General features: G+C 50.2%; 5 protein-coding genes and 1 long non-coding RNA gene across 41 annotated transcripts; 3 read left to right on the top strand and 3 right to left on the bottom strand.

The window, feature by feature from the left end:
* Positions 1-106607: 106607 nt before the first annotated feature.
* SIM2 (SIM bHLH transcription factor 2) lies at positions 106608-149014 on the top strand. The gene is made up of 11 exons (XM_051833637.2): positions 106608-107438; positions 114684-114766; positions 117559-117648; positions 124267-124375; positions 127850-127935; positions 130444-130643; positions 136215-136321; positions 143438-143585; positions 144725-144893; positions 145546-145954; positions 147626-149014. Exons 1-11 carry the CDS (start codon positions 107264-107266, stop codon positions 148084-148086), a joined length of 2037 nt encoding a protein of 678 aa, XP_051689597.2. The 5' UTR covers positions 106608-107263; the 3' UTR covers positions 148087-149014.
* Positions 149015-150234: 1220 nt separating this feature from the next.
* HLCS (holocarboxylase synthetase) lies at positions 150235-372664 on the bottom strand. 3 transcript variants are annotated; one of them, XM_051833635.2, is made up of 11 exons: positions 372424-372664; positions 351467-351604; positions 336488-336650; positions 333467-334419; positions 328623-328805; positions 292735-293006; positions 165886-165953; positions 164136-164296; positions 159052-159166; positions 155078-155291; positions 150235-153548 (listed from the first exon to the last, which is right to left on the bottom strand). In XM_051833635.2, the coding sequence occupies exons 3-11, from the start codon at positions 336537-336539 to the stop codon at positions 153377-153379; spliced, it is 2190 nt and encodes a 729-aa protein (XP_051689595.2). In that variant the 5' UTR covers positions 336540-336650; positions 351467-351604; positions 372424-372664; the 3' UTR covers positions 150235-153376. The 3 variants fall into 3 exon arrangements, with proteins under 3 accessions (XP_051689595.2, XP_051689594.2, XP_051689596.2); XM_051833634.2 differs by lacking the exon at positions 372424-372664 and adding an exon at positions 356592-356840; XM_051833636.2 differs by lacking the exon at positions 372424-372664 and adding an exon at positions 356018-356311.
* Positions 372665-378432: 5768 nt separating this feature from the next.
* LOC127487597 (uncharacterized) lies at positions 378433-391436 on the bottom strand. Of its 2 annotated transcripts, XR_011387686.1 has the most exons (6): positions 391131-391436; positions 386367-387010; positions 384026-384144; positions 383745-383820; positions 381090-381173; positions 378433-378625 (listed from the first exon to the last, which is right to left on the bottom strand). It is a non-coding gene; the product is annotated as an uncharacterized lncRNA (long non-coding RNA). The 2 variants fall into 2 exon arrangements; XR_011387685.1 differs by lacking the exon at positions 391131-391436 and having other exon boundaries at positions 386367-389363.
* Positions 389975-415522, top strand: RIPPLY3 (ripply transcriptional repressor 3). 10 transcript variants are annotated; one of them, XM_070071840.1, is made up of 10 exons: positions 390283-390521; positions 391203-391275; positions 395638-395705; positions 395833-395899; positions 398477-398640; positions 401811-401966; positions 407175-407332; positions 407813-407896; positions 408101-409140; positions 414615-415522. In XM_070071840.1, exons 1-5 carry the CDS (start codon positions 390418-390420, stop codon positions 398597-398599), a joined length of 435 nt encoding a protein of 144 aa, XP_069927941.1. In that variant the 5' UTR covers positions 390283-390417; the 3' UTR covers positions 398600-398640; positions 401811-401966; positions 407175-407332; positions 407813-407896; positions 408101-409140; positions 414615-415522. The 10 variants fall into 10 exon arrangements, with proteins under 10 accessions (XP_069927943.1, XP_069927942.1, XP_051689598.2 ...); XM_070071837.1 differs by having other exon boundaries at positions 395818-395899; XM_070071842.1 differs by lacking the exon at positions 395833-395899 and having other exon boundaries at positions 389975-390521; positions 398473-398640; positions 414615-415520.
* Positions 415523-432047: 16525 nt separating this feature from the next.
* On the bottom strand, positions 432048-441887 carry PIGP (phosphatidylinositol glycan anchor biosynthesis class P). 4 transcript variants are annotated; one of them, XM_008274869.4, is made up of 5 exons: positions 441691-441887; positions 441288-441391; positions 439096-439168; positions 433997-434115; positions 432048-432315 (listed from the first exon to the last, which is right to left on the bottom strand). In XM_008274869.4, exons 2-5 carry the CDS (start codon positions 441367-441369, stop codon positions 432185-432187), a joined length of 405 nt encoding a protein of 134 aa, XP_008273091.1. In that variant the 5' UTR covers positions 441370-441391; positions 441691-441887; the 3' UTR covers positions 432048-432184. The 4 variants fall into 4 exon arrangements, with proteins under 4 accessions (XP_008273091.1, XP_008273090.1, XP_008273089.1 ...); XM_008274868.4 differs by having other exon boundaries at positions 441721-441883; XM_008274867.4 differs by having other exon boundaries at positions 441709-441881.
* Positions 441888-441895: 8 nt separating this feature from the next.
* TTC3 (tetratricopeptide repeat domain 3) lies at positions 441896-569855 on the top strand. Of its 21 annotated transcripts, none has more exons than XM_008274871.4 (46): positions 441896-442029; positions 452651-452796; positions 453859-453901; positions 454216-454366; positions 455476-455563; positions 457990-458043; positions 460240-460360; positions 463418-463503; positions 464826-464920; positions 465573-465635; positions 476198-476252; positions 483910-484072; positions 485042-485087; positions 485899-486022; positions 487731-487794; positions 492139-492199; positions 492390-492474; positions 495209-495343; positions 497781-497861; positions 500266-500378; positions 503290-503410; positions 504819-504941; positions 505675-505776; positions 508331-508423; positions 509353-509417; positions 510404-510540; positions 512597-512923; positions 516066-516317; positions 519019-519065; positions 520052-520108; positions 523067-523140; positions 527456-527620; positions 534159-535221; positions 536068-536133; positions 540011-540160; positions 543870-544009; positions 547108-547176; positions 549396-549492; positions 550749-550849; positions 553970-554060; positions 554474-554575; positions 559804-560159; positions 562895-563021; positions 563193-563339; positions 567219-567311; positions 568277-569855. In XM_008274871.4, the coding sequence occupies exons 2-46, from the start codon at positions 452662-452664 to the stop codon at positions 568358-568360; spliced, it is 6012 nt and encodes a 2003-aa protein (XP_008273093.3). In that variant the 5' UTR covers positions 441896-442029; positions 452651-452661; the 3' UTR covers positions 568361-569855. The 21 variants fall into 21 exon arrangements, with proteins under 21 accessions (XP_008273093.3, XP_051689579.2, XP_008273094.3 ...); XM_008274872.4 differs by having other exon boundaries at positions 441918-442125; positions 563193-563330; XM_008274870.4 differs by having other exon boundaries at positions 441919-442125.
* Positions 569856-571250: the final 1395 nt, after the last annotated feature.

Raw genomic sequence — 571250 nt, 5'->3', positions numbered from 1 at the left:
TTTTTTCAGAATGTCTGTTGGCCATTTGGATTTCCTCTTTTGAAAAATGTCTATTGAGGTCCTTGGGTCATCTCTTAAGTGGGTTGTTTGTTTCGTTGTTGTGGAGTTTCTTGATTTCTTTGCAGATTCTGGTTATTAAATCTTTATCGGTTGCATAATTTGCAATTTTTTTTCCCATTCTATCGGTTGCTTCTTCACTTTCCTGTTTCTTTTGCAGTACAGAAACTCCTCAATTTGATGTAATCCCATTTGTTGATTTTGGCTTTGACTGCCTGTGCCTCTGGGGTCTTTTCCAAGAAGTCTTTGCCGGTATCTATATCTTGCAGGGTTTCTCTGGTGTTCTCTAATAATTTGATGGTGTCGGGTCATAGATTTAGATCTTTAATCCACGTTGAGTGGATTTTTGTGTAAGGTGTAAGGTAGGGGTCTTGCTTCATGTTTCTGCATGTGGAAATCCAGTTTTCCCAGCACCATTTGTTGAATAGACTGTCCTTGCTCCAGGAGTTGGTTTTAGATCCTTGATCAAATATAAGTTGGCTGTAGATATTTGGATGGATTTCTGGTGTTTCTATTCTGTTCCATTGGTCTATCCGTTTCTGTAGCAGTACCATGCTGTTTTGATTGCAACTGCCCTGTAGTATGTCCTGAAATCTGGTATTGTGATGCCTCCGGCTTTGTTTTTGTTGTACAAGATTGCTTTAGCTATTCGAAGTCTCCTGTGTCTCCATATGAATTTCAGCATCATTTTTTTCCAGATCTGAGAAGAAGGTCTTTGGTATTTGATTGGTATCACATTGAATCTATAAATTGCTTTTGGGAGAATGGACATTTTGATGATATTGATTCTTCCAATCCATGATCATGGAGGATTTTTCCATTTTTTGGTATCCCCTTCTACTTCTTTCTTTAAGGTTTTGTACTTCTCATCATAGAGGTCTTTAATGTCCCTGGTTAAGATGATTCCAAGGTATTGATTGTTTTTGTAGCTATTGTGAAGATTACGTTTTCATTGATTGTGGGTTATATATAGCTCTTGCCTATTTTCCTGCTCGCCCACAGTCTTTTGACTTTATTTGCTGAACCCTTTATTTAATAGCGCCATCAAGCCCTTGACTATAATGTAAATTAAAAACACATTATCTCAAAAATAAATAAATAAAAATCTTTAAAAAGAATAAGCAAGGAAAACCGCAGAGCAGACAGCTGAGGGGAAGCGGAGACCCAGGTCCCGCAGAGGCAGGGCGGGGGTTGTCCCCAAACTGCCCCCAGGTCTCAGCACCCCAGGGCCACCTCCCTCGGTCCAGACTCTCAAAACGAGCACCCTGTCCCCGACACGGTGTTTGTGCTTTGCAGGAACAGCACAGGAGAGGACATCCGGGCGCCCACACGCCTGCTCCTCGTGCGGATGCGCCTCCCTGCCTGCACCCAGGGGCCTGCTGTGCCGAACTGGGGCCGTGGCACCACCGTAGAGTTCCTGCCCCAGCTCCACAAGGCCAAAACTCCCGCCCCAGAGAAATAACAGTCACAGCGCCCACTGGTGTCAGGGTCAGAGGAGGAGGACACCTCCCCTCTCCCGGCGCCCGTTTCATACGCTAATAAGTGGCAGCCACTCGTAGGGTCCATTTTAGGGTGGGCACTGCAGCAGAAGGGGCTGAAAGAGCCCCCAAAGAAATAAGCGCCAAAGAGTAGAGATTCTAGAAGAATCCGAGGCAGAGATGGGGGGCGGGGGAAGCCTGCCACAGGAAGCAGGGTGGCCGTGGCGTGCCCTGGGTGGCCGCGCTCTGCAGGCTGGACGCGGATCTGGGCGGTGCCTAAGTTGACCTTAGCCTCCGCAGTGCATCTCCTACTGCCAGGCGGCCCGAGGCCTCAGCCAAAACTGGCCATGGCGTGGGGAGTTCGGGCCGAGTGAGGAACTGAGGAGAATGGAGGTGAGAAGACCACAAAATGCCCAGGAATGGTAATCATACTGAAAGGGACAGCCAGCCGTGGAGGCAAAGACGCAGCATTGTCATCCTGTGAAACCTGCCTTTGCCCCTCCTCGTGGTCGGCTCTGAGCTGCTCGCTCGCTCGCTCGCTCGCTCAGCCGGGATGTTACATAAAATGGAATTAAAACGTAAGCTTATTTGCGTGCAAACAAGTTGAAATCCACACGTGTAAGAGGTGTTGAAAGCAGCCATGGAAAATGAGTATTAAGAACATTGTTTGCAGCCTCAATTGTGTGTTCCGTTCTCTGTGCACTTTCGAGAGCCTTGGTCCTCCCAGGGGGTGCTGCTGCAAAACCCTCGTCTTTGATGGGGGGCACAGCACCTTCCCAACCCCCTGCACCAGGTCGGGGAGCCCCTCCCACTAGTCTCCCCTGTGAGTTTTCCTCGCGCCAGTCCACTTTCTGCTGCTAACACTGCACGTCACAGAGGGGGTCACGTAAAAAGACAAGAGCTTGATTTTGGTTAAGTGAGAGGTCCAAGGTCAAGGGGCCGCTGCTGGGGTGTGCAGGGCATCTCACGGCGAGAGGGGCACACGCCAGAGACAGACAGAGACCAGCTGGAGACCCACACGCCAGATGCCCCGTTAACCTCGTAAATGGGTTAATCCATCGCCGAGGGCAGAGTCTGCACAAGCTAATCAGCTCTTGCAGCTCCCACCTGGTCCCACCTCTTAATGGTGATTACATTTTGACGTCCGTTCTCGTGGGGTCATTCGAACCCCAGGAATCGTGTGGCTGACTCAGCGCTGCCAGGCCAAGTTCAGCTGCTCCAGTCAGGTTGTCTGTTATGTCAGTGCAAAATACGCAGCAAGGAGTGAGGAGAGCTATGAGGGGTCCCCTGACACCATCAGGAGCGAAGGTCCCAAGGCACAGTGGAAGGACCAGAGCCATGCACTCGGGGCTGTGCTGTGTTCACACACCTGCTTCCCTCTTGCACCTGCGTCTTCCCCCCGATGGAGTGGCGAGTGGGCTCAGTTTAGCTAACGATCGAACAAGAAGATGCAGAGGTGGATGGCGCCTGCTGCCTACACACCCTCGCTCTACGGAGGAGGCGCAGGAGCGAGTTCACCGGGCCGATGACGGTGGCTCCCCGGTTGACCTGCTGCCGTCTTGGGGAGAGCACAGTGGGGCCAGAGGGGGTGGCTGGGTTGAGACCTCACCAACGTTGAGTTTCTGGTCAACACTGACAGCCTCATGAACAGTGGGTTCCTCCAGTTTATCTGCTTTCACTTGGAACTTCTGTTCCGTCTGACTCCGTTCAACAGGCAAACCCTCTGCTTAATGTACCTGTGGCTCAGAAGTCTCACAACTAATTGCTTCTAGATGGGGCCTCCTCTACCTTTCCCACTCATTTCTCCTATTTTCTCCGTGAGAATCAGCCACTCTCAAGCAGAGGAGCAGGTGCAGTGTTGGCGCTTCAGTGGGATTTGCGGGTTCAGTGCTGATTGCTGCCATTTACAAGCCAAACTCTGCACAGATCCTTGTGGTTTTGTGTGTGTTGTTCCCTGTGAGTACCCTTGAGTAGACCCAGGAAAGGAAAGTGAGTTTTATCTCAGGAAGCCTGGACTCTTGGCAGAAGCTGTGAGACAGGACAGCAGCAGCAAGCGGAGTGAAGACACTTTAGAAAGCGACACGTTCTGATCAGAGAAATGGAATGCAGTGGCAGAGAGGGGGAGGGAGGCATAGCACACGTGGGCACCCCCGGCCCTGCCCATCACCCCACCCCCACCAGGATCCTCCCGGCTGGCAGAATGGGTGCTGGGGAAAGTGCCAGGCCTGCCATGAGTGTACAGAGAGGGTCTGGCCCATATGTGAGTTACCAGTCTCAGACAGGACAAATAAAGATTGAGAGATGGGAAGGCTGGGAGTGAGACCATTCTCCCGCGGGAGTGGGTAGAAAATGCACCCTTCTCTGTTTAACTGTAAGAGGCGAGAGTTCGCAGAGGAAACCCAGGGTGCTTGGGATTGGCCGTGGGAAGTTTTCAGCAACAGAATCAGACATGTTGGGGGCAACTCCACTAAATGGGCTGATCTCAGGGGACAGGAAACAGGGTGGGGAGAGGGAGAGCAGGCCAGGATGAGACAGGGAGTTCCAGTGCCCAGGGTCAGACCCAGCCCCTGGTTTCCACCCGCCCTCCATGAGGACTGTGCTGCAGCAGGTGCACCCAGGCTCCCAGCAGGTGCAGTTAAATCTCCACCCAGTGTTGGCCCAGCACGCACCCTGTGCCTCAGACACCGGTTACCAGGATAGGACCCGCTTCTCTTGACAGCTGTCTGAGTCCATTTCCTGCCAAAAACCCCCTCACTCAGCTCACGGCTCTGGAGGTCGAGGTCACGGTGCCAGCACTGGCTCAGCTGTGGTGAGGACCCCCTGGAGGGCGGCAGGGCAGGGGCAGCGGAGATCATGGAGCGGTCAGGAAGCAGAGAAGAGCCGCGAGGAGCCAGCTCGCAGTCTTGGAACAACCTCGTCACGAGAACTAGCCAGGGTCTCCCAAGAGCCACATCGGTTCCTTCCGGTAGTCGTAGTCTCCAGTGCTCTGCCGGCTTTCCACCAGACCCCACCTCCTGAGGGTCCCACCCCTCCCCACACCACTGCACCACTGAACACTTGGGGGCTACGCTCAGACTGCGTCCAAGCGACAGCCGCAGCGCACGCCACTGCCTTGGAGCTGCAGCTCAGGTCTCCTATCCCATAAATGGGATTAACCCCATCCATGGAGGAGGAGGAGGAGGAGGAGGAGAAGGGGTAAGAGGAGGAGGAGGAGAAAGAAGAGGAGGAGGAGGAAGAGGAGGAGAGGAGGAAGAGGAGGAGGAGGGGGAAGAGGAGGAGGAGGAGGACGAAGGAGGAAGAGGAGGAGTAGGAGGAAGAGAAGGAGGAGGAGGAGGAAGGGGAGGAGGAGGAAGAGGAGGAGGAGGAGGAAGAGGAGGAGGAGGGGGAGGAGGAGGAAGGGGAGGAGGAGGGGGAGGAGGAAGGGGAGGAGGAGGAGGAAGGGGAGGAGGGGGAGGAAGAGGAGGAAGGGGGAGGGAGGAGGAGGAGGAGGGAGGAAGGGGAGGAGGAGGAGGAGGAAGAGGAGGAAGGGGAGGAGGAGGAGGAAGGGGGGGAGGAGGAGGGGGAGGAAGAGGAGGAGGGGGAGGAGGAGGAGGAAGGGGAGGAAGAGGAGGAAGGGGAGGAGGAGGAGGAGGAAGAGGAGGAAGGGGAGGAGGAGGAGGAAGGGGGGGAGGAGGAGGGGGAGGAAGAGGAGGAGGGGGAGGAGGAGGAGGGGGGGGAGGAAGAGGAGGGGGAGGAGGAGGAGGAGGAAGAGGAGGAAGGGGAGGAGGAGGAAGGGGAGGAGGAGGGGGAGGAAGGGGAGGAGGAGGAGGAGGAAGAGGAGGAAGGGGAGGAAGAGGAGGAAGGGGAGGAGGAGGAGGAGGAAGAGGAGGAAGGGGAGGAGGAGGGGGAGGAAGGGGAGGAGGAGGGGGAGGAAGGGGAGGAGGAGGAGGAGGAAGAGGAGGAAGGGGAGGAAGAGGAGGAAGGGGAGGAGGAGGAGGAAGAGGAGGAAGGGGAGGAGGAGGGGGAGGAGGGGGAGGAAGAGGAGGAGGGGGAGAGGAGGAGGAAGGGGAGGAGGAGGAGGAAGAGGAGGAGGAGGGAGAGGAGGAGGAAGGGGAGGAGGAGGGGGGGAGGAAGAGGAGGAGGGGGTGAGGAAGAGGAGGAAGGGGAGGAAGGGGGAGGAGGAAGGAAGGGGAGGAGGAGGAGGAGGAAGAGGAGGAGGAGGAGGAGGGGGAGGGGGAGGAGAGAGGAGGGGGAGGAGGGAGGGAGGAGGAGGAGGGGGAGGAGGAGGAGGAGGAGGAAGAGGAGGAGGAGGAGGGGGAGGAGGAAGAGGAGGAGGGGGAGGAGGAAGAGGAGGAGGGGAGGAGGAGGAGGAAGAGGAGGAGGAGGGAGGGGGAGGAGGAAGAGGAGGAGGGGGAGGAGGAGGAAGAGGAGGAGGAGGAGAGGAGGAGGAGGAGGAGGAGGAGGAGGAGGAGGAGGGGGGGAGGAAGAGGGAGGGGAGGAGGAAGAGGGGGAGGAGGGGAGGAGGGAGGAGGAGGAGGAGGAAGAGGAGGAGGAGGAGGAGGGGGAGGAGGAAGAGGAGGAGGGGGAGGAGGAAGAGGAGGAGGGGGAGGAGGAAGAGGAGGAGGAGGAAGAGGGGGAGGAGGAGGAAGAGGAGGAGGGGGAAGAGGAGGAGGGGGAGGAGGAGGAAGAGGAGGAGGGAGGGAGGAGGAAGAGGAAGAAGGGAAGGAGGAAGAGGAGGAGGAGGAGGAAGAGGAGGAGGAGGAGCAGAGCCCTGAGGGTGCTCCAGCTCTGCAGCCGCAGCCAGAGAGCCCAGGAGCTCCCTATGGTAACTCCGCACTGCGTCCCCCACAGCCCCTTCCCGCTCTCCTGCAGTCTCGGACAGGTTTTCCTTCCTTGAGTCTTGGAAAAGAGTGGGGGATGCTGGGCTGCAAAGATGGCTGCAGAGAGATTGGCCAAAGGGACCTGGGCAGGCTTTGGGGGTCCTGGCGACCACACAGTGGCCCAGGCAGGGGCTGGGACCCTGCGCAGACACATCGCTCTCTTCAGCGACGTGGCAGAGGGGCTGGGGAGGGCTGCTGGCGTGCACGAGGTGCGGGTCCCTGTGGAGGTTAAGCCAGGGAAAGCCCACCCTCCACCGCGCTGCACACACCCAGCAGCTGCTCCACCACAGGGACCCTGCCCCCTGCTGTTTCTAGGGGCCCCTTCTGCAGACTCCTGGGAAGAACCTTCCGTGCGGTCGGCGTGACTGGCCACCTTGGTGCTCCTTGGCTCACGGCAGCCTGTGCCGTCCCGTGGCCGTTCCCCGTGTCCGTGTCCTCTTCCTGCAAGGACAGCAGTCATTTCAGACCAGGACCCCCCCCCCCAAGCCATCTGACCCTTATCTTATCCTGATTCCATCCAGGAGGACCCTAATTTGGGGGAGCACCAAGTCCAGGACTGTCGCTCCCCGTCTTCATGGAGGAGCGACACTGAACCCTGCGCTGTTCTTTTGTCTGTTCGGCCCTTCCCGGGTTTGCTGCTGGTTCTTCCCGGGTTGGCTACCGTCCCTCCCACCTCCGTGGAAGGGCGGTTCCCCTGCCACTTTCCCCACTTCCCCGGGGGAGCGGCACACCGCCGGCCGGCTCTCTCGGGGGCTGCACAGGTGTTCCCTCAGATGTTCCCCTTAGATGTTCCTGGTACATGCCGTCTCTCTCCTCCTTTATAGTCCTCCTCCGCCAATCCTAACTCGGCTGCCCACACGCCGAGTACGCTGCTCTCCTCCAATCAGGAGCAGGATCAGCTCCTGGAGGTCATCACTCAAGTTGGCAAGAGGCAGCTGCGTAGAAGTTGTTTTCTTCTCTCCCAGCACCATATTGTGGGAGAGCAGATGCATAGAATAAGTCTTAATTCCAGTAACTCAGTCCAGTCTGGGTTGCTCCCCACAGATCCCCCTTTCTTTTTATTTTTGGCGATGATACGCGCCTGTCTTTGGTGCCCCGTGGCACACACTCTGCTCTGCGCACACACTCTGCTCTGCTTGCTAGAGTTGCCCACAGGTGCTTACAAGTCCTATCAATCAGGCAAACTGAATCCGGGTCCTCTCTTCGCCATGTTGTGAGGAGGTTTTTAGGCGCTGATGTGTGCCTGTGTTCGGTGCCCTGCAGCGCATGCTCTGCTCTGCTAGAACTGCCTGCAGGTGCTTACAAGCCAATCAGGCAAACCGAATCCAAGCCTTCTCATTGCCGTATTGTGGGGAGACTTATTGGTGTTGATAACGTGCCTGTCTTCGGTGACCTGCAACGCGTAAGCTGCTAGCCGCCCGCAGGTGCTTATCGTCCTAATCAGGCAGACCAAATCCAAGCTCTCTCATTGCTGTGTTGTGGGGAGGCCCTTCTCTATTTCTCTATCTCCGGGCATTCCTATTTCTCCTATTTTACTTCTATCTACCAGCATTCCTATTTCTCTCATTTTACTTCTAAACTTCTGTTTCTCTTATCCCTGTGGCTTCCCAGCGCCCGCCCCGAGGCTGCTTCTTGGCGGCTTCCCGGCTCTGCGCGCGCACTCCGCGGTCTCCGCGCCCCTTCGTGTCCGCACCACGGCCTCACGCCAGCCCCGCGTTCCCTATCTATTCACGCCCCGTGCTCTCTCTGCACATGGCGGCTTCCGCGAGTCACACAGCCCCAGCTCACGTTTCCACCACTAGTATTCAATCTAAGTTCCCCGGGCTAACCTGGCGAATTCAACCTAGCTCACGCGTCTGCGCCTTTCGGTCTGGCTTCCCGTCCTTTGCTCCCCGGGCTAATCTGACGGATTCCAACCTGGCGGCCCACATCTCTGCCTCTGGTTCCAGATTTTCGCCTTTTGCCCCCTGGGCTGACTTAAAGAATTCCAAACTGGCTTACGTCTCCGCCTCGGCCTGCCCCCCACGGCTTCAATTTCCCTAACATTTTTCTCTACCCGGTATATTTCCCTAAGTTTTCTTCCAACAATATTCCTCCCTCATTTCTCCTGGCTTCTCCCCACAGCCTGCATCCGAGTCTGTTTGTTCTAGCTTTCACTTTCGCTTTCGACCTTAGAGATTTCTCCCAGCTTCCCCCCGTAGTCCGTATCTGAGTCTATGCCTAGGCTTTCAATAGCTTCTTCCGGCACCTTTTTCGTCCGGCTTTTCCCTAGGCTGTTTGCTAGTCTCTCCGGTATTTTCCCACTTCTTCCCTCCTAGGTTTCCTATCCGAGTCACGGCACCATTATGTCGCTCCCCGTCTTCATGGAGGAGCGACACAGGACCTTAAGGGTAAAGAATGCCGGGACTATGGCTTTGCAGGGATACCCGACTTTAATCACCAAATCCTGTTTTCTTCCCAGAGGATCTGAGATGACCACAGGTCTCCCTTTGCATCCTGTAAACCTGGTCTCCTACGGGCAGAGCTTGGAGTCCAGGTGAGGACACCAGAGTCCACAGCATCGGGAGGGCCAGCTTGAGGGGGGCTGTGGGGGGAGAGGACGCCCCTAGGGACTCCTTCCAGGGCAGGGAGCTCCTAGCACAACTCCTGGCTCTGCCCGCTGCTCACCGCTCTGCCCCGGTGGGCGAGCATGGAAGGAGCACCGAGTCTCGGGCAGTGAGAGGCGCCCGCACCTCCGTGCACCCTTGGTGGGGAGCGGCACCTGTAGGCCTGGCTCCTCCTGTGGGGTGGGGTCCACTACCCCTGCTGCAATGTGGGCGTCAGTGTTGGGGAGCTTACTTGCATGGAGCTAGAAGCCATGACCTGCAACCCAGACTCCATCAGTTGTAAAGGGGGTCCCCGGGACTCCACCTGCCTGCTTCCTTTATTCTATTTCCCACTTGGACAGGGAAGGACATGCCGGTGGCCACCCCAAGGCCTCATGCAGAGCTCACTTTCAACGCCACTGGCCTCTGAGCACTCCGTGAGTGGTCCGTTAATGGGGGCCTCCTTCCTTTCTTGTGCCCAAGAACTCACCCAAGCCCAAGGCAAGCCTGCTCTTTCCATGAACCGCCCAGGAGGGGACAGACCGCCCCCCCAACCCCCGCCGATGCCCCCAGGACCGCTGCCCCACGTCGGCCAGAATGCTTTCCAAACAAGACCACAAAGGAGCAAGGCCAGGCGGTGGAAAGGGGCTTAAGTGGAAATCTTCTACACGCCAGAATCTCAAAGGAGAGGAAGTAGCGGGCCACCCCCGCAGTTACGGTCCATCGTCACGGAGCCTGTTTTTGTACAATGGGCTCCGGCGATTATCTATTTGCAGAAATGTACAAACACAACCAGCCCGCCGTGTGCCGGTGGAAAGACCTGGATCAATACGAGAAACAGAAGAATGACGAAGGGAGAAAAGAAAAGATTTTATCAAGCCTGTGTACTTTAAGGGTACCTTAAAGACCTGTACAAACACACCTGCTTCTTCAGTGCCAGGCAAGCGCAGAGCAAACACGTCTGTCCTTTCAAAGCGGAGAAAGAGACAATTGTAGCCACAGGGCCAGTCACCCCCGGAGGCGCTAGCATCCAGGAACACAAGTGCCAGTGTAGAAGCCTGGCCCGTGATCACTGTTCTGAAAGGGACGGGAGTGGGCTGGGGGTCCGGCCACGCCTGAGCCAGCAGCGGAACAACAAGCCAAGCCTGACTCCACCATCTGCCCATTGCTGGGTGTAAATGCTCCAGCAGCAGGTGATTTCAACCTGCCAGCGTGCTGCTGAGTGCAGGGGCCGGGTAGATAGGTGGAGTACCACACCCTCACACCAGGGGGCGTCGCAAAGCCCGCGGGAAACGGAATTAGAAGACTATTTTGGGCTGGCGCCCGGCTCACTAGGCTAATCCTCCGCCTTGCGGCGCCGGCACACCGGGTTCTAGTCCCGGTTGGGGCGCCGGATTCTGTCCCGGTTGCCCCTCTTCCAGGCCAGCTCTCTGCTGTGGCCAGGGAGTGCAGTAGAGGATGGCCCAAGTCCTTGGGCCCTGCACCCCATGGGAGACCAGGAAAAGCACCTGGCTCCTGCCATCGGACCAGCGCGGTGCGCCGGACGCAGCACACTGGCCGCGGCGGCCATTGGAGGGTGAACCAAAGGCAAGAGAAGACCTTTCTCTCTGTCTCTCTCTCTCTGTCCACTCTGCCTGTCAAAAAAAAAAAAAAAGACTATTTTGATGCAAAAAGAGATTGAAATCCATGAATAAGTGGCCCTCAAAAAGTTCATGGATGAGTGGGCGTTGGGGTGCATCAGGTTAAGGGTCTTGGGGTGGGGCCACCAGGGCTCCAGCCGTTGCTGTTCGCAGGGAGGAGAGCCACAGCAGAGCTTCTTGCTGGCACAGCCTGGGGAGACTCTGGCCCCAGCACCAGGAGGGAGAACAGGTGTGGGAAGGAAAGGCCGACAGGCACAGCCCAGAGACCCTGGAACCTCAAGGCCAAGGTCTCACGGCCCTGCTGACCTGATGGGGTCCCCAGGCCAGCGCTCAGCCCAGGCCCTGCAGAGGGCGGTGAGAAACGCAGCGGCCACCTGCTGCTCTCACGCCGAGGCTGTCCCGGGGCCGGGGTCCACGGAGCGCCCACAGCCGGTTCCCCCAGACTTTGCTGATCCCCCTGATTCCTGCAATGCTGGGGACGTCTCTTAGGGGCCTCCCAGCGAGACGGAGAAGCAGAGGGGTCAGGGAACAATCGCACACACACAGGTCCTCCCGGCTTCACACAGAGCTGTAGACCCCAGGCGACAGGTCAGGCGTCTGGAAGGAGCAGGTGCCAACATCTCGGCCCTCAGCTGGCCACAGAGAAGCCAGGACGGCCACAGTCTGCAATCCGTGTGGTGAACTTGTTCTAGGTAATAAAAGACCGATTACAGAGGAAAGAAAAAATAACCCATGCCAGAGTGTGTGCTTCGACTCCAGACCCTCCATTTCTGGTCCAGCTTCCTGCCAATGCAGCCTGGGAGAGAGCAGACAGTGGCCCAAGTGCTTGGGTTCCCGCTGCCACGGGCTAGACCTGGATTCAGTTCCCAGCTCCTTGATTTGTTCTGTCTCCATTTGGAGAGTGAAGCAGCGGGTGGAAGACCTCTCCATCTCGCTCTGCCATTCTGCCTTTCAAATAAATAGACCCTTTCAAATATGCTCCTGGCACAAGTGTGTTAGGAGAGGAAGCCATTTGGGGGTGACATTTCCACCCTACAGATGCAATCAATCGCCCACTGCCCAAGCGCTGAGGCCCCTGGGCCGACTCCCCAGAGAGACACGTGTTTGTATTTGTTTATTATTTAACTTTTTAAAAAGATTTATTCATTTATTTGAAAGTCAGAGTTACACACAGAGAGAAGGAGAGGCAGGGGCGGGGGGTCTTCCATTCGCTGGTTCACTCCCCAAATGACTGCAATGGCCAGAGCTGGGCCTATCCAAAGCCAGGAGCCAGGAGCTTCCTCTGGGTCTCCCACGTGGGTGTAGGGGCCCAAGGACTTGGGCCATCTTCTACTGTTTTCCCAGGCCACAGCAGAGAGCTGGATCGGAAGTGGAGCAGCTGGGACTTGATCCGGCGCCCATATGGGATGCTGGCCCTGCAGGTGGCAACTTTACCCCCTATGCCACAGCGCCAGCCCCACATGTGTGTATCTCAACAAGCTTACCAGGGAGAGTCCAGCGGACACCCTGGGACACCTCGGAACAGGAGCTTGGGGTGCGATGTGCAAACGTCCCGTTGGTTCACACATGCCGGAGCTGGGGAAGACTAGTGCTTTCTTCCCCTCCCCCAGCCCTTCCCAGCCCAATCACAGGCGCCTTCCAATCCGCTGTTGAAATGCTGAGCTTTGTGCTGGGACCCGTGCAGCGAGATCAAAGCTCGCCTTTTCGTCACCCATTTTCAAAGTGGGCTTGTCAAGGACACTCGTAGGTAAGCAAGACCTTAAAGCACACAGAAAGACAGGCAGACAGACAGACAGCTCCCAACTGCTGGTTCCCTCCCCAAAGCCTGCCGTAGCCAGGGCCAGGCCACAGCTGGGAGCAGGCATCTGGGAACTCCATCTGGACCCCAACACGTGAGCTATGCGTTACCTCCCCAGGGGGTGCGTCAGCAGGAAGCTGGAGCCTGGAGCAGAGCAGGGACCTGAACCCAGGTGCTCAGAGAGGGGCCGGAGTCCCCAGGCCAAACCCTTGCTCCTCAAGAAGCTTCGAAGACCAGCTTGTATCTGACTTTATTTCCACAGTTTGCATAATAACACGGGTCTTATACATCAACTAAGAGAGGGCTGAACTGGCACCCTTGTAACTCACTCATGTAACTTAAAAGTCAAGTGACTTGGCCAGCAAGATTATGGGTGATTTGAATGTTCTTTGATTTCCTCTCCTATATTGTTTCTAAATTCACTTCATCTAGCACAGTTCTATGATGCTCTCTTATATTCTTGAAAACGCTAATATAATCAGGAAAAAATATGGCATGATAGAAACAGGAACAAAACCTAAATCATTTGCATTCTTTTTCTGCACCCAGACTTCTCAGAAACCCAGTTTGCTGTCTCTCCGAAACACACTGGTGTTAAATCTTCAGGGCTTAAGTTCCAAGCCCCCCAGTGGATGCCTGGAGCCATATGGGTGTGCACGGGTTTAAAAAATGCTTCCACTTAAATGCACTCATCTTTTAATACTATTATCCATGCAGGTTTTTTTTTTTTTTTTTTTTTTTTTTTTTTTTTTTTTTTTTTTTGGATAGGCAGAGTGGAGAGAGAGAGACAGAAAGAAAGGTCTTCCTTCCGTTGGTTCACCCTCCAATGGCTGTTGCGGCCGGCGCACCGCGCTGATCTGAAGCCAGGAACCAGGTGCTTTTCCTGGTCTCCCATGAGGGTGCAGGGCCCAAGGACTTGGGCCATCCTCCACTGCATTCCTGGGCCACAGCAGAGAGCTGGCCTGGAAGAGGGGCAACCGGGACAGAATCCGTTGCCCCAACGGGGACTAGAACCCGGTATGCTGGCGCCGCAAGGCAGAGGATTAGCCTAGTGAGCCGCGGCGCCAACCTCCATGCAGTTTTAAAGCTACCTTTGCAAACTCCTTTTTCCTATATACACATACCTACAGTGCCGTCTGTTATAAATTCACTTCTGTAAGGGATTCACAATGACCGGTAATGAAAGAGAGCAATTATAACAAGATGCCGTGAGAGAAGTGATGCGGCCGTCGTCTCTCTCCAAACACCTTACTGAGATGATGTGAGGCAGGGCGACGTCCGTGTTAGGACATGAAGAGCGAGGGGAATTCAGCCAGTGAACTTAGCCTGGGACTCTGCCACCTGCTGACCCCGACGGTGGCCACTCAGTGGCTCCCAGCAGGCAGCGTAAGCAGCCCTGTGGCGCGTGACCTCTCAGCACGCTGCTGAAATCAACATGACATCCACAGCTCAGGGCACCGGCCCTTTGTCCCTTTCTCAAGTTCTCTGCCCCGGTGGGCTGCAGGTCACTGACCCCGTGGAAAGCAAGAGTGCCCAGTGGGGAGAGCAGAGAGCGGCCGTGCGGCCACACTTTCCCTGCGGGACTTTCCACCCACGCGTCCCAGAGGCTTGGGGATGCCCTCCCTGGGCGGTGTCGTCCCCACTGCATGGCACGAGCTCCCCTCAGCCCCCTACCCACACTGCCCTCGGTGGGGGCACTCAGCTTGCAGCTCCAGCAGGCGTGGAAAGCAGTGCCAGGTGGCAGCCAGGCCAGCATCCCTCCCACTGTCACTTGTGAGAATGTCCTATGACCAACGGTGGCCTCATGCCCCCGAGGTACTAAAAGTGAGCTTTGGCTGAGCCCTGTACAAAAAAAGCACACGCCGAGGCTGAGAAGGAGGACCGTGGATTCTAGAACCTTCTCTGCTCGCACTCCCAGGGTCTTGGTGTTCACAGGGCCTTCTCCTCCCTGCCCGGGGAGGGGGGCATGCACCCTCACTCATGCTTCTGCCAGTCCTCACCGCAGGAGGTCAAAGCCCTGGAGGAAGCAGCCTCCTCTCCCGGCCACGGCTTCTCAATGGTCCTCAGGGCCGGAATCCCGCTGCAGAATCCCAGGCCAGCTCATTGCCTGGCCCCCGCCCCTCGGGTGGTGACAGAGCTGGGAAGCCGAGGGGCGGGGGCTGGGGGCTGCCGCCCAGGGGAGGGAGCTTGCACGCTCTTTCTTGCTGGCACAGGGCAGTCTCTCATCCTTTTCTCTCCCGGGCTCCCAGACACAAGGCACCGTCAAAGCATCCACCTGTAGTCCACGCCCTCTGGCCTCGGTCCTCCTGGAAGAAGGCCACGTGCCCAGGCAGCTCGAGGCTCCGAGCCCGCCCCGCCCCCAGCCCACCCTGGGGTCTGGGGGCTCAAGTGCACAGTCACGGCCAGAGCCATATCAGGGTCCCCCTCCTGCCCCCAGCAACTGTGCTGTGGGAGTCACGTGACTTGGCTAGAGGTGGGTAATGACGTCACCTCAGAGAGAGTAGCCCGGGCACCCAGGAGCCACTGCGCAAGTAAAACTCTGCACCCAGTGCCAGCACCAGGGTCCGAGTTCCCTTCCGCTAAGACCCCTCCTCTGGGACCCCTTGGCCCCCGTACCGGCTCCCTCTGTGGGGACCCCGAGATCTTTGTAAAGTTCTCCAGTGACACCCAAGTCACTCAGTTGCATTTGAATTCACATCAATGCCAAATGCTGTTGAGTTCAAGTGCGTCCCAAGCAGTATTTTGATTTGCTAAATCCAGAAAACCAAATTTAAGGGGCAGGCATGGTTTGTGGGGTCAGACACCCGAGTGTGAGTCCTTCATACTCCTCCCCATCCAGCGGCCTGGGCCGGTGCCTGGCCCTAAGGGCAAGTGTCCAGGTGGTCAGTGGCTGTCAACAGGGGCTGTACTGCCCCCTAGGGGCTGTTTCTGAAAGTGGAGGAGGCGGCTTTGATGGGCAAGACTGCTGCGGGGACTTCGTGGCATTTCATGAATGGGAACAGGAAGGGGACAGTAGCTCTGGGCAGAGACTCGGCCGCTGTCCCACGCGCCATTCATGGAGGCGACAACCCTGCTTCTGACTGCCGTAGCCTGGACGCCGGTTCCCCGTGAGCACCACGCGAGCTGTGTGTGGCCTTCCGGGAACACCAGCACCGTGTGAAGCGAGGGAGGAAGACACTGTTTTGACACATCCGTGGTTTGACAGCTCAGCACAACACACCTGGCTCCGCCCTATTTGCACCTGCATCTCTGCCCCGATGGCCTTTGTCTCCTTTGTCTGCAAGCGTGGCCTCCACAGCCCAGGACACAGCAAGTGGACCACATTACCAAAACCTTCCCTTTCCCCCTCAGCCCACTTACCACACACCACACACTCAACAGACATGTCGTATTCTGGACTCCGTGCTGTGACACGTGTGTGCGGGATGAAGCGGCAACAGAGCTCCCCACACACCTGTTCTGTGTCCTCTTGGCACGGGGGGTGTGGCGTGGATCTGGCTGTCCACACACACACACACACACACACACACGGGACAGGCGGGTGTCAGGTTTCTGGTTCTGCTCCAGTACCAGAGTTAGCTGTAGAGGACGCAATCATCTGGGAAACTCAGGGTAAGATGCATGGGGCCCTCTGATGATCTTTTCCATTTCTGGAGCATTGATAAATATTTCAAAATTCAAAAAAAAATTAATTAAAGAAGGGGCGTCCTCAAGTGTGGCTTGGAGGGGAGGGGAACAGGGCTGGTGGCTCCTCCACCTGGAGCCGGGCTCGGTCTCTGTCCCGGATGTGGGATGTGCAGTCAGCTTCGCTCACCCAAGGGCAGGTGCAGCTCCAGGGGCTTCTCCCCTCTCCCCCTCCCTCCTACCCCGCAGCCTGGCTTTTGTCCCACTAATCTGCAAGATACAAGTTCAAAGGCCTGGGGGTCATGTGACAGGAGGCTTGGCCCCAGAACCTCTCAGTTAAGGGACAGGCCAGTTACAGCGTCCCTAAGCCAGAGTGGCTTCCCTGGGGCTCGTCCAGTCCCCTTCACCCCCTCCCCAGTCCCAGCTGCAGACCCCCCAGAGAAACTCGAGCCCCCTGGGGACGCGCTGGAAGCGAAGCCAGCAGCTCTCAGGACCCAGCAGAGCCAGGGCTATGCCGGGCAGCCCCTGGCTCTCAGCGGCCCGGCTCGGCTGCGTCCATGCCTCTGGGCTGACTCCAGCCCAAGCCTGCCTGGGGGGAGCAGGGGAGGGGGGGCAGTGGAGCGAAGGGGAGTCGGTGCCAGGGCGGCTACCGTCACCCGTCTCCCTGGCTGGGCTGTAGCTGGGAGGGGTCTTTAGGTGAGATTCACCAAAGACCCAGGACGCTGAGATGCAGGCGGCTCTCGTCCAATTAGGTGCAGGTCTTTCTGGAACAATCTTTAATCTAGATAACAGATTATAAATAATTGATAGGTTATAGGTGGGAGGTAGGCGACAGATGATAGACAAATAGATAGTAGATGGACAGATGGATGGAGAAGGGAGAGAGACGTCAGGACCAGTGGGATGGGGCTAGCACGACTGGTCCTTCTGGGCCATTTCTCAGGGGCCAAGGGCCTCTCCTGGCATAGGGGGTCCTTTACAGAAAGGCGGGGGGAGGCAGAGGAAAGACAAGGAGAAGGCAAGACAGAGGCAGGCGGACAGACAGACAGACCTTGTGGGCCCACCGCAGGCTGAGCAGCCCCTCGGCCCCATGGAGCCCGAGACCACGCCCAGCGCCCACAGGCCGTGGCCCTTCCCCTCACTTAGATGCTGCTTCGGTTTTGCCGTGTGAATGGGTGGCATTGAGCTGCCTGCGCATCGGAGCCGAGTGGCCAGAACGGACTAGAACGCCATGTCCATTCCAGTGGCCAGACGGAAGAGGAAGGCTTCGCAGATCCTAAAGACGGTGAGGAGCCCGGCCCCGCCCCAAGCCCCCCACTAAAGCCCTGTCACCTGGGGTTTTTGTTCCCAGCAACCAGAGCCTGCCAAGGACACCTGCCTGAGGGTGAAGACTCTGGCTAGGATTCCGTGTCCCACATCGGAGGACCAGGCTGCAGCCGGCTCTGCTCCCGGCTTCGGCTTCCTGCGAAGCAGCCATGATGGAGCAAGTAACCCGGTTCTCGCCACGCTGGACCCCTGGCTCCGCTCTCTCCCCAGGCCACGGCAGACGTTCGGGGCGAGCGCCAGCAGCCGGGAGCTCCCTCAGCCCCTGTGTCTCTGCTCTCACTCAGATTAATTAATTAAGTTTGGGGAGACTGGAATTCAAGGATAAAGGTCCTTTTCCACGAATCTCTTGAAATACCCTTTAAATTGCATTAGGTATATGCCTGGTTTTGTTGTAGGTTTCACTCACTTTCAGGAAGTATTTGGTCCTACCTGAGCGTTAGTGGTGCCTTCAAAGGAAACAAATGCAGATGATATGACTGGTTTTCAGTGAGTTCATTCAACCCAGACCGGAAAAGCTGACCTGGCGGAGCGCCTACTCCCTTCCAGTCCACATCTCCTTGCCTTCCCAGCTAACACAACTGGATTTTGGATAGCACAGCAATGTGTTAAAGTGAAAAAAGAAATCATTCCCCTCCATGTTTGTCAGATTAAGGAGACCAACCACATCTAGGTAGAACCCTTCAAGTGAGAGACGAATACCCCTTTTTGTCATTTTCTATTTCCCAGCTCCCTATCTGGGTGGGGCTGTGATAGCTGGAGCTGCAGTAGCCACTTTGGGACAATGAGCTTATCTTGAGAATGGAAGCTTGCAGATGACCACATGGGAAAACTGAGAAGATCTGAATCCCAGGTGGGACTCAGACACTAGCCCTTCACCGGCTACTTCAAACTCTTTTGCATAACCAAACAAGCATCCAACTACTCCAGGCTTCTAGTCACAGCCAGTGTGCAGCCAGCTCCTTAGCTGGCTCAGGCTGGAAGACCCAGTTTCTGAAATGTAACTTGCAAGTGACAAAAGTCACAACAGAGAGGCAAATCCACGTTTTGTAACCTGATCCTGCACTTCATTTCCTACTCCCAAAGCTCCCAGGACCAACCTCAGCAGTCCAGAGCTGTGGGTGGGGAACGTCAGCTTCCTCCAGGGTCTGGGGGTCTGTGTCCCTCCCCTCCACTCCCAGGCAGAGCCATCCTCAGGGAGTCTTGCTGGACCCCCACCCCATGAAGTGCTCCTCACCGCGCACCACCCTCCCCACGACAGCCCCGCCAAGCTGGCCCGTCGATGAACCAACCACCCCACGACAGCCCCGCCAAGCTGGCCCGTCCACGCACCACCCTCCCCACCACAGCCCCGCCAAGCTGGCCTGTCTCGGGTGTGGCAGGGGACACGAGCCCACTGGGGCAAGATTATCTCCAGGGAGAGGGATCAGCAGATCCTTGAGCATTGGTGACTTTTATTCTTGTGTCTTCCTCAGAGGCACGCATTGTAGGGGCCGAGAGCTGGGGTCTGGGGTCTGTTGGCCCTGAGTACTGCCCCCTCCCCGACTCGCTGGCTCACGTGGCTGTGCCTCAGCGGCTCTAAGAGGGAGGGCGAGTTCCACATTTCACGGGGGGTGTGAGGAGACCACAGGTGGAACTGGTCTTCATGAATGTGCCTGTGGATGACGGCGTTCGGAGACATTCTTCCTGTTGATTTATTTTCCGGGGTGGGGGGTGGGGGAGAGGACAGAGAGGGAGAGAGAGAAGACAGAGAGAGAGAGAAAAGAGAGAGCGAGGACACTACCCCCTCCTCTGGCTCTCTCCCCAGGTGCCTGCCAGAGCAACCAGGGTGAAGTGAGCCACGGCCTCGTAGCAGCAGGACGTCCACCCCGAGCGGCCACGTGGCAGCAGAGACCCAACAGCCTGAACCCGCCCCTGCCGCCTCCCAGGGTGCACAGGGAGCTGGTGCCAGGCGCCGAGCTGGGGCGCAAGTCCAGACGCTCCCTGTGGGCTGCAGCTGTCCTACCTGCAGCGCCCACCCGGGACTTCCTCAGGGTACGAAGGCCCCACCCACGCCTCCTCCTTTGTCTCAATGCAGCCGGTTCATCCTGCGCCCCACTCTCCCCGGGCAGGGAAAGCGAGACCAAGAGGGGAATCGCTTCGTGGTTGGCGGCTGCGAGGACTCCACACGCTACCCATGTCGCCGTGCCACAGTGCCTGGCACGAGCCACCTGGGAAGCAAGGGGGGCTGGTTAGCCCCTGAGGCTCATGGTCCAATCTCGGGCAGCCCCGTGCAGTTGGCTCTGTGGATGGCGCTCCCCCTGGCCAGGTCCTGAGATTGGGCAGGGCACCACGTGGCAAGAGGGAGCAGGTGGCCACATCTCTCCGTGCATGGCCACTGTAGTTCACTCTTGGGGGCCCCAGCCCAACCCCCGGTCCCAGTCCAACCACTGCCCAGGGCCCCACTTCTAGGCACAGTCTAAGCCCTCAGCACTCAGGATCATTCACGTACACTCAGGGGACCAGGCCGTACCCCAGGGGCCTTCGGGGGACGCTCAAACTGAAACCCACCTCGCGGAGATGGTGGAAACAGCCATCCTCCAACCCCGAGGCCCCGCGCAGGTCAGGCAGCTGACCCCGCACCTCTGCTGGCCCTGATGCCAGGCTGCTGGGCTACATGGCCTTGAAGTCTCTCCTCCCAGCTCTAGACTTCTGGGATTTTCCAGTGTTTTCTCAACAGGCTCCATCTGACTCACACCCCGGGCCGCGTTTTGCACCGGCATTCGTGTCTCCCACGCACCTGCTGTAAGAGCTGTGGCTTTCCACTCTCGAGTGCTTCACTGCATTGATTTTTTTTTTTTTTTTTTTTTTTTTTGCCACATCAGGGACCACTGGGCATCTGGCCACATGGACCGGGACCGAGCACCTGAGTTTCTGCCCTGGGGGGGGGTCGGCGGGTGTCCTGCCAGTGTGACCGTGTTTGATTTCATCTTTGTGGGCAGAGGCTGGTGGCTGACACGCCCACGTGTCAATAATTTCAGTGCCATCCTTGAACCAATCAGCCCTGAACAGCAAAGCCCTCTCCTATAGATGGTTGGGAATTGAAAATCAGAACTGGAAGGAAGAGGAGGGGGTGGGGTGGGGGAGGAGAGGAAAGAGGGAGGGAAGGAGGTGAAGAAGGGGAGGCTGGGGGAGGGGAGAGGAAGCGGAGAGGAGGAGGAAGAGGAAGGAGAGCCTTCTCCAGGAGAACTGAATGCTGCCGTGCGAAGCCCGCAGGCTGTGCCTGCCCAGAGAAGCCCACTGATGAGTGCCGGTGACAGTTCTGCGTGGAAAGCCCAGGTCCCTGGCCATCCACCCGGAGAGAAGCTGGCCAGCACCACGCCCCTGTGGGGTCCCGTCTGCCTCCCAGCGGTGGGGAGGGGAAGAGGCAGAAGATGAGTTTGGGTGTGCGTCTACAGCTCCGCCATCTGGGTCCCAGGAGCACCCCCTCAGCTCTCATTCTTAGCCACCATGGGACGACGGCACAGACTGTAGGGAGCCAGAAGGGACGCCGGCAGCTGCAGCCCTGACCCAGGAAGCCCTGGGGAGGGAGCAGCAGTGCGGGCTGACAAGGGTGCTGCCCAGAGACAAGGGGCCGCCGCGAGGAACTGCGGTCCCCCAAATACCGAAAAGCCAAGGCCAAGGAATCTCCCAAGGGGGGAGTGGGGCAAAAGAGCAGAGATTTTCAGTGTGTGAGAAAATACGAGGGAGAGAGACGACGAAGCCAGCAGGTGCAAGGGCGGGTTAACAGGAGTCCTACAGCAGGAAACCGAGGGCGAGAGGGACGCTCTCCCAGCAATCACAGGGACCAAGCTCCCGGCTGCGTGGAAAGGGCTCTGGTGCCAAAGGGGACGAAATCCACCCCCAGCAAACCCCGGAGCTCCAGCCACCAGGAATGAATAGAAGACCCTTAAAATGTCCAGGGAGGGAGGAGTGGGAGGAAGGGGGAGAGGGGAGGAAGAGAGGAGGAGGAGAAGGAGGGAGGGGGAGAGGGGGAGGAAGAGAGGAGGAGGAGAAGGAGGGAGGGGGAGAAGAGGAAGGGGAGGGGGAGGAGGAGGGGAGGAAGAGAGCGAGGAGTAGGAGGAGGGAGATAGAAGGAGGATGGGGGAGGAGGAAGGGGAGGGGAGAGGAGGAAGGGGAGGAGGGGGAGGAGAAGGAGGGGGAAAAGGAGAAGGGGGAGAAGGAAGGCAATGGGGGGCAAGGAAGAGAGGGAGGGGGAAAGGAAGAGAGGGAGGAGGAGAGGGGAGGAGGAAGGGAGGAGGGGGGAGGAGGAGAAGAAGGAGGGAGGGAAAGGAGGGGGGAGGGGAGGAGGGGGAAGGGAAGATGAGGGGGAGGAGGAATGAGGAGGAGGGGGAGGAGGGGGGAGGAGGAGGGGGAGAGCAGGAGGGGGGGAGGAGGGGGGGAGGAGGGGGAGAGCAGGAGGGGGAGGAGAAAGGGGGAGGAAGAGGGGGAAGCAGGAGAAGGAGGGGAGGAAAAGGAGGAGAGGGAGGGGAAGAAGGAGAGGGAAGAGTAGGAGGAGGAGGAGGAAGAGGAGTAGGAGGAGAAGGAGTAGGAGAAGGAGGAAGGAGAAGAGGGAGGGAGGGGGGAGGAGGGGGAGAGGAAGGAGGAGGAGGGGGAGGAGGAAGGCAATGGGGGGCAAGGAAGAGAGGGAGGGGAAAGGAAGAGAGGGAGGAGGAGAGGGAGGAGGAAGGGGAGGAGGGGGGAGGAGGAGAAGAAGGAGGGAGGGAAATGAGGGGGAGGGGAGGAGGGGGAAGGGAAGATGAGGGGGGAGGAGGAATGAGGAGGAGGGGGAGGAGGAAGGAGAAAGAGGAGGGGAGGAGGAGGGGGAGAAGGAGGGGAAGATGAGGAGGAGGAGGAATGAGGAGGAGGGGGAGGAGGAGGGGGAGAAGAGGAGGGGAAGAGCAGGAGAGGGAGGAGGAATGGGGAGGAGGAAGGAGGAGGGGAGAGGAGGAAGGGGGAGGAGGAAGGAGGAGGGGGAGAGCAGGAGGGGGAGGAGGAGGGAGGAGAAGAGGGAGGGAGAGGGGGAGGAGGGGGAGAGGAAGGAGGAGGAGGAGGGGGAGGAGGCCCGTGTGTGCGATGGTTCACGGCTGACCTTGCCTGAGACATTGGCACCCCAGAGCTGCGGCTTCTGAGGACCCGAGACTGGGCTGCAGGCCAAGCAGGATGGGCTCCTCCCGGATTCGCAGCAGTTTGAGCTCTGTAGTGCAGCCCTGGTGCCCTGCTCCCCACCATGCCCGGCTCGATCCGTGCAGGTCCAGGCTAAGTCCCCGGGCTCGGAGCTCCAGCCGCTTGGCAGTGAGACTGGGGAGTCTGTTCTCTGCTGCTCGGCTCCACCCCTGCAGGAAATGACTTCTCCACCTTTCTGTCCCTTGCCCCTCAGGTAACCTCACAGCCCAGGAGAACGCCTCAGGTCCTTCCTTCCTTCTCAGGCGACGCCCCCTACAGGGTGGGCAAACTTTGCATGCAAAGGAGCAGACGGTAAATATTGTCCAACTGGCAAGCCCTATGGTGCCTATAGCCATTGCTCAACCTGCCCTCCTAGTGCAAGAGGAGCCACAGACAATACATAAACAAACAGGTGTAGCTGTGTTCCAATAAAACTTTATTTCTAGGAACAAGGGGCGGGCCACATTTTGCCTGCCGACCCCCAGCCTGTGAAGCTGAGGAAGCTAAAACACAGAAGCTCTATTGTCGAGGCCCTGAAAAGCAGCGGGAGCTCCCTTTCCGTTCTCCTGGTCGGATCTCCTGGGTGTTTCCCGGCTTCTGCGCCCCAAGGGAGGTGGCTGGCGCTCGCACTGCTCTGCTGGTGAACGCGGCCTCCACCAAGCCATGGATGCTGGCGAGACTGGCCGTGTTCCATCCGGCCCAGCTCCGCAGAGCACGCTTGCTAACAAGCCCAGAATGGCCCAGGGGGCGCGTGCTCCTGTTGCGTGCGGTGTTCCGACAGCTCCCAGCCACGGCCCAGCTCCTGAGAGTTTTATGGCTGCCCTCTGCTAAGCCACTGCGAAGCCCGAGGAAGAGGAGGAAGGGAGAGGAGATGCCGCTCATTTTCCTTTAAAGGAAAAACAAAACTGCTTCTCGCCTGATTCCTGCACCCGCTTCCACCCGGGTGCGTTCTTCAGTGGCCCCACTAGGAGCACCAGCGAGGGCGAGCGCCTCCACCAAGGGACCCCTGGCTGCCCGTCCAGTGGGAAGGAAGTGGGGCACCGGGATCTGGCTAGGACGGAGCAGTGCCGGGCAGGACGGCCCTCGGGCTTTGTTCACGTGACCTGGGGCTGTTGGACCCAACAGCACTGTTTCCAAGCCGAAGAAACCTGGCTCTCCTCCTACGTGACCGATGGTGGCAAGAATGGGGCTCAGAGCAGGGCGCTTGGCCCAGCGATTACAGCACCCAAGATGCCCATGTCCACATCACAGTGCCTGGGTTTGCGGCCCGGTTACTGACTCCAGTTTCCTGCTGTCGCAGGCCCTGGGGAGCAGCGATGATGGCTCATGTCAGGGGGTTCCTGCCGCCCATGTGGGAGACCTGGGCTGAGTTCCCGGCTCTAGGCTGTGGCCTGGCTGAGTTCCAATCATTGTGGGCATTTGGGGAGTGAACCAGCAGCCTCTCTCTCTCTCTCTCTCTCTCTCTGCCTTTCAAATAAACAATGAGAGTTTAATTTCCACTTGGATTTCTCCAACAACAGTATGAAGAGAAAGGTTTTTCACAACAAGATTATAAAGTCCTTTCCAGGGTGTGGAAAGATTTTTGGGGGCCTGCGCTGTGGCGTAGCGGGTAAAGCCACCGCCTGCAGTGCTGGCATCGCATGTGGGTGCCGGTTCAAGTCCCGCTTCTTCTCTTCCGATCCAGCTCTCTGCTATGGCCTGGGAAAGCAGTAGAAGATGGCCCAAGTCCTTGGGCCCCTGCACCCACATGGGAGACCTGGGAGAAGCTCCTGGCTCCTTGCTTTGGATCAACGCAACTCTGCCCATTGCAGCCAATTGGAGAGTGAACCAGCAGGTGGAAGACCCCTCTATCTCTCTCTGTCTGTCCTTCTCTCTCTGTGTAACTTTTTTTTTTTTTTGACAGGCAGAGTGGACAGTGAGAGAGAGAGACAGAGAGAAAGGTCTTCCTTTGCTGTTGGTTCACCCTCCAATGGCCGCCGCGGCTGGCGCGCTGCTGCCGGCGCACCGTGCTGATCCGAAGGCAGGAGCCAGGTGCTTCTCCTGGTCTCCCATGGGGTGCAGGGCCCAAGCACCTGGGCCATCCTCCACTGCACTCCCTGGCCACAGCAGAGAGCTGGCCTGGAAGAGGAGCAACCAGGACAGAATCCAGCGCCCCGACCGGGACTAGAACCCGGTGTGCTGACGCCGCAAGGCGGAGGATTAGCCTAGTGAGCCGCGGCGCCGGCCATAATTCTTTCAAATAAATAATTAATTTAAAAAGGGGAGACTTTTCTCAGGATGGAGAGCAGATTTGACATTTCCTGAGGAGGCCGGGGTTCCCAAGCGGGTGGACTGCGGCTCGAAGGCCGAGTCAGAAGGTCTGCAGCTGCCGCTTTCCATGGGACAGCAGCAGGGGTACAGGGGACAGGAGGGAGGGCGGGGCGGGGGTGGCAGGAGGAGGGGGCTGCGCAGGGGCGGAGTCTTCCCCTCCCACTTCGTTGCATTCTTCGGGCTTTTGAATCATGGGAAAGTGGTACCTGGGTGTGAAGCTACAGTAAGAACGATGCTCCATGCTCGCCGCGGCTGGGATGCTTCGTCCTGTTGGAAGCTGCAGCCCCAGGCCCGCCTGTGACTGGCACATGGAGGTGGGCCTTTGGGAGGTCGTTAGGGTCAGACGGGAGCCTGCAGGTGAGGCCCAGGGAGGCATCCCGAGCCAGCGCACCTGCTCTGCTGCGGTGAGAAGCCCTCGACCTCCGTACCACGCAGCCAGAAGCCCCGCCCCGCCCCGCCCCAAACTGGGAAGATGTGAGTGCCGCGCTCGCGGGATTCCCAGCCTTCAGAGCCGCGAGCGAAATCAGCCCCTCTTCTTTGTAAATTCCAGAGTCAGGGGCAGTGTGATACAGCAGGCTAGGACCCCGCTGTTCGTTGCGTCTCCTAGAACTTGGCCAAGCCTCCAGCCCCGGGGCTTCCTCCTCTGCCTCCTGCAGCCCTGGAGATCCAGGGTGGTGATTCCCAAGCCTGCTGGGCCTGGTCGGGGAGGGCGGAGGCCCCAGCAGGTGAGCTGGTCCCAGCTCCGGCTCTGAGACACTGCCTGGCACCCGCCTTGAGGGGTCTCACAAAGCATTCACAAACACTTGTGCTTTACTGATTTATTTTTTAGTAGCCTAAATAGCACACTTAGAGGCTGGGAGAGTGTAGGAGCAGCCAGAAGCATCAGCAGTGACGTGGCAGCAGCAAGCGGATCTCAAAGCCTGGCCATGAGGACTTGGTCAAGGAACTCGGTGTCCCCAGGCCTCAGTGTGCTTGTCTGTATAATGGGGACAGAGCAGCCTCCTCCCGGATTCGTGGCTGTTCCTGGGCTCATGACCTGCTCAGTAAGGGGACTTACTAGGTGACAAAGACGGGGACCATGACCACAGCTGCAGCATGAGCCACCTTGGGAGGGGCTCCCCAGATGGAAGAGGCAGCCGTCACACGCTTCCATCATCTCTGCCCCTCTCTTCCCTGCTGGCTCTCCTGTTGGTGTGGCCAGCGAGGGGCTGCTCACGTGTCGCCGCCCTCACTCTCCAAGCCATCCCAGGGTGGGGGACAAAAATCACTTTCCCCGATGGTGCCCCACCCTCCTGCTTCCCCCCATACACACACACATAGCCTTGTCTGCCAATCCAAGTGCCCTCCCCGGGCCACCAGCTGGGCCAGGGCGGACAGAAGCTGGTCCATCAGTCTCTCGCCTGGAAAGCTGAGTTTTGCGTCATGGGATTAGTCCTTACCCGTCCCTTTCTCATCCATGTGCAAACCTGGCCCCTTCCCTGAGGCCGCCCCCATCCTGGGTGCAGAAGGCCTCACCCCTCCGCCTCCTGCAGCCCTCGGGTGCCTCCCTGGGGTACCAGCCACTCTCCCCGCTCCGCCCAGTGAGGGTGGGCCCCCTCACCGGCCTGACTGCATCTTCTCCATCCATCTGTCTGTCTCCTGCTTCTCTCCACCTCTGGGAGGACCAGGGCTGGGCCCCCGTTGTCCACATACCCCAGTCTCTGGGGCGTCGGCTGGTATGAAGGCAGAGAATGTAAGGAGGGGTCACTGGCCGGCAGGATGGGGTTACAGCATGAACACGCCCAAGATCCCACAGCTGCAGCCACACCGGTGGGGGTCCTGCATCCCAGGCTGGAAATCTGCCCTGCAGGCAGCGGAGGACCCAGCCACCCCCCACCCAGGGGACAGAGACCCAACCGGGAGAGGTTGGCGGCTCCACGGGGAGCCCAGGCTGCTCTAGCTGGGCTAGGAGTGGGTGCAGGTGAGTGTGAGGGGCCCGGTGTGCCCCAGGAGAGAGGCAGCTCATGGTGAGGGTAGGTACCCCAGGCTCCTGGCCTGATGCCCAGTGCTGGGTGTCAGGGGAAGAGGATCCCTGGGGGCTCCAGAGGGCCTCCCTCCACCCATTCTTCATGCTGAACCGCTCGCTGGACAACCTGTACAAGCATAGGCGAGAGGCCCATGCCAGAGTCAACTACCCTGAGCCTGGTGTAACACCACCGGTCAGCCAAGGGACCAGCCTGGCATGTGAGTGTGTCAGCGGAAGACGGGACACCTGCAGTATGTCCCCACGACACCACCTGGAGAGGAGGTCCTCCTTAGAAGCTGCGGCGCACCCCCCCAACAAAGCCACCCACCTGCCCGCCCCCACGCCCAAGCCAACGGCCTGCTGAGTCCAGATGATTCCGGCAGAAACTCAGCCACACCAATGGGTTCCCGAAGAAACAGAAGGGCTTTTGACCTAATTGTTCCCGATTGGTTGTCTGTCCATCACGTCCTCTTGGTAATTACGCACCCCTGCTTCTGGGCCGGTGGGCAGCTCCCCCGGGGCCGCCACTCAGGTGGGATGAATGGGGTGTGACATGGAGAGACGTGTGGGCCCTAGCTTGCACACACTGCTGCCTTTGTGGCCTAGTGTTTTGTTTATTGCCATTAAAAAACCCAGGGAACACAAGCAGGGGGTCTGTGGGGCCCGAGGCAGGGGCCGGGTGATGTAAGCTGAGCTGGGAACTGACCCTCGCTGGGTCTCGCAGGCGTCTGGGCCTAGTCACCCTCACTCAGTCCCTGGTATCTGCAAACCCCCGATCCTGTGCAGAAACCTGCCCCCCCCCCCCCCCCCCCGCCATGCCCTCCTTTGCCGCAGCATGGGACCTGGCCTCCCCGGCCTGACTGTCAAGACTCCTCGTGGTGTCCACGTCACGTTGCACCTGCCACTCACCCCAAACTGAGGCCCTACCCTGCTCAGTGACCGTGCCGTCCCTGGAAATGGCCCAGGAATCCCAGGACAGCCCTTCGCCTGCCCTGTGCCTCTGCTGGGGTCTCTCGCTCATCCCCAGCCTTCCCCTCCTCCTGCTGCACCCCGGCTCCCCAGCCAGCCTGCGGGGGAGCTCCGGGGGGAAGGGCCTTCTTGTCTGGGGCCAGGTCCCTGCATCTGAAGTCATCCTGGGCTCTTCCAGCGCCCGGCTGCCTCTGTGGCCTGAGAGACAACTAGACGGCAGACGCTTCCGCGCGGCACCGACCCCGCGGGAACACGTCCCCTTCCTAGGCCAGCCAGGACACCCACATTCTTTTTCCCAGCCCGTGTGCGGCTGCCACAGCCCCAGCCAGAGCCTCCGTCCTGCTGGTGGCATCTGAATCCTCTGTCCCCAGTAGAGTACCAACAGTCGGCTCAGCAGATGTTGTGAGATTCAAGCGTGAACGCAACATCTGGGGTTCGTGGGGACATTTTCATCAAATGCTTCAGATTCTATCTCTCCACACTCACCAAGATTGGAACGGGTTGGACACCTCGGGTGTCTCTCTCGCTATAATGCTGCCTCCTCCTAAAGGGGCGGCTCCACCCCAGGACTGCAGCCGGCGAGCTTCCATCAGCCTCTGCCTATGTCCCCTAAGTCTGCGGTCTCAGCCTGGGGTGATGCCCACCGGGGGACATGAGCAATGTCCGGCACCATCTTTAATTACACAACGGGAGTGGAGAGAGGTCTGGCATTCAGGCAGAAGCCTTGAGTGCACAGGACAGCCCCGACCCCAACTCCAACCCCCACCCCCAAAATGATCAAGCCCAGGACGTCAAGAACCCTGCCCTAAGTACTAGATGAGGGTACATGGAAGGGGCCAGCGCTGTGCCATAGTGGATGCCTGCAGTGCCGGCATCCCGCGTGGATGCCAGTATGAGTCCTGACTGCTCCTCTTATGATCTGGCTTCCTGTTAATGGTCTGGGAAAGCAGTGGAAGATGGCCCCAGTGCTTGGGCACCTGCACCCACATGGGAGACCCAGAAGAAGCTCCTGGCTCCTGATCGGTCCAGCTCTGGCTATTGTGGCCATTTGAGGAGAGAACCAGCAGATGGAAGACCTCTCTCTCTCTGTCTCTCCCTCTCTCTCTTTGTAACTCTGCCTTTCAGGTAGTTAAATAAATCTTGAAGAAGAAAAAAAAAGTTCATGGAAAAATGCATAGTGTGAAGAAACTGCCCAGATTTCAAAATATTTTGCCCCAAAATAAACTCACCTTCGAAATCCACTTTCCATGAACTTTTTGAACTTCCCGCGTGTTGCAAAGTGCACCTTACTACAGAGGTGAGAAATGTCCAGCCCTCAACATCATTTGGTCCGACCCTGCCAGGCTGGGACTTGGAATTCCCTGACTCTGCAGCAGGCTAACTTTTAAACTGATCTTTGGCATGGCCCGTGGATGACGTTATAAATCTCCAAAAGGCCTTTGGTGGAAGCGTTTCCCCGCCCCCATGAGATCAGACTATTTGATCAGGACTGTGGAGTGACATCTTCCAGAGGTCTTCCTCGCTGGGGAGCCGCTGACAGCACCTGGGGGGATTACGAGCTGGAGGGGACGTCTGAGCTGGAGAGGAGCCAAGAGGCCCGTGGGTGACACTGTCCACGGAAGCCGGAGGTCCCGTGCGCTTTTGGAGGTGAGTGCTGCATGGTTTCCCCTCTGAAATTCCCAGCACTCCGCGCACAGGAAGGCTCCGGATGAAAAGCCGATGAGAGACGGGCAAAGAGAGCATTCTCGTTTCTAAGCCCGCAGAGCAGGGTGGAGAAGTTTTTAATGGAGCCAAACCACACACACCTCTACTGGGGCATGAAAAATGTGCACATCAACAAGACAAAATAGGGCACGTGACTCGGCTTCTCACGCGGGCTGCACACAGGTCTCTCTGAGCGACAGGGGACGGCTTGTTTGCTTAGTGCAAATTCTCAAATAATGGTTCTTGCCTGTTGCAGCAGGTCAAAGCTGCAGTTCAATTGTGCTAGATTTTTTTCAACACAGGATTTCTCCGTTTGACAATATTTGAACAGATGGTGTATGGGGCAGACTTGGGACAGCAGGATGCTGGAGTGGTTTGCAGTTTGAGACCCGGATCCAGCGTCTCTCACTGTTGGCCAACACGTAGAACTTGGAGGGCTCAGAGATGTTGCTTTCTGCACTGGGCTGGTACCATCATTCCCCACGGAGTTTCCTGCAGTGAAATCATTGCACCCAGTTAGGCCTGTTTCCAGCAGCAAGCAATGGCAGATCCAACTAAGAGCAGCTTAAGTGATGAAGACCAGCGATTCCTTATGTCACAGCCCAGGAAGCCGGAAGTGGAAAATGCCAGGGCTGTTGTCACGTGGTTCAGTGACATCACTGAGGGCTCTTTTCCAGCTTTTCTCAGGAAGTTAGAGTTCCATCTTTAACCTCGTGGTCGGAAGATGCTTCTAACACAACAATGGAACCAGGAAGGAAGGGTGGGCAGCACACCCCGGTGTCCCCAACTAAGAGGGGCTCCTGAAGACCCCAGACCAACTGGGCCAGGTTGGGCACCCTGTGGCCAACTTCCAGTGGGGAAGGGCAGCTTCCCCTCACCCCGACACCCCAGCACCTCCCCTGATGCTTTTTGGGCCAGAACTAGGTCGCACCCTCACCACCCGCAGTTCCCTGCTGTGAGTCCTTCCTGGGGGAGGAGCCTTCCCCAGGTTTGCCCAGCCCAGGAGTGGAACCCCGCCCTGCTGCTCAGGAAGAAAACGAGGAACCAAACACGCATTCAAGGGCCCATGAAGCAAGTCAATGCCTCGGTGAGCCCAATCTCGCCAACGGAGCCAAGTCCCCCAGATTACGCTTGGAGACAGACCCATCCATTTACTGCTCCAGGGAGCAAGCTCGTGGAAAATGGGATTAAAAGATGACTTTGTTTTGGTGTAAAAAGTTTTGAAATCCACCCATAGGGTTGTTTTTTTTTTTTTTTCACAAGATAAATTGTTCATAAACTTTTTCCAAAGTTTTCATATGATCTTTTCAAAGCTTCCAACCAGGCCACACTGGACAAGTCAAAAGTGTGTTCTTGGTTGGTCTTCTGCCTGCGACGCCGGCATCCCATATGGGCACCGATTCTAGTCCCGGCTGCCCCTCTTCCTGTCCAGCTCTCTTCTGTGGCCCAGGAAGGCAGTGGAAGATGACCCAAGTGCTTGGGCCCTGCACCCGCATGGGAGACCAGGAGGAAGCACCTGGCTCCTGGCTTCGGATCGGCACAGTGCTGGCTGTAGTGGCCATTTGGGGAGTGAACCAACGGAAGGAAGACATTTCTCTCCATCTCTCTCACTGTCTATAACTCTACCTGTCCAAAAAAAAAAGTGTGCCAAGCAGCACTAAGAAGTGCAAGTTCTAGGGCCCATATATGCGACACGGGAGTCCCCTAGGTGCTCCTGGAGGACGTGGCCATCAGACAGGTCTCAGGAGTGGGCAGCAGTAGCAGGAGGTGGGGGAAGGGAAAGAAGTAGAGGGAAAGTCGGGGTGCCCCAAGGGAAGGCCCCTCTCCCACACTGTAAGGAAGAGGTTCAGTGGGCAGGTGTTTGCTTCGTGTGCCTGGGGGGCAGCCTTGCTCAGTTTCCTTAAAACGGTGGGGAGACCCTTGCAAAGGATGTTGGGTTTTGTCACTGAGGCTTTGGGAAACTGTTGAGGGGAGAGAAGGAACCAGACAGGTACTTTGGTACTTTTCAAGTCATTCTGGCCCAGCGGGAAGACAACAGTGCAAGATTTCATTCTTTTCTTTCTTTCTTTTTTATGATTTATTTATTTTGTAAGGGTCAGAATTACAGAGAGGAAGAGACAGAGGCAGATAAAGAGAGAGGTCTTCCAGCCACTGGTCCACTCCCCAAAATGAACACAATGGCCAATGCCAGGAGCCAGGAGCTTCATCCAGGACTCCCATGCGAGTGCAGGGGCCTAAGGACTTGGGCCATCTTCCGCTGCTTTCTCAGGCCACAGCAGAGAGCTGGATGGGAAGTGGAGCAGCCAGGACTCCAACTGGCACCCGTATGGGATGCTGGCACCGCAGTTGGCGGCTTAACCCGCCACACCACAACACCAGCCCCCTGGATTAATTTCAGTGATAATCATGTAATGAAATCAGTGTTAATAATGGGCAAAAATGTACCACTTCCTGCTTTTTATAAAGCCAGCTTAAATCCTATTCAGAACAAGAAGGCTAAATAACCGCATCCTTATAGATAAGCGTTTGGCCTAGTGGTAAACCGCTGGCCAAGATGCCTGCCTTGCGTAGCAGAGGACCCGGCTTCAGTGCCTGGCTGTGGCTCCTGATTCCAGCCCTTAGCCAGTGCTGGCCCTGGGAGGCAGCCGTGATGGCTCAAGTAACAGTTCCTGCCACCGACGTGGGAGACCTGGATTGAGTTCTTGGCTCCCAGTGTTTGTCCTGACCCAGTCAAGGCCATTGTGGGCATTTAGGGAGCAAACCAGCTAATGAGAACTCTCTTCTTTTTTCTCAATTTAAAAAAAATTAAAGGGCTTTCACACATTTTATTGGAACTTCAAAGCAATTTTATAAAGGCTCAAATCTCTGCTTACTTTTTGTGTGACTTTGGCAAATTAATCAATTTCTTTGTTCCTCAGTCTTTTTGTCAATATAATGGGTATAGTTATACCTGTTTCACGGTGTTGGTGTAAGACTTAAGTCACTCAGCACAAACAAAGTTCACAGAGATTGCCTGGCACATAGGAAGTACCCAGTAACCATCAGCTGTTACTACCTGCAGTAGTTTCTAAACAGGGTGGAAAAATTTCTTCACTCCTCCCTTCATGGGCTAGAAGTCTGAGTGATCTCTCCTTATGGAGCTTCAAGAACAACTGTTTGCAAGGAAGAGGGGCCAGGGCCTCTGTGACCCAGCCTCAGAAGTCACATCTTCCTGTGGCCTAGTGGCCAAGACAGAGACAGCACCCAGACTCAACTGCTGGCGGCTGGGACATAGGAGTGGGGCGGGGGGCCTTCAGAGGCTGGGCCCTGTTCCTGGGAACACTCGGCCTGGGAGGTCCACAGGAAGAGACCCCTGGGGTCACCATGCTGGACAGCCCACGTGGCACACTGTGGCCCACACTCCCAGCTGAGCCCAACCCTCCAGCTGTCCCCACCAAGGTGTCAGATAATATAGTCCCTGCAAACCAGCCCATCTGCCCCCCGAGCACCACCAAGTACCCCACCACCAATCCCAGGGGCAGCAGCAGATTTGCCCAGCCCAGTCGACACCTTTTTAATTATGTATTTATTTATTTAAAAGGCAGAGTGACAGACAGAAGAGGAGAGACAAAGAGAGTTCTTCCCTGCGCTGGTTCTCTCCTCATATGCCTACAACAACTGGGGCTGGGCCAGGCCAAAGCAAGGAGCCTGGAACTCATCCAGGTCTCCCGCACAGGTGGCTGGGACCCGATGACTTGGCCCACCTTCTGCTACTTTCCCAGGTGCATTAGCAGGGAGCAGAATTGGAAGCGGAGCAGCCGGGACTCAAGGTGGTACTCCAGTGTGGCTTCACCTGCTGTCTACAGAGCTGGTCCCATCAGCTGATGGGATTTGAGCACGTGTGTAGCTGAAGGGTTCATGTGCTGGGTGGCAGTGTTCAGTGGTGGCGGGGCCTTAATGAGTTGAGGAGTGGTTAGGGAGGCACTACCGTTGGAAGGACTTAGGGTAGTTCTCATGGGATGCTTCTCTGGCTTCCTACTTGCCAGACCTCTCCTCCTGCCTGCCTCCTCTCCCCGCCCCCCCCCCCCCCCGTTGGATGTGCTGTGACCGTGAAGCCATCCACTGTGAAGCGATGCAACCACACTCACCCTCACCGGATGCCAAACCGATGGGACAGCTACTTGTGGACTGTCAGCTTCTGAAACAGGAGCTCAGTGGACATCTGTGCTTTGTGAGCTCCGTAGCCTCGGGTATTTGGTTCCAGCAACGGCCAGCTGATTCCCAGGCCTTGCCCAAACTCAGAACTCAAAAAATCGGGTGTTATAATAAAATATAAATTAACTGATGGCTGTTTCAAGCCACGAAGTATTGGGTAGCTTGTCATAAGCAAAGATAACTCGAATGCTGCTGCCACAGCTACCTGTCAATGCCATTTGTATTATTCTTGCCCATTGAAAAAGACCTTTCTGGGGTTAAAAGTCTTGCATTAGGGGGCCGGCATGTGGTGTAGCGGGCCCCTGCACCCATATGGGAGACCAGGAGGAAGCACCTGGCTCCTGGCTTTGGATCAGTGCAGAGTGCCAGCCGTAGCGGCCATTTGGGGGGGTGAACCAACGGAGGGAAGTCCTCTCTGTCTGTCTCTCTCTCTCACTGTCTATAACTCTCTCTATGTCTCTCTTTTTCACTGTCTAACTCTATTTGGCAAAAAAAAAAAAAAAAAAAAAAAAGAATTACTCAGGTGATTGGGCCCCAAAGAACATAGTCAACTCGACACAGTAAATACCACCCAGCCAAGACTCAACTTTAAAACCCTGCAAGGGGCCGGCCTTGTGGCGTAGCAGGGAAAGCCACTGCCTGTGATGCAGACATCCCATTTAGGTGTCAGTTTGAGTTCCCTCGGCTCCTCTTCCCATCCAGCTCTCTGCTATGGCCTGGGAAAGCAATAGAAGATGGTCCAAGTCCTTGGGCCCCTGCACCCACGTGGGAGACCCAGAAGAAGCTCCTGGCTCCTGGCTTTGGATCAGCCCAGCTTCTGTAACTGTGACCATTTGGGGAGTGAATCAGCAAGATTCAGCAAGAATTAGGAAGATTCTCTCTCTCTCTCTCTCCCACTCTCTTTCTCTCTCTTTCTGTCTCTCCCTATCTATAATTCTGCCTTTGAATAAAAGAAATAAATCTTCAAAAAAAAAAATAATAAGGACAACAAAAGTGCTGCAAAAATCCAAGGGCATTTCCTGGTTTCCCTGAATATAGCAAAGGTGCCTCGGAGAACCCGATGGTGGGCACGTCCCAGCCAACAGGGAAAGATGCCCCCAGCTCTGTTCTGTCCACCTGTCAGAGTGAAGGAAGACAACACATTGCTCTTTATTCATTTATTTATTTATATTTTTTTTTACAGGCAGACTGGACAGTGAGAGAGAGAGACAGAGAGAAAGGTCTTCATTTTGCCGTTGGTTCACCCTCCAATGGCCGCTGCGGCCGGCGCACCGCCCTTATCCGATGGCAGGAGCCAGGTACTTTTCCTGGTCTCCCATGGGGTGCAGGGACCAAGCACTTGGGCCATCCTCCACTGCACTCCCTGGATACAGCAGAGAGCTGGCCTGGAAGAGGGGCAACCGGGACAGAATCCGGCGCCCCGACCGGGACTAGAACCCAGTGTGCCGGCGCCACAAGGTGGAGGATTAGCCTAGTGAGCCGCGGCGCCGGCTGACACATTGCTCTTAATCAACATTTACATGATGGGGGCCAGCATTGTGGTGCAGCGGGTTAAGCCACTGCCCGCAATGCTGCTAGTCCATATGAGCACCGGTTCAAATCCCAGCTTCCGATCCACCTCTCTGCTAATGCGCCTAGGAAAGCAGTAGGCGACGGCCCAAACACTTGGGCCCCTGCACCCACGTGGGAGACTCAGAAGATGGAGTTCCTGGCTCCTGACCCAGCCCAGGCTGTTGCAGCCGCTTGGGGAGTAGGCCATCAGATGGGAGATTTCTCTCTCTCTCTCTCTCTCTCTTTCTGTCACTCTGCCTTTCAAATAAATAAAAATAAATCTTTTTTAAAAACCACTTATGTGATGACGTAAGTTGAACTCTCCTCCCTTTAAACATCTTGTAGCTGTTACTCAGACGGGAAGCTGTTCATTCAGAATCACTGCATCCGTCACCCGGGCATTCCCGACCGCCTGTACCGAGCCCTTACCGCATTCCCCTTCTCAGTCACGTGCCTTCTCGCTGCACCTCCCCGTAGATTCTGCTGATTTCTGGCGGCTCCCTGGGGTTCCCCGACAGAGGGACCTCTGGGACTGGAGTCACAGCTTCATATACTCAGGGCGCCATCCTTTTGTTTATTAGGGTTTTCAACTCAGCAAAGGGCGACAGAATAACTCCAAATGCAGCCAGGTTTTTATGAATGGTTCCACAGACACAGCGCCTTTTGCGAATCTTCATGTACCAACTTCCTTGCCTCCTCCGTTGGTTTGAGAGGTTACCAGTGTGTACTTAGCATGTTTTTTGTTGTGTGGACCCAGGTTATAACTCTGGCAAGAAAGCATGGATTAAGTACGAAAATTCCTGAGATTCTTTCTGTGCAAATCTCCATGCACTCGCTTCCATTGTTCCCTTCCTATAAATGTCACAAGCTGATCAGGACAAAGGTGTCTCCTTCCCACCACCGATCTTTGCTCGTCCATTCCTTATCAATGGATGGCTGACAAACACGCAGTGTGTTGCATTCTGTATTCCGCCTTGTGACTCTCCCGGTCCCCTCGGCACTCCCACCTGCTGTGGGCGCTCCTCCCTGCAATGCTTCTTGATGCCATCATTCAAGTCATGGCTACTTTGCAGTGGGGTTTCACCCATAAGGCAACGGTGAAGACTTATTCACCTGGGGGGCCCCTGCAGAGGGCCCAGGTGGGGCTCTGGGGGAGCGTGGTCCAGGACAGCAGAGGGGGCTGCATTTTCGACAGAATGGATTGGGCCAGTTTGGGCCTGGGGCTCTCCTTGGCTGCACCCTGAGACGTTCTCATGGACAGACTGGTTGTGGAATGTTCCAGAACTGCTGATCTGAGCAGAAACCAGAGACAGGAACTGACAGCAAATGGTGGATGGGGTGTGTTTGTTTAAACTCTGCAATTTCTCCTTTAAAAAAGTTCCCAGCCACTGTGCGTGCCACACAGACACAGCCACAGCTACCAGTCACCGTGTGAGTGTCACAGACACAACCACCAGCCAGTGTGTGACACAGACACAGCCACCAGCCTCTGTGTGTGCCACAGACACAGCCACCAGTCATTGTGTATGCCACAGAGACAACCACCAGCCACTCTATGTGCCACACAAACACAGCCACAAGCCTCTATGTCTGCCAGAGATACAGCCACCAGTCACTGTGTGTGCCACAGACACAACCACCAGCCACTCTATGTGCCACACAGCCACAGCCACCAGCCACTGTGTGTGTGACACAGACATAGCCACCAGCCTCTATGTCTGCCAGAGACATAGCCACCAGCCACTGTGTGTGCCACAGACACAACCACCAGCCACTGTGTGTGTGCCACAGACACAGCCACCAGTCACTGTGTGTGTGCCACAGACACAGCCACCAGTCACTGTGTGTGACACAGACACAACCACCAGTCACTGTGTGTGTGCCACAGACACAGCCACCAGTCACTGTGTGTGACACAGACACAACCACCAGTCACTGTGTGTGCGACACAGACACAGCTACCAGCCACTGTGTGTGTGACACAGACACAGACACAGCCACCAGCCTCTATATCTGCCAGAGACACAGCCACCAGCCACTGTGTGTACCACAGACACAACCATTCCAGGTTCCTTATGATCACCTCTAGTGACGTAGCAGGCTTATGGTGATATTTTCCAGATTTCACTTGAAAGTCTACATTATTTATGATACCCTACCTTGTTCCAGGAGAGGTTGAAGGCAGCTAACTTAAACATACAATCTTGCAAAACTGATTCAACTTCCTAGTTGGTTAAAGACAGTCTGCTGTAACTGGAAAAGTTTGAAATTCTCTTTTTCCATTAGACAGTGACTTGTGCCAGGTGACTACGTGATTCTACAACAGACATTTCTAATCATCGAATACAGCGCAATATCTGCCCAGAATGTTCCTTTTGATCTAGAAATCGCAGCTGATACACAGTGTTTTCATTTCTGCCTGCACACAAGGGGTCTGACGTCATGGAGCCAATCGGCGGCAGCTGCATCCTGCACTGGCAAAGCTGAGCTCTCCCAGCAAGCTGCACCAGCTGTGCGCTGGGGTCCTCCCAAGCCCCCACACTGATTTATTTTGTATTGTACCTTATTTATTCTGACACAGAGGCACAGCACTCTCTAATCTTTTCCTTTTGAGGGACAACTAGGAGTCCCACGAGTCCACAAGTTATAAAACGTTCAGATGTCATTCATTTATTTCTATCTCCTTATTTTTAAAGGCTTATTATTTATTTGAAAGTCAGAACTAGAGAGAGAGAGAGAGAGAGAGAGAGAGAGAGAGAGATCCTCCATCCGCTGGTTCATTTCCCAGATGGACAGGAGCCAGGAGTTTTATCTGGGTCTCCCATGTGGGTGGCAGGGACCCAAACACTTGCACCAACTTCTGCTGCTTTCCCCAGGCCGTCAGCAGGGAGCTGCATCCAAAGTAGAGCAGCCGGGACATGCACCAGTGACGACATGGGAGGCCAGCGTCGCGGGCGGCAGCTTTATCTGCAATGCCACACGCCAGCCCCCTAGTTCTACTTTCTAGAAAAACTTTCCCTGTATCTGTGGATCAACGCTGAACTTACCAGTCTCTGGCCAGGTCACGCGTTGTGGGGACTTAATGGCAGTTTGTGGTCACAAGGCCAATGCCTCTGGCCAGGTCATCACTCCACTTCCTGGTGTGGCTGCCAGGCTCTTCCCAGACAACCTCCGTGGAGTGACACCCTGGGAGAGAAGAGCAGGCTGTGCGGACACTGCCTGGCCCTTGCCCCGCCCCCGCCTTCTTACTTTGGTCCAGGAGCAGGGGACGCGTGCTGCCCCCTCATCTTACTCTGGTCCCGGGGAAGGGGACGTGTGCTGCCCCCCCATCTTACCCTGGTCCAGGGCAGGGGACGCGTGCTGCCCCCCATCTTACCCTGGTCCAGGGCAGGGGACGCGTGCTGCCCCCCCATCTTACCCTGGTCCAGGGCAGGGGACGCGTGCTGCCCCCCATCTTACCCTGGTCCAGGGCAGGGGACGCGTGCTGCCCCCCATCTTACCCTGCTCCCGGGGCAGGGGACGCGTGCTGCCCCCCCCATCTTACTCTGGTCCAGGGCAGGGGACGCGTGCTGCCCCCCCATCTTACCCTGGTCCAGGGCAGGGGACGCGTGCTGCCCCCCATCTTACCCTGCTCCCGGGGCAGGGGACGCGTGCTGCCCCCCCCATCTTACCCTGCTCCGGGGCAGGGGACGCGTGCTGCCCCCCCCATCTTACCCTGCTCCCGGGGCAGGGGACGCGTGCTGCCCCCCCCATCTTACCCTGCTCCGGGGCAGGGGACGCGTGCTGCCCCCCCCATCTTACCCTGGTCCAGGGCAGGGGACGCGTGCTGCCCCCCCATCTTACCCTGGTCCAGGGCAGGGGACGTGTGCTGCCCCCCCATCTTACCCTGGTCCCGGGCAGGGGACGCGTGCTGCCCCCGCCAGCCTGCCCAGTCCTTCGCACTGAGCCTCAGTGTGCAGCTGCAGCAGCCCCGCCCCTTCCAGGCGTTTCCACTCTGGGCGTTTCTCAGACCTCGGCTTCTCCTGAGACAGGTGAGCAGCGCTGTCCAGAGCCTGGAGGAACCCAGAACGCTGAGGTGCCGGCACCTGCCCTGGGTCCCCCTCCCACAAGCATGGTGTCCGTAAGGCTGGAGGGACAAACCGTGCGGGCCGAGAGGCGCGTCTGGATGCGTGCCTGCTCTCGCTGCCACACTTCTGGTGGGACACCCTGCACGCCCACCCTCCTGTTGACCCAGCTCCTGCACCGCCAAGGGCTAAGAGTGTGACCCTGTCCCTGGCGGGCTGGACTCGTTGGTGCTGGGAGCCGATAGAGGCTTGGGAACTGGTTGACTCCTTGAGGGGGTAGTGAGGCAGTGACTGGAGGTGCGGCTGGGGCTGGGCCCACATCCGCCCTACGGGACCCCAGAGCCTGCTTCCACAGGCCCTCTTCCTCCCCAGGGGGTGGGCTTCTACTTTTTGATGCTGTTTAGATTTATTTATTTGAAATGCAGAGAGAGAGAGAGAGAGAGAGAGAGAGAGAGAGAGGTCTTCCATCTGCTGATTCACTCCCCAAATAGCTGTACTGGCCAGGGCTAGCCCAGGCCAAAGCCAGGAGCCTGGAGTTCCATCTGGGTCTCCCACGGGGGCAGTGCTTGGGCCATTGTCTGCTGCCTTCCCAGGTGCCCCAGGGGCTCAGATGATTCCTGTGGTTGCCCGTGTGGTGTCGCAGGCAGCAGCTTAATCTGCTGAGCTACAGCGCTGGCCCCTGTTTTTGTTTTGTTCACAAAAGTAAAATGCAGTTGAGAAACGGACATCCTGAAGCATCTTGGAAGGCGAGCATGAGGTCACAGGGATCGCCTGCTGTCTGAACACGTCTCCCCCGTCCTGAGCTCGGGGGGGCAGGCCCTAGCTGAGCAACTTCATCAGCTGAGCTCTGCCTGGGAGGTGTCGCCGTCTGTGTCTGCCTCTCTCATAAAATGCCCTGGACCGGATCACTTACAAACAGCACAGGAGCGGTGCTTGCAGTTCTGTAGCCTGGGAAGTCCAAGCTCAACGTCCAGCAGATCTGGCATCTGGTGGGGCTTGCTCGTCCCAGAGGGCACTCTCCGTGTGTCCCAACAGGGAGGAAGGGGTGAACAAGCTGCCTCGGGCACCCTTCACAGGGGCACTGAGCCCACTGACGGAGGGGCCACCCACCCAAAGACCCTACTCCGAGTACTGGGGCATTGGGGGTTGGGGGTCACAGACATCCATAGAGCAGCCTCTGCCCTTGGTCCCCCAGGATTCACGTCCTTCTTATGCAAAATGTGCAAAGTCCAGAGTCTTGTCTAAATGTCGCCTAATCACGTGCGGGAGAGGCTCAAAGACGAATCCATCCTGAGGCGTGGACACACCTGCTCTCCAGCAGTGAACCTGTGAAATCGAAGATGTCACCTGTTTCCAAACTGCAGCACGGGACAGGCCCAGGATGGACGTTTTGCTTCCAGAGGGCAGGATCAGGGAGACAGAAAGGGGTACCAGGGCCTGAGTCAGCCCAAACCGAGGCAAACAACACTGAGTCTTAAGGTCTGAGAATCATGGTCACTGACTCACGCCCAGCCTTCTGGACACCCGGGAGTGGGGTTGAGCCCCCACGGCTTCAGGCAGCCTTGCCCCTGTGCCTCTGCTGGGTGCAGCCCACGCTGTGGTGCCCAGGGGCTGGAGTCTCCTGCCTGTGGCTCTCCCAGACTGGAGCCACACAGGCTGGGGGCTGGACCCCCATAGGCTCCCACAGTTCCGCTGGGCACTGCCCTTGTGCGCACTCTCTGGGGTGGCCTCACCGTCCACGGGGCCCTCTGCCTGGGCTTTGTGCGGGAGACTCCAGGGGGTTCCATCCTTTGCAGTCTAAGTGGAGGCATCACACCCTCACAGCGCATGCACCCTGTGGGCTGGTGGCTCATCAAGGTTTTGGCCTGTGCCCTCCAGGGGCGATCATTGCAACCACACTGCACCTGGCAGTTGTACTGGACAACACAGGTAGATGGAAATGCCAGGCCATCTGTTCTCTCTGCTTCTACCAGAAAGGACAGATAAGAATTCCCATCTACCTGCCTATAAAGAACTTAGGGATAAAGACTGAGCCTGTGATGAGCGTTAGAACAAAAGAACAACAGGTTTGTTTTTTTAAAAAAAAAAAGATTATTTATTTATTTATTCAAAAGACAGAGTTACAGGGGGTGGGGGCAAAGACAGAGAAAGAGAGACAGGTATCTTCCATCTACTTGTTCACTCCCTGGATGACCACCATGGCTGGGGCTGCGCCAGGCCAAAGCCTGCAGCTGGATGCTTCATCCAAGTCTCCCATGTGGATGCAGGGACCCAACTACTTGAACCATCTTCAGCTGCTTTTCCAGATGCATTAGCAGAGAGCTGGATTGGAAGTGGAGCAGCCAGGACTTGAACCAGCTCTCATATGGGCTGCCGGTGCTGCAGGCAGTGGCTTAACCTGCTCCACCACAGCGCTGGTCACCAGAACAAACTATCAACCAGGATTTCTGTGCCACACACGCACCTCTTGTTGGCTGCCGCCCGCACCGTAGCAAGGCCCCAAGCCAGGGGCAAGGATGGATCCTCTTTTAACAGAGAAGGGAGAGTGAGCAATGTGATTATTAGACCTAACAACCACGGATGGCACCTCCCCAAGTCTGTGATACCCCTGGAGAAACTGAGGCACACAGTGAGGGGCAGGGTGGGGGTGACTTGCCTGCAGGCCACAAACCAGCTGGTAGCAGAACCAGCAATAGCTCCAGATTACCTGTCAATCAACACACCATTCTTAATCCTACCGTGAATCTCCAAAAATGCCCCCCGCCCCGCCCCCCGCCCCGATATTGGCAGGAAGCGGTCGGGACCCCTGTGGCCCACATCTTGTGCCTGGGCTCCTCCCCCAATCCCAGCTTTCCGCTAGTGCGCCCCCTAGGAGGCAGCAGTGACTGCTCAAGGAGTTGGGTCCCTGCCACCCACAGGAGAAACTTGAACTGGGTTCTTGTTTCCCAGCGTTGGACCAGCCCAGCCCAGTTGCTTTGGGCATCTGGGGAGTGAACTAGCGGGTAGAGCTCTGTCTCTCTGTCTTTCTATCTTTCAAATTAAAAAAATAAATTAAGAAATATTAACAGAGGGAGACTCAGGGGTATCTCGCACCTTTATTATCAATGAGATTTATGAATCCCCAAGTCAGAGAGGTGGGCCTGAGATTTTGTTCTTGTTTTAACCACAAAACCCACAGAACCCACTGAGGTACAGCTCGTGGGGCTGGTGCCACAGGGACACACTTGGGGAACCCCAGGACCACCAGGCCCTCTAATCCAACAACTCCGACTCCCCCCAGGAAAGCGAGGGGTATGTTTTACATTGTTGTAAAGAATGGTTTAAAATGCCATAACCAGAATATCAATTCTTTTTTTAAGAATTATTGTATTTATTTGAAAGAGTTACAGAAAGAGGTAGAGCCAGAAAGAAAAAGGGTCTTCCATTCTACTGGTTCACTCCCCAAATGACTGCAATGGTCAGAGCTGAGCCGATCTGAAGCCAGGAGCCAGGAGCTTCCTCTGGGTCTCCCACGTGGGTGCAGGGGCCCAAGCACTTGAGCCATCCTCCACTGTTTTCCCAGGCCAAAGCAGAGAGCTGGATCAGAAGAGGAGCAGCCAGGACTCAAACCAGTGCCCATCTGGGATGCTGGCGCTGCAGGCTGGGGCTTTAACCCGCTGTGCCACAGCGCCGGCCCCCGGAATATCAATTCTTCTCAGCTCAGCAACAGACACAGCCTTCATCTGTGCGGCGCTCATGCCTCTTGGCAGGGCCATTACATTAATTTTGATTACTTTGTCCACTTTCTCTGCAGTTGCAGCCGAAAATGTAATAAATGTCACAAAACAGATATTCGTGAAGCTGCTGGCGGATGAATCACGGGTATCTGGAGAGTGTTTTTTGCCTCTTTAATATAAGTCTTCTTTTTCCTTAATAAAAACAAATATCACAGACCATCCCTCAACAGTAACAAGGCTTTCCCAAGACACAAACCCGTGACCCGCCGAACCACCCTCAGCGACCTTGAAGAGTCGTGAGCGGTCACGGTCGGGGCCAAGGAACGTTCTGGAAGAGCCTGCGAGTGTTACATCATCCTTTCCCCGATGGTTCCTTTCATCTGTAATGTGTGTGAAATCTGAATACACGTTACATGGCTTGAGATTTCCCAAAACCTTTCAAAAAATAAAATGCTGTGACTCAATGGTGACCCAGAGCCCAGTCACCCTGTGACAGGATTTTCTGACATACTGGGATAAGTATCAAGCCCAGGGCCCTCCCCTAGACCCCCGGACAGGCAGCTCCAGGGACCACTACCTCCTGGTGGAGATAAGCCTAAAGGCCGCCCATCACTCATAGGGGTCCCTGATCCTCTCCCCCCCGTGTCCCTCCAGGTGACCATGCTGGCCCTGGGGACAGAGAACTTCCTGGAGACAGAGCAGGTGGCACCACACTGTTCTCTCCATGCATCCCAGACCCCCCTGCAATTCCTAGGTCTTGAGGAAGGGACAGACCGTCCCTCTGTCCCGTGTCGGCCCTTCAAGCATCCCAAGGCTTCCTCGTCCCCCGAGGCTTCTCCTCTGCAGGTCAAGCACTTGTGGCTCCTGGGAGGCCCGCGGGCAGCTGCAGGTGCTGGCCCACTGGGGTCCCAGGTCCATGATGCCCACACACCAGCCTGAGGTGCCCAACAGCTGCTCCCAACCCAGGAAGCGGGAACAAGTGCACAACAGCTGACGCCAGAGCCACGTGGGGCTGGGGGCCTCTTCTCCTTCTTGGTCACAACTGTGTCCATGGATACAGAACCACACAGCAGTCTGGCCTCCGTGTGGCCTCTGTGTGGCCTCTTGACCCAGACCAGAACAGCTGATGTGTTTAAATACGGGGGTGATGAGCGTTTGGATGCGGCCTGAGTTATAGGCAGGACCTTGTAACACGACATGCAGGATGCATGTGTCATCACCACAGGGAATTGGCACACCAGCTAAGAACCCTCCTAAAATATAGACAAGTCCAGGGCCCCTCACCCGAAATGCTTGGGAGCAGAGGCGCTTCAGAGTTCGACTTTTTTTCAGATTTTGACTACTTGCATATATATAGCAAGATGTCTTGAGGTGGGACCCATGTCTAAATAAAAGATAGTTTTATAAGGTATTTATTATGCCTATCTTCACTGTGACCTTCCTGCTTTTTGGGTAAAGCTGCCGCCCGCAGCACCGACAGCCCATATGGGCACCAGTCCCAGCTCCTCCACATCTGATCCACCGCCCTGCTAAGGCACCTGGGAAAGCAGTGGAAAACAGCCCAATACCTTGGGTCCCTGCACCCAAATGTGAGAAGCTCCTGGCTCCTGGCTTCGGGCTTTGGTTGGCCCAGGCCTAGCCATTTTGGGAATGAATCAGCAGATGGAAGATTCTCTATCTATTTATCTATCTATCTACTTTCAAATAAATCTTTAAAAAAAAAGAATTCCCCACTTATGGTGCCATGGTCAGTGTTCAAATGTTGGATTTTTTAATGTAATGTTTATTTATTTGTTTGAAAGGCAGAGTTATAGAGGTAGGGAGAGAGAGAGAGAGAGAGAGAGATCTTCCATCTGCTGGTTCACTCCCCAGATGACTGTGGCAGCAAGGGCAGATCCAGGCCAAAGTCAGGAGCCTGGAACTCCGCCTGTCTCTCCCACGTGGGTGTCAGCGAGCCACGCCCTTGGGCCTTCTTCCACTGCTTCCTACATGCATTAGCAGGGAGTTAGAGTGGAAGTGGAACAGCCGGGACCGGAATCAGCACTCCAGGGTGGGCCGCTGGTGTTGCCGATAGAAGCTTAGCCCACTGCACCACAATTGCCCCCCAAAATGTTTTGGATCTGGAGAGTTTCAGATTTTGAATGTTCCAATTAGGGAATGAGCAACCTGTGGTCTTTTATTTATTTATTTAAGGTTTGCTTATTTATTTGAAAGACAGAGTTGAGAGAGAGAGAGATTCCATCTGCTGGTTCACTCCCCAGATGGCCACAACAGCCAGGGCTGGACCCGATAGAAGCCAGGAGCCAAGAGCTTCATCCAGGTCTCCCATGTGGGTGCAAGGGTCCAGCCCTTGGGCCATCTTCTGCTGCTTTCCCAGATGCATTGGCAAGGAGCTGATTGGAAGTGGAGCAGACAGGACTCGAACAGGTGCCCATATGGGAATGCCAGCACTGCAGGTAGCAGCTTTACCTATTACGCCACAGCGCCGGCCCCAATCTGTATTAGCCTTTAATTCCATTTTTCCACAAACATTTTGAAGCCACTTTGTACATGCATGTGCACTTGGGTGTAGCTACATATATCTGTATCTATATTTGTATCCGTATCTACATCTATATCTATCTATATGTGAGTACTTCAAATATCTGTGGGAAGTTAAATGAAAAGCTAAGTTTATTTTGGTGCAAAAATTTTTTTGAAATCCACCCCATGAGGGAGTCTTCAAAAAGTTAATGGAAAATGCATATCATGGAAAAACTGCATTAGTTCCAAAATTTTTTTGCACCAAAATAAAGTTACCTTTTTTTTAAGGATTTATTTATTTTATTTGGAAGGCAGAGTTACAGAGATAGAGAGATCTACCATCTGCTGGGTCAATCCCCAAATGGCCGCAACAGCAAGAACTGAGCCAATCTGAAGCCAGGAACCAGGAGGTTTTTCCAGGTATCCTATGTGGGTGCAGGGGCCCAAGCAGCTGGCCATCCTCCACTGCTGTCCCAGACCATAGCAGAGAACTGGATCAGAAGTGGAGCACCCAGGACTCGAACCAGTGCCCATAAGGGATGCCTGCATCATAGGCAGCAGCTTTACCTGCTACACTAGGTGTCGGCCCCATAAACTTGACCTTTGAAATTCATTTTTTCATGAAGTTTTTGGAGTGCCATCCCATAGTATTGTGTAGACTCACACACACACACACACACCCCGCCCCATTCAGATCACACCCATGGGTGTACACACGCTTCCTACCATTTTCCCAGATGCAGTGGTTGGCCATTTTTATTAGTAGTCTACACAGATTCCAAGATTTCTGCTTGTTTTCCAGGTAAGATTGAAAATACATTTAGGGGCTGGTGTTGTAGTATAGTGGGTAAGGCCTCCATCTGCAAGTTGGCATCCTGTATGGGTGCCAGTTCGAGTCCCAGCTGCTCTGGGAAAGCAGTGGAAGATTCGGCCTGGCTGTTGTGGCCATTTGGGGAGTAAATCAGCAGATGGAAGATCTCTCTCTCTCTCTCTTACTATGCCTTTCAAATAAACAAAATAAATCTTTTTTTAAAAAATACATTTAAAATGTCATATAAACCTTTTAGGCTTATTGAAAGAGGAATCTGGCCCAACCCCTGCATTATTGGATCACAAAGGACTTCAGAGAGCACAGGTGCCTTCCTCCCCCGCCTGGTCCCAGGCTGGGGGGTTTGCGGGGCACAGGGGAACAGGAACAGGCGAGGTTCAGCCACGCCTTCCCCGTCTCCCTCTGGGGCCTGCCCGGGGCCCTGGCAGGTTTCCCCTGTTCTGAGAGCCCCCAGGCCTGGCACTCCCACGCTCCACACCTGAGCGAACTCCCTCTTCCTCTTGGCTAATTACCGGGTCCTTGGGCCGGGTGGCCTCATTGGCGAACAGTGAGCCATTGTTTAGAGGAGGAGAAAATCACCTTGTGCTGAGTGCGCACCCGGCCCCGGCTTCCTCGGCACCACGCCCTGCCGGCCCCTGTGTTTGGGGTTTCGTCCCAGAGGACAAACACCAGGGCACCCCGCCAGCTGTGCCAGGCGGCCCTTTACAGCCACAGCCTCCCTCTGCCGTCCCCAGCCCGGCAGCTCGATCTTCAATCGGGACACCCCCAGGTCTTCAGGAGCATAGCCATGGGGGGGGAGGGGGCACGGCAGGGGGCGATAGCCACTGAACTGATTTGGTGGCTGTCCCAACGTAGGAACTGTGCTATGGGACACAGAGGGACTTCAGGAAGCTCAGGGAGGGGCGGCGTTTAGCCTCGTGGTTGACACCGGGGCTAGGACACCCACATCCCGTGCCAGAGAGCCGGACTCTGCTCCCAACACCCTGGGAGGCAGCAGGTGACGGCTCAGGCCCTTGGGTCCCTGGGTCCCCTGCAGCGCAGCCTGGCTCTCTCACACGCGCTCCCCAGGCATCTGCAGGAGGCCCAGCCCGGCAGGAGCAGCAGCCTGCACGCCTCACAGCGGGCAGGCGGCAAAGATCCATCCTGAGCGCCTCAGAACAGGTGCGCCGTGAATGCGCCCCGAAGAGCCAGGACACCCCGCGGGCAGCATCTTGGGCTAGCAGTGACACAGGCTCTGAGAGCACCGTGCGTGCGGGGTGTGCGTGTGTGCGCGTGTGTGTGGTCTGTGTGTATATGTGGGGTGTGTGTGTGTGTGGTGTGTGTGTATGTGTGATGTGTGCTATGTGTGTGGTGTGTGTGGTTTGTGTGTATGTGTGTTCTGTGTATATGTGTGGTGTGCATGTGTGTGCGTGTGTGTGGTGTGTGTGTATGTGTGATGTGTGCTGTGTGTGTTCTGTGGTGTGTGGTCTGTGTGTATGTGTGGGGTGTGTGTGTGGTCTGTGTGTATGTGTGTTCTGTGGTGTGTGGTCTGTATGTATGTTCTGTGGTGTGTGGTGTGTGTGTATGTGTGGTGTGTATGTATGTGTGTTCTGTGGTGTGTGGTCTGTGTGTATGTGTGGTGTGTATGTATGTGTGTTCTGTGGTGTGTGGTCTGTGTGTATGTGTGGGGTGTACGTATGTATGCTGTGTGTGGTATGGAGTGTGTTACGTCTGGTGTGTGTGTATGTGTGTTCTGTGGTATGTGTGTGTGTCTGTGTGGTGTGCAATGTGTGGTCTGTGTGTATGTGTGGGGTGTGTGTGTGCTGTGTGTGGTATGAGTGTGTTACGTGTGATGTGTGTGTATATGTGTTCTGTGGTGTGTGGTCTGTGTGTATGTGTGCTGTGTGTGTGCTGTGTATGTGTGTGCTGTGTGTGGTCTGTGTGTATGTGTGCTGTGTGTGTGGTGTGTGATGTGTGTATGTGTGATGTGTGTATGTGTGTGTGTTCTGTGGTGTGTAGTCTGTGTGTATGTGTGTGTATGTGTGGTGTGTGTATGTGTGGTGTGTGTGTATGTGTGGTCTGTGTGTATGTGTGGTGTGTGTGTGTGCTGTGTGTGGTCTGTGTGTATGTGTGCTGTGTGTGTGGTGTGTGATGTGTGTATGTGTGATGTGTGTATGTGTGTGTGTTCTGTGGTGTGTAGTCTGTGTGTATGTGTGTGTATGTGTGGTGTGTATGTGTGTGCTGTGTGTGGTATGGAGTGTGTTACGTGTGATGTGTGTGTATATGTGTTCTGTGGTGTGTGGTCTGTGTGTATGTGTGCTGTGTGTGTGGTGTGTATGTGTGTGCTGTGTGTGGTATGGAGTGTGTTACGTGTGATGTGTGTGTATATGTGTTCTGTGGTGTGTGGTCTGTGTGTATGTGTGTGTATGTGTGGTGTGTATGTGTGTGCTGTGTGTGGTATGGAGTGTGTTACGTGTGATGTGTGTGTATATGTGTTCTGTGGTGTGTGGTCTGTGTGTATGTGTGCTGTGTGTGTGCTGTGTATGTGTGTGCTGTGTGTGGTATGGAGTGTGTGTATGTGTAGTCTATGTGTATGTGTACTATGTGTGTGTGCTGTGTGTGGTCTGTATGTGTGCTGTGTGTGTGGTGTGTGATGTGTGTGTATGTATGTGTGTTCTGTGGTGTGTAGTCTGTGTGTATGTGTGTGTATGTGGTGTGTGCGTGTGTGTGCAGGCTCCAGGCTGTGTTCTGACTGTGTGCAGCTCAGTGCCCCGTCACTAACCATGTCCAGCCACTTGTCCATCCCTGGAAGCCTCAGGTACCCTCCCTCTGGGTGTGCCCCCAGAAAAGTGCCTCAGCACCTTCACGTGTGTGCGTGTGCCCTTGGACTTGACTGAGGTCGTTACAAGAAGCTGCCAGATTAGTAAGATTGCTTCTGGGTTGGGAGCTGAGATTGTAGCCAAGGACAGGGCTGGCTTGGCACCCGTGGATTCCTCTAGAAAGTCCAAGGAAAATTTGTTTTGTTTTGTTAGACTGTAAAACCCGGGGGGGGGGGGTGGAAATCCCTGTTAAAAATTGCCGGGTGGGGCCGCTGCTGTGGCTCAGTAAGCTGAGCCTCCACCTTCGGGCCAGCAGTTCATTTCCCGGCTGCTCCTCTTCCAATAAGCTCTCTGCTGTGGCCTGGGAAAGCAGTGGAGGGTGGCCCAAGTCCTTGGGCCCCTGCACCAGTGTGGGAGACCCGGAAGAGGCTCCTGGCTCCTGGCTTCAGATGGCTTAGCTCCAGCCATTGGCAGCCATCTGCGGAGTGAACAGTGGATGGAAGACCTTTCTATCTCTCCCTCTCTCTCTCTGTCTCTCCTTTTCACTCTATAACTTTGCTTCTCAAATAAATAAATAAATAACATTTTTTTAAAATTGCTAGGTAGAGCTGGCCTTTGGCATGGTGGCTAAGGTGCTGTTTGGGACACCGACATCCCCTATCAGAGTGCCTGGTGCGGGTTCTGGCTTCTCTGCTTCCAACTCCAGCTTCCTGCTAACAAGCACCCTGAGAGGCAGCAAGTGATGGCTCAAGTCCTTGGGTCCCTGCCACCCAGGGGGAGACCTGGCTGGCGCTCCTGGCTCCTGGCTTCGGTCTGGCCCAACCCTTCTTGTTGCAAGCATTTGGGGAGCGACTCAGTGAATGGGAGATCTCTCTCTCTCTCTCTCTCTGTCTCTCCTATGTGTGTGCTTTTCAAATACAGTGGAAATAAAGAAAATGTTTAAAAATAAATAATTGCTGGACTTTCTGATAGTGGATATTATGCAACCGAGCGTGGCTGGAGTTCAGAGCAAGCCTCAGAGACGAGTCTCAGTACCGACACTGGGGTCTTCCTCCGGCGTCTGTCACCTCCTCTTCTGCTCCCTGCGGCCGAGCTGCAGCTGTCGCGGGAGTGGTGTCATCCACGCCTGGTTTGTGTTGGGAGCAGCCAGGCCTTTGTGGAAGGAGACAAACATGTTAGGCGACACAGAGCGAGCTCCCGTAGGTCCATTTCGCTCTGCACACCTGCGTGGATCACCCGTGATTCCGGGGCGGAGCCATCCGCAGGCACCAGGTGGTCCCCACCAATGACAAAGCCCCTGCGGCGCCCTAAACCCTGACAGTCTGGGAAGGGGGAGTCCCAGTCCGCGGCCGGTGGGGGCCTGCCTGCTTCTGTGACTGCGTGCAAGCACCTACAAGTCTCTGGAGAGGACCCGCCCCACCCCTGCTGAACACCCGCGTTTGCAAAATTCCGAAAGCTCGCGTCAGAGAGAAGAGCCCTTTCTAGAAGGTAAATAGTTCACCAAAGCAGGAGTCCTTCAAAAGGAAATGAATGTCACAGTTTCGGATCTGTGCCACCACACGCGGAAGCTGAAGAGCTAAAACCCATCCTGCTCTGTTTAAGCCTTGGAAGGCAGAAGGAAGGCACTGAGCTCCTCGTGTGTAAGCCGCGCTCTGCCCCCGGAGGGCCGCGGCACCCCCACCTACCCTCCTGGCTGCCGCTGCCCTGTCTTTGAACAGGCTCCTCCTGGATGCTCTGAAAGTCTTGTTTCTCAGGAAGCCAACCCCGGGTCGCCTGCACCCGCCTTTCCTAAGCGGAGTATTCCAAAGCACCCACCAGGGGGCGTAAGGTTCACTTCAAGCAGTGACCAGGGGTCAGGGCGCCAGGCACAGGTGAGGAGCCCCCAGTCTCCCCAGCCGGCTCCGGAAGGGGTCCAGATGTCCCGGGACGTGGGGTCTTCCTGGGGGTCAGGCTGGGCTTGCACCGTCTCCTCTGCTAACCTATTTTGCAGTTCCCCCGTATCTCTGAGCAGCTGGCCCAAGCAAGCCTTACTTCTGCAATGTCTGGCATTTGGTAGTTTGGGGCCAGCTGCCTGTCTGGGGAACCTCTTTTCTGTAGGTCTACTTGTGATTCCTATTGAAGGCAAGAGTCTGGGGCGGGGAGTGGGGACGGGGTGAGTCTCTGCTTCTTGCCCTTGATCCCTGGCCACAGAGGACTGTGAGTGTGGCCGTCGAGGTCCTTGTCTGACCCCTCTGCCAGGGGTCCCTGTTTGGGGTATGGGAGGGGGAGGGGGGCGGTTCCGTGCCCCCAGGAGTGTGTGCTGCTTTCAGTGGAGAGGTAGCGGCCAGGCATAGCACGAGCTGTTTCGGCCACTGCCATTTGCTGTCAGCATCCTTGACCCTGACCGAGGACCACACTCACAGAGGCCAGGGGAGCCGTGGGATTCTTTGAGGTGCTGTGTCTGGGACTTTGGAGAAAATCCCCCAGCCCTGTTGTAAGTTGTGTGTCTTTCTGTGCACCTGATCCTGTTGGCAGTGGGGCCACTGTGGAGGTCACCCTGAAAGGGGGGGTCCCCAATCCGCTGTGACTGACGGGTATCCTCGTACGAAGAGGAGGGGACAGAGCCACAGATGCGCGGAGGAAGCCACGTGACCACGAGACAGCCATGGGAGAGACGTAGCCACGGAATGGGCCACGGAACGCCGTGGACGGTCAGCACCAGAAGCTGAGACAGGCGAGGCAGGGCCTGCCCTGGTGGACTCAGGAGCCAACACCTGGAATCGGGACTTCTGGCTCCAGCACTGGGCAACCATAAATGTTGGTTGTTTTAAGGCACTCGTTTATGGTTCATTCTCTCTCTCTCTCTCTCTCTTTCTCTCTTCCTCTTTCCTTCCTTTCTTTTTTCCTTCCTTTCTTCCTTCCTTAGATTATTTATTTGAGAGGTAAAGTTACAGAGAGAAGGAGAGACCAAGAGAAAGTTCTCCCATCTGCTGGTTCACTCCCCATATGGCTGCAATGAATGGCCAGAGCTAGGCAGATCCAAAGCCAGGAGCCAGGAGCTTTTTCTGGGTCTCCCACGCAGGTGCAGGGGCCCAAGCACCTGAGCCATCTTCCACTGCTTTCCCAGGCCACAGCAGAGAGCTGAATCTGAAGAGGAACAGCCAGGACTTGAACTGGCGCCCATATGGGATGCCGGCACTGCAGGCAGATGCTTAGCCTACTGTGTCACAGCAGCCTCCCCACTCTTTTTTTTTTTTTTTTTGGTAAGATTTATCGTTGATTTCCTATCTAAGCCCCTTGTGACTCTGCAGAAGAAGAGTTTGTGTGCAGTGCAGCGTGATGGGATTGTCTGACATAGTTTGAAAAAAGAAAAAGCAAAATGCGTGTTTTCCTTTCTCCAACAGTTGACTTCGCCCTTGCAAAAACTGGACGTGGTGCAGCCTCGGAAGCCGTCGGCAGAGGCCTCCATTCCCAGGCCGGCCCCTCCACATCGTGCATCACTGCCTGCCTCTGTTACTGCTCTCGGGACCGATACTTCTCTCTCCTCTGTCACTCTGTCACTCTCGCAAACACCAGTCCATGGTCATGCAGGTGAACAGTGACGCCCCCAAAGACAGGCCCACCTGAGGCTTCAGAGTGTGACTTTGTTGGCATAGGGCCTTTGCAGATGGGATTAAGACCAGGATCTCAGGGTGCACAAACCCAGTGACGGACCAGTGTCCTTACAAGGGTCAGAAAGGGAAAACATGCAGGAAAGGAGCCACACGGAGCTCCAGGCAGAGGTCGGATGCGGCAGCCACAAGCCAAGGAGCACCAGCAGCCAGCAAACGTGGGAAGAAGCAAGGAGGGCCCCTCCCCAAGAGACGCCGGAGACGCCGCCACCCTGCCGGCACCCTGATTGCTTCCTCTGGCCTCCCCCGCTGCAAGAGAATTCATATCTGCTCTGCAAGCTTCCCGGTGGGTGGACATCTGTTAGCAGCACCAGGTCACGAATGCAGGCTGAGTATTCCTGATCCAGAAAGCCAAAGTCTGAAATCCGAAACAGTCCAACGTCCAAAAGTGTTTGAGCACGGACGTGGCAGAAGTGGAAAATTACACGGCACAAGGCCTTGTTTCAGATGCAGAACCACTAAGGATACTGGGTGAAGTTCCCTCGGTCTATGTACAAGGCATATGGGAAACAGAGGAGAGGCTGGCGCTGTGGTGCAGTGGGCTAAGGCTCCACCTCCAGCACCAGCATCCCATATGGGCACCAGTTCGAGTCCCGGCTGCTCCTCTTCCAATCCAGCTCTCTGCTATGGCCTGGAAGATGGCCCAAGTCCTGGGCCCCTGCACCCACGTGGGAGACCAGGAAGAAGCTCCTGGCTCCAGGCTTCAGGTCGGCTCAGCTCTGGGCATTGCAGCCATTTGGGGAGTGAATCAATGGATGGAAGACCTCTCTCTCTGTCTCTCCCTCTCTCTGTAACTCTACCTCTCAAGTAAGTCAAATCTTAAAAAAAAAAAAAAAAAAAAAAAAAAGAAGGAAGAAAAAGAAAAAAGAAACATACTTGAATTCCATCTTTAGACTTGGGTTCCACCCCTAGGATATTTCATTATGCATATGCAAATCTCCCCAAATCCCCAAATTCCAAAACCCAAAACACCGCTGGCCCCATACCTTTCTGATGAGGCCACTGCACCTGTGCCACGGTCTGCACCTGCGATTCCACGGTTGGTCCCTGCCCCTTCTTGAGAGAATCTTCAGGCATGGCTGCTGAGGCCCTGTCCCTGTTGTCCCTTCCTTTGGGAAACAAACAGCCACTGCGCACCTACTATGTGCCAGGAGCACTTTGGGCCCAGGGCTGCGGGTTCAGCGACAGAGATGTCCCCGCCCCAGAGAGTGGCCACCTTGTCTCCCCTCTTTCCTTGCCATCCCAGCCACTAAACACGGGGTTTCCCAGATTCTGTCACTGCCCCTCTACCCAGTGAAGTTCTATCACAAGGACAACCCCCAAGCACTTTTTTAAAGATGTATTTATTTTTATCTATTTGAAAGGCAGAGTGACAGAGAGAGTTCCAACCGAGTCTCCCACGTGGGTGGCAGAAACACAAAGCACTGGGACCATGGCAGGACACCCAGCACTAGGACCACGGCAGGACACCAAGCGCTAGGACCACGGCAGGACACCCAGCAGTGGGACCACGGCAGGACACCAAGCACTGGGACCACGGCAGGACACCCAGCACTAGGACCACGGCAGGACACCAAGCACTGGGACCACGGCAGGACACCCAGCACTAGGACCACAGCAGGACACCAAGCACTGGGACCACGGCAGGACACCCAGCAGTGGGACCACGGCAGGACACCAAGCACTGGGACCACGGCAGGACACCCAGCACTAGGACCACAGCAGGACACCAAGCACTGGGACCACGGCAGACAACCAAGCACTGGGACCACGGCAGGACACCCAGCACTAGGACCACAGCAGGACACCAAGCACTGGGACCACAGCAGGACACCAAGCACTGGGACCACGGCAGGACACCCAGCACTAGGACCACAGCAGGACACCAAGCACTGGGACCACGGCAGGACACCCAGCACTAGGACCACAGCAGGACACCAAGCACTGGGACCACGGCAGACAACCAAGCACTGGGACCACGGCAGGACACCAAGCACTAGGACCACAGCAGGACACCAAGCACTGGGACCACGGCAGGACACCCAGCACTGGGACCACAGCAGGACACCCAGCACTGGGACCACGGCAGGACACCAAGCACTGGGACCACGGCAGGACACCCAGCACTGGGACCACGGCAGGACACCCAGCACTAGGACATCATCTGCTACCTCTCACCCCAGTATCACAACGTGGGATCAGAAGCACCCCCACACAGGATGCAGGCGCCCCAAGCTGCGGCTTAACCCACAGCTCCGCACCCAAGCCTCGAGCCTTCCCTGTGCCCGTGTCTCCTCACCTCCAGCTGCTGCTTCCACGGCTCCTCCTGCACATCGAACGCCTCTGCCCCTCCCTCCAAGCTTTCCCGTCCCATCAGCACCCCTGCCTGCCCCTGGGCTGTCGCTGGTGTCTGACACTAGCTGTGCATGCTCTGACGACGCATGTCATTGTTGAACACACCAGGCGCATGCACACACACACAACACCCCCCGGGGAGCAGAGCCGAGGACATGGTCATCCCAGGCTGATGTCTTAACTGGTGAGCCAGCAGCTTGCCCCAGGCTCGCATCTCAGGGTACTAACGGGGGTCTCACTGGAAGAATCCCTGCCAACACCCCAGTGACCTCCCACAAGGCCCCACCACCTCCCGACATCATCACCCTGCAGACCAAGCCCCCAGCAGGTGAGCCATGGGGGCCAAACCATGGGCCCGCAGCACCACCTCTCAGAGCTGGACACATAGCCTGGGGCCAAGACCCCGGGCTGGGAGACCAGCTCTGCAGTGACCTCGTATCCCCTGGAGGGGAAGGCGGCCAAGACCGGGAAATCGTCCTCTGTCTTGGGAGGGACGGAGGGAGCAGGCGGTTGAGTAGCTGCCATTCAAAACCGGCCTGCGGTGTTTGAGTTTCGAACGCCCAGGCCGGTGTTCAGCTTCCTGCGCCCTCCATAAGGACAGGCGGCCCAGGGGAGCCGCACCTTGTACCATTCCCTGGCCTGGAATTAAAAACTGACTCCTTGTCTACCTTAGAGACAGATGGACCAGACACACGTCTGTCGTGTGGTACCATTAGGTACCCCTGGGGAACCGCTGTGGCACTGTGAGTCGACAGCTAAGGGGTCACCCTCAGTCACCAACACAGATCTTGTGGCCCACAACTTAGGGCACTGGTGTGGGATGTAACAACACTCCATCGTGCTAGGTCAGGCCCGAGGCAGAAATGCCATCTTCATGTTGTCTGACTGCCGTGTGTACAGGGGTCCCGAGGGCTAGAGGTGGACAGAATGACCCCAGGACCGGAGAGCTCTCCTGGCAGCCACCACATCCCGTACGTACACTTCCCACCCCTCGAGGGTCACAATGGGGATGGAGCGTGTCTGTCCACCACAGCTAACAGCGCCTTTAGAACAGTGTCAAGGGACAAGAATGACGAACAGCAAGAGAAGGACGCTACCCCAGAGGACTCTCCCAGTGAGAGAGGAAGCAGTCCCTCGTGCTTTATACAGTGCAAAGCTACGCATGTGCTGAGCCTGGGGCAACCCAGGAATTCATATGTGTTCGCCGCCCTGGTGGGTTGACCAGTTCTCCGGCTAAGCTCAAGTGGCTGAGAGCTGGGTCTGTGGCTTACTTGTTCCTCTTCCCGCTGGACATATAGACGCCCGTGTTCTCCCAGCCCCGTTACTGCCGAATTCACGGGAGCCACGTCTCTGTGGTTGGTAAGTTTTCCCTTTTTGTGAAAATAAGGTTCTGCTGTGGTTATTCAGGGTTGCAGAAGTCCGGCTCTCGGTCTCTCCCAGCGAGCAGCCTTGGAAAAGCCCTTTCGTCGCTCTCGTGTGCAGCTGTAATGGTTGCCCACAGGTGCCACCTGAAATGAGAGAGGCCAGAGGGCATGCGCAGGGGATGGGCCTTCTTGAGGCCTTGGGAGAAGAACGTGCCGCATTGCGAGGGACCGCTGGCAGCTCTTGGGGTGCCCGGCTGGGACTCCCTAGATGCAGTCTCCCGCCCAGATGCCAGGGGGTCGTCGGTGCCCTCCCCTGGGGCTCTGCTCTGCAGGCACATCTCTCCTGTTCTCTCGTGACTCACCTCTGTTTTAAAAAATATTGTATTTATTTGAAAGGCAGAGTTAGAGAGAGAGAGAGAGAGAGAGAGAGAGAGAGAGAAGTCTTCCATCAACGGGTTCACTCCCCAAATGGCTGCAACAGCCAGGGTTGGGCCAGACCAAAGCCAGAAGCCAGGAGCCAGGAATCAAGAGCTTCCTCCAGGTCTCCCATGTGGGTGCAAGGGCCCAAGCACTTGGGCCACCTTCCACTGCTTTCCCAGGCCGTTAGCAGGGACCTGGGTGGGAAGTGGAGCAGCCGGGACTAGAACCGGCACCCATAAGGGATGCTGGCGCCACAGGTGGTGGCTTTACCCATTAAACCACAGCGCCGCCCATGACTCACATCTAAATCACATCTGCGAAGGTCCTATTCCCAAACAAGGCCACTTGCACACGTACCAGGGGTTAGGACGTAATCGTGTCTTCCAGGGAGACATAATTCAACCTGCCACTGCCTGTAAAAACAAAACAAGCAAGCAAACAAACAAACAAAAATCTACCGAAATTGAATCATGAAGAAATAGGAAAATCTGAGTGGACTTGTAACCAGGAAGGAAATTGACTCCGTGATTGAAAAGTCCCCCATCAAAGGAAAGCCCAAGATCTGATGGCTTCCTGACTACATTTTACCATACTTAAAATAATTTTTTCTTATTTATTTATTCTATAGGCAGGATTGTTTTGAGGGAGGGGCAGGGAATAGGCGATCCCATCTCCTTGTTCACTCCCCAAATGCCCACAAACTGGGAGTTGAAAACTCAGTCCAGGTCTCCTGTGTGCAGTGGAAGGGACACAATTAAGTGAACCTGCTGCCTCCCTGGGTCTGCATTAGTAGGAAGCTGGAATCAGGAGTGAGAATCAGAATTCGAAACCAGGGGCTCTAACACAGGACACAAGCATCCTAATCGATATCTTAACTGCTAGGACAAAGGCCTGCTCCCTACAGAACTTTTTTTTAAGACTTATTTATTTATTTGAAAATCAGAGTTACACAAAGAGGAGAGACAGAGAGAGAGAGGTCATCCATCTGCTGGTTCACTCCCCAGTTGGCCACAATGGCCAGAGCTGCGCTAATCCAAAGGCAGGAGCCAGGAGCTTCCTCGGGGTCTCCCACATGGGTTCAGGGGCCCAAGGACTTAGACCATCTTCTACCGCTGTTCCGGGCCACAGCAGAGAGCAGGATTGGAAGTGGAGCAGCTGGGACTCGAACCAGTGCCCATATGGGGTGCCAGTACTGCAGGCGACAGTCTTAGCTGCTATGCTGCAGCACTGGCCCAGACCCCGACCTGAGCTTTCTTCTTTCGCACTCCTGGATGGACAGTTCAGCCAGGAGAGTGAGGCTGGGACAGTAAACGGAAGAATTCCCGCCTCCCTCCGCCAGGAATGGCCACACTCTGATGCCTGGAGCTCATGGACAGAACTTGTTTGGAAAAACGACACTAGTTGTGGGATTCTAGGTAATAAATAGACCTTTCTCTGTACTCTGTCACTGCTGAAATAGATGTCTTGCCTGCTCCCATGAAAGACTAGTGTGAGTGTGCTCTGAACTGATCGTGGAAGGGGTGGGTGTTGTGGTGCAGCCGGTTAAGTCACTGCTTTGGACGCCCGCGTTCCACACCAGAGTGCGTGCTTCGACTCCAGACCCTCCGTTTCTTTCTTTCTTTCTTTCTTTCTTTCTTTCTTTCTTTCTTTCTTAAGATTTATTTATTTATTTGAAAGTTAGAGTTACACAGAGAGAGGAGAGGCAGTGGGGGGGGGGGGTCTTCCATCCACTGCTTCACTCCCCAGTTGGCCGCAATGGCTGGAGCTGGGCTGATCCGAAGCCAGGAGCCAGGAGCTTCTTCCAGGTCTCCCACTTGGGTGCAGGGGCCCAAGGACTTGGGCCATGTTCTACTGCTTTCCCAGGCCATAGCAGAGAGCTGGATCAGAAGTGGAGCAGCCAGGACTTGAACTGGCACCCATATGGATGCTGGCACTTCAGGCCAGGGTGTTAACCTGCTGCACCACAGCGCTGGACCCCTACAAAACTTTTATCATAGAATTTTCTTTCTTTTTTAAAAAAAGATTTATTTTATTTATATGAAAGTCAGAGTTATAGATGGAGATGGAGATGGAGAGAGAGAGAGAGAGAGAGAGAGAGAGAGATCTTCTATCTGCTGGTTTATTCCTTAAATGGCAGCAACAGCCAGGGATGGACAGGCCAAAGCCAAGAAACAGACGGATCTGGGACTCCTACATGGGTGACAGGAACCCAAGCACTTGGGCCATTTTCTGCTGCTTTGCTAGGCGCATTAGCAGGGAGTTCGACTGGAAGTGGAGCAGCCGGGATTCAAACAGGTGCTCACGTGGAAAGCTGTCGTCACAGGCATCAGCTTAACCCACTGCACCACAGTGCCATCCCCAAAACCAGTTCTCCTCCAACTCTTCCAAAAAAAACAGAAGAGGAGAGAATACTTCCAAACTCATCTTAAGAGGCCAGTGTTATCCAAATGCCAAAGCCAGAAAAAGATGCTTTGGAAAGAAAATTACAGAGCACAATTCTTGAGGAACATAGGTGTAAAACTTAACAAACCCCTGTGAACCAAATTCAGCGACACGTGAATGAATCCCACACCACCAGCAAGGGGGATCCAGCCCTAGGGTCTGGGGATGGCTTGACATGGCAGATCCATAAGTAAATGTGATTCTCCACATTGACAGCATGCAATATAGAAATCCCACAATCATCTCAACAGATGCAGAAAAAGCAATTGACAAAACTCAACATCACTTTATGATTAAAAAAACTCTCAGTAAACGAGGTACAGAAGGAATATGCCAGAACATGAGAAAGGCCACTTTGACAACCCACAACCAATGGCAGCAAAACCTGCTTCCTCGTGCTGCAAACACTGGTCTGGTTCTGCACGGCAAGTGGAGATGCAGGGCTGTTGAAAAAACTCTTAGCTCCCAATCCCAAGTCCATGCCCATGCCACGCCCATGGCTGCACATCTACCAAAGACCCCGAGGGTTTGGGGTGCTGGCTGCAAGGAACCCCGCCACAGGAAGCTGCTAGGCTGAGACCCAGCCAGAACCAGGCATCCTGGTTCCCAGTCCCGGCTCCATGAAATGGGCCCTCTCTCCACCAGCCTGAGTGCCTCCAGGCCACGGAGCCAGCACGTGCAGCTCTCTGCTGCCAGCTGCCGTGCCCTCCATGTCACAGGGCACCGCCCCGAGCCCCTGGTCAAGGGCCCTCCGTGGCAGTCTGAACTGATCGAGGGAAAATGTGCATCTACCAAAAGGCGAGCTGAACTGGGGGTCTCCAGATGCTGAGTCACAGCACCCAGAGGACCTAGCGGCCAGGGTCACAGGTCGTGGGTTTCACAGGACTCGTCCGAATAAAGCTCCCACTGCAGACGATGCAGGAAAAGCAGCCTGGGGACTGGTTTGTAGGGAAGCATAGAAATGAGTGAAGGCGCAAAAAGCAACCCCAGGGGAGAGGCAAGAGGGAGGGGTTAATGTACAAGTGCACCCCCTAAGTCCCCCAGATCTGCAGGGATTTGTAACTCAGGAAAACCCTGAAGTGAAACACAAATCACAAAGTGACCAGGAGTCGTAATCCGCATTCCTAAAGAACTTCTCCTTTCCGGTAATGAAAACGGAATCAGACTGTAAATACATAATATCGCTTTCCTTCGGTGCCGCTTCTTTCATTGCTTTCTTAAAATATTACAAAGCAAACAAATCCTGCATTCTAATCCATTATCAACCAGTTCCATATCTAATCAACTTGAAGCCAAAGCCATATGGACAGTGCAAACATAAAAAAAAAAAAGTCGTTCTAAGATAAGCAAAACAGGAAACTGCAGGCTGCTGATGATGAAACTGATATCCCGGTGGTAATCTGAGCAGTAAAGTCACTAAACCCTTCCTACACCATAAACAGAGCTGCTTGGGGACGGGTCTCGGTTTCCCTCCCTGGTGGCTTGGCGGTCGGCTGCAGCAGCCAGCACACATCAGCGTCTTCCTCTCTCTTGCCCCCATATCGCCGGCACCGGCACGCTGCACCCGGACTGCAGGATCGCCAGGCGCCAGGCGCTCCCATCTGCTCACTGAATGCTGTGTGGTCCAGCCTGCAGCTCAGGCTGCCGAGGGAGGGGCAGATGGATGCACTTGCTTTCCCAGTGTGGCGGGGGAAGCAGGTGTGCCTGTGCAGAGCAGGCTCCCAGCCACACTTTGCTGCCGCGCCGGCCTGTGTGTCACAGGATGCCCAGCCACACCCTCCACTGCTACCTACTGGAGCCCAGAGCACACCTCCCAGCTGCAACCACAAAAAAAAATGCCTCTGGGTATCAGCAAATGACCCCGCGAGGGAGAGGCAAACACCCCCAGTGAAAAGCCCTGAGTTGGAAGGAATCTGCTGAGAGAGCCCAGATCACGCATCTCAGGTAATGCTACCGCTTAGGCTTCATCGAAGGCATTCGTTGTGACCCTGGGTACTTGAGCGCCACCCTGTCCTTCCTCCAGGCTTGCACCAGCAGCCTGTTCCACCCACCTGCTGTTCCCATGACTTGTTTTCATGTGAACTTTGTAACAATCCTTCTCCCCTGAAGGAAAACCAGAGTAAGTAGTTCCAGGCACATAAAGGATATTCTAAAGACACTTGTTGATACACGGATACAATGAAGAAATGCGCTGCTCCTGTGGCCAGCAGGGAGAAGCCTCCAGGGCTGGCTGCCTTGCCATTGCCACAGCAGCAGGCTCAGGGTCGCCCACCTGCTCTGCTTCTCACCCAGATGCATCGGTGCCCCGTGGGAGAGGGGGTGTGGTCTCCCGACCATCTCCTTGCAAAGACAAAGGAGGGTTTCCCATGACCCCTCTTCCCAGTGTCTGCCGGGTCACCGGTGAGTCCTGTTTGTGTGGGAAATCAGCTGAAGATTGGATACTTTCCCCCAAAGAGCGCAGAAGTGAAACAAAGCACAGATCTGCTAGCCGGAGGAAGAAGGGGGTGGGGGGTAGCCACAACAAGGGCCCTGCTGCCCTGAGTTCCAGAGCACAGCCAGGCAAACACAGTCCTGCCCGCCTCCAGGAACGAGGGATCCATGGCTTGCACAGGTCCCACAGCCCAGAGTCTTGTCCTGAGCCCCTACACCGCTCTTTCTGTGTCCTGCCCCACGCGACTGCCCGTTTGTCTCAGGTGCCCGTGCTGGGTCCTCTTCCACGGGGCCAGGCTGCCAGCCGTCACCACTCCTGGCCCTCCAGCAGCAGTGGTGCGTGGTGCTACCTTTCCCTGGGGACATTAGGACTTTCCTCGGGGTCTCAATGGCCAAACGTTGAGTTAGCGCACTTGCTAAGAATGGACGAAAGATTTCTCCCAGTGTTCCTCAAAGCACCACTCCTCCTCCACTACTCATGACATCAACCCAAAACCCCATTCTCTGTGGCCACGTCCTCTGACAGCCCCTCTGGACCCAAGCAGTGCCCATCCCCACGAAGTTCCCCACATCAGATGCCCAGGAATGTTCTGGAGTCCCCTCAGTGCAAGGTATTCATTTTTCTACTGTTACCAGGGTGTGTGGGTTTTTGCAAGAGCCCTCTTCCCTGTGGCAGGGAGGAGACAGGACCCGAAGCCCCGGCACAGTCCAGTTCTGCTGCCAAGGCTCTTTCTGCCCAGGGCTGGCAGCTGTGCTCACGAGGGGGCTGGCATCTCAGGTCCTGGGGCTACTTGATCCCATCCCCCAGGCACCATAAACTTCGTGGAGATGGTTCTGCTCCATGGACAGGGACAGCCCTGCCGAGAACTAGTGAGAACCCCGCCAACCCAGATCAGACACGTCTGCTGTATCCCCAGAAAAGCCTTGCGTTGTCCAGTGTGTGCTGGGCCATGTGATGTGGGGGAAAGAGCTTCCTGACTGGGCACAAGCCCACAGTTACAGCTGCCTTGCCTGCTGGGTGGCCTTGGGCAAATGAGCCTCAACAAACCTCAGTTTACTCATCTATAAAGTGGGGATAATGACAGCACTTCACGGAGCTGTTGGGAATGAAATGTGACCATAGGCACACGGTGCCCAGCATGTGACAGGCAGGCAGACATGAGATCTGTCCTGCGTGTGTGTGCGTCCGTGGACCCACATGTGACACCTCTGTCCCAGGGTGTGTCTTTGCTCGTAGTCGTGGTAATGCTAAGCTCTTGTGGTTTTCAGCACAGAACTCTGTTTCTCTCTTACAAAGCATCGCGTAGATCAGGCTGCTCGGCTCCACGCAGTCACTCAGAAACCCAGGCCCCCGCGCTCTGTTGCTCCCCGTCCCCTGTGCCCTTCTCATCATCTGCAAAATCGTTTGAAATCCATGCACTGTTCTTTCATTTCCCATGCATAAGATTTATTGTGCACTGAAAAAATGTTAATTTCATCTTCCACAGACTTTTGAGACATCCTCATATAAATTAATTTACGGAGGCCCTAATATAAGATTACCAGCAGAGAACAGGCAGTGCTGGAAATCTCACTGGGCACCGCTGCGTTGATCGGCTCTAGACGGCGAGGATAAAAGATGTGGAAGAAACAGGGGCAGAGACCAGAGCAGTAGGAGTCTTAGCTGCAAAAAGTGCCAAAAAGGAGTTTGAAACACAACATGGAATGTGGTGAAAATATATTGCCATCAGTTGGCGCTGCAGCTCACTAGGCTAATCCTCCACCTGCGGCGCTGGCACCCCGGGTTCTAGTCCCGGTCGGGGCGCCGGATTCTGTCCCGGTTGCTCCTCTTCCAGGCCAGCTCTCTGCTGTGGCCCGGGAGGGCAGTGGAGGATGGCCCAAGTCCTTGGGCCCCTGCACCCACATGGGAGCCCAGGAGGAAGCACCTGGCTCCTCGCAGTGCGCCGACCGCGGCAGCCACTTGGGGGATGAACCAACGGAAAAAGGAAGACCTCTCTCTCTCTCTCGCTCACTCTCTCTCTCTCTCTCTCACTGTCTAACTCTGCCTGTCCAAAAAAAAAAAAAAATATATATATATATACTGCCATTATAATCTCACACCTAGCAGTGTGGCTCATCCTATCATCCTTGAAATTGAACTGTAATCAGGCCAGTGCAGCGGCTCACTAGGCTAATCCTCCGCCTGTGGCGCCGGCACACGGGGTTCTAGTCCCGGTCGTCCCCCTTCCACCCAGCTCTCTGCTGTGGCCAGGGAGTGCAGTGGAGGATGGCCCAGGTGCTTGGGCCCTGCACCCCATGGGAGACCAGGAGAAGCACCTGGCTCCTGGCTTCAGAGCAGTGCGGTGCACCAGCCACGGTGGCCATTGGAGGGTGAACCAACGGCAAAGGAAGACCTTTCTCTCTGTCTCTCTCTCTCTCTCACTGTCCACTCTGTCAAAAAAAAAAAAAAAAAAAAAAAAAAGAAAGAAAGAAAGAAAGAAAGAAAGAAATTGAACTGTAATCAAATATCACAAAGGCAGCTCATATCAGCTGGTGACCTAGGTATATCTAGAAAAATTATACATTGACAGGCTTTCTAACAACATTTAAAATCCTTTTTGTAACATCATTCCCACTGACATTAAAAGCTAGATCTATGTGTGATTAAATATTTCCACGTGTCGTCATTATGTCTGTCTCCTGGCTCAATGCAAGAATCTCTCACATTGGGCAAATTCTAGCATTCTTCAAGGCAGTAATAAATGCAATATTTGTAAAGCAGATTGTATAATAAATGACATACCTCCTTTAATAACACGTTGTTAAATAAACGCTCCTTTGTGAAGTGAATAACCAGCCTCTGCTTTATGTGTGTTTAGATTTCTCTGCTTGCACATTGCATTTTCTGAGCTCTGTATAATAAACCTAAATTTCTGCTGAGAGGAAAACACTTCCCCTTGCCTCTATGTCTTGGATACTCTCAGTTTATTATGCACACGTGTTCCTATTGAAGCGCTATGCTGTCCCCAGAGTGCCCTTCTTCCCTGGAGAAAACCTGACTGTTATCTAGATTGACTCTAGATGGTGTGTGACTGTGCATGTGTGCATGTGTGTGTGTTCATGCATGTGTGTGTGAGTTCATGCATGTGTGCACATGTGCAGATACGGAACGCTTACAGAGAAACCCCGGGCCTGGCCGGACCAGGAGAACATGCATGAGGCATTTCCGAGGTCCCTAAGTGCCAGCACCTGTGCCAGGTGCCAAGCAAACCGCGCAGGGCCCCACCTCCTGCAGGAATGAGACATTCATTTTGGGTTTTCCAGTAGTCTCAGAGTCCTGGTCACAGAGCAGAGATTCCTGAAAGGTTTCAAGTCGTGTGGAAGAGAACCGGAAAAGGGAAACTGCATGAGAGAAGCAGCCAGCCCCCAACACACCATGGGGGGGGGGGCGGTGGGAAACGCTAGAAACCAAACCCCCAGCGAGAATGTCTCCAGCAAGTGCCTCAGACACGTCACTATGGAGCAAAAACAGCCGCTTTCCCCTTGAGAGCCGCTCAGCACTGTTTCTCAGTGTTTCAAACCCATAAACGATGCCCTCATGCATAAAAAACCTCATTTCACTCAGGGATCGGTCACCTTCGTCGCTCATGCACATTTATGCTTCTTGGTCAGAAAAAAAACAAAGCAATGAACAGCCCTGGGAGACCGTTTCCTTAAACCCGAGAGGGCCAGAGGCTCGGCTTGCAGACTCGATCAGCTTATCTGATGGCATTTACAATCGGGTGGCAGTCACGGTGCTCAACACACGCCTCCCACCAGCCTGGCTGCCGGGGACCCGGGACCAGGGACCACAGGACCGAAGGTGGGGGCGGGTACCGAAGGCAGCGATGAGCTGGACTTTGAAACCCTGAGTAAATCCCTTCCTTGCCACAGTGGGCTCCAGACCGTAGCAGCCCTGGAAGCTGTCCACCACGAGGGCGAGGCGTCTCCTCCCTGTGCCAGCCAGGGTCCCGTCCGCCCTGGGTTGCAGGAGCACACCCCAGCAGCAATCACCAAACTACCTTTCCCTACCCTGCCAGAACCCTGGCCCCCATTTTGTTTCTCCCATTTACAATTTGCTCAACCCCATGGGGTCAAAGTTCCACTCACAGCACGGATGGCCCCCAAGCTCAAAACGCCTCCTCCATCTGCCTCAAGAGCAGGGAGCAGGGCCAGCACTGTGGCATAGTGGGTAAAGCAGCTGCCCGCAGTGCCAGCATCCCATATGGACGCCGGTTCAAGTCCTGGCTCCTCCACTTCCAATCCAGTTTCTGCTGTGGCCTGGGAAAGCAGTAGAAGATGGCCCAAGTCATTGAGCCACTGCACCCATGTGGGAGACCTGGAGGAAGCTCCTGGCTCCTGGCTTCGGATCAGCTCATCTCTGGCTTTCCAGTCATTTGGAGAGTGAACCAGGGGATGGAAAACTTCTCTCTCTCTCTCTCTCTCTCTGGCTCTCCTTGTCTCTGTGTGTAACTCTGACTTTCAAATAAATAAATAAATCTTCAAGAAAGAAAGAAAGAAAGAAAGAAAGAAAGAAAGAAAGAAAGAAAGAAAGAAAGAAAGAAAGAAAAAGAGCTGGGAGCTTGACCCAAGCTCCTAACGGGCCCCCGGCACTCCACGGCAGGAGTTTCGTGGTCGCCTTGCTCTGCCCAGCGGCAGGCCCAGGGTGCAGATGGCAGGCAGTGGGCTGTGCTGCTGAGTTGTGCCCCCACCAGGAAGCCCTCCTTTGCTGTGTTTATCAAACAGGTGTAAAATCAGCAGGACTTCCTGGTCAGTGAGGATCAAGAGAGCCATGGCGAGTTCTTTTGTTTTTTTGTTTTTTTGTAAAGATTTATATTTATTTTATTTTATTCAAAAGGCAGGGTTAAAGACAGAGAGGGAGAGACAGAGACTGAGAGATTTTCCACCCACTGGTTCACTCCCCAAATGGCTGTAACAGCCAGAGCTGAGCCAATCCGAAGCTTCCTCTGGGTCTCCCATATGGGTGCAGGAGCCCAAGGACTTGGGCCATCTTCTACTGCTTTCCCAGGCCACAGCAGAGAGCTGGATTGGAAGTGGAGCATCCAGGAGTCAAACTGGTGCCCATATGGGATGCAGGCACCATAGGCGGAGGCTTAACCTATTATGCCACAGCACTGGCCCCAAGGCGAGTTCTTCGGGAGCCCCTGTAGGCCTACTTCCTCTAGGACTACCCTTCGGCCGGCAGAAGGCAGAGCGCTCCGGTACAGGCTATGTGCAAGAATCTGGGCATGAACGACCATGATGCATGTATGAAGTGCCCAGAGCAGGTGAGTCCACAGGGGCAGAACGCAGCCCAGTGGGGCCCCAGGCTCTCCTCTGGGGAGGGGAGATACAAGTTTCCTTTTGGCAAATAGGGTTTGGAGCTAGACAGAGTGGCTGTTGGCACAGCATTTTGAAATGTCCTGTGTCACTGATCTGGTTATTTTAAAATGGTGTTGTGTTATCCAAATTTCATTTAAATGTGGGTGTGCATGCACACATACACACACACACACACACACTCGTTACTCACAACCTGAAAAGACGTGATGTTCACCCTCTCATTTCACCTGGACACCTCCTGCAAGTTTTAAAAAAATAAAACTCCTTCCCGATATCATTTCTGGATTTCGAGGATCTTTCTTTAAAGGGAGTGCAATGGTTTGGATACGGGTTGAGGCTCCCCAAAGGCTTCACGTGCTGAGGTTGAATCCCTGGTGAGAGCCGTGAGGAGGTGGAAACGCGGTCGCCCTGCGGTGCCCAGCAGTGCGCCCTCTCGGCTCTTTTCCTGCTGAGTCTCACGGAGGTGCCTCCAAGAAGGGGCTTGTCCCATGATCCACCACCCCAGCAAGGAGGGCTTTGCCGCTGGCTGTGTCCTGGACGTCACCGCTGCTTTAGACCCTTCACCCACCATGGCCCAGCACGTGGGATTCGTGAGGCTGCACACACGCCAAGTGCATCTCCGTGCTCCTGCGTCCACCTGGGCTGAGCCCGTGTACGTCGGGTTAGTGGAGACCTTTTGGGCTAACATCAAATCCACCTAATTAAGGTTGATGGCGCCCAGAAACTCAGGGAATGGGAGGAGAGGCCTGTGTAAAACTGACTGAGAGAGGAAAACCTCCCGTAGCGGGTGACGGCAGCTGTGTGGTGGACTGGCCACTTGTTGCAGAGGGTTAAGCTGCCATCTGCTATGCCAGCATCCCATATGGGCGCCGGTTCGAGTCCCAGCTGCACCACTGATGTGCAAATTTGCAGAAATAGGCTATTGGCTGAGCTTGACGTCCATAAGTCAGCTGTTTGTGCCTGCTCTTTCCGGGGTGAGTTTTAGTGGCACCAGGCTGTCCTCAGAGGCAGGCGCTTCTCCCAGCTGGGCTTGAAGGCATTTGGTGAAAGAACTAAATCTCAGTGCTGGCCGGGGACCCGCCTTGTCTCCCTGCTGCCCCCCAGGCCAGGCCTCAGTGCGGAGGAAGGGCCACAAGGACCGCCTCCCCTGGCTTATTCCCATTTGGGCTGAACCCCATCCAGCTATTCCCTTGTGGCTTGGGAACACCTGGGCCACAGGGTGCAGCTAAGTCACAGGAAAGGAGAAAACCAAGAGAATCCTATTGTGCCACCCTCGCCCCACAAGATCAGGAGAAAATTCGGAGTAGGGGGAGGGGAAGCTACAAAATGTGCAAAGCTCAGTGCACAATGAAAATGCCAGGACCCTTATTCAAGAATTATTTGAGGCCAGCGTTGTGTCATACCTGGAAAAGCCACTCCCTGTGGCACCTGCATCCCTTATGGGCACTGAGATATTTCCCAGCTGTTCTGCTTCTGATCCAGCTCCCTGCTAATGGCCTGGAAAAGCAGCGGAAGACGATCCAAGTCCTTGGGCTTCTGAACCACATGGAGACCAGGATGAAGCTCCTGGCTCCTGGCTTCAGCCTGGCCCAGCCCCTGCCATTGCAGCCTCTGGGGAGTGAACCATAGGATGGAAGAAATCTCTGTCTCTCTCTCTCTGTAACTCTGATTTTCAAATAAGTAAATAAATCAATCTTTTAAAAATTGCTAAGACCTTTCAGATGGCCATAAAAGAGCTTTAAACCCAGAATGGGGCAGTTCCACCAAGCTGGCCAGAGTGGGGGTTGGCAAGAAACTGTTATTCGAGCACCATTGTGAGTGAATGGGTCCCGAATTCCAGGAAGAGAACTTAAATTGGGTAAATTTGATCTATCTGCATTTTTTTAAGATTTTATTTATTTATTTGAGGGCAGAGTTAGAGAGAGAGAGGGAGAGACAGAGAGAGGGGTCTTCCATCCACTGGTTCACTCCCCAGATGGCCGGGCCGATCCAAACCCAGAGCCAGGAGCTTCTTCTGGGTCTCCTGTGTCTTTGCGGGGAGCGGGGGGTGGCAGCAGTGTCACAAACTGTTTCATAAACACTGAGCCCGTGTAACCCAGCAGTGAGCACCTTGACCCTGGCTCCCTGATGTAAACAGCTGTGTTGGACTCAACTCAGATCATTCAGATGTCAAGATTTCCAGCAAAGAAAAAGGAAAGCAAGGTGACAATGTGGATGGAAAACACTGACTTGCATGGCCTTGACCTTCACAGAATCCCTTTTATGAGGACTCAGCATCCAGTCCGTTTGCTTCCGTCCTAGCCCATCCCTCTTCCATCTCCTGGCACAGAAAGGACCACATTAACATTTTTAGATGTTTTCCTCGGCTCACTCCCAGCCCACCTCTACCTCTCTATGCACCAACCTCTTTTCCCTGCCCTAGATAGAAAGTGCTGATGCCCACAGCTCAGGATCACATGGTCTGGTCATCATTCACAGGGTAATGCCTCCCTCGGGGCTCCCAGCCCTTCTCCCTCAGAGCAAACCGTGAGACCCGGGTCTACACCAGAAGGGGCACTGGGTCTTGTGGATACGTTCACTCCGAGTTCATGCACCAATGAGTCTCTCTCTTCCAGGTTCGCCTCCTGGAGATCACAGCCCAGGGATAGCCTGATGTCAGAATCAGATTCCATGACCCTCTTTCCGGGGGAGGGGGTGGGCTTTGGACTCTGCCAGTCTAGCGACCAACTAGATCAAGGCAGATCTCCCCCAGAGTGCTGTAGGAAGTTGGGCAAAGGAGGGGAGACAGGGCCCCAAACAGGGGTGGAAATGATTGACGGGTCTTGGTGGACTTGACTGGAACCACGCGGGTGCACACTTGGGGACACCTGCCTTCTGCTGGGCTTTGTCTTCCAGTCCTCTCGTCTCAGGGCTCCCCGTCTGCTCCTTTCCAATAAACGTCCCATTCCTGGCTTCATCTGCCCTCTAAAGCTTCCCCTCTCTCCCACAGATGACCGTGATCTGAATCTATGCATAAGACACATGGACATTTCTTCAGCTCACGCACGGAACCGTCTCTCCACCCACGCACCTGCCAACTGACAGAGGCCGATGTCTTTGTCATCTAGCGGAGACCAATGCCCTTTTAAAAGGTTATTTCTCCTACAGTAACCTGGACAGCCAGGGACAGTCGCCCTGTGAGCTTCCTTATTCATGAACCCTCACCCTCCTCCCCAGCGTCGATGGGTGACAGCTCCTCGGCCGGGACTTCCCTGGATCTATTTACAGTTGTCTGCCAAGTACGTCCCTGAATCCGAGGGGCCATGACTCGCTGACACGTCTCTGGAATACCACTGATGACTCATTAACATGGTAACAGCTTCTGTCGGGATGTATTGATCTGGATGTCAACTCTTACTGGAATAAGAAAGTTGAGTTTTAAAAATTTATCTTTCCGCTATGCTGAGTGATAAGTGAGCCGGGGAGTGTCTGGTTGGGGGAGGATACATCACTGGGGGACCCCAGCTAAAGTAGGAGTCAGAGGAAGTGCCCATCAGCGCCCTGATGAAAAGTGGACAGAACTGAGCCCAAACCCGGGGCAGCATGCAAGGAGACGCCAATCCATGGGGCACGGGTTTCTCAGTCACTTGTAAGGATATCCCGGCTTCCCCAGTAGCAGGTGGGAATGAGTCCAGACTGCGAGGAACCAGCTCCGGGGGAGCCACTCTGGATTTCCTGAGGCTGAAGCCCAGGGAGAAGCCCCCCGGCTTCTGATGGCTTCCCGCTTGCTGGCTGGCTTCCAGCCCGCTCACATTGCAACCTCTCTGATCCTTGAACCTGCCGGGGCCTTGCTTCCCGCTGTCTGGGAAAGCTGCTCTGCTTTCTGCTCTCAACCCGCCTGCCCTCCTGGAGCCCCCTCCCCAATGCCCCATCCTGAAACAGACCCCAACGGGCCCCAACCAAGCCCTCCCCAGTGTGGACCCGAATTGCTCCAACCAACATCCCTGCCTGATGCCCTCCACACTCCTGTTGACCTGTACCTGCAGTTCTCCTCTACTAAGCAGGCAAGTGGAGACGGTGTGTCCATCTCCTTCCATCTGGTCCACACGTCAGCCATTCCTCACTGCAGCCCTAGCGCTGACACTCAGCAAACATTGGCTGAACAAATGAGTGAAAAGTCCCTCCAGAACAAGGAAGGGACCCTGGGATACCCCGGAAGGAATTAAGCTGAACGTAGCTTCACCCCCACTCCTAAAAAAAAAAAAAAAAAAAAAAAAAAAAAAAAAAAAAACACAGGGAGGGGGCTGGGAAGAAAAAGCCGCCAAGAGATGTCTCCCACTCAGAGGAGGGGGAGGAGGAAGCCAGCTTCTGGGAAGCTTGTCCAGAGCTCCAGTCCTGCCTGGAGTTGCACTCCACAGGGCCAGTTCCTGATGCTGATGCTGATCTGTGACTCGGGCCCGAGTGCCACGGCCTGAGTGTGCGCTCAAGCCCTAAGCTGCCGCTTCCAGAGCAAACAGCCACAACCCAAAGTGGCCAGGGCGCTGACACCCCACAACTCTGTCAGGGCGGGGCCGCGTCTGCTTGGGGGCAGCATCGTTCCGTCTGCCCGCTGGGCCCTGGCGCTCTGATAGCCCGTCAATGGGCCCATTCACCCAGAGCCCCGTTTTGCATATTATTCTTAATAAACATTCACCGTCCAAGCCATAATGGCCCTTTCAAGGCTCCTGCTTTGAGTGTGCTGACAAGAGTGCCTTGTGCGCTTACCTGTGAAAACACACTGGCCCCCTGTCGACACGCAGCGTATATATTTATAAATATTTATCACCCAGTCGCGGCTGACATTTTTCAAAATGCTGCATTACGACTGGACCTCGTCTTTGCTCTGTCTCCCAAGCAGAGAGGCCAGACGGGGTTAATTAATCCAATTTTGTCTCATAATGTGCAGCGTAATGATCTCCATGCCCCGGTTTATTTGTCAAGGGGATCGGGTGGGGGTGGGGGCTCCGAGTGAAAGCCGCAGAGACTCCGAGAGGAGGGGCTTCCCGACTCCAGGCTTGATCCTGAGCCAGCCGGAGGAAACCACGCCCACAGCCCGCCCCCCCCCCCCGGGAGGCCCAGGCTGTGGGCCTGGGTTGTTCCCCGCGGAAGGGGGCCGAGTAGTAGAAGGAGTTCCCACCTGAGTCCATCCCTCTCCCTGCCCAAGCCCCCCACCCGGGTGGGGGGGGGTCACCCTGTAAGAAGCGGCCTTTCTAATGTGCCTCGGTGAACCGGACTGAAACCTTTGCTCTTCGTACTCTGTGGTACCGGAAGACTTGCACCAGGATCTGGGTCTGATCCGAATCGGCCAGTGGCAATGCCCTGTCTGACAAAGAGCTGGAGCAAGGATGCCCACAGGAGGACCTGTGCAAGGACGCCACTGTAGGATCTGTGCAGCAGCCTGGGTTCACAGCCACGGTGCTCTGAAGATGCCTGCGATACCCTGATCTGCGTGCAGATGAGTCTCTTTGGGGCTCATATTCTAATCCTTTTTTTAAAAAGATATATTTATTTATTTGAAAGTCAAAGTTACACACAGAGAAAAGGAGATGCAGAGAGAGAGGTCTTCCATCTGCTGGTTCACTCCCCAATTGGCTGCAATGGCCAGAGCTGTGCCGATCTGAAGCCAGGAGCCAGGAGCTTCTTCCAGGTCTCCCATATGGGTACAGGGGCCCAAGGACTTGGGCCATCTTCTACTGCTTTCCCAGGCTACAGCAGAGAGCTGGGTCAGAAGTGGAGGGGCTGGGACTTGAACCTGCACCCATATGGGATGCCAGCACTGCAGGTGGCAGCTTTACCCACTACGCCACAGCGCCGGCCCCCATCTTCTAACCCTTGAAGGCATACGGCTTCCACTCCAAGACAGCAGTGTGAGAGGGGAGGTTTTCAAGCCACATCTGAATTCACTGAACTCTAACCCCACCTCCCCTGCTCAACTCTACCCAGATCCAGACTGGGGCTCCTTATGCCTCCAAATGAGGCATGTCTCCACCTCCCCTGCCATGGCTCTCGCTGTCTTGAGAATCTTATTTGCCGCCCCAGGTGCCCTTACAGGTGACTCTCAAAGTTCAGCCTGCCCCATCACTCCTAGGCTTGTCGCTATCTGTCTCTGTAGAGATTTGCTCTCCTAACTCACCTTCACCTTCTTGTCCCCTCCCGTATTATATCCTAGAGGCAGCCTGCCTTTATAAAGGAAAGAGGCTTCTCTGGGCTCACGGTTCAGGAGGTTCACAGTCCAAGATCAGGTGGGCCCCACTGGTTGTATCTCTGATGAAGGTGTTCTTGCTGGCAGAGTCGCAGTGTGGCAGGAGACGGGGACACGTGCTCTGTCTGCTTGTCATTTCTCTGTCTCTCCTTATGAAGCCATCAAGATTCCATGATGAAGAACTCAATCTAACAACCTAACCCCATTTAACCATGTCCCAAAGCCTCCATCTCTGAATTCCTTAGCTGGACCAAATTTCCGCCTCTTAGTACTATTAACATAGGATTTTTGAAACCAAACTCTTGAGTTAGGGGAGGAGAGTAGGGATGTGTATTCAAACCATGGCACCTCAATAACCACACCTGGACTTCCAAATCCCAGTGGGCCAAGTCCCATTCAACACTCATCAAGCAAAACCTAAGGGGCAAAGAGAAGCTACTTTAAAAAGTCAGGTGTAGGCCAAAGTTTAGATTTTAAAAATTGCATTTTCTTTGGATCACCCGTGTGCCACAGAAGCTTGTCAACACCCAGCGCTTACCACTAATGGTGTCTGAGTCATAATCATTGCCTTACTCAAAACACCCGGCTCAATGGATCAGTGCCCACGTGGACATCCACCATACCCCACGCCCACCCCTCAGACTGTGTGGCCAGAAATCGGAGCAGCCTGACCTTGGGCAGCTTACCGAGCGGCTAAACTACCACTTCTTCACTGTGAAATAGGTGTGATAAACTCACTCCACAGGGTGGAAGTGAGTACCACATAAGACCATTTCAGGGGGCCAGCGCTGTGGCATGGAAGGCTAAGCCTCTGCCTGCAGCGCCGGCATCCCATACAGGTGCTGGTTCAAGTTCCGGCTGCTCCTCTTCCGATCCAGCTCCCTGCTAATGTGTCTGGGAAAGCAGTGGAAGATGGCCCAAGCACTTGGATCTCTGCATCCATGTAGGAGACCTGGAAGAAGCTCCTGGCTCCTGGCTTCGGTCTGGCTCAGCTCCGGCTACTGCAGCCATTTGGGGGGATGAACCAGTGGATGGAAGATCTCTCCCTCTGTGCCTCTGTGTAATTCTGCTTTTCAAATAAATAAATAAATCTTCAAAAAGGAAAAAGGATCATCTCAGAAGGTACCTAGCCGGGGGCCAGGTCACAGTAAATTCTCAACAAAACTCTGTCGAATCAGTGAATGACAAGGTAAAATCTAGAAATGCGTGTGTCTCTGTTATTTACAGTGGGGATCAACAACATATCTAGATAGTTCCAGAAGCTCACAGAGCTAACAAGCACGTGTGAACACGTGGCGATCTACACACACAACCCTGTTGGAGCCAAGACTCCCTCTTACCTGAACATCGTTACTTATAATCTCAAGCGTCGATCTCATCTGGGGTCTGTCCAACCAGGCTGGAGTCCCCCCAGTTACAGGTGCGATTAATTCTCCACCTGTCATTTGCTCTCAGAAGCACTGCGCCACGGAGGTGACCACTGAGAATTTATTAACTGACATTTGTGTGGGCTTGTGCATTGGACACGTCAGAGGTACCCCTCAGATTCCCTCAGCCTCCGTTCCTGTCCGGCTCGCAGGTACTGGCTCTGCCTCGATGACAGAGCAGCTTTCTCAAGCTCGTGTGATTCTCCTGCCTGAGGCCAGCCAGCTCCAGGCCCAGAGTCCCTGGCCCCTGCCAACCCTTGTGGGCACAGAGGAAATCCACAGCTTGGATTCTGGCTTCTACCAGGCTAGGGAAGGAGCTGCATTGTGGAGTTGATAGCGCAATGGAGTCTCCTCCCGTTCTCCTTGCACTCCCCCGCATGGTTACTGCACGCTGTGCCAGCTGCCAGCCCATCACGAAGCACCTCCCTCTGTCTAGCCACTTGCCACGTTGCTTTCTCCTTCGCTCACCCCCACTGCCCTGAGATGGCACCTCCCAAATAAAGCACTTACACCTAATCCTTGCCTTGGGCTCTGTTCTCTGTCCTTTGAAAGATGCACAAACTGAGGGAAAGGCTGTCTGAAGGAAGACCATGCAAGAAAAAAGGGCCGGGGTCACCCAGCCCACCGGGTGCATCCCATGAAACTCCCTGAGTGGCCGCTCAGGCCAGCCGTCCTCCTGGACTGGGTCATCAGAGAATCAGGGGTGCCAGGCACAGCCCCAAGTACCAGTGACACCACTGAGCTCTGGTTGAGCCCATGTGCAGCCCAGCAGGTCCGTGCTCCGGCCCCTTCATTTCTTCTTTAGCTGAGATCCAGCTCCAGCCTGGAAGTCCAAGCCAGGCAAGGTGTCAGGGCAGTTTCTGTTCTTGGCCTTGTGTTGGATTTCAGTAAGGAACACAGATGCGGCCACGTGGAAAAGAGTTTGCTCCTGTGTAGCCATGAGAGCAGAGGCAGCCTCAATGCAGGTGAGCGACTTGCCCAGGCAGGAAGCCCCACCCTCAGGCTCACCTGCCCCTCCCCTCACCCCCAATTCCTAGCAGGAGTTCCAGAGGCCACAGGCACAGCCATGCTCTTGCTGGTCATTGGCCTGGCACATTCTGCAGAAAGAGAGGAGAGTGTGGCTCCTTTGGAAGACTCCCGAGGGAGGGTTCTCCGAAGCCCCAGGGCCAATTAAATCCCCCCCCACCACGCCCCAAACCCGGAAGCAGGAGCACACACCTCAGATTTGCATCACGTTAGGCTGTTTTCAAAACCCCTTTTCCAGAATTGTGACATTTGATTACAACTGTACAAGCCCTAAAACACTAGTGCAGCTTTAAGTGAAGCCATATAAAATCGCCAAATCTGCTAAGTCAGAAGACTGGGATCAGCAGCTTCCTACGGTTCAACGCACTGCACGGCAGATGTCCCGATTCCGGAGGAAGCAGAGGTCCAGGCTGGCAGCAGAGAAGCAGAGCGCGGGGGCAAGAGCAAGAGCTGGGCGGGCGGATGAGCTGTGCCCACCAGGGCCACTTTTCCTGGCCGTGAGAGTTTGGTGGGGTGTTGGAAGGTTTAGGTTGGAAGGTTGCTCTGGGCTCTTTCCGCAGACGAATCTTATCCTTCCATTCAGCACGTTTGGAAGCGGGTTTTGAACACGTAGGCGCCGACTGAAGAATGAACAGAGGTCAGTCAGAGGCTACAGCGCCCCAGGAGCAGACAGCAGAGGGCAAAGATGCGGTCGGTTTGTCTAAGCACCAGCAGAGCTTACGCCACGGCGATTTCCAATACGGACAAATTTGTCAGGTGACCTTGAGCGAGGTCTTGTTGCTAGGAAGCAGGGGATAATATTTATTCCATACAGGGTAGTGTTAGAGGAGGGCAAATGTGATTGATGGCTACGGCTTTTGAGGAAGGAAGACGGTGTAATAAATACTAATTATAACAACCGTTCCTGGCTTCTAAGAAAAATGCCTTTAAAAAAAAGGAAGGAAGGAAAGAAAAACTCCTCCAAAGAGGGTCTCCCGGGACAGCCTCGTGTGTCGTGGACTTGATGCTGGTCCGACGAATTCAGTGGAAAGCTTGTGTAGACTCATGTCCTACTCCGACCGTCAAGCGATCACAATTCTTTGTGAGTAGACACGGTGCCAAAGCTCGCAGGCAGTTATCCACTTCTCCACCTTATTTACATAAGTGCTAGATCGAAGTTTTAAAAAGATTTTAATAGCAATATTTAAAATATTCAAAAAGTCCTTGGCGGGCCGGTGTTGTTGGTACAGTGGTTAAGCTAACGCCTGCGACGTTGGCGTCCTTTGTCAGAGCTGGTTCCGGTTCCAGTGGCTCCGCTTCTGCTCCCTGCTGATGCACCTGGGAAAGCAGCAGAAGATGGCCCAAGTGCTTGGGCTCCTGCCACCCATGTGGGAGACCTGGATGGAGTCCCTGGCTTTTGGCTTCAGGCTGACCCAGCCCTGGTCATTGTGGTTATTTGGGGAGTGAATGAGCTGATGGAAAATCTCTCTTTCTCTGTGTAACGCTGCCTTTCAAATAAATGAAATAAATCTATTTTCAAAAAAAAAAAAAAAAAAAGGTCTGGGGCCTTTGCTGTGGCGCCGTAGGTTAATCCTCTGCCTGCGGTGCTGGCATCCCATACAGGCGCCGGTTCTAGTTCCGGCTACTCCTCTTCTGATCCGGCTCTCTGCTATGGCCTGGAAAAGCAGTGGAAGATGGCCCAAGAACTTGGGCCTCTGTGCCGGCGTGGGAGATCTGGAAGAAGCTCCTGGCTCCTAGTTTCCGATGGGCCCAGCTCCAGTTGTTGCGGCCATTTGAGGAGTGAACCAGGGGACGGAAGACCTTTCTCTCTGCAACTTTCCTCTCAAATAAATAAATAAAGTATTTTTTGACAGGCAGAGTGGACATTGAGAGAGAGAGACAGAGAGAAAGGTCTTCCTTTTCCATTGGTTCACCCCTCAATGGCCGCTGCAGCCGGCGTGCTGCGGCCGGTGCACCGTGCTGATCCGAAGGCAGGAGCCAGGTGCTTCTCCTGGTCTCCCATGCAGGCTCAGGGCCCAAGGACTTGGGCCATCTTCCACTGCACTCCCGGGCCACAGCTTATTTATTTGAAAGACAGAGTTACAGAGAGAGGTAGAGACAGAGAAAGAGGTCTTCCATCCAATGGAAGCTGCGCTGATTCAAAGCCAGGAGCCAGGAGCTTCTTCTGGGTCTCCCACGTGGGTGCAGGAGCCCAAGGACTTGGGCCATCCTTTACTGCTATCCCAGGCCACAGTAGAGAGCTGGATAGGAACAGGAGCAGCCGGGACTAGAACCGGTGCCCGTATGGGATGCTGGCACTTCAGTATAATGGCATTAACCCATTATACTTCAGCACCGGCCCCTAAAATATTTTTTTAAAATGTGCATAGGAAATGCATACAATGAAAAAGCTGTGTGTGGATTTCAAACTTTTTTCTGAGTTTGTTGAGGCCCCTGGCAGGGTGGCAGGGTGTTCTCGCAGCCCCTGGCAGTCTCTCAGCCCCCAGCAGATCGTCCACTTGCCCAAGTTACTGCACAGCCGCAGGGTCCTGACCTGGGCCTAGGACCCTCCTGAGCATCACCTGGAAATGACCCGGAACCCCCGACAGGAATTTTCTAGATGGATTTGCCAAGGGTCTGACCCCTCCCCTCTCTGTTGTATCTCCTTGCTGCATCTCCTGGACACGCCCACAGTCAGTGTGGCCCCCGGTGTTTGCAGCCTGGAAGGAGCTGAGGGTCTGGTTCTGGGCCAGCCCCCGCCCCCTGGGCTGTTAATGGACTGTGGGGCAGATGGCACGCTGCATTCCTTCGTGTGACAGCAGTAATGGAATACACGTGAACCCCTGCGAGGCGACCCTGGAGTGTGCCACACACCTGGAAGCAGTGAGGTTCAATTAAGGTGTCACCGCCAGTAATGGCAGCTACCGGTGAGACCCGCCAGTCGGCTGCTGGGAACAAAGCAGAGGTCAGTGCGGAGCCAGCCCAGGGGGCCCCGGGAGCCCTGGGCCAGCGCTCACAGCCTGGCGCCTTCCCAGCAATGCACCTGCTCTTAATTAAACTCTTGAGTTTTACCTGTGGCTTCCTCATCTCTCACCCAAGGAGTTGGTTTTGTGCTACAACGCCAAAACAGTCCATTGAGAGGAGATGGCAAAGACCCAGTGCAATTCTGTGATGCTACTTTTAATATAAAAACAGAGGAGACCTTGATGGGATCTAAGGGAGGGACAGTGCAGGATAAGGGGTCGAGGTGCACCTGCTCAACCTCCTGCTCCTTTCCTGAGAGCTCTGCTGTGCTCACGATGACCAGGACGCTGTGCGAGGAGTGGCCACCTGGCCACTGATGTCCCAGAGTTCCAGACTGTGTGGGACAGGCCCCATGGCACAGGGAGCCCGGGGCAGCCATGGCAAGGCCTCTCTGCCTTCTGCAGTTAGGGGAGGCTGCTGGAGAAAGCAGCCCCTCAACTGCAGGAGGAGCAGGGGTAGCCAAGGATGGGGAAGGGAGAGGGCGGGGAGGAAGGCCAGGAGGCTGGGAGGCCAGCGAGGGGCAAAGCTGTGGGTGGGGACTGGACCGGGAGTGGCAGCTTGAAAGCCAGGGTCGGGAGTTTGGCCTTTTTATCTTTTTATAGAGTTGTTTATTTATTTGAAAGGCAGAGGAATGAGAGAGAGGGGGAGAGGGAGGGATCGCCCATCCACTGGTTCACTCCCCAAATGCACGAAACAGCCAGGACCAGGTCAGGCTGAAGTCAGAATCCAGGAACCCCATCCAGGTCCCCCACATGGGTGACAGGAACCCAGGCACCCGGGCCATCTCCTACTTTCCCAGGCACATGAGCAGGGAGCTGGATTGGAAGCATGGAGTAGCTGGCACTCCATGGGGTGTGGACGTCCCAAGCGGCAGCTTGACCCGCTTCCACAACACCACTGGGCTCTGGTCTTGGAGATGTGCTTGCACTTTCTCCAGCATCAACAGCCTTTGTCTCCCTTAAACACACAGACCCCCCAGAATATCAGAATTCAAAAGGAGCGGCTATGGTTGCCACATATTCCTGAAGGAAAGAAAAGAAGATGGATATCATGTTTTATATTTGATAAATTCCCTTTAGTTCATTAGCAAACCCTCCCAGCACTCTCTGAGTTTGTGGAAATACCCCAGAGCTCAAGGGCGACACAGTCCCACACCGTGCGGCAGCCTGTTCTGCCTGACCACTCCCATGGCCGTGTCCCCCAGACCTCGTCCACGTGCCGCTGGCTGGTTATCTGCCCCCCGCCCCCGTAAAATAAGAGGCTGTGGCTTGGGTGCACACCTGCTTTAGCACTTTACTTGGCCTCCAGAGGGGGCAGGAACTCTCCGGACCACCCCAGTCCCCTCCTGACCCACTCCTTGCCTCTGGTCCACGCCCTCTCTGGCCTCGTCTGTCAGGCACGCTGCATTCCTTCGTGTGACAGCAGTAATGGAATACACGTGAACCAGTCTGGACTCCCCCAGACATCTCAGTGTCGTAGGGCCCTTCTGGCTGTGTCTCGGCTGGAGCGGGCGCATGTTTATCTCTACATTGTCTTCCAAGCCCACTCAGATGCGAGTCACGGCTGCAAAGCCAAGGACTACCCCACCACCCTCAAGGACAAAGCGGCCAGGAGAAGCAATAGATTAGAACAACCTGTACTCTTCGGAAAGGAGACGAGCGGACGGTGTCCCACTCTTCAGCGGAAACCGGAAATTACCTGCTGGGCTGAAGTGGAGGGGAGGCCATAAGAAGCAAAATTATTCCTGCTGCAGAACCCCGGAAAAGCTCGGCAGCTAGGGGACACCAGGTGACTCTGAAGGCGCGGGGGGACTGGCATGGTGGAAATAGGAAACGCTCTGAGTGACTCTATAGGGATCGTGGACTTGGGTCCCTTTGGGGGTACACAGCTGTGTTCTGCCTCCCAAAGGACAGGCCACTCACCTGCTCTCTCCACATCTGCTCCTTGCCCAGTGCTGCCGGATTCTAGAAGCCTCCTCTTGGATCAGTGAAACCACTCAGACTCAGAGCCCTGGACCCAGCTGAGAGCTGGAACCTGAAAGCCAGCCCACCTAATGGCACTGCACATTATGGTGTAGCCTGGGAAAGAGGGGACATGGCCGTGTTCACAAATGTCACCTGTACCCAAGCTGGGATTTGGCCCCCTGCAAAATGCATAAGCTGGCTGCTGTTCTCACATCTGTCCCCATCTGTGACATGTTGGGCGCCTTTCCTACCTCTGCAGGAGATATGCAGGACCCAATAGAGAGCGGCCTTCTCCCAGTCTTCCTGCTGGTTCGAGTCCCGGCGGGGAGGTGTGTTGAGACTCTGAGCAGGGGCAGTACATGCATGTTGCATGTTCAGTCCAAGCATTTGCTGCCTCTCCCCGAGGGAAGCTAACGCTCCTCACTCCATTGGCAACAGAATCGGCCACGTTACTTACTCGGCCAATGCAACATGAGGGGAGGTGACATGCGCCGCTTCTGAGCTGAAGCTTCGAGAACCTTTGCTTGGCTCCCTCCCTGTCGCGAAGGCAGCTGCCCTGGGTGGACACTGGGTCCTGGAGCTTCATCTGTGTCCCAGGATGAGGGCCACATGCGCAGAGCAGGCACAGTGTGCCAAGAGCTAGACTTCTGTGTGTGCATCGACAAGTTCAGGGGCCATTTGCACACCAGCAGTGAACTGAGTGATGTGGCCCCCGAGGCACGGCAGCCAGGCTGGACAGGAAAGGTGGCGCCGTCTCCTGCCGGAAGAGCATCCTTTAGGGGTCCCCAAAGGCAGCTCTCTGGGCGCTCCTGCAGATGGCACAGCCGCTTCCCGGAGGGCACCAGCAGTGGTGATGGGAGCAAGTGCCTCCCTCCAGTGGGTTGGGGGCTACCGATGTGCACAAGGAGGCCAGAGTGGGAAGACTCCTTGGGGAATCACAGCCTTGGAGGGGGGAGCCGTGAATGTCACTAATGGGGACAATTATTAAGTTCTTCTCCCTCAACTCTAAGCCTGCCTTGATGTGCAGTTCTTGAAGCTGTGCCAAGGCCCTGTGGGTTATAATTCTTCATTACGTGTGGCTCTGTCAGGCTCTGCCAGTGGACTGGGGACGCCGCCTTCCTGTCTGCTGTTCTCGTGGGCGCGGCATCAGCTGCTGCCCCAACCCCAGCGTGTTCCACGCTCCCAGGACCAGTGTCATGGCGTCCACTCAGAGGAGGGTGTCTGAGTCCCTCTCCCACAGTCCCCCACGGCAAGCTTCTGCTCTGATGATCTCTCCTTGTCCTGTCTTCCCGACTGGAGCCTGCCTGCTACAGTAACACCGATCCCACCTGCACTCACAGTGGGGGACACCTGTGGCATGTGGACAACCACCCAGAATGGGAGGCTTCCGTCCTGTGCCCTACAAGCCAGAAGTCTGGTCCAACAGGTACTTGTTGAGCACCTATCACGTGCTCCAAATTGTGCCGAGTGCTCTGGAAGACACGGGATGGTTAAAGTATTGTTCTACCCTCCCGAGTTGGAACAAGGACTCTGGTTGGCAATGCGCAGGTCCAGAGAAGGAGCAGGCTAGGAGACCAGGAGACCAGGAGAGTCAGAAAGACCGCCGGGGCTTCTTCCCTGCAGCCCACCCTCGCTCATACCAGCAACTCCAGGCACCGTGGGGTAGACGGGGGCGTCTCTCCACTTTCTCCTTTCTCCAAAGTCCCAGAGAAGATTAAAGATGGCCAGGGACACTGGTGTATTTCCAGGAACGGGTGATTTCGGTTTTCAACAGGAGCAACCAGAATGGCCAAAATGTGTAGGACGGACAGTATCAAGTGTTGTCAAAGATTAGAGCAACCGGAACTCTCACATTGCTCGGAGGCGATCTAAATCAGAACCACTGTGGAGGTATCTGCTGAAGCTAAACCTACGCGCAGTCCGTGACCACCAGTTTCTCTCCTGGTCGTGTGCCTAGGGGATGTGACTGTGTGAGTGCACAAAGATACACACGTAAAAAGGTTTGCAGCAACTTCATTCACAACAGCCTGGAATGAGATATAGCCTGTCTAGCCACAGGGGAAAGAATTTTTTACATTGTCTTACCTCTGGGCTGGGCGTTGTTGGGCACCAGGTTAAGCCACCACCCGGCATGTCCGCACCCCATACCAAAGCACCTGATCTGAGTCCCAGCTGCTGCGCTTCCGATCCAGCTCCCTGTTAATGAACCTCGGACGCAGCAGAAGGCAGCCCAAGTGCTTGGGTTCCTGGCTCATGACTTCAGCCTAGCCCAGCTCCACTGTTGCAGGCATTGGGGAGTGAGCCAGAGAATGGAAGATCTCTATCTCTCTATCTCTCTCTATATCTATCTATCTATCTATCTATCTTTCAAATAAATAAATAAATTTTTAAAGGAGAGGGAAGAAAAGAAATAGTGCAGACACCCCCATCCTAGTCTGGGTGCTTCCACAGACTCTGAGACCAGGATTAGAGGCCCAGGGTTAATTATTTTGGAGATATTAGCAGCACTAGAGAGGGGCAAGGGTGAGCTAAGGAGAAGATAAAAGATGCACTGTTGAACCAGCTCCTGTGGTTGGCAACTGGGCTTCACCCCTACACAGCAACAGAGGCACACGAGTGTGGGCACTGGGGCCCTGGCAGGGTGCGTGTGCTTGGGACAAAGGAAGTTCCGGGCATCTTTGTCTCTGAGAAGCCACCCAGCAGAAGGAAGTTGACCTGGCCCCTAGCCCAGAGCCTCAGGGGCACTTGGTCCTGATGACCGGCTCTGGGTTGCTTGACTCTGCCTCCTGGCCCCAGCCACTCGCCTGCTCTCCCCTGAGTGGCCCAGGGAGGGCTCCGCCACTCCATGGTCACAAAGCCCCATCTCAGCCTCCCCCAAGGGTCCCCTGAAGGCGAGCCCTGCAGCAGCTCTGGCGCCCCAAGCTGGCCTGACCCAGCCCAGGAAGGTTCTAGCAGCTAGGAACTCCAGTCTATAAGAACAGGGCTGACTGGGCCCAGGAGAGAGGGGAAGGAGCCAGCAGACGAACTGCTTGTCTTTGCTCCCCCAAGACCCTGCTCCAAAAGGCCGCATTCAGAGCAGCTTCCCCAAGAAGTCTCCAACCACACACCCATGGCCACACCATGGCCACCGGAGTGATGGCCCGCCCTGAGTTCACGTCCCTCCTTCCGGCCTCACCTGGCCCTCACCCTCGCTCTGGCTTCCCCGGGATGCGTCCCTGTATCCCTGGATCGACACACAGCCTAGCTGCAGGCTCTTTCTGGGGTGCAGGATTGGCCTTGTCCCTGGTGGAAGGCACTGCTTCCCAGCTGTGAGCCCGCTGGCGCCCTGGGGGCATCAGTGGCTGTGTTAGTTCCCACAGCATTGTCCCAAACTACCGAAGACCCGTGTCTTCAAACAACAGGGTCTACTCGGTGGGACGCAGGCACCAGCAGGCAGCATGCCTCGCAAGGCTGGGGGGAGAGGCCAGCGCTGCCTCTTGCAGCTCCTAGGAGCTACTGGCAACCCTAGGCGTCTCCTTGGCACTTCTTGGTTTGTCTCTGCCTCATTCCAGTCTCACCTCCGTCTTCACATCACCTCCTCTGTGTGTCTGCCCAACACCCATGCTGCCCCCATCTGGACAAGGACACAGGGATGGCATTTAGAGCCCTCCCAGGTAATCCTGGGTGACTGCCCCCACTCCAGATCCTTAACAGAATCCCACGACTAATGTCGTTTTTCCAAACAAGTTCGGTCCACCAGTTCTGGAGATCAGAGTGTGGCCATGCCTGGAGGAGGGAGGCAGGCATTCTTCGATCTACTGTCCAGCCAGGAGCGAGAAAGATCGGCAGCCTAGGGAGAGAGCAGCACGAGCAGGATAAAGGGCTGACATTTCCACTTCCGGTGGCTTCAGAGGCCAGGAGGGATCCCACCTTCCGTCTTCACGTCAACATGAGTTATTCCTTCCTTGAGGAAAGCAAAGGGGAGTGACCCAGCCTTCCACAAGCTCGCTGTCTGTGTGCCCGGCCCTCAGCCCCTGGCCTCCTCCCTGCCGCCCCCAGCTCAGCTCAGCTCCTGTGGACCCCAGGCCCCCGACCCAGGCACAGCTGGAGTGGAGCTGTCAGTGCCCCCACTTAAAACCCTCCTGCGGGAGGCTCATGGGTCACGTCTTTAGAGAGCTCACGAACCACCGAACGGGGCAGAGACAAACCCTGTTAGGAAGTTGAATCCACGTGAACATGTAGCAGGTGGGTGTGGTTTGCAGGGGTGTGAGGAGAGGGTTTTTGATAATTTTTTTCCAACTGTTTATGTTAACAAATCCAGGAAAAATTACAGGCGTTCCCTCGAATGCACACATCTCTGTTGTCAGACTGCAAGCAGCAGCCACTGAACTCTTTTTTTTTTTTAAGATGTATTTATTTATTTATTTGAGAGGCAGAGTTAGAGAGAGAGAGAGTAGAGAGAGAGAGAGGTCTCCCATCTGCTGGTTCACTCCCCCAAATGGCCACAATGGCCAGAGCTGGACCAATCCAAAGCCAGGAGCCAGGAGCCTTTTCCGGGTCTCCCATGCAGGTGTGGTGGCCCAAGCATTTGGGTCATCTTCCACTGTTTTCCCAAGGCATTGGCAGGGAGCTAGATCAGAAGTGGAGCAGCTGGGACTCCAACCTACACCCACATAGGATGCCGGTGCCATAGGCAGAGGTTTAACCTACTAAGCCATAGCGCTGACCCTGACACTAGGCAGGTGATTCAGGGGACCCAGATGGCTCATTATCCCCCATCTCCCTCTCCCTGCCGACTCCACAAAGCCACTCGACTAAAATCCCAAATTCTACAATCAGAGCTCCCTTCCTTCGCATTTGCCCTTGGACCCAGCACTAATATTTCTGGGAAGAGTCACACACTGGGGTGAGATTTTATTTATGCGCTGACCTTAGCATTGTCTTCGGAATGATTTGATTTATTTATGTGAAAGGCAGAGTGCCAGAGACAGGGAGAGACAGAAAGAAAGAGAAGAGATCTTCCAACCGCTGGTTCACTCCCCAAATGGCTGCAACGGCCAAGGCTGGGCCAGGCTGAAGCCAGGAGCCAGGAACTCCATCCAGGTCTCCCATATAGGTGGCAGGGATCCAAGCGCTTGGGCCATCTTCCACTGCTTTCCCAGGTACATAGCAGGGAGCTGGATCAGAAGTGGAGCAGCCGGGACTTGAACCAGCGCCCATATGGGATGCCAGCATCACAAATGTAGGCTTAGCACCCTGCATCACAACGGCAGCCCCAACCCTAGCATTTTCCAAGAATGAGATGACAATGGTGCAAGATGAGCCAGCAGACGGGAGAAGGAGCCCTTACTGGGGGAGCCAGGACTGAGTCCCAGGCTGCGCCCAGAAAGGCTCTGTGTGGTTCTAATGTTGGAGGAAACCACAGTGCGTCCAGCACTAGGTCAACTCCCAGGTCATCTCCTCCACCTACTTACCCACAAGGACGATGCCCAAGCTCCTCCACGCAGGAGCAGGGCGGGGCGGGGGGGGGGCTCTAAAAGGCGGTGCCTGTGCCGATCTGTTCCAGACCGTGACACCAGACCAGCTGAGTGAATACTGTGCGTATCCACCCCGAGTCTCACCAAAGAGCCATGGGTGACGGCTTTTGTTTCCAGAGCAGGAGACGCAAGGAGCTTGAGGGACCTGCATGCACCACACAGGGTCTCAGCGAGGACCTGTTCCTGGAGGTGGCGTGGTCCCCGGGGGCCCTGACACACAGCTCTGGCTTGGACATGGTGTGAGCGTGTCCCCCAGAGGTCCACGTGCGGGACGCTGGGTCTCCAGCGTGGTGGTGTTGGTGGGGGCAGCCTGGTGGGAGCAGGTCCTCGGGTCACTGGGACGTCACTCTGCGTGAGGCGAGACGAGACGGGACTCCTGGAGTGAGTTCCCTGAGAGTGACCGCTGGGTCTCTCAGGCTTCCAGTTTGGCCACGTGATCTCTTCCTCAGGCGCACACGTCCACACTGATGCCATGGTCGTTATGTGGCACAGCCGAGGGGACCCTCACCAGAGCTGGGCTTAGGCAGGCACAGCACACTCAGACCTCCTGAACCATGAGCTAAATGAACTCTTCTCTTTATAAATAACCTGCCCATGTGTTTCATTACAGCAGCACTAAATGGACTAACGCTAGTGATGTAGGGAAGGAAAGGAAATAGACTGGAGTGCCCAGGCTCCCAGAACTGGAAGCTAAGCTGGCCTTACCACCTGCTACGGTTTGTCCCTCTAGAGTCCGCGTGCTGGAAACTTTGTCCCTAATGTAAGGGTGCTGAGAGGTGGTGGCCCTTTAAGAGGTGGGGCCTGGCTTACAGGGGCTGGGTCATGAGAGCTCCACCCTCAGCGGCTACTATAAAAGGAGGCTGAAGAGGGCGGGAATGTGGATGAGCTGCCTGACAGGCATGGGGCGGGGCTGGAGTCCCTGACTGAGCCCAGGGAGCCGGCCTGCACCTGTGGCCACGGGGAGAGGGCAGGTGGTCCTGGGGCACGGACCCTTAGGAGGACCTGCCTCTGAGACCCTTCCTCCGAGACTCTGAGACAGCCTTGTGTGGAGCAGCAAAAGCAGGGGCAGCTCCTCTCTGGAGGAAAGTGCCAGGTTTGCAGGAAAACCACAAGTTAAAAAGAAGCGCGACCTCCCAACAAAAACCAACAGGCAATTGGGAAGGCGAGCCACCAGGGCTGAGAGCGAACGGAAGTGAGAAGCGGTAGCGATGCAGCCCCAGAGGCTGTGGAGGGCGCTGCTGTACCAAAGGCGTGCAGGGGACTCGGTATAAAATGCCTAAGGAAGAAAGCGCATAGTTAGAAAGACGAACAAGCAACAGGAAGCACCAGACGTGAACTGGCAGAGACAGGGGAAGCACAAATGGAATGTCTAAGAAATATTAATATAACTATTGAATGAAAAACTCAGTGGGTGGGCCGGCACCGTGGTGTGGTGGGTAAAGCTGCAGCCTGCGAAGCCAGCATGCCATGTGGGCGCTGGTTGGAGAACAGGCTGCTCCATTTCTCGTCCAGATTCCTGCTAATGCGCCTGGGAAAGCAGCGGAGGATGGCCCAAGTCCTTGTGCCCCTGTACTCATGTGGGAGACCCGGAAGAAGCTCCTGGATTTGTGGCCAATGGGGAGTGGACCAGCAGATGGAAGATCAGTTTCTTTCTCTCTCTTTCTCTCTAACTCTACCTTTCAAGCAAATAAATACATCTTTAAAAAAAAGAAAAAGAAAAAGAAAGACTCAGTGGAGCAAGTGTGAAGATGCCCGTGTGCCACATCAGAATGCCCGGTTTCAATTCCCAGCTCTGGCTCCTGACTCCAGCTCCCTGCCAGTGCAAACCGCAGGGGACGGCAGTGATGGCTCAAATAATTGGGTCCCTGCCACCCACGTGGGAGACCTGGGCTGAGTTACAGGATCCTGGGTTTGGCCCTAGCCCAGTCCTAGCCATTGCAGGTATTTGGGAAGTGAACCAGTAAATTGGGTGGATCTCTCTCTCTCTCTCTCTCTCTCTCTCTCTGTCACTCTGCTTCTTAAATAAACAAATAAAGCTCAATACTCACGTTAAACATTGGTTACATTGTTAAGGAGAGATTAAATGAACTAGAACAGAAATCTGAGGGTCTGATCCAGAACACAGCAGAGACAAAGAGATGAAAAATGAAAAAGAATAGCAGATGTAAAGGCCAGAATGAGAAGGCTACCACAGAGAATGGTGAACTATGCGCACCAAAGCCGCTGGCCGCCTGTTTCCGGTTTTTGTGTTTGTTTTTTTTTTTTTTTTAAAGATTTATTTACTTCTTTGAAGGACAGAGTTACAGAGAGGCAGAGGCAGAGATAGAGAGAGGTCTTCCATCTGCTGGTTCACGCCCCAGATAGCCGCAATGGCCAGAGCTGAGCCCACCTGAAGCCAGGAGCTAGGGCTTCTTCCGGGTCTCCCATGCAGACGCAGGGGCCCAAGCACTTGGGCCATCTTCTACTGCTTTCCCAGGCCACAGCAGAGAGCTGGGTCGGACGTGGAGCAGCCAGGACTCTAATTGGCGCCCATATGGAATGCCAGTACTGCAGGTGGAGGCTTTACCCACTAGGCCACAGCGCCAGCCCCTGGCCACCTATTTTTATGAGTCAAGTTTTGTCAGAACACGACCATCCTCACTGGTCCACATACAGCCTACGGCTTCCTTCACACAACAACTAAACAAAGCCGAGTAGTAGAGACTGCATGGCCGACAAAGCCTAACATGTTTCTCTCTGATCTTTAACAGAAAAAGTGTGCCCTGCTCTAGTATATATGAAGGATTTTAAAACATTCATGGGGTGGGGCCGGCGCTGTGGCGTAGCTGCCACCTGAGGTTCAAGTCCCGGCTGCTCCACTTCCCATCCAGCTCTCTGCTGTGGCCTGGGAAAACAGTAGAAGATGGCCCAAGTCCTTGGGCCCCGGTACCCATGTGGGAGACCCAGAAGAAACTTCTGGCTCCTGGCTTTGGATCGGCACAGCTCCGGCCATTGTGGCCAATTGGGGAGTGAACCAGTGGATGGAAGACCCCTCTCTCTGTCTCTGCCTCTCCTTCTTTTTGTAACTCTTTCAAATAAATAAATTTTTAAAAATTCAAGGGAAAATGAGATTAAAAGATAAGTTTATTTTGGTGCAAAAACAATGAAATCCATGATTTTTTTATATTCTGCATTTTCATTAATGTTTTGAAGACATGGATCTCAAATTTTTTTGCAACAAAATAAACTTATCTTTTAATTCTATTTTCTGTGAAAGTTTTGAGGTAACCCTAAATCTGGGAACTCAGAAATAAAAGATGAAGAGAAATATTTTTAAAGTTAATGAGTAAATCTCCCAGAACTAACTCGAAACATGACGCCACACAGCTAGAGAGCACGACATGCTCCAAGCAGGATCAATACAAGGCAGTCCTCCCGCTCCAGCAGGGTGAATTGGGTCCTACCCCCAGTCCCTGTGATCATGGCCTCATTTGGAAACAGGGTCTTTGCAGATGTAGTCTAGAGGGGGTCTCGAGCTGAGCCCTTAATGCAGACTGTTGCCTCCATTAAAGAAGGGGGGGGCAGGGAGGCGCTCAGCAGCACAGAGACCCAGGACCAAGGTCACGTGGAGGCAGATGCCACCCAAGTCAGGAGCTCCTGGCGCCATGAGGGGCTGCGAGAGACAAGCAAGGGTCCTCCCCAAGAACATCTGGAATGAGCACAGCCCTGTCCCTGCTGCCAACTTGACTTTGAACTTCTGGCTTCCAGAACTGTGAGAGAATACATTCCTGTTGTTTGAAACCACTGAGTTGTGGTCATTTGTTATGGCAGCCCAAGGGAACAAACATAGACTTTGGTACTTGGTGTGGTAGAATAAAAATTATTCTCAGATCGTTGTCGCTAAGCGATATTACTCACCTCCCTCCTCGTGCATCTGGGCGGGGCCTTTGCCTGTGTTCACCAATAGAGTCTGCCAGAAGCGATGCCACACCAGTTCCAGGCTGAGCCTCTGGAAGCCTGGCACTTTCTGCTTTTACACTTCTGCAAGCTAAAGAGACCACAGGGAGAGCCACAGGCACACAGAGGGAGAAGCCACGGATTCCATGGGAAAGAGACAAGGCCCCGACATCCAGCATCTTAACTGGGTCCAGCCTCCCAGGTGTCCCCGCCACCAGTGCTTTGATGCTGGCTTCCAGCTTTGCCTCACTCTTGCCTCATTCCAGGACCTGTTCCTGGGGCTAGAACTCCTAGTGCCTTCTGGAGGCCAGCGCACTTCCCAGAGGTGCTGGCCTCCATCCATCCCACCCAGGGGCTCCTGTCACATGCACACGAGCCATCTTGGCTGTCCCAGCCCAGCTGAGACCCGAGATGGCTGCAGCTCCAAGCGGCAGCATCTGCAGAAGAACCGCCCGGCTGATCTCAGCCAACCTGCAGACTCAGGAGGCACTGGCAAACCTGAGAGAGAAGAAACCTTTAGCTACAGGTCACATGGCCCAAAACAGATAGAGATGAATGGAGGAGGGGTTGGTTTCTGCTCTCAGGAGAACTGAGTAGGAATTAACATAGCATCCAGACAGAAGTTCACTCTTGGTCCTATTCATGTGACTCTAATTTTGTTAACCAGAAGTTCTTTATTGTTATTACTAATTAACACCTCTTTTATGGGTTTGTAAGTAAATAAAACTGATCAGATAGAACAAAACATCAAACTGATAAATATCAAATCAAAGAATTATAAAAATGAGCTTGTGGTGAAATGCATGCCCTCGGGCCAGAAACTTGAACACTAGGTGATCACTCACACGTGGGTGGCCTTGCACACCTAACCCACAGTCAAACAAAACAGGGTCACCACAGGGCCCATGCTGTGGTACAGCAGGTTAAGCTGCCACCTGAGATGCCAGCATCCCATATGAGTGCCAGTTCAAATCCTGGCTACTCCGCTTCCCATCCAGCCCCCTGCTAATGAACCTGGAAAGGCAATAGGAGATGGCCCAAGTGTTTGGGCCCCTACTATCCATGTGGGAGACCCGATGGAGTCCCTGGCTTCTGGCTTTGAGCCGGCCCAGACCTGACTGTTGCAGGAATTTGCAGAGTAAATGATGAAAGATCTCTCTTTCTCTGTGTCTGTCTATCCTCTATGTCTCTCAGTCGCTCTACCTTTCAATAAATCTTCAAAAAAATAGTGAGGGATTGGAGCCAGGATTGTGGTGTGGTGGATAAGGCCCCCGATGGTTTGAGTTCCTGCTGCTCCACTTCCGATACAGCTCCACTTCCGATGCAGCTCCCTGCTGGTGCGCCTGGGAAAGCAGCGGAGGATGGCCCAAGTGCTTGGGTCCCTGCACCCACATGGGAGACCTGGAGGGGGCTCCTGGCTCCTGGCTTCAGACTGGCTCAATTCCAGCTGTTATGGCCATTTCGGGGGGTGGGTGAACCAACAGAGGATCTCTCTCTCTCTCTCTCTCTCTCTCTCTCTCTTTCTCTCTTTCTCTCTCTTTCTCTCTCTTTCTCTCTCCCTCTCTCTCTGTAACTCTGCCTTTCAAATATGTAAATAAAGCTCTAAGAAAAAAAAAAGTGAGGGCAGAATGAAGACATCGCTGTACAAGATATTAAACTTGTTCTCCCATACGGCTTTTGTCAGGAAGCGCAGTGAAGCTGTGTTTCCCAAAGGAGAAATAAATCATTTACGTTTAGAGAAGTGGGGAAGAGGGGAGAGAGGGAGAGAGAGGGACAGCGCCAGTGCTGTGGCATAGCAGGTAAAGTCGCCGCCTGCAGTGCCGGCATCCCATATGGGCACTGATTTGAGTCCAGGCTGCTCCACTTCTGATCCAGCTCTCTGCTGTGGCCTGGGAAAGCAGTGGAAGATGGTCCAAGTGCTTGGGCCCCTGCACCCATGTGGGAGACCCAGAGGAAGCTCCTGGCTCTTGGCTTCAGATAGGCGCAGCTCCAGCCATTTTCGCCATCTGGGGAGTGAACCAGTGGATGGAACGCCCCCCCCCCCCTTTGCCTCTGCCTCTCTTTGACTCTGCCTCTCAAGTAAATACATAAATGTTAGAGAGAGATGAGGAATGTCTGTGTGTGGTCTCAAGGTCTCCCACAAAACATGTATTAATGCAAATGAAACTGGAGTGAATTTACAGGGAGGGAGGAAGGCTGGCAGATACGCCCTCATTCAAATGATGCAATTTAACAGTACTCATAGGGTGAATGGAAATCCTGAGTGCTTTTTTTTTCTTAAGGAAGAAATTTTTTTAACAAAAAGATTTATTTTATTTACTTGAAAGGCAAAGTAACAGACAGAGATCTTCCATCTGCTGGTTCACTCCCCAAATGGTCGAAACACCCAGGGTGGTGGAAACCATGAGCTTCATCCGGGTCTCCCACGTGGGTGCAGGGGCCCAAGCACTTGGGCCATCCTCTGCTGCTTCCCCAGTGCACTCGCAGGGAGCTGGATCAAAGTGGAGGAGGGCCTGCGCTGTAGCTCAGTGGGGAAAGCCCCCACCTGCAGTGCTGGCATCCCATATGGAAGACGCTCCTGGCTCCTGACTTCAGATCGGCGCAACTCTGGCCATTGCCACCATCTGGGGGTGAACCAGCAGATGGAAAACCTCATTCTCTCTCTCTCTCTCTCTCTCTCTCTCTCTCTCTCTCTGCCTCTGCCTTTCAAATAAATACATAAATCTTTAAAAAAAAAGAAGTGGAGGAGCAGGGTCTCGAAATGGCACCCCATGGGATGCTGGGGTCACAAGCAGCAGCTTAACCCTCCACACCACAAACCCAGCCCCACAAACCCAGCACGATTCCTCATTTAATAACTACACTGAGGCCATGGGAGAGAGGACTCTTGTCTCAGGAAACACACAGGAAAGTCCCAAGGGTAGAAGGACACGGTGTCTCCAGCTTATTTTCAAATGAATCAGAGAGAAAATGAGTAACCAAGTGGGCAGCAGTGCGAACAGCTGGTTCCTCTGGAGGGTACGTGGGAGTTCTTGTCCTGTCCTCACGACACTTGTCTACAGTGGGAAAAGCTACAGAAGGGCTCCTTCTTCCAGGAAGAATTCTCCTCCCTAACAGCGTGCCTGTTCCTGTTAAAACTGTGGTTTACTAAAGGCGTAAGTGAACTCAAGGCAATATAGCACAGAAGCTAAGAGCACCTCCCCAGAGGCCAACTGTAGGTTAATTAACTTTCCTGGGCCTTGACCTCCTCATCTGTAAAATGGGCTGACAACAGTACCTTCAACTCAGGATTGGGTCAGGTGAAAACATCGCATCCACTCCACCTTTTAAAAAAGCCCACCTTGGTGCCGGCGCCATGGCTCACTTGGCTAATCTTCCGCCTGTGGTGCCGGCACCCTGGGTTCTAGTCCCAGTTGCTCCTCTTCCAGTCCAGCTCTCTGCTGTGGCCCGGGAGTGCAGTGGAGGATGGCCCAGGTCCTTGGGCCCTGCACCAGCATGGGAGACCAGGAGGAAACACCTGGCTCCTGGCTTCAGATCAGTGCAGTGTCAGCCGTAGCGGCCATTTGGGGGTGAACCAATGGAAGGAAGACCTTTCTCTCTGTCTCTCTCCCACTGTCTAACTGCTTGTCAAATTAAAAAAAATTTTTTTTAAATAAAGTTCACCTCGAGAATCCTCTCCACCATGTGGTTCGTCCTGCAGCTTGCCTGTATAGCCTGATACTCAGATGCTGTGTTGCAGCCCTGATGTGTCCCACCGTTTTCCAAGCTGGATTTCCCCGTTCCTTTCTCTACATCTCACCAGCATCTCCGCTCCGGGTAGCCACTGACGTGGAGAGCAGAGGCTGGAGTACAGGCAGAGGCGTCACTCTGGATGCAGGGGAAGCAGGAGGGGAAACTCCACGGCACCGCTCTCCATCCGGGGCCTCCCGCACCTGACACAGGCACCTGCAGGCTGGAGACGCGAGCCCAGACTAAACAAAGAATGCTGTGGTTTTATTTCTACTTAAGAAGAAGGGTCAGAGCAAATGTTTTCTTTTATTAAAATTGTGATTGTGCTATTTGTGGGGTATAGTGAGATAATATGATACTTATAATATGAGCCCAGGTCCTCTAATATGTGATATGGGAGTCTCAAGTGGTGGCTTAACCTGATGCACTACAACGCCTGCCCCCATAACTGAGAAAGAGAGAGAGAGAGAGGGAGAGAGAGAGAGATGGCCACAACAGTGAGCGCTGGGCCATGCAGAAGCCAGGAGCCAGGAACTCCATCCTGATCTCTCACACATGGGTGGCAGGGGCCCAAGTACTTGGACCATTTTCTGCTGACTTCCTAGGTGCGTGAGCAGGGAGCTGGATTGGAAGCGGAGCAGCCAAGGCTAGAACCAGCGCTCAGATACGGGATATCAGCGTCACAAGCAGCGGCTGCTTAACCTTGCCATCCCCTCCACCCTTTGTAAAATATCGATCAGAATACAAGTGAGACACTTTCCTCTGCTAACTATGGGTCTATCCTTGGGTGCAATTCTCATGTTGCATTCCAGCATTTCATTCGTGCTCTTCTCCCATCATAACGGATTCCACATCAGGCAGTCCCGCTGAGACCTGGAGTGTCCGGCTGGGTCTAAATGACGCACTTTCACAGCATCCAACAATTCCCCTTGGGCATCACTGATGCACCTTCACAAAAGCCGTGGTTTCCTTTCTCTGTTTCCCACCAACTTTTCTGAATTAACTAGTGAAGAATGTGCTAAAACATTCAAAGACTCTGCAAACCCCATAACAAGCAGAGCCAGCCACCTGCTGAAGGCGTCCTGGGGCCAGCAGGCCCACCAGGAAGCAGTTCTGACTGGCCCTTCGTCAGTGGATGCACCTGGGACCAGGTGTGCCCGTGATGTGCAGTGCAGGAGCGGCACTGTACCAGTCCAAATGCGCGAGAGACGGGCGCTCCTGGTCGGGGGGAGGCACGTGCGGAGCAAAGCTTCACCCATCTCGGGAAGGTGCAGCGCCTTCTTAGGCATCCTGAGTCTGTGCCGAGGGCCGCCTGGGCAGCTGCAAACTCCAGCCCAGGTACAGCCCTCCGTGCTCAGCACAGAACCCATTCCCTCCCGGGATCCTGGCAGGAGAGCTGGGCAGCAGCGTGGAAATCCCTGTGGATGTCCACTTCCTTAATTCAAATATTCGATGGTCAACCTATGTCTCTTTCAATTCAGGATACACAGGGCCATGCCAGTACTTTTTTTTTTTAACACCTGATCTTGGGGGAAGACGTTGTGGGGAAGGCAGATGGCGAATATTTTTGAGGAGCGGCTCACGATGCCGTGAAAGTGGTAGGAGTTCCCTCCGAGGAAGCGTGTCAACAGCACGTCTTCACGAACTCTGGAGGAGAGAAGTCTCTCTGAGCGCAGTTTTGGCTCCGGCTCCTGCCCCACCTGACCCAGTAAACTATACAAGGGCAGCGGCCATTGAAGGCTAAAATTAGCCCTTTCCGGGGCTTGCCAAGGAGCTCGGATACTTCCAGTGGTTACTCTGCAGGCTCGGGTGACAGAGCAGTATGTCCTGGTGTTGCCACAGAGGGGAAGAAAGAATTTCCTGCCTTACTTTTCCCAGCAGTTTGGCCACAAGCAACAGTCGATTTGGCCTTTGGTGAGAGTCCCGCTTGGATCACAATTGATCTCAATCTCAATCAATATTGAGAAATAGTGATTGGTCATTCATGATGCGCCTGACCTAAGGCTGGGTGCTGTGTACAGAGACACACAAGACGGGCCAGAGCGTGCGCCCAGAGCCGGGACGGCAGCCCCCCCCCAACCAGCCCCGGCACTCATGGCCACACGGTGCACAGCCGAGTCCTGATGATCGTGGAGACCCAGGAGCCAGGAAGCATCCCGAGGGAAGGCGGCACTTCACCCCGGTCAGCCAGAGCCGGGTTACAGTTCCTCTCTTCCTCACCTGCTGTGTGGCTGAGCCTGTGGCCATTTGGAAATGGTCAGAAAGGAAGAGACGTGGCTGGGATGGAGAGGGAGAGGAGGACCGGAGTGGAAACCAGATAGCCAACGTCTTCTTTGCTTGAGACAGGGCGTGACTTTCCTGCGGTGAAACCCAGCAATGCGGATGAGCCGTAAGTGGACAGCTGGGTGAATCTGTCACACCAGTTCCCGCAACCACAGCCCAGGACAAATACATAAAGGCAAAAATCACAGGACTTGTGTGAGGTTGCTGGGACCAGTCCCGCCCGGCTACTGCACTGCTTGCCAAGCGGTGGCTGGGGCTGCTCTCTCTTGCTCTGCCGTCCTGGGGGTCAGGAGCACCGCTCACAGATGAGGGCAGAGTGAGCTTGCATTTCTTTCTTTTTTCTCTCAAAGTTTTTTTTTATTATTATGTATTTAGAAGAGTTAGAGAGAGGTAGAGACAGGGAGGGGGAGTCTCCCATCTGCTGGTTCACTCCCCAAATGGCCACAATGACTGGAGCTGAGCTGATCCGAAGCCAGGAGCCAGAAGCTTCTTCTGTGTCTCCCATGTGGGTGCAGAGGCCCAAGCACTGTAGCCATCCCTGCTACTTTCCCAAGCGTTTTAGCAGGGAGCTGGATCAGAAGTGGAGCAGCCGGGACTCGATCTGGCTCCAATATGGGATGCTGGCACTGCAGGCTGGGGCTTTAACCTGCTGCACCACAGCACTGGCCCCAAGCTTGCATATCTGTCTGTCTGTCTGTCTCTCTCTCTCTTTCTTTCTTTCTAGATTTATTGATTTATTTGAAAGGTAGATTTTCAGAGAGGCAGAAGCAGAGAGAGGGAGAGAGAGGTCTTCCACCATGGTTCACTCCCCAAATGGCCACAACAGCCAGAGCTGCACTGATCCAAAGCCAGGAACCAGAAGCCTCTTCGGAGTCTCCCACGTGGGTGCAGGGCCCAAGCACTTGGGCCATCTTCTACTGCTTTCCCAGGCCACAGCAGAGAGCTGGATGGGAAGTGGAGCAGCTGGGTCTCAAACAGGCGCCCATATGGGATGCCGGCACTGCAGGCGGCAGCTTAATTCGCTACACCACAGTACTGGCCCTGTCCATCAGTTTTGAGTTAAAATGCACCACTTCCTTAAGAGATAGCTGCCATCCCCATTGCTCAGATAACCAGACGGAGGGTGAAAGAGAAGTCCAACCTCGATTTGACAGCCTAGCTCGTGTCCTTAACCGTTATGCAGTCCTGGTGCAGAAAGGCTTTCGGAGCCTGGCTCATTGGCCTGTAGGACACATAAGCAGATGAAAAAGAATCAAAAGCTACAAATGCTTCCAAGGCCCTGGACGCCCACCAGCAGGCCACATTCTCAAAGTCGCCACAGTCTCAATGGCAGAAGCTGGCTTCCAGTTCGAGAGCCTGGCCCGGCGCCCGGCACGCTGTGGCCGCTCCGTGAATGGTTCCTGCATGAGTCACGGCGCGTGCGGAGGAGGCGTGCGTGAGGACTCTGCATTCCTTCGGCAGCAGACAGAAGAAGCCGCTTCGAAGCTCCTCCAGCCCTGCACTGCACGTGGGACCCGCACCCCTCCATCTGCTGTAGCCGCCTTCACACCATGAGTCAGCACCAGCCCACAGCCAGGTGGAACAGGGCTAAAGAGACCGTGCGGGGGTGGAGGCTGCATGTAGGGTTTTAGGCAGGTAAATGGGAGTGCATTCTTAGCAATGGCTTCAATTTGGATTATTTAATAACCGCTCTATTAAATGCTGGTTTTCTACATTGAATAGCTACTAATATATATCTCTCTGTGTGTATGTGAGCGTGTGTGTTTGTGCTTATATATGTAGATATATATATGTATATATATATATATATATATATATATATATATATAGGGGGTCCTCGCCAAGTTCGCTGGAAGTGCACAGTACAGAGCCAGAGTTTGGCACAGCAGTTAAGAAACACTTGGGGGCCCGGCACTGTGGCATAACGGGTGGGGCCACCACCTACAGTGCCAGCATCCCACATAGGCACCGGTTTGAGTCCTGGCTGCTACACTTCCAATCCAGCTCTCTGCTGTGGCCTGGGAAGGCAGTAGAGGACAGCCCAAGTCCTGACGCTCCTGCACCTGCGTGGGAAACCCAGAGGAAGCTTCTGGCTTCTGGCTTCAGATCGGCCCAGCTCTGGCCATTGCGGCCATTTGGGGAGCGAACCAGCGATGGAAGACCCCTCTCTCTCTCTGCCTCTCCTTCTCTCTGTGTAACTTGACTTTCAAATAAATAAATAAATCTTAAAAAAAGAACCACTTGGGATGCCTGGATGCCACATCAGAGTGCTTGGGTTCAAGTCTTGGCTTTGCTTCCTCTTCCAGCTTCCTGCCAGTGTGCACCCGAGGAGACAGCAGGTGTTGGCTCACAGCTGAGTCTCTACCGCTCACTCGGAAGAGACCCAGGTGGAGGTCCAGGCTCCTGGCTTCAGCCTGGCCCAGCCCTGGCTGCTGCAAGCATCTGGGACATGAACCAGAAGACGAAGACCCCTCCCTCTCTGTCAAATGAAAACTTAAAAGTTGGCCAAGAAAATGCGTATTATGAAAAAAAAAACCATGGATTTCAAAATATTTTGCACTAAAATTAATTAATTAATTTTAATTCTAGTGCCACTTTTCCACAAACTTTCTGAAATCCCCTTGTAGTGTCGCCATCACCAATGCCTAAGGTGGGGTGGGTCAGACTGTAACCCCCACACCACTAGAAGCTGCATTAACTGGCACTGGTCACTAAATAGCCTTTATACGCCTTGCGCTGCTTCACCAGGAAGGGCTCCCACTCACAGAGCCACCGGCAGAGGGGCTTGTATGCTAATCCCCCGGGACCATCATCATGTGTGGCACATCCCTGCAAAGTTCAAGAGCAGGAAGACCGGTCTCGGAAGTTTCACCACTGAGGTGGCAAAAACTCTGTTGCCGACCAGCTGGCCTGTTCGGGGGTGAGCCTGCGTGCCAGTGGGTCCATTCTTTCAGTCTTCTTCCATATTTCCCCTTAAAAAAACATAAGGTTACTCAAGGTTCTCTCTTGGTGCTTACTCACCCCTTAGGCTATACTACAGAAGGGTCTCTTTAAAAACGGAATTGTAACTTGCCTTTTCAGTATAGAAACTACCTGGCAGCAATGCAGGCTTTTTTTTTTCTTGGTTCATATCACACAGGCTATTTTTAAATCTCTGAAGTGATACCAGGTCCTCCTGGCACCGCCAGAGGAAGGCTGGGAGGCGGTACTACCCAATCCGACCATACTGATTTTATTTATTCCACATGGCCTAAAAACATGTTTGAACATAATGTGCCATAATTTTTCTGGTGATTTCTATGAATCACTTTTTAATTATGAATAATGTGTTCAGGAGACACTCCTGAGAAATTTTACCCAAGGTTGCCTTGACAACCATCACATAAAATATCCAAAGTAAAGCAGCTTCCATGACCGGCACAAAAAAATCAACTTGAAAGCTTGGATTCCTAAAAGACCATCAGTCAGCTTCCCCCACGATCCACACACGCAAAGCATCGCTGAGAAATCCAGATCCACAGACAAAAGGAAAAGATATTTACTGTCAAATCATTGTTCAAAGGGGTTTTGTACAAATATAAATTTTCCAGCTCCCCATGGAGCCCGTGCCCTGTCCTTGGAGCTAGGACATTCTCGGTGATTGCCTCTCTAACCCTCAGCGGAAGATTTGCAACTTTTAAGCGATCCGCTGCGGGTTCAACCGGAAGCAAGCCTTCTTCTTCCATGGCCCATTTCAGGCTGCTCCGAAATTTACATGTTTGTGCAAGGTGATGAGTGTGGACTTCCGTTTCAGGGATTAGCTTTCAGAAAAACTTGCCTGCTGCATCTCAGGCCATGAGGTCCGGTCCACCTCGCGCTCTCCGCAGGAACCGGTGAGCGGGGTTAGCTGTGGGATTCCCCCAGGGTTGGGGCGTCTCTCTTCTCATCTTTACCTACTTGGAGCTGTCAGCTTTTCCCAAACTGATGGCATAGGCATGAGGCTAAATGGAAACCTCGCGCGTGAGTTTGGCAGAACTCACAACTTTGCTTAATTGTTTAACAGGTATTGGAGCCTTTGCTTTCGGTCCCGCGTGGAGGGCGCCGAAGCAAGTGTAAAAACGGTGCCGGGTGCGCCAGGAGGAGCCAGGTCCACCTGTCCACTGTGCGAGTACCCGCTCAAAAGTTAGATTTCTCTATAAACTCTCCCAGCTGTGACCCACCTTCCCCCCCTGTTCCTTGGCGCCCATCCCAGCTCAGGGCCTGGCAAATGGGAGGAACTCGCCAAAATTAAACGCAAGGTTGACACCAGGTCTCCGGCATCATACTACAGCGGTTTCACTAGTCTGGGTCCTGTGGCAGCGGAGCCGCGCTCACGGGAGTTTCCGATCGCCTCTCCCACGAGGAGGAAGGCGGCGGGAAGGGTCTGCGCGCCCGACCCAGCAAGGCGCCCGAGGGCTCGCTGCACCCCAGGGCAAAAGCGGCCGCGAGAGGAGCTCAGAGAGGAATCCGGGGAAGTTAATAAACCTGTGCACACCCGCAGGCTGGCGGGAGCGTGCGTGCAATGCCCAAGCTTATTTTGTTTCCGCCCCCTAAAAAGCGGAGAGGGTGGTGGAGTTGGGGCCATTTTCGTAAAACGCACAGTGGAAATTTGAAGTCATTCAGCTATCCGATGCCCTTCGTGGGGGAAACGCTCCTGAATTGAGGAAAAGAAAAAAAAAAAAAAGTCCGTGGTTTTGCACGAAAACGCGCTCGTCTGTACCGGCACTCAGAAGGGTCTAGGGGCCACCGAGGGGGCGTGAGACCTTCCTCTTCCTCCTCCTCTTCTCCATCTCGCACGCGCCCGTCTCCCCCACGAAGGCTGCGCCTCCCGGAGCCGCGCTCCGTCCGGGACAGCTCGGGAAGCGCGACTTCTGCTTCCCACCCCACCAGACACCCCGACCCACCCGCACCGGTGCCCGGCGCCTCTCGTCCGTGCCACACGGGTCCCAGCTCCGTCCAGTCCCCACTCCCCGCGAGGAAAGAATCTGAGAGGCAGGAGCCGAGCGAGGGCAGAGCGACCCGAGCAGAAGGGCGAGTGGGAGACGCGCAGGGGCCGCGCGCATCGGGGCTCAGGTCCACGCACCAGAGCGTCACGGCCGCGGGCGCCCACCACCCCATGTGACCGCGGCCCTGCGCGCGAAGGCCCCTGTGCCTCCTGCGCGCCCTGAACGACCTCTGGCCACCACCACGCGCCCCCAACTACGGGCAGCGTGCGCATTGCGCCCCCTTCCGCCCACGTTCCCGGGCAGCGTTTCTAACCACGCGGGAGGCTGGAGGAGCGAGCGAGCGCCAAAAGCCGCGCCGCGACGCCATCTCCTAAATAATTTCCTTCAGTGCCAGGGGGACGTGCCGAGACCCCTCTCTAAGTCCAGGAGACCTCTGGCGTCTGGGGAGCCTGACTCTCCATCCACTCCAGCCGCGCGGCTCTCGTGCCCACGTGTGGCCCGCAACCCCCGAAGTCCGAGTGCGTCCACGGCGCGGAGGGCTGCGAGGGGGCCTCGCCGCAGCGTGGAACAGGAGCAGGTGCAGTCCCCGCCGCGGCTCAGACGCGAAGTCCGGTTTGCGCGCGGCCCGCAGGGCGAAACCTGGGACGGAGGAGCGCCGGGCTGTGTGGGCCTCGCCTCTTGCTCCTCTGGGAGTAAGTGTGTTCCCATACACACACCTCTCACGCCGGTCTCTGAAATAAAATCACAAAAATAAACACCCGCTGGAAGCGGGAAGGTGCGCGCGCCCAGCCAGGCCCGCCCGCCGGCCTTTCCGTAACTTTGTGCGCGCGTTTTCCCCCAGACCCGGAGGTCCCCACTGCTGTGGGCGCCCGGCAAGAGGACCCTGCGCCAAATGAACCCTCCGTTTTGGCCAGCCCTATATTAAGGATTGGCTATTGCTGTTATTAAAAGCTAGGGAAAAAAAATGAAGCCCATCACGCTGGGACTTTCTTTGATGTGCAGAAATATTTATCGCGGCGGGTAGGTGTTGTTTTTGTTTCTTAAAGGCGATTTTGGGGTTGAGTTTGCGAAGGGCCGTTTCCGCGGCGACACGGGTGAACGAATCGGTTTTCAGATTTCTAGGCGCTCACTGATGTAACTACCGAGAAAGTTCGGGGCTCACGGAGCTTTCCCAAGTGATCACAGCCTCCCAGGACGCTGTGGGACAAGCAGGGTGGAGGAAGGTGGGCGCCTCGGGGCTTCTGCTCTCCTTTGGCTGGGAAGCCCCGTCTGGCCGCAAGCATGGCTCCTGGACGCTGGGCGCCGCTTTCGCTCGGCAGAGACCCCGGACTGCCAACCTCCGAAGGTCACTGGGTGTCTGTGTGCGTCCATGAACCTTGTCGGAGCCCGCCCCGGGGGAAGGCAGGGCTGGGCCCGGGAGACAGACGCGAAACGCAGAGGGAGGTGTCGCCTCTGCTCCTCCCCGGGTAGAATGAACTCTGACACGTGTCCGTTTATCCCCACAAGCCCAGTGGGCCTGCTCCTGGGGCGGCCCCTCTCAAGGACCTGGCTGCTACCTGTAAGGACCGGAGACTGCTTGTGTCCCACTAAATGCCCTGCGTTGAGACAGGGGAGGCACTGTCCCAGAAGACACCCTGGTGCCCCCAGTCTCCAAACCCCGAGTCCTCCTGGACAGAGATTGGGGGAACGTGGTCACCACCCATTCCTGGATCCCAGAAAGAAGCGTGGGCTTCAAGCCCCCAGCCCCACGGAGACCTGCAGCCCGGCACGCGGGAGGCTCAGGAGAGAGACCTGGTCCCTGAACCCAGTCCAGGGGCCTATGGGCCCAGCGCAGGAAGCCGGACCTGCCCGGGTTCCTGTCATCTCAACCAGACCAGCCTTAAAGCCCACACTTTCCCAAAGGAGGGGCTTCTAGTTAAAAGAACACTTAAAAAAAAAAAAAAAAGGAGAAATACTCCCCCCCCACCCCCCACTACTTGGGATGGAGCAGGCAGAGCGAGTTTGTCTAGGGCTCTCAGGGATACACTATTAGGAAGTCGCTCTGGATACCTGCAATTATTTTTAAACACTGTGGGGTAAACGTGGTGCTCCCTGCTTTCTGGGAGCAGCCAGGACCCTGGGGATTGTTGTTGAGGTCTCTACGAGGTTTACGCGGGAAAGGAGGGCCGCTCTTTAGGACAAGAACGTCTCCCAGGCTGGAACTAGCCACATGTGGCACCGGACACGCGCAGTGTTTCGCGGCGTGAGCACCGCCAGTGGCAGACCCCGGCTTTTTGGGGTCTGACCCTCCGCAGGGTTGCCTGTCGCCTCGGCTTGGGGGTTGGGAGTGGGCGGCCAGGGCGGGGGAGCTCTGCCTGTCCCCCAACCCCTTAGTGACAAGGTTTGTGATCCGCCACGTCAGGGGCCCGTCCCGGGGGCCGGTCCCTGGTGGACCCTCTGCGCTTGTCTGCGTTGACCTCCCCTGAAAGTCCGCCCCAGGTAGGCGCGCGGGGCGCGGCAGCTGAAACGGAAACTCGGGCAGATGCGGGACGATCAGGGCCCGCCCCCCTTTCCTCCCAGGGCCTGAATTCCTTCCAGATTAGTTGTGTAATGGAAAATTTCCAAGACGTAGGGGTACGCGGGGCAGACCGCTGGGGCGGCGCGGGGCTAGCAGGCCGCGCGCCCACGCTCCTGAACTCGAGCGGCCGGGCCCCCTCGCCCGCTCGCCCTCCTGTCGGACTCTGTGGGCTCCTTCCGGGCCAGCGTGTGAACCGCCCTTGCGGGGTGATGTCTTGGGACCCGGGGTGGGCTGCTGCAGCCCTACGAGCTGGCCGTGCCCCGAGCGAGAGACACGTAGCCGGTGTCCCAGTCCGCAGTCGCCGCCAAAGTTCTGAGCACTCAGTCGGGGCTTTTTGGTTTGTAAGATCTTCGGACTTGGCTCTGACTGTCCCTCATAGGGCCCGTGGGTGACCTGCGCCGAGGCCGAAGATCTCCCTCCCTTAGGCACAGCCCTGGGACAGGGGTAGCTTCTGCCTTCGCTGTCGCGCGCTAACGCCACATTCTTTGCCACCTGGGAAAACGCGGAATCCGCGCCCAGGGCTTTGAGTACTTTCGGGAATGCCTTCGGAGACCCGGGTCCCGCAGCCGGGTGTGCAGACAGAGGAGGAATGTTTGGGGGCAGGGGCTTCTGCTCGGGCAGGCTTGGGGCCTGGACGCGGCCCACGCCACTCACCTTCGAATTTTTAAATTCTGTTTTCCGACCTCCCAGAGCACGCGGTTCGAACTTGCCTCGCAGCTGCGCGGGCCGCGGCTGCGCCTGGGAAAACCGGGCCGCCAGAGCTCCCGTGCGTTTTCCCGTTAAATCCGGGGAATTTGGTTTTGGGAGAAAGTTTCCGTGCTTGTTACTTGTGGGGTCTCTCCCAGTGCCACTTAGCCATGCTTCTGCGATCTGCGTAATCCCTTTTCAAGCTCGGGAGGCTTGATTGAGGGTCGGAAATCGTGGGGGGGGGGGGGGTGGAGAGAAGCGTTGAATCCTCCCGAAGCCAGGAAGATGGCAGTGCGTGCAGAGTTGGGGTGGGGGTGGGGGAGCTGCGAAAGCCGCAGCGGGGCCTGGGCCGCAGCCCGGTGCCCTCTCTGCGTCAAAGCCAGATCCGGCAGCACGGGCGCTGCCCAGCGCAAGATTCATGGGTTTGGGCACCGCGTACCCGCGCGGCTCGCACCAGTAACAGGAGAGCGCACCATGCTCCCAGTCCTCCACCTCCACCACCACCACCCCCGCGAAAAATGCGGGTTCCTCTTGCTCCCTGCTCCAGCGGCTCTGCGGTGGGTTTGCCAGGGTGAGAGGGGCCGGCGGGGGTGAGCCCGGGTTTGCTCACGTTGCCAACCACCTGGATGGGGCGTCTACGCCGCCTCTAATGCCTTCAAAGTCCTGGCCTTAATGGGGTCCCTACGGGAAGTGAGGAGCGCCTGCTGCAGGCACGGTGGTCGGGACCGGGTCTTCCTGGTGCCTGCCCCTGAGAGCGCCGAGCAGCCGGCTCCTCCTGGGCAGAGGAAGAACGCAGTGCGCCCGGAGCGAAAATCCCCCCGGCCAGCTCTTCTGATCGGGCGACCTCCATCCGCGTGGCTACCTCTAGCGTAGGCGCTCCAAGGCCCCAGATCCCAACAGTGCGCGGCACACCGCCGGGAGACCACCCAGGACCCCGAAGTCCCAGAGTGACTGTGGCCTCTGCGCCTGTCCATAACCCGGGGCGCCTAGGGAGCTGGTGTCCACACTGCGTCGGGGCTTTCAGGCTCCTGGAAAGGATAGGGTTGTTGCCCATCGCCGTAGGTGGCGTGGGCGGAGGACCCCGTGCCCAAACCTATCCCGGGGTGCAGACGCTTAAGGTTGGGACAAGGCGGGACAGCAAGACTCCTCAAGTCTCGGGTGTCCCAGAGAGAGCGCGGCGGGATGCCGGGTGGCCTCGCCTCCAAAGGCGCCTCCCAGCTCCCCTGTCTTCTGTCTTGTCGCTTGGGCCCCACCGACGCCTGCCAGGTGAGCCCACCTCTGCAACCCTCGCCCCCAAGTGACCGCCCCACTGCGATCCCCCGAAATCCCCGCTGCAACGGATCGTGCGGCTGCGCCACTCTCGGGCAGCTCCGGCCGGCGCCCAGGGAGAGGCCTCGCCGCCAGGCTCGGCTCCCCGAACCCCTCCCTCCTTCCGCCCGGCCCGGGCGTCCTGGCGGCCTCCTGCGAGGGCGCCGATCTCTTTTTGCTCTGTTTGCAGGAGACAAGGGGCAGAAGGGTCACTTCGGAGCCTCCCGCGATTTCCTTTTGTGTATGTGTATGGGGCGGGGGCCCTTCCCTCTGGCCGCACCGCTTTGGCTCTCGGACCTGCGACTTGGGGAGGGCGAGAGCACAGGAGCCGCTCGCGCTCCGAGGACTCGGCGCTCCCCGGCAGGGCACTTGGCCGGCGGGTCTCGCCGCCTCCTCCCGGCTGCGCCCGCCGGCGACCTGCCCGAGAGCCACAGAGGAGGCCTGGACACCCCTCCCTCCTCCCTACTTCGCTCCTCCCCGCGCCCAGCCGAGCGCCCAGGTCCCGCGACCCGCTCTCGGAGGTCGGGTCCCCACGGGGCGCCGGGTGCACTCACCGCGACTTGCCCGAGCCCGGGAGCGCGCGGGTCTCCACCAGGAGAGTCCCTGGGGGCAGCGGCGCGGAGGCGCGCCAGTGGCTCCAGGGCCGCGGCAGGGTCGGAGGCGAGATTCACCGCCCCCGCCCCCGCCACGGCCCCTCCCCCTGCCGGTCCCCCTCCCCCCCTGGGCCGGGGCGGCCCCGCGCTCCGCCCGAAGGCGGGTCCGCCATAAACAAACGCAGTTCGGTCGCACGTGGACGGCGGAGCGGCTGCGCCTCGCCACCTTCGCGGGCTCCAGGCACCGCGTCTCCAGGCACCGAGAGCGGCCAGGGAGGGCAGGAGAGCGCGCCGGGGCCGGGCCCCAGCCGCCTGCGCCCCACTCCCCTCCGCTCGCCTCCCGCTCCATGGCTCCGCGGCCGCCGCCGCCCCTGCGGCCCTCCGCGGCGGAGGGGCCTCGCGGCCGCGGGTGCACACCCTCGGCTAAGGACTAAAGGGCGCCGCCGCCTTCTCGCCGGCCCCCTCGCCCTCGGGAAAGCCGAGACACGGGCCACAGGCGGAGGGAGGAAGAGAGAGCAGAAGCGAGCGGGAAGCGGTGCTCCGGTCGCCGCGGGACAGCCCAGCCCCGAGGAGGCTGCGCCCCGGGCCGCGGCGGGCGGAGCGCGGGGCGGCGCCGCGGGTTTGCGCCGAACCCAGGGCTGGCGGCTGCGGCGAGGCGCCTCGGTGCCCCGGGGCGGTCCCGCGCACCTGCCCGCGGCCGGCGCTCCGGACCCACCTGGCTCCGGAACCCCTTTGCCGGTCCCCGCCGGGGCAGCCCGAGCGGGGCTCCGCGGGCCTGCAGCGCCGCCGGGTCTAATATGCCCAGAGCCGAGGCGCGATGAAGGAGAAGTCCAAGAATGCGGCCAAGACCAGGAGGGAGAAGGAAAATGGCGAGTTCTACGAGCTGGCCAAGCTGCTCCCGCTGCCGTCGGCCATCACCTCGCAGCTGGACAAAGCGTCCATCATCCGACTCACCACGAGCTATCTGAAGATGCGCGCCGTCTTCCCCGAAGGTGAGGCCGCAGGTGGGCCGCCGGGGACGCTGGGGAGCTGGCGGCCTCGGCGCAGGCGGGGAGCAGCAGCCAGCTGCCTGGGGAGGCCCCGGCGGGGGCTTCAGCTCCAACCCTGACTCAAGGAGAGGGGCAAGGCTGGGACGGCCCAGGCCACCAAACCATCTTTTGTCCCAGGGTCGCGCATTAGCGAACCAAGAGTTGTCCCAGGAACAGAAGGTCCCCAGGCCTGCACCGGCTCCACCATTACAGTCAGTCTTCTTTCTTTTTATTTTTCTCTCTTTCTCTCTCTCTTTCTTTTTTCTCTTTCTTTTCTCTCTCTCCATTCTTTCCTTTTTGCTTTCTTTTTTTTGTTTCTCTCCCTTCTTTCTTTTCTCTTCCAGTTCACCCTTGCTTTCCTTTCTTTTCTCTTTCTCCCTCGCCTCCCCTTCCCTACTCTTTTTAAAATGTCCCCTTTTAATCTACTCTCCTCATTTCTCCTCTTTGCCTGGAGGGGTGCAGGGCTCTTGCGTTCCATGCGCCGGCTCCCGGGCAGGCCGCGCTGAGCACTTGTAGGGGCTCCTTTTCCTGTCCACTTCCCTTGGATCCAGGACGTGGGAGATCAGGATAGGAGAGTGGGCGGGCTGGCAAGCGCAGACCCAGCCTGAAAGAACCGGAGACGCCCCCAGAAAGACGCGATGCGATCGGCTGGAAACTCTTAGGACCGAAGGAAAGGAGGAGGTGGGTGGGCTTCGCCGCCGCACACGCCAGCCTGGCACCGCCAAGCAGCAGGCCCCCGGGGTCGCTGCGGCCAGCCTGAGGGATTCCGATGCTGCAGGCTGGCGCACTCCTCCGGGGCCTGGCGGGCGCTCCGGGACGTCCTGGCCTAGCGGCCGAGAGCTGCGCCGCGGCTGGGAGAGCTTCAGCTCGGTGGTCGTGGCTACCTCGGCGACAGGTGTCCATGGGCCACAGGGCTCCTCCGTGGACGCTGGTCTGTGCCAGGCGCTCGACCTGAACTCCATAAGCCCCGCTGTTTGCAATCGCCACCACGAAACCTGTTATTTGTAGCCGGCCCTGGCTGGGAGCTGCGCTTCTCGCCGCGCTGGAGCACCGAGGGCCAGGGAGCCGAGAGCCGAGAGCCGTGGCGTCTCTCCGAGGCGGTGCGTCCTTTTCCTCGCTTGCCGGAGCCGGAGTAGTTCTCCACTTTGCTACTTGGGTTGGCAGAGACGGCTCGGGCTGCAATCCCTTCTGCTGCTTGAGAAGTAACAACGATTCTCAGGCTAAAGTTTCCATGGAAATTCACAGAGAATTCGGTTGTACCAGAACCAGGGAGCAATGGTGTTAACTAGTTTGCTCACCGCCTGGCACGAAGCAGCTGTGGAATTAGGACAGGGTTTTGAGCCCCTGGCCTCCACCCGGTTCCGAAGTCAAAAGGGAGGAAGAAATGATCAGAAGATTTAGTGATCCTTTGCCGATGAATTAAAAAAATAATAAAACGCAAGTTAGTTGAAAGGGGAGGCCTGGGCAAAGACGGCAAATTGTGAGCCATTCGTTGTTTGGGGGTTTCCGGGAGAGTCCACTATGCGATGTACTAACGTTTATCCCAGACCCGTACCTCTTAGTTCTGGTTGTTGGGGCAGCACGGCTGTGCTGTGGGCCCACTGCAGGCATGGCGGTGCCGGTCCAGACCTGGATCCCTGTGTTCCAGAGCCGGCCAATTGCGGAACCATCTGTGTCGCGCAGTGACCTGGAGGGGTCTGGAAGGAGTTGTTTGGGGAATGGCCGTGAACCTGTGGGTTCTCCCGAGTGGACGGGAAGAAGGGAGCAGCCCCCGACCTGTAGCTCCAGGCTGCAGCCCTAGTCCCCTCCCTTCAGTTTGGGGCCGAGGAGCTGTGCAGCTGGGAGCTTGGGACGTAGAGAAGGACCACTGCACGAGGAACCTGGCGGGTGGAAACGGTGCTTTCATGGTTCTCGGGAATCCTGTACGGGAGGATGTGGCTGGGGGCTCCGGATGGGACCTGGCTGGGGCTAGGGTTGGGGAGGCAGGTTTGAGGGCCACGGTGGTCCTGCTCTTTGGTGGCAGCCCCCAGATGGTCCCCAGATAGCAGCAAAGGGATAGGAGCTGAACAGAACTGATCCGCCAAATGCCATCTTTAAGAAGAATCTGAAAACCAATTTGGGACTTTGGGAGCCAGAAAATGACCAGCACGGTCCTGAGGAACAACAAAAATCAGCAGACTAATTCTTTTGCCCAGGAAATTGAGGACAGACTGGGCACAGCCCCTTCCCAAGGTCCCCCAGCGAGGGCAAAGGCAAGCCAGTCCTACCTGGGAGGAGAGACAGAGAGACTGCACCAGGGCAGAGGGAGGCCCCAGAGCCGCGGTGGGCACCGGGCACGCAGGCCAGTCCTCTGCCTGCCGGGTGTTTTCAAATACTGCAACCCGTCAAAGCTTCTACCATCACTCTGCTCGGTGGGCCTCAGTCTCCTAGTTTGTGAAATGGGTCCGTTAGCAGCTCTGGGGCCTGCGCGGGGTCGCTGTGATCAAGCAGCAGGATGCAGAGAACCCGCAGTGCAGGTGCGAGTCTTCGGTCACTCCTTGCCCAGCGTCTCCGGGAGAAGCTCACAAGGCAGGGCTGGACTGGGCGTAAGGGCCACTGCTTTCTGGGACGCCGCCCTTGCTCCCCTTCTGCAGAGAACTAAGAAGTGGGAAGTGGACGGGCTGAGAGAGAGGGAGGACGAGACCCCTTTGAAATGCGGACCCGAAATTTAAAACTTGGTCTCTTAGCAGGAGCAGGGAGAGAGGCTAGTTAACAGGGCTGGGCTGTAGCCGTAGGGCTCTCCCTGGTGGGGGGGGGGGGCTGCGGAAGCCCCTGAGTGGGCAAACGGGGCAGGACCAAGGCCAAACAAGGCACCGACTTCAGGGTGCCAGGGTTTGGCGCAGAGTGTGGACACACAGGGTGTGTGGTGTCTCCTCCTAGACTCTGTTCACGGCAGGCTGGTTGAGGCATGGCTGCCGGAGGCCCCAGCTGAGTCTCACTGCCTCTCGCTTTCCTAGACCAGAAAGGCCCAGGATGGGTGTGGGTGGAAGAGGGGAAGTTACAGCTACAAAATGCTGCATGCACACCCAGAGTGGTGGGATTCGAGGCCCTGACTCCTGTGGGTTTACATTGAATGACAGGCAGGCACCCCCACCCGTGCACACACCTGGGCCTTGCCCGGCCAAGCCGGACTGACTTAGAAATAGAATCAAAGCAATTTGATCTGGAGGGTTTGGGAAGGAAAAAACTAGCCCTGTACCGAAATGCTGATTTTTTTTAAACAAAAAAACCTCAATGTATAGAATAACGCGAACACGTCCAGCCTGCTCCCCACCTCTACTTTGAAGCCTGTGGGTCTGGGGCCCGGATCCAGAAAGCAAAACCTGACTGTCGCGGGACGGGACGCTCCTGCTGTGGCCTTGAAGGCGAGGAGCTGGAGCGCACGGGCTGCGATTCAGCTCCGCGCCACCGGAGTCCAGGCCCCAGAACTCCGCGGGCCCAGAGAGGTAGCTGTGACCCGGCGGCGCCGGGCAGCTGCAAGTGCTTTGCGCCTAGTGCCCGCTGCTGCGGGGCTGCTGCGCCTGGCGCTCCCGAGGGCTGGCGATCGCGGAGATCCCATCGGTTGTCCAAGAGCGGGCAGTCAGGGCTGAAGCCTCTTGTTCCCAGCCGATTTGGGGCGTCGCCCCTCTCCCCGGTTCTCCCGTTCTCCCGCGGCGCTCAGAGGAGAACAGGGTTCTGAGGCTGGAAAGTGCACGAAGTGTGCCGCAGGAACCCCTATATAACGACTGTGTCCCGGATCCCACGGCCAGAGAGGGTCCTTATGGGAGCGCGAGCCACAGGCGCTTCTTGCTCCCCCGAACACAGCCCCCAGGGCCCCCAGCCCCGCAGGTGGTCGCGCTCTGGATTGAGTGTGAGCGCCATCCGGGTGATGGGCGCGGGCGTTCCCAAGCGACCTTGGGGACTGTGCGCCTTCCTCGTCTGACTTGGGAGTGATTCACACGCTGAGGTAGCCGAGGACCCCAAAAACATGCCCTCCGCTCCCCGACGCGCGGTTAGAGGGAGGAAGAGGGTCTGGGATAATGGGGCCAGGGAAGGCTGGAGGGAGGGGGCGGTGGGAGAGCGGAGGAAGTCCCCAAACGCCTGCCTTCTAGACGCTGGAAAGGTTAGCGTCAGGGCCCGGCTGGAGCTCAGACCGGCCCACTGGCAGGATGGGCACCTCAAGCCAGGGAGGTGAGACCCCTGCAGACCCCGCCGGCTCCCTGCCAGGGCTACTGGGTGTTCCCTCTCCCAGAGCCCTGTCTTCCATGTTCACAGGTGCCTGTGGAGGTTCTTGGTCACCGTTTTTAGATACCAGAGGTTGCCCCAGGAAATGAGAGACCGGCCAGTAACCTGGTATTCTTCCAAAATCCAGGCCGGGACTCCTGGCTGCACCCAGGGTCACAGCGGCCGCTTGGCTGGAAGAGGGGAGGCTGGCTCCTTCCAGTGTGCCCCTTGGTCCCAGAGGGTCCCAGCCGGCCCCCCAGCGAGGAGTGGTTTTCTTTCCCAGATGGCTCATTTGTGTGGCCTCGGGCTGTTTTTAATCTGTGACCTGTGTCTGGAGGCACCCCCTGGCCTGGCTGGGACCCCTATACAACACTTGTTCAGGAGCAGTTTGTTAACTGACTAACCAAGTGCGCACAGAGGAGGGACCCTATTTAGGCAGTGGTCCCTTGGGGTTCGGAAGGACACCGAGCAGAGTGCTTGCACCCACAAACTCCGGGAGGTCGAGAGGGAAAGGGGGCGCCTCCACTGCCGAGGGGGGGACGGGCACTGTAGGCTGACTGAGCCTCCGCTCATGCCCCCTAACTTCAGGGTCCCCCAGAAACTTGCCGTGTGTGTGTGTGTGTGTGTGTGTGTGTGTGTGTGGTGGGGAAGTCCAGACCCACAGTCCAGACCCACTGGCTGCCAGGGGCTCCCAGGATCTCCTGGCCCCAGACCACCAACACTGCTAAACTCAGACTTTTTCTGTACCCTCCCCATTTTTTTTTCAAATAAATAAAGTCCTTTGTTAGGTGCAGATAAAGGCCACGTGCTCAGCGGCTGGCTCCTCTGCTAGGTATCTCGCTTTACAGTATCAAAACGATTTTCCCCCTTGCAAACCTTACCTTATTTAGTCTCTCTGCATTCAGCCCAAAGTAGATTTTTATGGGCTTAGTAAAAGGACCTCGCCCACAGCGGTTTCTAATGGAAGAGCTGGCAGCGCCACCGGGCCTGGGTGAGGTGTGTGTGTTGGGGGGGGGGGGAGTGCTCGGGAAACAGTCCTGTCCCGGTCGGAAAGGGGCGAGCACGCCAGAGCTCCGCCGGCACAGCGGGGGCATCGGGAAGCTGCAAGGAAAAAGTTAAAATGATGGATGTGAACAGGCTTTCTTGAAGCATGGGGGTATTTGAACGACAGGGAAAATTGTCCCGTGAGCTCAAAGCACTTTTGTCGGTAGAGCCGGGTTCTTCGGCAAGGCTTTTGGGAGCGCTGGGCACGGCAGCGGGGTCTGGGGATTATTCCCAAAGGTCCAGGGGCCCCCCAAATCCTTCCACCACCGGGGGGAGGACAGGTTCGCTGGGAAGGGACCAGAGGCAGGGCAGCGAAGGGTGCACGTGTCCACTTCCAGAAATCAGTTCCTGAATCCTTATTAAATTGTTTCCTCACTCAAACCCCAGGACTTCTGACTTTCGGTATTTTCTGTTGCTGGTTAAATGGAGTAAACGCCTCCGCCACCAGGCTGCCCGCCCGGGTGTAGCGGAGGAAGGACCTGTGCGGTGTGGTCACGGGTAACCTGTTCAGGGGGTGTGAAGACCCCTCCTCCCGTGGTGGAGCCACCAGCTGCGTGGGGACCCGGGAAACCAGGACGCGCGGAAATTGGCCAATTCCCCATGGGGAGACCCGGACAAGCCTCTGATTCCCAGCGCCCAGGAAACTGAAGAACACGCGCCTGCAGCGGCGGGGCTCAGCCGCGCACCGCGGGGTGCGCGTTTCACCTCTGATGGAGCTTTGCAGAAGCCGCGGTGCTCCGGGCGCCCGCGGGGGCAATGGGAGACCCAGCGTGCCGGAGCGGAGACTCCCAGAGACCCCCTCATGGCTGTCCGCTTGCAGGGCGCTGCGCCTCTGCGCTCTGCGCTCCTTCCCCGCATTCACCAGCTAGACCGCGGCTGGCCACGTTCTGCTCCCTGCCGGTGCCAGCCGCTCAGTGGCTCCCGACCCGTGGCCCTGCGCTGGCGGGTGGTCCAGAGGAACCCGCTGGCGGGCCCACAGCCCACCCCGAAACCGGCGATGCGCGCTCCGTGGGCGGCTGGGGACCTGCGGACATGCTCTCTGCGGGCGAGGGTGGGACTTAGCGGCGGTCAGCGGCCTATGCTGCCTAGTGTCGGGGCCTGGGCGCTAACGGCAGGAGCTGCGAATCGGGTGCTCAGTGGAGCGACCGGGCACGGCTCCCAGCCCGCACTGAGCGCCTGTCCCGCAGGGCCCGAGCTTCCTCCAGGTCACAGGAGCTGGGCCCAGGGCGCAGGCAGAAGGGGACCCCAGGAGCGCTTTTGTAGGCACTGGTGCCCTTGGGGAGGGGTTGGGGGGTCCAGTCAGGGAGTGAGGGCCTGGGGGACCCCCATTATGTGACAGCAGACACCCCCAGTTCCCGTGGAGCGTGCACGTGGCTCTCTGGCGGCTGGCAGATTGGGGGTTTGCCGCCGGGAAGCCCCCCAGGGTGGGTGCGGGGAGAGGCCCAGGGAGAATGCACGAGGACAGGTGGTCGAAGCAGCAGGCGGAGTGGGGACCCAGGACGCCAAGTTGCCCCGGGCGCTGGGGAAGGGTGGGGAGGCGGGAGGGGTGGGATCCTTGGGGAAATATTTACGGGTCTAATCGATATCCCCGTTTGGCTCCGAGGATGGCCGATTTCAAAGCAGATTAGATTACTTTGTGGCATTTCAAATAAAATGGCAATTTCAGAGCCGTGAACACGTGGGCGACCCGTGGGAGCTGGGGGCCAGGCGGGCTCCCTGTGCTCAGGGGGCCTGGGCTGGAGGCGTCGGCGGGCTTTGCTCCTCCGGCTTTTTTGCTCCTAACTGAGGGCTTTGGGCGAGGCGAGCGCATAGGCGGTGGCTCGGGGCGGAGGCGCGGGGTGCGGGGGTTCCCCGCGCTCCACCCGGCGCCCTGGCCTCGGGCTGGACGCTGCGGTTCACTGGTTTGTTTTATTCCTCGTGCAGGTCTAGGTGACGCCTGGGGACAGCCCAGCCGCGCCGGACCCCTGGACAGCGTCGCCAAGGAGCTGGGATCGCACTTGCTGCAGGTAGTGCCCCGAGTCGGGGAAGAAGCGTGGAGGGCGGGGGGAGGGGCTTCCTTCCAGCGCTGCCACCCGGCCTCGAGGTGTCTCCTCCCCGAGCGGCGCCAGGCAGACTGATAGGCCAGAGCCCAGGCTGCAGAGGTCGCCGGAGGTCGAGGACGGCGCCCCGGGAGGGATCATGGGGTGTAGCCAGGGTCCAGTCCTGGGGACTTAACCCAGCGGAGACACAGGCCGAACGGCTCCCCTGGGCGTGGCGAAGTCCTTTCCAACCTCACTTCCAGGGCAGCGTGGGCCGTGCGCTTGCCCTGCGCCAGGCTCTGGTGCAGGCAAGGAGAGATCCGGCCGCGCTGAGCCCGGTGCATCCGCTGTAAACTCGGGCTGCAGCGGCCCAAAGGCGGCGGCAGTACCAAGATGTTGAAACAGTTGGCCCCACGAGCCAGATTCCCTTCAAAGCCCCACTGTGTCATCTCCCTTCACCATTCACCTAGGGTGGGTTCCAGGTGGGGTTTTAACTCCATTTTTCGCCCCCAGGGAGGGAAGTTGAGGCTCAACGAGGTTAGGGGACGGGTCTCGGGTAACACAGCAAGAGGCGGAGACCAGCTGACCCAAACAGTACAGCCCAAGAGCCCATGTGGAGTGGCCTTTGGGCTCACCTGGCTCGGCTTGGGGTCAGGAACGCAGCACCCCCGTCCAGGGCCCGCAGCCGAGGGGCGCGCGGCGCCGGGGCGAGCGCTTGGGGCTGGGTTCCCCCACCCGCACGCGCCCCGCCACTTCCAGGTTGGCGACTGGCGTGGGCAGGGGCACTGCGGACGCCTGCTCCAGAGGCTCCTCAAGGACTCTATTCATCCCCCCCTCCCCCGCTCCTCCCGTCGTTTGTCTCTGCCATCGAAAAATGCCTACCGAAAACTGTTTTGCATTTCCTGTCTCCAATTTGTGTTTTCTTTAACGGGGTGGGGGGTGGATGGGGAGTTGGCTGCGGGATGCGGTGACTTGGGTCAGCCAGAAGCTGCGCTTGCAGGAAAAGCAGATCTTTGCAAACCTCTTTCGCCCCCGGATGCCCAGGTCGGGGTTTGCTCTTGAACACGCCTGCACTGGGGAGGAGATGACACTGGGGAGTATTTTGGCACGCGGCGTTTTCGCCATCTAGGGCGCGCGGGGCTGCGGCCCGGCGGGGAAGGGCGCGCGGGAGCCGGGCTCGCGCCCTCGCGTGGGCCCTAACTCCGCGCCAGCTCAGCCGCAGCCTTCTGCCTGCCTCCTGCCCTTGCCTGTTCCAAGTGACACTAAACATCAGGGACATCTAAGTGGCGGGCAGAGGCTACAGCCCCCGACTTGGCCGCTGCGCGCTCTTTCTCTGATCCCGGGGCGGCGTGTGCGGGGGTTCCTTGCACTGCGTACCCGCGGCAGCCCGGGAGGTGACCGGAAGCTAGCAAGGCGCGCTCAGCATTCCCCAACGAGAGTCTTAACATTTTGGCTACTGCTGGCAACTTTTAAAATTTAATTATGATCGTCCTCCCCCCCCCCCCACTCCTTTGTCCTGGATACTGGGAGACATGCATTCCATTAAATATATTTCTCTTAAACGATTTTGGAGAAGAAGAAGTAAGCAAAATGGCCCAAAACATTCCTGCCTTGAGAGTTTATGTTTCTGAAAGGGTTAGTTGGGGAATGATTCTCGTGAGCTCGGTGGGAACCCTGGAGAGTAAGGCTTCTTGGGACATCCTGATTCCAGTCCGAACCTAAGGAAAGGCACTGACGGTTCGTTGGCCAAGAATTTTTGCAGTAAACTGTTGGCAACTGGAGAAAGCAAGGCATCTTTCAAGTTTCACTTCTGCTACCTTTGCTAGCCCCGCACCTCGGGAGGGGTGCGTTAGAAAAACCAAAGGTGATCTGGTTTCAATTATATGCTGTAAAAATAGAAATTGTGGCCAGAAATTAATTTGGAATATTTTTATGGGGGTAGCATTGTGGGTTGTACTGGTCTGTCACCAACTTTACTGCTTCTCTTTGGTTCTTGATCTAAAACCTGAATGGGTAAATAAAAGAGTTTCCTTTCTCAAGAATAATTTAGTCTTTTTTTTATCCTTGACATACATAATCATTACCTTTTTATTTGTCCTAATTACCTCTTATAATTTCACTCTGTGTTTTTGAGGGCTAGCCAAAGTAGGCAAAATTAGAATTTCATTTGGATAGCTTTCATTTTTCAGAAGTGGATACTCATTCCCCTTGAATTTTGCTAAGGTTATTTGATCTCTTATAAGTTCTAAATAAATAATTCTGTAGACACAGTCCAGTAAAATAGCCGAGTATTTTGTTTTATTTCCTGGGGAGTGGTAGTGTTCGGAATTTATTATGAAAGTGGTACTTAGGGGTAACTAGAAAATTGTGGCAAATAAACCCTGTGTCCTAGTGGTATAAGCGATTGCCAATTATGACATAAAATGGTCTGTGGAGTGGCAGATTTCCCCCCAAGTACTATAGAACTCCGGATTTGTGCTAAGTGCTGAAATAACTCCAAACAATAAAGCTACTACATTTAAACCGGGCATGATAGGAATTCTCAACTGTTTTGCATGATTTTGTGATGTGGCTGTAAGATTCTTTCTAAGTGCTTTAAAAGCCTTGGAGAGCCTGGCCTGGGAATTAAACCTTGAGTGTCTTTCTTATGGCGCTTCTGCATTGCACCAGAGCGTGCGTTCTTAATCACACGGATGCTTTTCCTCCCAGCGGAACACCCCTGCCAGCCGCACTCTAACACACAACTCTCCTCTCTTACCCCGACGCCTTCTCTTTTGCAGACTCTCGATGGATTTGTTTTTGTGGTAGCATCTGATGGCAAAATCATGTACATATCCGAGACGGCTTCTGTGCACCTGGGCTTGTCTCAGGTAGGTACTGCCTCCTTTACCCATAACCAAAACAGCAAACCAAGTGTCTGCACGACTCCACAGCCCTCCCACCTCTGTTTGAACATCTGCTTTTGTGTGTGAACGGAATCCCAATCCCGCTTTGCCAAATCATCCTCTTAGGGTCGATCTCCCCAATGCTACATTTTGCTCTTTGGCTTCCTTTTTGCCCTGGGAGTGGATCCCTGTATCTTTGATCCGTCTTCTGAGGTTGTGTCTAATCCCCTGGACTATCTGGCGCGGAGAAGAGCCCCACTGAGGGAGACTTCGCCGTGCACAGGAGCTGCTGGGTGCATGCGTTGTGCACTGCTGTGCAGAGAGCGGGGTGCTGACGGAGACACGGGTTTTCTGCAGAGTGTGCTTTGGGGAGACTGAAAGGGGAGTGGGAGATTTATGAGTGTTCACATGGAGCTCAGGGTCGTTTCTCCTGAGTTTTTCCAGTTCAGTGGGCGTTTCAGTAAAGCATTTTATATGCCTGTGATAGAAACTCGTAAAATCCGGTTTACTACTGTTTTGCACAGCGAGGTTCGGGTTCCTTTAGTATATCTGAAGATCTAAAGATTACCAGTTTTTAGGGAAAAGGGCAACCATCTTTTAAAAGGGAGTTGGCCATCCCTTGGGGAAAGTGAACCTAATTTATCCACATCAAACCAAGGCTTTGGGACAGGAGTCAGCTGCTGCCTGGGCCCAGGGCACGGCCCCGGGGGAGCCTGGCCCACAGGTCCCATTTGCAAATGTGGGCGGAACTTCTGAAAGTCTCAAGAGTTCCTTCACGTTGTGGGAGTTTTCATCACAACTGGACACAGCGGAGTTGGTGACGGACACAGACCATGGGCCCCAGAGAGCCCCCCAGTCTGTAGTACACCAGCCTTCCAGTGTGCTGAAGTCCAGAGAGAGCTTGCTAGTTGGTGGGGCTCAGAGATCCTCCTCGAAAAACCGAATTATCAGATTTGGAAGCCTACATTTGACATGTTCCTTGCCTTCTTCTGAAAATACAGTTATTTTTTTAACTTGTTAACATTTGTTTACAATGTTCCCTTCCAACACTAGGTGCCTCTTTATGCCTGTCCTGGTGGGTCTGTGTGCCAGGGCGTTTCTTATGCAAACCCCTGTACAGCAAATCCCAGGTTCGAGCTATTTGGAGACTTCTCTTCCTTTTCCTCCTGTTGTGAACTGGACCGCACAGACACGGCCCACTGGGCTTTGGGTTTTACACCTCCCTGTCTCATGGTCATGTGGCGTGCCAATGCTGTTGAGAATATGAAATTTACTATTTCCACATTTTTCCATGATTTTTTTTTTAATTTCCATCTTGTCCTATTAAAAATGATTCAGGCTTCCTTTAGTTCCACCCAGGCTGGCTTTTATTCTTGAGCTGCTCCATGAAATGATCTTGATTACATTACTGCCTTTTCTAGTTATGATTAATAAACACTTGGATAGGTTTAGTAATGTCAGAAACACAACAAAACATTTCACGCATGTTTACAATGACAGGTCAAAACTGTCACAAAAAGTCACTGACGTCAAATATTTAACTTAGGTCTGAGCTCCCTAGCAGACAAAACAAAAAAGGGAAATGCACTCAGCTGTGAGGTTTTCATGGTCTGATAGGGTAGATACTGACCCTCCGTGAACCACCACTTAAATTATAAAATAACGGGTGTTGGAGCCCTCTTTGAGGATCATGGTGAGAAACTCATCCAAGTACCCGTTTCATGTGGTTTACAAACTACACACGATTCAGGCACCCACACCACTTGACAGCACACAGTTGCTGCTTTGTCCTTGGAGTGGCCTGGCCCATGCTTGAGGGCCGTGCACATCCCAAGGTAACCTCGTTTGTTCGGTCAGACTGCTCGGTCTAGCATCCTATTCCTCTGTCTTTCTGTCTGTTTCTACTGGGGAAATAGGATGGATTGATTATGGCCACAATAATTAAGAATAACCAAAATATTGGAGAGATGACAACTATGCCTGCTGATCGCAACTCCACCGAAGAGAGTCCAAGCACCCTCCCAGGTCAGAGTATTGGATTCTGTGCTGATGGTCAGGCAGCAAGGAACCCTCGTGTCGTGGGTCCCACCGTTCCCAAGGAAGTGTAGCCGAACTCTTGTCTCGGCCTTCCCAGCAGAAATGAAAAACTGAGAACAGAGAAGTCGCGCTGATTTCCTGCGGCCACGTTTGTTCCCTGCGGGGCTGTGCGGGCATCCGTGCCAACATGCGGTGCCAGCGGGGCCCATGGAAGTGTGTGGGAGTGTTCATGGTGTGCTGTTGCAGTAAGAGACAACAAATTCCCCCTCAGCTCTACCTCCTGCTCCTGATTAAATGCCCAGAAGGAAGTCGAGGCAGAATCACAGAGAGAGAGAGAGAGAGTGTGTGTGTGTGTGTGTGTGTGTCTTCTTAAATGGTAACAGAAATACTGGGTAGGATGCTCCAGTCGCTGCTGTTTGATGTTGTTTGCACTTTTAGATGATTGTCGTTATTCACACAAAGTTGAGCTAATACAGAGAACATGCAAGTGTTATTAAAGATTGATTTAGGAAGCAAAGTGTTAGGGAAGAAGTCGGAGTCCTCTTTGGGATGGGTTTTCCAAGGACAGTGGTGGTCACCCCGGCTTGTATTTGCAAGGTGCTCTTCTGTATTCTGAGAACTTCCAATCACCCTCCATGACATGACCTCGCTAAGGGCCAGTCTTTCACGCTAAGTCAGGGTGAAACTCCTTGTGGGATACTCACGGGGAACAGACACCCCCAGGGCTGCCAGCAGTGTGTGAAAATGCAACAGAGTGGCAGTTTGTCTCTCATTTCGGTTTTGGCCTGAACTGTCTGAACTCTGTCTCTGAAGTGTCCATGTGTAGGTGCAAAAATGGTTCTTTATGGTTATAAGCCCATCCATAATAAAGCACGCCTTTTATTAACCTTATTAACCCCCTTTTTTTTTTAAAAAAAAAAAAAAGATTTATTTATTTGAAAGGCAGAGAGGGAGAGAAGAGTTTTCCATCCACTGGTTCACTCCCCAAATGGCCAGAGTGGCCAAGGCTGGCCAGGCTTGAAGCCAGGAGCCAGGCGCTTCATCTCCCACATGGGTGCAGGGGACCAAGCACTTGGGCCATCCTCTGCTGCTTTCCCAGGTGCCTTGGCAGGAGGCTGGATCAGAAGTAGAGCAGCCAGGACTTGAACTTGTGCCCTTATGGAATGCTGGCATCACAGATAGCAGCCTTATTTACCTGCTATGCGATAACGCTGGCCCCTAACTTTTTTTTTTAAGTGTTGGAATAAGACACCTACTTCTTTTGACTTTGTTATGTTTATGTGTGCTTTTAAACTAGTAAACAAGTGATCATTGCTGTCCAACTTTTGTACTTCAAAATGAAAGCGACAACCACAAAATTCAAATTGACTCCTTAGTCCAGGGTCCAAGTATTAGGAAATAGAGGTTTCTGATCCCTACGCTCCGCTTGGTGTAGGCACACACACATGTGCACACGCACATGGGCCCACACGTGTCATACCTACAGAACAGCTCAGGCTATTTGGCAAGGGAAGAGCTATAACCATGCCTGTTTAGTACATGATTTAGCTCCGTGTTTTTTGGTCAACACAATTATTTTGCTTATAGTTGAGGCAGGGAGGGAGAAAGCCCGGGATGGCTGCTCTATGAGGGGGCTTCGAAAGGTTAGGGAGAAATGAATTAAAACACAAGTTTATTTTGGTGCAAGAGATTCTGAAAATCTGTGCATATTTCTCATGATCTGCATTTTCCATGAACATTTTGAAAATTCCTCGCATGTACAGATTGCAAATTTTGCTGCACCGCAACAAAAGTGTCTTTTAATTCTATTGTCCCATACACCTTTATAAAGTACCCTCATGTACATTTTTACATATCCCTGTGGTTCAAATTTCCTTAGGAAATTTGCCTGCATGATGTAGTGTTTAGGTAGCCAATATACATTTTTTAAAATAAATATAGATGTGTATGCAATAGCTGTTTATGAGCTGCATAAGGAAAAATTTAATATTTTTGTTGAGATTGCTGAAAAACACAACCATAAAAATGGCGACAGAGCTCTTTGGAGCCATAAGAACTAATCCTTTTCACTTTTGAAACACAGAGAAAGGACAGCGTTTTATGTTTGTTGACATAACTTGAACCCTGAAACCCAAACCACCTTATTTTAAAATGCTTAATTTGCCATACTCAGCAAAACACCCCAAGCAGAGTAATGTGCGTTTTCCGAGTGCCCAGTGGCTCTGTCCTGCACAGAATCCATCCATTTAGTGCTGTATTTATCATATGGAATTTTCTTGGCAGGAAAGAAAGCCATTCAGCAAAACATAAAAAAGCTCTTAGTAGGAAGACCATTCATTTTGTAGTTAGCAGGGTTCTACAAATACTAAAGTATCACATCGAAGGTCTGTTTCAATAAGGCTGATATATGAGACCTGGCGAGTTTTATAGCGACAAGCACAATTTCTCTAAAAAAAGGTTTGTGGTGAGGCAGCTCAGCCGCACGGGCAGGTACCTTGTACAGGAAGCGCCCCGTCAACCCTAATTTCCAGTGAAGGTCAGGGCTGTTTTATCATTCCAAGATTCTCGCTTTAAAACCGTTTCCGCTCTGCTTTCTAGAGAGCCTTGGAGGTTTCCGTGCTCTGATAAACTCCTGTAGTGCCCTGGTCGCCTACCGCGGGACGGCCACTCGAAACACTCCCAGCTCCCGTGAGACCTAACTGCAGGTTCATGCCCACCAAGCACGCAGGCCAGTTTTCCAGAGCGTACCGTACGTGGGGCACGCCCCGAAGTTCGGGGGAAAAAAATGGAATTAAAACACACGTTTATTATCATGCGAAAGACTTGAAGTCCATGCCTAGCTTTTTCATAATACACATTTTCTACAAACTCTTCAAAGACCCCCCATAGACAAGAATTTACATTTTTTGTGCCACAATAAATTTATCTTTTTTTTAATTTGCCTTTTCATTCCATCTTCCATGCACTTTTTGACATGCCCTCATGGGAAGAGCTCTCTTAAAGGTACATCATGCATGTGCTTTTTTCCAAAACACAGTTTCAAGCAGACCAGAATCATCATTACGCTGTGAACATGTGGAGATGGGAGAAATGATTGGATACTGCAAACACTTTCTATTTGGGGATTTTTTTTTTTTTTCGGTTTTTGGGAGGTGACAGAGGATTCTGGAATAAGGGTCTGTGGCTGTGTTTGCGTAATCTTGGAAAGACATTCCATGAATAATGCAGAGAATGGAACTGTGTAGGGGCCAGATTTCTTAGCGGGGGCCAGAAGTGTGATTTGCTCTGAAAGAGAAGGCCACGCGCACAGTGTTTACGGGTTGGAAGGAGCGGGGAGACGCCCCCTCACGTCGGCAGGGCTCCTGGTCTCAGGCAGAGAGCTGAGGGCCAGGAGCTGCGTTGGGACGGTGGCTCCCAGGAGACCCGTGTCACTAAGCTTGTGCTGCCGTGCGAGGTGGCACTGTCAGGGCTGCCCCCGCCCTGGACGACCTTGTCTCTCCCCTGCCTGAGCCCACAGCTCGCCAGTGAAATCCACAGTGCCACACACCTAAAAGGACTGACAGTGGCCAGGGGTGGGACACACCACAGCCTCTCATGCTGTCATGGGTCACCCTCCCCCCTTGGAGTCTTCAGTCCTCCAACCCCCCAGCCCATCAACTGTCTTTTGTCATCCAGGGAGACTTGTTCGTGTGATTGGAGTTTCTGCCCACACTGGGCTTGGGGAGAGATAACATCACTGCCCCCAGGGTCCCCCTGGACAATACTGGGGCCCACAGACTCACAGTCCTTGCCGGCCACCCTCCACTGTTGATTGTAGCTCGAAAGACAGGGCCCACCCACTGCAGCTCGGGAGGCTGCTTTGGTGGTGAAGACTTCTAGAACATTCTTTCTCATTACCTGTTTCATGCTGGCCAAGAGGGCCCAGGGCTTGAGACCTGCGGGTTCCTGATGAGACTGGGACCTCTGTGCAGACTGCTAACTGTGGCATCTTCCTGCCACTTGCCACCTGGTCCTGCCCAGCAGCGCCCTGCCCAGAGTGGACCCGTGTGCTGTGCGGGCTGTGTCTGGAAGGAGGTTGTGTGTGAGCGTGCAGGAAACTGTCACGGTGTCACGCGGACACCGGCTGCTCCCGTGGCGGGAGCCGCGGCGTGAAGTGAGGATCCTCTTGGACTAGGAAGGCTGGGGACACGTCTCTGGCCCTGGGAGAGGCCTGACAGCGCCGGAGGAGCTTGGCTCGAGCTGAGGGGGACAGGCCCTTGTCGGCTGGCCCGGGGCCCTGCGTGGCCAGTCCCGCAGGCAGCACGAGCGGGAGGCTGAGGGGCAGTGGCTGTGGCTTCAGCCTCCTTCCGGGGGCCCCTCATAGGCCTGTGCTGCTCATCACCCACCCTGCAGTACTTCCTGCTGAGGCCTCTCTGGCCGGAGCCTGGGGGTACAGCTGACACGCCTGTGGGGTGTAAGCAGAGATCAAAGTCGTGTCGGGGTGTGGAGCCGGGACACGCCCGCCCCCTGCCCGGAGCCACTCCTCAAGCAGCTGGTGACATCTCTGCCTTTCCCTCCCCACGGCAGGTGGAACTCACGGGCAACAGCATCTACGAGTACATCCACCCCTCCGACCACGACGAGATGACGGCTGTGCTCACGGCCCACCAGCCTCTCCACCACCACCTGCTCCAAGGTACTTCTGCCCGGCCCAGAGAGACCAGAAGGCAAACAAGACCTTGTTCTTGAACATGACCTGAGGGCTTCCCACGCCTGCCAAGGGGCTGTGGGCTGAGGAGGACTGCCCAGCCCAGGTCTCCCGCAAACCCTCAGCCCTCACCAAGTGGGGCTTTGCTCTCATGCCTCTGTCTTTTAAGCCAACGTTATCGAGCCCCCGTTATGTGCTAGGTAGGAGACAAAAGTGACCCAAGGCTGCTCCCCTAATGTGCTCTTGGGTTAAAATTTCCGGGGAGCAGCCTCTGAGGACAGAATCCAGTGGGGAGGGGTGTGCGGCGTGAAACTGCACAGGTAAAATTCCATCTGTACTTCCCAAGCGAAAATTCGGCATTCCCCCTGCTTATGGCTGTAGACCATAAACCACCCTGGATGACTGGCACCTGTGGCTCTGCTGGCCACAGACATCCCAGGCATTTTCCTTTCACTCTGAGGCTGTTATGGAAATTTCAACCTATCGTGTATGCTTGTGGCTACCTCGGAATTTTAGGAGATATGAGACCTGCTACTGAATCTTGGTTTTTATTTTTTTTTAAATATTTATTTATTTGAAAGGCAGAATTACAGAGAGGCAGAGAGAGAGAGAGAGAGAGATCTTTCCATCCACTGGTTTACTCCCCAAATGGCTGCAACAGCGAGAGCCAAATCAATCCGAAGCCTGGAGCCAGGAGCCATAGCGCCGGCCTCTGATTCTTGTTATTTAAAGTATTAATGAAAGACCAACTTCATATCCATGTCATTACATGTTTAAGTATTTTGATAACTATTTTCCAGTATCATCAGTTTTGTTGTGATTGTATTTTTAAGATGTATTTTTTTATTTGAAAGGCAGAGTGACAGAGAGAGAGGTAGGGAGGGGGAGAGAGAGAGAAAGAGAGATCATCCATCTGTTGGATCACTCCCCAAATGTCTACGATGTCTGGGATTTGCCCTGAGCTCCTTCGGGGTCTCCCATGTGCGTGCAGGGGCCCCAGTACTCAGGCATCCTCTGCTGCTTTCCCAGGCGCATTAGCAGGGGGCTGGATAGGAAGTAAAACAGCTGGGTCTTGAACTGGTGCCTGACTGTATGTATTTTACTTGTACATTTAAGAAATGTAGGCTCGGATCAGTTAGGAAGCCTTGGTTATTACACAAATGGCCCCTTAAATTACAGTTGCCTGGAGAGCTGGGGAGACCCAGGACTTCCTCAAGAGGTCCTGGCCTTTCAACTGTCTCCAGCCATCTGCTGAGGCCAACAGACATGTGACTAATGGGCCTCACACTGGACTACGGTATGCAGCTTGGCCAAAACACCCCAATGGAGGGGTCGGCCTGTGTCGTAGTGGGGGAAGCTGCCACACCTGGCATGCTATATATGCTCCACTTCTGATCCAGCTCCCTGCTAACGCACCCGGGAAAGCAGCAGAAAATGATCCAAGTGCTTGGGCCCCTGCACCCATGTGTGAGCCTTGGAGGAAGAAGCTTCTGGCTTTGGCCTGGCCCAGCCCTGGCCACTGCAGCCATTTGGGGAGTGAACCAGTGGATGGAAGACCTCTCTGTCTCTCCTTCTCTCTCTGTAACTCTTTCAAATAAAATAAATCTTAAAAAAAAAATTAGCCGGCGCCTTGGCTCACGAGGCTAATCCTCCGCCTTGCGGCGCCGGCACACCGGGTTCTAGTCCCGGTCGGGGCGCCGGATTCTGTCCCGGTTGCCCCTCTTCCAGGCCAGCTCTCTGCTGTGGCCAGGGAGTGCAGTGGAGGATGGCCCAGGTCCTTGGGCCCTGCACCCCATGGGAGACCAGGATAAGTACCTGGCTCCTGCCATCGGATCAGCGTGGTGCACCGGCCGCAGTGTGCTGGCCGCAGCGGCCATTGGAGGGTGAACCAACGTCAAAGGAAGATCTTTCTCTCTGTCTCTCTCTCACTGTCCACTCTGCCTGTCAAAAATAATAATAATAATAAATTAAAAAAAAGAAAAGTGGAGCACAATGCAAAGAAGATACTTCAAGAGTGATGACTCTAGGGCGTCTGGGGCGCCCTCCTGGGAGGGGCCTTCTGAGGCCAGGAGGAGAGGCGACGGTTGTCACCCCTGTTGCAGGTGCAGCTCTATGCCTCCAGTTCCAACCCCGGGAATGGTTCTTAAGTCTGATGCTTTCTTACCAGGGCGAGGCTGGGGCGCTGGTTCGTGAGATGAGACACGGGCTTCACGGTAGCCATGGCCCACGGTTCTTCTGTCCCTGGGTAGGCCCGGCCTCGCGGAAGCCACGGGGAGTAAGGGCTCTGCAGAAGCCACTGCTCACGCCCCGAGGCTCCGGCTGGACCGGGACGGAGTCTGGAACCCGCTCAGAGCCCACCGCAGCCCCACTCTGCTCTTCCACCGTCAGACAGTCGCCCAGGGCGCGAGCTCCTCCCACGGGCCCTGGGTGTAGTTTTCCCTCCCCAAGTCCCAGCCTCAGCAAGAGCGCTTCTGAAACGGAGAGCCAGGGAATCGGGGCGCAGCCGAGGGGGCGGGGCCGGCTGGGAGTGTTGGGGTCGCTGCTGAGCTGCCCTCCCTGTTTCATGGCAAACAGGTGAGAAATGGGCTGCCCCCTCACCCTGGCAGGCAGCGACCACGTGACGTTTCTTAGGCGCACTCGTCCTCACCTCGGAGCTTACCCGGAAGTGTTTCTGGCAGGTGGCCGCCTGAGGCATTGTGGGTAAAACATGGCGGCCCCCGAGCCTGGGAAGGCAGGGTGCGCTGAGGCGATTCTCTGCCCTCGGGGAAGGTGGGAAACCGGGCTTCCATTCCTGGTGCACTGCTTCTTTAAAGATTAATTTATTAACCTCCACCGAGTGGCTGTTTATTTGTCGAAGAGCGACTCTGCGGTCACCCCCAAGGTGTGGGCGCCGCTCTGTTTGCGCCCGGAGTGTCCCTCCCTGCAGCACAGCCGGTGTATCAGGGGACTCATTTGCATCTGCAACACTCAGATCTTGCTGGCTCAGCCAGGGAAATACAGCGAGCTGGGTGCTGCCCGGGAGACAGAGACAAGGGGCTGGCCCTTCCCGGGCCGGAGGGGAGGGCGAGGGCCTTGGCCCAGCTGCAGGTTCCTGGGCCTCCTGGAAGTCCACAGTGCAGCCGCTGGAGCTGCCCGGCCAGGGAACGGGCTGTGCTTGCCGCTGCCACCCTGAGACAAGTCCGTGCTCCTGGGCTTCCTGGGGCTCAGGCACCGGCCTCAGGGCTGGCGACAGGTGCGTCTCAGCCCGGCCTGCTCGTGATGCCAGGTTCTTGCAGTGGCTGCGTTTGGAGCCGGTGGGGCCCAGTCTCTTCCCACTCCCTTCCCAGCGCTCAGCCCCCAGCAGATGCTTTACTGGGTCAGGGTCCGGGCTGTAGATGCGGCCGTGGGAATTCCTGGACGTTGCAAGGAGGAAGACGGGGAGCGGTGGGACGGTTGCCGGTCTAACCTCACTCCTGCTTTCAGAGTACGAGCTAGAGAGGTCGTTCTTCCTCCGAATGAAGTGTGTCTTGGCGAAAAGAAACGCGGGCCTGACGTGCAGCGGATACAAGGTAGGTGGCGCAGGCCGGCGGGGTGGGAGGGACCGGGGCAGGGGTCTTGCTGTGTCTTCCGTTCTGTTTCACACAGGGGCCCAGCAGGTCCTGCGCACCAGGTAGAAATGGAGTCACAGGGCTCCTGGCTGCTTTTGGGCTGTTCCAGACAGACTGGCTGGCCAGCCGCACCACGGTTTATTGAGAATCCCTGTCTAGGGCCAAACCCTGGGCCTAGCGGTAGTATTTGGAGCCCGGAGACGCTGCTCTGACCTCGGCCTGTTCCACAAATCTCCGCCCCTGGTGGGGATGGGCTTTGCAGTGACAGCAGAGCTGTCCCAGGTGCTAAGTGGGGCTTTATCTCACTGCGGTATCTCACTGGTCCCCAGGGAGCCACAGCCCTTCCAAGGGAGGGTTATTGCCCATTTCTTATTGCTAAAAACATTTTATTTATTTGAAAAGGTGGGGGGAGGGATTGAGACCGAGATCTCCCATCTACTGGATTATTCCCTCGGTGCTTGCACAGCCAGGGCTGGGTCAGGCCAAAGCCAGGAGCCAGAAACCCAAACACCTGGGCCCTCACCTGCTGCCCCCCAGCGTGTGCATTAGGAGGAAACTAGAATTGGGTGCAGAGCCAGGACCCGAATCAAGGCTCACAGGGGACGCAGGGGCGCCAAGTGACGTCTCCACTGCTGCACCAGTGCCCCACTCTATAATCTAGGACTTGAGCCGATGGCAGGGGAGGGGCGGCAGGTGGCCAGGCCTCTGAGGCCCGCATGCGTGTCTTCCAGGCTGCGTTTCTCTGCCAGCCATTGTGCTTGCCCTGGTCACTTCCAGAATCCAGGCGCAGGCTCGCCTGTAACAGCCTGGTGGAGGGCTCTGCCTGGACGTTCCTCAGCCCCTCCCACAGCAGGGGGCAGGGAGCTCACACTGCAGCCTCTTCAACCCCTTCTCCTCTCAGGAGCTCCTCTCCCTCCTCTGGGAGACTTCCCTGCTGTCCTCTGTGGTCCCAGACCTGGAGGCTGCTGGGAGACTTTCAGGAGTGCTTGCCCTGAGAAGGGGCGGGGGTGAAGTGAAGAGGAGGCCACTTTGCTACCTCTGCTCCTTTGTCCTCTGTTCCTGTTGTCCCCAGCCACCCCCATCCCAGGGCCTCCTCCACCCCAGGCCTGTCTCCCCTTGGCCCATCCTTTGAGCCCCACTCTGAGCCCTTCCCTTTGACCTTGGCCTTGCTCCTCTTTCTCCCCCAGCGTGGTGGATGCACTTGATGCTGGCCGTCCCAGGGTGGGGACCCCCAGCATGGCCTTGCACCTGACAGACCCTCCAGGGCCCTGGAGCCCGACTTGTTTCTGTCGCTAGTAACTCTCCCGTTGTCTAACCTGAGGCTAAGCACAGCACCTCGTCCCCAGCTTCTTTATCCACACCAGGGCACAGTGTGCCGGAAAGGTTTCAGGACTTCCTCCGGCTCTAGACGTTGTGACTGCATGCGGGAATCCTGGAGGCAGAGTACTTGAAAAGAGAGTTTAAGGCTAAGATTCCAGCTTCCTTGGCACTGCCTTGTGATGGTGATGCTAACCCAAGTAAACGCTTCCAGTCGTGAGGCTTAAGGCTGTGCAGGTGTTTCTGGGTGACGTGGGAATGTGTGGCTTCCTTCCTGTGTGGCTTTGGCTAAAACAAGTGGAAGTGCTTCTGTACCACCATCCTGGCGTATGGTTGGTTATCAGTGGGTAAAATCTTGAAGTATTAGGTAAATATATAAACATTTGAAAAGTGAAGACATTTTAAAACCAAATTCTGTATCTACTGGAGTGGTGGAACATGTCAAGTGACACAGAGGTCAAGTTCAATCCCAGGCTGGTGTTCTGGTACAGTGGATTAAGCCACCACTTGCCAGGATGGCATCCCATATCAGAATGCTGGTTCAAGTCCCAGGTGCTCCACTTCAACCCAGCTCCCTGCTGATGCATCCAGGCAAGGCAGTGGGTGATGGTCCAAGTACCTGGGCCCCTGCAACCCGTGTGGGAGACCAGGATGGAGCTCCAGGCTCCTGGCTTCAGCCTGACCCAGCCCCAGCAGCTGCTGTGGCCGTTTGGGGACTGAACCAGCAGATGGAAGATGCCTCTCTCTGTCATTCCGCTTTTCAAATAAAGAAGTAAAAATAATCTTTTTAAAAATTCAACCCCCCTGGAAGTTCGGAAGCATTGCAGTCACTGACACAAGCAATGTGGAACAGGTGAAACTCCTCTGAATGCCTTCGTTGGGTTTCTGATCATTGCATGGCAGTGAGTCAGTTATATATAAACCCATCATGTATCAGAGAGCCCTGATTTGTAGAGTTACTTGCACATGGCCAACCGGGTAAGACAACCCTTAGATTTTCGTTTCTTCTGATTAATGAGTGGGGTATGTATCAGCTCAGCAGAAGCTGGGCTGGAGAATATTCTAGCGCCTTTGAGAAAACGAGCCAGGAGGAGTGGGTGCCCATCTCTGACCCAGGCTGCTGGTGGTTGACCCTGCCCTCTGCTTTCCCAGGTCATCCACTGCAGCGGCTACTTGAAGATCAGACAGTACATGCTGGACATGACCCTGTATGACTCCTGCTACCAGATCGTGGGGCTGGTGGCCGTGGGCCAGTCGCTCCCACCCAGTGCCATCACGGAGATCAAGCTGCACACTAACATGTTCATGTTCAGGGCCAGCCTCGACTTGAAGCTGATTTTCCTGGATTCCAGGTAAGCCTGGCCATGGTCATGTCCAGGGGACACTGTACCCTGCGAGCTGTGCTAGGAAGGCAAAGCATAGCGAGGCATAAATCACACAAGGATGTCATCGGAAAGGGAGTAGTGAGCTAAGCTGCCGCTTGCAGGGCCAGCGTCCCATCGAGGAGAGATGATTCCGGCTGCTCCCCTTGTGATCAGCTCCCTGCTAATGTGTCCGGGAAAGCAGCAGAGAGTGGCCCAAGTGCTGGGGTCCCTGCCACCCACGTGGGTGGCCCAGATGGGGTTCCTGGCTCCTGGCTTCAGCCTGGCCTAGCCCCAGCTGTTGTGTCCATGTGGGGAGTGAACCAGTCGATGTAGGATTCCTCTCTCTCTCTCTCTCTCTCTTTCTCTCTCTGACTCTCCCTTCCAGGTAAATATTTTTTTAAGGGATTTCGTGAAACAAGCCATGAATGAGGAGGGTTAGTGTCAGCCTGAGGGCTCTGGGACTCAGTGTATTTGTATTTTAATCATCTCGCTGGCGTTGGAAGTGGAAATAGGTGTCGTGGGTACAAGTTAGCCCCTTTGGAAGGCCTACGATATTAGAATGTTTTTGGTTCTTAGTTTTAAAAATGTATTCCAAAGGCACACACTCAGCTCCCTTGTGTTGGTTCCCTCCCCAGGGGCTGGGGTTGGGCAGTGCTGAAGCTGGGAGCCAGGAACTCCATCCAGGTGGCATCCATGTGGGTGGCAGGGACCTATGCACTTGAGCTGCCACTGCTGCCTCCAAGGCGCACGTTAGCAGGAAGCCGGACTCAGAAGCAGAGCTGGGACTAGAACCCAGGTCCTCTGATACGGACGTAGGCGTCTTTGACCACCAGCCCAGGTGCCCACCCTGTGATGTCAGAATTCTGTCTCCTGTTTCTACCGAGTTGGTAGCACATTAAAACAAAACGACAGAAGGTTTTCGTGCTGGGCAATGTGTGAGTGGAGGGGGCCGTGCAGCTCGGGGCTTAGCCGTGCGGGGCTGAGACTGGACTGTGTCCATAGCTGGGCTCCGGGAAGGGGATTGGATGAGGCAGCAGCCCTGGTTCTTGTTGCCTGGCCTGGGAGAGGGCCTGCTGAGGGGCCTGCACTGGAATGGCAGGGGCGCCCTTAGGGCAGGCTGTGGGCCTCATACATGGTTTATTATTTGACAAATAGTAGCCACGTATATGATGAGGTTCTCTGTGATGCTGTGGCCCCGTGTGCATGGGTTCTGCCTCCTCAGATCCTGCCAACCTTGTATTAAAAATAAATGAACTAAATATCTGGACTGGATTGAACAGATCTTTTCTTGCCTAAATTACAGAATTTAACAGTTATTTACAGAGCACTTACGTTGTATTATAAGCAATCTAGAGATGATTGAAAGTATATTGGAGGATGTATATAGGCTCTTTTAAAAAATTGTGTCTATTAATTTATTTGAAAGGCAGAGAGAGATTTCCGCTAGTTAGTTCATTCCCCAAATATCCACAACATCCGAGGCTGGGCCAGGCTGCAGCCAGGAGCCGGGACCTCCATCGAGGTCTCCTGTGTGGGTGGCAGGGCCTCACCTGCTCAGCCCTCACTGCTGCCTTCCAGGTTGGGTTCGCAGGGAGTGGAGTGGGGAGAGGAGCTGGGTCTTGGACTCAGGCCCCCCAGCGTGGGATGCTTGTGTCCCAGGAGGCGGATTAACCCGCTATGCCGCAACGCCCGCCCTCTTCACTGATTCTTTGCGGAGAAAAACAAATCTACCTGTTGTGGGGGAGGGGGGAGAAGATGGAGGCACAAATTAATTGAGGTCATGGTTACTGTACCTCAGAGTGGCCATTGTCCTCCCAGAAACTCCAGGCCAAGAGCAAGTCCAAGTGCAGCCATCTGTGGGGGAGCTGCCCACAGGGACTTGCAGGGAGGGGGCAGGGCTACCTGCCTCAGAGCCCAGCATGCGAGGTCACAGGGGCCCTTTGCTGACACAGGAGCCACATCTGAAAGTCACCCAAAGGAAATGAGCCATGTGTGGTCATTACTGAAGAAACCAGGGAGGAGCCAGCTGGACTCCCACCTTGTGTCATGCCCTGGTAGGAAACCCCTTTGGGGACCTAAAAGTCGGAGTCTCCCCAGAGGAGAGTTGGGGGTCTGTTCAAATTGTCCAGTCCGCACTGCTTTGAAGTGAGGAGGGTCTTCCCAGCCGAGAGATGAGGTCGCCTCAGCACCAGGCCACTGCCCAGAGGGACCCCCAGACATGGCTTTCTTGAGTGCCAGTGGGGGCTCCCGAACCTCGGTGCGAGTGCTGCACCCCACAAGTGGGTAGGAGGGGGAGGCTTCTGTCCCTACCCGCTCCGTGTCAGGAAGCTTCTGGTCGTCACATGGCCTTTACTGAACTCCAGTCACGTGGCAGGGGTGCGAAGGGGTCAGAGGGTGCTGTGCATTGTCCACAGTCCCTGAGGTCTTCAGTGTGCTCTAGCTGGGACGCCTTTAAAGGCCACTGCATCAAGGGGACAGGGGCCTGGGCTGGTCCAGTGCTAAGAGGTAGTGGTGGTCAAGTGCACAGGGAGATGTTGGCTTCATCACCCAGATCCTAGGAGCCACGATGAGGGGTTGGCCAGAGACCCGGCAGCCCCAGGTCACAGGGACAAGGGTGGTGACACCTCACCCATCTCAACCCCAGATGCATCAGGACTCGGCATAACCTGAAATGTGGTTCCTAAGGGTTTTGCAGTATTTCGCTTTGAAAGTAGAGCTGGCGCTTTTGCTAAGGCTAGGTTTACCTGGTCGTGTTTGGGGTTTGGCAGATTGCATGATAGGTCTTCAAACACTAGAAGTTTGGGGGAAAAGGAGGGCCTCCTGCCAAACCCTTCACTCTCCCTTTAATTTTTAAAACCAGTGTGTACCTTGATGGAGGACGTAATCCGTGTGTCCTGACGCATTCACACATTCAGGGCGGCTGTTCTATTGCTTGACGTGCAGAGGGCCTGGGAAGCCCTTTCATCCCCACGAGGCGGAGACACCTCCTCTCTTTTTGGAGACACAGTGTCCCCGCCCCACAGAACCAGACTCAGAGGGGCCTGGAAGGTCCAGGTGGCCCCAGGCCGCTCCCGAGCGCTTCCCCTTCCTCGGGCCCTTCTGTCCCCCAACTGGGAGCCATTCCAGGGAAGCCTGAAGATTTACGATGCAAAATCCGAGCAGAATGCAGCAGAAAGGGAAGCGGGTTTAAAGAACCAAAGCGAGGTCAAGTTTCCTGGTTTAATTTACAGCCAAGGTTTCCTATCGCTGCCAGCAGGGCCCCCAGCCCCCGCCTGCTTTGGTGCCCCCGCCAGCCCCACTGTCCCCAGGACTGACTTCTCAGCAGACTTTTACCCCCCTGCAGTCCTGTCCCTGCCTTTCATCTGCTCCTGAGTGTCTGTCACCAGCGTGGCCAGGGCCGCCTCCTCCCGGGCACGGTTCCCAGCTCCCTGCACACGGAGCGGTCCTAAGACTGCTGGTGGCGTGGTCTGGGAAGCCAAGGGCCACTCTTCTTCGGAGAGCGGAGATGCGAAATTCATGTGCCTGGGCCTTGATGAGAACGAAGACGGGCCGTGTCATTTAAACACTGGGAAAATGTTCCCATGTCAGGGGAGAGCTTAGGTTACCTTAAGTCGCAGTATTTGGGAGTTAAAATTGGGGGTCTGAAGCATGTCTCCACTGATCCCAGGCTTAAAGCTCCCCGGCCATCCCTGACTCCCCTCAGTGGGAATCACTCAGCTGCAGTGTCCAGAGAGCAACTTGCTAATTAACAGTGTCGGGGGTGGAAGGGATTTGAATGCCCTCACGTACGATAGCCAAGGTGTGGAAGCATGCCAAGAGTCCATCAGCACGGGGATTGAAAAGCCAAGTCCAGAATGCGATGTAAGCCAATCACGGGAGAGAGGCTAGACCCAAAGGGCCACGGATTGTATCGGTCCACTTCCGAGGTAGCCAGAAGAGACGAAAGTCTAGAAAGAGAAAGTGGAATCCCAGTTTCCAGGGGCTAGGGAAGTTAGTGTCTAATGGATGTGGAGCTGCTGCTGCCGCCTTTTTTTTTTTTTTTTTTTTTTTAAGAGTTGTTTATTTGAAGGCTGGCGCTGCGGCTCAATAGGCTAATCCTCCACCTAGCAGCGCCGGCACACCGGGTTCTAGTCCCGGTCAGGGGCACTGGATTCTGTCCCGGTTGCCCCTCTTCCAGGCCAGCTCTCTGCTGTGGCCAGGGAGTGCAGTGGAGGATGGCCCAAGTGCTTGGGCCCTGCACCCCATGGGAGACCAGGATAAGCACCTGACTCCTGCCTTCAGATCAGCGCGGTGTGCCGGCCGCAGTGCACCAGCCGCGGCGGCCATTGGAGGGTGAACCAACGTCAAAGGACCTTTCTCTCTGTCTCTCTCTCTCTCCCTGTCCACTCTGCCTGTTAAAAAAAAAAAAAAAAAAAAAAAAAAAAAAAAAAGATTTGTTTATTTGAAAGGCAGAGTTACAGAGAGAGGGAAAGACAGAGAGGAGAGGGAGAGAGATAGAGACAGAAACAGAGAGACAGATCTTCCGTCCATCGTCTGCTGCCTCCCCAGGTGCATTAGCAGGGAGCTGGGCTGGAAGTGGAGCAGCCAGGACTCAGACTGGCGCTCATATGGAATGCTCTTGTTGCAGATGGCAGCTTGCCTGTGCACACTACGTGGCCGGTCCCTGGGTATGGGGTTTCTGTGTAGTATCAGGAAAAAATGGTGGAAAGGGATGGTGGCGATGGTTGCCCAACTATGTGAGAGGAGTTAATGCCGCTGAATTGTACACACATGATGGCTAACATGGTGCATTTTATATTATGTAAATTTTATCAGAATAATTTTTTAAAATATTTATTTTATTTATTTGAAAGACAGAGTTACAGAGAAAGGTAGAGACAGAGAGAGGTCTTCCATCCACTGGTTCACTCCCCACATGGCCGCAACAGCCAGAGCTGGGCCAATCCAAAGCCAGGAGCCAGGAGCTTCTTCCGGGTCTCCCATGCAGGTGCAGGGGCCCGAGCACTTGGGCCATCTTCTACTGCTATCCCAGGCCATAGCAGAGAGCTGGATCAGCAGAGGAGCAGCCAGGACTAGAACCAGCACCCATATGGGAGGACAGCGCTTCAGGCCAGGGCTTTAGCCCGCGGCACCACGCGCCGGCTCCCAGAATAATTTTTAAAAAGGGGCTCACCCAGGACTGTGCTCCCGGGCCCCCACAGATGAGTATTTTCTCCCTGTGGGAGCTTTCTCCCAGTGTCGGTATCAAAGTTCACCATTCGGCGTCCTCAGCTAAGCTTGACCTTGAACAAGGCTGCAGTCTGAAGCCATCCCAAACATGCTCCTAGCCAGCGGTTTCAGAAGAACATTCCTGCTCACAAATAGCACTACATCCTGCCCTGGGCTAGAGTTCAAAGACTTTCTTCTTGTAAAAAAGATCATTCTCGGCTTCCAAAACCAACACACACCCCCCACCCCCTGAGCCTTTTAGCACTTGATTAGTTGGCAAAACCAATATTAGTTTAAATGAAAAGTAATCTGCAGAGCCGTGTGACTCATGGAGCCGCTGTCCTCCCCTAGGGTGACCGAGCTGACGGGCTACGAGCCACAGGATCTGATCGAGAAGACGCTGTACCACCACGTGCACAGCTGCGACGCCTTCCACCTGCGCTACGCGCACCACCTCCGTGAGTAGCGCCCCCTGCCGGCCGGGGAGGAGGCGCTGGGGGCAGAGAGCGCAGGCCTCCCTGTTTGGTGCAAGGATCGCCCCCGAATCTTCAGTCTCAGGGCAGCTCCCTGGCCATTCTCAGTGAGACCGAGAGGTGTGGGGTAGTGGGGAAGTGGCCTGGAGTCTAGACAGTGGATCTGAGACTTCAACCCCTCGAGGCCGCGGGTCCTGGCCAGGGGATGTCAGCCTGGACGGAGTGTTTGGTTTGCCAGTGGAGCAACCTGTAGTCGCTGAGCGTGTAAAGGAGTGGCACTTCCTTCCTGAATCCAAATGCAGGCGGAGACCAGTTTGGATGGCGTGAAACACCTTGCTCCCCTGCTGTCCAGGGGTGCCGTTTCCTGGTGCAGGTGGGGAGAGGAACTTGACCTTCTGCAGTGTGGCCAGTGCCATGTCCCCTATTCTTGTTTTGCCTTGTGGTAGCTAAGAGACCTCAGAGGGCAGGTTGCTGGGCCACATTGGAGGTGGACAGCAGGTCCGTGAGTGGCTCCGTCTGCAGCCACATTGTCAGTCTGGCCACTGGGCATGGACTGGGGACCCAGTGAACATGATGGACACTTGGGTGTCACCATAGTTTGGCTCTCCCCAGGTCACCACAGGCAGAGGTCACGGCTTCATCCTTGCTGTGCGTGCAGAGACTGGGAGCCGAGCACAACTCTTAATTCCTGCCTCTTTAATGACCACATCATGGTCCCCTGTCAACGTCCCTGTCACTCTCGGGCTTGGCAGGGAAGCAGCTGTGTGGTGTTCGGAAGGAAGGTCAGTGTCGCTGGTGCAGGAGCTGGAAGACATTCTGCGCGAACAGGGTAGAGAGTGGCACTCACAGAGTGGGCGTCTCGCGGATCCGATGGACAGAGTGAGGGGGCAGCGTAGGGGAGGGTACTCCAAAGAAGTCAGAGCAGTCGGCAGGTGGACAAGGCGCTGCTTGGAGAGGGCGTGGCGCCCTGGCAGGCACCCCAGGTCCATCTGGAAGGGAGGACAGTGGCACTCGGAACACAGAGGCCAGCACCTGCACTTGCCCATGTGACCCGCGCGTGGAGGCAGGTGTGTGCTGGGGAGCTTCTGGGACGAGTGGGGGCGTCTGAGCAGAGCCCTGAAGAGCCGGAGGGCGGGAAGCGAGGCCTCTAAGCCCAGAGGAAGGCGAGGGCGGCCTTCAAATCTTCCTTCAGGTCCTGCCTGCCTCCAGGCCGGGGGAGGGGAGCGAGACTGTCCCCAGGGGAAAGGAACCGCATTCCTGTTCCGGAAGGCTAGCGAAGGCCACGGTGATGCCAGGCGGTGGCTCCCGTGCCCCTGTCTTGGTCAGATGTTTTTCACGCAGTGATGCTGTCCCCTCGGTGTGGTGGTGGGAGGAGCCAGGCTGCCATGTGTCCATCTCCCAGGTGAGCAAGCTGAGACTCAGGGACCCAGCGGCCCGCAGCGGGGCAGCAGCTGTGTTGGGCCAGGACCGTAGGCCAGTCCCTGTGGTTTCCATGAACCTCAGGGACATAGCCTGGCCTCCATCCCATAGGAGCCCCGGCCATCTGGAAGGTGTTTGGCTTAACATACTCACACGGGGATTTAACCTGAGAAGGTTCCTATGTGTCACAGAGCCGTTCAGTGATCCCTGGGGAGGCTGGAAGGGCAGGCAGGGCCAGGCTCCCATGGGACACACAGCAAAGGCAGCAGTGTTTCGATCCTGGACCGAGCACAGCTTTCTCTTCCGAATGGGCTGGAATTAGCAAAGCACGGGACCCAGAAGACAGCGATCCTGACAGTGGTCACTGCCGTCCTGTGACTCCAGGCTCGGCTGGAAGGACACGAGGACGAGAGGGACGCAGGGCGCCCAACCCGGAGAGTCTGGTGTGGCTTTGAGACCCACCGCGGGCCCCAGATCCGCCCGGTCTCCCCTGCACTGGGTTTGCTGGATACTGACGAGGCTACGGCAGCAGGCACGGTCTCAGACAGCGGGGAGTGTGTCAGTCGGCATTTCGGGACTGCAATGGAATACCCGAGGCAGGTTGACTTTGTAAAGGAAGGGACTCTCTACCTTTGGGGGAGTCACAGTCCAAGACAGGAACAGGCCCCATTGGTTTGTCCTCTGGAGACAGCCTTCTTGCTGGCAGAATCCCGAGATGACAGAGCGAGGTGTGGCGAAGGACACGTCTGTGCATGTCTCCTTCCAGAGCCAGCCGCGTCCACCATGGGGCTGCGCCCTAAGGGTCCCACACAGTCTGGTCCCGCCTCCGGTCTCACCTCCGGAGGAAGTTTCCACCCTCTTAATGCCATTAGCTTAAGACGTTGGGGACCCAAACCCAAGCCCTGGACCAGAGTTCTTAGCCTTGGCTCTTACACACAGCAGGAGAGCCACGCCACCGCCCAGAGCAGCCCCGACACTGCCGGGGGCTCATCCGCCCGGCCCGAGTGGCACCCTCAGGCGAAAGGAAGGCAGCTGCAAGGGTGGGGCCCCTGGGACGAGGCACGTTGGCCAGTCAGCACCCTCTCCAGCGTGGGGCTCTGAGGCCAGGGGGCCCCCTCAAGCCTCCTGCTCCCCACTCTGTCCCCAGGGCTGCCTGGCATCGGTTTTGCTTCCTTAAACTCCAGAAGGCAGCGAGAGCCTGGAAGTGACTGAAACATGGATGTGGACTGAGAGGGAGCCAGGAGAGCCAGGGGGCCGTCAGCGAGGCATGGCCTGCCGGCTGTTGCCCTGAGCCAGCTGGAGCGCTGTCCCCAGGGAGACAGTCCTCAGCCAAGGACTGCTCTAGGAGGGCTAACTCCCTGGCTTAGCTCACAACTGGCCCTAGTGGACCCTACCAGTGCCAGGCCCCAGAGGGAGAGCAGGTGCAGGCAGGTGGAGGTTGGTGGTCAGAGCAAGGGTCAAGCTCCTCACAGCCGGCCTCAGCCTGCTCGCCGCCTCCTCTGTGAAGACCGCCTGGGATCCAGCCCTCAATGCGTTCCTCCTCACTTCCCGGCTCTGTGTGTCGCTTGTTCCTTGCACAGAGCCACACCCATGCTGGGGGCCGTCACCCTCCCTGCCCAGAGCTCGTTGCCAACAGGAGCATCCTCGTGGCCGAGCTCCTCTCTGTGGGGGCTGAGGGCAGGTGAGCCCCCGACTCTCCCATTCTGTGTGCACTCCCAGCTGGGTGCCCACGGTCACAGCCTCTCCTGCCGGGACGGGTGTCCAGCTGCTCCTGAGCCGCTAGGCCTGGCCCGGGGGCCCACACTCTTGTTGCTGAGCGCCGCTTTGGTCTCTGGCTGCATCACTGGATCAGAGCAAGCGCCGTGGCTCGGGCTTCAGCCACGCGCCTGGTCGTCTCACGATTCCGGAGGCCTGAGCTCTGCACCAGGCAGGGGCAGGGCTGCCTCTCCGAGGCCTCTCTCCTGGGTTTGTAGACGGCAATGGCGTCTGCGCCCTGTGCCCATGGGCATCCCTTTGGAGGTCAGTCACATGCATTAGGGCCCACCCCAAGGACCCTATTTTATTTTTTAAAAAGTTTTATTTTTAAATTGAAAGGCAGAGATAAATAGAGAATTTTTTTAAAGATTTATTTGAAAGAGTTAGAAGACGAGAAAGAGATCTTCCTTCTGCTGGTTTACTCCCAAAACAACCACAATGGCCCAGCTGGGCTGTGCCAAAGCCAGGAGCCAGGAGCTTCTTCCGGGTCTCCCATATGTGTGCAGGGGCCCAGGGACTTGCGCCATCCTCTGCTGCTTTTCCAGGCACATTAGCAGGGAGCTGGATCAGAAGTGGAGCAGCCAGGACTTGAACCAGCGTCCATATGGGATGCCGGCACTACAGGCCATGGCTTTAACCCACTGCACCACAGTACTGGCCCCAGGGGCTTGAATTTTAAGAATGGGTCACCTTGAATCCAGGGTTGTCCCCGACTGTGATACGAAGGTGTGACTGTATGGAGGTGCATGATGGGCAGGGCCCCTGCCCTAAGGACTTAGGGCTTTGGGGACACCTTCCTGCCCACTACCAGAAGGACGTGAGTTCGTAGCTCTCCAGCCTGGACTTACGTCAGGCAGCTGGTTAAGAAAGGCAGGCTAGATGCAGAACTGGAGCAAACCAAGAATGTTGTGAGTCAGTGTCTGGGGTTTCAACTTGGATTGATACGGAGACTCTCGCCATGGGTCATAGAGAAGGAAAAATTAAAAGTCTGTGTATATGTTTGTTTGTCCTCTGTATCTAAGTGTCATCACAGCGGAGTTTGAGAAAGTCTCGCTGCAATTTTTTCAATTTATTCTTATTATAAAACATTTGGGATACACTGGCTTCATTTTCTCCAGCTTAAGACGGTTACAGAGAGGTGGCAGGAATGCTGCAAGAAGTAAGAGGACGTGTAAAGTCCGTAGGAAAAGGCAAAGTGTACGATCGTCCTCCTAGGCTTGGCAAACCCTGCTGGGCACTGATTTCCAAGCTGGACAGCTCAACAGGTTTTCTGCTGAAGACAGCATGCCTCTTGGGAGACCCAGGTGGGCCTGGTCAGTTTGATCATGCCCCATCTTTGGTCATTTTGGAGCCATAAACAAGTGGGCTGGATCCCCCTCAACAGGCTCTCTCCACCTACAGAGAACTTTCTAGAAGCTGCTGCTCTTCCTCCCACAGTCGCCACTCTGCCAACACCTGGGCTGGGGTCCCTGGAGTCCTCAAGGTCTGTTGGCCGTGGTTTCCTGGTGATGTCATCTCCCAGGGTGGTGGTGGTGAAGCGAGGCCAAGTCTGTGAATGGGTCAGGTTTTCATTACCGTAACGACATAGCTGACACAGGCCGCGTGTGCAGCAAAGAGGCGCTTACTTTGCTCACAGTTTTGGGGGCTCAAGTCCGAGATGGGCAGCTCCATCAGTTTGACGTCTGGGAGGGCAGCAGAAGGCAGTGGCAGGGTGCATGCGTGGTGGTCGCTCAGGCAGGGAAGCGGTGGGGAGGGGAGGTGGCCCTGACTCAGGCTGTTAGGACAGCCCTCCCCCGAGCGCCCCAGGGGTCTCACGGGAACAGCCTTCCCAGACCCCACCTCCTGTAGGTTCCTCCCTCTCCCGATAGGGCCACCTTGGGGACCAAGCTTTAAACGCTGGGCCTCTGGGGAGGGGGGCGTCCAGCCTCCAAACCACTGCAGTGTGCGAAAACAAGGGGGCTTTTTGGTCAAAAACGCAAACCTCAAAAGGAGAAGCTTCTTACGGCTTCTCTCTTGCCTGCAGCCTTTGTTGACCTCTTTCGCTGAATCCTGTTCGTGCCCAGTGACTCAGATGCAGATGTCAACGTGGGCCAGAAAACAGGGGGTCTCTGCACTGTCCGGAGAGAGCGGCTCTGCAGCGGCAGGGGCTGGGGGACAGCCCTGGGCCCCGCCGGCTACACCCCTAAGGGCTGTGTGGCCTGACGTAGGCTGTGTGCTTCCCATCCCCCGCCCACACCAAGAGCTTTCCCTTGTGAAAATGAGTTGATGCTAAATCCTGGTTGTGGAACTTGGACCTCAGCCTTGGTGGAAGTTTAGAGTGAAGAAAAGCTGCAAAGGAGAGCCCGAGCCGGTCTGTGGTCTCCTCCACCACGCAGTGGACGAGCGGTGCTCGGGGGGAGCCCTCGGCCGGGCCAGCTGCCGCCCCGGGTCTGCGCGCGGCTTCTCTCAGCCTCACAGCAGCCAGGCGAGCAGGCACCTGGGCCTCCCCTCTGTACACCTGATGTAGCTGAGGCTCAGGCGAGTCGCTGGTCCAGGGCCACGCGGGTAGCTGGGGTGCGTGTGGGTTTGTGTGGCCCCACAGGTGCCCACTTCTGCACAGACAGGTCATTCCCCGGGCATCCCCTCCCTTCTGCACTGTGTCATGCCTCGTGCCCACAGGGCGCCTATGCCACGCTCTGACTGAACTGCCATCTTCATGGCTGCATGGCACGCGTCGTCCCCCTCTCTCGACAGTGAACCCCGCTGTGCCCGAGCCTGGTTGGCACTGCTGGTAATTCCCAAGGGACTGACTCCTGGCCGTGAAGTGTGTGTCATCGATGAAGGACCATGCCAATCCCCTCTGCCTCTGCTCAGGATTAGCCAGCGTCACCTGTCACCCTCTGCCTCCTTTGCCCATATTACCATCAGGGGCTTCCCCATGCATCTGGATGGATTCTGTGTTAAGGCTGATGACCCCGTGACTGTCAGTCTGCACTGTTGCTTTCTTCTGTGCCAGAACACTTTGTTGGGTGGTGTGGTGAATGGTGAGGAGCCGTCTGCAAAGGAGAAGAAGCCAGGGGGCCGGGAGGGCATGGGTGGGGACCCGGGGTTCTGTGTGTGTGCCGGCTCCGAGCCTCGCGGGACTGCAGCCTGGAAGGTCACGGGCTCAGCCCCTCGGGCCATCTCCCCAGCGCTCTGTTCAGGCAGCTGCTCGTCGGGGGCCTGGGGCCGGCACTGCCTTAACAAGCAGCAATGTTCTGGCTGGGGTCCGTGCAGCCCAGGGCGCCCTCGGTCGGGGCTGCCCCCCCCTCCTGGAAGGCTGGGTGGGGCTGGGGAATGGTGCTTCATGGACGCATCGCGCATAGAGGACGGGCCTGTGGAACAGTTTCCAGCATGTGTGTCGCCGAGCTGAGCTGATTCCTGCCTAATCCACAGAGGAACTGCACGGGCCGGAGAAGCCCCGGCACCTGGGCAGAAGTATTGATGGCTGCGGAGTCTCAGACCCTCTCACTGCACACGGCTCCCGGGGAATGGCCAGCGTCAGCACCAATCCATGCCCCGTGGCCTGTACCTACCTTGCTCCTTTCTTTAAATAACAACATCACCCACCCCCTCGCTCACTGAGAATTTGGGGGATGAAAGTATTACAGTGGCGTTTGGGAAACTAAGGAGCAAACCCCGCTCTGCCAGGAACCCGTGTGGCCTGGGGAGTTGTGGTTCCCCCCAAGGAACCAGGGAGAGGGGGGCTGCTCTGCAGACCCCGTGCAGCAGTGGGCAGAGCTGGTGTGCGATGAGAGAGTGTTTGTGTGTGTGTGTGTGTGTGTGGGCGGGTGTGTGTCCGCCCTCAGCACAGGCCCGCCCCTCTGTCAGGCTCTCAGAGGTGACGGTGGCCATGGAGAGGCTGCGAAGCGGGGATGGAGGTGTCATCGTGTCCCCTTGTGCTTGCAGTGCTGGTGAAAGGCCAGGTCACCACCAAGTACTACCGGCTGCTGTCCAAGCTGGGCGGCTGGGTGTGGGTGCAGAGCTACGCCACGGTCGTGCACAACAGCCGCTCGTCCCGGCCCCACTGCATCGTGAGTGTCAATTATGTCCTCACGTAAGTCAGCCGCATTTGTTTCTCTCCTGGTCTCTCCTGCTCCCCAGCCCTCATTGCACCATCGCGCTCTCGCTCGCTCGCTCCCTCCCTCTCTCCCTCTCTCTCTCCAAAACTGTTCATTTGTCTCCTGTGTTGTTTCTAGTTGAACAATCCGGCCCAATGAGAGGTCCGAACTTTCTCTGTGCTTGGCAGTGAGGGCCAAGTGCTGGTCCGTGACGGGAACGTGAGGAGGGAGGGCCCCGGGTGGGCGGGGCCAGGTGCAGGAGGCCCCCATCCGGAACAGGTGCACGTCAGGCACACCCGCTGTACTGTTCCTGTCCCTGAGGACCGTCCTGGGGGCTCCTGCCGTTCATGTCCCTGCCTCCCTGGCTTCCTGTGTAGCCCGCTGCAAACGACGACGACTGCTTGGTCCCTTAAAACGCTGGAGGCCAGTGCAGCGTTCAGGTGCTGTTCAGGCCGTGGAAGCAACGGCTCCTCTCTCCATCTGGGAGCACCTCGGAGAAGCCTCCCAGAAGTTCACAGAACATGCGGACTATGAAGAAGCTACCCGTGGTTTTCAATGTTTCTTTTTGGCACCAAAACGAACTTAACCTTTTAATTACGTTTTCCCGAGAACTTTTTGGAGAGCACTCATACGTTACTGCCCCCCTCCCCGGAGGTGGTTGTGTATTAGATGGCCTTGCCCCAGCCCCACCCTGCAGCGGGCCCTCCTTTGCGTCCGAAGTGCACTGAGGGCTCAGCCGCCAGGTTCTTGTGCTGACGATCGCCAGGTCCCTATGTGATTTGAAGTAGATTTGGTAAAAAGTGTAAGGACAAACAAAACGTTGGAGCCCCTCATTAGTCTTCCTGGGCGCCCAGGGCTGGCTGGGGCCTCACGGACTGGAGAGAGCTCCACCGGCCCCTCTCCGTCCCGCCAAGCAGCACTAACCCCGCTCAGCAGTTTCTGGGGTCACCATGCTTGCGGCTGCAGGAAGCTCTCGTAACCATGGTGAGCCGGCCTTTCCTTAAACAGCCCCCACCTCCTGTCCCAGCCAAGCGCACACTGGGACGTTGACAGTGAACTTGTGCAGGGGATGGTGCGAGGGAGGCCGCTCCTCCTCGGCCACCTGCTAGGCTTGACCCCCCCTCTCGCCTTCCAGGGATATCGAATACAAGGAACTGCAGCTGTCCCTGGACCAGGTGTCCACGTCCAAGTCCCAGGACTGCTGGAGGGCCGCCTTGTCTACCTCACAGGAAACTAGGAAATTAGCTAAGCCCAAAAGCACCAAGATGAAGACGAAGCTGAGAACAAACCCTTACCCACCCCAGGTAACACGCTCTGCAGCTGACGGCTCTGCGGGGGCTCGGACGCCTGGGCTGGCCCTGTGGGGTGAGGCGAGGTCCCCTGGGGGTGTGTCGCCTGCACAGTAGCGGCAGAGCCTGGGGAAGGGGATGTCCAGGCAGAGTGCTCCAGAACAGGAGACTGAGTGGGAGGGCAGGCCAGCCGCTGGACGCTGCGTCCTGTATACTTTAAAAATGATTGCAGAGACAGACGGACACGGAGACCTCCCATCCACTGGTTCACTCTTCAGCTGCCCACAGTGGCCCCGGGTTGGGTCAGGCTGAAGCCAGGAGCCGGGAACTCCAGCTGGGTCTCCCACGTGGGTGGCGGGGACCCAAGGACTTGGTCCATCACCAGGCTCTTGGATATGGGGTGTGGGCATCTTAACCACCAGGCCCGATGCCTACCCCCAGCAGTATTTCTGAAATGAAATCCTTCCCTCTTTTTTTTTTTTTTTTTAAGTAGTTTGGGAGCTCTTGGCAAGGACAGTGCCCACGTGTCTGCGGTATCGCCAGCGTGAGGTGGGGGCGTCTCTTTCTAGCCGGGGGTTCTGCCGTGCACCTGTCCCCGGGGAGCCCCGCAGGCCAGGGTCAGACGGGCCCCCCTGCCGGCCCACCATCCGTGCTTTTTGCCTCGCAGCAATACAGCGCATTCCAAATGGACAAACTGGAGTGCGGCCAGCTCGGAACCTGGAGAGCCAGCCCCCCAGCCGGCGGCCCGGCCCCCCCAGAGCAGCAGCTGCATTCGGAGAGCAGCGACCTTCTGTACGCGCCCTCCTGCGGCCTGCCCTTCTCCTACCACTACGGACACTTCCCCCTGGACTCGCACGTCTTCACCAGCAAAAAGCCCATGCTGCCGGCCAAGTTCGGGCAGCCCCCGGGCTCCCCGTGCGAGGTGGCACGCTTCTTCCTGAGCGCGCTGCCAGCCAGCGGCGAGTGCCAGTGGCATTACGCCAGCCCCCTGGTGCCCGGCAGTGCTTCTCCAGCTAAGAGCCTTTCAGAGCCCCCCCTGGCCGCTGCTCGGCACAGCCTCGTGCCAAACTACGAAGGTGGGTCGGGTTTGCTCGTGGCGGGGGGAGGCCCGGGAGTGGCCAGGGCCCCGCAGCAGTGGGAGCGGCGTGGCGGTGGGTGGCAGGAGGACAAAGAACCCCCGCGCTTCCGCAGGCGTCTCTCTTCTCTGCTTCTGAGTAGGGCTTGCTACGCTCTCCCGCTCCCCACGCACGCACTCACGAGAGCCGGAAAGCACTGGGGGACTGTGCTGGAGCCTCGTGGGCCCTCGTGACTGCGTAAGGGGCGACAGGAAGCCGAATGTGCAGCTTCCGGGCCCCCTGTTCCCCCACAGGGAGACGGGGGATGTGCAGAGCCAGCTCCCGGAAGGCTCCAGCACACGCATTTCACAAGAGTCCTGTCCAGTCCACCCCACGGTGAACCGAGACACACAGGGTTTCTCCCAGGTGTGGAGGCTAACAGGGAGAATGTGGGCTCAGGGACAGAGGTGCTGCTCACCGGCCCAGGGAGAGACGTGACCTCGGGTCTGTGTTAGCATCTGTAAAATGGGATCATAAGCTACGCGCCTACCCCAGGACCTGGCACACCGCAGGTGCCTTCTCCCTGCGTGCTGGGTCAATGACAGGCAGGCCCCCCGGGGGCAGGCAAGTGGCCGTCCTCCATGGAGGGGGCACCAGCTGCGCAGGACACAGACTCCTGCTTCCTGATTGGACCAACCCAGGCAGCAGGGTGGCAGAGGGTGAGGACTGACGGGCAGATGCAGGCCACACGACCCTCTTCCACCCAGACTCGCGTCTCCTGAGTGCAGGCGTCCGCGGGCACCACACAGAGCAGGCAGGTGTTCAGGGAAGACTCCCGCGAGCCCCACCCCCCGCCGGAGGAGGAGTCGAAGAGGAGCGCTCCCTGGACAGCCCCCACCCCTTGCTTTCCGTGCAGATCCGCGAATCTGTTGCTCTCCTGCTCTGAGAGGAGGGGTCCCACCGTGGGAGAAACCCAACCTCCATCACTAGAGCAGGTTTCCCAAAGTCGGCCACCTCCGGGAACCCACACGGCCGCCAGGGCCTCGTCCGCAGCCCCGTCCTCAGATTTGCATCCCTGTCCCCCCGGTGCACCTGTGGACAGAAGGGGCATGCAACGCAAGCACAGGGATTGGCCAACGGCTGACCGCGTGTGTGACATAGACTGGAATCAGTTTTCTTTGCATCTGGGCATGGGCTAAGGACATGACACACAATTTGATTTTTGTGGCTATGTCATGTTTTGTTTTTTAAGACGTGCTCGTTTGAGGCCATTTGTGATCGATTTCCTAGTCTTGTTGGTATTAAAGGCAGGCAGAGGTTGTGCGGCGAAGCGGACAGGGAGCGGACTGGTTTTCAGCGGGTAGTGGGGTGCAGGCTGTAACCGCTTTAACCCCGAGGCTGTGGGGCCGCCTCCCGCCAGGGCACCCCTGGGCGCCGGCCTGGCAGTGCGGCAGGGGAGCCTGGGTCTCCCGGACAGCGCGCACAAGGCAAAGATCGGACGTCGGTAACTTCGGCTTCTCTCTGCTTGGCGTGGCTCCCACCAGTTTTCAGACCGGGGCCGCCCGATTGCCCCGCGCGGGGGGAAGGGGCGGGGGCGACCCGCGGGTCCAGCGTCGGGGGGTGGGGGGCGCTGCTCTGGGCGCGCCCCTTCCTCCCCGGTGCCAGCGTCTAACGTGTCGCCTGTCCCCGCAGCGCCCCCCGCCGCCGCCGTCGCCGCCTCGCGCAGGTTCGGCGAGGACAACGCGCCCCCGCCGCCGCCCCCGCCGCCGCCGAGCTTCCCGAGCTGCGGCCACTACCGCGAGGAGTCTGCGCTGGGCCCGGCCAAGGCCGCCCGGGACGCGGCGCGCCTGGCGCTGGCCCGCGCGGCGCCCGAGTGCTGCGCGCCGCCGGCCCCGGAGCCCCCAGGCGCGCCGGCGCAGCTGCCCTTCGTGCTGCTCAACTACCACCGCGTGCTGGCCCGGCGCGGGCCGCTGGGGGGCGCCGCCGCCGCCGCCGCGCCCGGCCTGGGCTGTGGCCCCGGCGGCCCCGACGCGGCCGGCGCGCTGCGGTCCCGGCTCCCGAGCCCCGCGGCCGCCGCCGCCGCCGCCCCGCCACCCGGCGCGCCGCGGCCGCACTACCTGGGCGCCTCGGTGATCATCACCAACGGCAGGTGACCCCTGCCCGCAGGGGGAAGCCACGGGCCGGGCCTGCCGAGGTTCGCGTGCCACGAAGCAGAGGGGCGAGCCGAATATGCACGATATAAATTAATTTATACAGAGACGACTATTTTAATAGAAGCCCGCAGCCGACTTTAGATTTTTACCGTAGACGCCACGAAGGCGGGCGCCGAGGCTGGGACGAAGGGACCCCCGGCCTTGCTCGCCCCGCGGAGACGTGGGGCGGGGGGCGGGTCGGTTTCCCTCATCTGGAAGTCGGGCTCCCGCACCTGGCCTGCTCCCGGGGCTGGGGGAGGGGCAGGAGACACCAACGCTGTCTTTAAAAAGTCACTCACGGATCTCGCGTTAACTTTTTTTTATTTTTTAATACAAAACTGGAGCCAAGACAGGGGAGGGGGCGCGCGTGCAGCCCCACTGTGTGTGCGTGAACTTGGGTGTGCACCCCAAGTCCGTTATCAGCTCCTACTTCTCCCTAACCCCTGTGAACTCTCCATCACCCCAAGAGTGGCACCTTCAGCATATACTGAATAGGCATCAAATGCAAAAAAAGAGAAAAAAAATTAAAACCCCGATTCCCTGGCCAGACCTTGACGAGAACGACCCCGCCAAGCCGGATTCCACGCGAACCGCCCACCCCCCAGCCCGCGCGCGTCCGCAATTCGCTAGGCGGGGTTTGCTACACGTAGTGCTAAGGAAGTTGGTGACGCTGCATGTGCAATAAGGAAAACTGCCTACGGCCTGCACCTTGTGGGAGAAAACGTGCTTCCGGGAAGTAAGGAGACGATGTACACATTTGAAGCATTTTCTGTTATTTTATACACAGCAAGAGGACTGCACATGGACCTGTCATGTGTGTAACCGGTTCACAGAAATCCTTTTCCAAAGCACCAGCCGTGTTTGAAAAATAAACTTCCGTTCGTTTTTATGTTTTTTTTTTTCCTTTGCTTGTCATGGTGCGGGTCCCTGGAACCCGGGCTGTCAGACTGCTCCAGCTCCTCGCGCGGCCTTTCTCAACACCGCCCCGCCCCAGCCGCTGTCGACACGGGAACGGGCCCGGGGCTGACCCTGTGTGGACAGCGAGGACCTGACCCGCGCAGCCCCTGTGGGTGCCGGGCGGCAGGACCGGGCGCCTCCACAGCCGTCGGCGCGCTGGCTCCCTCTGCCCGCGTCGTGCGAGGAAACCGTGATTGCAGGAGGGTGTGGGTTTGGTGGTCAGCGGACACCACGGACATTCTATCAAACGCCGCACAATGCGGCTGTGTCCGTGTGGGGCTGGGTTTAGCACACACTCGCGAGGGCGTTGGGGGCACTTCGAGAACAAGGATCTCACTGCCGAGATTATACACCACAACAAACCAAAAAGCCCATTCTAGATTTACAAACGATGCGGTCCACGGGCTCCACCGAGAGCACGCGTGTACCCCGCGGGCCCCGCAGCCTAGAACCCGAGCAGCCTGCGTCAGAGCGGCTTCCCGCCGGCCGGGGCCTCCCGCGAGCGCGCGTGCGCGGAGCCGTCGCCACGGCAACCCGGCCCGGGCGCGTCCGCCTCGGAGCGCGCGCACGCCGCGGCCGGCGTATTGTTCCCGGGCTTGGGCGAGGGGCGCGGGCAGGGGAAGAGGAAGCATTTTAATACCTAGGCCTCTCTCTCTCACACACACACAAAAGTGCTAGTGAGCCCGAACATGTACCGTGTTGACAAAAATGCCAGATCAAATGGATTTGAGGAATCAGCTCAATTCACGACTGGCTCAGCCCTCCCAGGGACAGGAATTCCTTTATGTCCTTGGAAGCCCCTTCTAGAAAAGCCATTCCATTCATATCTTTGTGCAGAAGTGAGCTGTGTGCGAAGGGCAGCCCCGAAAGCCCCAGCCCCTCGCCCCCACCCTTTTATCCTCCTCATCCCGGCCTCCCTGCACCCTAGGGTGGGGAGGGTCCTGCTTCTACCGTTCAGGGGTCGCCTTGGGGGCTGGCGCGGACACGGGCGAGAAAGAACACGCTCAGAATGACAGCAGCCCCAAGGGTTAGGGTTACCCGGGCGGCACTGTCCAGGCCCCTCCTCAAGCGCTGTATTACGAACCTGGAGCCACACAATGAAGCCAAAAGGCGAGCGGTTTCCACAAAAGAACAAGAAACGCTGTCAAAGAATCCAGAAGTTGTTAGAGCAAATTTATTTCTGACCTGTTTTAAAAGTTTTTTTTTTTGTTTTTTTTTTTTTTTACTTTTTGGGTTTTGCTACCTTTTCATTCTTTGGAGTAGTAAGATTTCTCTTTTGTATGACGCGTAATACCTTTGTCAAAAATACATAAAAGCCAAACACCAGCTTATTGCTTAGAAATACATACATATTCCTTACTATGTAAAATGATATTTATTTTGTAAAAATATGTTCAGATATGAATAAAAATACTGTAGCCAAAAGTAGTCGCCTCTTTTAAAAAATGAAACTTGTGGTCAAAATAAGGAGCCCACACTACAGAAAGTCGTAAAGTTTATTCCATAGACTTGCTTTTTATAGGCAATGGTTTAAAGTGAGTTTTCTGAGATGGCTCCTTGAAAAGCTAAAAATGCAAAAGGTTCAAACCTCCTCGAGTCTCAGAGCTGCATAGTAATCACCTGGGAACAAGGACTGGGGTTCTGAGGCTGGCTGGACCCAGGGCACCCCCACTCCTTGCGTGTTGCAACTGCAGGGCGGGGCTGGCTGTGTTCTCTGCACCCCAACACTAGGGTGAGGAGTGTCCATGCTGTGTGTGTCGGGGGTGAGGACCCCCCAGGCCAGTGCCCCCCACCCCGGGACCTGTGTCCCCACGGCAAGCAACACCAGGGTGCTGCAGGAGAACCCGCCAAGGATTTCACAGGAGATGCAAACCCTCTTCCTTCCAACCACCCCCGCACCCCCCGCCCCGCCCGATTCCCAGCGCCAGCAGGGGCCCCAGGATGCCCAGTTATCACCGCGTCCTGTGGGGGGGGGGGCACCTCCTGCGAGTGCCACTGAAATCGGCCACCAGTCCAGGAGGAGGACACCTCCCCTTTCACAAAACACGGCAGAGGGCAGAGGCATCAACACAGCTTGCAAGCGGGAGGGGAGCCCGGGCTCTCGCACCCACGCTCCTCCTGAGTCCAGGGTCCCATTTCAGAGAACGGGCAATGCAGTTTCTGTGAAGACTGAAGCTCCGTGGACCCTAGACGTGGGGTCGGGCAGCTCTGCCCCCCGTCCCGCGGTGCAGCAGGCAGCCGGGGGTCGGCCTCCGGCCCTTCGCTACGGAGCATGGTGCCGAGTCTTCGGTTCCCGGCAGGCAGGATCAGGCTCAGCAGAAAGAGGCCCTCTGCCCCCAGGCTGCCGTGTCCCCCCCGGGGAAGGCCGGGCTCCTGCTCACGCGAAGGCGGCGGCTCCACGGCGCAGGGCCACGCGGAAGGCCCGGACAGCTCCGTCTGCTCGGCCGCGGCCACACTTCATTAGTTTTCATTTACGGAAAGGAAATGAAATGATAACATTTCTTTTTCTCCCCCAAACGAAGAACTGTCCAGAATAGGACTTCGGCTTAAAACAAAATGCAGCATGTTTTTCATTAAATAATCCCCCACCGAAATTCAAACAGTAATGGTGGCAGCTCTGGGGATGGCTTGCCTTGCGTCACAAAGTCGGAGAGCTGCAGTCCGCAGTGTTAGCCCGGAGAGCTTTGTCCGCGGTGATATTTCACAGACACCCTCTCAGGGGTGAGTCCATTTTGCGATCCTGGGGTGGCGTGGACTTTTATTTAAACTTGTCACTAATTCTAAAAGAGGACTTGGGCGTTTCGGAGAGAGGGATTTATTTTTATTTTATTTTTGAGAAAAATAATTCTAATTGAAGCTTTACTTGCAAAAATTACGTTGGAAGTTCTTTTGAAGTTACATTTCCAAGAAATACATATTGGTTCGGTGTAGTTAACTAAACATGTTATTTTTTTTTTTCTTCCTGCGGGGCTGTCTGTGCCTGGCTGAAGGTAGACAGATTTTATATTGAAAACCGCAAGATTCTGGAACTAGCTGGACGGCCTAAGACCCGGATAAAGACGGTGCAGGTTTACAATGAGGGGATTTTGTTCAAAGCTGAGTGCTCCATCGAGTTTTCTTTCCACTCATTTCGGTTGGGGCTGGCAGGAAGAGGGAAAAGTGGACAAACACTGGCCTTTTCAGGCTGAAAAGCAGCGGGCCTGACTCCTAAGTTCAGCAGAGTCGGGAGCTACATGGAGAAAGCGTGCAGAACATCTGGCGGCAGCAAATGTGTATCAAAGGCTCGCTTTCTTTTGTTCTTCCATGGAGACTTGTAGCCCATCAGAACTTGAACGTCATCATTTAAAGCTACACACACACACACACACACACACACACACACGAGGGTGTTCACTATCAGTATTTTCTTTCTTGGCAATACAAGGAAAAGGGGGCCAAACAGGGACTTCCAGGTAAAATGCCATGCGTCCGACCTCCTGCGCACCGCAGGGACTTTCCAGTCTGCAGGCATGCTCCAAGTGGGCTTGACCCTGGCTAACCTCGCTTCCAAGCTCCCCACGCCCCCGGTGCGGCGGGCACGCGAGCCTTCACCTGCTAGAGCCACGCTGCCCGCTCCCCCTCCCCTGCACCTGCACGCAGCGCCCCGTCAACGCCTCGAGGTCTCGAATGTGATCCCACCTCTTCAGAGCGCGCAGTAAACCTGGGCTTGGCTAAGGAGAGCTCATAAAAGAACGTCAGAGTCATTAGCTGGCTTCCTCTGCCAGGTCACTGCCCCGGTCACCCGCCGCCCGAGAAGGGAGCTCCCGAGGACCGCCTTCCCCTTCCCTCATTCACAACAGTAACAACGATTAAGCACCACTGTGTGTGCTCCCTGGGTGCTGAGACCCAGTGACGCCACGCTGGCCTGGGCCCCACGTGGTTTCTGACTGTTTCTCAACAGCCTAGGGGTCAAGGTCTCTGCTCCGGAGAAAGCTCTGGCCCACCCCACCGCTGCTTCCATGTGCCACCCTCTCCCAGGGGTGAGCAGAGATACAACCTCGGTGAAGGCTCCGCCCACATGCATCTCCAGCTGCCGGCCCTCATCCCCAGGCATCCGTAAACACCCAAACGGCAACAGAACAAACCTCAGAGAGCGGATGGATAGGAAAAAAGGAAGAAAGGAAAAAATCTGCCTAGGTTACTTCTCCAGAGCCCTGGGAAGAGGGGAGGGGCAGCCAGGGCAGCGGCAGGGCAGCAGCAGGCCGGCGGGGTGGGGTGGCGGCGCCAGGCCCAGGCCCGGGTTCCCGGTCTGCAGCTACGGGTGCTTGGGGACGATGAGGTTGCGCAGCATGTCGAAGGAGTTGCCGTCCGGGTGCACAGTCACCACGTCCCCGTCCTGCCGGTGCACCTGCAGGAAGCCACAGTCATCCAGGCCCACGATGGACACCTCCGGCCCCTCGGCACCTCCCAGACGCACCTGCTGACCACTGAAAATGCAGAAGAGCCAGCAGTCACTGGGGACTGTCCACACGGAAAGACGGGGCCCGCGCGCCCCGTGGTTAACACGCAGCTGGCCGACCCGGTTCCTCCCTCGGTCCCCGGGATACCCCCCCAGGCTAGAGTCTCTCTCTTCTGCACATGTGACATCACCCCTCCTGATCCTGTGGTCATCTGTGTCGCCCTCTCCCACCCCTCCTCCCCGTCCCCGACATTAGGAAATACGTGCGACTCCACGCACAGCGTCCTGGAGACTGCGGGGAGACTCCCGCGGGGGAAGGAAGGCTCTGTCTTAGGGGAGAAAGTTGGGCCGCACCGACCGGGCGCGCCTCGTTCGGCTCCTCCTCCTCCTGACCATTTTCCACGGGTCTGCTCACGTCACAGCCTCATCAGCAGCTCTCAAAGGACAGAACTTCCTCCCCCGGGGTCTGCCTGGAAGAATTTCACATCCACAGGAAAGCTGGGCACATCCGTCCCTTCCCTTCTGCGGACACCAAAGGGCGTTTTCCGCATTTGCTTTCTCTGCACACACACGTGCGTGTCTGCAGGCTGCTCCATTTAAACACATGGGGCAGGCACGATGAACTCCTGTGCTTAAACGTCCTCGAACGTGGGGAACGTTGGTCTCCCAAGAGCCACGATGACCTCCCGGGAAGCCGTCATCACCAGGACCCTGCAGAAGGGGAACCTTGAGGTGGGGGGCGGCGCTCACCGTTACTAGCCTGTGGGATCTAATAAGCACCGCCCCTCAGGTCTGCTGCTCTTCCGTCTGCTTGTTTGTTTGAGGACTAGGCCGGTGACGCTTTGGAAGGGTCCTGGGTCAGCTGCCCGAGACCCCCGAGGTGGCTGTTGGAACCCAGAGTGCTGGGCCCCAGCCCCAGAATTTCCCATGTAGGGGGTCCAGGGCTGGCCCGCAGAACGTGGGTTTCTGACGAGGCCTCAGGTGAGGGTGCTGCCGCCACCTGGGGATCTCACTTTGAGAACTGCTGTTGTCTGGAAGCTTCCACGGCTGAGGAGATGTGACCCACTGTTTCCCCACGATCGGACTCCGATGACACCGGTTTCAAGCTCCCTCTGATCCCAGCATGAGACACAGAGGCCAGCGGGCCAGGCGATGCGGACTTGGGCGAGGTGGTGTCCAGCACGTTTCCCCAGCGGGGAAGGTAGAAATTAATAACTCTGACCAGTGCACAGTTCCTCATTTCCAGATACTGAGTTACCGGGTGGGCATTCGGCTCGCAGCCAGACGCCTGGGTTTGAGGCTCGGCTCTGCTCCCCATTCAGGCTTCTCAAATCCCTGAGTCCCTGCCACCCATGTGAGAGACCTGGATTGAATTCCCAGCTCCCAGGTTTGGTCTGGGCCAGTCTGGACCCTTGTGGGCACCTGGGGAGTGACTCTGTGGATGGACGCTCTCTGTCTACCTGCCTCTGTCTCTCGAATAAATATTTGAAAATGAAGGATACTGAACCACTGGTTTCATAAAGGGGTTGAAAAAGACGAAGTGGAGCCAGCACTGACCTGTGCACCCAGTATTTGTAATACAGGGGAAGAACGCCGTCGGGCCCTTCGTCCTGAAATGTGTCGATCAGCCGCTCCAGCGCCGTCGTGGCTCGCGCGATGAGACAGTCAGCTCTTAAGGGCTTCAGGTCCGCCTTGTGCTGCCGGTTGTATTCCGCCACAAGATCATTGATGCATATGGTAGGGTTGCTGTTCGTCACATTAAAGCCACAGCCTGGGCACAGACAAGACCATGAAAACCTAAGCACATCAAGAGAGTGGAGCCAGGGCCGGCGCCATGGCATAGCAGGTGAAGCTGCCACCTGCAGTGCCTGCATCCCATATGGGCGCCAGTTCAAGTCGCGGATTCTCCGCTTCCCTTCCAGCTCTCTGCTGTGGCCTGGGAAAGCAGTAGAAGATGGCTCAAGTCCTTGGGCCCCTGCCCACGTGGGAGACCCAGAGGAGGCTCCTGGCTTCTGGCTTCAGACTGGCGCAGCTCTGGCTGTTGCAAACAACTGGGGAGTGAACCAGCGGATGGAAGACCTCTCTTTCTCTGGACTTTCAAATAAATAAATCTTAAAAAAAAAAAAAAAAAAAAAAAAAAAAAGTGAGGGAGAGTGGTGCCATCCCACCTGGAAGAAAGGACACTTTCTTTTTTACTGACAGCTTCCTGCTCCCATGCCTTTGTTTCAATTTTTAAAAAGATTTTTCTATTTTATTTATTTGCAAGGCAGGGTAACAGAGAGAGAGAGAGGGAGAGAGAGGCAGAGACAGAGGGAAACAGGTAAGTCAGTTCACTCCCCAAATGCCTGCAACAGCCGGGGCTGGTGCCAGGTCAAAGTCAGAAGTCTGGAATTCCATCTGGGCGTGGGTGCAGAGGCCCAAGAACTTGGACCATCTTCCGCTGCTCTCCCAGGCATGTTAGCAGGGAGCCGGAGCAGCCGCTGGAGCAGCCGGGACTCGAACCAGCGCTCAGCTACGGGATGCCGGCGCTGCAGGTGGTATTAACTCTGCCACGGCGCGTGCCTCCTCCATTTCAAGATCATCACCACACAGAGTGGCTCCCTCCTTTATTATCTCGTTCAAGCGAGGAACATCTGAACCTCACTGCCACGCAGGTGACAAAAAGCCAAGCCACGCTTCAACTTAACCACGCAGAAGCCACCAACGGGACGAGCCTCTGACGACAATGGTGCCGCCAAGCCCAGGGGTGTAGATCTGCCCCGGGCCGGTAAGATGAAATCTCTTGTTCTTTCCTACTTGAACAACGTAGTGCAAGCTTGAAAAGGGAGCATTTCATTCCGGTCTTGAGGAGAGAACTCGGATCCAGAGATTTCAACCCCTGGTCTCGGCACAACCCCAGACACATCCCTTAATCCCTTCCCCTTGGAAGTCTCTGGGGCTAGGGTTACACCGCTGGCCGGGGGCCAGCCTGTGTTCAGGGGCTCCTTTCCGGGCTCCCCCACCCAGGCAGGCGTTAGGAGAGTGAGTTCCCAGGGCCGGGGGCTGAATCGGCTGCTGTGTGCGGGCCCCTAACCCCTCCACGCTCGCAGGGAGAGCTTAGCGTCGTCAGGAGAGCCAAACCTCAGCTTCCAGAAGGGCCCTGGCCCGGCCTCAAAGAGGCTTCAGTAAGAAATGAACGGCTGCAGGCGGCAGGCCGTGAGACGGCTGTGTTCACAGGGCCTAAGGCCAACGTGCCCACAACGTCTCCATGCAACAGTGCCGCGTGCAGGCGCAGCCTTCTTCCCTCAGTGTCCTGTTCTCAGTGTGAAGGGGACGACGGCTCAGCCTCGGGTTTTATTTATTATTTTTTTAAGTAGACTGGTTGCTAAAATACTAAGCAATGTAAATTACATCTGGAAAACACGAGTAATTGCAGCCACGGGGCAGAATTTGCAGTTGTTTGTCCATTCATCTAGCAACATTGACGATATCCGAGGTGCCCGCTGAAGGCAAGGCTTTAACCGCTATGGAGGCTGAAAGTTCTCCCTTGCATTCAGAAAATTCAAGGTTCTGGGGCCAGCATTGTGGTGTAATGGGCTAAGCTGCTGCCTGTAGCCCTGGTATCTCACATGGGCGCCGGTTCGAGTTCTGACAACTCCACTTCCGATCCAGCTCTCTGCTAAAGCATCTGGGAAAGCAGTGGAGGTGGCCTGGGTCCTTGGGCCCCTGCACCCACGTGTGAGACCTGGATGAAGCTCCTGGCTCCTGGCTTCATCCTGGCCCAGCCCTGGCTGTTGTGGCCATTTGGAGAGTGAACCAGCAGATGGAAGACGTCTCTGTATCTGTATCTCTCTCTCTCTCTTCTCTCTCTAACTCTGCCTTTCGAATACATAAAATAAATCTTTAAGCAATGAAAAAAGAAGTCCTGGGGTGGGCATTTGGCACAGTGCTTAAGATGCCCGGCTCCCATCTGAGAGTGCCTCGGGTCAGGGTCAAGTCTCGGCTTTGCCCCTGGTCCAGCTCCCTGCTCATGCACACCCTGGGAGGCAGCAGGTGTCGGCTCAAGAACTTGGGCCCCTCCACCTACGTGGGAGATCCAGATTGAGTTCTGGGCTCCTGGCTTTGGCCTGGCCCAGCCCTGGCTGTTGTGGGCATTTGGGGAGTGAACCAGAGGATGGAAGGTGTATCTCTGTCACTCCATCTGAGTGTGTGCACGCACTTTTCTGCCTTTCAAATAAATAAACAAACCAGGCCGGCGCCGCGGCTCAATAGGCTAATCCTCCGCCTAGTGGCGCCGGCACACTGGGTTCTAGTCCCAGTCGGGGCACCAGATTCTGTCCTGGTTGCCCCTCTTCCAGGCCAGCTCTCTGCTGTGGCCAGGGAGTGCAGTGGCAGTGGAGGATGGCCCAAGTGCTTGGGCCCTGCACCCCTGGGAGACCAGGATAAGCACTTGGCTCTTGGCTTCAGATCAACGCGGTGCACCGGCCTCAGCGTGCTGGCCACAGCGGCCATTGGAGGGTGACCAATGGCAAAAGGAAGACCTTTCTCTCTGTCTCTCTCTCTCACTGTCCACTCTGCCTGTAAAAAAAAAAAAAAAAAAAGAAAGAAAACAGAAAGTCCTAGGGAGAATGGTGACCTTGACCCTGTCCTTCCCAGCTCCAGAGAGCACCCCGTGTTGGCCACTCTGACTCAAAGTCACCCCCATGCTCCCACAGCCTTAAGAATTGAACAAAAGTTCTGGATTCTCCCCCAACAGGACAATGCTTCATTTTCCCGATGCTGATGAAATTCCTGGGCTCCCTAGAGCCATCCATGTGGACCTCACTCGGGAATCTCCGCATCCAGCCCCAGTACTCCTCTGAGGACAGGAAGCAGGCTGCAAGGGTCTGAGCAACTTGCCCAGATAAGACTGACAGTTGGTAGCAGTGTTGGATAGAGAAGCCTTGTGTTATCTGGCTGGCACTTCCAACACAGTACTGTGTGTTACCATCCATGACTGACTGAACGCCAACACAGACCCAGTGGGCATTAGGGAGGGTGCTGGCCGCTGCGATGACCAGGGCCCAGCAGCCTCTCAGATGGCCTCTGAGTCCTTCTCCTGCCTGGCCCGGATGAGCTGTGGGGAAACGGGGTTCTGTGCCCCACCTGACCCGCCTGGAGTTCCTTCTGTAGGTTAAACAAGAAGACAATGTTTTCACGGCCCAGGAGGGTCAAAGAACAAGGTGAGACCACGAGGAGGACTGTCTTAGCAAACTGTATTTTCTTATCACAAAGCGGTGTATTAAATGTACACGTCACCACTGCGAGCTGAATGAGCAGCAGATTATGAGAGGGACTGGACACCAGCTTGGTGGTTTCCATGACCGCAGATAGGAGATGCTAAGCCCTTGGAAGCGATTTCAACCATTCTGGGCCTCTGTGAATACAGGTCATACTCTGTGAACTACAAACAAGACCGGCAGGAATGGTGACCCCAACGCAGGCGTGCGTAAATCCCTTTTATCCTGGTTTTGAAAATCTAAAACTGCCGCGGGAAAGGCTTTAACACTTACCAATAAGTATATAAAATGTTTCTCCCACAAGCGTGGAATTAACCAGAACTCCGCCGATCTTCATGAGGTCGCTGTAATAAATATCGTTGGGCCACTTCACTCGCAAGTTGATATCCTAAAGGCAAAGTCTGCGTGTTACTTGAGCAGTCACGGGACACGACGCGCGCAGGCAAAGGCATCAGCCGAGGAGAGGGGCAGGACGCTCCCGAAACCGATGCAGCGTGGGCCTTGTCCTCCCTCCTTTTTCAGACACCGAACACTTCTTTGGGACAATCCAATGTGAAAGTACCTCCCGAGGCCAGGAAAGGAAGACCTCAAGAACATATTCAGCATAAATCCCAGCATCCTCTCACCCCCGCCCCCACCCGCCTCTGTCTCTCATCATGAAAAACATCTTCTGTCCACTTCGTTCAGTATCTCAAGGTCAACAACAGCCACCGCAGATTGTCTGCCATGCGCTATGGATCATCGATCACGTGTGTAGTGACAGGGGCCGGGAAGGTATAATACTCTCAGGGTTCCTGTGAAATTGCCCTCAGACGAATCACCTTCATAAAAGGCAGGTAGACGTGTCTAGAGCAGAAGGCTATGGAGACACAGAGGAGGAGCTTGTTTTACTGAGTGGTTACAGAAAGCCTCAGAACTGCCCTCCGTCAACCTGGGGGATGCACATGGACTTGTCACGTGACCCGCTGCCTCTCCCTCCTGAGGAATGGGGCTGAGGGGCATCTGCCTGGATTCCAAAGTGGAAATGGAGCCAGAGTGGACACTGCCTTGCCCACCAAGACCTCCACCTACCTGTGACTCTGAAGTTGCGATATGCAAACTGGGTCAGGCTGCGGGAGTGCCAGAACTCTCCAGGCTTCTGAGGCCGGGGGCTGGAGGCACATTGTGCCACATGTGCATAAAGGAAGCTCGTCTACACATGTGGGGCTGGAAGAGGCACTCAGCAACATGAAGCCCGGAGACCAGAGAAGGGCTGGTGGCCTCCCCGTGCTGCGGGGCTGGGCCTCCTGTGCTGCTGGCCATGCCCAGCGCCGCACCAGTCTCCTTGCCACTGACACTGAACCCAGTGCTGCTTCCGGGACAGCCCTACTGAACAGAGGAAGAAATTGAAGTCTGAGGAGAGGACGTGGCCTGCCGGAAGTGGCAGGGCTGGGATCCACAGCCAGGCTTTCTGGGGCAGGAGTTTGGCCCCTGCTGGGATGGCAGCGTCCCACCTCAGGGCGCCCGGGCTCATGTCCCAGCTTCACTCCTGATTCCAGCTTCCTATCAGCTGCAGACCCTGGGAACGGGCAGTGACGGCTCAAGTACGTGGGTCTCTGCCACTCACGGGGAGACCTGGATGGAGTTCCCGGCTCCCCGTCTCAGCCCCCACCACTGTAGGCATTTGGGGAGTGACCCAGCAGATGGGGGCTTACTCTGTCTCTCCAATGCAGACATTTTTTTTTTTTTTTTGACAGGCGGAGTGGACAGTGAGAGAGAGAGACAGAGAGAAAGGTCTTCCTTTTGCCGTTAGTTCACCCTCCAATGGCCGCTGCGGCCGGTGTACTGCGCTGATCCGATGGCAGGAGCCAGGTACTTATCCTGGTCTCCCATGGGGTGCAGGGCCCAAGCACTTGGGCCATCCTCCACTGCACTCCCTGGCCACAGCAGAGAGCTGGCCTGGAAGAGGGGCAACCGGGACAGAATCCAGCACCCCGACTGGGACTAGAACCCGGTGTGCCGGTGCCGCAAGGCAGAGGATTAGCCTAGTGAGCCGCAGCACCGGCTCTGCTGGGCAATATTGAGAGGCAGTTCTGGTTGTCCCAGACTTGGGGGGAGTACTGGCTGGCACCCAGGGGTGCTGCTCCACCTATAACGCATAGGACGGCCTCCATGGTATTCACAGCGTCCAGGGAGAGAAACTCAGGAGCAGAGATCTGCAGCCTGGAGACCTGGGTCTTTGTCACTCTCCCAAGTTGCCTTTCTTTCTCCTCTCTTGCTCCCCTGCTCCCAGCTGTGCCCACCACACTGGCAGGGTACCCAAAGCTCCGACACAATCCCTCCACCCTGTGTGCGTAGGCCTAGTTAGCGAAGGAAGCAGCTCATGACACATGGGGGCCTCACACATACAAGAGAAAGGCACCGTGCTTATTTTTCATCTCAAACGTGGATTCAAGTAGTTACAGCAACCCTTCCATGTATGCAGCTGCTTTTAGAAGTCAGTGGAAGGGACAGGTGTCTGGCCTAGTGGCTAAGATGCCAGTGGGGATGCCCACTTCCCATAGCAGAGGGCCTGGGTTTGAGTCCTGGCTCCACTTCTGATTCCAGCTGCCTGCTAAGGCACACCTGAGAGGCAGCAGGTGACGGTTCAAGCACTTGGGTTCCTGCCACCTACGTGGGAGATCCAGGTGGAGTTCCTGGCTTCTGGCTTCAGCCTGGTCCAGCCTTGGCTGTTGCACGCATGTGGAGAGTAGATTAGTGGACAGAGATTTCTGTCTTTTCTTCTCTGCCTTTCACACAAATTAATAAACAGGGACCTCCCCTCCCCTCCCCTCCCCTCCCCGCCCCTGCCCTGCCCTCCCCTCTCCTCTTCTCTCTCTCTCTCTCTTTCTCTGTCATTATCCCTTTCAAACAAACAAATAAATAAATGGTTTGTTCTTAAAAAGATGCAGAGAAGAGGGGAGGTGCAGGGACCAGGGTGGAAGGGAGGGTGCAGCAGCCCCGCAGGGACTTTGCAAACAGGAGCAGGTGGCCCCCAGTGAGCTGTGGAGGCCATGGAGAGCCATGGAACGAGGCTGTCTCTGGTCTGCGGGCAGTGGTCATGATCTGTGTGCTGATGGTGACATCTAGCTAGGGACAAGTTGGGGCCCAAGTGAAGGCCACAAGAAAAGTGAGCTATACCTGACCGGGGCCTATGCCAGTCGTTCAGGGAAACAATAAACCCACAAAGTCAACGTCGCATCTCAGAGAAGGGACTGAGACAGGCGACTGTGGATCTGGGAGAACTTTGGTGGCAGCCTCCTAAGGAGGACGGAGGCCCCTCGAGACCCCCACCCGACCCCCAACCCCGCACCACTGAGGGCAAGCTTCCCACCTCCCTCCAGTCCATCTGCCCCCAGTGCCTGGCACAGCATCCCACCAGGCTAATGAGTGAGGCTACAAGGTCAAAATCAAAGCCATGAACAAGCTCAACACACTCATTTAACATTTTAGATTCACTATGTGCATTAAAATGTACTTCAAGAAGTTGGTGGAAATGGATTTAAAAGATACGTTTACTTTGGTGCAAAAAAACAGGAATGCAGGCACAGTTTTTTCATAATATGCATTTCCGTGAACTGTGTGAAGACCTCTCGGAATGCATGGATCTCAACATTCCTTTGCACCAAAACAAACATCTTTTAATTCCATTTCCCGCCAACAGTATGCTTGCATTTTCCTGTCGCTAGCGTTAAAAATAGCTTCTCCAGCGACAGAACTTCGCATTGTTAACAGCTTCCTGTGAATCGGAGTGGCCAGCTCAGGGGCTGCGGACCAGCACTGGGTGTCCTACAGCAAGCGAGGGCCGTGCCTGGCAGTAAGTGTCCGTGACAGTGACTTCTGGAATTTCCGGGAACATGGACTGCGGGGTTGTCTGTGTCTGTGGAACACAGAGAGGCACACGCACACACAGGGAACATGAGGCTGTGCCATGTGGGGAGGATTTGAACACCAAGGACGGACTCCTGAGTCTCCTTTGAGCTCTGTGCTCTTAACATCTTGCTTCAGGATTCAATATAATCTTTTCTTTTTTTTAAAAGTTTTACATGGCAGCTATAGGTGGTGGGAGGCAGGGGAGGAATCCCTTTTTCATATCCACGTGAGATTCTTCCAGGAGCCTTTTGTGTATGTGTGGGATGCACGGGGAGCAGAGCTCAAATATGGAAGAAAAGGCTTCTTTTTTTTTTTTTTTTTTTTTTTGACAGGCAGAGTGGACAGTGAGAGAGAGAGACAGAGAGAAAGGTCTTCCTTTGCCGTTGGTTCACCCTCCAATGGCCGCTGTGGCCGGCGCACCACACTGATCCGATGGCAGGAGCCAGGTACTTCCTCCTGGTCTCCCATGCGGGTGCAGGGCCCAAGCACTTGGGCCATCCTCCACTGCACTCCCTGGCCACAGCAGAGAGCTGGCCTGGAAGAGGAGCAACCGGGATAGAATCCGGCGCCCCGACCGGGACTAGAACCCGGCGTGCCGGCACCGCAAGGTGGAGGATTAGCCTAGTGAGCCACGGCGCTGGCTCTTTCTCTTCTTAAAGACTTATTTATTTATTTGAAGGGCAGAGTTACAGAGAAGGACAGAAAGAGAGAGAGAAAAAGAGAGAGAGATCTTCCATCTGCCCATTCATTCCACAAATGGCTGCAACAGCTTGGGCTAGTCCAGGCTGAAGCCAGGAGTCAGGAGTGTCTTCCAGGTCTCCCACATGGGTGAAGGGGCCCAAGGATTTGGGCCTACTGCTTTCCCAAGTGCATTAGCAGGAAGCTGACAGCTGGGACATGAACCAGCACTCATAGAGGATGCTGGCACTGCAGGTGGCAGCTTAACCAGCCACGCCACAGCGCCAGCCCCTCTTCTTAATGACTGACACCAAATCATCTGGCAGTGATAATGGTGCAGGCACATCTCTCCTGACAGCTGGGGACGAGGGTCCCAAACAGCCCAGGATGTTGAACGTGGTCAACCGCAGACAAAGTCTGAGGAGCACAGACTACAGGATTTAGATAAGGTCAGAAATGGGAAGGATTTTGGGGTCTCTAAAATAAGACATTCAACAGAAAACACAAACAGCTCCCATCCACTCCGACACCCAAGAATCATCCAAAGTTGTAAAAGGTGTGTCCTTATCAGGGTATCTGAGAATCAGGAGACCCAGGGATCCGGTGACCCCGAGGCAGCAGTGGCACCTGGGGGCGTTCTCACAACGCCAACAGCACTTGGCCGCCAGCTCTGGCGAGGGCAGGTAGAGGCTCAGTCCCACCGAGCGACCAAGCGGACATGGGCTCCACACACAAACGAGCCGGATCCTGCACGTTTCCAGGAGGCAGTGACTGTCCGCGGTACTCACCTGATACTCGGGGATGGCCCTGACCGCTTCCACGACGGCCAGCGACATCAGATGCTGCACGAAGGGGATCCTCTGTCCCAGCGGGGACCTCAGCGGGATGGAGACCAGCAGCGTGGAAAGGGCGCATCCCGCGGGGCTCAGCCAAGCATTGCGTCCTCGCCCTGCAACACAGGCCCTGCTGGTCACAGGGACGGCCTCGGCCGCGTGCACAGGACAGCCCTCCCACCGGAATCCGCCTGCACTTCTTACAGTTACTGTGGGGCTACTGGGCTTGACTCAGGAGGAGAAAAGCGACTCAAAACTGGAGGGTCTGTGGCCGAGGAGGTTTCCAATAATTAGCACCACGTCCGCTCTCTGTGGCCCACCGTTCACGCTGCGATGATTCGCGGCCTCACAGTGTGTATCACTCTAAGCTTCATACTCGCCACAGGGCCGTGCAGGCGACAACAGAGTGGCTGGGAAACCACAGTGAACCTATACCGACCCACGCCAAGTTCTGGGAACTATATTTTAGAGGTGCCCCCTCTGGCATAGCCTGGCAAATGTATTAGAAACCATAGCTGCACACCCTAAATGGAGAAATTGTCTGGCACATGGATTACGTTTCAGTAAAACTGTTTAAAGGGAAAAAAAAAAAAAAAAAAAGATCCCGGCTTCCTGCACCCTGGGAAGCAGCAGGGGATGGCCTAAGTACCTGGGCCCCTGCCACCCACATTGGAGACCCGGATGGAGTTCCTGGCTCCAGGCTTTGGCCTGGCCCAACCCCAGCTGTTGCCGGGATTTGGCAAGTAAACCAGCGCATGAAAGGTCTCTCTCTTTCTCTTTGTTTCTGTTTCTCTGCCTTTCAAATTAAAAATGAAAATAAATAAATGGAAAAGGAGTTTTTCAAAAAGATCCCTCATATTAACTCGGTAAGTTGTTCCTTTTCCTGAAGCAGAATTCAGGAAAATAAAACAATCAAAATGAGAGGTACACTTAATTGAAGTCCGTACTGAGTCCCATAGCTTTTGATAAAATGAATTTCTTTTTTCTCTTTGACTTATGTTCCAAAGACAGATCCAAGGGAAAGAATTGGGAAACAGTAGATTCCTTATTTCTTTGCTTCCTTTGAGAAAAACCACAGGAGCCTCCAAGAGCTAAAAAGTACACGTGGGTTGCCCTGGTGCTGCCGGCTGGGGGCAGGGGCCAGCCATCCGCCGGGTCCCACCAGGTGCCCCTGCACAGACCGGGGAAGGAACTGCTCCAGGCCAGGCCCTAGGTGGGTGTTGGGAGGACCTGGGCTCTCAGCTCCAGCGCCTGCAGGTGTGTACACCCTGAGCGGTGCTCTGCTTTCCTTCCGGGTCAGTCTGTGGATGGGCACTGCACGTGCAGCGGGGGTGGGGCCTGGCAAGCCACAGGCTCCTCCTGTGACAGCCAGCACAGGCCCGGGAGGCACCTCCTGGGGAACCTCCAGAAAGGAAATGCCCTGAGAACACAGCCACGAGCCAGTGTGCGAGGGAGGAGAACGTCCAAGTTGTAGGGAAGCGGGTGTGCCAGCCACCACGGGCGAATGTCAAGTGACTGACAGGCACCATCCTCCAAGAGAAAGCCTTCACTGTGCCCAGGCTGCACCTGCCCAGTCGCCGTTTCCTGCCCTCTCCCTACGTCCCAGGAAGTCATGGAAACAGAGTCCAAGCCCCAGCTGCTGCGCCCGAGCGTCACAGATTCCAGGAGAGAAGAGTTAACGGCAACGTCACGAACGATGACTGACCTTTGCCCTGGGTTTGCCGGACCGCGATGGCTATTAAACCCATTTCCGGTGGCATCTCAAACATCAACCTGCAAATGAGGGGAAAGACCGGTCAGCCAGAACCGCCAGAACAGGACACAGGCGCTCAGACAGGAGGGGGCCGGCATCTGCGTTCACCTGCGGGGCTGTGGCCAGGGAAGAGCCCGCTTCCCGCTCCAACCCTGGGCAGAAAAGCAAGGCCAGGAGGGACAGTCCCTCTCCCGGGGGACGCCCCTGTGGTGAGAATCCTTGCAAAAGGGTGAACCAAAAAGGCGGGGGAGGAGAGCGTGGCAGGTGTACCTGCCTGAGCTTTATCCCGTTTACCTAAGGCTGGGTTCGTTGACATTTCCCCAGAACATCTTATCAAGGTCCCCCTTCTTCGAGTGACAACCTAGCAATCGCCAACATTTGTTCCTACTTACGGTGCGTTTCTGTTCAAACGGCCAAAATCCAATCGCCACAGAAGTTTCTGATTACTCAGAAAGCCAATATGGTGGCAATAAAGCCGTTTAAAAGACACACTATCCCCTGAGAACTAATTATGCCTTAACTCTCGTAAATAAATCCACACCTTCTGAGAACTACGGACAGCATCACTGCAGGCTGCGGGTCTGCTTTTAAAACGGTTTCATTTAAAAGAACACAAAGTTCCCTGCGGGGGAGAGGTACGGATGGGCTGCATCTCCACAGACTTCTTCTCTGTACCGGGGAAAAACACCCCAAACCCTCACTGGGAACCGTCTCCAAGTTCCACCGCACCTATTTTAACTCGGTGCGGGGACAGCTTCCTCCGGGGTCCCGGCGGTTCCTGATCGGGGATAGAGCACACGCAGTGCCTGGTAGCACTGATTAAACACAGCCCGAGCCCGAGTCAGGTTCCCTCACTTGTCGGTGCAGCTGGAAGGGCCCCTTTGGAAGGGGCGTGGCAGGGGCCGGGGCCAGGGCCGGAGTGGGGGGGTGAGGACGGCCTGGAATTTTGCATTCACCAGAGCTTCCACTACAGGGTTTGGAGTGTTCCACAGCATGGGGGACGTTAAAGGAGCAACCCGGCTCTCTTCCACGCTCAAGGAAGCGGGTGGACCTTCATAAATAGCTGGAGCTCCCAGCAACAGAAGAGCAGAGACAAGCTACACAGTGCCCCCTGCACACCGCAGGCTCACGGAGCTCTGTCTGCCCCTGCATGAGGGGCACAGTTAGGAAAGCAGAGCCCCGAGGGTCCCTGATGGGTGAAGAAGGTCGTGCAGGGCTGTGCTGGTGGGACGGTCGTCTCCCCACTCCCCAGCCCCGGCTGCTGCAGCAGGCATGGGGCACTCCGGGCAAGCCGTCCGTGTGCCAGTCCCTCTTCCATCGTGCATGAAATACAGCCCAGGACGTATTTCTCTTGGACACTGTGAATGACTCATTGAGATGGGGTGTGCCCATGCTTCGCTGGGCCCCGAGAATAAAGCGTCCCTTTCTTGTGCCGGCCCGGCAGCAAGGCCTGAGAAGGATTCTTTGTCCACGCTGGGAGCTAACATTGTCTTCCAGGAGTGCTTGCTCCCCAAAGGCCGGGGGCGGGGGGCTGTAAGGGGCGCACGCTGGGAGCAGACTGCAGGCCATCTAGGATGTTCTTTAAATAAACATGGAGGCAGCAGACAGTCAAAGGCTGGAGCCAGGGATGGAGATGGCGATGGCGGGAGGGGTGGGGGACGCAGGAAAAGCGTGGGTTCGGAAACCAAACACAGACTCGGAGAACAAAGAGAAATGATTAACGGAACACGTGCGCTAAACTGCTGGCGGCTCAGGGCAGCAGCTCCCAGGGCATATTAATCAGCAGAGCGAGTCTGCGCTGCCCAAGGCCGAGAGGGGATTTCTGCACAGAGGGAGCCGGGAGACGCCCGGGCGAGGAAGGGGCTCGGCTCAGTTTGAGACAACTGGAGGCCGCCAGATTTATTCGTGCCATCTGAGATAACTCTGGGGGCTCAGCCCGACCACAAAGGCACATTCAGGAACTCTGTGAATTTCGCGTTTCTGAGTACCAAGCGAAGCTGCGCCCGCTTGCGTTAGTAGGAGGCAACCACCAGGCTCGTCCTCCAGGGGCTCGGCAAGGCTGCTCACGCCACAGAGCAAAGAACGACCCCTGGTTCACCTCCCTGCCTCTGTACATTTCCTTTCCTCACTGGCCCAGGCTGAGGACACACAGGCTCCCAGGTCCGGGCTGGACCCCTGCGTTGTGACCCTGGAACGTCCGAGCGAGGGAGGGTCACGGTGCCGCTGCTGCCACGGCCTCCCAGGGGGCTTGGTTTCCACGAGATCTGGAGGGAAGCTCCCCTAACTCAGGCTCACCCAGAATACATGCTAGAAAGAACGGGTAGAACTTCTGAATGAACGAAAATGTGAAGTCCGACCCGGTCTGTCCACGTCCATCACGGTGTCGTGGAAGTGAGAATCTGGAAACAGCCTCACCTCTCAACAGGGGAACGGTTAAACACGGTGTGGAACATGAAGTCAGGCAGTGATTTGTGGTCATTACAGTCGACAGGCATGAAGATACGCAACACGCAAAAAGATGCTTGCACACAATGCTCAATAAAAAAGAAGAACATAAACTCCACGGAAACTTTCATTCCCACTATGTAAAACTCACAGAAAAAGGAGGGAGTGCGATTTGACAAAATGTTAACTGTAGCTACATTAGGATGATTCTTTTTCTTGTGTTTAAATTTTTCTTTCATATGATTGGTTACCTTTTAATTTAAAAGTGACTTTTAAACTTTTCGGGGGGTTAAAAGCATGCACTTTACCTTTAGAAGTAGTATTCACAAATATTTCTCTTTTAAAAATAAGACAATGGCCGGCAGCACCCACTGTATAATACCTGACGAGCAAGAGCCTAAAGGATAGTAATTAATGCGCAGAAATTCTTCAAACCATTCTGTTCGTGCAATGAGAGACTTAGAAACTCTGCACTTTCTGACCCAGTGCCTGTACTTCTAGACTTGAATCCTCAGGAGTATGCAGACAGGGAAATAAAATTCTTCTGGCACACAGCCATTCGCTACAGCGTTACTGATACATTGTGGAAAACCAGAAATAATCGAACTATTATTGCCCACGAAGGAGGAGTGGGAAAAAATCACAGGCTCTTCACGTGGAACAGAGCCACCCCGCCATCCGCGCGCCACGGGGGCCAGCGCCCGTCGGCAACTATCAGGCGGTTTAATCGGGATGTAAAGCCCCACATCCAGCCGGATTCTGGTGGTGCTTTCAAATCGACTAATCAGCTTTTAGCAGCTGTTAGGAAATATGCCAAAGTATTGGCATATGTCTGAGAGTGCAAGTATTTTTGAGAAACAGAAAAATGCGAAGTAGAAAATAAGTCATCAAGTAAGACTCACTTTTCATTAAAAGCAGACATCCTCCTAGAATTTTTCTCCTTTTAAAAAGTACACAATTGTGTTTTCTAGTGATTAGAAAATTTTTATCCTTGGAGCTATTAAAATGAATGTTATACATGTATAGTTAGGGACGGTCTTACTATGAGGGAGCTTCTACAAATTTATGGAAATGTGTCTTAAGACAAAGACTGCATGGACTTCAAAACACTTCTGCACTAAGATAAAGTAATCGGTTAATTCCATTTTCTAAGAATGTTTTGAAGTAGCCTCATATATGGATAAGCCCCAAAAAAGAAAAAAGAGGAAGGCTCAACACCAGTGTACCCTTTAGGTAAAATGTGTTATATAGCAGAAGGAGGAGGGAGATATGTGTTCATTTTAATTTCTTCTTGAAGTTGTTCTATGCGATCTCTGTGCAGGAAGATTTCAAGAGATTTTCATTTGCCTTTCTATGCGCTTCTGTAATCGCCAGTATTTCTACAGTTGGAGGCATTCACTCACTACAGTCAGGAGACAGGAGATGCAAACCGCTCTTGTAAGCGACCCCTTCCTTCCCAGCGACATCGCATGGGGGGCGGCCACCTGTGTGAGGGTGTCCCAGGCACACTCCTGCCCAGCCCACCCTGATCTGATCTCCCACAGGACACACCACAGCCGCACGGGCTGGCGCACATCACCTCTGGAAACCTCGGTGTACATTTAGCCAGGACTCCCTCTCCCAAAGAGACATGAAGCCTTTCACTGGAAGGACTTCCCACCCCACAGCCGCGCCTCCCGACCCCCTACCCCCACTGGGCATCGGGCTCCAAGGGTTGCCAGAACCAGAGTCAGGCACCAGGCTGGGCTTGGCGGCCTTGATGTCCCCAGCCTGGGGCGCTGGGGGCTTCATCAAGCTGTGGCTTTTTCCCAGCTCAGGAGTGCGGCCTGGGGCTGCCCCCCACTTTCCCTGCCTGGTTCTGATCCCCTCTCTCGGCTCTCAGAGAAGACACACATTCTCAGGCCTTCCCCAGGTTTTCCATATGTGCAGAAGAAACCAAATCCAAGGGTTAGAGGACGAGGGAAAAGAGGGGTGTGGGCGGAGGCACAGGGAAGCCTCGCTGCTTGCTTCTGGCTTAAACACACACACACACACACACACACACACACACACTGGGAGCGTTTACAGCCTTAACACACTGCCGTGCAGTTCAAATGCAAGAGTACCAAATTTCACTTCAAAACTATTTTTTAAAATGTATTCCATTATAAAAACAAGCCATCGTCTGTGGGTAGCACTTTTTTTTTTTTTTAAGCTAAACTATCAAGATCCTCTGTTTTTTCACAAGTGCCTCTTGGCAGGAGCTTGGAAGGAAGATGGACAGTGTTTTCTGCTCAACACCACCATGTGATCTGCAGCGAGGCACGCATCGGGGTGTGGTCTGGGGCAGGTCAGGGCTGGCCTCTGGCCAACGACTCTGACCTGGTGGCCAGGAAAACGGTGGTCCTGAGGCAGCTCCCTGGGGCTAGGATTCCGGGTAGCCAGAGTAAGGTTCCCAAGGAAGCTTAGGAATAGCATGGCCGAGTGGAGACCCAGACAGACAAGGAACCAGACCCTAGGGCTGATGGGAACCGGCATGGAGCAAGGGGCTCCATCTCTCCCAGTCTCTTCAGCCCTTTGTAAAATGGAACACTGTTTGGGTAGACACGAAATACAAAGGATGCACACAGCAGCCTTTGTCACATGGCCCTTAGAACCTCCCACTGCCCGCAGACCCGAAGGGCCTCCATTACCTGCTCTTGGGGATAAAGAGAGTGTCGGGGAGTGGGGAAGAAGAACAGTGAGTAATGGTGTGTTACAGGACTGTCCAGAAATTCCAGACAACACCTCCCCTCTCTAACCACATCCTAACCTCTGCTGCCTACACACAGTAGGTCAGAGAGTTAAAAACAAAACAAAAAATAACCCGGAACACTATCAGTTGAGGACACGCAATCTTCTAACTCTAGGGTCTCCAAGCCCACTTACCAACAGCGTGAGCAGCTGGTTGAATTAACCCTTTGGTTGACAGTGGCCCACCACGCACAACAGGCACATAATTCAACAGCTTTGTTAACAGATTCTTCCACTGGATTATGGAGTTGACACGTGAAGGCGTACTGGCCTATCAAAACCCACCCTTCTGGCCTGCACCAGATCACACCCCATTTTCCTCTCTTGGTGTTTAGCAGGGCAAGGTTTCTGGCAAAACAGGAATGTGGCCTGTCCAAGAGTCATCACCATGTTTCCCTTTGGAGCGCTGTGTTCTCAGAGCCCCCCTGCCACCCGCTGAAAGATGCCTGCAGGTTAGGCCCCCTACTGGAGCCGCCTGTTTGACTGCCCTGTTCTCTTGCACACCAACCACTCGTAGGTTTTCCGCTGTCTCCCCACCTCCCCATCATAGTCACATCCACATGATGGCCCAACCGTCCCACTGCTCACAGGAAGGAGCCCCCAGATCCAGCTTCCAGAATGAAGTGTTTTCTAGTAAATTAAACATTTCTTTATGGGTGTCTGTATCATTCCACCAAGACGACACTTCACCACCTGCACGGACGTCTGAGCCGCCTCAGTCGCCTTCTCCCTTCAATTGGTGTCACTGAAGAATTACCAGCCAGGAAGTTAGCCTGCCCCGAAAGAATCATGGCGCCCACAGCTACCAGCTCCCTCTGCAGCCAAACTTCCAGGTGGTGCTGGTCCTAGGCCCTTGCCTCTGCGGCCTCCTACAGCGAGCCTCCACTACTGCTCCACGTACCAGAACGCAGCCCACATCCGGATCCCTCCCTAGCAGTCCCCAGAGCTCAGGAACTTGTTCAGATTCACAAACATGCCCATCACCTGCAGGTGGGTGTGAAGGGGCGCCCAGTGGACAGCACAAGTCAGCAACTGCTAGTCCTTCGTAGGCAGCAAGCACGTGTGGGACGATAAATACACTCCTCAAAAGTTTAACTTCCTAGACTCGTAGCATCCAAGCACGACTCTTGCTTGAATCCATTATTTATTTGGAAGGTACCAAATGATTCCATCATTCCTTCTGTATTTACCTGTTGGGATTCTCCTATGAAGAAAAGCTTTTTCTCTCTCTCCCTCTCCCCGGGGACTTGTTTATTTATATTTGAAAGGACTTGCGGATTCTTCTTTTATTCAACAGGTTATACATCATCCTGGTTTTGACACTGAGACTGCCCCAGACCTGGCCAGTGGCAGCCCCTTCAGGTCGGCTCCTGTGCTGTGCTCTGTAAGTTCTTGGCGCTCCTCCTCCTCCCTCCCTACAGCTGAGCAATGCTCCAAGTGTGGATGCAGCGGCTCATTCAGCCACTCACCTAGTCCCCAGCGCCACGGTATGATCAGCACCCTAACTCATGTGTGTGGCTGAAGGTGTCACTTTTATTTACTTGATACGTGAAATGGTTGATATTTACAGTGTACCCCGTGACATTTTGAGATACGTATACACTGTGTAATGCTCAGTTCAGGGTACACATATCTATCTACTCAAAATCTTTTTTTAAAACGTACTGTACATTATCATTATCTGCAGTCACCCTGCTAGGCAACGGAACGCCAGAGCTGCTTTCTCCCACCTAACGACGACTTAGCATCCATAAATGTATCCCCCTCCCCGGCCTCCGCTTTCTCCCCAGCCTCTGGCAACCACCCCTCTGCTCTCCACGTCTATGAGATCAGCATTTTCAGACTCCACCTATGAGGAAGAACATGCAGTATCCATCTTTCTGTGCCTGGCTTATTTCCCTTAACATGACGACTGCCAGTCCCATCCACGAGCGGCAGGATTTCAGCCTTCTTATGGCTGGGCAGTGGTCCAGGTGTGCACATGCACCACATTGTCTTTATCCACTCGTCACTGGATGGCCACTGGGGCAGTGTCCGTTTCTTGGCTATCGTGAGCAGGACAAAGCACGGGAATGCAGCTGCTTCGTCCACAGACCGAGTTAATGTCCTCTGGATACACACCTGGGAGTGGGACTGCTGCATCATAAGGCGATTCTCTTTTTAAGTTTTTAAAGAATTCCATATTGTTTCCCACAATGGCTGTACCAACTTACATTCCCACCAATAACGAGCAAGGGTTCCCTTTTAGTCACACCCTCACCAGCATCTGTAATCTTTTGTCTTTTCAATAATAACCCACCTAACTGGACTGAGATGATCTCTCATGTGGTTTTGATTTGCATTTCCCTGATGATTAGTGGTGCTGAGCTTTTTTTCATGCACCTGTTGGCTGTTTGTGTCTCTTCCTTCAAAAATGTCTATTTTTAAATCTATTGTGCATTTTTTAAATTATACTATTTGGATTTTTAAAAAATTTGTTTGCTTCTGCTATTGAATTGGGTTTGTTGTATATTCTGACTATTGACCCTTTGGCAGATGTATACTTTGCAAATATTTTCTTTTATTCCGGAAGTTGTGCTTTAACTCTGTGGATTAGTTTTTTTCTTTGCTGTTCAGATAAAGGTAGATCAATTATCTTTTAACATAAATAAAGTAACTAAAAGATAATCTTCAGGGTAGATCGTTTTAGGTGGGATGCTGGGTCAGAAGATAAACGCATCCCAAGCATGGTGCTCCCTTAACCTAACCACCTCCCACTGTTCCATCACGTCTCAGCATCACCACACTGAAGACCGAGCTTCCGGCACCAGCCCCTCTGGGTGACAAACCACTCCAAACGACAGCACACGGTAAAGGCTGGGGTATGACACACTCACACTCTTGACTGTCACCTCAGTATGACAGGCTTCCAACAGGGGCACACCAGCCCACACAGCGCCATCTCTCCACTCACTTTTACCATTTCTCTAATGTCTCGTGATCACATGAATTAATGAGCTACTAGGGGGAAATGAGTTCTTTGGGTTTTGGGGAAGTACATCAAGGTTCTAAATTGCATAGAACCCAATACCTTTCACTGAGTACCCAACCAAGTCCTGGGGCTTGGTTTGAGTGATTTTTCTCATTAAATGTCCCAATGACTCTCTCAACTGCAATGTCCACATTCTCTAATTCTACTGCCAAGAAGTGGAAGCTACACAGGTTAAATAGCCTGGAGCGATCACCGAGCAGTTAGCTGAACAGTTAGCTGGTTCAGAGTCCTGTGCCCTCTGACCCACCACAAATAATCCCTTAAATTTATCACAACACAATCTGAGAGCTGAAGCCACCAAGTCTTTTAAAATGCATATGTGGCCAGCGCCGCGGCTCAGTAGGCTAATCTTCCGCCTTGTGGCGCCAGCACACTGGGTTCTAGTCCCGGTCGGGGCTCCGGATTCTGTCCCGGTTGCCCTTCTTCCAGGCTAGCTCTCTGCTGTGGCCAGGGAGTGCAGTGGAGGATGGCCCAAGTGCTTGGGCCCTGCACCCCATGGGAGACCAGGAGAAGCACCTGTCCTGGCTTCGGATTGGCGCGGTGCGCCGGCCGTGGCGGCCATTGGAGGGTGAACCTATGGCAAAGGAAGACCTTTCTCTCTGTCTCTCTCTCTCACTGTGCACTCTGCCTGTCCCAAAAAAAAAAAAAAAAAATGCATTTGTATACATTTAACAGTCCTGGAGGTTACAAAGTTTTCTGGCAAGTTCTGGATATTTGCTTCCAAACAAGAAACTTGAAAGGAGTTTCTTGAAAAAAAGTTTTAAAACTAAACTAGTTCATCTTAAATTTCAAGAGTTAAACACCGTCATGCTGAGGTGAGGTTCCTCCTGGGAAGGCACTTCCCCTGCTCCATACAGTCTGATTCAGAGAAGCCAATCTCTCCCCACCGATGCGCAAAATACAAGAAGTTTCTTTACCCACAAAGCCAAGGGGCTGCCGGAACATCTGGGCAGACGAAGCACCGTGAAGGTAATGAATTTCTTCCTCTGGAAAGGGAAGTCCGCCCTACCACTTGGGCCCCCTCTGGGCCCCTTTTTCCGCCCGTTCCATGGCCGCTTCGGGGTAATTACGGGGAAGAATTTCCTGCCGTGCCAGCCGGTCTCCAGGCCAGTGTGCCTTTCACCACCTTGCTGCCCCGAGGATCACCCTTCCTCTCTCCCTCTCCCAGCTCCCACCTCTCTCCAGAGCCTTCCTTGCACCCCACCCTGCCAGAGACCAACCAACGTGCCGGTGCTTGTCTGCTCCGGAAGCTTAACACCAGCTTAACTCTTCACTCCACAGGACAAGGGGCCTCTTTCTTCAATGCAGGGCTTGGCTCCTCGAGACACGGGGCTTACAGGCCCCCGTGAACTAAACCTGTTTCAGAACCCAATTCTATAAGAGATTTTCCTTCAAATGGCAATTTTCCATCCACTCCCTTCCAGTTCCATTTTCTGCCCATCTCTCATAATCCTGAGCCCCAGGGGCTGACCCTGACTGGGTCCAGGGCTGGAAGGATGCTCGCATCACGTGGCCCTGTTGAAGCCTTGTGTTGCCCTAGTTTACTTTTGTCACTGAGCCTCTATGGTTTCCCAGGCACCCTACCGTATCCCTTGCAAACAGATCCTTTGTACCTCCTTCGATTCTGCTGTCTCCCATCCATTTCCCTTGTCCACGTGGAGTGGCTAACAGCTGAAGGATGATGTGAACTGGACGTGGAGACACGAGCCAGCACGCTGGCCTCATTCCAGGTCATCATGGAAATGCACTCAGGGCTCCCCACCGAGTAGGACCCAGCAGATCGTCCAGCTCCCTCCCCAACTCTGTGTTCCGGAAAATGCCATTTCCTCCCTGGCCCCTTGCATCCTGTGGCTGAGCTGTCCTCCCGAGACAGCGAGACAGCGGGCAGGGGCCCTCAGCCTGCCCTCACCTCCCTCCTTCCCTTCAGCAGAGCTGGGGTCTGCGACGTCCGCGGCTGCAGGCACCGGCCGCAGGCTCCGCGTGGTGGGCCGCAGTCTCACCCCTTTTTCAACAGGGACCCTTCAGGGAGGGGCACGGGCAGTGAGGAAGCCTTGCCCTTTCCTGCGCTTTCCTGGGACATTTTCTGTCCTGGACTCTTTGTCTTCATGCTGCTTTCTCCTCCTCCTCTAAAAAGAAAGTACTTCCCATTGGTTAATTTTTGAGAGCGTTTACTGCTCTTTTATTTTGCCTGACATCTTATAATCAATCTTCTGTAAATGTTTATATATGCTTTTCTATTGAAACTTTTAAACTTTTTTTTTTAAATCTAAAAAACACCATACCATACCGCCAAAGGTGTCAGGAAACACGCTCAAATAAGGAAGGGCTCCAAAGACCGCTCTGCCAACAAAATGCCAGTAAAATCTGAAACCCGGGTTCAGACACACTGGGAACGTTCCAAAACTTAAAACTTAAAGAACTTCTTTATTCCAGTAAATCAGCTTCCCTGTGAATACCATCAAAATCCCAAGCCTTAATGAGTGAGGGAATATCAGAGGAAGGGGTGGAGAGGAAAGGATTTGGACGAGTACGAAATTTAATTTAAAAACTATTATGAGAAGTTTAATTTCCCCCTCCCCCAACAAAATACATAAATCTTTTCCATGCATTTTCTTTGTTTCATTTTTCCTAAAAAAGCAAAAAAATCAAAGGCTTCTTAGACCATCCAAAACAGCGACAGTGAGTCTAGGGGTATGGATTTTAGGAACGAATACTTGTTTACTGGGTCCCACTCGTTACAATGCCATGTTGGCTACGTGGGAGAACGCAGATCCTCAGCCAAGCTGTCTTCCCACCGAACGCCTCGATCGAACCAGGGGAAGAGACAGAGGCCGGCGGGACAAGGGGCGACTCCAGGCCGCAAGGGCCATTTCCCTGGGGGGGAGGACCAAGGGGTCAGAGTTCAGGGGTCAGAGTGCAGAGTTCACAGCAGCAGCACGCAGCAAAACCCGAGCTTTGCTGAAACATGTGAACACGAGGAGAAATAAAGCTGGCCTTCGGGGTCCCTAATATCATCTAATCTCCACGCTGCCAAGGTGGACTAGTCAGGGCCAAGAATAAACCACTAGAAGGCGGGTTTCTCGGGTTTTCCCACAGGCCGTGTGCGTGCGTGCACGTGTGCGTGTGTGAGTCGGTCCCCTGGCCCGCGCTGTCTCTCCCGAGCCAGGGGCTGTCTCAGGGCCATTTTAGATGCTCTTGGGAAAGCTGTCCCAGGACCACAGTGGCGTGAGATTCCTCTTTAGCCTCATCAGCAAGTGCCCATCTTCTGTGGAGGCACGCGAGGGGCCGTTTCAACTCCAGCAGAACCACCCCGCTGCAGGGCCTTGCTCCTCCTAGTGATGGGGGTCTTCTGCTCCAGGGAACCTCTGCAAAGCCGGGGTCACTTGCCCGTGCGTGCGTGGAGATGAAGCGGCCTCTAACCCTTAATAGGGCTCTGCAGGGAATAAACGCATCCCCAGGGGGGCGCACACGGCCGCAGCGGCCATCTGACCCTCGCAGGGGCTCCTTCCCACCATCCTGCTGGCCCCTGGGCGATGCCCATCTCGGGGAGGTTACAGCTGCCCCCTGCCCGCCGCCACTCCACAGCCCGCCCCTTTCCTGCTGGTCTGAGCTGCTCTGCTCACGGAACATTCTGGACAGAGACGCGTCTGTCTCCCTCCTACCTCCCAGGGCTGGAAGAGATCAAGAAGACGTGAAAAGGCCCATGAAGAGACCAGATAGATCCACATGGCTACACAGTAATGAACTGCTGTCACTGTTCCCAGAGATGACAAAATGACCGGGCACCTGTGCTGATGGTCAGGCCAGAAACAGGCACAGCCACCAGAAAGCTGCCAGTTCTCCCCAGGGAAAGCTGCCGCCTCGTGTCTGTGTGTGTGTGTGCTTTAAGATTTATTTATTTGAAAGTTAAAGGAACAGAGCTGTCTTCATCCATTGTTTCAATCCCCACATGGTGGCCGCAATGGCCAGGGTTGAGCCAGGCGGAAGCCAGGAGCCAGGAGCTGCCTCCCTGTGGGTGGCAGGGGCCCAAGCACTTGAGCCATGTTCCGCTGCTTCTCCCAGGCCGTTAGCAAGGAGCTGGATCTGGAAATGGAGCAGCCAGGACTCAAACTGGCGCCCATAGGCATGCCAGCATTGCAGACAGTGGCTTTATCTGCCATGGCACAATGCTGAGCCCCCAGCTGCCTCTTGATTTTCTTGGCTTTTCATCCCTGCGGTTGCTCAACTTAGGTCACTGGTTCATTCCATTCCCATTTTGCTAGATTCACGCCACTCCCTCAAGCCTCTACAAAACCACTGTCACTCCCCACTCCGATAAAAGGGGAAACTGAGGCACTTCCTAGCGATGGCACTTTGTCTTCCTGACACTGTACTGGGCCCAGGTTCCTCTCTGCACCCAAGTGGAGCACTTGGCAGGTGTTCCCAAGGAACACAGGCAATCGGCCCCTCCCACACACAGCAGAGGGGCAGGGCAAGGGCACTGAGACCTACTGCTCCACGTGGGCCCAACCCACGGCCCTCATAAAGCCAGGCACGGTAAACGGAGTTTAGCATTCTAACGGAATCAAGATTGCCCAGTGTGCTCGCACAAAATGAAACTGCCTGGAACTTCTCATAACGTTTTTTACGATGAGCATTAAAATGCAAAGAGGAAGATTAAAGTTCCTGCTACAGAGCAGGTCTGTAATGAGCGAGGGAGGGGGCCTCGCGGGCCGGGTCTGCTGGAGAGGTTTATGCGCTGCGTTACAGTTGGATATTATTATATGAAATGAGTGTGTTATTAAAAGGATCCTGAAGTTATAAAAACTCAAAGGAACTTTTGGTGAGGATGAATAACTTCTTTGGTAAAGATGAATAACTGGTATTTTCTACAGGCCGGGGAGCAGTCCGTGCTGCAGCTCTCAGATTGCCAGTAGTTGGGTTCTCTTGGTTTTGCAGGGAGCCTTTGTTGGGGGGGTGGTTCTGTGCAGGGATCAGGGATGCATTCTCTGAGAAAGCTCTGGTGGGTAGGAGTCCTCGCTAGCAACAAAGTCCCTTGATCATCCCATTAGAAAAAGACCACAAAGAGGCCCATTCACACAAGCACACACGTGATGTGGCTGCTGCTTCCTAATCAGGGCACACACCTCATCCCTCTCAGGCTGCGAACAATAAAATCAGTAGTCTGGATGAGTAAACTGTGTCACAGTGGTTAAGCTGCTGCTTGGGATCCCAGCATTTCAGACTGGAATGAGAGCTCAAGTCGTGGCTGCTCTGCTTCTGACCCAGGTTCCTGCTAATTGACCTGGGAAGGAAGCACATGATGGCTAAGTACCGGGGTGCCTGCCAGGGGTCTCCATGTGGGAGATGTGGATGAAGTTCCTGGCTCCCGGCTTCAGCCTGATCAGCCCTAGATGTTGCAAGCATTTGGGGGCCTGAACCCCTGAATAGAAGATCTTTCTCTGTGTCTGTCCCTTTCTTTTGTTCTTTCAAATTAATACAGAAGTCTTTTAAATAAAAACTGTAGCCTGATGTAGTAGAAAACAGTTTTTTTAAAATGCAAGTCTGGGGCTGGCAGGACAAGCTATGGCCTGCAATGCCAGCATCCCATATCAGAGCACTAGTTTGAGTTCTGGCTGCTCCACTTCTGACCCAGCTTCCTGTTAATGCACCCGGGAAGGCAATGGAAGATGGCCCAAGTACGTGATCCCCTGCCATCCATGTGGGAGACCCAGAGAGAGTTTCAGCCTCCTGACTGTTGTAGCCAGTTGGGGAGTAAACCATCAGATACAAGATCTCCTCCACCCTGTCAATACCTTTCAAATAAATAAAATATTTTTCCCTAAAAAATGCAGTTATACCTCTTTCTAATATATTCAGTTAAAATCACACCAATGCATGACTTCAGGCTTGATCTACTCAAGTAATTTAAACATTTACCCTCAAATTTTGTTTGTGCCCATAAACTTCTAATTTCAACTTAAGCTATATTCAGACAATCCTAAATTTCAAATTAGTCAAGACTAAGTTAATGTTTTCCTTTACCATGTTCAGAAGGTTGTAAGATATTTAATGAATTTTATTTTATTTTTGACAGGCAGAGTGGATAGTGAGAGAGAGAGACACAGAGACAGAGAGAAAGGTCTTCCTTTGCCGTTGGTTCACCCTCCAATGGCCGCTGCGGCTGGCGCGCTGCAGCCGGCGCACCGCGCTGATCCAATGGCAGGAGCCAGGTACTTATCCTGGTCTCCCATGGGGTGCAGGGCCCAAGCACTTGGGCCATCCTCCATTGCACTCCCGGGCCACAGCAGAGAGCTGGCCTGGAAGAGGGGCAACCAGGACAGAATCCAGCGACCCGACCGGGACTAGAACCTGGTGTGCTGGTGCCGCAAGGTGGAGGATTAGCCTAGTGAGCTGCAGCGCCAGCCAAATATTTAATGAATTTTAAAAACTATGATGATTTCACACCACAGTATGGAAAACAGAAATGAAAGATATGTCCATGTATTGCAGCATAACCACAGCCACTTTGAATATTTTCTCCTTTTTTACATGCTTGTTTTAAGATTTTAACTTCTTACTTATTAATCGAACTTGCTTTTTACTTAATGGATCTTAACCTTTCTGTCTCTTGCTACAATCTGTTGATGGACAATCTTACATTAAGGGACTAGATACAACGATATTAATCATGAACCGACCTGCTTATGGTTTCCCCATATATCTGATTATTTCTTAAGGGTAAATGTCTAGAAGGATTACTGGGTCAGGGATACAAACTTCTTAAAACCCTTAGTGTGTACTAGAAAATTAATTTTATTTTAAATATTTATTTTTATTTTAATGGCAGAGTTACAGAGAGGCAGAGGCAGAGAGAGAGGAAAGAGGTCTTCCATCTGCTGGATCACGCCCCACATGGCTGCAACAGCCGGAGCTGTGCTGATCCGAAACCAGGAGCCAGGAACTTCTTCCGGGTCTCCCATGTGGGTACAAGGGCCCAATGACTGGGGCCATCTTCTACTGCTTTCCAAGGCCATAGCAGAGAGCTGATCCACTGGATTAGAAGTGGAGCAGCCGGGACTTGAACCCATATGGGATGCCGGCACTGCAGGTGGTGGCTTTACCCGCTATGCCACAGCACTGGCCCCATAAATTACTTTTCAAAAGGTGTCTCTAATTTACACTCACAGCAGCATTTAAACCAATTAAAAGTATCTCTTTCATTATATCCTCGCCCACATAGGGTACAATCATTATATGTTTTTTATGTTTGTTGGTTACTTTTAAAAGAAAAAAATACTTATTTATTTATTTCAAAGGCATAAAGAGGGACAGAGTGAGCAAGATCATCCATCTACTGGTTCACTCGCTATATGGCTAAAATGACCAGGGCTGGGCCAGACCAAAGCCAGGACCCTGGAAGTCCACTGGGGTCTCCAACGTGGGTTCAGGGGCCCAAGCACTTGGGTTCACCTTCCGCTGGTTTCCCAGGTGCATTAGCAGGGAGCTGAATTGGAAGTGTAGCAGCTGGGACTTGAACCCACGCCCATGTGGGATGCTGGTGCCGCAGGTGGAGGATTAACCCACTGTGCCACAGCACCAGCTCCCTCCTGATCCTTTTTAAAGCAAGGATCCACTGGTGCTTATGTGGGATGCCAGTGTACAGGCAGTAGCTTAACCCACTGTGTCACAACGCCTGCCCCAATCAAGAGTGTGTTTAGGGTTAAGTGAGGCACACCAAAGGGTGTGTAGGTTTTTATCTTGGACAAGCCGATACTATGCTATTTGCTGCTTCTTTGTTAGAAATATAGGATACCTGACTCACTGTAAATACGCATAAGCTCCACCAAGGCACATCTCCACGTGTTATGTCTTTTTATCTGTTTACAAAGCACATGATCCAACACCCAGATTCCTTGCTTTAAAAAGGATCAGGGGGGAGCTGGCGCTGTGGCGCAGTGGGTTGATCCTCTGCCTGTGGCACCAGCATCCCATTTGGGCACTGGTTCTAGTCCCGGCTGCTCCACTTCCAATCCAACTCTCTGCTATGGTTTGGGAATACAGTAGAAGATGGTACAAACATTTGGGCCCCTGTACCCACATGGGAGACCCAGAAGAAGCTCCCGGTTTCTGGCTTCAGAACAGCTCAGCTCTGGACTTTTGGGGAGTGAACCAGCAGATGCAAGACTTTTCTGTATTTCCCTCTCAAATAAATAAAAGTAAAATCTTAAAAAAAAAAAAAAAAGGCCAGCGCCGCGGCTCACTAGGCTAATCCTCCGCCTAGCGGTGCTGGCACACCGGGTTCTAGTCCCGGTCGGGGCGTCGGATTCTGTCCCGGTTGCCCCTCTTCCAGGCCAGCTCTCTGCTGTGGCCAGGGAGGGCAGTGGAGGATGGCCTAAGCCCTTGGGCCCTGCACCCCCTGGGAGACCAGGATAAGCACCTGGCTCCTGGCTTCGGATGGGTGCGGTGCGCCGGCTGCAGCATGCCGGCTGCGGCGGCCATTGGAGGGTGAACCAACGGCAAAGGAAGACCTTTCTCTCTGTCTCTCTCACTGTCCACTCTGCCTGTAAAAAAAAAAAAAAAAAAAAAAGGATTGAGGACCGGCACTATGGTGTATAGTATAGTGAGCTGTAGTGGGCCTCACCAGAATCCCATATGGGCACCGGTTCGTGTCCTGGCTGTTCCTCTTCTGATCTAGCTCTCTGCTATGGCCCGGGAGTGCAATGGAGGATGGCCCAAGTGCTTCAGCCCCTGCATCCATAAGGGAGACCCAGAAGAAGCTCCTGGCTCCTGGCCTCAAATTGGCCCAGCTCTGGCCGTTGTAGCCATTTGGTGAGTGAACCAGCGGATGTAAGACCTTTCTCTCTGGCTCTCCCTCTGTCTGTCTGTAATTCTACCTCTCAGATAAATAAATAAAATCTTTATAATGGATAAGAAGCCACACCAATGCCTATAAGTACAGAAGGGCAAGGCTGGTGAACAGAAAGGCTAAGGAAAATGCTGCCAATTTCATAACTGTTTTAACTGGAAAAAGCAGCAAAGTTGTGCCATCTCCTGATTCCAGAAGTCCAGTTCTCTGCAGGCAGATGGGGGTGTGGCCCTGTGGGAGGGGTCTGATCACCTTCTGAGCAGGCAGCTCCCCACCCCCTTGCTGTCTGAGTCCGGGTACACTTTCTGTTGCTTCTGCCTTCTTGTATGGGATGGGCAAGAGCACAAGGCCCCAAGAAAGGCACCAGAAGATAGCTTGGTGAGTGTTTTGTGTCTCTGGTCCGAATGCAGGAGCCAAGGTTACAGTGTAGGGCCCCACTTCAGAGTCCTTCACAATTTATGGGCCACTGTGTCACCCACTAAAGTAGCCAACAGGGGCTAGCATTGTGGCACAGTGGATTTACCTGCCACCCGCAACACTGGCATCCCATATCAGAGCTACAGTTCGAGTCCTGGCTGGTCTATTTCTGATCCTGCTCCTGGCTCCAGCCTGTTCCAGCATGGCTGTTATGGCCATTTGGGGAGTGATTCAGTGGATGGAAGATCTCTCTCTCCCACTGTCTCTCTGTCTGTTTCTCCCCTGCTCTCTGTAACTCTGCCTTTCAAATAAACAACTTTTTTAAGCACTCCCAACTAAGAAACAGTTCAAATGCACACCAAGTAGCAAGAAAGCATAAGGAACCCCGCAGACGCTGTCAGCACCAACAGTCGATCAGCCCTTAGCACCCAGGGCTGAAGGAAGAGCCGGGAACCCAAGGCCCGCAGAGCTGGTCTGCCCCGCAGCCAAGGAGTCTCGGGCAGAGGGATGCAGCTTTCAGCTCTTGCGAGAAGCAGCCCAGCCAACTGCCAAATTCCTGCTGGGTTGGCCAAGACATAGGAACCCCAAATGAAAAAACACGAAGGGTTTGTTTTTTAGAAGCAATACATCAAACATAAAAAAGAGCTCTTTTGTACGAATTTTCGGTGTGGGAGCCAGAGAGGAGAAAACCGCTCTCCCTCCCGGGAGGAAGCAGTTTGACCTCACCTGTGACTTTTCTCTTACGGTGTGGACTTTTCTCACCCCATTAAATGTAAGCTACTCTAGGTGGGTTTGTGCTGTGAGAGAGAAATAGAGAGTGATGGGGAACATGGCAGACAGGCCGGCGAGGCCAGCCCTGGATGCCCTGGGAGGCAGGCCCTGGGCAGCCGTGTGGAAAATGGCCGCTGCAGACGGCCAGTGAGCTATCTTTCCACGGCTTCAGGCACTTCGCAGTTCCATCCTCTCTCTCACCCCCCGCCCCCACCCTCCAAAAGCAAAGTGAAACGGCAAAAGCAAAAAGGGAGAGGAAAAACCAGGTTAGAACGCGTATTTGCAGCACTGGGGCAGGGCAGGTTTCATACTGTGAAGGCTGCAGGAAAAGCAGCAGAACGGAACTGGGGCCACAGTCTGCCAGACAGGAGCAAGCACGCCTGAAACCCAGGGGGCCCGGCACTGCCTGGGGTCAGGCGCTCGGGACGTGGTTCTACAGAGCAGTAGAAGACGATCTCAGCCCAGTCCCCAAGTCCCCTGGCCATTAACCGACTGCCAATGCACAGGGACGGTTGTGCAGACGCCCTGGCTGCATCACCTGGCGCCACGCCCTGGGGACTGGCCATCCTTTCTCGTGGCACACGACACGAGGAAGCACTCACCTTGGTATCTGTGTGACAAGGGACGGCTGCATCTGCTTACCATCGCTCACTTAGCAGTGGTCTGAGCAGAAGCAGCAGGGGGAAACCACGTGAAACTATGGACATTCGAGCACTCTGGACCCACAGAACAGCAGTTCCTGCTCACCCCGATGAGGAGGGGGAGGAGGAAGAGGAGAAAGGTCATCCCTGGCTGACTTTACCAGTCCTGTGAGAGCCGCTGCTCGAGACGTCATCTAACCCGTGGGACAGTGCTCCCTGGTCAGGCCTACCACGGTCTCCACTTGAAGATAAGGTGCACCTGCTTGGAGAACTAAGTCACTGGTCCACCGCCATACGGCTGGCAAGAGGCACACCTGGCACCTGCAGCCAACTGCTCCCATGTAAGGACACCAACAGCCCAACTCACCCTGGAAACCCAGGGCTGCTAGGACACACGATGCCTCCCGGGCCAGCAGCCAAGAAGAGCAACCGGAAGATGCAGTGAAAGGCTCTGGGAGAGAAGGCTATGAGGCTTCGTCTGCTCCACCACAACAGATCCTGTTCTGGAGGGACCCGGAGTGCAGGCAGCAAAGATGTCAAAAGTCTGGGGTGAGTGTTTTGCACAGGGAAACACACACACCCAATACTGGGAGGGCTGTGCTCAAGTCCCAGCCGCAATTCCAGTTCTAGCTTCCTGCTGACACACACCTCGGACAGCAGCAGTGATGGATCAAGTGCTTGGGTCTCTGCCACCCACATGGGAGAAACCTGGATTGAGTTCTAGGCTCCTGAAATTGGCTAGACCCGGCCCTGATTGGTGTGGTCATTTGGCGATTGGATCGGTGGGATGGAAGATCTCTTGTTTCTCAAATAAAATGAAAACAAAGGGTGTTTTTTTTTTTTTTTTTTAAGATGTCAAGAATCTATCTGCATCTAAACCATACCAGTTGCCTTCCTCTCTTGGTCTCATACCTGTTACAGCCTTGTGCAGGCCAAGGACAAGCATCCTTTGTGGTAACCACATCTGTGGTCACCCAGAACCAGGTTTGCAGGTGCACTTGGCCATGGTTTGAATATCCTCCCACACTCAGACAGGAGTTTAATTTCTGAAGTCACACGGGAAAGTATTCAATTCAGAAGATGGAAGCTCAATCCAACTGTGGTTTTTTTTTTTTTTTTTTTTTAAGATTTATTTATTTGTAAGGCAGAGTTAGGGAGATGGAGAGAGATCTTCCATCCACTGGTTCACTCCCCAAATGGCTGAAGCCACGAGCCAGGAGTTGCTTCCAGGTTTCCCTTATGGGTTCAGGGGACCAAGGACTTGGGCCATCTTCTGCTGCTTTTCTCAGGCCATTAGCAGAGAGCTGGATTGGAAATGGAGTAGCAGGGACTCCATATGCCCATATGAGATGCTGGTGCTGCAGGCAGTGGCTTAACCTGCTGTGCTACAGTGCTGGCCTTTTAACTGAGGTATTTCAGGTGGTGCTCCCATGACTGAATGTGTGTGTGGGGGGGGGGAGGCAGGTGGTGGGCAGAGGCAGATAAACAGGTAAAGGCATGAAGTGTCAGTGCAATAGAAACAAAATAAAGCAGAGGAAATGGCTGAGAGAGGAATATTCTAGACATTGTCAATGGCAAGGCCATCAGTGGGTTTGCAGAGAAACATGAGGTAGCTGAAGCACACCAAAGCATAGCAATGTGGGTTTGTGTGTTATGTGAGGTGAGCAGCAGCCCTGGGGGTTGGCAGATCATACTAGGGGACCAGGTTTTTTTTTATTAATTTTCATTTATTGATTTGAAAGGCAGAGAGACAGAGGAAGAGGGAGAGGAAGAAAGACAGGGGGAGAGGAAGCTTCCATCCATGGGTTCACTCCTCAAATGCCCACAACAGCTGGGCCTGGGCCAGGCCAAAGCCAGGAGCCCAGAATCCATCTGGGTCTCCCACATGCGTTGGGGCAGGGACCCCAGTACTTGAGCCATCACCTGCTGCCTCCCAGGGTGTGCATTGGCAGGAAGCTCGATCAGAAGTGGAACTGGGATTCAAACCCAGGGACTCCAACATGGGATGTGGATGTTCCAAGTGGCGACTTAATTGCTGCACCAACGCCTACCCCAGGACTCCAGGTTTTATAGTGAAAGAAGAGGTGATGTTGAAGTATTCCAAATGGAGGGATGATATAACCAAATTACTGTTTAAAGAGATTCACGCTGAGAGTAATGATGGGAGGCCTTTCTGCTCTCAGTGTCTGGAACATTCCTCTTTCTACCATCTGCAAGGTATATACTGTCTCACCGTCTGTTCTCGGAAGGGCGCCCTGACCATCTGACTCTCACCCTGTCCCTCTCCGTCCCCTTCCTCTGCTTTATTCTGTTTCCGCTGCACCGACACTTCATGCCTTTACCTGTTTCTCTGCCCCTGCCTGCCCTCACACAGCCCACAGATGTAGCAATGCAGGTGAGAAGGAAGCTGCCTGGGCCAGGGTGGCGAGCACAGGTGGCCGGAGGAGAGCATTCTGTGTCTTTGAAAGTGGGACCAACAGGATTTAATGATGGACAGGGTTTCCGAGAGAGATGGGGTCAAGCAGGAGTCCAAGATTTCCGGCCTGCATGAATAGGGGAAAGAAATGGGCCAGTCATGGAAGGCAGGGAGCAGGCTGGAGGGTGGCATGTGGGGCTGGGTTTGGCGAGAGAGAGGTGCCTACCAGGGGCAGGGGAGCCAGCTATAGTCTGGAGTGGAAGGCAGGGCTCTGGGCCAATCGATGCCATGGAGGTGTCTGCTAGGGAATGAATCAGACCAAAGGGTCTGATCAACCTGACTTTGCTCTCTGCTTAAGGTCCCAGGTTAAAAATTCAGAAGCCCACCTCCTGGCCACCAAGCCTCACCATGACACCTGAGCGGCAAGCCACCAAGACCTCCGGTGGGGCTTAGTGAGGGGCATGAGAGACGGGAGAATGCCGAGGGCCCCTCCTGAGTGGCTTAGGCCTCTAATACTCTCCGAATACATCCCAGAGGGAAACCGACAACAACGTGACCCTTCCACACACAGGACCTTTGACACAGGCTGCCGAGACAGATTTCAGTCTCGGTGCTACACACAGGTCTAGCACAGAGGAAGCATTTTATAAATACGTGATGAATGGAGAGCTATGCACATTTCTAAACGAAACTAGAGCAAGTTGGAGCCATGCCTCCTTCACAGGCTTCCACGGAGGGCAACACCCTGCTGCAGGAGGCAAGTCAGGAGCAGCTGTGCACAAGCTCTGCTTCCCCTGTGGAAGATCTGGGGGCCTGGGATAATGGCCCATGCAGAGCCAATGCCCAGTAAATCTAAATAAATGTCGAATGAATGAGCAAATAAATATTCATTAAAAATTAACTGGACAGTTAATTTAGGTCACTCACTGGAAAAAAGAAAAACATTGAGACCAGAAACGCAGCTTTCTAATTTAGGGGCTTAATTAAGGACAGGTTTTAAAAAATATTTTGGTGGCTTAAATAAACCAAGCACGAGTGGGTTCAAAAACAGCTGTGATCCGTAGCTCTGAGAACCTTCGTTACATCCATAAATTAAAAGGGGGGAAACTGTCTGACGCATTTCATGACTCTAGTCCAATCTCAATTCTACAACCAGAAAGTGAGAAAAATAAAAGGCTTATACACTTAGAAGTGAAAATCCTTTATAAAACTCCAGCTAACTGAACACAACACGGTATCGTCTGTGTAATGCATTATCACCAAGAAATTCAAGGATGGTTTAACATCTGAGAAATCTACCAATGCAGTTATATATCAGAAGTGAGCTAAAAGAAGAAAATCACACAATTTACTCAAAAGACAAGACATTTGATTCATTTCAATGGCTTCTGGGTCAGATTTCCCAATGACCCATTAGTCTGATGCACAATTTTCTGGTTTTACCAAATTTTCTCATTCCTGACAGCATGTTTTTAAAATTTTACAGCAGCTATGTCAGGTGCACTGGTAGGGCCTACAGGAGCTGTAGAGACCAGGACTCAACAATCCAGGGCCTTGGGAACTCTCCCAGACCCACATACCATCCCCACACACTTCTGCCCTCTCCACTTTCCCCCAGAACACCACCGACTCGTCAGGGCCACAGAAAGCGAGGGAAGGAAAACTGCTCCCAGCACCATCCCCTCCACCTCTGACTCTTGCCCCACAGGATCTGTGCAGGGCCAGCACTAATGAGTGACAGCATCCGGAAGGGAGCCTTCAGCCAGAGGGGTGAAGTGAGCTGGGCGGATCAATGCAGGCCGAGATCAACAAGTTAATTATATTAAGAAGAGCTTCTTTCACAATCTCCCCTACTACTGTCCTGATGTAACTTATGCCAAGGACAGTATCTTGTGCAATGTCTGAAAAGCTTCCCATCTGGCCTTAAAACAAACCTTCAACATCACAGAGTGACAGTGTCAGGACATAGTGCTAGTTCCCATGCTGACAGCTTTTATTTTATTTTCAAGATTTATTTTATCAAAAGGGCAGACACACATACACACACACACACACATACACTCAGATCTTCCATCTGCTGGTTCACTTTCACAAGACTGCAACATCTGGGGCTGGTCCAGGCTGAAGCCAGGAGCCAGGACTCCCTCCAGGGCTTCCATATGGGCACCAAGGACCTAAGTACCTGGACCATCTTCCATTGCTTTTCTAGGTACATTAGCAGGGAGTTAGATCGGAAGCTTAGCAGCTGGGACTTGAACCGGTACTCTGATATGGGATGTCAGTGTCCCTTGAAGGCTGTTTTAATAACATTAAAGTCTAACATTTTATACCTGCTGTTATAAGGATTTGCTCCTAGCATTGCCTTATTCATGTCTTCATCAATGGGGTGAGGGGGCACTAATGATTCACCGTCACATTGTGTATCACTTCAGAAGTTCCCTGTGCAAAATGTTCTATTTTATTTCTTTTTTAAAAAAGATTTGTGTATTTATTTGAAAGGCACAGATATCTATCTAGAGAGAAGGGGAGAGGGAGAGAGAGAGAGAGACAGAGACATCTTCCATCTGCTGGCTGGTTCACTCTCCAAATGGCTACAATGGCTGGGGCTGGGCCAGGTTGAAGCCAGAAGCCAGAAGCCATGAGGGTCTTCCAGGTCTCCCACATGGGTGGCAAAGGGCCCAAGAACTTGGGCCATCCTCCACTGCTTTCCCAGGCACATCAGCAGGGAGCTAGAAGGGAAGTAGAACAGCCAGGACTTGAACTGGCTCCTATATAGGATGCTGGCATCACAGGCAGCTCAGCCTTCTAAGCCACAGCACCAGCCCCAAAACACTCTGTTTTTTTTTTTTTTTAAGGTTTATTTATTTATTTGACAGAGTTGGAGAGAGAGAGAGAGAGAGAGAGAGAGAGGAAGAGACAGAGAGGGGTCTTCCATCTGCTGGTTCACTCCCCATATGGCCACAATGGCTAGAGCTGGGCAGATCCGAAACCAGGAACCAGAAGCATCCTCTGGGTCTCCCATGATGGTGCAGTGGCCCAAGCACTTGGGCCATCCTCTGCTGCCTTTCCAAGCCATCAGCAGAGAGCTGGATCGGACATGGAGCAGCCTGGGCACAAATTGGGGCCTGCATGAGACGCTGGTGGTGCAGGGGAAGGCTTAACCCACTGCACCACGGTGCTGGCCCCAAACACCACATTTTAATATCTCTGCAAAAACATTCAGAATGTACCAGTGAATCCATTTGATCATATTAGATTAACAATGTTTTAGTGCATCCATACTTACTTCTAAGACTGCATCCATTTCTCAAAGCTAACCTGAGCCAGAGCCTGCTTGGCAAGCAAATAAGCAAGAAGGCAAGGCCAAGGAGACAGCCACTAGCATGGGCTGCATTGTCTGTACCTGCATGGGGCACACACAGTCTGAACCCTCATCCTGTATCTGACACCCGCATTCCCAATTCTGTGCACCCATGGACTAAGCTTTACGTATTGAGCACTTAGTATGGAATACTGGTATAGGGACCGAGAAGAACAGCAGTAAACAAAGCGGGTATACATTCTGGAAGGAGGCAGACACTTGACAGACATGCAAGTGCACACGGGAGACACAAGGGGAGAGGGCAGGGGGCGGGGGACAAGCCTCTCTAACAAGCTGACAAGTACCTGGGTCCCTGCCACCCATGTGGGAGACCTGGATGGAGTTCTGGGCTCCAACTTCCTGCTAACATGAGCTCTGGGAGATGGTGATGATGGCTCAAGTGATTGGGTTCTTGCCACCCACGTAGAAGACTTGGACTGAGTTCTGAGTTACTGGCCCAGGCTGGAGTTCACTGCAGGCCATTTGGGGAGTGAACCAGCAGATAGGAGAGCTCCCTATCTATGCATCTTTCTCTCTCTCTTTCCCTCTGCCTCTCAAATGAAAAAAATAAAAATAAAAATTCAGCTGGCCACATAGGTGTTAGTCTTCTGGATAATGCTCTGTTCCACTGATCCATATTTTATCCTACACCAACACCCACTGTCCTGATGATTGGGGCAGGTTAATTTAAAGACATCTCGTGGATACGTAAACATGAGCTACCTAAGTTATCGTTTATTTATAATTTATATCCAAACAGCAAATAAGTCTAAGAATCTGAAGATCAGCGAAGAGATAAAGGAAGTAAATTCGGGAGCCGTTGGGGCCTTACTCAAAGCAGGGGATGAAGGGACACACCATAGGGGACGGACACAGACACAGGACTGGGCATGGGGCAACAGCCTGCCCAGAGCCGCTGAGTGCCCAGGAGCACACAAATAAAGTGCAGGTCTCCTCCAAACTCCAATGTGCAGGAAGTCAGGGTTCTGTCAGCAGCAGTGCCAACACCACCTCCTCCAGCTCGATCTAACGCGCATCTCCCAGATATCCAGAGAGCAGAAAACTGAACCCCACGAACCAGAGTTCCCAGGTTAGCCTGGAGGCTCAGGGCATTGCTCCACTTTTCCAAGTCTCAGTTCTCAGATTTGGAAAAAAGAAGTTCAGTTACTGGCCCAAGTCCCAGGGCTGTTTGTGGACAACGAACGCATGTAAAATGTCAACATCTGGGCATGCCAGCCTCACGAGGGGAGTCCAGGCACCTCTCTTTTTAATCAAGGTTGTCTGAGTTCCACTGAGCTGCAGAGGACACACGAAACAGCCTCTGGTTGGGTCATCTTGAGCTTAAATGACCCGCGGACTCTGAGGCCAGCGTGACCCTATCATCACATCATCAAAGAGGATCGTGGGAAGGGCCTGTGGACACACTCGGAGTGGACTGCTGGCACATCACAGGGCCAAGAGAGCTGGTGGAGGAGCAGATGCGCCACGACAAACAGAGACAACAAGCCGAGAAAACAGACACTCCGCAGTGACGCTTCCCGATGCAATGAGAACGGACAGGACATCTGGAACAGGCAGCTGCAGAGAGAGAGAGCATGAGGACAGCTGAGGGCGTGCACCCTGCAGCCCATTCTCTGCATGTCACATGAACTGGCCCGTAAATCTCATGAGGGAGTGCTATTAATTTTTCAATTTTTTTTAAAAAATCATTACTTTTTCAATATTTTTCAACACTGTACCTCTATTTAAATATATGTATGTATATTGATTTTATTTTTTATTTGAGAGGAGAGAGACAGAGAGAGAGCTCTGGTTCAGTCCCCAAATGCGTGCAACAGCCAGGGCTGGGCCAGTCCAAAGTCAGGAGCCCGTTGCCTGTCCCAGTCTCCCATGTGGGTGGCAGGGACCCAGGTATTGGGGTCATCACTGCCACCTCCCAGAGTGTGCTTTGGGAAGAAGCTAGACTGCAAGCAGAGTAGCCAGGTTTTGAACCCAGACACTCTGAAACGAGGTGTGGACACCCACAATGGCAACTTAACCACTGGGCCACATACCTGCCCCAGGGCTATTATTAACTCCACTGTAGTGTGAGGACACAGAAGGAGGAGGGTGACAGAATTAGTTACCCCACTTTACAGATGAGGAAAGTAAGGCCCCCATAAGTGGTTGGGCTGGAACTTGAAGCGAGTTACAGGGCTGTGGGATTCTATACCCCTCTCCCCTGCACCCCGTTGTTTAGCCAGCCTGCTATATTCTCTGTCATTTGCAAGTGTCTCCCCCTCAAGTATAAGGCAGTATCTGAAAATTCCCATTCAGTCATTTGTTACCCTGCAGCCATCTCAGTGGCAAAACTTCAAAACCAGGCCCGTTCGGCCGGCGCTGCGGCTCACTGGGCTAATCCTCCGCCTTGCAGCACCGGCACACCAGGTTCTAGTCCCAGTCGGGGTGCCAGATTCTGTCCGGTTGCCCCTCTTCCAGGCCAGCTCTCTGCTGTGGCCAGGGAATGCAGTGGAGGATGGCCCAAGTGCTTGGGCCCTGCACCCCATGGGAGACCAGGAGAAGTACCTGGCTCCTGCCATCGGATCAGCGCGGTGCGCCGGCCGCAGCACACCAGCCGCGGTGGCCATTGGAGGGTGAACCAATGGCAAAGGAAGACCTTTCTCTCTGTCTCTCTCTCTCACTGTCCACTCTGCCTGTCAAAATAAAACAAAACAAAAAAAAACAGGCCCGTTTGTTGAAGAACCCTCAGGACACGAGCTCAAGGCTGGCTGCACCAGCCTCTCCTTGGAGGATGAGTTCTAACTGCTGGGTTTTGGGGGCAGAGGGAGGTGTTGAAGGAGAGAGATACCACGGCAAACCTGAAGTCGTTCATCTTGAAGTACCTGCGGCATCCATGTCACCCAGGGCCACATGTCCCTCGGCAGGAGTCATCTGGGGAGACAGTACTGGGACGCTGGTGCAGATGGCGTGAAACACACAGGCAACCACACTGCCAAGCATTATTTATGGAAGAAAATCAAAGAACACGCTGGCAAGCCACTAGCCAGGCACGAGTGACCCCAGAATGGTCATCCTCCCTATTCACGCCAGCCCAAACACGGCGGGTTCACAACGGAGACACGTGTGCTTTTGTAACCTGCGACAGGATTCAAGAAATCCATTTCAGCGCCTGCCACCCGATGACAGCTTAGAAATCGGGCAGATGTCTGGTTACCGAATTAGCGGCCCGGCTCAATTCATCAGTGCCACATTCCACCACAACACAGGGGAACGGGGTGTGGCAGCCAAGGAAGGAGAACAGAGAGCTTTCGTCCCAAAGCTCACACCTAATGGGTCTAAAAACGACATGGACCAGGGCCGCTTCTGCCTTCCACATCACGCCATAGGCCCATCCCGTCTGTGAGGTTCCCAGAACAGTAAATACTGAAGCAATAGCGACGTATCTTTTTTCTTATTATTAAGGTTTCAAGGATGAACTCACCTCTCAGAGAACCTATTAACTTCCCTTCTTGGTCAAGGGATGTACAAAATGTGAACAAAGTTTATGCAATTATGGTCTATTTATAAAAACTGCAAATAGGTTAATTTTTATTTCCATTTGTACTTTTAACAGCAATATTTACATCACATGATATAAAAGAGCCTTAAACAATAATAGATTATTGATGATGAATAAATGAGACATAAAAACATAACAGTAGCAAATGATACTCTTTTTGAGAACTGTGATTAAGCAGGGCAGGCTAACATTAGCCAAGACAACGCCACCTGTGGCCAGTGGCCCCAATCCAAGGCCCGTCACTGGGCTCTCCTCCAAGTGGTGACTCAGGGTCGCAGGCCGATTCCAATTTATGATGCTGTCACTTTCTTTCATGATCTGCAGATGGCCACAGAATGGGAAAAGGAGGGTCTGATGGGCAGGCCTGGAAGGGGTGTGATCCACGTCACTCTGCCATTTCCACACATAGCGGCAGCCAATCTGAGGCACTGTGCACCAGGAGACAGGGTGGGAGTCATGAAGTCTCTCTGCCCTCAACACTCTCTACAGATAGGATTAACCCTTGCCACAAGCCACCCATGTGGGAGACCTGGACAGAATTCCTGGCTCCCAGCTTCAGCCTGGTGCAGCCGAGCTGCAGCAGGTATTTGAGGAGTGAAGTAGCTGATGGGAGATCTCTGTCTCTCTGCCTTTCAAAATAAATAAATAAGCTTACAAAACTCCCAGAACTTTGGAGATTGGGCCATCAGAGTCAAGTGCTAAGCTCTATCCCTTCAACTAAAATGAAGCCCATGTCTAAGTCTCACCGTCGGGGTGACAACAGGACAGATGGAGCTGGAGGACAGGTGAGCACACACGTGGTGTACACAAAGCCCGAGGCGTCACGAGGTGCACATGGCAGTACCCATCGACCTACTTGCGCTACCAACAAGATGGTTTCCTTCACAGGAAAGAGGCTGCTGGTGGGGTCGTAGCTATGGCCGCTGGCAGGGAGCGGGCAGACGGACTGTCCACACGTACCAGGTCCCCAAGGTCTGTATCTATAGCATCAATCTTCACATGTTCAGGGCGGGACAGATCAATGTAAATATTTAGCAATGATTTTCTCCTTTCAAAACAAGGTGTGACGTGCAGCACTAAATCTGGATTCCAGAAGCCTCCGCACAGGGCGACCTTGTGTCCAGAAGTTTATTGCCAAGGTTCCAGTTTACGCCCACGAGGCACACGGCGAGGTTCCCGGATGCGGCAGCAGCTTTTGGCATTCCCTTCACAGAGCTCCTGGCTCTGACAGGTTTTGGCTGCAAGAATATCCCGCAAATGATTTATTCCTCCGTTTCAATTCTCTTTTTCTCTACGTGAATTATTGCCATGTTTCCAAAGTAAAAGTAGAAAAAAAGGGAAAAAAAATCTATGAAGTTAAAAACAAATCCTGCAGCACAGGGATGGGTTTGCTGTCAAACATCCATGGCAGGAGACCATGAGGTAGTGCCAGGCGGTGCGATGGGCAACTGGCCTCAATCAGAGCCATGTCTTGTACATGCCTGTGCACATGTGTGCGCACGTGCGCGCACGCACACACACACACACACATTCCTTCCCAAGCCAGCCACCTCATCAGAGCATGCGCTTTTAGTAAGAATGAATTCCAGCCAGAAGGGTAGTTTGCTTTGCACTGTACCAACATAATGCTTCATTACACCAAGACACAGCATGCCCAATCCACCGGTAAAATAAGGAATGAGGGTGAACATTTACAGCAGTCTTTAAAATGCCAAGCATTTCACCCCGAAACGAACAAACGCATGGCCCCACCAAGCCCTGCCCGGCCCGTGCTCAACTCTTCCTGCGGCTGAGGCTCAGCAGGTCTTCCACAGCGTCTATTAGTTCTTCTCAGCTGGACCCCAGGATCCACACAATGCTCCCAGCAGGTGCTATAACTGCCACTAACTGAAAACTCTCAGGTTGCACTGTGCATCGCTGACAAGGGCGTGGGGTGCTGCCTCTGATTTTGTCTTCCAGGTTCTCTTGATCAGAAGGAATTTCGAGCCACTTGTGCTAAGCAAATCAAGCTACTCATAGGCTGGGGTCAGGGCCACTGCTGAGGTGATGCATAGACCCTCAGAAGCTGGGCTTGGTCAGAGGTATCTGAGGGGGTCTGCTCACAGACCCTTACAATGAGGCATGTCAAATTACCCACTGCAGGCTAGGGGGCGGACAAAAAGACACAGCCCACCTGCAGTTTTCCCGACAAACGGTGCTCAAGACAAGGGAGATGCCACAGGGAACCACAAACTCTCCCCACTTCCTCCAGCCACCCACAGCACTCCACCCTCCATGGGCTGACTGCAAGAGGATCTCTAGGCCAGAACTTGGGGAAATGCTTGTATTTATTGGCTATTTACCAAGTGCTGCAATAGTCGACAGCATTTCTCATCAAGTGCCAGACATCTACCAAGAAGATCACGTTTCAGAGTGACAGAGAGAGAAAGATCTTCCATCCACTGGTTCACACTCCAGCGGACACAAAGGCCAGGGTTGGTCCAGACCAAAGCCAGGAACCTGGAACTCTATCCTGGACTCCCACGAAGGTGGCAGGGGCCTAAGTACTCAGGCCATCATCTGCTGTTTTCCCAGGCATATTAGGGAGAAGCTGGCTAGGAAGTGGAACAGCCAAGACTCAAATCAGCACTTTGAAATGAGATGCCAGCCATCATGGGTGTCACCTTGAACCACTGTGCCACTGTGTCACATGCTGGCCCCTAGACCACGTTTCTGGTGGACCCTAAGTGACCATTAAGATAAAAACCCACTCTGGCTATCATGGGTGAGTTGATGCAAAGTGGCTCAAGTCTGGCATCCCATATGCATTCCCTGTGGACACTGGGCAGCTGCCAAACTGTCTCTGCATGCGCCCTTACTCATACCCCTGGCCGGGGTTGGGGGAGCAAGGCAGGTACACTCATCCTGGTTTTTGTAGCTGAACAAATTGTGATCCAGAGGGATTCAGTGAGGCCACAGGGCGAGTGAGGGACTCCGGCTTGCCATTCCACCAAGCTGGCTCAGCACACAGCCCCACAGGATGCCAGAAACCTGACACCATGCGACGTTTTCAATGGCTTAGAAAACAAGGCAGCATGATGCCCAGTTTGGAAAATGAAAAGGTGGCAGATACAAAACACACTTTCAAACTTTTAATAATAATAAAAGAAAACCCTTACGACTCTCTCGGTTAACCCTCCATCCTCTGCTAAGAATGAAAGCATCGCTTTGCTGTCCCCTGGATCTGCTGGGGTCTCACTGCCCTCCTTGCCCTGGGGCACCTTCCTCCTCCCGGGCCTGGCTCTGGGCTTCGTGTGTGCCGGCAGGACATGACCTCCCCCGCTCTGTGGCGGGTTAAGCAGCCTGATTGAACGTGGCTGCTAATTAAGGGCCCCTCTTGTCTGGCAGGGCCACCGGGGTACCTTCTGCACTTGTTCATGACCACAGCACCTCACTCAGAAATTAACTCTTGATGAGTGCAGACAGGGGCCCAGCTGGTCCACCCGTGTCCTCCCAAGGAGATAAATGAAGTGTAACAAGAACACTGCTGACTGCCAAGGGAAGAGGGCCACTCCGTGACCTCTCGGTAAAACCCAGACTATGCTTTTGCCGTGACTTAATTCTCTGCACTGGGGGCACGTAATGTAGCCAGGAATGGGGTGAACAGACCGACAGCCACAGAGGCGATGCTGAGACGCCTGTGACCTGACGTCCACTTTACGAAGGGGTTGCTAAGAGACTTGAGACAATTTACAAGAAACTTTCAATATGCAAATATTTTCAAGCGGTGAGAAGTGTGATTTTTGTCTATCGTTCGTTCTGGGCCCCGGGGACAATGCTGGCTCCTACTGTAGCTTGCAAACAGTACAATTCCTCTCAGGTTTAAAATAGTAAATGCTTATTTCCCAATCTTTCTAGACAAGAGGGATTTTTTCCCCCTTAAAGATCTGTTTAAGGAAAGACACTCATGGTCATCACTATGCAAGTTTTTGGATGCAGAAACCAGGTGGCCAGGATCATTCTCGATCCCGGAGCAGGGCTGTGGCATCAGTGTTGTGGCCTCTCAGCCGCAGCATTCTCCACTTTGTCATCACAGTAAGTCAGCACACGGGCCACCACGCTGCACCAGCCCACAGTGTGGCCCCTTCTGGGACACCGTGCGTGGTAGGTGTGATACAGGGACAGCAAGAAGGCTGTGAGCCACTGCTCCAGGCCCTCGACAGCAGCAAGCCACACTGCTCTAGAACTTCTGAAAGGACAGGATGATCTCCAAAGAAAACAGCTGAATGGCAGTAGGAGTCTGTGATCTTATTAGCATAGCGAGAAAGCAGTCACTTCAAGAACTTGCAAGGTGGAAGGATGAAGATATGGGCAGGAAAGCCATTTGGTGCCTTGATGAAAGTTTTCTAAAATAAAAGTGTGCCATGGAGGAAGTGGAACAATTCCCTAAGGACTCCAGGTGGAAGGGATGGGATGAGGCGGGCAAAGCTGGCACAAATAGTTGCTCCAGAGAGTGCATTTGTTATCCACTGCTATAAAATGGAAGAACCCCAAAAAGTAGCAGCTTAGGACAATTCACACTGCCTCCTAGTTTCTGGGGGCCAGGAGTCAGAGCATGGCTCTGCTAAGTGCTCAGTGTCTCCCACTAGGCTGTGAAGGTGTTAGCTGGGGCTGTAGTCAACCCAAGACTTAACTGGGAAAACCTCCACTTGCGGCTTTTTTTCATGGCTGCTCGCAGCCTTGGTCTCTCCCCGGCTGTTAATCATGTGAGTCTCATCATCGGGCTACTCACCGCATGCCAGCCTGCTTGGCCTAGAGCAGCTTGGGGAATGTCTGGCCCGCAGGCCACATAGGGCCTGCAACATCATCTAGTCTGGCCCTGCCGAGGCAACTGCAGGAGGGATTTAAAATTCAGTGAGTCTACAGCATGCTGATTTTTTTTAAGTTGGTAATTCTGTATGGCCTGCGGATGATGTCATAAACACCCAAATGGACCTCATCAGAAAAGGGGTTCTCCACTCCTGTCCTAGACCAGAGAAAGAGAGAGAGAGAGAGAGATGAAGACAGAGGTCACAAATTTTTTGTAACCTAATCTTAAGTATCTCATCCCATTACTTTTGCCATACAGTTTGTAGGTGTCGCTCCCCCTCTTCGTGGAGGAACGACACTAGACCCTGCGCTGTTCTTTTGTCTGCTCGGCTCTTCCCGGGTTAGCTGCTGGTCCTTCCCGGGTTGGCTGTCGACCCCTCCACCTCCGTGGAGGGGCAGCACCCCCTGCCACTTTCCCCGCTTCTGCGGAGGAGCGGCACACCGCCGGCCAGCTCTCTCGGGGGCTGCTCAGGTGTTCCTTCAGATGTTCCTGGTGCATATTGTCTCTCTCCTCCTTTATAGTCCTCTTCCACCAATCCCAACTCTGCTGCCCACACGCTGAGCACGCTGCTCTCCTCCAATCAGGAGCAGGATCAGCTTCTGCAGCTTATCAGTCAAATTGGCGAGAGGCAGCTGCGTAGAAGTTTACTCCTCCCCAGCGCCATATTGTGGGAGAGCAGATGCATAGAATAAGTCTTAATTCCAGTAACTTAGTCTAGTCTCAGTTGCTCCCCACAGTAGGAAAGAGAATTAAGAGATAAGTTTATTTTGGTCCCCCCATCCCTCCCAAAAAAAAAAAAAAAAGGCAAAACCCAGACACATCAGTGGGTCTTCAAAAAGTTCATGGAGGGGGCTGGCACTGTAGCATAGCTGGTAAAGACATCACCTGCCATCCCATATGGGCGCCAGTTCATGTCCTGAATGCTCCACTTCTGATCCAGCTCACTGCCAAGGGCCTGGGAAAACAGCAGAAGGTGGTCCAAGTATGTGGGCCCCTGCCACCCACGTGGGAGACTTCGAGGAAGCTCCTGGCTCCTGGCTTCAGTGGCCCAGCGTTGGCCATTGCAGCTATCTGGGAAGTGAACCAGCAGATGCAAGATATGCCTGTCTCTTGCGCTCTCTCTGTAACTCTTACTTAAACAATTAATAAATCTTAAAAAAAAAAAAAAAAAAAAAGCTCAGGGGCCAGTACTGTGGCGCAGTGGGTTAAAGCCCCAGCCTGCAGCACTGGCATCCCATATGGGCGCCAGTTCAAGTCCTGGCTGCTCCTCTTCCGATCTAGCTCTCTGCTATGGCCTGGGAAAGCAGTGGAAGATGGCCCAAGTGCTTCAGCCCCTGCACCCACAAGGAAGACCCAGAAAAAGCTCCAGGCTCCTGGCTTCAGATAGATCAGCTCTGGCCGTTGCAGTCATTTGGGGAGTGAACCAGCAGAATGGAAGAACTCTCTCTCTGTGTTTCTACTTCTCTTTGTAACTCTTTCAAATAAATAAAAATAATTCTTTTAAAAAAAAGAGCTCATGGAAAAATGTGTATTATGAAAAACTATGCACAGATTTCAAACTTTTTGCACTGGAATAAATTTATCTTACAATTCTATTTGCCCAGGAACTTTCTGCACTCTATTTGTACTTGATTTGCCTGAAGTGAGTCAACAGGCCCCACCTACAGTCAAGGGGTCGGGCTTGAAAAGATCATGAAAATTGGAGGGCAGAGACCACAAACCTCCGAAGCTGTGTAGACTCTGGTCCACCAGATAAACCGAGAGCCTGAGTCTTCCACAGTGAAGTACAGCCGCATCAAACCACACCACGAAGCCATCTGCCGAGCGGTGCACCAGCATCACTCTCTCCACATCTCATCTTTCATTCAGGGTCTTCCCCTCAGGTGTGGGGTTTTAATATAAGGAAAACGTGACCAGTACATGCCAGACTGAAGCAGTTCTTAGGCACAGCTGCCTGGAGGTGTCTCAAGCTTCCTTGTGATCTGCCCACAGACTGGTGTGTGGCTGCCAACAGCTCCGTCCTTGTCTCTCAGAAAAAGATGTCCCCAGAGACACAGTCTCCCGGTGATCACTGCTGGCGTTTGTTGAGAACGTGATGGTCAGGTGCTGAGTGCTTTGCGCTCATCCACACGTTTAATCCACAGATTACCCATCCCAGAGGAGCCTCCAATTAGTGCCTAAGTCCTCGGGGTACCCCCACTGCACTGAAGCAGACCACTAGACACCAACAGATCTTGTGACCACGCTGCTGTGTGGTGCAGCCGGTGCACAGTGATACACAAAAACCCCTGAAACAACCGGAGGAACCCTCCCCACCCCAATCCTATTAGAACAGCAGTAAGTTTAGGGAAGTGCATAAAATGAGGGTGCAGAGATGTTAACTCTTATGAGATTATTCACTAGCAATAACTAAAAAGAAAAATTCTATAACAACACAAGCTTGTAGAAAATTTAGAAAATATGGAAAAGTAAGGCTGAGACATTAGGTCATGATTCTACCCCCAGAAGATATTTTGGTACACTTCCTTTCATCTGTTTTTCTATGGCATCCGGTGTGTAATATATCAAGGTATTCCTTAAAAAAAAAAAAAAAAAAACCGTTGTCACACTGTACTGGCTGTGTATCCTGCCTTTTTCATTTAAAACATCACGGGGGTTTTTCCATGTTAATAAATGTTCTTCAAAAAAAAAAAACAATTTTCAATAGCTACTGAGTAGTTCCTCATATAATTTTTTAAAAAGTAGCTCCATTTACTGATTTAATGGGCCAAAAAATCAAATTTTGTTCCTCTATTCCTCATTTCCTGCCTCTTAAAGAATTATTTGAATATCTATTTCAACTTTCCCCTTGGCTTTCAGCCATGTTTCTTTCCATTTTTAAGTGGCTGCACCAGGAATTACAAATATGCTGTAACTTTTCATCATCCACCTACAGTCGGTACTGTATCACTTCCTGTAAGGTTCAGACATTTTGCAACCAATGTGGTTCCCAAAGAGGGAGGCAGCTGAGACCTCCTCCAGGGAACCCCACTGACTGACAGCCACCAGCTGCTGCCAGGACACAGGGCAGGTCTGGGCACTCATATCAGGTGCACAGGCTGCACAGTTCACAAACAAGGGAACTTCCCGCTCATGCCCTCCCTGGTCCCCACCTGGAGATAACCACACAGCTCACGTGAGTCTCTGCTCTGCTTACCTAGGGCTTCAGAACGAACTGCCCCATAACCCCACAGTGGCTTACGTAACCCAGTCATTTGCTGTGTTCACAAATCTGCAACTAGGGAAGACTCAGGCAGCAATGTCTGTCGACTAGGGCAGCTCCCTGAGGGCTCGAGGATCCACTTCCAAGATGGCGCATGTGGGTGGCTGGCAAGGTGGTGCAGCCAGAAGTTCAGCTTATGTTGGGCAGAGTTGTGATTCTTCTCCATAGAGCTTACAGAGCTTCCTCTCAGCCCAATGATTCCAGCAGCAAGTGTTTCAAGAGACAAGAGGTGGAGGCCATCGAATTTCTCAAGACCCAGGCCCAGAAACTGGCACCCTGTCACTTCTACCTTAGTCTACTGGTCAAGGCAGACACAGAGCCCACCCAGGCTCAAGGACAGGGGACACAGACCCTACCTGCCCACAGAAAGGTCAATGCTAGCCTCCTTCTCTTATTGTGAAATACGCAGTTTAAGGAACCATAGTAAACGCACACAACACACACATACAGTGTAGTATTTGCTGCCTAGAGTTTGGTAAGAAAACATGAGCTCTCTTTACCAGGTCAAAGAAGGCTCTCAAAAGAATCTAGGGGCACGAGTTCAGCCTTGCCGTGAAGACACCTCCAGCCCATACTGGGACGCCTGAATCAACAGCCGCTCCAGCTGCTGATTCCACCTTCCTGCCAGTGTAGACCCGGAGAGGCGGTGGTGGTGACTCAAGTAATTGAACTCCTGCCACTCACATGGGAGACTTGGACGGAGTTTCTGGCTCCTGGTTTCAGCCCAGCCTGATCTCAGCTACTGTGGACATTTACAAGGGCAAACAAGTAAGGGAGCTCTCTCTTCATCTCCATGTCTATTCATACGTCTCTCTCTCTCTCTGTCTCCTACCTCTCAAATCAAAAAGAGAATGTATATTGTCTTGTGGTGTAAGAGCAAAAGTGACAAAAGTCTCTTTAATTAAGGCAAACATTTATTAATTTAGTCAACATTCATTGGGCAACTTCTACATGCTGTCCCAGAAGCTGCAGGGAATATAAAGTATGGTTAACAATATGAGCATGGTCAACATTTTCAAATGACGCAAAATTTAGCATGGAGTCAAAAGTGTGTACAGTTTGGATGGAACTCATGGATGCCAACGATTAGCAAAGCCCAAGGCGCCAAGGGGGTAGGGATGGGCAGGCAGAAGGGGTTGACACTTGCCTTACCACAGTTTGCCCACTCTGCTCACATTTGCATTCCCCTCAGTCATCTCCAGTGGGGCCTCCAACCCCAGGAATTCCATGTTCTAAACACAGTGAATTTAGTATCGCTTTACATTACATATCCTTAGTCACAGCAAGATAACTCATAAATCACTATTTGTTTTAAATACTGTTTTAAATTTAGAAGCCCACTGGATAAAGCAATATACATGTATATAGGCATGAGCTTCAGAACATGTTAGCAGCAACTGGCAAAACTTTCCTGCGTCTCCATCCTGGTCTTATCACCTTCTAATTACAGGTCTGAAACCAACTCACAGTATTAACATCTGACTGCCTGCTCCTAAATCATATTTGGCTCAAATATAAAAAAAAAATACCCACCTAGAAATGGACATTCATAAACTTCTGAGGAGAGAATCTTAGTACCCAGGAACCCTGGGAACAGCCAACAGCCCAGCCTGTTTTATTTCCAGAATCAACACAGAGAGCTGTACCATACGATTAGTGTTACAATCCAAACCTCAAGGATTAAAATCCTTTATTTTTAGATTTGCCCTCAACCCTTTCTCTCAGTAACACTCCCACCAACTCCATATATGCAGTGAATGATCTCGCTCAATGTGCACACACACACGTACACAACACCCCTTAGTGTGCACCTGCTATATTTATACAATAAATATACATTTTAAGACACGTTCATAAAGGCTTAGTTGCAGATTAGGCAGCCAAACTCTGACACTCCCCCCATGGAGTGGGTGGGGTGGGAGGTCCCTGGGAGGGCGACCATGCTAGAAGGCTGTGTAGGGGCTCGAAGTGGACACTGGCTCTCGGCGGGCACTGCGCACAAGCCCTCCCTGCCAAGGTGACTCACCGATTTAAATAAGGCCATCTTGGTCTCTCCAAACCAGTCTGTCCACCAATGATTAAATAAATATCACCAGATGACCTCAGCCAACACCTCACTGAGCCTTGTGCAAATTCCTCACCCAGAAAAATCACAAGATATCACAAAATCGTTGTTTTAAGTCATTATGCTTTTGAGGTCATTTGAGTCGAGGCAACAGATACTCAGAACAAACTTTAATTTTGAAACTAAGAAACTTGAGGTTAAATGTATGTCATAAACAAGAATATAATTACACTGCAACTAGGAACTAAACTTTCTGCAGTGATACCCCCTCTGCCCGCCCTCCCCCCACCCCAAGGTAGGCATGAGACAGTATAGTATGGCTATGATTTCAGACAGTTTGCTTTAGGGTCTGAAATAAAACATGCCAGAGTGGCAATGTAAGTAGCATTTTGATACATTATCTTGGAATGCCATTCATAGTATTTTCTAGTTTTTATGCTTAGGAAAAAAAAAACATTTAACTGGCAGATAAAATCGCATGCATGTATTATGTACAGCACGATGTTTTAAAGAAAATACACTTTGTGGGATGACTGCATCTACTGATCAGCAAATGTGTGACCTGGTACAGTTAGCACGTTCCTGAGCTTTTACGCTGTGAGCTCATACATGTCTAGACCCTGACTTTCTGGATTCTACCAGAGACAGCAACCTCCTCGCCCTTAATCAAACAGCTGCCATACTTGTCGCTCCCCCTCTTCGTGGAGGAACGACACTAAACCCTGCCTAGGCTTCCTATCCGAGTCACGGCACCATTATGTCGCTCCCCCTCTTCATGGAGGAACGACACAGGACCCTGCGCTGTTCTTTTGTCTGCTCGGCCCTCCCCGGGTTTGCTGCTGGTTCTTCCCGGGTTGGCTACCGACCCTTCCACCTCTGTGGAAGGGCGGTTCCCCCTAGCCACTTTCCCCACTTCCGCGGGGGAGCGGCACACCGCCGGCCGGCTCTCTCGGGGACTGCACAGGTGTTCCTTCAGATAGATGTTCCCCTTAGATGTTCCTGGTGCATGTTGTCTCTCTCCTCCTTTATAGTCCTCTTCCACCAATCCCAACTCTGCTACCCACACGCCGAGTACACTGCTCTCCTCCAATCAGGAGCAGGTCCTACAGTTTATTGGTTGAACTGGAGGCAGCTGTGTAGAAGCTGTTTCACTCCTCTCCCAGCGCCATATTGTGGGAGAGCAGATGCATAGAATAAGTCTTAATTCCAGTAACTTAGTCTATTCCGAGTTGCTCCCCACAATACTCCTTAAAGTGTTCTTCTAGACTGTCACAGCTCAAGTTAGAAATGACCTTCGGATCTCTGCAGACTATCAACATTGAGCATTTCCTAACCTTTGGCAACTGTCTTCAAAAACTAGAAGCACACGCACTGCTGGACAGTGAGGCCCAGGAGGCAGCTCCTTCTCCTTGGGCGCCTGCTCTGTGTTTGGAGGGCTGAGCAGCCAGGAGGGCCGACCCCTGCCTCCTTACCAAATGCCCCTCCTACTGCTCACTAACAAGCCGACCACCTGCAGTGCTCAGGAACACATCTCCACTCCACAACCTGGAAACTGCAGACCTGAGGCTAAAAATCGGGTATACTTAGCAGTATTCCAGGGGAAACGTGGTCTTCTTATGGTATCCACATGGCCTTGAGTTGATAACTTGAGTTATCAACAATCTCTAAAATTCTGAAATGCTGGCTTTCAGAGGCCTGAAGACAGGGTGACACAGTAGGCAGTGAGGGGACCAAGAGTGGGTTCCCCCAGTAGCTGGGGTGCATGGCCACTGGCCAGCCAAGCACTGGGCCTGCGCTTCTGTAGGAGAGCTGGCCACCAAAGGTGGAAGGAGCTGAGAGAAGAAAGGAAAATCCAAGATTATACAGAATTTTACTTGTTGGGGAGATTTATGGACAGAAGCAAGGTTTTGAGGGGCCTGAGACAATGGATCCATGAGCCACAAAGCAAGACAAAAATGATGGCACATCAGAATGCACCTGGAGTTACCTAAGAAATATTTACGTTCTTAAGAGGCTTCCCAGGAATCAGCTCAGAATCTCAGATATGGGCTACAGGTCACCCTAACAGTGCTGTTGGGGGGCGATGTGGCATAGCAGGTGAAGCCTTGTACCGGAGTGCTGGTTCAACTCATGGCTACTCCAATTCCAGTGCAGCTACCTGTTAATGCACCTGGGAAGCCAGCAGAAGTGGCCCAACTATTTGGGCCACTGCCACTCATATGGGGGAACCCAGATGGAGTTCCTGGCTCCTGGCTTTAGCCTGGGCCAACCTTGGCTATTGAAGCTATTTGGGGAGTGAACAAGTGGATGGAAGATTTCTCTGTCTCTTCCTCTTTCTCCTTAACTATGCCTATGAAATAAATAATTGGGGCTGGCACTGTGGCATAATAGGCTAAGCCTCTGTCTGCAGCACTAGCATCCCATATGGGCACTGGTTCGTGTCCCGGCTGTTCCTCTTCCAGTCCAGCTCTCTGCTATGGCTTGGGAAAGCAGTAGAAGATGGCCCAAGTGCTTGGGGTCCTGCACCCTCGTGGGAGACCAGAAGAAGCTCCTAGCTCCTGGCTTCCTTCAGCTCAGGCCAATGCGGCCATCTGGGGAGTGAACCAGCGGATGGAAGACGTTTCTCTCCGTCTTTCCCTTTCTGTGTCTGCAGCTCTACTTCTCAAATAAATAAATAACATCCTTAATAAGTAAATAATTTTTTTCTGTAAAACAATGTTGTTTACCCTATATAGGCTTGGAACAACCACCGCAGATGCCTATAGGGCGAGATGGTATCACACCTGCAACAGCTGCGTTCATGTCAAGTTGAACTGCCACAGCTCCTACAGCTGTAAACCCAGAGCGAAGAGGCTGCCGAGGCCCCTTCCTTCTCGACATCCTGTGATTCGTCATTGCTTCGGGACTGCCTGGGACGCCTGGACACGGGGCAGCTCCTTCACCCCAACCCCCCACCCCAGCATGGTTCTGCCAGGGGAGAACCTGCAGGAGCCACTAACAGCCTCGGGGAGACAGGGACAGTCGCCCTCCTGCTACGCTCAGGGTCAAGGTGCTGGCACAGCCAAGCCAGGGTAATGGGATCAGCTCTGCATCGATGTCTCCTTTCTCCAGCCTTCTGGTTGGAAAATGACAGATTCCCAATGGATTTCTCAGAGAGTGAAGGAAACAGCTGCCGTCTGTGGCACGATTTATAATTGTGCTAACACCCAAGTACGTTAACTCGAGTTTTTAAAGCTCCATATCCTTTACAGAACTCATGTTACACTGTGTTATTTGGTTTTTGATAAACTGTTAGTTGCAGGCTAAGTGCTTATGCTAACAGTGAAATCAGGCAAGTGACATGTCATAGAATTTTAATCTTTAAGTATAAAATAAATGTTAACTTAATTTATTTATTTAAAAGATACAGAGAGACAGAAAACAGAAAGGTGGAAAGCCAGCGTCCCTATCTGCCGACCCACTCCCCAAATGCCTGGGATAGCCCAGGCCACACCAAGTCAAAACCAGGATCTGAGACAGCAATGCAGGTCTTCCACGTGGCTGCCACTTGAACCGTCATTGGCTGCCTTCCAGAGTCTGCATTTGCAGGAAGCTGGAATCAGAAGCAGAATGGGGGTTTGAACCTAAATACTGCAATATGGGATGTGGGTGTCCCAACAGCATCTGACCACTGGGCCAATGTTAAAAAATCATTTTTATTTAAGACTTCATAAGCCCCCAAATAATTGAGGGTATTTTAGAAAGTTAAGTGGGAAAATGGAATTAAAAGATAAGTTTATGGGGCAAATGTGGCACAGCAGATTAGGCTACAACCTAGGAAGTCTGGTTCAAGTCCTGGCTACTCCACTTTGGACCCAGCTTCCTGTTACTGTACACCCTAGGAGGCAGTAGATGAGAGTTCAGCACTTGAGTCCCTGTCACCCACGTGGGAGACATGGATGGAGCTCCAGGCTTCCATCTGGCCCAACTCTGACTGTCATGGGCATTTGAGGAGTGAACCAGTGAATGGAAAACTTGCTCTCTTTCTCTCTCCCACTGTGTGTGTGTGTGTGTGTGTGTGTGTTTTATCATTCTACCTTTCAAATAAACATCTTTTATTTATTTTTTAAAGATCTTAATTTATTCATTTGAAAGACAGAGTTAGAGAGAGAGAAAAATCTTCCATACATTGGTTCACGCCCCAAATGGCTGCAATGGCCAGGACTGGACCAGAATGAAGTCAAGAGACAGGAGCTTCTTTGGGGTCTGCCAAGTGGGTGCAGGGGTCCAAACACTTGGACCATCTTCCATGGATCTCCCAGGCTCATTAACAGGGAGATAGACCAGAAGCCCAGGACTCAAAACAGTGCCCATGTGGGATGCTGGCACCGCAGGCAGCAGCTTTACCTGCTGCACCACAACACTGGCCCTCAAATAAACATTTTTTTTTTTAATTTGACAGGCAGAGTTAGACAGTGAAAGAGACAGAGAGAAAGGTCTTCCTTCCATTGGTTCACCCCTCAAATGGCTGATACGGCCAGCGCTGCGCCGATCTGAAGCCAGGAGCCAGGTGCTTCTTCCTGGTCTCCCATGTGGGTGCAGGGCCCAAGCACTTGGGCCATCCTCCACTGCCCTCTCGAGCCACAGCAGAGAGCTGGAATGGAAGAAGAGCAACCAGGACAGAATCCGGTGCCCCAACCGGGACTAGAACCCAGGGTGCCGGCGCTGAAGGTGGAGGATTAGCCTAGTGAGCCGTGGCGCCAGCCCAAATAAACATTTTTAAAAAACAAGTCTATTGTGGCGGGGCTACCACTGTGGCCTAGTAGACTAGGCTTCCACCTGCGGTGCTGGCATCCCATATGGATGTCAGTTTGAGACACGGCTATTCCTCTTCTGATCCAGCTCTCTGCTGTGGCCTAGGAAAGCAGCAGAAAATGGCCCAAGTGCTTGGGCTCCTGCACCCATGTGGGAGACTCAGAAGAAGCTCCTGGCTCCTGGTTTCAGATCGGCTCAGCTCCAGCCATTGCGGCTATTTGGGGAGTGAACCAGCAGAAAGAAGACCTATCTCTGTCTCTCCCTCTCTCTGTCAATGCTCTCTCTCAAAGAAATAAATAAAAATCTTTTTTAAAAAAAAGTCTATTGTGGTATATAAGTTTTGAAATCGTGCATAGATTTTATAATCAATATTATTCATGAATTTTTGAAGCCGCTTTGAATCTGGATTTCATTGTTTTGCACCAGAACAGACATTTTTTTTTTGACAGGCAGAGTGGATAGTGAGAGAGAGACAGAGAGAAAGGTCTTCCTTTTTGCCATTGGTTCACCCTCCAATGGCCACCACAGCTGGCGTGCTGCAGCCGGCGCACCGCGCTGATCCGAAGGCAGGAGCCAGGTACTTCTCCTGGTCTCCCATGGGGTGCAGGGCCCAAGCACTTGGGCCATCCTCCACTGCCTTCCCGGGCCACAGCAGAGAGCTGGCCTGGAAGAGGGGCAACCGGGAAAGAATTCGGCGCCCCGACCAGGACTAGAACCCGGTGTGCCGGCACCACTAGGTGGAGGATTAGCCTATTGAGCCGCGGCGCCAGCCGAGAATAGACATCTTTTAACTCCACAGACTTTCTGAAGCACTCTCGAGCTCTCACTACTTTGACTTCATCAGTTTGTTTCCATTGCTTAGTGTCTCGCAGCAAAGAAAAGCAGAGTATGAGCTGTGGGGGAAGACTCGTGGCAAGACAGGCATCTAGAAAATTTCTCTCACTCTGACCCAGCAGTGGAAAGTAGTGCAGCTGAACCTGCAACAAAAGGAGGCACTATGCATCTAGACAAATCTCAAGGAAAAATAGGGCAAGCAACCAAAGTAGCTGATGGCTCCAGCTCTAACAGGAAGGTTGGAGAGATGCAGCCAGGTAGTGTGAGAGCTGGAGAGAAAGTTCTAGAGCAGCAAAGTACCTAAGCAGTTCTAGATGGTGAGAATGAGTTCTTACGAAGAGCAAGGCACAGCCAACGTGCCAACATGTAAAACAGAAAAAAGATGACATTTTCCATTTCTGACTTTTCTTCCCCTCAGAAGGAAAAATTAGATATGCAAGAAGTCTCGGATTCCTGTTTCCAGTCAACGTTACGCTTCACGTATGTAAAAGCATGTCAACTACACGGATCATCTTGCTCCAGCCAGCAGCGCCACTTTCCCAGACCATAATGCAGTCAGCACTCCTCAGCGTGGCACAGCTCACAATGCTGAGCGATGCAGACACACTGGCAAACAACCAGCACTTGCACAGTCTCGCTTCCATTTCTTCCACCACCTCATTTCCTGCAATGGCCTCACTCACGCCTGAGGTCCACAGACATTCTTACTTGGGCTTCTCAGGTCACAATGCCAGCAGCAAGAAGACCCGTCTGAAACCCTGAGCTTTCCCAGTGCTCCTGAAGGAACCTGACCAACACTGCCTACTTCCCGAGCAGGAATAATGTAAGAAAGCAAACTTAAGGATCTGGTCCTCATGTCATTTTCAGTTAAAAGCACTGAGAGATTTTCAATGATCAAATAATATGCCCGTTTCTTTCAAAGCATGCCAACATTTGATGCCAACACAATTACAAGTTGGAAAAATGTGTAATGAATAAGGCAGCTCATAATTTCCCTGAGAATATGTACGTACAACTTATTCAGCGACATAAAAAGCAAAGAGTCATGGCAAATGTTGAAACCTATAATCTGAGTTTCATTGCTTTGGGGCATTTGCGTCAAACTCCATCATCTGGAAGTGGCTAACAATAAGAAGTGTTAGGTCACCACCGGCTGCTTTCGCAGCACCTGTAGCACCGTCACCTAATGAGGCGAATAAACGAGAGCTTCGTGTTCCTCATCAAATAAGAACACGTAACAGTTAAATCTGACATAATAAGCCCAAATTTGAACCCTGTCGAAATGAAAACATACAGGCGGACGGCATTTTCTCTTTCCAAGTTTCAGCTCAGCCAGCTCCCTCACACAAAGCCAAAGCCACCTGGTGGAAAAGTCCCCCCCCCCCCCATGCCAGCTTTGCTGTGTGTTTTTCCAGATTGGGCTTCATTTACTTGGTGGTCTTCAGAGGCTCGGGGGAATAAGGTAGAGTTGTCCTTTGATGTTTCCTCCCTCACACCTGCCACCTACTCCCCGGCCCCCGCCACCGCCCCCAACACACACAAATAGGTTAGAAGACAAACCCCACATGCCCTCCCTTCCAAGGTACTTGACAGGCTAAGCGAAGGGACAGGAATGGATGGCTCTCCAGGACACCCCTCGAAACTCACTTCTATATCTTGTACACTCTCAGTTTCTTCATCAAACTTAGCCAAGCTCAGCATCCCTGAGAATCCGAAGTGTTCCAAAATGCAAAGCTTTCTGAGGGCCGGCAGGACACCACACATGGAAAATCTCTCACCCTCCCTCAGAGGAGAGGTCACGGTCAAAATGCAGGTGCACTGAAAACACTGTATATAACTGCTATTGGGGAATCCAGGGCCTAGCTCAGCAGTGAAGATGCCCATGGCCCACATCGGAATGCCTGGGTTCCACACCTCCTCCTGCTCCTGACTCCAGCAATCAGGTTTCTGTCATCTACATGGCAGACCTGGATTGCAATCCCAGCTCCTGGCTTCAGCCCCAGTCACTGCAGGCATCTGTGAAGCAAACCAGTAGATAGGAGCTCTCTGTCTTTCTGCCCTCAAATAAATTTTAACAACTTACCTTCAGGCTATGTTATAAGGCGTCTATGAAACATGAGTGAAGTTCATGTCCTTATGTATATGCCAAGATCCAAAAATCCAAAATACACTCTGGTCCCAACCATTTCAGATGAGGGATACTCAACCTCTCCTATCATTTTCTTCCAAATAAAGATTTCACAAATAGAAAATACAGAATGCCCAGTGAATGTGAATTTCAGGTTGATAATTTATCATTTATAAGTATGCCCCTAAGCAGTGCATGGGATGTACTTGCACTAAGCAGTTTCTGCTGTTTACCTGAAACTTGAACTTGCCAAGACCTCCCGTGTTTTATCTGGCAAATCTATATAGAACATTCACAATATGGAGAAAGAGAAAGCAGAATTCTACTTCTTTCTGGCAGTCCAAGAAACAGAGGAAAGAGGGCTCTGAGAAGGAGTTGAGGGAATGGAGAAGATACGGGCTCCCTGATTTTAGCAGGATTCCATGTGGCGTTTCTCACACTTCAACACACATGCAATCCCCCAGGGATCTTGTTAATATGCCATTTGGGTTCTGATCTGGGAGGACCCAGGTGACGCTGACTACCGGCCAGAAGCCCTACCAGGTAAGGGGACAGACAAACTGCACATGGCTGATGACGAAGGAGGCGGCCAGTGACTGATGAAGATGTTGTGAGCAGTTAAGGTGAAAAACAAAAGATCTGGTCTCTCCTGATGTTCTTTCTAACCAGCCACTGTGAGAAGTAATCACTTGTCAGGCGTACCAAGACATGGGTTTTCAGCAGAAACACACAACACACATACAAAAACCAAAAGCATCACACAATTCTAGAAATGCTCATTTCCCATATAATCTCTCAGGAATGGAGTAGGAGCACACTTAGGAATCTAGCACGTGTCATAGCTGGACAACTTGGTGAGAACAGGGTGTGTGCTTCACCGACTTGGCCTTCCCCAAAGCTAACTTGAGATTTCGGGATGTGGCCCTGGGTTGGTCCTGAGTGAGGCAGCACATACTCTAACCCAGGCACACAGAGCACCTTCCAAAAGCCATTTGGGTCAGTGGCTTATTACACAGGCCAAGGATGGACACTTGGGGCTGCAGGGGCGTCTACAAGAGAATCTTAGAGTCTCCTTAATGCCTTTAATGCAACACACACACAAAAAAAAATACCTGGAGCCCAGGAAAACATCAGAAAGTGTTCTTGTCATCCACACAAAACTCCAACTCTCCTACCCTGAAATTCTACCACTCAACCAGTTGACAATAAAGAGCAGGGAGTAACTTTCTGGTGAATGTTTTTCCCTAACTTGGAGGTCTATAATGTGACAGCTAAGAGTGCCCCAGCACCAGTTCATGCTCGAGCTGCTCCTCTTCTTATCCAGCTCTCTGGAAAGCAGTGGAAGATGACCCAAGTACTAGGGCCCCTGCACCCACATGGGAGACCCAGAAGCAGCTCCTGGCTCCGAGCTTTGGATTGGCCTAGCTAAGGTCATTGTGGCCATTTGGGAGAGTGAACTAGCAGATGGAAGACCTTTCTGCCTCTCAAATAATTAAAATCTTAAAAAAAAAAAAAAGTGCCCCAGAAGAGCAGGTGTTGTCATGCAGTGGGCTAGGCTGCCACTTGGGACACTAGCATCCATACTAGAGTGCCTGGTTCAAGTCCCGGCTCCTCCACTTCCAAGCTCTCTGTTAACTCTAAGAAATAGAGGATGGATCTGTGACAGACCCAATGAAGCTCGAAGCTCCTGGCTCCAGGTTGGCCCAGCTGGCTGCTATAGATATCTGGGGAGTGAACCAGTACACGAATGATCTCTCTCTGTATTTCTCTCTGCCTTTCAAAAAATAATAATCTTGAAAAGAAAAGCCGATCAACAGCTTAAAAAAAAATAAGAGTGCCCCAGAGTCAGACTGCTTGTACCAAACCATGGCTCTGACACTTGCCATCTGTAACCCTCTTGGCTTTGGTTTCCAAATCTGTAAAAAGATGTCAGTAAAAGTGTGTTTGTCATCAGGTTGTCATGAGTGATAGATTGACTGAAGTACATCAAGTGCTTAGCAAAGTATCTAGGAAGAGTTCAGTAATAGCAGCTCTTAATATCCTGACATTGCTATTTGTAGTTACTGGTTTTTTGCCACTTGGCATGAAGCATGAAGTTACGAATGCTAAGTATTAGCCAGAGGCTCTGGACTAGGGGGCCACCAGTAGATCACTTCCTCTCATTTGGCTTCCCTGATGGTAAAGCCATGTCCCCAGTCAGGTCCAAGAATATACATTTGCACTGGCTGTGCAAGAATATGGTGACAGATACAAGAAGGTGAGCTTTCTGAAATACATATTTTAGGAAGTAGAGATGCATGGCACTAGCTGGTATGTGCAGAAGCCCGCTCCTGCCAATTCCAAAGGCACAACCAGAAATTAATTTTATTACAAGCAGGATAACTTCCCTCCACACATTCGAATTCAACATTGCAGACCCAACTAAGAGCCTGTCCAGATGAGAGATGGACCATTTTATCCATATGATGGCTAGCTGCTAGCACCCAAGAGATAATGTCCCAGGAGGTGAGAGGCCACCACTGAACTTGCTTATATCATCAGCCATGCCTACAAATAAGAGTAGCAAGAAGTATTTCCCAGCATTCCTTTCCCCAAGGATGACCTTGTTGGAGACTGTAAGGGCTGGCCTGGCTTTAGAGTGCTACATCAGGACCTCAGTGACCCTAGACAAGGGCCAGGACATCCATGCTGACATCTTACATCTCGAGTCTCCAAGGCCAGCCAGCCCACAGCTGCTCTTACTCTAATAGGCCTTTCTTGTTGTGCTTGCCAGCCATGGTTGTGAGAGAAATAGGTGGTTAGCAGTTCCTTTTCCACAAGGAGTCACATTTTCAGATCAGACTTCCGATGCTTGCAACTGGGGAAGTAAAGGGCCAGGGCAGTTGGCTCCCACTGCTCAGATCCTAGTAAGATTTTCAGTTGCAAACTGGAAACTGGCTTCCCTCTTAGGTGGCCAACGTTCAGAGCAGCTATGTTTGGCTGCAATGCACTGTGCCTGTTGTAGGAACTTTTCAGAGCAAAGATGTAGCGCTGCATAAAGATTAAGATGAGCTGGAAATGAAAGAGTAAGCATGAGATAACAGGATGCATCGCCTACCACATATCTGCAAGATGGAAAAGACGACTCTCCTACCATGGAATGCTTCAGAATAAAGGGAGATTATGCACACTGAGGCTTTTCTCTTGACTCAAATTTGGAATTACTTTGGCCTGCCCATCTGTATCTTTGCGCGATCTGGACCCGACGTGTTTCTCTACTTATCCCCATGAAGCTGAATCTTTTCACCAAATGCCCCTGCAGTCATCTTAACTTGATTTTCTGGGCTCACAGGGTCTTTATCTTTTTAACAGTCATGACTTATCTTGGGCCATACTTGTGATCACTGCTCTAACATCTGCTTGACCGTGGCTCAAGATTTTAAAATTTTTCACAAAAGAATGTAAATCTCTTCATTCCCCAACACTCACCAACCCTCCACCCACTGGGCATTTCTCTCCCTCACCCCACACCTCTGCCGGCTTCTCCACCCACTGCACTGGGTCTTCTTGCCTTTGACATCGTGCAATTCCTTGAATAAAGGAGATGGGAGTTTTGTTACCAGTGAAACGAACTTTACATTGGAGACATCCAAACTGTGTGGATTTGCTATAAGCTTCTTTCAAAAAGTACGACTCCATTATTGGGCATGTTTATGCCTAAAAAGAAGATTCTGTGTTCTATTGTGTCAGAAGCTTTCAAAGTGCAATTGTTCAATTTGCAAACTGCAATTGGTTAACCAAGCTAAACTTAATTAGTCCAACGATCCTACAGCCCACATCAAACCCCACTGTTTGATGTATTCTGTGAGATGTCCAAGCCGCCTACAGCTGGCGAAGGGTCACAATGAAAAGGCCGCCAGGCTTAGGTCTGGGAACTGAAATGAGCTGTTCTAAGTGGAGCTTTTCTTCCATTTTCTGAGGCTGCACTGCTCTGACCTTCTCCAAATCAATCCTCTGCGGATTAACATGTAAAGCAGTGTCGAATTAATTTCAGAAAGGGAATATGAGATCAGCCTAGGATCATACAAAACATCTAACTCCTAAATACACTAATGCTTCTCCCCATTCAATGAGAAGCTGTCAATAAAGGGAAAGGAGTCGGGGAGGGGGCGGCCAGAAGGATTTGAAGGTTGGAGCAATCTATCAGACGAGTTAGCACATCGCCTACTTCTGTGGCATGGCTAATGCATTCCTCTAGAAGTTAATCCTATTTCTAAAGACCCTCCCGCCAGGAGCACATAGGCCGTGCTGAATGAGAACTAAAATGCATTAAAATTCTCAACAACTTCACCAAAAGGCACACTATTAGATCCTGAGTGTCTAAAATAAGACGGTTCATTAAAAGTGCAGGTCTTAAAGAAGCGGCTTGTGTCCCTGCACACTGGGGAGAGGGGCCAGTGTGTCGCTCACAACACCTGCAGCCAAAATATTTTTACATGAGAGTCTCGGCGCCGTCACATGAAACGGCGAGCAAGGGCCTTTTGCACCAGCTAGCTTAAGGACCGTTATTATGCGCCGACGAGGACGTGTGTTTCCCCAGCATTAGTCACACAACGGTGTCATTAAACCCACTTTCTAAAAATCAAACATGAAAGAGCACTTAATTTCCCTTGAAGCAGCGGCAGTGTTTGAACACTTCTCTTTTTCGCTCATTGTATTCTGCTTGTACTCAATTAAGAGATAATTTGGCCGTTTATCAAGCCCGTGGTCCCCGAGCGTTCCTGTAGGCATTTGCTGCAGCCATTCTTAAGGGCGGAAGTCCCAAATCCCTCCTCCCCCACAGCTAGCAGTGGCAGGGGCTGCAAATGACATCTGGATGTCAAGGAACAGCCTGGGGAAGGCTGGCCGGCCCTCAAGGATGACTGGGACAAAGTAGAAAGTGATGTCAGCTGCAACATCGGCAGTGCCCAGGCCCAAACACCTGAGAGGACAGGGAACTCACAGGAGGCAAGGTGGGAGACAAACTCCAGGAGACAGAAGCACAGAGGAGGCTCCTGATGCACACCTAGCGATGAGAGGGGTAAATGCGGCGAGTTTGTTCAATAAAGGAATGAGTGGTGAGTGAATGGAGTCAGATGGGCCGCTGGGCCACCCCAGTGGCCATGGGGGAGTCCCTCTGGGGTGGGCACAGGTGCAGAGCTGGAGCCCTGGCCTTGTCCACCTGTTCCCATGCTTCCTAACACACGTACATGCTGCATCACTTCTTCAAAATGTATCAAATATTATTTATTTGAAAGGCAGAGGTACAGAGAAGACAGAGAGCTTCCATCCACTGGTTCACTCCCCAGATGGCCTCAATAGCTGGGGCTGTGCCTGGCTGAAAGCCAGGAGCTTTATCTGTGTCTCCCATGCAGGTGCAGGGGCCCAAGCATTTGCACCACTGTCCACTGCTTACCCAGGGAGCTGGATCCCAAGTGGAGCAGCCAGGATGCTAACCAGCACCCATGCGAGGATGTCAGCCTTATAGGTGGTGGCTTTACCTGCTATGCCACAATGCCAGTCCACACACTGAAAATTTTTGAAAATAACTCACTCCTTCTGACCTTTTATCTTCATATCAGCATCTGTCACATCTTTGTGATTTATAGATACGGTCTATCAACCTAAACTCTGTTGGAACTGAACATGATAATAATTACGGTAATGACACAAAGAGCACCCTTTCTGGAGAGCTTCTAATACTGCGCCCATTTAACATGCTTCATAGGTAATCCCCACAATCCTTCAGGAAGAAAGCATCTTTGTTTTACCTGAGGCTCAGAGAGGGTCAGTCAGCTGCTAAGGGTCACACAGCTAGCAGCCACCACAGAGAGGACTGAACTGAAGGCTGTCAGACTCCAAAATCCAGGCTCTCTCCATTTCTGCATAAAGACACAGCGCAAGAGAAACTATCATGATGGTTTCTAGCAGAAGCTGCACACCCAAAGGCTGCAAGTTCTCTCAGACTGGAAGGAAAGATGCTTGCTTGCTACCAGCACCTTTATTTCAAGGGACAGGAGTAAGAGTTTAAACAAAACAGAGCTGCCCTATCTAAACCAGATCAGATGCACTCAGAGGGTAACAAAAAGAAACAGACTAAAGACAGGCCAGAGCTCCTACCAAATGCCACATCACATGGGGATGGTCACGGCCTGGCAGCCCTTCTCTCTGAGAAGGCGGGTCCTCAACCATCAGAGGGAGGCATGGGAAGGGGAGGGCAGAAAAAGCAGGAGCCCTGAGGACTTGGCCTGAGACCTGCACGGTCATCCCCCAGCAGAGGAACATCACCAGGCCCTGCTACAGGGGCAAGGCCCAGGTCCCAGGGAGACACAGACAAGGGGGGACTGGCAGGAAGGGAGAGACTGTGAGTCTGTCACCCCTCTCTGCTCCTTTGAAACAGTGAAGAATATTCCAGAGCTGGAATGGTCATGGCATGATGGCTTGACAGGACTGGAGATGGGACAGGAGTCTATCAACTGGTATAAGCATCCGTGCACACCTGTGTTTCTATCAGTATGCAGATCTAGATATGTACAGAAAGACATAGATATGGATATATCCTACCCATTGTAGAAAAACAAAATATAAAGTTAACAACATTTTTAGAACTCCCTAGCAATTCTACCACGCCACACCAGGACTGAGAGGCTGGACTGGGGTTCCTCGCCCCCCAAACATCTGCCACCCGCCATGTGTCCGAGGGCACCTCCTGGGTCTGAAGGGCTTCTGTGTTTCTCATGACCCTGAGAGACAGGCACACCTCCAAGGTCTCAGTAGCCGCTGCTGCAGGGGCTGCCCATATGGGAGAAGCCTCAGCCAGGAAGCAGGGTGCTGAGTGGAGACTGGGAGGTGACTCATGGCCTGGACCAAGGCCAGCCCTGGCACCTGGGACACGAAGGGGCCTGGCAAGAGTGTGTGAAAAGATAAATGGAAAAAGCATGCAGGAGACCTGAGCCCACCTGAGAACGTGTGGGAGAAGCCGGGCGTTCCACTCGCAGCATAGCCTCTGCTGATTGCCTCAGCCAGGCCTGGCGAGCTGGCAGCCCGGCCACCTGGGGGAGAGGGGCTTATGTCACCCTGAGATCACACCGCCATGGGCAGGCCTGCCTGGTCTCTGCACTCCCTTCCTCTGTCCTTTGTGCGTCCTGAGAGCCCACAGGGATTAGCGGGAACAGAGGAAACAACTGTACCGAAGCGGCCTCGCTGAACCTCTGCCAAAAGGCCTCAGAAGAGCGAGGTGACTGAAAGCGCGGGACATTCGCTCGTTCGTTTGTTCATTAACTGCAGCCCCAGCTAAGACGATTACCACGTCACAGTCCCCCAGAAATCATCGCTGGGAGATCTGTCCTTTGCCAATTCTGCAGACGCCTCCTCCCCCAACCCCACATCTTAGGTTTGCTCTGGCAGTGATCTCAAGGACAGGATCTTAAAACAAGGGTTCAGAGCTTCACACGGTTACTTCCTGAGCGCCTCGGTATCAGCTTCTGTGATAAAGGGGACCTGAAAAAGCTCATGGAAAAAATGGAATTAACAGCTAAGTATTTTTGTACAAAAATTTATGCATTTTTCATATACTTTTTGAAAACTTGTATGCATGGATTTCAGATTTTTTTTGCACCAAAATAAACTTATTTTTAAATTCCACTTTCCATGAAGGCTTTGAAGTACCTTCCACAAAATACATCTATCTAATCTGATGAGTTATTTTTAAAAATAATTTTTATTCTGGAATAATTTTTCATTGATACTGTTTTCAATGATATCGCAGCCACAGTTCTGTTTCTTTATGCTGGGCTAAGGGTATATGATGGTATCAACACACAGACATGGCCTTCAAAGCAGTCAGTCACCAACTTGATCGGGGATGTACACGCATAGACACGGATGTATCCGTACACGCAGGAGAGGGAGAACCCTTGCCATGAATTTCATCTCTCCCAGCACTTAAAAAAAATGGTTAGGCAGATCAATTATCCATGCCTGAAGCTGCCTGGAAAATGGAAGAACAGGAGCAGAACAAGATCTAATGACTTATATTGAGCTGTAGCCGAACAATTTAATAAAAATAGCTAATGGCTAACAATAAGAATAGTGTTTGATCCAGAGTAAGGTTAAAAGAAGTAACACCAAAGTGACAGTTAAATGTATCACACTCACTGCAATTACCTGATCTATTGATTAGGGCAAAACCACTCAGGTTTTCTTGACCTGTCACCTGGACTTTGTGTGTATATGTGTGTTTTGAAGGACAACCAAATGAAACAGGGACTAATAGCTTTTTAAATTAATCTAAGACTCCACTGATTGTAGTACACACCCCAATTTCAGATCCATTAAAATATACGTTTTAGAACTGACAGAACAGTAATAAATTCCACTGAAACCAACCACAACTAGATTTCCTGCTTACTTGGATAATGATGCACAAGACCTGGTGGAGAGCTGGGAACAGGCAAATATTTACCAGATCAATGTGTGGGCAGGGGGAGATACGCACCTGCTAACTCGGGATTGCCTTTAATTTGCCCACACACCATCTTCCCTCCCTATACTTGCCTGAATGCCCCTCCCTCTCCTTGGTGATGAGAAACAGTCATTATGGCTATCACCTCACCATGCATGATGTAATCTCTTCCATGTTAACTAGAAACACTAACTTGGTGTTCTCCTTCAAGGGGGGGGCAAGAAGATTCAGGAACCCTCCTGTATGAACCACACTTGCAAAATATGCATATGTGTGAATGGCTAACAACCTTTTACCTGCCTTGAATGCACAAGACGTGTGCATGTGTGTGCATCGCTGCTCATCTGCCTCCACCTTGCTCCATTTTTGCACAGGGCAGAGGGAAGTGTGAGTCTGTGTGTGTGTGTGTGTAAGAATGCACAAATGTGGTTCAGCACAGGGCATATGCTATATAATTTACGTCATAGGTTTACTACCACCCAACAGACAGAGTCAGGCTCCCCTGTGTAACTTAGAAGCAACTAACGTTTCTGTTTGCATTACCTAAATAATTCTTTCTCTGCATTTGAGCTGCATAGACCAAGCCTATTCAGTTATTAATTCTCTCTCATCCTTGGAAGAAAAAAAAACCAATTCTGTTGTTCTCAGAGGAAAAATGCCAGGGGTGGGCATTTAGTGTAGTGGCTAAGACTACACCTGCACCCCGTATCTGAGTGCCTGGGTTTGAGTCCCGGCTCCACTCCCAATTCCAGCTTCCTGCCAACCTACACCCTGGAAGTCAGCAGGTGATGGCACATGTAGTTGGGTCCCTGACAACCGCAGATTTCATGTAGGTAACCTATCTTGAGCATGGGCAGCTCCAGCTGTTGTGGACATCTGGGGAGAGAACCAGCAGACAGGGGAATTCTCTTTGTCGCTCTGCCTTTCAAATAAATACAAATTTTATAAAGATCAAAAATTTTTAAGAAGAGAAGTCAAACATAGCATGGACACTGGGCTTGCTGGAATAGCAAGGAGAATGTAGGATGATGAGCAGAATTATACCTCCCACCCCCATGGTTTCAGTTACCTGCTCTCAACTGCTGTCCAAAACTAATAAATGGAAAATTGCAAAAATACCAGTACTTAAGTTTTACAATGTACAGCTTTGCATCGTGACGATATCTCTAACCACCCCACTCTTTGCTGCTCCATCCTGCCCAGAACATGAAGTATCTCACGGTCTAGAGTATCTGCACTGTGCACACCACTTGCCCATGAGCCACTTGGGAGCAACCATGGTCAAGAGATCCAAGGCTGTGGTACTGTAGTGCTTGCGTTCATGTAACCCTTACTTTCTTTTTTTTTTTCTTTTTTTTCTTTTCTTTTTTTTTTTTTTTTTTTTTTTTTGACAGGCAGAGTGGACAGTGAGAGAGAGAGACAGAGAGAAAGGTCTTCCTTTGCCGTTGGTTCACCCTCCAATGGCCGCCGCGGTCGGCACGCTGTGGCCGGCGCACCGCGCTGATCCGATGGCAGGAGCCAGGAGCCAGGTGCTTTTCCTGGTCTCCCATGGGGTGCAGGGCCCAAGCACCTGGGCCATCCTCCACTGCACTCCCTGGCCACAGCAGAGAGCTGGCCTGGAAGAGGGGCAACCGGGACAGAATCCGGCGCCCCAACCGGGACTAGAACCCGGTGTGCCAGCGCCGCTAGGCGGAGGATTAGCCTAGTGAGCCGCGGCGCCGGCCTTCTTTTTCTTTTTATAAAGATTTATTTATTTGAAAGTCAGAGTTACAGAGAGAGAGGAGAGGTAGAGAGAGAGCGTGAGCGAGCTTCCATCGTATCGTTCACTCCCCAGTTGGCCACAATGGCCGGAGCTGCGCCAATCCGAAGCCAGGAGCTTCTTCCAGGTCTCCCATGTGGGTGCAGAGGCCCAAGGACTTGAGCCATCTTCTACTGCTTTCCCAGGCCATAGCAGAGAGCTGAATCGGATGTGGAGCAGCCAGGTCTCGAACTGGTGCCCATATGGGATGCTGGCGCTTCAGGCCAGGGCGTTAACCCACTGCGCCACAGCTCCAGCCCAACCCTTACGTTCTTATTAGTGGCAAAGCACAAAGGAAGGGATGCTGACAATTCAAATACACCCAGGAGAAGCTGTAAGGTGCTTCCTCCAAGTGAAGAGGTGACAGATTTTCATAGGTAGGTATGAGAAGGGAAAAGCATGGTGTATAAAGGGTTCAGTACCACCCATGGTTTCAGCACCCTCTGGATGTGTTAGGAATTCTCTCTGGCAGATACAGGGGGCTACTGTCATACTGAACTATCAACAATTCTCACCAAAAACAACACAGCAACTACTCAGCTATCAGAAACTTATTAATAGGCCACCAAACCCTGCAAACTTTCTGTAACACAAGTGGAAAGAGGAATATTCTTTAAGTATAACCTTGAAGACCATAGTTAGTAATGATAGTCCACCAACAGAGACCATCCTAGAGCCTGCTCAGCAAACCACTGCCTGCCCCACCCCTGCCCTTCCCACAGGGCCTCTGCCACTCTTTAGGACAACACCTGATGCTGTCAGGGCCAAAGTGGATGCCCTCTCTGGAATCTTGTGCAAAACTCCTTCCTCTTCTGGGTTTTATTTTGCCCATACTGTGTGGAGAATTCCCATACAAACAGCCCCTCAGGACAGCAATGTGGCAGTGATGGTCTATAGTCAGTTAATATGCTTTTGGGGCAGGCATTTATGACACTTGCATCCCATGTTCGAGTGTTTGGTTTGAGTCCCAGCTCTGCTTTGCATTCTAGCTTCCTGCGAAAGTGTACTCTGGGAGGTAACAGGTGATGTCTGGAGTACTTGGGTCCCTGTCATCCATGTGGGAGACCCAGATTGAGTTCCTAGCCCCTGGAACTAGCCTTTAACACACACAGCTATACTGCAACATTGCTAGGCTCGACTGTCTCACACACACAGCTATACTGCAAAGCTGCTACATGTGACCATCTCACACATAGCTACACTGCAACATTGCTAGGCATTGACGGTCTCTCACACACACAGCTACACTGCAACATTGCTAGGTGTGACCGTCTGACACGCACCCACACAGCTACACTGCAACGTTGCAGGCATGACCATCTCACACATGGCTACACTGCAATGTTGCTAGGTGTGACCATCTGATGCCCACACAGCTACACTGCAACATTGCTAGGCATGATTAGTTACAGCAACCAGCAAGTTAGAAGTCAGGATGATTCCAAGGATAAAAGATAGTCACCAGTGAAACATCTTTTGAATGTGAGGTAGTTGACCAGTACCACAGAAGGAGGGGGGTCAGGGGCAGGGATGACACACTAACAGTACCCTCTCCAAACAATGGAAGCATGGAAATATCTGGAAGGAGAAGGCATTTGGAACAGCAGGTAAGACACTGGACCCCACACAGGAGTCCCAGCTCTTCTTCCCATCCAACTTAATGTTAATGTGCACCCTGGGAGGCAGCCGTGATGCCCAAGTACTTGTATTCCTGCCACCTACATGGGAGACTCAAACAGCTCAGAGCTCTTGCCTTTGACCTGGCCCAGCCCTGGTTGTTATAGACATTTGGGGAGCGAATAGGGGAATGCAAAGATCTATCTCTATCTCTTGCTTTCCAAATAAAATGGAAAAAAAAATTAGAAGAGGGAGCTTTTCTCCATTGATACAAAGAATTAGAATAACAAGTGATTTTTCTAAAAATTAGGAAAAATGAAAGAATCCTGCCAACTTCACTCTGTGGATGACAATTTTAATGTAAGCAACAATGATAGGAAATCAATCAAAAGCTAGGATTATGTATTATCCTGCACACTTTGTGAAGTGGTTCCTGACGAGTCCAAATGAATTTCAGGTCTTTAAGCCAATATTTACAATACATAATCACCTTTTACTACTATTGGTTTAACTACTTTTTCCAATGAATGGACCTTTTAATCTTTTCATTTATTTTTTTGCCCCTCTCCCAGACCAGTCTTTATTTTTCTCACATGCTTAGCGCTCCAGGAGGTGAGACTTCCCATGGGAGGAGCAGAAAGCACTTCTCCAATTATCACAGAGTGGTTTTTCCGCTTCTCGATATTCAGGATTTGGTGCCTGTTTTTCTTCTTAATTCCTCTATTTTTTCCTTCTATGACCATGTTATCAGCTGTTTTCCCATATGCACTAAAGGTATAGACCAAACTCCAAGATGAAAGGGTCTTCAAGAAGTTCGTGGGGAATGTATGTTATGAAAAAACTATGCATGGATTTCAAACTCTTTGCAGCAATATAAACTTACCTTTCACTTCTGTTTTCCTGCAAACTTCTGTATTAGTTTTTTTTTTTTTTAAAAGATTTTATTTATTTATTTGAGAGGTAGAATTACAGACAGTGAGAGGGAGAGACAGAGAGAAAGGTCTTCCCTCCATTGGTTCACCCCCCAAATGGCCGCAATGGCCGGAGCTACGCCGATCCTAACCAAGAGCCAGGTGCTTCTCCTGGTCTCCCATTCAGGTGCAGGGGCCCAAGCACTCGGGCTATCCTCCACTGCTCTCCCAAAGAATGCCAGCGGCCGCTTCCAGGGACACCTCCTGGGGGAGAGGGGCAGCTGGGAGGGCTGATGAAGGAAGAAATTTCCAAGCATGTGGCAACGCTGCTACAGTGACACTCAGGCCAAAGCAGACAGACACATGAAAGACTCACTCAGTGCCTGAGCTCCAGATGAAAGGATGCGCTGGGCCGAGCCTGCAAAGGAAGCAGCACAGGAAGTGACAGATCTCCGGTGGTGCCTACGTGAAGGGTTCTTCAAAAACAGTGGGAGGAGCTTGGATCTGGTACAGAGCATGATGCAAGACCCCCGGAGCCATCCCAATAGAAGGACTGAGGATGAAAGTGAGGGATTCAGGGCTGGCATTGTGGCACAGTGGAATAAGCTGCCCTCTGCGATCCTGTATCCCCTGTGAGCACCAGTTCAAGTCCGACACTTCACTTCTGATCCAGCTCCCCACTAATGAACCTGGGAAAGCAGCAGATGGCCCAAGTGCTTAGGCTCCTGACATACACAGCAAGATCAAGCGTTCTAAGACCTGGCCACTTCCTGGGCTTTGTAAGCAGGGGCAGCTACACTTAGACCTGCCCCAGGTCTCAGCTGCAGGGTGTGCTTTCAGGGTCAACAACCCCCGTGGTGTCCCGATCCCTCTCTTTCCTCAGCAGTAGCCCACTTCAGAGACCATTTTCTAGGGCTGTACTTGGAGCTGGCCCAGAGTCAGAGCCTCTAGCCTTCCCGCTGATCTGACAAGTACTCAGGCATCTGCATTCAACCCCTTTCTATTCAAAAGATAAGCAACTGACCCTTGACCACTAAGCCTACAATGTGTCCTCCCTGGTTTCCAATTCATACAGGGAAACAGTAATGTTCTATTACACAGAATTTTCCAGAATGGTTATATCAAGTTGTAATTCATGCTGTATACCATTAGCGAACTTCTCACAACACCGACAAAGAAATAGGTAATATACTCTCATTTTACCAATGAGGAAGCTTGTCTAAGTTTACACACTTGGCAATGGAACGGCAATTCCATTTTTTAAAAAGATTTATTTATTTGAAAGTTAAGAGTCACAGAGAGGGAGGGACGAGGGAGAGAGAGAGAGAGAGAGAGAGAGAGAGAATCTTCCATCCACTGGTTCACTCCCCTGATGGCTGCAAAGGCCAGGGATGTGCCAGGCTGAAGCCAGGAGCCAGGAGCCTCATCAAGATCTTCCACGTGGGTGGCAGGGGCCCAAACACTTGAGTCATCTTCCACTGCTTTTCTCAGGCCATTAGGAGGGAACTAGATTGAAAGTGTAACAGGTGGACTTGAACCAGTGCCTATATGGGATGCCTCTTAATGCAAATCCATTTTGCTATACTGTCTCCCATGGGAAATTCACACAAAGAATTTAGAAATTCAAAGAAAGGGAGAAATGAAAATGATACAGGATACAGTAGTGGCTTAATGAGTATAAATATGATCTGAGCAAGAATAGTAAAAAGGAATAAAGAAAAGCAAAAAAATAAGAGTCAGCAAATGGAGTGCCAAGAGTACAAGGGGTCTTCATGGAAAATAATGCATGGATTTCATTTTTTTTTGTACCAAAATAAATGTTATTTTTTTAAGAGGCAGAGACAGTGAGAGAGATGGCAGGAGAGAGAGAAAAACAGAGCTCCCATTCATTGGTTTACTTCCCAAATGCCTGCAACAGCCAAGGCTGGATCCAGGAGCCCAGAACTTAATCTGGGCCTCCCATGTGGGTGGCAGGGATCCAACTACAGAAGCCATCACCTGCTGCCTCCCAGAGTACTCATTAGCAGGAGGCTGGAATTGGGAACTGGACTCAAACTCAGACACTCCAATATGAGAGCAGACATCTTAACCACCGGCCACACACCCACCCATAAATGTATCATTTAATTCCTTTCTTTAAAAAATATTTATTTATTTATTTGAAAGTCAGAGTTACAGAGAGAGAGAAGGAGAGGCAGAGAGAGAGAGAAGTTTTCCATCTTCTGGTTCACTCCCAAGTTGGCTGCAATGGCCAGAGCTGTGCCGATCCGAAGCCAGGAGCCAGGGTCCACGCGGGCCCTAGGGGCCCTAGGACTTGGGCCTTCTTCTACTCTTTCCCAGGCCTTAGCAGAGAGCTGGATTGGAAGTGGAACAGCCGGGACTCAAACTGGCACCCATATGGGATGCCGGCACTGCATGCAGAGGCTTCACCCGCTATGCTACAGTGCTGGCCCCTAATTCCATTTTCTACAACTCTTTGAAGTATCCTCACTTAACTGATAACTTAGACCAATGGCTGGAAACAAAAGGACAGTGTTACACAGGAGAACTGGGAAAGCAGGAAAAATACAGATGTTTGCTGGCTGGCTGGGAAATGGAAATGCCTTACAGAATCCACGAAGAGCTTATACTTTTTTAAAGCATGCTTTGAAGGTAAACAAGGGATGGGAGACAACTAGGAAAGCATTAACAGTCACCAAGTTATCTTCAATGCACACACTCAAGCAGTAAGTTAAAAACACTGCCCAGGGACCGGTGCTGTAGCATAATGGGTAAAGTTGCTGCCTACAATGCTGGCATCCCATATGGGCACCAGTTCGAGTCCCAGCGACTCCACTTCCAATCCAGCTCTCTGCTATGGCCTGGGAAAGCAGTAGAAGATGACCCAGGTCCATGGGCCGCTGCACTCGCATGGGAGACCTAGAAGAAGCTCCTGGATGCTGGCTTCAGATCTGCGTAGCTCCAGCTGTTGCAGCCAACTGAGGAGTGAACCAGAGATGTAAGACCTCTCTCTCTCTGCCTTTCCTTCTATGTAACTCTGACTTTCAAATAAATAAATAAATCTAAAAAAAAAAAAAAAAAAAACACTGCCCAGATCATGGAGAAAAGCACAGATTCCCACAGTAGAAGCAAAGAGTGGAGTCTGTTCACTGAAGAACCCTTGGTGAATGTCAGTGGTTTCCTTTATGTCTTTCATCCCATTTTTAAACCTCTAACTCAGTGGTATTTTTTCACTGCTGTTCCATGTTCTGAGGACCAGAGATGCTCATTTTTGTTGTAGGTACAAACTGAGGTCTGATTCCGTGGGCTCAGAAGGAACTGAATAAAATCAAAGCACCACTACAGGGAATCCCAACAAGGGTGCTGAGCTTGGCCAACAGGGATCAGAGTCTTGGGAAAAAAAGGTATTTCTACTTGAATCTGCAGAGTTCAGTACCTGGTACCTGATGGTGACATGAACGGAAGAATCAATAAATGGCTGTGCTTTGCAGCAGGCAGGATCAACATCCTAGAAATGCTGAAGAAGGCACTGCTTTTTCAGGCTGGCATTGTGGCACAGCAAGTTAAGGCCCAGACCTGCAGTGCTGGCACCTCATATGGGTGCTAATTCATGTGCCCAGTTGTTCCACTTCTGATCCAGCTACCTGCTAATTCACCTAGGAGAGCAGTGGAAGATGGTCCAAGTCCTTGGGCCCCTGTACCCACGTGGGAGACCCAGAAGAAGCTCCTTGCTTCTGATCAGCCCAGCTTCAGCCATTGTGTCCATTTAGGAAGTGAACCAGAAGATGGAAGACACCTCTTTCTCTCTCTCCCTCTACCCACTTTGTAACTCTTTCAAATAAACAAAATAAATCCTGAAAATAAAGAGGTGCTGCTTTTCAAAATCCTGCTTTTCTTAGTTTATTTTTCCTTTTCTTCCAGAAGGGTAAGATGGATTCAGCAATTCCTCCCCTCACCCCACCCCCAACTGTAATAGATAACATAATACCATATTTTTACTAACAGCAAAAATGATTACTATTAGAAGGGGGTCTTCCATCACCAGAGTTAATTTTTTAAGTGGATAAGCAATTAAAGATGCCAAGTAGATTAAAATTGATCCCAAGCACCAAAGTTGTGATCAATAAAAAACAATCTGTAAATTTGATTGCATAAATCCGTTTTACTTAAGTCCACCATAAGCATGATTTTCAGGATCACTACTTCGATCTCACTTACTGGAAAAGAAAATGTAATGAAAATGCTGCTGCAGAACATACTTTTCAGAAAATGACAAAATAGCTATTTTAAAATTTTGAACCACACTCAGAGACAAATGTGCAATGATCAGACTATGCTGCTAATCAAGGGAAATGTGTGATTCAAGGCCTCTGGGATCTAGCTAAGCTCCCATATAGAAACTGATATGAAAAATGCTCTCAAAAATGCAGCTTGTTGTGTTTAACTGGTTTTAACAAGCCCTCATACTGGCTTCCATGGTTTGGCACCTTTCTGCATTGTCCACTGGCTTCTTGCTAGGAGGATTTAGCTCACACATCATCCATCTCTCCTCTCCTACTCAGGCATCTGCTGCCAGCTTTACTGAATTCTTATGAATCTCCAAATAACGTAATGAAAACCCTCTGATTGCTTTATCCACCACAGCAGGTCCTGCTGCTCAGTCTGAGGGAAGCACATCCACGCTTAGTGATTCATTCATTTCTCCTGGACTGCTCCCCTCCCAGCTACACCTCCCTTTATTACCAAATGGACCAACATCCGCACTCTGCTCAGTAGCAACTGCTCTATCTCTTGTGATTTGTCTACAGATTTGTTCTAAAAGTTGACATACACCAGCTTTGCATGTCATGACACACAACCATAAATTATAATATTAACTGCACAGATGTTATCTATTACTATACCACATAGATATTAACAGCACACTAATAAGTATTGGTACATATTAACAAACTACAGATATTAACTGTACAGATGTTACCTATTACTATATTACATGTTATACATATTAACAGAACATTGAAAGATATCAGTAAATGTTAACATACTATATAGATATTATTTAAATACTAGTATACTGATAGGCTCACTGTGCCATCCAATGGAGAATGTTTCTAGTATCAAAATTAGAAAGATTCTCTATCCTAACTACTACCATTGTATGGGAACTTCAAAAAGTTTGTGGCAAAGCAGGTGTTTAGACTATTAGTTAAGATGCTTCCACCTCACATCAGAGTACCTCATTCAGCCTCCTGCTAATGCAGATCCCAGAGGGCAGCAGTGACAGTTCAAAGTTGGGTCCCTGTTACTCACAGGGGAGATCTGGACTGAGATCCTGGTTTCTGCCTTCAGCACTGTTCCAGGCATTTGGGAGTGAAACACCAGGTGCCATAGAGCTCCTGCTTTTTTTTTTTTTTTTTTTTTTTTTTTTTTTAATTTTTGACAGGCAGAGTGGACAGTGAGAGAGAGAGAGAGAGAGAGACAGAGAGAAAGGTCTTCCTTTTTGCCATTGGTTCACCCTCCAATGGCCGTCGCAGCCGGTGTGCTGCGGCGGTGCATCGCGCTGATCCGAAGCCAGGAGCCAGGTGCTTCTCCTGGTCTCCCATGGGGTGCAGGGCCCAAGCACTTGGGCCATCCTCCACTGCACTCCCGGGCCACAGCAGAGAGCTGGCCTGGAAGAGGGGCAACCGGGACAGAATCCGGCGCCCCGACTGGGACTAGAACCCGGTGTGCCGGCACCGCAAGGCAGAGGATTAGCCTATTGAGCCACGGCGCCGGCCGCTCCTGCTCTCTTTCACTCTCCATGTCACTCAAATAAAAAAAGAAATTTTTAAAGTTCATAGAAGATTGCATTTAAAGATAAGTTTTTTGGTGCAAAAAATCTGAAATCTATGCAAATATAATTCTCAGAAAGTTCGTGAAAAATGCACATTAAGAAAAAAACTGCATGGATTTCAAGATTTTTTAGAAGAAAATGTACCTATCATTTAACTCCACTCTCTATGAGATTTTGAAGTTAATGGTGGCCCCTAAAATTATGCCCATGTGCTGATCCACAGTACCTGTGAATGTGACATTATTTACAAAAAGCATTTTTACAGATGGCATTAAGTTAGAGTCTTGGGCTGAGATCACCCTGCATTTCCTGGGTGGTCCCATATCCAACGATGCGTGTCTCTCTACAACACAGAAGAGAAGACACAGACACATAGAGCAAGACAGAGACAGACACTGAAATGATGCAGCCACCAGCCCACTAGCCAAAGAAGCTGGCAACCCTCAAAGCAGGAAGAGGCAAACAACAGGTTCTCCCTGAGCCTGAGAGCGGGCCTGGCTCTGCTCGCACCTTGATTTTGAACTCCTAACCTCCAAAACTGCTGTTATTTTTAAGCCGCAAGTTTTGTGGTGATTTGTTATAGCAGGCCTGCTCAGGTTTTACCAAGTTCTCCAGCACGGTCTGCACATCAGCCATCTCCTTTTCATTCCAGAGTTACCTCCTGCAACGCTCTATCCCATTCCACTCGAAATGGATTAATCCAGACTTCCTCCATATTGTCTTCCTGGGATTTCCTTTATTCTTTGATTGCCTTTATACCTGGATCCCGTAACAACATCTCTCTTGGTTTTGTTTCTTGTTTTGCCAGAGCATCTCCTCAAGTAACTTGCTAGGCAAGGAGATTCATGAAGCAAACTTTCCAAGTCTTTCCGTACCCCCTAATCTCTTCTACCTGGTTAGAAATGTAATCAATTGTTTGGGTGGAAACATAATTTCAGAAATCTTTCTCTGGAACTTTAGCATAGCTCATTCTCACTCTCCCATAAATGTCTGTACTTAACCCTTTCCAGAAGCTTTTAAAATATCCCCAGGTTCCCTGAAACTGCACAATGGGATGTCCAGTTCTGTCTGTACCCCATAGCAGAGGAACCGAGGTGGGTATCTGGCTGAGCTCCGGATTCCAGCTTCTGGCTAACGCAGACCCTGGGAGGTAGTGGTGACGGCTCAGGTAGTCGGGTTCCAGCTACCTATAATGGAGACCTGCATGGGATGCTTCCCACCCTGGCTTTGGCCAGCTTCCAGCCCCGCCTTTGCAGGCATGTGGGGAGTGAACTGTAGGTAACGGCGCGAAGAGAGCTGGTTAGAAAGGAAACAGGGAAGTACACGCGGGCTCCCGCTCTCCCACCTCACTCACCCGGACAGGGATCCCGCAGCCACGGTACGTGTCAGGCACCATTCTGCACACTTCACTGCCGTTGCGCACTTAACACCCACAACAATACTCCTCGTATTATCCTCACTGCACAGATGAGGAAAATGAAGCAGGGATAAACTGACTTGACCAAAGATACACAGCTCCTCAGTGGCAGAGCCTCGGACCTAACACAAGGTCATTTCCTAATTCTTGGTCGTTTAAAACCTGATCTGGCATGTTTTCTCTCACTGAACAAAGGAATGGTATGCTAACTCAAGAGCCAGCAAAATGTGTCCTCCAAGGCCGGCAGAAAAGGCCTCTGTCCCTCCGAAAGGCATGGAGCGGCGGCGAAGCGTCCACTCCCGGCTCCGCGGCTGGGCTCAGGGGAGCGCAGGAGGCTGGGCCTTATTTCCAGAAGGGGCCTTCCTCCCCTTGGGGGCCCACGAGTCACAGAGGGCAGCCGGAGCCCGAACGCAGGAGGCGGCTGACCGGCCTCGGAAATAAATGCGGACAGGCGCGCTGGCCTCGGCCGCACGGAGGGAGCCCAGGAGAGCTCAGGCGAGAAGCGGGCAGGCAGGTGGCGGGGCAGCTCGGAGGAGAAGCCCCTGAGTGGGCAGCAGGGCAGGACCCGCAGAAGCCCACACCGCGCTCACCGGACCAGCTGGGGACGCTTCCGGGGCGCAGGCGCTCCTCACAAACCCGGGGCACGCGCTCTGAGGCGGCAGGGGTCTCCTGCGCATGCGCGCCCTGAGGCTAGCCAGGTCTCCGCGCACTCACACCTGAGGCGGGAAGGGTCTCCCGCGCATGCGCCCCGGTTGACGAGGCCTTGCTGGCGTTCAGGGTCTGACACCAGACACAGAGGGCGCCTCACCAGCGCTGCGCAGTCTTGGCACCTGCCTGGCCCCTAGATACCGAGGGCATCGGGTTCTAAAGGTGGCGGTGGACGTCTCAGGAACTGTGTGGGAGCGCCTGCGCACCAGAGGCCGCGCGTGGCTGGGTGGCGCCCGCGCGTGGAAGCCGCCTGTAGAGAACCTTCCAGCAAAGACTTGTTGGGGTCAGAAGTCAACGCGTCAGGGAGGAGACACGAGAACGACTTCGTAGGGAAAAGCAGGGCCTGTGAGGAATCAGGGGGTCGGGTGCCGCCCTGCCTGAGAGAACAGCCCTGCCGCGGGCCTGTCCGCCCCCGGTGGCCCGGATGCAGGTCATCGGCCGTGCCTCCCCCACTCCCCGGAGTCCTGGCGGGGACAGAACCCCTGGGCTGCGGGAGGAGCCATTTCCAGCAGGGCGGCCAACGGCTTCCAAGATTTAACGCCGCTGGGGATTCCAGGGCGTCTGATTCAGATTATCAGTCAAGCAACTTGGTCTTTCCTAAATATGGTGACAAAGATTTGCGTTTCACATTATGTCAGGAGCCCCGCAGCGCCAAGAAGCTTTCCAGCGCTGAATACCCTTCCGCAAGTCCCACAGAAATCAGACGGCAACAGTCATCATAATTATCACCTTTTGGGTCAAAAATTTGATTAAAACCAAATGACAACTAAACTGTATTTTATTAGCAGGAAGATTAAATCCAGAGCATGTGTCAAAGCTGGAGTATGAAGTCACAATTCTCCAGATTACTGCTGGAAGCAGTAATGTTATCACTCTGCCCCTCCCTAGCCCACAAATCCCAATACAGTTCAGGCAGCCACCAGGACACAGGCAAAACCCCCAGCGCAGTGCTCTCCTTTGGCCCCAAGTCGCAGGCCTCCCTGCCACTTCTGCTCACCCACCGCACTCCCGCCAACCCCCGCGCACCTGGCATCTCTCCCAGTACCGGGCTCCACGTACTCGGATCAGCTGTCTGGCAGGCACGCCAGGGAGGGGCCTAACTAGTTGCTGGGAAGACACTGCATTTGGTGAGCAATAATCAGAACTAACTTCAAATGTGAAAACATGTTAAAGGTGGTGACACCCCTTCCTGTGGGTCTCTGAGTTGCAGTCCCAGTCACAGAGAGCTAAATCCCAATTTTTAATCCAACCAGGAGTCATCCAGATCATAGTGATCCTCTATTCCAGACCTGAACCCCTGCCCTGGCCTAAGAAAGACATCCATCCTCTGACTCAAGAAAGTCATGCAAAGTTTCCAGTGGCCTCTTCCCTATTTCTGTCTCCGGTGTCACTGTCTGGATCCTCATCCTCATTAGGGTTTGCTTGGATTCGTGGCAGTCTCCAAAAACATCCCAAGGTTGACCCCTGTCCCTCCTGGTCACTATCACCAGATTGTTCTGGAACACAGCCCCATTTAGGTAGCTCTGTACTGGGAAGGGCCTCCACTGTCCACTCAGGCAAGTCAATCTGCTTCTCCCACTATAAGAAAGGAGTAAGGACTATGCTAACTGGGGCTCTAACAGGACTATGAATTTTCTCAGCAGGGCAGTAGAAATCCTGGTGGAATTATTTTTTTAAACTTATTTATTTAAAGGTGGCAGGGGAGGTAGGTAATATCTTCCACCTACTTGTTCACTCCCCAAATGGCTACAACAAGTGGGACTGAGCCCGAGCACAGACAGGAGCCCAGAACTCCAACCAGGTATCCAAAGTGGGTGATAGGGGCTCTAGCACCTGGGCCATCTGCTGCTGCTTTCCCAGGGCATTAGTAGAGAGCTGGATTGAAGTGGAGTGGCCAGGACGCGAATCGGCACTCTGATATGGGATCACAGACGGAGGCTTAACCTGCAGCACCAGAATCCTGGCCCCTTGATGGAATTCTTTTTTAAGGCAGTAGGTGTCAAGGCATGATGTGAGCTTCTTTCTCATGCCACAGAAACTGGACCAAAAATGTGTACACTTCAGCACATAAGCTAGATGACAGCCGGCAGTCTCTGGACTGGGCCCTGATCTGCAAACCGCTCAGAAAACTCTTTACAAGGCTTCTGTGACCCAAAGCACTCTAAAAACCACGCACTGTGTGATTTAGGTTTTATAATCTGGAGATCCTTTCAAATAGAAATTTCCACTAACAGGCAACTTGAAATACTACAAAGACACATGGTCTATGACAATTAGACATTTAAAAACACAACATAAAAGACTGCATCCTGGCCAGGAATATGCCAAGGCAAAGTCCAAACAGAACGAAAGCATTGAAATTATAAATCCCCACCCCAAAAAATCCTTGCTAATCAAGAGGGAATTGATATTTAAGTTATCTAATGGGTGCAAGTATCACAACTCCTTAGTACGAAGCTTGCAAAATTATCACCAGGAATATTATACTTGCTTTTTGAAGGAAAAAAAAAAAAGGATTCTCCTCTTCCCGCTAGGGTTAGACCATATAAGAATAAGCACATACAGGATGCACAGGAGTCAAATGGGAAAAAATGAGTGATAATTTTTACAAACTGGAAGAGTGGGTTTTTCATAAAAGCATAATTTTAGAGAACTGTACAAGTCAGCTGCAATCAGGAACATTGCATCAAGCCAAATAATGAAAGCCACTGCTGCCTGGGCGGGTGGGGGACCCGACTGCTGTGCAGCTGATCATGGTCTCACACGAAGCAGGGCACAGGGAGGAATGATGACAAAATAGCAACAGGAACAAAGGCCAAATCTGAACAATCCCTAGGCATTGACTGTTTACACAGTTGACAGCTTCCCAAGATTTTCTTCAAGTAGTACGGGAATCCAGGCCAACTGTGAAGCAGAGAACACGGAGGAACTATTTTTAGGCCATTTCATTCTGTTTTTGATCGATCGTGTAGCCCAGGCAACAGTTTGGCTTCAAAGTGGCACAGGAGACATCCTGAGCTCTCCTGGGCCCAGCACCACATGGGGCTCCACCCTTCCCAGAAGCTGCCTGGTTACATTCCAGTACAATAGGCCATTAGCAGTGGGCTGAATGGTCACACATAGACACATCAGTACACGTCCGTATCCTCACAGCCGGACCCTGTGACTGCTGACTTATTTGGAAAAAGTATTTTTGCAGAAGCAATTAAGTTAAAAATCCTGAGATGAGATCATCCAGGATTACTGGGTGGGTCCCAAATCCAATGACAGGTACCCTTACAAGAGAAAAGTCACAACCACACAGAGGAGGTAGACACATGAAGAGGAAGGCCACAATGAGAGTGACACTTGCAACAGGCCACAGAATGCCCAGAGCCACAAAAAGAGGCAATGGGGTCAGCACTGTAGCACAGTGGGTAAAGCTGCCACCTGCAGTGGCAGCATTCCATATGGGCACCGTTTCAAGTCCTGGCTGTTTCACTTCCAATCCAGCTCCCTGCTATGGCCTGGGAAAGCAGTAGAAGATGCCCAAGTCCTTGGACCCCTGTACCCACATAGAAGACCCAGAAGCTCCCGGCTCCTGGCTTCAGAACGGTCTAGCTCCAGCCGTGTCGGTCATTTGGGGAGTGAACTAACGGATGGAAGACCTCTCTCTCTGCCTCTCTGTAACTCTGACTTTCAAATAAGTAAATAAATCTTAAAAAAAAGGGGGGGGAGGGAGGGAAGGAAGGAAGGAAGGAAAGAAAAGTAAAGAAAAGAGGAAAAGAGGTAACACCAGGTCCTCCAGAGAGCATCCAGAGGGATGCAGCCCTGCCCATGCCTTGGTTTTGGACCCTGGCTCCCAGAGCAGTAGCAGGATTCTTTTCTGTTGATGGAAGTGTTTTGTGGCACCTGTCACAGCAGCCCCAGGAAACACGCATTCCAGAAACAAAGAGAGGTATCCTAGTCCTAAGCAACAAAGGAGCATCCCAGTTAACAGGTTTGGTCTCTACAGAAAGATTAAAATTAGATTGAAGCCGGCGCCGCGGCTCAACAGGCTAATCCTCTGCCTTGTGGCGCCGGCACACCAGGTTCTAGTCCCGGTCGGGGTGCCGGATTCTGTCCCGGTTGCCCCTCTTCCAGGCCAGCTCTCTGCTGTGGCCAGGGAGTGCAGTGGAGGATGGCCCAAGTGCTTGGGCCCTGCACCCGCATGGGAGACCAGGATAAGTACCTGGCTCCTGCCATCGGATGAGCGTGGTGCGCCGGCCGCGGCGGCCATTGGAGGGTGAACCAGCAGCAAAAGGAAGACCTTTCTCTCTGTCTCTCTCTCTCACTGTCCACTCTGCCTGTCAAAAAAAAAAAAAAAAAATAGATTGAGTTCAGGCATTGCTTCCTGTATTACACTGCCTTGCTGATAGATGCAGTTGAAAGGCCATGAGAAGTGGACAGCCAGATTTGCATACCTGCTTCATCAAAGGAAAGACATTTCTCAGTGTCGCTTCCATAAATACCAGATCCAGTGAAATGTAGACAGCTAGCATTTAGAAATGATCTGAAATTGTTAACCATCTTCTTGAGATTTACATCTGAATCTTAGGGGGAAGGCACCTGACCCTCAAATCTCTCTCACACATACTTTACCCACTCAGAGTTTTGTGAAAATTTGCTTTTCCTTCTGTAGACACACAGAGATATGCTTTCGACAGTGGGAGAACAGATGATAGCAAGGGACACAGGGACCAGATGTGTATCTGATGAACCACAAGAACTTCAAAACAAAGTTCAAAACACAGGCAGGGGCAATTATCTAGCATACGGCAGGAAAGTTCCTAAGAAGATGGTACAACTCGCTGTTCACTTCTTACCAGCGTGTTTTTAAATTTTCAGAATATCTCAAAATACAAGACTCTGCAAACCCAAATATGGACCTGTAGTGGTGTTGCATGTGTTTTCCAAACCAACTACATTCACACAATTAGAATTCAAGATGGCTGTGACACGATGCTGCCCATGAACTTGAATACAAATTCAAGTTAATGTTTACTTCACTTCTGAATAATGAAAGTGCTATGTAGCTTATAAATGGTCTACTTGTAATTTATTACCATAATTTTGGGGAAAAATTCAAAATATAAACAAACTGTAACCTTCAGTAAAACTCTTTCTCATAATAAAGCTTTAAAAGCATCTTAAATAACTCAGAGAAAGTATGTGTGGATTTACTTAAGAAACTTACATATTATACATATACTCAGTAGGAATCTCATTGCTAATTTTTACATAATCAAAGAACTGAGTGAGGCAGCTATTTTACCTAACATTTACATTTTAAGGCAAACATTTCTATCCCAAATATAAAAATAACCTCTCTCTGAAGAAGGTGACATTCAGTCAGTCTTTGCTGCAGAGGTACTGCCTCCTCAATAACTGACTGGGGACTCAAAAAAACAAGCCCAGCAGAATTAAATGCCAATATCTACAAAAAGACTCATCAGAAGAACTTTCCAATTTTCTTTGAAGTTACTGATTTCCTTTGAAGTAATGATGGGCTTCTTATAGTGAAACTATGAGTTACCAAAATGATAAACATCTTCAGATTTTAAAATTAAAACTAAGTAGTAACATATCATAGTAAGGACTGTAAAATAATATTCCCAAGTCATGGGAAGAAAATGTATGCTACATTACAATATTGCTTTTAGATTACATCTGTGACCTGCATTAGAAAAAAAATCATTGAGATTTTCAGGCAATGGGGAAGCAATTTAACAATAAAAGCATTTGATGTGGGTAAATTTTATCAGGTGTGAATTGTATCTCAGTTTAAAAGTTTCAATGACACTAAATTAAATTTTTAAAGGACAAGAGCTTAGGCATAAAAAACACCTTGGACATTCAGTTATTTTCCTCTTTCTGTCATAATTTGCCAAAATATTTCAACAGAATTATCTTATTCTTAAGTTTTAATGAATCAAATGCATCAACCAAGGGCATTCTGTTGGCTTTTAAGGCCATTGTTTTGTCTGCAAACAAAACTCTAACCACTGTCTAAATATTAGGAATGATTTATAATGTGTGTGAAGATTTCGAGTTCATGAAATTTGAGAATGAGGAGCCTGCAGGCAGCAGCGCATGGTCTCTTACTGCTTTCTATCGGTGAAAGGCCGGGTACACTTGAGGCCTGAGTGAAGGATGCGGATAGCAGGCGCCATCATGTTACCTGGACCCACAAAATGCAACTTCTTTGGGAGGTGAGAGAATCTCATCAGCACATGAACGTGGCAAAGGCTAGGGCTGTGCTGTAGTGCAGCCAAGTGCACGGGGGTCAGAATCCCAAGCTGGGATTTGGGTTCAGGCCTTAGTAGCATAAGACCTTGGACACAATGACATCACCTTAGTCACAGTCTTGTCATCTGTAAAGTGGGGACAGTATGATTTATGGTTCTTGTGTGGGAGAACACTAGGCATAATGCCTGGCCCATAGCATGCGACTCAAGTGTGGGTTGTGTCCCTTGATTGGTTTGGCTCTGTTCTTCAGTCCAGGATAGGCCACACATTTTAAAATGCTGGCCCTTAGGGCAGGTTTTTCACCTAGTAGTTGAGATGCCCACATCCCACTTCAGAGTGCCTAGGTTTGGTGCTCAGAACCAACCTGTGACCCCAGTTTCCTGCTAATGCAGACCCTGGGAGATGGTGGTGATGGTTCAGATATTTACATTTCTGCCATCCGTGTGAGAGACTGGATTAAGTTTCTGGCTCCTGGCTTCAATCCTGTTGTGGGTATCTAGGCAGTGAACTAACAGGTGGGAGATACGCTGTCTACCTACCTACCTACCTACTTACAAATCCCTTTTTCCCTCTGCCTTTCAAAAAAGGGGAAAAAAGTTTTTTAAAAATAGAAATGCTTATTGTTGATAATGAGGGGCCACCAAGTCAAAGAATGCTAGTATCAGTCTTGGAAGTCTACTGACCCCACAGCACACTCTCATCTGTTGGGCAACATTCTGGCAGGATCTACAGAGCTTGACATATGCACACCTCACAACCCAGCATAATCCTCCGCCTGCGGCGCCGGCACACCGGGTTCTAGTCCCGGTCGGGGCGCCGGATTCTGTCCCGGTTGCCCCTCTTCCAGGCCAGCTCTCTGCTGTGGCCAGGGAGTGCAGTGGAGGATGGCCCAGGTGCTTGGGCCCTGCACCCCATGAGAGACCAGGAGGAAGTACCTGGCTCCTGCCTTCAGATCAGCACGGTGCGCCGGCCATGGCGGCCATTGGAGGGTGAACCAACAGTAAAGGAAGACCTTTCTCTCTCTCTCACTGTCCAATCTGCCTGTCAAAAAAAAAAAAAAAAAAAAAAAAAAACCTCCTTTAATGCAAAAAATTGGCCTTCCTCCCACCTTGTAAGACTTCTACTGTTTACCTGGATGGTTGTGCAGAGTTCAGACCATGCAGGCAGCAGGACAGACAAAAGCATTCACATATTTCCACAGGAGTGCACTTGCATGCGCATTTTCCACTCATCCCAAGCGACTACACTGACACAATTTTTAAAATTCACTGCAGAGAACATCTTTTCTTTTCCTTTTTTCTTTTTTTTTTCTTTTCTTTTCTTTTTTTTTTTTTTTTTTTTTTTGCACTGGGCTGGCATACCGTTCTTCTGTGTAGGAGAATACGATGCAAAATGTATTCAAATAAAAGCGAGAATAAGGGTCGACTTTAATACCTCAGGGAGAAATCTGATCGATTGGGTCCATAAGGAAAGATGTGTGCGTTAGGTGCTCCCTAATTACGACTGCTTTGGTGGGCAGCAGCGCTGGTGGAACACATGTGGGAGACCTATTAAAGAAGGGGTTTCAAACATCTGCTTACAATTTTAAGGCAATTGTAAATACAGCAGAGAAGGTCAATTGGGCCAATTAAGGCCGATGTGCAAATCCACCGCTGCAGGTTTCTTTTCAAGCTTACATGGACTTGACTTTTTTTTTTAATGCTTCTATTTTCTACAACCACATTTTTTTAAACACAGGAAATAGGCTTAATAACAACTTTTGTCCATTTTGATTGTGATTTTTCAAAAAACGGCAGCAAATTTTCTGTTTGCGGTAGAAACTGCACACCTTTGGCTTCCCGAAGACTCGTTTTCCTTCTCCTTCCCCTCCTACACGCGTGCCTACACGGCGCCCATCAAACGGGGCTGTGCAGTGTGCCAGGGAGGGGAGCGCTGGCCTCCTCTCGAGCCAGGAGGAAGGCGGGTGAGGGTCAGCTGCAGGAAAGGCAGTCCTGCGACAGGAGGTGCATAAGGAGCTGCTCTCGGCTGTGCCACACTGCTACCGAGGGCACCCTTCCCCAGCCTGTGTTAGAAAATCATGCAAGGGCACCCTTCCCCAGCCCGTGTTAGAAAATCATGCGAGGGGGCCGGCGCTGCGGCTCACTAGGCTAATCCTCCGCCTTGCGGCGCCTGCACACCGGGTTCTAGTCCCGGTCAGGGCACCGGATTCTGTCCCGGTTGCCCCTCTTCCAGGCCAGCTCTCTGCTGTGGCCAGGGAGTGCAGTGGAGGATGGCCCAGGTGCTTGAGCCCTGCACCCCATGGGAGACCAGGAAAAGCACCTGGCTCCTGGCTCCTGCCATCAGATCAGCGCAGTGCGCCGGCCGCAGCGCGCCGACCGCGGCGGCCATTGGAGGGTGAACCAACGGCAAAGGAAGACCTTTCTCTCTGTCTCTCTCTCTCACTGTCCACTCTGCCTGTCAAAAAAAAAAAAAACAACAACAACAAAAAAAAGAAAATCATGCGAGGGCACCCTTCCCCAGCCTGTGTTAGAAAATCATGCTTCGTGAGCTGCAATACAGTGGCAAATCTTACTATCCTTAGTCAGGCTGTGCAAAAACTAAAATGGTCCCATGGTATAAAAAGCTCATTCACATCAGAGAAGATACCGGAGACTCATTCCTGGAAATTCTAGGCAGTGTTCCAAAGACTAAGATTCAGCTGGACCCCAGGTGAGCAGGGAGACGGGGAGAGCGTAGTCAAGGATGAACAAGTCGCCTATCTTATTCCTAGGGAATTTTCCTTAAAGCTGGAAGCTCCATTGTTGGGACCCAAACTCCTAGAATCCCACAGCTACGAGACAGTGCGATCTAAGCATGAACTATGTTTCCTCCCGTAAATGCAGAGTGATGGCCACTGTAGTGAATTTCACCATTGTTTTCAGTGGTCCAAACCACTACGGTACTCTCCATATACAGAGAGAAGAAAAGCAAAGTCAGCCAAACCTAACTTCAAATTCTGCACTGTCTACCCGAGTGACTTCAAACCCTCAGTTTCTTTACACTATCACCTTCTAGAGCTCTAAATGCTGACACATAGCAGGCCGTCAATAAAGGTTGGTTTCCTAAAGTTGAAATACAGTAGACACTCAATAAGTGTTGTATTCCTCTGTCCTTCTACGACCTGCAAGACCTCCACAAGATGCTTCCAAGGACCTGGGCCAGGTTCCCAACCATGGGGACAGTCAACCTGAAGACTGCTGTGGGTAGGTGTGACCAGGTTCTGTGTTGCTGATGTTTTTTCTTATTTTTAAAGATTCATTCATTTATTTGAAAGGAAGAGAGAGAGAGAGAGAGAGAGAGAGAGAGAGAATATCTTCCATCCACTGGCTCACTCCCCAAATGGCCGCAACAGCTGGAGCTGAGCCAAGGAACCAGGAGCCAGGACCTTCTTCCGGGTCTCCCAAGTGGGCACAGGGGCACAAGGACTTGGGCCATCCTCCACTGCTTTTCCAGGCCACAGCAGAGAGCTAGACTGGAAGAGGAATGGTGAGGACTTGAACTCAGCTCCCATATGGGATGCCGGCACTGCAAGTGGCAGCTTTACCTGCTACGCCACAGTGCTGGTCCCAGTGTTGCTGATGTTTTTATTACTTGCTTTGTTTCTGGTGAAACCAAAAGAGACTGGGTAATGACCATATGAAGTAAGATCTAAAAGGGCCACAGAAAGGAGAGAAACAGTAAGGAGAAGGCAAACGCTGAGGGAAAGTCAATACCCCACAGGAATCTGTGTCCAGAGAGAACTTTTCTTCCTTATGTCCCCTTTTTAGTTTTCAACCTTGAGGCTCGGCTCCCTCAGGTCTGAGCAAGAATAGAAAGTCCTGCTTGTCTAAACATCCACTAAATCTGAAAGCAAACAACTCAACTCCATGTGCTCTTCGGCAGCGTTCTTGTCAATAACCCTGTCTCCCTTTGATTGGCCCAACAATGCCAGACTTAGAGCCGTCTGTCCACTCCCCTCTTCCAGCATGCAAGGGGATTTTCCAAAGGCCATTGCAAAAAGAGCTCTTGCAATTTTTGTAGCCTTTGCAATGACACAAAAATCTAATTCTTTTGGCTCCCTGCTTTGGCTATTTGGAGTAAACTCATTTAAAAATCCCCCTTTTGTAAACAGTGATGTCTGGAATAGCACTGTTGCCATCATATAAAACGGTTGTATTTTTTTCTCTCTTTTGCAATCAGATAATCATAGTTTTATAAAGCTTCAGACAGAAACCGCAAACACAGAAAACCACCTGAGCTTCAGCAGATACAGATGGCATCAGACACAGGGAATGTTTTTAACACTGGAATAGAAGCTTGGGGTACGTAATTTCTTTCTGGAAAAAAAAGCCCAGTGAGTAGCAGGGGGCCTGGTACAGCAGCGGTGGATGAGCAAAAGCTGAGTCCCAACAGCGACCGGAATCAAGATCATCCACCTGTTCTGCACGTGTCACCAAGCAGGAATTTCATGATGCTGTAGGAACCAGCACAGCAAGACACAGCAAGCAATGGCAGCAGGTATGCATATTAGCGTCTTACGTCACTGTACCGCCTGGCCTCAACTTGTTACAACTGCAAATAAGCCAAGAAATGATCTAAGGTGCCTTCAGATTAAAATTTCTCAAAAGTAATTTTTTTATGTAAAATATTGCTCATGGGTCCTACACTGGGGCACAGTAGATTAATCCTCCACCTGTGGCGCCAGCATCCCATACGAACGCCGATTCGAGTCCCAGCTGCTCCACTTCTGATCCAGCTCTCTGCTATGGCCTGGGAAAGTAGTGCAAAATGGCCCAAGCACTTGGGCCCCTGCACCCACATGGGAGACCCAGAAGAAGCTCCTGGCCCCTGGCTTTGGATTGGCCCAGCTCTGACCGTTGCAGCCATTTGGGGAGTGGGCCAGCAGATGGAAGACTTTTCTCTCTGTCTCTCCCTCTCACTGTCTGTAACTCTACCTCTCAAATAAATAAATAAAATCTTTTTAAAAAATTGCTTATGGTAGTGTAAAGCCACAGTAACATTTGGGTCAAAATTCCAAAGAGCTGAGATAGATGTTAGCTGGAAACAAGACCAGCACAAGTGGGGGAGGGGGTGGTGTCCTCTCCTGGCAGCTATATGCCAAAACATTGGCTGGTTCTTTAAATAGCACTCATTTCCTTCCTATTTTAAGGCACCAATACATGTTCTCAGAAGAAACTTTGGAAAATTCAAAAAAAATCACAAAGAGGAGAAAAAAAGTCTCCCATAATTCAGTTTGCCAAAGAGCAATGCCTGTTAATACATCCTGATAAACTTCTCTTGATCGTTAGATGGCTGCACAAACATTTTGATTCACTTTCTATGTGAAAACAAACTTCGAATCATATTGGAGATATTGTTTTTGATTCTTTTGTTCCTGGGTTTTATTTATTTATTTGCATATTTTCATTCAAGAGGCAGAGAGATAGACAGTCACAGAGAGTTCTCACCTGCTACTTCATTCTCCAAGTACCTGGGCCTCCACCACCCACGTGAGAGACCCAGAGGAAGTGTCTGGTTCCTGGCTTTGGCCTGGCCAGTGTTGGCTGTTGTGGCCATCTGGGAAGTGAACCAACGGATGGAAGATCTCTCTCTGTCTCTCCCTCTCTGTAACCTTTTCAAAATAAATAAATAAGTCTTAAAGAAAAAAAAGTAGGACAATGAACAGCCACACATATACAAGCCTACCTCTGTGCCTACTCCATGTTTTCTAACTTCTTTAAGCTGTCGACTCAAAATATATTCACAGTTTCAGGTGTGTGTCACACAGGGCACACGAGAAAGGCTGTGCTAATTCTGCACCAGCAGCATTCGAGAGTCGCCTGTTCCCCACACCTGGACTCAAAGAATTTTTTAATTCTTCACTAATTTTGCAGGCAAAAAATTATGTACCTCTCCATTTTCATTAACAATGGTATTCAGATGTTCTCCTATATCTTTACTGGTTCCTTCCGGGAACTGACTGTTTACCTCCCTGGTCCATTTCTCCTCTGTGAACTGTTTTCGTCCATTGGAAACAGTGGCCCTTCGGTTTCTGTGTTCCCAGTACTTTCTCTACAACTGGACCTGATAACTCCACAGTGAGCTCACATGCAGGCCTTTATTATAATAGACAGACCTATCAACCTTTTCCTTTTATCATTTTTCCTTGGATTTCTAAGCTCCTTTCCCACCCTGAGAACAAATAAACAATCTGTTTTACATATTGAAACAATACGGAGATGGCATTGATTCTGATTGCGGTGGTTGAGAGGGCAGAACAGAGTTGGGCAAAGAAAAAAGAATCCCCGAAGGAGTGAGAAAGAGGTGAGAAGGCTTCTAAAAATAACATTTGGCAGACATTGGCTAAATCCAAGTCTAATTTGCTTCTTAGTTAATGAAGGAGAAAACGGAGATGGCGAAGGAATAAAAGGGCCATTCTAGAACGGCAATAATAAAATCCCCTATGAAGACAATAACAACATTCTTGTTATACACAGAAATCCAATCCTAAAATAATAAAGAATATATCGATGTAACAGCACTGTGCATAAATTCCATTTAAGCTGTGTTATTTTAACAATGACCCAGAAAATGTTGAACCGAAGTAGTTTGGTACAAGTCCAGTTTGGGGGGGTGGGGTCCACTTAGAGCACCCCAGGATCTCCCAGGAGCACAGATGGAAAAGGCCCGTTTTAGGTCTGCAATCAATTCATCAATAACCGTGTGCCAAAACGCTGGCGTGAGCACTGCTCACGAGCGTGTACACAAATACGTGCACATGAACAGATACACTTTGCTCAAGTCACAAGGGGGGGAGAAACTCTATCGACTTTGGTTTATGTTGTGCAGTCATTAAATGTAATCATCATCTCGTTGGGCTCCAAGAGAAATGATGACTTTGGCAGCTTTGCACTGAGCCCTTGCTCCTCCCTCCTCTGGGAGGAGGCGGCCACAGAGCCAGCAGACCTGTTGCCCTGACCCCGCCCCGTGTGGCAACATGTCCAGGACCGTCCAGGAGGTCTGTCAGGGGCGGCTGGACTCCGGTTCTGCCCACGTTGGGTTTGCACCTTGCGTTCCCAGCCTAGTCCTCTACCTTCCCCTCAAATCGGTGAACTCCTCAGCCTCCACCTACCAACACGAGAGCACTCCCAAAAGGTCATGGAAACTGCATCCTGCGAAAAAGCTATGCACGCAGTTCTAAACTTTTTGCACCAAAATACACTCATCTTTTAATTCATTTTTCCATGAGGCTTTTCAGAGCACCCTGGGACATATCTACTCTGCTGAGGTTGCCTGAGCCAGTTCTGCCATTTGCAGTCATGAACCCTGGCTTGGACAGACTCTTCATGGTTTCCGACACAAATGAAAATGCAAGAGGGGAGCTCACAGAGTTCCCAACATGGAGGCGCACACCACCCGCTGCTTCCTAGCTCCTACCCCGGGGTTCACCCTTGATTTGGGTCCTTTCTCTTTCGTCTCTTCATGCCCAGTGCCCCTCCCTAAACTGCTCTGGTGGCAGAGGTGAGGAGAGAGCAGAAGCGAGACAGAAATAGGGACTGGTGTTGTGTCGCAATAGGCTAAATTGCTGGCAGCTCATTTGGGCACCAGTTTGAATCCTGCTTGCTCTGTTTCTGATCCAGCTCCCTGCTCACACACCTAGGAAAGCCGCAGAAGATGGCCCAAGTGTTTGGGTCCCTGCACCCATGTGAGAGACCCAGATGGAGTTCCAGGCGCCTGGCTTCATCCTGGCCCAGCCCAGACTGTCGTAGCCATTTTGGGGAGTCAACCAGCAGATGGAAGATTTCTTTCTCTCTCTCTCTCCTTCTCTCTCACTCTGCCTTTCAAATGAATAAGATGCATTTTTTAAAAAAAGAAATATTGGAAATAGTTCAGAAAGTATCGGGCTGTGCAATGTGCTTACCATGGTAGAAGTTATCTTTTGATTTTTTCCCTGTAACAACAGTAAAAGGGCTTTGGACCTGGTTTCGCACCTTGCGTTACTGTGGATGTATGCAACCCCTGCATGTTCTCTATTAACACAAACTGGAGACTGAAGGAGAGCAAGCAGAGGGGTGCTGGGAGCCGAGCCAGGGCCACTGGTCTCTCTCTGGCCTCGCCATCCCTGGCGCCTTCCCTTTAGGGTTGTGGGGCTGTGGGGTGAGGATGCTCGGTGTTGGGTGGTCCCCCGACCCTGATCAGGACTTGGGGAAAACTGAAGAGACTGCTCTTTACCGGGCCTCTCCCAGAGGCCAGCCCCAAACCAGCGCGGTGCTAGTGCAGGCTCCCTGCTGAACAAGAGTTTGGACACAGACACCCTTGGCGCCGTGAATCTGGGGGCCCCCGGCTCCTTCCCATTCCCTTTCTTCTGGAACAGTTTTGTCCCATGGCCATCTCTTGAGATTCCAGGGTCAGGGGTCAATGCCCCAGGAGGACAGACAGCAGGGTGACCTTGGCCAACAAGGTTTAACAGTTCCAGCTGAACCCTTGCCCTCAAATGTTCCTGATGGATTTTCTGTGTCCTCGCACCCTACAGGCCAGCCACAGGGACAGCGGGAGAGCAGGACCAGGTGCCTTCCCAGGGCACTGCAGCCTCTGGCCACGGGGTGAAGAAGTGGGACCTGGGTACCCCACAACTGGCTGGATTTATCTGCACAAAAGCTTTTTGTATCCCACCTGCCACTGTAATAAATAAATAGCCACCATGAAGAACAGTGAACAACAATTAGTTCATTTCTGAGACATGTATTTGAAAATTAATTTTTCTTTTAATGTAGGCATAGGCATTTTGGCCCCTTGCATCCTATAGTCCTGAGTTCAAATTGTGGCTCCATTTCCAATTCTAGCTTCCTGTTAACGCACACCCTGGGAAGCACCATACGATGGCTCAATTAGTTAGCTCCCTAGCTCCCTACCCCCCAGGTGCAGACCTGAACTGAGTTCTCTGCTGGGGGCTTTGGCCTGGCCCAGCCCTGGGCATTAAGGGCATTTGGGGAGTGAACTAACAGATAAGTATTCTCTCTTTGTCTCTCTCTTTCTCTCCGCCTCTCAAATAAAATTAACAGTAAATTAGAACAAGAACTAGATTTGCTACCTTTTTTGGTACTGGGATGCTTAGAGACCCCGAAGCTGACAGGCCTACGGGCTGTACTGCTCTTTCAGGAAGGACACTTCTGAGGATGCTATCCCTTCCCACGCAGTGTTCTTCCACGATGATCCAGAAGAAGTTCCTGTCTGGTCTGGGCTCTGAGAATAGGCCTGCTTTGCAGGTGCTTCTCTATTTTAACCCATGTCCTGCTGGACTTCTTCACATGGGCGGTGAGTCCACTTAGGCGAATCTATGGCTGCGATGAGGTCAGAAGGATCACGTGAGGTTACCGTGAGCTCTTCGGGGGCACACAGGCCTGGGGGTCCTCACACAGCATCCGGAGAGATCAGAGGTCCCTCTCCTGGCAGGCAGGGCTGTCCCCAGGCTTTCTAGGATCTCAGGCCCTCCAGCAGGGCTGCTCGTGTCAACAGTCAATCCCCAGGTCCTGCTGCCCAGTGCCACTGGCCCGCTTGTCCCATAGCAAGTGAGGGCAGCAATGGAGTCCTCCCCTAAAAGCATACACACACTTCATGGTGAGCACAGGGCCCAGAACGCCTCTCCTACAGAGCCACAAGGAGCCGGGGACCTGCTCATGGGCAAGCAAATTGCTCTCTGGAGCATGTTTCTCGCTGCTTGCTCTGGGAGCTCAAGGATGCCCTCCCCACATCCTGGCACATACCGGTGCCTTCTGCAAAGGGACTTGACCTGCCTGCAAAACACCCCTAGGAAACACGTCTTGAGTCTGTACCCTGTTTGTCGCCTTTGTTCATCCCAAGCAGTGTGCGCCCTACCTCTGCTTCTCCTTTCCCAATCTTATTCAGGACCTGACACAGACATTGTGTTAAATCACTTCTGGAACACAGCAGGGCAGGAGACGGGGAAGGAAAGGGAGGAGGAGGTGAAACAAAGCCCCTACTTTTCAGAAGCAAGCACAAACTCCCCCCAGTGTCTGGCCTTCCAGGACTCAGCGCGCACCTTCTAGATGAGACTCTCGTGATTAAGGAGGATGGAAATGCCCTGAAATACAGCCACTGTCACACTGCGGCAAAGCGTCTTCCTGAGAGGACATGCAGGCACAGTTTCAGGGGGAAACAGTCCCCAGAGTTCAGTCTTCCCCTCGCAAATGTGCTCCTTCCTAAATCAGCCTGCTTCCGAATGCGCTCCAAGTCCAGGCACACGCAGGCTCTGCTGTTCTCTTTTATAAAAAGATTCATTTATTTATTCGAAAGTCAGAGTTACACAGACAGAGGAGAGGTGGGGGGAGGGGGGGTCTTCCATCCGCTGGTTCACTCCCCAGATGGCCACAATGGCCGGGGCTGTGCCCATCCGAAGCCAGGAGCCAGGAGCTTCTTCCGAGTCTCCTTCGCAGGTGCAGGGTCCCAAGGACTTGGGCCATATTCTACTGCTTTCCCAGGCCACAGCAGAGAGCTGGATCAGAAGAGGAACAGCCAGGTCTCAAACCGGCGCCCATACAGGATGCCGACACTTCAGGCCAGGGCGTTAACCTGCAGCACCACTGCTCCGGCCCCTGCTTTTTTCTTTTTTAAAGAGATTTATTTATTTGAAAGATTCAGAGAGAGAGAGAGACTCCCAACTGCTGGTTCACTCCCCACATGGCCACAACAACAGGAACTGCGCCAAGCCAAAGCCAGGACCCTCATCCAGGTCTCCCACGTGGGTGCAGCGACCCAAGCACTTGGGCCATCTTCTGCTGCTTTCCCAGGCCACAGCAGGGAGCCGGATCAGAAGTGGAGCAGCTGGGACACACACTGGCACCTATATGAGATGTCAGTGTCAGAGGAAGCAACTTTACGGCTACACCACAACGCCGGCTCCAGGCTTTGCCCTTAAACCCTCTCTTAGTGTCTCTCTCCCTTTCCCTCTCTCTCTCCCTCTCCCTCTCTCTCTCTGTCACTCTACCCTTCAGATACATAAAAAGGCCTTTATATAGAAAATATATAACAAGGGCTGGCATTATGGCACAGTGAGCTAAGGTGCCGCCCACAATGTCAGCATCCCTTATTGAAGCACTGGTTCAAGTCCTGGCTACTCACTTCTGATTTAGCCCCCTAGTAAAACGCCTGGGAAGGGAGTGGAAGATGGCCTAAGTGCTGGGGCCCTGCCACTCACATAGGAGACCCAGATAGGGTTCCAGGCTCCTGGTTTCACTCTGGCCCAGTGCTGACCATTGTAGCCATCTGGGCTGTGAACCAGCAGACAAAAGATCTCTCTCTCTCTCTCTCTCTCTCTCTCTCTCTCTCTCTCTCTCTCTCTCCCCCCTTCAAATAAACAAAATCTTTGTGTGTGTGTGTGTGTGTGTGTATATATATATATATAGCCCTCGCTGCGACTGTCATTGCGGCGTAGTAGGTAGGCCTCTGCCTGCAACGCTGGCGATCCATACGGGTGCTGGTTTGATATCCAGCTGCCCCACTTCCGATCCTGGGAAAGCAGTAAGAAGATGGCCCAAGTCCTTGGGCCCCTGTACCCGCCTGGGAGACCAGGTAGAAGCTCTGGCTCAGGTCTGGCCCAGCCCTGATCATTTTAGCCACAGGGAGTGAATCACAGGATGGAAGACTCTCTCTCTCTCTCTCTCTTTTTTTTTTTTTTTTTTTTTGCCAGGCAGAGTTACACAGTGAGAGAGAGAGAAAGGTCTTCCTTTTTCCATTGGTTCACCACCCAAGTGGCCGCTATGGCTGGTGCGTTGCGGCTAGCGCGCTGCGCCTATCCGAAGCCAGGAGCCAGGTGCTTCTCCTGGTCTCCCGTGCGGGTGCAGGGCCCAAGGACCTGGGCCATCCTCCACTGCCTTCCTGGGCCACAGCAGAGAGCTGGCCTGGAAGAGGGGCAACCAGGACAGAATCCAGTGCCCTGACTGAGACTAGAACCTGGGGTGCTGGCACCGCAGGCTGAGGATTAGCCTAGTGAGCCACGGCACCGGCTCGCTTGCTCGCTCTCCCCTCCCCTTCTCCCTCTCTAATTGTACCTGTCAAGTAAATAAGAAACAAATCTTAAAAAAATAAAACTCTTCTTAAATAATCACTTTTCTCCCACACGACAAAGAAAGGCGACCCTCTCATCTCCCCTGGCAGCGTAAAAGCATCCAGAGTGGCAATGACGGGAACAGACTGAGCGCCCCTCCTGAAATGCCTGGGGCCCAGGAGTGTTTTGGAATTCAGATGATTTTTTTTCCAGATTTTGGGACATTTGCATGCACATAATAAAATATCTTGGGGACCCAGGTCTAAACATGGAATTCATTTGTGCTTCATGCGCATCCCACGTGCACAAAGTGAAGGTCATTCTAGACAACGCTTTCAGTGCACCTGTGCTTTGGCTGCCACCCCTCACAGGACACGGGATGGAATTTTCCACTTACGGCCTCATGGGAACCCTCAGAATGCTCTGGAGTTACGAGCAGTTTGGATTTAGGATCAGTGGTGCTCCACCTGTGATGCAAGCTACTGATGACAGTTTTTACTAGATCCTTTGGTCCAGCGTGTCTGAGATGGTCCCCCACCTTACAGAGGCACACGGTGTCCTGGCCATCAGCCAGGTATCCTCCCATCTGTGCGGCAGTGCAATGCACTGCGGGGTCAGGCAGAGGCACTGCAGACAGCCTGCACTTAGTCTCTCCTCTTCTCCGGCCCAGGGGCTGTCCAAGGATGCGTTGTTCCCAGGGGAAAAGCCAAGCAGGACCGTGCAAAATGGGGACCTTGTTTCAATAAGAAACTCTGTGCCTCATTTATCCCCCTGAGAACTGGGAGGAGGAGGTGAGCCAGTGTCACCGGGACACTCATGCTGGCAGGGGCGCTCAGTGCACTCGCGGACAGACGGCCTGAACGGGCCGACTGCTGCCCATGAGGCACGGCGTGGCCCATGAGGACTCCACCTGGGTGCTCCCCAGCAAGAGGCCAATCTGCATCATCAAGGCTGTCTCAGATATCAGATATCAGCCGGGTTTGTAGGTTTTCAAAATTATTTCAGGGGTACCTAATGGAGAAAGCTGACAAACCACCCACTGGCTCCATCAGCACCTCGTTATTCCACCAAGGGGCAAAGCTCCCTGCTTTCCACAGGGGCCACCAGGTCCCAGGGCCAGAAGGACACTCAGGCGGATGCTCACACAGAAGGATGGTTGATAACGTGCCCAGGACCGCAGGCAGCATCAGGAGCAGCCCCAGACCGCGGGACGCTCGGACCCCTGCAGGAGTTCACGGCTTCGCCTGTCTCTGAAGACGACGCTGATTTCCCTATGGTTATGACCAATGATGGGAGCAGCCCAAGGGGTGGAAGCTTCCGCCGTGCACTGACAAGTGGAGGTCACAGGGTCGCCCCAGGTCAGAGGTCCTCCACGGGTGCAGGGCCGCCCCCTGGGGGACACTGAGAACGCCAGTTTTCTAGTTGTCACACACAGAGCGGTTCCTGAGCATCTAACGTGAGACCTGCATTTACTGCTGCATGGAAACACAAAGTCCTTCCTGTTCCATTTTATTACCCTCCGAATACTCTAAGGATGTTGGCGCCACGTAAATCAGGAGAAGACGGGCAGAGCCCACGCAGAGAACACTGAGTTGTTTCCCACTATGTGAACAGTGTCCTCTTAGGCCACAGCACTCATGGCGTCCAAGTGGCTCTGGGCACCTTTAGCAGTCTGCCCAGCAGCCGTCCCATCCTTGATCTCAGACTCACACAGGCACAAACATCTTGCGGACTCTTACATGTTCTCAAACAGGCAGCCAGGAGCAGATATCAAGACGCACATTGTTTTATTCTGATACTTTCTGTTTCTCTGGCTTATTTGTTTAGGACATTACATTGATTTTTTAAAAATTATACATATATAGACAGGTTAACATAATCTATGAATTTAACTTCAAGAAGCTAAAAATGGCATAGTAAATATTTGCTATAGGGGCTGGCACTGTAGCATAGTAGGCTAAAGCCTCCACGTGTGGCACCAGCGTACCATATGGGTGCTGGTTCTAGTCCCAGCTGCTCCTCTTTCTCTCCAGCTCTCTGCCATGGCCTGGGAAAGCAGTAGAAGATGGCCCAAGTGCTTGGGCCCCTGCACCCATGTGGGAGACCCAGAAGAAGCTCCTGGCTCCTGGCTTCGGATTGGCCCAGCTCTAGCCATTTGGCCTTTGGGAAGTGAACCAGCAGATGGAAGACCTTTCTCCTTGTCTCTTCCTCCATCTATAACTCTACCTCTCAAATAAAAATCTTTTCTAAAAATTTGCTATAAAAAGAAGATAGACATGGTATAAAACAGGTGCACCTTAAAAACATTCTACTAGGGGCCAGCGCTGTGGTGCAGTGGGTTGAAGACCTGGCCTGAAGTGCCGGCATTCCATATGGGCACCAGTTCTAGTCCTGGCTGCTCCTCTTTTGATCCAGCTCTCTGCTGTGGCCTGGGAAAGTAGTAGACGATGGCCCCTGCACCCACATGGGAGACCTGGAGGAAGCTCCTGGCTCCTGGCTTTGGATCCGCACAGCTCTGGCCATTGAGGCCATCTGGGTAGTGAGCCAGCGGATGGAAGACCTATCCCTCTGTCTCTACCTCTCTCTGTAACTCTACCTGTCAAATAAATAAAATAAATCTTTCAAAAAAAATTCTACCAAGTTAAAGCATCAGGCAGGAACGGATGACTCTGTTCACAGGAAACATCCAGAACAGGAAAATCTATGGAAATGGAGAGCGGAAGGTGGCTGCCTGAGGCTGGGGTGGGGGGCAGGAGGAGTGAGGAAAACGGGGAACGAGTGTTACTGGTCAGAGGGTTTCCTTCTGGGGCGATGAAATGTCCTAAATTCGAATGCAGCAATGGCTGCACAAAAGAAAATGTATTAAAAACTGCTGAATTAACTACACACTTTATAAATGGCTGAATTGTATGGGATGTGAACTGTGTTCCAAAAATAAAAAGTATGGGTCTCATGGGATTGAAAACCACTACTCTAGGGGTTGGTGCTGTGGCACAGTGGGTTCAGCCACCAATTGTGATACCAGCATCCCGTATGAGCGCTGGTTCGAGTCCTGGCTGCTTCACTTTCGATCCAGCTCCCTGCTAATACGTCTGGGGAAGCAGCGGAATACAGCTGAAGTACTTGGTCCCTGCTGCCCACGTGGCAGACCTGGATGGAGTTCTGGGCTCCCAGCTTCAGGCTGGACCAGCCCAGTCATTGCGGCCATTTGGGGAGTGAACCAGCAGATGGGAAATCAATCTTTCTCTTTCTCTCTCTGTCTCTGTCTCTAACTCTGCCTTTCAAATAATAAAAAAAAAAAAATCTTAAAAAAAAAAAAAAGAATTCTCCAGTCTAGAGCTACTTCCATGGAAGACAATCACCTAGGAGATTGGCCGGCCAGATATCTCTGTCTAAATCTTGCCATGGAGAGATAGAGAGAACTCTTCTGATATTCAGACAGTAGAAGGCTATTATACAAACAGCAACAAACATAGGTAAGGTTTCTAAAATGGAACCTGCCTCCAATTACAAATACAGACCATTGGTTGTGTGGGCCAGAGAGATATAAACACCATACACCACATCCATAGCAGTCCTCTGAAACCCTCTAGACCCAGTTAACGCCCTGGGAAGAACATTTAAACATACCCTGTTCTAAGACGTCATCCCTAGGCATGGAAAACAGTTTCCACAGCAATGAAAAGAAAAATAGAAAGGAGAAAAAAAAAACACGAATGCCCGAATAGCACCCACCACCAATAATCACCTAGTTAAGAGAAAACCACATCTATGGATCGTGTTCCCTCACCTCCAGTTATGAGGTGGGCCTAAGCCAGCACATGAAACAACTAATGTGTCCTAGAATCAGAGAGCGAGAGCAAAGGAACCAAGATTGACTAGCACGGAAAACTGGCCCCACCCCACCCCCCCACACACACCATAATTTCCCCTGGTAGTGATTACCTTCAATTTACTAATACAGGGTTCTCACCGTGCATGGCCCCAGCTTACTCAGAATGCAAGCACCTCAGAACCAAGTCCAGGCAAACCGTGCAGAATAAGGATGTAGGTCTGATGCACCCAAGTTTCAGTCTGCACTGTGCCACGCCAAGCAAGAAATTCCTGCTCTGAAAACCGTCAGACCGTATTTTACACACCTTTAAACACTCGGACAGGGACTGTGCAAAAACAAGGCTCAGGGCTAGCTATGAATCTGCTGCTCAATACCACCACGGCACAGCCGGCAGCTCCAGGTACTCCAGGTCTACTCTTGTTCCTGCACTGATTTCCCCAAGGATAAAACGCGCAAACCTTCAAGTCCCCCTCCCCTTCCTTTCCTCTCCCCTACCTGCCTGTTCAGTCCCATCCCAGCTGTAGATGGGAAGGCAGAAGGCAGGAAGTGGGGAGGAGAACTGCAGAGGACTCCATCTCCTTTCCATCACCTCCCACCACTCATTCTCTTCTGAGAGTCTCATAATGATCCATGTTTGCTCTCTCACTTGTGGGTGACTTGGGGGAGCCTGGCTAAATAATCAACGTGTTTGCAAGACCCTGGTGCAGTGGTGAACTGAAGTGTCAAGGCCCCAATATCAACACCCCCCCCCAAAGCCCCTATGACTCTCTCCAGGGGCCCCTAGGGCTCCCATGGGCACCTTAGTGGCCCAAGCTTTGGCTGCTTCACTCGAGTCAGACCACACCGATCCAGTCCTCAGCTGATAATCCCTCACTCTGGGGCTCTGTTTAGTTTTTTAATTTATTATTGCATCTTAAATGTTTTGATTAAATATTTAAAGTCATTAAAATTTTCCAAAAAAAAAAAAATCTTGCTCATTGGCCTTAAACTTAAGAAGTCCTATTAACAGTAAGGTTAAATATCTACTTTACTGTCTTCTCGCTTTGTGTTTTATGTTTGACTCTTTTTTAAAAATACATTCTGTTTATTTGAAAGGGAGATGGAGAGGCAGGGACACAGAGGGATTTTCTATTTGCTGGTTTACCCCCAAATGACCACAATGGCTGGGGAGCCCAGAACTCTATCCAGGTCTGGGAGGCAGGGGCCCAAGGACTTGTGATGGCTTCCGCAGCTTTCCCAGGTGCATTAGCAGAGAGCTGGATTGGAAGTGGAGCAGCTGAGACCCAAATCAGCACTGATACAGAATGGCGGCATCACAAGCTTAACCTGCTGCACATCACCGGCCCCTGTAGTTAATCCTTGAATACATCTGGAATCCTCCTTGATACACCTCCAGGGGCTGGCACCGTGGCTCACTTGGTTAACCCTCCGCCTGTGGCGCCGGCATTCCATACGGGTGCTGGGTTCTAGTCCCGGTTGCTCTTCTTCCAGGCCAGCTCTCTGCTGTGGCCCAGGAAGGCAGTGGAGGATGGCCCAAGTGCTTGGGCCCTGTACCCACATGGGAGACCAGGAGGAAGCACCTGGCTCCTGGCTTCATGGGCGCAGCGCCGGCCATGGCGGCCATTTGGGGACTGAACCAACAGAAGGAAGACCTTTCTCTCTGTCTGCAACTCTACCTGTCAAATAAATTTAAAAAAAAAAAAGATACATCTCCAAAAGACAGTTCCAAAAGTAGCTACTGTCTAAGCACTGCTTGAAATACAAGCACAGGGCTCTCTCCCCAACCACACAGTCTTGTTTCTAAGAGGTACAATGACTAGCAAAACTGGTTGCAAAGATCAATCTCTAACAGAGAGAGAGGAAATAACCAAGCAGCACCGAGTGTGGTTTTCAAGTGCATCCACTCACTGCACAGGGTTACTAAGCCCCTGCCTCTTGCAGACTCTGGGCCTACAGCGGTGAGCAAGGGTCTGACTGTGTGAGGCTTGGGCGTTAGAAAGGAAGACTGCGTTAGTCCAATTCCTGTCGCTGGAACAACAAATGCCTGTGGCTGGGCCTTTATAAAGAAAAGAGGTTTATTTAGCTCGCAGTTTAGCCCTCAACCTTCTGAAGTTAGTTAAAAATGAAGTTACAAGGATTTCAAAACAAGCATGGACGTGGTCTCAGAGCCCCCTGCAGGGCAGGTTCCAGACGAGAGCTGGCCAGAAGAGAATGCAGAGTATCTGTGTGTGTCCTCTCATAGTACATGCTAAGGAAGAGTTTTTTAAATTCATCCTTTTTGTTTGTTTGTTTTGTTTTTTGAGGCAGTGAGCTGAGAGCGCCCATCCACTGCTTTGCTCCTCAAATGCCCACAGTGGCTGAGACTGGGCTGGGACAAAGTCAGACGCCAGGAAGGCAATCCAGGTCTCCCGTGTGGGTGGCAGGAATCCGACCACCTGAGCCGTCACTGCTGCTTTCCAGGACCACGTCTTGGCAGGAACCTGGAATCAGGAGCTGGAACTGGGAGTGGAATGCTGCCATTTCAACACAGCATGTGGGCGTCTTAACCCAGGCTAAACGCTGGCTAATGTTCACGGAGCACCTGCTGGGTCCCTGGGTGTTTGCTTTCCTCCTTATTCTCTCCAAAGTAGTGGTAGTATTCCCGTTTCATCAGATGAGGAAAGCAGAGAGGTCATCCACCTAGTAAGTGGTGCAGCACTCAGCCGTGTTGACACAACTTCAAAACCATGCTCTACCCGGAAGCATCTCCCCAAAAACCCACACCCCTCTGGGGAGCCACACCCCTGTTAATGCTCTTTAAGGATTTATTTATTTAAAATGCAGAGCTACAGAGAGAGATGCAGAGGGAGAGAGAGAAGGAGGGGGAGACAGAGAGAAAAAGAAAGAGATCTTCCATCCGCTGGTTCACTCTCCAAATGGCAGTAAAAAGCCAGGCTGAAACCAGGAGCCCAGAGCTTCTTCCAGGTCTCCCACATGGGTGTAGGGGCCCAAACACCTGGGCCATCTTCTGCTGCTTTCCCAGGCACATTAGCAGGGAGCTGGATTGGAAGTAGAGCAGCTGGGCCACAAATCAACTCCCATATGGGAGCAGGCAGGCGGTAGCTTAACTCACTGCACCACAGTGCCAGTCCCTGGTGTTTTGCTGTTTTTTTTTTAAAGATGTATTTATTTATTTGAAAGTCAGTGTTACATACAGAGAGAAGGAGAGGCAAAGAGAGAGGTCCTCCATCCACTGGTTCACTCCCCAATGGCCACAATAGCTGGAGCTGCACCGATCCGCAGCCAGGAGCCAGGAGCTTCTTCCGGGTCTCCCACATGGGTGCAGGGGCCCAAGGACTTGGCCATCTTCCACTGCTTTCCCAGGCCATAGCAGAGAGCTGGATCAGAAGTGGAGCACCTGGGACTCGAACCGGCACCCATATGGGATGCCAGCACTGCAGGCAGTGACGTTACCCGCTACACCACAGCACCGGCCCCTGTTTTGCTGATAATAAGGTCCTCAGTCCAAGTTTTACTTGAAGGTATTCAAATTTTAATTATAAGCTATTTTTAAGTAAGAGAAATAAACTGTAGCGCTCATACAAAGTTTGTGTAAGTGAAATAAACCAGGCTAAATTACAGCTCTAGCTTTATTTTTGAAGAGGCTGAAGAAAAATGCAATGAAAAGGAAAGAGCATTTCTCTTTGAGTCACCTGTCTAGTTTAGACACGGCACGTTGGGTGTGACAGATGCTGTGTATGAATGGAAACCAGTTTAGAGCAATAAATGTTTCCCCAGTGTTAAAATAAACACCTCGGGGGTTCAGACTCTGGCCAGGCAATTTCTCCACAGTAGGAGGCACTTATCTACTTTAACACGTTGCTACTTAGAAATTATCACTCAATCAATTACCGTCCACCTGGGTTTGTTTTCACAGAGAACTTCAATGAAATGAGTGTGAAAATAAGTTAAACACATTCTATTCATTTTCTCAATTTTTCACCTCTCCCAATGGTGGGTATGTTGACAGAAAAATTACTTCACTTTATTTCAGCGGACACGTACGGAATGCGGACCAGGTTCTGGGCTCTGGGCAGGGAGACGGGATACGACAAAGAGGAATGACGTGCGGTTTCTGGCACGGAGGGGCGCACACAACTTGCCCTGTGACACGGGTCGCGTCTCCACATCCTCACAAAAGCAGCCACAAGGAAATCCTGGGCCTAATGATGTCCACAGCTCTCCCCAGAGCCCCTGCACTTCGCCCAGGCCATGCCCTGTGGGAGGCAGCACTCCATGCCTCCGTCAAGCCGCCCTGCCGCTTCCTGGTGCGCAAATGCTCCTTCTGGCCCCGAGGGACGTGTTACTCTTCACCTTCAAACAGCACTTCTCTGTTACATCACCTCTGAATTTCCATATTGCCCATCGTTTTCTAAATGATAGCTTTACTGAGATACAATTCAAATATCATAAATTCACCCTCTTAAAGTACACGATTCAGGAGCGGATCTCTAGCCTAGCAGATAGGACGTCAATGGACATGCCCATGTCCCATGTCCCAGTACCTGGGATCAGCTCCTGGCTCTGGCTCCTGACGTCAGCTCCCTGCTAATGCAGACTCTAGGACGCAGCAGTGACGGCTCAGGTGCTTGGGATCCTGTCGCCCACGTGTGTGCCCTGGACTGTGTTCTGGACCCCCTGTTCCAGCCCTGACCTTGGCGCAGCCACTGCAGCCATTTCGGGAATGAACCAGTGGATGGGAGCTCTCTCGGTCTGCCTGTCTCTGCTTCCCTCCCTGTCTCTCAAATAAACAGAAGGTTGAAGTGCAACATTCAGTGGTCTTAGTACACTCCAGAGCTGTCCAATCAGCACCACCATCTGATTTCAAAGCACTGTCATCACCCCCCCCCCAAAAAACCCTACACATTAGCAGCCACTCTCTATCTCTGCTCCCCACCAAGCCTACCAATACCCAAGCAACCCCAAATCTATCATTTATCTCTGTGGATTAGCCGAGTCTGAACACTTCCTATAAATGGAATGTAACCGACTTCTTTCACGGGCAGAATGTTTCCGAGGTTCATCCACAGGCAGCAGGTGTCAGTCGTTTACTTCTGATCTTGGCTGAATAATATTCCACCACGTGACAGACCACGTTCCACCGATGCGCACTGGGGTTGTCTCCATCTTTTGACTCTTAGGAACAGTGATGTTATAAATACAAGGCCTTGTGGGGGCTTCTGTTTTCACTTCTAGTGCACTCCTGGCTCCTGGCTTCAGCCTAGCCCAGTGCTCACTGTTGCAGCCATTTGGGGAGAGGCCTAGAACTGCTGGATCACATGGCTAACGTCGTGTTTTGAGGATCTGCCAGCCTGTTTTCCAAAGTGACTGCCCCATTTTACATCCCCACCAGCAGCGTGTGGAGTTCTAATCGCTCCACCTCCTCTTCTAGATCCCTTTTTCCTTACAGCCATCTTCATGGGCGTGAGGTTCTGATTTCCATGACCCTGATGGGTATAGCTAGGCAGTCAATTTAAGCTGAGGCAAGCTGGAATTCTTAGGACCCTGCAATGTAATGTCTGCCTTTTTAACTGCCAGTTGGATATGCCCACCTTCCCAGGATGCACCTGTTATATCCCAGATCAGGACACACGCTAAGCCCCGACTGTGTTTGTAGATCTGAATAAGGTACCACTCCCTGCCTCATCAAAGAGGCTGAGAACAGGGGACAGATCTCTCTGCCCCAGACCATGCTTGGAGGTCCTGCTTTTGCTTCATCTCTTTCCTGGGCAACCCTCTTTCCCACTCACAGCGGGTATTTCTCTGTGTGGGCAGCCATGTTTGCTTACTCCCTCACTGTTAAATAAATCCTGTTCCTCTTGTACACGCTACTATGCCTCTCCTTGCCATTCTTATCTCCGTGTGTAGTATGAACTGGGAATAAAAACTAAGCCCCCCCTGCCCCCAGGGCCAATGTCGCTCCCAGATGATCCTGGTGGTGACCATTCAGCCCGGACGTGAGCGGAAGAAGCTCCAAGCAAGCACTTCTGTATCTGACGGGCAGCAGAAGGAAGCAGGGAAAGGCCTGGGAACCTTCCCCAGGGAAAGCAACGCTCTGATGGCTGCAGTAAAGCCGCAAGGCCTCTGGACTACTCTTTCCATGGAGTTGTGCCACATCTCTAATTTAACATCCGCATTTTGTAGCTGCTACAGCTTCCCCAAAGCCCAGGATCCCAACACATACCTACAGTGGCAAATATGAGTGCAGGCCCTACGGGCAACAAGAAAAACAAATCCTGCCTTCCAGGTGCACGAGCAGTCAGCGGAAGCCTGGGAGAACGAGTGCCCACTGTAGGCAGAGAGACGCAGAAAGCGCATCAGTGAGTTCAAGGAGGGAGATTCACACCCACAGCTCCCCGGGGACAGAGCACGATGACCACCCAGCCGAAGGAACAGGGCAGAAGACAGTGGGGGAAAGTATTCAGGAGGCGAGAACGGCAGGTCAAACTGAAACAAAAGGTATGTGGGTCAGAGGCCGGCTCAAGGCTGGACAGAAAGGTCAGGACCCAGGGTCGTCGTGTGGCATAGCAGGTAAGCCGACGTCTGCAAGCATCCCATGTGGGTGCCAGTTTGAGTCTCTGCTGCTCCACCTCCAATCCAGCTCTCTGCAAATGCACTTGGGAAAGCATCGGAGGATGGCCTAAGTGCTTGGGTCGCTGCCACCCACATGAGACCTGGAGGAAACTCCTAGCTCCTGGCTTCAGCCTGGCCCAGCGCTCACTGTTGCAGCCATTTGGGGAGTGAACCAGTGGATGGAAGATATCTCTCTCTCTCTCTCTCTCTGACTTTTAAATAGGTAAATAAACCTTCTAAAGCAAAGAACGGACTGGCCCCATGCTTATCAGCATTCCCTGCCACACTCAGGGCTGAGAGTCTGTCCAGGAAGAAATGGAAAGCCTGGGAGTTTCGGACACAGGGACACAGTCAGATTTGCACTTAGAGAGCTCACTCCAGCAACTGTGCTGCAAATGTCACACTGATCCATTTATTCGGCCCAATTAGGAAAATCAGAAAGAGGCCAAGAACAGGGGAGAGTTCTCTTCGCCCCAGACCGTAAGCTTGGAGGTCCTGCTTTTGCTTCATTTATACAATACCTATAAACTTACCCAGGTGTGGGGAGCAACTGAGACTAGACTAAGTTACTGGAATTAAGACTTATTCTATGCATCTGCCCTCCCACAATATGGCGCTGAGAGACCAAACAACCTCTAAGAAGCTGCCTCATCAGTTTGACTGATAAGCTGCAGGAGCTGATCCTGCTCCTGATTGGAGGAGAGCAGCGTGCTCGGCGTGTGGGCAGCAGAGTTGGGATTGGTGGAAGAGGACTATAAAGGAGGAGAGAGACAACATGCACCAGGAACATCTGAGAGGAACATCTGAGCAGCCCCCGAGAGAGCTGGCCAGCGGTGTGCCGCTCCTCCGCGGAAGCCGGGAAAGCGGTGGGGGGGGCCGCCCCTCCATGGAAGCGGGGAAAGCGGCGGGGGGGGGGGGGGGCAGCTAACCCGGGACAGTGTCGTTCCTCCGTGAGTGAGGGTCGGCAGCTAACCCGGGAAGGGCTGGGCAAAAGGAACAGCACAGGGTCCAGTGTCGCTCCCCCATTCATGGAGGACACCCAGGATTTTCATTGTGTCTTTTTTTTTATTAGAAAAGTTTGATCAAGGCCCAACAATCCATTTCAATCCCATAGCACAAAGTTTAAAATGCACACGAGGGACTGGCATCGTGGCACAGAGGGTTCAGCCACCACTTGCAATGCCAACACACCATATCAGAGCACAGGTTGAAGTCCTGGCTGCTCCGCTTCCGATCCAGCTCTCTGCTATGGCCTGGGAAAGCAGTGGAGGATGGCCCAAGTCCTTGGGCCCCTGCACCAATGTGGGAGACCTGGAAGAAGCTCCTGGCTCCTGGCTTCAGATCAGGCAGCTCTGGCCATTGCAGCCAACTGGGGAGTGAACCAGCAGATAGATTCTCTCTCCCTACCTCTGTATGTATCTGTCTCTGTCACTCTGCAAAAGACAGAAAGGGAGGGAGGGAGGGGAGAGAGAGGGAGAGGGAGAGAGAAAGGAAAGAAACAAAAAGGAAAAACAAGTGCACAAGACCATGTGGAATGCAAGAGTCTTCAAACCCTAGGCTCGCACAGCCGCTAAAAGAATCTTGAGAAACTACAGAAGCCTCGCATATTTTAAAGCAGACACAGAAAAATGTTCAGTCTAAGATGGGATGATTTCAAGGTGTGGAATTTCTCACTTAGGCTAGATATTGACATTGATAAAAAAAAATGACATCACTCTTTTGAATGTATTCAAAGAAATGGAGCACCATAGACATGTGCTACCTTGGGGCCTGTCGCTCCCCCTCTTCGTGGAGGAACGACACAGGACCCTGCACTGTTCTTTCGTCTGCTCGGCCCTCCCCGGGTTTGCTGCTGGTTCTTCCCGGGTTGGCTACTGTCCCTTCCACCTCCGTGGAAGGGCAGTTCCCCCTGGCCACATTCCCCACTTCCACAGGGGAGCGGCACACCGCCGGCCGGCTCTCTCGGGGGCTGCACAGGTGTTCCTTCAGCTAGATGTTCCCCTTAGATGTTCCTGGCGCATGCCGTCTCTCTCCTCCTTTATAGTCCTCCTCCGCCAATCCTAACTCGGCTGCCCACACGCCGAGCACGCTGCTCTCCTCCAATCAGGAGCAAGTCCTACAGTTTATTGGCTGAACTGGAGGCAGCTGTGTAGAAGCCTCTTTCTTCTCTCCCAGCGCCATATTGTGGGAGAGCAGATGCACAGAATAAGTCTTAATTCCAATAACTTAGTCTAGTCCGAGTTGCTCTCCACAGGGCCCAGGCTGTGGCATAACAGGCTAAGCCTCCACCTGTGGCACAGGCAGCCCCCGTGGGCACCAGTCCATGTCCTTTCTGCTCCTCTTCCAGTCCAGCTCCTGCTTATAGCCTGGGAAAGCAGTGGAAGATGGCCCAAATGCTTGGGCCCCTGCACCCACATGGGAGACCTGGAAGAAGTTCCAGCTCCTTGCTTCAGACTGGCCCAGATCTGGCCATTTGGGGAGTGATTCAGTGGATGGAAGACCTTTCTGTCTTTCCCTCTCTATCTGTAATTCTACCTCTCAAATACATAAATTAAAAAAAAGAAATGTGCTACCTACCTACAACTATTTTTAAAGCATATGAACAAATTCTTCTTTGTCATAAACTAGTGTTCCTTTTCATCCTTTAAGAAAATTTCACTCCATCCCCAGAATTCCATCCTAATTTTGCTTGAAAGCCTTTAACCTGCATACTTCACTTTCCCACAATAAAAAATACATAGGTAAAAACTAATATATTAATTGTTTTATTCTCCTGTGACCATTAAGTTCTAAGTGTTAAAGTATTTTCTTGTGGAATGATTGATGGCTATCAGAGTCAATCAGAATGAAACTATTTCATATTGTGTGAAAACTGTTACACATAAAAACCTGAAATCCGTTGGAAGTACACCTTGTGGTGGGATGACAGGGCATTCATTCCTCATTGGCTCCACAAAGGTTCCTTACTGAGAGAAGGAGGCGACGGTCAACCAGGATCACGTTCCGCAGTACAGGGAAACAGGACAGCTATCCTACTGCGATGTCCCTCAGTTCTTTAAACTCCTCCCAACCTGTCTGCCCAAAATCACACCCTTCCCAGTGACCCAAAAGTCTTTTTTAACAATCTCCTGGCTGGCACAGTGGCAGAGTCCTCATCGGGTCCATCTGAGAAGTGGGAACTCCTGGACATGCCTCCCAGTGTTATTTCTCACGGCAACAGTGCACACTTCCTGCTGCCACCCTGAGGTTGCTCCACCTCACACAATGGTGAGGAAGGGGAACAGACGACTGGCCCAGCGGTTAAGACACCACTTGGGATAGCAGCATCCCACATCAGAGTGCATAGGCTCAAATCCCAATCGCACCTTCTTGCTAGTGCGTACCCTGGGAGGCAGCAGGTGACGGCTGCCACTCACATGGGAGACCTGGATTGAGTTTCAGGCTCCTGGTTTCAGCCTGACCCAGCCCTGGCGACTGAGGCATTTGGCAAGTGAAGCGGCAGATGGGAGCTCTGCGTGTCCATCGTCTCCATTCTTGCTCTGTCTGCCTCTCAAATGAATGAGTAATTTTAAAAAGGATTTGTACAAGAGTGAAACAAGACATAGGGCGGGATTAACAGGTGGATGCAACCATCCCAGGTGTTTGCTTGGGCAGATCAGTTTCAGTAAACAGCCAGAACACGACCCTGGCTGGAGACTGGGCTCCAGGGCAAGCGTGCAGACTCCTGGGCCCGGCCCTCTGCTTAAACGCTGAAGTGCGCTCTGTTCCTACAGAGCCCAAGGAAGGGAGGGAAGCAGGAAAGGAGCAAAGATGGGAAGCAATGAGAAATGTTAGAAAGCAAGGTAAGAGGGCTAGAGATGTGGTACAGCCGGTAAGGCCTGCGAGCATCCTACATGGGCACTGGTTTGAGTCCTGTTCCTTACTTCCAATCCAGCTCCCCACTAATGGGTCTAGGAAAGCAGTGGGAAATGTCTCAAGTCCTTGGGCCCCCGAGTTCCCATGGGAGACCCAAATGAAGCTCTGCCTCCTGGCTTCAGCCTGGCCCAGGCCTGGCTGCTGCAGCCCTTGGGGAGAGAATCAACAGATGGGAGGTCTCTCTTTCTGTCTCTCCCGTTCTCTCTGTAACTCTGCCTTTCAAATAAAGAACTCAAAAAAAAAAAAAAAAAAAAAGGAAGGAAGGAAGGAAACAAGAACAAGAAAATCTTTGTCTGTTTGTTTAAAACAGAGCAAAGCCTCTGTAAGTTAGAACCCTGCAACTGGCCACACATTTAGTCTATCGGTCAGGCAGCTGACCTCCAACCAGCTCCTCCCAGCTCCCGGCTCTCCCTAAATCCACGCACAGGACCCCTTCAGTCTTTGCACTCGTAGGTTGTTGCATTTATTTACTTTTTAAACGGAGGGTCATCATTTCAATCTTGATTTTTTTCGAAGGTATAGTCAAATGTGACAGAAAATTCTGAACATTCCACCATCACTGACCCTTAGTATGCTGATCTGGTCTAATAACTCAAAATTATTCCCTATCATACGCACTTTACATGACATCAGCTCCCACACAAGATTTAATACACAGTAAGCAGGTGGCCCCAGCAATTCCTCCTATATCTCACATCTGGTATTGTACTCCATATAAGGTGCTGAGTCCGATTTTTTAATAAAAACATGGCCTGAGCTTGTAAAAGTTCAAGTAAAATATACCTTTAAAACTGCTGTATTTAATTTCCAGTCATGAAAGTCTAAAATTATTGTAAAATAATACTCAACCTTTTTCATAGATCCCTTCAATGAAGCTTAAAACTACTTTCCTTTCAAAAAGGAAAAGCGCTTCATAACCAACAGCTTCCTGAATTCACATGTGCTGTCCTGCTTTTGTGAGCCTGAACTGTACACACCTTATAACCTTCCAATCTGGACAAAATTAGCTGGGTTGGGAGTACAAAGTCATCATGCATTGAAGTCTGGGTGGGGCGGTAGGGCAAAGGAAAAGGCAGAAATAGCGAAAATTAAATTAAGTCAGTAACCTGGAACTTGGGGAAATTATTTGTTTTGCTAAATTTATCTGAGAGGCAGAAAGAGGGGGGAAAAAAATCTCCCATCTGCAGGTTCACTCCTCAAATGCCCACAACAACTGATCTGAGCCAGGTCTGAAGCCAGGACCGCAGGAACTTAATCTGAGTCTCCTCTGTGGGTGGCAAGGACCCAACTGCTTGGGTCATCACCTGCTCCCTCCCAGGGTGTGCACAGCAGGAAGCTGGAATGGGGAGGGGCCGGGACCCAAGCTCAGGCATTCTGGTAAGGGCTGCAAGCTCCCACGCAGCATCTAAACTGTTGGGCAACTGCCCTCCTGGGAGTTATCTTTTTCCAAAAAATGACATGTATGATTTAAAAGAAAGATACACCCTAGGGAAGAAACAGCCCAGCAAACGAGCAGAAGATCATAAACACTGTCTTATGCCTGGAGGAACAACCGCTCTTACTGCTATTACACTTTCTATGAGTTTGGTGCAGACGTGCATCTACTAAAACAGCTCCAGTTTCACCCCCGGACTCGCGGACCGACTAGACAGGAGCTGCAGCGCGAGCGGCCAGCCGTCTCCCCTCTGGCCTGTGAGAGGCGGAGTCCTTCTGATTTAAATAACTGTTTCATGCTGGAGCCAACCCGCGGTGGAAACACGGGCTCGCCTTCCTCCCACCATAAATTCCTCGAAAGCAATCTTGTTCCAGGGCAGCTGGTTCTAAATCAAAAGGTAACTTTCATTTCCTTTGACTAACTCGGTTTCATCTTTAACTATCATCCTCAGCCACAGGTTTTAAATTGATACTGAACTGGGTAACTAAGTGGAAATAAATTAGTAGTAGATGCTGGCTATAAAACAAAGCCAAGAATTGAGTTGCTCTCTTTCTTTTTTTTAAGTGCTCTGCTCTAATGGCTCTACTCAATAATAAATATTTCTCCCCAGAACTTTTAGGCTGGTGTTCATTTTCTTCTTTTTTTGGGGGGTGGGGGTGGGTGCGGGGTCCCTTTTTTTTGTTACAACTAAAAATGGAAAAATCAGGGCCAGTGATGTGGCACAGTGAGCTAAGCCACCACTTGGGACCAGCCTCCCACATCAGAGTGTCAGCTCGTGTCCTGGCTGCTCTGCTTCCAAGCCGGCTTCCTGCTAATGTGCCTGGAAAGGCAGTGGATGACGCCCAAGCCCTTGGGCCCCTGCTACCCAAGATGGAGTTCCTGGCTTCTTGGCTGGTTGTTGAAAGTATTTGGAGAGTGAACCTGAGGATGGAAGCTGGCTCTCTCTCTCCCTTTCCCAGTCATTTTGCCTTTCAAATAAATCTTTAAAATGCAAAAACCAGCCCACCGAAGAAAAGATTCTCTCAAATTCTAAAGGCAGCAAGGGCCAGTGAGAAAACTGAACCAGCCCGCTGCTCAGTCTAACAACAGCTCTGCAAATTGAGGACATACTCTTGATGGCCTAGTTCTCCCCAGGGATGGGGGTGGGGGAACAGCCCACGTGTGTGCCCCAGCAGGCACTGGTTCCAACAGCAAAATGAAGGAAAGCAGCCCACTACCCTTTAAGGAGGAGACAGCTGAACAGTATGTTCTGATGGTGGTGAGTGAACGGACAGCAAGTCAAAGGACGCACTAGCCCGATACACTCCAACGGGAGTGTCTCCAGAACACTGGGCGGGATGGCAGAGCCACACAGCCATCCACCCACATCCACACTCCCCGGCTTGGCAAAGAACTCTGCCTGCATCGCGCACCTCCTCACCCACGCCTTCCAGCTGTGCCAGTGGACCGCTCCAGCCTCACCTAGGAGAAAACCTCTTGCTGTTTCCACTCTTTGGTCTTGCCCGATGACTAGAACAGTCATGACCAGACTGACTTAGGAAGCCCCAAGTCAGACAGTGGCACCACTGTCGGCCTGGTCCCTGGATCGGCACACAGTAGCCCAACAACTGAGACTACATATCCTGGATTACCACAAGGTAGAAGCTTTCTCTAAAGACTAATTACTGTGGGGATTCTTACTGTAGAGACTTGGTCTTATGCCCCAATCTAGAAACATGGCTACGTCAGCACAGCTTGTATATGATACTATAAGGAGTCTTCAAAAACTTCCTGTTCTTGGGAAAGACAGATCAACCTCCCAGCAGTGATTACTGAGGTGTGAATGAGATGGGAGGGGCGGGGGCGAAGGAGATAAACCTTAACCTCGGCTGTGATTTTTCATTTATGAAAGCATATTCACATATTACTCATATAATTGAAAATGACAACATCTATAGGATTTCACGGTTGGGAAGCTCTACCGCATTTTTCCTCTAAACTTTGCATTAGGCTTGTATTTTGATTCTAACGAAAGTCCACAGACATCTCCCACAAAGTGTAAAAGAAAATGATGATCCACATAAAAATTGTCATGGGGAAAAGGTATGAAGCAGACACTGTTTGCCTGCCACTCACACTCTGCAGGAGGGAGCAGAGCAACCGGCTGGCACAGAAACAGGACCCCCTCCCCATGGAGCGAGGTCCAGTCCCCCGTTCTCCCGCCAGCTGGCGTCAGCCTGCACAGTGCACCTCCATGCACGTGCCCCGGAACCTGGGAGCAGCCCCGCCCCTCAGATCAGCAGCGGCCGCTGGGCAGGGCCAGGCTTTGGGGTGAGGGACTAAGGGTGCCCTGGCTCTTGCCCAGGGTTGTGTGGCATAGAGTAGCTCTTCCTCTCTCGCAGGGTTTCTCGCAGGGAAAAATCAGGACCCTGCATGGCCTGCATCTGAGCTCCAAGTCCTCAGCTGCAAGGTTCTAAGGATAAACTCCCAGTTTTTCTTCGTATGATGATTTGAGTCACTTCATTAAGAGAAAGCTGTTTAATTGTGGATGAAGTTTCATTACGTCATCTTATGAATGGCCACAAAAGGGATTTTCAATTCTTTTTTTTTTTTTTTTTTGACAGGCAGAGTGGACAGTGAGAGAGAGAGACAGAGAGAAAGGTCTTCCTTTGCCGTTGGTTCACCCTCCAATGGCCGCCGCGGCCGGCACGCTGCGGCCGGCGCACCGCACTGATCCGATGGCAGGAGCCAGGAGCCAGGTGCTTTTCCTGGTCTCCCATGGGGTGCAGGGCCCAAGCACCTGGGCCATCCTCCACTGCACTCCCTGGCCACAGCAGAGAGCTGGCCTGGAAGAGGGGCAACCGAGACAGAATCCGGCGCCCCAACCGGGACTAGAACCCTGTGTGCCGGCGCCGCTAGGCGGAGGATTAGCCTAGTGAGCTGCGGTGCCGGCCTTCATTTCATTTTTAAAAACTTTTACAGGGACCCGCGCTGTGGCACAGTGGGTTAAAGCCCTGACCTGAAGCACCAGCATCCCATATGGGCACCGGTTCTAGTCCCGGCTGCTTCTCTTCCTATCCAGCTCTCTGCTATGGCCTGGGATAGCAGTAGAAGATGCCCAAGTCCTTGAGCCCCTGCATCCACGTGGGAAACCCAGAAGAGGCTCCTGGCTCCTGGCTTCAGATCGGTGCGGCTCCGGCTGTTGCGGCCATCTGGGGAGTGAACCAGAGAATGGAAGACCTGTCTCTGTGTATCTATCTTTCTCTGTAACTCTTTTAAATGAATAAGTAAATCTTTATAAAAGTTTTTAAAGATTTATTTTATTTATTTGAAAGGCAGAGTTACAGGGAGGATTACAAGAAAAGGGAGAGGGGGGCAAAGAGGGGGGGGGAGGGACAGAGAGGGAGGGAGAGGGAGGGAGAGAATCTTCCATCTGCTGATTTACTCCTCAAGTGATTGTAATAGCCAAGGCTGGGCCAGGCTGAAGCCAGGGGGCTCTGAACTCCACCCAGGTCTGCCAGTGGGTGGCAGGGGCCATCTTCCGCTGCTTTCCCAGGCACATCAGCAGAGCTGGATGTGAAGTAGAGAAGTCAGGACTTGAACTAGCGCTCATAAGGGATGCTGGCATCACAGGCAGCTTAAACCCACAGTGCCTAGTCCTGAGATTTTCATTTCCAAATCTCATTTCTTTCCTAAGGAGTACACATGCATGATTGCATTCTGCATTTCCAAAATGCCCTTTGTTTTATAAAAAGCCCTGTGAGAATGTAAGACATGCTTAAGACGCTTCAGGAAATTAAGAAAAAAAAATTCTACCTTTGATAGTTCTCGTCTTTACCAGACTCACTTAGTCCTATTAAATTCTCCAACCAGCAAGAACGACCCTTTCAGATACCATATCCTGATTGCATTAACCCTTCATCCCAAGTTTATTGACGTCCTCAGGTTGTGCTTCTAACAGCTGGGTTAAAGCCAGACTCCCGGAATTTAAGCAGCACCCCAGGGACCGGCTCCCAGCCCCTTACCAAGTCTCCCCACCTAGAATCACTTTATGAACGAGAGGGGAACTTTAACACGGGGGGAAACCCTGGATGGCTGCTCTGAAATCTTCTGGGTGTGGGAACGGGATAGGAACAGGAGAAAAACCACCTTTAAAACAAGACCTGTGAACCCTAATTACAGGGCCTTTGAAGGGTAAAGAAGTTGGGCGGTTGTTTGCTGTGATTTTAAAATCAGTTCCACACCCAAGCACATTGTTTTCCACTTAAAACTTCAGAAATGGACAACGAAGGACTGTCAGCTGCCGCACGAGTTGGCTGCTTTTGTTTCTGGCCCCAAGTCTGCTACGAAGGGCACAGCTCTGGCCCCAGTGGAGCTGGACACAGACCCAGCTGCCCCTCTGAGCACGTCCCCCACCCCAGCTCCCTGGTCCACACTTGTGACTTCTTACTACCCTGCAGGGCCCTGGGGAGCAGAAGAGAGGAACGCACAACACACGGAAAGCACTCGTCAGCAACCTGGTCCATTCTTAGCAAACAGTCACTCTTTTCTTCACAGATTTATTTGAAAGGCAGAGCATGGCGGGTGGGGAGAGAATCTTCCAATTGCTGGTTCCCTTCCCAAATGCCTCCAACAGCCAGGTCTGAGCGAGGCCAAAGCCAGGATCCATCCAGGTCTCCCATGTGGATGGCAGGGGCCCAAGCACTTTGGGCCATCACCTGCTGCTTCCCTAGCCACATTAACAGGGAGTGGATGGGCGGCGGGGCAGCCGGGACTTGACCCGAGCAGCGGTTCAACCCACTGTGCACAGTGCCACTCTCACAAACAGCCACTCTTATGCTTGCCAACACACAGCTCCTTTCGTTATTAGTGATTGCATAAGTAATAATCACTAATATTATTAGTTATTACTTATGTACACGCTTATGTGAGCAAAATTCTTCCGATTTCTTACAACATCTTCCCACATAGCAGCTAGATGCCTGGTTGATACAAACGGCATCTCCAGCCGGGCTGTGCTCCCGTGAGTGCCTGGCACTCGTGCCACAGGGGAGGCCAAGGAGCTTTCATTGGGGCCCTCTGCCCAGAGGCCCCTGGGAGCCAGTCGCCCACCAGGGCCCCTCACGGGACGAGGATGCCTTACAGGGGAGCTTCAAGGTCAAATACCACATGAGGAAAGATATCTGAAGGATCCATTCAGAGGGAGAAGTTTCAATGAAACCAGGAGCCAGAGGGAAGACTAAACCCGACTGGGAAGAGAAGAGGTGCTCCCGCCGGCACAGGTGCAGGACGACGGCTTTAAGGGACCTGGACGTCCTCCTGGAGGAGAACTGACCTCTGACCCGTCCTGCGCCAGAAAGGCTCTCGTGAGCAACCACGAGCCAAGCTGCATCGGAATCGTGAGAGCAGCCTCCAGAACGAGAACACGGCTAATTAGATCTTCTCTTTTGAAGGTAGAGCGCCTTTTACGGCGGCCCCGGGACAGCCGTGTGCCCGGCAGGGAGCCCCAGGTTCCGTGCTGTATGAGGTGTGAGAAATGAAACTTTATGTGCATACAAATTTAGATTTTTAAAATATTTTCGCTAGGGGCATAAATAAATGGAAACAAGACCACTGGGGTTTCAGAGAACGAGAATACAGACTGTGATTTTTGTCTTAAATTTTAGTAGAGTACCCAATACCTAAGGAGTAAATAATCCAGCGAGTCACCAAAAGTCACACTTCAGTTTTTAACTTCACACTTTTTAATAATTTAACTGTTTTGTCCAAGGGAGGAGAGAAAATTGTAGGTATTTAAGTAAAAGAAAGGAGGACAACGTATGAGCAAAGGAAAGACCAGGTCTTTCTCTTTATGATAGAGCCTTACAGATAAATACTAAAAACACATAAATCCAATTTTCATAAATATAAAAACTTTTAACTATATCATCATGGGGCAACAACACTGGCCCCAGAATGGGATATTTAAAAATTTTTTTATTCATGAAGCCATCACTTGTGATGCCAGCATCCCATATGGTACTGGCTCAAGTCCTGGCTGCTCCACTTCTAAACCAGCTTCCTGCTAATGCACCTGAGAAAAGCAGCAAAGATGGCCAGTGCTCGGACCCCTGCCACAAACATGGCAGACCCGGATGAAGCTCCTGGCTCCCAGGTTTGGCCTGGCCCAGCCCCGCCCTTGTGACCATCTGGGGAATGAATCAGCAGATGGAAGATCTCTGTCTCTCCCTCTGTCTCTGCAACTCTGACTTTCAAATAAATAAGTAAATCTTTAATACATACACTCACACGTGCACACACACACACACACACACCAACATGGCCATTTTTAAAAATCTCCCACAGTGATTTCCTCATTATGAAAACGTTGACACAACTGCAGCAAGCCTGAGTTTTATCAGAAAGACCCATGGATCCATCACTCAGCATACACCACTGACATTCTGTTCTGCTTGTTTAGCACATACGGACCCATCCATCCGCACACCATCCATCTTGCTGCTTTCTGTGTTTCAACGTACATTACAGATATTCCCCTGCATGTTATCACCAAGAGTTCAGTATTGGAGTTTGCACATAAAACTGACCTGCAACGGTAATCTAAGATGGGCTGAGTCTCGACAAATGTGTAGGGCATGTTATCAAAGTCCCTATCAAAACAGGAAACGTAATTTACGTGAGAGCTGCTTCGTGCCTCTTCCCAGGCGATCCATCTGGACAGCCCCCCTCAGATCACTCTCCGACTCCGGGACCTCACAAAACGCAATCAGTACAGCCCGCACTCTTTCGTGGAAGCTTTCATTCACGCTATGGAAGTCTGGGGACCCATGCAAGGGGATGCGTGTACCAACTCCTGCTTTTTATGGCTGAGCAGTGTCCACTGTGTGAAGATGCCATGGGCTATCCCTTCATCTGCTGCTGGACACAGGGTGCTTTCCAGGTTTGGACCACCACAAAGAAAGCTGCTGTGAACAATGGTGCTGGCTGTTTTTGGTTTTCATTTGTCTGGGTTGGATAAATATCTAAGAATAGGGATACTGGGTCATAGAGAGGTGCATGTGTAATTTTATTGAAAAAAAAAAAACTTCCATAGCATTTTTCCAAAATAGCTGTACCACTGGATACTCCCACTAACAATGAGAGAATTTTATATTCCCACTAAAATCTGAGAATTACATATGCTCCGTATCTCACCAGTATTTAGTGTGGCCAGTCTTTTTGTTTTCATTTAATCTGATGAGTGTGTAGGGACAACTCACTGTGAGCTGTTTTTGTTTTTGTTTTGTTATGTGAGAGGCAGAGACAGAGCACAGACCCAGGGTCCACTCCCCAAATGCTTGCCATGGTTGGGACTGGGCCAGGCTGAAGCTGGGAATTCAATCCCTGCCCACGGGTGGCAGGGACCCAATTACTTGAGCTATCACCCCTGCCTTTCACAGTCTGGCATTAACACGAAGATGGAGTCAGGAACCAAGAGTTAGGTAACAAACACAGGTACCCCAATATGGGACACAGGTATCTTAACTGCTATGCCATACGCCCCTACCCCCCACTGCTCACTGTGTGGATTTTTTTTAGATTTATTTATTTTATTTGAAAGCAGAGTTACAGAAAGACAGAGGCAGAGAGAGAGAGGGAAAAGTCTTCCATCCACTGGTTCACTCCCCAAATGGCCGCAACCACCAGAGCTGAGCCGATCCAAAACCAGGAGCTTCTTCCAGGTCTCCCAAGTGGGTGCAGGGACCCAAGCACCTGAGCCATCTACCACTGCTTTCCCAGGCCACAGCAGAGAGATAGATCAGAAGTGGAGCAGCTGGATCTTGAACCAGCATCCATATGGGATGCCAGTGCCACCGGCAGACGCTCAGCCCACTATGCCACAGCGCCGGCCCCTATTTATTGGCTTTTTAACTGTACTTTTTTACGTTGTCTGTTCAGTGGTTACTCAGGATTACAATACACCTCCCTAAATTCTTAATGCTCATTCTGTCACACACGTCACATGGACTGCAGGAATGCCGCACTCATACAGGTCCCACTGACCACCTCTTTGCTGTCCATTATGCTGCGGTTTTCATGAACTCATGCAAGTCTATTAAAGAGGAAGTTATAAATGTTGCTTTGGGCAGGCATGCACGCACATGTGCACACACACACACATACACACACACACACGTGTGCGCACTGAGTATCCCAAAATGTCTCAGGGACTTCACCAGCGAAGCAGCCCTAACCCAAAAATCCAAAATGCTTCCAATCCAAAGCTCTTGGAGCACCATGTCAGCACTCAAAAAGTTTCAGAGGATTTTCAATTTCAGAATGTCTGATGAGAGATACTCAAAGTGCATATATTTTTTTAATTAGGTAGAAAATAGTATTTCAAGTGCACCCAGTTATTCACGCAGACCGGTCTTCTCCCGGAGGACCCAAGCTTCCCTCCGGTACATTTCCTTCCACATTTCTCTCCAGCAGCACTGCACTAGGACGAATCACCTCTGTGTTCTTTTATCTGAAAATGCATCGTGCCTTGGTTGGTGAAGCATACATGTTTTCTTGAGCAAAGAAGAGCTTCTTTTCTTTAAAGTACTTAGAAATATTGTTCCATTCTCTCTGGCCTCTGTAATGTCAGTAAGAAGCTACTGGACATGCAGGTTGCTCTCCGGGCATGCTTTTCCCAGCTGGCTTCCGGTGTTTCCCTTCCGTCTTGGGTCTCCGGCAGTCTGAATGCGATGTGCCTGGGTGTGCTTTCATCACACCTCAGCTTCCCAACCTGTAACTAAGTCTCCGGACAAACTGGGGAAACATTTGGCCATTATTTCTTCAATATTTTTTTTCTTTTTCTTTCTCTCTTCTGCAATTCCACCTCCATGTATACAAGACATTCTGATACCACCCCAGAGGACCCTGAGGGTTTGCGTGCTTTCTCAGATCAGGTAATTATCACTATTCTACTCTCAAGTTCATGGGACATGAGAATATGAATGACATAATTGCATTCACTAAGAGGGCTCTGTGAAGGGTCACTGTGAACTAGACAGATGCTGAAAGAAATAGGTAGTTCCAATTTTCAAAGGAAATTATGCTAACTAGAGATGCCAAATCCCAGCAGAAATTCAAGAAATATGGACACTCCTACTGCTGAGCACCTACTAAATAAACAAGGTCAGGAGCTGCACTGGCACTTTCACATATTCGACTGTGTCTAATCCAGCTCACATCCTGTTGATACAGGCAGCACCGTCCATGTTTTACAAGTCATGGTACAGAGGAAAAACAAGAGATCTGTCCCCCTAGTAACCTCAAGATCTAGGTCTTTAACTTAGGACTCCCATTATAGTTCATTCTACCATAGCATCTCATTTTTTAAAAATCAAAAGAATCACCAAGAATTAGACATGTCAGCTAACTTGATTTCCTTCTGTAACAGGCTTACTATTATGTAGTTGTTAGATGTATGGAGGAATACAGTAGATTACAATTTCCACAAAGCATCTGTTGTAAGTAATACAGTGTTAGGGACTAGGAATTAAGGCTCTAAAGAGAGACACTCTTAAACTGCTTCTACCACTCCCTCTTGTTGCAACCACAGCCAAGCCATTTAAATTGTCTAAGCAATAGCTCCCCCAACTCTTTAGAATAAGAACTATAATGGTACCTATCTCACAGGGATTTGGTAAAGACCGACTAGGGGAAATGTGCATAATGCATTCAGCACCGTGCCTCCATCCATGCAGTGAATGCTGAATTGCCATTTGCTATTATTATTAAGGCATGACATCCCTGTGGGCAAAAGAGGAACTACCGTGGACATTTGCATAATGATGATGAAATCATACAAAATACATACAACAGTGCAAATAATATTAACCAATTGTTAACCCCATCTTGTTCAACTTCCATTTGTGCCTGCTTTTATCTTACAATTTTCCAATTCGGTCCTGGAAAAAGAAATATTGTCATGGGGGTCACTAAAGAATTATACAAAACTGCTGACCCAGAAAGAAACATGCTTATTTTTTATAATAGGAAAACACTAGCAAGGACAGGAATGCATTCATGAGGGATCAGTTAAATAAATTCTGGTCAGACCATATGCACCTAATAACAGACATGGTTTTTAACACACCACGTGATTGCCTGGGAAAATCCTTGTTTAAACCTACAATATAAGTGCAACTTTGCAAATGTTGTGTAGGAAGAAGACAGACTAGAAGGAAATACACCAAAAAATTTGCAGGTGGTGGTGTTCCAGAGGAGTTGACGTCCTTATTACTCTCTGCTGTATCTCTACATTTTCTACAGCTTATAAGAATTTCTTAGAATGGAAAAATGTTTTCAGAAAACAAACCTATGTAGTTTTGTATGTCCTGCCTGGCCTTCTATCAATGTGCTTAGTTCTTCTAACATAAAGCTTTGATCCCCAAAATAAGGATGTGAGAAAAATGTTCAGCTGCTGTTCAGGGAAAAGACGATATGGGGACAAGGAGGCCACAGCAACTATCTTCCAATATCTTAACAAATATCGTGGCAACCTTTTGGGATACAGCTGAATGTTTTCTAATTGGACTTGTGGTCAGATTCCTGCTTTGGAATGGACGGGCTGGGAGGAAGAGCTGTCCTAAGATGGCTGGAACGGGCTGCGCGAAGCAGCAAGAGCCCAGCAAACCTGTGTTACCTGAACAACGGGCACGGAACGGCTCAGGAGCTGGTGCTCAGACACACGCATGGCGTGGAGTCCACTGCATGGTCCAGCGGGACCGGCCTTCCAGGCCCTCCCCAGATTCGAGAACGCTCTGTTTGGCACATGCTGTCATTCTGGTACATGTCAAATCTCTCCTTCAGTGCCAGTTATGGCAACACTGCACAGGACACATCTGGCCTGGCCCAGGACCGCTCTCCAGGTCTCAACATAAGAAGTAGGAAGGCCCAGGAATCTACTGGGCAGTTGGGAGACCCATTTTGTAGTAACGAGAAGGGAAGAAAGTAAAAGCTAAAATAAAATCCACAGCAGACATCTTACTTGAGCTTCTGAAAAAACGGTAAATCCTTTTAAGAAAAGCTCCACATCAGAGCTTCTCCAACCTGGTGTGCAGCTTCCAAGTTTCTTCTCCTGGTTCGCACAGAATGTTCAATAAATGAAATTACATTTCAGTTAAGCTTAGAAAAGAGAAGAGGCCACAGGGTATTTTTAGAAGTAGGAAGACGACAAAAAGAAACTCCAGGCAAGCAGGGAGGAGGCCACCACTTGCACAAATCCTCCACCCCAACCCCTCCACCTCTGTTCCCTGAAGGTCTGATCCTCACTCTGGCTCCTGGGCAAATCTACACTCCCTGTGCCATCAAGCCAAGCAAGTTTAATGAAAACTTCAGTGTCAGCCAAGACCTCATCCGAGACAACTCCCCTTCCCTGCCCCACTGCCCCTTACCTCCGTGCCCTCCCTGGGTGCTTGGAAGGGTCCTGGGAGCCAGAGCTGTGTTCTTCACTCCTCCTGGAGTCCAGGTGTCTGGACTGCTAGTGATTCGGGCAGAGATTTTTTTCTTCTTAGACTTCACTCTACTCCAAGTGGGGATATCTGAGCACCCATATGGACAATCACCAACTCCCCAGTAAAGCAGGCACTTAGCTGAGGGGCATGGGACCCATCAGATTCTCCCTGGGTTCCAGAAGAGCTACCATCACTCAGTGCTCACTGCTGGTGGCAGGGGGAGCCAACGGCTCTGGGTGATGCTGATTGTTATGTGTGATACACATCTGTGAACTTTTTTTAAAAAAATATTTTATTTATTTATTTATTTATTTGAAAGGTACAGTAACAGACCATGAGAAGGAAAGGCAGAGAGAAAGGTCTTTCTTCCGCTGGTTTGCTCCCTAAATGGCCTCAACATCCGAAGCCAGGAGTCAGGAGCTTCTTCCGGGTCTCCCACACGGGAGCAGGGGCCCAAGCACTTGGGCCATCCTCCACTGCTTTCCCAGGCCATAGCAGAGAGCTGGATTGGAAGAGGAGCAGCCAGGACTAGGACCGGTGCCCACATGGGACGTGAGCACCTACTGCGACACAGCACTGGCTCCGTTTACGCATCTAATAGCTTTCACCTGACAAGTAACAGCCAGGGAAACAGAGTGTGTCCATCCCACTGGGACTGAATAGCACCTACAGGAGGCAGAAAGAATGCATCTGGGTAACATGTAAAACTGAATCCCCATCGTCTGAAGTGCTTCTGAGAACCAAGCCGGGCACAGGAAGAAATGATCCAGCCAACCAGGCAGGCAGCCACTAAAACTGTGGCACAGCAAGTTAACACCAGCATCCCATACTGGAATACCAGTTCAAGTCCCAGCTGCTCTCCTTCTGATCCAGCTCCCTGCTAATTCACCTGGTAAGGCAGTGGAAGATGGCCCAAGTGCTTGGGCCCCTGCCACCCAGGTGAGAGACACACATGAAGATCCTGGCTCCTAGCTTCCGCCTAGCTCAGCCCTAGACATTGTGGCTGTTTGGGAAGTGAACCAGAAGAGGGAAGCTCGCTCTCTCTCTCTCTCTCTCCCCCTCTCTCTCTCTCTCTCCCTCTCTCTCTCTCTCCCTCCTTGTCATTCTGTTTTTCAAATAAATAAAATATTTAGAAACAAATAAAATAACTGTCCTCAAGTTAGCTTGACCCAAGTGTCCGAGTTGGAAAGACACGGGGCAACGTGCTGCCCAGTGACCTTGACACGGATACCCTGCAGAACCTGGATGCTGGGAAGGCTCCTGAGGCCCACTTATGCAGGGGGCTCCGTGTTACTTCATTTGAAAAGGAGCTGTAGTGTTTAAGACACAATGAAGACACGGATCGCGTAGCACCCTCTCACCTTACAGATGAGGAAGCAGACTCCGAGGGGCTGGGGAACCGGCCCCACGTCCCACAGCTGGAGTGTCAAAAGGACACAGACGCAGGCCACAGTCTAAGGTTTCTTGCTTGTTAGCGCTGCCACCCTACCGTGCAGTTTCATTTTTAGATAAATTCTGTCCCCACGTATCATCAGATTTTACACTGGGAAAGCCACATTAGTGTCCAGGTAACCTCTGGGGCCAAAGGCCAAAGACAGAGGTCCTTGCCATAATTCCTCCCTCCCCCCTCGCCTCCTCACCCTCCCCACATCCTGAGAAAATCCTTCTCTGCCAGGCAATGACTTCATGGTTTCTCCCTCTCACTAATTTGAATACTCTTGTGGGAGAGCCAAACAAAAATGAAAATGATGAATGACTGCTTGTGCAATGCAAGAAAAATGTGCGCTGGGGATGTCCGAGTGCCGGAATCCCCCTCATGCAGAAAACAGAGCAGAGACAGGCGCTTCGCAGCCCAGCGCGTGTCGGGCCCAGCGGGGGGTGTGCAAAAGCTGTTCCAGGGGCAGGTGAAAGCAAATCAGCCCTCACCTCCACGGCAGGTAAGTGTTTCACTCGAAACAAAACAAAACCAAGTCAGGGGAGAAATGGAAACGGTGCAGAGGGACTTAATAAGTAGGAAGCAAAATAAATACTTGATTCAGAACTGTTTTACACTTTTTTTTTAAACCCAGAGTGCAGCCTCTTATCTCCAAACCACATGTCCACAGGTGAGCAAGGGGCCTTGCCTGAGTTACCATAAACACTAAATTCTAAGGATTTCTCATAATACACGTTTCTCCATGAAAACCTCTGACGATGCCTCATATGCATGGATTTCTTTTTTTTTTTTTTTTTTTTTTGCAGTGCAATTAACTTACAACTTTCCAAGAACTTGTTAAAGTATTCTCATATCTAAAAAGTCTCTGCTTAGAAATCAATGTTTTCAAATGGTGTTGTACCATCCACGTCACACCGTTCTTAGAACATCAGAACCCTGGGTCAGATTATCAGTCTTCATTTTTATAACCCCCAAGGAGGTGGCTACGGGCGTTCCCAGTGAGGCAAAAGTACCTGTGTCAGTCGGCAGGTGAAAGGGAGACCAAACCAACACCTGCTGACCACCCACTCATGCCAGAAGCTACGCAAAGTGTTTTCCAGGGCACTATGCCCTCTGTCTGACCTTCTCAACGTGAGGGGCAGGACCATGAGTGGCCATTGCTATGGCTTGTCATTTGAACATGAGGAGTCCTGCAACTGACCCCAGGCCAGAGGCAGGCCTGGTGAGGGGAGGGGGGCTTCAGGGACACTCACTCTGGGTACTCCGAGGCGTGCAGACAACTGACTGCTGTGCACCCCCGCGGCCTGGACTGAGACAGTCCCAGCCAGCAGAGGCAGCGGCTCGCTCCTCTAAACCACAGTCGACACTCTTGGCTCTTTCCTGAAGACGAATCTGAGCCCAGGGAAAACGATCAGGGAGGCCCCTGTCACCATCTTTACTGATTGCCCTTTCTAATCCCACCCTTGCTTTATTGCCTTTTGTGGTCTTTTATCGCTTGCTTAAATATCACAGTGGCATCTGACAAAACGAGCAACAAACACAGCACACAGTCAACCATCTTGCAGACAACGAACTATCCGAGACGGCAAGCTGATGTGTTTCTGACGGGCACGGAAGGCCTAGGGTCTCAAGGAAGATGTGGGTAACACACAAGGCTTATCCAAGGGCCTGTGAAAATGATCTAACAGTTGAAGATTTGGCTCTTTCAAACTGACTGTGAATTACCTGTGAAAATGATAGATAAAGTGTTAAGACTGACGGAGGAAGTTTAATGAACAAAAGAGCTCACTCCACATATTTTAAGGGAAACGCGAACATGGACAGTCAACAATGTTTTCCCATCTTTCAAGAAAAGCTGGACTGAAAGAACACATTTTTGGCCAAATGGTAACCAGCAATGAACCATCATGTTTCGGGTATGATAAGGAGAAAAAAATAAGTCAAAATTGTCAACAAAAACTCTACCCCAAGAAAATGCATTATCACATCTTACATGCAAACCATGTCTATGTACAGCAGCACTCTTGAAGGTAAAGATTAAAAAGAAAAACAGAACAGCACCCAAGTTTAAACAATAGTGATTTGATGGATACTAGCTACAGTCTAAGAGCCTTGTGGATGTGTTTCAATGTAGCTTCATCCTACCTGGTGAGGGAGGACCCCCCATGCCTGCTCTGTTCCCCACGGGGCCCCAGAGCCTAGCACAATGACCTGCTCACAGGTGATGCCCTAGAGAAATTAGCTGAGTGACTGGACCTAAAAAAAAGAAAAAGCAGACCATTCCCAGCTGCCCGGCACAGACAAGGAAATAGAAGCATGAAGCGTTAAGCCGTTTGCCCAAGGTTACTCATGTATTAAATGATGGAACTGAGAGTATAACCCAGGGCAGGAGGAGCCCATCTCAAGATCTAAGGATCAGGTCAAACCCAGGTGTCCTCCGAAAGTAATGTAACATCAATGCCCCACAAGCAATTATGCAATCTCTGTAGGTATCCCCTACTACGTTACATACTTCTTTTTCTGGAAGCCTTACATACCAAGACTGCCACTACTGAGGACACTCAGAAGACTGTGCTGTGGGCCTGGAAGAGAGTCAACATACTTTGGGCACAGGAGAGCCCACGCACAGCTAAGCAGCTTTCCCACGCCTGCCCTCTCCTGAAGGAGACTATGTTCACCAACTCAGGGCTCCACTCACCCTCCTCTTCAGCACAGTAACACCCAGGAGTTATATAATAAGTATATAATGTATGTACAGAAATATACAGTAAATGATGTTCAAGTGCAATGCCCCTCCCTCAGTTCGTACGTTGCAATCCTCACCCCCAAGGTCATGGTTCTAGGAGGTTGGAGTCCCAGGGAGGTAAACAGGTCATAAAGGTGGGGCCCCCATGAATGGGATTTGTGTCCCTATCTCTAAGGACCCCAGAGAGCTGTCCTTTCCTCTTTCCACATGATACCACAGGCAGGTGGCAGTCTGCAACCAAGACAAGGGCCCTCACCAGAATCCGGTCATGTTGGTAGCACATTGATCTGAGACCCCGCCTCCCAGAATGTGTTTCTCACCAAATTCAGAAATTGAGAAACACGTTCCTGTTGTTTAGGAATGCAGTAGATGCCACTCTACCACAGCAACCCAACCTGAGCCATTAATGTTGAGAAACTGCCAAAGTTCAGTCCTGATGAAAAACCCTCTAAATAGAACACACTGTCACAAAATGGTAGGCATCCCAATAAATCTACCTTACTTAAAAATCAGTTACAGTGCTCAGTGCTGTGGTGCCGTGGGTTAAGCCACCGCCAACAATTCCAGCATCCCATTCGCGTGCTAGTTCAAGTCCCAACTGCTCTACTTCCGATCCACCTCCCTGCTAATGTGATTGTGACAACAGCAGAAGACGGCCCAAGTGCTTGAGCCCCTGCCACCCACATGGGAGACCTGAATGGAGTTCTAGGCTCCTTGCTTCAGCCTGGCCCAGCCCTGGCCATTGTGGTCATTTAGGGAGTGACCCAATGAAAGGAAAATTTGTCTCTGTCTCTCCCTCTCTCTTAGTAACTCTGCCATTCAAAAAAATAAATAAACTTTAAAAAAATCAGTTACAAAATGTAAAAAATTAAACATCCTGGCATACTAAAAGTTAATGTTAGGAAGCATCTCTTAAAAAAACGAATAAACCACTAAATAGCTCAACTTCAGGAACTTGGCATGTGAACGGTTAACTTATTCAGGTGTGGAATTGGAACAACAACAGAAAAAAAAAAAATGATGGAGAACCTGCCAGAATAATCCTTCAGTCCCGACTGCTGCCAAAGTCAAAGCATAGACTTATATTCTAAACTTTAATTTAGAAGTAAACATTAAAATGAAGGGAAAATTCTCCAATAATTTTCACTTTTAAAGTACCAAATTGGCCCATAAAAAAAACTCAGGCTAATTATTCCAAAGCAATCAACTTCTTAAAAACCCTTTATTTCACAATTACGTTAATATCCCATTAATTTGGGACACTTACCAATGTATTTATTCTTTGCTCATTACCTACATGCACATTAAGAGTACACCAATAACACAATACAGGCATTAATATGTAAAACATCAACAAAAGCCATCTGGAAAGCTAATGAATAATCAAGGGATTTCAAATTAAACTACAGAATTTTCCCTTAGAATCTTTAGGACAACACTGTCAAGTTCAATCTATTCACTTCGCCTCCAGAATCAATTTTTCAAACTTTATGACAGCTCTAATCGCTTCCACCTGTGCCTCGAGCTTGACTCTTGACTGGCATGCTACCAGCCAGGGTGGAAATGTAGACAAAGACCCCTATTAGGATCCGGCTGTTTCTCTACTGTGAGGTCACTCAGCCATTAAATTAGTTCCAGCCCAGTTTCTGTCCTCTCAGACCTTGGCTTCAGGAGAGGAGGGTGCAGAGTAGATAGAGTGAGTCCTCGGAGCAGGATCAGAAGGGAAGAGGTGTTTGGGACCAACCAGACCTGCACGCCCAGGGCTGGAAGGCTGGGGTCGGCCCCAACTCTGGAATTAAAACACTACCTGTCCTAAAGGGTGCTGACCATCGTCCCCAGTGCAATCCTCCCCCCAGCCCCACCAATTTTTTGTTTGTTTGTTTTGTTTTGTTTTGTTTGTTTGTTTGTTTGTTTTGACAGGCAGAGTGGACAGTGAGAGAGAGACAGAGAGAGAAAGGTCTTCCTTTGCCGTTGGTTCACCCTCCAATGGCCGCCGCTGCAGCCGGCGCACCGCGCTGATCCGATGGTAGGAGCCAGGATCCAGGTGCTTTTCCTGGTCTCCCATGGGGTGCAGGGCCCAAGCACCTGGGCCATCCTCCACTGCACTCCCTGGCCATAGCAGAGAGCTGCCAGCCCCACCAATTTTAAAGACCATCTTAGGGGACTGTGTTTCCTGTGCTTGTACAAAGCCTACCGTCTCAGCTAACAAGGGGCTGAGCGCGGGCCGTTCAGCCCTCTGAAGATGCAGGAAAGTCACCATGAGACAGAGGTTGGTCGATGGCAGCTCTGACCTGCGGGCACCACTGGGTCAAAGGAAATGAGTGAAGGTACCTGGGGAACATCTAGTGGGCCGATGCCCATGACCTCACAGCTGAGGACAGCAAGGTCCTGGCAGGGGTTGCGGCCAAGGTCACAGAGCTCATTTGTGATAAAGTCTTGGCTCTCGCGTTTTCTCTACTAGACTGTGAGCTTCATGACATCAGGAACAAGCCCAAAACACAGGACCTACACAAAACACCCTGACCATTCTGCCTCTCTCCATCCATCATGTGGTCTGCTAGCCCACTTCCTTCCTGCCCAAACCCCAGGACGCAGACCAAGAACAGCGTGCACAACTTTGGGAAGTATACCATCACCAGGACCTGCCACTGCAAATGCTACATGAGGATGGTGCCTCATCCATGGATGTGCCTCCAGTGCCCAACACGGTGTCTGCATATGGAGGTGGTCCTCAGATGCTGAGTCCATGAAGTGATGAGGGCAAATATAAGCCTGAAAAAAATCAAACAACTTTGGGGCTGGCGCTGTGGCATAGCAGGCTAAGCCTCCGCCTTGGTGCAGGCATCCCATATGGGTGCTGGTTCTAATCTCGGCTGCTCCTCTTCTGATCCAGCTCTCTGTTTATGGCCTGGGAAAGCAGTAGAAGATGGCCCAAGTACTTGGGCCCCTGCACACACATGGGAGATCTAGAAGAAGCTCCTGGCTCCTGGCTTCAGATTGGCTCAGCTCCAGCTATTGTGACCATTTAGGGAGTGAACCAGCACGGTCTCTCCATCTCTCCCTCTCTCTGTCAAATAAGTAAGTAAATCTTTTTTTAAAAAAAAATCAAGGGACTTAAATGATAAAGAAGTAAGGAAACCTAAATTATTCTTTACGAATAAAACAACAGCCAGCCTTTAGCCAGGTTATTCATGGTGCACAAGCATGCAAGGGAATCTTTTTTATTTTTTTTTTTAATTTTTTTTGACAGGCAGAGTGGACAGTGAGAGAGAGAGAGACAGAGAGAAAGGTCTTCCTTTGCCGTTGGTTCACCATCCAATGGCCGCTGCGGCCGGCACGCTGCAGCCGGTGCATTGTGCTTATCCGAAGCCAGGAGCCAGGTGCTTCTCCTGGTCTCCCATGTGGGTGCAGGGCCCAAGGACTTGGGCCATCCTCCACTGCACTCCCGGGCCATAGCAGAGAGCTGGACAGGAAGAGGAGTGACCAGGACAGAATCCGGCGTCCTGACCGGGACTAGAACCCAGTGTGCTGGCGCCGCTAGGCGGAGGATTAGCCTATTGAGCCGCGGCGCCGGCCTCAAGGGAATCAACTTAACAAGCTGGTGTTCACATGTTCTCCATACCCTGTGTGGTTTACACAGAAGTTGTTTCAAAATCTCATAGAGGCTTGGTATAAGTCAGTCAAAACAGACACTCTAGGGGCAGGAGTTTTGTGCGGTGGTTAAGTCACCACTTGGGACAACTTCATCCCACATGACAGTGCCTGGTTAGAGTTCTGGCTCCTCCTCTCTGGCCCAGCTTCCTGTTGATGCATAGCTTAGGAGGCAGTAGACGATGGCTTAAGTACTTGGCCCTCTGCCACGCACATGGGAGACCCAGAATGTGTCCCAGTCCTGTCTGCTATGGTCATTTGGGGAGTGAACCAACAGATGGAAAATCTTTCTCTGTTGCCATCTGTCCACCTTTCAGATAAAATGAAAATAAATTTAAAAAAATATTTTTTAAAGTAGACACTAGAAGTCTAATAAAAAATGATTCTAAAAGTAATACAATGACTCTGTTACCCCAAGCTCTCATACTCCTGGCCTTGCCTCACACTGTCCCCACAAGTGGAGGCTCAGCCATTGCTTCTCTAGAGAGTAACAGAATGGGCGCTTTTCCAGGGATTCACAGCAGTGTTCACATAGCCTTGCCTAGGTCCCACAGCTCCACCAACAGCTCACATGGGACGCAGTCAAATTCACTGGCCCAGACCCAGAACTGAAACCACGCCCTTGGGTGGGTTCTAGACTGTGAGCTTCATGACATCAGGAACAAGCCCAACACACAGGACCTACACAAAACACCCTGAGCATTCTGCCTCTCTCCATCCATCATGTGGTCTGCTAGCCACATGATGATCAAAATCACCTCTTCCGACCAGAGGGGCCAAGAGGAACAGCCACGCCAGCCACCAGGAGCAACAGCGGCCGCTCACGTGGCTTTCACTTCTGGAGAGGAGCCTGATTGTGTTGTCAGCAAGCACCCCATAGTTCCCTCCATCTTCCCTTCCCCTCCATGGCATCGCTGACACGACAGGAGCAGAGGGGTGGGGGCTCACAGCTTCGGGAAAACGAGCCTGCTGTTGCACCCCTGAGATCAAACGAGAGGTGGCAACTTCTCCATCAGCACCACGGTAGTTCAGCTGGCTGTGCAGTCAAAGGAGGAAATGTGACGTCCACCAAAACACTCATCAGAAGAGAAAGTTCTAATCCTTCCCAAGGCTTACGACAATGCAAGGAAAAAGCCTCTAATGACATGAATAAGCAGTAAAACAAAACCAGTGTTACGAGTCAAATGAGTATCCTCAGCCATGACTGAATCTTACAGGCCTCAATGTGGGTACTACTTGGAAAGTCTCCAGCTGTTTTCTCTAGTGGTCTGAAAAACTGAAAGTACTTGCCTTTGACAGGGCCTTGTAGCTGCCCTCACTACCAGCTTCCAATACTCTCCAGGAAGTGACAACTCGTTTTCAGCTGGATTCATGGATGCCAATTCTAAGACCACATTTACTTCCTAGCCTTTTGCAGGTAGCTGTGGTCATCTGACAAGGTCCTGGCCAAGGGATACAAGCTCAAGGTCATGTGCAACTTTCGAAGAGAGTCCATCAGGGATGGGAGTTCAGCCACCTTACTCCCTCCTCCTGCTTGCTGGCTGACATGAGAACATAAACATGAGGGTTGTCTTGGACCACAAGCTCAGGGTATACAGCAACACAGCTAGGTCCCTAGGTGGCCCACCTCACGTACAAGCCAGAGAAATAAACTTCAATCCTATTTAAGCTCATTTTATTTGGGGATATGTGTCGCACAGAGCACAGCCTAATCCTAACTGACAGGTATCTAATCCTGGAAACAGGTACCTGCATGGGGTGTGCTTAATCTTCTATCTGTGCACACCATCACCAGGGACTGAAGACGCAGCCCGACAAGAAGGATCTGGACAGTGGCAGTTGGCAAGGACTCGGGTCCCAGAGGCTCACTGGCAACCGCAGTCAGGCAGTGACCAGCAAAGCCTGTGATCAAGCCTGGACCTCTGGGCCTTTGGCGGTAGACCAGGTGTCTGTCCCAAGCTGCTGCTGCACATCATCAGCACATCACATGGAACGGTTCTGAGAAATCAGAATGTCCACATTTGTCAGATCTTCTTGACTGTCTTAGCAAAGTCCAACAAAAGACAAACGGCCTCCTTTTGTGCCATGGTATAGCGCACATGGGAGAAGTAGCTCCCAGGCTCTACAGGGAAACTACTACTGCGATTTACCATACATCTCAAAATAACTAGAGCTGAAGAGTCGGAAGGCTCCTTACACTCAGAACGATGATATCTGAGGAGGTGGAAGATAATTCCCCTGATCTGATCATTGTACATTAACTACATGTATCGAATGATAATACTGTGCCCCATAAATGAGTACAAATATTATTTGTCAATGATTTAAAACTAGAGCTAACCAGCTTCAAGAAGGTAGCAAAGAAAACAGATTCAATAAGAAAGCCACCCTGCAGACTACCGGTAATTGAAATTGGGGCCACGGCTGCACCTGCAGCCCAGCAGGAGATGAGACAGGGACTGCACCGCACAGAGCTGTGTAGTCCTTGGGGAAGGCCCCTGACCTTGCACCCAGGGCCACTGCTCTCCTCAGCACAAGGGGAGGGGGTGGCAGAGCACTGAGGCCCCTATAAGACGGGAGTTTTGAGGCAGAAACATTCTGTCTAGCCAAGATCTCAGAGGCAAACAGACCAGCGGTCGAGGGACTTTTCGACAGACTGACGTGACCACAGACACCATAAGGCTGGTGATAAAAAGCTGGACTGTGCAGGCCCCAAACCCTTCCAGAAAAGCAAGTGTCAGAAGTCCATCCTCTCTAGCATCCATCTCAGATGTGACACAGGGAAGACGCACCCCAAAGGCAAAGCCAAAGGATACCAGGCCAGAAAGCTCTTCTTGGAGGGCAGAACCAGGGCTGCCCGAAAGGTGACCAGGAACCCTGCAGGGGGCCCCCCAGGATCCACGGTCCTCCTTTCCACCAGGGCAGCACCACAGTACATGGGAGTGCTGGGGACAGAGGACGTGTCTGTCTTAACACACAAACTGCCAGACCTCCATAAGCCATGTCCAACCCTGAGAGACTGTCCATGCCCAGGTCTGCTCTGACCAGAAGAAAGTCAGCCAGTGGGAAACCAGGGTGAAGGGGCCTTGCTTGAAAAAGGGTGAGTTTTCTGCAATGGGGAAGACAGACGCACATGGGCATTTGGGAGGGTAGCAGAAATTACTAGTCATTCTACATAACTGCCCCCATCCTTCAGGATTTGAGCTCTCAAATTGAGCAAAAACAAGTCCCCCTTTTTATATTGGGGGTGGGGACAAAAAATAAATGTAAAAAACTTTTTAATAAAGAGCTATGTCTAATTTCAACCTCACTTCAGGAAAGAGTAGCTGGATCGCCACAGAGTGGTAAATATGAAGAGAGAACTAGGAATTGAGAGGCAGGCACTTGGCACAGCAGTGGGCCACTGGCGAGAGTGCCTGGTCCAAGCCTGGCTCTGCTCTCCACTCCAGCCTCCTGCAAATGCACAGCCTGAGAACCAGCAGGTTATGGCCAAGTAGTTGGGTCCCAGCCCCTCTCCTAGGAGGCCTGGATTGAGTTCCCTGCTCCTGGCTTCTGTCTAGCCCAGCCCAACCATTATGGGTATTTGGAAAATAATGGATAAGGGAGCTTTCTGCCTTATCTCTGCCTCTTTAATTAATTAAATATAAATTTAAAAATAGGAATTGAATGAACATGGGCCATGGTTTTGAAAATTCTTCTTGTCTGTTAGTCCATTAAAAAAAAAAAAGCAACATCTTTTTAAAATAAATATGCAAGGCCAGCGCCGCAGCTCACTAGGCTAATCCTCCGCCTTGCGGCGCCGGCACATCAGGTTCTAGTCCCGGTCAGGGTGCCGGATTCTGTCCCGGTTGCCCCTCTTCCAGGCCAGCTCTCTGCTGTGGCCAGGGAGTGCAGTGGAGGATGGCCCAAGTGCTTGGGCCCTGCACCCCATGGGAGACCAGGAGAAGCACCTGGCTCCTGCCATCGGATAAGCACGGTGCACCAGCCGCAGCGCGCCAGCCGCGGCGGCCATTGGAGGGTGAATCAACGGCAAAGGAAGACCTTTCTCTCTGTCTCTCTCTCTCACTGTCCACTCTGCCTGTCAAAAAAAATAATAAAATAAAATAAAAAATATGCAGAAACTACACAATTCCAGGTACAGTAAGCCCTGCTTCCTGGCACTCTAAGCACTGGAGTGATGCAACCATTTGACTCTGTCTGTGAAAGACCATGAAGCATGAAAAGATGACGCATGGAATGGTGGCCTTGTGTGGCGCTCTAACAGCAGTGTCTAGAAGAGAAGTCTTCTTGGGTACATTAGCTGTTAGTAACACCAACAGCAGACTGCTTCTGTAAGGAGAGTGCACATAGGATCAAATGTGATATAAGCATTAGAAACAGCTGGGGGTTTATTCTCGGAATGTGACCATCCGTGTATTTCATTTATCTACCTCACGTTCTCTTTATAGAACATTGTGGGTCCTGACACCAAGGTGACTTTCCCCAAAGACTTTCCTCTAAAAATGCATGCTGCCCTCCAGGCGCGTCTTGGGTGAGTGACTTCACCTCCGTGTTAGAAAGGGACCCAAGGGGAGAGTGGGTGAAGGGCTCCCATGGAAAGTCAGGGCCAGCACCAACTGCTAACTCAGAACCCGCTGTGCACCAAGCACAGAGATGAATAATAATCAAGCCCACTTCACTCTCTGACAAGAAGAGACAAAGAGGAGATTCCTAAGTGCCTTTTGTCAGAATAAAGTCTCAATCCTACAGAAAGGCCCATCCTGGTCAGTGCCAAGCTCAGCTTACACAGCTTCAATGTGTAGCTCTCACAGACCCAAGGTGTTTAAAGCAGCATTACTGTTTTTAAGTTCAATACTTTTTAAACTCATTTATATTCAAGGGTATGAAAGCAGTGCTTTGACACAGGCTGGACAGTGTGCAATGGAGCCCAAGCATCTGACGACACCCGGGAGCCTGGCACCACCCCCCAGCCCTGGCAGGACACTTGTCACTCAGCCAGGCACCACCCACAGCCCAGGCACAGTGACCAAACTTCCAGTGCTTCGTGGTCACCCTGATAGCGACTGTTTCTCACGACTGTCCACACAAACCGTGAAAATGGTCTGGGAGTGCCCAGAGTTCTGACCTTCCAAAACCTTTCGTGAAATGTCACATCTGACTTTCTGCACAGGAACTATAATTACCGTGAGCTGCCCCTTCTGTCTGACCGCGCCTTCGCTCAGGGGACAGAGGATTATCACAGCTGTTCCATCTGCAGGAACAGGTTTTTTCCTTCTCTACTGGGGAATGGCAAGTTGTGGAGAGGGAGGGAGCGGGAGAAGTAGGGACCCGGGTGGGAGGAGAAGTTCCTATGACAACAGGAATTATGAACATGGCTGTGGTCCCCTTCACCACCGTCCTCTCTGCTAATTCTACACGAGCGCTATTTCTATTTCCCATTCACATACCAGAACTGCCACTCCCATGCCAGGTGTGCGAGGCAAGAAAGTACTAACGTTATCTCGGCCTTTTAAACTAACATGCTATCAAATTCTAGAAATCATCATTAAGGTCAAAGGCTAAAAGACTTCATACATTAATTTGTACATTCTGTCTAATCATGCAGACTCATGGGAAAATACTTCAGAAACTGTGAATCCAGTTATTTTGGCAACTTCTGTCTTTAAATTTTGTTCTCCCTTTGAGAGACGATGCTTTCCTTATTCCCTCTCTGTATAACCCAACTTAAACTAAAATATGTAACACTCTTACTAATTAGAGAATTAAACTTCGTCTTTTTTTATGGTTAACCTTTAATCCAAATCCACGAGACAGAAGAAATAAAAAGGAAAACTTGTCATCAGAGTAAATTTCAAACATTGTACTGGGATGACAAAGTGCTTAAGAAAGGTATGGGCTAGGGACACTTCAAAACCCAAAGTTCCAGCTTACTCTATTAACACACCCATGTATCATTCAAATTTGCTTTTCTAATGAGGCTCCTGGGAAAACATTCTAAATTAAGCGTTCAGCAATTGTTGCAACAGCACAAAAAGTAAAGGATAACCAGAGTAACGATGCTACCCCTTAAATTTATTTTTCCAGAATGTTCTTTTTCCTAAAGACAGTCTGAAAGGTCTGGTTAAATCAAAAAGCAAGACTCAAGGCAAAATACTTCCTGTTTGGTAAAACAGAAATCTTTGATGAAAAACTTGACTTAACTTCTCTTCCTAATGTTTTAACTCGGCAAGGACAGGAGAATTATACAGAATTATACAGGAGAATTATACAAACAGTTGTGTTAAAGTATATTATCCTACACTCCTACCCCTCTACCCACCCCCAGCTGCTTAGAGAGAAGAATCAGTATAACAAAGTTCTCTGAGCAGGTGCCTCAGAGGTCCGATCAGAACTCACCCGTCCAGGAGACTCATTGTCGTGGGGGTCACTTCCGCAAACAGAATTGTTTTTCCAAGTTGCCGAGTCTGCAGATTTTGTCGATAGATCTCAAAGTCAAAATTTTCTGATGAGAAGGCCTCCATATCGGTGACCACGGGTATAGAAGACGGGGTTATTTCCATGTCAGATGTGTAGGATGAAACGAATTTAAGGGACAGTTTGCTGGACTTGATTACTCCTTCAGGATCCATGTGCCTCTCCAGCCACTTCATCAGGGGAGCCCGGATTTCCTGTGTTGTCAATGAAAAGGTTGTAGGTTAGCATTTCATTAGGTGACGGTAGCTTTCTCTTAAAATGTCATTTTGGCAATGTTAAATAGTTCCTAATTCATGAGCCAACAAAAGCTCAATTAACATAATCTGTACACCTTAACTATTACACAACATGGTAATAAACATTCTAGGTGCTATGGTCTGAATGTCTGTCCTCCAGAATTCGTGCACTGGAAACTTAATCACCAAAGTCCTTTGTTAATGGTATTTGGGTGGTGACTGGGTCATGGGGACTCTGCCCTCATGAACGGATTAGGCCATTCATGGATTAATGGATTGATGGGTTATTGAACAAGTGGGTTCCTTGTTACAAGTAGATCTGTTACAAAAGCCAGTTTAGGGGAAGGTGCTGTGTGTGGCCCAGCAGGTTAGGCCACCATGGGTAACGCTGGCATCCCATATCAGAGTGTCACTTCAAGTTCCGGCTGCTCTGCTCTGATCCAGCTCCTTGTTAATGCACCTAGGAAGGCAGCAGATGATGGCTCAAGTACTTAGGCCCCTGTCACCCGTGTGGGAGACCTGGAGAGAGTGCTGCCTCCTGGGAAAGCAGCCATCTGGGAAATAAACCAGTGAATAGACAATCTCGATCTCTCTCCTTCCCTCCCTCTCCTTCCCTCCGTGTGTGTGTGTGTGTGTGTGTGTGTGTATGGTTGTGTGTCACTCTGATTTTCAAATGGTAAATTAATTAATTAATTTTTTTAAAAAGCCAGGGGGGCAGTGCTGTGGTGTAGCAGGTTAAACCTTTGCCTACGGCACCAGCATCCCATACAGGTGCCAGTTTGTGTCCCGGCTGCTCCCCTTCCAAGCCAGCTCCCTGCTAATGGCCTGGGAAAGCAGTGGAGGACGGCCCAAGTACTTGGGGCCCTGCACCCATGTGGGAGATCTAGAAGAAGCTCCTGGCTCCTGAATTCAGACTGGCCCAGCTCCAGCCATTATGGCCATTTGAAGAGTAAAACAGCGGGTGGAAGCCCTCAATCTCAATCAATCAATCTCTCCCTCTCCCTCCCTCCCTCCCTCCCTCTGTCTATAACTCTGCCTCTCAAATAAATAAAAATTCAAAAAATCTTAAAAAAAAAAAAAAAGCCAGCCTGGCCTTCTCTCCCGGGTCCCCTTGCACGCGACAACCTGTGTGGCCGCAGGACTCTGCAGAGAGCCCCCAGTAGCAAGAAGGCCTCTTGACCTTGAAGTTCTCAGCCTTCACAACTCTAAGAAGCAAATTTCCTTTCTTTAGAAATTATCCCATCTCAGGCATGCAGCAATTGCAAAAGAAAATGGACGGTGAAAAGTATGCTTGCACTATAAAACTAAACTGCAGAATCCAGGATCCAAGGACATGTGTTCTGTTCATTACTCCCCATCTTCTGGGACCTTCTAAATTCACAAAAAGCTCCCTCTGGCTCCAGTGTGCCAAAGTGATTCTCAGGTTCTCTGCGCACATTGCAAGAAACTTCTACGGCACTACACTTCCACCCCAATTCATCATCCCACCTATGAGAAAAACAACACCCATCAGGTGGAAGAAGCCACAGAACAAAGCACGAAGACACCACCGCATCTGACCTCTGCCCGCAGAGGACCTGCACCTCCTCTCAGAAACACGCTGGGCACTGGTGCCCAGCAAGGGAGAAGTGAATTTTCACACACACAGAAAATAACGGGGGACCCCACAGCTGCTTTGCTTGCCCCAAATGCGGTCCAGGGAGGAGATAGAAGGCAGAACCCAGGGGAGATTTTGCACAACCCAGACACAGTGCTTCTGCCCCCAAACCACAAAAAAGAGTCTTGGAGCTGGAGGAGGCTGCCGGTGCCCCCGAGCCCCAGGGTCCTCCCTTGGGCTGGCCCAGCAGGAACCGGGGGTTCAGGGGAGCCCTGCACAGGCAGAAACATGCTCCAGGGCCATCCTCCTGCAAATGGCAGGCCCTTTTTTTTTTTTTTTTTTTTTTTTTTTTTTTTTTTTGACAGGCAGAGTGGACAGTGAGAGAGAGAGAGACAGAGAGAAAGGTCTTCCTTTGCTGTTGGTTCACCCTCCAATGGCCGCCACAGCCAGCGCGCTGCGGCCGGCGCACCGCACTGATCCGATGGCAGGAGCCAGGTGCTTCTCCTGGTCTCCCATGGGGTGCAGGGCCCAAGCACTTGGGCCATCCTCCACTGCACTCCCTGGCCACAGCAGAGAGCTGGCCTGGAAGAGGGGCAACCGGGACAGAATCCGGCGCCCCGACCGGGACTAGAACCCGGTGTGCCGGCGCCGCAAGGCGGAGGATTAGCCTAGTGAGCCGTGGCGCCGGCCATGGCAGGCCTTTCGAAACAAAAACACCTCCCTCCCTTTCCCCATTAATATTAGAGTATGCCACAAAGCTCCCCAAAGCTACAGAAAAGCAGCATCAAGGATGAAATTTAATTCAACTGGGGTCAGAATTTGCAGTGCAGAGGGCTAAACCTCCACCTGCAATGCCAGCATCCAATAGGAGCATCGGTTCAAGTTCCGCCTGTTCTACTTCCGATCCCACTCCCTGCTAATGAATCTGGGAAAGCAGCAGAGATGGCTCAAGCGCTTAGGCCAATGCCACCCACGTGGAAGACCAGGATGAAGCTCCTGGCCTCAGCCCTGGCCGTGGTAGTCATCTGGGTAGGGAACCAGCAGATGGAAGATCTCCCTCTGTCTCCCCTTCTCTCTGTAACTCTGCCTTTCAAATAAATAAATTCATCTTTTTGGAAATTTTTGAAGTACTGGTGCTGTGGTATAGCAGGCTGAGCTTCGGCCTGTGGCGCTGGCATCTCATATGCCAACCGGCATCGGCAGGTTCATGTCCCGGCGGCTCCTCTTCCCATCCAGCGCTCTGCTGTGGCCTGGGAAAGCAGCATCAGATAGCCCGAGTGCTTGGGCCCCTGCACCCGCATGGGAGACAGAAAAAGCTCCTGGCTCCTGTCTTTGGATTGGCCCAGCTCTGGCCATTTGGCCATCTGGCCATTTGAGGAGTGAACCAGCAAGTGGAAGACCTCTCTGTCTCTCCACCCCTCCGTCGGTTACTCTGCCTCTCAAATAAATAAATAAAATCTTTAAAAAAATTTTTTTGAAAGGTATGTGTACATATCCATGGAAAAACGCACAAACACACAGATCTTCCACGTGCTGGTTCCATTTGTCAGGGTTGGGCCAGGCCAAAGCAGGAACCTAGAACTCCATCTGTGTCTCCCACGTGGGTGGCAGGGGCCCAAGCACTCGTGCCATCGCCAGCTGCCTCCTGGCACGTGCGTCATCAGGAAGCTGCATCGGAAGCAGAGCAGCCAGGACTTGAACCAGGAGCTCCAAAATGGGAAAGTCGGTGTCCCACGCAGTGACTCAGCCGCTGCACCTGACGTCCACCTCAGCAAGCCTTCTGTTTTCACCCGCGTCATTACCTTATTAATTTTACCCTCTCACCTGGCTTTAAATCACCCACAGAGTCTGACAACTACCAAGGCACCTCACTCACACATCCACCACCTATTTGGCACTCCTGATGACTTCCTCACCGGGAACGGCCCACTCAGCCCTCCTCTCCAGCGCCACTCCTCCCACAGTGCTCGTCCAGCTGTCTAGGCCACGAAGCTCTGACTCACTGTTGACCCCACAGCTCCTCTAACATCCCAGCTCCGACCTTAGCGACTCTCCTGGCCACTTCTTCAGTCCTTTCATGCTGCATCTGCTGTCCTGCTGGGCCGGCCATCAGTACCTCACTCCTAGGTAGCTTAAGGGATTTTTCTGACCAGTCCCTCTGCTTCCAGTTGTCCGCTCAACACGGCAGCCAGAGTGGGAGCTATCCTGCTGTGATGGAGTCAGGTCTTCCCACCCCTTCCTCAAACCCTCAAGGGCTCCCCATTGCCCCCGAGTGGAAGCCCTCATCCAGGCTGTGGCTAATGAGGTCCCCCTCCCCTGCAATGGCCTCACACCCTTGCTCCTCCCCCAGCTCCCTCTGATGTCTCTGCTGTTGCCTGAGCCCGCTCACTTCCCCCTTGGAATCTCTGCACTTGGCCTTCCCTGGAACCCCTATATATAAAATAAGTATAAATGGCATAATTATGTCATCATTTAATAGCACCTTCCTCACTTCCTTCAGGTATTTCTTGGTAAGACCTTTGTCTGCCTGACCTGAAGCTGCTTGGCTACAACAGTTTGCCTCTCTTTTTTAAGATTTTTAAGTTTTTAAAATTTGCTTGAAAGGCAAGAGGATAGAGGACAGAAAGAGCCAGTGAGCTCCCTTCTGCTGTTCACTCCCCAGATATCTATAACAGCTGGGGCTGGACCAGACTGAAGCCAGGAGCCTGAAACTCAATGTAACATGCAGGTATCAGGGACCCAACTACTTGAGCCACCATCTGCCACTTCCCAGAGTATTAGCAGGAAGCTGGAATCAGCAGTGGAGCTGGGACCTGAGTCAGTCACTCTGGTCTGGGATGTGGGCATCCCAAGTACCGTCTTATCTGCTGCCCAAGGTGCCCACGCTCCACCTCTCTCTTTACTTTTTTCTTAAGATGTATTTATTTATTTGGAACGCAGTAAAAGAGAGACCGGGCGGGGGGGGGGGTGTCTTGCATTCACTGGTTCACTCCCCAAATGGTTGCAAAGACTAGAGCTGTGTTTATCCAAAGCCAGGAGTCAGGAGGTTCTTCCAGGTCTCCCACGCAGGTGCAGGGGCCCAAACACTTGGGCCATCTTCTACTGCTTTCCCAGAGTTATCAGAGAGCTGGATCGGAAGTGGAGCAGCTGGGTCTCAAACCAGCACCCATATGGGATGCCGGCACTGCAGGTGGCGGCTTTACCCACTACACCACAGCCCCTCAATCTCTTTTCATTTATCATTCTTTACTGTCTGAGATCCTGTATATTGTGCTCACTAATCTTTTCATTACCTGCCTCCCACAGTGGAGAGGAAGCCCTCTGAGGACAGGGATGCGGGCCCCATCGTTTGCGCTCCATCCTCGGAGCCTGCAGGAGCACTGGCTACAGAGAAGTGGACGGTCCTGCTCACTGGGTGAATGACGGAAGGACTAGCTGCCACCACGTTTCAGCTGGATTTACTGTTCATATAGTAGCTTATGTGGATGCCACCCTCCCTTCATTTTGTTATGTTTCATGATGTCAGTTCTCACACGTGAAGAACAGAGAAAATAACACAGCAAATACCCCAAATACCCGTCCCCCAGGTTTAACAGCAATGAGCATTTCTACCTTATTTGCTTCATCTGCCTTGAGGTTAACAGATACCATGACACACACAACTTCAAATATTAGGACATATTCTTCTATCACCATAGTACCCTGATCATATCAATTACAACAGGTATTGAGGGGCTGGCACGGTGGCACAGCAGGCATCTCATATGGGTGCCAGTTTGAGTCCTGGCTGTTACACTTCTGATTCAGCTCCCTGCTAATGCACCTGGGAAAGCAGCAGAGGCTGGCCCAAGTCCTTAGGCCCCTGCACCCATGGGGGAGACCTGGAAGAAGCTCCTGGCTCCTGGCTTCGGATCGGCCCAGCTCCAGCCATTGTGCCATCTGGGGCGTGAACCAGCGGATGAAAGACCTCTCTTCCTGTCTCTACCTCTCTCTGTATAACTCTGTCTTTCAAATAAGATGTTTTCAAATGTTAAAAAAAAAAAAAAAAAAAGAATGTCTGTGGTTCAAGTCCCAACTCTGCTCTTGATTTCAGCTTCCTGCTAACGCACACCCTGACAGGCTCAATGAGTTGGGTCCCTGCCATTCATGGGACACCTGGATGGAGTTCCTGGCTCCTAGCTTTGACCTGGACCAACCCAAGCTGTTATAGGCATTTGGGGAGTGAACCAGAGGATGGAAGGTCTCTGTGTCTGTCTCTGAGCCTTTCAAATAAATAAATAAATAAATAATTTTAACTAAAAATTATATACAGCTGTATTCTACCCATAATTTCCCTAAACACTTATATTCATTACAGTTAATGTAATTCTAAGTCATAGAGTAAACTACACATGAGAAGCACTTTAGCTCGACCTCAAATCTTCTGCCCACCCTGGTAGTATCCCTGGACAAGATGATACAATTCTGGCTGTAAGTAATATCAGAATTACTATCTATAGGATGCAAATCTCCCTGGCACGCGCACTCAAAGGTGCCCCAGTGACAATGATTTGAGGGCGCTAAGGTGTGAATGTGCCCCCTAGAGCTCATGTGCTGGAAACTGAACCCTCAGTGCAACAATGTGAGGCTGAGGGCTTTAAGAGGCGGTGAAGTCACGAGGGCTCTAACCTCATGAATGGATCAACGTCATTACAGCGGGAATGGGTGAGCTAGCAGAGCAGTGGGCTCCTTACACAAGGTGAGTCTGGTGCCCTCCCCTCCTCCCTCCTCCCTCTCTCCCTGGCACTCGCTTGCCCTCACACCCTCCATTCAGCAAATAAATCGGTGCCAGACGCTGGCACCTTCACACTGCACTTCCTAGCTTCCAGAACCGTAAGAAATAAACACCTTTTCTCTACAAGTTACCCAGTCTGTGATATTTTATCACTGCAATACAAAATGGACTAAGATACACGGAAAAGGAATTAACTCATGATGCTTGGCTAAACTCTGCCAAATAAATAAGGCAGTGTGGAAATGCCTTCCAAGAAAAAAGTTTCAGATCATGTATATCACGGCAAATGGACTGATATAAGTGGCATAATCCACTCCCTACCCCAAGGTTTACCCAAAGCTTTGAATTCAACTACCAGAGCACAGGGACATCTCCGACCCACAGCCCCTCCCAACCCTCTCATAAATCCTTACCACTCAGCACTTAACACAACTGTAATTACATGAACTGTATAACCAGTTATCTATGTCTCCACGTCTTGTTAGATGTAAGTCCCACTGAAGACAATGTATGCCTGTCTCTGTCTTGCTCCAATGTACCCACGGCACCCAGTACCAGTTTGACAAACAATGTATGCTTAATAAGCACTTCTTCAGTCCGGAGATTCCTCAGAAACCTGAATAGAACCCTACCATACAACCCAGCCATCCCACTCCTTGGAATTTACCCAAAGGAAATTAAATTGGCAAACAAACAAGCTGGCTGCACATTAATGTTTATTGCAGCTCAATTCACAATAGCTAAGACCTGGAACCAACCCAAATGCCCATCAACAGTAGACTGGATAAAGAAATTATGGGGCCGGCGCCACGGCTCACTAGGCTAATCCTCCGCCTAGCGGCGCCAGCACACCGGGTTCTAGTCCCGGTTGGGGCGCTGGATTCTGTCCCGGTTGCCCCTCTTCCAGGCCAGCCCTCTGCTGTGGCCAGGGAGTGCAGTGGAGGATGGCCCAGGTGCTCGGGCCCTGCACCCCATGGGAGACCAGGAAAAGCACCTGGCTCCTGGCTCCTGCCATCGGATCAGCGCAGTGCGCCGGCCACAGCGTGCCGGCCATGGCGGCCATTGGAGGGTGAACCAACGACAAAGGAAGACCTTTCTCTCTGTCTCTCTCTCTCTCTCACTGTCCACTCTGCCTGTCAAAAAAAATAATAATAATAAAAAAATAAAAAATAAAAAAAAATTAAAAAAAAGAAATTATGGGACATGTACTCTATAGAATACTATACAGCAGTCAAAAACAATGAAATCCGGTCATTTGCAACAAGATGGAGGAATCTGGAAAACGTTACGCTGAGTGAATTAAGTCAGTCCCAAAGGGACTAATATCGTATGTTCTCCCTGATCGGCGACAACTAACTGAGCACCAAAGGGGAAACCTGTTGAAGTGAAATGGACACTATGAGAAACAGTGACTGGATCAGCTCTTCTCCTGACTGTTGATGTACAATGTAATACTTTATCCCTTTTAGTATTTTTTTTTTTTGTTCTAGTACTATTGGTTGAACTCTGTAATTAACACAATTTATTCTTAGGTGTTTAATTTTAACTGAAAAGTGATCCCTATTAAATATAACAGTGGGAATAAGAGAGGGAGGAGATGTACAATTTGGAACATGCTCAATTGGACTTGCCCCAATGGTGGAGTTAGGAACGTGCCAGGGATTCCAATACAATCCCATCAAGGTGGCATGTACCAATGCCATCTCACTAGTCCAAGTGAGCAATTTCAGTTCACAACTGATCACACTGATAGGTCTAAGAGTCAAAGGGATTACACAAGTAAGACTAGTGTCTGCTAATACTAACTGATAGAATCAAAAAGGGAGAGAACGATCCAACATGGGAAGCAGGATACACAGCAGACTCATAGAATGGCAGATGTCCTAAATAGCACTCTAGACTCAGAATCAGCCCTTAAGGCATTCGGATCTGGCTGAAGAGCCCATGAGAGTATTTTAGGCATGAAAGCCAAGACACTCTGGCAAAAAAAAAAAAAAAGCAAGCCTAAATGAAAGATCTCTGTGAGTGAGATCCCAGTGGAAAGAACGGGACCATCAAAGAAGGAGGTACAGAAGGGAGGAGAGAACTTCCACTTTCACTATGACCCTGTCGGAATAAGATCGAAGTTGGCAAACTCAAAAGGCTTCCATAGCCTTGGCAACTCATATGACTAGAGCCTAGGGAGATTACTGACGCCATAAACAAGAGTGTCAAATTGTTAAGTCAACAACAGGAGTCACTGTGTACTTACTCCTCATGTGGGATCTGTCCTTTATGTGTTGTCCAATGTGAAGTAATGCTATAACTAGTACTGAAACAGTATTTTACACTTTGTGTTTCTGTGTGTGTGCAAACTGATGAAATCTTTACTTAATATATACTAAATCGATCTTCTGTATATAAAGATAATTGAAAATGAATCTTGATGTGAATGGAATGGGAGAGGGAGCAGGAGATGGGAGGGGTGCGAGTGGGAGGGAAATTATTGGGGGGGGGAGCCACTGTAATCCATTAACTGTAGTTTGGAAATTTATATTTACTAAATAAAAGTTAAAAATAAATAAATAAATAAATGATTGGAAAAAAATAAGCACTTCTACCTAAAAGCATATAAATTCCTTATACCAGGGAAAACTCAGCAAGTATCAGAGAGTGAGGAATATCAAGAAGTAAAATACAGAGAAAGCAATAATAAGGTATGGCATGATATGGATTACACAAGCATTAAAACATGCAAAATCTGGGGCTGCTGTTGTGGGGTAACGGGTTAAGCTGCCACCTAGGACACCCAGCTGCTCTACTTCCGATCCAGCTCTCTGCTAACATGCCTGGGAAAGCAGCAGAGGACAGCCCAAGTGTTTGGGCACCTGCTATCCACGTGAGAGATCTGGAGGAAGCTCCCGGCTCCTGGCTTCAGCCTGGCCCAGCACTAGCCGTTGCAGCCATTTGTGGAATGAACCAACAAATTTAATTTCTGAAAACAAATTTAATTTCTGACTTTCTAATAAATACAATAATCTTTTAAAAAATGCAAAATCCTTCTGTCATATCAGTTATAGTTTTAATAAAAACTATCACCACTCAATAAAGTTTATGAAATTCTTCTAACTAATGTTAATTTCTATTTCTCATTTATTTTGTATCCTTCAACAAGATTCAGGTTGATTAAGTACAACTTAGGAGGAACCAATGACTGAATGCTTTCTAGTCACATAAATGAGCCATGGCACCTGGGAAACTGGAGTCCTTCTCAAGAAAGGTGAATGTGTCTTTGCTTCCTATTGGGCAGGTTGCACACTCAGTCTATAAACAATACAAGAACTAAGTGAGCTCAGGAGAGATTTAGATACAAAATGGAGTGTATTTCTCTACACTAGTAACAAATACTTGGAAACTGAAACTTTCTAAAATATCATTTTCAACAGCACCAATTAGTCGGAAGTATTTAGGGATCAATCTAACAACCTCTGGGGAGAGAAAGCAGTTAAGTGATTGCCCAAGGCTGGGTGTGAACAAGCGAGAGTGGATCAGAACTGTCTGGGAAAGGAAACAGAGAAATCATTCTATATTTCAATTGTAATGGTAGGTACATGTGGTTTAGATTTATCACACTGCATCTGAAACAGGTGTGTTTTCTTGACTATGAATCATACCTTAAGTTGATTAAAACCAAAGATATATATATATATATATATATATACACACACACACACACATATACATGGAGCAGGTGTTTAGCCTAGCAATTAAGGAAGATACCACATCCCCCACTGGGGTGCCCAAGTCTGAATCCTGGCTCTAGCTACTGACTCCAGCTTCCTGTTAATGCAGACTCTAAGAGGCAGCAGTGATGGCTCAAGTAGTTGGGTCCCTGCCCCCCATGTGGGAGACCTGGATTGGGTTTCTGGATCCCAGTTTCAGCCCCAGCCCAGCCCTGGTCTTTACAGGTATTTGGGGAGTAAGCCAGCAGATGGGAGCACTGGGTGACACTTTCTCTCTCTGTCAAATAAAAAGAAAATGACAACAAGCACAAACAACTCTAAACAATAACTAGAGTCCAAGAGACTCAGTATTTATTTATGTCCAAGACACACCAGGCTCTCAACTGCTGGAGAAATGAAGGTATAAATTTGCCTCTACTGCAAACCACAGAAGTGACTATTCTGGGGTTGGCGATCATAATGCAGAGCACAGCTAGGATGAGAGGCCCCAAGGTGCTGTGTCACATCCACCTGGAGCTGTTCCACCTGCCTCCTGTCTTACCCACAGAGTTGGCTCTGAATAGGCCCCATGGTGTGCGGCACCGCCATGTCTCTCATTCAGCGCTGGACTCACAGTGTACATGACCATCTCCATTGTGTTTGGGGCTCCTCTTCCAAGAGTCACCAAATACCTGATCTTAACCCACAAAGGTGTTTATCTCAGAGGCATATCAGCTGCATTGTAAACAACCAGATTAGTTGTATGTCAGTCATAACATCGTCAGTTGCTAGGCAACCAGAAGCTGGTTCATCAGAAAATGAATCATCAAAGACCTGTCCCACAAACTCTTTTGATGGGCATCCTACTCTCAGTTAAACACTTTCAAGGAAGCCAGCAAATACTCATCTATTCTTGCGGAACTCACATGTGACACAACTCAATTCTTGCTATCGGTATTTTACGGTCCAAACCGTCACAGGCAATTTCCCGTCACTCAGTGTGTTCGTTCCTGGGATGAAAGCACACGGCACAGAGGGTCCTGAATGGCAGCACTGGGTCCGGTGCTGACTCCACTACAGGCAGGGTTTGCTCTCTGGCAGGCCTTTATGTTGGACATTCATTCAGAGCCAGGACCAAGCCCTGCAAGGTTCCAGGAGGGTGTGAGGGGCGGGTTGCATACATGTGGGCATCTCCTCACCGGACTGGTCCCCGAACCAGATGTCCTGCAGAGGCCTGCCCAACCCTGGCCTCACCTGCCCAGATTCCTCGTTGGAAGGGGCCCATCCCAGGGTGGGTTCCCAGGTCCCTTCTTCCTGTTTCAGCACAGGTCCCAGCACTGTCATGCCACAGTGGATGGACTGGGAGGGGCTTACAGCTTGAGTGACTCACTTCACAGAAATGGGCCCGTCCCTCACCATCCAAGCCAACTGTCCCCAGGGGACACCCATGGGCCTAAAGGTTTTATTTGGCACTCCTGTTTTGAAATGGTTAAATCGGGCTATTTCACACCAAGCATCCTGCTTCTTTTAACAAACTCCCTCTCATGTAGCAGGAACTGGCCAGAGAGGAGAGGCTGTCCTTGTTCCCAAGAACACACACTACCCTGGCCCCTCATGGTCCCCACTGGCCAGTTGTGCTCCGAGTGCCACCCCTGCTGACCCCACAGCCAATTGGGTGGAGGCTGTGGCTGGGCCAGGCTGAACCAGGAGCCAGAGGCTTCATTCATCCTGGTCTCCCACGTGGGTGCAGGGGCCCAAGCACTAGGGCCATCCTCCACTGCTTTCCCAGGCCATAGCGGGGAGCTGGATCAGAAGTGGAGCAGCTGGGACTAGAACCCACCCTGGTTTCAAGCCTGAAACCAATCCAGTAAGTTCCCCAAGTTCTCTCCCTGACCCCTGGATGCTGCATCCATGCAATTGGGTCCATGTGAATTCATCAGGATTCTAGCGACACTGACTCACAAATGGAAAGGGTCGCTATGCCTCAGCTTCTCAGTACTCTACTAGAATTCCTGACATGAGCTACCTGTGATGGAGCAAAGGGCTGCTCAGCTCATGGTTTTGGAGGCTCACAGCCCAAGATCACACAGCCCCTCTGGTTTAGCTCCCGATGGAGCCAGTGGACGGGCAATGGTGGAGCTTGGGTGGAGGAAGAACTGCAAGTGAGCTGAGAGAGAGAGAGAGAGAGAGAGAGAGGCTCCAGAGCCAACCCTCTAGGAGAACAACCTTCCAAGGGCACACCTCCACGATCTCAGGACCCCACCACCAGGCCCACCTCTAACCACCATAAGTGAGTCAAGATTCCACCCTCTTTGTACCATTAACTCGACAACTTTGAAGTTTAAATGCACAAGTTTACAAACCAAATCTTGTTCAAACCACAGCAGGGTTCATTCAGGTAGTTCCTCAAAAAATTAAACAGAGAATTAATATATGACCCAGCAAGTCCACTCCCAGGTATATGAGAGTATTACAAAAAGTTCATGGAAAGATGTAATTAAAACATGCTTATTTTGGTGCAAAAATTGTCTAAAAGCCACACATCCTCATATACCCACAAAAACTGATAGCAGGGGCCAGCATTGTGGCACAACGGGTAAAGCCCCTACCTGCCAGTACCAGCATCCCACACAGGCACTGGCTGTTCTACTTCCAATCCAGCTACCTGCTGATAGCCTGCCAAAAGCAGTGGAAGATAGCCCAAGTGCTTGGGGCCCTGCAACCAAGTGGTAGGGAGACCTGGATGGAGCTCCTGGCTTCCGGCGTTGCCTGACCCAGCCCTGGCCATTACAGCCATCTGGGGACTGAACTAGCAGATGGGACATCGATCTCTCTCTCTAACTCTGACTGAAAGCAGGGACTCAAATATTGGTGTGCACAGCAGCACCACTCGCAGTGGTCAAGAGGTTAGAAAAATGTGGAATATACATTGAATGGAACGTTATTCACCCAAAACCAAAAGGAATGAAATTCTGATACAGGTTACCATACGGATGGACCTTGAAAACACCATGTCAAGTAAAATAAGCCACACACAAAAAGAATATTGCATGGTTGCATTTATATGAAATAACTAGAACAGGCGAATCCCTAGAAACAAGGTAGAACAGAGGTGACCAGGAGCTGGGGGAAAGGGACTGGGGAGCTATGGTTGGGTACAGTTTCTGTTTGGGACATAAAAGTTTCTGGAACTAGACAGCAAGGATGGCTACAGAAGAGTATGCAGATAATTTATTCCACTGGATTGTCGACTCAAAGACAGTTAAAACAGCAAACAGGCTGGTGCCGTGGCTCACTAGGCTAATCCTCCACCTGTGGCGCCAGCACCCGGGATTCTAGTCCCGGTTGGGGCTCCAGATTCTGTACCGGTTGCTCCCTCTTCCAGTCCAGCTCTCTGTTGTGGCCCAGGAAGGCAGTGGAGGATGGCCCAAGTGCTTGGGCCCTGCACCCGCATAGGGGACCAGGAGGAAGCACCTGGCTCCTGGCTTCAGATTGGCACGGCCATTTGGGGGGTGAACCAACGGAAGGAAGACCTTTCTCTCTCTCTCTCTCACACTGTCTAACTCTGCCTGTCAAAGAAATAAATAAATAATTAAAAATAATACGTTAAAAAACAGCAAACATATTTCACATATATTTTCATACAACAAAGAGAGGAGGAGGACTGAGACTTGATCCCTCTCCTCCCAAGAAGCTCCTGGACCCTGACACAATTAACCCACATTCACGGACAATCAGCCCTGCAGACTCAGGAGAGCAGAATGGACAGCCCGGGCCGGCGACCCAAGGGCCACCCGAGGCTTCCTCAGGGTTCCTTCTGGCCTCACCCAAGTACCACCCGGACAGGCCACTAAAGGAACTTCTCAGAACCAAAGTCTCGACCCACCCAGAGACGCGACTGGCAACTTCTCTTGCTAAATGACTGAGTTCCGTCCTCACCCACTGGACTACAAGAGCAGCACAAGGACCACCATGTGCTGCAGCCCCACTCCCACCAAGCCCTGGGCTGGGTGCTGTAGACTGGGGGTCCCCAATCCTAACCAGGCAGCACCTCTGCATCACTGACACATACCCAGGAGAGGACATGAGGCCTCGGGAAGCATCCGGGACTTGCCCGAGCACCCAGGTGTAAGCTGCTTGAACCTGTGAAACCAAGTCTGCGTGGCTCCCAGATCCTTGCTCTAACTCCTCTCCCACAGTCCTCAGCAAGCAGACCCACCAAAGTCACAATGAAGCAACACAGGAAGTGCCTGCTTACCGTCAGCAAAATGTGGAAGACGTCACAAAGAGATATAAACTTGACATAACGTGCAACTGTGAAACGTGATAAAAACAGATTGTACCTCTTGAAGCTCAGGGTGTGGGGAAAGAGGAGTGAGCAAGGGAGGGAGAAGGATGCTTGATAAGAGAGACCTGAATTTAAGTCTTGGATCTACTCTCCACTACCTATCCACAGAGACAAGGCTCCAAGTGGGCACTTCCGCAAGGAGCTGGCACAGACCTCACCAGAATCTGGTTCCTGCAGGAAAGGGATGGCATTTCCATGGGAGACGGGATCGAGGGAAGGGCTATTTATAGAACTGTGGGCATAACTGACAGAAGCCAAGAGCAAGGCATGGGAAGCACCCGGATTGGTAACAGAGCCACCAATGGGCCAGAGGCCACAAGACAGAGGAAATATACCACCCTCTACCCCTGCGAGCTCAACCCAGTGACCGAAGTCAAGGGCAGGGAGCACGCACCTGCCACGAGACAGCAGCCTGACGCTCGGGGCTGTCTGGTGGAACCGCGGGTCTCATGGCTTCCTCCCACGTACCAGCCCAGCCCGGCAACAACAGGAATCACACGGCCTGACCCTTCACCAGTGGCCAGAGCAAGGTGAAATGGTGCTTCTGCAGCTCCCAAGGCCTTCCCGTCCACGTCTGGGCCACCTGGATCCCAAGCACGCCCGCTCCTCACCAGGATCCCGGGGCCTGGCACACAGTAGACGCCCGACCACCCTCTGCTGAACTGCGGTGAGCGATAGCTCAGGCTCAGAAGCCGACAGCCCTGGATTTACGGTGGTTTTTTTGTCACTTGCCAACTAGCAAAGACCACGACAGGCTTGCCGGGAACCGTAAAAGGAAGGGAATGAACAAGCCATTCCTAACGAGGCTGCTTTTACGGGCACCTCCACCGGGCCCAGCTGGCTCATTTTAGAGGAGAAATCTCTCCTGCGAGCACAGAGAACACCACAGCCGGCTCTGAAACACAGGGCGGCTTCAGCAACCGACGCCCCACGACGGCGGGAGGCGCCGACTCCCACTCCCCACACTCCTGGGCGTGGGCTCCACATCCGCTGCAGTCCCTGGGGCCTTCATTAAGGCTGTCTGTGTAGGAGGCCCGTCTGGCTGAGTCCAACACTAACAGGCTTCCAATGGGATGGGGGGGGTGGAGCCAAGACGACGCTCTGAGCCCAGCATGCAGGGGCTTGGCCTGGTGCACGCGCACACACGCAGGTGTGGCCATCAACACTTCCTGCCACAGTCTCAGTGCATAGCCCTCCCAAGGTCAGACACTGGACCCTTAATTGCTCAGTGCACAGTGGTGGGAGGCGGGACCTGGTGGGAGGTGGCAGGGTCCTGGGGGGAGCCCTCCAGTGAATTAACACCTCTCTTGCCTTAGCTCCTCCTCACCCTTAAGGGACTGGGGATCATGCAACTCAGAGGGTGAGCTGCTGCAACGCCAGGCCACCCCGTGTGCCTGTGCCCTAGACACCTGCGTGCCCTTCTGCTTTCCACCAGGAGTTAGAGCCGCACGGAGGCCTTGCCGGATGCAGCCGCCCATCCTGGTCGTCAGACTCCAGAATCGCAGGCCAGCATTTTCTTTATCAATCAGCCAGGCACTTCGTTACGGCATCAGAAAACGAAGCAAAAAGCATTTTCTTCCTCCTCGTTCTCAGAGAGTCCCACGGTGTCACCATCCTCAACCATCTGTCCATCACCATAGCGCTGTGCAAGGGACAGGCGACTCTGGCCTGGGATCAGACCAACAGCTGTGCAGGATCAGCAAGGCTCTGCCTAAACTGGGCCTCACCTTCTTCATTTTTACAGTGAAAAAAGCAAGCTGATGCTGTGGCGTAGCGGATGGAGCCGCCCACTGCAGCACCGGATCCTGTCTGGGCGCTGCCTCGAGTCCTGCTGCTCCACTTCAGCTCCCTGCCAATGTGCCTGGGAGGGCAGTGGAGGTTGGCCCAGGTGCTTGGGTCTCTGCACCCACGTGGGAGACCTGGAAGAAGCTCTTGGCTCCTGGTTTCAGCCTGGCCCAGCGCCGGCTATTACAGCCATTTGGGGAGTGAACCAGTGGATGAAAGATAGGTCAATCTCTCTTTCTTTAACTCTGCTTTTCAAATAAATAAATGGACCTTTAAAAAAATTTTAAGTAAAAAATGAAAAAAAAGCTAGGGCAGGCCTTGTGGTGCAGCAGCTGCTTGGGATACCCACACCACTTTCTGAAGTACCAGTTTGAGTCCTGGTTACTCCACTTCTGATCTAGCATCTTCTACTGCTTTCCCAGGCCATAGCAGAGAGCTGGATCGGAAGTGGAGCAGTTAGGACTTGAACCGGCACCCATATGAGATGCCGGCACTGCAGGGGGCGGCTTTACCTGCTACGCTACAATGCCGGCCCCCTCTAGCTCCTTTTTAACTGCCTGGGAGGCTGCGGATGACAGATCAAGAACCTGGGTTCCTGCCGCCCTCGTGGGAGATCAGATGGAATTCCTGGCTCCTGACTTCAGCCTGACCTAGCCCTAGCTGGTGGATATTTGGGGAGAGAACCAGTGATGGAAGACCTCTCTCTCTCTGCCTCTCTGTAACTCTACCTTTGAAATAAATAAATAGATCTTCAAATAAGTAATCTTTAAATAAATAAAATGAGATAAAAGAACATTCTTTTCTGTCAAAGCTGATTTCAATATTCAGTGTTTAATCTCCAATGTTTATTTTCAGCTGATATTTCAACATCACATCTAGGATTCCAATATTAAAATACATAAAAAGACTAGGCATTTAGCATAGCTGTTCAGACACTGATTTGGACACCCATATCCCACACTGGAGTGCCTGGGTTTGAATCCTGGCTCCATTCCCAATGCTAGCTTCCAGCTAATGAGTACCTTGGGAAGTAGCAGATGATGGCTCAAGGAGTTGGGTTCCTGCCGCCCACACAAAGACCAAAAATGAGTTCCTGGCTCCCAACTTCAGCATGGGCAACCATGATTATTGCAGGCATTTGGGGAACAACCCAGTGAATGAAATTCTCCCTGTCTCCTTGTCTCTCCTTCTCTCTGCCTTTCAATATAGATATATATATATGGGGGCCGGCACCGTGGTGTAGCGGGTAAAGCCACCACCTGCACCTGCAATGCCAGCATCAATACGGGCACAGGTTCAAGTACTAGCTGCTCCACTCCCAATCCAGCTCTCTGCTATGGCCTGGGAAAGAGGTGGAGGATGGCCCAAGTCCTTGGGCCCCTGCACGCACATGGGAGACCTAGAGGAAGCTCCCAGCTCCTGACTTTGGATCAGCCAGGCTCTGGCTGTTGCAGCCATTTGGGGAGTGAACCAGTGGATGGAAGATCTCTTTCTCTCTCTCTCTGCCTCTTCCTCTCTGTAATTCTGTCTTTGAAATACATAAATAAATAAATGAAAAATAAATAAATAAAATTAATATATATATACACAAGGGTACATCAAAAGGTTCATGGGAAAAAGGAATTAAAAGATGGACTTATTTTTGTGCAATAAAATCTTGAAACCTACACATAGTTTTTGCATAATAAACAGTTCCCATGAACTTCCCCTCATACACATCAACTGAAAGACATGGCCTGGCACCAGGATGGTGGCAGAGAGAAGTCCGAGGGTTTCTCCCCTGGGGTCTTTGTTTAGTAAAGGTGTGTCTGTGCAACTGGCTGTCCCCATGACACTCAGTCCAGATAGTCAGAGAACCCCAGGGAACAGGATACAGCAGGGGTCCAGGAGAGGGCATTGTCCAACACTGTCCCCTAAGTGTGTAAGGTGAGAGCAAACCCAAACACAGCACTGAGTGGCATGTCTGTGACTGGGACTCTTTCTTTCTTTCTTAAGATTTATTTATTGGAAAGGATGAGTTACAGAAAGAGGGAGAGAGAAAGAAATCTCCCATCTGCTGGTTCACTCCCCAGATGGCCACGATGGCTAGGGCTGGGCCAGGCCAAGGCCAGGAGCAAGGGGCTAGGGGCTTCACCCTGGTCTCCCACATGGGTGCAGGGGGTGCAGGGATTTGGACCATCCCCCACTGATTTCCCAGGCACATTAGCAGGGAGCTGGATTAGCAGTAAAGCAGCCAGGACTCAAACTGGCATCCATATGGGATGCTGGCCCCAGAGGCAGCGGCTTAACCAGTCACACCACAGCGCCAAGTTCCAATGGCTTTCTTAACAGACAAAACTTCAACTTTTGTCAATTCCCACAGCTGATTCTTCTTTTAAAAAAAAAAAAATATATTTATTTATTTGAAAGGCAGAGTTACAGAGAGGCAGAGAGAGAGATCTTCCATCTGCTGGTTCACTCCTCAGATGGCCCCAATGGCGAGAGCTGTGCCAATCCGAAGCCACGAGCTGGAGCTTCTTCCAGGTCTTCCATGTAGGTGCAGGGGCCCAAGGATCTGGGCCGTCTTCCACTGCTTTCCCAGTAAAGCAACCGGGACTCGAACCAGCGGCCTTATGGGATGCCTGCACTGCAGGCAGCAGCCCTACCCGCTTCGCCACAGCGCCAGCCCCCACAGCTCATTCTCTACACCATCTCCCAAGACTGTTCCGATGAACTTCCTGCTCCACCTGAATCAAGGCTGCCTGGAGGGGCAGGGCCTGCCAGGGCTGGGGGGGCCCAGCGCCGAGGGAGCGCTTCACACCCACAAGGTAAGAGAAGCCAAATTCCAGTGTTCACACGACACACGCTTAACAGACACCCACTCTGCGCAAAACGCTGGAAAAACAACACAGAGATCAACCACACATCTTTAAACAGGTTGAAAACAAAATTCCATGGAAGTGACCAGACACTAAGGCACCACGTCACAATACCTGGGCTAGGAAACCGGAAGAAAAACAAACTTGGACCCTGTGCCTGTGATGGGGTCATCGGTGGACTCTTCCTAGGTCATAGGACAGAATCCTTCTGGTTGGGAGTAAAAACCACTTATCTGTCCTCATGGCAACTGCCTGTACGTTTTGGTTGTTGTTGTTGTTGTTTAAGATTTTTTTTTCATATCTCGCTGTTCCCGAGTACACTACACGTGTGTGCTCTGTTCTTGTTGGTTCATGTGAAACATGCGCCCAGCCCTCGCCCAGGCAGGTGGCCACCAGGCCACCAACAGGCAGGCTACTGCTTCAGCCTCAATTAAGCAAGACAGGGGTGCCCAGGGCCACGCGAGAGGCAGCGCCACTCTCCCCAGCACTCCTCAAGCGGAAGCGCCGAGGCCTCCCGGCCCCGGAAGTAACCCCATGCCAGACCTGAAAACAGTCACACACGCATCTGTCACGAAACCCAAAAGCGCCTTTCTCAGGAAAACAAGGCAAAACGTCACCCAGTTTATGGTGATCCACGTGGAGGCCTCATGGGGCTCATGGGGTCTGTGTACTACACTTCTACCTGTGCTTCAGTTTTAATTTTTTTTAAATAAAAAAACTGGAAAGAAGTTAAGGGATTTGCTGCAGAAGCTCCAAGACCCAAGCCAGTTCCAACGTCAGTTTTGTATTTTCCTTCTGTAGTCAGTCCCGGAAGCATCAAAGATGCAGCCTTGATTTAAAAAAAAAAAAAAAATGCTCTTAAAACTGTGGCCGGCACCGCAGCTCACTAGGCTAATCTTCCGCCTGCAGCGCTGGCACCCCGGGTTCTAGTCCCGGTTGGGGCACCGAATTCTGTCCTGGTTGCTCCTCTTACAGTCCAGCTCTCTGCTGTGACCCGGGAGTGCAGTGGAGGATGGCCCAGGTCCTTGGGCCCTGTACCTGCATGGGAGACCAGGAGAAGCACCTGGCTCCTGGCTTCAGATCGGCACAGCGTGCCAGCCATAGCAGCCATTTGGGGGGTGAACCAACGGAAGGAAGACCTTTCTCTCTGTCTCTCTCTCTCTCACTGTCTAACTCTGCCTGTCCAAAAAAAAAAAAAAAAAAAACTATATATATGAAATACAGAGGAGCTGGTACACACTGTGGCATATTGGGTAAAGCCACCACCTGCGATGCCGGTATCCAATACAGGCACCAGTTCAAGTCCCAGCTGCTCCACTTCTGATTCAGCTCCCTGTTAGTTTGCCTGGGACAGCAGTGGAAGATGGTCCAAGTGCTTGGACCCCTGCACCCAAATGGGAGATCCAGAAGAAGCTCCTGGCTCCTGGGCTTCGGATAGGCCTGGCTCCAGCTGTTGCAGACATTTGAGGAATGAACCAGAGGATGGAAGACCTCTCTCTCTGTCTCACTATCTCTCTGTACGTCTGCCTTTCAAATAAATAAATAAATCTTTCTTAAAAAATGAAATCTGTTCCTTTTATGTAAATAATTTTTTAAAATATTTTTTAAAAAAACAGAAGAACAGCTTTCTGCAGCTCACAGTTTAGCACTGGAAGGAGTCCTGGTGCTGTCTGCACGAGGGCAGGGTCACTCCCCTGGAAACCGCAGACTTCCATGGCCACAGAGCCGTCCCCTCAGAGGCCCGGATCTGGAACAGGCCAGACGAGGACGTCCCTTCCCGAGTACAAACCCCCGCGCGCTTCATGAAGCTTTCCAGTCTACGTGGAATCAGCGTATTAATAACAGCTTATTGGCACTGAATGAAAAACACACAAGTCTTAATCTCTGGTCTTGAATCGGGTCCAGGTCCTACGTCATACCTGGCTGCAAGGGCTGCAGCCCTGAGCATGTTTGGTGACTGCGGGCTGTGTAGTGAGACCTGAGTCTTGAAACCAGAATTGGTAGCTTAACAAAATTTACTGGTTGTAGAAAAAGTAAACTTGCCTCGAGGGAGGTGAGCTCAGCCTCACCATTCTGACAGCAGCCCCTGGTGGCCAGTTGAGCAAAAAGTGTTGGCTCTGACTCGGAGAGCCCTGACCTTCCCTCCTCAGTGAGGGTGGCTGCCAGCAGGCAGACCATTCCAGATAACAGCTGGGGGTGAGGAGGGAAGCAGCGAAAATCCAACCAAAGGTGTGCCTCTGAGCCATATAAATTACCAAGTCAACACAAGACCCGTCTCTTGCATTAAGAAAAAAGAGTATTATCTTTCAAAAGTAGGGGGAAAAAATAGACTCTAAGAGGGCTGAGTTACAAGGCAGATAATTCACGGGCCCTTCGGAAGTTCTTGAACATGAAATTAAACGATAAGTTCGGGGTGGGCGTTGTGGCACAGAGGGTCAGGCCACAGCCTGCAAAGCTGGCATCCTATGATGAGCCCTAACCACTCCACTTCTGATCCAGCTCCCTGCTAATGTGCCTGAAAAAGCAGTGGAGGGTGGCCCAAGTGTTTGAGTCCCTTACCACCCATCTGAGAGACACAGATGGAGTTCCCGGCTCCTGGCCTCGGCCTGGCCCAGCCCCTGCAATGCAGCCATCTGGGGAGTCACCCAGTGGATAAAAGATCTCTTTCTCTCTCTCTATCTCTCCCTAACTATGCTTTTCAAATAAATAAATAAATCTTTCTTTAAAAAAATATAAATTCATTTTGGCGCAAAATTTTTTTGAAATCCTTATATCAAGGGGTCTTTAAAAAGCTCATGGAAAAGTAGGTAGGGTGAAAAAAAGTACATGATTTCAAAGTAATATCACTCCTTAATTGCATGGAAAACCTTTAAACATTCACGGAGCGTGGATTCCCGTACAAAATACAGCAGTCCATCTCCCTCCCCGCAGCATCACGCGGCACGCCAGCGTCTCTGTTCCGAATGCAGGACAGTCTGAACTGTAACACAAGGAACTGCTCCACACGGAGGAAAGTTCTAGAACATGCTGCAACCGTTCAGAGAATAAAATGAAAGACTGCAGATTGTGAGTGCCACAGATTCACACCACTTCACTGGATATAAATAGAAGAATGATGGGAGGCTGACGGCCAGCTTCAAAGGCGGGCAGTGTCAGGAGTGGAAGCCATAAGCCGCAGGCCGGCTTCTTCGTAAGGTGCACTCTGTCCTCAGCCACGAGAGAACAATCTGGAAGCAATCTGCTGGGGCAGCTGCTCTCATCAACAAACTGTTTATTGTAAGAAAGTGGCTGGGTCAAAGGCTAAACATCAACCCGAACCGAAAGCATACGGAGCAAAAATCAATACCGTCCCTGCTAAGGCAGCCCAGGACCTGCGTGCAAGGCAGCCGAGGGACGCACGTGGAGTGCTGCAAGCCGAGGGAGGGAACCGGTCCCCGCGCCCAGGCGCAGCGCTGTGCCGCCTGTACTGCCACTGCGCCCTGCTGCTGTTTTCAGAAAGGTCTCACCCACGCGGCTAACACGCCGTGTTGAAAAAACACGGGCAGCAACTTTCTAGACCAACCTCCCCCGAAAAGCCACGGTGCTTTATTCCAGTGGCTTCCTTCCTGCCTCTGCGTACAGGGGTCACCAGTGTGTCGACACACAGCGCGCGGGTAACACAGCCCCTCTTACAACTACCTCACTGGCAACTGCGACGCTGAATGACTGGATGTGAGATGATTACGAAGGAACTTTGATTTTAGGTGTGACGGCGGCACCGCGGTTATGCTTCTCAGCAGAGCGCTTATCTTTCAAGAGAAACACGCTGAAGTATTCAGATGAGACCTACACACACCTAAAGTATTCAGATGAGACCTACACACACCATCTGGGGTTTGCTTCAACAGGAGCCGTGGGCAGGAACAGACGAAACAGACTGGCCACAAACGGACATTCGCAGGGAGAGCGGGGAGTCCCCGGGTGTCCCCTGCATTGTTCTCCTTACTTTGTCTATCTCAAGTCTTCTGTAAGATGTTGTCTTTTACTTGAATGCATAGTTCAACAGCCACTTTGAAAGAGGGGGGAAATGTTTTCTTGAATATAAGAAAAGTATTAACCTACCAACACAAATCTATTAACTCCCCACGAGAGCAAATTTATGCCTGTCTTATGGATCACGGTGCTCCCAGGTGTGCAACATGACCGCTGAGAGCCATTCTGAGATACAGCTGCCACCCTGGGAAGGAGACACACTGAGAAGGAGAAAGGCTCAGTGTGTTCCCGCTGCCTTGGTGGGTCCTCCAAGCCGGAGGTGACGTGATGCAGAAACCATGCTGTCCACGGGATCCTGCGGTCGGACTGTGTTATGGCGCCTGCGAACCTAGGTGAGTGAGCAAGTAAGAAACCCAACAGCCGTAAACAACGGGGACCGAGGTTCTAAAACAGACAATTCAGCATAGAGACTGAAAATGCGACTTTGTGTATTTGAGGCTGGTATATACTGCACTGAAAATTCCTACATTACTAGTGCAATTGAGAATGAGCCTGAAAGAAATACAACAGAACAGAAAGTAAACCTCTCTTTCATGGTGCTTAAAGCAGCTGTGAGTACGTATCTGAGGATGATTTCAACCTGCTCCAGTATAAAGATGACAATGGTCATAATCACTAATTCTTAGAAAAGAGTGCATTTGAAGAGTTTCACCCGTTTTCCTAGTCCAAGTCCTTTGCTAGGAGCAGCACACATCCGGCGGATCCTGGAAGGGGTGAGAAAGGCCATCCTGTCCACCCTTCCTCTGGACAAGAGTGAGATGGGCTTGGTCACAGGAAGCTGGGGACAGTCTCTGAACAAACCGTCTTCATCTGGCCCATCTGAACCACCCCCCCCCCTACAGCACGACAGGAAAATCTACAAGGGGAGGATCCTCGGGATCACAGACCTCTGACCTAGAAAGCACTTCATGTACTGAAAAGCTGCAGAAAAACCGAAATCCAAGTACGTGTCAAGGCTGCCTGTGGACGGTAACAACCCAAGCCATTCTGTGCAGAGAGCTCAGATGTGCTTTGACCTTTCCCAAAAATATTAACTGTCATTTTTTTTAATTTATGAGATCACTATATGGCACTGCTTTCATGAGATATATTTACTTATTTACTGAGATTAGTGGTGTTATCACTCAATTTCTCCCAACAGCTGCTCTATGCAGGATTCATTTTTGTCCAAAGAGAAGAAAAGAGCTTGCCAAATGCCTGCCTAGGGCAACAGAAAGCAAATCTTTACAAGTTTTCTCAGAAGAATATTCATATTTAATTTTCCTAACTTTTACTCTGCACGCAGGAGGTAAGCTGGTTTTACAGTGTAGCGCCCAGGAAAGACCCGTGGCACCGGCCGAGACGCGAGGACTCCAGAACCAGCAGTCTTGCTGCCCGTGATGGCCACATGGGCCCTTCCTTGGCTCGTGTTTAGAATCTGAATTTCAATCTCGGAGGTGCACGGGCCACCCTTCCCCTCGCCCCTTCCCCTCGCCCCTTCCCCTCGCCCACACCCCTCGCCCCTTCCCCTCGCCCACACTCGGACATTCAAGAGAAACGCACACAAAGTGAAAGTGCTCCTTTTTCAAAAGTTCCCGGATACTCTAACCTAGATCTTCTCTCAAATTCTAGGCTAAATGGGAAAAAGGTCCTAGCTTAGCAATCCCCTGTGTTCTCCAATTTGTCTTTAAAGCAGACATATGAATTTAAATAAATAAACATGTGTACACACACCAGGGTACTCCAGAAAGTTCGTGGGAAAATTGAACAAATAGGTAAGTTTATTTAGGTCAAAAAAGTTCCGACTGCAGGCACAGTGAGTACACGTCCCACGAGTTTTCTGAAGACCCCTCTTATGTATGGCTTTCAAAAATTTCTGCACCCAAACTTATCTTTTAATTCCATATTCCACAACCTTTTTGAAGTTCTTCATCGACCTTCACATATAACTAAACGTGTGTGTATTCACAGGATTCAAATAGAAAAAAAAACACATCTACCAACTAAAAAATTATCAATTAAAACAAATACTGTTAATGACCCTGTTTTGAATGGTTTCACTTGTAGACAGGCTTCTCAGTTGATGAATCAGGTTTAGGCTCTAGCTTTTTTTATGTTTATCTCCAATGACCGACAGGAACCAAAATTACAAGCTTTTCTACCAGCATTTCTTTACTTTAAAAATTTAATTGACAAATAGAAATCGTGTATGTGAGAGGATTTCAAAAAGTTGGTGAAAATGGAGCTAAAGGTAATTTTATTTAGGTGCAAAAGTATTTGGAAGCCTGTGCACATTTCTTCCTAATACGCATTCCCCACGAACTTCTAGAAGGCCCTGTGTATTCAAGGTGTACAACACGATGTTTTGATGTACATATACACTGTGGAATGACGACTCCGATATTTCTAAAATAGATTATATTTTAAAACGAGAGCCTGAAAACATTTCAAGAAAGAAAAACAAGAACACCCACAGGACAAGCAGAAGGATTCTACAGACTGTACCAGAAACAGGCGGGGGCTGGAAAGCGAGGGCGAAGCGACGCATAGGCAGCTGCGGGCTGAAACAACGGCAAAACCAAGGAAGCAGAGAACGCTCAGCAGAAGGGAGCCTCCTCTTCCTGTCTGTGATGCACGGACAGACAGACCCCAGCTGCTTTTCCACGGAGGCCACTGCCTGGCAAGGACCCTGTCCCCCTGCCAATCCCAGACGCAGCAACGGCAGCCCCCAGCACCCCAAGTTGCCCCGATCCTCCCAGCTCAGGGCAGGGACACGGAGGATTGCCATCAGGGCTGAAGCCTCCGAGTCGTTGCAAACGGATTTCTAAGGGGCAGCTCGCTTCTCAGGGCGGCACTGTCACGTTACCGGCAAGAATGGTGCGAAACGTGCTCCCGGCTCCAACACACAGCCAGCCCAGAACTGAGGCAGACCCCGACCCGCTAGCTCCGTCAGTGTCGGCAGGGAGAAGGACGCTTACACGGCTTTCCCCCACAGTGGGCGCCCACCACCAGGCCCCCTGGGGTCCCCGGCCCCTGTTCTGCACCTCATCACGGGGAGCCCTTTGATCATGCCCTCAAGCAACCCGCTACTCGCGCCGCTCGCTCCCTGGGATGTATTTTTTTGGACTTGGGAGACAAAAGTCTGCTCTTAAGAATGTTCCAAGGCTTCCAGAGCCGGCTTCGACCGCCCTCCCCGGGAGGCAGCGCCATGATCCACACCCTCACACATGGCAGCGATTAGGGGCTGGTGCCGAAGACGGAAAGCATTTGGTCTTGCAGGGCTTTTTATTCCAAAAGAGCCTGTTTCCCATCCACAAATTTGTGACTGCATAAACGGTAGATATAAATAGTCTGGGAAATACAAGCACTCCTCCTGGACTGGGTGCCACCCCACGGAGGATGCTCCGTCCGGCTGCCAGCCCTGGTCACCCCATCCCGGGGCCAGGCAGCCAACGCCGCAGCCCACAGAAATCACAGGTCACAGCAAAACCCGTGAAAAGGGAAAAGCCAGGCGGAGTTGTGTGGGTCCCCGACTCCCGCCAGCATTTTCCCGGTCTCTGCCTTGACTTCAACCCTGAAAGATCGACCCCCCACAGAAACTGCTAGAAACAAGACTCCAATAGCAAGACAGGGCACACGGCAGCTGAAAAGCCACCTCCTCCCGAAAGCACTAATTTCTAAAAGGGAGCTAAGGAAAACACCCGGCTATTATTTCTCTCGCATTTCCACGTCAAGACTCCTCATGTCACCTTTTGCTGTGGGTATTACGTTTGATAACAGGAAATCAGTCAGAATGAACAAAACATTTCCAGTGTAGGTGAAGGGGAGAAAGAAAGGAGAGAGAGAGGTACGTATATGAAAGACCCTTTAAAACATGCATAGCTGTAAAAGCTTTTAAATGTGTGCTTTAATCTGCCAGCTGCTCTCGGCCGGCCCCGTCCCGTAAAACGCAGCCACCAGACCTCCGCAGCCGCGTGTCAAACGCTACTCAGCGTGCACCTGGAACTCTGACGCTCCCATCTCCAGAAAGTATTCTTTTAACGGCGTTTTACAATAACGCTAGAAGTGTCTTTCTCGCTGTACATTCAAGATTCAAAGCAAGGATTAAAGGTGCGAGAAGGGGAGGAGTCCGTGTCAAATACCTTGCTGGGGGAAAAAAAAGGCAAGCAAAGACTTCTTTTACAGTGCAGAATTCTAATGAGAACTTGTTAGAAAAATCACGACATGTTGTACAGCCCACTGTCCTATTCCCAGCGGTAAGGAGCGAGCTTGCCAGGCCCCAGGCCACAGGGTCGGGGCCACCGTGAGACCCCGACTCACATAAGGGGCTCCGCTGAGTCTAGGGCACGCCACAACTGTGGGAAATTATCTCTTGCTTCCCAGAAGGCATTGCAGCGAGGCCTTGTGCCTAGTAGGCACTCAGATGTCCGCTCAGTGCAGGGGTGGGTGAGAGGAGGAGGAGTATGAGCCATGTGGACTGACTTAGTCCATGTTTCTTCATAAAGCAATCGATGTCACTGGTGCATACATCAGAACGGCAGGGTGCACACCCTAGATACAGACAATAAAAAGTCAACGTGTAAAAAAGTAATTCCCTGAGTAGTAGAGGCTAAGCCTGGAGCTTCTTCCACCCGTTTACAAACACCAAAGCGATTCTCACCAGCGATATCGTTTTTGAGGGAGTGAGGAATAAAAAGGTTTCACAGTAAATAATTTTAGGCGGAATCAAACTGAAAAGTGAAAACTCGTTTTTAAGTATATATTATTCATCCCCAAACTCCCACGCTACCAACACCGCGCACACACGCCCCGTGGTGATTTTGCCCCCTTACTTTAATAACAAACTCGGTTGTCACTTCTTGTTACGCTCACACATCCTGACCCCGCGGGGAGAGTAACCAGACACCCTCTCGCAGGGCTCCTGCCAAAAGGCCGCCGCTGCTACTTCTCAGGCCGCCTACCCCGCGCCCAGAAGGATCCCAGGCTTCTTCGTTTGGGAAAAAAAGATGGTGCTCCCCAGATCCAGGGTGGGAAACCCCCCGGCTGAAGGGGCTGCCACGTGACAGTCACCTGCCTTCCTGAGGTGGGGGACCTCCCACCCTGTTCTGGCTCTGGCAGGAGGCTCTGGGGGTGGGCGTCGGGGGAGCTGGCTCTATCCCCACTCACAGGTGTGGGGTCCCAGAATCCTGCGGCCCCTCTCCAAGAGAACTTCTCCTGCCCTCTTCCCTTCGCCACGTGTCTGGCAGAGGTAAAAACGGAAATGGAAGCCAGCGCCCCAGAGGCAAGAAAGTCTTCACCAGGAAAAAACTGTGTTCCTTCCACAAAACTAACCCTTACAGAAAATAAAACCCATGAACATTTGCTACGAAATATCAAGTATTTTTTCCTGAGTTCTTCAAGAGAAACGACTGTGGTTTTTGTTTTTGTTTTGTTTTGTTTTGTTTTCCATAAAAATCAGTGTCTCCCACCAATACCCCGGAGCTCTCCCACCCAGGATGGTGTGCTCCTGCTAACTTCCTGTCACCACCAACAGTGGGAGCTGGACCAGGCGGCCTCTGAGCAATCCTGCTCCATGACAGCTTGCGGTCAACCACGCAGTCCACCAGCCCCACCCCCACCCCCGACACCGGCAGAGAGGAAGCCCCAAGGGGAGGGGGCGGTCAGCTCACACTCACACCTGATGGTCCCAGCTGTCACACGCCACTGAGCCAGTCAAAGCGGCTGACCCGCAAAGCGAAACCTCTTAAATGTAGAGGTCAAAAACGACATTCCACTCTTGTAACCTTCAAGTTTTAGCCACCTTCAAAAACCCAATGGCCTAGTGTAATCTTTCGGTTTTTAATAACTGGCCTGGCTCATTATATAACTAATATGCTCATCACAGAAAACAGGTCCAATACACAAAAGGTTTCCCAAGATCTCTATTAAAATCATCTAAAAGCCCACCGCCTGACATGCGCCCTCCACACAGGACTCACGCATGTGTGCATGTATGTGCGTGTGGGGCATGTGCTCTGCAGGTCAGCGTGTGACGGCCGTGTGGAGCCCTCTGTGTCCGTCCTGGCCCTGAGGTTAGGCTGCACGTGGAGACCGAGGCTGGAGAGCCCAGCTTGGCCACCGGGCCTGCACCCAGCAAAGCTTTGCTTCCTCCTGTTGCTGTGCCTGGGGACACGCCCGGAGTCACCCACGACTGGGTTTTCGTGTGGGGATTACATGCTACCGTGGTGTCTGGGTGTCGCTGAAGGTGGCCTCGGGCAAATGCTGAGGACCCGTGGTCCCTGGGGGCTGTTGTTCCCTACTGGGCGGGCCACGCCGTTCCCCAATCCTCCCTTGTAACAGAGACGCACACGGGAGCTTCATAAATCTTCTGTGCCGTTCCCCATAAAGCGCAAGTGTCAAGGCACCCAAGTGCATAAACACAGCTGGTCTGCAGTGAAACTATTTAGATAACTGGTGTATTTATTTTGTTCTTTCATATCCCATACCGTAACAAGACCCAGTACACCGCGAATGTCGAGTGAAAGACGAGTGTTATTGACTGTGACATTGAAATAATTTCTACAGGCCCCCAAAGAAAGTGTCACCAATATAATGGGAAACTACCAAAGCACACTACGCGAAATTGATATAGAAAGAAACAAATGCAAACTCTGAATCACTTCAGAGTTCTAGGGGCTGGTGCACCAGGCAGCCTAGCTCAGCAGCGACACCTGCTGGTGCGAGGTCGCAGCTCCCCCGCCGTGGAGCACAGCCCAGGAAGCCGGAAGCCAAGAGGCAGCGGCACAGAGGCTAAGACCACCACAGTCAGCAAGCGCCTATCTTCAAAGCCGTGTGCACGGAAACCCTCCGGGAACCTGAACCTCAGGAGAACCTGAGACCTTGAATTCTGACATTTCCTTCCACCACGGATTCGGGTTTTCTAAGTAGAGCAATAAACAATAAGAAATGGATGGGGGGTGGGGGGTGAGCGCTGTGGTGCAGCAGGCAAAGCCACTGCCTGTGATGCCAGCATCCCAAATGGGCACCAGTTCGAGTCCCAGCTGCTCTGCTTCTGATCTCGCTCCCTGCTGATGGTCCGGGAAACCAGCAGAAGATGGCTTGGCCAAGTGCTTGGGCCCCTGCACCCACGTGGGAAACCTAGAAGAAGCTCCTGGCTTCGGATCTGCCCAGCTCCGGTCATTGTGGTCATTTGGGGAAAGGAAATGAATATGTATAATTCTAAGCCGGACCAAAAAGAAAAACATGTTTTCTCATATTTGGGGTAGTTACTACACAGAGCCATACTAGTATAGTTTTCATTATCTATGATTATTTTTGAATTGACTGTATGTGAGTGAAATGGGCATCTTTTCATTGGATTATGGTTTACTGCCCTTGCCTATAGTTCCCTCTGAATTACAGTCTTTTTACTTTTTATTTGTTGAACTCTTTATCTAGTGGAGCATTAAGCCTCTGACCATTATGTAAATTAAAAGCATATTAACTCAAAAATTAAAAAAGAAGGAAAGCATCACTATACTTTTGTACCTACGGACTACACTGAATCTGTTCTCTTTGCAGTCATGTAACATTAACACGAGAACTGTGTCGCAGTAATTTGCTGTAACCAAGACTCTCATGTAGCAATAAATTCCTAAAAAATGAATATGAATATGTACAACAATTCATGCATTCAGCTCCTTAAGCTCCGCAAGTAAAATATAATTCAATAACAAAAAGCGACTGAGGTGCGAGCATTTGGCGCATTTTGCTACTTGGGACACCTGCGTTGCATGCTGGAGTGCCTGGACTGGGGCTCTGGCCCTGCTGCGGATTCTAGCTTCCCACATACACCTGGGAGGTAGCAGGTGATGGCTCCAGTACTGGGTCTCTGCCACCCACGTGGAAGACTTGGGTTGAATTCCTGGCCCCAACCTCAGCCTTGCCCAGCCCCAAATGTTGCCGGCATTCAGGGAATAAATCAGTGGGTGGGAGATCTCTCTCTCTCTCTCTCTCTCTCTCTCTCTCTCTCTCCCTCCCTCCCTCCCTCTCTCTCTTTCTTTTCTCTCACTCAAAAAAAAAATTTTTTTTTAAAAGAAAGAAAAACATTTTAAAAAGGAAAGAGCGATTGGGAAGAAGTCCACAGCACAGACATCCACAAAGACCAACAAGGTCAGGGACCCAGAACGAGAAGTCAGCATTTCTGAAAACTGTTCTTTTCCAAAACCATCATGTAATAAGGGGCTTACCAGGGCATGTTTGGGAATCTGTACACAGAACAGAAATGTGTCTTACTCATGTTCAACCACTTCATTCCCATGGTTCTTCTTTTTATATCGATTTATGCATTTATGGAAAGGCAGAGTTACAGAAAGAGAGGGTGAGACAGAGAGAGAGAGGTCTTCCATCTGCTGGTTCACTCCCCACTTGCCCACAATGGACAAGACTGGCCCAGGCTGAAGCCAGGGGACAGGAGAGTGATGCAGGTCTCCCACTTGGGTGGCGGGGGGCAATTATTTGAGTCATCACCACTATCTCCCAGGGTGTGCACTAGCAGGAAGCCAGAGCCAGGAGCCAGGAGCCAGGTATCAAATCCAGACATTCCAATAAGGGACAAGAGGGGTTGCCGCTATGGTGTGGCAGGTAAAGCCGCCACCTGCAGTGCCAGAACCCCGTATGGACTCTGGTTCTAGTCCCGGCTGCTCTACTTCTGATCCAGCTCTCTGCTATGGCCTGGGAAAGCAGTAGAAGAAGGACAAGTCCTTGGACCCCTACACCCACGTGGAAAAAACTCCTGGCTCCTGGCTTCGGATCGGCATGATTCCAGCCATTGTGGCCATTTAAGGAGTAAACCAGCAGATAGAAGACACTCTCTCTCTCTGCCTCTGCCTCTGCCTCTCTGTAACTCTGCCTTTCAAATAAATAAATAAATCTTTCAAAAAATAAATTTTAAGAAAATAAAAGTAAAAAAAATTAAGGGACATGGGAGCCCGAGCTGCATCCTGAGCCCTAGGCTAACTCCTGCCCTGGTGCGTGCTGTGACACAAGCAGACACAGAACGCAGAGCTCTGTCTAGCTATCCAGGTCATTCCCATCCTAAAGAATATACCCAAAGGTCAAGAGTTCCAATCTCCTGCTCACAGGAGAAAAAACGAAGGCCATTCCTTCCTCTCCACTCTGTGTCCACGAGTCCAAGAGCCCAGTCCCAAGAGCAGCATGGTCAGAACTCCTGGGAACAGCCAGGGATTACTGCCAAGGGCAAGTCCGGTCTACCTCGCTCCTGCCCTCCCAGGCTTACAAGCAAGCACCTGCTCACCAGGCCAGCCTCAGAATCCCCCATGTGGGAAGAGGGCTGAGGAGGTGCAGGAGAGTAACTGCTGCCCTGGGCCCAGCACCCTCGTCCACACAGCCCTGCTCCACTCCTCCAAGACTGGAGGCTCTAAGGACGGCCACATTGGTGACTTTCTGTGTCACAAAAAGGCGGGGGGTGGAGAGGCAGTGCTGTGGTGCAGCAGGTCAAGCCGCTGTCTGCGACACCCGTAACCCACAGGGGCAGAGTCCCGGCTGCCCCACTTCTGATCCAGCTCCCTGCTAATGCACCACGAAGGCAGCCAAAGATGGGCAAAGTACTCGGGCCTCTGCCGCAAACATGGGAGACACAAGAAGCTCCTGATTCCTGGCTTCAGCCTGGCCCAGCCCTGGCTGCTGCAGCCGTTTGGGGAGTGAACCAGAGGACGGAAGCGCTCTCTTCCTCTCTCTCCCCTTCTCTCTCTGTCACTCTGCCTTTAAAATAAATAAATACATCTTTTTAAAAAAAAAATGTGGTGCCGGCCAGTGCCGCGGCTCACTAGGCTAATCCTCCACCTACGGCACCAGCACCCCAGGTTCTAGTCCCAGTTGGGGCGCCAGTTCTGTCCCGGTTGCCCCTCTTCCAGGCCAGCTCTCTGCTGTGGCCAGGGAGTGCAGTGGAGGATGGCCCAAGTCCTTGGGCCCTGCACCCCATGGGAGACCAGGAGAAGCACCTGGCTCCTGCCTTCGGATCAGCGCGGTGCGCCGGCCGCAGCGGCCATTGGGGGTGAACCAATGGAAAAGGAAGACTTTTCTCTCTGTCTCTCTCTCTCACTGTCCACTCTGCCTACAAAAAAAAAAAAAAAAAAGTGGCGCCTTTCTATCTTTCTATTAACTGAACATACAAAAACAGAGACAGATGACTGGGAGCTGTGAGTTCCTGAGACACTGGTGCAACAGGAGTCAAACCACAAACTACAGACGTGATGGGGCACACAATGAGACAATGCTGTCAAGATGGAAACAATCCCTTGCTATATTACTAATGTTTAAAAGTAGTAACATCACCTAGAGCCTGCTTAGACGCATCACCAGGCACACTACACACCTTTAACCCACTCCACCTCTCAACCACCTCAGGATTAACTGCACTATCATTTCATAATGCAATTAGGTAGAACTTTCACATGTATTCTCATCTAGTCTCCAAATGACCCTGTAAACTCTCTTATTCCCAGACACTCTCAGATTTTCAATCTGTCTTCTCCAAGTAAGTGTATCAAGTAAGTGTACCCAGACAGCCCACAGCTCTTCTCTCCTCTGGTTACTAATTTTGCCAAGGGCAGGAGCATAACCCAAAACAGAGTATGTCCTGTTTTAAAGGTGTGGCTGGGGCCGGCATCGGGGTATAGCAGGCTAGGCACTGCTTGCAACCCTGGCATCCCATACAGCACTGATTCAAGTTCCGGCTCCTCCACTTCCGACCCAGCTCCCTGTTAATGCACCTGGGAAAGCAGTGGAAGATGGCCCAAATGCTGGGGCCCCTGCACCCACATGGGGACCCAGAAGAAGTTCCAGGCTTCTGGCTTCAGCCTGGCCCAGCCCCAACCACTGTAGCCATTTGGAGATGAACCCATGGATGGGAGATATCTCTTTTTCTTTCTCTTTCTCTTTTTGTCTCTCTCTCCCTCCCTCCCTCCTTCTCTTTTTGTCACTCTACCTTTCAAATAAACAAAATAAATCTTTTAAACAATGCGTGGTTGGCCGGCGCCGTGGCTCACTAGGCTAATCCTCCGCCTAGCGGCGCCGGCACACCGGGTTCTAGTCCCGGTCGGGGCGCCAGATTCTGTCCTGGTTGCCCCTCTTCCAGGCCAGCTCTCTGCTGTGGCCAGGGAGTGCAGTGGAGGATGGCCCAGGTGCTTGGGCCCTGCACCCCATGGGAGACCAGGAAAAGCACCTGGCTCCTGGCTCCTGCCATCGGATCAGCGCGGTGCGCCAGCCGCAGCGCGCCGGCCGCGGCGGCCATTGGAGGGTGAACCAACGGCAAAAGGAAGACCTTTCTCTCTGTCTCTCTCTCTCACTGTCCATTCTGCCGGTCAAAAAAAAAAAAAATAATAAATAAATAAATAAATAAATAATGCGTGGTAAGGCGTGTAATTTGTTCTTTTCCAGGGAAAGTCACCTGGAACATGGGTACCTATCTGCTGGAATAGTCACTACACTCACACCTTCAGCTGTTCAGGGACAACAACAGAAAGAGACCCACAAAATGATTTGTTAGAATGAATAAGACCTTGACAGCGCGGCAAGCAAGGGGATTAGCAGGAACACACACCTGGAGAATCTGGCAACCTGCCCAAAAGCAGGTATCAATCACAGGCAGCAAACGCAGACTCAAGGCCGATGGAATTCCTGAATACACCCCCAACTCTGCGGGTATTTTCCTTTTACACACAGCTGACGCACAGGAACTGAAGCCCAGGGCCTGTCTGCCACCAGGTGGCAGACAGCAGCACAAATGAAGCCAAAATTGTGATTTTCCCACCCAAAGATAAGCTGAGAAAGGCCCCAATCAAAACAACTGTTTTTAATCCCAAATGAACAGACCGTGGTTTCCAGATCACAGAGCCACCCCTTGCTATCCACAGGGATTGGGTCCCAGGACCCCTTCCATGGATGCCACAATCCACAGTCACTCAAGTCCCTTAATAAAACGGTGCCGTCCTCACACAGAACCCACTGAGTTCTATGCTAAATCCTCTCTAGGCTGCTCCTAGTGCCTACCGCAGAGCACATGCTCTTTAAATAACTGTGCACTGTATTCGGGGAACAATGGCAAGGAAAAGGTTTGCACACGTTCAGTATAGAAGCAGTTTTTTTTTTCCCCCCAAGTATTTTTATTCCAAGGTTGGTTGAATCCAGGGATACGGAACCCACAGAGCCAAAGAGTGGGCTGCACTCCCCTGACCCACAAGCAGGAAAAGCCCAGAACCTGCAGGCCAAACTCCAGCAGCCTTCCCCCACCTCACATACAAACACAGACGCGACTACGTGATCTCTGCATGCCTTTCACACGGTCTCCAGACCATCCGAAGTCAAAAGAGAAAATGGAAATCAAAAGAGAAATCACAACCAAAACCCAGGGAAACGAAAGAACTCCAGGGCCAGGCCCCCTGTTTTGAAGAAGGCCACGGCACGGCGCCCCCTTCTGGCTGAGCCAGCTGCAAGCTCACCCGTGTGGTCGGCAGGAGGTACGCAGGTGTTAAGGCAGGCACTTGCTTTACGTCACAGCTCAGGCCGAGGGTCGTCAGGATCTCCCTAAGGACTTCGTATCTTGACATGTTGCTTGATTTGAGCAAATTAAAATCTTCTTGAGTTTGCACCAGGGAAGAGCTGGGAGGTAGTTCTAAGTGCACCTGAGGGGAGAAACACCACGTGTAAATCCAGGGCCCGTGCAGACATCAAGACAGCTTCGCTGCCAGTTCTGAAAACTTGAACATGGATTCTCACCATTACCAACAGCACATAAACTCAGAACCCGAGCACTGCAGAAGAGAGAGCAAGCGCTAAAGATCTGAGGGGCAGGCATTCGGCACAATGGGTAACTGTTGTTCGGAAGCACACACCCCGTCGGACTGCCTGGTTCCCGGCCCAGCTCCACTCCCAGTTCTAGCTTCCTGCTAATGTGCAGCCTGGAGGCCACAGATGACACGCAAGTGCCTGGGCCCCTGCCAGCCACGTGGGAGGCCCAGAAGGAGCTCCCAGCTTCCAGCCTCAGCCTACCCCAACTGCTGCGGGCATCTGGAAGGTGAACCAGCAGATGGAGGATAGCTCTCCCAGCTTCTCCGCCTCTTAAAAAATTAAAAAATGATAAATTAAGTGTCCCCCCCTATCACCAGTCAGTGTCTTGGCATAAAGGAAGGGACTGAAACTTCCAGTTCTCTTGAGATCAGATGTTCACTTGACGTTAGCATCAGGGGGACCCCACAATACCGAGAACCCTGAAGATGGACATCAGCTCATTTGCCTTATTCTGTTTTTGCCTGTATTGTATGTAGTGCTTCCTACTTTAGGCATCAAGAAAAGTGAAGGCATGGTGCCAGCCTTGTCAACTTAAACATCTCTCAACTCCCACCCACACCTCAACCAAACCAAAGATCCTGTCCAAATCTACTATCGACCATGGTCCGAGTGTCCCCACTGAGGGTCTGCAGAACCCTGCCCAACAATCTCCAAACTACAGCTGGCCGCTGCAGGCTGCTGCTTCACCGTGATGGAGCCCTAAGGGCAGCGGGCAGCGGGTGGGCCTGGCCCCGACTGCCCTGGAGAGGGGAGGGCAGAGGAGTGGACCCTATAAAGCATCGATCCTCCAGCCCCTCCTCCACCCTCTGTATGCCTCCCTCCCAAATGGACAAGCAGCACATAGCAAGTCAGTCTCAGCCCAGACAGGAGCCTCACTGTGTCTGTGCTTGCCTGTGCGTGAGGGAATGGGGACTGCGTGTGCACACCCTGTGGACAAGCTGAACACACAGGGGCACAGTGAAATGCACTGAACCATCATCACACAAGACAGATGCAGTGAGAAAAGCAGGGACAGAGCTACCAGCAGGCCCCAGGGTCCAGGAGGACAACAACAGGCCGTGGGTGACACCCTGAGGACAGCGCCTCCATGGTGGGCATGGCCCCCAGTGGCACACCAGGCTGGGAGCCCGGCAGATTTGCACTCCGGGTCCTCGTGGTAGTCAACAGAAGCCTCATCCTCTGGACCTATGCTGGTTGCCATAGTGATGGCCTGTCTATAACCTGGCTTCTAAAAGCAAGGCTTTTCAGCTGGACACAGTGCTAGAACCAGTAACATCTCGAGCCACAAGCAAGGAGGTGGGTACTGCAGGCACGTATTGGGTAGACGGGGCTCCTGCCCCTAGCTGCAAAGAATCACTGGGCCCGAAATGTCGACGGCACCTTGGCCGAGGAACTCTCTGCGTGAGAGCAGAACCACTTCTGCCTTGTGCCGAGTAAAGAGGCCGAACTTCTTAAAGTCCATTCGGACAACTTCGTGCCAACTGCTAGTCCCTCTGACAGGCAAATGTCGGCGTGAAATCGTCCCCGCGAACTTGATCAGTGCACCAAGCACTTGAACGGTGCCCCTCTATCATCGTGAAGGGCAGAGGCATCAAACGGGCAGTCTGTGTGGCTGGGAGCCCAGCGCCCCGCGTGCAGCTGTGTTGGGCCCTTGAACTCCCTTGCCTCCTCTTACTGGGTTACATCATTGCTAGATTTATTACAAAGATGAAGACTATGAAATTGAACAGGGAAAGAGGAAACTAACCAGCCTGTGATAATATTTATTGGTTGATCTCGGAGAGGTTTCGCAGCCACACGGGCCTGGGGAGAAAACAGTGACCCTGTCACAGAGAAGACTGGAAGTCATTTAAAATCAAAAACGACATTCTAATCCTCCGACTCTGATTTGTGAAGCTGCATCAGATTGCCTTTTTTTTTTCCTAGGGCAATGCACTGCAGTATCAAATTTTATGATAGAAACGGGGTCAATTTAAATGGTGCAGCAAACAGATTTGCTATGTAACTCAGAGAAACGGATCACAACAGTGCCGAATCAATTTTCTAGTACAAGTCTGCACACAGAAGTGGTACAATCCGCTCTTCAAAACTGAAATATGGCTGTAGGAAGTTGGGTGTTTAAGTGGATTTTCTGAGAATGCACAGTTGCTATAGTTACCATATTCTCAGAGAAAAAGATAAGAGGAGCATTTATTAGGCCTCCAAAATGGATCCATGTGGCTCACAGCCCTACAGGAAACCTGCCTGGGCTGGACATGTTCATCTGTCCTCGTGTCCGAATTTCTGACATTGAAGCATCTTTGCCTCAGTATCATCTAAATCGAGTGAGTGAGCTTTAGAACAGAGGGAAAAAAAAAAAAAACAGAACTATACCCTCTGACAAATGTTTGATCAGAAAACCCAAGGTAAAAAAGAGGAAAAAAAAAAAAAAAAGAGACGGAGCTTCTAGGAGGGCTGGCAAGAGGCCTGGCATAAAACAAAAAATTAAAAGAAAACAGAACCAAAAAAGTAAACAATTTGCTGACTCAATAAAGAGAGCCCTACCACAAAACACACTCTATTGCATTCATCTGGGCACTCTAATGGGCAAAACTGGCACCTGCAGGGGCCCCTCCCGGGCCGTGGAGAGCTATCTGCACAGAACCCACTTAGCTCCTCCTGGGAGCTGGAATAATCTCTAGACCATGTCTAACTCTAATGCAATGTAGGCACATTGGTTAGGCAGCAGCGACAAGAAGGAAGTCCGTACACTTGAGATTTTGTGTCCAAACGTTTTCCAACGGTGCCTGGTTAAGGCTGTGGATGAAGAACCCAGATACTAGGGTCAGCTGGATTTCATTTTTGTATTAAATCATCAAATCCTTAAGGAGAAGAAAGTGCTCACCTGACTCTAACGAAAACCTCTGTCCTAAGGCATTGAAAACGATGTGCGGTAACTGATGGGAAATTCTGGAACAGTCTATCCTGCTACCACCCGCTTAAATCAGCAAAAGCTAAAAGGAGAAAGAGGAAAAAGAGAACAGGAGAGACAAAGGACCTGCTCTCGGCAGCCTCCTTTCCTCTCCTCCCTGCTTCCTTAGGCACTACGAAGCCATCAATCTAGATAACTTCAATATCCTCTCACTGGGAGTTCTTCCCAGCACTTAGATTTTTTTAAAAAAGATGTATTTGAAAGGCAGAGACAACGAGAGAAAGACAGAGAGATCTTCCATCCGCTGGTTCACTCCCAAAATTGCTGTGACAGCTGGAACTGGCCAGTCTGAAGCCCGGAGCCAGGTGCTTCTTTCTCAGACAGGAGCAGGGGCCCAAAGACTTGGCCATCAGCTGCAGTATTTTAATGTGACGGTCAACAATGTCTGGGATCACTACCCCAAGACCCTCAACTGTTTACATTAAATAAAGGCTTGAGTACATTAATAACGGGGTACTCGTGACAAGAAAGTAAACTAACGTAGCTTTTTAAAGCTTTTGAGACGTCTTCCTTCTGACTGCCTGCTTTTATCAATTAATTCATTTTATTTTATTTGAAAGGCAAAGAGACAGAGAGAGATGGAGAGTGATCTTCTATCTGTAGGTTCACTTCCCAAATGCCCACAACAGCTGGGCCCAGGCCAAAGCCAGGAGCTAGAAACTCAACCCAGGTCTCCCACGTGAGTAGCAGGAACTCAATTCATGTGAGCCATCCCCTGCCGCCTCCCAGGGCGCATAGTAGCAGGCAGCTGCAAGGCAGAACGGAGGCAGGACTGGAACCCAGGCCTCGCCAGGAATGGAATGTGGGCATCCCAAGCAGCATTTTCACTGCTGCACCAAACGCCCACCCTGACTAATGTATTTCAGAAAGGTTATTGCCAGGCCGGCGCCGCGGCTCACTAGGCTAATCCTCCGCCTGCGGCACCAGCACACCGGGTTCTAGTCCCGGTTGGGGCGCCGGATTCTGTCCTGGTTGCCCCTCTTCCAGGCCAGCCCTCTGCTGTGGCCCGGGAGTGCAGTGGAGGATGGCCCAAGTGCTTGGGCCCTGCACCCCATGGGAGACCAGGAGAAGCACCTGGCTCCTGGCTCCTGCCTTCGGATCAGCGCGGTGTGCCGGCCGCAGCGCACCAGCCGCGGCGGCCATTGGAGGGTGAACCAACGGCAAAGGAAGACCTTTCTCTCTGTCTCTCTCTCACTGTCCACTCTGCCTGTCAAAAAAAAATAAAAATAAAAAAAGAAAAAAAAGGTTATTGCCAGTGAAGATGAGACAAGACTCCCCTGACTACTCCTTGGTTAACTCTCAAGCTCACACCTTCTGCCCCGTTCCTCCATCACAAGTGTTTTGGTAGGTCAGCATTTATGTTCCTTATTCATGAACGCCCTGAGCTAAACGAAGCCATGGTCCCACTCACCCTCAGCAAAAGCTCCCAGCCCACAGCACACGCGCCCCAGGAACTTTTCCACGTCCAGCCTTGGAAACCACGTGCCCTCCCAAAGACGAGAGAGTCAGCTCCACCTCCAGTACCTGGCAAAGAACGGCTTCTCCGCCACAGGTTCCAAAAGGCACTTGCACAATCATCCTGTCCTGGTCCGCGCCCTCCAGGCGGCCCTGCAGCCTGCCGGGACTCAGCCGCTCTCCGGTGCTGTCCTCATAGACGCAGCCGCTGCTCAGCGCGCGCAGCCTCACTTCCCTGCCATCAGCCTTGGAGAACACCAAGCTCTGGACGGTCTTCTGCAGCGCGTCCTTGCTCGTCACCTGGAAGCCACCGAACGTGAAAGGCGAAGACAGCCCCAATATCTTCCCTCCCTGAGAAAGATAGGCCATGAACTTCTGGTGCAGGTCCTTGGGAATGGCCTCCTGGGTGGCAAGGACCAACAAGAGACAGTTGTCTGGCCACGGGTCCCTGCGGGCGCTCTCCTCCAGCAGGTGGTAGAGGGTGTAACTGTCAGTATCCACACAGTCGGCCAGAACGGAGCGCACCTGCTGGAGCCGGCCCAGGGCTTCCTGGGAGTCGGAGCCCAGGTAGAGTAAGATGTTCGGAGCCTTGCCCGTCACGTTGACCCTCCTTTCTTCTCTTTCGGGGTAGCTCTCATCAGCAGTGCCCTGCACATTGCTGCTGTGATCGTAGGGAAGATCCGGAATGTTCTCTGCAGAAGCAAACTTGATCAACTCAATGGTGCTGCCCTCGAGTTCCAGGCACTCGTGGCAACTAGACAGGTGGAGGTGGTGATGCTCGGGGGAGCCCCCGCCCTGCTCACTCCCCTCGGAGGCGGGCTCACTCCCGGGGGCACTGCCCCTCCTCGGCGTGGAGGAGCCCTCACCAGGATCCTTCGAGTCACTTTTGCCAACGTGCTCCATAACTCCCTGCGCAGGCTCCGTCTCAGGAGATGGTTCGGGGTTCGGCTGCGGGATTGGGGTTTGGTTGTTTAAGGCCTGATCCTTAAGTTCCTCCAGAGTGGAGTCCTTCAAGTGCACGGCTACAGCATGAACAGGAAAGGGCGTTCATCAACACGTCTCAACCGTCATGGCTCCCCCCACGCCCTCAGCGTGCCAGTGACTCACGGCCCAGGACGACCGCCTGCACGGCTCCCACCTGCATCCCCCAATCACTCCTGCCTGCTGGGAGGGCACCCCTGAAGACCCCAGGTGAACCCTCAGTTTCCCCAACCTCTTCCCTATACACATCACAGAGCTTCAAATTCTCTTACTGACTGGAGGAGACAGAGGCAGAAAAGTGACTCTGCCCACTTCCTCACAGGCTCAATCTCTTGGGCACACTGTCCTAAATATGAAAGGGAGGAGTACATGGGGCACACAGCTGGAATCTACACAGGCCTGCCCCAGGAAAAAAGCCACTCCTAGCACACTTCCCCGCACCATCTTGTTTCAAGAATGGAAACCAGTTTACGCCACTGATTCCGGAGACGTCCACTGCGCACTTGCTACTGTCTGATGCAGACCTGGGCGCAGGCATGGCGAATCAGGAAGTTCAGTGATTTACATAAATTTCCAGAGCTCAGGAACACTTATCTGTTGAGGATACGAATAAAGGCTTTCACAGACAGAAAGCCTGCATTCGAGTTTAATGAAAGAACAGTTGTTTCCTGAGAAAAGATTTGTGAAAAAAAAAAAAAAAAACTATGATACAGATTGGGTATCCCTCATCCAAAATGCTAGGGATCATAAGGGTTTCGGATTTAGGACATTTTCAGATCCTGGAATATCTGCAGATACATAATTCTTGGAGGCAGGTCCAAACAGGAAATACCTTTATGTTTCACGTACACCTTACAGACAGCCTGAAGGCAATATCGTACGACACTTTCAGTGCACCTGCATTCTGGCTGCCTCCTGCCACAGAAGTCGGTGTGGAATGTTCCACTGTGGCATTATGTTAGTGCTGAAAACCTTTCCGATTTTGGAGCCTTTCAGATTTTTGGATTAGGGATGCTCCACCCGTGTTTATATTTTAAGTAAAAAGCTGCTATATTTAGAATATCATAGTAACCTTGGCTGTGCTTCCCATTCAGTCAGAACAACAGGCTAGACATAGGGTATTAAACTGCATGAAATAAATATTATATAATTTGAAATCTGGGCTGGCGCCACGGCTCAATAGGCTAATCTGCCTGTGGCACCAGCACACCGGGTTCTAGTCCTGGTCAGGGTGCCGGATTCTGTCCCGGTTGCCCCTCTTCCAGGCCAGCTCTCTGCTGTGGCTAGGGAGTGCAGTGGAGGATGGCCCAGGTCCTTGGGCCCTGCACCCGCATGGGAGACCAGGATAAGCACCTGGCTCCTGCCATCGGATCAGCGTGGTGCGCCGGTCGCAGCGCGCCGGCCGCGGCGGCCATTGGAGGGTGAACCAAAGGCAAAGGAAGACCTTTCTCTCTGTCTCTCTCTCACTGTCCACTCTGCCTGTGAAAAAAAATAATAATAATAATTTGAAATTTGAATGTCATGACATGGACAACAGAGATATGAAAGAAATTTAATAAGGGGGCCAGCATTGTGGCACAGCAGGTAAAGTCACCACCTGTGACACTGGCATCTCATACGGGCACCGGTTCCTGTCCCAGCTGCTCCACTTCTGACCCAGCCCCCTGCCAATGGCCTGGGAAAGGCAGCAGAGGACGTCCCAGTACTTACACCCCTGCTACCCACGGGAGAGATCCAGAAGCAGCTCCTGGCTCCCAGCTCCTGGCTTCGGTCTGGCCCAGCCCCGCCCATTGCAGCTATCTGGGAAGTGAACCAGTGGATGGAGGATCTCCTTCTCTACCTCTTCTCTCTCTGTAACTCTTTAAAATAAATAAATAAATCTTTTCTTTAAAAAAATAAATTTAATGATCACCAAAGATACACCCTTCTACCTCCCCAGAACTTGACGCATATATGAATTTTATACCATGATGATCAAACCTAACCTGGTGACTGAATTATTCTGAAACTAAGCCACGCCCTCACATCCTTCCAACAGGAACGCTCAAGTCCTTCTGCTAACCACTTCTGACGTCGCCCCTGGAGGAGGCACTGTCTGGGGTTACTTACAAACGATCTTCTGGGGCACCAGCCCATTGTCCATCTGCAGTCTGTCCTCCATGAACGCCACCCCCAGCTTGCTGAAGTCGTCCACGCTCGCTTCAGCTATCAGCCGATAAGGCTCCCCGGGTCTGCAGGCCAACGGCAAGCAACAGTCCGACCACTTGACAACCTGCAAAATCCCACCAGGATGGAGGGAGACAGAGGCTGAGAGTTTTCCCCTCCGAAATAACCAGACACTATTTTCTTCTGCAGGCTTCCTGCCACTAAATTTCAGTCAGGCAAAGCAAATTACCACACACTGCATTTTGGGGATATCAAAGTTACTTTGGCTCACACATTCTCACTTCTACCTGACACAGAGCTCACAAAGCACCAAGTGTAGCTGCCGTGTTTAAAAGGGGCTGGTGCTGCGGCACAGCAGGTGGAGCCGCCACCTGAGACTCCACACCCAAATGGGCACCAGTTCATGTCCCAGCTGCTCTGCTTCTGATCCAGCTCCCTGCTGATGCACTTGGGAAAGCAGCAGGATGGGGTTGGACAGCAGATAAAACACGTCTGTTAGCCCTTCCAGGTTGGTTAGTCGGTTTTAAATTTTATTCACTTACTTGGTGGGGGGAGAGGAAGAGACAGCAACAGAGAGAGACAGACAGACAGACGGAGGCAGAGAAGACTCCCAACTACAGGGTCACTCAATAGCCAGAGCTGGACCAGGCCAAAGCCAGAACCTGGGGACTCAATCCAGGTCTTCCACATGACCCAACCACTGGAGCCACCATCACCACTGCCTCCCAAGGTCTGCATTAGAAAGAAGCTGGAAGCAGGAGCTGGAGCCGGAGTTAAACACAGGTATTCTAACATGGACCCTGGTCATCCTACCCAGTGCCTTAACCAGTGGGTCAAACGCCTGTCCTCGGCCTTCCAGTTTTTACAAAAGATTTGAAACTTGGACACCAAATATAGCTGCAATGGAAAGGCATTTGGCACTTGGGGGCGCTGGAGTGTGGGTTAAGCCACTGCTTGCGACACCAGCATCCCATATCTGAGTGCCAGTTCAAATCCCAGCTGCTCCACTTCCATTACAGCTCCATGCTGACGTGCCTGGGGAGGCAATGGAGGATAGCCCAAGTACTTGCGCCCTGCCACTCATGTGGGAGACCAACATGGAATTCCTGGCTTATGGCTTCAGCCTGGCCCAGCCTTACCACTGTGGCCATTTGGGGAGTGAACCAAAGAATGAAAGCTCTTTCTCTTTCTCTCGCTCTCTGTGTCATTCTGCCATTAAAATAAATAAAATAAATATTTAAAAACAATAAAGATTAAAAAAAACAGTAAATGTGAACTACGGTTACATCCAGTTGCCACTTGAGATGCCAACTTCCTATATCAGAGTGCCTGGGTTCTGGTCCTGGCTCTACTTCTGATTCCAGCTTCCTTCTTTTTTTTTAATAGAAAACTTTTATTTAATAAATAAAAATTTCAAAAGTACAACTTTTGGATTATAGCGGTTCTTCCCCCCATAACCACCCTCCCACCTGCAAATCATCCCATCTCCTACTCCCTCTCCCACCCCATTCTTCATTAAGATTCACTTTTTTTTTTTTTTTTTTTTTGACAGGCAGAGTGGACAGTGAGAGAGAGAGACAGAGAGAAAGGTCTTCCTTTGCCGTTGGTTCACCCTCCAATGGCCGCCGCGGCCGGCGCGCTGCGGCTGGCGCACCGCGCTGATCCGATGGCAGGAGCCAGGAGCCAGGTGCTTTTCCTGGTCTCCCATGGGGTGCAGGGCCCAAGCACCTGGGCCATCCTCCACTGCACTCCCTGGCCACAGCAGAGGGCTGGCCTGGAAGAGGGGCAACCGGGACAGAATCCGGTGCCCCGACCGGGACTAGAACCCGGTGTGCCGGCGCCGCTAGGCGGAGGATTAGCCTAGTGAGCCGCGGCGCCGGCTTAAGATTCACTTTTAATTATCTTTATATACATAAGATCAACTCTATGCTGAGTAAAGATTTCAACAGTTTGCACCCACACAAACACACAAAGTATAAAGTACTGTTTGAAGATTAGTTTTATGGTTAATTCACATAGTACAATGCATTAAGGACAGAGATCCTACATGGAGAATAGTTGCACAGAGACTCCCATTGTTGATTTAACAATTGACACTCTTATTTATGACGTCAGTAATGTGATCACCCGAGGCCCTTGTCATGAGCTGCCAAGGCTACGGAAGCCTCTTGAGTTCACAGTTTCCAACCTTATTTAGACAAGGCCATAGTCAAAGTGGAAGTTCTCTCTTCCCTTCAGAGAAAGGCACCTCCTTCTTTGATGGCCCATTCTTTCCGCTGGGATCTTACTCACAGAGGTCTTCCATTTAGGTCATTTTTTGCCACAGTGTCTTGGCTTTCCATGCCTGAGATCCGAATGCCTTAAGGGCTGCTTCTGAGGCCAGGGTTCCAGCTTCCTGGAGGCAGCAGGTCATGGCCCAATTACTGGGGTCCCTGCCACCCAGGTGGGAGATCTGGAGTCCCCAGTTCCTCCTGACTGACTGCAGCCTGGCCCAGCCCTGGCTGTTGTGGGCATTTGGTGAGCAAAGCAGCAGGTGGAGGAGCTCTCTCTGTCTCTTTCTCTGCCTTTAAGATAAACAAAAATTCAATAAATAAAAGGTAAACACAAATGCAACTGGCCCTCTGTGTCTGCAGACTCCACATGTGCAAATCCAATCAACCTCAGATGGAAAACATTTAGGAAGACTGCATCTGCACGGAACACACACATCCTTTTTCTTGGCAATGCTCCCTACATACACTGTACAGCGATTGACATAGCATTGTATTAGGGAAGTCAGTCATCCAGAGAGTATTAAAAGTGCATGGGAGGTGGTTGGTGCTGTGGCGTCTGCAGCGCCAGCATCCCATATCAAGTCCTGGTGACTAAACTGATGAGCCAACTTGCTGTTAATGGGCCTGGGAAGGCAGCAGATGACGGCTCAGGTGCCCGAGTCCCTGCCACCACACGGAAGACCCGGCTGGAGCTCTTGGCTCCTGGCTTCTGCCTGTCCCAGCCCTGGCTGTTGCGGCTATTTCTGGAGTGAACCAGCAAAAGCAAGATATCTATCTAATATGCCTTTCACGTAGATGAAAACAAACATTGTTTTCAAAAACTTCAATAGGGGCCGAAGCTGTGGCACAGCAGGTTAAGCCACAGTCTGCAACATCAGCATCCCAGGTGGACACAGGTTCCAGTCCCAGCTGCTCCTCATTCCACTTCCAGCTCCCAGCAAATGTGCCTGGGAAAGCAGCAGAAGACAGCCCAAGTCCCTGGGGGCCTGCACCCACACTGGATACCTGGATGGCGTTCCATGCTCCTGGCTTCAGCCTGGCCCAGCTGTGGCCACTGTGCCCATTTGAAGAGTGAATCAGCAGACAGAAGATCTTCCTCTGTCTCCCTCTCTCTCTGTAATCTGCCTTTCAAGTAAATAAATTTGTAAAAAAAAAAAAATACATAAACAAAACACATCTTGAAGCACTGAGAACTGACTAGACAATACAGAACCATCAGCATGAGGTCAAAGGCTGGAATCAACCCTGAACCTACGGGGAGCGGGGGGCGGGGGAACCCCACAACCAAAGCCACTGCTGCCCTGAAGATAGCTGCTCATCCAGGACACCTGGGCTTCTAAAATCAAGGTCCAACTGGCAAACGGACGACAGGAAGAGAAGAAAGAATACACACATAAAATCATGTGAGTGCTTTTGGACAAAAGTGCCCAGATAACTCGGTGAGGAGAGTCTTCTTCCCCACAAACGTCAGTGGCACAGCTGGGAAGGAAAACGGCCATCATCCACAGAACAGAGAAAACACCTGCAGATCATGGGGCCGGCGCTGTGGCGTGGTGGGCTAAGCCTCCGCCTGCTGCACCAGATCCCAGGTGGGTACCGGTTCATGTCCCGGCTGCTCCGCTTCCCATCCAGCTCTCTGCTATGGCCTGGGAAAACAGCAGAAGACGGCCCAAGTCCCTTGGGCCCCAGCGCCCATGTGGGAGACCCAGAAGAAGCTGCTGGCTCCTGGCTTCAGATTGGCTGAGCTCCAGTCACTGCAGCCATTTGGGGAGTGAACCAGTGGATGGAAGACGTCTCTCTGTCTCTCCCTCTCTCTGTCTATAATTCTACCTCTCAAATAAATAAAAAAATCTTTTAAAAAATTTAAAAACACACCTGCAGATCACATAAATTCTCCCCAACTCTGCAATAAAAACAAACATCCCAATTTTAAAATAGGCAGAGTGCGAACACTCATTTCTCAAGGAAATGTGCTTGTGGCCAGTAAGCACATTAAAAATGCTCTAAAGAAGTGCCAGTTGGGACCACCAGGAGACATTGCTTCATACCCACCAGGTGCCTACAATAAAAAGATGAAGAGCAAGTGCTGAGGATGGGGAGAACCGAACCCTGAACTGTGCTGGCAGAAACACCAGACAGCACGGCCACTTTCCCACAGTCCAACGGGTCCTCAAGATGTCAGCACCAAGTTCTACTCCCCACCACAATCCCACTCCTTAGAAAATTAAAAACATATAACCACTCAAAAAACTTGGAGGGGCTGGCAGTGTGGCACAGTGAGCTGAGCTGCTGCCTGCAACGCCGGCATCCCGTGTCAGAGCGCCAGTTCGAGTCCCAGCTGCTCTACTTCTGATCCAGCGCCCTGCTAATGTACCTGGGAAAGCAGCAGAGGATGGCTCAAGTACCAGGGACCCTGCCATCCAGGTGGAAGACCAGAATGGAGCGCCTGTCTACTGCCTTTGGCCTGAATCAGCCCTGGCCATTGCAGCCACCTGGGTAGTGAACCAGCAGATGGAAGATCAATCAACCGATATCTCCTTCAAACAATTAAATAAATCTTTTTTGAAAACCTTATAAACAAGAGCTCAGAGCAGCATCATTCATTATAGCCAAAGAGAAGAAACAACCCAATGCCCACGGACAGATGAATGGATACATAAAGCACAAACATCCATAGAATGGGCTGTGATTCAGCCACAAAACACCTGTTACAGCACGCGTGCCTGCTCGACAGCCCAATGCTAAGAGGAAGAAGTCAGTAACTAAAGGTCACGTGCTATCTGATTCCATTTCTACAAAACATCCAAAACAGGCACACCCAGAGTCAGAAAGGAGATCAGGGGTTGTCAGCGGCTAGGAAAGGGGAGAGAGAGAGCAGGAAGTGACCACTGATGGGTGCATGGTTTCTTAGGGTGACGAAAATGTTCCAGAACTACATAGGTGACAACACATGCCCAACTCTGTGGATATACTAAACACTGCTGCATTTTCATTGTAGCTTTTTTTTTTTTTTTTTTGACAGGCAGAGTGGACAGTGAGAGGGAGAGACAGAGAGAAAGGTCTTCGGTTTGCTGTTGGTTCACCCTCCATGGCCGCCGCAGCCGGCACGCTGCAGCTGGCGCACTGCGCTGATCCAATGGCAGGAGCCAGGTGCTTCTCCTGGTCTCCCATGGGGTGCAGGGCCCAAGCACTTGGGCCATCCTCCACTGCACTCCCTGGCCACAGCAGAGAGCTGGCCTGGAAGAGGGGCAACCGGGACAGAATCCAGCGCCCCGACCAGGACTAGAACCCGGTGTGCCGGCGCCGCAAGGCGGAGGATTAGCTAAGTGAGCCACGGCGCCAGCTTTTCATTGTATATTTCAAGAGAGCAACTTTATGGCACATGAGTTGTATTTGGGGTTTTTTTCCTTGTTTCTACACTCTCCCAGGAGGGCCCCGTACACTCCAGAGCCGAATCCTGGCAGCACTGGTGGACAGCTGTGTGATGCAAGCAAGGCACTCGGGTTCTCTGGGCTTCAGTTTCCTGTCTGTCAGCTGCAGGTCCTAAGTGCGTGCACCTGGGAAAGTTACTGGGTGACCCAAACGGGAGACTACAGGAAGAGCCTGGCCCATGGGAGCACCTGTACTGTTCCACAGCACGGGGTCCTGGGAGCAGGTGTCCTCATGGGAAGACCCTTCACCCTCAACTGAGAAAAAACTGATTCTAGGGGGCATGGGAGTGAGAAACATCCTAGGTGTCACTGCCATTTTTAACCTCCAGAGCGCAACCTACCCCACAAAACCTTACTTCCTGGTAATGCATTCTGCTCCTTCGAAAGAATTTCAGGGGCCAGCACTGTGGCACAGCGGCAGGATAAAGCCCTGGCCTGCAGCGCCCACACCCCATATGGACACCGGTTCAAGTCCTGGCTGCTGCACTTCCCATCCAGCTCCCTGAAAGAATTTCAAGGGCATTTAATTTGTCTCCAGGGACCAACAATGAAAAAAAAAATCTTTGAGAAACACCAGCTTAGAAGGAAAAATAATCACTGCGGGACTTTATGGGACAAGGGTTGAAATCCGCTCCATGGTCTCGAATATTCAGAGAAGAAACCTCATGGTTTTCTCTCGGCTCTGCTGGTAGCGCTCCCTCCACGTTGTCACGGACTTCTCCCAGGGCGTCCTGACACACGGCCAGTGAGCAGGACCCGCCTGGGTGTGTGGCCTGACATTTCAGGAGGGTTCTGCTTGGTGAAACGGACATCTGAGCCACAGCAGAGCTGAGGCTTGTGGCTGAAACAGACGTTCCTGGGGGCGGCGGGAAGGCTGTCAGCTCAGGAGAAGGGGAAGATAAATTCACAGCCTGGCTAGGGGGGCTTTCAGATGAGGGTGAGTGGGAAACAGGAAAAGAAACTCCTGCACCAGCTCAGCGTTCTCAGAGCATCACGGCAAACAAAGGCAGAGCAACACCCGGCCCATTCCGGTTGCTAAAACACTGATCTTGCATCATGCTGTGGCAGGCACCAGCCTGCTGTAATAGGAGCCAATAATTAAATTCTCACACACTTCTGAAGAGGCGAGAGGCAAACAAAGGAAGAGGAAGGACAGGAAGAGGCCAGAGCGCGACACTGACACACACGGCCCTGATCAGGTTTCCCCACTCGGCCAACTGTTTCCTCACCTAAGTGCGTTTCCTTTTTCTAGGAACACGCTCCAGGGGCCACCGACCATGCAGACGCCTTCAAGCAGCGCTGGGTGCTTCGATCAAAGCACAGCGCACGGTCACTGATACTCGTCCACGCTGGCCGCTGCCCAGCGGATGAAAGCAAACAGGACTCTTCAGAGTCGCACTTTGAGCCCGAGACAAAGGGGCAGAGGAAGAAAAGTCAAGCAAAAGGCTCGCTCCCGAAGATCAAAGCTGGGGAAGCTCTAGACAAAGGGACTTCCTCTTGAAAGGTGTCCAGCATCCCAAGCTCTGCACTTCATGCTACAACTCAAGACGGCAGGCAACGAACACCTGCTTCTCTCAACTTCACACGCACAGCCAAGCAGGAGCCCAGGAGTGAGGGACACCAGGCTGCCGTAGCACGCGTGGCACTCCCTTCCAAGGGCATGGGACAAGCTCGAGTCAAGCGACCGATGGGGGAACAGACGTCTCAACCTGTCAGTCACCCAGAGGCAGTAAGTGATGCTACTAATCGCTCTGGCTGTTACTTCTCCTCTTCTAAGTCATCTTAATTACATGACAGGTTATTAAAGTTCTAGCCATTGCGGCGTAGTGGTGAAGCTGCACCTGTGACATGGGCATCCTATATGGGCATCGGTTTGTGTCCCCGCTGCTCCACTTCCAATCCAGCTCCCTGCTAACGTGTCTAGGAAAGCATGGGAAGATGGCCCAAATGCCTGGGCTCCTGCCATCTGCATAGGAGACCCAGATGCAGCTCCTGGCTTCAGCCTGCCCAGTGCTGTCCGTTGCAGCCATCTGGGGAGTGAATCTGTGGGTGAAGTGCGCTCTCTCTCTCTCTCTAACTCTAACTTTCAAATAAATAAATAAATCTTTAAAAAGAATTCTAGTAATAAATTGGGTGGACAAAACTGGACACAGAGAGAAGTAAAAAATTTGAATCTGTGAGTAAGGAATGATATTATCCTGGATTTTTGCTTACTCTCCCTGGCTGCATTTTGGGTCTGGAACTGAGAGGATAAAAGAAGGCTACAAAACTCATGTTCTGCTCACTGTTACGTAAAAAGACAACGCGCCACACGGCACTGTTAAGAGAAGGATCTTAGGAGCCAGCTCCGCGGCGCAGCAGGTTAGGCCGCCGCTTGCGATGCCAGGGATCCCACATCAGGGCGCCGCTCAGAGTCCCGGCTGCTAAGCTTCCAGCCAATGCACCTAGGAAGGCAGTGGAGGGCAGCCCAAGCTCCTGGGCCCTGGCCCACATCCGGATGTTGCAGACATTGGGGGGTGACCAGAGGATGGAAGATCTCTCCCTCTCTCTGTCACTCTTTCAAATAATTCAGTTATTTGAAAAAAAGCAGATGGTGTTAGGATCATCCCAATCCCACCACTAGCAAGAGCTGCGATATGAAACTGACTCAGGTGAAAGGCAGCTGTGCAACTGCAAAGCCGTGACTGACAGAGAAGCAGGGGAAAGACTGGTCTAGTGACTGCGATTTTCTGGATACCTGAGAGTTCACGGCACATCACTGTGCTGTTCAGATGTCCCACAAGCACCTGAAGTCCACCGTCTAAGGTGCACAGTTCAGCTCTGGCATCCTCACCCCACTGATGCACACTGGGGAAGCCAAAAGCATCATCTCAGTTGGTGTGGCTGCCATCGCTCTGTAACTAACCACCCCAAAGTTCAGTGGCTAAAGTGAATCATTTACTTCGCTCACGAATCTCCACTTGGGCAGGATTCGGGACGGACTGCTCCAGGTCCAGGTAGGAGGGTGGCTCCACTGGGGCACATGACCCACTGCCAAGATGGCCCCCCGGAGCTCAGCCTTCAGCGGGGAACTCCAGGGCTCCTCGGTTCCTCTCCCTGTGGCTCTCAGCACAGCGCAGCCTGAGCTTCCTGGCGCTCGGGAGCTGGTCCACAAGACGGTCCACAAGGCCGGGAGGAAGCCGCAGGACAGACCCAGCCAGGGAGGTCACAGAGCATCACTTCTCCCATATCCCACTGGACAAACAAGCCCAGACTCGGGGGAGGGGGGGAGACCCTGCCTTCTGGACAGGAGGGAAGGATCTGCAGCCATCTTCAACCAGTGGCAGCTTGGAGTCATTCCCGGTGCGTCACGTCTGTCACAGACACGTCCTCCAGCCAGGGTCCCTGCCTGAACACAGCCCACAGCAGAGCCACAGCTGGAGACAGCAGCGGTGACCCTGCGGGGAGTCTAAGGTTATGTTATTTTAGCCATGCTGACCTGCAAAACTGCATTCCTCACACCAGCCCCCCACCAGGCCCTCCTGCTGCATTCCGGACCTCCATAAATGTCTCACTGGTCACCCCCAAACCACCGCCCCTAAGTCTCCATCTCACACTCCCACCAGCAGTGCTCTTCATGGGCCACAATCGGTTCCCGGTCTGCTCCCCTCTGATCCATTTCTGGTCTGCCCAACCTAGGATCTTCTAATGCTCTAATCAGGTCATCATTCTGCTTTTTATAAAGGGGGTTTTAGCCTACTGTCCTTAGGGATAATGTCTGAGTTCCTAATTCAGACATATAAGCCTTTGTTAATTTGTGTATTTACCAAACTACATAAGAATATTCAACTGCTACACAGAAAACAAGTGGAATAAATAGCTCCAATGAAATCCTTAAGATGCCCTAAGCAGAGACAGTCAGAAACTTGTAAGACAAGTGAAGAAAACAAAAGACGCATAGAGACTGCCACTGTAGTGCTGTGGGTCAACCTACTGCATCAAAACACTGGCATCCCATATCAGAGAGACAGTTCAAGTCCCGGCTACTCCACTTCCAATCCAGCTCCCTACTAATGTGCCTGGGAAGGCAGGAGATGATGGCCCAAATGCTTGGGCCCTGCCACCCATGTGGGAGACCTGGATGGAGTTTTGGGCTCCAGGCTCCTGGCTTCAGCCTGACCCAGTCTCAGTCATTGCAGCCAGCTGGGGAATGAACCAGTGGAAGGAAAATCTCTCTGTCTCACCCTCTCTCTCTGTCCCTCTGCCTTTCAAATAGATAAATAGATAAATAGATAAATCTTTTTTTTTTTTTTTTGACAGGCAGAGTGGACAGTGAGAGAGAGAGAGAGAGACAGAGAGAAAGGTCTTCCTTTGCCGTTGGTTCACCCTCCAATGGCCGCCGCGGCCAGTGCATCACGCTGATCCGAAGTCAGGAGCCAGGTGCTTCTCCTGGTCTCCCATGCGGGTGCAGGGCCCAAGCACTTGGGCCATCCTCCACTGCACTCCCTGGCCACAGCAGAGAGCTGGCCTGGAAGAGGGGCAACCGGGACAGAATCCGACGCCCCGACTGGGACTAGAACCCGGTGTGCTGGTGCCGCAAGGCAGAGGATTAGCCTATTGAGCCGCGGCGCCAGCAGATAAATAGATAAATCTTTAAAATAGAATACAATAGATGGAACACATGCATGTTTAACAAAGATAAAAAGGAAGAAACACAGTATATCCTATGCAGAAATATACAGGAACAATACAGTCAGACACAGATCATGCTACCTCCAGACTAGCAGTTACATCATCCTGATTGGCAGTTGCATCATCCTGAAGTCAGTCAGCCATTACAACCCATTATGCTATGGGCCCAGGTTTACAAGATGGCTTCAAAAAATCTCCAGAAAATGCACATTATGAAAAAATTATGCAAGGCTTTCATAAAAATTTTTGCCCCAAAATAAACTTATCCTTTCAATACATAACTTTTTTTAAGATATGTATTTATTTATTTGAAAGGCAGAGCATTACAGAGAGACAGAGCAGAGAGAGAGTCTTCCATCCACTGGTTCACTCTTTAAATGGCCTCAATAGCCAGAGCTGGGCCAATCCGAATCCAGGAGCCAGGGGCTTCTGCCAGGTCTCCCACGCCACAGTGCCAGCCCATCAGGTCATAATTTTTTGCAAGCCCCTTATATTCAGCCTAGAAAACAAGATAAAAAGCCTGGCTTCTCATAGGTCACTGGTAAGCCACCGCTGCTATGGCACACAGGTTCCAGTCTCTCCAAAAGAACAAGCGTGTGCCAGCCACAGGCACCTCTCACCTGCTGGGCACCCTGTTTAACTCAGATCCCTGTAATGGCGCAGCTGGCAGCCAAGGCTGCCGCAAGCAGAGAGAGCAGGCAAGATGGGACCTGTGCTCATAACCACATGGCCCTGGGCTTCGGTACAGCCATCCGTCCCTCTGGAGGGCAGGTGAGTGCTAACTTCAAATCTCTCCCTCCGTTTCTTGCCGCATGTTCTGAGCTAGTGTAACAAACCATATGAAACTGAGCAACTCAGCTTGGTCTGCCAATCTCTTTACTGCTCGACCACTGGCTCAGCCCGGCAGGCCACATCCTCAGAAGCCACCCTGCGTTGCAGCAACCCCACTGCATGGAGTTCTGTGCAGCACCCTCTGGGCTTCCGCAGTGCTGCTCTGCTTGGCAAACCAATTCCTCCTCCTTCACCTAATGTCTGCTCTCCCTTAAAACTGAGCGAGCACCTGCCTGAGAAGTCCCGCCTGGCCCCATCCCACTTAGACAGGACTCTCCACTACTCCCCACCCCTGCCTTCCACGGCACTTAGCACAGAGAAATGTAACTGCTCCTTTACTTAGCTCTCCGCTCTCCCACACTAGCAGCTGCTGAAAGACAGGGACCTCCATCTCTAACGCATCTTCCTTCTCCATCCGGCACACTCCTGCAGCCCCGGCGCACAGACGCACGTATCACAGGCACGCAGTACACCTTGGAAGAGAGGAAGGTGTGGCGTTGCAGCCGGCTGATCTGCCATCTGGGATACCTGCATCGCACATCACAGAGCCTGGAATCGAGTCCCACCTCTGTTTCCAATCCAGCTTCCTGCTAACATGCCTGGGAGGCGGCAGATGATGGCCCACGTACTTGGCTTCCTGTCACCCATGTGGGAGACTGGCATGGAGTTCCTGGCTACTGGCTTCTGCCTGGCCCAGCCCCAGGAGCTGCAAGTATTTAGGGAGTGAACCAGTGGATTAAAGATATCTTTCAAATAAATAAATAAAACTTTAAAAAATAAATAAACCCTGGATGGGTGAATTAATGCCTTGATAGGTAGGGCACAGGGAATATAAGCAAATTGTCTGCAGGGGAAGAGCTATGTAAGTTTTTCAGGTCATCAATTCTTCCTAAGTCCTCACTAAACAGGGCTGCTAATATATGGACAGAAGATATTAAAAATTGAGCTGACTCTGCCATCACCTGTCAGCATTTATGATTGCACCTTGCAAAATAACTGCGACAGATGTTCAATAAATGTGTTCATAAATGAATGACTGAGTGAATATATGACCATGTGAATGTTACATTTTTTTAAACCGCATTCCTCAGATTCAATTATTTATTGTTGAAGAGTCTGTAGAATGACCACAAATCACAGCCCTCTCAGATATCCAAAATTCAAAAAGATACCACTTAAACATCTGGCAGAGTTGCACAGTCCTTCAAATGTGAGAGAATGTACGATCCCATCACATTCCAAGCATTTCTATGTCGTATCCTAGGCTGCTATCAAATCCAAATGCCTGAAGAGTTAGGTGAAACACACACACAGGTTCATATGAGCCCCCCAAAAACACAAAACACCTTCAAGCAGTCAACCGAAACGGTACAAGCGACAAGAACAGCCCCTTTTTAAGTGAATAGCTCAATTTATAAAACAGAGCCCAGTATAACAGCCAGGGAGATCGGAATGGTTCTAGAAGTCTCTGGCTCCTGACCACAGGATTCATCAGACTCTTGAATCCTAAGTAAAATGCATTAAAGAGTCAGTGTTGTGGGTGCAGGTAAAGCCACTGCCTGCCACACTGGCATCCCATATGCACACCATTTCATCTCTCAGTGCAGCACTTCCGATCCAGCTCCCTGCTAACAGCCTGGGAAAAGCAGCAGAAAATGGCTCAAGTGTTTAGGCCCCTGCACCCTCAGCCTGGCCCAGCACTGGCCATTACAGCCATTTAGAGAGTGAACCAGCGAATGGAAGATCTCTCAATCTCTCAATCCCCCACCACCACCCCGTCCTCATAACTCTGACTTTCAAATAAGTAAGTGTTTTTTTTTTTTTAAATTAATTTAGGGGCCGGCGCTGTGGCATAGTGGGTAAAGCCGCCACCTGCAGTGCCAACATCCCATATGGGTACCAGTTCAAGTCCCAGCTGCTCCACTTCCGATCCAGCTCTCTGCTATGGCCTGGGAAAACAGTAGAAGATGGCCCAAGTCCTTGGGCCCCTGCACCCTTGTGGGAGACCCAGAAGAAACACCTGGCTCCTGCCTTCAGATTGGCACAGCTCCAGTTGTCGTAGCCAACTGGGGAGTGAACCAGCAGATGGAAGACCTCTCTCTCTCTCTCTCTCTCTCTCTCTCTCTCTCTACCTTGCCTTCTCTCTCTGTGTAACCCTAACTTCCAAATAAATAAATAAATTTAAAAAAAAAATAATTCAGTAAAATGAGTCAGGTATACTCTTTCCACCATAGAAAAGTAATTACCAAGGAGCCACCACTCAGTGGGAAATTCTTCATTAAATCCGCCTTAGAAGGTGAGCAAGATGGTAACTGCAGCAGACACGCTAAATATTTTTATCAGGAAGAAACATCTACCCTTTCCTCCTCCCTTGAATGAACAGAACCCACAGATTCTGCTGAACCCACGGCTGCCCAGCCAGGGAGCAGCCAAGTGGTTAAGGAGCAGAAGCGGCGTGGGAAATTCCTGGGTCACAATTTTAAAAAAAGGAGGCTGCCTTCTGGCCTCGCCTGCTCCGAGGACTGCGGTGAGGACGGCAATGGCAGTGGGGGAGGGGGGGAGTGGGGGAGCCACCCTCGCCCATGACACGGAACCACCACTAGGATGGCAGAGGGGAGAGCGCAGGGCAACGGAGAAGAGGAGACTGGGCCCCTGGGTGGCCCTGTAGAGCACAGCCAGCTCCCTGCGAGAAACCAGCCCCCCCACTCGGCAGAGCCGCGGCAGCTCCCAGCTCCGAGTGGCCGTGTCAGGGCCGCTCAGCAGTGAGAGGCAGAACCAGCAGGCTCGTGAGTCCTGCGGACTCTGCACCTCGCGAAAAAGCTATGCAGGGATTTCGCAGCTTCTGCACCAAAATGAACTTACCTTTCCTTTCTGTTCTTTCTTCAATATTTAATTTATTTATTTGAAAGGCAGAGCAGCAGAAAAAGAGGAAGAGACATAAACAAAGTGAGTTCGCTCCCCCCAGTGGCTGCAGCAGCCAGGGTGGGCCAGGTTGAAGCCAGGAGCCTAGAACTCCATCAGGGTCTCCCACATGGGTGGCAGGGCCCCAAACTTGGGCCATCCTGCCAGGCACATCAGCAGGGAGCTGAATCAGAAGCAGAGCAGCTGGGACTCAAACTGGCCCTGCAACAGGGGATGCCGGTGTCACAAGCAGCCGCTTAATCTGCGGTGCCAAAGCCATAGCCCCTAAATTTACCTGTTAATTTAATTGTTCCGTAATTTTTTTAAGTACCCCGGTGGTGTTTTATGTCACCCAAAAGGCTCAGGGAACCACCAAGGTCAGGATGAGCACTTGTAAAGAAATAAACATATGGGGGCTGGCAGTGTTGCGTCCAAAGCTAAGCCTCCGCCTGTGGTGCCAGCATCCCATATGGGCACCTTTTAGTGTCCTGGCTGCTCATCTTCCAACCCAGCTCTCTCCAATGCCTGGGAAAGCAGTAGAAGAAGGCCCAAGTCCTTGGGTCCCTGCACCTGTGTGGGAGACCCGGAAGAAGCTCCTGGCTGCTGGCTGCAGATCAGCCCAGTTCCAGCTGTTGCGGTCATTTGGGGAGTGAACGAGCGGATGGAAGACCGTCTCTCTCTGTCTCTCTCTCTCTCTCTGTCTGTAACTCTAACTCAAATAAATAAATCTTTAAAAAATAAATAAATAAATAAACAAAGCCACAGGGGTTTTCTTAAAGACACACACTCCTTTCCCGGGGAAAGGCGTTACTTACAGTTTCAGCAGAGGAAGGCGGCCTCTGTAAGCTCTCACCTCGGACCCAAATGCTCTCGGTCACAAACGCTATGTGTTCTGCCTCCAGTATAAAAGGAGAAACCAGAAACAGGGCCCATTTGTTCAAGTCATCAATGAACTGGGTAAAGAAAGAAACAAAAGAGGACACAGGCACTTAGCTCAGCATCTCCAGAACCCTCCCCAAGCGACCCCAGGAAAGACCCAAGCAAGGTTATCTGAAGCTCTCCCACAGCCCGCATCCACCCAGTGCTTCTGGGTTAACTGCGACCGTGTACACAGCTACAGAAGCCTCAGTGACTCAGGACAGTCTCAACAGCTCTGGATCCCACACAGGCTACCAGCACTCATCTAAAAAGCTTGCAACCAGAAGGGTGGCAGGACTCACTGGGGTCTTGGAATATCTGCATAAATATGATGAGATACCTTGGGAAGGCAACTCAAGGGTAAACGTAAAATCATTTATGTTTCATAGACACCTTACATATCTGCAATTTGAAGGTAATTCTATAAAATATTTTTAGTGTCTCCATGGTTTTATTTTTGCTTTTTGTTTTTTTTTTATTTGACAGGTAGAGTTATAGACAGTGAGAGAGAGAGACAGAAAGAAAGGTCTTCCTTCCATTGGTTCACTCCCCAAATAGCCACTATGACTGGCGCTAGGCCGATCCGAAGCCAGGAACCAGGTGCCTCCTCCTGGTCTCCCATGTGGGTGCAGGGGCCCAAGCACTTGGGCCATCCTCCACTGCCCTCCCAGGCCACAGCAGAGAGCTGGACTGGAAGAGGAGCAACCAGGATTGATTAGAACCGGTGCCCATATGGGACGCTGGCGCCACAGGCGGAGGATTAATTACGTGAGCCACGGCACTGGCCCCATCTTTTTGCTTTTTAAAATTTGTATTTATTCGAACTCAAATAAGGTCACCAATTACTTGAGCCAGCACCTGCTGCCTCCCAGGGTGTGTATTAGCAGAAAGCTGGACTCAGGAGCACAGCCAAGACGCAAATGCAGGCACTCTGAAGTGGGACAAAGACATCTTAACCACTAGGCCAAATGCCTACCCCAAGAGTGATGTTAACTTAGGTTTTTTCAAAGCAGATTAGAACCAAGGTGGTTTAGCAGATTAAATACAACTGGCAGGCCGGCATCGTGGCTCACTAGGCTAATCCTCCGCCTAGCGGCGCCAGCACACCGGGTTCTAGTCCCGGTCGGGGCGCCGGATTCTGTCCCGGTTGCCCCTCTTCCAGGCCAGCTCTCTGCTGTGGCCCAGGAGTGCAGTGGAGGCTGGCCCAAGTGCTTGGGCCCTGCACCCCATGGGAGACCAGGAGAAGCACCTGGCTCCTGCCTTTGGATCGGTGCGGCGTGCCAGCTGCGGCAGCCATTGGAGGGTGAACCAACGGCAAAATGAAGACCTTTCTCTCTGTCTCTCTCTCTCACTGTCCACTCTGCCTGTAAAAAAAAAAAAAAAATACAACTGGCAATCCCTCCATGAGGGCTCCCTAGCCCTGGATCCACCAACCTCAGATGGAAAACACCCAGAAAAGTACCACATCTGTTCTGAACAAATAAACTTGGTTTTTGTCATTATTCCCTAAATTATACAGTACGCTGTTTAACAGCATTTAAATTTAAATAATCTAGAGATTATTTAAAGTATGTGGGAGGTGTGCATAGATGACACACACACTGAGTATGTATTTTACATAAAGGACTTGAGCATTTGAGAATCTTTGTGTCCATGAAGCCTCCTGAACCAGTCTCTGCAGACTGCAAAGGCCAACTCCATCCATTTCTCTGTTCTCCTTCCTGAAATCTTGCTGAAAAGACAGCTACCCACCAAAGAATAGAAAGGTATTTGGGTCAGGCCCCACTGTGTCATCAGCCCAAATCTGCCCTTGCCTATTGAACCGGCACATCTCAAGGCTTAGTAAGTCCCTGTGGAACTAATTAACAGCATGGAAGTTTTACCAACACCGTAGTTAAAAACAAAGAAAAATACTGTCCATTTTACTGAAACACAGAATGCATATACTAAACAAGCAAAATGTTTAAAATTTCCAGTTTGTATACAGTTTGATTATACTTGGGGCTGGCACTGTGGCACAGCAGGTAAAGCAGCCACCTGCAGTGCCAGCAACTCATAAGGACACCCGTTTGAGTCCCGCCTGCTCCACTTCTGACCCAGCTCTCTGCTATGGCCTGAGAAAGCAGTGGAAGATGGCTCAAGTGCTTGAGCCCCAGCATCCTTGTGGATGACCCAGAAGAAGCTCCTGGCTCCCAGCTTCAGATCACCCAGCTCTGACCATTGCGGCCATTTGGAGTGAACCAGCGGATGAAGACCTTTCTCCCTTTCTCTCTCTCTCTCTCTCTCTCCTCTGCCTCTCTGTAATTCTGCCTTTCAAATAAATAAATCTTTAAAAAACTAACTGAAATATTATATTTAACAATTCATGATGGGACATTCAATCATAAAAACCAAGACATTTGGTATTCATGTGTATGATTTTAATTGTATAGAATATGACTGTGTCTCTGCCTCATTTTCCAATTAACAAAATTAACACAAAAAGTGGGAGAACTGGACTGAATTCCCAGCTCCCTGCTTCAGCCCAGCCTAGCCCAAGACATTATGGGCATTTAGAGAGTGAACCAGCAGACAGAAGCTCTCTCACTACCTCTCAAATAAAAACAATTAATATTAAGCATGAATTTGGTTCTGTATTCAGCCCTTGTAGACAATAAGGTATCCACAGAACCAAATCATCAGCCCAACAATATTTTAAATCTTAAAAAACATCAGTTAATCACAAATAAATTGTCAAACTTTCCAACTGTAGGCCTTAAACATCTGAACTAGGTTCTGGCACAGTGGGTTAAACCACTGCCTGCAACGTTGGCATCCCACATGAGCACCAGTTCAAGTCCCAGCTGCCCCATTTCTGATCCAGCTCCCTGCTAAGGCGCCTGGGAAAGCAGAAGATGGTCCAAGTGTTTGGGCCCCCGCACCCTGTGAGAGACCCAAATGGAGTTCTAGGCTCCTGGCTCCTCAGCCTGGCCCAGCCCTGCTGTTGCAGCTATTCGAAAAGTGAAGCCGGTGATGGAAGATCTCTGCCTCTCCCTCTCTGTAACTCTGCCTTTCAAATAATACAAAATAAATCTTAAAAAAAAAAAAAAGCCTAAACCCAACAGCCATTAAACACGCCTTCATTCACTGAAATTGTGTGCAACTATCTCAGGTCAAGCCGCAAGGCTACACAGAACAAGTCCCTAGAAAGATTCAAACTAGAAATAGGAACTATGATCTGAAGTCAATAAGGACGGAGCTGGGCAGTCCCATCTAGTCTGCAGAACTGGGGAACTCCCCCTGCACAGCCGGATCTGAGCAAAGCTTCAGCCTGAGGCAGAGGGAGAGAGCAGGGGGTTACAGAATCCCATGGGGCTGGGAAGGGACGCAAGGGCCAAAAATTAGCCTAGTTAACAGAAAAATCAATAAAATTACAAAAATGTTCAAAAGTGAAACTGGAGGTGTCAAGATGCCCACATCCAGGGGCCGGCACTGTGCGGCAGGTAAACTGCCAGCACGCAATGTCAGCATCCCATATGGGCTCCAGTTTCTGTCCCAGCTGCTCCACTTCCCACCCGGCTCCCTGCTAATGTGCCTGGGAGAGCAGTGGAAGATGGCCCGAACGCGTGGGCCCCTGCACACATGTGGGAGGCCCAGAGGAGCTTCTGGCTCCTGGCTTGGGCCTGGCCCAGTCTTGGCTGTTGAGGTCATTTGGGAAGTGAACCAGCAGACTGAAGGTCTGTTTCTTGCTCTCCCTTTGTAACTTTACATCTTTACATTAAAAAAAAAAAAAAAAAAAAAAAAAAAAAAAAAAGATGCCCAGGTACCACATCCAAATACCTGGGTTCAATACTCAGTTCCAGGGGTCAGCACCATGGCGTAGTGGGACACTAGCATCCCATATGGGCATGGGTTCAATTCCCTGCTGATGGCCTAGGGAAAGCAGTGGAAGATGGCCCAAGTGCTTGGGCCCCTGCACCGGCCCGGGAGACTGGGAAGGAGCTCCTGGCTCCAGACTCCAGCTTCCTGCCAATGCAGACCCTGGGTGGCAGTGGTGATGGCTCAAGTAATTAGGCTCCTGCCACCCAAGTGGGACACCTGGGTTGAGTTCTCAGCTCCAGCCCCACCAAGTACCAGCCACTGTGGGCATTTCAGGAGTGAACGGATTTTTTCTTTTTTTTCTCTCCTCCCAACCCCTTCAAATTCTTTAAAACTGTCCAGGACAATACAGATGATCTTCTATGTTCACCACTTCTACTTTGATCTAAACCATGAAAAATAATTTCAATCAATCCATTTTGGAAAGACCACAACAGGAAAACCCACCCCTGGTTCTTCCTCAAGTTAAATCGCCTTTCACCATCAGCTTCCTAGAAGCTGGGGGTGGGGGCGCCAGCTCTGTCTACGCAGTCCTAGGTCTGCAGGGAACCCAGAACGCAGTGGCACAGCCCGTTAGGGGCAGCTTCTACCTGCCGGGAAGAAGGCTGCACCCCGCACCTAAGACTTCATTCCCACATGCGCATGGAAATCTGCCTCCAACGCTGCACACGCGCGAGCAATCGCCAGGGACGCCCCGGGAAACGTGCACAAAACCGCGCCGCGAATGCGAGCCCCGGGCGGGCGCAGAGACAGCTGACCGGGAAGAACCATTGTTGCCGCCCAGCGCGAGGCCAGCCCCGGCCGGGCGACCGAGGGTCAGCGAACCGCGGAGGCCGGCCCGGCCCGCCACGCCGCCGGCAGGCGGGAGGGGGTCGCCGGGTGTGCAGGCCGGGTGGCCTCGGGGACCCCCGAACGCCGGTGCACCCTGCGGGAGACGCGGCCATCGGGCTGGCGCACAGCCCCCGGCGCGGCGCCCCTCAGCCCGGGCCCCGGCGCCCGCGGTCGTCCCGGTGGGGGCGGAGCGCGGGGCCCCGGCGCCCGCGGTCGTCCCGGTGAGGGCGGAGCGCGGGGCCCCGGCGCCGCTTCCGGCTCGCGGCGGCCCCACGCCGCGCGCCCGCCCCCCACGCCCGCCCGCCCGCTCGCGGGTGCGCGCGCGCCGCCCACCTGGCCCTCGCCGACGCAGAAGACGCGGCCGCCGCGGCTGAGGCACACGCGGGCGCCGCTCGGCTGCGCGGCCGCGCCGCAGAAGGTGAAGGAGCAGCGCGAGGCGCGCAGCCGCCGCACCGTGGTGCGCACGAGCGCGGCCGGCCGGCGCCCCCACCGCGCCCACAGGTACAGGTAGCACAGCGTGATGAGCATGGCCGGCGCCGCGGGCGGGGCGCGGCCGGGACGCTCGGCCCACACCGCCGCCGCCTGCCCGCCCCGGGCGCCGGCTCCGCCCCGCCCGCCGGCCGGAAGAGACGCGCCGCCCGCCGGGGCACGGGTGTCTGCGGGCGCGCGGGACGGGGGCGTGCAGGGCCGGGGGAGGCGGCGCCCGCCGGGGCACGGGTGTCTGCGGGCGCGCGGGACGGGGCGTGCAGGGCCGGGGAGGCGGCGCCGGGGCACGGGTGTCTGCGGGCGCGCGGGACGGGGGAGGCGGCGCCGGGGCACGGGTGTCTGCGGGCGCGCGGGACGGGGCGTGCAGGGCCGGGGGAGGCGGCGCGGAGGCCGAGGCACGGGTGTCTGCGGGCGCGCGGGACGGGGCGTGCAGGGCCGGGGGAGGGCGCTGTGGGGGTGCAGTGGATGGAGGGAGAGGGGCTGCGGTGGGAGCAGTGTGGAGGCCCGGTGAGCACCGTGGGGATGGAGGCGGGGGCTGCGCGCACTCGAGTCAAGGCCGCAGCCCACGTCGGCCAGCCTGGGGCTCCCTGAGCGCGAACACTGGCTCTGCCCAAGTTCAGCTCTGGAAAACCAGGCGAGGCCTTAACTTGCTAGGCCTTGGTGCCAAAGGATTATGAAGTCCGTAAGTGCGCCCAGTGCAATGATGGCTTAAAGTCAGAGCAGGGAGCCCGAGGGGAAGGCAGCTCGGCACCACCAAGGCTGCGTTTGGTGTTCCTGCTGCAGGACCGGCAGCGACGGGGGGACATCAACTCACAGTGTTCTTGTCCCCAAGGGAGGCGGAATGACCCCCCAGCACTGGCGAGCCTCTCCCGTGGAAACTTGCTTCACTCCAAGGCCGTCTGGCGCCCTCGACAACCTGACAGCGAACGATTTCATTTGGTTGCTTCCGGCCCTGGGTGCGAGTGGGTAGCACACAAGCAAGAACACCGCTTGCACAAGTCTTACCTAATTCAAGCACAGATTTTTAAAGGGCCCTACCAGCTAGCTGTCCGCTTTAAAATAGCAGTAGGGAGGTGGGGGCTGCGGCGCAGCAGGTTAAACCGTTGCCTGCAGAACCGGCATCCTGAATGGGCGCCAGTTCGAGACCCGGCTGCTCCACTTACCCATCCAGCTCCCTGCTAATGCACCTGAGAAAGCAGCAGAGAATGGTCCAAGTGCTTGGGCCCCTGCACCCACGTGGGAGACCTGGATGGAGTCCCTGGCTGCTGGCTTCAGTCCGGCCCAGCCCAGCCCTGGCCGTTGCAGCCATTTGGAGGGTGAACCAGCGGATGGAAGATCTGTCTGTCTCTCTTCCTCTTTCTAACTCTGCCTTTCAAATAAAATCGATAAATCCTTAAAAATAAATAAAGTAGCAGTAGGAACAGGCAGCTTGGCCCAATGGCTGGGACACCCACATCCCATGTCGAGTGAGTTTGGTTCCTGTCCGGGGTTCCTGACTCCAGCCTGCTGCCGATGCAGTGGCTGGGAAGCGGCAGTGACGGCTCCGTTGGTTGGGTTCCTGGCTCCTGGCTCGGGCCCTCGCCCACCCCAGTCGTCTCAGGCATTTCGGGAGGGAACAGCTCTATTTCTGTCTCTCAGTAAATAAGCTTTAAAAGTAAAATAGCGATACAGAATACTCTCCGAACCTCGGACTTGTGACCAGATGACACCGCAAGCGCTCAGCATTGCACGTAGCCCTGATGGATTGAAAGAGCGAGGGAGAGTCCAAAAAGAAATACCTGAGCCGGAAAACACAGGGAGCAGAAGCAAGACAGGGAGTGGGCGCACAGCTGAAGGCCCAGCCTGTACATTGCAGCGGCACGGTGGCGGCTGAGAGGTGGGTTCCCGCAGGGTGACAAGACCCAACACTGTGCCTGGAGGAAGAACCTGGCCCCTCCGTGAGAACACAGGGCTCCAAGTCAGGACCTGGAAAAGGACAAGGCCTCAACAAAGCAAGCTACTCTCCGTGCTCTAGGGACAAACACCACCCTGAGTCGTCTTCGAGTTTGCTGAATTGTGGTCCTTAAGGACCACCGTCCCGACCCCTGCTAGCGTAGGGAAGTCAGCTTCTACTTGAAGGTCACCGGCGTCTCTAGTTTCAACACGTTCCTGAAGGTTCCCACAGACACCTAACTCCAGCTGGCCCTAGTTTACCCTCATACTTCCAGATGTCATGGTCTCGGAATATACCATGGAGAAATTTGGGGGCAATCCCCTTGTACTGATTCTGGGTTCTAAAGAATGGGGACCACTTCGCCAGCACCGCGGCTCACTAGGCTAATCCTCCACCTTGTGGCGCCAGCACACCGGGTTCTAGTCCCGGTCGGGGCGCCAGATTCTGTCCCGGTTGCCCCTCTTCCAGGCCAGCTCTCTGCTGTGGCCAGGGAGTGCAGTGGAGGATGGCCCAAGTGCTTGGGCCCTGCACCCCATGGGAGACCAGGAGAAGCACCTGGCTCCTGGCTTCAGATCAGTGCGCCGGCCGCGGTGGCCATTGGAGGGTGAACCAACAGCAAAGAAAGACCTTTCTCTCTGTCTCTCTCATTGTCCACTCTGCCTATCAAAAAAGAAAAAAGAAAAGAAAAAAGAATGGGGACCGCTGTGGTTCAATGTGAAGTGAGGAGAGGGTAAGTTTTCCTTCCTGGTGGCAGTCAGGGGCACGAGAGAAGTTAAATGATCACAGAACTAGCTCTGCTTGTGGCCCTTACCTAAAACAGTGAGAAGGGATCAAGGAATACACAAAAAGCAATCATCAAAAGATCCCACAGGTTCCAGGGGACTTTAGAAAGCTCATGGAGGAGCAGGAATAGTGGCACAGTGGGTTAAGCCGCCACTTGGGATGCCCACGGCCCATACTGGAGTGCCTGGTTCAAGTCCAGGCTAAGCCACCCTTGCAGTCCAGCTTCCTGGGGAGGCAGTAGTTGGTGGCCCAAGTACTTGGGTTCCTGCCTCCCACACCAGGAACTCGGAGTCTGGCTCTGAGTTGTTGGCATATATTTGAGAAATGAACCAGTGGAGGAAGAATATCTCTCCCTGCCACCCTACTCCATATCCACCCCCCACCCTGGCCCCCGTCACTCTGCCTTTCAAATAAAATAAATGAATTTAAAAAAAAGTGAGGGCTGGCGCTGTGGTGCAACAGGTTAAAGCCCTGGCCTGAAGTGCCGGCATCCCATATGGGCACCGGTTCTAGTCCCAGCTGCTCCTCTTCCGATCCAGCTCTCTCTTGCTATGGCCTGGGATAGCAGTAGACGATGGCCCAAGTCCTTGGGCCCCTGCACCCATGTGGGAGACCCGGAAGAAGCTCCTGGCTTTGGATCGGTGCAGCTCTGGCCGTTGCAGCCATCTGGGCAGTGCACCAGCAGATGGAAGACCTTTCTCTCTGTCTCTACCTCTCTCTGTAACTCTGTCTTTCAAATAAATAAGTCTTTTTTAAAAAAAGTGACATTTTGAGATTTGATTATTACTCTGCCGGTGCCTGCAGGAGGGAATGCCCTGAGAGTGGCCTGGGGACAAGGCAGTGTCCACTGCCCCAAAGGAAAGCATCCACCCCTATTCAACAGACGGCAGCTCCGCCCCCCGGGAACGTTAATCCAGCAACCTTCTGAACACGGGGAAAGATTCAGAAGTCTCTGTAGTCAAGTGACCAGAGTAGAGGCTGTTTAGCTTGTGAATGAAGAATCCCAGTGCAGTAGAAAGCTGAAGTGTACACAGGGGTTGCGGTACAGCACAGCGGTTAGCTCTCTACTTGGACGCCCACATCAGAGTGCCTGGTTGGGGTCCTGGCTTCCTGCTAATGCACACCCTGGGAGGCAGCAGGGGATGTCCCAAGGACTTGAGTCCCAGGAACACACGTGGCAGAACTGGATGGAGTTCCTGGCTCTTGGTTCATCCTCGCCAGACCTGGCTGTTGTGGGCAGTTAGGGAGTAAACCAGTCTCTGCATTTCAGATACAATGAATAAGTGTGTGTGTATATATATATACACACATCTATCTTTTAAAATCAGTAACTGATAAGCAGTTTATTTTTAAGTACCTAGTCTGTGTTTTACAGATAAAGGAACCCATTGTCCCCCACAGTAATGTTGCCCTGCAAAAATATATTAAGTTCATGAACTTGAAATAATACTCAGAGGTCCCAGGGTCTCAAGAATGACAAGAATGTGCCCTTCAAAAAAATTTAAATATTTCAAAATTTTACTATTTTTAAATAATATGCATTAAAATCGTGAAGCTTTTGTTGGCATATGTTGTAAAGAGCTTTTCTTTGAATATTTGGTTGTCTATTTCATGTGTTTATTAGCCAGAAAATGGAAATGTGAATATCTGCGTGTAAAAGTTAATTGAATTAGGGGCCAGTGCTATGACACAGCGAGTTAAGCCACTGTCTTCAGTGGCAGCATCCCATATGGATGCAAGTTCAAGTCCTGGCTGCTCCACTTCAGATCCAGCTCCCTGCTAATCCACTTGGGAAAGCAGTGGAAGATGGCCTAAGTGCTTGGGCCCCTGCACCCACACGTGGGAGACCCAGATGAAGCTCCTGGCTCCTGGCTTTGAATAGCCCCAGCTTCGGCCATTGCAGTCATTTGGGGAGTGAACCACGGATGAAATTTACCCCTCTCTCTAACTCCCTTTCAAATAAAATTTTTTAAAAAGTTAATTGAGGGCCGGCGCTGCGGATTAGGCCCCACTTGAAGAAGAGTTGTCATTTTCAGTCCTACTGATAAGCAGGTGCCCAGGCCCTGGAAAGGCAAGGACCAGACCATTTACTCCTACTCCTGGTGAAAGATTACTTTGAGAATACCAATTTTGAAAAACATTTATTCCAGCTGGCCCCGCGGCTCAGTAGGCTAATCCTCCGCCTTGCGGCGCCGGCACACCAGGTTCTAGTCCCGGTTGGGGTGCCGGATTCTGTCCCGGTTGCCCCTCTTCCAGGCCAGCTCTCTGCTGTGGCCCGGGAGTGCAGTGGAGGATGGCCCAAGTGCTTTATTTTATTTATTTATTTATTTATTTATTTATTTATTCCAAGTAGGAAAACTTTATATTAAATGCCCCCTAAAATTTCCATGAAGGATTCCTTACATAATGCAGCTGAGAAATGTACTATTTAACTGTGCTATATTTTATTTTTATATACCTTGGATGTTTTTCTTTTTTTTTTTTTTTTTTTTTTTTTTTTTTTTTTTTTTTTTTTTTGACAGGCAGAGTGGACAGTGAGAGAGAGAGACAGAGAGAAAGGTCTTCCTTTTGCCGTTGGTTCACCCTCCAATGGCCGCCGCTGCAGCCGGCGCACCGCGCTGATCCTGGCAGGAGCCAGGAGCCAGGTGCTTTTTCCTGGTCTCCCATGGGGTGCAGGGCCCAAGCACCTGGGCCATCCTCCACTGCACTCCCTGGCCATAGCAGAGAGCTGGCCTGGAAGAGAGGCGACCGGGACAGAATCCGGCGCCCCAACCGGGACTAGAACCCGGTGTGCCGGCGCCGCAAGGTGGAGAATTAGCCTATTGAGCCACGGCGCCGGCCACCTTGGATGTTTTTCTAATTTACTAAAGATTTATTTTGTTTATTTGAAGAGAAACAGAAAAAAAAAATCTTCCGTCCACAGGTACAGTCGAACTGGATTGGAGGCAGAGCAGCTGGGACTCAAACAGCTGCTCCAGTATGGAATGCTGATGTCACAGGTGATGGCTTAATCCACTGCACCACAGTATCAGCCCTTATTTTCTAATATTTACTGCACTTAAAGTTTTATTTATCAAAAAGACGCAGTTCTACATCAGAGTTGTCTGTGGGGCAGGCACTGATTGGCACAAGTAAAGCACCAGTGTCACACACTGAATGCCTGAGTTCAGTGCCTGGCTCCAGCTCCCTGCTGCTCATGCAGACCCTGGGATACAGCAGTGGTGGCTGAAATACCTGGGTTCCTGCCACCCACGTGGGACCAGGGTTGTGTTCCCAGCTCCAGCTTTGGCCCAGGCGTTTAGGGAGTGAACCAGCAGGTGGGAGCTGTATGTACATGGTCCCTCTCTCTCTACCACTCAATTTTCTTTAATTTTTTTTTTTTTTTTTTTTTTTGACAGGCAGAGTTAGAGACAGAAAGGTCTTCCTTCCGATGGTTCACCCCCCAAATGGCCACCACGGCCAGCACACCGCGATGATCCGAAGCCAGGAGCCAGGTGCTTCCTCCTGGTCTCCTTTGCAGGTACAGGGGCCCAAGCACTTGGGCCATCCTCCACTGCTTTCCCAGGCCACAGCAGAGAGCTGGACTGGAAGAGGGACAACCAGGACAGAACTGGTGCCCCAACCGGGACTAGAACCCGGGGTGCCAGCCCCACAGGCAGAAGATTAGCCTAGTGAGCCGTGGCACCGGCCTCTCCCTTTCAGGTAAATAAATATTTAAAAATATTTTTTAATATTTGTATATTTAAATATATATGTTTGTCAACTCTATAAAATGTATAGAGTCTATCAAATTAAATAATGGGCCGAATCTGTACTTGGCTAGAGGTCACATATATATGGGGCCAGTGCCGTGGCATGGTAGTAGGTTAAGCCTCCGCTTGTGGCGCCAGGTTGAAGTCCTAGGTGCTCCTCTTCCAGTCCAACTCCCTGATGATGGCCCAGGTGCTTGGCCCCTGCACCCATGTGGGAGACCGGGAGGAAACTCCTGACACCTGGCTCCTGGCTTCCGATTGGCCCAGCTCCAGCCATTATGGCCATTTGAGGAGTGAACCAGCGATGGAAGCCCTTTCTATATCTCTCCCTGTCTCTGTCTGTAACTCTGCCTCTCAAATGGTAAATCTTAAAAAAAAAAAAAAAAGACATCATATATATATATGTATACATGAATCTTATAGTTGTGCTTCAAGTAGAAGTGATCAAGAAAGTGATTAAATGAAACTTACATAGAATATAATAGAACTGACTGATTTCAGAATGAGCCATTTTCATGATTTCAGTACTGTGGGGGTGGGCAGAGGAAGGACAAGCTAGACTGGTTGCCAAATTCTCCCACCTTCTAAGAACTTAAAAGGTGAAGGTGCAGCTTTCTCCAGGGTCATCGGACACCAGCTGCTTCCACCCCAACAAGATCACAGCCATATACCGGAGGTCAGTGCCACGGTGGCCCAGGCCCCCAAAAACAGCCTCCTGGGGTCTGCCGCCAAATAAGGTTGGTGAGGACATCACCAAGACAACCGGTGGCTGGAAGGGTGTGAAGATCACAGTGAAAGTGGCCGTCAGTACAGACCCAGACGGAGCTGTGCCTTCTGGCTCTGCCCTGACCATCACAGCCCTCAGGGAACCACCCAGAGACAGAAACAGAAAAGCAGCTCTGGCCATCCCAGCCAACTGGGGCGTGAACAAGCAGATGGAAGACCTCTCTCTCTCTGCCTCTCCTCTCTCTGTGTATCTCTGACTTTCAAATAAAGAAATAGATCTTTAAAAAAAAGTATCTAATTAGAATTCCATTATCCAGCAGGAAGACAAAATGTAACATAATAAAATGTAAAAAAAAAAAAATCTTGATCTCTGCCTAGTAGCTCTAATGCTTATGTTAATATGTTAATAAGCAAAAAAAATATTTTATTAATCAAAATAGAAAAGGGGGATGGGGCCGGCATTGTGTGCTGTTTCCAATCCAGCTCCCTGCTAATGTGCCTGGGAGAAGCTGGGAAAGCAACAGAAGATGGCCCAAGTCCTTGGACTCCTGCGCCTACACAGGTGACCCAGATGGAGTCCCAGGCTCCTAGCTTCGGCTTGGCTAAGCCCCAGCCATTGTGGCTATTTGGGGAGTGAACCAGCAAATGAAAGATCTCTCTCTCTTCTCTCTAGCTCTCCCTTTCACATAAATGAAAATCTTTTTAAATGTGTTTTAAGATAAGCTAGTTAAAAACATTCAAAATAGAAAAGGAGATAAAGTATCAAAAGAATGTAAATTAGAGGCAAGCGTTTGGCCTAGCAGTTAAGATGCTGTGTCCCATATTGGAGTACCTGGGTCCCACATTGGGGTACCTGGGTCCCCACACCGGGGTACCTGGGTCCCAACACTGGAGTACCTGGGTCTAATATTAGAGTACCTAAGTTCCCACACTGGAGTACCTGGGTCCCACATTGGGGTACCTGGGTCCCCACACTGGAATATCTGGGTCCTACATTGGAGTACCTGGATCCCCACATTGGAGTACCTGGTCCCACACTGGAGTACTGGGTCCCCACACTGGAGTACCTGGATCCCCACATGTACCTGGGTCCCACACTGGAGTACTGGGTCCCCACATTGGGGTACCTGGGTCCCCACACTGGAGTACCTGGGTCCCACATTGGGGTACTTGGGTTCCATACTGGAGTACCTGGGTTCCCATACTGGAGTACCTGGGTCCCCACACTGGGGTACCTGGGTCCCCACACTGGAGTACCTGGGTCTAATATTAAGTACCTAAGTTCCCACACTGGAGTACCTGAGTCCCCACACTGGAATATCTGGGTCCTACATTGGAGTACCTGGATCCCCACATGTACCTGGGTCCTACACTGGAGTACTGGGTCCCCACACTGGAGTACCTGGGTCCCACATTGGGGTACCTGGGTCCCCACACTGGAGTACCTGGGTCCCCACACTGGAGTACTGGGTCCCACACTGGAGTACCTGGGTCCCACATTGGGGTACCTGGGTCCCCACATTGGAGTACCTGGGTCCCACACTGGAGTACTGGGTCCCACACTGGAGTACCTGGGTCCCCACACTGGGGTACCTGGGTCCCCACACTGGAGTATCTGGGTCCCCACACTGGAGTATCTGGGTCCCCACACTGGGGTACCTGGGTCCCACATTGGAGTACCTGGGTCCCACACTGGAGTACTGGGTCCCACACTGGAGTACTGGGTCCCCACACTGGGGTATCTGGGTCCCCGCTCCCTCCCAGTGCAGACCTTGGGAGGCAGCCTGTGATGGCTTGGTGGTTGGGTCCCTGACACATAGCAGACCAGGACTGGGTTCCTTTTGTAGGCATTTGGGACTTGAACCAGCAGATGGAGCTCTACCTCTGCCTCTGAAATATTTTTAATAAAAAATGTTTTTTAATTAGAAGTAAAATCAATTTTAAAAGGAATGCTTAAAAAAAAGAATTTGGGCCGGCGCCATGGCTCACTAGGCTAATCCTCCGCCTTGCGGCGCCGGCACACCGGGTTCTAGTCCCGGTTGGGGCGCAGGATTCTGTCCCGGTTGCCCCTCTTCCAGGCCAGTTCTCTGCTGTGGCCAGGGAATGCAGTGGAGGATGGCCCAGGTGCTTGGGCCCTGCACCCCATGGGAGACCAGGAAAAGCACCTGGCTCCTGGCTCCTGGCTCCTGCCATCGGATCAGCGCGGTGCGCCGGCCACAGCGTGCCGGCCGCGGCGGCCATTGGAGGGTGAACCAACGGCAAAAGGAAGAGCTTTCTCTCTGTCTCTCTCTCTCACTGTCCACTCTGCCTGTCAAAAAAAAAAAAAAAAGGATTTGGGGGCCAGCGCCGTGGCTCACTTGATTAATCCTCCGCCTGCGGCACTGGCATCCCATATGGGCACTGGGTTCTAGTCCTGGTTGCTCCTCTTCCAGTCCAGCTCTCTGCTGTGGCCCGGGAGGGCAGTGGAAGATGGCCCAAGTGCTTGGGCTCCTGCACCCACGTGGGAGACCGGGAAGAAGCACCTGGCTCCTGGCTTCTGATCGACGCAGTGCTGGTCATAGCAGCCATTTGGGGGGTGAACCAATGGAAGGAAAACCTTTCTCTCTCTCTCTCTCTCTCTCTCTCTGCCTGTCAAATAAAAAACAATATTTTTTAAAAGATTTAGCAGGTTAGACTACCACTTGGCACACTTGCATCCCAACTCTGCACTTCCCATCCAGCTGCTTGCTAATGTGCCTGGAAGGCAGCAGATGGTGGCCCAAGTACCTGGGTTCCTGCCACCCACATGGGAGACCTGGATGGGTTCCTGATTCCTGGTTTCAGCCTGGCCCAGCACTGGCTGTTGTGACCAACTGAGTGAACCAGCAGATGGGAAACTCTCTCTCTATATATATATATATTTCTCTCTCTCTCTCTCTCTCTCTCTCTCTCTCTCTCTCTCTCTCTCTCTTTCCCTCCCCCCTCTACCCATTCCCCCTCCCCATTCTGTTACTCTGCCTTTCAAATAAATTAACAAATCTGTAAAAAATTTTAAGTTAAAACATCTTAGTTATTGGGAACATTAATTTGAACTCACAACTTTAAGAGAAAAACAACTCTCTTTCCTCGCCCTGTTCACTGAGAGGAGCCCCAGAGCCGCAGAGCCTTGTAGTACTCAGATCCTTTGGCATGTGTGCTCTTTCTCCCATTAAAAGGACTACAGATCTCGGAGAAATGGGCGATTCAAGTGTCATGGCAACACCAGATTAACCAGCACAGCCTATGCCGCAAAATAGGAAAGCTCCAAAAACAGCAGCAGTGGAGAGGGTACAAGAAACCACACAGAAGTGTCCCCACTAGCCAGTCAGCAGTCTGAGCATCCGGTTGGAACACAGTTGTCCCTCAGTGTCCCCACCACAACCACCAAGTGATACCAAAATCCACTTGTCCCTTACGTAGCAGGTGTAACATTTGTGCACAACCTACCCACTTCTCCCCGTACTTCCAGTCATCTCCAGATTGCTTGTAAAACCTAGTTTGGGACATATTGACAAGAAGAAAGTTACATGTTCAGTACAGATGTTTTCATCCTGAGGCTGGTTGAGTCCTTGGATTTGGAACCCTTGTATGTGGAGGGCCAACATAAAGTCAAGTTCATGAGGAGCCAGGAGTCAAGATGATCCTTAATAAAAGCTTAAGTATTCTAAGGAGAGTAGGATAAATATGTCACCACTGAGTGGTGTTACTTGGTTCTATTTATAGTATCTATGTATTGTGCCGTTGGAGACTGGTAAATTGTAAATGCCTTGAAGGGGTGTTTCTGGGAGCTAGTGTGGTGCAGCAGTTAAGCCACCACTTGCAACACCGGCATTCTACACCAGAGCACCACTTTGAGTCCCGGTTGCTCCACTAATGCACCTGGGAAGGCAGAGGCAGATGGCCCAAGTGCTTGGGTCCCTGCCTCCCACGCAGGAGGCCAGCATGGAGATGCTGGCTCCTGGCTTCAGCCTGGCCCCATCCTGGCTGTTGCGGCTACTTGGGTAGTGAACCAATGGATGGAAGATCTTTCAGTCAGTCCCTCTCTCTGTCACTCTGCCTTTCATATAAATAAATTAATTAAATAAATCTTTAAAAAATTAAATGAGTATTTATGACCCAAGCAGGCAGATCGGAGGTGCAGAGCACTAGCCTTCCTTCTGCAGTGCCATTCTTGTTTGAAAATCAAATGTGCAGTTTGTTTTCCGCCATAACCCGGAATACCAAACATAACAAATGACTGCAGATGGGAACCCAGATACCACGGCCTGAGAAGACGGCTCCCTCCCAAGTCCCAGCACTTGGGTAGGAGACAGCAGACCAATGTTTTTCCAAGCACTGAGAAAAGAACGGTCCACTTGGAGCTGTCTGCCCGCCAAAACATTTTGGAGTTGAACAGAGAAAAAGGGGACTTTCAGAAATACAGTGGCTTAAGGGTGTTTACATGCGGAGCCTTCCTATAGGGTGCACTTTAGGAGAAAGGAAAGTTAAAAATAAAGTGCAGATGGAGAAGGCCGGCACATGGGAGTCAGGAGTCCAGGAATTGGTTTTACTTTGTTTTTTGAATAGCTCACTGAATTTATTCCTTTTATTCTTTTAAAGGTGATTTAAAGAGTTCATCTAGGGAAGGCAAAACTACAAGGTTTTCCTAAGATAATATAGAATATTGAGGCCGGCGCCGTGGCTCAACAGGCTAATCCTCCACCTTGCGGCGCCGGCACACCGGGTTCTAGTCCCGGTCAGGGCGCCGGATTCTGTCCCGGTTGCCCCTCTTCCAGGCCAGCTCTCTGCTGTGGCCCGGGAGTGCAGTGGAGGATGGCCCAAGTCCTTGGGCCCTGCACCCCATGGGAGACCAGGAGAAGCACCTGGCTCCTGCCTTCAGATCAGTGCGGTGCGCCGGCCGCAGCGTACCGGCCGCGGCGGCCATTGGAGGATGAACCAACGGCAAAGGAAGACCTTTCTCTCTCTCTCTCTCTCTCACTATCCACTCTGCCTGTCAAAAAAATTTTTTTTTTAAAAAAAGAATATTGACCCCAAAATAGGAAAACAGTAGTTAATCAAGACACTAGGAACACTAATTATAAAGAAAAATTTTGATACAATAGGAGCAGGCATTTGGCACAGCAGTTAAGATGCCACGTGGGATGCCTGCGTTCCTTACTGGAGTGCCTGGGTTCAAGTCCCAGCTCTGCTTCCAATTCCAGCTTCCTGTTGTGGGAAGCAGACAGTAACGACCCAATACTTTGGTCCCTGCCTCCCACATAGGAAACCCCGACTGAGCACCAGGCTCCGGGCTTGGGATTGACCCAGTTCTGACTGTTGAAACCTTGGAAAGTGAACCAGCAAATGGGATCTCTCTCTCTCTCTCTCCCCCCCCTCCCCCCCCCCGTCTCTCTCTTTCTCTCTTTCTCTCTCCTTTTCAAGTAAATGTTTACATTTTTTAAAAAAAGATTACTACATTGGGGCCGGTGCCATGGCACAGTAGGTTAATCCTCCGCCTGTGGTGCCGGCATCCCATATGGGCACCGGTTCTAGTCCCGGCTGCTCCTCTTCCAGTCCAGCTCTCTGCTGTGGCCTGGGAAGGCAGTGGAGGATGGCCCAAGTGCTTGGGCCCTGCACCCATGTGGGAGATCGGGAAGAAGCACCTGGCTCCTGGCTTTGGATCGGCGCAGCTCCAGCCGTTGCAGCCATTTAGGGAGTGAACCAACAGAACGAAGACCTTTCTCTCTGTCTTTCCCTCTCACTGTCTGTAACTCTACCTCTCAAATAAGTAAAATCTTTTTTTTTTTTAAGTGATAGATTGCTACATTAAAATTAAGAACCTGTGTTTATTAAAAGACACTTCAGGGTCTGGCGCTGTGGCATAGCAGGTAAAGCCACTGCCTGTAGTGCCAGCATCCCATATGAACACCGGTTTGAGTTCTGGCTGCTCCACTTCCAGTACAGCTCTCTGCTATGGCCTAGGAAAGCAGTAGAAGATGGCCCAAGTCTTTGGGCCCCTGCACCGGCATGGGAGACCTGAAGGAAGCTCCTGGCTCCTGGTTTCAGATCAGCCCAGTTCTGGCCATTGCAGCCTTTTGGGGAGTGAACCAGCAGATGGAAAACCTCTCTCTCTCTCTGCCTCTGCTTCTGTCTCTCTGTAACTCTGCCTTTCAAATAAATACATAAATCTTTAAAAAGAAAAGAAACAGACACTTTAAAACAAGACAAGCTCTGGAATGAGATAAACATCTGTAGCAAATGCCTGGTAAAGATTCGTATCTGGATATAAAGAAATCCAAGCCAATAAGAAAAAGCCAGACAACCAAGGAGGCGGCACAGAGACTACACATGAAAAAGCACTTCAGAGAGTGCCCAGAGGGCAGACGTATGAGAAGGCTCCCATCTCCCACGAAAGCCTTAGAGCTGGCACAAGCCCTTCAGCCTGGCCACAACCCCCTTCCAGCGCAGAACTCTGTCTTCTACCCAAGCTCCAACCATTTTCCGTTCTCAGCCCTCGCACCTTTCCCTAGCACCTGGCCTCCCCGGCCATGGTATTCCGCACACACATGCACACACACGCCAGTCAACAGAAACCACTAGATACTCTGAGGGTGCTTCCTAGCACTGTTCTCAACATGACAGCCATGCAGAGCCACTGGACATGGACCCTGAAGCCGGGCAGGGGCTAGAAAGAGCCTCTGCCGCCACAGGGCTGGGGCACACAAAGGAAGTGGAGCTACCTTGGCCCAGGAACCAGGGTCACCTGGTGGAAGCTGGAACCCACTGCTCTGTCCTAAGGGAGGCCAGCAGAGGGGGGAGGAGGAAAGACGCCCAGCCCTTCTGTTCTGGGTTCTAATGTCCCCTTGGCAGAGCCTCACTGAAGGCCGAAAATGGCACAGGTTCCTCCCTGAGGGTCAGAGGAGAGGGGGCAGCAGCAGGAGGGGTGCGGGACCACAGAACAAGCCCTGCCCTCTGGAACTCTTCCCTGCGGTTGTTCCAGGGTTCAGGGTCCTGTTTGTGTCCCTGTTTGCCTGAGTGGCACCCCCCAGCCATGGATTCATGTGGAAGCCCTGACCCCCAGCTGTGCCTATGCATGTGGTCCTTAAAGAGTGACTAAGGAGGCCAGCGCCGCGGCTCACTAGGCTAATCCGCCTTGCGGCACCGGCACACCGGGTTCTAGTCCCGGTCAGGGCGCCGGATTCTGTCCCGGTTGCCCCTCTTCCAGGCCAGCTCTCTGCTGTGGCCAGGGAGTGCAGTGGAGGATGGCCCAAGTGCTTGGGCCCTGCACCCCATGGGAGACCAGGAAAAGCACCTGGCTCCTGGCTTCGGATCAGCGCGGTGCGCTGGCCAGGGCGGCCATGGGAGGGTGAACCAATGGCAAAAGGAAGACCTTTCTCTGTCTCTCTCACTGTCCACTCTGCCTGTCAAAAAAAAAAAAAAAAAGTGACTAAGGGGGCCGGTGCTGTGACGCAGGGGGTTAATGCCCTGGCCTGAAGCACCGGCATCCTATATGGGCACCAGTTCAAGATCCGGCTGCTCCTCTTCCGATCCAGCTCTCTGCTATGGCCTGGCCTCTCTCTCTCTCTCTCTCTCTCTCTCTCTCTCTCTCTCTCTGCCTCTCCTTCTCTCTGTGTGTAACCCTGACTTTCAAATAAATAAATAAATAAATCTTTAAAAAAAAATTGCAGGTGGCTCTAACAAAAGAGCAGTGGGGGCCGGCACCGCGGCTCACTAGGCTAATCCTCTGCCTTCGGCGCCGGCACCCCGGGTTCTAGTCCTGGTCAGGGCATCAGATTCTGTCCCGGTTGCCCCTCTTCCAGGCCAGTTCTCTGCTGTCGCCCGGGAGTGCAGTGGAGGATGGCCCAAGTCCTTGGGCCCTGCATCCCATGGGAGACCAGGAGAAGCACCTGGCTCCTGCCATCGGATCAGCACGGTGCACTGGCCACAGTGGCCATTGGAGGGTGAACCAACGGCAAAAGGAAGACCTTTCTCTCTGTCTCTCTCTCACTGTCCACTCTGCCTGTTTTAAAAAAAAAAAAAAAAAAAAAAAAAAAAGAGGAGAGAGAGAGAACAGTGGGAAGAAGCGGGTCAGTGCCCGCGGGGCTGGTGTGCCACCCTGCATATAAAACAGTTAGGACTATTTAGAGCGAAGACTGGATTTCTGAAGAAGCCAAGCAATGACAGGCAGGCGACCTGGAGCTCTTGCCTTGTTCAGCCCGCTTTCTGCAAGATTCCAGCCCCAAAAAGGAGGGCATGCAGCCCAGATCCAGCATCGCGAAGAAGAAAAAGGCAAATCCACAAGCCCGGGCCCAACAAACCAGCCATGTCTATAAATAACTCCCCCTGGAGAAATAAACAGCCAGATCAAAGGCAAGAAACCCGAGCCAGGGAACCAGGCCAGAACCTAGGATCCCACGTGTCCCCCGCCGTGGGAGCCACCGCCCGGGCCGGCCCCCAGCGACCCCAAAACGGTCCACGCCTCGCCTACCTGCAGGCCTGGCCCACCGTGCGCCCCTGGCCCCGCTCCTGCATGGCCCAGGGGGCCGGCGGCCGCCGCGGAGACGCCCCCAGGGAGGCGTAGGCGTCGTCGCTGCAAACAGTGAGCAGGTGGCAGCCGGCGAGGTGTGCGAGCTCAGAGCCCCAGCACCCCGGCGGGCCAGCCCTAGACGCAGCCCCGAATGCTGGCCACGCCCCAGCCCGCTCCGGGCGGAGCTCAGGTCACACTGCCCAGCGCCCTGCCCGCTGCCCTCCTCGGGCCGGCTGCCCAGAGGCCGGCACAGGAGCCCTCCGTGTCCACTCCCTGGCCTGAGAACGCCACGGGGCGTCTGGCCTGACCCCTCGGCCGTGTGGGGTGGGGGTGGGGGGCTGGCCGCAGTCCCAGCACCCGCCCACCCGGTAGGGCATCCCCTGCACACGTGTCTGCCTTCCCCCTGACACTGGAAAGCTCCAGGGACAGGACCTGGCTCTGTGCATTCCTGGCCCAGAGTGGCCGGCAGGCGGCTTCTGACAGCAAAGGAAAGAAACCGAACTCCCGCTGCCCTGGCTGGGAGCTGAAGCTGCTGAGCGGGTTCCTGTTCCCCAGGGCAGTCCTCCCTGGCTAGAGCCAGTATCCAAAATCCGGATATATTACTTCTTATTCTTCCTATGCCACGGGCAAAACCAGACTTCTGTGTCTACCCTAAGGATGGAATCTGTTATTATTATCATGCCCCATCCAGAGGCACGGAGGGTGAGGGGCTCCCATCTGCGCACGAGGCCCAGCCAGGAGCTGAGAACTCAGTCCAGATCTCCTGTGTGGGTAGCAGAGGCCCAAGGACTCCAGCCATCACCATGGCTTCCCAGGGTCTACACCGGCAGGAAGTGGAGTAGGAGCCAAGGCCAGGACTTGAACCCAGGCACTGCCATGAGGGACACAAGTATCCTGACCTCTAGGCCAAACACCCGCCCCCGAGAGACCCTGAATTCTGGTCCCTGACCCCGAAACCTCCCTTTTCCTTACAACTTCCAGCCAGGACTTGCGGCCTCCCCTGCTCTGTTTTGTGGGACCAGAAGTTCTTTGTTCTGTGCTGAGACACAGACTGACACGTGGTGGTGACTGGAATGTGCTATGCGTGTAGGAAGGGAGCCTGTCTGACCTCCAGAGAAACGCCTCTCAGTGGTCTGCACAATACCCTCCCTTCAGGCCAGCAGGTAAAGCCACCGCCTGCAGGGCCGGCATCCCATGTGGACACCAGTTCAAGTCCCAGCCACACCATTTCCCATCCAGCTCCCTGCAAATGTGCCTGGGAAAGCAACAGAGAATGACCCACGTGCCTGAGCCCCTGCCAGCTATATGGGAGACCCGGATGAAGCTCCTGGCTCCTGGCTCCTGGCTTTAGATTGGCCCAACTCCTAGCTGTTACAGCCATTTAGGGAGTGAACCAATGGATGGAAGATCTCCTCTCTCTCTCTTTCTCTCTCTCTCTGCCTCTTCCTCTCTGTAATTCTGCCTTTGAAGTAAATAAAATAAAATAAATCTCCTTTTAAAAAAATAAAGAACCTCCCTTCAAGGAAAATCTCAGCGAGACCTCCTGTCACTGCTCGGTAAATCTGGGAGCTGAAATTCAGGCGGTGATCAGAATGAACGTCCTCAAAACCTGTTTTTTATTTTAAAAATTTTTATTTATTTATTTATTTATTTCAAAGGCAGAGTTACAGAGACAGAAGGAGAGACAGAGTGGTCTACCCAGCTGCTCCACTTCCAATCCAGCTCCCTGCTAATGGCCTGGGAATATGCTTGGATCCCTGGGAGACCCAGAAGAACTCTCCTAGCTTCAGCCTGGCCCAGCGCTGGCCATTGCGGCCATCTAGGGAGTGAACCAGCAGATGGAAAGTCTTTTTCCCTCTCTCTCTCTCTCTGTAACTCTTTCAAAATAAATAAATAAATCTTTTATACATATATATGTATGTATATGTAATGGATCTTGGATACAAATTAACATCCTTAAGCAGTGCACTTTTTCACTGCTCTAATAATCAGATTCCACAGGTGCACTTCGAGCTGTGTGCTCTTCCCGCTCAGTGTCGCTGAGAACCACACAGACTTGTGCGTGGCTGCACCTGACTCTCGTTCTTTGCTGGGTAGCATTCTGTGTAGGACCATCCCACGCTTCGTGGCGCCGTCTCCTGCTGATGGATGTGGGGCTATTTTCTGTTTCCTCTGACACACGGTGCTGCTCTGAATGTCCACGTTCGAGTCTTAGAGGCCCTGGCAAATGTTCCTCTCTGATTGTGGGGCCTAGACAAGAAACCACTACCAGCAATGGGCCAGGCCAATGTCCAGTCTCTAAAAGATAACGTTCAATTATTTTCCAAACACCAATGTAAACCCCGTTACCAGTGATTTCATTTGTTCCCAGTCAATACTTTTTTAGGTCAAATACTTTCTCTTTCAGAGCTCACACTGATGCCGGCTGTCACTACTACCTCAGAGAATTACATGGTACATGGTCCTCAAACACAGCACTTCACACTGGGGTTCCTGAGCAGGCGTGAGCCAGCTGACCACAGATCCCGCATTGTCCAAAGTCTAAACTGAGGCCGTGGTGGCTTGCACCAGACCCATGGGTCATCGGACAGTGGCAGTGTGTTAATAACCTAAAAATTCGGATGGCAGTTCCACTCAGTGTGCCAGGGTGGGGGAGGGGTGATCTTCCCAGCTCCTGGGAGGCCCCTGTGCTGCTGGCCCCCACCTCCTGTCCCTCCCACGCCCCATACAACCTTCTAGGCCCACCAGCCACTCTTTGATTTGGGATTCATAGTTTTGGTCCTGAGCATTTACCCTAAGTGCAGTAACAAAAGAACAAAGACATTGTATTCAATAGGATGTCAACAGCAGCCTTGTTGGAGCGAGTTTGCTACTGGGAAGTTTTAAATGTTTTCCAACAGGGAACACATTAAGCCAACTGTGGTGCAGCAGCTCGGTGGTGCGATGTGCGTTTAACAGGGACTTTTCTTTCCAGAACATCTGAGACGAGGGTGCAGAGATGGTGATCTGTCACCAGTCAGCACATCAGGGCACGTTCCTAAGAGCAAGAACATTTCTTAGGCAGCCACATCGCATCGATCAAGTTCAGAACATTCAACATTGACCCAGTACTGATACTGACTGTCCCAACATATTTTCTAGCAACATTATTTTCCTCAGTGCGAGGAAAGACATACCATTTAGTTGTCTTGTCTCTTCGCCCCTCCTTTTTTCTGTCTTCCTTTCTTATTCTCCTTGGTCTTTCATGAACTTGACTTTTTTTTTTATGTCACACCCATTTTTTTTTCTTTTAGATTTATTTTATTTATTTGAAAGTCGGGGTGTGGAGGTCCTCCATCTGCTGGTTCGCTGGCCCCTAATTTTAAAAAAGTCTTTAAAAAAAGAAACTCTTTGTCATTTTATTCACTTGTTTATGTACAAAAGGTGTGTAGTCAAAGAACTATGTCCACAGGTATTTGAGTCTACAGTTCTGTGGTTTCATTCATTTGTTTCACTTCTGTTTGTATTCAATTGGAGGTTTCCTCTTCTCCATTTTTGTTGATTACTTTCTTTCTTTTTTTTTTTTTTTTTTTTTTTTTTTTTTTTTTGACAGGCAGAGTTAGACAGTGAGAGAGAGAGAGAGAGAGAGAAAGGTCTTCCTTCCGTTGGTTCACCCCACAATAGGCCGCTACGGCCCACGCGCTGCGCCGATCCAAAGCCAGGAGCCAGGTGCTTCTTCCTGGTCTCCCATGCGGGTGCAGGGCCCAAGCACTTGGGCCATCCTCCACTGCCTTCCTGGGCCACAGCAGAGAGCTGGACTGGAAGAGGAGCAACGGGGACAGAATCTGTGCCCTGACCGGGACTAGAACCTGGGGTGCCAGCGCCGCAGGCGGAGGATTAGCCTAGTGAGCAGCGGCCCGGCCCATTTTTGTTGATTACTATTCCTCCTTTTTTACATAAAAACAACATTAGACAGTACTCCTGTACTTGGCCCTCTCCCCCCACTCATCTGCACATTCTAGAACTCACTCCCCCCACACTCATCTGCACATTCTAGAACTCACTCCCCCACTTATCTGCACATTCTAGAACTCACTCCCCCACTTATCTGCACATTCTAGAACTCACTCCCCCACTTATCTGCACATTCTAGAACTCACTCCCCTACTTATCTGCACATTCTAGAACTCACTCCCCCACTCATCTGCACATTCTAGAACTCACTCCCCCACTTATCTGCACATTCTAGAACTCACTCCCCTACTTATCTGCACATTCTAGAACTCACTCCCCCACTCATCTGCACATTCTAGAACTTACTCCCCCACACTCATCTGCACATTCTAGAACTCACTCCCCACACTCATCTGCATATTCTAGAAGTCACTCCACCCAGTTCAGGGAGATCTTCCTTCACACTTGCTGATGTACTGCAGTTTTGTTTTTTTTTTTTTAAACCAGCTGCCTGTGTCCAGGCACTGAGATAGTTTCCAAAATGTTGCCTTTGGAAACAGTGCTACAGTGAGCAACCATGTACTTATAGATACCTTCAGGCTGGTTGGTGTAGGTGCCTCTTCCTGGAAGATTCCTAGCTGGGGAACTGCAGGGTGGGAGGTAAATGGCTGCCACACGCCCCTCTGCAGTTGATCCTTCTTGTTGCACCCCCAGGGGCAGGAGAGGAACACGCCTGGGTCCCCACAGCCTGTCCGGCCTCCTTTGCCTTTCTGCAGAGTACTAAGAAGCCATTTCTCAGAGCACGGTGTACCATCCTCTTTGTAACAGAATCCAGACCTCTTTTCATGTTAGGGCCACTTCTGCACAGCTTTTCCATGTGTGTCTTTGCTCTATTTTTACCTGCATCTCACACCCTGGCTCCAGTTTTCTGCTGATGCAGACCCTGGGAGCCAGCGGCCACGAAGGCTGGAGCTGCTGGGCCCCGCCACCATGCAGGAGACCTGGACAGAGCTCCTGGTTCCTGGGCCGGCTTTGGAGAATTAACCTGGGGACAGGGGCGCACACTCCCTCTCTTGGGGCCGGCACTGTGATGTAGCCCGTAAAGCCTCGGCCTGCTCCACTTCTAAGCAGCTCCCTGCCGATGCACCTGTAAAAGCAGCCGAAGATGGCCCAAGTCCTTGGGTCCACGCGCCCGTGTTCTCCCAGCCGTGGAGGCCATTTGGGGAGTGAACCAGCAGATGGAAGATCTCTCGCTTTCTCTGTAACTTCTTTCAAATAAATAAATCTCTAAAATTTTTTAAATTAAAAAATCTCTTGCAAAGGGGATTTTTGGTCTTCAGTCCCCTCATGCTTGAAGAGTGACCTGTGGCCCAGGTGTAATTCTTTTCTCTCATTTGTCGCCTTTTACTTTATTTAGGGTACCGAGGTTTGGGGGCGGGGAAGGGGACCAGGCAACGGCTTTCATTCTTTAATGGGGTCACACATGTCCTTTTTTATTTTTTTTTTCTTTTTCCTGCAACCTGGGCTCTGGGTCCCCGGCGAGCCCCTTCCCGGCTTCTACGGGGCGTGCACCTGCGTCCCGCCGCAGGTCCCTGACTCCTCACTGCGCTCCTTCACACCCACCGAGGGCAGCTGCGGCCGCGCGTGCGCACTGACTGGCCGGCAGGGCCGCGGGGCGCCTGAGGGGAGGGCCGCGAGCAGCGGCGACGCTGCCCCGGGGCCGCAGCCCTGCCGGAGCCCCAGCCCGCCTCTCGCCGGTGCAGCCGGGGTCCGGGGTCCCTGCTGTGCCGGGCGGCCGGGCTGAGATCACAGCTCTTCTCCCGGCCGGCGGACTGAGGTCTCGCAGGAGGCCGGTTGATGTTCGCCGCTGCTGCCTGCGCCGTCCGCGCCCCGCCTGGGGCGCACCTTCGTCCGACAGGTGCGGCTCCTCCCCAAGTCCCCGGGGGTCCCGCCCCGCAGCCCATGCACCGCTTCCCCTTCCCTGGTAATGGCCTCGGATCCAGTGCGCCCCCCAACCGGCGTGTCTCACTCTGCCTCTCAGGTTAATTAATTAATTTATTTAAATGTACCGTGAAATAAAAGGACGTCTGAATGAGGTATGCACTAATAATACAAGAATAAAGTTGCCGTGGCGCAGTGGGTTAATCCTCCGTCTGCAGTGCTGGCATCCCATATGGACGAGGGTTCTAGTCCCGGCTGCTCCTCTTCCAGTCCCACTCTCTGCTATGGCCTGGGAAAACAGTAGAAGATGGCCCAAGTGCTCGGACCCCTGCACCCACGTGGGAGACCCCATGGAGTTTCAGGTTCCTGACTTAGGCCTGACCCAAACCTGGCCTTGCAGCTGTTCTGCATGGAAGATCCATCTCTCTGTGTCTCTTTCAAACAAATAAATAAATCTTTACTTTAAAACGATTGGGAGGGAGGGAGAAAGGACTGGGGCGGGATGGCTTTGAGGTAAGTGCTCATCTCTAGGAAGCTGCAGCTCCTGCCCCTCTGCTGGGGGGGGGGGGCTGAGAGAGCAGAAAAGCTGGTACTGAGTGCCCTGCAGCCGGGGACCTCTGTGGGTGTGGGACAGGGCCTGGCTGCCTGCTGGGCGGCTGGGCTAGGGGACAGCGTGCCGCTGCAGGAGACGGGCAGCTGGCACGGGATCATCAGGGTCGCTACATAAAAAGGCAGGGGAAGCGGCTGGCTTGCACGAGCAACTGCCCAAGGCCCCGCAGACCAAACCAAAATAGAGTCCCCGGTTCCAAAGACACTCATCAGCCCTCCAGATCCGCAGGGTCTCGGGCTGCCGGCCTGCAGGAAGGGGGTGTGGCCGAAGGCTTCCTCTCCTTGCTGACCTCCTGGGCGGGGCCACTGACTTCCCCCAGAGGGAGAGGGAGTGGGGGAAGGGTGGGCCCAGGGAGTGCACAGACCCCTGGCAGAGAGGCCCAGGCCTGCAGGGAACCAGGCTGGTGGTGAAGGGCTCAGGATCCCCTCTGGGAGTGTGGCCCTGCCAATGTGGTCACATCTCCTGCAGCGATGCCTATGTGCCTGAGGGAGTCTGTTGGGCTTTGTTCCTAATAATGCCAGGTTAGAAAGCACATATGTACCCATCACATAGGGACAGGTGAATAAATGGGGTTTTTAAAAAGATTTATTTTTATTTATTTGAAAGGCAGAGTTACAGAGACAGGGGAGAGAGGGAGAGAGGGAGAGATGGAGAGATGGATCTTCCATCTGCTGGTTCACCCTCCAGATGGCCACAACATCTGAAGCCGGGCCAGGCTGACGCCAGGAGCTTCCTCCAGGTCCCCCACGTGAGTGCAGGGCCCAAGCACTTGGGGCCATCCTCCGATGCCTTCTCGGTGCCTCAGCAGGGAGCTGGATGGAAAGTGGAGCAGCTGGGACTGGAACCAGCACCCTTAGGGGACACCAGTGGTGTAGGCAGTGGCTTAACCCACTGCACCACCACTCTGGTCCCTCGAATAAATGTCAGCACTCCTCAGGGGAACACTGTGCAGCTCTTTAAGGAGGTAGGCGAGGCAAGACAGTCAAAGGATAAGGAAGCTCTTTGTGTATCAATAAAGACATAGAAATATCTGGAATAGAGTAAGCTCCCTTGTGTGTAAAAAGCAGGCTGGCTGATTAGAAAACACACTTGTATTTGCATCAAGGGTCCTAAAGCAACAGAGAGGGGTCTGCAGGCGCTGGGGGATGATGAGGAAGGAGAGGATGGGCCCTTGAACTGCACCACCCTGCGTGCTGTGTCATTTTTGAGCCGAGAGTGAGGACACTCAGCAGCAGGTTGTCTGTGGCTCGGGAGAAAGGCCAGGCAGGCGCGCTGAGGGGCCAGGCGTGCCTTGGGCAATTGGCAGCTGTGTTGAGTGAGCATGTGGCATCAGGAAGGATCATCCCAAGGCCACGTGGGGTCAGATGAGAGGGAACAGAGACCTGAGTGACTCCGAAACCAGGACCACCCACAGCGGTGGAACTGGAGACAGAGGTTTTCGAGAAAGTTCTACAAGAAAATGAGCTTTTTCTATTCCTGCTGCACTTGAGATACAAGGGTCACCATCATGGAAGTGATTCTGCCGCGTGGGGACAGCTCCTGTCCTCATGTTCAGCAGATAAAATATCACGTAGGGGCTAGTGCTATGGCGCAGTGGGTAACGCCCTGGACTGAAGCGCCTGCATCCCATATGGGCGCCGGTTCAAGACCCGGCTGCTCCACTTCCTATCCATCTCTCTGCTATGGCCTGGGAAACAGTGGAAGATGGCCCAAGTCGTTGGGCCTCTGCACACTCATGGGAGACCCAGAAGAAGCTCCTGGCTCCAGACTTCAGACTGGGCCAACTCTGGCTGTTGTGGCCAACTGGGGAGTGAACCATCAGAAGGAAGGCCTCTCTCTCTCTCTCTCTCTCTCTCTCTGCCTCTCCTCTCTCTGTGTAAGTCTGACTTTCAAATAAATAAATAAATCTTAAAAAAAAATGTCCACTGTGGATGAGCTTCCCACTTGATGGTATTATGTCACAGCACGCAGAAGAGGGGTCCCTGTCTCTCCCCATCCTGCTTCTTGGAACATGGACTTGGTGGCAAGCTGCCTTGGGTCCTGAGGATGCTGGCAGCGCATGGGGAAGTGGGGGAGTGAGAAAGAAGGGGCGTGTGGCTTTCAGCCCCCATTACCTCCTCCAGACTGTAAGAAACAAACCTACCTTATGTAGCTCACTGCTACTTGGAGTCTCTTAAAAGACAGGCAAGCATACATCCCCACCAGTGTCCAGAGATGGTTCTGAGACCTGGGGATACAACGTGGATTGTAAACTTCCCGTCTACTAAATAAATAATAATAAATAAAAATAAATAATATGTGTCCAATTACAAGGCAGTTGTGTCTATCATATACCAGACAGTATACATAATAAACTGTTGTTGTCTATTCTTTTTGTAATTCTTTTAACTTTTCTTATTTTAAAATAGCTTTGAGAAGCAAAGAGACAGGGACACAGCAGAACACAGAGAGAGATCTTCTACCTGCCAGTTCATTCTCCAAATGCCCACAGATGCCAGGGTGAGATCGGCATCTGGGGACCCTGCCTGGGTCTCCCACATGTGTGGCAGGGACCCACCTATGTAGTTACCGTCTGCTGCCTCCCAGGAAGCACACTAGTAGGAGCAGAGCCAAGACTCAAACCCATGCCTTCCCATATGGGATTCGAGCCTCTCAGGCTATGCCTGATTGCTGGCCCAGTTGCTCTCTCTTCCACTAGTGTGGAGCTTAAGGTTATATTGGACCATGGGCAAGGTCATCTTCCCACGGAGAACGGGAAGTAGGCTGGACACCCACTCACTTTTATCTCAAAAGTTAGAAAAAATACCTGTATTTTCTAGGAAGCAGAGATTCCTGGAATGTAACTGCTCTTCCTCCTCACCTTCCTCATGCTGCTCCAGCCCCATTAAAAGACATACCCATGGGAAACACACTTTTTTTTTCCCAATGCCATAAAAAACCCAGGGCAGGCTTTTAGCCTAGTGGTTAAGATGCCTGAATCCCAGGGTGGAGTGCCTGGTTTGATTCCTGGCTCCAGTCCTAACTCCAGCTTCCTGCCAATGCAAACCCTGGGAGGCAGCAGGTGATGGTTCAAGCAGTCGGGTTCCTGCCACCCCTGTGGGAAACTTGAACTGAGTTCTCAGCGCCCCGCTTCTGCCAGGCCTGGCCATTTTGGGCATTGGGGAGAGAAGCAATAAGTGGAGCTCTCTAATGTCTATGTAGCATCCATCTGTCTACTTACCTACCTGCCTGTTTCTCTATGTAGCATTCATTTACTTACCTACCTGCCTATCTGTTTCTCTGCCTTTAAATGAATCAGTAAGTAAATAAACCCAGAGAAGGAGGGAAAAAGAGAAGCCGTTAATATCTTTTCCCCAAAGATTTATTTATTTATTTGAAAGGCAGAGAGAGAGAAGGATCTTCTATCCATTGGTTCATCCCCCAAATGGCTGCAATGGCCAGGACTGGGCCAAGGCTAAGCCAGGAGCCAGAAGCTTCACCATGGGTCTCCCACATGGGTGTCAGGGACCCAATAACTTGGACCATCTTTGGCTGCTTTCCCATGTGCATTAGTAGGGAACTGGATCAGAAGTGTGGCAGGGGCCGGCGCTGCGCCGCAGCAGGGTAAAGCCCCAACCTGAAGTGTAGCATCCCATATGGGCACCGGCTCTAGTCCCAGCTGTTCTTCTTCTGATCCAGCTCTCTGCCATGGCCTGGGGAAGCAGTGGAAAATGGCCAAAGTCCTTGGGCCCTGCACACCCACGTGGGATACCCAGAACAAGCTCCTGGTTCCTAACCAGATCATTCAGCTCTGGCCATTATGGCCATTTGGGGAATGAATTAGCAGATGGAAGACCTCTCTACCTCTCTCTCTCTCTCTACCTCTCTTTGTAATTCTTTCAAATAAATAAAAATAAATCTTAAAAAATAAAGTGGAACAGCCAGGACTCAAACCAGTGCCCATATGGCAATTCATGCAGCGGCTTTACCTGCTCTGCCACAACGCTGGCCTCTTGATTTTCAGTTCATCAGAATAGAACCTGAATGTCAGGGATCCCTGGACCTCAAACCATTTTCATGAGGGGATGATCTGAATAAGTCATAGGTCTTGCCCCCTTTCCAGTCCCTGGGTAGAAAGCCAGGAGGCGGGGCCAGCACCGTGGCTCACTTGGTTAATCCTCCGCCTGCAGCTCTGGCATCCCACATGGGCACCAGGTTCTAGTCCTGGTTGCTCCTCTTCCAGTCCAGCTCTTTGCTGTGGCCCAGGAGGGCAGTGGAGGAGGGCCCAAGTGCTTGGGCCCCTGCACCCCCGTGGGAGACCAGAAAGAGGCACCTGGCTCCTGGCTTCAGATGGGCGCAGTGCCAGCCATAGCGGGCATTTGGGGGGTGAACCAACAGAAAGAAGACCTTTCTCTCTGTCTCTCTCTCTCACTGTCTATAATTCTACCTGTCAAATAAATAATAAAAAAAGAAAGAAAGAAAGCCAGGAGGCACCCTGAAATGATCCCCAACTTAACTGCGTCTGCAAAGACTCTTTCTCCGAGTAAAGTTACACTCAAGGTTCCAGGGGTTTGTACTTGAACCCTTCTGGGGGCCAGCGGGTAATCCAGTGTGGGTGGAATGCCATGTTGTGTGGGCAGCTCCAACTGAGGTCTTGCTGCTAACTGAGTGCCCCCGGGGTACAGAAGCTGCTGTTTTCCATACACTCTCCTGCTGGGTGTTAGCTGGAAGTGCACACTCCACCTGACCTCGCCAGAGACCATCCTCATTGTCCTGTGAAGCTAACCACAGTCACGTCTGCACACTCTTCAACACCTACTGTGTCAGGAGTTGCTGTAGGCACCAGGATATAGCAGGGAATGAAGCAGACAAACTCTGTCTCAGTGGCTGTCTTACTGGAAGAGAAAGACAATATACAAGATGAGTATGTGAAATGTGGGGCCGGCACTGTGGTACGGCAGGTAAAGCTGCTGCCTGGATGCCAGCATCTCACATGGGCGCTGATTCATATCCCGGCTGCTCCACTTCTAACCCAGCTCCCTGCTAATGGCCTGGGAAAGCAGCAGAAGATGGCCCAAGTCCTTGGGGCCCTGCACCCACCTGGGAGATCCGGAAGAAGTCCTGGCTCCTGGCTTCTGATTGGCACAGCCCCAGCTGTTGTGGCCTTTTATGGGGTGAACCAGATGATGAAAGACCTCTCTCTCTGCCTCTCTGTAAGTCTGCATTTCAAATAAATAAAAAAAAATTAAAATAAAAAATAAATTAAAAAAAAAAGAGGAAGCCAGGTTGGGGGAACATGTAGTCTTTAAAAAACCAAAGAGGGGCTGGCGCTGTGGTGCAGTGGGTTAGAGCCCTGGCCTGGGGCGCCGGCTTCCCATGTGGGCACCAGTTCTGGTCCTGGCTGCTCCTCTTCCAATCCAGCTTTTTGCAATGGCCTGGGAAAGCAGTAGAAGATGGCCCTGGTCCTTGGGCCCCTGCACCTGCATGGGAGACCTGGAAGAAGCTCCTGGCTCCTGGCTTCGGATCGGCGCAGCTCCGGCCATTGCGGTGTGAACTGGCGGATGAGGACCTCTCTCTCTACCTCTCTCTGTGGCTCTTTCAAATAAATAAAATAAATCTTTAAAAAAAATAAAAATTAAATTAAATTAAAAAACAAATGGGATGGAGAGCAACGAGCAGAAAAGGACGGGGCACATGGAGGTGTTGTCCGTGTGTGTGGACAGAGGTGCTTTTCTGCAGTGTCCAGGCATCATCTGGGGCAGCTGCTTGAGGACCTGAAGGAGGGGAGGGGACAAGCCCGGCAGATGTCTGCAGCCGCCTGGGGCGAGTGTGCCAAGGCTGCTCCTGGTCCAGGGGCTCCAGGGGCAGTGATGGGAGGGAGAACGGTAGATAAGATTCAAGAGACGTAGGCGGTGGTGGAGAAAGCAGGGCGGGTGTGGCAGCCCCTGCTGTGGCAGTGCCTTGAACCCCTGCAGTCTCTGGAGATTCCGCTCTAGACATCAGTCAGCCTGTGGTTGAACCTGAAGGTCTGCAGCACCGATGGCTAAGCTTGGTTACCATGTTTCCCTTCACACATGGAATACAAAGCAAATCCAGGCCTTAAAATAAGAATTCAAAAACAAATCCATTTCATACACAATCCGGGTTCTCTAAGAGAATTGAAAGCCGATGCAAATGCATTTGCTCTTAGCAGTGTTGGGGCCGAGAAGGTTAACACCCCAAAGTACTGAGGCCTGGCCTGCTGAGGGCTCTGAACCAAGGGGGCTTGGAAGGCTCCAGAAGCAGCCGCAGAAGCAGTCTCTCACCTCCCATCTCCTGCTTCCCTGCCTCCCCCAAGGAGCTGGCCATAAAGCTCTCTAACCCACCTGTCAGCTGTCTGTCGTAAAACCCGATTCCTGGGAAGTCCTGCCCCACACCTGGCAGGAAGGAATGCCCCACAGAAGGGCCAGGAAGAATCTGGACAGACAGGCCGTGCTGGGCTTCGTTCCGTCCACTTCCACTGGGCCATCTGCTTCGTATCAGCTTCTCGCTCCTCCACTATAAAACACCTGAGAGTTCCTACTAATGAAGGAAGAAGGTTCACTTGGGCTCACGGTTTTGGAGGTTCACAGTCCAAGATCCCATGGCCCCAGAGATCTGGTATCTGGTGGGGGCGGAGGCAGGCGATGGTGGAGCGTGCAGAGGGAGCCAGGAGGTACACTTCTCATCTCGCCTCATCTAGGTGGTCTTTCATAATGCCAGCAACATAACCCAATCCAGGCACCTTCCAAGGACCTCCTCCAGACACTGTGATTGGATTAACCCATGGACCTTTGGGAGACTTGCAACCTGTTATCCAAACCACAGCACCTTTCTGCCCAAGTACATTTCTACTTCTTCACTGAAGTGACACACAAAACAGACGGTTTCCTCTGGATCTTTGAGTCTTCATTTCTGAAGGCTCTCATGTCACGTAAAACTGATTAAATGCGTTTGCTATCTTTTTCTCTTGTTCAAGTGTCTTTTGTCATGGGATGGTTGGTGTGACCCTTTTTTAAAAAAATGTGTTTGAAAGGCAGAGAGAGAGAGAGAGAGAGAGGTTTTCCATACAATAGTTCACTCCTCAAATGGCCACAAGGGCCAGAGCTGAGCCAATCTTCTGGGTCTCCTAGGTGGGTGCAGGGGCCCAAGCACTTGGACCATCTTCTACTGCTTTCCCAGGCCATAGCAGAGAGCTGGATGGGAAGTGGAACAGCTGGGACTTGAACCGGTGCCCACATGGGATGCTGGCACTGCAGGCAGCGGCTTTACCTGCTACCCCACAGTGCCGGACCCCATGTGACCCTTCTGGCAGGTAAGGACAGGTGCCAGACTTTCCTGCCCTACACAGCGTATTCACAATCCCCAGAAAGGCAGAAGCAACACAGGCATCCAGGATAAGCAAGATGTAATATATACAAACCGTAGGATATTATCCAGCCTTAAAAAGTAAGGACATTCTGACACATGCTACAACATGGATGAATCTTGAAGACATTTAGCCAAGTGTGAGAAGCCAGCCACCAAAAGATCAACACTGTACAATTCCACTTGCATGGAGAATCCACTTGTAGCTGGCGCAGTCAGGTGCAGGCAGACAGAAAGTGTGTCGGATGCTGGGGGCCAGGTAGGCAGACGAACTGCGAAGTTACTAAGAGCTTCAGTAGACGGTGACCGCCGCACAACAACGTTGTGCCTACTGCCGCTGAGCGGTGCACTCCAAACAGTTCCGATGGTAGAATGCTATGCCGTTTGTGTTCTAATCACAAGTCAGAAAGCAAAACCAAATGAATTAAACGCATATATAGTCCCCCTGTAGCACCACCAAGAGCAATCCCAACATCTTGTAGCTTCTAAAACTTTCCAGAAATGCACAGGGGGGTGACAGGAAATGCGGTCTGACTAAACAAGGGAAGGAAATGATCACTTCCCTGCCGCCTTCACACTGTTTATGTGAAAATATTCTGCCCTCAGTGTTTTCTCTACTGCCAGCCTCCTCCTGGGAGCCCGGAAGCCCTGGGGGCTAACGTCTTTACTCTTTGTTTCCAAGCAACACGGAAAGTCAACCTACAGAAAAAAAGAATTTTTAATTAAAGACAGCATAGCAAGAAGTTGAATCTCCATTTTATTTAATTCCAAGATCACCTCTCAGGCAGGGACTCACAGTTTATAAACTAGTGGCCTAATTACTCCTTAAGAATTCTATCCCCCCCCCTTACTTCCTCTATCACAAAGATCTTCCATAGACCAAAAAAAAAAAAAAAAAAAAAAAAAAGGGATAAGAAATACAGTATACTTGGTAACACAAAAGCCCTGTTAACTCCCAACCACCTCAATAGCAGTTTATTTTTATTGTATTTTAATTCCTCTATCTAGAGATGACTTATAAAAAAGTTCATTATCACCAATAAAAATTTTGCATCAACCACTTTGTCACCAAAATGTGCAGTTATGGATTTAAGTTATGGTTTAAGTAGTTACATGTTACTCTCTCTTTTGTTAAAGTGCATCTATTTATTTGAAAGGCAGAGTGATAGAGAGAAGGGGAGACAGAGAGATCTTCCATTGGTTCACTCCCCAAATGACTGCAAGAGCTGAGGCTAAGCCAGGCTGAAGCCAGGAGCCAGAACTCTCTTCTGGCCTCCCGCATGGTGGCAGGGGCACAAGGACTTGCCCCATCTTCCACTGCTTTCCCAGAAGCATTAGCACGGAGCTGGATCAGAAGCAGAGCAGCCAGGACTGGAACCAGCCCTGCGACATGGGACGCCAGCGTCGCAAGTGGCATCTTAATCCACCACGCCACAACACCAGTCCCTGCACGCTGCTCTTTGAGGAGAGATTATCTGCATCAATTATTTGGAACTTTTCTACTAAGAACATTTGCCTATTTCTCCCAGTTTTTTCATTTATTCACTAGATATTGGTGTCAGAATAAATTTGTAAATATTTTATATTCTGAGTTATACTCAAATTTTACTCTATTTTGTTGCTCAAACTGTCCCAGCTTTGGCCATGGTGGTCTTGTACTGTGATTGGCAAAGGAAAAAAAAAAAAAAAAAAGGTATGAGAAAGTCAAGTGCCTCCTGCTTCGGGTCCTCCTGCCCTTTCCCGTGTATCTTCAGAGGCCTCGGTTTCTAAAACCCGTGCACCTGGCGGGAGAGTGAGGTCTGGCTCTCTAACCAGACCTCGGTACACACCACCCTTTACCTTCTCTCACCCCCAATTTCCTAGTCTGTAAATGGAGGATAATGCCGACCTGGCAGGGCTGGGGTGAGGGTTAAAACTCTGATCTACCCTGTGCCCCAGGACAGGAGCCTGGACTGATAGGATTCAGAGACAGGGACAGTGGAGCGGTGGTACCCAAGGGCTGGGCTGGGCTGGGGGCTGTTGAACAGGTGGAGTTTCCGTTTCAGCCACTGGAGACAGACAGTGGGATGATTGCCCACCAACTCATCTGTACATCTGAAAAGGGTTAAAATTATAAATGCAGGTTCTTCATTCTTTGCCATAATAAAAATAATATATTTACTATGGAATTTTTTTTTTTTTTTTTTTTTTTTGGCAGGCAGAGTGGACAGTGAGAGAGAGAGACAGAGAGAAAGGTCTTCCTTTTGCCGTTGGTTCACCCTCCAATGGTCACTGTGGCAGGCGCACCGCGCTGAGCTGAAGCCAGGAGCCAGGTGCTTCTCCTGGTCTCCCATGGGGTGCAGGGCCCAAGCACTTGGGCCATCCTCCACTGCCTTCCCAGGCCCCAGCAGAGAGCTGGCCTGGAAGAGGGGCAACCGGGACAGAATCCGGCGCCCCGACCGGGACTAGAACCCGGTGTGCCGGCGCTGCAAGGCGGAGGATTAGCCTATTGAGCCACGGCGCCGGCCACTATGGAAAATTTAAAGAACACTTTAAAGATGAGACAGAGACAGAGTTCCCACCCGCTGGTTCACTCCGCAAATGCCCAAGCTGAGGGCTGGGACTCAACCCAGTCTCCCATGGGTGTCTGGAACCCGTGTCCTGTAGCCCTCACCACTGCCTCCCAGGGTCTTCAGTAACAGGAGCTGGGGTCGGGAGACAGAGCAGGAGTGAACCCCTGGCACCATGAGATGGGACTCGGGCGTCCTGACGGGCATCTTGAACCACTGGCCCAAATGCCTGCCCCCTCAGCATCCTTAATCATCCGAGTTCTCAGGGGCCGTTTCTGGTTTGTTACTCATAGACTTTTTTGTAGTTCAAGCTTTGTTTTCTTAGCCTCCTAAGCATTGCCGCATGCTGTTAAAAATCTCTACACTTATTAGCCGCATCCAATGCTGCCATCAGCTGCCTAATGGTTGCCATAGTTTTAGACGCACTTGGAAGACGGTCTAAGTACCACCACCGCAAGGAACATCTCTCTGTCATTAGCTACATTCTTATTCCCATTTCAGAAAGGCAGACACCGGAGGAGAGACTAGGCCAGCAGGCGAACAATTGCAGATGCACCCAACGCTCCCGGATCGCTACCCGCTCTTCCCGGCTCACGGCGCCCACGCCTGGGTGCCCAGCGCTGTCCCTGCACCCCGCCTGCACCCCGCCTGCGCCGGTGGGTTAGAACCGCCCCCCTCACCGCTTCACTGGGGTCTCTGCCCTCCTCCACGCCCGCATTCCGTCTCTGTCATTGTTTGTGTAACACCGCCCAAAGTTATTAATTAATCACCCTTCGCTGTTTGCCTTGAATTAGGTTAGACTATTGCCAAAATCTAAAGGAAAAAGGGGGAAAGATCACCGACGGTTGGTGATCTCTGTCTTTTAACGTGAAGTACGGAAAGTGAGCTCCAGTTCTCCAGGCGCGCGGGTGTGCGCCCCGGCGCTGATCCCACCGCAGCCAGGAGGCCGGGAGTCCCGGGCGCCCCAGGGCTGGCTCTGTCCCGCAGGCCGCCGAGCCAGCAGCGGGCCCCCAGCACCCGAACGCGTCCCCGAGGCCCGGCCCAGCGCTCTCAGGATCCCGGGGACGTCTACCGCCGCCCTCCCGGGAAAGAAGCCGCACTCTCTCCGCGGGCCGCTCGGCGCTAAGGGCGTCTCCGCCGCGTCCCCATCCCGCTCCGCGCTCCCGGCGGCCCGACTGCGCCTGGACCCGAGACCGTCCCCTTGGGCACCGGCGTCGGGGAGCCCGCGGCCGGGCACCTCGCTAACCTCTCGGTGGGTGAAGGCCAGGCTCTCCGGAAACCTCCCCCCACCACGCCCCTCCTGGGTTTTCCTTTGTCCGCTGCGCACCCTTGCCCCGGGCTTCTCCAGTCCGCTCCCGGACACGCCCTGCCCCCGCCGAGCGGGTCCTCGCACTGTCCCCGTCCCCTCCGGCAGCGTCTCCGACCCCCTACCCCCCGCCCGCGGTTTCCCGTGTCCCCTCCCTGCTCCGCCCCCGTTTTTAAACCTGGCGCCGAGCGCGCGGGCCGGGAGGACTGAGGTGCGGCGCAGACGCCGGAGCGCGCAGCTTGGCGGGCACCATGAGACCGGAGACCGAGGCTGGAGCCCCGGAGGCGCGGGGGCGCGGCTGTCACTGCCCCGGGGACGGTTTCCAGGTGCGGCCGCCACCGCACGGGCCCGAGAGGTGAGGGTGTCCCCGCGGCCCCGGTGGACGCGTGGAGAGGCGCGCGCGATGCGGGCGCCAGGAACGCAGCGACTCGGACACCCGGGCGTCGCCGGGCCCCGCGGACCCCCAGAGCCCGACGGCGACGCCAGAGGCAGAGGGGCGCAGGGCCCGGTCGCCCAGACGCGCTGCTGTCAAGTGCGGAAAGGAAAGGGGCCCGCGCTTGTGTTTCTGGAAGATGTGAAATTCCCCGAGCTGGGAACCGAAGCCTCGGGGTCCCAAAGCCGGCCTCGCGAGGGAATTCCCTCGGTCACCTTGCTGTCCTCGGGCACCAGCCCTTTCTGAGAAAATCAAAGTCCTTAGGGAAGTGGAGAAGAGGCTGGGTGGCCAGGTAGTCCGAGGGGAGAAAGGGTTTGCTTTCTTTGGGGAGGTGAGGGTGGGGTGGGGAGAGAGCCTGCTGCCCATGCGTTCCCTGAGGATTGTGGCCGGGCAGGGCTTAGATTCCCAGAGCCTAGAGGCAGGGAAAGGGGAGCGCACTGGAGAGAAACGCACGCGGGGCCCTGGCTTGTGCACAGACCCGAGAACCCCAGGGAGCTTTGGGGGTGCCCAGTGACTCCCCCGGAGGCAGACCTTAGACAGGAGAGTGACCTCCGGATGCCACAGAAAGGCCCGCCGGTCACTCTGTCTTCGGGCTTGTTCCAGCCGCACGCCGTGGAGACCTTGGACGCTGACATCCAGAGGTGCCCAGCTGACCCCGACTGGGAGCCCGGGAAGGGTAAGTGTGGTCACCCGACGCGCGTACGGACCCTGAGCACAGCGGCCACGCCAGGCCGGCTCGGCCGCCCCGCCCCTGGCCAGCTAACCCTGAGGTGCCTTGGCCGGACCCCAGTGTGCGCTCCTCATAGCTCCGCCTTGCTTGAGAAAACAAAGCCAACAACCCGGCACGCTGGTTCCTGGGAATCCTAAGGGATTTCTTCCGTGTTGGTGTGGAGAGGACGGCCACCCTGGCCCCTGCCCACCGCTGAGCGCACCGTCCGCGCCGGGCCGGTGCCGCCGTGCAAACAGGGGCCGCCGCCGGCTGAGCTGCCCACGGGGCGCTGCCCACAGCCCCGCCAGGCCGCCGTCTGGCCCTTCCCGAAGCACCGTGGTCCCCCCAGTCTGCACACCCTGCTGGGTCGTTTAAGTTGTTGTCTGAGCAAACACACTCAAGCCCGGGCTTTGGAGCCCAAGATTAATGACCAGTGCCACTCTTTTGTTTTCCTGTGCTGGTAACTCAGTTGCTTTATACATGGCTGGAGTAATGACTCCCTTTCATAGACTTTACCTTTCCTTTGTTACATTTAAAAATATGAATCCATGATCTTCAAAGCACCGAGGAGTTCATCTGGCCAGGGAGCGCCTTGCATTGAAGTCCCAGGGCCCAGCATGGGGTTTGCCTTAGGATAAGAAAAGGAACAGTATGGGGAAACGTACCGTTTTGAGATTTGAGCTACTTTCATAAATTAATCTAAATTAATTTAAATTAATCTAAATATTCACTTCACTTTCTATATAAACTTTAAGAATGAAGCAAGTAAAATCTATAACAAGTTAACAAGAGGTAATTTTTGTAGTCCCAGTTATTCTTACCTGCGATAGCTAAATCATGTAAAATAATTCCTTCTTTTGCACTCAAACTTAAGTACTTAAACGCAAGATTTAAAAGGAGGGCGGGAGAGAATACAGATGTCTGCAATTATCCAACTTTATTTTCACTGAAGTCTGAGGGTTGTTTGCAGGAATGAGAACAGGGCAGCGGACATCCTAGGGAGAAGCAGAGCGGCTTTGGGTTTGATTTGCAAGGAGGTTGCGAAGAGAGGCTCGCCGTGTGAAGCTGCCGTGGGCATAGATGGGTTCGGGGAGGGGTGTGTCGCCCCACCCCCAGGCCAGTTCTTTGCAGAGCCCAGGGGTCCAGCGGAGCGGAGCGGCGGGCTTCGAGTCCAGCAGCCCGGAGCGGTGGGCGCAGCCAGGTGCGGGGAGAGAACGCGTCTTGCTCCACAGCGCCCTCTCTCGGCAAAGCCGGAGAACTCCTCGGCTCCAGGGCCCGGCCGGTAGAATTTCTCAAGCTCTGGGCGGTGGTGGGGGTGAGAGTGGTCCGTACCAGGCCTCTCGGCAAGCAGATCAAAATTGGAATAAAATCTAAGCCTGGGGGGAGGCCTCAAGGCCCCGTGCCCTGAGCATGGGATCACGCTCGCCCACTCGGCGCCCCTTTCACTCCTGAGGAGCTGTGTGCTCTGTCGGGTTTCCCTGCCGGCACTCCCCGGCTCCCTGGGCAGGCGATTTCCTGGAAGGGGTCTGGGAGTGTGTTCCTGGGCCGGGCCCAGCTTCCCAATTTCGTGTAGCTGAGGCCCTCGGCTAGCCAGAGGCTGGCGTGGAGCAGAGAAGGCCGCCTCCCTCTGCTTGTGTGTGCTCTCTGGCTCCTGAGAGGACACGCTTCCCTGCGTGCGCTGACATGCTTAGCTTGCTCCCGATTCTCTTTCCATGTAATGAGCAGAATCTGAAAGTATCTTAAAAAAAAAAAAAGATTATTTGAAAAGCAGTGTTACAGAGAGAGAAAGAGGTCTTCCATCCATTGGTTCACTCCCCAAATGTCTGCAGCTGCCGGAGCTGGGCCGATCTGAAACCAGGAGCCAGGAGCTTCCCCAGGTCTCCCACGCGGGTGCAGGGGCCCAAGCACTTGGGCCATCTTCTGCTGATTTCTCAGGTGCATTAGCCGGGAGCTGGATCAGAAGTGGAGCAGCTGGGACCCCAACTAGCACTCATATGGGATACAGGCACTATAGGCAGTGGCTTTACCCTCTACACCACAGCGCCGGCACCGAAAGTATCTTTAATAAGATTTTTTGGAACATAGTTATATTTACAGCAGCTGTGCATGTTAGTGGGGGAAGCTTTTAGAGTTCAGACAGGTGCAGTGTATGTGTCGCAGTCTCATTAGGACTGGACATGTGAAGGGAACTGTGGAGCCCCTGTCCCGCCTGCCTTCGGCCTGCCGGAGTCTGCAGTGTGGTATTAGACTCTCGGCCCTGCCCCGTCACAGGACATGAATTTGTCTTTAGCGGGACCTGCTTGCTGGTGGCGATAGAGTGAGCCTGAGCTTAGGGATGCTGACTGAGGGCAGAGTTCAGCACAGAAGCGACTTCTTGTAGCCCTCAAGGAGTGAACTTTGCGATGGAAAAGATTTTGCTCCAAACAGCCCACAGTGGTCCATTTTTCATTACTGCAACAAAATACCCCAGGTGGGCTACCTGGGAGGCAGAGGCTTATTCTGACTCACGGCTCTGGTCCAAGGTCAAGGGTTTGCACCTGGTGATGGTCTTCTTGTTGGCAGCACAAGGCATCCCGTGGTGAGAGATGGAGAGCTTGCCTGTGTGTGTTCTGGCCTCTGTCTCTGCTCCTAAAGCCACCAGGATTCAATGCAGGCTCCACCCTGGTGCCTTTATCTCATCCTAATCACATCATAGTTGATCAAGTTTCTACCTCCCCACAGTACTTCTCTGTGGGGATGAAATTTCAACACATGAGCCCTTCAGGGACAGACTCAGACTGGATCCAAACCATACCCGAGCCTCGTTTTACCCCTCTTAGCTCATCACAATATTTGATCAAATTGTGGCTGATGGAATGCAGAGGCTCACTGCACGCCAGTTTGCTCACAGGTGTCGCACACACAGGACTGCACACACATGTGTGCACACACACACACACGCCCCAGGTCCCCTGCAGCATGGACCAGTGTGGAGATCAACAGTGTGGAAGCCCTCAGGGCCTTTTCTTGTCACACCAAAGTAGCAGATTTTGCCCCACTCCCTATCTGGGTCCCGTTCGACTGTTTGGACTCCAAGGGCTCAGAGTTTCTGGTCTGCTGCCCCAGCGCATTTCTGGTCATCCCTGGACATCCCACTCCCCACTGCGCACAATAGCGGAGCTTCCAGAGAGACTGGAGCTAGTGATCCCTGGCTCCTCGGTCCATTCAGGTCCGCCTGCACCGGCAGGTGTTTGGGTAAACTGGGATCGACTGTGCGACCGTCCCCTCGCCTTCCTGGTCACCTTGTAGGCAGTTGGCGTGGAAGGCCTGGCTCTCCTCATTCGTGCTGTCTCCATGCCTGGTGCCCAGCTAGCTTCTCTCTCCCAGGTTCGTGATCTGCCAGTGGCCATGGGCCCCTTGGATGTTACTGAAGTGTGGTGGGAAGCTGCCTTCCCTTCACCTTCCACTGCTGTTACCTGAGTTCACATTCTTGCAAAACTTTTATTGTCATTTTATTTGAAAGGCAAAGAGACAGACAGAGATCTCCCACCTGCTGGTTCACTCCCCAGATACCCATACAAGCCAGGAACCGAGAACTCCATCTGGGTCTTCCACAGGTGTGGGGAGCAACTCAGACTAGACTGTTACTGGAATTAAGACTTATTCTATGCATCTGCTCTCCCACAATATGGCGCTGGGAGAGGAGGAAACAGCTTCTACACAGCTGCCTCCAGTTCAACCAATAAACAGCAGGACCTGCTCCTGATTGCAGGAGAGCAGCGTACTCGGCGTGTGGGTAGCAGAGTTGGGATTGGTGGAAGAGGACTATAAAGGAGGAGAGAGACAACATGCACCAGGAACACCTGAGGAACATCTGAGCAGCCCCCGAGAGAGCCGGCCGGCAGTGTGCCGCTCCCCCGCGGAAGTGGGGAAAGTGGCAGGGGGAACCGCCCTTCCATGGAGGTGGAAGGGACGGTAGCCAACCCGGGAAGAACCAGCAGCCAACCCGGGGAGGGCCGAGCAGACAAAAGAACAGCGCAGGGTCCTGTGTCGTTCCTCCACGAAGAGGGGGAGCGACACACAGGGGTGCCAGGGACCCAAGTACTTGAGCCATCATCTCTGCCCCCCAGGGTGTGCATGCGCAGGAAGCTGGATTGGAAGCAGAGTGGCTGGGATGCGAGTCAGGCACTCTGATAGGGGTTGGGGGTCCCCATGCGGCGACTTCACTGTCGCACCAAATGCCCACCCTTGGAGTTGGCGTCTTCATCATCTCTTGCCAGGGCTGATGCCTCCATGGTGCCCTCCTGGGCTCCTTGACTGGTCTGTCTGTCTGTCTGTCTGTTTTTGCAGCTGGAGCCTGGGGGTGACCAACAAGCTCTGGGATCCAAGGGAGCCTTCGGGTTTCAGCATCCGGTCAGGTAATCGGTGCCCTCCCGGGAGGGAATCTTCCATTTCCCTCTCCTCTGACCACCGGGGACCCTTTAGCGTCTTCAGCAAGTGAAAATCGCTCAGTGCCTTCTCCCATGTTAGTCTGCTCGTACCCAGGAACGTCAAGGATGCTTTGTTGGATTCCTGGACTCCATCTGCTGTGCATCCTGAATGTGTCTCTGTTGTGAGTTAGAAATTGCTTCTCTCACTTAGTTTTTGTGGATTCCTTTGATATATATCATGCCTCAAGGTAAATTCAACTGCATGTGAATTGTATAGTGCACGCACTTTGCTTAGATACTGAGGCACATTTCTGTCTCTCCTCTGGGATATAAACTAGCAGACAATCTAGCTGACCAGGACTCCGCAGCCCACTGATGTCCCATCCGTTCCAGGTGCTGGCTCATGGTCAGGATTTTTACCCGTCTCCATCTCTTATCCCTCGTTCCCACCACCAAAATCGCCCAAACCTACGCCACTGCCACTCTTCAGGGTGTTTCCACCTGGGTTAGCCTGAAAGGCCAGGGAGCTTTAACACAAAGATTCCTTTTTAGAGATGAAAGGTAGATCCCTCAGACTGGCTACACTGGTCTTAGGAAAAGAAACACTTCCATAGCCCTTTTATCTGTGATTTCTACTTCTCCTGGAATTGCTGGGGAAGCTTTTAAAAATACAGATGCTGGCCGGCGCCGCGGCTCACTAAGCTAATCCTCTGCCTTGCGGCGCCAGCACACCGGGTTCTAGTCCCGGTCGGGGCGCCGGATTCTGTCCCGGTTGCCCCTCTTCCAGGCCAGCTCTCTGCTGTGGCCAGGCAGTGCAGTGGAGGATGGCCCAAGTGCTTGGGCCCTGCACCCCATGGGAGACCAGGAGGAAGCACCTGGCTCCTGCCATCAGATCAGCGCGGTGCGCCGGCCGCAGCGCACCGGCTGCTGCGGCCATTGGAGGGTGAACCAACGGCAAAGGAAGACCTTTCTCTCTGTCTCTCTCTCTCACTGTCCACTCTGCCTGTCAAAAAAAAAAAAAAAAATACAGATGCTGGGGTGAGCATTTGGCCTAATGAGTAAGACGCCTGCTGAGATACCCACATCCCGTGTCAGAGTGCCTGGGCTCAAGTCCTGGCTCGGCTCCTGGTTCCAGCACCCTGGGAGGCAGCTGGTGATGGTTCGAGTAGTTGAGTCTCTGCCACATGGGGGAGACCTGGATGGAGTCCCAGGCTCCTGGCTTCAGCCTGACCCAGCCCCAAACAGCTGTGGCAGGCATTTAGGGAGTGAACCAGCAGATGGGAGATCTCTCTCTCTCTCTCTCTCTCTCTCAAATCAGGGAAATCGCAGATGCCTGGGTGCTTCTGCCAGGGGTTCTAACCGGCTCCCAGGTCAGGCCCGGGCATGTGTGGTTTTGGGGCTGCCACCGGATTCAGGGTGCAGCTGGGGTTGGGAAGCACTGTCTGCTTGATGCCCTGCCAGGATTCCCGGGCTGCCTCCCACGCCCTCAGGTGCTGCTCCCCAGTTTCTGATTTGCTGAAATCACCAAGTGTGTGTGGGGCGGGGGCTGTCTTGGATGTTGTGAGACATTCAGCAGTGTCCTGGCCTCTGTCCGCTGACAGCTGGATGGTACCTCCTCCATGGCCGTGACAACGCAGAACCGCCACATGTCGCTTGTGACCTCTAGCCCTGTTCTGCCACCCGCTCCTCCTCCCCCTGCAAAGGGGGATGTTGGCCTGTGCGCTGGTGAAGTGGTGACGGACAGGCACACCTGCTCACTTCCTCAGGGTGGGGGTGGGGAGAGCCAAGGCATTTGTGAGTCCCGAGTGCAAGGATAAGAAATGAGGGGAGAGGAGTATATTTTAAATATTTCCCCACATCTAACTGGAATCCTAAATTCCACAAAACCTGAACTTTAGGAGTTCCAAATTTTATATAATTAAGCCTCACTTTCCTTTCTCTCTCTCTCTCCCCCTTTCTTTTTTTCTTTTTCTTTTTTTATTATTTGACAGATAGAGTTAGACAGTGAGAGGGAAAGAGACAGGGAGAAAGGTCTTCCTTCTGTTGGTTCACTCCCCAAATGGCCACAATGGCCGGAATGGCTGGAGCTATGCCGATCCAAAGCCAGGAGCCAGGTGCTATTTCCTGGTCTCCCACGTGGGTGCAGGGGCCCATGCACTTGGGCCATCTTCTACTGCTTTTCCAGGCCACAGCAGAGAGCCGGATTGGAAGAGGAGCAGCCGGGACTAGAACCAGCGCCCATAGGGATGCTGGTGCCATAAGCGGATAATTAACATGCTGTGCCACGGCACTGGCCCCTCCTTGCCCCTGTCTCTCTCTTCTCCCAAGCATACCTTTTCTCTTCTCCAGAGTAACCACTTCTCCAGGTGCAACCACTGGAAAGGTGAGCTGCCTCTCCCGACCAGGGTTTCCGTGTCTAAGTTTCCTCCAGAGCCAAAGCTTACAAGGTCCCAGCGCTGCAGAGGCTGGGGGCGGGGCCCCCAACCCAAGTGGGCCACCCATTAGCCGGGGGAGTCAGGGCCTTTGTCGGAGCAGAGTGGGCGCCTTCATCCGGGGACTCAGCGTTTCCACGCGGCCCTGACTGTCCTCAGAGCGCGTCCTCCCTCCCGTGTCCATGGAGAGATTTGCCTCGGCTCAGTGCCAGGCCCTGGTAATAATCCCTGAGTGGCGCACAGGCAAGCTCAGGGCAAGAGTGGGCTTTCAGCTGTTTTCTGAAAGGAGACCGGGGACTGATGCTGTGTTTGTTTCCCCAAAGCCAGGCTCTATCTACCCATTTCCAAGCGCCAGGAGTACCTGCAGAGTTCCGGGGAAAAGGTGCTGGCCAGCTTCCCGGTGCAAGCCACCATTCACTTCTACAACGACGACGAGTCAGACGGCTCTGATTCTGAAAGTGACGGCCCAGAGGAAGAGACCCGGGCCCTGGGTGGGTGGGACCAGGAGGCGGAACGTGGCCCAGGGGCACAGGGCAGAGCCCAGCCAGTACACGGAGCTGGAGGAAGGGGTGGCCCCCTCAGCAAGGGGCAGCTCCCCCATGGCGACTCTCCGGGGGGCGGCCAGGGCTCTTCATCCGAATGAGTGGGGCCTCTCTCCCAGCGCCAACCCCCTCTCCCTCCGCCTCCTCCTGCTCCTGGGGACAAGGACACTGCGACCTCTGCTGGGTGTGCAGAGGCCAGGGGCTGCCTCTGGAGGACTCTGCGCTGCTGGGAGAGCCCAGCTTTTACTTCTCCCTCTTGGCCTGATTTCTCAGTGACTCCATCACTAAGATCCTCGGGAAAGGATCTTAGACAGAGGGAAGCTGCCTGTGCCCGTGGGTGGCTGTCAGGGAAGGCGGTGGCTCTCTGCGGACCAGATGGCCAGGGTCCCTAGGTGGATCAGCAGCCCAGCCCTGCCTCCCCCTTGAGACTCCTGTTTAGCTATCTCTGCGTTTGTAAAGCTGATGGGAGCCGTACATCTGTTTTAACCCATTGCGCACGGGCTGATGTGGTTGCTTGGGGAGCAATTTAGGGGACAAAAATTTACTCATGAAAAAAATCAACAAAAAGCCAAAACCCTGATAATTTCCGTAAGAGGAACAAATAGCAATTTCTGAATTTCTGAGGGCTAATTCTGGATTTCAGTGTTTGTGATGAGTGTCTCAGGGTGGTGGGTATGAACATACAAGCAGAAGAATATTAATCTGAGCTGGGACAGCTCTGGGCTTGATACCTGAATGGAATAACGCGGTTCTCAACGTAAGCATCTAGTGTAAAACTGGTTAGAATTTTTTATATTTTGATAACCAAATAACTGAATTCTTCAAGGTTTTCTACTTAATTTTCTTACACGTGGTTGTCTTCATGTATAGTACATGTTAAGGTATAAGTTTGTCCTTGAAATAAATATTTTGAAGGAAAGAATATTTCAGAATCATCTTTTTTTGTTTTGCTTAAGCTATTTTTAGATGCAATTAGTTCCTGTTCTAGGAGTTCTTGAAAGTCTTTTGGGATTTTTAAATATGTAACTCTTTTAAAATTATATTTATTCTTTTTAAGAATGCAGAAAGAAAAACAAAATGACTTATAACTTTAGTGCCCAAATAACACACTCATATTTTAAAAATGGGAGTAATATGGGGCCTGTGCTGTGGCACAGCGGGTACAGCTGCTGCCAGCATCCCATATGGGCATCAGTTCGAGTGCCAGCTGCTTCACTTCTTTTTTTTTTTTTTTTAACAGGCAGAGTGGACAGTGAGAGATACAGAGAGAAAGGTCTTCCTTTGCCTTTGGTTCACCCTCCAATGGCCACCGCAGCCAGTGCACTGTGGCCGGCGCACCGCGCTGATCCGAAGGCTGCAGCCAGGTGCTTCTCCTGGTCTCCCATGGGGTGCAGGGCCCAAGCACTTGGGCCATCCTCCACTGCACTCCCTGGCCACAGCAGAGAGCTGGCCTGGAAGAGGGGCAACCGGGACAGAATCTGGCGCCCCGACCGGGACTAGAACCTGGTGTGCTGGCGCTGCAAGGCGGAGGATTAGCCTATTGAGCCATGGCACCAGCCCAGCTGCTCCTCTTCAGAGCCAGCTCCTTGCTAATGCGCCTGGGAGAGCAGCAGAAGATGCCCAAGTGCCTGGACTCTGCATCCACGTGAGAGACCTGGAAGAAGCTCTTGGCCATCTGGGGAGTGAACCAGCAGAAGGAAGCCCTCTCTCTCTCTCTGTCCTTCTGCCTCTGCCTCTCCCTCTCTGTAACCCTGACTTTCAAGTAAAATCTTAAAAATAAAAAGGGTAATACATGCAAATAGTCTGATAATCCAAAAAGTGTAGAAAAGTATGCACTGCACAGTTACCCTCCCGTGTTGTTCCTGTCAAAAAGAGACAATTTTATTTTTTTGCTTCACTCTTTCATAAAAATTACTGTAATTTTTGTTTGTTTGTTTCTCTTCTTTGTGTTTTGGTCTTTTTTGTTTTCCTTGTTTTTTAAATTTATGTTCTTTTTGTTTATTTGAAAGGCAGAGAGAGAGAGAAAGACAGAGAGAGAGACAGAGAGAGGTCTCATCCTCTGGCTTACTCCCTAAATGCCTCCAACACCCGGAGCAGAGCCAGGCCAAAGCCGGGGAAGACTCAGTCCAGGTGGCCCATGTGAGTGACAGGGGCCCGATCACTTGAGCACTACCTGCTGTCCCCAGGGTGCACATCAGGAGGCAGGTGGAACGGACAGTGGAACTGGGCCTCAAATCAGGCCGTCTGATAGCGGGTGCAGGCATAGCAAGTGGTATCGTTTTGTGCCACTACTGTGCCAAGTGCCTGCTCCTTGTTTGCTTTGTAAACACATTAATTTATTTTTATTTTTACAGTCTTTATTTATTTGAGACGCTGAGAGACAGAGCAAGATCTCCCACCCACAGGCTGACTCCCCAAACGCCTGCAGTAGTCAGAGCCAGGCCAAAGCTGGGTCTGGGGGCCGGTACCTCAGTCCAGGTTGCCCACGGGGCTGCCGGGAACTGGGCCGTCACCTGCGGCCTCCCAGGACACGTTAGCAGGAAGCTGGCTTGGAAGCCGAGAGCCGAAGCCGAGGTCCAGCCAGGCGCTCCAGTGCAGGATTCAGGCATCGCAGGAGACGACTCAGGGCACCAAATGTCCACCTCGTATTTTTAAAGCTATTTTCATTATTCTGTTTTATTATTTCTTTTGCTCATTTAGAGTACCTTTTTTTTTTTTCAAATTTATAATCAGGGGCTGGTGCTGTGGCGTAATGGGTAAAAGCTACCGCCTGCAGTGCCAGCATCCCATATCGAGTCCCAGCTGCTCCACTTCCCATCCAGCTCTCTGCTATGGCCTGGGAAAGCAGTAGAAGAAGGCCCAAGTGCTTGGGCCCCTGCACCCCCGTGGGAGACCTGGAAGAAGCTCCTGGCTCCTGGCTTTGGATCGGCACAACTCCAGCTGTTGCAGCCTATTAGGCAGTGAACCATTGGATGGAAGACTCTCTCTTTTCTCTCTCTCTCTCTCTCTCTCTCTGCCTCTCCTCTCTCTGTGTAACTCTGACTTTTAAATAAATAAATCTTTAAAAAAAAAGAAAAGAAAATTAAATAATCACCTCTGATTTTGTTTCATTTTCTTAGTGGATTCGTTTTCCTGAGAAAATCGGATGTCAGTTCACCATCAAAGCCCAAACCTGGTGTGCATCGCCATGTTGCTGGTCCCCAGAACTTAGAGTGCTGTCCCTTGAGAATGGGCCACTCTGGCTGTGGTCAGCAGTGGAATCACATGAGCTGTGGGTAGGACACTTGTGAACGCAGGGCCCCTGGGATCTCACAGCTTGTCACGTGAATGGATGAATAACAACATGGGTGAGGCCGGTGCCGGGCTCACTAGGCTAATCCTCCGCCTGTGGCGCTGGCACAGCAGGTTCTAGTCCCGGTCGGGGTGCCAGATTCTGTCCCGGTTGCTCCTCTTCCTGTCCAGCTCTCTGCTGTGGCCCGGGAGTGCAGTGGAGAATGGCCCAAGTGCTTGGGCCCTGCACCCCATGGGAGACCAGGAGAGGCACCTGGCTCCTGGCTTTGGATCAGCATGTGCAGCGCGCTGGCCGCAGCAGCCATTGAGGGGTGAACCAAAGGCAAAGGAAGACCTTTCTCTCTGTCTCTCTCTCTCACTGTCCATTCTGCCTGTCAAAAAAAAAAAAAAAAGAAACGAAAAGAAAAAGAAAAACAATATGGGTTGTTACATGACTTAACAGCTAAAGCCCCAAACCTGTGAGACCAGACTTTTTTTTTTCTAGATTTCTTTATTTGACAGGTGGAGTTACAGAAAGGCAGAGGCAAAGAGAAAGAGAGAGGTCTTCCATCCACTGGTTCACTCCCCAAAAGGCTGCAACAGCCAGAGCTGGACTGATCCAAAGCCAGGAGCCAGGAGCACCTTCTTGGTCTCCCACGTGGGTATAGGAGCCCAAGGCACTCGAGTCATCCTCTGCTGCTTTCCTGGGCACATTAGCAGGGAGATGGATTGGAATATGGGATGTTGAAGTATGGGATGCCTGCACTGCAGGTGGAGGCTTTGTATGTAGCGCCATAGCACTGGCCCCAAGACTTTATTTTTGTGTGTGTGTATATATATAAAATTTGTATGTGTATATATAATTTGATGTGTGCTATGTGTGTGTGTGTATATATATATATATACACACATATGTATTTGAAAGACATATAATTTGATGTGTGCTTTGTGTGTGTGTGTATATATATATACACACACATATGTATTTGAAAGACATATAATTTGATGTGTGCTTTGTGTGTGTGTGTATATATATACACACATATGTATTTGAAAGACAGAATGACAGAGAAAGAGACACAGATCTTCCATTTACAAGCTCACAACAGCTGGGGGTGAGCCAGGCCAAAGCCAGGAGCCAGGTCTCGCACGCAGGTGCAGGGGCCCAAGCACCTGGGCCATCTTCTGCTGCTTTCCCAGGCCACAGCAGAGAGCTGGACTGGAAGAGGAGCAGCCAGAATCTGAGCTGGTGCCGCAGTATGGATGGCATCAGGCTGTGCCACTGTGCTGACCCCCAGCCCAGTCTTTTGATTACACACATCTGTCATTAAATTTAAGCCCATCTCTTCACATACAGGGATACTTCACAAAGTTCATAGAAAAAATAGAATTAGAGGATAAGTTTATTTGTATGCAAAAGCATCACGGAATCCGTGAGTATTTCATAATCCTTATAAACTTTTTTTTTAAAGATTTATTTGTTTATTTATTGAAAGGCAGAGAGAAAGATCTATCTTCCATTTGCTGGTTCACTCCTCAAATGGCCACAATAGCTGAAGCCAGGAGCCTAGAACTTCATCCGAGTCTCCCACGTGGGTGGCAGGGACCTGAGCACTGGGCAATCTTCCGCTGCTTCCCCAGCACGTCAGCAGGGAGCTGGACCAGAAGCGGCACTTGACTGCAACACCTTCCTTCCATGAGCTTCTCGAAGAGCCCTCGTACACTAGATTGGACTCCCTGAGACTGCTGATGTTTGACTGTTGGTTTTTCTTCTTTAAAAAGATTTATTTAACTATTTGAAAGTCAGAGTTACAGAGAGAGAGGGAGAGACACAGAGAGAGATTGTCCTTCTGTGGTTCATTCCCCAAATGGCCTCAATGGCCAAGGCTGGGCCAGGGCAAAGCCAGGAGCTGGAGCCTGTATGGGGTGTCGGCACCGCAGGCAGAGGCTTGGCCTGCTACACCACAGCACCGCCCTTTTTGAAGATGAAGAGCACATGACTGTAAACATACCATCAGTGACGGCTAAGGGGTACCTTACGTTTTGCCTGATGTTCGGTGATAAAAGATGTTAATGGGTCAATTATTTTTCTTGATAATTTCAATGATATTTTGTGCATTTCTTGTCAAATTTTTACCTTGTGCAGCTGACGATGAACCTGTACTGAAAGCTGAGGTGTCAGCCTTGCCATTTTCTTGTGGTTTGATTGTATTTTCTGCATTTTTAAAGAACATGTATGTTATCTCTTTGACAGGCAGAGTTACAGAGAGAGAGGGAGAAACAGACAGATCTGCCATCTGCAAACTCACTCCCCAGTTGGAAATAATAGCTGGCTAGGGCTGAGCCAGGTGAAAACCAAGAGCCTAGAACTGCATCCTGCTCTCCCACGTTGGGAGAGGGGCCCACACACTTGGGCCATTTGCGGCCGCTTTCCTAGGATCCAGGGAGCTGGATTGGAAGCAGAGCAGCCAGGACTCGAACTGGTACTCATAGTATGCTGGCATTGCTTAACCCACCGTGCCACAGTGCATGTCCCTTGGGCATTCTTTTCTTTTTTTTTTAAGATTTTATTTATTTGAGAGGTAGAATTAAAGATGGAGAGAGGGAGAGACAGAGAGAAAGGTCTTTGCCATGCTGATCCAAAGCCAGGAGATTTTCCTGGGTCTCCCCGGTGGGTGCAGGGGCCCAAGCACTTGGGCCATCCTCCACGGCTTTCCCAGGTGATAGGCAGACAGCTGGATCAGAAGAGGAGCAGCCAAGACACAAATTGGCACTCATGTGGGATGCTGGCACCGCAGGTGAAGGCTTAGCCTACTGGCCACAGTGTTGGCCCTTTGGGCATTATTTTCAATTCAGTTTTTTTTTTTTTTTTGACAGAAAATTTTGTAATTGGGACTTATTGACATACTATAAGATCCATCCATTTAAAGTGTACAGTTCGGCCGGCACTAAGCTAATCCTCTGCCTGCGGCGCTGGCACCCCAGGTTCTAGTCCCGGTTGGGGTGCCGGTTCTTCCCAGTTGCTCCTCTTCCAGTCCAGCTCTCTGCTATGGCCCAGGAGTGCAGTGGAAGCCATTGCCACTACCTAATTGGACACTTTCGTTACTCCAGAAAGAAATTTCCTAAACATTAGCATTTCCCCTGTCCCCAGCCATTGTCAATCACTGATCTACTTTCTGTTTCCCTGGGCTTCCCTGCTGGGGACTTCTGTTGGGAGTTGGGGAGCAAGGAGGGGCCACTTTATATCCATGCAAATGAGGTATTATTCAGCAATAAACAGAAGAAGCTCTGAACATGCTAAGACATCAATTGCCCTTGAAAACGTTATTCCAAGTGAAAGAAACTAAACATAACAGTCTACAATGTATAATTCCATTTATAAGATATATTGAGAAAAAAGCAAATTTATTTAGTAACAGAAAGCAAAACAGGCCGGCGCCGCGGCTCACTAGGCTAATCCTCCGCCTAGCGGCGCCGGCACACCAGGTTCTAGTCCCGGTCGGGGCGCCGGATTCTGTCCCGGTTGCCCCTCTTCCAGGCCAGCTCTCTGCTGTGGTCCGGGAGTGCTGTGGAGGATGGCCCAGGTGCTTGGGCCCTGCACCCCATGGGAGACCAGGAAAAGCACCTGGCTCCTGGCTCCTGCCATCGGATCAGTGCGGTGCGCTGGCCGCAGCGTGCCGGCCGCATTGGCCATTGGAGGGTGAACCAACGGCAACAGAAGACCTTTCTCTCTGTCTCTCTCTCTCACTGTCCACTCTGCCTGTCAAAAAAAAAAAAAAAAAAAAAAGAAAGAAAGCAAAACAGTGGTTGCTTAGCATTGGGAGTGGAAACAAGACTACCTAACTCTAAGTGACCCCAAGACATTCTGGGGGTGATGGAAGTGTTTTATAACTGGGTTAGCGTGATTATTGCATAATGCTATAGATTTACTGAAATCTTTGCAGTGCTAATGGGTGAAAATATATAAATGACACTGCAAAGAAGCTATTTTTAAAAAGCTTAGGCTCCAGACTGGTGTTGTAGCGGAGAGGGATGAGCTACCACCTGTAGCACCAGCATCCCATATGGGCACTGGTTTGAGTCCTGGTTGCTCCATTTCTGATCTAGCTCCCTTCTAATGTGCTTGGGAAAGCAGCAGAAGATGACACAAGTGCTTGGGGCCCTGCACTCATGTGGGAAACTGGATGAAGCTCCTGGCTCCTGGATTCAGCCTTGTGTAGTCCTGGCCGTTTTGGCCATTTGGGGAAGAACCAATGGATGGAAGATCTGTCTCTCCTTCTCTCTATATATAACTCTGTCCTTCAAATAAATAAAATAAATCTTTTTTTTAAAAAAGCTTAAGTTCTATTGAAATAATATTTAGGGTTGAGCGCCATGGCGCAATAGGTTAATCCTCTGCCTGCAGCACTGGCATCCCTTATGGGTGCCGGGTTCTAGTCCCGGTTGCTCTCTTCCAGTCCAGCTCTCTGCTGTGGCCCGGGAGGGCAGTGGAGGATGGCCCAAGTCCTTGGGCCCTGCACCCGCATGGGAGACCAGGAGGAAGCACCTGGCTCCTGGCTTCGGATTGGTGCAGCTCCGGCCGTAGCAGCCATTATCTATAACTTTTTCTTTAGCCACTGAACCATTACAAGAATAATACAATATTTTAGCCAAAATTTAAATTTTTGCAAGTAACCCAAAAGAAAGCATTCTGGAGAAGTCCTGTTTCTCCCCAACATTTCCTGGTTTTTCCCTCCCCTGGGTTTATTCATCAAGGCCCTGTCTTCTGAAGACTGTGGTGACCTCTGAGCCATCCATCACACGGAAGTGGAGAGGTCCCAGGTGTGTGTGTGCAGCATAATGAGTTCAATTCCAAAGCACAGCACGAAGGGCAGTCCAACTGCCCAGCTCATCAAGAGGCTAGATATTTCCATATCGGATTCAAAGTGACTATCTTAAGCTACTTTAAACTCCAAAATTAGGTGGTTAACCAGTGTGGTAGAGCCAATACCCAAATTTAAATTAGGTATGAGACATAGAGCTTTAGACACCAGTAGTACCACACAACAGTGGTCACCACTGTCGTAATTTAGACTCTTTCCAGCTACAATAAGCAGCACAGCTGGAAATTCGGTAGCATGTAACCGATATGTTGTCCCTAGCAATAGTTACAATTACCAGAATAAGTCGTTAAACTTAAAAATAAATTTTAAAAATATATTTCTCATTAACAGACAACAAATACAGAAAAACAAACACGTAATAAGTGCTCAATGAATTTTTGAAGATAGCAACCCTCTTCTACGCCAGCCAGCTGAAGAAATAGAAGACTACCATCACCCCAGAAACACTCTTACCCCTCCGGCCACCACACTTACTCTCCTTCCCAAAGGTAACTACTATTCTGACTTCTTTTATTTATTTATTTTACTTGAGAGGTAGAGAGACAGAGGAGAAACACAGAGAAAGAGGGAGAGAGAGAATTCCCATCGGTTGGTCCACCCCAAATGCCCACAATTGCTGGGGCTGGGTCAGGGCTGGAGCTGGGATCTGGGAACACCATCCAAGGCTCCAGTGTGGGTGGCAGGAGCCCAGTTATTTGGGTCAGCACCTCCCATTGTCTGGAATAGCAGGAAGTTGGCGTCAGGAGCTGGAGCTGCAGATCCAACGCAGGCACTGCGCTGTGGGATGCAGCTGTCTTAACTGCTGGGCTAAATGCCCACTCCTTGTTCTGACTTCCAACACCACAAGTTGTCTCAAATATTGAACCCTATATAAATGGTGTCAGTCATACACCATGTGCTCACTTGTGTCTGGTTACTTAATGCTGTGTACGTAAGAGTGACCACTGTTCTATGGAATTCTATTGCAGCAACACCTTACTATCCATTCTTCTGTGGGCATTTGGACTCCATCCAGCTGTGAGCTGTTGTTAATGCTGCTATGGAGATCTTAGGTATGTCCTTTGTGCACACGCAGGCATTTCTGTCCAGCATATACCTAGGAGTGGCTGCTGGGTCACAGGGTATGTGTATGGTTAGCTTGCGTAGAAATGATTTTATTTTGCTAAAATCAAAAGAGTCCCTTGAAGTGATGTAAGGGTAAGCATACGTAAACACGGTGAACTCCTGAGTACAAACACAAGTTCATCCTTTTTCAGAACTGACCTGAGCAAACACCTTCTAGGCGGGAGAACTGGACATCAGTCAGGAAGTTACTGGAGTGTGATGTCTCGCGTTTGAGCCCTGGGAAATGTGCCCCATGTAAACGTCCCGGCATTCCCGCAGGTGCCCTCGGTGGAGTCTGGAAGAACTCGGCTGGTAGCCTTGCGGGGGCTTTGATGCAGAAGAAAGCGTTTGTGCGGCTTCCCGGTGAAGTCTGGAAGCAGGCTCATTTCCCTTCCGTGAGAAGCCCCAGGTGATTATGAGCGCACGGCACCTGGTGCTTCCCAGCGCTCTTCCGGCCGGGCACACGGCTCTGCTCTGGAACCCGTTCTCCGTGGTGACTGCGCTGTGTTGCAGTCCCTTCCTGACCGGCTGCCCTGCTGTCTGGATCCAAGCCAGGGCACCTGACTCAGCCCACAATGCGCCCGGAAGGCAGCTTTCAAAGCACAGGATTTCTTAGAAATTTCTTGGAAATCCGAAGAATTTGGTTTCAATGAACAAAACTTTCCAGATTGCTTCCACCTTGATTTTACCACGTGACCCGGTCCTGGGGTGCCCCTGGGCTTGAAGGTTTCTTGTGAAAACCAGGCCCGCTTCGGCTTGCTGCCAGCAGGAGTTGACCAGGACTTCCAGACGGCCGGGATGGGCCAGGCTGCCGACAGGGCTCTGTCTTCTCTCCACACTTTGAGTCCTGTAGCTGCTTGATCTTCTCCAGGGCTCCCGGGCACCTTGAGAGTACAGAGACACAGAGGCCTCTTGGGTCACGTGCATTATATCTTTGCACTTAGGTGACAAACGATGACGTCTTTCACTTCATCTTTTTCCGGATCCTAGTGCTCCAAACAGAGTAGCTGCCACCCTAGCTTGTTGCGTTTAGAGAACTTACCCCGTGCCGCTGTTTCTCTCATTCAGAAAGACTGTTTTGCCAGGAGAGAGCGAAACACACGCACACACACACACAGAAGAGCACCGTCTACCAAGGAAAGAACTATATTAACTGGGCATTTAGAATTGACTGGAGAGTGGGCAAAAAAAGGTGAGTGCACGTGAAAAGCAATTTTGTTTTTGTTTCACCTGTGGCTGGGCTACGTCTTTCCTCTACAGCACTTGGCGCCCAGCCACACTCATGTTCGAGTAAGGGAAACTACTTCCTGATTCTACTTTGAAGGAATGCCCACGTGACTAGGCTATGTTGAGTAGAATCCTATCTAAAAGCTTCCTTTTCCAGGCCAGCTCTCTGCTGTGGCCCGGGAGTGCAGTGGAGGATGGCCCAAGTGCTGGGCCCTGCACCCCATGGGAGATCAGGAGAAGCACCTGGCTCCTGCCTTCGGATCAGCGCGGTGCGCCCGCTGTAGCGGCCACTTGGGGGGTGAACCAACAGAAAAAGGAGGACCTTTCTCTCTGTCTCTCTCTCTCGCTAACTCTGCCTATCAAAAAATAAAAAAGAAAAGAAAAAACGCCACATTGCATGAACTCTTAATATCTGTCTTGTTTTTTCCTAAGAAATTCTACATGTCCCCTGATGGAGTTGGGTTGACCAGTAACATGAAAAGCTCCGGCCCCGAGAGCTAACTTCTTAAATGAGACAAATGGAAAAGCTTTTCCATACCTTAGCACAAGAAGAAATCTGTCCTTTAACTGTCAGATTAACTTCTTCAACTGTACAATTAGTCCTAATTTGATGATTGATAATATTTATCAAAGATGATAGAGTAACAACGAAGTATGATGAAAGGAAGATAATATGGAAACAGAGTAAGCGGAATATTTCAAATAAAGAATAAATTAAAATTACATTTTTGAAAGTTTACTTATTTATTTACTGCATTTGAAAGGGGAAGAGAGAGAGTGAGTGAGAAATAAAGAGAGAGAGAGAGAGAGAATCTTCCATCTGCTGGTTCACTCCCCAAACACCTGCATCCACTGACATTTTTGAGTGCTGTTAGTGAAAAAAAGAAATCACATTCTCCAAGCTCAGATATGCTTCTGGAATTCGGCCACCCTGTTCACATTTTGATAAACCAAGGGCCTAACACTACCAGGGACGTGATTTGTGAAAAACTTGGTATTTGTCAAACGGAAAATAACTTGATACAAAAAGGTATGGAACAAGTAATCACATACCTGCTTAGGTTAAAAATCAAAAGAGCTTGGAGGCCGGCATTGTGGCACTTGAGTGCATATTCAAGTCCCAAGTGCTCTGTTTCTGACCCAGCTCCCTGCTAATGCTCGCGGGGAAGTCCTGGAAGATGACTCGAGTGCTTGGGCCCCTGCCCGCTATGTGGGAGACCCAGTTGGAGTTTCTGGTTCCTGGCTTCAGCCTGGTGCAGCACTGGCTGTTGTAGCCATTTAGCAGATGGAGGATTCTCTCTCTTTCTCTCTCCCTCTCTGTCACTGTGCCTTTCAAATAAATAAATAAATCTTTTTAAAAATTAAAGAGCTTATTTTTGATCCTATATTCTAAGAGAGCAGCATTTTTAGAGGATCATGTATTGGACAAGATGCCGTACAGTGAATTCAAGGTTAATTAGGTGATAACAGAGAAGCCAGCTCTGTAAAGAGATCAGCCATGTCAATCCGTATTTCTGCTTGGGGTCAGTTTCCCTATATTTGGGATGACATAAATATGGATTACTTAGGTGGCTTTTTTGGTAATTACTGGTTTTCTTTTTTTTTAAAGACATTTATTTATTTGACAGGTAGAGTTACAGACAGTGAGAGAGAGAGAGACAGAGAGAAAGGTCTTTCTTCCGTTGGTTCACTCTCCAAATGGCCACAATGGCTGGAGCTGTGCCGATCCAAAGTCAGGAACCAGGAGCTTCTTCCTGGTCTCCCATGTGGGTGCAGGGGCCCAAGCACCCGGGCCATCTTCTACTGCTATGTCAGGCCATAGCAGAGAGCTGGACTGGAAGAGGAACAGCCAGGATTCAAACTGGCGCCCATGTGGGATGCCGGCACCGCAGGCGGAGGATTAACCTAGTGCGCCATGGCGCTGGCCCCAATTACTGGTTTTCATTCAGTTTTTTTTAAGATTTATTTATTTATTTGAAAGTCAGAGTTACACAGAGAGAAGAAGAGGCAGAGGGGGAGAGAGAGAGAGAGAGAGAGAGAGAGAGAGAGAGAGAGAGAGAGAGAGAGAGGTCTTCCATCCGCTGGTTCACTCCTCAGATGGCCGCAATGGCCAGAGCTGCACCGATCCGAAGCCAGGAGCCAGGAGCTTATTATGGGTTTTTCATGTGGGTACAGGGGCCCAAGGACTTGGGTCATCCTCCACTGATTTCCCAGGCCATAGCAGAGAGCTGGATCGGAAGTGGAGCAGCTGGGACTAGAACCGGCGCCCATATGGGATGCCAGCACTGCAGGTGGCGGCTTCACCCACTATGCCACAGTGCCAGCTCCCATTCAGTTTTTTTAAAAGCAACTATATTGAGGCAGAACTCACATATTTTTTAATTCACCCTTTTAAAGTGTACAGTTCAATGTGTTCATTTTCACAGAAAATTCCAGAACATTTCAACACCTTGAGTCAGGAATTTCGTGTCTTTTAGTATTAGCCTTGTCTTCCTCCATCTCAGCTCCAGGCAATCATGAATCCACTTTTGGTTTTCATAGATATTGCTATTCTGAGCCTTCAAATTAGTGGAACCATCCAGTATGTAGCCTTTGTGACTGGTTCTTTCACTAGTATAATGTTTTAAAATCTTTACAACTACATTGAAAGGTAGTTCAGTAGATAGAGAGATGGACAGACAATTCTTCCATCCGCTGTTCCCTCTCTACATGCCTGCAACTGCCAGGACTGGGCCAGACGGAAGCTGGGAGCCCAGAACTCAATCCAGGTCTCCCGCATGGGTGGCAGAGACCCAAGTACGTAAGCATCACCCACTGCCTCTGGCATGCACATTAGCAGGGGGCTGGAATCGGAAGCAGAGCCAGGACTCAAACCCAGGCACCCTTGATAGGTGTGTGGGTGTCTGCCTGAGTTCACACGAGCTGAGAGCGTGTCGGTGTCTCACTCCTGCTGCTGGCCAAATACTACTTCTCTATGGAGGCACCACTTCTGGATTATTCATTTGTGCTGTTTTTCTACCATATTTCCTCTATTTACTTTATAGGCAGAGAGAGAGAGAGAGAGAGAGAGGGAACCAACTACTCCCCCAAATGCCCACAATGGCTGGGACTAGGTCAAGCCAAAGCTGGGAGCCAGGAGCTCAATCCAGGTTTCCATTGTGGGTGGCAGGAACCCGACCACTGGAGCCATCAGTGGTGCCTCCTAGGGTCTACACTAGCAGAAAGTTGAGTTACAAGCTGGAGGTGAGTGTCGAACCCAGGTACTGCACTATAGGATACAGGCATCTCAGAGTCTTAACCACTGGGCTGAATGCCTGCTTCTTAAAGTTTATTCTTGCTTTGTAATCCTGTTATTGTTAAACATGAAGCCATTAGGGCTGGCGCTCTGGCACAGGGAGTTAAGCTGTGGCCTACGGCACCAGCATCCCATATGGTCGCTAGTTCAAGTCCTTGCTTCTCCACTTCTGAGCTAGCTCTCTGCTAATGCACCTGGGGAAGCAGCAGAGGATGGCCCAAGTCCTTGGGACCCACATGGGAGACCCATAGAAGCTCCTGGCTCCTGAATTGAGCCTGGCCCAGGGGCCATTTAGGGAGTGAGCCAGCAGATGGAAGGTCTCTCTCTGTAACTCTGCCTTTCAAATAAATAAATAAATCTTTAAAAAACTGAAGCTGTTCTTTTCTTTTTCTTTTTAAAAAGATTATTTATTGGCCGGCACCGCAGCTCAATAGGCTAATCCTCCGCCTACAGTGCCAGCACACCAGGTTCTAGTCTCGGTCGGGGCGATGGATTCTGTCCCGGTTCCTATTTTTCCAGTCCAGCTCTCTGCTGTGGCCCGGGAGTGCAGTGGAGGATGGCCCAAGTCCTTGGGCCCTGCACCCGCAGGGGAAACCAGGAGAGGCACCTGGCTCCTGGCTTCAGATCAGCACAGCGTGCTGGCTGTGGCGGCCATTAGGGGATGAACCAACGGCAAAGGAAGACCTTTCTGTCTGTCTCTCTCTCTCACTGTCCACTCTGCCTGTCAAAAAAAAAAAGATTATTTATTTATTTATTTGAAAGAATTACAGAGAGGGAGAGAGACAGAGACAGAGAGAGAGAGAGAGAGAGAGAGAGAGAGAGAGAGGTCTTCCATCTGCTGGCTCACTCCTCAGATGGCCACAATGGCCAGGGCTGGGCCAGGAGCATATTCCAGATTTCCCATGTGGCTTGCAGGGCCATCTTCCACTGCTTTCCCAGGAGCATTAGCAGGGAGCAGGATAGGATGTGGAGCAGCCGGGACTCAAACTGGCGCCCATGTGGGATGCTGGCACGGAAGATGACGTCTACTCACTGCACCACGGAGCCAGCCCTGAAGCTATCCTTGCTAAGCAGGACCTACGAGTGGATGCCGGTTACCCTTGTGACCTTGGCCACAGAAAAGCATTGTGGTGCAGCTCTCAATGCTCCGTGTGTGTTCCTGGTGACAACAAACAGAAACAAAGGACTCCTGCTCCCTTGTTTCAGTGAATGCCAAAGCCGTTACCCTTTCTCCTTGCTAGTCTCCTGCCAGCCCTTGGAAAAAAAAAACCTGACCATGAAAGAGCACAGCTGTTCTCCTGTGCACAAGGGAAGGCCACAAACCTCACGCTAGCCATTGTTTTCTCGTGGCCACAGTGACCAGGCTGTGCCTGGCTGACGTCAGGAGCCAGGAGCTTCATCCGAGTCCCCGCTGTGGGTACCAAGGACTTGGGCCATCCTCCGCTGCTTTCCCAGCCACATTAGCAGGAAACACGATTTTGGAAATGGAGCAGCAAGGACTCGAACTAGCAACCATATGGGATGCCAGGACTGCAGGACATGGCTTTACCCCACTGCGCCACAGTGCTAGTCCCTACATTCAGCATTTAAAACGAGACAAGAAGATAACATTAGGTAGGGGCTGGCGTTGTGGGGCAGTGGGTTACGCTGCCTCCTGCAACTTCGATATCCCATATGTCCCCGCTGCTCCACTTCAGAACCCACTCCCTATTGTTATGCCTATAAAGGCAGCAGAATGTGTTCCACATTAGGGACCTGTGTGAAGCTCCTGGCTCTGGCCTGGCCCGGCCCCCGCTGCTACGGCATCTGGGAGGGAAGGCAATTTTTGGACGGGAGATCTCTTTGTGTCTTTCCATCTCTCTCTGTAACTCTGCCTTTCAAATTAATTAATTAATTTTTAAGATAACATTAAGTACAGTAAAAGTAACAAAAAATTCTAAATGAATAGTCAAGGCCCCCCTGCTTCAGGCTGTTTCTTTTCCTCATCATTGCACAACTTGCTTTATATTTGGAGCACAATATTTTCAAAAGTCATGTCCAAATGAAATGAACTTGTTTTATATCACGTGAGTACATGGATAAGTACCTCTAGTTCATTGTGCAGTCACTGATATTCAAGCCCACCATAGTTTTTTGCTTTGCAGCTTCTCCAGAAAGGACATTCAACCATCTTTTGGACATCAGCCTACTAATATCTATTCATGAGGAAATCCTATTCATCGGGGCCAGTGTTGTGGTGTAGTGATAAAGCTGCCACCTGCAACACCAGCATCCCATGTGAGTGCTGGTTCATGTCCCGGCTGCTCCACTTCCCATCCGGCTCCCTGCTAATGGCCTGGGAAAAGCAGCAGACGATGGCCCCAGTATTCGGGCTCCAACCCCATGTGGGAGACCCAGATGAAGCGCCCGGCTCTTGGTTTTGGCCTGGCTCTGACCTGACTATTGCTTTATGGAAGATCTCTGTCTCTCCATCTTTCTCTCTGTAACTCTGCCTTTCAAATAAATAAATGTTAAAAATAAGTCCCATTAATGTACTTGTTTGTCCTATGCAGACACCTTTTGGGGCACAGGCCCCAATTCATTGTCTTCTTTGGAGACCTCCCCCAGTTCACACAGGAGGCCAGCCTAGGTGGAGGGCTACACCATGAGCCCTGGGGACAGGGGCAAAGAGAGACGCACGTGTTTCGCCATGTGGATGGGGGAGGAGAGAAATTCGGTGTGCAGAGGGACCCGAGATGACAGAGAGGTGATGGAGGAGCAGAGACGCTTGGCAAAGGCCCCACTGACTTCCTCGTTCCTGGTTCCCTGGCACTGTGGGTTGCGTGAGCCCCTTGTGTCTCCTGTCAACAACAGCAGTGATAGTCATGTAACTTAATGCTGATTGCTTCCTTACCGAGCTTCGTGCTCAACCCGCCCTCCCTGTGACCCTATGACACCCTCGTTATGATCCTCATCTGACAGCTCAGGAAACCCAGGTGCAGGCCATTGAGAGCCCACTCAACTCCCAGAGCGGATGCCGGGGCCAGCATCTGCGCCCCTGGGCTCTGTTGGTGGCACTCAGCAGAGGTGGCCCTGCCGGAGGATGTGGACGAGCAGGCGCTTACGCAGCCACGCGTAAACCCGAGGGAGGGCCCTGGGGGTGGCCCAGGAGCGTCTTCAGGTGAGGAAGCGTTTCCCGGGGCAGGTTTTAGTTCTCTGTCTCCCCCACTGTCACTGTCACTGTCACTGTCCTGACATCACGAAGATCTGGAGGGAGAGAAGGGGTTGCAGGTGGCAGCTTCTTCTCACATCTGGCACGGGGGAGAGCTTGTGGCCTGCAGAATGGGGCCAAGAGGGCTGCCCCGACTGCCACTGCCCCCAGGAAGCTGCCCTCCTCTCCCTCGGCTCTTCCGGTCGCAGGAGGCCTCGGCAGGTGGCACCTCGGCCAGGGCAGACACTGTCTGTGCCTCAGAGGGCTCTGCGGCAAGGACACTGGGCACCTGCGCAGTGCCCAGAAGGACACTGGAGATGACCAGGCAGCCTCACTTCAGTGTCGGGCTGCCCAAGGACACTGGGCAAGGGTGGCCACACTTCCAGGAAAGGGTCCTTGACACAGTTAACCTCCACGCTAACACCCTCGCAGACCCATCTCCTACTTACAGCCTTGGCCTTGGTGCTGAACCCACTCACAGGCAATGGCACCTTGGAGCTTCAGGCTGATGACTGCCCTGAGACCTGAAGGAGCAGGCCCCAAGACGTGGCCTGGCTGGGCCTGCCTGGTCCACAGACCACCCGTGAGCCGGTCCCAGGGCCTCCTCCAGGGGACACGGCCCCACCCGTTCTCCCTGGGCAGCTCCCCTGTGACCGTGCCCTTGCCCTCTGCCCCGGGGGTGTAGCCGGCTCACCCTCTTCATAGCTGCCACCACCTTCCTAGCCTCTTAGGGCTGATCCTGCTCCACACCCACGTGTGATGGAGGGAGAGGCTCTCTCTGCCTCCTGTCTGGACCCAGATACCCCACGACTGTTGTGACCACCCAAAATGGCGCTGTGCCATAAGTCAACCTCAGCGTGGACGCTTGACCTGAGACATCTTGCTGAGCACGACTGGGCAGTGAACAGAAAGAACCGACCACAGGAAGCATGTCCCTAACAGATGGCCTAGGGACCGGAAAGGGTGGCTTCCCTGGCGGGCTCTGCCTTTCCTGGGCTTGGGGACACGTGTCCCATGCTCCCAGGCCATCTGACTTGGATGTGGGGCAGCGGCTCCCCTGACGCTTGGTGGGGTTCCGTCTGCGTCCTCACGTCTCTGGCTCCCCTCTCCTCAGCACTCCTTCCTGCTCGGCTTTTCCTCCCATAGCTGTCTGGACGTACCAGGGCTCCCATGAGTCCGCTTCACTCCAGCTTCCTGTCTGCCCCTCCTCCGGACCTGGAGGTCCCTGGGTGCAGCCCCCTCCTCCCATCTATTTCTCTCTGTCCTGAGTGTTCTGCCCATAACATTTCTCCCGGGCAGGCTGATAAATCCAGAGAGCTTCAACTTCAACTCCATTTCGCCTGCTCCTCCTTGACATCAGGGGCCACCCTTGGGAAGTCCACCAGGCTTAACTCTGCTGCCTCCCATCTCCTTCCTGCCTCCCCAGGAGCACTGGATGGGCTTTCTACCCAAGGTCCCCACAGGGACTCCGTCAGAGACAGGGGCCCCCAGGGAGAGCAGGGGCAGCCCTGCCGAGCTAGTCTGAGACAAAGCGGGACTGCTGCGTTGGCAGTGCTGCGGCCTGACCTGTGCTGACTGCCGTTGGCCTGGGCAGCGGAGGGTTGCCAAGTCATCCTTGCGCCCCTGCTGGTCCCTGGGACGCCTGTAGGCTGCACAGCCTGCACCCTGCCACCCAGCCCCGAGGGACAAGCCAGTCAAACCACCACACGGAATGGTCTTTTCCACTTACCTGCCTTTGATAGTGACCTTGCGCATTCAGCCACTCTGCTAAGAACGGGCTGTGTGCCAGAGGATGCGCGTGTGCCGGCGTGCGTGTGGCACTGATGCTGTTTCCATGAATTTCTCAAGTGCCGTGTGCATTTCAAAACAGAAAAGTACGTAACTTTAGAATTGTGATTTCTGTACTCTCGTTTCCAGAAGCTGGTGAGCCGGCTCGGGCACCTGGTACAGCAGTTAAGATTCACTTGGGATGCCAGCATCCCACACTGGAGTGCCTGGTTCAAGTCCCCAGTCCTCCACTTCCAGTCCAGTTTCCTGGGAAACAGCAGATGACGGCCCTGACACCCATGTGGGGGACTCAGATGGAGTTTTGGGATCCTGGCTCCCACCGGGCCCAGCCCTGGCCATTGTGGGCATTTAGGGTAGCAAACCAGTGCATGGAAGATTTCTATCTCTTTCCCCTTCTCTCTGCCTTTCAAATAAAATGAAAATTAAAAAACGACATTGTAGCAGGCTGTAGCTGAGACCTGTGAACAGGAAGGCTGACGAAGCTTTTACCAACTTGCATGTGTCTGTGATCACGGCATCAAATTTCACGTTCTGTTACCTCGACCAAGAAGAGTTTGCAAAGCCACTTTCGGAATTGTTGCTGAAACTCTTGATATGTTACAGAGTTGCTGTAAACTGTTTACAAAACATGATTTGGACAAGCTTAAAATTTGAACTACCTGGAGTAGGGGTTGCGGGCAGCATGTGAAGCCGCTTGGGCTGCTTGCATCCCATACTGGAGTCCTGGGTACTCAGCACTTGTGGTCTAGGTTCCTGCTAATGCACTTGAGAGGCAGTGGGTGACGCCCAAGTACTTGGGTTCCTGCCACCCACACGGGAGACCCGGATGGAGCTTTAGCTCCTGACTTCAGTCTGGCGTAGTCCTGGCTGTTGCAGGCATTTGGAGAGTGAACCAGTGGATGGCAGATCTCTCTTTCTGTCGCTCTCCCTTTCAAATACATCAGTAAATTAAAAAAAAAAAAAAAAAAAGAACCACCCTCATGCCATTTTTATTCTTGTAAAAGAAAAACTTTGTATGTGAAGGGAATTTTCTAAATGAGTTTGAAAGTTTAAGACATGGTGTTCAAGTAAATGATTTCTGCCACGGAGGCCTGCTATGAAGCTCTGAAGTCAAGTTAGCTTATTAAATAGGTCTAAATAAACTCATAAGAACCCGTGACCTTCCAGCTATCCAAACTGTGTTTGTAATTTATTTTATTTTATTATTCTGAAGATGATCATGGAAGATTCAGTATTACTTTCTTGAATAAGTAAAGCATAAGATTTGTACTAAATAAATGAGTGGGTTATTAATTTAATTTGATGTTACAAGCAAATAATCATGTTTGGTTGGTGGGAGTGTTAACATTGAGGCTACCTTGCCAGCAACTCGACAATACGTAATAAGAGATTTAAGAACTCTTATATTCTTTTTTCTTCTAAAAAGGATATAATCTGACATAAGGACACAGATACAACCTTTTGTAAAAGAAGCTTTATGATGATGGCATTTTAAAAAATGAAACCAAAGCCATTCTAAAAGTCCAATAATAGGAACTTTGTGAAATAAATTATGGTGCAATATTATACCATCATTAAAAGCTCAGAATATATTATTTGAAAAGTGAGACACCTAAAATTCTATTTACAGTCTGACCTCACTTTTCCTTTTTTGTTCAATGCATACATACAAACACACATACCCACAACTGAGAAGGACTTATACAAGACTATTAAGGGCAATTATCTTGGGTGGTGAGTTATCGATGTTTTAAATATTTTGTTATTCTCTATAGGTTTAAAATTCTCTACAAGGAATATGTAGTAATTAAAAATAAATAATACTTATTTAAAAAACAATGAGAATCTTAAAAATCAGTTACTAGATGTCACGCCATTCCATATTCATTACTTACGCAGATTTAGCATCATGAGACAATCCTTGCCAAAGTCTTAGGCTTTTAAGTCAGGACATTTCTGACGTGGTCTATTGATCCACAGATGCGTGGTGGATGGGCCGCCTCAGCGCTTTCCATCACACGAGTTATTTGTCTCATGACATTGTCATGATGAACCAACAGGAAAAATCTGATTTAGTCCCCTGCACTAACCCCCACTAATCTTACTGGTGACAAGAAGTTCCTGATAAGGATGGGCTCAAGGGGTGAAAACGAGGGCAAGTTTTGGGACTTGACTTCACTGAAGGCATTTTCTTTGAAGGACTGGATATCTGATCTGATTTCGTTTACTTGAGCAAATCACTACACAGGTATGTTTGGGAAGGAAGGAGTTAAGTGTGGGGGCAGAGCTTGATCTAGATTTGTTTTGGAATCACTTATCTACTGACAACAATAAACATTTTCCTAAATGCCTAAAGGAGGGAAAGGAGACTGTCAGCCACAATAAGTTGGCAAATGCAACTTGCTTATTTCTCTAGATTCACTCAGATGCAAATTTGAGCAAAAAAAAAAAGTTCAAATGAAAACAAAGCAGGTAAAAGGCAGCTTTCAGATCAGCCATGCATGGGCCCCTGGTGTGTGGTCCCCTCCTCGATGGCCTGTGGACGATAATCTATTCTGTAAAATGAAGTTCAAAAAGGCAAAGATATCATCGACGTGGGCCAAACATTCAGTAACTCCTGCAAATGAACCATCAGTAGCCACTGACACACATTCCTTATTCTGCCGGGCAGGGGTGGTTCTTCTCAAGGTTAAGTAAAGGTCAGCTCTCTCTGCCGCACTGTCACTCAGCGCTGGTGGGAAAGCAGAGCCTGAAGCTGCGCCTGGAAATTTCACTTAGGAGACAAATGGCCGGGTCTGTCTGTCCACTCGGGTCATCTCGGGTGGTTGTCCCATAATTGTACCTGATCGGTAGCCAAGTGAAATGCCAGATTCATCACTGATAGGATCTCTCCCGGGTTGACATTCCTTTAATTTGTGTGCCTTCATGGCCAGAGGCCATTATTTCTAATTGCCTTTTCATCTGGTAGCAGCTCATCTGTCTTCCAAGCACATCAAATTTAATCTTCCCGGTGGATGCTGAGGGTATGTGGTCTGTAGGAGCCATTGGACTAGCTACATGAACTTTCATGACTTCTAAGGAGAAAGTCTTGAAAGATTCTTCAAAATTTGAAAGAAGAAAGCAAATTATGATGGTTTTTTCATAATTTAAGGTTGTTACAGATCTCCACATGGATAATTTTAAATCCTTAAATCCTTCAATGGTTTCAGTCCTTCACATGTAAAAAGAAAAACAAAAATCAACTTACTCTGCTCTGTGGCACCTTCAAAACACTTTAACTATAATGGCTCTGATGGTTCCAGATAGGCACTTCTGAATTTCTTCTCCCTCATTTGAGACCATATGCATAGTGCCCCTGTGTTAGGAACACAAGGACTCCAGGTGAATCAGGTTACGCTCCCTCTTGTCAGGCATCGCATACCAAAGCACCAGTTGGAGTCCTGGCTGCTCCATTTCCAATCCAGCTCCCTACTAACGTGCCTAGGAGGGCAGCAGAGGCTGGCCCTATGGTTGGGCTCCTGTTGCCCACCAGTTGGAATTTTAGTTTTGGGCCCCTGGCTTTGGCCTGGCCCAGCCTAGACTGTTGTGGCCATTTGGGGAATGAGCCAGTGGATGGACAATGTCTCTCTTTCTCTGTCTCTCCTTTTATTCCTCTGTCATTTTGACTTTTAAATAAATAAATCTTTTTTTTTTTTTGACAGATAGAGTTAGACAGTGAGAAGAGAGACAGAAAGGTCTTCCTTCCGTTGGTTCACCCCCCAAATGGCCGCTATGGCCGGCGCACTGCGCCGATCCAAAGCCAGGAGCCAGGCACCTTCCCCTGGTCTCCCACGTGGGTGCAGGGCCCAAACACTTGGGCCATCCTCCACTGCCTTCCCGGGCCACAGCAGAGAGCTGGCCTGGAAGAGGAGCAACCGGGACTAGAACCCAGCGCCCATATGGAATGCCGGTGCTGCAGGCAGAGGATTAACCAAGTGAGCCACGGTGCCAGCCCCAATAAATCTTTTTGTTGTTGTTTGTTTGTTTGTTTTAAGAGATGAGTTGGGGCCAGCACTGTAGTGTAGAAGGTATAGCCTCCACCTGCAGTGCCGTATGGGCAGTTGTGCATGTCCTGGTTGCTCCAGTGCTGATCCACGTCCTTGATAATGGCCTGGGAAAGCAGTGGAGGATGGTCCAAGCGCTTGGGCTCCTGCGCTCACATGGGAGACCCAGAAGAAGCCCCTGGCTCCTGGCTCCGGATCAGCGCAGCCATTAAGGAGTGAAACAGTGGATGGAACACCTTTCTGTCTCTCCTTTCTGTGTGTAACTCCATATTTCAAATAAATAAATAAACAAATATTTTTAAAAAGGAGATGAATCAGACAAGCCCCTGCAAAGATAAGTAAAAGAACCAAGGGTGCCTTTAGGTCACAATGTGGACCACAGAGCACACTCAGAGCGAGAGGGAAGGACAGATGTGGGAGCCAGGGACAGTTCAGATGGCGGCATTGAGACTGGGCTACGTGGATTCTTGAGGTTTCATCCGCTCCTCTGACTCGCTCCCTGGGCGAGATCTCTCCCTCTAACAGAGAACAGAGATTTAGAGGGTGAACTCCCCAAGACCCTGCGCCCCACGCTGGAGAGAGCAGTGTCTATCTGCTCTGATCTAAAACTCCATCGCTGAAGCATGCAGCTCTGCTCTTTCAGGAGGGGGCAAGTGGGAAGGGTCCCTGGGCAGGAGTCAGTCCAGCCAGGCAGAGGTGTCAGCGGAGCAGGTGGGGACAGGGAGAGAGACAGAGAAGGGTTTCCCTTGTCGTAGGGAGCTGTGGCAAGACCCCAGCCACCCAGCGGGCTGCGCCTGGGAACCCGGAGCGCGCAACATTTTGCAGGCTTTACCTTCTCATCATGGAAAGGACCTTTCTGGGCATCTGTTGTCTTGCCTATCCAGCAGCGCAGCAGCTGTGCCTGACCAACCTGGGTACAAACCCACTCCAGTGCCCCCAGGTGGCCTCGCATGGCCACCAGGTTCTAAGCAGAACCACTGTGAAGGGGAATGGGAGAGCACGCTGTCTCAAGCTTCGGAGATGAGGCAGCCAAGTTCTGTGGACACCTCCGTCGGTCTGAACGTCCACCCGTCTTTTGGTGCCAGGGCGCGGCAGCAGCACCAAGTTCCAGGCCGAAGGGCTCTTGGATGCTCTTTCCCTCCCTCCCCACTTAGACCTCCCGTTCACTGGCCAGGTGCTTACTGGGTGCTGTGTGGTGCACTGAGTGTTCAGCCAGGCCTTGAGGATAAGGTGACAGGACAGATGGGACCTCTGGCCTGGAGCGGCCTGCATGTCAGGTAAGTATGAGGACTGCCACGGAGAAAGGACAGATTTGTGGATGGGATCTGGCTCACTCCGGGGAAACTGGGAAGCTACCTAGAAAGAGCGAGGTCTGAGGGAGAGGGGAAGGGAGGAGGGAGTGTTCCAGACAGAAGAAACAGCTGGTGTGGGCCCAGAAGGGAGAGGGAACAGGAGCCTCTGATGATCCAAGAGAAGGCCACCATGGCAGGCACGAGGCCCCAGCCTGGGGAATGAGTCCTTTTTGGTTTTTCTTTATATAGATTTATTTTGTTTATTTGAAAGGCAGAGTGGGGGGGGGGAGAGAGACAGAGAGAGACAGAGAGAGAGAGAGAGAAAGGAAATATGTTCTATGGACAGGTTCACTCCACAAATGGCTGCAAAGGTTGGGGCTGGGCCAGGTTGGAGCCAGGAGCCAGGACCTCCATCCAGGTTTGCCAAGCACTTGGGCCACCTTCCACTGCTTTCCCACACACATCAGGACTGGAAGTGGAGCGGCAGGGACTCAAACTGGTGCTCTGATACGGGATGCTGTTAGCCCGCCGAGCCGCATCGCCGGCCCCGAGGGAAGTCCTTACAGGCAGCCTCTCCTTGAGATGTTTGGATGAGAACAATTAGATACCTGCACGCACACATAAGGGCCCGCGTATTTATGAGAATCACGGGACAGAGAAATGGGGTCAGACAGTCAGAAGACAGCTTTCCTTCTCTCCTCCTCTGCCTCCGGTCTTGCTCGCTTGCTCTCCCCTCCTTTCCCCTCCTCTCCCCCCTTTCCTGTTTATCACCCAGCACTGTGGAAGCTCTGGCAGTGGGGCCTCCCCAGACCCCGCCCACTCAGCCGCAGGTCCTGGTGGCTGAACATGCAAGTCTCCTCTCCCTTGCCATCCTTGGCACATTGGCTTTCAACTTCAGGCTTTGGAGCCTTTTCTTTTTTTAAAGATTTATTTTTATTTATTTGAGAGTTAGAGATGTAGACAGAGAGAGAGGTCTTCCATCCACTGGTTCACTCCCAAAACGGCCATAACAGCTGGAGCTGATCCGATCGGAAGCCAGGAGCCGGGAGCTTCTTCCAGGGGGCCATGGACTTGGGTCATCTTCCAGTGCTTTCCAGGTGCATCAGCAGATGCAAAACTGAGCCTCCAGAAGATTCTGTGGCCTGCCCACGGCAGCCCTGGGAGGAAGTAATGGAGCTGGGGTTGAACCCCGGTCTGATGAGGCTAAAGCCTCTTTTAACTTTGCTCCTGGAGGCTGCCATTCTGATGCACATTTATTCACTACCGGAACCTTATTAGTAATCAAATCTTCAAATTAAGATTACATACCATTCCTTCACTTACGTAACAACAGTGGGACAGGTGGTGATTACTGAGCCATTTCCTGACATTTCACACATATTTCACACCAAGGGAGAAGAATGGTGTCTTCCCTTCCCTCCCCAAGAACTGACCACTGGTGAGGTTCCTTTGGGGGTGGGGTATCAGTGTGTGTGTGTGTGCACGAATGACTGGGGTGGACGGAAGACAGTAACTGGTACTTTTTTTGTAGACTGAACTGAGTTTATAAACTGAAGATCGTCTCTATCCAGCCTTTTGGTTTTGAAAGGCCCCTCTCCACACGGAGTCCAGGGCTTATCCCCATCTGTCTCCAAGGCTGGTTGTTAAAAATGCAGATTCCAGAGCCTTCCGGACTTACTAGGACTGGGAAACAGCATGGGAATGGCTCCCCGGTGTGCCCAGCCACTTCTAGACTGAGAGTAGGTATCTATGCTCCTCTGGCAAGCAGCAAGCTTGTCCCTGGAACACTGATAGCAACTGTGTGAGTCAGGCTTAGGCTGGGCTGTGATGGGGCCTCCTGGGGGCTGCAGAAGCAGCTGCGGCAGGCTGAGTCACCACGGCCAGGACCGTGTAAACAGGCTTCATGGCACGTGGGCCATTCAGGTGACTGCAGTCGGAGGGAGACATCTGAGTCACTGTGCGACTCTGGTTTTCATCTTGTGGCCCTGGTTATGCGCCCTGTGACTGTAAACCACACACACTGTAGCCTGTAAGCTTGGGCACTCTGCATTTGCAGAAAAAGCCTGAGACACAGACACAGTTTCACACCCGAATGAAACTGAGAGACTGATCTGTATCCCAGGGAGACGAGTCAAGCAGACGCCCCTCTCCTCTCCCTCTTCCTGCCTCCTGCCCATCTTCCATCAGGTCTGCACTATGGTCACTGGCTGGCGGGGTCTACAACGTACAACGTCCTGGGTTCTGGGACAATTGCTACAGCAGCTGATTTACCTGGCTTTCCTAACTTCTATGAGCATACAACCGTTACTACAACATTCTTTTCTCTTTTTTAAAGAAATGCCATTAAGATTTATTTATTCACTTGAAAGGCAGAGTTACAGACACACACACACACACAGAGGTCTTCCATCTACTGGTTTGCTTACCAAATGGTTTGAGCTGATCCGAAGCCAGGAGCCAGGAGCTTCTTTCAGGTCTCACATGTGCGTGGAGGGGCCTAAGCACTTGGGCTTTTACTGCTTTCCCAGGCCATCAGTAGGGAGCCAGATTGGAAGTGAAGCAGCTGGGACTCGAACTGGTGCCTGTGTGGATGCCAGTGCTACTTTACAGGCAGGCGCTTAACCTACTGTGCCACAGCACTGGCCCCTCTTTTTTTCTCTTAAGATTCATTTAATTACTATTTTTAAAAATATTTTATTTTTTTGAAAGACAGAGTTACAGAGAGAAGTCTTCCATCTACTTGTTCACTCCTCAAATGGCTGCAATGGCCGCAGCTGAGCTGAGCTGAAGCCAGCAGCCAGGGGCTTCTTCTGGGTCTTCCATGTGCATGCAGGGGCCCAAGGATTTGGGTCATCCTCTGCTGCTTTCCCAGGAGCATTAGCAGGGAGCCAGATCAGAAGTGGAGCAGCCAGGACTCGAATCAGCACCCATATGGCATATGGCAGTCCAGGGCTTTAACCTGCTGCGCTGTTGCTGTGGATTCGTTCTGGGAGGAGGAGCATGGTGGGGGCAAGAGGCACAGAGTCACCACACAGACCCTGGGAGCCGGGTGAAAAGAGGCCAGAGGCGAGCAGCCCACAGACATTTATTTCAGTTGCTACAGCAGCTTATATAGCCAAGGCAGCCAATCCGGTCAAGAGGCAGTCTATGCCCTAACCAATCACAGCCTGTTGCCAGGCAGTTTCCAAAGCCATCCAACACAGCCTGTTGCCAGGCAGGCTCCGTTGCCATGTGTTTATTTATTTATTGACAGGCAGAGTGGACAGTGAGAGAGACAGAGAGAAAGGTCTTCCTTTACCATTGGTTCACCTTCCAATGGCCGCTGCGGCCAGCGCACCACGCTGATCTGAAGCCAGGAGCCAGGTGCTTCTCCTGGTCTCCCATGGGGTGCAGGGCCCAAGCACTTGGGCCATCCTCCACTGCACTCCCTGGCCACAGCAGAGAGCTGGCCTGGAAGAGGGGCAACCGGGACAGAATCCGGCACCCCGACTGGGACTAGAACCCGGTGTGCCAGTGCCACAGGTGGAGGATTAGCATGGCACCAGCTGCCATGTGGTTTCCAAAGCCATCCAATCACAGCCTGTTGCCAGGCAGGCTCCATTGCCAGGTGGGTTTTGAAGCCATTCCTGAGTAACAGTCACTAGCTTGCCAGCAGTAATCTTGGGATGGCCTTCTCATTCTACCACACTGTGCCATAGCACCAGCCCCAGGATTTATTTAGATATTTGAAAGAGTTACAGAGAGAGAAGCAGAGACAGAGAGGTGACAAATCTTTCCTCTGCTGGTTTTCTCCTCAAATAGCCACACTGGCCCTGGCTGGGCCAGGGGTCAAGAACTCCATCTGGGTGGATCTCCCATTTGGGTGGCAGAGGCCCAGGTGCTTGGGCCATCTCCCACTGCCTTCCCAGGCATATTAGCAGTGAGCTAGACCCAAAGTGGAGCAGCTGTGACTGGAATCAGTACTGCTAATAATGCTGGCAGTGGCTTAACCTGCCATGCCACAACAAGGGCCCCATTATTACTTTCTTATGTGGTCCTAATGGTGCTTTGAAAAATTGAGGCACAAAAGACATTTTGGGTTGGGTCAATTGTTTGAGGAGAGTCAGCATTTTCATGAAAGCCTAGGCAACAGCTTCTTCAGAAAGCCCAGGCATGTGACTGAAATCCTCACTCAAACAGGGCACATCAACAAGTTAGCAAGGGCAGAATTTGGGATTTGAACCCTGTTGGCTATTCATTAGGTGATTTCCTATTTGGATTTGTAATTTAGTTTTCCCACAGGGTTTCAGCACTACAGGGGGTTCACTTGGAACATTTTCATATTACTGATTTTTTTTTCTATTGAGTATTTTATGCTATTATTTGGGCTCACTGCGAAACAGTGTCTTTAAAATTTTTTCTTAACGTAGGATATGCAGCAGGGAAATGCATTATATACTGCAAACCTATAACCGGAGCTCATTTTTTTTTTACAAAATAAAGCATTGCGGCTACAGTTGTCCGAGAGTAGGGCTATGCCAAGGTCTGTGTGTAGGCAGTTAATGTAGCAGAGGGAATGCAACCGAGCTGACGGACAAGCTAGCACAGGCATGTGACCAAGGTCCCCACCACCATGGCAACGGAGCTCGAGGCACAGGGCTCAGAATCGTCTGCTTGGGGGATGGTGGAGGATGTGTTTATCCTGATGCCTGTCCCACATCAGGCTCCAGTGGTCCCACAGCTATTAACCCCAACCCCCTCCTTCCAGTGTACGTGACAAGCAGCAGCGGCATGGTGGATGTGGTCAAACCTTACAGGGAACCGTCTTGGGCATCAGCAGCTTAAGGAAGAAGTAGAACAGAGAGGGTGCAGCCACAGGACATGTCCAGTCAAAGCAGTCACACACACAGGCTGGTTCAGGCCCACTAACTAGTGCTTCTTAAAATCCAGGACCCAGAAATTCTTTATCAGGGGGGCTATAGATCAAAACCATTTTCACAGTTTTAAGATGACAGCTGTCTTCCCTATTCTTGTTCTCATGACTATGCAATGGAGTCTTCCAGAGGCTTTGTGATGTGTAGTGACATAACAGATCCAATGCAGAAGGAGATACGAGAACAAGCTATCTTCCACTAAGCCAGATAGTAAAGAGATCTGCAAAAATGTAAAGCAATTCTACTTGTCTCAGTACATTTTTTTTGTTTTGAAAAATATAGCTGTTTTTCATGAAATAAATATATGTTAAATTTCACTATATTTTTGGAAAAAGATTATATAGTAATAATTCAGGTTAAATGTTTATAAAACAGAAACTATTTTTTATCATCTGATTAAAATGTGATAATCAAATTAAAATTTTAAAAGTATTTACTTATTTGAGAGGCTGAGACATACACACACGGAATGCATCTCCTATCCGCTGGTTTACTTCTCAAATGTTGTCAACAGCTCCAGCTAGGCCAAGCTCAAGCAGGGGACCAAGAACTCAACCCAGGTCTCCCATGTGGGTGGCAGGGACCCAATTTCTTGAGCAATCACCTGCTGCCTCCCAGGGTCTGTGTTAGCAGAAGCTGGAATCAGGAGATGGAGATGGGAATCAAACTCAGGCAGGCGCGCTAACTGCTAGGCTACATACCTGCCCCTCAACTTCAGAACAGAAAAGTAACAGCTTTATTATTTATAGGTAAATATTTAATTTCTAAACATAACTTTATACATAAAATCTCTTTGGGGCTCTTTCCAAGGATAAAGGGATTCTGAGCTTTAAAAAAAAACAAACAGGTGGAGAATCCTTACATACAATTAATCATGACTCTCAAAGAACTGCAGCCAGTTTGAGAAACATTGGTGCAACTTTTTTGAACAAGAACAATGTGGCTGGAAAACAGCACATTAGTTACTCTGAGGTTTAAAATGCAGTGCGGTACTAGAGTTATGTAAGGTTCCATCCCGACCCATTTCAGAACCAGGGCCCTTCACTGGCCCTAGGGAGGACAGGGAGCTCCTAGGGGGCTTCCTGGAGATGGGAGGAGGACTGCGAACTGCTGCCCTTCTCTTCCATGTGGACAGCCACTGCCTGGCTTGACCTCTGGCTCAGGTCAGCTAAACTCAGGTAGGCAGTCATTCACGACCTTGGCTGCATTGTTAGAAGCATCTGGGAGACAGTAAAAAGCAACCCTGCCTGGGCCCCACTCCAGATTAATGAATCAAAACTTCTGGCAGGGAGTGGGAAGGTGGGGCAGAGCTGGCACTGTGGCATAGTAGGTTGAGCCTCCACCTGCGATGCCAGCATCCCATATGGGCACCAGTTCATGTCTGGGCTGCTCCACTTCTGACCCAGCTCCCTGCTGATGGCCTGGGAAAGCAGTGAGAGATGACCCAAGTGCTTGGGCCTCTGTACCTCCTGTAGGAGACCCGGAAGACACTACTAGCTTTGGATTGGTCCAGCTCCAGCTGTTGTGGCCATTTCAAGAGTGAACTAGCAGATGGGGGAACCTCTCTGTCTCTCCCCTCTCTGTAGCTCTGCCTCAAATTAAAAACAAAACAAAACAAAACAAAAACTAATGGGTTGGATATAGGCATTGTTTCTGTCCTTTTAAGCCATGTTACCATGCCAAGGTAACCACCAGGCAGATCAAGGGACAGGGCATCTCCCGCTCACCGCAGACTCCCTCATGCCTTCCCCTAGTTAATGCCCCCTCCACAGGTAACCTCTAGTCTAATACTTGGCATCATAGGTCAGTTTTGAACTTCATGGAATCATATAGTATATACTCTCCTTTGACTCAACAATTGATTTGTGTTCTTCATTCATGTTGTAAGGTAGAGGTACTTCATTCTTGTTTGCATGACTGTAAATGAGGGTCCTTCAAAAAGCTGATGGAAAAAGGAAACTAAAGGTATTTATCCTGGGGGCCGGCACTGTGGCACAGCACATTAAAACCCCAGCCTGCAACGCCGGTATCCCCTATGGGCACTGGTTCATGTCCCAGCTGCTCCTCTTCCGATCTGGCTCCCTGATGACATGCCTAGGAAAGCAGTGGAAGATGGCCCAAGTCTGTGGGCCCCTGCACACATGGTGGGAGACCAGAAAGAAGCTCCTGGCTCCTGATTATCCCAGCTATGGGAGGGCCATTTGGGGAATGAACCAGCAGATGGAAGAACTCTCTGTCTCTCCCTCTCTAACTCTGCATTTCAAATAAATAAAATAAATCTTTAAAAAATGTTTATTTTGGTATAAAAATTTTGGAAAATCCCATGCAGCTTTTCATAATATGCATTTCCATGCACTTTTTCTTTTTATTTGACAAGCAGAATTGGACAGTGAGAGAGAGAGAGAGAGAAAGGTCTTCCTTCCGTTGGTTCACCCCACAAATGGTCGCTAAGGCTGGTGCTGCGCCAATCCAAAGCCAGGAGCCAGGTGCTTCCTCCTGGTCTCCCATGCAGGTGCAGGGCCCAAGCACTTGGGCCATCCTCCACTGCTCTCACAGCAGAGAGCTGGCCTGGAAGAGGGAGCAACCGGGACAGAATCCGGCGCCCATATGGGATGCTGGCGCCGCAGGTGGAGGATTAACCAAGTGAGCCACGGCACTGGCCTCCATGCACTTTCAAAGCTCTCTTATGATCTACTGCATAAGTAGACCAAGGTTTATTTATGATTCTTTAGATGATGGAGTTTGCTGGCTCCCTTGAACCCCTCTAAAGTGGGATGACATGTTCTCATCATGAAATACAGCAAAGCAACGGCAGATGCCTGTCACGGGACATACGTGCTTACTGAAATGCAGATCCCCATTTTCTTAACCACTTAAAATTACTTTCTTTTTCACAGAAGGCATAAACGTGTATAAATTAAAATGTGTGACTCCAGTCCTGTGTGTAAATATATGCACGTGTGCACACCTCAAGGAAAACTCAAGCCAGACTAGTATAGAGATTTAGGGGTTGTAAGTTACAGGGCCTTGTCCAGTGCTACATTTGGATTTGGTTTTACTGGTTAACTGTGAGCATACTTTGTTAAGTTAAATATATATATGAACCTTATTTCCACCTAAGTGCATCTTATTGTTGCGCTGGACACATCCGGTATTAATAAGGCAGTACCATTCAAACATTCATTTACCAAACCCACCAATCCCAACTGTACTTCTCCAAGTCAATAAAAGTCGTCTATAAGTTCCCGACTCCACGAAGATCTGGGAATGACCGCGATCACATTTTCTGTCAACCTTGCCGGCCTGCACACTCAGGTCCATGTACCCAGTCAGTTAGTTTGTCTCCAGCAAATGCTGCAAAGCTCTCCCCTCCTCCACAACTCCACTGCCACCACCCTGGTCTATGCAGTCATCATTTCTTGCCTGCAGTAAAGCAATCAATCGTCTCCTTACTTTCATACTCGGGTTCCACTGCCAACCTCTACCCACCCTTCTATCCCCCTCTCCCCAAATCTAGTCACCCATCAGTCAGAGTGACCTCTAAAAAACACACATCAGGCCATGTCACTGCTTTCCTTACACTCTCAACAGCTCATACCTAAGGTGCCTCACACTCATCACACTTGCCACTTACACTTAAACCTCAACTCCCTACCCTGACTGGCAAAACCTGTAATGAGGTCTGGTCTCTCTCGGAGCATCTCAGAGCATGTCCCTTCGTCCAGCCAGCTCTGGACTACCGCTGGCTGTCTCTGCTCTGAGAACCCTCCATGCTCCTTCTCACCTCTGCCCTACCTGCCTCACAGAAGTTTACCCTGCCCCTCCTTCAGTCTTTACATGGCCAGCTTCTTCTTCTGTTACTCAGATCTGAATCTCCACTGCCTCTGAGGGGCCTCCCCTGACCATCCAGTCTACAGTAGTTCTCCTACTCTCCAGAGCGTTAGACCATCTGAATTCTCTGCATGGTACTTATCACAAAGCACATTTTCTTAATCTATTTCAACCTCTGCCTCTAAAATTTAAGTTCTCTAAGAATCTTACTACACCTTCAGTGCCAGAAAAAGAGCCAATGCATAATAAGTACTAAATAAATATCCCTGCCTGACAAGAATCTGACAGCACAAATATAACGCGTACCCTTCCCCCAAGTCTAACGTTGAATTCTGGGTCAACCAGGAGGAAGGACACAGTGGTCCTTTGCAAATCACAGGACGAATGCATCCCTGGAGGGGATTCTTGATTATACTGACCCGGTGTTTTTTTTAAAGTCTGCTATATGGTAGTGTAGCGTTTTATTTATTCTATCCATTAATTACTAATATTGAGAACACAGCAGTAATTGAGCTTAATCTAAGAGAAGATCAACTTACATCTTTTTATATATCAATAACAAGTATTGGCGAGAGATAGTCAAAATAAGTATGGTCAAAATTACTATGTTAGGAACTTATGATGCACTTGCTTGGTGTGCATCTGTCCACACTCGGTTCAGTTTTTAGTGCAAGGTTCTTTGGCTGAAAGAAAGAACATTCGGTTTACTTCACTAATAGGAACATCTCTCAGTGCTGGGATGGCCTCTGCTTGGTATTTCTTCTGCTGCTGATTTTTAGCATAGTTATCTGTGAGAAAAGAACAAAAATCTTTGTTTACAAATGCAGCTTCTTTTCATCTCTGTGGCTGATAGAGACCCCCCCATATGGCTTACTTGGCTGATGTTTGGAGAATAACACTTCTGTTTAATATAATTAAATGATTATTTAATCCTCTCTTTAGAAGAAATGACCCAATTAAAATAACAACTTGGAAAGAAATTAGTATTTCTTTTAACTGTACAAGGATGATGAGCCTCAATTGCATGTTTCTCACAGGGACAGAATTATATCTAGATCTTAATAATGTATTTAAGTTGACATCACAAAACTATTGAATCATTTGGCACAAATATTCATGTAAACTTAACAATTTCCTTTTTGGATAAATTATCCATGTGGTTACTGTAAGTCAAGAATACAGGAAATACATACAGTAGTTTATAAGGAAAGAAATTTAAACATAAACTATAATTGGTTTTCCAAAATATATTGCATTGGCTTATGAATAAAGGTTTTTGAAACTCGAAAAATCATACCAGTAACTTAAAAACTTTACTTCCTAGAATCTAAACAAGCTCACGTATCAGTCTACTTTAATAACTGGACTTGAACTGAAAAAAATGTTATAAAAAAAAAGCCACAAAAATGTGCTATGGCTCTTCTCTGCAGTCAGCTGGGATCAGGTGCACATGTGACCCTCCTGAACAGGGTGTGCAGGGACCTGATGCTGTCCCTTGAATGACAGGGCCTGTGTAGGATAAAATATGCTTCTCTCAAAGTGGCTGAGAATAAAATTTGTAGGGGAAAATATATGTTAACTAGTGCTATAATTCATCACAATTTCTCTCTTCCATGAATAGAACTGGTGCAAGTTAATCAGAACTTATTTCCTTCATGCATTTCTTTTTTTTTTTTAAAGCTTTTTATTTATTTATTTGAAAGACAGAGTTCTGGTGACAGTGCTATGGCACAATGGGTAAAGCCTGCAGTGCCAGCATCCCATATGGGTGCTGGTTCAAGTCTCGGCTGCTCCACTTCTGATCCAGCCCCCTGTCGATGTGCCTGGCACAGCAAAGGAATGTGGCCCAAGTCCTTGGACCCCTGCACCCATGTGGGAGACCCAGAGAAGCTCCTGGCTTCAGACCAGCCAAGCTCTGACCATCACAGCTATTTGGGGAGTGACTTAGCAGATGGAAGATCTCTCTCTGTAACTCTGGCTTTCAAATAAATAACTAAATAAATACACCTTAAAAAAAAAAAAAGAAAGAAAAAAAGGAGTTTTACAGAGAGGGTGAGACACACACAGATCTTCCACCTACTGATTCACACCCCAGATGGCCACAACAGTTGGAGCAGGGCAGGTCTGAAGCCAGGAGCTTCTTCTGTGTCTCCCACATGGGTGGCCAGGGTCCAAGGACTTGGGGCCATCTTCTGCTGCTTTCCCAGGCATATTAGCAGGGAGCTGGAGAAGTGGAGCAGCTAGAACTCAAACCAGAGCCCACATGGGATGCTGGCACCACAGGCGGTGGCTTAACCCATTATGTCACAAAACCAGCTCCAATATTTCCTTTTGTGCAACTCTACTTACTTCTCCTAGGTTCTTCTCATTGTCCCAATGTGTGTCTTGCAATCTTGGTTGCTTTTCTGGATAAAAGGGCAATACCCCACCTGTTCATTTCCCCAGCACTTTCCTTTTATATAAACTTACCTGTGATTGTATGAATGGAGTTGAGTGGAGAGGTACTCATCATGTTAATGCCAAACAAGAGTACATAACCAATGACTATGGTAATCAAGAGGTAGACAGGTAATGCAACTGCCCAGTATCTGCAGAAGAGAAGATTACAGTATGGAATGGGTACCTTAGAAAGTAGCAATTCTCAATAGCCAATCATAAAACATGTTATTTGAATTTTATTCAAGTAATACTTGCTCACGATAGACAATTCTTCAAGGCACATAATGAACAGCTGCAGTTTCCTATCCCACTTGTCCCATCCGGAGTCTTATTCCCCAGGAAGGGACACTTTCATTACCTGGGCTGTGGCTTCTGATACTTAACTTCCTAATTTCTACATAATGTGCTACTATTATTTCTTGGCTTCTTCTGTTTCATTTTCTCCAGATTTCCTAATATGACAATAGGGAATTTACTTCCTCCTATGTCTTCTGTACTTACAATTTCTGGTTAGGTCAGCTGTTGTTAAATATTATCATGACTATATAAACAACATTTACAACAGAGAATCTTAGCTTTATACATCTTATTTTTGGTTTTAGAGACAGTTTTTATTTGAAAGAGTTATTGACAGAAAGAGAGACAAAGATAGAGACAGCCATAAGGACAGATATAGTGAGAGGGATAGCAATAGAGATAGAGAGATCTTCCATCCACTGGTTCACTCCCCGACAGCCACAAGGCCACCGCTGGGCCCGGCTGAAGCTGGAAGCCCAGAACTCCTCCGGGTCTCCACAGGGGTGGAAGGGGACAAGCATTCGGGACATCTTTCACTGCCTTCCCAGGCATACAGGTGCCAGCTTAATCCCTGTGCCACACTGCCAGCCCACATTACACACTTTCTTTTTTCTGGAAGTAGTAATTACATCTTTTTGTCTGTTTGATTTTTCCATGCTTCTATCAATACTCAAGCTCAAATTCTCTGATAGGATTCCTACAGTTCCCAAACAGTTAAATACACTGAGTGTTCCATCTTGCCAAGTTTTTTTTTTTTTTTTTTTTTTTGACAGGCAGAGTGGACAGTGAGAGAGAGAGACAGAGAGAAAGGTCTTCCTTTGCCGTTGGTTCACCCTCCAATGGCCGCCGCGGCCGGCGCGCTGCGGCCGGCGCACCGCGCTGATCCGATGGCAGGAGCCAGGAGCCAGGTGCTTTTCCTGGTCTCCCATGGGGTGCAGGGCCCAAGCACCTGGGCCATCCTCCACTGCACTCCCTGGCCACAGCAGAGGGCTGGCCTGGAAGAGGGGCAACTGGGACAGAATCCGGCGCTCCAACCGGGACTAGAACCTGGTGTGCCGGCGCCGCTAGGCGGAGGATTAGCCTAGTGAGCTGCGGCGCCGGCCCTTGCCAAGTTTTACTGAGTACATTGTTTCATTAATAATTTTTTCCCTATGGTTTTCTCTTTCTGGAACTTTTTTTTTTTTTAAAGGTTCATTTATTTGAAAGGCAGAGTTACAGAGATGCAGAGGCAGAGAGAGTGAGAGTGAGAGAGAAAGAGAGATTTCCCATCCAAAATTGGTTCACTCTCTAAATGGCCATAGTGGCCGGAGCTGGGCTGAGCTGAAGCTAGAAGCTAGAAGCTTCTTCCAGGTCTCCCACGTGGGTGCAGAGCCCACAAACTTGGACCATCTTCCACTGCTTTCCCAGGAGCATTAGCAGGGAGCTGGATCAAAAGTGGAACATTTAGGACTTGAACTGGCACCCATACGGGATGTGGGCACCGCAGGCGGCAGCTTTACCTGCTACGCCACAGCGCTGACCCCTGGAACTTTTTATTTATGTATTTATTTATTTGAGCGGGAGGGAGGGGTGAGGAGAGGGAGGGACAGAGAGGGAAGCAGGAAGAGAGAGAGAACACACCCTTTCATTGGTTCATTACTCAAATGCCTGCAATAGCCAGAACTGAAGCTGGGAACGGAATCCAAGTCTCCCATGAGGGTGGCAGGAATCCAGTTGTTTTAGCCATCACCATTGCCTCTGGGATCTGCATTAGCAGAAAGCAAGAATCATTCACTACAGCCAGGAACTGAACCCAGGTAACCTGATGCGGCACTGCAGGCACTTTAAGGGCCAGGCTAAATGTCTGCCCTATTTTCTGGGACTTTTAATGTACTTTATTATACTTTTCTCTGTTTTCCACTTTGTTGTTTATTGTCCAGCCTTTCAATTAAATATTTTAGTTTTGGAGTCCAGCATTGTGGTACAGCAGGTAAAGGTGCCACCTGTGACGTCAGCCTCCCATACAGGCCCCAATTTGTGTCCCAGTTGGTCCGCTTCTGATGCAGCTCTGGCAATGGCCTGGCAAAAGCAGCAGAAGACAGCCCAAACGTCTGGGCCCCTACCACATGTGGGAGACCCAGACGAAACTCCTGGATCCCAGTTTCAGCCTGGCCCACCCCTGGCTTCTGTGGTAATCTGGGGAGTGAACCAGTGGATGGAAGCGCTCTCTCTCCCTCTCTTCCCGTTTCTGTAACTCTTCCAAATAAATAAATCGTAAAAAAATTTATTATCTTTATAATTTGCAAATACAGTAACTCCTTGAACATTTGTATAGTATTCTTGAACTCTGCATAGTATTCTGTTCATTCTGAAGTTATAATCTTCTCTGAGTATTTTACATTAAAAGCTTCTGTATGGGGCCAGCACTCTGCAGCGGGTTAATGCCCTGGCCTGAAGCGCTGGCATCCCATATGGGCACCGGTTCGAGACCCAGCTGCTCCACTTCCCATCCAGCTCTCTGCTATGGCCTGGGATAGCAGAAGATGGCCCAAGTCCTTGAGCCCCTGCACTTGCATGGGAGACCCAGAAGCAGCTCCTGGCTTCAGATCGGCGCTGCTCCATCCGTTGTGGCCAACTGGGGAGTGAACCATCGGATGGAAGACCTCTCTTTCTCTCTCTCTCTGCCTCTCCTCTCTGTGTAACTACTTTCAAACAAATAAATAAATCTTTTTTTTTTTAATTTTTTTTTTAATTTTTTGACAGGCAGAGTGGACAGTGAGAGAGAGAGACAGAAAGGTCTTCCTTTGCCGTTGGTTCACCCTCCAATGGCCGCCGCGGCCGGCGCGCTGCGGCCGGCGCACCGCGCTGATCCGATGGCAGGAGCCAGGAGCCAGGTGCTTTTCCTGGTCTCCCATGGGGTGCAGGGCCCAAGCACCTGGGCCATCCTCCACTGCACTCCCTGGCCACAGCAGAGGGCTGGCCTGGAAGAGGGGCAACTGGGACAGAATCCGGCGCCCCAACCAGGACTAGAACCTGGTGTGCCGGCGCCGCTAGGCGGAGGATTAGCCTAGTGAGCTGCGGCGCCGGCTCCAAATAAATAAATCTTTAAAAAAAAAAAGATCCAAAGCCAGGAGCTTCTTCAGAGTCTCTCACGCGCGTGCAGGGGCCCAAGCACTTGGGCCATCTTCTGCTTTCCCAGGCCACAGCAGAGAGCTGGATCGGAAGTGGAGCAGCCGGGTCTTGAACAGGTGCCCATATGGGATGCTGGCGCTTCAGGCCAGGGCGTTAACCCACTGCACCACAGTGCTGGCCCCTCCATGTCTTTCAAGCTCTCCTTTTTTCTTCTGTATTTCTTGATATACTTTTCTCAACAACTGGGTAACTTACAGGCAGTCCATTCATATTTTAAAATGAAGAGCTGACAAGGTAACCGAAAGCACTGTGTGTACATGAGGAGATGACCAATTATCAGAGACCTTGCCCACTTCACTGGGGTCCGCCAAATGTCACAAATTAAAGATTTTTGTGTTTGGTGTTTGACTGGTCAGCATCCTAAGAAAGAATCTTCCCATCTTCTCTGTGATCTGGGAGGAGAAGGTGACAAGAGGTTGGACACCTTGTGAGGGGAGGCGCTGAGGTGGGACTTCACCACTTGGTCATGCAGATTCTCACCAGTCCCATTTTCAGTGAGGTAACTTATGTCCACACAAAGCTCTAGAGACCCCCAGGCTAGAGACCCTCATTCAACTGTTCCAGGGAGAGAAAAGCTCCAGTTTTCTGCAGGGGATGGCAGGGTCTGAGCCCTAACTTTGAGGACTAAGGGAAGGAGATCTGACCTCTAATGTTCTTTTAACATGTTTTGAGTCCAACTCAAAATGACCGCATGAAAGAGGCATCTGGTTCCTTCAGTGTCTGAGCCATTCTGAAGTTCCCTACTTCAGCCACGTGGAAAAAGCAGAAACAAATTCAGTTACAGTTACCTATCTCAATCTGTTTCCCAAAATTTTGTTGACATCTCTTATCTACTATCTTAGCTTTTGGTCCTGTGGGACCTTAATTTTAAAAAAACAGGATCAGTTTAGCAAAAATTTGGGGAGGAAATGGAGATAAACATGTGTGTTTACCCTACCATCTTTAATTAGCAGTGTATCAATAATGATCTTTAAAAAGCTTCTAAAACCATTCATGCATTTAAAAATAATATGATCCTTCTGAACACCTTTGCTTATTCTCTTCTTTAAATAAACGTATTAAGGGATGGGCATTTCGCCTAGCAGTTAAGCCATGGATTAAACACCTGCATCCTCCGTTGGAGTACCTGGGTTCAGTGTCAGCTCTGGCTCCAGAATCAGCTTCCTGCTAATGCAGCAGGACCTGGGTCCCCACCACCACACAGGAGACTAATGCCCCAGGACCTGGGTCCCTACCACCACACAGGGGACTAATGCCTCAGGACCTGGGTCCCTACCACCACACAGGGGACTAATGCCTCAGGACCTGGGTCCCTACCACCACACAGGGGACTAATGCCTCAGGACCTGGGTCCCTACCACCACACGGGGGACTAATGCCCCAGGACCTGGGTCCGTACCACCATGCGGGAGGACTTGCATTGTGTTCCTTGCTCCACACTTGGCCTCACTCCCTCCCCCACTGCCCTGGCTGTTGCAAGCATCCGAGGAAGCTGTGTCTCTAAAGAATATTTAAATACATATTAAATATATCTATGTTTAAACATGTAATACCCCTACATGTATTTTATACATGTAAATATATGTGCAAAATATGTTTTTCATATATATATATGTGTGTGTGTGTATATATATATATATATATATATATGTTAGACTTACTTTTGAGGCCAATAGGTCAGGCCTAATGAGTTTAGCCAAGATTCAGGAATAAAAGCCCACACGAGATAAAGTACTGCAGAAGAGAGACAAAGAGGAGAAAAGTAAGGCATGCATCCAATCTCATAAGGTCAGATAAAATAAAAAGGTTCCCTTAAGGGGCCCTGATTCATTCAGAATAGCTTTTCGCTTCTTTCAATTCTTCTGGCTCCTTATCTGTACTTTTCTTCTAACATTCATCGTAATTACCTTATTACTAGTATTTTTAAAAACATTTCTGTAGCAGAGCAAAATTTTAAAACACCTACATCAATGATGACAGATTAATTTTCTTCTTGACAAATATGTATTACAGAACTCTGTCAGGAGTGTGAGATTCAATGGTGAAACCAAGGGGCCAGTGTTGTGGGTAGAGCTGCTGCCTGCAATGCCAGCATCCCCTATGGGCGTTGGTTTGAGTCCCAGCTGCTCTAATTCAGATCCAGCTCCCTGCTGATGCACCTGGGAGAGCAGTGGAAGATGGCTCAAGTGCCTGGGCCCCTGCACCCATGTAGGAGACCTGGAAGAAGCTCCTGGATTCAGCCTGGCCCAGCCCCACCCGTTGCAGCCATTTGGGGAGTGAACCAACAGACAGAAAACCTCTGTCTCTCAGTAACTCAACCCTTCAAATAAATAAATCTTTTTTTTTTTAATAGTGAATCCAAAAGAAATAGCTTCTGCCCTCTCTGTACTCTCTAAAAGTGAACAGATATGTATATCAGTTATTTCCACTCCACTGGGACAAGGGCTAGTGCATCAAAAACAAAAGATGACACAGGAGCACATTAGTAGCACCTCCTCCCCCCTCCTTCCCCTTGCCAAATCTCTCCCCATAGCACATCTTAGCCTCTGACACTGGCTGTCTCCCCTTTCAAAATGAAAACTCCACTGGCCTCTAACAGGGCCAGACATACAGTAAGCACTCAATAAACACCTGAATTAATTTTTGGTTCTTCGTATTAGGGACTTAAGTCTAAAAATCACTGCTTTTCCTTATTTATTTTGGTTTATACTCTGAAATATTCTTTGACCAGGATTTACAAATACAGTAACAGCAGCAGCTAACACTTACTGCATGCATGTTGTCTCCAAGCACTGTTTGAAGTGCTTTACATACATTACCCCAGTTAATCCTTACACTAGCCGTGGAGGCAGCAGAGTGAAGTCAGCCCATGAGTCTGGGTTCAAATTCCCACTCTTTCATCTACTACCTTTGTGATCTTAAGTGAGGTACTCAAAGTCCAGTATTCTCACTTTTAATATGAGGCCAGCAACACTAGCACTTCCTCATAGGACTGTCCTATGCGTAATAAGCATTCAGTAACCATTCTCTCAAAGAATGGTAAACAGCCCAGGTCACACAGTGACTCTGTGGACTTCAAACTGGGACCTAGTTTTAAATTCTTCCCTCACAGGCTGGGCCACGAGGGCCATGTATGAGCTGTACTGATGGTGCAGGGAGGTGTTTTTCAGTAAGGGTTTAGAAAAACTACCATTCCCCTACCTTTCTGGTTCCCATAAAGTTGGATTGGGAACACCCAAGTTTCTCCCTCCTGCTTGCCTCCTAATTCCCAAATCCTCGGGGAGAGACTTGGGGCCTGATGTGCCACTCTGAGCATGAGTGTCTCTGTGAGCACCAGTTTATTTGTAGGAGTGAAATGGGACATTCCGGGGATTAAGTGAAATCCAGGAGGTTAAAGACACATCGCCCAACCCCACACGGCTCCTCTAACTCTCTGCACTCCCCAGCTTCCGATGCCTGCCCGGAACATTACTTCCAAACCCTCTCAGGCCTCATTCCAGAACTCTCCATGTGCCCCACCCCCGGGGAAGGCTTGATTTCTGAGCCCCCGCTGTGCTCCCCGGCAGGCACCACGCCATTATTAATTTACTCCTCTGTCTCACCCCCAAGACCACGACCTTCTGGAGGGCAGGGGCCAGGTTCTATGCACTTTGTCACCTGTCTGTCGCTGCGTAAACACGTGCTGCGGTTAGACCTTTTAGGCCAGTGCTGGGACATGGAACATTCTGGACAAAGATGGCTTCCCTTCCGGATTTGTGGGAGAGACGCAAGCAGAAAGAAGCAACAGCTCCCGTCCGCGCATCCTAACAACAAATGCACGATTCCCTTGGCCATGCCTCAGGGCAGTACTTACTGAAGCCAAACTGGGAGCTTAAGAACAGAACAAAACCATAGATGGCTCTTTCTGGCAGTGGCGACGGTGAATTTTCCACCATTTTCCCTGCGGCTCTAGTCCATCTGTGGAAGAGGAACACAAGCGTCGTCAGGGATTTGCCGCCCTCGCCACTGGCCTATTACAACCTCATCGCTCTGCTGCGGGCACGGCCTCTGCAGCGCACGGGAGCGGCCGCGCGCACCCCCGACGCGGCGGCACAGGGCTCGCGGGCTCGCGCGGCCCGCGGGCAGGCGGTGACCGGGCGAGGGCACGTCCGGCTCCGCAAGCTCGGCCCCAGGGACCCCCGCCCGCGCCCCGTCCCGGTTCTCAGTCGAAGCCCGGGCGCGGGCGGCCCTCGACCTGAGCTCCCTCAGACGCCCACTGGGGCTCCGGCGGCCACCTCGGCGGCCACCTCAACGCGGCGTCCTCTGCGCAAGCGCCGACCAGGAAGCCGCAGTCCCGGGTGGGGGGGCGACAGGAAAGAGGGAGGGAGAGAGCGAGGCAGCCCCGGCTCGGCGCGGGGGCCGGCGGGAGCGGCCGGCTCGCGGCCGTGGGGAAGGGGCCGGCGCGGCGCCAGTGCGCACGCGCGCTGCCAGCCCACGTGACCGTGCTGCCTCCCGCGCCCGCCGCTCGCTGGCTCGCCCGCCCGCTCGCTCGCGCCCGCCGCCTGGCTGACGTGGAGTGCGGAGGCGGCGGAGGCGGCTGCGGGCTGCGGGCCCCGGTGAGTGCGGCGGGGCTCCCGGATGTGTCACCTTGTCCCGCTGCAGCCGAGATGCCCGGGGAGCGGGGCCCTCCACACCCCCTCCGTGGGTGTGTGGTGAGTGTGGCTGTGCGCGCGTGGCCGGGCGTGCGTCGCACGGGGGCCGGCTGAGGCAGTGTGCGTGGGTCGCGGTGCCCGCGCGGGAGGGGGTGTGGCCGCCTTTGTCTGCCCCGGTGGGTGTGTCCCGGGGTCTGGGGCCCTGGGTGTCCGTGCGAGGGTGGGGGCAGCCGGCTTCGGTCCGCGCGTGGGGGACCCCGAGGCCGCCTGGGGGTCTTTCTCCTGGGACGCGCGTCCCGCGGCGCGCGTGTTCGCGCCTCCTGCCGACGCGACCCCCGCCGGGAGCGCCGCCCGCGCGAGCGCGTCCCCGCGTGTGCGGCGCGCCGGGGGCCCGCGGGGTGCGTGACGTGCTGCGCGCGGGTGTGGGCTTGCGGGCGTGGGGGGTCTAGGTTCTCGCAGGCGCAGTGCGGAGGGAAGGACCGGCCGCGGGGCTCGTGCCGCGTCCCGCAGACGCCGCGCGCGGAATGCGGGGGCTGCGGACGCCAGCTCCTGCGGCTGCCCACTTCCTCCAAGGCCCGTGTCCGCGCCAGCTGGGCGGCCGCCTGTCAGCTGTCCCTGGCGTGGCGGGAGCGCTTACGGGTTCCTAGAGTTGCGTTTTTGTTTTTGTTTTTGTTTTTAAATGGCGTTCACGTAAGTCTTGTTCGGAGCTGCCCAACATCTTGGCCAGGGAAATACGGTAGAGAGCAGTGTCCTTAGATAATGGCTCTAATTTGGGCTTTTTCCCCCCCCATTCTTTTTGGCAAGAAATTTGCATTTCATGCTAAGGAAAATAGAGTTTATTTTAAGGGTGCGTAGGGAAGGAATCCGCAAGCCCATTAGGGACCGAATCTGTTGCTTACGGGTCTGCGCTTCACGCTTAAAGGCTGCGTTTTAGTGTCTGTTCCTCTCTGTTCTGCTCTATTTTTTTTAACTGTTGCCTAATTTTCATTTTTTTGAAATATTTCAGAATATAGAGGGGGATCTAACCAATTCATGATATAGATTTTACAGATGTAATCATTTTACCAAATTTACTTCAGGTTCTCTTTAAAAAAAAAAAAAAGAAAGAAATACAATTGCAGATATTGGAGGTACTCAGCCCCTCCCCTTGATGCCCTGGGGATAGCCACTGCCTTCGGGTTTCTGTGTATCATTCCCTTGCGTATTTTACCCTTTGATCGTGGTACATCCATAAGCATTATTTAGTATTGCTGCTTTTTAAATTTTAATGGATGAAACTCTGTATTTTTGCTACTTTTTTTCACTCAGCATTGCATTTTGACATTTTTATCTGAATAAATCGGTAATTGTGTTATTATCTGGTTCGTGCATTTTAATTGCTGGTGTAGAATTGCATTGTATGATATACAGTAATTTACAGTCATTTATGTATATCCCCTATTGATGGACTTTGAGGTTGTTTCCAGTGTGGGACTGTAAACAGCAGTCCTGCAGTAAATGTCTTTACCTGTTTGCTCTTGCACACGTTCAGAAGTTTCTCGGGGAGTGCAGGTAGTAGTTGGTCTGCCGGGATGTGTGACTTCAGCCTAACCAAGTGCTGCAGAAGCTCTCAGAGTGGTCGCAGCAGTTTCCCCCTCACTGGTATTGCGTGAGGATAGTCCTTTGCTTACATCCTTGCTAATGCTTTATGTTACCAGACTCGGCGTTTTTGCTTTCTGTCTACTGACCAGCTTCCTTAGGACTTTAGCTTGCTACTGAATTTTCCTGCAGCCACTTGGGCTTCTGCCCCAGCCCTGTGTCAGTCTGTGGATAGTTGATTGGCTCAGTCTGTCTCTAGTATTAATATGGTTCTAATATTGATTCCAATAAACATTTATTGTGTACCTAATATATGTCAGTTCCTACAGATGTTGTGAAAGAATTTCCATATCATGGTTACTTTTCTAGTGGCAGGTGAGGTGATTTATTTAAAGGTGTTTGATATGGTAAATGTTTCTTGAAATTATTTAATGTAATATTTAACATTGAAAATATATTTAGCACATACTCAAGTGGTGAATCAAAACAATAAAATGAACCCTTGTGAATCTACCACCTAATCCAGTATTGAGTGTGCTTACTTCCAGAGGTGACTGCTCTCCTGAATTGTGTGTTATTCCTTGTTATTAACAATTTAATCAGAAATGTATATATTCTTTATCGATGTACTGTATGCTTTCTGTTGTTTTTGAGTAAAAAACCATACTGGGTATAATCTTGCTTGTTTCACTTAATGTTCTCTGTGAGTCATTAATAGTATAAATGTAAGTCATTAATCTTTCCCTGCTGTGTAATATTCCATGGGTGAATATAACACAGTGACTGCATTCTGTTGATGGAAATTTTGTGTTTTTCCTGGGTTTTGCTATTATAAAAATTATTGTACATATCTTCTGGTATACAATTGTGAGAAATGCTCTAATTTTCACACTGGGGAGTATGACCCACCCCAACCCCACCCCAGGAGTAATGAAAACCTCCTGAGTATGTGGGTACGGTGATGTTCATGAATCAGTTTCTAGGTCATTGAGTTCTGTTTGTTCCTGTGCCTAAGACTGGTAATGCCTGAAGTCTACGGTAGATGCCTCCTGCAAGTTCAGCTTTCTCTGCTGCCCTCTCACAGTACCACATTATCACTTTACATAAGAAAGGGAAAGCACACCCCACATGGAAGAATTCCCCAGGGAAAATAGGGATCCCACCTAGCCAGTGGTGGTAGGGTAAGCCTCTTAATCCGCACACCCCCTCTCACATCCACTTCCAAAGAAATGCATTTCCAGTGAAATGTCGCTTCTTTATCAGCATAGTTCTTTTTAATCTATTGTGTGCTAATGATGATACACATGAAAGAGAAGGTGTAGCAGTTTTACTTTAAAATGTTGCCATGATACTGGAGAAATTCATCCATTTTATTTAAATTTAATGCTGAAAACTTCTTAGTTGTTATCTTTATGTGTAAAGAGTATGCGATTTTTAAAAGCATTTTTGAGTGGTTTTAGAGCAAAATAAAAAAGGTTAGAATACTACTGGGGTATTCTGTTTGAAGTGTATTGCTGGTTGAAGAGCTTTGAATGTAAAGCCTTATAAAATAATGCCAAATTGTTTTCTGAAGTGATGATACCAGTTTTTCAGTATACATAATTTGTCAGTGTAAAAGTTATGGTTGACCTACAACCTGTCCAATGCTGTTGTTAGATATTTTTTTACTGTTCACCAGTGTAGTGAGTATGAAAGGATGCATCATTGTGTTTTTAATGTACATTTCTTTGATTATTAATGAGATTGAGCATCTTAAATATGTTTATGAACCATTTATGTCTCCTTTTAATGAAACATGCGCTCATATCTTTTACTCATTTTTAAAATTGGGTTGTCCTTTAAAACTGAATAAACTGGTAACTCTGAACCTTTGTTGATAAATTATAAATATCTTCATCCAGTTTGTGGCATGTCTTTTTACTCTTTATGTAGTTTTTATGTAGTTTTACTTTATTTACTTTTTATGTAGTTCGGAGAACAGTTCTTAATTTTAATGTAATCTAACTGAAAGCCTTCCTTGTCCTGGGTTTATGAAGACATTCTCCTCTATTTCGTTTGAGTCTCAAATCCATCTGGAATTGGTTTTTGTGTGCGGTGTGAGGTAGTGATCCACACTGCCCCCCCCCCCCCCTCGTGTGGCTCCAGTTATCTCTGTCCTATGTGTTACTTGCCCCTTAGGGTACTGGTGCTCCACTCTATCATCTCTTTCATATGCATGATTTCTACACACATGGGTCAGTTTCCAGCTTGCCTTTCTGTATCACTTTTCATGTCTGTGTTGATACACACAATCCATTACTTATTAACACTGTACTTTTACCAGAAATCCTGATATCTGGAAAGGACTTGAATCTCAGCTGTTCTTGGATCCTTGTTGTTTTAAGAACCAACTTGTTAACATTATGTGATTCTTTGGGACTTAATTGGAATTCATAGAATCTGTTTCAAAGAGAATTGAAATCTTTAAGATTGCTAACCTTCCAATTTGAGAATATAGTATTTTCATTTATTTAGCTTGTCAGTGTTTTTTAAAAGTAGTTTTACAGTTTTCTTCCTAGACATCTTCCATTTATTAAATGTTCATTTTGATGTTTTAAATAATTTTGTTACTATTATAGATGGTAGTGTTTTAAAAATTCTCCTTATTGTTAGTAAATAAAAATATTTTTAAAACATTGATCTTTAGTTATCCACTTGCTAGCTTTTAAAAATTATTTCTAATATATTCTTGGAAATTCCTTTGGGTTTTCTATTGGCTCTTTTCTTTCCTATCGTTTACCTTAAAAAAAAGATTTATTTATTTGTTTGAAGGGCAGGGGGACAGAGAAGAACAGAGATGGGGGGAGAGAGAGGGTTCTTTTCCATCTGCTGGTTCATTCCCCAGATACCTACAACAGCTAGACAGGAACCAGGAACTCTAGCTTGTCTCCCATGTCGATTGGCAGGGGTCCAAGTCCTTGAGACTTCTTCTGCTTTTCTAGGTGCAATACAGAAGTGGAGCAGTTAGGACTCTAGCTGGCACTGTGATGCGGGATGCTGGTGGCAGGAATGGCAATGCCCTTCCCTCAGTTCCCTTTATTGGCTGTGTTGTCTGATTTTGGTGTGGAGGCTACACTGACTTTACACAGAGTGTACTTCCTCTTTTTCTGTTCCCTAGGAAAGTTTGGACTGGAATGATAAGTGTTTTGGATGGAACTTAGTGACCTGTCAGATAATTTTCTTCTTGCTAAATTTAGTGATAAATGGCAGTTAAAAGTAATGGACTAACAGTTTTTCTATTTTTTCTAGTCAGTTTTGGGGATTTATCCTTTCATCACAAAATTTTAACCTTATTGGCATCCAGTTCATGGTATTGTTTTAGTTACCTTTATTTTTTTTAATATTTATTTATTTGAAAGGCAGATTTACAGAGAGACAGAGGCAGATACAAAGGGAGGTCTTCCATCTGCTGGTTCACTCCCCAGATGGCCAAAATGGCTGGAGCTAGGCTGAACTTAAGCCAGGAGCCAGGAGTTTCTTGAGGGTCTCCCATGTGGGTTCAGGGGCCCAAGCACTTGAGCCGTCTTCCACTGCTTTCCCAGGCCATTAGCAGGGAGCCATTTTGGAAGTAGAGCAGCTGGGACTTGAACCAGCAGTCCCATGGGATGCTGGTGCTGCAGGCGGCTTAACTGGCTGTCTCACAACGCTGGGCCCAATTACTCTATTATGAAAGCCTGCTGCCAGTTTTGTTCATACTTTTTTTTCTTTTTAAAGATTATTTATTTGAAAGGAAGAGTTACAGAGAGGCAGAGGCAGAGAGAGAGGTCTTGGATCCGCTGGTTTGCTCCCCAGGTGGCCACAATGGGGTGGCAGGGCAGTCATTAGTTGGACCATTATCTGCTGCCTTCCTGGTGCATTAGCAGGGAGCTGGATCAGAAGCAGAGGCAGAGGATGGACTGTATCGCAGGAACTCTGAAATAGGCTGCTGGCGTCCCAGCTTAGCCCCCTGCACCACAACACCCTCCTGTGTTCATGTTTTCTTAAATAAAATACTTTTTCTTTAAGCTACATTGGATTTTCTATCTTTGGTGTTCTAGCATTACATTCCTAAGTCTGGTTGGAGATTACTTTTTATCTATACTATTTTGAGTATTTGTGTTTCCTAATTTTGAATTTTCTTTTGTAAAATCTAGAAGATTTTGAGCTCTGAATTATTTAAATATTATCTCTTTTCATTTATATATTCTCTCTGGAGCTTTAACTGGACTGGTTATATATATATACACACACATATATATATAAAATAAATAAATAAATAAATAAATAAATAATTTCCAGGTCACATACCATCCTTCACATTTTTCATTTCCTGTCTCCTCACTGGAATTTATAGTGCTGAGTAGTCTCATCAGGTATTACCTTACTGCTTACCAATTTTCTCTTCAGCTGTGCCTAATCTTCCCTTTAGCCCATTTTTTTTTACTTGTAACAAATATGTTTTTCATTTTTGAAAGTTCCACTTGGTTCTTTTTCAGATATACCCAGACATTCTTCATTGCCTCATGTTGCTTGCTCATTTTTGAGACTTACAACTATTCTGAAGACTCTGAGGCGATCTCTATGTCTGGTATCCCTAGGAAGTCTTAAAATTTATTACTTTTGATACTTTTTGTTGTTGTTGTCTCTTCTTCATGGTGACTTGTTACCTCTTGTGCTTGGTCATCATTCATTATGAATTGCTATTTGGTTGATTTTTGTGAGAATCTTGAGACTCTAGGGTGGGGGTGCTTTTCTTTCTAAAGCATTTGTATCGACTTTGGCTGCCATTCAGAGGAGTTTAAATTAGTTCCCACATTGGCTTCTGGCTCAGTGTCCTGATTGCGCTTCTGCTTTTGGCACAATTGCTTGTAGCTCTGGACTGCCCGGTTTAATTCCTAGCTGATGTTTATTGCTTTTGGAGCAGAGGGTGGCCTTAAGTGTTCCTGTATTTTTTGTGAGCTCAGCAAAACATCAAAAGTATTTTTTTAATTAGGGTCCAGGTTTTTTGTGGTAGTAGTGTCCCCAGAATATCCAATTCGCTGTAACTAATGTGGTTGTAAGTCCTTTATTTTGATATTTAATTTTGGCAATGTAGTAATTCTAGTTTGTGTTAGAAAAAATTCTCTTGTATTCAACATAGGATTTCTTGATGACAGATTTTTTTGTTGTTGTTGAAACAAGTCTATGCCTAAGTTAAAAGTTATTTGAAAGGAAAATATTAACAGCACAGGTGTCAAATAAGTACATCAGAGTTAGACTCTAGATGACCTAACAGTGTAAAAACTGCTGTTGGAGACATGAGCAGGGTGCTCCAGGCTTCTAGAGAAGAGGTGCAAAAATAAACGTCACAGCTGGAAAGTCAGGAAATGCTTCCAGGAATTGAGTATTAAGGACTGGTTGGTAGTAGGTGGCTTTGGAGTAAGGTTTGTTTAGGAGTGACAGGCAGTTGGGAATGACCGGCTTCTTGGTTGTGTGTCATGGAATGACTAGAGTTGAAAAGAAGGAAGTGGATTCATAAGAGGCCTCCTGTGCTCATAGTACGGAGGTTGAACTTCATTCGAGGATGAAGGGGAGTTGTTGAATCATTTAAGCAGCTAATTTGCTGAGTAAGATGATCCAAGTTCTAGAGGATGCCAAGATTAAAGGCCACCAGTTAGACTGCTTGTGCAGTTAGTTCAGAGGAGAATCGATGAAGGTAGGATGCAGGAGTGGCACAGGGCGGGAACAGGTGTGTGTGCCAGTTCTAGATCTCCCGGGGAAGTAGGAATGACAGGACTTAGCGGCCAGTTGGTTGCAAATGTTGGGGGAGACAGAAGAGTCTAGGTGACTCCTCTGGTTTGGGTAGCCAGGAGGCATATAGATCAATGAACCATTAAACCACATACAGAAAGAGGAAAGAACTTGGCTTCATTTGTTTTTGAGGAAAAAGATGTTTGTTTCTGAACTTACTGAACTTGAGGGGCTTGTGGGTCATCTTGGTTAAGATTCAGCGGCAGTTGATGGGAGAGGGTTTACAAGCCAAGAGGTGCAAGCCAAGAAGAGCTTCGGGAGTCTGCAACGCCTGGAAGCCCAGAAGCCGATGTTCCTACAGCGTAGTATGAGATCATTGGAGTGGTACATAGATAAACAATGGAAGTTTTTCATAGCTAGCAGTTTAATTTGTATGAAAACTGTAACCTGTGCAACAAACCTGTAATATTGTGGACATGATCACTTAGGCCAAGTGTGCTCACTTAAAGGGAAATATTAAGTAAAAACACATGTGATATGTGGGCAATGGCAAAATCTCGGTGGAGCTGTGCAAACAATGAAGGCTCAGAAAGTGCTGCTGTAAGCCATGGGTTGGTGTATATGGTCACCCAAGGAGAGAGTAAGAGTGGGAAGAAAAGAGAGTTGACGTATGGGTGGCGGGGAATGGAGAAGAGGAGGCCGTGAAGGAGACTGAGGAAGAGCAGCCAGACGAATAGGAGGAGAACCAGGAGAAGATGGTCTTTGGAGTCCAGATGAAGAGTTCTGAGGAGGAGGAAGTGGTCCACAGCGGCAAGTAAGTTGTAAGCTGAAAAGTGCTCTTTGGATTTAGCAATTAAGGTAGACCATATAGCTGGAATCATACCAACAGTGGATATTAACGATAACTGGTATTTACAGCATTCCTAAATGCCTGGTACTCTTGGAAGCACTTAACATATGTTAGCTGATTAGCCAGAGAGGAGTATTGTTACCTCATTTGATATGAGAGATCCAATACGTGAGATCTGCCCGAGACCACATACCCAGCAAATGGGAGAGCCAGGATTCAAACCCAGGCAGTCTGGCTCCAGAGTCTCTGTCTTAACCATTTTGCCACAGTGCCTCTCTAGTTTAAAAAATAAAAAAGAGAAGAAAAGAAAAATTACACCAATGTTGTAATTTCAGTACAATTGGTGCTGTGTGTGGTTATCATGACATCTGTCAGACTTGAATGCCAGTGTCATGTCTCTGGCTTAGTCTGCCAGGTATGCGCATGTTAAAATTGTACTGTAATTAACACCATGATGGTGGTATGTGGGCTGTGATAGTTCTTGGCTCTTTCTGTATTTACATACAAAAAATTTTTGTAAAACAAGTGAGTTTCAAATTGCATATATTTCCTGGGATAGCATATGTCCCATAATATGTGCCAAACTTTTGGTGCTATGAAGGGGTATTTTTTTCTGGTCAGTGTTCACTTTTGGAGTTAAACTTTGGAAATATTACTCATGTGGAACACATCAGGTTCCAGACGTTTTAGATAACCAATTGTAGAAGGTCAGGATGGCCCTTATTGAATGAAGGCAGTTTCTCTTGAGTGGTGGAAGAATCCAGATTGTACCAAACAAAGTGAATAAGAATGGAAAATCTGCATGGTAGAAAAAGAAAGAGTTCTGGACAAAGTTAAAAGATGGTTGTAGGAGAAGGCAGGGAAGTGTCAGATTTAGACCTCCACCGTGGTCTGAGGTGTGGCCCTGGGAAAGGAGAGCCTAGCAAGGTAGGCACTGAAGTTCATGTTTGTTGAAGAAGTAGTTAAATTGCAAGACAGGGGTATTATCTGCTTGGGCCGTGATGTGGCTGGGATGGTGATGGCATTTAGAGGAGAGGGACAAACACTACAAACTGTTTGCCTGTGTTCTTAAATATAATAGTAGCCAAGAGGTGACTAGGTAGCAATGACAAGAAAAAGTAGATGGAGAAAGATACAGCACTTGAGAGAATAGACTCTAGAATCTAAGGGCCGGGTGTGAGTCCTTCCTAGCTTGACGACATTGAGAAAATTACTTAATTTTAACATTTTCTCATCTTTGCAGTGGAGATGGTGGTACTGAGCCTGCCAGGAACTGCTGTAAGGGTTGTGAGAGGATGCACGTGAGCTCCTTGTTGGTGTGATACGTGGTGCGCGTGGTTTGTTAGCAAGGTGGTTGTTCACGGTCGGTCGTGAGGTTTGCATTCAGTGAAGTATATGTAGTAAAGATTGATTTAAAAATAGATCTGTATTTCAAGGACTGATGGTGGTCTTGTTTAGGAAACAATAAATTTGGTTCATGTAAACAATAGTGGGATAATTGTGGTGAAACGAAAAGATGTAAGAAATGAAGAAGATAGGAAAAAGAAAGCTGTTGCTTGGGCAAGAGTTTGAAGTAATGAAATGCTGTATTTTCTAGTGCTACTTAGGTTTTGTAGCTTCAGCTCTAAAAATCCTTACTACTGTGAACTTTCTTCAAGAAAAAGACCTTAGACTGAAACTCCAGCTCTGATTCTTCTTTTCCCTCATTGAAGTATTTTTAAACTGTGGCTTTCGAGACTGTGGGGCTCTGCACAAGAGCAGGGCTGCCTGTGCAGTGCAGCGGTTGTGTCAGTGTTAGTGTTAGGAGAGAGCTTGTTGGAGGATGGAAGGTCTGGATGTGGCTGTGGGGAGACAGGAGATTGACAGGCTCGCCCTTACTGCTCTAGCCCTGCCCCTTTGCCCAGTACAGAAACTCACTGAGATGGAAGGGAGAACATGAGCCGCTGATAGGGAGTGGTTTTCTCACTGGAGTCCGGATTTCAGACAGGAGGTTGAGAGTATAGCAGAGTTGTGTGTGAGGAAATAGCATTTCTCGCAGAGTGCAATGAAAGCAGGTGGGGCCAGCGCAGCAGTAGGAAGATGTCTTTTCATTTAGCAAACTGATGTGCGGGCTCACCGTGTGCTAGGCAGTGTACAGAGATGCATTGGATGCTCTCATTATCTTCCAGAGTGGAGATGGTGAATGTGTGAACCTAAGGAGAGGAAGAGATAAACCACTGGCAGAGAGTCAGGGTAATGAACAGTAGAACGGGGATGGGACTCTTCCAGAGCTCAGTGCTCTGACTGGAGTGATTTCCTGGGGCCGTAGGTTCCTGTCTTTTTCTAATGTACCTTAGTAGCCAGGAAGACTGCTGCTCATATGGCCTCAAGTGACTGAATTACTGACTTGGGTTTGTGTTGTTTCCTTAGGACCGTGCACCATGGACGACTTTGCAGAGGGAGATTTTGCTGTCGGGGAGTATGCCTTGTTAGGAGACTGCCCTTGTGAGGGTGATACCCAAGAATTGATGACTGACCAGTATGTTCGTGTGACTCAGCTTTACTGTGATGGGGTGGTAAGTAGGTTTGTTAGTATTTGTGTCTGAAAGGTTTTCTGGCTTACAGCTATCTGAGAGAAGATATTTTTGTGATTTGTGGGTTTTGACAGGGAGGTACACAAACTCAACAAGAATGTGTAATGCCACAGAACAAAATGTCATGGCAAAAGGTGGATTCCTTACTGGGCATTAGAGAAGCTCTTGGGGAAAACTGCAAAAAAAAAAAAAAAAAAAAAAAAATAGAGGGGCAGGTGTCATGGTTAAGCCACTGCTTGCAACACACTCATCCCATGTCGTGTGCCTGGGTTCAAATCCTAGCTTCACTTTTTGGACAGGTAGAGTTATAGACAGCGAGAGAGAGAGAGAGAGAGAGAGAGAGGGAGGGAGGGAGGGAGAAAGGTCTTCCTTCCACTGGTTCACTCCCCAAATGCCCACAACGGCCGGTGATGTGCTAATGCAAAGCCAGGAGCCAGATGCTTCTCCTGGTCTCCCATGCGGGTGCAGAGCCCAAGCACTTGGGCCATCCTCCACTGCCCTCCCGGGCCACAGCAGAGAGCTGGACTGGAAGAGGAGCAACTGGGACTAGAACCCGGCGCCCATATGGAGGATTAGCCAAGTGAGTGACGGCGCCGGCCCCCCACCACAGCTTCACTTCTTATTCATCTTCCTGCGGATGTTACCCTGAGAGGCAGCAGGTGATGACTCAAGGACTTGGGTCCCTGGCATCCATGTGGGAGACACAGGTGGAGCTCTGGGCTCCTGGCTTTGGCTTGGTTCAGCCCTGGCTGCAGACATTTGGAGAGTGAACCCGCTAGATAGAAGATCTTGCTCTTTCTATCTCTCTCCGTATCACTCTGCCTTTCAAATAAAGATAAATAACAGCAATAACAACAAAAGAATCAGAGGAGACCCCATGAGAAACGCCTTGAATTTAGACTCACTGAAGATGTGTTCAAAGTATGTAAGTAAATGTGTATTGAAAATTTTTGGTTTAGTTCTGATCATCTTTAGATCAAAAAATCAAGAACTGTGTTTTTGCATTTTACCAAATACAAATAAAAAGAATTTTCTTCTTTTTAGGGAAAGCAATATAAAGATTATGCCCAAAGTGAAAGAAATTTAGGTGAGTACATTGGTGTCTTAATGTTTATTTATTGGAAGACCTATCCATTCAGTTATATCAATATGTCAGATCTACATGTTTAATAAAAATTTATTCTTACTATGTTTTTCATACTGGAAACCCAAACCTTTCTTTGTTAAGATAGAGTTTTAGCCAACACTTAATTATTCTTAACATTTTATAGATAAGGCATTTTATCCATTTAGTGTTTTTGTCTTTCTATATCCATTTTTACCTTTTCCCTGTTAAACAATGTTGATTCATTTTCAAATGAGGTACAAATACTAATCTTGAACTTTTTTCTTTTTATTAAGAATTTGACATCTGTAATATATGGTGTAGTAAACCTCTTTCTGTCCTACAAGATTACTGTGATGCCATTAAAGTATACCTCTTCTGGCCACTTCTGTTTCAACATCCACACAGTTCTGTTTTATCACGATTGCATCCCTGTATGGAGAACACGTAAGTTCCTGTATGTTACTCATTTTGTATGAACAGTATAAGCATGTTACCCAGTACTGAGAAATGCCAAGTATGCTAGAAATTTCTTGTCTCATTCTTTGCTTAAATTTGTTTAAAGAAATTGTTTATTTTCATCTTATTTGAAAGGCAGAAAAAAAGAGGGAGAGAGAAAGAGCGAGAGATCTTCCGTCTGCTGGCTCACTTCCCAAATGCCCATGATTCTTGATACCAGGCCAGGCTGAAGCCAGGAGCCCAAAACTTTGGATCTCTCACCTGGTGGCAGGGATCTGCTGCCTCCCCTGGGCAAATATTAGCAGGAAGGTAGATCAGAAGCTGGGACTTACACCATGACTCTGATACGAGGTACAGGTATCCCAGGCAGTGACTTAAAAATTGTGTCACATGCCTGCTCCCTCCCACCTTTAAAAAATTATTCATTTTTTATTTATTTGAGAACCACATAGAGAGAGCTCCCTCATCTGCTGGTTCATTTGCCAAATGTCTGCAGCAGCTGGGACTGGGCCAGGACTGCAGCTAGAAGCTGGAAACAAATCCTGGTCTCCCACACGGGTGTCAGGAACACGTTTATTTGAGCCATCACCACTGCCTCCCAGGGTTTGCATTGCTAGGAAGCTGGAATCAGGAGCCAGAGCCAGGAATCAAACCCAAGCGTGCTGATATGGGATATGGTAACTGCTAGGCCGAATGCCTGTCCTGGTGTCTCATTCTTGTATACTGTTGAACTTTACTTCTATTGAATAGGGTGGGAAAAAAGTACTTGAGATTTGTATAGGAATGGATAATCATAACATTATAATGAATGAAATTCTGTATTATGAGATGGTAGTTAGAATCTGAAGAAAAATTAATATGCTTGTTTATAAATATCAGTGTTGCAGTACAGGAGAGAGAAAAAGATAGAGAGAAAAGAGAAAAAGTGGTGTGTCAACTTAATAAATAGCTTACTAATGGTTACCTAGAGTGAAGAAAGATAGAATTTAATTTTTTTCAAATAGTTTTAAGTTGAAATTTATGGTTAAGCATAAAGATCAGTGAATTTGTGTATATGAGAATCTATAAACTTTTAAACAAATGAATTTGTCTTTAAGCAATTCTTGTGCTTCTGAGATAAGTTTGAAGAAATTACAGCATCTTGAGCTGATGGAAGATATTGTGGATTTGGCAAAAAAAGTTGCGGTAAGTGGTAGAAAGGAGGTTCCCCCAACCCCGTTTAAAAGAATATAGATACTTATTTGTTTGTTTATTTTTCTTTTTTTAAATAATAGTCCCCTTCCCTGTAAAGGGTTGGGAGGATTCAGTGAGTTAGTCTTTTTTTTTTTAAGATTCATTTATTTGAAAGGCAGAGTTACAGAGAGGCAGATAAGTGGGGGAAGACGGGAGATTTCCATTCATTGGTTCACTCCCCAAAAGGCCACAATGGCTGGAGGTGAGCCAGTCCGAATCCAGGAGCCAGGAGCTTCTTCCAGGTCTCCCATGTGGGTGCAGGATCCCGAGGACTAAGGCCTTCTTCTACTGCTTTCCCAGGCCATAGCGGAGAGCTGGAACAGCTGGGACTTGAACCAGCACCCATATGGGATGCCAACACTGCAGGCAGCAGCTTTACCCACTATGCTGCAGCGCCAGCCGCATAATATAGATATTTGTATTGTGTCAGACCCATCCTGCCAGTTTATAGCAATAAACAGGTAGTGATTGTAGTTTTGGTTAACCTGGGATTATTCTGCTGTCCATGAGTGCATGCTTAGTATTGAAGAGATCAGGTAGGTAGATGGCTGCTGACGTGGTTCTGATACGCTCTGATGGGGACCAGGACATCTTTGTGTCATTAAAGGATAGGAATTGGAATTGGCTGCAGATGAAAGTGGGCCCTGGTTCACAGAAACCTTTGTCACAGGCCTGAAAGTCATAGGCTCTGTCTTTTGACATAAGCGCACCACTGCCGCCACCAGGTAGTTTCTCTCTGGGTTTGACTATATCAGAACAGGTTTGAGGAGCTGTTCTAGTGCTTGCGTGAAGAGGTTTTTTTTCCCTCTTGTTCTTGGTACTATTGACACTAGAATTTAAATTTAGAAAGGTATTCTGTCTGATGTCTATTTCCTGCTGATAATCCTTTGCAGTAGCTCACTAGCCAGTGGGGTTTGGTAGATGTCTAGGTATAATGAGCTTTAAAAATCTACACACATGGGCCGGCGCCGCGGCTCACTAGGCTAATCCTCCGCCTAGCGGCGCCGGCACACCGGGTTCTAGTCCCGGTCGGGGCGCCGGATTCTGTCCCGGTTGCCCCTCTTCCAGGCCAGCCCTCTGCTGTGGCCAGGGAGTGCAGTGGAGGATGGCCCAGGTGCTTGGGCCCTGCACCCCATGGGAGACCAGGAAAAGCACCTGGCTCCTGGCTCCTGCCATCGGATCAGCGTGGTGCGCCGGCCGCAGCGCGCCGGCCGCGGCGGCCATTGGAGGGTGAACCAACGGCAAAGGAAGACCTTTCTCTCTGTCTCTCTCTCTCACTGTCCACTCTGCCTGTCAAAAAAAAAAAAAAAATCTACACACATAAAAGTTACATGAAATCATTTTATCACCAGGTGCCCAGGGAAAACTATTTCTTAGTTCTTGTTTTAAGGTTCTTAAGGGGTAAGTTAGTCATGCAAGCGCTTCTGTACAGTGTACTGCTGTGTACGTGTAGTGGTATCGCGTGTAGCTTAATGACGGGATCCATTCTGAGGAGTGCATTGTTAGGTGATGTTGCTGTGCGACTGTCATAGGAGCGCTTATATAAACTTGCATGGGGCAGATCAGTTGCTTAATGCAGTGCAGGTATGTGTGGCCGCTGCCAGTGTAACACAGCATACTCTCACAGGAAACTTTTTCCTGTAAAGTAATGGTAAGAAGTATAATGTAGTAAATACGTAGGCCAGTAACATAGTCATGTTGTTATCAAGTATTATGCAGTAGACACAAATACATGTAGTGTACTTTTTTAAAAAGGATTTTATTTATTATTTAGGAATTAAATAACAAATACAGACAGTGAAAGGGAGAGAGAGAGAGAGGTCTTCCATCCGCTGGTGCACTCCCTAGGTGGCCACAACGACTGGAGCTGTGCTGATCTGAAGGCAGGAGCTGGAGCTTCTTCCAGCCTCCCATGTAGGTTCAGGGGCCCAAGCACTTGAACCGTCTTCTACTGCTTTCCCAGGCCATAGCAGAGATCTGAATTGGAAGAGGAGCAGCCAGGACACGCACTGGTGCCCATATGGGATGGCGGCACTGTAGGCAGATGATTAACCTACGGCGCCACAGCGCTGGCCCCCATGTAGTTTACTTTCATACAGCAGACAGTGTGGTAGGTTTGCTTACCAGCAGTAGTACCTCACATAGGAGTGGTATATTGTGCTGTGAGGTTAGGATGGCTCTATTGTAGCTAGTTGATAGGAGTTTTTCATCTTCATTGTAATCTTAAGGGACAGCCATCTTTCATGTGGTGCATCATTGACTGAAAGCATTGTCATGCACTATATGATTGTATTCTTAAAATGCAGGATTTTTTCCATTAGAAAATTCATATGTAATTTACTGAATAAGGAAACATTTGTTTTTTATTTATTTTGCAGAATGATCCATTCCTTATTGAAGGCCTATTGAGAATTGGTTATAAAATAGAAAATGTAAGTGTTAACGCTGGGAACCCAGTACACTCACTGTGATAAATGGCAGTCCTGTCACAGCTCATTTCCTGTGTATTGCGTTCACATGTACTATGTGATAGTGCTCATCTCTCTCTTTTACTTAATAATTTCCTCATTTTGGGAGTTTGCCTCATTTTCATTGTTTTGCCTGTGTATGTAGTGTAATTTTGAACCTTTATTATAAGTTGATTCCTTTTTCTCTTTTAGGATGTTTAACTGGCATATTTTATTCCAAATGAAATTACTAGGTCCCTAGTATGAATATTTTTTGATATGTGATTACTAGGTAATCTCCAGATATGATGAAAAATCTATTTATTTATTTGAGAGGCAGAGAGTTCCCATCCACTAGTTCACTCCCCAAATGCCTGTAACAGTGCGGCTGGACCAAGCCAAGTCTGTGAGTCAGGAATTCAGTCTAGTTCTTCCATATTGATGGCAGGAACCCAATTCATTGTAATATCACTTGCTGACATAAGGGATACAAATGTCCTAATTTAACCACTAGGTCAAATACCCAACCTGAAAAATAAATTTTTAATGCCTCTGGTGACTTGAACATCTATATGTATCCTTTAAGCCTGATGCATTGAAACCTCATTTGTCTAATTTCTGAAGTTAATTTCAGATCATGTAAGAATGAATAACGTTTCTGTGAAATCTTTTTTTTTCCTAAAGATTTTATTTATTTGAGAGGCAGAGTTACAAACAGAGAGAGGGAGAGAGAGACAGAGAGATATCTTCCATCTGCTGGTTCACCCCTCCAACAGGTTGCAATGGCTGGAGCTTAGCTGATCAGGAGCCAGGAGGTTCCTCCAGGTCTCCCACATGGGTGCAGGGACACAACCACCTGAGCCATCCTCTCCTGCCAGTGCCTGCCACCAACCCAGGCCATAGCAGAGAGCTGGATCGGAAGAGGAGCAGCCAGGACAGGAACTGGTGCCCATATGGGATGCCGGTGCTGCAGGAGGAGGCTCAGCCCAATACGTCACAGCACTGTCCCCTCTTATTTTATTTAAGATTTTATTTATTTATTTGAAAGGTAGACTTACAGAGAGAAAGAAAGACAGAGAAAAAGGTCTTCCATCCGCTAGTTAACTCCCCAAATGGCCGTAACGGCTGGAACTGAGCTGATCTATCCAGAAGCTGGGAGCTTCTTCCTGGTCTCCCACACAGGTGAAGGGGCCCAAGTACTTGGGTCATCTTCTGCTTTCCCAGCCCATAGCAGAGAGCTGGATTGGAAGAGGAATAGTCAGGGCTCAAAGTGGTGCCCTTATGGGATGCCAGCGCCTCAGGCAAAAGCTTAGCCCATTACACCACAGCGTGGGTCCCTTTGAATTCTTGACCCTCTGTGAAGATTGTTGCACAAAATACCAATCGCCCAGCCACTCCCTCCTCTACTGTTTGTCTTGTTCTTCTATTTGCCATAGACCCTATAAAGTACATAATCCCTTTGGTGAACCTTAATCTCCTTGGAGATGGAGGTCCTAGTTTAGATGAGATTGGAGAACCCTTCCACCTTGCATTAGTGTACTCTCCTGCTACTTAGGACAGATGGCCTCTAACCACGTCGGAGACCTCAACTTCCAGATCTGTAATAATGTGGAAGCTTTATTTTTATTTTTATTTATTTATGTATTTTTGACAGGCACAATTGACAGTGAGAGAGGGACAGAGAGAAAGGTCTTCCTTTGCCATTGGTTCACCCTCCAATGGCTGCTGTGGTTGGCGCACCGCGCTGATGATCCGAAGCCAGGAGCCAGGTGCTTCTCCTGGTCTCCCATGCGGGTGCAGGGCCCAAGGACTTGGGCCATCCTCCACTGCACTCCCTGGCCACAGCAGAGAGCTGGCCTGGAAGAAGGGCAACCGGGACAGAATCCGGCCCCGAGAGGGATTAGACCGGGACTAGAACCCGGTGTGCCGGCGCCACAGGCGGAGGATTAGCCTATTGAGCCACGGCGCCGGCCAGCATCCTGAGTTCTGAATGTGGCCTGTGGTAACCTGAGTCCACAGACTCTCTAAACTTGTATTGAAGTCCAGCTACTCTAGGTTGTGTCCTGAGTAATGCAAACATGAGGTGTCGTACAAGATGTACATTAACGTTCTGAAATGCTGTGTAAGTTTCTAATACCACATACACCCAAATCTTACTCTTCATTCCTCATTTTGAAACAGAAAATCTTGGCAATGGAAGAAGCTATAAATTGGATAAAATATACAGGCGATGTAACAATTCTACCTAAATTAGGATCCATTGACAATTGTTGGCCTATGTTAAGTGTTTTCTTTACTGAATGTAAGTATAAGTGCTTTAAGTTGTTACTTAATATTTAAATATTAATATTAAATATTTAAAAAATATTATTTGACAAAATGGGATGTATAGTTAATATGGTTTAGAATTTTAAAAAAGTTTTTCTTTTGTTAGAATGCCAGTTAAGAAAACACTACCTTGTGTTTGGTTTTATTATGTATTTCCAGTCTTAATGATTTTTATGATTTTACACTTTTTGAAATCCTCTCTAATCAGTATGCTAAGTTGTTGAAAGAAAGAGACCACAACTTGTGTTCCTGCGTTCTCATTCATAAGCAGGAGTAACAGAAACTATGATTTGTATTTCCTGGGTGAATCTGCTGATCTTTTTATGTATGAAGAAACTGCCTTATGTATTTCCTTTGTAAATACTTTTCTTTTTTTTTTATTTTTTATTTATTTATTTATTTTTTGACAGGCAGAGTGGACAGTGAGAGAGAGAGACAGAGAGGAAGGTCTTCCTTTGCCGTTGGTTCACCCTCCAATGGCTGCCGCGGCCGGCGTGCTGCGGCCGGCGCACCGCGCTGATCCGATGGCAGGAGCCAGGAGCCAGGTGCTTTTCCTGGTCTCCCATGGGGTGCAGGGCCCAAGCACCTGGGCCATCCTCCACTGCACTCCCTGGCCACAGCAGAGAGCTGGCCTGGAAGAGGGGCAACCGGGACAGAATCCGGCACCCTGACCGGGACTAGAACCCGGTGTGCCGGCGCCGCTAGGCGGAGGATTAGCCTAGTGAGCCGCGGCGCCAGCTAAATACTTTTCTTTAAAGCATTTGAATTTTAAATATTTATTTACTTTTTTTTCTTTTAAATACTTATTTACTTATTTTAAATATTTTACTATTTTAAATATTTATTTACTTATTTATTTCAAAGGCAGGATAAGAGAGGTAAAGAGAGAGTTTACACACCATATGGCTGCAACAGCTGGGGCTAAACAAGGAGCCTTCCTGGGCATCAGGGACTAAGCACTTGGGCCATCATCTGCTGCTTCTTAGGCACATTACCAGGGAGCTGGATCTGAAGCTGAGCAGCTGGAGCTGGCACTCTGATGTGGGATTTAGGCATTCCAGATTGTGGCTTTCCCTGCGCCTAACATGTGCTCCTGAATGTTAGCCAGTTTTTTTTCTTTTATAACACACACACACACACACACACACACACACATATGAAAGGCAGACTACAGAGAGGCAGAGGCAGAAAGAGAGAGGTCTTCCATCTGCTGGTTCATTCCCCAAATGGCTACAATGGCCAGAGCTGGTCTGATCCGAAGCCAGGAGCCAAGAGCTTCTTTTGGGTCTGCCACGCAGGTGCAGGGACCCAAAGACTTGGGCCGCCTTCGACTGCTTTCCCAGGCCATAGCAGAGAGCTGGATTGGAAGTGGAGCAGCTGAGACTTGAACCAGCACCCTTATGGGATGCCAGCATACAGGCGGCGGGTGGCTGGCTTTACCTGCCACACCACAGTGCTGGACTCTTTTCTTGAGTCTTAATTTCTTGAATCTTTAATTTTCCTTTCATCTTGAAAATGACTGTATTTGGCTAGAGGCTTAACTATAGTTTTGTTGCACAATTTTTTTTAACCACTTCTTATGCTTATGTATCAGCTTAAAATGCAGAAGATGGGGCCTGATAAACTTTTGTTGGGAAGTTTTGTTACCTACTGTGTTTTAAATACTTCCTCAGTATTTTATAAGCATGATGTTTCAAATAACTTCTCATTGTAAAATGCAGAAGATGGGGCCTGATAAACTTTTGTTGGGAAGTTTTGTTACCTACTGTGTTTTAAATACTTCCTTAATATTTTATAAGAATGATGTTTCAAATAACTTCTCATTGTAACATTTCACTCAAGAAAGTAAAAAATATTGCATAAAGGGGTTTTATCTTCTTCAGTTCTATAAAATACATACTGAGTTTTTGTTTGAACATTGTCTCGTATGCCATAGGTACTTGATATTTGTTGAATTGACTTGAGCAATTGTGAGGCCTGTTTAGGTTATGTTACAACAGAACAGAAGCTATCATTATAACTAATATTAAAATAAACAGGGGCTGGCACTGTGGCGTAGAGAAGTTAAACCGCCACCTGCAATGCCGGCATTACATATGGGTACTGGTTTGAGACCTGGCTGCTCCACTTCTGATCCAGCTCACTGCTATGGCCTGGGAAAACAGTAGAAGATGGCCCAAGTCCTTGGGCCCCTACACCTGTGTGGGAGACCTGGAAGAAGCTCCTGGCTCCTGGCTTCAAATTGACACAGCTCCGGCCATTGCGGCCAATTGGAGAGTGAACCAACGGATGGAAGACCTCTCTCTCTCTGCCTCTCCTTCTCTTTCTGTGTAACTCTGACTTTCAAATAAATAAATCTTTAAAAAAAAAAAAGTGTTTTGTGTGTGTGTGTTTTGTTTGTTTGTTTGTTTGTTTGTTTTTACAGGCAGAGTGGACAGAGAGAGAGACAGAGAGAAAGGTCTTCCTTTGCCATTGGTTCACCCTCCAATGGCCGCCACGGCTGTTGCACTGCGGCCGGCGCACCGCGCTGATCCGAAGGCAGGAGCCAGGTGCTTCTCCTGGTCTCCCATGCGGGTGCAGGGCCCAAGGACTTGGGCCATCCTCCACTGCACTCCCTGGCCACAGCAGAGAGCTGGCCTGAAAGAGGAGCAACCAGGAAAGAATCTGACGCCCCGACAGGGACTAGACCAGGACTAGAACCTGGTGTGCCGGCGCCGCTAGGCAGAGGATTAGCTTATTGAGCTGTGGCACTGGCAACAAGTGTTTCTTAATTGCTAGATAAAAAACTGATTAGAATCACAACAAACAATCCATTTGCTGTTTTCTATTAACATGTTATTAATTTTGTAAAAAAGATACATTATTTAATACACGCAAGAGTACAAGAAATGGGCCAATTAGGAGGTAAAAAATACAGTGAGCTTCATGGACTCAGCTGCTTAACCTAAGAATTAAAATATTTCCAAAACCAATTTATGGGTTTCTTTTTAACATATGTTCTTTCTCACTCTCTCCTAAAAATAAAATTTAGACAAATATCACATAACTAAAGTTGTAACAGAAAACTGCAATTTGCTTGAAGAATTTAAAACCCGAAATTGTGTGGACTGCATAGAGGTGAGGATAAATATTTACTTATAAATATGCTTTAATATTTTCCCATTAGAACTGTTAAGTTAGAAGAAGTAATAAAGCTGTAATAATACAAGGAACAATTGTATTCAGTTGTACAATTGAATAACATGAGAGAAACTTTTGAAAGTTTTAGTAGAAATTTTCTTTTTAAAGAAGAAATAATATCTTCATCAGATTTTTCTGTTGATTTTAAAGCAATTCATCAACTGAAGGCTTGTAGTTAGTTTGGGAAATATAATTTCCTATAGAAACAGTTTATTCACATGTATTCATAGGCCAAGCAGTGCATTGGTAGGAAATATGATTTTAACTCAATGTTTAGAAAATGATTTAGGAAAGTATTTAGTGTTCTTTTGGATTCTCTGACTAAAGCCAGTATATGGTCTATTATATTTTAACTATTTATTTTTTAAAAACCTTGAATGTTTGAAAAGTTTGTTATATCTGTAGCATCTTTCATATATTCTTGCCACCTGATTTTCATGCAGTTAATCTGATCAACATTTCCTGTATGTTATTGGTTCAGATACATATATGCATTTGAAATTTTATTTATTTTTGTTTAAAAGGAAGAGAAAGACAGAGGTAGCTCTTCCATCTCTTGATCACTTCCTAAATGGCTGCAATAGGGCCAGACCAGCCTGAAGCCAGGAGCCTGAAACTCCGTGTGAATCTCCCATATGAGTGGCAGGGGCCCAAACACTTGGGCCATTACCTGCTGCATCCCAGGGTCTGCCCTAGCAGGAAGCCAGAATCAGAAACAGAGCTGGGACTTGAATCCAGGCGCTCCAACATGGGATGTGGATATCCCAAGCGGTGTCTTAACTGCTATGCCGAATGCATGTCCTGATTTACTGATTTTTTTTTTAAACACTACAGTTTCTTGAATAATATAACGTTTGCTAACCTAATCTACTCGTTACATGTTATTTTAGTCTGCCATACCTACTGATAAATGTACATTTAAAAGCAGACCTGCCAAATACTTCACAAAAGAGAAAAAATGTTTAGTAATTATTCAGAATGCGTCTCTTAGCCTTTTGTGAGATCAAGTGTAGTAATTATTCAGAATGTGATGATTTTGTTTTCTTTTTAGTATTCCTTTAACAGAGTTAGTGTTGAGGCACTAGAGACAGGTTTCTATATATACCAAAATACTGGATATTGCATTCTCATTTTTACATAAATAATCCTGTTGGTTATTTATGATATCAAAGATAGAGAGCCAGATCCATTTTTCTCTGGGTTTTGGGTTCTTGTCTTTGAAACTAATTGATGGGTCATCTTCTACCTTGGTTTCTCAGCAAGGAGAACTAATGAAACTGAGAGGAAATGAAGAGTTTTCCAAGGGAAGATTTGATATAGCTATTATCTATTACACCAGAGCCATTGAATATAGGTAAGAGCAAAACAACAAGGAGGGGTTCTTTTTTAGTGTGGCAAATAAATTTAGAAGGTTAGGAGAAATAAAACCAAGATGAGGAACTGCGAGCATCTTCCAGTTTTCTATGCAGATTAGTTGTTCTCGTCGTTAGGCGTTAGATGCGTTAAAGGTGTTCTGAAAAATACTGATCAGTAATGCAATTCAGGAAAGTTGGGCGGATGGTGGATTTGCTTCCTCTGTACTATCTTCTTTCCAGCTTTCTAATACAGAGTCCTGCCTTGTTCTTACTTTGCTATCAGCTAATTCCTTTCAAGTTGTTAGGGTTTCTAAGACTTAGGGCATCACCCAATCAGGAGTTTTGCTTTCTGTGAAGGAACTTTTAGTTTATATCATTTGATCCTCACAATAACCCTCTGAGCTAGACATAGCGAATAGAATTTTCTTTATTTTTAATACAGTGTAGCTTAGGTTGGTTTGAAGCAAGTTAGGAAGTAAAGGAACTGAGACTTAGCCAGTTTAAGACTCCCAGATCCTTTATTTTTTCTACTCTGCCATACATACAGATGAGAAGTTTTATGAAGATTTTCCATGCCATGTGTTTTCCATGTGAGTTTTGATTATTTCAGATATAATATGCTTTACTGACTAAATATTATTTCTTTTTAAGACCTGAAAACCATCTTCTGTATGGTAACCGAGCTCTTTGTTTTCTTCGTACTGGACAGTTTAGGTAAGTTGGGGAAGTATCCCCATCTATCAGTTACGTTAAATACCCATTTGGGGGAAGCATTTCAGTTTTACTGGGATGCACGAAAATCCTTGACTAGTTCTTTGGCAGAGATATGTGGTTAAAATAGGTGCGCTGTAGGCTTTGTATAATAACAGAGGCAGCTATTCTGATTCAGTACAAATGTGTGTGTGTTTTTAAGTGCTTTATATATATCAAGCAACCCTTAAATAGGTTGGTAATATTACTTTCCACATCTTATGTGTGGATCAACTCACACAACTTGTAAGTGGTGGTGGTACCATGAATTGAGCCCAGATCTTGCCTGGTGATGTCAAATTCTGTGTGTGTTATCATCTTGTGCCCTTTTAATTAATCTGTATAGTTCTTGAGAAGCATTTTTGCTGTAATTTTCCCTCTATTTGTTTTGGTATGAAAAAAACTACATAAAATGTCCTTCCTAAATGAAAGAAAGGTTATAGATTTAATGGTATAACTATGAGGGTGGAATCATAATTTTTATTTCCTTATGTTAAATTTGAGCTGAGTTTTTATTTATTAGCTGAGAATTGACAAAGATGTTGCACCTTGATGCTATTGCCCTTCAGTTAAAAAAAAATTTAGGATTTACATTGTGAGCGTTAATGTTAAGCCATGTAGACTGTTGTATTTAATTACATCCTGCCTTAAGAGAAGAAGGATTTAGGATGGGTGCAAGAACACATTTGCACAGTAGAAATACTCAGAACACAGCAGATTAGAAATCAAGTTGAGGCTGCGATGTTCAGGACTGATCTTTGTGGGCATAGATCTGGCATCAGTGCTGGTTACAAGGCACTCTTGCTTCTGACTTCTGTGCCCAAAATGAAAAGGGAAACTTTGATAAGTCACACAGTTCTCACTGTCCATAAAGAACCACAAAACCTGTTGCTTGGATGAAAATGTTTTCCTGGTGTTCCGTACTTAGAGTAATTTCTTATGTGGCTTAATTTTAAGTGATGAAGTAGAGAAAAATCTGAGTAACATTCCTATTCATAGCAAAAAAAATATTCTTTGAAAGTACAGTTTGGGGTTTCATATACAAGTTTTTATATGACTTTTTCCTATCAATTGAGTCTGTTACCAGTTGTTTTCCAGTGAAAGCATTTATTTTGGCATGTGGGATTGGGGGTGGGGAAGGTAGTATATTACAAGTATGTAGCTTTCAAAAATAACATTTATTGTGTTTTTCTTTTATTATAAACAGAAAACATTCTCATGGTAGAAAATTTGGAAAATACAAGAGTTTAAAAAGAAGAAAATAAAAATCACCAGTAATCCAACCACCTTGGAGAATACCGCTGTATTAAAGTTATGCAGCTTTTACATGGCTTAAGCCGTGGATAAACCGAGGCTATCTAGACTAGAGGAATGGATGGGCTTGACACAGTCTTCCATCAATGCCACTGTCCTCAACTGGTTCTGACAAGAAATGAGCTGCAAATGTCTTTAGGTTATTGCCTCTGGCTAGGTCCAGAATTGCAGATACTCAATGCTGTTAAAGGTGAATTCACATGCTTTCAAGATCAGATTAATAGTTTTGCAACTTGGCTAGCATCCTGTGAAAACTGAGGTGCTGATCTGAAACTACCTGGCAAGAGGTCATCCACTCTCTCGCTCCAAGAGCTGAGAGACAGACCAGGTGTTTCTGTTTTCAAAATTTTTTGAGTATTGAATGCTGGATACACGAGCAAGATCCCTAAAATCCTATCCTAGGGTCCTAAAACCGTACTTCCGCAGGAAGTTACTCAAACTAGAAATATAGACACCAGGCAGTTTGATGAGTGAAAGGCCAGGAGCAGGGTGGTGAATCCATCTTGTACTTCCTGACAGTCTGGCTTGTGGTGCAACACGATGTGCGCGTACATTCCAGGTTGTCAGCAGTACTAAGCCCTCATTCCTTGTTAGGCGGTCACCAGTAAGTAGTGGATGCCTGTCTAATGTAGGAAGCTTTATGCCACACCAGTGTGTCTGTGATTTGCTAAGCAATGTAGCTGTAATGTTTGAGTCCATCATATATGTAACTCCTGACCAGGCGACCAGATGATGATACTTAGAACGTGTTGCCAGTAGCTGAGATGTGCCACTGGCGCAGGAGGATCTGTGCTATGAGAAGGGCTTGTAGCTGAGTTACCGAGGTTGAGATATTTTGAATCTGAGCAGCTGTGAGGACAGCTAGGGGTAGAGCGTCCAGCCTCTTCCCACTGGGGCAAGGATGTACTCTGCAGCTGTTCCACAGGACCAGGCTTCCTGTCTGCTGCTGTGAAGCCAAGGATTGAGATGCCCAAAGAGAACAGAAGTGGAACATCTTAAATTAAGACTAGGAAAGATAAATAAAAGGATTAAAGTCATGAATGCTAAGACTTCCGAAATAGTTTGATCCTAACATATTAGAAAATAAAAACTGGAACCTTAAGAAAAGATTGAATGTTGACCAGATTAATATCTAAAAGGGTAAAATAATGCTACTCCACATGACAGCGCGACTATACTGGTCTGTGTACTTCATGTGTACCACTTGTAGAACCCTGCTGCCTCTTTTCAGATGAGGCATAGGGAGGCCAGCAAAGTGTTCCCGGACACTAGGTGGATGTGATGGAGCCAGACTTGAGCCCAGGAGGCCTCGATGCAGAGTCTCTGCTGCTAGTCACTATGAGAAGTGATGGTAGAGTAAAAGAATATGGAAGTTGAAAAATTTAAGAAGTAAATGGTCCAAATAAGCATTTATGAGGAAATTACTATCTTTACATGACATGCAGATTAAAAACCGTGAGTTTCTCTTTCATACCCATCAGATTGGCAAAAATTAAAAACCTCGTAATACCAAGTGTTTGAGAGGATGTGGAACAAAGGAAACTTTGATACTCGGCTGGAGAAAATGTAAATTGGTACAGTCACTTTGGAGAGAATTTGACAAGGTGAAGATGTGCATACCCTGCAGCCCACCTCTAGGCTCGTCCCCTCCAAACTCTCACATGTGTACCCACGAAGATATGTACAAGTCTTCATTGTAGCACTGTTTGTAAGAGTAAAGAAATGGAAACAACCTAAGTGTCCATCAGTAGGGGAATGGATAAATGAATGATGGTATATTCATACAATGGACTTGTATACGGCAGTTAAAATGAATGCAATGTTGAGTGAAAAAACAAGTTGCAGAATGATTTGTGTAGTATGCTATTTATATGATGTTTAAAAACATGCAAAATGTGCATATCCATCATTAATACAGAGTGTATATTAAAAATGTTTTAAAATGCATGGGCATGTTACACAGGAGGGGAGTGGCTGTCTGGAGAGAGAAGGGGAACGGTGTGGAGATGGGAGGGCTGATGCACAGTGGGTATCAACTGTAAAAAATTTCTGCAAAAGGAGCTGAAGTAAATATGGTAAAATGTTTATTTCTTGCTAAGTTGGTACACAGTGTTGATTATGTTTATGTTGATTGTACTGTTATGTATGCTTGAAATATTTGATAAAAAGTAAAGAGTGCAATAAACATGTACGTAACAGTGATCAGTAAACATCAAAGAAAAAATAAGTATGAAATAATTGTGAAAGGAGAGCAGTACGACTGTTTGCAGGCCAGCGACAGAGGGTAGGAAGCCTGGAGTGAAGTGTATGTGGAGGCACAAATGCTTCATTCAGAAATGGCCGCGGTGGCTGCTGTGGCAGTCAGACAGTTGGTGAATTGGCCCACCTGTGAGTGGATACAGGGGAGGCCGAGAGCTGATCAGAATACCTCGTGGTCTGTGGGTGTTGTGCTCGGGAACACGGCAGAGACGGGGTTGAAATGAGGGAGGGTTGGGGGGAGCTTCACTGCCTCCTGCCCCCTCAGGTGCACGAAGGGCCACTTTCTCCCCTGTGAGTCATTGAGGCTGAGGAATGTGAGCAGTGTATGCTGGGATGCCTGGCATGGATGAGATGTCCCTTTTATGTTGGTCTTCTGGAAGTGAACTTTTCAAGTATACGTTGGTAACTCTTGGGCGTTTTAAGAACGAGTACATTTTCAGCCCTGAGAAGGAACTAGAAGAAATGGAACAGGATGTACCCATGGCTGCCATGGTTCTGCAGCACCTCATGCTATTTGTGTGCTGTGGGCTTATTCAGCCCACAGTGTAAGCTGCTCTTGTGGGACCGGCATGAAAAGTTTTAAGTTCCTCATTGGAGTGTTCTGAACTGGTAAAGAGGAAATATGATTGGACATTGGGAGAGCTTAGCCTTGAATGTTTTTGAGTTTACTATGGAAAATTACGAAGTTTTTCAACTGGTTATTTACTTGAACTTTTGGCATTTATTTGTTAACTCATCCTATTGTATTCTCTTTCAGTAGATCCCAAATGTGATGAGTACCAGACTTAATAACTTAATAAGAAAACTTAAATAACCCTTGCTTTTTTTCCCCCCTGAATTTCTCTGAGACCAGAGGCATAAAGCAACTCAACTGTGTGTGTGAGAATTTAAAAAATTCTGTGCGTCTGGGGAAACTTAGTTTGAGTATATTGGTCAGTGAATTACTTACTCTGCTCTGTCAGCTTATGTAGTCTCTATTTGAACATAGATGCTCCTAATTTGCTTTTGAGAAATATTTTAACTTTTTTCAGTCTTCTTTGGGGTACACCCCATTTTGATATGGTAAAATGTTCAGAGTAGAGAAGACTATACTGAAAATGCTTGTCTGGCTCAAACGTCTTCCCTGATCCCCTCTCGTTAGATTCTTGAGTGTTTCTGTGATATTTTATGCCCATATAATAATTTACTAAGTTAAAACAAATGAAATCACCATTTTTTAAGTCAGAGTATAGGCAGTTTTCATTTGGATCAATGTAACATGTGTCTTTTATTTTTTTTTAACATGAGTAGGAACATAGTACACATCCTGTTGTATATCTTGCTCTTTTTATATTTAAATCTTGGAGCTTGTTGCATATCATGTTTATAGAGATATATACACCTTGTTTTCACAGTTGCATAGTATTTTACTAAGGTCTACAGATGCAATCCATCAGTTTTTATTAGTGTATAATCTGTATGCGTTTATATTCATATATGGATTACTTATATGTTCATTAGTAAATATATTCAGTTTTTAAAAATTAAGTACAGCTCTGTAATGATTATCCATTTGTTTACATTCTGCACTCGGATGCAAGTATGTCTGTGGGATAAATTCCTGATGAATTTCTTTTACTCAGTTGAATGGAAGAGCATATGTAATTTTAGTAACAGACACTTTTTGTTGAAAATGTATTATGTTTATTTGGTTGACAATTATTAGTTGCTGTATTTTTGGCACTAACCATTATATTTGAATCCCTTTGTCGCTTGGGTTTAAGTTTCAGAAACTTGAGAAGTAGTTACTGCTACTTAGTTGTTGATCTGATCAGACTCTGAAAGTAATGATTTTTAATAGGGACAAAAAGCTAATAACCCTTTTATGACTTATAAATTCTTACATGCTCACAGAGTGCGGTTTCAGAGAGTTCATAAATAGCATCTCCTTCCCCTTCCAAGTCCAGAATCAGGAGGGGGACACAGAAGACGGGCTGATGAGGCCCAAGCAGCAGCTTCCTTACTAATAAAGTCCTGGAGACTGTGCCTTGAGTCTCATAGCTGAGTGGCTCGTTAACTGTCTGACTCACAGTCTTAGATGGCACTGCGTCCCAGCGCCCTGGAAAGGGGGTAGGGTGTTTCGTTGGTGTTCAAGATCCCAGAGAGAAAAACAGAATAAGGCACATGTGATCAGTTTCACTCCCCACTACTAGATAAGTTACTGTTCTACTCTGGGGATAAGTGAGTGAGAGTGGGAAAGAAGAGAACATTCAGGCATAATTAATTGAGCAAGTCCATATGGAAGCCAGAGGAAGGAAGAATAGGTATTCTTTCCTAGCTTCATATTTTAGGGCAAAATGCAGCATATGAGGTAACAGATTAGGGGTGCTGGAGAATTGAAGTCACCTCCCCACATAACAGTAATAAGTTGAAGTGCCTGTGCTAAATCATTGTTTCTCACCCTCTGGTCGGTAACTTTCATGTGTTTCACAGCCTTTAAGAGTCAATAAACCATTTGCATCTGTTGAGTCTTCCTGTTTTCATGGCTGTGTTATGCAGGGTATTGCTACTGCCAAAGTCAGACCTGCTCACCAATTTAGACCCCAGGCTGCAGTAGTGTGGATGAGTGAGAACATGTAATTTACATGTCCACCCTACTTTAGTAGTAGAATATGGTCACATGACAGTACAAATGGAAATTTACCAGTATTACTGTTAATTGCTTTTATACATTAATAAGCATTGTCATAAAACATGCTATTATGATGTTAATAAAAAGTATAACACTATTCTAGTTGTGCTGTTAAAATTACAGTAAATGACATTCAACATTGATTTAACAAATATCACTGGGATTCTGTTAATGGCTGGTGTCAAAAATTAGTACAAACACATGGTCCTTTGTTCTCAGACAGCATAAAGGCGCCTGACAAGGAGGGAAGTAGCAGTCAGGAAACAGTGCCAAGTGGCCTGAGTACAAAAGAGAGGGAGAGGTGCCGAGGGACAAGACCACCAAGGGTCTTGGGGTCTCCATTGAGGCTGCTGGCCTTTAAAAGCAGTGGTGACGGTAGGGGGTTCTAATCCAGGAGGCGAGTGAGCTGTTAGTACTTCAGAGACGGTGACGCTGTAGAGGAGAGTGAACGTGAAGGCTTGCAGCGTGGGTGTGGGTTAGAAGCCTACTGCACTGCTCTAGGCCAGTGATGGTGGTGGCTTGGAGCTTGGAGATAGTGGTGGAAGTGGAACAGTGGAAGGATTCAAGATGTTTGAGAGAAAGTTGATAGAAGTTGCCTTGTTTTGATGTTGGGAGGAACAGTGATTGGCACTGCTCTAGATTCTGCCTTAAGCTTGATGGACTGTGGGCCCACTCACTGACGTTGGCTTCACTGAAAGAGAAACAGATTTATAGGAGGTAGAACTTAACTTTGCTCTTGGACATACTGAATTGAAAGGTGTTTAAAGCATACGTATTGGAATGTCATGTACAGTACGTTTTTATGGGTCTGGAAATTGAGGGTTTTGGGCAGGAGACATTTTTGAGATAGCCTAGATGATCTGAAGTCGTAATGTGGATGAGATTGCTCAGGGAGGTGATTTTCAACTTGGACTGCATACTTGGATCACTTGAGCTTTTAAGAAATGCCACTCACTGAGATTCCAATGTAATGCATCTGGGGTAAAGCTTCTTGGACATTAGGCTTTTAGATGCTTTCCAGAGAATTCTAACATGCAGACAAGATTGAGACTCATTGGTCTACAGAGTGCATCCTACTGAGACTGGAAGAAGAACGAGCGTTGAGTTTTGATAGCCAGTTAGAGGAGGGGGACCCTGCAAAGACCCTCCTGTTAGAAAGGCCAGAGTCAGTAGGAAAACTGGCAGTGTGGTGGCATGGAAGTAAGTGAGGGTGGCCAGCAGTGACTGCTGCTGTAGAAAAGCCAGTCTAATGGAAATTGGACTTCACCATAGGGACTTTAATTACCACAGCTGTCATTGGGAAATAAAATGGAGATGGCTAGCCCAGGCCACGTGTACAGGTGTTAGGGGAGGGACCGACCGTGGAGCTAAGAAGTGTGTGGCAGACGAGGATGTTTTGACTGCACTTAACAGGCAGTTCCACTAGTTTAAATGGTGAAAAAGAATTAGCCCGTTCACCAGTTCTGGAAGGAGGTGGCTGTAGGGTTATATAGTCAGTGGCTCAACAGCATCATCAGAAGTCTAAAGTTTTCCAGCCACAGTGTGTGACTTTATTCTCAGGCTGCCCTCCCCGCCTCGGGTGGCAGGCTAAATACATTGATTTAGACAGCAAGCCAGATGTTACAGTCTCCAGTAGAAGGGGGACACCTTATTCCTATGCTCTTTTAAGAAAACAAATCTTAATACACATCATGAAAAAAGTATACAAATCAAGTGTAGTGGTTGAATTTTCAGAGATCAAATAACCATAACCAGCACCCTGATTACAACCCTATACCCCAGGGATCCCCCTTGTGCCTCCTTGCAGTCACTGCCCACCTCCTCTGCATAGGGTAACTGATATCCCTGAATTCCATAAATTAATTTTGACTGTTCTTGTTCAGTGTTAGTGGAGTAATATCTTGTGTGCTTCTCTGTGTTTGGCATTTCAGCATTGTTAGGGAGATCCATTCATAACTGCACGTAAAGTGTTCATCAATTGCATGAATATACCACATGCTATCCATTTTATTGTTGGTGGGCATTTGGGCAGTTTCTGGTAATTGGCTTTTACAGTAGTGGGGTTGTGACTGTGTGTGCATATTCATTTCTACTGATTGTGTAACCACACAGTGGAATCCCGGCAACAGAAGATGGGCAGCTTGTCATTTTACACTCCGACCAGTAACATAGGATTCGGTTCCATGTCCTCACCTGCACTTACCTGTCGTCCATCTTTCATCTTAGATGTTTTGGTGGGTGTGTAGTGGTGTAATACTGTGATTTTAATATGCATTTCCATAGGTTGATTAGGGATATTTAAATTGAGTATCTTTTCATAAGTTTATTGACCACTTGGATATTCTCTTTTGTGAAGTGCCTGTTTAAGTCTTTGTTGTTTTTCCTCCTTTTTTCTGTTGAGTTAAATGTCTTACTCATTTGTAGAAACTTTTTTGTTTGGTGTTGTGGATATGAATTATTGGTTGTACATATATATTGCAAGTATCTTCTCACACTCAGTGGCTTGCTTTTTCACTTTTTAAATTTTCTATTCACAAACAATTTACTTATTTTAATATAGTACAATTCTTGAATTTTTTTCTTTGTGGTAAGCACTTTTTGGATTCTGTTCATAATATATGCCTACTCTGAGGTCACCCAAATGTTCCATGTTTCATCTAAAGTTTTTTTGACTTTGACATTTCTACTTGCAGTCTGTCTGGGATTGGTCTTTGTGTTTATTGTGAGATAAGGTGTATGATTCATAGTGGATGTCTGGTTGACCCAGTTCCATTTAGTAAAGGTATATTTTCTCCATGCACCGCAGGGTCACCCTTGTCAGAAGTTAGGTGACTGAATGTTGGGTCAGTTTCTGATTTCTCTGCTAGTTGGGTTGTCTATTTGTAGCTATATTTTTTATTGTTGTACATAGCCTTTTGGTAGGCACTGATAGCTGGTAGTATGAGTTATCTAGTTCTGTTATCCCCTATAATCCCTTTTTAGAAGTGAATGATAAAGCAGCAAATCTCAATCTATGTCAATAGGGAAGTAAAACAAGAAAAAGTGGTAAAGTCAGTGAGGTGGACCCCTTAAGGAGAGAGTAGGAATAGTTCAGCAAGTAAGATGGAATGAGAGCAACAAGTAAGGTGGGGAGAGAGTTGGGCGCTTGAATCAGTGATTTGGAGTTTGAACACTGTTGAGTGGTGTTTAGTTCCCGCAGGTGCCATAGTGGGTGGCTGAGCTGAGGTAGAAGAAGCAAGCCACTGAAGAAAAGGACACTAGGAAGCTGAGAGACTAAAGTGTTAGATCAGTTAGTGCTGAACAGTTAACAAAGTCCATTCTCTAGCAAAGAATCCAACTTAGTATCTACCTTAAAACAGAACAGAATTGTTATCTTCATTTTACAGATGAGAAAGTGGGTCCTGGGCACTTTTTTTATTTTTATTTATTTATTTATTTTTTATTTTTTGACAGGCAGAGTGGACAGTGAGAGAGAGAGACAGAGAGAAAGGTCTTCCTTTGCCGTTGGTTCACCCTCCAATGGCCGCCGCGGCCGGCGCGCTGCGGCCGGCGCACCGCGCTGATCCGATGGCAGGAGCCAGGAGCCAGGTGCTTTTCCTGGTCTCCCATGGGGTGCAGGGCCCAAGCACCTGGGCCATCCTCCACTGCACTCCCTGGCCACAGCAGAGAGCTGGTCTGGAAGAGGGGCAACCGGGACAGAATCCGGCGCCCCGACCGGGACTAGAACCCGGTGTGCCGGCGCTGCAAGGTGGAGGATTAGCCTAGTGAGCCGCGGCGCCGGCCCGAGTCCCGGGCACTTTAATAACTTCCTAAACTCAAGAGAATTAGTGGTTGAGTTAGTCTTAAGCCAGGGCCCATGTCCAGTATCCATGCTTTGTTGAGCATAGCTTAGCTCATGTGTTGCATCAAAGACCTGAGAGTTACAGTTTTGAAGATCAGAGGTCTTGCTGAAATGCAAAAGTAGTGTAGAGAAACATGTAAATATTAAGAAAGTATGCATAGATAAGATGTTGATAGGAAGTACTCCAGAAATGTTAAAAGTACTTATTCCTGGGTAGTTGTGATTGTGACTCTGGGTGAGTTTTTCCCCTTTCTTTTACTTTTCTGTATTTTCCAAATTTCCTATAATGGACGTCTATGGTATTGATTTTTAGCAATTCAGATGTATTTTTTGATTAGATGCCATACATAGAAAATTCAAAAAGTACAAGTGGATACGTACTATATAATATTTTTGTAACAAGAGAATAAAAATATTTATATATTTTATTTTTCATTTTAGAAATGCACTTGGTGATGGAAAGAGAGCCATTATTCTGAAGAACAGCTGGCCTAAGGTAGGCTCTTCTGTGTTTTACATTGAGCAAATAATGCTGTATGGCTTTTTTTTTAAGATTGTATTTATTTATTTATTTGAAATGCATAGTTACAGAGAGGAAGGGAGAGATAAGGAGAGGTCTTCCATCTGCTAGTTCACTCTTCAAATGGCTGCAACAGCCAGGCTGTGCTAGCCTGAAGCCAGGAGCCTCTTCCAGGTGTCCCCCATGAGTGGCAGGGACCCAAGCTCTTGGGCCATCTGCTGTTTTCCCAGGCACATTAGCAAGGAGCTGGATTGGAAGTGAAGCAGGTGGGACTTGAACTGGTACTCATATGTGATGCCAGTGTTGAAAAATCTGTTTAAAGGATATGTTGACATTGTGGATGCAATTATGCTGAACTGAGGAATAGGAAAGGGAATCTTCAGTACCCTGGTCAGAGTGGGTACTCAGGACAGCTGTGAGAATATCTGCATGTGTGCCTGTGTGTGTGGGAACACAGGAGCATCCACAGGCAGTCTTGGTGAACCTTAGCAATGGAGAAGTGAAGTCTACTGGGTGGGTGTGCCTAAATGTGAAAAGGAAACTTAGAAAACTGGAGAGAAATAGAGGAGACTGTCTTTGTAACCTTGATGCAAAAGGATTTCTTAAGTAACATACAATGTACAAATCAGCAGTGGATGCTAAAAGACCCTCTTGATACGTATGACTATATCAAATTTTAAAGACACTCAAAAGACACCATGAATGAAATTCTTTTGGAGAAGATGATAGGCATATATATAACATAATTGATAGGATTTATATCCAGAATATGCAAAGAACTCCTAAAATAAATAAGAAACCCAGTACAAAATGGGCCAATAAAGCACACAAGCATTTCACAGAAGAGTAATCTCATATGGCTAGTAGAAATATGAAACTGTCCTGTTTCCTAGTAATTAAAATTAGAGGGAGTTGGTACAGATAGAAAAGTAAAAGATTGCCATAGAATAGAATAGAGGGCTTCTATACACAGCTACATACATGTGAGTAGATAAACCAGTGATATTGGGCGCTTCAGGCTGGCAAAAATTGAAGAGACCTATAGTCTGGAGTGTTGGTAAGTGGATGTAGTGACAAACCCTCAGTGACTTGGAGTACACAGTGCTTACAGCACATTTAGAGAGCACAATGATGTGCACACCCCATAATTACTTGTTTCTGTGTGGAGTAAGGTGGCTTTTCCCCCCATAACCTCCCTCCCACCTGCAACCATCTCATCTCCCACTCTCTCTCCCATCCCATTCTTCATTAAGATTCATTTTCAATTATCTTTATATACAGAAGATCAACTTAGTATATACTAAGTAAAGATTTCAACAGTTTGCAACCATACAGATATACAAAGTATAAAGTACTGTTTGAGTAGTAGTTTTGCCATTAATTCACATAGTACAACACATTAAGTACAGAGATCCCACATGGGGAATAGTTGCACAGTGACTTCCATTGTTGATTTAACAATTGACACTCTTATTTATGACGTCAGTAATCACCCGAGGCCCTTGTCATGAGCTGCCAAGGCTATGGAAGCCTCTTGAGTTCACAAACTCAGATCCTATTTAGACAAGGCCATAGTCAAAGTAGAGGTTCTCTCCTCCCTTCAGAGAAAGGTACCTCCTTCTTTGATGACCCGTTCTTTCCTCTGGGATCTCACTCACAGAGATCTTTCATTTAGGTTTGTGTGGTGGTGTTTTTTTTTTTTTTTCCACATTGTCTTGGCTTTCCATGACTGAGAAACTCTCATGGGCTTTTTAGCCAGATCAGAATGCCTTAAGGGCTGATTCTGAGGCCAGAGTGCTATTTGGGACATCTGCCATTCTATGAGTCTGCCATGATCCCACTTCCCATGTTGGATCATTCTCTTTTTTAATTCTTTCAGTTATTATTAGCAGATAGTAGTCTTGTTTATGTGATCCCTTTGACACTTAATCCTATCATTATGATCAATTATGAACTTAAACTGATCACTTTGAGTAGTAGGATGGCATTGGTATGCCACCTTGATGGGATTGAATTGGAATCCCCTGGCACGTTTCTAGCTCTACCATTAGGGATAAGTCCCCGAGTGAGCATGTGCCAAACTGTACATCTCCTCCCTCTCATTCCCACTCTTATATTTAACAGGGATCACTTTTCAGTTAAATTTAAATGACTAAGAATAATTGTGTGTTAATTAAAGAGTTCAACCAATGGTATTAAGTAGAACAGAAAAATACTAAAAGGAATAAAATAGTAAGTTGTTCCTCAACAGTCAGGACAACAGCTGATCAAGTCATTGTTTCTTATAGTGTCCATTTCACTTCAACAGGTTTCCTTTTAGGTGCTCAGTTAGTTGTCACCGATCAGGGAGAACATGCGATATTTGTCCCTTTGGGACTGGCTTATTTATCTCAGCATGATGTTTTCCAGATTCCACCATTTTGTTGCAAATGACCAGATTTCATCTTTTTTTTTTACTGATGTATAGTATTCCATAGAGTACATATCCCATAATTTCTTTATCTAGTCTTCTGTTGATGGGCATTTAGGTTGATTCCATGTCTTAGCTATTGTGACTTGAGCTGCAATAAACATTGAGGTACAGACAGCTCTCTTATTTGCCAATTTAATTTCCTTTGGGTAAATTCCAAGGAGTGGGATGGCTGGGTCATGTGGTAGGGCTATATTCAGGTTTCTGAGGAAACTCCAAATTGACTTTCATAGTGGCTTTACCAGTTTGCATTCCCACCAACAGTGGATTAGTGTCCCTTTTTCCCCACATCCTCACCAGCATCTGTTGTTAGTTGATTTCTGTATGTGAGCCATTCTAACTGGGATGAGGTGAAACCTCATTGTGGTTTTGATTTGCATTTCCCTGATGGCTAGTGATCCTGAACATTTTTTCATGTGTCTGTAGGCCGTTTGGATTTCCTCTTTTGAAAAATGTCTATTGAGGTCCTTGGCCCATCTCTTAAGTGGGTTGTTTATTTTGCTGTTGTGGAGTTTCTTGATCTCTGTAGATTCTGGTTATTAACCCTTTATCAGTTGCATAATCTGTAGATATTTTTTCCCATTCTGTCAGTTGCCTCTTCACTTTTCTGACTGTTTCTTTTGCAGTACAGAAACTTCTCAATTTGATGTAATCTCAGTTGTTAATTTTGGCTTTGACTGCCTGTGCCCCTGGGGTCTTTTCCAAGAAGTCTTTGCCGGTACCTATATCTTGCAGGGTTTTTCCAATGCTCTCTAATAATTTGATGGTGCCGGGTCATAGATTTAGATCTTTTATCCATGTTGTGTGGTTTTTGATTTATCCCTTGTATACAAGGATGTTTCAATGTTCGCAAATCAATCAGTGTGATACACCACATTAACAAACTGCAGAAGAAAAACCATATGATTATCTCAATAGATACAGAGAAAGCATTTGATAAACTACAACACCCTTTCATGATGAAAACTCTAAGCAAACTGGGTATGGAAGGAATATTCCTCAATACAATCAAAGCAATTTATGAAAAACCCACGGCCAGCATCCTATTGAATGGGGAAAAGTTGGAAGCATTTCCACTGAGATCTGGTACCAGACAGGGATGCCCACTCTCACCACTGCTATTCAGTATAGTACTGGAAGTCTTAGCCAGAGCCATTAGTAAAGAAAAAAAAATTAAAGGGATACAAATTGGGAAGGAAGAAGTCAAACTGTCCTTCTTTGCAGATAATATGATTCTTTGTTTAGGGGATCCAAAAAACTCTACTAAGAGACTATTGGAACTCATAGAAGAGTTTGGCAAAGTAGCAGGATATAAAATCAATACACAAAAACCAACAGCCTTTGCATACACAGGCAATGCCACGGCTGAGAAAGAACTTCTAAGATCAATCCCATTCACAATAGCTACAAAAACAATCAAGTACCTGGCAATAAATTTAACCAAGGATGTCAAAGATCTCTATGATGAGAATTACAAAACCTTAAAGAAAGAAATAGAAGAGGATACCAAAAAATGGATAAATCTTCCATGCTCATGGATTAGAAGAATCAATATCATCAAAATGGTGTATGTTATTTGTAACGTGAGTACAGGATACAAACTAATAAGCCTCAGAAATGTCCTCAAGAACTTTTTAATTTTGAAGGGTATGTTGAAACTATTTTGTTTGCAAATGACAAAACCTGACTCTGATTTGGTTTAAGTAGAAAAGGGAGTTTGTGGGGCTGGCGCTGTGGCGTAGGTTAAGCCTCTGCCTGAAGTTTTGGCATCCCATATGGGCACTGGTTCAAGCTCCGACTGCTCCACCTCTGATCCAGCTCCCTGCTAATGCGCCTGGGAAAGCAGCAAAAGATGGCCTAAGTACTTGAGCCCCTGAACCCATATAGGAGACCTGGAAGAAGCTCCTGGCCTACTTGTTGTGGCCATTTGGGGGATCTCTCTCTGTCTCTCTGTCTCCTTTCTCTCTTTCTGTAGCTCTGACTTTCAAATAAGTAAATAAAGAAATCTTTGAGAAAAAAAAGGGAGTTTATTGGCTAATACAACTGAAGAGTCCAGTGGTTAGCCTCAAGAGTGATTGGACCCAGGGCTGTACACATTTTTTTTTTTCCTGTTTCTCAGCTTTGCTTCCCTCTTTTATCAGTTTTGTGTTGTCTTCTTTCTTGCTTTTCTCACTCTGATTTTATCTAAGTTATATTGTTTACTCAAGTACACTGATTGTCTTCTCCAGTGTCTGATCTGTCTTAATTTATCCAATATATTTTTCATTGTAAATGCTATACTTTTCATCTCTAGAAGATAAATTTGTTTTTTTTTTTATATTTCATGTTTCTTAATATGTCCAGTTTTTCTAGCTTCTTGGATATATAGAACATAACTATAGGAACTCTTTTAGTGCTCTTTTCTGCTAGTTCTGTCATCTGTGTCATTTGTGGTTGTTTTCAGTTGATTGGTTTTTCTCATTGTAGATCATATTTTCCCTCTTTGCCAAACTGATAATTTTTGGCTGGGTGCCAAACATTGTGAGTTTCGGTGCTGGATGTTTTCCGGTAAATGTTCTTGAGCTTTGCTTCAGGATGGGTGGAGTTACTGAGAAACAACTGAGTTCCTTGGGTCTTAAGCTGTGTGAGTGGGACCATGAGAGCTTGTGTCTGGTCCTTTAGTCTTCGTCACTGAAGCAGACCGTCCGTTTCTGAATTTCATGAATTCGGACATTTTCCAGTCTGGTTGGTAAGAACAGGAGTTATTCCTGGCTCTGTGTGAGTGCCGGCTGTTATTTCCGGTTTGCCTGTGACTGAGTCTTTTCCTGATCTTGGGTGGTTGCCCCAGCGCATGTGCTCATCAGTCTCCATTATAGCCTCACAGGGGTCCCTCTCCTGTTTCCTCTCTCGGCAGCTCTCTCTTCTCCGGTCCCCTGCCCCTAAACTTAAGCTGCTTTGGTGCCCTGGACTCGGAACTGTGTCTCTCTGGCTCAGACAGATCGCCAATTGCCCAGGCTCCATCTTCCTGTGCTGAGCCTGGGAGCTCTGCTTTGTAAGCTGGAGCTAAAAAGGGGCTTACTTGGTGTGTTTTTTTCCTTTAAGCATCATTCTCTTTTGTTACCCAGTGTTCAAGATCTTGCTAGCGATGTTTTCCTGTCTTTTGTCTTTGTTTGAGGTAGGAGGGTAAATCCAGTTCCTGTTATTCCATCTTGGCCAGAAGTGAAAGGGCATAGGCCCATGTGGCTTCATTTAAAAAAGACTTTTCCTGTGTGGTAGGAGTCCCATCCTGATGCCCCTCAGTGTTATTAATTCCAATGAAAAAAGAATCTCAGTGTGTATCTGGTAAACCTGAGAGATGCCCTGACCTCTCCTCAGTCATAGCCTATTTGCCCTGGTTGGGTTGGAAGACCAAGAACCCCCAGTACTGCCTCGACTGTAAGGATTAGGGACTTGATGGCCCCTGAATTAGAAGATGTTAGGCAGCCAGGGCTGGGGTAGGCTGAAGCCAGGAGCCAGGAGCTTCATCCAGATCTCCAGCATGGGTGGGGGCCCAGGGACTTGGGCCACTTTCTGCTGCTTTTTCCAGGCCATTAGCAGGGAGCTGGGTCAGAAGTGGAACAGTTGGGACTCGAACAAGCACTCAAGTGGGATGCTGGCATCGCAGACAGTAGGTTTACCTGGTACACCACAGTGCTGGTCCTAATAAAATAAACTCTTTTCTCAAACAGCAGAAGTGACACTGGGTTTTGTAAGTTTTAGGGTAAAGGATCCAGTGAAACATAAGAAAATTTAGGGGGAAGGGTGGAAGAAATGTGTTCTCTTCAAATTCTTAGGTATGGTTATTTCTTGTGATTATTTTCTAGGCTAGCTGTGTTTTGTGGGTTTTTTTTGTTTTTTTTTAGTTGTCTGAATTTTTAGGTTGACAGATATCTAATGGGTGGTATTTTGACCTTGTAGCATATCTGAGAGAACTCTATCTTACACCTCCTCAGGCGTCAGGAAACAGGGCCTGCACACTTTAAGGAGAAAACAGAGTTTAACAAAATGAAATTTGAGGTGGGCTCCCAGAAGTAAGCCTAAATAGCTGAGCTGCAGAGGTTCTAGAATTCGTAGGCTTGAGTCTTAGAGCAGGAGTGTTTATGCACCAACCCTGCATCAACACATGTCACATGATTTTCTCTGCTTTCTTTAGTAGTAACCTGACCTTTCTTAAAAGGCTCACTTATTTTTAATATTGTATTTTCTCCTAGATTCTCATTCAATTAAAATGTCCTTTACAAAGTATATAATAAAGAAGAAAGAGTTTTGGACAAGATATCATAAAATCAGGGGTTCTTGATTTGCCTTTTAGTAAGTCTGGCATTGGGCCTGTCTCTGCCCTCATTTCCTTGTCAGTCCCCTCTCCAGTGGAGATTGTGTGTCTACAGTGAAGTTAGGTTTGTGAGTAGCTAGGAAGGGGGCTTATTGAGTTAGCCTGGGTTTCATGCCCTTCGCTTTCCAGATTAAAATGTTTATGCTTCATAAAGAAAAGTTCCCAAATGAGTAAATGGAACCAGTGAGGGTTTGGCTTCTATAGCAAACAAAAAAGACCAAAAAAAAACCCTTGTCATTGGAATTCATAGTAAGTCAGTGGTTTTTTGACTGTTTCTTAAACCCAGGGATAAAATCATTGAAAGCTGGTTGGAGGGAGCAAGAGGGCTGGAGGGTCTGGCCTGTGTGCGCCCTTATCTGTGCCTGTGCTTTTTGGAGGGGATTGTTACTCCAGCTCCAGAAGTCTTTGCTGTGCAGAGCATAGGGAATATAATGACTTAGAGACTGTTACTTCTGCCCTGATGTGTGTTGAAAAAATTGTTACTCCTTTATAATGAATTTCGTACTTTATTTGACACAACATGTTATACTTCATCTTTCTTAGTAAAATAAAACAAAAGTTGAATTTTTTCCTAGAGGTGCAGCAATCTCTAAAGGAAAAATATTGATCTATAGCCAGTTGTTAAAAATTATTTGCCTGTTTGTAACTTTTCACTTAGCTCATTAGAGGATTTATTTTCTGAGATATTAACATTTTTGTTTATTTTACATTGATGAGGCCTAATCTAACATTTTAAGCAAAATACTCTTCCTTATCTTTTTTTAACTTGAGCATATTTTTGAGAAAAAATTAAATTTATCTTTTTGGAACAGGGTCATTATCGTTATTGTGATGCTCTTTCTATGCTGGGGGAATATGACTGGGCCCTGCAAGCAAACATAAAAGCTCAAAAACTCTGTAAAAATGACCCTGAGGGAATCAAGGAACTAATTCAGCAGCATGTAAAGTTACAAAAACAAATAGAAGACCTACAAGGTATTTCACCTAAAATTCTTTTGGTTAAAGTCAAATTCCCTTTAAGACATTTGAAGGTGGGTTTCTTGGATTCATGGAGAACTATAAATCAATACTGAGTTGACTTGTACCTACTCTGTTATGTTATCTTGCTCAGGTCACTTAAGTTTTCCATTTTTGTCTGTATAGAATTAGTGCTATAATCCATTAGGTAGTTGTACATGATTTAAATTATTTAATTGAAACGGTCTGCAACCAAATTATTGTTATTTATTCTTCTGTAGGAAAATATCCCTTCCAGAAATTCTGAATAAAATAAAGATTTTTTGAAACAACTGTTTTAAGGTTTTCCCTCCATTATTAAGGGTTTTTCCTAAAGAAGAGCCCCATCAGTGGGTTGATATTTTTGTACCAGGGTTGCAGCCAATTCTATAGCATGCTGAACATGAAGACACACATATGGCAGAAATTGGCTGTGCAGGCTTAGGAGTTGGGGATTTTCCTTCTCCCATGTTTTCTTTCTTAAGTCATCTTGCTTTCTCCAATGCCTGAAATTCCCTCAGTGTGTACATTCAGCCTATGAGTCTTTCCTGTTCTTTCTTCTTTGGGTATTTAACATCTGTAGAGCTGAGCTGAGCAGTTCGGTTTCACTGGCAGATGTTGCCATCCAGTATAATGTAATTCTGAGATTGTGAGCTCCTTGAAGACAGGTATCATCTCAGACGTGAATTTATGTATGGCTGTCATCTTCCCAATGATAATATGAAATGGGATGTCACACAAGGTTTCTGTAACATTCTGTTGTCACTATACTAAAACCGAAGACATTTAGAAAGGAACAGTTGCTTAGATTTAGTTTTCAGCTTCCTAAATTTAATGTTTTTGCTGTCAACTTAAAGGAAATTTGAAAATATTTAGAGGTCTCTGTTGTCAGTCCATTGATTACTGTGTGTGTGTGTGTGTATGTGTGTGTGTGATTGACTTTTATAGGTCGAACGCCAACTAAGAATCCACTTAAAACCTTTTATGAAAGCAGGTGAGTTGACATCAGGTCAGTGGTTACTACTTGGAATGCCTTTGCCCATGCATTTAAGAATCATTTGCATTTGTGGACTGAGTGCTGATAGCAACCACAGTAGGGTTGGGGATGGAGGGAAGGCAGGTGGTTTTTCAAGTGTTCCTGCCTAAGCTCAGGTGCCCTACAAGTTGTCAGCTTCATTTTGCTGTTTGCTGAACCACTTGGGTGTGTGTATAGGAGATCGGTAGCCTGTGCTTGTGGGAAGAGAGGAATGAAACGTTAACTGCATGTTATGCTTGAATAGGACCAGGCTGACCATGGTGGTCCTGGTGGGAGAGAGCTGGGACACAGCCTGTGCCTTGTGCCTTTCCCCGCTGATCTGGACGCATCTGCCCCAGCCTCCCAATATCTTGGCAAAGACGAGGGCACTTCCTGTCGGAAATAGGCAGCAAAATCGATGAATATGCCCCCAAGAAGACAAACAGCAGCTAGGGTTCCACCTTTGCTTATTTGGCAGTTGAAATAAAGTTCTTTTCCATGTGGTGGCCTGATGCTTAAGATACTGAAGTTGTGACTTAGTTATTTTAATATTGGAACTCAGCATACTCATACTTTTCTTGAAATGATTTTGTTTGAGTTTAATACCAAATTTAAAACAATGTTATATATAAAGCCCCACTTCAGAGGTAGGAGAGCCTTTTTAAAACGGTAATTCCTTGTGTTCAAGGAAAAAAAAAAAACCTGATTGCTGCAGCCTATTTGAAGGATAGCATTTTAAAATGCATATTAATTAATAGGAATAAAATGATCATTCTTTATCCCTTCTCAGGGCCTATAATCCTAAGACTTTATCAGCACCTGCATTTAGTACTTCACTTAATTTTGTGGAGACAGAAAGAGATTTCAGAAAAACTGACCGCAAAATGGCAAACAGTGGTAATCAGAATATAAAGGTAAGTGCAGTTAAAGACCAACAGTACTTAAAGTATTGATCGTGGTTGTTTTTTTTTTTTTTTTTTTTTTTACAGGCAGAGTTAGACAGTGAGAGAGAGAGAGAAAGGTCTTCCTTCCATTGGTTCACCCCCCAAATGGCCTCCACGGCCGGCGCGCTGAGCCAATCTGAAGCCAGGAGCCAGGTGCTTCTTCCTGGTCTCCCCTGCGGGTGAAGGGCCCAAGCACTTGGGCCATCCTCCACTGCCTTCCCGGGCCACAGCAGAGAGCTGGTCTGGAAGAGGAGCAACCGGGACAAAACTGGCATCCCAACCGGGACTAGAACCCAGGGTGCCAGCGCTGCAGGCGGAGGATTAGCCTAGTGAGCCGTGTGCCGGCTGATCATGTTGTATTTTTACAATAACATTTTGGTGATAATGGGAACCAAATATTGACTGATAACTAGTCCTTTTCTGCATATTGTTCTCAAGAGAATGATTCTCTTTTTATATAGCTACATAAAAATAGTATTTGAAAGTCACAGAACTTCTAAAATATTTTCTCTAAATGTCATTTTGCCACTTAGTCCTGTTGGTATGCCCTCCCCTTACATGTGTGTCACCATATGGTCACTTGGGAATGAGTAACAGAAGGTCTGGTGGCCAGATCAATCCTTCCCCTCAAAAATGTTCTGGATTTTTCTTTCCTTCTCTTTCCTATTTTGCAAGCAACATGATCAGCTCACATCACACCAGCCCACCTGGTACTGTGCTGAGGGGCCTGGCAGGCACTCCTTTCCCACTATACCCGTAGTATTTCTGTAGCCTCTCTTCCCCTGGACAGCAGTGGTCCTTGATTCCTGTCTGTCCCCAGCAGAAGTCTTGTTCTGATGTTTCCTTCAGAGCACCATGAGGCCTCTAGCCTGCCCTGACCAGGTGTGCCAGATGGCCATGTCTAAACTCTGAACTGTGGTGCACACAAAACTCAGCAGCTGTCACCCTCTCCACATTTGTACTTCTCCTCAGGGTTTGAGGAAAGAAAAAGAAAATGGTTTTTGGTGTTGTGAGTGATGGGCATTGAAGGAAACTTTTCCAACTCACTCTAGTGCTTTTTACAATACTGAGAATCGCTGAGGCTGCCTTCGACTAGGTTGAGGAGCATAGGGAAAAATGAGATAATTTTTTTTAAAGATTTATTTTGTTTATTTGGAAGACAGAGCTACAGAGAGAGGTAGGGACAGAGAGCGAGGTCTTCCATCTGCTGATTCACTCCCCAGATGGCCGCAACGGCCGGAACTGTGCCGATCAGGAGTCAGGAGCCTCTTCTGGGTCTCCCTCGTGGGTACAGGGGCTCAAGGACTTGGGCCATCTTCTATTGCTTTCCCAGGCCGCAGCAGAAAGCTGGATCAGAAGTGGAGCAGCCAAGTCTCAAACCGGCACCCATATGAGATGCCAGCATTTCAGGCCAAGGCGTTAACCTGCTGCGCCACAGTGTTGGCCCCGGGATCATGTTATTTCATTAAGAACATATTGAACAACTGTCATGTGCCACACCTCATGCTGGCAGCAGAAATAGAACTTGTCATATCCCATCATAATCTCTTATCATTAGGTATTATTTTGTGTGTTTATATGTTTAGGCTTAATAACCAGCTGCATATTTTAGGTGCTTGGGTGAATTCTTCATGGCTGTGTTTTTTGAAAGTCTCACTGATTTTATTTTCCCGGGCAGGCGGTAGATGAGGCTTTGAAGGTGGATGATTGTGACTGTCACCCTGAATTTTCTCCTCCACCAAGTGAGTATCTCTTTCTTTTAGGGAAATTGTTGCCAAGTAAATGTAGAGTAGACTCAACTTTAAAAAAAAAAAAAGATTTTATTTATTTGAAAGAGTTGTAGAGAGAGAGAGATCGATCTTCCATCCACTGGTTCATTCCCCAAATGGGTGCAATCAGAAGTCAAGAGCCAGGAGCTTCTTGTGGATCTCCATGCTGGTGCAGGAGCCCAAGGACTTGGGCCATCTTTCACTGCTTTCCCAGGTGGTTGCAGAGAGCCATATCAGAGGAGGAACAGCCAGGACTAAACTGGTGCCCATATGGGGTGCCGGTGCTTCAGGCCGGGGCTTTAACCCACTATGCCACATCACTGGCCCAGGTAGCCTCAATTTTTATGCCATAAAATTTGCACAAGCATTACTTCTATTGGCTGGTTTTTTTTTTTTTAAGATTTATTTTATTTACTTGAAAGAGAGAGATAGAGACAGAGAGAGAGAGAGGTCTTTCATTTGGTTCACTCCCCGAATGGCCACAATGGCCAGAGCCAAGATGATCTGAAACCAGGTGCCAGGAGCTCCTTCTGGGTGTCTCATATGAGTGCAGGGGTTGAAGGACTTGGCCCATCCTCCACTGCTTTCCCAGGCCATAGCAAAGAGCTGGATCAGAAGTGGAGCTGGGGCTGGTGCTGTGGTGTAGTGCCAGCATCCCATATGGGCTCCAGTTTGAGTCCTGGCTGCTCCACTCCCAAACCAGCTCTCTGCTATGGCCTGGGAAAGCAGTAGAAGATGGCCCAAGTCCTTGAGTGTGGGAGACCTGGAAGAAGCTCCTGGCTCTTGGTTTCAGATCAGTGCAGCTCCGGCCATTACAGCCAATTAAGGAGTGAACCATCGAATAGAAGACCTCTCTCTCTGCCTCTCCTTCTCTATGCAATTGTGACTTTCAAATAAATAAATATTTAAAAAAGAAAGAAACCTAGCAGTTGTCTGCTTTCTTCGGGGAAAGAAAAAAGTGGAGCAGCTGGGACTTGAACCAGCGCCCATATGGGATACTGGTGCTGCAGGCCAGAACTGTGCCAATTCAAAGCCAGGAGCCAAGAGCTTCTTCTGAGTCTCCCATTTGGGTGCAGGGGCCCAAACACTTGGGTCATCTTCTACTGCTTTCCCAGGCCTTAGCATAGAACTGGATTTGAAGAAGAGCAGCCGGGACTAGAATCAGTGCGCATATGGGATGCTGGCGCCACAAGGCAGAGGATTAACCTACTGCTCCACAGTGCCGGCCCCCAGGCCTTTAACCCACTGTGCCACAGCATCAGCTCCTACATTGTTCTCATTGTACATTATGGTATTTCTATATTAACAGAGTAATGAATGTTTATTTCAAGTCAGTGCTAAGTTGCTCATGAATTTTCATTGTTGAAAGTGTATTGTTGCCTCTGTCCAAAACTACCCTGTTTTCTGATTGGCCTCCACTACAAAATGTTAATATCACAAATACTATTTATCTGCCTATGGACTATCTGTGCATATGTTTTATATGTGCTTAACATATAAAAGGAAGTACATTATTTTCATCTTTCAGTAATTGATTTTCACCCTATTGGGAGTGATACTGCTCCCTTGAAGAATGGATTCTCTCTAGCCCATTTTGAACTGCTCTAACAAAAGCAGCAAACCGCATAGCTTAAAAACATTTAGTTCTTACATTTCTGGAGGCTGGGAAATCCACTATCATGGCACCAGAAAATTCAGTGGGGGTGTTCCTCGTCCTGGTTCACTGATAGATAGCCATCTTCACTGTGTGCTCACATGGCAGAAGGGGCAAGAGAGCTTGCTGGGACCTCTTCTTTGATCTGAGGACACTGACCCCATTCCTGAGGACGCTGCCTCATGACCCAGTCACAGCCAAAGGTCACACCTCCTAGTGCTGTCACCTTGGGGATCAGGTTTTCACATAGGAATCTTGGGGCAGAGACTCAAACGTTCAACTCTAACATGCTTTAGGCTAGTTCCTGTTGAAGTTGAATACGCCCAGTGCGTGTGTGTGTTTATGCAACTGGTAAACGTGCAGACATGCTCACTACTTAGCTTCTCTGGAGATGAACGTTCCAGAGAAGCGCGTTTTCATGCTTCATTTTTTCTCTTTTCCTTTAAATATATTTTTAAACTTTTGTTTTATTTTACTTTAAAGTGGGCGAGAGAGAGAGAGATCGATCGATCTCATTTGATGGTTTATTCTCCAGATGGCCACAATTGCTCTGGCTGAACTAGGCTGAAGCTGGAGTCCAGAAACTCCCATCTGGCTCTCCCTGTGGGTGGTATGGATCCAAGCACTTGTGCCATCCTGTGTTGTTTTCCATGGTGCACATTAACAGGAAGCTGGAATTGGAAGTAGGACTGGGACTGAAAACTAGGCACTGCAATACGGGATGCAGGCAGCCCAAGCGGCATCCTGTGGCTGCACCAAACACCTGCCCCTTTGTTTATTTCTTTATCTCCATTTATACTACAAGATTTTGATGAGGACTTTAGGACTATATGCTTACATGCTTTCCTGCATGAAGTTAAGTTAGAGCAGTTATTTATCTCCAGCATTCCTGCGATGTTTCTTGGGTTACTGTGGAGAGATGCTTGGTCTTCTCTCTCCTCAGAAATGCTGTTGCTTTGTTTCTTTTCTCCTAAGTGTGTTGCTTCTAGCATTCACTGTGTCCTTGCCTGCCCACAGCTGTTTAGTATTGGGCACTTTTATTTTGTTCACTTTTACCATAATTTTAGGGTAGGAGACCCTGGTGGTTATCTCATCTGATGTAATTCTAACAGCCTTTGAAACATCTTTGAAGATAAAAAAGTTTTGTTTTTTTTTTTTTAGAAGACAGCCTTTAATTTATAGATTTTCCAACAATTTAAGTATTGTTCACGCTTCAGATGAAGTCATTGAGGTTCCAAGGTTAGGGTTAAATGTTTTGCCTGGTGTCACACAGCCAAAATCGAACTGGAACTCTTCTGCCTTCCCAGAAGTATTTCTCTCTTTCTGAGGCAACCATAGCCAGCTCAGGCTCCCACTCCCTCCTGCACTGGCTGTGACTTTCCTGTGCTCTCATCCAGACCCTCCAGGTGGGCCCTGGCCCTCCGGCTGTCCATACTCACACTTCCACCCGGCTGGGAGCTTGCACTCCCCTGACCAAGAACATGCTGAGGCCTCCCACACGGCTGTTAGGAAGGCGGAGCCTGCACAGCTGGAGAGCAGAGTGAAAATGATAGGGACACCAGGGCCTTGGAAAGGAACAAACACATGGGAAAGAGAAAGCATGTCGTGTAACTTGCCAGGAACCCTGGGGGAGAGGGGGAGGAGACTCCAGGTGGAGAAACAGACAGTGTGATCTTCAGGTGTTGTTGAGTCGGCCAAGGTGACCTGACTGAGCACTCTTCACACTTCTGTGCAGAACAGGCTACTCCAGTATCAGTTCCCTGATTGGTTCATGTGGCCTATCTCATTAGCATACACTTTCAGTTATCCCTTCCTGCTGATTGGCTGTTACTATGGCTTCCTAATTGGTCATTATCCCTTCCTTCTGATTAGTTCTCAATCTGTCCCTCCCCTTAACTGGGGAAATCTTTACTTTCTTTTCAGAAAGGGGCAATCAGAGAAAGCCACTGTTGTAAAAGAGCTGCTCTGGCAGCTGCTCCCGTGGAGTCCCCCTCCTGACTGCTGAGACAGGTTTCCTGCTCTCGGTAAATCTCATGTGCTCACCTTGAGACAAGAGCAGAGATAGCCCTCATCGTCCCACAACAGAAAGTCTATAAGTGAACACCCCACCCTGTCTTTGCAGCCCGTTCCCACCTTGCAGCCTTGTGAGCTCCTCACATCACCCATGCACAGTATTTCTCAGAAGAGCTCCACTCTGGGTTCTGGCTGTTCTGTTCCAGTCCTGCTTATTCCTCAAAACCACACATCAGCACTGCATTCTCACAAATACTGTCCCCTCCCATTCCAGCTTATGTGATTCCCTTTCTGGGACTAAGGGAGTACCATGTCAGTAACAACACAGCGTCTTCTCTTCATCACTACAGAAGTAATGTTTCTTTCCATCCCATCTGATTGTAAGCTACCTGAGCATAGGAGCTGCCCCGTGCCTCTCCATATCGGCTATAGACCTAAATAATAATACTTACTGTAAGTTCTCTTTCTAGTCATTTTACACCACACATGGGAAGCTTGCATCAGGTACTTTTTTGTCTCACCTACTCGCAGTTACATTCACACAGTATTGCTTCTTTCACTTATATTCCAATGTAAGTGTTTTTACTTTACTCTGGAGTTTGCAGGTTTCTGTGTGTAGACTTCATGAACGGATGCTTTTGTATTCACAGGTCAGCCTCCAAAACATAAAGGAAAGCAAAAACCTCGAAATAACGAACCAGAGAAGCCCAGGTGTGTCTTCTCTGATTGTACAGGGACTTCATCAAGATCGCATTGGATCTGGAAATTAATTTGGGGGAATCTGCATCCTGGGGTCTTGAATGAGCCTCAGTACATGTATATAATATATGTATATATTGCCTATGTAAATAGGGCTGTTTTACTTGAAAAAGATTCAAAACAACTGCTTTTTCTCCTTTAGTTCTAGTTCACAGTTGACGTTACCAGTAGATTTGAAAAACATCTTAGAGAAACAATTCTCTAAATCTTCCAGAGCTGCACACCAGGTAATGGAGAAGGCTTTTCCAGCGGAGTAGCAAACTGTGAACAAAATGTTTTTCCATTAATAATGTTCTTGTTATGTATGTCTCAAATTATTTTTTAAGAATTTTATAGATCTACGATTCAATATTATGTTGCTAAAAAACAACACTGTCACTAAATTAAATGTTAGCACTGTCACTAAAGTAACAGTTAATGTAGTAATTGTATTATCGAGAAGTTTAACTAATGGTTAATACTGTTTGATTTCCAGTGATTTAACAATAATATTACCCTTAAATATTTTTCAGAGAATTAAAGCACTTCAAAATATTTAAGCACTTGTATATTTTATTATACATACTCTAAAATCATTAAAGATTTACCAACCTTTTTATATTTTGGATGATTTAGCACTAATATAACTTTGTATATAAAATTATTTTTTGTTATTTAGTGATGAAAATATATATTAACATGTAATAGAACCTCTGCCTGTCCAAGAAAAAAAAAAAAACATGTAATAGAATGCTTGTTTTAAAATCTATGGGTCATTTTAAAAATCAGTTAACAATCTTAGATTCTGTAACATATCTTACAAGAACTAAAATTTTCTTCTTTCAAGATTTATTTAGAGCAATAGAGAGAAGGAGTGTGGGGAAAAGAGAGAGATGGATCTTCGATTTACTGGTTCACTCCCCAGATGACTACAACAGCTAGGGCTGAGCCAGGCTGAAGCCAGGAGCCAGGAACTCCATCCTTGTCTCCCACATGGATTTCAGGAGCCCAACTATTTGGCCATCTTCAGCTGCCTTCCCAGGCTCATTAGCAGGAAGCTGGAATAGATGGGAGTGGTAGGGACTTGAACTGGCATTTCAGTATCAGATGCTGGCTGAACCTGCTGTGCCACAATACCAGCCCCGTAAAAACAGATTTCTAATCATTTTCATAAAATAATTTTTAGAATTTCTAACAGTTGGGGATATTTAAGTTAGGTTTTCCTATGTTGATTTTACTGACTGCAAACCATAAAGGACTTAAATAGAAAAGACAGCCTGTGAAGATAAAAAGACCTTTTAAATAAATATGAGAGTTATTTTTATGCCCTCACGTGTTCACTCACCACGTTTTTGTTGAGGCCCCACATGCTGAAGACGGAGTTGAGTTTGGTGGTGATGCGACTCTCTCTGCTCTGGTGGAACTTCCAGTACAGGTCGAGGGAAATAACTTCCACTGAAAACAAGAGCTGCAGGGTCTGTGTCTTCAGAATGAGGACGAGATTGAAATCTTAGCAGGTTGTGCAAGACTAGTTATCTATGGGATAGCACATCACCAACTTCAAATGTATATCTGAAAATAAATATGGCTGTCACTGAGGTTTTAAAGTACTATGATAACAAAAACCAGCTTCACCTGAATTGCTTTTGTCCATGAGTAATTTAGAGAAAAGTTCTTCTGAACTTTTAATTCACTGGATGGACACCAGCAGGAAGCTTTTGTTAATTTGTAACCACTCTGCTTTTCCTTGCCTGCTTTGTGCAGTGGAATCTCCTTTTGAGTCTGTTTTGTTAGGAACAGTGAGGAATAGAACATGCATGCTTAGTTTTCTGCTCCACTGAATGGTGCACACATGTATGGTGTAAGGAGTGAGAGGATACTGCTGTTTCCCCAGGTGCATTAGCAGGGAGCTGGATTGGAAGTGGAGCATTTGAGTCTCAAACCAGCGCCCGCCCATATGGGATGCTCATCACAGGTGGTGGCTTTACTCACTATGCCACAGTACCGGACCCTCTGGAACTTCTGTGACATATAGATGTTGTCACGTTGCTAAAATCTGAGTTTAAACTGTGATATATGTTCACGAAAGTATTCAGATTACAAAATTTTTCTCATTTAAGAGCAGTTATAGCAATTTTATTACATTTTCTTATGTTCTTATGCATTTAACCTATTGGTCTATCTCCCAATAATTTCGTATAGTTATCTGTGGCAGGAGTATTTAAAGATTGAATTCTTCACCTCTTACTTTGGAATTAATGTTTCTTTTAAAGCAGGTTGGCGGTAGTTAACATCTCATAGTGATCAGTACATATTGCATGTTTTATTGCACCTAATTGTTCTAGTCCAAGCCAAGCAACTTACTTATATAAGTGCTGACTGGTGTTCTCTGTGTGTGTTCTTCAAACTTCAAAACAATGTCTGTTTAGTCTGGAAAAGCAAGTAAGGCTTAGCACCATGTTGTATAAAATGAACCACTCCTTCTTGCATGGGCAACAGCAGATGTATTGGACTTCTGATGGTGAAGCAGTGTTCTTGTTTTATTTTACATTCTGTATTTTTACAAGAAGCAGAAAGAGAGAGTGAGCAAGCATCCATCTGCTGCTCTGTTCTCCAGGTGCCCCAATGGCTGGGGCTCTGCCAGGGCTGAAGCTGGGAGCCAGGAACTCAGTCCAGGCCTTGCATGTGGGTGGCAGGGACTCAACCCCTTGAGCCATCACTGTTACTTCCTGTTGGCAGGAATGTGGAATACAGGAGCTGGAGCTTGGAATTGAACCCAGACACTCCAGTATGTGATGTGGGCATCCTGGCTGGCAGCCAAGCACTTTAATTTGTGCTTTAAATTTGCCGTGCTAAGAAAGGAATTTAATTAATAAAAACTGGTTTGGGTGTTGATTTAAATTATTTAGTTTTACTGGTGAACTTAGCATTTTAGGCTAAAAATGTATAGATTTGGATGACTGAGAGAAGTTTTTTTGGCAGGATTTTGCTAATATAATGAAAATGCTGAGAAGCTTGATTCAGGATGGCTACACGGCCTTGTTGGAGCAGCGCTGCCGCAGTGCTGCACAAGCCTTCACGGAGCTGCTGAACGGCTTAGACCCCCAGAAGATAAAGGTGAAGTTCCTGCATCGTGCCTGGCTTACCAGTGCGGCTGCCCTGCAGCTGTAGAAGAGATAAAGGCTGTAACTTGTATTCACGTGGGTGTCTTCAAAAACATCATGGAAGATGCCCATGAAAAAGCTGTGGGTGGGCTTCAGAATGCTTTGTACCAGAATAAGCTGCTGCTTATTTTTTGTTTTCAAGTTTCTTTATTTGAAAGAGAGACACTGAGATAGACTGAAAGAGAAAGCTCTCCTACCCACAATTACATTCTCCAGATGTCCAAAACAGCTGGGGCTGGGCAAGGCTGAAGCTGGGAGCTATAAACTCCATCTGGGTCTCCTGTCTGCATGGCAGGGGATAACTGAGTTAGCGCCTGCTACTTCCCAGGGTTTGCATTAGCAGGAAGCTGGAATCAGGAGCAGAGATAGGTCTTGACCCCAGGCATTCCAGTATGAATTGGAAGCATCCTGAACAGTACCTTAACCACCTCACCAAATGCCTGCTCCTAAACTTATTTTTTAAAGATTTATTTATTTATTATTATAAAGATGTATTTATTTATTTGAAAGAGTTACACAGAGAGGGAGAGGTCTTCCATCCGCTTGTTCACTCCCCAAATGGCCACAATGGCCAGGGCTGGGCCAAGCTGGAGCCAGAAGCCAATAGTTTCTTCTGGGTCTGCCACATGGGTGGCAGGGGCCCAAGTCCTTGTGCCATCCTCCTCTGCTTTCCCAGGCCATTATCAGGGAGCTGGATCAGAAGTGGAGCAGCCGGGACTGAGCCAGGGCTTACATGGGTGATTTAACCTGCTGCACCACAATGCCAGCCCCCTCCTAAATTTATTTTTTAGTTCCTTTTCCACAGCCTTTCAGGTCTCTCTAAGATTAGATGAATTTCCTCCAGGTTGTGGGAAGCAAGTAATATGCCAATTCAACCATCACAGTCACACTCAATTTATGATCAGTGTTTATACTCCTGTTAACTCTAGTTTGAGCTTATCAGAACTGTTATTTTTCTTTATTAACATATTTAATCACAGAATTAGAGTCACTTTAATCACATCTTTTCTTCCAGAAAATTTTAGCAAAGTACGTAAATAGCTTAGGCAAGGTTATAAGAAAGCATGTCTTTTAAAAAAATTTTTTTTAAAGATTTTATTTATTTGAAAGGCAGAGTTACAGAGTCAGAAGCAGAGAGAGAGAGAGAGAAAGGAAGGGAGGGAGGAAGGGAGGGAGGGTGGGAGGGAGGGTGGGTCTTCTATCCACTGGTTCACTCCCCAGATGACTGCAATGGCCGGAGATGTGCCAATCCGAAGCCAGGAGCCAGGAGCTTCTTCCAGGTCTCCCATGTGGGTGTAGGGGCCCAAAAACTTGGGCCATCTTCTACTGCTCTCCCAGGCCACAGCAGAGAGCTACATTGGAAATGGAGCAGCTGGGACTCGAACCGGCGCCCATATGGGATGCCAGCACTGCAGGCAGTGGCTTTACCCGCTATGCCACAGCGCGGGCCTCAAGCATATGACTTAATCTATTACTCTTACCCACGTTCATGCAAAAGAATGATTTTGCTTAAAAATTATTCTAATTTATCATGAACCATGCCCCAAGAAACTCTGGATTCTGTTGTATTAGAAATACTCAGTAGAATATAACTTCTTAGTTTTGTAAAATATCTGGTTTTTTTTTTTTTTTTTTTGACAGAGTTATAGACTGAGAGAAAGGTCTTCCTTCCGTTGGTTCACTCCCCAAATGGCCACTGTGGCCAGCGCTGCGCTGATCCAAAGCCAGGAGCCAGGTGCTTCTTCCTGGTCTCCCATGCAGGTGCAGGGGCCCAAGGACTTGGGTCATCCTCCACTGGCCTCCCAGGCCACAGCAGAGAGCTGGACTGGAAGTGAAGCAAGCAGGACTAGAACCCAGTGCCCATATGGGATGCTGGTGCCACAGGCGGAGGATTAACCAAGTGAGCCATGGCGCTGGCCACAAATATATGTTCTTTTTTAAAAATTTTTTTAGGTTCATATTTTATTTGAAAGGCAGAGTTAAAGAGAGAGTGGGAGAGATCTCTCCCTCTGGTTCGCTGGTTTACTGGATCGCTGGTTCATTGCCCAAATGGATGCAACCAGGGCTGGGCTAGGCTGAAGCCAGGAGCCAGGAGGTTCTTCTGTGTCTCCTATGTGTGTGCAGGGAACCAAGCACTTGGACCATCCCCCACTGCTTTCCCAGGTGCATTAGCGGAGAGCTGCATCAGAAGTCTCTGGTGGCGGCTTAACCTGCCATGCCACGGCATTAGACCTATAAAAATTTTTTTCTAATATTTGACCTTCAGTTCTATCATATTGACTAGTGAGATTTTATTACACTGATTTTCCTGTTATGGCTAGAAGATTTGTATTATGGAACTTAAGCAGAATTATGTTCACAATTTTTAACTAAGGCATTTTTATTGACAGCAATTGAATCTGGCCATGATTAACTATGTCTTAGTAGTCTATGGACTTGCCATTTCTCTCCTTGGAATAGGACAGCCTGAGGTAAGATGTGTAACAGAGGTAATAAGCAATTAAAATATGACTTTGAGTTTGTAAGATATATAGTAATTATCTGTGCTTTCTTGATAGTCTGAAATAGTTAAGTTTAAATTTGAGACAGATGTGGGGGCAAGAAGAACCAACACAACTGCTGGTACTGGGCCAGGCTAAAGCTGGGAGGCGGAACTCAACCCAGGCTTCCAGTGTGGATGGCAAGGATGCAACCTCCTGAGCCATTTCCCACAGCCTTTGGAGATCTGCATTAGCAAGAAGCCAGGAATCTAACTCAGGCACTCCAGGGTGGAACGCAGGCATCTCAGCTGACGTCTTCACTGACCAATTACCCATCCCTAGTTTGTGAAGTTTATTTTCCCTTAGATTTAATTTGGTTTCCTGTTGGAAAAAGGCTATCCCAGGCAACCAGTGGGAATCTACTTTATATTTGTGTAACAAGTGAAGAATGGAATATATATATATATATGAAAGATTTACAAGCATAATGTTGAAGAAAAATTGCAGGGTGAGAACATAAATCTTATTATCCCACTTAGTACAATCTGGAAAACATATAAGCTAGTACCGTACATTGTTTGTGAATGTACATCTTGCAGAATAAAAAAATTGGATTATCCCTACATCAAATTAAGATACTGGCTAAATTTAATGATAGAAGTAGGGAATGGGCCTGGGGATGTTAATAGAGGACAGCTTTGTGTTGCTCTGTTTTATTAGAAAAGCAAAAGGAGAAATGATAGTGTTGGTATCAGAGTGCCGGCTAGGGCATACCTGGGTGTTTGATTATTTCTGGTGTGCAGGCTGCTCATCACTGCACGCGGTTTGTCGTTTTGGGTCTGAGCACCCTTCATTTCCACTGCTCCTGCTCTCTTGGAACATGTGTATAACACTGCGTGTTACAACTCTGCTCTCCATGGTTATTTTTTCTATAAATGTTTAAATGCTCTAAAAAGACCACAGATATACTACATCCTTCTACCAATGTAAGTTCCAAGCCTTGCTGGCTACATGATTAATTAACCACAGAGTGCTGCCTAACGGGGATCTAAGTTTTCCCTTGTGTTTAACTCTCCTCCAGAGGTCCGCAATGGCAGGGGTTTGTTTTTTATGTTCTTGGTGTGACAGATGAATGTCTTCCGTTAATGCCTAATTCTGTATTCCAATAGGTTGCTGAAAACAGGTTTTTGTTATTTTAATTCTGTTCTTGGCAGGACAATAATGACATCTTTTTTTTTTCCCTTATGGGAGTTGAATAAATAGCAATTACGTTTATGATTTACTGGAAAATGGTGAAGCTTTTTTTTTTTTTTAACAAAAAAAGAGAAAACATCTATTTATTTGAGAGACAGAGTACAGACAGAGGGAGACACAGAGAGAGATGTGTTCCATCTGCTGGTTCACTCCCCAAATGGCTGCAAGGGCGATCTGAACCCAGGAGCCAGGAGCTTCTTTTGGGTCTCCCGTGTGGGTGCCGGGGCCCAAGCACTTGCCATCTTCCACTGCTTTCCCTGCCATAATAGTAGGGAGCTGAATCAGCAGGGACTGGAACTGGCACCCATATGTGATACCAGCACCGCAGGCAGAAGCTTAACCTACTGTGGCACAGCCCTGGCCCAGTGGTGAAACTTTCTTTAAAAACAAAAACAAAACAAATAAACAAAAAAAAAACACCCAAATAGGTATGGTAGAATTTAGTTGTTTAAAAGGATTTCATCAGAGTGGTCCCTTAAGAAAGCGCTGTGTTTACCCCAACTTAGTCCTTGCTTTAAACATTTTTGGAATTCCTTCTTTGGAACTGGTGTGTTTTCATAGTGACATTTCCTTTTCCACTCACAATGTGTTACTAGTTATTTCTTAAATCTAAGTATCTTTTAGATTTCTTCCAAAAACAAAACTCATTCAACGAATACAGGTTTCTGGTTGTTGAGAATATTTAAAAGAATGTATCCTAACATGTTAATTTTTGCTAAAGAACTTTTTTTAATGATAGAGTTTTCATCTGTTTTATGCCACAAAACATTGTGCCAACATCAGAATGCCAACTTTTTCAAGGGAGCAACATTTACTAAGATATATATTATAGTGTGTTTGACCAAAATCAGTCTTTTTTTAAAAAAACATGAATTCTCATCTCTTAGTACCAGCCAGACATATCTTTCATTGTCTGATGTGTTAAGCAGGGTTGGTTTGGATGTGTCTTCAGTGCCCATGTTATCAGAAATTCATACAATTTCTAAGAAAATGAAGTGCAAAAGGTGTACCTTTTCCATCAGAATTTTTGCGTATATGTGGTTGTCTTTAATATTATACAAGATGTATGAACCTGCAGATAAAATCTGTGCCAGTGTTTCCCTTTTCGTGGAAGTGATCATTGTTCTCACTGTTACTGAAGGAATTATCTGAAGCTGAAAACCAGTTTAAGAGGATTATCGAACACTATCCCAATGAGGGACTCGATTGCCTGGCCTACTGCGGAATTGGAAAAGTATATTTGAAAAAAAACAGGTTAGTGGAAATGACATTATTGTAATTTCTACCTGATCATTGATGATTCCTTTTCTGGAACTATTTCAAATCTTCTCTGTTATACACTGCTATAATTGCTGTTTTCTTTGAAAAATTTCAGTATCCATCTTAATTTTTAAAAAAGATTTCTTTATTTGAAAAGCTGAAATACAGAGAGAAAGGGAGATCTTCCATCCGCTGTTTCACTCCTCAAATGTCCTTAATAGCCAGGGCTGGGCCAGGCTGAAGCCAGGAGCTTCTTTCTGGTCTCCCTCTTGGGTTCAGGGTCCCAAGCACTTGGACTGTCCTCCACAGCTTTCTCAGGCCACTAGCAGGGAGCTGGATTGGAAATGGAGCAGCCAGGATTCAAACCGGCACCCATATGGGATGCTGACACTGCAGGCGGAAACATAACCTTCTATGCCACAGCACTGGTCCCTCAATATTAATTATTAATGTAAGACCAATCCATGCTGTTCCTGTGTCTTCTAATTTTAATTCTGGTAAGAAAGTCAATAAAAGAGTAACTTCCTAGAAAGGACTTAATGTTTTCTTTACTATGTGTTATCTGTAAATAGTGACTGAATGAATATAAATTAATATTTCAAAGGTCTCTAAACTTTTTTGATTAAATATCTATTTCTAAAAAACTACATCTGGGGGCCAGCACCGTAGCACAGTAGGTTAATCTTCCACCTGCAGTGCTGGTATCCCATATGGGTGCTGGTTCTAGTCCCAGCTGCTCCTCTCCCAATCCTGCTCTCTGCTATGGCTTGGGAAAGCAGTGGAAGATGGCCCCAGTCCTTGGGCCCCAGCACCCGCATGGGAGATTGGGAGGAAGCTTCTGGCTCCAGGCTTTGGATTGGCACAGCTCCTGCTGTTGCAGCCATTGGGGGAGTGAACCAATGGAAGGAAGACTCCTCTCTCTGTCTCTTCCTCTTGCTATCTGTAACTCTACCTCTCAAATAAATAAATAAAAAATCTTAAAAAAAAAAAAAACTACATCTGTATGAACATGGTTTTAATGAAAGAGAGAGTGTGTGTGTGTGTGCTGGGAATGCAGTGCAAGTCTTGCACAGAGTGGCAGGGGAACCATCTGCTTCTGGGGTGTGTGTTAGCAGGAGGTTGAGTTGGAAGCAGAATAGCTAGATTTGAAGCAGGCACTCCCAGTGGGGGAGGCACACATACTAAGCAGTAGCCTAACCACTGGGCCAAATGCCTGTTCTGCCAGTTAGATACTTTGTTCTGCTAAAATAATTCACTGCCTTATCGTTGAAGAAAGATGTCAGAATACCTGAGCCTTTTAAAATTTTTACAGCAGAGAAATTTTTAGTGTTGATATCCTAATTAGAGTTTATTAAAATGTAAAGAAGTTCCCTATATGATTAGTTACTAGGAAGGCTGCTATTTCTCTTTAAATCTACGTTAATTAGTGAGGTTAATTAAATTTATAAAAATGAAGCAGCCAAATTGTTCAGGTTCCTGGTTTTTTTCAGATGTATTTATTTATTTATTTGAAAGGCAGAGATATGGTGGGGAGATGGAGTGAGGATGGATAATCTGCTTATTTACTTCCCAAATGGCCACAAGAGCTAGTCTGAGCCAGGCTACAGCCAGGAGCCAGGAGCTCTGTTATAATTGTTGGAAACTTTTGAAATAAGTTGTAGGGCCAGCATCATACTGCAGTGGATTAAGCCTCCACCTGTGACTCCAGCATCCCACATGAGCACCGGTTCAAGTATTGACTGCTTTGCTTCGGATCCAGCTCCCTGCTGATACATCTGGGAAAGTAGCAGATGTAACTTCTGCCACCCATGTGGGAGACCCAAATGGAGTTCTAGGCTCCTGGCCCTGCCCTGCTTCTTGTAGTCATTTGGGGAATGAACCAGTGAAGGAAGATCTCTGTCGCTCTTTTTCTGTCACTCTGCTTTTCACATAAATGAATAAATCTTAAAAAAATAAAAGATGTGACTTAAAGACTAGTATGCACCTACCGTAAGTTAGCGTATTGGACAGAGTTGTGTTTAAAATATATTCTGGCCAGCACCGTGGCTCAATAGGCTAATCCTCCACCTGCGGCGCCGGCACCCCAGGTTCTAGTCCCGGTTGGGGCGCCGGATTCTGTCCCGGTTGCTCTTCTTCCAGTCCAGCTCTCTGCTGTGGCCCGGGAGTGCAGTGGAGGATGGCCCAAGTGATTGGGCCCTGTACCCATATGGGAGACCAGGAGAAGCACCTGATTCCTGGCTTCGGGTCAGCGCAATGCGCCGGCCACAGCGGGCCAACTGCAGCGGCCATTGGGGGGTGAACCAATAGAAAAGGAAGACCTTTCTCTCTGTCTCTCTCTCTCTCACTGTCCACTCTGCCTGTTAAAAAAAAAAAAAAAAAAGATATATTCTATAGCTGCCAGCATGATGCTTTATTTTTAAAAAATTTTTTAGATCTTTATTTATTTGAGAGGTAGAGTTAACAGACAGAGAGACAGAGAAAGATCTCCCCATCTGCTGGTTCACTCCCCAAATGGCTGCGATGACTGGAGCTGAGCTGACCTGAAGCCAAGATCCAGGAGCTTCCTCTGGGTCTCCCAGGTTGCTTCAGGGGCCCATGCACTTGGGGCATCTTCTGTTTTCCCAGGCCATAGCAGAGAGCTGGATTGGAAGAGGAACAGCTGGGACTCGAACTGGCACCCATATGGGATGCCAGTGTTGAAGGCAGAAACTTTACCCACTATGTCACAACAGCAGCCCCAGTGCCTTAGTTTTTTTAAAAGGAAATTTAGATACCTGGAATATTTTTGACCCATTCAGTGATTTGTTGCCTGTACTTCTCCCATAAAATTTGAGATTTGGTGACTTTTGTGGTGAATGAAAATATGTCTAATCTTTAACATCTTTCTTTGTGCTTATGACTTTAGATTCCTAGAAGCCCTGAATCACTTTGAGAAAGCAAAAACCTTGATTTGTCGTCTTCCTGGAGTGTTGACGTGGCCCACGAGTAATGTAGTTATTGAAGAGTCTCAGCCAGAGAAAGTAAAGGTACTGATCTGTTTCTGCAGGGTTTCCTACTAACCATGGAGACCCATCTGCACTAACTGGTGGAGGTGGAAGGCGCGGGTAGGAGCACTCCATCCCCTGCCCCGAAGTGTATGTTCCTTAAAGACTAGTGGGGATCACTGACACTTGCTGAATGTGTTCTGTTTTCCTGTCACATACCTTCCATGTGTCACTGTTTAATCCTTACAGCAGCCCAAGGAACTGGGTACTGTGATGCTTCCCACCTTACAGGTTCATGTGATTAAGTGTAGCTAGGTTAGGTGATGAACTCGGGTTAAACAGCAGGAAATAATGGAACTGTAACTTGAGGCCCCATATTCTAACTTCATAGCATTTGTTAAACAGTGTGCTATAGCACCTGTACCTGGAGGAAGGTACATTATTTCATCCCAGTTGCTATAATTATTGAGATAGTACCCGAACTCAGAGGATATGAATTCAGTCTCATATCCATAAGCATAAGGATCCTTTGCTAGATTGGAAAAAACTAAATTATGTATGAATTGACTGAATTCACTTGTGGTGAATTCTCATGTTGTGTTCAGAACTTTACTTTGGTTGAAGTTTTTAAAACCATAGGGAGCAGCTTTTCCAACTCAAGAATAAGGAGAAAAACAATTAAACGATAGGCAAAGGATCTGAATACACATTTCTGCAAAAAAGACATACGTGAATGATGTTCAGTATCATTGACCATCAGGGAAATGCAAATCAAAACCACAGTGAGATATTGCCTCACACCCATCACACTGTTGTGTAGGCCAGTAAGTGGAGAAGTTGGAACATTCACACGTGCTGGTGGTGGTGTAGAATGGTGTAGCTGCTTTGGAAAACCATCTGGCAGCTCCTACATGGAGCTACTATTTGACTCACTTGAGGGTACACAGAGAAATGAAAACATGTTTTCTCGAGGAAACCTGGGCCTGACTTCACAGCAGCCTTACTCACAACAGCCAATGTTCTCCAGGAAACCAGCAAGCGTAAGGAGGAGAGGTTCGAGAGGCTCCTGAAGGAGGAGGAATCGCAGTATTGGGATTCTGGATGAAGAGGCACTGGGATAACTCTTAATCCTTAAAGGAGGTTTCTAACAGCTATTAAGTATCAGATGAGGTTGGGTGATTGTAACAAGGGCAGGATTTTGATTCTGACTCTCTGAAGTTCTGAAAAAAGTTTTTCTCCAGTCTTTTTTTTTTTTTTAGCACATCTTTATACCAATTTCCTTTTAATAGGAAAAACTTTAAAAGCTGTATGCAGTTTGTTCTTGGTTTCAAAATTGAGTCATTCCTATGTTGAAAATATTTTGATTGCAAGGTTACTGAAATCCCAGGCATTTTTCTTGATAAATTAGTTTTTGCAATAGTATCATTCACTATTGTTTATTTTGTTTTAGATGCTGATAGAGAAATTTGTTGAAGAATGCAGGTTCCCTCCAGTGCCTGATGCCATTTGTTGCTATCAGAAGTGCCGTGGATATTCCAAAATCCAGATATACATAACTGATCCTGACTTTAAGGTAAGTAATGAATATACAGTGGCAAATTAATTTGCAAAACTTTCTGAAAATGCTTTCAGAGCAGATTCTTTACCTGGGTATGACCAAGGTCTCCGGCCTGCCCTTTTCTTGGACTTCTATGGGTCTACATCGTCTCGCTCAGGAACCCAGAGTCGCTGATGTGAGCGCTGAGAGCGGGCTGGTGACCTGAGAAGGCAGCTAGTAGCTCTGCTTCCTCCTCCTAGCCCTGGTTCTGTATAGCCACCTAGTCCTTAGACCTGAGAAGCTAAAGGAGATTACTACCCCTGATTTGTTACAGTTCTGACGGATCATAACATTTGAGTTCAGGAATCATTATAAATTAGGTTTGTGATTACTGAATTAGCCCCTCCACACCTAAATTCAAAACCATGTTTGGCACTTAAGTGAGTGAATAATTTACTGGTTTGTCTTTAAGAAGATAGTAGCTGCCCACCTTCTCTAGTTAGTACATAGATGAAACAATGTTTATAAAATATTTGTATCCCTCACTGTCTTCATTGTAAAGGATAGTGCAGCTGCAGGCTGTGGAGATGGATGTGTGGGGCAGGCACTGCATTTGCAGCCTGACTTGGACCTCCACAAGGAGACAGATTGTCTAGTCGTGTCTGCCAAGTGAATGCAACAGTCTCTCTTGGAGTATATACTGTGAGTGTCTATGTGTGTGCTTGTCAACATCCTTAAAATGTGAATTAAAATCTCTTTGAAATGCCAGGGTTTTATACGAATCAGCTGTTGCCAGTACTGTAAAATAGAATTTCACATGAACTGCTGGAAGAAGTTGAAAACAACAACATTTAATGATAAAATTGACAAGGTAAGGCACAATCAAATTGCTTGGAGTTTTTAGTATGCTTGTTGTATATAGATTTTCTTTTCTCCAAGAATCTTCAGAAAGTCTTCAGTGAATATAAATTCCTTCCTGAGCATTCTAGACAAAATTAGGAATCTTTAAATTACAATTTTAATAGTAAAATAGAATAAGTTTTTATTTTACGTAATTATAAAGGCTGTAACCATAATGACCTTTAATAAATCATTTAAACATCTTTTGCATTGAGACTATAGGATCAAAATTAAGTTTAAATACCTGATTTTAAAATACAGGTCTTAAGTTACGCACTGAAGATTATGGTCCTTTTTAAAAATTCAGTTCCTCAGTTATACTAACTATATTTGAAAATTTTATTTCTAAGATTTTTTTTTGTTGATTTGGAAGGCAGAGATACAGAGATATTCCAGCTGCTGGTTTACTCTCCAGATGACTGCAATGGTCAGGGTTGTGCCAGGCTGAAGCCAGGATCGCAGAACTCCATCTGGGTCTCCCCTGGAGTGGCAAGGGCCCAAGTACATGGGCCATCTGCTACTTTCCCAGGCACATTAGCAGGGAACTGGATTAGAAGTGGAGCAGCCTGGACATGAACTGGCATTCTGATATAGGATGTGCCATCCTAACCCATTGTGCCACAGCACCAGCCCTGACAATTTTAGTCTTCAAAGAATCTTTTATTTGATCACTCAGAAGTGGTGATGGAGAGTTCAGGTCCCAAAATTTATGTTTTCTGCCAATTTTTATTTTCTACCAAAATTTTTTTTTTTTTTTTTTTTTTTTTTTTTTTTGACAGGCAGAGTGGACAGTGAGAGAGAGAGAGACAGAGAGAAAGGTCTTCCTTTGCCGTTGGTTCACCCTCCAATGGCCGCCGCTGCAGCCGGCGCACCGCGCTGATCCTGGCAGGAGCCAGGAGCCAGGTGCTTTTCCTGGTCTCCCATGGGGTGCAGGGCCCAAGCACCTGGGCCATCCTCCACTGCACTCCCTGGCCATAGCAGAGAGCTGGCCTGGAAGAGGGGCAACCGGGACAGAATCCGGTGCCCCAACCGGGACTAGAACCCGGTGTGCCGGCGCCGCAAGGTGGAGGATTAGCCTATTGAGCCACGGCGCCGGCCCTCTACCAAAATTTGATGAAGTGATTTGCACTAAGAAACCAAATTAAATTTTATATTGCCATTTCTTATTAGAGTTTTTCTTATTTTCAAGATAATCATGTCAATCAGCATTAACTAGATACCCTTTGAGAGAAGGCACAATTTTATAATTTATTTGCCTTGATAAAATACTTGTCATCTGTATGTATTCTGGACTTCAGAAAAGGAAACCTTTTGTGTGTGTCCTGCATAGGCTCCTGTAGACCACTGTCCCTGTGGGGAAAAGTAGGTTGATTGTACTAGGTGTCTGTTGGCCATGGAAATTATTCAGGTGTGGTGGGAATAAATTCTTAAACTTTAACACACCCTCTCATTGTAAACTAAGGATAGGTTTTAACCAAAAACTGTTGCCATTGAGTCACTTTTGCCATGTTTTTATCTTACTTAAAATTGAGTTTCTCTGGTGGTACACACTCTTCCTTTGTGGTCTCATTAGCCATTCCAGGATTTTAAATACCCTCTGTAAATTAGTCAGCTTTCTCTTAGATATGCTGAATTAACAGACACCCCAAATATCCGTGACTTCACAGTGAGAGAGATTCATTTCTTGCTTTTGTTCCTCGTTCTGAAGGTCTGCAACTGCAGATAATCTTAGATTATGTGTAACAATGTGCAGATTACCTGTTGACCAGGGTTGGGCTGTAGCAGCTCTGTTCTGTGTGTCCATGGTTTTTGTTTCTTTTCTTTCTTTCTTTTTTTTTTTTTTTTTTTTTTTTTTTTTATAGAGTTAGACAGTGAGAGAGAGAGAGACAGAGAGAAAGGTCTTCCTTCTGTTGGTTCTGCCGCTGTGGCCGGTACCCTGCGCTGATCTGAAACCAGGAGCCAGGTGCTTCCTCCTGGTTTCCCGTGCAGGTGCAGGGGCCCAAGTGCTTGGGCCATCCTCCACTGCCCTCCCGGGCCACAGCAGAGAGCTGGACTGGAAGAGGAGCAACGAGGTCTAGAACCTGGCGCCCATATGGGATGTCAGTGCCACAGGCAGAGGACTAACCAAGTGAGCCACAGCACCGGCCCCATGTTTTTGTTTCTGAATCCAAGTTGCAAAGCAACTTTTACTGGGAACATTTTCCTGTGTCACAGGAAAAAGTGCAGTAGCCAGTCATGTAGTGTTTATTTTCTTAACTTTTTTTTTTTTAATTTAGTTGAGACAAAGGCAGACAGCTCCCGTACACTCGCTCAGTCTGCAGATTCCTACAGTGTCTGGGGTACATCATGCTGAAGCTGAGAGACACGAACCCAGGCCCTTGAACCATTGTATCACGTGGCACCAGGCAAGGGCTTGCAGTGCTTTCCTGAAGGTTTAGAGCATATTTTTACCATTCCTGGTGGTGAAAATTGTGTGCCTGTGTAGACTGACATCCCCCACATCCTCCTTCTTTTTCATCAAATAGGACTTTCTACAAGGAATTTGTCTTACCCCTGACTGTGAAGGTATCATTTCTAAGATTATCATCTTCAGCAGTGGCGGTCAAGTTAAATGTGAAGTAAGTAAGCCAATAAAGGAGAAATCTTTTAAAACTGATAACCAAAATATGTACACTTTTTAAAGCATTATTTAAATTCATGGAAGTTGTGTGATTTAGATCTTGTCTTTTTCAGGAAAGAAATGGTTACTTCATCTAAGAAAACATAGGGAATAGTGAATATGAGAATCCTTCCTGAAGTATCCCCAAGTCTTTCATTTCCTATAAGAAAGGGAGACTTCATGTTTCGGTTTTATTGTTTGAACTCTTTGGATAACTTTATTGTTTAATCTTCAGGAACTTGCGGGTCATGACGTGGTGTAGGTTCTTAGGGCGGGGCCGAGTGTCTCAAGGGATTACCTGTAACTTTATTGCACAGGTGCTGCAGGAGTGCTTACTCATGATAATAGTCATAATTTATTGGATCTTCTGCTCACCCATAATTTTGTATAAGGGTTTATTTTATTTATTTCAGAGAGTTAGAGAATCTTCCATCCTCTGCTGGTTCACTCCCCAAATCACTGTGATGGCAGGCAAGGAGCCTATAACTCCATCCCAGTCTCCCACATGGGTGCAGGAGCCCAAGCACTTGGACCATCTTCCTCTGCTTTCCTACGACCATTAGTAAAAAGCTGGATAAGTAAAACAGCTAAGACTTGAACCGGTGCCCCTATGGGTTGCCAGCATTGCAGGTGGCAGCTTAACCAGCTGTGCCACAATACTGGCCCCTACTCTTAATTTTTTGAACTTTTTCCTAAAGTGTGTCTCCTCTCCTGTTCTTCTTAGGGAATTATTTCGCTGAAGCTTTCAGCGTTTTGTCTAGGCCAGATCGTTACTGTTCTCTCTCAATTCAAACATACTGTGCTTTTGAGATACGTGTTGTTCATGGTTTTGTGCTGTATGTTATGGGATTATAAGACAAATTTTGGATGTCTTTCTTTTATTTAAAGTTTGAACACAAGGTCGTAAAAGAAAAGGTTCCTCCAAGACCTATTCTGAAACAGAAATGTTCTAGGTAAGATTTTTAATCACTAGTCAGCAGTTTAATGATGTCTCTTAGAATATAATTCTATTAAATGCAGATTTCTGAATTATGCTGTGTTATAAATAGGCTGTGCCCAAATAAGGATGTTTTAAATGATTTTAATAAAAACTAAAGAGAACTAGCTTAAAATGGTTACAGACCAAAAAGTTGAATTGTTATTTAGTATTCAAATTTGTAAGTAAAATTATGACAGTTGTGTTAAGTCACATGTTTTGTAGGATTTGGCATTTGGTTAAGTTATATATCTTGCTGTCAGTCATTTAATTCCAAAACCATTTTAACTTTTTGTTTCTTCAACAAGTATTTTGAATCAATGACTGTTTCTTACTGTGAAATATCCAGTGTATTCTTTGAATTATTCATTTCTTTATCTTTTTTAAAGATCAAATAATTCCATTTTTTTTTGGTTCAGCTCCTTGTTTTTTTTTTTTATTCTAAAAAGTGACTCTCTTTCAAAAATCATCTGACCAAGAAAAAGCAAAAGAAAAGATGATCAGAATTATTTGTTAGAAAGAATTAATTATAGCCAAATCAACCAAATTCCTGTGTTGTGAGGTCAATTATTGGGATGTGAAAATATTTCACAATGGGCTCTTTGTTCAAAGTGAAATTGTACACATATATTATTTTATAGAGTCATTCATACTATTCTTGTTCTCTGCAGTAACATACGTGTGGAAGTAGCATCTGTACAATCTACATTGCATCCTTAATTAGCCATAACTTAATCAGTGAGGCTTTTTTTTTTTTTTTTCATGAAAAAGTGCCCTTATTTTGACTGATGGGCAGTTTATCAACACATTCTTATATCAAACAGAAAATGTAGACCAGGGTCTGACTACAAAGGAAAAGTTCTAACCTATTACTTGGAGAATGGTCTCTATAGTAAGCAAAAGAAAATAGTTCGTTGAGCTTATAACAAAGGTGAGTCATCACTAATCATCAATATTTATCAGCCTAGAGAAGCTAAGACTGAAAGAAGATAAAAAAGTGAAGAGGAAGATCCAAAAACAAGAAGCAAAAAAATTAGCGCAAGAAAGAATGGAAGAGGACTTAAGAGAAAGTAATCAATCCAGAAATGAAGAGCCAAAAGGTATGTCAAGGCATGATAAGAAAAATACACTGTTGCTTAAAAGTATACATATAAATGTTCATCTTATTAGGCCTTATATTAGTCATTAGTGAATTGAAAGACAGGCTTCAGTTAGTGGTTGTTTTTTTTAAGATTTATTCTATTTATTTGAAAGGCAGAGTTAGAGAAGGAAGGAGAGACTGAGTGAGAGGTCTTCCATCCACTGATTTACTCCTGAAATGGACACACTATCCAGGACTGGGCCAGGCCAAAGCCAGGAGCCAGGAGCTTCTTCCAGGTCTTCTACGTGGTTGCAGGGGCCCCAGCACTGGGCAGAGCAGCAGAGAGAGTATCTATACATTTTCACTCCACAAATGCCCACAGTAGCCAGATTTGGGCCTGGCCAAAGCTAGGAGCCAGGAACTCTGTCCTTGTTTCCCTTATGAGTAGCAGGAGTCCGAGTACTTGTCTGCTGCCTTCCCAAGGTGCATTAGCAGGATGCTGGATTGGAAAGCAGAATAGCCAGGACTAGAAATGACACGCTGATTTGGGATGCTGGCATTGCAAGCAGAAGCTTAATCTACACCACAACACTGGCCCTTTAGCATCTTTATACTGTTTTCTGTTACTCTGAGAGAGTCCATTGGTGGGAAAGCACTGATGTTAGGAACAGTGCACAGGGTCTCACACTAATCTGAGCAAACTATCTGTTTCCTCGTCTCTGAAGTGCAGTAGGCTTTATAGCTGACCTGCATGTGCTTTTTTGACATTGCTTTGTAAATTCTGCCGTGTGTACGTAAGTGCCCCAGTGAGGAAGGGTAAATTAAGCCGGCGCCGCGGCTCACTAGGCTAATCCTCTGCCTTGCGGCGCCAGCACACCAGGTTCTAGTCCCGGTCAGGGCACTGGATTCTGTCCCGGTTGCCCCTCTTCCAGGCCAGCTCTCTGCTGTGGCCAGGGAGTGCAGTGGAGGATGGCCCAGGTGCTTGGGCCCTGCACCCCATGGGAGACCAGGAGAAGTACCTGGCTCCTGCCATCGGATCAGCGCGGTGCGCCGGCTGCAGCACACCAGCCACGGCGGCCATTGGAGGGTGAACCAACGGCAAAAGGAAGACCTTTCTCTCTGTCTCTCTCTCTCGCTGTCCACTCTGCCTGTCAAAAAAAAAAAAAAAAAAAAAAAAAAAAAGTAGCTACTGATTATCAGAAATAAAGCTGAGTTCAAGGAAGCAGCTCATAGCAGGTACCTTAGAGCTCACCTATCCAGCCTTCTCAAGCCCTGACCAGCGTGGGGACGTCTTACTGGTGATTCTGTTCCCATGTCCCCATAGGCCAGGATGTTTATTACCAGGTTTGAGTTGTGAGTTTTCTGCACTTTCTGCTATTATGGCTGTGTTTACAAACTGAGTATTTTTCACTTGCTGTCCTTACTTTTTATCTAGTACTCTAGCGATATTTCAGAAATTAAGCTATCTTTCCCACTTAAAAAAGTTCAGTGCATGTGTTTTATCTCTGCATGCTTAGTGACTAACCGTATTTATTGAATATAAAACTAAGACAGTCTGTGAGGCTGCATTACTGTGGTTAAGGGATGTGACCTTACTTCAGAGGAACTAATGTTTCAGATACTGTTAAGCAAATGCTGCAGAATGAAGGGTGTATGTGTTTTTGATATGTTTGGTTTAATGTGAATGTTCACATCTTTTCAAAGATATTATCAAATATTTATATTTTTAATTTAAAGTTTTCTTGAGTTATTTACATAAATCAGGGATGGGGAATGTCCAGGCCACTAAAGGGCCTGGGAAATCATTTGGCCTTGCCAAGGTGCAACTGCAGATGGTTTTTGACATCCAGTAAGTCTGTGGAAGGCTAATTTTTAAGAAGATAATTTTGTGTGCCCACAAATGATGTTATAAATATTTAAATAGCCCTTGGCAGAAAAAAGGTTCCCCATCCCAATGTAAAGCAGCATAGAAATCAGTCATATTTTATTTTATTATGTAATGTTACATTGTTCTAAGTTATATCACTGCAAGTTAGTTCTGTTTATTTTAACTAACCATTGTTATTTATCCTTAGAAACTGTAGACAATGTTCAGAATTGTCAGTTCCTTGATGACAGAATTCTTCAGTGCATAAAGCAGTACGCAGACAAGATTAAATCTGGGATTTTGAATACATCTAAGCTTCTCAAAGAACTGCTTTCTTGGAAAGTTCTGAGCACAGAAGACTATACAACCTGTTTTTCCAGCAAAAATTTTCTAAATGAAGCGGTGGACTATGTCATTCGTCATTTGATTCAAGAAAAGAATAGAGTAAAGACAAGGATATTTCTGCATGTTTTGAGTGAGCTGAAAGAAGTGGAGCCCAAATTAGCTGCCTGGATCCAGAAGCTTAATGGCTTTGGTATGTCCCTTGGTTTTCTAGAGCAATGTAGTTTAGAGGAAAGAATAACATGGGTCTCTGAATCCTTTTCATTTTCCGGTCATATCACTTGTTACTTTAAATTCAGGACTACAAATTTATTTGATTAAAAATTCTGTACACCCCCCCACACTACCAATTTGTTGATTGTTTTGTAAATAGGTTACATCTTTTTTAAAAGACCTAAGCAAATAAAGATCAGTTAATAAGGAAATCCAGACCTGGTTTATGTTAACTATTTGTAAATCTATGAATTATGTGAGGGCCAGCACCGCGGCTCAATAGGCTAATCCTCTGCCTACGGCGCTGGCACCCTGTGTTCTAGTCCTGGTCGGGGCGCAAGTTCTGTCCCGATTGCTCCTCTTCCAGTCCAGCTCTCTGCTGTGGCCCAGGAGTGCAGTGGAGGATGGCCCAGGTCCTTGGGCCCTGCACCCGCATGGGAGACCAGGAGGAAGCACCTGGCTCCTGGCTTTGAATCAGCGCGGTATGCCAGCCGCAACGCCACTTGGGGGGTGAACCAACAGAAAAAGGAAGACCTTTCTCTCTGTCTCTCTCTGCCACTGTCTACTCTGCCTGTCGAAAAAAAAAAAAATTGAAGCGTGGGCACAGCTTCATGTAAATAGGACACCTAGAGTCTGCCGTCTGTAGGGTGCCTTTTGGGATTGTACAGTACAATAGCTTGATTAGAAAGAAAGAGAACCTCAAATTCAGATTCCTTGAAGAATAATACAGAAGGAAAGAGTGAATGAAAATAATTGCTTAGGCTAGGGCAACCTGTATGTAAGAATTAAGTGAAACATACCCACAGTTGGACGAGGCTGTTTTAAATCATAGCATCATACAGCTCTGATGCACAGCTCGGACTTCTGTGGTTTCGGTGGGAGAAGAGAAGGTTGAGGAAAACCCTCCGAGTAGCCCTTTTGCCCAGGGCCATGAGGGACTGCGGAAGGTAGCTGCAGATACAGTGCTTGTCCTACACCAGGTCAGGATGCTTTGGGTACCTACCAGGGATCTGTTTATCTTTGTGACCAGGATGGCAACTGGCCTGGCACAACAGTTGATTCAGTTAGCAGCTGTTTTATTAACGACAAAAGGGAGCCACAGAATAGAGAGCAGGACCTCTCAGTAGCAGGTCAAAGAGAAGGACTCCTGCCCCTGCCAGTCACCCTTCCCTGCCTGAGGTTTTGAGACATGGGGCTGTTAGAATCCTAGGGTTTCAGGTAAGGGACTGGTCAGTTTCTGTGAGAAGAGACAAAGTGAGATGGCATCAAGCTTGCCAGAGTTAGCTAAATAAATACTCCTGGGTTTTTTTTTTTGTTTGTTTGTTTGTTTTTTCTTACAGGCAGAGTTAGACAGTAAAAGAGAGAGCGACAGAGAGAAAGGTCTTCCTTTTTCCGTTGGTTCACCCCCCAATGGCCGCTGCGGCCAGCACACCGCGCTGATCCGAAGCCAGGAGCCAGGTGCTTCTCCCGATATCCCATGCAGGTGCAGGGCCCAAGGACCTGGGCCATCCTGCACTGCACTCCTGGGCCACAACAGAGAGCTGGACTGGAAGAAGAGCGACCGGAACGGAATCCGGCACCCCGACCAGGACTAGAACCCAGGGTGCCGGCGCCGCAGGTGGAGGATTAGCCTAGTGAGCTGAAGCGCCGGCTAACGCTCCTGCTTTGAGCATAGATCTCCATGGGTTTGTGGTCCCAGGAAGTGACTCCTAACGGGTGATTGCCACTAGTGTCCATCAGATAAGTGAGTTCTGAAATTACTGCTTACTTCATCTGCTGAAGGAGCAGCTTGTCTGGGTTACGTTACATGGACAAGAGTGCCAGCCACTGTTTAGTCAAGCAGGCAGATGTGAACAGTGTCTTTTGATGTAATGCATATTTATTCTGAAGATTAAAGGCATGATTTTAATAAGTATGTGTGCATACTCTGTAGCTTCTATTTAATGTTGTAAAAGGAGTTCACGTATCTTAATTAGTAAAACATTTATTTAATAAAAAAAAAAAAGCACTTAACAATTTCTGGGATTTTACTTCCCTCTCTCTCATAGAGTCTATACAGTGGAGTCATGTTATGTAGTTATGTATATATTTAACATAAGAGAGGCCAGTTTACATGTTTAGCAAAAGATGGAGGGAAAAAGGAAGTAGCAGACCACAAGTGAGAGGATGAGCATTTCAGATCTGCCCACATTCTCCTCACTGACACAGCTCTGATGTGAGCCTCGCGTGGGGAATGCGAATTTGCTTTTCTCATTGGTGGTTCCCTTAAACCTTTTACTGAATTTTCTGTGGCATTCTGGTGTTTAAGGTTGGTAGTTTCTCATGCAGCTTGACCTCTGCAAGCTAACATTTTCAGCTGGAAGAAAGAGCAGTCCAGGGCACTGTGGCCTCCGAGCAGTCTTTATTTAATTGGCTGCTTTGAGCACCCCAGGCCCAGCAAGAGGTGACCGTGCTGTGTTAGAGGTGTGATGGGGAAACTGAGTGAGCTCCTTCTGCTTCTTGGTGGCTGTGTTACTGAGGAGCGTTCACGAGGAGTATGAGGTTGCAGCCACTCTGATTTCTGATTAAATTGGGAATGATGACCACTTTGATTTTTGTAGAGGAGGAGAAGGGGCCATGATAATTTGGGGGGAAAAAAGAACAGTTCTTGGAGATGTGGTGGGAGTTTACCCATTTCCTCTTGGAAAAAGCATCGGGAAGGTTTTGCATATTATTGATGTTTTGTTATTATAGAGAACATACAGAAATACATTGTAAAATCTTGCTAGCTTGTACTAGTTGGAGTAAAAGTCATTAAGGATTGGTGAAAAAAGTTGTTAGAGTTGTAAAAGAATCTCATGCCATGCTTTCATCTCTAAGACTAATAAAGATAACTCTAATGATGCAAGCTTTTTGGCCCACCTTTTCCAACTAATACAGAAGAATTATTCTAATTAGCTTATCAACATTAAATGGTGTTTCTGAAATACATAATAACCTATGCAGGTCTATTCTCAAGTAGTTAAACATTTTTCCTGAAAATGCAAGCCAACTGCGATGGAACCACTTTCAGAGAAGTGACAGCGACTGGCTTGCAGGGCATTGTCTCCTCTCCTCTGATTGGGGTTCTGTTCTCGTTCCAGGCTTAGACGCCACAGGACCTTTCCTTTCTCGTCACCGAGCATCTCTTAAGGAGCTTGATTTTAGCATCATGACCTTTCTGTGGAGTGAGAAATATGGTCATAAGCTGAAGTCTATAGAGGGAAAGCAACTGGATTACTTCTGCGAGCCCTCAGCATTGAAGGAAGCACGTTGTTTAATATGGCTGCTCGAAGAACACAGAGACAAGTTCCCAGCCCTGCACAGTGCTTTAGATGAATTCTTTGACATAATGGGTATGTAGCCCAGATTTAAATTCATATTGTATTTAGGGGGAAAAAACTTGTGGGTTATCTAGTTTATTTTGAATACTTAACAAAAACAATATTATTATTTGAGAAAAGGTAGAAGTTGACAGTAGTGAGGGTTTTTTTTTTTTTTTAATACTGTGAAACCTACTTACTTTGTTAGCTGAGGGTTAGACATACTCAGGTTTGTTATCCTAGCAACATACCATGCTATTCCCATTTTAGATATTTTGACAGCATCATGGTGAAGATTGCATATTAAATGGATAGAATTTATTAATTAGAAAGCAGTTCGATTCGTAGTATTCAAGAAAACATTTGCTTGCAGAAATAGGTGACATTTGCACAGTCTGTAACAGATAACACATCTGTTCTAACAGTAAGAGCCTAGGACTGGAGTCAGAAAAGATAGGCTATAGCACGGCTTCCTTAATTCAGTTGATTAAAAACCTTTTGGTTTCACTGCTGGATGTTAAGGACTTCAGAAGTGCTTACGCTGGCCCCTGCCCTCGATGGCCTTGTGTTCCAGAAAAAGGGGATAAGAAGAGTGCGCTAATAACAGTAGTGTGATAGTAAGCTCAGTGAGTGAGGACAGAGAAGGTGCTGAGGGCTTTAAACAAGGGAGACAGCCTGTACTTTCATTCTCTCCGTGAGAGAGGAAAGCCCAGAGCAGAGGCAGAGTCTGCAGTGGGCTGTGAACATAGGTGTGAAAATGTGCAGGTGGGTGTCAAGATACGGGGTGGGGGGAGCCTGTTTGGGCCACACCATGGACTCCAGTTTGGCAAAATAGGCTAACTAGCAGTGAATTTGGCAGTCTCACTTGGATCTTAGTTTCTTCATCATTATAATGAGATGATAAGGAGCCAGTGGTCTGTGTGGTCCTATTTCACTTTGTAATTCTAATATTAGATTCTAAGTTAATTTTACTTTTTAACTTTCTGTACTTCTGATGGTAATCCCTTCCTGCACAACATGTCTGTCTATTGTCAGGAGTTAGACTTCGGTTTCATGGTATTTGTTTTAGAAAAGTGCATTGGAAGCCCCAGCCTTGTACAACGGTGTCATCCATTATCAAGTTCACTTGCAGTGGAAGGAACTGAGGAGTCTGCCTTTGTTCTGTTTCTTATGTCAGGCACACGCAAATACAAATGCCTTTCTCTCTCCAGGATACTGCTTCCTGCCTGGGGTGAAGTGCTCCTGGATAGCCTGAATTTATTGGTGTCAGCCTGGTGCTGCTGGCCACACAGGCTGTCCCGGGACAGAACTTACAAACCCATGCATGTTTGGCGCACACAACAGGACAGCTAGAAAGGACACAGGTCCTTCTCGGTGTGTGCTCGCCCCGATTCCTGGGTTCCACATCCAACATAACAGTACATACATCTGGCTGCGACTGTTTCTCTGCTTTTGGCTGTGGAGCTGGAAGCCACCAACCAGACTACTGACCACTTGTGCAGGTTTTCAAGTCTGGTAGCTCCGCCTCCCTCCTGTCAGTTGTTTTTAGTGTTGCTGCTTTTCATTTGACAGAAGGATGGTATTTCTTCAAACTTAAAAATCCTTGGCCCTGTAAAACAGAGTGTTAATATCCTCATTGATGTGATACTGGCAGCCCCAGCTTCTTTCCTGAAGGCTGGACACATGGTTCCCTAGGGAATTCTGTGTAAAGGGCCAAAGGCCCCGTAAAAGCAGTCTGGCCAAATCTTGCCCTTAACACATCCAGATATGTTTTTCCTAAATTTGTCTCCATTAACAACATTGTTGCATATCTAGTTTCTAAGCAGAAAACCCTAGAATTCATTTTGACCATTGCCATTATTTATAACTAGTTTGTCACCATTCCAAATAAGCTTTATCTCTGATCTGTCAATCCCATTTCCCTAGATCAAGACCTTAGTTATCTTTCCATGATGAGACTGTCACAGTAGGCTCCAAACTGGTCTCCGTGTCTCTAGGCCCTCCCACTCGTAATCCTTCCATATTGCCAATACTGACTCCTCTAGAATGTCTGTCTAAATCTGGAACTGTTTCCTTTGAGAAACATTTGCTTAGCTTTGCTTACAGATTAAGTCCACATCATTGGCCTGGGTTGATCATTGCTCTCCCCATCTGCACTGTGAGCAGACACACCAACTTCTGATTCCCAGACTTGCCTCGGACTTTGCTGCCTCCTTTCTGTGCTCACGCAGTTCTGCCATCCTGCTCTACCCCCTTGCTTTTTCATTTCAATTCTAACTTAATCTTCCCCACCTCCCCAGAGCCCTCCTTGACTCCTCCATGGGCCTCTCCCCTTGAAAGCTTTGTTCCCTGCATCAGCTCTGCTGCCTTTGCACTCCCTGTGGGGCTCAGCACATGTGGTTACAAGTGTTCCCTGTCTTTGGCAGTAGAACACGAACTCACTCATGGCAAGGTCTGTCTTGTGCATCTCTGTAGTCCTAGCACCTGGCATAGACGGTACTAGAAGACACTCAGATTAGGCTGAATTGGATAGGAATTTCAAAGTTCTTTGTAGCTTATTTCCCATTTAGCCAGGCATTTTGTACCTGGTTTCTAAACTAGACATGTGTCAAAGCCAAATATAGAATAGAATAGTCTTTGCTGGTAGTGTTTGTGCTTTTTTTAACCTTTAATGTATTACATGGAAATGTCAATATTTCATTTCCTCACCAAAACCATCTGTGTCTTCCCACAGACAGTCGCTGTACTGTGCTACGGAAACAAGACAGTGGGGAAGCACCAGTAAGTTACATGCTCACTGAGATTAAGTTAAAAATAATTTCAGAGCTGTCTTCCTTAGTAGATTGTGGTTGCCTTCTGTTCTGTCTGGGAGGTCAGAAATTCTTCAAGCTTAGGAAGGTGATCAAGTAAAGAACAGAACAGCATTGTGGCAGTTTGGCGGGTGGGGGGGACTGCTTGTTTACTGATCCTCCTTTAAACAGATTCTGTCACAATCTGCCATGTCAGATACTGCCTGGCTAGGTGTGGACTTGCAGCCAGCATACCTCGGAGGGAGGTGAATGCTTCACTGTGTGTGTCCCGCTGTCCGACCACGTGCACGATTCTGGTTTGCTCCAGTAAAAGGACCATCAGGGAAAGGCTATTCTGGCGTATAACCACTTACCTACTTGAAATAACATAAACCTTGTTGAAAATGAGGTTCGAAAGTTGGGGAAGTTTAATTTTACTTCTAACTTTAGGCATTATTAGACTTTTTTCTTACTTTCTATTATAAATTATAGCATGTAGACTAATTCACTCTGGTGTTGGTTTTTTTTTTTTTTTTTTTTGACAGAGTGGACAGTGAGAGAGAGAGACAACAGAGAGAAAGGTCTTCCTTTGCCGTTGGTTCACCCTCCAATGGCCGCCGCGGCCAGCACGCTGCAGCCGGCACACCGTGCTGATCCGATGGCAGGAGCCAGGTACTTATCCTGGTCTCCCATGGGGTGCAGGGCCCAAGCACCTGGGCCATCCTCCACTGCACTCCCTGGCCACAGCAGAGAGCTGGCCTGGAAGAGGGGCAACCGGGACAGAATCCAGCGCCCCGACCGGGACTAGAACCCGGTATGCCGGCACCGCAAGGCGGAGGATTAGCCTAATGAGCCGCGGCGCCGGCCTGGTGTTATTTTTATTAACCATTTTACATACATGTAACTTTTAACTAGCCTATGAAAATCAATATGTTTTGTTTATGTTGTGTTCATTGTTTTTTCCCCCTCCTTTTTTAGTTAAGTTCTACTAAGGCGAAAAACAAAGGCAAGAAAAAAAAGCCAAAAGATTCAAAGGTATGGTGTATTTTCTGTATTAATTCTTATCTAAACCGCCCAAATGGGTTTTTGGATATAGAAGTTAGAATCAAGCAGTTCTGGGAATATTTTGAAACATTTTATATAAGAGAAAGACTTTTTGGGCTTCAAAGATACTTTTTAAAGTCTAGGCTTGGTTTTTGGTTTTTGTTTTTAAAATTTACTGATTTGAAAGAATTAGAGAGAGAGAAAGATCTTTCATCCCTTGGTTCTCTCCTCAAATGGCTGCAATGGCCAGTGCCAGGCCAGACTGAAGCCAGGAACCAGGAGCTGCTTCCAGGTCTCCCCCTTGAGTGGCAGGGGCCCAAGAACTTGGGCCATCTTCCACTGCTTTCCCAGGCCCCTTATCGGGGTTCTGGATCAGAAGTAGATCAGCAGGAACTTGAACTGGTGCCAGTTTGAGATGCAGCATCACAGATGCAGTTGTAGGAAAAAGGGGAAGGGGTGCAGATTGCTGTCTCCTCAGCTGGGCACCAAATGTAAGGAAGAGGGCACAGAACAGAGAGGAGATAGAATACAACCTCAGAGCCAGACCAAGTTATTCCAAGAAAATAAACTCGTAGAGGTCAACCAACTGCCAGCTTGCAGAGTCGGAACACATGGCTCAGGGCCCAGATCGCAGGGGCTGGGCTTTTCTGTATCCTTGGTGGGCTAGGGATGGGGGTGTGGGAGTAGGCAGCGGTGAGCTAGGGATAGGGGTGCAGGAGTAGGCAGCGGTGAGCTTCTCCATGCAGGTTTTTGGGCTTCTAAACCTAGGGAAGAATGCAGGGAGTGGGTGGAGAACTATAGGCTGTGAGACTGAATTGGGATTCAAGGACAAGGGATAAATTCTGATTTTATCTGTCTTTTGGGCAATGAGCTGCAATGGCTGAGGCTTATGTCCTTGTTCCCTCAATCCTGACTCAGAGTATAGATAAGGAGATGGGGTGCCAGTTTCTTTCTGGCTACTTCGCGCTGATATGGGTGTAGACGTGGGGTGAGGATCTGTTCTTGGATCATATTGAAGAAGGAGAGCGGTCTTGTGTTGCTCCTGTGAGATGACTTGAGATATATGCTTCGTAAATATTATTATTACTAAATTGTTGTAAGGAGATAGGAAAGCAGAATAATAGAATCTAATTTTAAAATTTTTTGTTGGAATTATTTCTGTTGCTCAAAATACTTACTGCCTAACATATTCAGAGTAAGAGTGATGCAGGATTGATGTGGGGCAGTGGTTAAGTCACTGCTTGTACTGTTGTCATCCCCATCAGAGTGCTGATTCAGGTCTAGGCTGTTCTGCTTCCCATCCAGCTTCCTGCTTATGTGCCTGGGGAAGGCAGTGGAAGAAGGCCCAAGTGCTTAGGCCCCTGCCACCCAGATGGAGTTCTTGGCTCCAGGCTTCAGCCTGGCTCAGGACTGGCTGTTGTGGCCATATGAGAAGTGAACCAGTGTCTCGGTCACTCTGCTTTCAAATAAATTTTTAATAAAAGAATGATGAATGCTAGTCATCATAACAATCTTAGAATGGATTCTTTTGTTTCTCTCACCTAAGGCTCTACTCCAAGCTTTTGAGATAATAAGTAGATAATAAATATTTTTAAGTCTCCTAATGGGTTCTTTCTTCTTTTTAGTACTTTTATTTATTTATTTATTTATTTGAAAGGCAGAGTTACAGAGGGAGGAGGAGAGACAGAAAGATTCTTTCATCTACTGGTTCACCCACATATGGCTATAACAGCTAGGGCTGTGCCAGGCCAAAGCCAGTGGTCTCATTCAGGTCTCCCACATGGGTACAAGGGCCCAGGCGCTTTCTTCTGCTGCTTTCCCAGGCACATTAACAGAGAGCTGGATTGGAAGTGGAGCGACTGGTACCCATATGGGATGCTGGCATCACAGGTAGAGGCTTAACTTGCTAAGCTGGCCCCTTGATGGCTGGTTAATGGCATGGAAGGAGGGGACTGGCTGAGGAAGTAGTCTACTTTTCCAAGAGGATAGAAAAACCCTTTCTTTGACCCTATCTTTAGTTAGCTAAACTTACACTAAGTAACATTTAAATTGTGTTTAAATTGAAACTATCCTAAATGTTAATTTGAGCTTTTTTTTCTTTAAGATTTTGTATTTATTTATTTAGACAGAAAGAGAACCGTCTCCCATCCACTGGTTCACTCTTTTTTTTTTTTTTTTTTTTTTTTTTTGACAGGCAGAGTGGACAGTGAGAGAGAGAGACAGAGACAGAGAAAGGTCTTCCTTTTTCCATTGGTTCACCCCCCAGTGGCTGCTGAGGCCGGCACACCGCACTGATCCAAAGCCAGGAGCCAGGTGCTTCCTCCTGGTCTCCCATGCAGGTGCAGGGCCCAAGCACTTGGGCCATCCTCCACTGCCTTCCCGGGCCACAGCAGAGAGCTGGCCTGGAAGAGGAGCAACCGGGACAGAATCCGGTGCCCCGACCGGGACTAGAACCCGGGATGCCAGCGCCGCATGTGGAGGATTAGCCTATTGAGCCACGGTGCTGGCCTGGTTCACTCTTAAATGGCCACAGTGGCTGGAGCTGAGCCAATCCGGAGCCAGGAAGCAGGAGCTTCCTCCATGTCTCCCACGCAGGTGCAGGGGCCCAAGCACTTGGGCCATCTTCTGCTGCTTTCCCAGGCCATAGCAGAGAGCTAGATCAGAAAAGGAGCAGCCAGGACTCGAACTGGTACCCATATAGGATGCCGGCACTACAGGTGGAGGCTTAGACCACTACACCACAGCACTGGGCCCCAATTTGAGCTTCTGTATAACTGTTGAAATTTAGATCACCACAGGATCCTGTTCCAGGAGAATCTGCATCTGTCTTTTATCTATTGGCAGTTAGCATGCATGTTTATATAAGTACTCATCAGCTTAAGTGGTAAAATTCCTCTTTCATGGATTTTAAGGAAGAAAATTATTGTCATTTTTTTTCTTTTAACACAGCCTATGTTAGTGGGCTCTGGAACAGCTTCAGTCACAGCGAACGATGAGACTGTCACTCCAGGGGAAGACCATAAGTAAGGACAGTCTTTTTGCTTCATTTTAACCCACATGTTTTCACTTAATAGGTGGTTTCAGCATAATATACTATTGATTTTTCTTTTGTGACTCTAACTTTCCTTTTCAAAGATACACATATTTTATGACAACCTGCTGTTATCTATCGTGATTGAATTTATGGCATGGTTGTAGACATTAAGAAATCATTCAAACTGTTAAAGTTGCAAGATGATGAAATTTATTCAGTAAGTATATGTTGAGAACCTCCTGTGGGAGGCACTGTGGGAAAATCCTAGGAGAAAATGTCTAGAAAATAAGCTTTTAAATATTCAGTGGAAAGAATACCCTGTTGATAATTATTACCTGTTTTGCTACAACAGGAAGATATTTTAGGAGCTATATATGCTGTTATGGCTTAACCTTATACATTTGTTATTTTTAATGCCCTCTGATGAAACTGCGTTTTCAAAAAGCAAATAGACATAAGAGATCAAACTAGTGGGCAGGCGGTATGGTACAGTGGAGCACCTGCATCCATATTGGAGCACCTGGTTCAAGTGCCAACAATTCTATATTTCGGATCCAGCTTCCTGCTAATGCACCTGGGATACAGTGGATGATGACCCAAGTACTTAGGTTGCTGCCACCATCGTGGGAGACTCAGACGGAGCCCCTGGCTCCTGGATTTGACCTCGCTGAGCCCTGGCTGTTGTGACCTTTTGGGGAGTAAACCAGCAAGAGAGGATCTCTATGCTGTCTCGGTCACTCTGCCTTTCAAATAAATCAGTCATTTTTTAAAGATTTTTGTATTTGCTTACTTGAAAGAGTTACATTAAAAATGAATCTTACTGAAGAATGGGATGGGAAAGGGAGCAGGAGGTGGTACAGTTTGGGCGTGGGAGGGCGGGTATGGGGGGAAGAACTGCTGTGTTCCAAAAGTTGTACCTATAAAATTTATATTTATTAAATAAAAGCTTTCTAAAAAAAATAAAAGAGGTACAGAGAGGCAGAAGAAGAGAGAGGGGGAGGTCTTCCATCCGCTGGTTCACTCACTGGATGGCTGCAGCGGCCAGAGCTGTGATGATCCAAAGCCAGGAGCCAGAAGCTCCTTCTGGGTTTCCCACACGGGTGCAGGAGCCCAAGGACTTGGACCATCTTCTACTGCTTTCGCAGGCCATAGCAGATAGCTGGATTGGAAGTGGAGCAGCTGGGACTTGAACCTGTGCCCACATAGGATGCCAGCACTGCAGGCGGAGGATTTACCTGCTACACCACACCACCTGCCCCTGCAAATAAATAAATTAAAAAAAAAACAAACAAAAAACATAGTGAGTAGCAATAACCTTTTTTAAAAGATTTTATTTATTTATTTGAGAAGTGGAGTTACAGACGAGGGGGGGGGGAAACAGAGAGAAAGATCTTGCATCCACTGGTTCACTTCCCATACAGCTGCAATAGCCAGAGCCAGGCTGATCGGAAACCAGGAGCTTCTTCAGGGTCTCCCACATAGATGCAGGAGCCTAAGCATATGGGCCATATTCTGTTTTCCCAGGCCATAGCAGAGAGCTGGATTTTAAGAGGAGCAGCTGGGACTAGAACCGGTGCCCATATGGGGTGCCGGCGCCACAAGTGGAGGCTTAGCCCACTATACCACAGAACCGGCCCCAACAATACCCTTTTTATATCATTTTCATTATTTTTTAAAACTTTGTTTGACAGGTAAAATTACAAACAGAGAGACAGAGGGAAAGGTCTTCCCTCTGTTGGTTCGCTCCCCAGATGGCCACCACGGCTGGCGCTGATCCAAAGCCAGGGGCCAGGTGCCTCCCCCAGGTCTCCCATGTGGGTGCAGGGGCCCAAGCAGCTGGGCCATCCTCCATTGCCTTCCCAGACCACAGCAGAGAGCTGGACTGGAAGAGGAGCAACTGGGACTAGAACCCGGCACCCATATGGGATGCCGATGCCACAGGCGGAGGACTAACCAAGTGAGCCACGGTGCCGGCCCCTGTCATTTTCATTATTAACCAAATGGGTTTTTTTTCCCCATGTCTCTTAATGGAGTTACAAGACAGGTTAAAATTTGCAGTCATTTTTATGGATTCTTTAAATGGAACAGTTGTTTTAAGTTAAATAATAATAGCCTGTCTTGGGGCTGGCGCTGTGGCGCAGCAGGTTAAAGCCCTGGCCTGAAGTGCTGGCATCTCATATGGGTGCCGGTTCGAGACCCAGCTGCTCCTCTTCCGATCCAGCTCTATGCTATGGCCTGGGAAAGCAGTGGAAGATGGCCCAAGTCCTTGGGCCCCTGCACCCATGTGGGAGACCCGGAAGATGCTCTTGGCTCCTGGCTTCAGATCGGTGCAGCTCTGGCCATTGTGGCCAGTTGGGGAGTGAACCAGTGGATGGAAGACTCTCTCTCTCTGCCTCTCCTCTCTCTGTGTAACTCTTTCAAATAAATAAATAAACCTAAAAAATTAAAAAATAATAATAGCCTGTCTTAGTCTATTTGGGCTCTGTAACAACGTACCATAAGCTGGGTGGGTTATGCACAACAGAAATTAATCTCTCAGAGACGCTGTGAGGCTGGGAAGTCCAAGATCAAAGTGACTGTAGGTTTGGTGTCGGTAAGGGCCTGCTTTCTGGTTCACAGATGCCACTTTCCCACCATGTCTCCCATGGTGGCAGAAGGAAGGAAGCTCACTGGCCTCTTTTCTTTAAGACACAAGTTCCTCTTGTGAGGGTTCTGCCTTCATGACCTAATCAACTCCCAGATGTTCCCCAGTCCAGCACCCCACATGGGTGATTGGCACTCACCATGGGCACTTTGGGGGAGACACAAACATTCAGACCCATAGCACAGCCATTCCTGAGATTGACAGTCTTGCGCCAGGTACTGTTCCAATGGCTTCACACATGTAAACTTAATTAACCCACTCATCTACTCTAGGAGAGAAATCCTGTTATTAAGGCCACTGTAGCTAAGGAAACAGGCAGTGTAGTTAATGATTTGCCAGGAACACAAAGCTGATAAATAGCAGAGAGAAGATTTAAATATGCTATATGGTTTTCAGATTACTTGACCTTTTTGGAGTGCTAAAATCTTTTATTCTTAAGTCTTTCTACCTATGTCTTTTACCTCTCTAACCTTAGTTTAACTTAATACCACTTACAATAAAATCTTCATTTTTCTATTATTAAGACAACATTCATCTCCTCAAAAGCTGTAAGTTTTCAGAAATTCACAGCAAGGTGAATTATTAATTTTTTAAAGATTTGTTTATTTTTGAGGCTGGCGCCAAAATATGCTTAGCAGATAAAGCCACTGCCTGCAGTGCCGGCATCCCATATGGGAGCCAGTTCGAGTCCTGGCTGCTCCACTTCCAATCCAGTTCTCTGCTGTGGCTTGGGAAAGCAGTGGAGAATGGCCCAAGTCCTTGGGCCTCTGCACCTGTGTGGGAGACCTGGAAGAAGCTCCTGGCTCCTGGCTTTGGATCGGTGCAGCTCCGGCCATTGCAGCCAACTGGGGAGTGAACCAGTGGATGGAAGACTGACTCTCTCTGCCTCTCTGTCTCTCCTCTCTCTGTAACTCTGACTTTGAGAGAAATAAATCTTTTTTTTAAAGATTTTTTTAATCTTTTTTTTTTTAAAAAAAGATTCATTTCTTTGAAAGGCAAAGATAGAGAAGAAGAGAGAGACATCTTCCATCCACTGGTTCACTCCCTAAGTGACTGCCACAGCTGGGGCAGCAGCTGGCTGAAACCAGGACACAGAGGAGCTTCTTCATGGTCTCCTATGTGAGTGGCAGGAGTCCAAGCACTTGAGCCATCTTCTGCTGTTTCCCAGGCACATCAGCTGGGAGCTGGATCAAAAATGTAGTAGCCGGTTCTCAAACTGGCGCCCAAATGGGATGCCAGCACTATAGGCGGTGATTTAACCTATGCCATCGCACTGACCCCAGTATGAAATACTGATTAAAAGTGTCAGAGCCAGCATTATGGCACAGCAGGTTAAATCTCCATCTGCAGCAGACAGACAAACCATGTGAGCACCGGGTTGAGACCTTACTGCTCAGTCCACTTTTGATCCATCTCCTTGTTAATGTGCCTGGAAAGCAGTGAAGCAGTCCACGTGCTTGGGTCTCTGCACCCATGTGATAGATCTGGAAGGTGTAAAATGTTTCCATGACCGTAATTGTGGAAAATATTACATTTCTCAGTAGTATTTTTTTGTAATGTATTACTATCATTCTGTTTATTTCAATTAAGTAATATTTTGGTTCATCCAAAAGTATAATTCTTCACACACAGTTTTTGTTTTTGTTTTTGTTTTTTTTAGCAGACGCAATTCAGACTCTGCAGGCCCATTTGCAGTGCCTGACCATCTTCGGCAAGACGTGGAGGAATTTGAAGCTCTCTATGACCAACACAGTAACGAGTATGTTGTTCGCAACAAGAAGCTGTGGGACATTAACCCAAAACAAAAGTGCTCAACTCTTTATGAGTAAGTAGGGTGACATTGCTACAACTGTTGTTTTAGACTGAGGCTGCAGTTAAAAATCAGAAGTTTTAAAATTTGTGTCCCATATTTATTGATTTTTTATTTTTTTAAAGATTTATTTATTTATTTGAAAGTCAGAATTACATAGAGAGAGGAGAGGCAGAAAGAGAGAGAAAGTTCTTCCATCCAATGGTTCATTCCCCAGATGGCCGCAATGGCCGGAGCTGCACTGATCCGAAGCCACGATCCAGAAGCTTCCTCCAGGTCTCCCACACAGGTGCAAAGGCCTAAGGACTTGGGCCATCCCCCACTGGTTTCTCAGGCCACAGCAGAGAGCTGGATCGGAAGAGGAGCTTCCAGGACTAGAACGGCACCATATGAGATGCTGGCGCCTCAGGCTAGGGCATTAACCCACTGTACCACAGCACCAGCCCCGTGTCTCATATTTATTAAATAGCCTTCAGAACCTCTGGGGAAGAACATTGTCAGTGCTTTGTCAGGTGTTACACTGAATTAATTGAGGGTTTTTAATGCTTAAATTTAGAATCCCAGTGATTACTAGTTTTGTCAGTTTGAGCGACTAATACAGACATTTCCTACTAAGCTATCCTGTGATTCCCTGGGAGGAACTATTAATAAAGAAAGAATCATGGTGATTCTGTGATCCACATTACTGTGTGGCTGGATGCATTGTTTGGCCTCTCACCATACTCTTATATACTGGTTTGGATTTACATTTCCCTGATGGCTAGTGATCCTGAACATTTTTTCATTTGTCTGTTGGTCATTTGAATTTCCTCTTTTGAAAAATGCCTGTTCATGTCCTTTCCCATTTCTTAACTGAATTGTTTGTTTTTTTGAGTTTCTTGAGCTCTTTATAGATTCTGGATATTAATACTTTATCAGTTGCATAGTTTGCAAATAATTTCTCCCATTCTGTTGGTTGCCTCTTCACTTTGCTGAGTGTTTCTTTTGCAGTACAGAAGTTTCTCAATGTGATGTAATCCCATCTGTCAATTGGCTTTGATTTGATTGCCTGTGCTTCTGCTGTCTTTCCAAGAAGTCTTTCCCTATGCCAGTGTCTTGCAGGGTTTCCCCCAATGATCTCTAGTAATTTGGTGGTACTGGGTTTAAGATTTAGGTCTTTGATCCATTTTGAGTGGATTTTTGTGTAAGGTGTGAGATAGGGGTCTTGCTTCATATTTCTGCACGCAGAGATCCAGTTTTCCCTGCACCATTTGTTGGAGAGACTGTCCTTGCTCCAGGGATTGATTTTAGCTCCTTTGTCAAAGATAAGTTGGTTGTAGATGTGTGGATTGATTACTGGAGTTTCTGTTCTGTTCCATTGGTCTACATATCTGTTTTGTTTTGTTTTGTTGTTGTTGTTTTTTCCAGTACCAGGCTGTTTTGATTAAAACTGCCCTGTAGTATGTCTTGAAATCTGGTATTGTGATGCCTCTAGCTTTGTTTTTGTTGTATAAGATTGCTTTAGCATCGTTTGAGCATCATTTTTTTCTAGATCTAAGAAGAATGTCCTTGGTATTTTGATTGGAATTATATTGAATCTATAGATTGCTCTCAGTAGTATAGACATTTTGATGATACTGATTCTTCCAATCCATGAACATGGGAGATTTTTTCATTTTTTTGTGTGTTTTTCTTTAATGTTTTGTAATTTTCATTGTAGAGATCTTTGACTTCCTTGGTTAATTTATTCCAAGATTTTTTTTTTTTTTTGACAGGCAGAGTGGACAGTGAGAGAGAGAGACAGTGAGAAAGGTCTTCCTTTGCCGTTGGTTCACCCTCCAATGGCCGCCGCGGCCGGTGCGCTGCGGCCAGCGCACCGCGCTGATCCGATGGCAGGAGCCAGGAGCCAGGTACTTTTCCTGGTCTCCCATGGGGTGCAGGGCCCAAGCACTTGGGCCATCCTCCACTGCACTCCCTGGCCACAGCAGAGAGCTGGCCTGGAAGAGGGGCAACCGGGACAGAATCCGGCACCCCGACCGGGACTAGAACCCGGTGTGCCGGCGCCGCTAGGTGGAGGATTAGCCTAGTGAGCCGCGGCGCCGGCCTATTTTTAAAAATCTCCAAACATAATTCTTTGAATTTTTGAAATAAACACATGATCCCTTCAGAATGATAGTTTGTGTTATTGACCTAGGATAAAGGAAAGAAAACTTCAGCTAACCTCGGGTGCATGAAAAGAGTGTTTAGGAAAAGAATATTGGATGAGAAGTTGAGAATACTGGGGATGGTGTTGGCATTGTGGCAAAGTGGGTTAAGCTCCTGCTTTGGACACCCATCTCTCATATTAGAGTGTGCCAGATCCAGTCCTGACACCTCTGCTTCTGATCTGTCTTCCTGCTAATGCTCCTGGGAGGCAGCAGATGGTGACTCAAGTGAGTGGGTCCCTGCCACTCGTGTGGGAGATACAGATGGAGTTCAGGGCCTGGCTTCAGCTTGGCCCATCCCTAGATGCTGTGGGAATTTGGGGAATGAGTCAGCAGAACCTCCCCGTGCCTCTCCCTCTCAGCCTCCTCCTTCCTTCCCCTTTCTCTGCCTTTCAAGTAGATGAAATTAAATGGACATTTAGAAAGTAATACTAGGGGGGCTGGCGCTGTGGCACAGTGGGTTAATGCCCTGGCCTGAAGTGCCAGCATCCCATATGGGCGCCGGTTCAAGGCTCGGCTGCTCCACTTCCGATCCAGCTCTCTGCTATGGCCTGGGAAAGCAGCAGGGGATGGCCCAAGTCCTTGGGCCCCTGCACCCGCGCAGGAGACCCGGAGGAAGCTCTTGGCTTCGGATCGGTGCAGCTCCAGCTGTTGCGGCCAACTGGGGTGTGAACCATCGGATGGAGGACTCTCTCTCTCTCTCTCTTTCTGCCTCTCCTCTCTGTGTAACTCTGTCAAATGAATAAATCAAAAAAAAAAAAAAAAGTTTAGGAAAGCAGATACATTTTAAAAAAAAGTAATACTAGGATAATTTCTACCAAGTAACCTTTTATTGATATTAAATAAGAATCCTAGGATAATTTCTACAAACTGACCTTTTCTTGATTTTAGTATTTCTCTTTAAAGTATGGAATTAGCCTAATTTACTTTAATGACCTCTATCTGGTTCTAACATTTTATGATTTTGACAGTTGAAGCAAATTATTCTTCATTAGTTTTTCCTACCACTACTTCAGTGGTATTAGCTGTCAGCCAAGATTTATTAAAGACATAAGGCTAAGCAGTGTTACAGATTCCAGAAACAGCAGAAGGTGTGGTCCTGTCATGCAGCCTTCAGCATTGCAGGACTAAGATGACCGTTGGTGGGGTTACATTACTGCGGATAAGAATCACGAGCGTTAGAGCAGAGTTGTGTGCAGTGGGTGAAGCTGCTGCCCAAGAAGCCAGCATCCTTTCCGAGTGCCAGTTCGAGTCTTGGCTTCTCCACTTCTGATGTATCTCCCTGATAATGGGCCTGAGAAAGCAGTGGAAGATGGCCCAAGCGCTTGGGCCCCTGCCACCCACGTGGGAGACTTGGGTGGAATTCCAGGCTCTTGGCTTCGGCCTGGCCTAGCCCTGGCCATTGCAGCCATTTAAGGAGTGAACTGGCATATGGAAAATCTCTCTTTCTCTGTTTATTCTTTTTTTTTTTTTTTTTTTTTTTTTTTGACAGGCAGAGTGGACAGTGAGAGAGACAGAGAGAAAGGTCTTCCTTTGCTGTTGGTCCACCCTCCAGTGGCTGCCACGGCTGGCACGCTGCGGCCAGCGCACCGCGCTGATCCGATGGCAGGAGCCAGGTGCTTCTCCTGGTCTCCCATGGGGTGCAGGGCCCAAGCACTTGGGCCATCCTCCACTGCACTCCCTGGCCACAGCAGAGAGCTGGCCTGGAAGAGGGGCAACCAGGACAGAATCCAGCGCCCCAACCGGGACTAGAACCTGGTGTGCTGGCACCGCAAGGCGGAGGATTAGCCTAGTGAGCCATGGCACCGGCTCTCTGTTTCTTCTCTTCCTGTAATTCTGCCTTCCAAATAAATACATCTTTTTAAAAAATAAATGCTAAAATAATAAGAACCATGAGCATGTACGAAACTGATTTTGCCCAGAATAGTACTGTGGAAGTACTTTCCTTGTTCTTTAAATTTTTATGTATTTGAGAGGCAAAGTGAGAGAAATAAAGAGTGAGCGAGCACACCCTCATATCCTCTTTTTGAGTCCCCAAATGTCTTCAGTGGCCAGGGCTGGGTTTGGCCAAACTAAAGATGGGAGCCAAGAACTCAACCACAAGTCTCCCCATGGGAGGCAGAAAGCGTATTATTTGGCCATCACTGCTGCCTCTCGGGGTCTGCATTAATAGGAAACTGGAATCAGGAACCTGATAGTGAATCCAGGTATTTGGATGTGGGTTGCAGGCATCCTAGCCACCATCTTGTTAGGCTACACACTGACCCAGGATTACTTTTTAAATTACCTTTCCCGTCTGTGCCCTGGACTGGCAGCAACGGGCACTGGTCTTCAAAATGCCCATCTTTGGCTATTTAGAACATTAATGATCACATCAAATTATAGAAATGTTATATATACACATAGAAACATGTGCATGTCTACGCAACAAATCTTAGTACCCCTGGTGAATTTGTTTTCTTACAGCAAATTTTACTGCTGTCACATACAACACACTCAGTTCTTTGCCTCTGGTTTTTTTTCCTTTTTAAAAAAATGTATTAGAAATAGAACGAAGGAGAGAGAGCGTCAGTCACGAGGAAGCTCCCACCTGATGGTGGATTGCAGATTCTCCAGGAGCGCAATGTGGGGGCCGTCCCTGGACCTCACAGTCGTTTGCCCTCATTTGTCTCGCCTTCCTTCCCTGTCTGTGGTTGCTCTTTGGTCACTGGGAGCAGCTTCCCTTCACGTGGGCTCTGTTCTTGGTTCAACACTTCAGATTTCATTTTCTTAGTCCGGGTAGAAAAGCTTTAGTAAACCACGTACACCGTTCATCAGTTATTTTACTGCAGTGTAATGGCTGCTGGACAGTGACTGGAAACACTTTGGGCAGATGGTGCGGGCTGATATTATTACTGCCAGCCAGTCAGATCCTCTACAGGATTGGTCGTTCCTGCGACGACAGTGATTGGTTTCTCTTTGTCTCACCTTCCCTCTTCCCCTTTTGCTTTTAGACGTTTATAAAAGGAAGTTGGATGGGAACCCTAGAGCAAAGACATATTGAACCTTAGTTTGCACAGCAGCATGTATATAGAGAGGAAATATTTAGGAATATTGGGAAATACTCCTAAGAAGAAAATATTATAAAACACCTGAGAACAGATTTGGGGTGACTTTTAGTGTTTAGAGCAGAGCAGCAGTGCTGACTGAGGAAAGTGGCATTTGGTCTTTGTAACAGAGTGTCAGTTGCTTTTAAGAGAAGTTAATCATTTTTAATTGCACAAAAAGTGATTTTCTTTTGCTTCAAAAAAGCATTGTTTTTAACTTCCCTTCTAAATATGTGTTGTGCTTGTTTGCATTAATTACTTAAAAAGTTCCTTTACATATTTTTGTTTTTGAAAATGCCTTCTTAGTGGTGTCTGATGTGACTTCCATGCTAGTCATACGATTGTTTTAGGGTGAATACAGAATTCATTGGAAGGAGAGGCCGATCTGAGCCTGATACAAGAATGAGAAAAGAAAATAGACCTAGAATCGGAACATACAAAGCCAGCACAGAAGAGCAGTCAAAGGGACTCGGCCCATCCCTGTGGATCTGGGTCTTGAACTACATTGGTTTATTGATCACGTATGGTTGATGTTGGTCCCTCCAAGTCATTGCACATTCCCAAATGAAAGATTTGACTGTATTTACTATATCCACACTCAATAGGATTTTTTGAGATCTTATTTCCTCTACTAATTTGAGATTTTTTAAAATTATTGTTTTAAAATTTATTTACTTGGGCAGCAGAGGGACAGAGCACTTCATTCCCCAAGTGCGCAAGGGCCAAGGATGGGCCAGACCAAAGCCAGGAGTGGGGAGCCAATTCAGGTCTCCCACATGGGTAGCAGGGACCCAATTACTTGAGCCCACCATTGCCTCCCAGGGTAAGCATGAGTAGGAAGTTGGAATCTGAAGCAGAGCTGGGACCAGAACCTAGGCACTCTGCTATGGGATACAGGCATCCCAACTGTGTGTCCCAAACACTATGCCAGATGACCCACCCTGTCGTTTGACATTCTGGCTATTTGTCCTCAGTAAATATTCTTTCTTGTTCATTACTTTTATAATAGATTATATAATTATACAATTGAAATTTATAAAATAACTTCTTAATCCCTTTTTGCTTTTTCCCAAAAAAGATTCTCAAGAATTATTTTCTAAGGGCTAGACAAAATTGTACGTACTGTATCATAGGCTGCATGAACCTCATGTTCATGTAGGGGGTGGGGGCAGTGAGACTGTTACAAGTGAAATGATGTTTTGCTTTGGAAAATAAGCTTTTTCCCCCCAAATATGTGCAAATGTGTTCCTATAGTAACTCATGTAAATGTACATTTTCTCCAAGCTACTTCTCTCAGTTGTTGGAGGAACATGGTCCCTTAGACATGAGCAACAAGATGTTCTCTGAAGAATATGAATTTTTCCCAGAAGAAACTCGACAGATACTAGAAAAAGCAGGAGGTTTAAAATCTTTTCTGCTGGGATGTCCTCGTTTTGTTGTAATTGACAACTGTATTGCATTGAAGAAAGTTGCATTACGACTCAAGAAAAAAAGAAAGAAGAAAAACATTAAAGCAAAAGTGGAAGAAATTTCAAAAACAGGAGAATATTTGCGAGTTAAACTACCACTGAATCCAGCTGCTAGAGAATTTAAACCAGATGTGAAGTCCAAAACAGTGTCTGACTTCCCTTCAGCCCCAGCTCCTGAGCGTGTGAAGCCCAGGCCCAGATCTGCTGATTCTCCCAAACCAGGCTGTGAAGATGCGAAGCCCAAGTTGGTCTCTGAGCATTCTTCCCGGCCAGTTCCTGAAGACGGGAACCCTAAGGGGTCTTCCTCTAGTTCTCCCAAACCTGTCTCTGAGGATACAAGTCACAAGCGAGCCTCCTCACATTGTCCCAAACCAGTTCCTGAAGATGTGAAAGCAACCTACTGGACACAGTCCCATCTGGTCACAGGATACTGTACCTATCTTCCCTTGCAGGGATTTGACATCACCCAGACACCGCCAGCATACATCAATGTGTTACCAAGCTTGACCCAGTACACTGCCATCTACACACCTTTGGCCAGTATTTCCTCTGAATATCAGCTGCAAAGATCAATACCCGTGGTGCCATCTTTTGTTGCCAGTGATACAGCAGATAAAAATGCTGCTATGTGTTTTGAGGGTCATCCTCTGAATACTGAGCAAGCCTCTGGGGACCAGATGGCCCTCCAAACACGAGTCCGTGAACAGCCTTTGGGAATACCCGTGAAGTCGCAGTGCAGCACAGATGGTGCTGATCTGTCCCCGAGCGAGTCTAACAGAAATGCCGGGCACGCTGGGAGTCCTAAGAAGTGTGAAGTAAATCCAGAAAGTATCGGTGCAGTAACAGATGCCCCACAGACGCAGATGGCTGCCACACAGGTAAGACTTAAACAGAAGTCTTACACTGTAGCAAAGTTAAAATCCCTAAAAATGATTCTGATGGTTACTGAGGCCTTTGTTGGAAAATACTTTAAGTCTAAGAACACTTTTTGAAACATAACAGGCACATTTGTCAGAAAGAAGTTTTCAGTCCAGTAAATAATACCCAAATTCTGTAGCAACTGAGAGCCAGTGGAGTCAGCTGAAACATTTTAATAATTAATAAAGTCACAGTTGGAGGGTGTGGCTGTTTCTTTATAGAAAAGTACAGATGCTAATAACGGTCAAGCCCACATCACTCAAGCTTGCCTGCCAGTTACAGCAAGACCAGAACAGGAGACTGTGGGATTTACTGCAGGTCGGGGGCTGGGAGGGTGGGGGAACATGATGATGGCTCCTCAGAGAAAAGAAAGGAAGAAGAGTCTCCAGCTTCTCCTGCCAAACCAGGGGAGGAATGAGGGAGGCAAAAGAAGTGTCCTCACGGAGGGAAACCAGAGGGGTGTCCATGGAGGAGTCCTTCCCAGCAGGCCTGAGAGTAAACCCAGGTTCCTCTCCAGTTGCCTTTCTAGGGTGTGAATTGATTTAAATGCTTGGGTTGCCCCACTGCTAAGTTAAACAAAATGTTTCAAGTGTTACAAGTGATGAACCAAAATCATTTTCAGTTACACTAATTCTGAAAGTATCTCCTTACTAATAATAAATATTTATTGAAAACATAGGACATAGTCTAAATTGGAAACAAAACTTGAAAAATTGTGAACATGTTTTAAAATGTTATTACACGGTGAGTTTATGTACAAAAGCAACTGAGGCAAATTGAAATGAAGGGATTGTTTTGCCCCATAGGTGTCTTCAACCATAATGCACCAAGAAGTCAACACTGAGCCGGAAGATCCTCTTAAGACACCACAAGTGAGTCAAATTGTATTAACCTCTTTAAAAGTTTAATTTTCATTAATTATTCTAGATGGGAATGATGAGTCAGAACTATCTTAGACTCAGCTAAGTCGATCTAAAGGAAAGTAAGTTTTCTTCTAGCATATTTATTATAAAATATGATGGCTTTATTGTTTTAATTGGTGAAACGATGATATATTGATTTATAAATGAAGTATTCATGTGAATAATACAGAAAGATATTATAAAGACTTTCACCACTTTAAGTGATCCAATTAGAAATTCCATTAATATAATTTACTTTATTGATGCATTGTGAGAGAATAATTATTTGATCAGCTGTAAAGGTACTGAAAAGGTGCTGGGTAAAATTAACCTCCCCCCATTTTTTAAACAAATGCTGATAATAAAATGAGAATTAGTATCTCTCAACATACTAGTATCTTTCTCTTAAGCCAAAAGCCATCTTGCTTAAAGGTAAAACGTCACCACTAATATATTATCCTAGAGATACTAACTGACAAAATTAAATAAATAATGTAGAAAACAGGAGATAGAATTACCATTATTTACAGAGACTAAGATTGTATTTCCTGAAAAATCTAAAATGACCAACTGAAAACTTGGACCAAAGTAAGAGAACTCAGAATGATGACTGGATACAAAATAAATAGCTTCTCATGTACTAACAACAGGCTGTTAGAAAGTGTGTCAGAAGAAAATATTCCATTTTCAATAGCAACTAAAAGATAAAATACTTGTCTATGTAAAGAAAACTGAAATGCTTTCAGAGACACATAGGAAGACCCATTATAATAAAGAGACTGATTGGTTCCCCTCAAGCTTTTTTAAATTTAACACAATCCCAGTTTACAGTGATATATATACAACAGACTAGCTCAAAATCTATGGCTTAAACCAAAGAGAAGCATGTGTTATCTCATTGTTCTTCCAGGTCAGGAATTTAGGAGCCACTTTAGCTGAGTGGTTCTGGAGATATTATTCAAGTAACAGTAAAGGTGTTGGTGAGGACTTAGTCACCTCCAGGAAAACCTGGGCTGGAGGTTCTGCCTCTGGGATGGCTCAAGCACATGCTGACACGGAGCCCAGTGGCTGTTAGGCCCTACTTTAGGAAGCTCCACTTCACTCCTGTTTGCCTTGATCACAGAGCAGCTCCTCAAGCTGGTTGTGCAGAAAGAGACCCTGTATAAGGGCATGAATACCAAGAGGCCAGGACCTTGGCAGCTGACTTGGAAGCTGCCTACCGCACAGGATTTACTTGGAACTAGACAAACTGATACCACTTTTTGTGGAAAATGAGCCTCAGGAATGGTCAGGGGAAAGGAACTGTAAGAGAATTATGAAGCTAGATAGCACATAAATAGACCATTAGAATAAAAGTCTTATGGAATAGAATACAGAAATTTAAGGTATAGTGAAGTTGCTAAACTATCAGTGAGCAACATGTTGATTAAACACTTGGTGCTGGGGCCTGCGCTGTGGCGTAGCGGGAAAAGCCACTGCCTGCAGTGCTGGCATCCCATACGGGTGCCAATTTGAGTCCCAGATGCTCCACTTCCAATCCAGCTCTCTGCTGTGGCCTGGGAAAGCAGTAGAAGATGGCCCAAGTCCTTGGGCCCCTGCACCCATGTAGGAGACCTGGAAGAAGCTTCTGGTTCCTGGCTTCAGATTGACACAGCTCCAGTCGTTGTGGCCATTTGGGAAGTGACCCAGTGGCTGTAAGACCTCTTTCTCTGTCTCTGCCTCTCTGTAAATCTGCCTTTCAAATAAATAAATCTTTAAAAAAAATAGTTTAAAAAATGAATTAAAAAAATAAACACTTGGTGTTAGGAGAAATGGGTTGCCATCTAGAAAAAAATTAATTTGGATCCCTACTTAATTGCTTCCACCCAAATAAAATCCAGGCAGATCAAAGATTTAATATAAAGAAATGGCCCCTCTATAAAAGTGCCCCCTTGAAAAGGGAAATTTGGTGACCATTTCTTTTCACTGGGGTCTCACCCACAAAGGTGCTTCATGTAGGACATTTTTTACCATTGTGTCCTGGCTTTTCAGCCAGACCAGAATGCCTTAAGGGCTGATTCTGAGGTCAGAGTGCTATTTAAAGCGATTGTCATGCTATGAGTCTGCTGTGTGGACTGCTTCCCTTGTTGGAGCATTCACTCCTTTTTAATTCTATCCGTTATTATTACAGGTCACTTAATCCTATCTATGTGATTACTTTAATACTTAATCCTATCCATATGATCACTTTAATACTTAAAATGCTGATTTTTACTACCCAGCTTAATTAAGGGGACTTGGGGTCCTAAGGCAGATTTTTAAACTGTACCCTTAGAAGTAAGTCCATAGGAATGTATGCAGGACTATACAGCTTTTACTGTAAACTTCATGCACTTCAGAATTACAACTTTAGGAACATGGTGATTCTTTCCACCATGCCTGCCTTCCCACCCACACTCCCACCCCCTTCCTCCTCCCTCTCTTATTCCCCCTCTTATTTTTTATTAAGATCTATTTTCTTTTTTTTTATTTAGTAAATATAAATTTTCAAAGTACAGTTAATGGATTACAATGGCTTCCCCCCCCCATAATTTCCCTCCCACTCACACCCCTCCCATCTCCCGCTCCCTCTCCCATTCCATTCACATCAAGATTCATTTTCAATTATCTTTATATACAGAAGATCAATTCAGTATATATTAAGTAAAGATTTCATCAGTTTGCACCCACACAGAAACACAAAGTGTAAAATACTGTTTCAGTACTAGTTATAGCATTACTTCACATTGGACAACACATTAAGGACGGATCCCACATGAGGAGTAAGTACACAGTGACTCCTGTTGTTGACTTAACAATTTGACACTATTGTTTATGGCGTCAGTAATCTCCCTAGGCTCTAGTCATATGAGTTGCCAAGGCTATGGAAGCCTTTTGAGTTTGCCGACTTCGATCTTATTCCGACAGGGTCATAGTCAAAGTGGAAGTTCTCTCCTCCCTTCAGAGAAAGGTACCTCCTTCTTTGATGGCCCCGTTCTTTCCACTGGGATCTCACTCACTGAGATCTTCCATTTAGGTCTTCTTTTTCAATTAACTTTATACACATGATTAACTATACGTTAAGTAAAGAGTTCAACAAATAGTATGAAAGAAAAAAAAAATAACTGTTCCTCAACAGTCAAGACAGGGACTGTTCAAGTCGTTGCTTCTCAAAGTGTCTATTTTACTTCTACAGATTTAGGCAATACTTTTAAGAAGATAGACTCACACTGAGTATGTTGTATTTGAAATTTGCAGTCCTCATGTAATGCAGATGGACATCTTTCCTAGTTAGTAAACAAAAGACTGACAGCTTCATTTTCAGCATCCGACTCCTCGGACTCAGGCATGTGATTGTGGACTGTCCTAGCAGTGTGAAAGGTTTTCAGAATCCTTACAGAGGAAGACTTAAAAGTAGGGACAAAGTCAATATATTCTGTTCATATCTGAAATATATGTAGTAGCTATTTTTAATAAAAAAACTTGTTTTAATAAAAAGTTCTTGATGTTTATTGTGGAGAATGACATTGAGATCAAACCATTGATCTAATACTAAACTTTCCTAAAACAAATAAGTATCAAGAACTAGTTACAATGTAGATTGAAGAGTTTCAGTATGTATTCCAGTAATATGAATATTACTTTTTAAAATATGGCTTTACTAAACCGTGTTTAGGGATTTTTAATTCCTGAATTACTGTGGTATTCCTCTTGTACATTTTCACCTGTATTTCCTTGTTCTTTTCTTGTTTTAAGAGATAGTTCAGAATAAGAGAGTAAATAGGCATTTTGAACTACTTTAATACGCAATTTTATAATTTACTTTTAGGGGGATATTTCACGGATTGAAAAGGAGTACCAAGGATTACAAGAGCAGCTTAAGGAAGCATATGAAAATTATGAGCAGATAAAACTCAAGGGCTCAGAAGAGACCAGGGACCTGGAAGAAAAGTTGAAAAGGAATTTAGAAGAAAACAAGGTAATCCTGCCATTTGCAACCTCTCTTTAATTGCATGTGGCAATTAGGAGAACATAGCTGTGCTGAACATCATTGGCTAAACAAAAGGTTCTTTCTCAAAATTGCCTGTTTCAAATTTCTCTATAATATATTTAAGTGACAGCATTTCTTGCAGTATTTTATAGCCTCTATGAATTCTTTTTAAAAAAGGGCTGTAAATCTGGGTTTTCATTTATCCATAATTCAGCTTCTTCATTAACAAAAACTCCATGTATAGTGACTTAAGTTCTGAGTTAAATGTTTTTTGTATTGCAAGGCACTTTAGGAATTAGTGGTGGCCGGCACTGTGGCTCACTAAGCTAATCCTCCGCCTTGCGGCACCTGCACACCAGGTTCTAGTCCTGGTTGGGGCGTCGGATTCTGTCCCGGTTGTCCCTCTTCCAGGCCATCTCTCTGCTGTGGCCAGGGAGTGCAGTGGAGGATGGCCCAAGTCCTTGGGCCCTGCACCCCATGGGAGACCAGGAGAAGCACCTGGCTCCTGCCATCGGATCAGCACGGTGCGCCGGCCATTGGAGGGTGAACCGACAGCAAAGGAAGACCTTTCTCTCTGTCTCTCTCTCTCACTGTCCACTCTGCCTGTCAAAAAAAAAAAAAAAAAAAAAAAAAAAAAAAAAAAAAAAAGAAGAAGGAATTAGTGGTTCTGAGTGTGAGCCCTGGAGTCAAAATGTCAGGGTTCAGGGCCAGACTGGTTCTAATCTTCGACAAGCTATTTAGCTTCGCTGTGTTTTAGTTCATTGTCTGGAAATTCTGAGCAGTAATTGCTCCCAGTTCCTGGGGTTGGAGTCACACTTGTAAAGTACTCACATTATAAAGCCTCAGGAAGTATTGTCTGCCACTGCTATCACCATCATCTTCCTCTTCACCTAAGACAGTGTAGGAATAACATGGTGGGGGTGGGGTAGGTATATCTGAACTGTAAGCTCACCCACATCATCATCATCTTCCTCCTAAGACAGTGTAGGAATAACACAGTGGGGGGTTAGGTATATCTAAACTGTAAGCTCACCCAGAGAATCTCATTTAAATCTTCTGATCTTGAATTCTGTGAGCTCAGATTGGTCGTCTGTTACAGGTAGCTGGCAGTGGAGTGACACTCAAGTGGCAAGGCCAATCTGGAAAGGAAAATAGAATTCTAGATGTGAGGAGATCATAGTGTGCTTTGTTTTTAAAACTATTATATTCTGTTCAGAGAGAGATTAATCCATTTAAGAAGAAGAAGAATTTGTTCCACAAGTCTGGATCAATAGCTGGGGTAACATACAGAAGAAAATTAGCCAAGTGGAACATTAATTAAGAAGCACGCGTACTGAGATTTAAGTACACCAAAGAAAAGGGTCAGATTGCAAAGGGAATTTTCACAGCATCCCCCAGGACCTTTGTGAACTCTGGGTGGGGCTGGGGAGATTGAGAAGATGAGGAGAAGTGGGTGGAAGACAAGACCTTTCTGCTCAGTTCTCTGGTTGGGAATTGGGGAAGAACAGCGAGCAAAACCAGAAGTCTGCCTTGCTCAGTGACACACAGATCACGAGTTTGAATAAGCTACTTGGGAGGCTTACCAAAATAAAGTGTCTGTATAAACTCTGTGTTGCCTCGGGCAAATTCAGTTTTGATTAAATCCATGTGGAAATGGCCGTGTGTGCCTCTTCGGAGTGCCAGAGCAGATGTGGGGACATGGGTATTGGTATTCAGTGAGTGAAGTGGCTTCCGGCTGGCAGGGCCTCTCTGGCTTCATAGATGGGTGCCCTGCCCGGGTGCTGTACTGGAGCAGTTCTTCAGGGCCCTGCTGCTTGTGTAGTGGAGCAGGAAGCACACAGAGAAGAGGAGGCGGGGGGGGGCGCGGGGGCAGCAGCTCTGGCAGCGGGTCCTGCTCCTGCGCTTTCTCGCCTGGACAGGCTGTGCTCAAGAACACGGGCAGTCTGCCTCTGTAAAGGGTAGTGAGGGGCTTATTAGGTTACTAGATTCCTGTGTGAAGTATGTACTTGTTTCTTATTAGGATAAATCCCTTTGCTTGGTATCTACACAAGAGCAGATGAGATTTAGACCTGGTCCCTTTTTTATTAATCATGAGGCTGCTGTGTTATTAAAAGGTGGTTAGTACCAACAGCAGATGAAATCGTGTCGTATTTTCACTGGCTGAGCTATACAAGAGTGGGTGTTTGTGTGTGCACACACGCGCTCCTATCTTTGTAATACTCATGCCTTTTGTTACCTGAACTCTCTTAGGTCCGTTTGCAAAGTGAGTCCTCATGCCTCGGCATAACCTGGGGTTGCACACAACCTCTCAGCCCAAGGGCTGGGTCTGAGGGAAGAGCACTGGCGCAGAGCAGACAAGCAGGATGGACGGGCCGCGGGGTCGTGGCCGTAGTGCTGAGCCAGGCAGAGTACATGGAGGGCAGGAAGTGGAGGTGTGGCGGTCACCTCAGTCACAGTAATGAGTTGACAAGTTCAGCTGCAGAAGGAAGATGTGAGCAGAATTGGTGCCCAGGCTAAAGGGAGTGCTGAACTATTGTTGAACCTCTGCCCCCAAAAGCAGTTGGCCTGGGCAGCTCAAAGCCACTGAACTCAGCCCCGCCCCTGTGGAGGGACTCAGAAGTCTTGGCAGATTCGCCTCCCTGCTCTTTGAAACACTTGGTGTCTGTGAGAGGCTGAAGAGGGAGAAGTGGCCTCTGAGTCAAGGACTGCTGTTGCTGTGAGGCCGTTGTTTCCCATGGAGTCCATGGAAAGTGGCTTCAGGGGCACGGTCTCTTCTAGGGGAAGGCGCTACAGTTCTGCAGCTGAACCCTTGTCCTCAGTGACCTCGGCATGTTCTCAGAATAAGCAGGAAGTCAGCTACACAGGAACCTGATAGGAGATGAAAAATGAAAGCTTACTCCTAGACGGATAGGAAATCAGTATTAATCATGAAGCAGCCATTGAAAATAGTGGAATTATTCAAACTGGAGGATATTTAACTTATCACTTTTAGTTGTTTCTTTAACAGGTGCTCTGGTTCCCTTAGTCTCATTCTCATTTATAGTAACTATTAGAAATATTAACATAGAGAATATCTTACTTACAAATGACTGGCAATTGGAAGCATGAATCAGACCCAAAACTTTTCCTCCTGTCAGATAAATTCTGGATAAGTTGTGGGTTCGGAAGTCTCACACATCTAAGTGCCCAGGGAAGCTGACAGAGAGGCTGGGGACAGTGGTGTGGACCCTGACCTTCCAGAGCAAAGAGAACCTGTGTTGCCTCAAAAGAATACTTCGTCTCCCTTGTCACACTGCCCGACACTCTGGCAGGTATCTCAGCCTCAGTGCCTCTGCTCTCCAGCTGGAGCCATCACATCGATATTTTATACACAAACAAAAGCATTTGGACTTGCCAAATAAAGCCCATATTTAGGCTGCCTCTAGATAAGAGAATCCTATAGGTGGCAGTGAAGTGTGGATGCGTGTGGACACATTGAAGTGGCTCTTCAGGGTCCCTTCCTGTAACCAGGTGTTCTCAATGGTCAGGAAGCGGCTCCATCCTGCACACGGCCACAGCGCTGGCTCAGGTGGGTGTGCCCGCTGAGCTCAAATCATTGAGGAAGCCATGACACCAGCAAGGCTCTAGTCTGTTGGTTTCTTTTTTTCACAAAAATAAATCTTGCCTCTTATTCATGTATTTTCTAAAATGTTTTTAGATCTCAAAGACAGAATTAGATTGGTTCCTTCAAGATTTGGAAAGAGAAATTAAAAAATGGCAACAAGAGAAAAAAGAAATCCAAGAAAGACTAAAAGCACTGAAGAAGAAAATCAAAAAAGTTTGCAATGCGAGTGAGATGTAAGTAACAATAAGCATTTTAATATTGTGGAGTTTGTATTTTTATATTTAATTTCAAACTCTGCTAAGTCAAACTTTATAGTTTTCAGTGTTTTTATCTCACTTAGAAAACCATGCACTTAGTAGTTAACTAAGGTTTGTTTTCTAGCATGTTTTTAGATAAGTCAGCAAAGAACTGGTGTCTTTCTAGTTTGAACTCCACCCTTCCTTGGGTCCTCTTTTTCCTTATTGGTAAAAGGAGAGGCTAGTCTAGACCCACAGTTCCTTCCAGCACAAGTTCTGTGGTGATTGATTACTTTGTGCTGGTACATCCTGAGTCTTTATTGAAATTTGACCTTGTATTGTGAAGGACTGGGTGACGCATGCAAGTCCCAGGCATTATTGTCACGTGAGCCAAGTTGTCAGGTGGTTGCTTTGTTTTCTTTTAAGATTTATTTTATTTAAAAGGCAGAGATACAGAGAGAGAAAGAGAAAGACAGATCTTCCATTTGCTGGTTCACTCTCCAAATGTCACAACAGCCAGGGCTGGGCCAGGTCAAAACCAGGAACCAACAGCTCAGTCTAGGTCTCCTACATGGATGGCAGGGGCTCAAGTACTTGAACCATCTTCCACTTCTTTCCCAGGCACATAAACAGGGAGCTGGATAGGAAGTGGAGCAGCCAGGGCTCAAACCAGCGCTCATGTGGGATAATGGCATTGCAGGCGGCAGCTTAACCTGCTGCAGCACAACACTGACCCCTAAGTGTGACTTAATGCTGGCTAACATATCCAGACTCAGTAACTTGGCTTAGTAGTTGTTTCATTTGCTCATGGTCCTGCAATCTGGGCTGAATCCAGCTGGGCCATTTTCTTGCAGCTCTTGGCTGCATTTTGTAGGGAAGTTGGCTATGGCCGGGCCCAGCTAGGATGCTGAAGTCGTTCATCCTGTTTCTGTCCTTTTTTTTTTTTTTTTTTTCCAGAGTCCCTGTCCCTGTTTCCTCTCCCTATGGTTTTTATCCATATGATGTTCCCATATGTTCCCTAGTGTGATAGCCAGACTTATTTGGTGGCTGAGGACCCCCCAAGGATGCAGAAGTGGAAGCTGCCAGACCTTCTGAAGTGTCGGGCTAGAACTGTCCCAGCATCGCTTCCGCTACGTTATGTTGCTTAGAGCAAGTGGCAGGCCTAGACAAGGCTGACGGGCACGTGTGTGGGAGTGCGGTTCACTGGATGCATGCTGCATGCTCACCTTCAAGGGTGTTCATGTTTTCTCCGTGCTCTGTGCCATATGATTAAGTGACTCTCGTTGATTGTGGCCAGCCGTGCATTTGGGCGGTGTTCAGGCAGTCCTTAGAAGAATGAGGAGGTAGAAAACACGGCTTTGGAGTTTTTCTTCCCTACGTCATGTCATTGTGGTTAGGCTCCACGTAGTTTTATTGAACACTTTATGGAGACAGCAATATCTGAAAACTCTTAATATTTGAGCATTTTCAGTCTTAGTCAACTTTTAAAATGTGGAAGTAATTATTTTAATATTTTTTTTACATGTTCAGTTCAGACATACTAGCAAACCATGCAAGCCTAAATGGAGCTGCTAATGATAAGAATAGTTTTTTTCTGTACTGGCATGAAAATTAGCCATTTGGCCTAGTGATTATCGCCACTGGGGATACTTGTATCCTGTATCAGAGTGCCTGTGTTTGAGTTCCAGCTCTCCCTCCATCTTCCTGGGAGACAGAGCTGGATGGCTTCACTATTTGCATCCCTGATGTCACATGGGAGACCGCAGTGAAATTCTGCCTCTGGTCCAGGACAGCGCCTGCTGTTGCAGCACTTGGGCAGTGAACCAGCAGATGGGTGCTCTCTGGCTCTCTGTGTCTCTGCCTCTCAAGTTTAAAATAAAAAAAATTCTCCTGAAAAATAAACTTTCTTTGAGTTTTTTTTTTTCCACTTTCTTTGTCACAGACTTCTCTAAACTTTTTGTGCATTCCAGATTAATTCTTTAAAAGTAACTTTTTTTTTTTTTAAGATTTACTAATTTACTTGAAAGAGTTACACAGAGAGAGAAGGCGGGGCAGAGAGAGAGGTCTTCCATCTGCTGGCTTACTTCCCAGTTGGCTGCAACAGCCAGAGCTGTGCCAGTCTGAAGCCAGGAGCTTCCTCCGGATCTTCCCATGTGGGTGCAGGGGCCCAAGGACTTGGGCCATCTTCTGCTTTCCCAGGCCATAGCAGAGAGCTGGACCAGAAATAGAACAGCCGGGACACAAACCAACGCCTATATGGGCCGAACCAGCACCTATATGGGATGCTGGCCCTGCAGGAGGCGGCGGCTTTGCCCACTATGCACAGCGCCAGCCCCTAAAACTTTTATGTTTAGAATAGAGAAGCACCAGGGATATGACAAATAAATTGACGTTGCTACACTTTTGATCACTCAGTAGCCAATAAAAAATGCCCAGTACTTAAAGAGCTCACAATTGGCGTAGCAAGAGAGATTGCAGGTGGCCATGAAAAGGCAGGAATTCCACACAAGTATCCCCCAACATTGAGTATTTAAGGAGAGAGGAAGCACTTCACAAAGAAGTGCAGTGGCAGTTAAACTGGCGTGTACTGGGTACTCGGGTGTCCTGCTCCGTAGAGATGATAGAAGGTGTGTCAGCTTAGCAGGAGAGTCGAGGAAGAACCGTGAGGTGCGGGGCGTTGCTCAAGATCCATACAGGGTTCTGAAGGCTGCAGCAGTCTCTGTGTGTTTCTGTTTGACTTTTAAGTTCTAGAGAGTGGAAGGCTGTTTTCAACATGTATTTTCTCTTGAATGAGAACCAGTGGCTCTACTGACAGTGGTGCCACATATCTTGAGACACGAGGGAGTGACTGACCAGTAAGCTCAGGACTCGGTGTGGCGAGAACTAGGTGCTCTGTCCTCGAGGTGTAAAGGACAATGACCTTAAATTCTTGGCCTGTTAAGAGGTACTAGAAATGAAACATGGACAAGCATAAATCAGGAAATCACTGGGTGGATACAGATGGGATTTACTGTGGAGTCTTGTTTTTTTTTTTTGTTTTGTTTTGTTTTTTTAATTTGAAAGTTACTTAAAACTTGGGGATTGTGCTCTTTTAGGTCTACCCAGAAAAATGATGGAACGGAACAGGAACGTGAATTACGTGTGGATCAATCTGTTGAAATCAGGCAAATTAAATTTATTTAAATACCTTCTTACACAAGCACACTAGATTCCGCTATGTTTTTACTCATCCATTTATTTGAGATAATTACATTTTTGTTTGCTTTATTTCTATTTCATTGTTAAGTTAATATTTAAATACATTCTTTAAATGTTTTAATAAGGATTTTGCTTTTATTTCCCATTGTCAGTGTTGAAAGTTCTGAATTTATTGATTATTTTTTTCTTGCATTATAACTTGAAACTAAAAATGTGTTTTAAAGCGTTCATTTTGTGTTACTTGAAATATTAACCTCAAGTATAGGATGGTAGTTGACTACTGTTGTTGCTCTATGATTAGAGACTCACTAAAGAATTTTTTTGATTTTTTTTTTTTTTTTTTTTGACAGGCAGAGTGGACAGTGAGAGAGAGAGACAGAGAGAAAGGTCTTCCCTTTTCCATTGGTTCACCCCACAATGGCCGCTGCGGCCGGAGCACTGCGCTGATCCAAAGCCAGGAGCCAGGTGCCTCTCCTGGTCTCCCATGTGGGTGCAGGGCCCAAGCACCTGGGCCATCCTCTGCTGCACTCCCTGGCCACAGCAGAGAGCTGGCCTGGAAGAGGGGCAACCGGGACAGAATCCAGCGCCCCGACCGGGACTAGAACCCGGTGTGCTGGTGCCGCTAGGCGGAGGATTAGCCTAGTGAGCCGCGGCGCCGGCCTGTTTGTTTGTGAATTGTGCTTTTAGATGGTGGTCGAGGCCGGCTTGGGCCCTGCACCCCATGGGAGACCAGGAAAAGCACCTGGCTCCTGCCATCGGATCAGCGCGGTGCGGTGCGCCGGCCGCAGCGTGCCGGCCGCGGCGGCCATTGGAGGGTGAACCAACGGCAAAGGAAGACCTTTCTCTCTGTCTCTCTCTCTCACTGTCCACTCTGCCTGTCAAAAAAAAAAAAAAAGAATTTTTAATATGAACCTTAAATAAAGTTGCCTTTTAGCCTTTATTGACAGGGATAACACCTTTTCCCATCCTGGTCATGAGTCCCTTCCGTGGTGAGCGCCTGTGCTTCTTTATCACCCCATCCTGTTTCCACATCTGCGTTCTCATCTTGGTCCCCAACCTTTTTTAGCCATCCCTTTGTTGATCATTTAGTTTTTTGTAAACATTTTTTTTTTTTATTTGAAAGACAGAGTTGCAGAGAGAGGTGGAGACAGAGAGAGAGGTCTTCCATCCACTGGTTCACTCCCCACATGACTGCAACAGCCAGAGCTGAGCCAATCTGAAGCTTCCTCTGGGTCCCCCACGGGTGTGCAGGGGCCCAAATTCGGGCCATCCTCTGCTGCTTGCCCAGGCGCATTAGCAGGGAGCTGGATTGGAAGAGGGGCAGCTGGGACTCAAACCAGCACCATATAGAATGCTGGCACTGCAGGCCAGGGCATTAACAAGCTGAGCCATAGCACCGGCCCTGGTCATTTAGTTTTGTTTCCACCTTTTAGCAGTTCCAAAAGTCTGGCTAAGAACACTTTTGTGTTGGGCCGGCGCCGTGGCTCACTAGGCTAATCCTCCGCCTGCGGCGCCAGCACCCTGGGTTCTAGTCCTGGTCGGGGCGCCGAATTCTGTCCCCGTTGCTCCTCTTCCAGTCCAGCTCTCTGCTATGGCCGGGAGTGCAGTGGAGGATGGCCCAAGTCCTTGGGACCTGCACCCCATGGGAGACCAGGAGGAAGCACCTGGCTCCTGGCTTCGGATCGGCGCAGCATGCTGGCCACAACAAGCTGGCTGTAGCGGCCCCTTGGGGGGTGAACCAATGGAAAAAGGAAGACCTTTCTCTCTGTCTCTCTCTCTCTCACTGTCTGACTCTGCCTGTCAAAAAAAAAATAAAAAGGAAAGAAAAAGAACACTTTGTGGAGCTCGCTTTTCCCCTTTGGATCATTCCTTTGTAACCTGCTTTGAAGCAGCAGTTCTCGCTCAGAGGCTAACGAGTGCTTTATAAAGTCTGCTGACGTAAGCCAGATTGCACTCCACTTCATCCTGCAAGAGCAGCGGCCTGGTCCTCAGCATTCCCTCCACGCGCTCACTCGAGTTTCACGTCATTTGTAAAGCACCAAGTGTGCATGGGTCTGTGTGGGGGTGAAGTAGGAGGCAAGAAGGTACTTAGAGTAGGTTTCCGAGCTAACCTGCCAGAAGCCACTGCTAATCTCACAGGTGTAATTTGTTTCAAGAATCTCTTTTTTCCCTTTAACGTTTGCAGTGATACATTTACAGACGAGAGGAAGAAGCTGGAAGAGTGTGTGAAGACAGGGAAGGAGCGTTACGAGGAGAGCCGCCGAAGAGCCGTGGCTGCAGAGGTGAGCCATGGCGCTGGGGGCCGGCAGAGGTGAGACATGGCGCTGGGGGCCGGCAGAGGTCGCGGGGCCATGTGTTGGCTTTTGGTTTCCTTCCTCAGCTATGAAGTGTAAGGACATTGTCAAGTATGTGGAGGGTGAGGTTACCTCCCAGAATCCTGTCTCCCTAAAATAACCACTGTTTCCCCAGCCTCTGGCTTTCCCGTTTTTACCATTGTGCTTGTGCCGTACGTAGATGTGCTTGTGTTGTAGCCAAGCCTCGTACCCTGGTTTCTCTCTTTCACACTATGCATCATTTCCCATACCTCGCACCTTGAAGAGCTTCGTCATGCTCAGTCAAGTGGTAACTGCAGTGCCAACCCTAGCACGCCTAATCCCCTCAGGAAGAGCAGCCTCCGCCCTCCCCCAGAGCAGTGTGCACCAGTATCAGTTTACTGTTCGCCAGACTCGGGGACAAATGTCAGAATAATGCCATCCTCAAACGTGGTTGCCTGTGACATTTCTAGCTGAGAAGCAAGTATTCTGTGTTAATACGTGTGTCTGTGATTATACTGGGGAAGATAAGAAAAGGCTCACGCAGCCTGCAGACGTTAGACTTTTCAGCTAAACATTGTGCAGCTGCTTCTAAGGGAGGGAAAAAGAAAAGAACTGAAATGTGCGTACTTCGTGGGCCCCACCCCTGCATCTGAATTCCTGCGCTTGCTCATTCATATTTACCACTGTTGTGCCTGGGGAGCTCTGTCGAGGCTACAACCCCCTGGATCAAAATGAAGCTGTTCTGCATTTCCTGTAGTGATTCTTAGAAAAGTGGGCAGCTGGCCTGGGGAAGCCGGGGACGCCAGAGTGTGGGAAGTGTGCTGGAGACTGTGGATGTCCTGTTGAGAGCAGCCTCTCTGAGGCTTTCCATCTGAGTGCGTGCAGCTTCCGCGTTATGCTGTGGGCGGGGCCCTGCTCACCGCAGACAGGACTGCGGGCGCACGTCCTGTGTTCCCACGTGGCTTCAGCACACAGCCTTGTGCAGCCTCAGCTCTGCCAGAAGTGAGGTGCATGACTTAGTGTCATTTTGTTACTCTATTTTTAAATCCCAAACTTTTCATTTGTGTTCACCTAGATGAACCTACAACATAATTGAATTCTGTCCTTGTATCTCATTTACGGGGGAACTGGGAGGTGACTTGAATATTCTAAGTTGTAGCCCTTGGAATGGTTTCAGGCTTTTGTTTGTAAAATACTTCATGTGCCCCCTGACCCGCTGGCAGGTCTCCGTGCTCGAGAACTGGAAGGAGCGTGAAGTATACAAGCTGCAGGCCCTGGGAAGCCGGGCAGAAGCCTGCCTGAAGAAGCTGGAGCAGGCACGCAGGTAGCTGCGGCTCACCAGAGTCCTTCCCAGTTAGGACGCCAAGTTAGAGACCTTTGGGAAAACTTTTAAATATCAGGACCATTTTATTTTTAATAACAAAAATGGTAAAAATTACCCATGATTAATCTAAATGGAAATCTAACTAGTTAATATTTTGAATTGAATTCAGTGTTCTAGAAGAAATGAAAATTGATGTATTTTTCCCTTAAGTAGTAAATTTGAAATTTCATATTGATAGGGTTGTCCTACCTAATTTTGAAAGGTTGAATAGTAGTCCAACATATAAGCATGTCATGATTTATCAAACACTGCTAGAGTGAGACAGAGGTGACTTAAACTGTTGTTAATGCAAGCTGCTCTGCAGTGTAAGCATTCCTACAGTTCAAGTCTTTCTGCACATTATTAGTCACAACCCTGCAGTGAATCTCACAGTGACTGTTTCATGGGAATGTCACTGCGGGGGATGCACATGTACATTAAGTTTCTTCAGCCCTCCATAATCTTTGCCTGTTTTACTTTTGAAGAAAGCTTACCTGGGAATCTGGAGGTCTCCATAAGCCTAGCATTTGTGCTTCTCTGTAGGTTTTTGCACTTCAGGTTACTTTGCATCTGGACTTTTTATCACATTCCACAATCCCTGGTTTTCCATTGTTCTTGGTGCTTGCTTTAAAAGAAAAAAAAAAAAGATTGATTTTGTTTATTTTTAAGGGAGGGAAGGAGTGGATAAGAGAGAGAGAGAGAAAGAGCTGGGGCCAGTGCTGTGGCGCAGCGGGTTAACACCCTGGCCTGAAGTGCTGGCATCCATATGGGCACCGGTTAGAGACCCGGCTACTCCACTTCCCATCCAGCTCTCTGCTATGGCCTGGGAAAGCAGAAAATGGCCCAAGTCCTTGGTCCCCTGCACCTGCATGGGAGACTGGGAAGAAGCTCCTGGCTCCTGACTTCCGATCACCATAGCTCTGGCCATTGCAGCCATCTGGGGAGTGAACCAGCAAATGGAAGACACCTCCCTCCCTCCCTCCCTCCCTCCCTCCCTCTCTCTCTCTCTCTCTCTCTCTCTCTGCCTCTCCTCTCTCTGTGTAACTTTGACTTTCAAATAAATAAATAAATCATTTTTAAAAAAGAGAGACTTCCCTCCTGAGCGATTGCTTTGTTAAAAAAAAAAAAAAAGAGAGAGAGAGAGAGAGAGAGAGCTTCCATCTGCTGGTTTACTCCTGAATGGCCACAAAGGCCGGAGCTTGTCCAGGCTGAAGCCAGGAACCCAGAGATACATCCTAGTATCCTACATGGATTGTAGGGGAGCAAGTACTTGGGCCATCTTCCTCTGCCTTCCCAGGCGCATGATCAGGGAGCTGGATCCTAAACAAACAGCAGGCTCTCAAACTGGTGCTCAGATATGGAATGCGGATGTTTCAAGGGGCAGCTTAGCCCTGCTGCAGCACCATCCCAGCCCTCTGGGGCTTGCTTTTTGGTTCAAATTTCAGACCTGCAGAGTTGAACCAGAGAGTGGCAGTGTCTTGGGAAAACAATTTTAATGTATAATTTTGTATTCATTTTCAATATTTAATTTTTTTTCACAAGGAAACCTTCCTGATGAAGGTAAACTAATAATGCTGATTCAGGCCAGTGCCGCGGCTCACTAGGCTAATCCTCCGCCTTGCGGGGCCGGCACACCGGGTTCTAGTCCTGGTCGGGGCACTAGATTCTGTCCTGGTTGCCCCTCTTCCAGGCCAGCTCTCTGCTGTGGCCCGGGAGTGCAGTGGAGGTTGGCCCAAGTGCTTGGGCCCTACACCCCAAGGAAGACCAGGAGAAGCACCTGGCTCCTGCCTTCGGATCAGTGCGGTGTGCCAGCCGCAGCGCGCCGGCCGCAGCGGCCATTGGAGGGTGAACCAACGGCAAAGGAAGACCTTTCTCTGTCTCTCTCTCTCTCCCTGTCCACTCTGCCTGTAAAAAAAAAAAATAATAATAATAATAATAATAATAATGCTGATTCAGATGTCAGGATGAGGACAACTGAGGTTGAGACCAGGGATTCAGATACCTGTGTTAAGCACTAACCATGGGCTTCGTAGCACAGCTTCTATGGGGTATATCCTGGGCCTCATTTCATCTAATAGTGTCAACTGCCTTCAGATAAGCCTTAGAGGACATGCAGACTCTTTCTTGGAGATGCTGTGGTAACTGCCAGTTCCACCAGAGGACAGCAGACAGCAAAAGAGAAAAAACAGCTTTGTGTCTTCTCTAAGATACATCATGTGAACTGACACGATTGCAGATTGATAGTGGTGTCCGCCTTTTCAGTTAGGGGCAGAAGGTTTGACATATTGAAGTTATTATACATTTATCTTCATCTGTCAAGCCCCATTTATTTATTTTCATAGTAAAGTGGGGATTAGGGTTGTATTGGGATGCTTTGACTGTGCAGGATGCCTTTTTAAACATTTTTAAATGCAAAGGCATTGTGGTGCAGCAGAATGAACTGCCATGTACAATGCCGGTATCCCATATTCAAGTACCATTTTCGGTTCCTGCTGCTCTATTTCCCATCCAACTCCCTGCTAATGTGCCTGGGAAAGCAGAGGAAGATGTCTCAAGTGCTTGGGCCCTTAACACCCACCTGGGAGACCCAGGTGGAGTTCCAGGTTCCTGGTTACTGCCTGGCCCAGCCCCAGTCCTTGTAGCCATTTGGGGAGCAAACCACTGGATAGAATATCTCCTTTCTATGTCTCTGTCTGTCTGTCTGTCTCTCTCTCTCTCTGCAATTCTGCCTTTCAAATTGATGTCAAAAATAAATTAGAAAATAATTCATGCAAAGGCAACCTTCAGTGTTAAACTTGAAGATATCAAATTAAGAATGACGAAATTTTCAAATTTGGTGAAACAAATTAAAATTCAGAATATTTGATCTTTTCTTACCATTTTGGGTGGTTCCTACTTTTTTTTATATCTTTAGTTAAAAATCTGAAATGTCTGTAGTGGCAAGCTGGCAGGATACTTAATTTTTAAAAAATAGGTGTATGTGTTTATTTTTTTCATGTTTAAATCTTCATTTTCATTTTTACTTTAGAGCGTTCAAGTTTTTAGATTTCTAAGGTGGATATATGTTTTGTACTTTTTCAGTGACTCTGCAGCATGTCCTGACATAGAGTGTGATATACGTTCATGGAAATCATTCCTTTCTAATGTTGCAGAAGAAATTGAGAAAGTAAAGGTAAATTATAAAACACTATGTAGTTCCGCCTAAATCCTTATGAGGCTTTAATTCTCAGGAGGCTACTGTCATATTGAAACTGTTTCTTTGATGAGCTGTTAATTATAATCAAATACCTTTTTGTTGATATTATTATGAAATCTTCATGAAAGTAGTATTTTTCTAAGTTTCTTCACCTCTGCCCTTGATTACTGAGATTATGTGATAAGGCTGTAGAACATCCTGATTCATGAGGGCTTACTTCGAACTTCTTTTCTTATAAAAAGAATTTGTTAAAATATCTTGCTTCTCAGTTATACTTCTTAGACAGTTGTTGACCATTTGTAATGTGTAGTAAAAAAGTATTAATTGGCAATTGTGGTTTTTCCCTGGGAATTTGTTAGAAAACTTCACACTTTCACTTCTACCCACAGTCTCAGTTTGAAGAACAAATTAAGGCGGTTAAAAATGGTGCTCGGCTCAGTGAGCTCTCTGCAGTGCAGACTTCCCAGCTTTCGTTTCCTGCCTGTGGCACGGTAGGTCTGTCACAGCTTTTGTTTTCCTTGAGGGAAGGAAGTAGAAAACAATGAAGCACAACTTCTTTTCTTAGCTGGACAAACTAGTTTGCTTTTATTGTTGTTTCCTGGGAGAGGAGGTGGGATGGATTAGTAATTGCCTTACTTTTTCATTATTGCTGCTGCAGGTTAACCTGTTAAGCCTTATAACATTGTCATGTAGATAGGAGATCAGTCTTCCTGCATCTGTGCAGATGGACAGGACTAAAGCAAATGCTGCTGGAGCGTGTTTCCACCACTTCGGGCACCATTGCCCAGCCCTTCCTCTCTGGGTGCAGGCGTGTGTGTGCACGTGCACGCACACATGGATTCCAGCACTTGAACAAATAATTCAGGAACATGATTCGTGCAGGCCTGCTCTACTGTTACCACCTCAGATTATTTCCAGATGCTTCGGGGCATAAGACCAGAAATCTAAAAATTAAGATCTGTTTTGTCATCAAATACAGAATAAAAGTTTCCGTACCCGAAGCAGAGGGCTTTTATTGGTCTGGCATGCCACAGTTTACACTTAATCTTAGCCAAAAGGCCAAGAAGCAATGGCATGTCATATTTACTGCTGACTTGGGATATTGATTGTTGAATAATAGTGACTGCCAAATCTTGTCTTTTTATTTAAAAATACGCAGCACAGTAAAGAAAAGCATTTATTTATTTATTTATTTATTTATTGACAGGCAGAGTGGACAGTGAGAGTGAGAGTGAGAGAGAAAGGTCTTCCTTTCCGTTGGTTCACCTTCCAATGGCCACTGCGGCCGGTGCACCGCGCTGATCCAAAGGCAGGAGCCAGGTGCTTCTCCTGGTCTCCCATGGGGTGCAGGGCCCAAGTACTTGGGCCATCCTCCACTGCACTCCCGGGCCATAGCAGAGAGCTGGCCTGGAAGAGGGGCAACCAGGACAGAATCCAGCGCCCCTACCAGGACTAGAACCCGGTGTGCCAGCGCCGCAAGGCGGAGGATTAGCCTAGTGAGCCGTGGCGCCGGCCAGCATTTATTTTATTTTGTGGTTAACCCTAGTTTTTTGTTTGTTTTAGTTCTGGGCGCCCATTTCTTAGATTTAGACCCAGGACAGATACTCAGTACCTAACAAATTGAAACTAATTAGACACAAAGCATTGCGGGGATGGCCCTTGCCTAGGCTTGGTCCAGGTTCTTGTCTCCATGTGAGAACAAATTCAAGGAGGAGACACAGATGCATGTGAGAAGGAAAGTAAGATTTCTTTAAAGGCAAAGGGAAGCTGCACACTCAGGAGGGAGTGCAGGCTACCTCCTGGAAGGCTGCACCTTATGGCCACCCTCATAAGATTGGGGTGGTGCCTGGGGCAGAGCTTAATTGAGTATCAAAGGAGAGAGTTTGGGGCCCTGCATGAGTTATATGCAGTTATGTGCCCCTCTTTTGGAAATCTCGAAGATCATGGTATCAGGTGCATTAGCAGCTAGAGTCCATTTGGGGAAATAATGGAAGTGTCATGGCATCAGGTACATGATGGGAGCAGGTGTTCCCATCAGGGTAATTCCATTATCATCATCGGCATCCTGCCTGTTGGGTACTTCTAGCTGGCACAACGCTGGCAAACTGTGTCTACACAGAAGGGGTTGGGGTTTGGTGGTGCATGCAGGGTTGCAGCATGAGTTCCTCTTTGACTTGCTGCTCCCATGCCTACATCAAAAGGAGATCAGACAGTAAGAATTTAATGAGGGACCACAGAAGCCGATCGGAGTTCGGGGCACGACACTGAAATCTGGTTCCTAGAGATGGAAGAGACGGTTCTCCCCAGCACCTGCTTGGAGCTTCTGCCATCGGCAGACCTTTGCCTAGGCTGTTCCTTGGCCTGGACCACCGTCCTCACTCCTCGCCTGCCTTCCTCTGAAGGTGCACGGGGGCTCGGCCTTTGCATCCTGTGCATTGCAGTCCTCCAGGAAGTGGCCAGCACCTTCAGGCCACCTGGTCTTGAACACCCTCTTTTTATGTACGTGCAGCTTGAACTAAGCATGTGGAGACACCGAGTTCTTTCTCACTAACTGAGAAAGACAGATTTGTTTAGAATTAAGTTGACGATCACTTCTCATCTGTAGTTTTTCCAAGTTCTTACAGTAGATACAGAGAAAAGAAACTGAATCTCACTGGAATATTTCACCATGAATTTGTAATTCTAGCTTACATAATTTTTTAAAGATTTATTTATTTATTTATTTGAGAGGTATGAGTTACAGGCAGAGAGAGGGAGACAGAGAAAGGCTTCTACCTGCTTGTTCACTCCCAGGTAGCAGCATCAGGTGGAGCTGAGCCAGTCTGAAGCCAGGAACCAGGAGCTTCTTCTGGGTTTCCCATCTGTGTTTAGGGGCCCAAGGACTTGGGCCATCTTCTGCTGCTTTCCCAGGCCATAGGAGAGAGATGGATTGGAAGTGGAGCAGCTGGGACTAGACCTGGTACCCATTTGGGGTGCTGGTGCTGCAGGTGGAGGCTTAGCCCATTATGCTGCAGCACCAGTCCCAGCTTACATAATTTTATAATACTAAAAGGAGTTTTTAAAATTTTGTGAGGGGGCGGGCGCGGTAGTATAGCAGGCAAGACCTCCACCTGCAGCGCCAGTGCCCCATATGAGCACCAGTTCATTCCCAGTTGCACTGCTCCCAGTGCAGCTGCCTGCTAATGTTCCTGGGAAAGCAGTGGAAGACAGCCCAGTGCTCGGGACCCTGCACCCATGTGGGAGACCCAGAAGAAGCTCCACTCTTGGCTCGGATCAGCCCAGCACCAGCCATTGCAGTCATTTGGGGAGTGAACCAGCGGATGGAAGACCTCTCTCTCTGCCTCTGCTTCTGCCTCTCTAACTCTACCTTTCAAATAAACAAACCTTTAAAAAAATTTTTTTTGAGAGGAAAAAGGAGAGAGGAGAGAACTTCCGCGCACCGGGTCACTCACCAAACTCTGCTAGGGCTCAGCTGAGGCTGAAGCCAGAGGTTAGGAACTCAATCCAGGTCACTCACGTAGGTAACAGAAACCCACACAGGGTCTACACTGGCAGGAAGCTGTAATCAGGAGCCAGAGTCAGAAGTTGAACCTGGCATTCCACTAAGGGATGCAGGCACCTTAATCTGGAGTGTTGGCTGGCACCGTGGCTCACTAGGCTAATCCTCCACCTGCAGCACCGGCACCCCGGGTTCTAGTCCCGGTCGGGGCACCGGATTCTGTCCCAGTTGCCCCTATTCCAGTCCATCTCTCTGCTGTGGCCTGGGAGTGCAGTGGAGGATGGCCCAAGTGCTTGTGTCCTGTACCTGCATGGGAGACTGGGAGGAGGCACCTGGCTCCTGGTTTCAGATCGGCGCAGTGCGCCGGCCACAACACACCGGCAGCAGCCATCGCGGCCATTTGGGGGGTGAACCAACGGAAAGGAAGACCTTTCTGTCTGTCTGTCTCTCACTGTCTAACTCTAACTCTGTCAAAAAAAAAAAAAAAAAAAAAATCTAGAGTGTTAGCCACTAGGCCAAATTCTACCTGCCCCTCGAAAGAATCTTTATGTCCCAAATCCTGGGACCTTGCAGGGTGCCAGGAGCTTGAGCAATACTTGTCCCTAAAAATCATTCACTTTGTTTCCTCCCTCCATGCCCTCTCCATTTGCTGGGGACTTAGCAGTGATCAGCAATAGATGTGGAACATGCCCTCAGAGTGCTAATGGGCTTGGGAGGAGACAGCTCTGAAGTCCGTAACAAGCAGAGTGCGTGAGGTTCTTCAAAGCAGAATCCTACAGCAGCAGAAATCGGGGGACTCGCCTGGGCTGGAGGGACGGGCCTCACAGGAAGGGGGTCTCTGTGAGGCAGAGCTGGCACAGGAGCAGGCCAGACGGAGGAATAGCGTGTGTCGGATGTTGTGATGCCGGGAGGACAGAGTGTTCCAGATATGAGAGACAGTGTTTGGAAGCTAAGGAAAAAGAGAGCAGACAGGAGATCTGGGCCTTTCAGGGCTGTGAAAGAAGTCTGGCAGGAGGCCTGGGGAGAGCCTGCAGGTGCCTCAGCCCTGGGAAGCAGTTTGGACTTTGGCTTCGATCACTAGGAGGCAGGTGCAGGTTTCGAGTTAGGACACAACATCAGGTTGATGACGAGCTGGAGGGCAGTGAGGGGGCGGGACTGGAGTGCTAGCCCATCACTGGTGACCAGGTAGCTGCGCTCTGCCCACTTGTCCTCTGCGAGGGAGTGGAGTGGGGGGCGGGACTGGAGTGCTAGCCCATCCCCTGGTGACCGCCAGCCCTCTGCGAGGGAGGGGCAGAGGGAGGAGACGAGGGAGTGGAGTGGGGGGCGGGACTGGAGTGCTAGCCCATCCCCTGGTGACCGCCAGCCCTCTGCGAGGGAGGGGCAGAGGGAGGAGACGGGAGAGGTGTTGCAAAAGCTGTGCTGCTTGAGACTGGGCAGTGTGTGTGTGGATGAGCACCAGGCAAGCCCCGGGTGTGTGTGGCAGGGGCGGGCACCAGGGAAAGAGCAGCCCAGGGGAGGCTGCACAGAGGCTGGTTCTCAACACACTGGCGCTTGAGTCGCCTTGGAATCACCCCAGTGGATTTGCAGATTAGGAACTCAGGGAAATAATCTAGACCGGGAGTTTAGGAAAAGGGGGTGTCACCAGCCGGCGCACAGCCACTGTGGCCTGAGGAAACAGGAAGTGGCCTGTGTGGAGGTGCAGCATCGGAGGGGGCGTGAGCACTGCCAGGGTCCAGGCTGAGACCTGCAGGGAGAGCTGAGGAGGGTCCCCGGGCACAGCAGTGGGGAGCAGGCAAGGGCGTGTCTCCAGAAAGAGGCAGACCCGTGTCCCCGGGGCTTCATGTGGGCGGAGATAACTTTGGGGAGCACTGGGATGGCTGTCCTGGGTCAGTTTAGCTGGAATGGGGGAGACAAGCATGATGGGGGTGGGGCTGCAGAGTGCATGAAGTGTAGCAGGGGACATATTCTCACTTAAGCAGTTTTTCTGATTTTATAGAGAAAATAATTATAGAAGTATTTAGAAGTCTTACCCTTGTTCTAACAACAGCCAAGTTAGGATTGGTCATTATGTTAAAACAAACAAAAAACACATTGCCTCCACCCTGCCTGTGCACTGGACCGAGGCGTCCTCACAGCTGTGCGTGTCATCCTTGTCCTCAAACGTTCCTCCTCTTAAAGCAAGCCCTAAGTGATCCAGCTGCTGTGGTGTGTTCCTCACAGATTCATCCTAAGTTACCTCCGCAGTCTTCAGGCCCCGGGGACGGGGGGTCTGTGGTTTCTGCAGGCAGCAGCCAGGGAAACCGAACCACGGTGCATGAGGATTCGAGCCTGCTCTCTGCCCACGCTTGCCCAGTGGAGGCTCCTTCTGCCCCAGGGAAATCATCCTGTGGCCAGCCCGAGGCCACTCAGCTGCCAGAGTCTAAGGGGGCCAGCCGAGCGCCTGCAGAACAAAGCCCCGAGGCTGGTGAGAAACCGCCTGCCGCTCCGGGACATGCTCCTCATTCAAGCAAGTCTCCAAAGAATGCCTTCAGTAGTGTCATCGAGCACCTGTGGGTGGTGTTCCCGTGCTACAGCAGGTACGAGTGTAAAACGCCTATGACCTGAGATGCCTCACTCAACTCAGGTGTCCTGAGAAGCCAGGGCCACTGAGAGGTGGACACAAAAAGGATTGCATCACTGCTTTGCTCAGAACAGCTGCATTTTTTTTTCTTTTTGTAAATGTGGAAGTAAACATTTTTTAAAGTACTTTTTAAAAAACTGTCCTTGAAAAACAGAGAGACAGAGACAGAGATCTTCTGTCTGCTGCTTCACTTCCCAAATATCTGCAACAGCTGGAGCTGGATCAGGCGGAACCTAGAAAAGCAATGTGCTTACCTAGACTGAAGCATTGACCACTGGGTAATCAACACTCAGGGTTCATGGCAGAAATTTTGATGAGATCAGTAACACTGTCCAACACTGGTTGTAATAGAGTCAGTGAATGAGTTGTGAAACAATGGTTTTATATATAAACAGCACATGATCGGAGCGGGTCTTCTGGCACAGAGTTAAGCCACTTGGAATACCCACATCCCTAAGAATGCCACCCACAGAGGAGGCCCAGATGGAGCTCCAGCCTCCTGGCTTCGGCCTGGCACACCCCCACCTGTTGCAGGCATTTGAGGAGTGAACCAGTAGATGGAAAATCAATTAATATTTCTCTCTCTCGGCTGGCACCGCAGCTCGATAGGCTAATCCTCCACCTGCGGCGCTGGCACACTGGGTTCTAGTCCCGGTTGGGGCGCCGGATTCTGTCCCAGTTGCCCATCTTCCAGGCCAGCTCTCTGCTGTGGCCCGGGAGTGCAGTGGAGGATGGCCCAAGTGCTTGGGTCCTACACCCGCATGGGAGACCAGGAGAAGCACCTGGCTCCTGCCTTCGGATCAGCGCAGTGCTCCGGCCGCAGCGGCCATTGTGGGGTGAACCAATGGAAAAGGGAAGACCTTTCTCCCACATGAGCCCCAGTTCGAGACCCGGCTGCTCCACTTCCAATCCAGCTCCCTGCTAATGGCCTGGGAAAGGTGCCAAAGATGGACCAACTGCTTGGGCCCCTGCACCCATGTGGGAGACCTGGAAGAAGCTCTGGCTTCTGCCTGCCCAGCCCTGGTTTGTTTGTTTGTTTGTTTGTTTTTTGACAGGCAGAGTGGACAGAGAGAGAGACAGAGAGAAAGGTCTTCCTTTGCCATTGGTTCACCCTCCAGTGGCCGCTGCGGCAGGCGCACCACGCTGATCCGATGGCAGGAGCCAGGTGCTTCTCCTGGTCTCCCATGGGGTGCAGGGCCCAAGCACTTGGGCCATCCTCCACTGCACTCCCTGGCCACAGCAGAGAGCTGGCCTGGAAGAGGGGCACCCGGGACAGAATCCGGCGCCCCGACCGGGACTAGAACCTGGTGTGCCGGCGCCGCAAGGCGGAGGATTAGCCTAGTGAGCCGCGGCACCGGCCTCCAGCCCTGGTTATTATAGCCATTTGGAGAGGGAACCAGCAGATGGAAGATCTCTCTCTCTTTCTCTCTTTCTCAACTCTGCCTTTCAAATACATTGAAATAATAAATCTTTTTAAAAAATCTCTCCTTGGCCAGCAAGAATCAAGTAAGACAGGGATGATTTACAGGTGCTTTGGCAATGTCTTTCTGCCCCTCTGACCTCTGCTCTCCAAACTGGTGCTAGTGGGCAGAGGTGCCCCTGGCCTTGGTTGGCTAGGAGAGATGAGGCAAAGGCAAGATGTGGAGGCAGCTCAGAAGAGAAGGTCCACTCAGAAGGAGCAACCCTCTTCCCTGAACTGCGGTTTCTGTCTTGGAGACGATGTGAATTAAGGCCTTTGAAGAGAGTTGTTAGAATATGATTGGCCAAACTTGATACTGACTGAAAATAAGTATATCTTATTTGCATGTGGATGTGCTTGGCCTTGCCTCAGTTTGAGAAGCGTGGTGAGTTTTCTCAGTAACAATTGCCATGCCAATTGCCAAAGTACTGAAGTTGTGATTACCATAAGTACCCTACAAATAGAGTTGTTTCCAATGTTGAATAAATTCAGAAATTTGAACAAATAGGAATGCATCCTACTTTTCTGGAAGTTGAAGTATGTAGGGTGCTGGTGGTACAGTAGGTGTCAAGTTCCCATGCACTGGGGCTGGCCTCCTGGTACAGCAGGTTAGAGCCACCAGTTGCAGCACTAAGCATCCATATCCCAGCCCTAGTTCCAGTCCCAGCTGCTCTGCTTCCAGTCCAGCTCCCTGCTGATGTACCTGGGGAAGCAGCAGAAGACGCCCAAGTGCTTAGGGCCTTGGGATGCCAGCATCTGTGCCACAGCGCCGGCCCTGGCTAGATTCATTCAAGGGAAGAAATCTATAAGACTAATTTCCTCTTGCGTAGAAAGAAGTTTATTGATTTCAGGATGTGTTTATTGATTTCTTGGTATATCTGACTGTTCAGTGGAGTTGCAGAAAGCTGTGATGTATCTAGGCAGTGTAACTATATGAAGTAGGTTTTCAGAATTGGGATGGGTATTATTAATGGATCTAGCAGCAGACTGTTACTTTAACATTCTATTGAAATAAGCATTTAGTAGTGATGTGGAAATTTTCACAAGTACTTGGAAGAGTGATACTGCCTTCAAATAGTTCTTGCTTCTCATGTGTGGTTCCTGTTGCTGCCATGGGGTCCCCATAAATGTTTGTTTATTCATTCACTGTTGCTGTCTTTGGGTGGGGCGGTTGGTACCTCCCAACAGTGGGAAGCTTCCTCTTGTCATTTGTCTCCCACTTTCCCTTTCAGCACTGAACTTGCTGGGTTCATTAAAAAAGTGCGGAACAAAAACAAGAACTCACTGTCAGGATTGAGTGTCGATGAGATTGTCCAAAGAGTGACAGAACACATTCTTGATGAACAGAAAAAGAAAAAGGTATTTCTTTCAGACACAGTGAAATGTTCCACTTCCTCCTGATACGTAAAATGTGAGAATTACTTTTAAACAAAAGCTCTACTCACAAAGCAGGAAGCTGACTGCTGAAGACAGAGAGTGGTCAAACCTTGCTTCCTTCCTGTCACCCCCTCCCCCCAATTGTCTTTGTAGCCGAATCCAGGGAAGGACAAGAGGACATCTGAGGCCAGCTCCGCTGCTTCTCTGACCAGGTCCGCCCAGGGCCCCGCCTCCGCGGCAGTTGGACCATCATCACCCAGAGCCACGGATCGGAAGACAGATGATGTCCCCGTGAGTGCTGTATGTATAAGCGGAGCTCGTTTTGCTTTTTGAGGATGAACAAGAAGTAAACAAAAATTTTACTCCATGATTTGAACCCATTCTTTTCATTTTGAGAATGAAGTTATTTGACTCTAAAATTTGAAACCAGATTTTGATAGACTTGAGTGTGTCCTGTTAGAGGCATCAGTGAACGGTTCTGACAGAGTGACGAGAGCTTTGGCCACGCTGGATCTTGTTTCACTGCAGATGGTCAAGTACATGCAGTTTTTTCCTTATCAAGTGTGGTATTTTGAATAGTTGGGAAAAATAATTTTTGAGTAATTTTCTTCTCTGTGACCGTTGGCTTTGGAGTTACAGAGACGTAATTGCGTCCCTCGGTGACTCCGAGCCTAGGCTGTGGTCTGGATTCACATAGTGAATGACCAGATTGGCACCGTGCTCCGGGGGACTGGTAGCTGCCGTGTGCCTCTTTCCTCAGGTACCTTGGAGGGAGGGGACACTGTAGTGGGTTAATGGAGTCTGTAACTTGACATGCTACTTTGTTTTTAGGCAGTGAGATGCTTACACTTACATAGAACTTCTAATAAAATGCTGTTATTTCTCTAACGTGAACCAGGGAGGCATTGTATGCATCCTTATTTTGCAGCAAGCAGTCAGGCACGGAGGACTCACAGGGCAGCTTGCCTGCACTCACTCAGCTGAAGGTGTGATTACAGCTCAGGGCAGGCCTTCCCACTGCCAGCATCCAGCCATCCCCTAAGCCACGCCACACTGACCAGCAGTGCTGGACAACATGTGTGGCTCAGGGCATACAAATTCTGATGCTGAGCAGAATGTCTCCAGCTGCGGGATCAGAGCAAATGACTTGGGCGTTAACACATCCACCATCTCATAGCTTGCAGCAGTGAGTTGGCAACACGAGACTGCACAGATGCCAGTGTGCTAACTTGAGCCAGCGTTGAGTCTTTCTCTGAACCTATCTTCTTAGTCTTCCTGTACCTGTTCAGTTCCCAGTGCCCTTCGGAGATTCTTCACACCACTCAGCTCCATGTGTCCCTGAAAGCGTGGGAGTGTGCACAGGGCATTGCCATGGGCCTAGACTGGAGGCCCCTTCTCCCAGGGGTCTCCCGGACCTGTCACCTGTTCTGTGATCCTCCACCCAGGCAGAAGTCTCAGGGCCTTCCCATGCATGTGCATGTGTGTGTGCATGAGAGAGAGACAGAGAGATGGAGGGAGAGAGAGGGAGGAGGGGGTAAAGAGATGGGGAGGGAGAGAGATTGATTGGCTACCCTCAACCCAAGATAGACAAAGGTGATCATGTTTCTGTTTCATACTTGATGTTGATAGTTAAGATATAAAAGCTGACTTTTTAAAACCTTACTGAATTGTATGAGGAAGAAAAGTGTATTCAAACAGCAATTTAATTTGATAGGTTTGAGAAAATTAAAATTATTTTGTATTTTTAAATTATAAATTATAACATGGTAACAATAGGAAATACATAAAAGGGCATTTAAGCGCCCCATAATTACTCTTTTTTGAAATTTATTTATTTAATTGGGAGGCAGAGCTACAGAAAAAAGAAAGGGAGAGACAAAAAGGTCTTCCATCAACTGGTTCACCCCCCAAATGGCCACAACGGCTAGAGCTGGGCTGATCCGAAGCCAGGAGCCAGGATCTTTCTCCAGGTCTCCCATGTGGGTGCAGGGGCCCAAGCACTTGGGCCATCTTCCACTGCTTTCCCAGGCCATCAGCAGGGAGCTGGCTCAGAAGAAGAGCAGCTGGGACACGCACCGGTGCCCATGTGGGCACTGGCCCCTCCATACCTACTCTTTTTTTCTCAAGATTTATTATTTACTTGAAAGGCAGAGTTTACAGAGAGAAAGATCTGGTCAGCTCCCCAAATGACCACAGTAGCTGGAGCTGGGCTGATCTCAAAGCCAGGAGCTAGGAGCTGCGTTCATGCTCCCAAGTGCAGGGGCCCAAGCACTTGGAAATCTGCTGTTGCTCTCCCAGACACAGCAGCAGGGAGCTGGATCGGAAGTAGAGCAGCCAGGACTCCAGCCAGTGCCCATAGGGGATGCCAGTGCTGCAGCCAGTGGCTTACCTATTGTGCCACAACACTAGCCTCACAAACGTGCTTTTTTTAAACAAGTATTATAACTTTGGTATATGTTCTTCTAAACTTCTTTATGCATCTATATATTTAAAACTGAATACTTCAGTCATTTTAATATGCTTTTAAGTGGGGAGAGTTTGTTTTCAATTTAATTGTTGTTTTATGAGAAAAATATATTGTGTCAGTGCTGTGGCATAACCAGTTTGTGTCCTGGCTGCTGCTCTTCTGATCCAGCTCTCTTCTTATGGCCTCGGAAGGCAGTGGAAGATGGCCCAAGCCCTTGGTCCCCTGCCACCCACATGGGAGACTCAGATGGAGCTCTGGGCTCTTGGTTTTAGCCTGGCTAGCCTCAGCCATTGCAGCCATTTGAGAAGTGAACCAGCAGATGGAAGATCTCTCTCTCTATGTAACTCTAACTTTCAAAAAATAAACCTTTAACAAAGAGAAAAACATAAAGGAAAAAATTAAATCTCAATTAATAAGCAAGTAACCCTGACACCATTTTGTATGGCTTTCTAAACTGTTTCCTGGGCATGTCCCCGTACACACGTTCTATCTCTGAAGGATTGAACCCCATGACAGATGCTGTGTTGTAACCTGGTTCTTTCGGTAGTCTGCTGTGAGCAGCCCTCTGATGAACCTCACCATGACCTTCACTGGCCGCACGTAGTCCGTCCTGTGCGTGCTGTAGCTTCCTGTACCTGCCTGTTAGATAATGAGGGGAATGATTAGCTTGTAATATTAAACTAATGTTTAATATTCAACTAGTACATTAGGTGGGGTGTGAGATAAGGAGGTGTTTGTGGTGTTCTGTGTGGAAATCCTAACCACATGAGACAGTTTTTCTCTGAGAAAAATTACAACTTCAAATACATATGTTTCTTTATGTATTTTTATATTTTTATTATGAAATGCTTTTTTTTTTTTTTTTAATTTTTTGACAGGCAGAGTGGACAGTGAGAGAGAGAGAGACAGAGAGAAAGGTCTTCCTTTGCCATTGGTTCACTCTCCAATGGCCGGCGCGCTGCGGCCGGCGCACTGCGCTGATCCGATGGCAGGAGCCAGGAGCCAGGTGCTTTTCCTGGTCTCCCATGGGGTGCAGGGCCCAAGCACCTGGGCCATCCTCCACTGCCCTCCCTGGCCACAGCAGAGAGCTGGCCTGGAAGAGGGGCAACCGGGACAGAATCCGGCGCCCCAACCGGGACTAGAACCCGGTGTGCCGGCGCCGCTAGGCGGAGGATTAGCCTAGTGAGCCGCGGCGCTGGCTATTATGAAATGCTTTTTAAAAGTGTATTTCCTCCAGCTGCTTATCCATAATTAGGAATCATTTGCTCCCATTTGTGGCAAAAGTGTTTGAATTTCCCTTGTAGGAGTGCTCTTACCATAACAGAAATACAGTTATTCTTTTTTTTTTTTTTTTTTGACAGGCAGAGTTAGATAGTAAAAGAGAGAGAGAGAGAAAGGTCTTCCTTTTCCGTTGGTTCACCCCTCAAATGGCTGCTGCGGCCGGCACACTGCGCTGATCCGAAGCCAGGAGCCAGGTGCTTCTCCTGGTCTCCCATGGGGTGCAGGGCCCAAGCACCTGGGCCATCCTCCACTGCACTCCCGGGCCACAGCAGAGAGCTGGCCTGGAAGAGGGGCAACCGGGACAGAATCCAGCGCCCCGACCAGGACTAGAACCCAGTGTGCCGGCGCCGCAGGCAGAGGATTAGCCAAGTGAGCCACAGCGCCAGATGAAATAGTTATTCTTTAATACTCAAATATGTTTGCTTCCACAGGCATCCAGTGCAAGTTCCTGTGAAATATGCCACGAGGTGTTCCAGTCCAAAAATGTGCGTGTGCTGAAGTGTGGACACAAGCTTCACAAGGGGGTAAGGACTCCGTCCGGCTGCCCTCTGTCCCCGCTGACTGGCAGGTGCTGTGGGACTGAACAGGAAGGCACCAGCACTCCCCGTGTGCCCAGAGAGACTGGTGCTGCGGGCAGGGGAGAGCAGCCCCAGCCGCCGCACTGCCCTTGCTCCGCATCCACCCTGCTGGACTGAGAGTCAAGGCAGCAGTGTCCGCTTCCTCCTTACACACACAGCCCAACACTTGAGCAGCCACTTGTCCGTGTGGTTCATGACGTCGGCTGAACGTTCTTTAGGAGAAAAACTGCACCTGGCAACGTCCCTTCTGCCTGACCCTGGAGGATTCTGGGTTATGGCCTCCACAGTTCCTGTGCTAACCACCGTGGTGTCTGGGTTCTGTGAACATTCGCCATGCACCCGCTGCAGGGTCAGGACAGATCAGGTCCCTGCCGTGTCAGTGTGTTCCGTGAGGACAGATGAAGACAGCGTACCCACTAGAAGGAATCAGGGAGCTTGCGGAGTCTCTGTCCAAACTCTGCCTCCTTCCGGTGGGGTCTTGTGCCCAGGCTCCCTAACTTTCCATGTAGACCAGCAGCAGCAGTCCAGGCAAGAGCAAGAGGGAACGTGGCAGACTGGCTAGGGGGTCGTTCAAGGGCCAAGACTAGGCAGAGGGCTGGCTAAGAATCAGATCAAGTCCAACGGCCAAGAAAATGCCTCTTGTAGAAGTCAGAGCAGCCAAGATTGGAGCCAGTGTCGGGGAGAGGACAGGGCCACTCCCTAAGGCCAGTTCAGAGCCCAGAGTGTTCATGGGTCGGACTGTAAAGTGGGATTATTCTGGTCTGAGCAGGCATCAGTGTTCCTGAGTCCTGGGCGCTGGCTCCAGGCCTTGCCAGACTTGGGTGGAAGTTAGCCCTGCCTCCCACAGGGCAGCCGGAGAGCCGAGCGTCCCCGGGGTCTACGGCACCGACTGACTGTCTCCTCCTTTTCAGTGCTTTAAGCAGTGGCTGAAAGGGCAGAACGGCTGCCCTGGCTGCCCCGCCTGCCCCAGCTGCGACCTCCAGGCAGAGGAGTAGCCGCCCCTCGTGGAAGAGGCCAGCCCAGTGGAAGTCGGGAACCCCTCCGTCCTGCCAGGTGTTCACACTTCTCTGAAGCCTAATCCACAGCATCTGAATGTGAAATGGATGACCTTCGGTTTAAAAGAGCAACATTTGAAGATTCTTACATTGTGCCCCAGTGTATTGCGTAATTTTCCCCACTCTGAGTAAACATTTTGGTGATAGCCAAGTAGTGGCTGAGAAAATGACGTGCCCCAGTCCCGCACTGGTGAGGCCGCTGCCGAGGCCCTGGGGTGGCGCCTGGGCTGGACAGGAACCAGACGACTCTTGACCTGCTCAGGTGCCCCTTTTTAGGAAAATCTCTCTAGCAGCTCCGCAAGAGAGATGATACTGACCTTTTCAGATTTTTGTAAGATTCAATACTCCTGAAAATACTCACATTTTCTTCAGATTCTAGAAGTGGGCTAAAGCAAACCACATTTTAATAATATATAATTAATGTAAAAGTATTGGCTGTTGTTGACCTAAAGATTAAAATTTCCTCTTCGTGAAATACCATGTGCTTTTGATTTTTCATTTCATTATTTTATTTTCTTTGCATAACCTTTAAAATTTTACTTTTAGAATTTTTGCATACATTTAAATGTTTTTCACCTTTTAAAGGTGAATTCTGATTTTTGAAAACTAGTTACAAATAACTTTTTATTTATTATTATTATCAACCAAGACTTTTTTTACCCCTAAAATTGAGGCTGGCAGTTCGCCATTCCAGCCCACGTTTGGAACTTATCTTTGAGCACTCCACTGTTCTCGGTGGTGGCGTTTGTCCTGTCTTAGGCCGTCAGCAGGCGCTTGGTACGTGCGTGCAGCGCAGGGCTGAGCACAGGCGCTGTGCAGTCATCAGCATCCCCCTCCCGTACCCCATCACCAAAAGAGAAACTCACGTCGTCAGACCGCCCTGGGCGTCTGTGTTACCGCTGCTTGTGTCTGACATCCGCGTAAAGTGAATGCATGCAGTCTTGTGCTGTGGCCTGAGAACAAATCTGTCACTGCGTTAGAAAATATTTAAGCAGTAGCTGTCTTTTAGTGACCTGTTGACAGTGCTGAGTAGGAAACATGCGTCCTGGACACATTCCATCACTCTCAAACACGAAGGATCAGAGACTTGGGTTCTTTGTTCGACCGGAAACCCCAAGGCACACACGGACGAGCTGATCTGGTCACTTGCCTCTCTTCCGTCAATGTGAGTTCTGATGTCTTAGTGACTTAGTCCGTAGAAGTCCTTATTTGGAAAACATTCTGTTTGGTGGTCCCTAAAACACTGTGTGCATATCTGTCATAGCTGAGAGCTGTGGATACTAAAATACAGCGGGGCCAATTTGTAGCAACAGGTAGGAGGGAGAAGAGCAGCTCTCGAGTGAGAAAATGTGTTTTGTCCCCAACTCCACTTCCTTGTGACCATGCCTTACATCTGTCCAGTAGCTTCCAGAATAAAGAGCATTCTAAAATAGTAGCAGTTTGTTGTCATTCTTGTCCATTCCTTCTCTCCGGTAATTGTAAAATGCAATCCACTTGAAAATGCAGTACCTGTGTGTTACGCTGATGTTTAAAAAGTGACTTCCTTTGGAAAAACAGCCACGCTGTCTGAGGAGTCTGACCAGGATCCGAGGGCGCTTCAGAAGCTGGGCCAGGGAATTCATTGTGCCTGTAGGAGGTTCCCAGTCAGGGCCGCCGTTGCGGTGCAGTGGGTCAGACCACTGCCCCAGCCAGTGAACCAGTGGACGGGAGATCTCTCCTTCTCTTTCTGTAACTCTGCCTTTCAAATAAATGAAAACTAAATCTCTAAAGAAAGGGACGGGGGGTGGAGGGGCAGCCTTGGTGTAGCAGGTGTTAAGCCACCGCCTGCAACGCCAGCACCCCAGATGGGCACCGGCTCGTGTCTCAGCTGCTCCACTTCCGATCCAGCTCCCTGCTGATGCAGCTGGGGAAAGCAGTGGAAGGTGGCCTCAATCTGTAGGCCCCTGTCCCCACATGGGAGACCCGGGAGAGACCTGGTCTCAGCCTGGCTCAACCCTGGTTGTTGCAGCCATTTGAGAAGTTAGCCAGCAGATGGGCAATCTCTGTCTCTCCCCTTCTCCCTCTAACTCTGCTTTTCAAATAGATTTTAAAAAGTTTCCCAAACTCAAGTTTGCAAGACCAACTGTTTAAATTTGAGAATTTACTGTCAGGCTAAAGTAAGTTTCTTTGTGTGGATACGTAGAAGGATGTTGAAAATGAATAGCATGTTACTTAAGGTATCTGTGGATTCATGAACCACTGAGGCTAATGAAGAAGGCTTCCCTTCTAGAGGGCCCTTTGAATATGCGGAGAACCAAAAGATGACAAAAGAAAGCAATCGTAACACTCTGTCCCCTGTGTGTTCAAGTATATTCAAAGTATTAAATAATGAGTGACAAAGCAGTGACTGTCCCTCTAAAATTCAGCTGCTGTTTCTCTGCTGAGATTCTTAGTCTGAGTGAGGGATGATGGAGAATCCAATACAAACTGCAGTGACACCAAGCAGTGCCAAACACACCTCAGGGAGAACGAGGCAAGAAACCCTGAAATGGCTGTTTGGGCAGCTGGCGCCCTGGAGATGTGGATTAAGGGAGAGGGAAGAGATGTTCTGTCACCACGAGGGACCTGCAGACGAGGCTGAAAAGGGAAGGCCAGGTAGGGCCGGAGACCCCCTCTGGCCCGGCAGGCCGAGGCAGGCGGGAAGTGGAAGGCTCCCTGGCTCAGCAGGCGACATCATTAGAGTCACTAAGAACATGGCCGGGTGCCACCGTGCCCATGCCCAGTGCCTTGTTCTCTCACTCTGACACCATGGATTGAGGAGAGGCACAGCCTCCGCCTGCCGGGGGGGTGG

Source organism: Oryctolagus cuniculus, chromosome 4 (genome assembly GCF_964237555.1).
Source record: "Oryctolagus cuniculus chromosome 4, mOryCun1.1, whole genome shotgun sequence".
NCBI classification, from domain to species: Eukaryota; Metazoa; Chordata; class Mammalia; order Lagomorpha; family Leporidae; genus Oryctolagus; species Oryctolagus cuniculus.
This window is presented reverse-complemented; position numbering and strand designations above follow the sequence as displayed.

Bases quoted from the DNA above. Each gene is read 5' to 3' on its own strand.
- SIM2 (XM_051833637.2), top strand. From the start codon at position 107,264: ATGAAGGAGAAGTCCAAGAATGCGGCCAAGACCAGGAGGGAGAAGGAA. The intron at 130,644-136,214 runs GTAAGCCTGGCC...GTCCTCCCCTAG, and splicing joins CTGATTTTCCTGGATTCCAG to GGTGACCGAGCTGACGGGCT. The intron at 143,586-144,724 runs GTAAGTCAGCCG...CTCGCCTTCCAG, and splicing joins AGTGTCAATTATGTCCTCAC to GGATATCGAATACAAGGAAC.
- HLCS (XM_051833634.2), bottom strand. From the start codon at position 356,786: ATGCTCATCACGCTGTGCTACCTGTACCTGTGGGCGCGGTGGGGGCGC. The intron at 328,806-333,466 runs GTACTGGAGGTG...TTCTCCCCTCAG, and splicing joins GAGAAGCCGTTCTTTGCCAG to GTGCACTTAGAACTACCTCC. The intron at 153,549-155,077 runs GTCAGTGCTGGC...CTGCATTTTCAG, and splicing joins TACAAATACTGGGTGCACAG to TGGTCAGCAGGTGCGTCTGG.
- RIPPLY3 (XM_002721265.5), top strand. From the start codon at position 390,418: ATGAGACCGGAGACCGAGGCTGGAGCCCCGGAGGCGCGGGGGCGCGGC. The intron at 390,522-391,202 runs GTGAGGGTGTCC...GGCTTGTTCCAG, and splicing joins CCACCGCACGGGCCCGAGAG to CCGCACGCCGTGGAGACCTT. The intron at 395,706-398,476 runs GTAATCGGTGCC...CCCCAAAGCCAG, and splicing joins GGGTTTCAGCATCCGGTCAG to GCTCTATCTACCCATTTCCA.
- PIGP (XM_008274869.4), bottom strand. From the start codon at position 441,369: ATGGTGGAAAATTCACCGTCGCCACTGCCAGAAAGAGCCATCTATGGT. The intron at 439,169-441,287 runs GTAAGTACTGCC...TCTCTTCTGCAG, and splicing joins AAGCTCCCAGTTTGGCTTCA to TACTTTATCTCGTGTGGGCT. The intron at 432,316-433,996 runs GTAAGTTTATAT...CTTTTCTCACAG, and splicing joins CTCCATTCATACAATCACAG to ATAACTATGCTAAAAATCAG.
- TTC3 (XM_008274871.4), top strand. From the start codon at position 452,662: ATGGACGACTTTGCAGAGGGAGATTTTGCTGTCGGGGAGTATGCCTTG. The intron at 464,921-465,572 runs GTAAGAGCAAAA...TTTCTTTTTAAG, and splicing joins ACCAGAGCCATTGAATATAG to ACCTGAAAACCATCTTCTGT. The intron at 519,066-520,051 runs GTAAGTTACATG...CTCCTTTTTTAG, and splicing joins AAGACAGTGGGGAAGCACCA to TTAAGTTCTACTAAGGCGAA.